At 44.1% G+C, this 461308-nt stretch overlaps 2 protein-coding genes and 1 non-coding gene across 9 annotated transcripts; 1 reads left to right on the top strand and 2 right to left on the bottom strand.

The window, feature by feature from the left end:
- Positions 1-5266: 5266 nt before the first annotated feature.
- SERAC1 (serine active site containing 1) lies at positions 5267-316790 on the bottom strand. 5 transcript variants are annotated; one of them, XM_069234574.1, is made up of 17 exons: positions 316568-316790; positions 274714-274813; positions 258814-258850; positions 244604-244740; positions 243688-243777; positions 224279-224410; positions 218624-218745; positions 192187-192315; positions 172399-172512; positions 170259-170421; positions 137801-137951; positions 106724-106865; positions 89768-89868; positions 58681-58778; positions 29399-29581; positions 23317-23460; positions 5267-11313 (listed from the first exon to the last, which is right to left on the bottom strand). In XM_069234574.1, the coding sequence occupies exons 1-17, from the start codon at positions 316691-316693 to the stop codon at positions 11174-11176; spliced, it is 2109 nt and encodes a 702-aa protein (XP_069090675.1). In that variant the 5' UTR covers positions 316694-316790; the 3' UTR covers positions 5267-11173. The 5 variants fall into 5 exon arrangements, with proteins under 5 accessions (XP_069090675.1, XP_069090676.1, XP_069090678.1 ...); XM_069234575.1 differs by lacking the exon at positions 316568-316790 and adding an exon at positions 315954-316032; XM_069234577.1 differs by lacking the exon at positions 316568-316790 and adding an exon at positions 314812-316014.
- Positions 221352-221459, bottom strand: LOC138297936 (U6 spliceosomal RNA). The gene has a single exon (XR_011204475.1). It is a non-coding gene; the product is annotated as a U6 spliceosomal RNA (small nuclear RNA).
- GTF2H5 (general transcription factor IIH subunit 5) lies at positions 316073-439856 on the top strand. 3 transcript variants are annotated; one of them, XM_069234580.1, is made up of 5 exons: positions 316073-316225; positions 355189-355227; positions 364859-364939; positions 407025-407143; positions 439401-439856. In XM_069234580.1, exons 4-5 carry the CDS (start codon positions 407109-407111, stop codon positions 439579-439581), a joined length of 216 nt encoding a protein of 71 aa, XP_069090681.1. In that variant the 5' UTR covers positions 316073-316225; positions 355189-355227; positions 364859-364939; positions 407025-407108; the 3' UTR covers positions 439582-439856. The 3 variants fall into 3 exon arrangements, with proteins under 3 accessions (XP_069090681.1, XP_069090680.1, XP_069090682.1); XM_069234579.1 differs by lacking the exon at positions 364859-364939; XM_069234581.1 differs by lacking the exons at positions 355189-355227; positions 364859-364939 and having other exon boundaries at positions 316075-316225.
- Positions 439857-461308: the final 21452 nt, after the last annotated feature.

A 461308-nucleotide genomic window follows, 5' to 3' on the forward strand; every position in this document is an offset into this window, starting at 1 on the left:
CCACCTTCCCTTTCACAACAGGAAGAAATGCTTTTAATGCTAGTCGGATCGCCCGAAGCTCCTGCAAGTTGATGTGGAGCCCAGATTCCGCCGGAGACCAGTGACCTCTGATCTCCACCTCTCCCAGATGGCCGCCCCATCCCAGAAGTGACGCATCTGTCACTACTGTGAGATCTAGTTGGGGAAGGGAGAGGAGTCTGCCTTTGACCCAATCGCTGTTCACTAACCACCACTGCAGATCCTTTGCAGTCCCCTCCGAGATCTGAACCACGTCGGTAAATTTCCCTGATGCTGTGCCCATTGGAGCTTCAGGTCCCACTGCAGAGCCTCATGCGCCATCTGGCATGCTTGACCAATAGGATGCAGGAAGCCATGAGTCCCAACAGCCTCAGAGTCTGGCTCACCGAAATCCAGGATAGAGGCCGAAACATCGGTATCATAACCTGAATATCCTGGATCCGCTGTTCAGGAGGATAAGCCCGATACTGCACTGTGTCCAGAACAGCTCCGATGAAAGTGAGCTTCTGAGAGGGAGTCAGGTGTGACTTCGGCACATTTATAGTGAACCCCAGCGAATGCAGGAAGTTCGCCGTCGTCTGGTGGTGGGTGACGAGAGCCTGGGGCATAGGAGCCTTCAGCAGCCAATCGTCTAGGTAGGGAAAGAATGAAATCCCTGACCTGCGCAGATGAGCTGCCACCACCGCCATCACCTTTGTGAAGACCGAAAGGAAGCACAGTAAACTGAAAGTGCCCGTGGCCCACCTTGAACCGCAGATAACGCCTGTGGGCTGGCAGGATAGGAATGTGGAAATACGCATCCTGAAAATCCAACGCTACCATCCAGTCTCCGTGGTCTAGGGCAGACAAAACCTGAGCAAGAGTGAGCATCATGAATTTCTCCTTCTTGAGGAAGAGATTGACGTCCCTTAAATCCAACATAGGGTGAAGGCCTTTGTTCTTTTTGGGAATCAGAAAGTAGCGGGAATAACAACCACTGTTTACTTCTGATATCGGGACTCTTTCTATGGCTCCCTTGGCCAAGAGAGCCGTAACTTCCTCGCGGAGCAAAACCAGATGGTCCTCCATCAGCCATTCCTTTGTCGGAGGGATAGAAGGAGGGAAAGACTGGAAGGGAAGGGAGTAGCCCTCCCGTATGATCTGCAGGACCCACTTGTACGTTGTGATGGAAAGCCAGTGAGGGAGATGAAAATGAATCCTCCCTCCAACTGGACGGACGGGATCCTGCAGAACCATACTAGGAGGGCTTGGGCGCAGTGGAGGGGAGCTGTGTGGTGGCTGACCTCTGGCCAGACCCTCTGGGTTTGATGGTACCACAACCACGTCCTCTTCCGGGATGTTGTGAAGCCTGAGGACGGTGGCTAAACTGTGGCTGGCGTGGTACCGCACCCCTTCCGAAGCCTCGAAAGGGGCGGAAGACAGACTACTGTCGTGCTGGCGCTGAAAGGCCCAAGGATCTGGCCGTAGCTCGGGAATCCTTGAACCTCTCAAGCGCAGAGTCTGCCTTTTCGCCAAAAAGGCGAGAGCCATCAAAGGGCATGTCCATCAAGCTGGACTGGACATCCCATGAGAAACCAGTTGAACGTAGCCAGGTGTGGCGACGTAGGGCCAATAACGATGAAATCGCTCTGACCAGCGAGTCGGTCGTGTCCAAACCACACCTGATCGTAAACTTGGCTGCACCTCTCCCATCCTTGACAGCCTGAATGAGAGTGTCCTTTACACCCTCCGGGACCTGGGGCAGCACCTGTGCCACCCTATCCCATAAAGTATGGGAATAACGGCCCAATAGGCAAGAGGTGTTTACAGACCTCAATGCCAGGCTGGTGGAAGAAAACATTTTCTTCCCAAGCTGGTTCAGCCTATAGGATTCCCTATCCGGGGGAGCGGAAGGGAAGGCACCACGGGAAGTAGAGGCTTGGACAACCAAGCTCTCAGGAGTGGGGTGTTGAGTCACGAAACTGGGGTCGCTCAGAGCGGGTCTATGGCGGCGGCCGACCGTCCTATTCACAGGAGCCCCTGTGCTGGGTTTGGACCATGTACCCAGAAGGATGTCTGTAAGAGCCTCATTGAAGGGCAACATCGGCTCTGATGTTGTCACCCCCGGTTGAAGCACTTCTGTCAGGATATTCGTCCTGACTGGCACCGTAGGCAAATCTAGGTCCAAGACCTCAGCTGCCCTACGCACCACCATAGCAAATGAAGCACCCTCCTCCGTAGCCACATTAGGAGGAGAGAGCATACCAGTATCTGGAGACGTGTCCAGTCCACTGGCCTCCCCTAGATCCTCATACCAGTCCTGTTGCAACCCACATTCTAACGGGTCCTCAGACCCCTCCCATTCCTCTCCTGCGTCTGGCTGTTCTAAATAATGCTCAGACAATGAACTGGGCCGAATTGGCTCCGTCGAAGTCGGAGTCGAGGTCGTACGACGTCGCTCTGGCTTCGGATCATCTGGAATAAGGATGGGGATACCACCGGTGGGTGCCAGGGGTGGAATCATCGACGTCGGACCTGGCGCCGAAGGAGGTCAACTGTGAGGGACCGGCGCCGGTCCGGATCCGGTATCGGATCCTGGGGTCCCCAACAGCGCCCTGCTGACCCTGCGGGCCCGAAGACCCCTCCAAGGGTACAGCCCACTCATAAACGAGACGCATGGCCTCGTAAAATTCTTTTATCTGAGCGGGAGTCGATCCGGTCCCCGGAAAAGGGGGAAGACGCGGAGTTGGCCCTGGCGACGGCTCCACGGAACCGTGCACGGAACGTCGACGTTCCACAGATGCCTCGTCGGCCGACGGGCGTGTCGAAGATGAAGTCCGCTTGGACTTCTTCTTGTGCCTCTTACCTTCAGATGACCTTGAAAGCGAGGAAGAGGACTTGGGGCTCCGGGAGCGGTGCCGTGACCTCCTCCCACTGCGGGACCGTGACCTCTGCGGAGTCACGCCGACCGAGGACGAATGTCGGGCGGCGAGAAGCTTGAGGGATCTATCCCTCAAGGCCTTCGGAGCCATGGCCCGACAGTCGGAGCACGAGGTGGAGTTGTGGTCCTTCTCCAGGCACCAAAGACAAACAAGGTGCGGGTCTGTCACCGACATGGTGCGATGACACACACCACACGGCTTGAACCCTGTCTTTCTTGAAGACATGACTTCAAACAGTCAAAAAAGCCTCGGCAAACCATCGAGGAAAGGTAGCTCTTTCCGGAACTGCGCTTAACTGGCGCGGAAGGAAAAGAACTGACGTACGCGCGCCGAGGCGGCGTCTATATAGACAACGTGACGTCATAGACGGCTCCAACGACGCTGACGACACACACGGAGCTGGTCGACTCAAGAGGATCTGAACAACGCCACCCGACGGCGCGCGCAGGGTACTGTACCTAATTAGCAGACATAGATTCCTATAGGTAAATTCAGTTTCTGGTACCTGGGCATACAAATTTCAGTAAAACATAACCTCACCTGGACCTGTAACCTTTCTCCCCTGCATTAAACAAGACTTTCAAAAATGGAACCGACCCCTCCAAAAAATACTAAGGAGGGTGGCACTCTTCAAAATGCTTGTCCTCCCATGATTCCTCTACATTTTACAGAATATCCTGCTAGCCATACTGGTGTCATGGTTTTGAGGCCTGGCGGCTATGATACGATCCTTCTAGGTAGGACGTGTTTCTGGCTATTTGGCCGTCATCAGCGAAGAGCAACGTGTAGCTGGTGGGGTTGCTTGAAATGCCGCCTTGAAAGTATTCACAGGTTTAAGTACCACTCAAGAAGGCTCCCTTGAGCTAACGAGCTGACGAGCTCTGGAGAGGCACCTGTGCGCCAGTGAGTGGTACATAAACCTGAGAAGACTTTTGGCGGCATTTCAAGCAACCCCACAGACTTGGCTGCTCTCTGCTGATGACGGGCTAAACCTAGAAACACGTGTCCAGAGATACACAGCACTTGCTGCACCTACTTGGGTGAAAGACTTTTGATTACTTTTTCAGCACAAAAAAAAGTGACTGCATTTACCATGATGCATTGGGGCTAACTTTTTGCTTGAGTGTGAGGCAGTGTGCTCCCTTTTTTCTTTTTGTCCAAATCTGCAACACTGTTCCATATCACCAGAAAGAAATTATGACACCATCAGAATTTGGACCCCTGGTGGCTAAACTTCTAATGGGAGACCTGGAGAATAAACCGCTAGTGATCAATATACTGAACAAGTCTGCTGTGCTCAAATAGAAATGGGAGACATAGGTGGATACAATCTTTCTTCTGGGTAGGAAGCCCTCCCAGCCCTCCTTGGATAAAGCTGATTGGAGAGATGACCTAAAGTCTCCCTGTTCCTTGGTCACCTCATCTTGGCTAAAACTTATCCAACGTAAGTTCTTGCGTACCACATACCTTTCCCCTTGACAACTGTGGCGAGTGCACAAATGGGCTTCACCAAACTGTTTCCATTGCTCAGACACTGAGTCAGACTTGCACCATGTAGTGTGGATGTGCCCCATCATCAGAATGTACTGGGAATCTACTGAGGCAGTGCTGCCTCGTGTGATGTAAAGGACAGTGGGATGTCCCCTAAAATTACTTTACTGCATATCCAGGAGGCTCTGGGAGGAACGACGAAACCCACTCTGGTGGCTTAGTCACACTGCGGCTCAAAAGAGACATAGCTTGAAGCTGGAATACTGAACACCCACCTGAGCTCATGACATGGAAGGCAGTCATGGACTGGTGTGCAAACCTAGAAGAAGCCATTTACCGGGCCTGTGACTGCCCATGTAAAAATATCGGAATATGGAGCCAATGGTGGGATTACTTTGGACTGGTTAATACACAGAGAGATGACTGATGCGTCTGTTGGTTTTTAATTCGGGATATTATGATATCATTGAGGCAGCTGGACTGCTGGGACGAATCAGTTTTTATCATGGTGATGGTGTACTGTAGATTTTATAAAGAAAATACAATAAAATTTGGTTATCGAAAAGAAAACTCATTCACACTTTCACAATGACAGTGCTGCTCTCAGAGCATTAATATGCATAGTTGACAAACTAATTCTTGGAGGCCAAACCTTGATGAAAGCATCTACTAATGAATCCTCTATCATGAGTGAAAATTAAAAATGTAAATGCAGAACCCCGTTAGCAAAAAGTTACACTGTGCCACGTTATTTTTTTCTTTATATATTTCTTGTTAAACGTTTTCTATAGTGTCATTGTACTACAAAAAAACACATTTTTAAATATATATTTTAATTCTCATTATAATTAGCTTTGCATTTAAACTCTGATATGTTGTACAGATTGTTGCACAAAACACATTTTAAATATTAGCACATTATCCTTGTATTTCTCAAAAAACTGACAACCAGTTATCTATTCATATATATGCATATTTATATGGAGTCTTCATCCCAAGTGGCAGTGGTGCACTTCAAGTCGTGAAAGAGCTTGTATACATCCGAATTTCCAATTTTTCCTCACTCCAAATGAAGAAAGAACCGCTCTCCTGAGTTCTGACTGTGCTGTCGCCCTTATGCTATTATACTATCTGTGTCAGCAAACATGGAAATATCATTTTCCGATGAATTTCAGAGAGCAGCCGTCGTCATGGGCTACCACTGTGAAAAACATTTCCTCATTTTAATGTGCACAGTGAAGTGAAGTAAAATAAAGGTTCATCCTGGGAACAAAAGAGAACGGACGCCATCTTGTTATGTGTAAGTGGTTACCTATGAAAGAGGTGACTATTAAGGTACTTTGCAATTACCAGACTTAAAAAGAATGTAAGAGTTGGCAATAATACACTAGCTTTGAGAATGTTAGAATCAGATACGTTCTGCAACATGATACTGAGGTACCTCAAGGTCTAAATATGGATAAAGGAATGACGTCATCTGGGTTTAATGATTTTTCTGTGATCTCTTTGTATCATTCCCTGTTTAAGCTTTTTTTGTCTGATTTTAATCTTGATTGTACTATACAGGGCATCCTGGATCTAAAAGAAAAAATTCTAGCCGAAGATCTACGATCAGCAAAAATGTTATATCATTATTTTTTGTTATTTGTTTTACTTGCCAAATATTGCTTTAACAGCAGCTGCAGTGGCATTTATACATGAATCATTCCGATATACTGAAAGCAGGAGAGCTCAGGTGATACGAGTTCTTAATTTGACAAACATTTTGAATATGTATACACAGAACCACCAAAACACATTATAATGGACATGTATATGGATGGCGCCTCCCTTTACGTGATTAAACCACATGTCCACATTTTAATGTGGTACGGCCAGCACTAGCGATATTTCTTTTCTCAAATGCGGTAGGGCCGGCATTCACACACAAATCATGGCGCGAGATGATCCAACCCGAGGTGATCCCCCACGACCATGTGGGTAAGAATGATGCACAGCTTGAGCTGCAAAAGATAATGAAAGCGTTCTTGCAGATAAAATAACTCTCCTCTTAATGCTTTTAGGAAAGTAGTTGGACAAGAGATTCATTCTGTGTCACATGCCTTTTTGGTGAACAATGCTTTTTGGGTTCCAGATTACTAAACTACCTGGATGTTAAGTTAACAATACCTTAAGCCTCGCTTGGGTCAGGCGCTCTTTTGTATTTACTCACTTGGTGATCCCAATTTCCAAGCACTATTGGTAGAAACCTGCATTTTAAGAGTAGCAGTTAGCAGTATGCACTGAGAGTACATTCATGACTTGAGCTGATTATGATGGTGGTGAGATGGTATCACCCTTCAAAGCACTTTTGTGAAGGAAGGCATGAGGTGAACGTCCTTGTGAAGTTTTAAAGTTGTATGTTTTTTATCTTATTGAAGAGAAATAAGGAAGGTTCAGTATGAACTACAAAATGGCACTTTTAAGCCCTGGTTTAAGTTCTATGTAATGTCTAATGTATGGAATTGTGATTTTCTGAATGGTTTACTTGATTATCAGGTACTCCAGTCTTGATAGTCCTCAAGAAGCCTTCAACTATTTTGGGCCGAAACACATTAACAGTATTAACTGGAGGAGTTGTTTGCAAAACAAATTAAACTGTGGAATAATACGGACTTAAAAAACATGTATAGGGCATGGTAGTCCATGACTTTGATTTTGATGTCTATCTCTACTGGGAATGCACTTTAAACAGATTGTGCAAACACAACTTGGAGTATATAAGGGGAAGGAAGGAGGCATTCTTTAATAAATCTGACTTTGTTATGGTGATTATGTGTATTGAAAGTGATGGGTTTCATGATAATATTGTAAATGTTTTTAGTTGCAGTTTTGCTTCAGACATTTGAACAATGAATGAAGACATAATACAGACAACTATATGTACCTGTTTGATTAAAGGGTCGTGAAAAGATTAATCTAAGGTCCCAGTGTCAAAAAATGAATTCATTGTGGCAGAAGTGTACTAATATATCTCCGAAGCATACCATTTTGTTTTTTAATAGTATTTGTAGCCCAAGCATTGGGTATACCCCTATTTGGTTTTTATGATACATTTTAGTTTATTCTAATTTAGAACCAGTAGTATGACTTACGATGCTCAGCTGTTCACATTAGCCTACTTGAGAGAGATTGGGCAATTGTAGTGTCATGTGAATTTGAAATTTATTGGTCATCTTTGGTGACTGATTGGGTCATATAGTATTTTGAATGCATTTAGCAATGGTGATTTCCTGCTGTACCCATCCTAAAAGGTGGTTTGTACCATTTAGCTATTGAGTTACATGTCTGGTTTTCATTCAAGTGCACTATTGTTATGAATTTTAAGCTATGGATTGTGTTGGCAGCAATGTGATTCAGTATAATGATAGTCACTTTATTATGAAATGATAGGTCATGCATGCAATTTTTGAACTTATTTGTTTCATTTGATTGATTATATACATGCATGTATTATATAATAAAATTGCGATATTATGAAATGTAATAGATTGTTGAAATTTAGGAAAAGCTCACGAAAAGATGAGAATGGTAATGTGATATAGATAACTGCAAATTACAAGATAGTGGCCATTCTCTTTAGCAATTACTCCCAGGATGGCCCTGTTTTTACTTTACTTTACTGTGCACTTCAAAATGTGGAAATGGTTTTCACAGCAGTATCCCAAAATGAAGTCTGTTTGTTGAAATGCATAGGGCAATTATATTGCCATGTATCCTGACACAGTGGGTCTTGGCGTGAGGAGACAGTAGAGCTAGATATATAATCTTTTATTCAAATTTAAAATTAGATAAACCCATAATTTAACAAAGTTTGCTGCATAATGACTAAACATAAATGTTAATGAGTGTAGGATTTATTTTAATTGTTGTTTAACATAATTATTTATAAATTAGTATAGTAACACATGATTAGAGTTAATGTACTGTAACAATGTTATTAGTTTAAGGCTAAAAATACATATTTGAAATTCATTTGCATATATATATATATTTTTTAATAAAGAATAATACATTTGAATCATTTTTCCTGTACGTCCCTCTAGGGAGGTCTTCGCCATGATGACAGACATCTCCACATATGGGTGAAGCTACTGCTATTAACTTTTCACTTGTAAATCCTGATGCAGGAGGGATCACCACCTGAATTGAGGGACTGGAGACCTGTCCACTCAATTGAGGGACAGGTCTCCAGTCCCTCAATTCAGGGGGTGTTGGAGATAGTTAACAGCAAAAATAAAAATAAAAAAAATAGTGTAGAGTTACCCCCAAGTATTTTAGGCATTAGACATGCATATTTACCTTCGTGAATACGCCCCAAGGTGTTGTTCAGACATGCTCAAAACTGTTCACGTGAGCCCCATTTCATGTCTGTTCCCACCTTTTCCCCAATTTTCCTCAATGCGTTTCATTCTTATCACAATCTTTCACTCACCTCAGGCCTTTCTTCTCTTCATACCCCATAAATAGTATTCTCTAACAGACCCTGTGGTGAAGGCAGAAAGTTAAATGCCTTACCCACATAGGCATTTGTCAGTTCATGTTAAACTTTGAATAGCCTACCTCACTCGACCTTCAGGTTACTGAAAGGTTAATGTAAGTCGGACTATGGTTGCAGAAGGGATGACCTGGCCTCAGCTGATTCTTGAACTTGTGGAATCTGACTCTGTGGAATTCCATGGACTTACAGAAAGTCTCTGCGAGATTCTGAGGAGTTCCACCAAAAGGCAGAAAATATGTAGGTCGCACTGTAGTTTAGCACCGGTAGAGTGAGCAGCGCTGAAAAGAAATCAGCAGGAAGGGCGCCATGCACTGCGCAAGATCATGCTGCCATTCAAGTTGATTTTGATGCCACTTAAGTAAAAGATCTTCTCAAGCGGCAAAACATCTACTCAAGAAGCAGCCCTCAGACTGCTTATGTTAGAAAAATTGCGCTTGTGGATGCCAAAATCTTGCTGACCAGCTCGTATTTCTGGAGCCTCATGGGGCAAAGAAATTCTGCTACGTGACAATAGGCGGAACTTGGCCATAGCTCTGGGTTACAAGAGTCGCCAAATTCCTTCAATTCCACAGCAGGGATAAAGCAGTGCCATTTTATAGATGCACAATTTCCATCATACAGGGTTCAGTTCATATTCCCTTTACAGCTATATTTGATCTTTACTAGTATTAATGACTAGAGTTCACAATTTGTTTTCTTGTGGTAAGCAGAACCAAATCTCAGAGCAAATCTGTAAATGCCACTCATCTGCTTCTGCTTGTATCAACACTAACAGGTGCTGGCATTCTACATCCTCAGTCCACATGGACACTGACAGGTACAAAACTGCTGGGAGAAAAATCGTGGACATACCAACAAAGATGCACAATCCACCACTGGGCCCATGCCAACACTGGCTGCCTCAAACTCACTTGCACTAAAACATGCAGAGCCCAACCAATCAGCTTTCTGCCTAGTTAAAGCCCCTAGATAAGCAAATGTCAACCTGGAGAAACAAGGGACATACCGGATAGCGGCTGGTGGAGTTGGGTTTGGTAGAAAATACAATGGCATTCCCATGAGAAGCACTTAAGATGATGAAACATTTGGGTAGGCCGAACAAAAAGCAAGACTTCAAGCAAGTGAAGTTTTTTGGTCATCCTACAGGGACACAGTTTGAGGCAGCTGTCTTTCCCTTCACTCCAACAGCTTCACTACCCTCTTCTGTTCTATTCACTCTGGTTCTTCCTATAGTGGACCTTAAAGGGCAAGCTATGGAGTGGTGACTACAGGGTTATCTTATGCAAGACTAGGTTCTCCCTCCTGAGAGCGAGGTCAGGGAGAAGGATAGTCCATGTCAACAGCATGCATCAGAGGAAGGTCCCCAAGGATGGGTAGCGTTACTTGAGAATCCCAGGGGCAGCCATGGGAATGATATGCACATGTTCACAACCACAATTAGCAGACTGCACAAGGAGGAAGCTAGCTTCCTGGACTGTTTTACAGTTCAGGGTGGCACACACTACCCAAACACAACTGGTTTTCCCATGTTCCGTTAAGAGTGTGACCTTTTTTTGGTATGTCTACAAAGCAGTTGTAGATGTTTTTTCTGTCCCAGATCCATACCATGGACATACTTAAACAATGGAGAGCCTATTCATTCACCTCCTATTAACGACTTTGTGAATAGACCACCTTAGCACATTACTGCTCCAAGAAGGCCCTGGCGAAATCTCTCTCCAACTGCAGTGTTCACTTTTGTTCTGCTTCATAGGGACATAAAACGTTTAAAGTGAGATAATGAAAACAATTATCTAGCAGCTGCATGTATTGTTTTATTTCTTCTCCGATGCCGCCTACAGCCGAGATTATTTGAAATACATTTGTGGTGCTCAAAATAATGATAAACGCTGCAGTGGAGTGTTAGCTCGTTGTGCTCTTTACACAGAGAGATAATGCTATGGTTGTGGTAATCTTTCTGAATCCAGAGCCAGCTGACCTCGTGAAGTAAGATGCCAACTCCAGCCCAATTATTTCTCACACACGTGTGTTCCCTCCTTTAGGTTCAAATGTCGTGTTGTTGACATGAGATCGGTGCACTCTAGTATTGAATATTCTGTTTTTCTAAGGACCTCACCTTTCATCAGGTTATGTAGGAAAAACGCAGGCACACGTCACAGTTTTAGTGAGTAGATGGTAAAAAATACAATGTCAAGTACAGGATTCAGTGACTTCCCAAGTCTTCTGCCAACGCCTCTTGGATGAACTGTAATGTCCGTTTGTATAGGAAGGAATCCTTCTTTTTCGGTTTGCAGATATTCAGGTGGTTAACGTCCACTGGAATCAGTTCTCCTATTCCGAGGCCTTAATAAAAGAAAGTGAAAAAGTCAACAGAAAAATCAGTTTATTGTTTAGAAGGTAATGTATGCAAGTAAAGCCATTCATGTGCATTCTGAGTGACCTGCTCGTAATTAAGTGGTAGGACATAGGGTTTCAGATTACAGCACATGATGCAGTCAGGTCACTGTCCGTTTCTTTTTTTTTTCTCTCAAGTACTGCGGTGGTCACCTTTGCAGCACTAGCGAGACCATACAGCTTATCGATTTCGAGATTCCCTTGAATAATTTAACATGAAACCTGCAGTTCTGCAGTAAGATAGCCCTTTGTGCACAGGCTCCAAGCCAGGATAGGTTTCCATTCGCCACCTCAGTACTCTGTCTGCTGCCGGATATGTCCATTAGGGAGGAAGGATAGGAGAGAGGGAAGAATACAGGGAGACACCGTGGAGGAAAATGGTCTTCCTTTCTTACCCCCTCCTCATCCATGCTGTCATGCACCTCCCTTGGCCGAGCCGCAAACGACAAACTGAAGAAGCGCTCTGCTTTGGAAGGCTGTCTAAGTTTTGGGGTAGCAGGGTCAGTTTACGGTTCAGGATAGCAGAACATCAGGCCTGAGACTGAACTTTAGAGAGGTAAGGGAAGGCAGGGTGCGAGGTGTATAATATCTGGATGAGTTATGAGGTTCTATTTTGCAGGATGCCAGTAATGAGGGTGTGGTTTGGGAGTGAATGGCGCAAAGTCAAGAGAGGAAGGTGGTTTCTGATGTGGCAGAGGGTGGCCCGATGTAAGGAATGATGGCCTATTTGAAAGGTTGCAATGGCAGAACACCATGGGGTATATTTATGGGGATTTGGCGTAGGGCAGCGCGCAAGTCATCTTGCTGCTCTGCCCTATACCAAAGTGAAAGGGCAAGAATGCACCACATTTATGCAATATGGTGCATTCCTGTCCCTTCCCACTACACTGGTGCAGTTTCAGCAGCCTAACACCAATGCAGATACCCTTGCACCATTGCATAAGGGGCACCCTCCTGCACAAAAAAAATCGTAATAGGCTTTTTCCTCTTTCTATGTGTGTTGCAGAATGCAGCACACATGAAAAAAGGATAAATGAGGAGAAATACAAACATTTCTCCTCATAATCCCTCACCTCGGGAGGCGTAAGGTTACTGTGATTTTGTAAATCTGGGGAAACATCAAAATCCATGGGTGTTGCATGGGAAAACCCACCCCAACACCCATGGAACGCCTCCCTGACACAGAGTAGGGCAATGCAGCAACTTTTGCTGCCTTGCCTTAATCAATATCTGAGGCAATTCAAAGCCACGCAGTGTTGCTTTGCGTGGTCTCACAAATATGGGTGAGACGTTTGCATCACTGCTGCGTCATATAAAGTGACATGACGGAGGCACTAGACTTTCATAAATATACTCCCAGGTATAGGAGTCTGTTCTGATGGGATGGGATTTAGCAAGACACCCTTTTCCAGAGCCTCGTTTGATGTTTGCTGGGGAAAGATACAAGTTATGGTAGTCTATCTGGGGTAGTGTGTGAGATGAACAGCTAGTCTTTTCTTGAGTGGGAGGAATGGTAGGAAACTGGTTATGAGGTTGATTTTAGTGGGGTGGCTGAATGCCAGATACAGATGTCTGTCTAATGGGTTAGGCTAGAAAGGACATGAGGCACAGGGGACTGTTTTGGGAGTTGTTAGTGGCAGGGTGGCAGTTTTACGAGTTTCTTTGAGGGAAGCTCTATGTTAGGTGGGGTAAGTGTATTGCATAAGGGATGGCAGGACGCCGTGTAGGAGTTCTCTTTTCGGGGTGGGAGAAAGAAATGATGCAAAGCGTGGCAGTGTATTTTGAGGTGGTGATGCTGGCCGGATGCACGCATCATGTCTTTTATAGGGAGGAGCACTGTCAACATACCAGGTCTGAGGCTCCGATTTGTGGGTGGCAGGATGAAACACCAAGAATAGTCAAAAGACATCCCAGAATTGGGAAAATTAGGGTTCTGTTGTCAGTGGGCTACGAAGTAACCTCAGACATGGTTACGGGTAGAGGAAAAACAATAAAACATGTCAGACTTGCAACAAATAATGTTGTTGTGGGCCAAAATTTCCTTTCTTTTGTCACTAAGTTTAACAATACATGTTGCAATATTCAATCCTACTGCAGGAGCGGCTGCTGTAGGGGCGAAGCAGCGGGGCAGGGGCATAACAACATAAAGAAAAAATAAATAAACTTACCTCTGCCACTGCTGCCTTGCCCCTCTTCTGGCTCCCACTCCACTCGCTACAGGCACAGGCTCCCAGCCTGCCCTGCGACCAATCCTAATGCTGCTCTTGCATGAGAGCAGCATTATGATTGGCCGGAGCACCCAGGCTTAGCACTTCGAGGCAGAATTGGAGCCTCTCCAACCCAGCAACACAGTGCCTGGTTGGACAGAGCCCAGTGTGAATGTGTGTTTGGCCAGCCTGAGACGGCCGGCCAAACATACATGCGTACCGAGGAGAGTGCACCGTCCTGGTCATCGCCCGTGGCCCCACCCCCTTGAAAAAGAACAATTATAATAAACACTGTTTTTTATTTGTTTTTATTTTGCAGCTCCTGCTGCTGGTGGTGGGGGTATGGGGATGGGGAGAGGTGATTTGACGCTCCTCCGTCAAAGCGGAGGAGCTGCTCCTGCCCTACTGTATTTTTAAAGTAATATCTTAGATAGAAACTGTAAACTGGAAATCCTCTTCACAGTGGACATGTGCTGTTCTGTTCAACATTTCATCATTTTGACAAATCCAGTACTTGGTCTTTTGGGGTTTTTTGGGGGCAAAAGTGCCCTCTGTCACATGTCCCACAGTAGGTGTTCTACATGATTTTGTTGTTGAATTCTGCCAAAGGTCTAGACTCTATTGGCCCCATACAAAGAAGAACTTCCTGTAACACTGGGGACCAGCATCACCATATTCAGGCCATGACGGCTAATGAGTGGTGACAGCTACTGGATAGGGGTTGCACAGAGGCCTTTTTATCAGCTCACCAGGTTGGGGAGACTGACAGCTAGCTCTCCCTGGTAAAGCCTTATAGTTTGGTATGACTGGTTCCCCTCAGTGGTGTCTACGGGAAGTGTTGCTGTACATAATAAGCGGGACAGGTGCGTAAATGTGTAACCAGCAAGCAAGGTTTTGTGTACATTGTTCTGAATTGAAGTAAACTTCAATGCATCAAAAAAAGACTAGCCTTTTGATCACCTTCTCTGAATCAAGCCAGTTCTAAGAAGGAGACCTATAGTTTGATATTGTACTCCCTAAGAGCAGCAAGTGCAGGGGTCCTCAAGTTCCCCAACAAATCACATGGACTACCTGCCCATCCCATTGATCTTGTGCGTAGCTCCAGCAAGGAGAGCCATAGCTGGACTAGCCAGAGCAGGATGGTGGATATTAAGAATGTCAGCCATCACAATGAAACCAAATTGTCTGTGCATATTATCCTAAGCTGTTTTCCTTGAGACTGAACTGCACCCAGAAGAACACTGGATTATTCTGAGATTTAAAATGTGACTTCGAATTTCAGTGGCAGATATCATCTGCAACTGGTTTTGGATATATGCTGACATACAAGCAAAGTATTCAAGATCACTTCAAGGAGCTCTGTGCACCAATACAAAGGAAAGGACCAAAATAGAGGTGAGAAGCTTGGTTGTCTCTCCTTAACGTGAAAGGATCAATTAATCATTAAATCAATCAGTATTTGTAGATTGCAGCACTGTTCCCTCTGGAGGTATCTGGGCACTGGGTGCAAGGTCTCTTTCGAAGAGCCAGGTCTTGAGCTTTTTTCTGAAGTCTGCGAGGGAGGGTGCTGTTCGCAGGTGGAGCGGCAGGTCCTTCCAGGTCATGGCGGCGATGTAGAACAAGGGGCGGCCACCGCTGCAACGAATTTTGGGGGGGTGTGCGAGGGCAAGTGAGGAGCAGTGCAGGGATCTGGAGGGTTGATGGAAGTTCAGTTGGTGGTTGATGTATACCAGTCCTTGAACATGTAAGGCTTTGTAGGTGTGCATGATCATTTTGAACTAGCTCAGAGGTTTCTGCGGTGAAGGTGATGTTGGCTCGTTTGGGATGGTCCAGGATGAGTCTAGCTGCTGCGTTCTGTATGATCTGGTGTCTTTTTAGGAGTTGGGTGAAGATGCCCGAGTAGAGTGCGCTGCTGTAGTCGAGGCGGCTGGTGAGGAGGGCCTATCTGTCCGTGTTTTTTGGTGTTGACAGGGATCCATCTGAAGATTCTGCAGAGCATGCTGAAGATGGAACTGAGGAGTAGAGTTGTTGCTGCTGTAATCTGAAGAGAAAAGAGTGACTTGTGTGCTTAGAACATGCATATTAATTCACAAAATTACAGGTCCTGCTGCTGTGTGTGCTGTCATCGGAAGCCACTGCCTGAGATTAGGGAATAACTACCACTATGGAGCCCCGAAAACAGAGCAGTATTGCACTAATAAGCATGCTGATCCTGTTCTCTTTCAATCAAAATCTTGTGAAAAAAAAGACTCCCACCATAACCCAGCATTAGGGTGGTGAAAAGGGAAGACCTTGAGAAGCTTTTGCGGGCAGTGGAGCAACAAAATGTGAGGGCCCTCCCAAGCAAGAACAAGGCTTTTGTTTCTGCAGCAAAGGCCTTAATGCATGAATCATGCATGCTGCAGGGGTGCCAGATGGCATGCTACTTCATATGGGTCTAATTTATTTACTTATTCCACTAGAGGAACCTCTCTAAAAGACCAGCAGATACCTTAAAATGAGTGTACGCTCCAGCATCTCTCCAGACAGAAGTTTGCTGCTTCAATGGTGTTCCTCACACTGGGGAAACAGCTGTTCATCTCCTCCTGAACAGTCTCACCTCCTGCAGGGCCAGGCACTCTCCTTCCTTTTCTGAGCCAGGAGTCTTATAAGTGCTAGACAGAACTTCACCTTCTCCAGCAAGTTGTGCAGACTTCAGTTGATGTCCTTATATCTCTGGCAGACTGACTGTCATGAAGACCTCACTATAGCTCTTAGAGGACTATGTGGAGCACTACCTTTGTTAGTCAAGAAAAATGTGAGGTTGGAACCAAGTGGGGTGGTTTGGATTCCACCTTTAAACAATTTTCCAGACAGGAGATGAGGATTCACTGTCTAAGGTTTTGGCATCAATTTGTATTGGTTTCTTTTCATATGTAATTTTCTGGCACTTGTGGCGACACAGCTATTGTGCAAGCTGATGGCTCTCACGGAAGGTAGTGATGAGGCTGGCTTCAAGCTGGAGTATCCAGAGCAATCACACAATGACATATAATCACAACAAGGACAAAATGACGTATCAGATCTCTGCAACTGGCAGTCCTCAGCCTTTCTAAAGCAGCAATCAGAAAAAAGTGAAAAGGCAGATCCTGCATAGAAATTTCCTGGAAATATACTAACCCACCCTGCTGCTACTATTTACGCCTAAAGACAGTGCTCAGGAAGACCAACTCAACAGCCACTTGCTAAGAGGCCTCATTGAATTTCTTAGGGTACTAAGTCTCCATCCTCCCTCACTTGTGTGCGAGTATCCATCTTCCAGACACAGGAATACAGTCAATACATTTCCACGTTCTGGGGATGCTGTATCCACCCCCATCTTGTGCTGAGCTAAACCAGAGAACATTTTTCTCAGCAATTCCCTCATGCCAGTAGGTGGTGTTGTGAGGCTCTGTGCCATGTCCCTCTTGCCCCAGAAATTATGTTGGGGGCCACAACATAACCGCCACCTTAATGTGTTGTCATCCATTTCTTTCTGATATCTGGCCATGCTGTCAGACAGAGTGTCCTAGTACTTAAATTGCGCCAGTGAGCAGATCTTGAATTGGAGTCCTTTTAGTATAGATCAAAGGAGGCCATTCCACAGAATGGGAATAAGGCAGAGTGTTTGAGGAATCTGCATTTAGACAGACTAGCCACCAGAAAGAGCGTTACTGAAGATAAGTAAATTGTTCTTCTGATGGATACTTCTAGCCACAGACGTGTAAATGGATACTAAAGCAGTACCCCATCCCAGGTTGTGGGTCTGTGGAATGGCTTTAACAGAGAAATCCTGCAGTACTGAACGGGCAAAATCCCCTTCCTGCTGAACCTGGCTATCCAAGCATTAGTGCTTTGTGAAAGTGTGACTTGACACCTACATCACAGCCTGGCAGATGTCCAAAATAGGCACTCCGCACGCCATTGCCATGGCAACAGTGTTGGCTCTGGTGTAATGAGCCCACAGGCCTTCCAGGAGCTGTTTCTTATTCAGTCCACACCAGATATTTATACAAAGACCAATCCATCTCAATCTAATCCGTTTCTGCACTGCTCTTCACTTCTTCACCCAAGAGAGACCTTCAAAGAACTGATTGTCTACCTGGTAATCTTTGGTATGATCAATGTAGAAACTCAGAGCACTATTCAGGTGTCTGTGACAGAGCCTCTCTTTCTCCTTCAAAAGATGAGGAGGGATAAACAACATCAGTAGTGTGACAGAATGCTCAACATGGAAAGGTGTTACAACTTAAGGGAAGCACCCTGCCTTGGTCATTATCACCAACTTGTCCCGGAAAAAAGGGGGTTGTCGCTGCTGGACAAAAAATCATGCAACAAGCTGATGTGATCACACTAAGAAACACTGTCTTAAATGTGAGCAACCATAGAGGACAACTGTGCATTGGCTTGAATGGGATGCAGGTCAAGAATGTAAGACCAAGGTTATGGTCCCACTGGGGCATCACAAAGGGATTTGTCAAGAATATATGGAGCAGCTCTTTCAATAAACTGTATCATGATCGGTGATTTAAACAAAGATGGCTGATCAGGCAATTGTACAAAGGGCAACAAGGTAGAAAAATAACCTTTACCTGTTGCCACAGCAAGGTCTTGCTGGTCTAGAGACAAGCAGAAAAGAACATTATCCAAAAACTGGGCCCGCAAAGCTTGGATGTGCTGGGAAGAAACCGAGCTGCAAACGTCTCCGAGTTATGCATATTTGGTCTAAAAAAGACTCCCAAAATCACATTCTCTACTTTGGGAGGGCGATCAAATGTACACTCTCTAAGCATGGAGGTAAACGTTGTGCAAGCTCTAGTGCAGAGCCTTGCCTACTGTTTTGACAGGAGGTCTTCCTGAAGCGTAAACTGAACTGGAGTACAAATGTTCATGGTGAGAAGTTCTGTGTACCACACTCGCCTGGCCCAATGAGGATGACTTGGGTCCTGTTATTCATGAACTTCAGAACCTTTGAGTAGGGGTAGAGGCAGGTAGGTGTACAGGAGTCATGAGATTCAATGTAATCAAAAGCCATCTACAAGCGAGAACTGCCTTGGCGAATTTCAACACGCAAACGTTTGGACACTGTGTGCTCTTAGCGGTGAGAAATGATCTAACTAAGTATCTTCCCAATGCTGAAAGATGCCTTGGACAACTCAGAATGTACCTGCCATTTGTTACATGCTAACCCAACTGAGGTTGTTCATCCTAGCATTTAAACATCCTGCCAGGTGCTGTCCCATCAGGGAGATATCCTGAAGACCCATTCAGTGCCAGAGAAGAACGGCCTACTGGCACAGAACCCATGGCCTCAGTCAACACTGCTTGCTGCATTATCATAATGCAGCAGTGTTGTCGGTGACCAGAAATAATGCATCCGTCACAACCGTTAGCCATGGGTGAAGTAGGGCGAGGGTTCTGTCACAGTTAAAATTGCAGTCCAGCAGCCACCACTGCAGATCTTTTGCAGTTTCCTTGGACACCGGGATGGATTTCAAAATTTTGCCCTTAGTGCTGAGCCCACTAAGACTTCAAATCCCACTGCACAACCCACATATGCCACCTGGTGTGGTCTATCAACAAGGATGCAGGAGGCCAACAAGTCTCAGAGTCACCCTCACTGCGACCCAGATCGAAGGTTGAAACATCGAGCTCATGGCATATTGATGGAGAACCCAGTGATGTCAAGAGACTGGCTGCCATCTGGAGGAGGTCAACAACTATTTGTGGTGAGCCCACCTTCAACAACCAGCCATAGAGGTAGGGGAAGAATGGTTTTCTTAATCATGGAAGATGGGCAGCAACCACCACTATCACTTTCTTAAACACACATGGGGCACTGGTAAGGCAGAAGGGGAGCAATGAGAACTGAGAGAGTTAATGGCCTACTTGGAATCGCAGGTAGTGTTTGTGGGACAGCAGGACAAGATTGTTAAAATAGGCATCCTGGAGGTCTAATCCAGTTGCCTGGATCCAGTCCAGACCACGCCTGGGCCAGAGTGAACATCCTGCCGTTCCTGAGGAAGAAATTCAGAGGGCAGAGAAACTTGGACCAGTGTGGGCTTCTTGAACTCGTCATTCTTGAGGGAGAAGTTCAGAAAGGGGAGATCTAGAATATGACAAAGCCCTCCATCATTTATTGCCACCAAAAGGTAGCATTAGTAGCAACCAGTCGCGACTTCTAATGCCAGCACCCTCTCTACAGCTCCCTTCTACTACAGAGCTTGAACCTTTTGTCGGAGAATGGATGAATGGTCCCCCAGAAGTCGCTGTGCTGTAGGTGGCATGCTTGGAGGTGTGGAAAAGAACAGTAGGGTGTAGCCATGTTGGACAATTTGCAGAAACCAACTGTCTAATGTGATACTTTGCCACACATGTAGGTAATATCTCATCCAGCCTCAAACTGGGTGACAGTGTGCCGCTCTGAGTAAAGTAAAGGGGGTTGGATAGTTTGCTACCCCTGGGGGCCTGGATGCTGTCAGACAGCTCCCTGACTCTGCCTTGAAAGGCTTCACAAGTCTGTTGTTGCTGAAGCAAGGTTTGAGGTGGGCTCTGTTGTAAGCCTCGTCTGAAACCTTGAAAGGGGCACTGGGGAAACTGCTGTACAGGTGATGCTAAGCCGAGGAAGTGCACTGTTGCCTTGCTCTTTGAAGTGCTCCAACACCAAGTCTGCCTTGTCTCGGAAGAGACAGGTGCTATCAAAGAGCATGTCAATGAGTGATAGTTGGACATTATTTTAAGAATCCTGTAGAATGTATCCAGGCAAGGTGCTAAAGCACAATGCTGGTACAAACTGCCTTTTTCAGACAGTTGGTAGTGTCCAGACCCAATCTAATTACATCATTTGCTGCATCTTTGTTGCAGGTTGGCCGGAATGTCATCTGGAACTGCTGGCCAAGATGTCAGCCACCATGTACCACAAACCATGCCAATACCGCCCCAGGATGAAACTTGAATTTAGAGACCTGAGGGCAATGCTGGCAGATGTGAACATGCGTTTTCAAGTACCTCCTTGCGCTTCAACTCTGTCTGGCAGGGTGTTTGGGAATGCAATGGGGTTCAGCCTACTGCTGGAGGTTTGAACAACGAGACTCTCAGATGTTCAGTGCTGCACGAGGAAAGATGGGTTGTCTGAAGCTTGTCTATGTCTCCTGGCTATTTGGTGATTCAAAGGAGGATGAGATCTTGTCTTTGTCCATGTTCCCTAAGCATGTCCATCAGCACTTCATTAAAGAGTAGGAGAGGTTCTGCAAAAGTCTGATCTGCCTGCAGTACCTACATGAATACATTAGTTTCTACTACTACTGAAAAAAGCTGGAAGTTAAATATTTCTGCTGCTCATCTTATTACCACAACAAATAAGGCAGGCTCCTCTTTACAGGGGCCAACTGGATAATTTATTACACTGTAAGGCAAGGTATAGAGGCCACTAGCAGATCAAGAAACAGGTTTTGTCACCATGTCTTTCAAAGGAGTTCTCTTTCATCATCTTGCAGTTCCAGATCTGAATATTTGTAATGCGTTTTGGAACCAGATTGAGGCTGAGTCAAAGGTCAGGGTGGGCGAGGGCTTTGATTGAGGTCGCGTTGGATTTGTTTCCAAGTACATAAGGACTATGAGTTCTTCCTCAAGCATCAGTGGCGTCAATGCATGTGGCCCTGTGTAGGTATTGGCACCGTGTGAGAAGTTGGAACAGGCAACAGCCCTGGAGTTGGGGCAGAACCCAGAATGGGGTCAGGAGACAGTTGGTGGCAGGCACGAATCTGCAAGCAGAAACCCAACAGGAGGGCTTGTCAGACTGATGAAGCCTGAAGCTGCTCAAGACGAATCCAAAGATCTGCAGCATGGCCCCTTTGAAGGCCTGAATCTGCTATCCTTTCATCGGAACTAGCACCAGGATTGGTTCAAAGGTGGGAGACCTAGACTTTGCGGTATGATAGTGTCCCCGTAAATTCTATTGGGGAGAGTGGCAGGAAGAAGAGGAGCCATGTTTCAACTTCTTGTGCTTTTTTTTTTACTTACCTGAGGACTTGAAGCATGATGACAACCACTCTCCGGAAAGGCCTCAAAAACTAGAAAGAGTCCTCTTCCTTAACTTTGACTGGACCTTTCGAGCCTTTCTATGGTGCTCAATGATGTAGAGTTTGACCTGGCTGTCCCGGATAGCCTTTACATTTATCCGAGCCCAATCACAGCACAATTTCAAGTCATGCAAGGAACCCAGAGACAGAGCTCAGGAGGGTCGGACACTGATACCAGTTTGTGGCAATTCTTTCAGAGTTTAAAACATATCCCTTGCACAATGGAAAAGTTGGAGAAATGTTAAAAAAAGAAGTCTGCCAAGGGGCAGAAATCAAGAGTGTGAGCTCTGGATCTGCACTGAAATGCGTGGAAAGAAATTAAATGACATTGACATGGGTAGGCAGTGGATGTATTGTGGCCCCAACAGCACTTCCAGGGTGGGATGGGCCTGACGCAGACCTGCACAGCACCACCTATCAGCATGCAAAGGAACTGTTGAGAAAAACTCTCCCGATCCAGTATGGCACCTGGTGGTATTCAAAAGGCGAAGAATCACTTTTTTGTGAAATACAAGGAAATATTAAAATGTTTAATAACATATATTGTCTATAAAAATGTCTCTCTGTAAACCTTATGAACAACAACATTCACAGGATAATAATGAAAACATATTAAAAATATTTCAAAATAAGTAACACTGTAAATATTCACAGACAGGGAACAATTTAAACATATCATATGAACTTGCCGAAAGAAATATTTTTCAGGGACAGTAGCAGAGCCATTTTCCTGTACATATTATGGCCCAGATTTATGGTGGCTTAGCGCCATTCCAATGCCACATTAGCATCATTTGTTTTACGCTAATGTGGCTTTGGAAGGGCAAAAACGCTGCAACATATATACAAAGTGACGCAATGCTTGCATTGTGCCACTTTGTAATCAATTGTGCCAGGCATAATGTATGCAAGGGGGCGTTCCAGTGCTAGGGGGGCTGTAAAAATGGTGCAAAGGAATCTATTAGATTTCTTTGCACCATTTTTATCTGCATTTTTTAATGCTTGCTAAGTGCAGGCGTTAAAAAGAGGCACCCATTGTGTTCAATGGGCCTTTGGGTGCTTTGCAGGATTAGCGTAAAAAAAAATTATGCTAGTCCTTGAAAGTGCAGGACTACCGTAAAAAATTATGACGCTAGTACCCCTGGCTACCGCCATGGTGCACTGTATTTTAATTATGACACACACATGGTGGCGTTAAGGGGGCACTAAGGGGCGCAAGAAAATAGCGCTGCACTAGGTGCAGCACCACTTTTCATAAATCTGGTCCTAAGTCTTCTGCACAGGAAATGAATAATTCCTCATAAGCAGCAAGACTCCCATTGCAGGCATACTCTGTGACTAACTGAGAACTCTGTGATCTTCCCACACTAAAGTAGTGTATTTTACTGTGGGATGATACTGTATTGAGTTTTGGCTCAGACACGACATGAATCGCCTGGGTAGATAGCGACCAGCTAGGAGAAAATGAGTATGCAGAATTTTGGTAGTGTATAACTGTCTGATTTACAATACGAGAGATTCAGTACAATACTCTAGTGCCCTTTATCCGCTTATGTGGAAGTTTCTGAATGTGCAAGCATAAAGGATTATTGCTTCATTATAAATTTGCAACAGAAATGGAGGAGAGAAATATACAGTTCATTTACCTGCTGATTCCACTGGGACAACGTGCAGTTTCACCACACTGCCTATCCTTGTTGGCAACATCTCTGCGAAGCTCAATACCTTATAACTGTTTTCTCTGGCAAACTCTACAAAGTCTTCATTTAACTCCTTGAGTGCAGGAGAATCTTTACAAAGAGGAGGGTGTAAAAATAGAAACAATATTATACGCAGACAACCTCACCTATATACACAATTTCAAGTAGTGAAAACTGTTTGTAATAACATTATGCATATGAATCCCATTGTTGTTTGGAGGCTCCTACTGCTACAGTAAAGGGCAAATTTGGTACCAAGAAATAGGACTTGAAATGGAACCCTGCAAGAAAATTCAACATAATTGTGTTTTACAGTTCATCTCTTGGCACTAATTTGCCAAAACGTATGAACTACTGTAAACTGTAGTTAGGTGTCATATAAATATTTGGTGCGTCCTAACTTGATTGGTGCATCACTTGATTCTAATTCCTACAAATTTAATTATCAAGCAATTAGCTATTTAGAGAAAAACACAAAGCACCACTTGTAAATTTCACCGTTTAGGGATAATGTAATGGCTTGAACAACTCCATGTATTTTTAGCCCTTGATAATGTTATCAAGAGATAATCAGGTTTAAGGAAGACCAGATGTCTGGGAAAATAATTCAAGCAATAGATGAGACTGCAGGAAATCTGAAAACACAAAGGGCTGACCTAACTGGATTTAATGGCCAAGGGTCACGACAAAAGCTGAGTAAGGTGAAATCCATCTAACATAGCCAAGATCAGCAAAGTACAAAGGTGAAATACGCATCTAGTATGGGCACTGAAATATTTCTAAAGGGCACTAGTCTTGCTGTTTGACCCTACTGTCTGGAAGAACTAATCAATGGAGCACAATAGCCAATGGCCACAGAAGGATATTGCAGACCTCCATAATCCAAGGCCAAGAAGTTTCTTTACAAGACACTTCAAACTAACCTCTTTGCCCTTCACAACCCAGGGACGGAAAAAACCCATATTTGTCACATCAATTGGTGGTGCTAAGCAAAAAGCTAGTAAGGATCCAAAGAATTGTTCAAATACAGCTGACTGTGTGACTAAGTCTGCTTACACAATAAAATAATCTTACCAGAAAGACTAGTGTTTCTAAAGATTCATCCAAATCCAACGAATCGGGATGAAGCTTCAGTAATTATGCTGATCAAGAAGTAATCTTCATCAGCCTCCTTTACTGCTTCCTGATACTCTGAACCTTTGTGACAACATCAAATCCTAGGACTGCAACGCTTACTTCAGCCAACCAAACCTCGTGGGGGCCATGCCTAATTTACATCTGAGACAATTGCTGCTTGACCATTCTAAACTCTGCCACTGCAGAAACGAAATGACCGACCAGAGAAAGCCACCACAGTGATTAAACAATCTTTCTTTGAGACGGGCCATCCCGAGGTACCCAGGCCACAATTTTTAGCATGCTTAATTTTCTTTCACTGGGAGCTCTTTCCAAAGATGGTCTGGTGTTGTAGAATTCCTTTTAACCAGTGCCTGTCTCCTATTCCCTTTTGAAGGATTTTTTTCCAAACCAAAGACAAGTAAAGGGAAATATTTCCCTCCCCTGCTCCAATTCCCCATACATCTGCTCCTACCAGAGTCTCCACTTTACTGATGCCTAATGTTTCATACTCCTGTCTCTCAAATGTCTGCTCTCCTTTGTCCATGACAAATTCATGGTCATGTCTGTGGCTTTCATATGGCTGATGTTTTCTTTGACTCTATTCATTGGACATCTCTCTACAAAATGTCCAATGACTTATGCTCTACCATTTGCTAACTTGTGTGCCCAATGTCTACTGCTCTCAGCTTCTCTGAAACTTAAATCCCATAGATGAGTGCTATCTACTTATTCTTACTACTGTATGGCTGTTAGCTTCTCTTCCCTTCATCATCACGTCATTACATGTCCCTGCCAGCAACTCCTTGACATCTGTCCATTGACTTTACCCTGTTTGTAAATACTTCAGGTCCTTGTGACCCTACCTCTTTAATTCATTCTCACCCTGCATAGAGATACACAACATTCAAATATTTACCCACTTAAAAACATGCCTGTCAAAGGAAAATGCAACAAAAGTATGGAACCAGGGGCAGTTGCATACAAATGTGACACAAGGGTTCCAAGTAGGACAAATAGGAAGCGTAGATAATCACATTCAAGATTTCAGAAATACATTAAAAGCCATTAATCATGGTAATAGGCAAAATCTCAATCAGCACAGAAGCAAATGTAAAGGTCTTTGTGTAGGAAAGTACCATCTTGCCTGGCATGTTACCCCCATATTTCACTGTATATATGTTGTTTTAGTCTATGTGTCACTGGGACCTTGCCAGGCAGGGCCCCAGTGCTCATAAGTGTGCCCTGTATGTGTTCCCTGTGTGATGACTAACTGTCTCACTGAGGCTCTGCGAACCAGAACCTCAGTGGTTATGCTCTCTCTGCTTTCCAAATTGTCACTAACAGGCTAGTGACCAATTTCACCAATTCACATTGGCATACTGGAACACCCTTATAATTCCCTAGTATATGGTACTGAGGTACCCAGGGTATTGGGGTTCCAGGAGATCCCTATGGGCTGCAGCATTTCTTTTGCCACCCATAGGGAGATCTGACAAATCTTACACAGGCCTGCCAGTGCAGCCTGAGTGAAATAACGTCAACGTTATTTCACAGCCATTTACCACTGCACATAAGTAACTTATAAGTCACCTATATGTCTAACCTTCACCTGGTGAAGGTTGGGTGCAAAGTTACTTAGTGTGTGGGCACCCTGGCACTAGCCAAGGTGCCCCCACATTGTTCAGGGCAAATTCCCCGGACTTTGTGAGTGCGGGGACACCATTACACGCGTGCACTACATATAGGTCACTACCTATGTATAGCGTCACAATGGTAACTCCGAACATGGCCATGTAACATGTCTAAGATCATGGAATTGTCACCCCCAATGCCATTCTGGCATTGGGGAGACAATTCCATGATCCCCCAGGTCTCTAGCACAGAACCCGGGTACTGCCAAACTGCCTTTCCGGGGGTTTCACTGCAGCTGCTGCTGCTGCCAACCCCTCAGACAGGTTTCTGCCCTCCTGGGTTCCAGCCAGGCCTGGCCCAGGAAGGCAGAACAAAGGACTTCCTCAGAGAGAGGGTGTTACACCCTCTCCCTTTGGAAATAGGTGTCAGGGCTGGGGAGAAGTAGCCTCCCCAGCCTCTGGAAATGCTTTGATGGGCACAGATGGTGCCCATCTCTGCATAAGCCAGTCTACACCGGTTCAGGGATCCCCCAGCCCTGCTCTGGCGCGAAACTGGACAAAAGAAAGGGGAGTGACCACTCCCCTGACCTGCACCTCCCTTGGGAGGTGCCCAGAGCTCCTCCAGCGTGTCCCAGACCTCTGCCATCTTGGTTTCAGAGGTGTGATGGCACACTGGACTGCTCTGAGTGGCCAGGGCCAGCAAGTGACGTCAGAGACTCCTTCTGATAGGCTCTTACCTTTCTTTCTAGCCTATCCTCCTTCCTAGGTAGCCAAACTTCCTTTTCTGGCTATTTAGGGTCTCTGCTTTGGGGAATTCTTCAGATAACGAATGCAAGAGCTCACCAGAGTTCCTCTACATCTCCCTCTTCACCTTCTGCCAAAGGATCGACCGCTGACTGCTCAGGACGCCTGCAAAACCGCAACAAAGTAGCAAGACAACTACTAGCAACCTTGTATCGCTTCATCCTGCCGGCTTTCTCGACTGTTTCCAGGTGGTGCAGGCTCTGGGGGTAGCCTGCCTCCTTTCTGAACTAGGAGCTCTGAAGAAATCTCCCGTGGGTCGACGGAATCTTCCCCCTGCTACCGCAGGCAACAAAAGACTGTATCACCGGTCCTCTGGGTCCCCTCTCAGCACGACGAGCGTGGTCCCTGGAACTCAGCAACTCTGTCCAAGTGACTCCCACAGTCCAGTGACTCTCGAGTCCAAGTTTGGTGGAGGTAAGTCCTTGCCTCCCCATGCTAGACCGCATTGCTGGGTACCGCGTGATTTGCAGCTGCTCCGGCTCCTGTGCACTCTTCCAGGATTTCCTTCGTGCACAGCCAAGCCTGAATCCCCGACACTCTAACCTGCAGTGCACAACCTTCTGAGTTGTCCTTCAGCGTCGTGGGACTCCCTTTTGTGACTTCGGGTGGACTCCGGTTCACTTTTCTTCTAAGTGCCTGTTCCGGTACTTCTGCGGGTGCAGCCTGCTTCTGTGAGGGCTCCCTGACTTGCTGGGCACCCCCTCTGTCCCCTCATCCAAGTGGCGACATCCTGGTTCCTCCTGGGCCACAGCAGCATCCAAAAACCCTAACTGCGACCCTTGCAGCTAGCAAGGCTTGTTTGCGGTCTTTCTGCGTGGGAACACCTCTGCAAGCTTCTTCACAACGTGGGACATCCATCCTCCAAAGGGGAAGTTCCTAGTCCTCTTCGTTCTTGCAGAACACCAAGCTTCTTTCACCCGGTGGCAGCTTTCTTGCACCCTCAGCTGGCATTTCCTGGGCTCCTGCCCACTCTTGACCCTGTCGCGACTCTTGGACTTGGTCCCCTTGTCTTACAGGTACTCAGGTCCGGAAATCCACTGTTGTTGCATTGCTGGTGTTTGTTCTCTTTGCAGAATCCCCCTATCACAACTTCTGTGCCCTCTGGGGGTTGTAGGTGCACTTTACACCTACCTTTCAGGGTCTTGGGGTGGGCTATTTTTCTAACCCTCACTGTTTTCTTACAGTCCCAGCGACCCTCTACAAGCTCACGTAGGTTTGGGGTCCATTTGTAGTTCGCATTCCACTTTTGGAGTATATGGTTTGTGTTGCCCCTATACCTATGTGCTCCTATTGCAATCTATTGTAACTTTACACTGCTTGCATTATTTCCTTTTGCTATTACTGCATAATTTTAGAATTGTGTACATATATCTTGTGTATATTTGGCATCCTCATACTGAGGGTACTCACTGAGATACTTTTGGCATATTGTCATAAAAATAAAGTACCTTTATTTTGTGTTTTCTTATGATATTGTGCATATGACACCAGTGGTATAGTAGGAGCTTTGCATGTCTCCTAGTTCAGCCTAAGCTGCTCTGCTATAGCTACCTTCTATCAGCCTAAGCTGCTAGAAACACCTCTTCTACACTAATAAGGGATAACTGGACCTGGTACAGAGTGTAAGTACCCCTTGGTACCCACTACAAGCGAGGCCAGCCTCCTACACTTGGCTTCTAGTAGCTCAAGGGTAATCATGTTCCAAGTTCCTGTACCCATCGTTCCAGGATACACATATCTTCTTTACTTTCAATTCAATAATTCTAAAAGAAATGAGTAGTCAAAAGCACAAAAATAAAGAATCAAACAGCTTTGATGACCTTTGTTACATTTTTATATGGCGACTGGCAGAAGATTTGGCGATTTTGGAATAAAGCAATGAAGCAGTTCCAGCCACAATAAAGAGCAGTGTAATTGTATTAGAAACGCAAAAGCTTTATTATTGGTGGTATTGACTGTTAAGTAGCACTTCCAAGACAGCTACACCAACCATGATGGGAAAAAAGGAAGGTCACCTCTCGTGACACTTGATGCTCTACAGCTCAGAACAAGAGATTCAAGGGTAACACTTATCCAGGCAAAGGCCTAATCACAATTTACTAACTCTACCAAAGTTCTCTGTTACTGCACTAGAAACACAATACACAATTGCCCAATCCTGAAATTATGTGTACCAAAAACATAGATCTTTTGAAGTCTATGTTATTTTGTCAATACTGAGTGAGATTTTTTTTCGATGAAATGGCCAAATACACCTAACAATGAAATTAGTATGTGTATAAAAGGGTGTTACTATGTGAAGGTAAATTATTTCAAGCAGCAGTTGTCATGTGCTTTGTAAAGTAGAAATGGAATGATTAATTTCTAAACACAGCCACTAGTTTGATTTACTTCAAATATCACTTGTCAATAGGAATCATGGCAGCACTGAAAATACAGTAACTATGTGCAAAGAAGTTACAAGGAGGCATTACCTTTGCTTAGTTCTTTGACTTCAACGGACGGAAAGAGGAGATATCTTGCACTGACTGAGTACTCAGCAAGCCTCGACCCATGGTGAGGAACACTGTAAAAAAGGACTCCTCTGGTGTTCTTAACAAGATCTTTCATATCTGGGTTTCGTGAAGCATCTAACAACATCTTTTTCACCAGGAGACCTGCAACCAAACAAATATAGTTGAAAAATAAGCAAACTCGCAAGAAGATTCGTTTTGTAAAGAAGGAAGTTTAATATCTTTGTACGATGTTCGAGGTATTTCAGCTGAAACAGCTGGTGCTCAATATGTTGTCCTAGTCCCGAGAAGAAGGACCTTGTTTTAGGAAAAACAAGTCTGTATGTTTTTTTTGTTCAGTGCTCAGATAAGGGGGGAAAGCTGCAATTACTAATAGAAGCTATAGTAAGCCCTCCTGCTCAACGAACGATGCAAGGCGGCGCACACTGGAGTGAAAGAAGGCTAACCAAGATTGTTACTACAATGCAAACAAAACAAAATAGGCAGAAGACCAGAGCGAAGGCATGCTGGTGAGAGACCTGGTCATACACTAGAAAGAAGCTATGGAAGTCCTGGACTGAGGTGGAAAGGCTGAAGAAAATAGAATTCAAGGCCACAGAGGTAGAATCAGCAGCAACACTGCTTAAAGCCTAAATGTTTTGTCTAAAAGTAAGACTGGAGGTGTGTGGGAGCAGGTGAAGGAGCATTAGAAGTTTAGACATGTGTTTGGAGCAGTGGTTATTTTTAGAAAAGATGGACGCTGGAAAATGGATGAAAGATGGCCAACATCTGTGTTTTGGGCTTCTCCCATTTTTGAACCAGAGACACCTGTTGTTGAGGTGATGTGTTCTTTTTTGTTTGACCAACTGGCCCTTAACACCATGAAGGGATAGCAACAGTGTGTCAGCTGTATAGGCTCCCCTGTAATGCTTCAAAGGGAGCTGTGACTTCAGACAGTGGGACCATTAGGGTTGTAGGTTAAGATGTGGATATCCAGCAACCCATCTGTGGTAAAGCAACTTTGATGCAGGGGTCCTTTGAGTTAGAGAATATAAGTACATATTTTTCCAAACTACTATGAACAAACACAGTGTAGGTGGCAACATCAGGTGTCCACCTTGGATTTTATGGCAGCAGAGAGTAATCCATAAAAATGTAAGATGTGGCACAACAATAACGTTTTTGTCTTGAGAGTGATGGAATCTTCAGGATGGGCTTAGGAATGCTGCCTGTTTTCTGCATGCCAGGAGGAGGGGGCAGTTGTAAGGTGTATCTTTGGTTTGCATCTCTTAATACTGGATTGTAGTCATGGGTGGAGGTAGCATGATTTTGTGAAAGACTAGGAGACTTCTGTTTTGGAAAGATAGTGAATTAGGTGAGGGTGTTTCTTTACCCATCTTCCTGCATGCCCCACTTTAGCCTTTCCTACTTTTGTCCTACCAGTAGGCGATAGTTCAGTGGGAACATCCAATGATTAAAAAAATAGATGGTGTGCTATGAAACTGCAAGAATGAATCAGATGAAAGGGGGTTGTAGGGTATTTTTAATCATACTTGTGGGGTCATTTTAGTTGTGGCATCCATGCAACAGTGCTGGCTTCCATTTATGGGAAGTTACACTAAACAAAAGATTAAAACTATAATTTTTAAAACTTGTAAATGGTTTGTATAACTTTCTATAATGTCAGCTTTTAAAAAGCTGACCATTATATTGATTTTTGAACGCATAAATAACAGGCAAGAACACTTTAAAATGAGGTTGTCATTGTGAAAGTTACAAATAACCTCCAGCAAACAAATCCACTTCTTTTATTGGGCAAACCGTTGCTACTTAATATCCTATTATACAGTAGAATAGGGGTGTCTAACAATGATTGTCTTCTTGAAGCAATTCCCTCTTTACCTGGTGCCCAATATGATGTCCATAACCAACATTAAGAATCGCATCCTAGTGGAGGAATTGTAAATGTGCTTTATTGCTAGGGGAAAGATCATGCAGCCTACCCCATTGGTCCTTATCATGCAGGTGAAGGGCACTCTTTGCCAGTCAAAAATGCCTCCATTCAAGTCCTGACAAAAGACAGTCCTGCACACCAATCTGTTCCCTGCTTCAACTAGCATCTTATTCATGGTATTGCAGGCAAGTGTTGGTGCTTTGTGGGTGATCAATACCTAATTGGTCCAGAGAGGCGACAAAACATCTCTGAATACAGGTCTCTAGTAAGCCTCCTCCTGAGCAATGCCTGGATTCATGGAATCTTTAAAAGCCTAGACCAGTACTCTCAGTTGCAGCCCTCGTACATCACCCTCTTCTCCCTGCTTTCTCTCAGCAGTTATCCCGTCAACTTCCTGTTTTCTCATCCTTTATGGATCACCCATTTCATTGACTAAGAAACCTCATATGAAAGACCCAAACATAACCCTGGGGTATTAACAGTCTAAATGGGGAACACCAGTAACACACAGATTCAGATGACACGTCACAAACTCAACTAACTCAGCCTATTAGGTGATGCACTACCTAAGAAAGCCATTTAATCACCATACAACACAGACTACCTATGGCAATACCACTCACTCCAAGTAAGGTCGAAATTACAACCATTAAGGGTGTCCTCTCAGATCCAGTTTGTGGAGGTGGTGCCTAGAATCTACAGTCCCAAATCTGTTCTTAAACAGCTTTGTCAATCACCAACCCAGAGCCCTTTGATAAGGTATGAGTAAGTGCCAAATTCAATCAAAAAGTCAGACCTAGTGATCCTAAACAACTGTAAATGAGTAGATTACAGAAGTAAAGAAAAATGATACTATCTTTAGAGACAACAAATATAATGGCAATCCTGTCAGTAAGGATTAGGTAGTTTGGTGGACCCAAATTACAGAGGAATTACAAGTTACTTGTTAAAGTGATTCTTGGACTCTTGTTGTTACAGTCTAACTTTGTTTGCCAGACTCACTGAAGTCTTCACCGATATGTGAACAGGCTAAATCATATTTGCCCATACAAAATTAAAGTAATTCAGAAGTCCAACTATATGCTCAACCCTGTTTGGTCTAGGACCATGCCCTCAACAAGCTTGGCGCCTTCCTATTACAAACAAGTAATTATTTGCTGTCAACACCAATCAACCAACTACGACAGAGGAATTCTACACCATGTAATGATACCTTCTGACAGGGTGGCGATCTAGTTGCCAAAAATGTGGTGCAGCAAATACCCCTTAAGCAAAGATGAATGACAAAGTCAGACGTGATGTTGTGAAAACAAGGATTTCACTCTGAAGACCAAAAGATGTCTCTGGCACACAGGGAATTCTCTCTCTCTGCATCACAGATGTTTCTCTCATTTTGCCAGCCCAGGATGGTAGTGCTGTTCATTTTGCGTCTGGGCAGGAATAAGTGCCCTGCCAGGCAGGTAAGAAGGTAGCATAACATTGACTGACACAAAGGGCATGAAGCTCAATCATGCACCGTGCTGAAGTAATGGCGATGGGGAACATAGTCTTAATAGTGAGGAGCTATAGGGGACAGCTGTGATTTGGCTCAAATGGAGTGCACATTAAATAAGTGAAGAAAAGATTAGGATCCCATTGAGGCATTACAAAGGAGAGGGGGCATATTCTGTATCCTTTCCAAAAATCGCATCACCACAGGGTACTTAAACAATGAGGGCTAATCTGGTAACCCTATGAAGGCTGAAAGATAACTCTTAATTGTTCCCAAAGCAAAGCCTTGCCAGGCAAGCAACAGAAGGCCAGATAACTTGGCCTGGAGGGGGTTAATCTGGCGTGTCCTGCATAAATCTACATATTAGTCCTAACAACAGACGTATACTGTTTTCTATGAGGGGCGCCTGGCTGCCTAGATGACATCAACAACCTTAAGAGAAAGGTCAAAGGTGTTCAGCTATCACTGCTCAATCTCCAAGCATGAAAGCTGGAGAGTACGAAGGCCCAGTTGCAGAACACTGCCCTGTTGCTTTAACAGCAGGCCCTCCAGGAAGGCCTTTCTGATTTGACTACATATGCTCAGCGCCAGGAGTTATGGATACCATACTCTCCGTGCTCAATTCAGAATCACTAAGATGACTTGGACCACGTCTGTTCTGTTCTTCTAGAGAACTCAGGCAGGAGTGATATAGGCTGAAAGGCGGCCCTGAGTTGCACTCAAGGCAGGACGCGTCTCTGATCGAGAGACTCTTTGGAAACTCCAAGGTGTAGAGGTGCTGACAATGTGCGTTCTCAGCCACAGAGAACAGATCAAACCAAGGCTCTCCCCCAGTCACAGAAGAGACCTTGCATCACCCCGGTTGTAACTGACATTTATGATCCACTAAACATCAACGGCGGAGCTCGTCCACTCTGGCATTCAATGATCCTGCCAGGTGGTTCACAACAAGGGAAATTTCTAGATGGTCCAGTCATTCCAAGGGGGCAAGGCCTCCTGGCACAGGGTCAGTGACATTACCCCGCCCTGGTTGCTGCAGTACCTCATGTTGGTGGTGTTATCCATAAGCACCTGTACCAGCCTCCCTCTAATTGACAACAAGAAGGCTTTCAAGGGCAAGCGGATAGCCCTCAGCTCCAGAAAGTGAAGTGGAGCTGGGTCTTTGCTGAAGGTCAGAGGCCTCTAATCTCCACCTCTCCCAGATGGCTGCCCCAACCCAGGGGCGGTGCATTGGTCACCACTATCACATTCTGGAGAGGAAGGGAGAGAGTTCTGTTGCTGACCCAAACCCAGTCCAGCAACCACCAATTCAGATCTTTTGCAAAGGTGTTCAGCTATCACTGCTCAATCTCCAAGCATGAAAGCTGGAGAGTACGAAGGCCCAGTTGCAGAACACTGCCCTGTTGCTGTGCCAGCAGGTCCTCCAGGAAGGCCAATCCGATTTGACAACATATGCTCAGGGCCAGGAGTTCTGGATACCATACTCTCTGTGCTCAATTCCGAGTCACTAAGATGACTTGAACCCTGTCTGTTCTGTTCTTCTAGAGAACTCAGGCAGGAGTGATATAGGCTGAAAGGCAGCCCTGAGTTGCACTCAAGGCAGGACGCGTCTCTGATCGAGAGACTCTTTGGAAACTCCAAGGTGTAGAGGTGCTGACAATGTGCGTTCTCAGCTACAGAGAACAGATCAAACCAAGGCTCTCCCCCAGTCGCAGAAGAGACCTTGCATCACCCCGGTTGTAACTGACATTTATGATCCACTAAACATCAACTGCGGAGCTCGTCTACTCTGGCATTCAATGATCCTGCCAGATGGTTCACAACAAGGGAAATTTCTAGATGGTCCAGCCATTCCAAGGGGGCAAGGCCTCCTGGCACAGGGTCAGTGACATTACCCCGCCCTGATTGCTGCAGTACCTCATGTTGGTTGTGTTATCCATAAGCACCTGTACCAGCATCCCTCTAATTGACAACAAGAAGGCTTTCAAGGGCAAGCGGATAGCCCTCAGCTCCAGAAAGTGATGTGGAGCTGGGTCTTTGCTGAAGGTCAGAGGCCTCTAATCTCCACCTCTCCCAGATGGCTGCCCCAACCTAGGGGTGGTGCATTGGTCACCGCTATCACATTCTGGAGAGGTAGGGAGAGAGTTCTGTTGCTGACCCAAACCCGGTCCAGCAGCCACCACTTCAGATCTTTTGCAGTCTCCTCTGAAATCTGAATGTGGTTGGGGAGGTCTCTTTGATTTTGGGCCCAATGGAATTTCACATCTACCTGCAGGTCCTGCACATGCCACCTGGTGTGCACAACCAATAGGATGCAGTAGGTCACCAGTCCCAGAAGCCTCACTGAAGTCAACCTCACTGAAACCCAGTATTGAGGCTGGAAGATCAGGCTCACACCCTGAATTTCCTGGACTCTCCTTCCTGGAGAAAAGGCACAAAAACAAACAGTGTCCATAATGGCTACAATGAAAAGGAGCATCTGAGGAATCAGATGCGACTTCAGCACATTGATAGTGAACCCTAAAGATGAAAGGAGGTTTGCTGCCTGGTCTTGGCAATTTGTCAATTGATGAGGGTGAAGGGGGGCAAAACAAGCTTTGACCGAGGGCCACAATAAGGTGTCTCTTAGTGCCTTGTTAAATGGGAGAACTGGCTCAGAAGAAATCTGTCCTGGTTGAAGAATGAAAATGTCACTTACCCAGTGTACATCTGTTCGTGGCATCAGTCGCAGTAGATTCGCATGTTCTGCAATAGCTCGCCATCTGGTGTTGGGCCGGAGTGTTACAAGTTGTTTTTCTTCGAAGAAGTCTTTCGAGTCACGGGACCGAGTGACTCCTCCTTTTGTCTCCATTGCGCATGGGCGTCGACTCCATCTTCGATTGTTTTTTTTCTACACACCACCATGGCAAAAGAAACAGATTTCTCCAGGGCTGGTACAAGAGGAGAAAAAAGAGCTACCTCTGTGAAGAAATTGAGGCTACTAGCGTCCTGTAAGTCTCTGTACCAATTGTCATCACAGCAGGGCTGAGAGAACGCATCTCCTGGGTCATTATGATTCTCAGAGTCTGTCCCACCAAAGGAATGTACTTTGTGTTGCCTCAACTGAAAGGCTGGTAAATTCAGAGGGGGAAGAGGTGCCTCAAACATAATCAAGAGCGACTTCAGTCAAGGTTGCATCAATGAGGACTCAACGTCTTCCCCGTCCGGTGTTAATGGAGTTGTCCATGGCATTGAAGCTCGTGGGGTCCATGTGCTGCTGGAGGCAGAATGGGCTCGGGGGATCCAACTGGCACCGAATACAAACCTGCCGGTGGTATCCCAGGAATCTAGGTCCCTTGGACCCTGAATGTTTCATACAGTCCATCACTATAGCCTCATTAACTGCGCAGTAAAACATACAGACAGAAAGACAACTGCACACTCATATACCAAGAATAATTAGAAGCACTAGTAAAGTTTTGAACAAGTCTATTTGTGCAAAGTGCATGTAAAAGTTATACAATACCCCAAAAGAGCATCTGCTTGTGTAAGGTACCTATGGAAAGTATATGATGTCCCAACCAAATGGAACCCTCAACATATAATAAAATACATATAATCTGGAGCTGGTTGTATAGGTAAAGCATTGAGACAAGACCTCGGTTAGGGCTGAGATAGTTTCGGCTCAGGGTCGCATAGGATGATGGGAACAGGGTCATCCTTCAGCAGAATCAGTACAGGTGTCGATGTTGAAGGGGTCAGTGTGACTTTTGGTGCAGAAATGGAAGCTGACTCCAGTATCAGCGCGGAACTTGAAGTAGGGGTTAGCAGAGAATGTGTTGAAGGCAGACCCGACTGCAGGCCTTTGCGGATCCACGGGCCCAAACGTGAGCCATTGATGCTAAAAATTCACAACATGGCCTCTTTAAAGCTTTCAGTCTGTTGAGACAACGCCAACAGACTCAGCAAACTGGGGTGTATCAGAATCAATTGCGGTATCGCTCTTTGGTGAGACCTAAAAGGAAACGGTGCGGCTCCCTGACATCCTTGCGACTTCTCAGGTTCACATTGGCAGAGCTGGGAAAAACCATACTTGGTTCTCTTGATTCAATTTGACATACCTGAAGACTTGAAACTCAATGATGACGGGATGCAGGAATGACCTTGAGCACGTGAATGGGTGAACACCCTCAACTTCGAGCAGGAGCTGGACTTCCAGGACTTTTTTCATTATTCGGCAACGTACAGCTTTGCGTCAAATTCTCAAATCTCTTTCAGGCTCATTTAGTGGGTGGTTAGTTGACGCGCATATATGCTGTATCAACACAAATGTTTGTCTGAACACACAGTGGTCCCTGGACTTGTAACATCAAAGTTAAATTAATGGTTACTTTTATTTATTCTTTCCATTCTCTGACCTCAATTGGGTCCTGATGATGATCCCTATATGGGATCAAAACATCTACCACTTTCACAGACCCTATCAAGATTGTCCATATAATAAGGAAAAGGCTGTGGTTTTCTTGTTTTTTGGTATACACTCTTAATCACATGTGTGCATCATGGATATAAGGGAACCAAGCACATTTTCATTACACATTCACCACAGCATTATCCATGTTTTTTAGGCAAAGTTTTTCCTAATGTAACAAATAAAAGTAACCATTTGGTTGTTTAATTCAACTTTGCTATTACTAGTCCAGGGAGCACTGTCTGTTCAGACAAAAGCCAATCAAATGACCCAGATGAGACTCAGTTTCCTTGTTACGTATAACTGTATCAACAAATGTTATCAATTTTTCACTTGAAATGCTTGGTTGACTTGTGAAGAAACACATTTGCTGTTTGATTTACTGCACTTTTAAATGATTGAAGTATTTTCAGCTAAACACTGGAAGAACAGTTGGTGTGCTTTGACCTGTGTGACCAAATGGGAGACGGGTATATTTTTTGCTCACTTATCCTCAATACAGTGTGTACATATTTTAGCAGTACTGTTGGGCAGAGTATAAAGTGCACCATGCAGAAAACCCTAGGTGCAGTGTGAGCACGTAGTTCTTTAGTTAAACGTGGATGTGTTCCATGTTTATTCATTTGTCTAATGTTTAACACTGACATCTTGTTTTTTTTAAAGTCACTCTTTGCGCTCTAGTATAGGATAGGAGGTGCTTTATATTTTATTTGGCACTGGTTTGTTGCAATGGTCCGTAGTTTACTTGGCGTTTCACTGTTCAACAATGAATAAGGAGACCTGCAAGTAAACTTGAGCTGTCCAACAATTAATGTAAGAAAATAAGAACCATTTATAATGGAGCAAAATTATTTTGATGTGGAAGAATCCCTTCGAAATATGCAGCAGCATCACTGTAGTAAAATACTTTGAACAGACTCTGTACCATCAAAGACTGTGTACTGATATTATTTTCCTAAACAATACGTCCAAAAAAGGAACTATTTATATTATGTGTGTCATACTGTGTTATATGACTGTTGATTCTTAGCATTTTCTGTGAGTGTTCCTGAAAATTAATCTTTTGTCAATATACCCGTCACATCAGTGGGTATCTGATGTTACAATGATGCACTCTACAACAGGCCCTTATAACTAACCTAGTCCACATGATATGCTATTACAATGTGTTGGAAAATGGGTTATTGATAGGGCAGGTAGGTACCTACACCTAGCAACAAGCCACAAACCTCCACAAAAGTACAGTTAGGTCTCAGTAAATTAATCCCAGCTCTACCCTTGGTAGCTTAGCATCGAGCGTCAAGGCTTAACTTAGGAGACAAAGTGTAAAGCATTCAAATATCACAAAACAGTAATTAAATAAAACACAGGAAACAGTTTAAAAATCCAAAACCAATTTATAAAAATAGCTTATATTTTTATCTTTAAAATGACACAAAAACGATTAAAATCGGTTCAGGGGAACCGGAGATATGAATTTTTAAAGTATTATTATTTTCTAGCGCATAGAAACAAAAAGCGCCAATCGGGTCATCTGGTTGCACCAGGACCGGGACAAAGTCAAACTTTCAGGCCGACCGCGATGGAGCCCTGCTCGGCTACAGGTCGCGGGAAGCCTCGGTTAAAAAGTTACCTTCTGACTTAGTCTTTATTTTGAAGTTTTTCTTCACCGGGACGAACCTGCCAGTTGGATCCGACCTCCTGGAGCCCTTGTCCGGATACGCGAAGTCGGTTTCCTCGGTGGTGATTTCTACCTTCGGACTTAGTCGTTTTTTCGAGATGAAAATCCTTCGACCGGGGTAAACCTGGATCTTGATCCGACGTCCGTGGAGCCCTTCTCGGATACGATGGCTGGAAGGTCCCGGTCAACTTTTTACGTTCGGACTTAGTCTTTTTTTCGGATGTTTTTCTTGACCGGGACGAACCACGAAGTCAGGCCGGGTCGCGGTTGAGGCAAGCCGGCTAGAATTTCCGCGTCGAGTCGGTCACTTTATGGAGCTTTTTTCTAAAATTTCTCCAATCTTTTCCAAACTTCTGGGGCTTCACCCAGATGTTCTTTTAAGGTTCTTTTGGGGTCCACAGCTCACCCCAAGGGTCCAGAAGTTCTGTGATGGTCCTTGGGAAGTGCGGACTTCAACTCCCAGAGTGCACCTGGCGCAAACTCCTTTTTGGCCACTGGGCAGTGGTCAGCTGGTCACTTTTTCAGGAGTTGGTGCAGGGGACTCTGGTTAGCAATTTTTCACCTGTAGCAAACAGGGAGTCCCTCCTTGAACCAGTGGAAGCCAGGCAAAGTCCTTCTTGTGGTGAAGCCCAAGTGTGCAGCTGGTGCAGTCTTTCTGAGTGCAGGGTCCAGGTGCAGGCCAGGGGTCCAGCAGGGCAGTCCTTCTTCTCCTTGTAGTTCTTTCTTCTTGAAATTTGGTGGGGATCTGAGGCGTGGGTGCAGGTCTGCCAGTTTTATCCTTGCTCCTGGGTGAAAAGCAGGGGGGCCCTGGTCCTCCAATCAGGGACAGGGTCGTCCCCCTGTGATGACCACTTCCTGGGAAGTGTGGCAAAAATCCATCCCAGAAGGCAACAGTCTCTAAAAATCCAAAATGGATGAATCTGATTTTTAGAGGAGAGATCTGGCTGAGCCCACCCACTGGTGTGGCTAAAAATCATAAACACACCCCTCTCCTGCCCTCTCCTAATCTAATCAAGGGGGCACCTAGCTGTCTGGGGTTGCAGGATGTGGGGGTGTTGCTGGGTGCTGCAAATGTCCTTCTCTGCCTTTGAAGACCAGTTTGGCAGCCCTCCCCCTTCCTGCTTCCCCATCTGCTGAGGGGAGATTCTCTCCCCCAAGCACATTCCTTTGTGTGAAGTCAGGCCACTTCACACCTCATTAAAGTAGCCTGGCAGAAGCTGCTGCAGGCTGGCCAATCAGAGCACAGCAGCAAAAACAATGCAGAGCTGAAATTGGCAACTTTTTAGGTAAAGTCTAAACTTTTTACCTGCACTAGTTATATTAAATCCAACAACTGGAAGTTGTGGGATTTATTATAACAATCAATTTGATACCAAATTCTTGGTATGTAACATTTAAGGAGACTTTAAAATTTTAAATAAAGTCTGCCCATTCTAGCCTATGAAGGCCATTTACTTCAATGAGGGAAAAACGAATTTGGCTGTTTTTACCTCACCAGGGCTTATAAATCTATTTTTATAAAGTCCCTGCTTATAGTTACATGGCACCCAGCCCTAGGGGCACATAGGGCACACCTTAGGGGTGACTTATATGTAAAAATAAGGTAGTTTAAGACTTTGGAAGTACCTTTAATTCCAAAGTCGAATTTGCATATAACTTTAATTTAAAAGCAGCCAGCAAGGCAGGCTTGCTTTTAAAATGACACTGGGCACCTCAGCAATGCACCTAGGTGTGCACCACCTATGCTGTGGTCCCTAAACCTACATGCCCTACCATATACTAGGGACTTATAGGTAGGTTTACTTAGCCAATTATAATTAGCCTAATTTGCATATCCATTTTACACAGAGCACAGGCCCTGGGACTGGTTAGCAGTACCCAGGGCACCATCAGAGTCAGGAAAACACCAGCATAAAGTGGAAAATGGGGGCAAAAGTTAGGGGGCCTCTGCAATCAGCCCCAGTTTCTCACACAACCCCCCCCCCCAGCCCACACACCCAGGAGACTCAGCCCAACCCTGGGAGAGTCTTCCTGGCTTGTTAGGCGAGGAAGACAGTGAAGAAAACTGGCTGTCCCTTTGCAGGGCCTACTCTGCCTTATATCCTCCTGTCAGGGTCACTCCCTCTGGGTAGTGAAGCCATCCCAACAGTAAAAGGACCCAACCCAAACTGAAACTTCCCTCTAGGGGGGTCTTCCTCCTCTCTCTCTGCCAACTTGGGTAGTGAGGTGCCCACCTCCCCTACTCCTAACTTTGCTAGGGCAAGACCTAGCTTACCCAAAGAGGTCACCCAACACTTGAGCAACCCCACCATGACCAACAGGGTCAGGGGGCCTACTTTGCTATTGGCCTTGGGGTCTGCCTCCCAGGCCAAGTACAGTGCTGCCAGGAAGGCTAGCACCCAGCAGAGGCTACTGACAGCTGTCAGTACCCAGAACCACACCCTAAGCTCTCCACTGACAGGTGGCTGAGCTGCTTTAGGGGCATCTTTGGGGTCCTGGCACCCCTCTTGCTGTCTAGAGTGGGGGGCTACCACCTCCTGTGGCAGACACCCTCCTTCCACTCTCCCTTCTGTCAGTGCAGGGACAACACCTTGCATCTGGACAGCTGCCTGACTACTCAGGACTTCCTTGGGGTCAGGTGAGGCCTCACCAGTGCCAACTCTGGGCTCCCCCCCTACCGGGGCAGAAGGCCCTTGGCTCCCTGAAACTCTCTTTAAGAGTGGCCTACCCTTCCTTTTCTTCTTTCCTTTTCTTGGGGACCCCTGTCTCCTAACTGTAGGGACTGACTCCCCAGGACTTTGGGTTGGGGGGGCGCCCTGGGCGACCACCCCATCTGTGACCAGACTCACCTCTGGGAGGTCATTGCCCAGGATACAATCTAGGGGAAGGTCAGCACTGACTACCACCCTAATCCAGTCAAGGATACCCTCCCTCTCTAGGGGCACTATGGCTACAGGTTTGGAGGTGACCTCCCCTGTGGCTATCCTGACTTTCTTTGTCTTTCCTGGGACATACATGTCTGGGGTCACTAACCGGTCACTCACTACAGTGTGACTGGCACAGGTGTCTCTCAGGCCAGTGGTAGGGATCCCATTCACTTGAATGTGGTGGAAGTGCCTACTCCCACCCTCAGGGATCACCAGCTTACCATCTGGTCCTGTCTCCCAGCACAATGCTAGGAGGACTTCATCATCTGAGGAATCCTCCTCTATGGCTACACTGGACAGCCCAGTGCTAACCACTTTCTTTGGACAGGCTGCATCTCCTCTGAAGTGACCTGTCTGCTGACAGTCAAAGCAAGCCCTACTGTCCAAGAGCTTTTTTAACCCTGGGTCTCCCTGTCTCTGCATGTCAGATTGGGAGTGGGATTTACTCTCCTCCTTCTTAGGGTTCTGGGGTACAGAGGGAGTCTCTGTGGTGGGCTTACCACCTCCCTCCTTAGGTTTTTGGGGACCTGTCCCCCCTTCTTGGAGTCTCCCCCCTGGGACTTGACAACCACCCTGGTTCTCAACTACTCATCAGCTGCCTCCCCTAGCTCTCTAGGGTTGGTCAGCTTAGAGTCCACTAGATGCTGGCGTAACCTTTCTTGGATACAATTGGTCAAGATGTGCTCTCTCATGATCAGATTGTATAACCCCTCATAAGTATTTACTTTGTTGCCAATAATCCAGCCCTCTAGTGCCTTTAGTGAGGTGTCCACAAAGTCAACCCAAGACTGGGTACTGACCTTCTGGGTGTCCCTGAACTTCATTCTATATTGCTCTGGGGTCAGACCAAACTTCTTGACTAAGCACCTCTTCATACTAGGGTATGAATCTGCCTCCTCCCCCCTTAAGGTCAGAAGCCTATCCCTCCCTGAGTTGGGGACCAACTCCCACAAAAGGGAACCCCAGTATTGAGGCCTAACCCTTCTCATTTGGAGTGCCCTCTCAAAGGCCCCTAGCCACTTATCTATGTCATCCCCCTCTACATAAGCAGGAACCACCCCCTTGGGTAATCTGGGGCAAACTCCCCCACCCATGGACACCTCAGCTTCTTTATCGCTGCTTCCATCTTTTTTTTCTTTGCTTGCCCACTTCTTTTTTTCTAGGGCAAGCTTATCTGCCTCCAAAGCTATGTAGGCTAGCTGGGCTTCCAGCTCTCTTTCCCTGATGGATGGGTTCTCTCCTCCTGAAAGGACCCTCTTCCTACCACTAGCTTTGGGTCTGCCCCTAGTGACTGTATCCAGTGAGGACCGTTCCTCCTCTTCCTCACTTGGGGTCTGATGCCTTTCCTCCCCTGAGTGGTTAGAGTTAGCATCATCCTCTTTTGGTTCCTCCTCTGGAGCTTCCTCTGTCTCTACCTCTTGGGCCTCAGCCCATGCTGTCAGGGATTTAATCAGGATTTCCTTCCTGAGATTAGTGGTTGCAGGCAACCCCCTCTCAATACACAACCCCCTAAGCTGGACTACTGTCAGTGTGGGTAGGCTAGCCAGATCAAGCTCCATGGTTCCCTAGTTTTGTGTCAACAAAAACTTTTTGCAAAAATTGGAAACAAGAATTTAGAAAAATTACAAAAATTCAATAATTGAAATTATTCCAAATTAATTTAAAAAAAAATTTAAAATTAAAAATTAAAAACAATTTTTGCACTAGGACAATTTAAAGGATTTTTAATTTGTTTTATCTAAAACTGTAACGTGATATTGAACACAAGTACAGGATCCCGTCGCTGCTTCCAATTATGTTGGAAAATGGGTTATTGATAGGGCAGGTAGGTACCTACACCTAGCAACAAGCCACAAACCTCCACAAAAGTACAGTTAGGTCTCAGTAAATTAATCCCAGCTCTACCCTTGGTAGCTTAGCATCGAGCGTCAAGGCTTAACTTAGGAGACAAAGTGTAAAGCATTCAAATATCACAAAACAGTAATTAAATAAAACACAGGAAACAGTTTAAAAATCCAAAACCAATTTATAAAAATAGCTTATATTTTTATCTTTAAAATGACCCAAAAACGATTAAAATCGGTTCAGGGGAACCGGAGATATGAATTTTTAAAGTATTATTATTTTCTAGCGCATAGAAACAAAAAGCGCCAATCGGGTCATCTGGTTGCACCAGGACCGGGACAAAGTCAAACTTTCAGGCCGACCGCGATGGAGCCCTGCTCGGCTACAGGTCGCGGGAAGCCTCGGTTAAAAAGTTACCTTCTGACTTAGTCTTTATTTTGAAGTTTTTCTTCACCGGGACGAACCTGCCAGTTGGATCCGACCTCCTGGAGCCCTTGTCCGGATACGCGAAGTCGGTTTCCTCGGTGGTGATTTCTACCTTCGAACTTAGTCGTTTTTTCGAGATGAAAATCCTTCGACCGGGGTAAACCTGGATCTTGATCCGACGTCCGTGGAGCCCTTCTCGGATACGATGGCTGGAAGGTCCCGGTCAACTTTTTACGTTCGGACTTAGTCTTTTTTTCGGATGTTTTTCTTGACCGGGACGAACCACGAAGTCAGGCCGGGTCGCGGTTGAGGCAAGCCGGCTAGAATTTCCGCGTCGAGTCGGTCACTTTATGGAGCTTTTTTCTAAAATTTCTCCAATCTTTTCCAAACTTCTGGGGCTTCACCCAGATGTTCTTTTAAGGTTCTTTTGGGGTCCACAGCTCACCCCAAGGGTCCAGAAGTTCTGTGATGGTCCTTGGGAAGTGCGGACTTCAACTCCCAGAGTGCACCTGGCGCAAACTCCTTTTTGGCCACTGGGCAGTGGTCAGCTGGTCACTTTTTCAGGAGTTGGTGCAGGGGACTCTGGTTAGCAATTTTTCACCTGTAGCAAACAGGGAGTCCCTCCTTGAACCAGTGGAAGCCAGGCAAAGTCCTTCTTGTGGTGAAGCCCAAGTGTGCAGCTGGTGCAGTCTTTCTGAGTGCAGGGTCCAGGTGCAGGCCAGGGGTCCAGCAGGGCAGTCCTTCTTCTCCTTGTAGTTCTTTCTTCTTGAAATTTGGTGGGGATCTGAGGCGTGGGTGCAGGTCTGCCAGTTTTATCCTTGCTCCTGGGTGAAAAGCAGGGGGGCCCTGGTCCTCCAATCAGGGACAGGGTCGTCCCCCTGTGATGACCACTTCCTGGGAAGTGTGGCAAAAATCCATCCCAGAAGGCAACAGTCTCTAAAAATCCAAAATGGATGAATCTGATTTTTAGAGGAGAGATCTGGCTGAGCCCACCCACTGGTGTGGCTAAAAATCATAAACACACCCCTCTCCTGCCCTCTCCTAATCTAATCAAGGGGGCACCTAGCTGTCTGGGGTTGCAGGATGTGGGGGTGTTGCTGGGTGCTGCAAATGTCCTTCTCTGCCTTTGAAGACCAGTTTGGCAGCCCTCCCCCTTCCTGCTTCCCCATCTGCTGAGGGGAGATTCTCTCCCCCAAGCACATTCCTTTGTGTGAAGTCAGGCCACTTCACACCTCATTAAAGTAGCCTGGCAGAAGCTGCTGCAGGCTGGCCAATCAGAGCACAGCAGCAAAAACAATGCAGAGCTGAAATTGGCAACTTTTTAGGTAAAGTCTAAACTTTTTACCTGCACTAGTTATATTAAATCCAACAACTGGAAGTTGTGGGATTTATTATAACAATCAATTTGATACCAAATTCTTGGTATGTAACATTTAAGGAGACTTTAAAATTTTAAATAAAGTCTGCCCATTCTAGCCTATGAAGGCCATTTACTTCAATGAGGGAAAAACGAATTTGGCTGTTTTTACCTCACCAGGGCTTATAAATCTATTTTTATAAAGTCCCTGCTTATAGTTACATGGCACCCAGCCCTAGGGGCACATAGGGCACACCTTAGGGGTGACTTATATGTAAAAATAAGGTAGTTTAAGACTTTGGAAGTACCTTTAATTCCAAAGTCGAATTTGCATATAACTTTAATTTAAAAGCAGCCAGCAAGGCAGGCTTGCTTTTAAAATGACACTGGGCACCTCAGCAATGCACCTAGGTGTGCACCACCTATGCTGTGGTCCCTAAACCTACATGCCCTACCATATACTAGGGACTTATAGGTAGGTTTACTTAGCCAATTATAATTAGCCTAATTTGCATATCCATTTTACACAGAGCACAGGCCCTGGGACTGGTTAGCAGTACCCAGGGCACCATCAGAGTCAGGAAAACACCAGCATAAAGTGGAAAATGGGGGCAAAAGTTAGGGGGCCTCTGCAATCAGCCCCAGTTTCTCACACAATGCATCTCTTAATTTCATGTAAATGCAATATGGAAAATGTCACTTACCCAGTGTACATCTGTTCGTGGCATGGGATGCTGCAGATTCACATGCTGTGCATTATCCTGCCATCTAGTGTTGGGCTCGGAGTGTTACAAGTTGTTTTTCTTCGAAGAAGTCTTTTCGAGTCACAAGACCGAGGGACTCCTCCCCTTTCGGCTCCATTGCGCATGGGCATCGACTCCATCTTAGATTGTTTTTCCCGCAGAGGGTGAGGTAGGAGTTGTGTATATAGTAAAGGTGCCCATGCAATGGAGTAAGTATGTATGTACATAATGTGTCTAAAAGTGATATATATTTACAAATGTACAAGTTTATACATATAATATACAATTTTCATCAACTTATAATGGCTACAGGCTCCCGGGGAGGCGGGAGGGCGCATGTGAATCTGCAGCGTCCCATGCCACGAACAGATGTACACTGGGTAAGTGACATTTTCCGTTCGATGGCATGTGTAGCTGCAGATACATTTGCTGTGCATAGACTAGTAAGCAGTTATCTCCCCAAAAGCGGTGGTTTAGCCTGTAGAAGTTGAAGTTGTCTGAAATAATGTTCGTAATACTGCCTGTCCTACTGTGGCTTGTTGTGTTGTTAACACATCTACAGAGTAATGTTTTGTGAATGTATGAGGCGTAGACCATGTGGCTGCCTTACAGATTTCTGTCATAGGTATATTTCCTAGAAAGGCCATTGTGGCGCCTTTCTTTCTAGTGGAGTGTGCCCTTGGCGTAATAGGCAGGTCTCTCTTTGCTTTAACATAGCAAGTTTGAATACATTTTACTATCCACCTGGCAATGCCTTGTTTGGATATTGGATTTCCTGCATGAGGTTTTTGGAAGGCTACAAACAATTGTTTTGTCTTGTGAAATAGTTTTGTCCTATCAATGTAATACATTAGCGCTCTTTTGATGTCTGATGTATATAATGCTCTTTCGGCTACCGAGTCTGGTTGTTTAAAAAAGACTGGGAGTTCCACTGTTTGGTTTAGGTGGAACGGTGATATAACTTTTGGTAAAAATTTGGGATTTGTGCGTAGAACCACTTTATGTTTGTGTATTTGTTTAAAGGGTTCTTGTATAGTAAATGCTTGTATTTCACTTACTCTTCTAGATGATTTATATGAAGTTGGATTTGTTGAGCGTCCCATTGTGGAGCTATTAGGAAGGCTACTTTCCAGGTTAAGTATTGCATTTCACAAGAGTGTATGGGTTCAAATGGTGGACCCATGAGTCGTGTTAATACAATATTGAGGTTCCATGAGGGAACTGGTGGTGTTCTCGGGGGTATGATTCTCTTTCGACCCTCCATAAATGCTTTGATGACAGGGATTCTAAAGAGTGATGTTGAATGTGTAATCTGCAGATAGGCAGATATTGCTGTGAGATGTATTTTAATGGAGGAAAAAGCTAGCTTCGATTTTTGTAAGTGTAATAAGTAGCTTACAATGTTTTTTGCGGACGCATGTAGTGGTTGAATTTGATTATTATGGCAGTAATAAACAAATCTTTTCCATTTATTTGCGTAACAATGTCTTGTAGTAGGTTTCCTAGCTTGTTTAATGACCTCCATACATTCTTGCGTAAGGTCTAAGTGTCCAAATTCTAAGACTTCAGGAGCCAGATTGCTAGATTGAGCAATGCTGGATTCGGGTGTCTGATCTGTTGTTTGTGTTGAGTTAACAGATCTGGTCTGTTTGGTAGTTTGATATGAGGTACTACTGACAGATCTAGTAGTGTTGTGTACCATGGTTGGCGAGCCCAAGTTGGTGCTACTAGTATTAGTTTGAGTTTGTTTTGACTCAATTTGTTTACTAGATATGGAAGGAGTGGGAGAGGGGGTAAAGCGTAAGCAAATATCTCTGACCAACTCATCCATAACGAATTGCCCTTGGAGTGAGGGTGTGGATACCTGGACGCAAAGTTTTGGCATTTTGCGTTTTCTTTTGTTGCAAATAGGTCTATTTGTGGTGTTCCCCAGCTTTGAAAGTAAGTTTGTAGTATCTGGGGATGAATTTTCCATTCGTGTGTTTGTTGATGATCTCGACTGAGATTGTCGGCTAACTGGTTTTGAATTCCTGGGATGTACTGTGCTATTAGGCAAATGTGATTGTGGATCGCCCAATGCCAAATCTTTTGTGCTAAGAGACACAGCTGTGATGAGTGTGTCCCTCCCTGTTTGCTTAGGTAATACATTGTCGTCATGTTGTCTGTTTTGACAAGAATGTGATTGTGGGTATTAACGGTTGAAATGCTTTCAATGCTAGAAACACTGCTAGCAGTTCTAGATGATTTATATGAAGTTGGATTTGTTGAGCGTCCCATTGTCCTTGTATGCTGTGCTGGTTGAGGTGTGCTCCCCACCCTACCATTGAAGCATCTGTTGTGATCACGGATTGAGGTACAGGGTCTTGGAATGGCCGCCCTTGGTTTAAATTTATAGGATTCCACCATTGAAGCGAGGAGTGTGTTTGGCGGTCTATCAACACTAGATCTTGAAGTAGACCCTGTGCTTGTGTCCATTGTTTTGCTAGGCACTGTTGTAAGGGCCGCATGTGTAGTCTTGCGTTTGGGACAATGGCTATGCATGAAGACATCATGCCTAGAAGTTTCATCACAAACCTCACTTGATAGTGTTGGTTTGGATGCATGTTTTGTATTACATTTTGGAATGCTTGTACCCTTTGTGGACTTGGAGTGGCAATCCCTTTCTGTGTGTTGATTGTTGCTCCTAAGTATTGTTGTATTTGACGTTGTTGTAGATGTGATTTTTGGTAATTTATAGAGAACCCTAGCTTGTGAAGGGTTTCTATGACGTATGTTGTGTGTAGAAGTCACTGTTGTTGAGTGCTGGTTTTTATTAGCCAATCGTCTAAGTAAGGGAATACGTGCATGTGCTGCCTCCTGATATGAGCAGCTACTACTGCAAGGCATTTTGTGAATACTCTTGGTGCTGTTGTTATCCCGAACGGTAACACTTTGAATTGGTAATGCATGCCTTGGATTACAAACCTTAAGTATTTCCTGTGGGAAGGATGTATGGGTATGTGGAAGTAAGCATCCTTGAGATCTAATGATGACATGTAGTCCTGTTGTTTGAGCAAGGGAATCATGTCTTGAAGTGTCACCATGTGAAAGTGATCTGATTTGATGTAAAGATTTATTGTTCTGAGGTCTAATATGGGTCTCAGTGTTTTGTCCTTTTTTGGAATTAGGAAATACAGGGAGTAAACACCTGTTCCTTTTTGATGGTTGGTTACTAGTTCTATTGCTTCTTTTTGTAACAATGCTTGGACCTCTATTTGTAACAGATCTAAGTGATGTTTGGACTTGTTGTGTGCTCTTGGAGGCACATTTGGTGGTAATTGTCGGAATTCTATGCAATAACCATGTTAGATAATGGCTAGGACCCACGAGTCCGTAGTTATATCTTGCCAATTTTGGTAATAATCTGTGAGTCTCCCCCCCCAGAGGTGTTGTGTGTTGGGGGTTTGTGATGTTGGAGTGACTGTTTAGTTTGTGGGGTTTTTGAGCTTTGGAATTTCCCTCTTGGTTTAGAGAACTGTCCACCCCTATATTGTCCCCGAAAACCTCCTCTTTGGTATTGGCTCTGGTATGTGGGTCTGGCCTGTGAGGTGGAAGGTTCTGTGGTTTAGGCCCGAAACCCCCCTCTAAAGTGTGGCTTCCTAAAAGTGCCTCTGCTCTGTGGGGAGTAGAGTGCGCCCATGGCTTTGGCCGTGTCAGTGTCTTTCTTTAGTTTGTCTATAGCTGTATCCACCTCCGGCCCAAACAATGGTTGTCCGTTAAAAGGCATATTCAGCACAGCCTGCTGGATCTCTGGCTTAAATCCGGAGGTGCGTAGCCATGCGTGTCTCCGAATGGTGACCGCCGTGTTTACTGTTCTGGCGGCTGTGTCTGCTGAGTCTATAGCTGATCTTATTTGGTTGTTGGAGATACTTTGGCCCTCCTCTACAACCTGTTGGGCACGCTTCTGAAACTCTTTGGGAAGGTGTTCAATGAAATGTTGCATTTCGTCCCAATGTGCCCTGTCGTATCTTGCAAGTAGAGCTTGCGAATTGGCAATTCGCCATTGATTGGCTGCCTGTGCTGCCACCCTTTTGCCTGCTGCATCGAATTTCCGACTTTCTTTGTCGGTGGTGGTACGTCCCCAGAAGTTTGTGAATTTGCCCTTTTCCGGGCTGCTCCTACAACTACTGAATCAGGAGTTAGTTGTTGCGTAATGTAAACAGGGTCCGTAGAGGGAGGTTTATATTTCTTCTCCACCCTAGGTGTGATGGCTCTGCTCTTCACGGGGTCTTGAAACACCTGTTTGGCGTGTTTTAACATGCCTGGTAACATTGGCAAACTTTGGTATTGGCTATGTGTTGATGACAGGGTATTGAATAGAAAATTATCTTCTATAGGTTCCGAATGTAATGCTACGTTATGGAAGGTAGCTGCCCTGAAAACCACCTGCATATAAGCAGTACTGTCCTCTGGTGGTGATGGCCTTGCTAGGTAACAGTCCGGACTATTATCAGAGACTGGTGCATGTGCGTTGGTGGCTGCATCATTGGGGGTGTTTCTATTGGGGACAGATGTGGTGAGGGTGGTGGTGATGGCTGTGGAGTAAACTGTGGTGGTGTTTTATCTTTAGCCACCTTTGCTTTGGGCTGCATTTCAGTTTCATAGAATGCGAGCTTCCGCTTCATTTTAATTGGGGGAAGAGTTCTTATTTTCCCCGTGTCTTTTTGTATATGGAGCCTCCTCTCTGTATGATCTGGCTCTCCCATCTCTAGTTCTTGTCCAAACTTGTGGACTTGTAGTTGTGAGGAAAGGCCCTGTTCTTCCATATAGGAGCTTTGTTTCGGCTCCGAGGCTGGGTGTTTTGGCACCGAAACCTTCTCAGCAGTCTTTTTAGGCTTCGAAGAAACCTTTTTTGTTTTCGGGGTGCCAATCTCTCGGTGCCGAGTTTGGTCGGAGCCGGTATCTCGGTGCCGAGTATATTCAGAGCCGGTATCTCATCCGGAGTCGGATGTCTTCAGCTGCTGTGTGCCCTTTTCGGTGCCGATGCTTGGTCACCATGCTTTCGGGTAAAGCCATGGCCTGCCGGCGGTGGCGTCCCCTGGGCCTTCATGATTTTTGAGTGAGTTTTGGCCGGGGCTGGTTTACTCACGGTTTGTTGCCTCGTCGGCTGCCCACTCTCGGGCTCGACCGAGTCCGAATCTGGGATGGAGAATGTCTCCTCCTCTTCGACGTCGGGGTGTCCGGCCGGTGTCGACGCCATTTGAAGCCTTCGAGCTCTCCGGTCGCGCAGCGTCTTCTTGGACCGAAATGCCCGACATGCCTCGCACGTATCCTCTTTGTGTTCGGGGGACAAACACAGATTACAGACCAAATGTTGGTCTGTTTAAGGATACTTAGCGTGGCATTTGGGGCAGAAGCGGAATGGGGTCCGTTCCATGAGCCTTGAAGATGCACGCGGTCGGGCCAACCAGGCCCCGTCGAGGAGTGGAAGCCCCGAAGGGCTGCCGGAGCTCTTCTTTTCTTCGGTGTCGATGTGCTATGTCTAACCTGATACCGATCGCAAACAATACCGTCAAATTTTCCGTTTGTTAACTAACTTTTCCGAACCGAAATACGGAGCGAAGAGGAACACGTCCGAACCCGATGGCGGAAAAAAAACAATCTAAGATGGAGTCGACGCCCATGCGCAATGGAGCCGAAAGGGGAGGAGTCCCTCGGTCTTGTGACTCGAAAAGACTTCTTCGAAGAAAAACAACTTGTAACACTCCGAGCCCAACACTAGATGGCAGGATAATGCACAGCATGTGTATCTGCAGCTACACATGCCATCGAACATGTAAATATATGACTATCATAAACATTGTTGTGGGACACTTTCAACTTTTCTTTTCTAGGAATACACTTTGTCTCATTAAATTGAAAGCAAATTTAGGAATTGGGTTCTCCTGCACTGCTATTGAGTACTTGTTTAATTCCATATGGATGATATGAACCTTTTTCTGGAACTGAGTATTTTATATGCATTTTGAATAAAACAGAATAGTTTCCTAACTAAATAGTCCAAGGAAGTGAATTTATTTTGAAAAAGCTGGGATTACTCAATTGGTGGAGGTTGAAACTGTGCATCACATGACACTTTGCAGTTTTATTTTGTGTTGTATTAAGGATTTACACTTCCCACAAATTGTAGCAGGACCCATTCATTTAGCCGGTCACATGTTCTACCTGTTTTATGTGTACTGGTAAAAATACATCAGAATATAATCCTAGGTCCTCTGTGGTGAAATGATCACTCCATGGCAAAGCTATTACACAAAGTATTAAAACCTAATACCTTGTGCATTAACTTTGAGCTACTTTAAGGTGTGTTTTTGCTACCTACTAAGTCCTTACACAGAATTAGAGCAGGGTCTAGTTAGATTAGGATTTAATGTTCTGGGACAGAACCAAACACATAAAAGGTGATGGGGGAATACTTGAGATAAGTCTAACCACTGGCAATCGCTCAGAGTAGCATTCCAACCCATCATTCTTTTGTCCACCATGCCACCTCTGTTTGGACCAACCCATATGCAAATCAATCTTGACCCTGCTCCAATACAAATAGTTCAGCCCAAACTGCCAAGCACTCTCAGACCCGGAACACAAGGAACCCTAGACTGGTTTCAGCCTGAATACGTTTCGTCAGTCAGGTGTAGCTTGGTTCTACTGACACTGATTGTAATATAACCAATGGCAATCATTCGAGTAGCATTCCAAACCCTTGTTCTTTTACCCATGTTGCCACCTCAGGTTATACCCAGCCATACACAAATTAGTCTTGACACTACTCCAGAAGGACCAGTCAAGCCCGAGCTGCCAAGGCAGGTCCTTCTGAAACTCAAACACAAGAAATCCAACACAGGTTTTGTGGGGTTCATCAGTCTGGTGTAGCTTGGTTCCAGTGGCACTGAGAGCACGGAACCCACATCAGGGCATACCCTTGCCAAATACATTGAAAAAGGTGATGGAAAGAATGCTCCCCAAGCAATTGCGGGTGGCAGACTTATTGGAAGCATAAGATGCACTGCATGTCTGACTTGAAACCTTGTGCCATACCCAAACACCAGAGAGAGGCCTGGGGGGGGATCTCTTAAAGACGTCTGTGTGTGTCAGTCCTCACAAGGCAAACCCTATACTTTTGGAAGGGAAACAGTTCCCTTGCACACAGGAAAAGAGAATTCTGAGAAAATACCTGTCAACTGACTTGGAAAAAGGTGGAAGTGAGCTCTAGACCTCCGTATGAAAGCATAGAAAGAAAGGAACTGACGTCAGGTGACATTGTGTTAATCACGGAAGAAGAATTGTCACTTATCTTGGATACCAGCAAATGAGTTGGAGCAAATTCAGGTTAGAAAAAAAAGTGGAACAAGAAAAAATGCTGCCCTTGATGAATGCCGAGCTAGCCTCTGAGATCATTAAGGTGGCACCTCTATGAGTCACACCTTTCCAGAGATATCAGGGGACTGAGTCAGAACAGTGCCTAATGAGCATCATAAAATCATGTGATGAACCTGGTGGAATAGAGAAAAAAATATTTCCTGAAAGACCCACCCAGTTTAGCAAATGAGCCCAGTACCAGATTTAAAAGGCACACATTCTTCTCTGTTATATTTATAAGCATAAGGCAAAGTAGACAGATAAAGTGCTTCTATGACTGTACTGTGCTGGCACTGCCAATTCTTGGCGCCCAGTGACAACTAGGAGGTGATGGTATGACACAGGGGATACATGAACTTGGCTTTCCTTTAGTTCTTGAAATACAAACCACAAAAAACACCTAGCAGTACGACTTCGATATAAAGGTTTATTGTTTTAGTGGGCGGTTGGTTGATCTGAGACCGTGCCTTATCAACAAACGTTATCAAATTTTTAACTGAAATCTTTGGTAGAATTCTACTGAAAAATGTTTGCTGTTTGGTACTTTTAACTCTGAAGTGTTTTGGTGTTTTGATCTGAACACAAGAATAACAGTTGGTGTACTTTGACATGTTTGACCGAATCGGAGGAAGGCACATTTTTGCATACTTATCATCAGCACGAACAGTCAGCACATATTTGTGCAGTGCTGTGGGACAGAGCAGGAGGTGCACGGTGCAGAAAAGCCAGGGTTCAGTGTGAGCACGCAGCTCTTTACGTAAAAGTGGACGTATGTTCAATGTTTATTTATTTGCATAACATTGAAAACTGATATCTTGTTTTTGAAGGGCACTCTTTGTGCTGTAGTGTGAAGGACAGGAGGTGAGCTATACTTTTTGAGGCTGGTTTGTTGCAATGGTCCGTGGCTTACTTGGTGTTGCATTGTCCAGTTGCATAGGGAGCGCAGAGTTTTTATGCTGCTTTATGTTCGTCTTATGTACATCAAGGTGTTTTACCTAAGTTTGCCCACACCAGTGGGGCTCGCTGTTTGGGAATGAAATGTGTGCTTTAGTGAGCATCCCATAGCAGAATACGTTCTAATGGCGAAGGTTAAAATGCAGGGGCTGACAACGGAAGACCTCCTTGCTTATGGTGAGGCATGCAAGTAACCTTGAGTTGCCCAGCCACCATTCCAAACATGCAGCTCTATCACTCCAAGGTTTTAGCTTATTTCACTCTTAACCAGTCGACGCTGCACTTATTTCCTAGCAGACAGGGCTTTTGTAGCACAGGTAACTAGAATCCATCGTTCAAGCTCCTGAAGAAACACAAATCAGCAACCTATGCTCTCTGTAGTTAGTGATCTATTTAAACTGGGAACCCAATGTACAGGCCTTTACTATAGTGAAAATCAGAATTAAAGGAAGGTGACATTACAATGGCTCTTAATTCTAAGGAGAGACCAGGGTTTTTACTAGATAGTTCCCAAGCATACCACCTGGACATGTGCAGCATGCTAATAGCTTCCCAATGCTGTGCTGGTGGCTCCACAATGCCTCTGTAAATCCAGCCTGTCTGGTCCAGGCTGCCGAAGAGATGATGTGCATTCCTTTCATACCATTCAACTCTGGAAGTGTCAGGATTGCAGTAACTGCAAAATCTAGATCCAAGTGGAGCAATGTTAATATCCACACTACCCTAAACCCACTGACAACTGTGCAAAGTCCATCAATGCCAGCCAGAAGACGACCCAGGGAAAGGGAACAGCAAAGAGCTGGAACAACCTCCCCCTGCACCTCAGACAAAGCACATCGCTCACCATCTTCAGGAAGAAACTCAGAACGTGGCTCTTCAGATGAGGCCCCTTCACTCCCCCCCAGCGCCTTGAGACCCTCAAGGTTGAGTAGCCGCGCTTTACAAATGCTGATATTACCAGTATTTGTACCAGTATAAGGAACCCCAATCAGGGCGAAACCAGTCTTGGATTGCTTGAGTTTCAGAAAGGGAAGGATCTGGTCTTGAAAGCTCAGGCTGGATTGTTTCTATTAGAGCAGGGCCTACTCTGATTTGCAAATGGCTAAGTCTAAACTGAGGCACCATGAAGGGTAAAAGAACGATGGATGGGAATGCTACCAAGCTTTTGCCAGTGGTTAGACTTATTGCAAACATTCCTGCCATCACCTTTTGTGGGTCGGATGTACTGCAATAAGTGGCAAGGGATGCCCAGACGTGGGTCCCATGCTCACTATGCCACTGGAACCAAGCTAAACCTGACTGATAATCCACAATCAGGGCAACACCGGTCTTGAGTTGCTTGTGTTCCGGTTTGGGGAAGACCTGTCCTGGCATTTCAGGCTAGAAAGTTTCTAATGAAGCAAAGTCAAGACTGATTTGCATACGTCAGGGTCCAAATTGAAGTGGCACAGTGGGCAAAATAGCAATGGTTTGGAATGCTACCTGAAAGCTTCACATTACCTTTTTGTGCCTAGGCTAAAACCAACCACTGAAGGTTTTTGACTTTATTTGATGGCAAATATAATGTGTCTCATTTCTATTAGTATTTTAATGATGCTTGCTATTATTCTAATTCATCAAATGATGTTTCAAATAGGGTCTACAATTAATAATCAACATGTATTATATAACTAATTGTGTGTGCACCTGTTGCCACAGTTTCACTGTGTCTGAGGTTCCTCGCATATTAACCTGCAGCTCTTCGACAGGTTTGAAATATCTTGCTCAGATTTACATGTTTCTATTTAGTTGGAGGTATGACAAGATTCACCAGTGAGGGCATCTCCACCTTCTTAGTGCAGAAATGTGTATCCCCAGGCAAACTATATGCAGTTTGTTTCAGTGATTTGTAAGTGTTTAAAAATTAGCAGTCATGAACAACTAACAATATTGCTTGCCATGCTTTGTCTTTCATTAAATGCTGCAAGACTGGAGGAATGCTGAGGTTAAATGCACTCAAAACTCAGGACGAACTTACTGGTAACAAAAAAAATACCCGGAAGGTCACGTATTTCTATGATAGAATTGTGAGATGTCAAAGAATCCTCATGTGGCAGAATGTGGAAGAGCTTACATTGTTAACTAAAAAGTAACCAGGTTCCAGCAAGTTTGGTTGTCTCTAAACAGGCACCAGGGTCAAATGCTTCAACAGAGTTAACATTGGATGCAATAGTTGCATCTGAACTGAGCAAAGAATAAATCGTTCAAACAAATGCTAGCTAGACCTCTTTTGGAAACTCCAAAGTGCAGCAGTGAACATTTGGTGGATTTTTTCTGTCAATAAAACATTCCACGTTTGCTCTAAATACATTATTGCCTATTAATTCTGTTACATTTAAAGTGCTACATACCACCCTATAACAGCTCTAGGGCACCTAAGGGTGCAAATTTAAAGCAGAGGAACGATCAAACAGTTAAAGATCACAGGATATAGCCCACAGTCAAGCAGAAGGGTATAATCAGTCTGTGGGATTTTGCATCCATTTGTACAAAAGAACAATCAATCAAAAAAGCCTTGGAGTGGACAAACCACTGAATGGTAGTACCGGATAAGGCACAAAGTAATACAGTACCAGTCTAAGGTATCCGACCAACTGGATGAGGTTAATATGCATATTCTCAGGGAGGAGGGGAACGTAACTGTAGGTTCAAATAGAAAGGTGACTTTTCTGGCTACTGAATCTGAGGAAGTCATTGTCAAGTCTTTGAGTTGCAGGAAGTTCAAAAGCGATGCACTCTGGACATACAAAGATCGTCAGTTGAATTTCAAATATCTGCATGGCCATAAAATGAGTACATTCAGGCTTGCTGATTGAAGTCTTCAGGAAGGCTGGTAGTAACCTAACATGTTTAGCAAGACATCCCAATAAATAGCCATGTAGGGCACTGTGGACGCGATTCAGTGCTTTGAAAAAATACCTTTTTTGACTGAGAGCCAATAAAGCAGTGTCAGGGATGCTCAATATGAAACATGGCTTCTTAGAACAAGCAAAAGACAAATATTTTGGAAGTTTGATAGTAACGTGTTTGGGAGACCTGTTTAGCTTCCATAACAATAATGGAGATAAGGCTTTACCAGTGTCAGGATTAGTGGTAGTATTCTGAGTGAGGTCAGTTTCCATTTACCGTCTGTAGATGGTGGTGAGCCAATTTAGAGAGACTGCCTACTAGAGAACTAAAATTAATTTGTCATAAAAAAGAACTCTTATGTTACAAAGATTTTCCACAGGGAAATATCCAGAGATTCTGGCCATGTACAGGTGGCAGAATTAATTTACACGAACAATGGACAACATTTCAGCTATGTTGGCAATCAGGAAAAGGCATGTTTATGCAATGTGAAATATTCACTGGATTCTGAGATCGGTTTTATATTTTGCGGTAGATCTGAGTCTCATCCATGTATTGGTGGTAACCTTTATTCGAAGTGTCAAAGATGTGGGCGAATGGTGCGATATAACAGTTGATGCATTTGGTGATAGAGCAGAGACCTGCTGCCCTCACGTGATGTTGATGGTTTTGGAGAAGAGGGACACATACTTCCTTAGCCTGTTCAGTATCACAGGAAGTAAGGAAATCATTTCAACACTGTTTTGTCATTGTATGCAGAAGTTGCCAGTCCTTTGAGAACACTATTGTCCAGAGTGCTTAATACACATGAGAAGTCTAGGAAACATATGACACGAGGATTACCTTGGCACAAGAGAGCAGTCATATCACCAACGTATTGCAAATTCAATGATTTAGGAAGCACATAACAAATAAGCCATTTACTCTGCTGCTTTTAAAGTGTGGGTGACTTTCATGCCTTCTTTAATTGTGTTATGTAAATATTTAAAAGAGTGTATGCAATGCACAAGCATTCTATATCATGTACGTCCTCAATTAGTTTAAATATGCACGCTTTACATCAACTGGCGTTCTATTTTCCAGAGCCAAGGTAATGTTAAAGTACAAAGAACAAACAGAAGTAAGTAAATAAGGTGCAAATGCCTTACCACCCATACTGTGTGATACCCATATAACTGGCCTTTCGCCAACACCTGCTGCTTTTAATTTGTTGAGAAGCTCGTTACTTCTGTAAGGGATGGATTTTCTGTAAAAGAGAAGGAAGGCGTTACTTAAGACAGAACAATAATGACACATTCAGCATAAGTAAAAAAGAATCAACCTTTATGAGGGCGACACCTATGAACACATAGGGTCTGATTACAACTTTGGCAGAGGGGGTTAATCCGTCCCAAATGAGACGGCTATCCTGCCCGCAATATTACGAGTCCATTATATTCTATGGAACTCGTAATACGGTGAGCGGGATATCCGTCACATTTGGGACGGATTAACCCCCTCGGCCAAAGTTGTAATTAGGCCTTTAGAGCAGAGGAGGACTTTTGCTGCACAAAATTTAAATGTCAAAAGCTATGCCCAGTGGGCACACAACAGCTCCTAAATGCTGCAAACAAACCGAAGCTTGGTTATAGTAGAATGCTGCCCTCTGATGAAGCTGAGTTGTGCCAAGCTGCACAAGTGTTAGCCTGAGGATATTAAATTCAAGCAGTGGAACTTGACCACAAAACAATTGCGTGTATAAGTATTTAGCAGAAATTGTATCACTCGAGAACCTCTTCAGGTATTAGCCTAACAAATGAGAACATACATTCCTTCAAATGCTTATAACCAGGAGTTTGATAAAAAAAAAGCAAGTTAGACAGCACTATCTGACTGGTGTACAATACCAGAGTAGTGCTGCAACTTGTCCATTAAATTAATTCAGGCTTCAAAATGGTGTCTGTGAAGAAGCAAGTGATTTTAGGAGACCAAACTCCAGGTATAATACCCATTTCATACCATAGCCTTGTAATTCAGATTTCTCTAAAAGCACTTTGCAAACATCATACGATCTCATTGAGCTTGCAATGTGGCACCGATTCTGAGGACCAATGTGTCTATATAGAAGCCTTAATACAGTAGCTATTATTAAAGTCAAGAGTATGGGTCCTGTATGCATAAGGTCATATGCTGCTTGGTATTGGGGACTTAGGCCCTCATTTTGACATTGGCGGTAAAAAATGCCTACCGCTGCGGCAACGGCCGCCAAAAGACCGTTGCCGCAGCTACCATCCGTCCGCCATAATATGACCACATCTGGATCTCCACCACAAGAAGGGTGGAAATCGAGCTGTGGCCATACTGGCGGATGGCCGTAAGGTGGCTAACATCAGCAGCGCCACGCCAGTAGACTCCCGGCAGCCATATTATGACAAATAATACAGCCAGGTGGTGTTCTGCTGGCGGGTCCTGCTGGCCGTAGCAGCGCCCTGTCCCCTGCCGGAAGACCCCCTGGATCCAGGTAAGTCAGGTCTCCGAAGGGGTTGGGGGTGTTGTGTGTGTTTGTGTGTGGGTGTGTGTGTGCATGTATGTGTGAGTGTGTGCGTGAATGCGAGTGTGTGTGCACAGTGTTGTTTGCGTGGGTGTATGAATGTGTGTGAGTGCATGTATGAATGTGCACAAGTGCGTGTATGTATGGTAATGTGTTGGCGTGTCTGTTATGATGTGTGTGCATGGATGTGGGGGGTAGGGGTGTCTGGGGAGGAGGGGGCCTCCTATCAGTGACAGGGAACGAATTCCCTGTCAATGATAGGGCCTACCGCCATGGTTTTCGTGGCATTCCGAACACCACGAAAACCATGGTGGTAGGCAGGGACATAATGCCGCCGGCGGCACAATTGAGGCCCCTGGGCTGGAGATTTTCATCTCCAGCCCGGCGGCTGCTACTGCCATGGCGGTCGGAGAGGAAGCCAACCCGCCAATGTCATAATGTCGCAGTAAGTACCATCAGCCTGTTGGAGATACTACCGCCACATTAGCACCAATCGCCTGGATCATAATGACCCCCTTAGTGCTTAAAGATGGTTGCTCTACTGTATTCTGGCTCTATGACCAGAGTTAGCGTTAAAAGACAATATTCATAGTTGATTTCTATTGGAAGGGGAATGAGGCAGGGCTAGCCCGCTAATTTTTGTATTTATTTTTAACCATCCTTAATGAGTTTTATAGCATCCCTAATACATTTTGCAGATCAGTCGCGCTGACCTTTTACACCTGTGCAGGGGAGTTCCTCCTGAGGCACCTGCAAGTCCCCAGTAAACTTTCCCAATCAACTGCAGCGCCGCCGCCTCAACCCTGCCCCATGTAATTGTCACCAATGTCCCAATCCGGGCAGTGTGTCAGCTTTCCAGTGCATGGCACTCAGCACACAGGCCATCAGCATTGCCAGATCTATGAAGCGGTTCCTAGTGCCTCCTGCTTTCGTACATCTAAAAAGCGCCAAGATGTCGCTCGCCATGTTGTTGAGGTCATTACAGCCTGTTATGCCTCATGCCACAGGTCTTTGGCTATGGGAGGGTTTCAGAGCATATGTGCCTTATTGGCGTAAGGCTCACTACACTGCAGACAAGTTGAGGCAGATCTGAATATTCTGTGGAGTCTCGCCGCAGAGAGATAATCCCTGTGTAGAATATTGTGTTATATTATTAAAATGTAACGTTGTGGGAAATTTTCCGTGGGTGGAGGAGCGCCTTCTGTGTCAATTCCCGACCTATGTCCCTCCCGTAATTCCTGTGGGTTGCCAATAAGAGGTCCTATAAAGTGTACAAGAGGGCACGTTTTATCCACGTTATCAAGCAGCGGCCCCCACCTACAGTGAGCAAGGTGAGTCCAAACGGGTGCTGATCAGAATCCGTATCGAGGATTTGCCACAGCCAGCCCAGTTCAGCCACCACGCGGGCGTGAGCTAGGAAAAGCCCCGCTGGGAAGTATTTGTCACCTCTCCGTTGCTCAAAGGGGCTTAGCACACTGTCAAGAAACAAATCACCGAGTCCCCCACGCTGGCTGCCTCCCATGTCATCAACACTTCTCTCCTGATAAAGCCTCTAAACTGTTGGATGGATACAAGTCAACTCCCAGGCATGTATAGGGGCATGGTCGGCATAAGGCTTGGATTCGTATGCAGGCTGCCATGGGCCATGTGCAGTAAGCTGTTGGCCCCCTGAGGGGTCACCCGTGCGTAAAGAAGGTCTCCTGAACACCCCTTTGTGCCCAGGCCTCGCAAGGCAAACCGAGTTCTCCCACATATCGTACTGCAATCCACCAAGAGGGCCACTACAACTGTGCCACTTAATAATAATGCTTGAAGTTTGGGTCCCCAAGGCCACCTTTCTCCACTGGCAGCAGCATCTTATACAATGCTATTTAGCATCTACACTTATCCCAAAGGAAACAACCGAACATGGTATGCAGAAATCAAAAGGTAACCAAGGGTATGCTATCCAGGAGATTATGGAAGCAGTACAACAGGCAGGGAAGTATCACCCTGCCTTGCACCAAGAGCGCAAGAGTACTCAAGAATGTCAATTGGGGCAGAGGGAGGCACTGGCTCTTGTAAGATTGCCACTTCTAAGGTCCCAAGAGGTAGGGTATATACTGATGCCCAAGTATCAGCAGGTGTGTGGCTCCCACTGCAAATTGTTGCGGTCAGCACTCTGGGTGTAAAGGGGAACAGGGAAGTCTTTGACCAGTTCACCCCCAGCCCCAAGGCAACCCAAAATTCCCAACAGTACGTCTGTTATCGCAGTAATGCCCTCTCCCATGTCCAGGACATATTTTAGAACATTGTCTGCATAAAAGGAGATGACTTTTTACACCCCCTCCACTCGTATGCCCCATGCTTTTCCCTGTTGTCTAAGCCTCTGTGTGAGCAGCACCACTAAAAAAGCAGACAGAAGTAAGGGGGAAGAAACCCCTGTTGCGTACCCCTGCTCACCGGGAATGGTGCCGAGACACCCTGCTCTATTTTCAACCTTATTGTGGTCCTTACAAGTCTCTGCAATCTGCCATCTATGCCCATAGACGGTTGAGAACATATATCCCCAATCAACAGTGTTGAATGCCTTCTCTAGGTCCAGCACTACACATGCCACATAAGGCGCCCGGCAGGAGCCGCCTCTAGTACTGGGTTGAGTCGATGTATGTTAAGTGCAGTGCATCTCCACATATAAAATTGTTTTGGTCCAGATGGATCAGGCAGAGGAGATGCTTGAGCAACCTCACTGCAATGATCTTGCTTATTCTGAAGTCCATTCACAGCATGGACAGCGATCGGTTTGATGCTAACCCCATTAGGTCCCTTTCTGGCTTTGTGAGTAAGACCATAGTGCCTTGTGAAGCACTGGCGGGAGCAGCCCCCTTGTCAAAGTGGCTGTGTATAACTCCAGCAAATTGGGAGTTAATAAGCCTTCGCATGCCGTCATAACGTTCAACAGGTAATTCATCCAAGCCTGGTGTCTTACCTGTTGCCACACCATGAATAGCTCTCCAAATCTCTGTTCTGCAATAAGGGTGTTTAGTTCCCCTCTATCTGGTGGCTCAATAACAAGTACCCGTGACCATGCTGAGGTACTCCCGGAGTTGGACAATCCACCGGAAAAGAAGGGGGCTAGGGGTCATATAGTGCACAATGATGGACAGTGAATGTTGAATGTATGTCTGCCTGGCTAGTGACCAGTCATGTTGGGAATGCTTGCATCATAGTGACGGAGGTGGTCGGTGTAGCACTTCTGAACAACCACGTCAACAACTGGCTGGACTTGTCTCTCTCAGCCAGCATCTTTGCTTGGCATACTCTATAATCCAGGCATCTCAGTGTATTGGTAAGAGAGGCATGGTGCTCCTTCGTTGCTGCTAGCTCTGGCCTGTACTGCCACCTCCAGAGCCCCCAGGGAAGTCTCCCCCTGGACAAGGTCCCAGAGTAGGTGAGCTCTTGTATCCACCACTGCGTGTATACAATGGCCCCTCAGTACCACTGTTATGGCCTTCCACTCAGTCAGTCTAGAGGTAGCAGTACCCCAGCTTTCCATCAGGTAACTGGATAGAGCAGTGCTCACCATGTTTTGGAAGACTGAATCCTCCAGCATGGCGGTCTGTAATCGTCATGCAGGGAGCGGATGGCGCAACACCATCATGTCAGGTGGATGTTGAATGGGCTATTGTCCAATAGGGCCCTCCCCACAGACTCCGTGCTCATGACCTGTAAATAGATGGCGTGATGACAAAGAATGTGGTCCAGGTGCACAAGGGCGGTCGGTAATAAGAATACTCCCTGCCATCTGAGTATAAGATACCTCAGCTGTTCATCAGGGACAAATGAGTGAGCCATTGGGACAGGCATGCAGCAGTCGTCACCACAGGGGAGGATGTGAGCAGTCCAGGTGTGGGTGCAGGATACAATTCAAGCAACCGCCAATAATCCAGGCCCAGTGGGACAAGCCAATCTAGTCAGAATACCTGAGAGGTGTGACAAAAAGGACTGTTGTGCCACGTTTGGCGCATATATGCTTCCTAACAAGAGGGGTCTACCATCTAGCGGCCTCTCTACCAGGACATAAGGCCCTTTGGGGTCTATTTTCTGTGAACAAGCATCTGAAGGGCACTGAGGGCCTTAGCCATAGAAGGGGCCCGGTAGCAAAGCTGAGTATGTGGTGCTGTAGCACTGACCACGCCAGTGTTTCTGTAGGCATGTGTCTTCCCCTTTAGATATGAGGGTTTCCTAAATAATGCTATTTGGGCTGTTGTACTGCATATCTTTTGAGCACTGCCCCCATCCCGAATATTCCATGCTATGAGGCGCAGTCTAGCTATAGTGGCCTATCTGTAAGGCGGTGGGGGGGGTGTCGTCAGGGGATTCAAAGGCACTCTACCCCAGTTTGCTGACACAAGGGGTGGAAAACATTCGGGTCTGGTTAAATTTTGATGTATGGCTGTGTAAACAAGAAAAACAAAACTCCTACACTCAGGGCTGCCAAGCAATCTTTAACTGCCCAAACAAGCAGCTAACATTCCCATTGATGGAGATCTTCAGGTTGTGTATCAGTGTACACAACAGCTCTCAATGTGAGTAACGAGGTGCCCGCCCTACCGCAGCCAAATTGTACGTAGCCAGGATATATCAGACTACTAACTAGACGGAAGGGTAGGGGCGGTGGGGGACGAGCTCAACCCATTCCTTCTTAATCATGGAATCAGCACTAATGGCCATCTAGAGGAGTTCCACTGGGTGTAGTGTTCAGTGAAATCGTGCCCAGTCGACAGTTAGGCATAGAGAAGCCAGATATGTCCACCTTCATCAGGGAGACAGACGTGTGTGTACCCATGTTCCAATGGGGTTGGCGTGCGATCTCCCAATAAAGGCTCCCCATCTTACCATCATCAAATTCAGACCATAGTGTCCTCAGTCTGAGGCATGACCTCCAGAAGGATCACTAAAGCAACGCTCCCCATTGAGTCGCTGGACTCTGCCTTAGAGAGTGTTCTGTCGAGAGTCTGGTCTGACGGGGAACATCTTTCTACCCATAAGTTGGTAGCAGTCAACAGTGCCTGCGTCTGTTCATCTCGGGCCGGGACTGGGGTGGGGGCGCCATTGACTCCCGTATCTCCACCTCCAATATTCTGGCACCTCCAAACCCATTGTGTTGTGTTTGGCTGCGTTTTTGGTGTATTCAGCACAGATGATTTGTACTACTGTTGTTCCACCCAAGCCCAGGTGTCTGCTGGTTCAGTGAAGAAGTAGATGAATCTATTTATCATGACCTTCAACTTGGCTGGCAATATGAATGAGAAGTCAAGCCTGCCAACCCCAGTCTTCTTTTCATTCCAGGAAAGAGGTTCTGTGGTGATGTACGGCCAGGGTGTAATGTGGGAATAAAAATATGCATGCAGTTTCATGCACAATTGGGTCTATGGTGCATGCTGCTTGTAGGATGGTTTCTTTATCTCTGTAGTTTGTCAATCTGCCCATAACCGGCCCCAGCGGTGGACTCCTTTCCGGCACTCTGTATACCCATTCCACCAGGTAGTGAGGTGACAGCCCTGTGGGGGCTACTATTTGTGCCAGACAGTTTTGGAAGAGCCCTGAGCGCCCTCACGGAAGCCAACGATGTGGATATTGTTGTGGCGTGAGTGCCCCTCAGAGTCTTCCGCCCTGCTTTTGAGCTTGTGGACTTAAGCTGTGAGGCTCTGGACATGCATTGCAGATCTTATACTGTAAGTCAGAGAGTGTAAAGTGAGCTTTCAGCCTGCGTGACTCAGGGAGTACGTTTTCTCTCGTCCTTCGATGTAGGCTTAGTTTCACTGCCACTGAATCCACTCTAGCCCTCAAATCTTGCCTGGTCTTGGCAATGGCGGTGAGGATTTTGTTAAATTTTGCATCCACTAGCGCTGCTGTTGGCCTCTCCTGTGATGCCACCATGTCAACTGGATCGTTAGTCGCAGCATCTGGGCACCCCGTGGGGTGGGAGCTTCTTACCCCCTGTAGCCTCATTTGAAACCCATATGTGCCGTCCTCCACTTGGCAGCTCCTCCTGGCCTGGAGGGGTTCAGGGCAGTTCAATGAGGGGGTGAATCATATCAATGTTGCTGGTCTCCGCCTCCCGTAGACCCGCCTGTACCCTGGCCTAAACTCTGGAATTGGCAACCAGGGCAGCACAGTAATTCCAGGGGGCTGGAAGTCTTGCTGCTTGTGGTCCCCCTGGTGGGGTCTGTGCAGATGAAAGAAACACTGTCAAACAAACAGAGTCATGGCTATGCTGGGGGCTGTATCCTTCACACCCCTGGGCTCATGAAGATGATGATGACATGTAACGTGGTGCTGGTCTTGAGCAGACATATGTATCCAGCAGGTAGGTATCCAGTGTTCACTAACACAGTTTGTGACCCTCAATCTGCACCTGTCTCGCCTGAGCACTCCACTGTGCCCGTTCCTCTGGGACCTGCCTCTCCCCTCTGGCCTCTGTACAGCTTAGTGAGCTGTGAGGGGTCATGAGCAATCCGGCAGCGTAGCACATCATAAGTTATTTACTCGTATTTACTCCTTGCATCCACTCCACCCCATCTCCAGCGAGTCCCAGGGCCTTGTGGGCTCACCAGCATGGACAGGGCAGCCTGCCACTCAAATCCTGGAGGGTGGGGGGACGGGGGACGGGGGGCGGTGTAGGGTGGAAGGGGCCACAGATCAGCGCCTTCACTGCAAGCACCGTGGCCCTCCATGGTCCCTACTCTCTGCTCACCAGCTGGCCTGTGGGCCGGAGAGTTTCCCCACTTTCCGCTCTGCTAGTAGCCTCAAAGACGGCTCAAAGGATGCCCCACGTCTCCCACTTGATATTCCTCTTTGGTTGTTGCAGAGTCTGCAAGGATAGGGGTGAATGATTCCAATTTGTGAGTCTCCCGATCGGAGCAATTCTAAATTTCATCGGCCATCTTGCTGCGACTGGCCATCTCAGCACCGCTAATATTTGTCCTTGCTGTGGAGGCGCTAGCTTGTTTTCTGAGGAAATTTCACTTGCATCAATGGCGCTGGGTCAGCGACTGATCCCTGATATTGTCCTTATATACTGATAACATAATCCTATATGTCCAGGAGCCCCACACAAACATCTTAGGGAAGTTATAAAATTTGGCATGTTTTCAGGACTACCTATCCACTAGGATAAACCTGAGGTGTTTCCATTAACATATATCACCTTGCCCCAGTGACATACACCACATTGTAATGGAGTGGTGACAAGTCAAATACTTGGGCATCTATTTAACCAGAGGTATCCCAGAATTGAAATGCAGCAATTTCAGGACTATATTAAAAAACTTTAAAACGTGTGCAGCAATAGCTGCATCTGCCGATTTCTATGTGCAGGTGCATCTCCCTAATCAAAATGGTCATTATACTCAAGTTCTTATACCTCTTTGCAAATATTCCAATCGAGATCCCAATGGAATTCCTTCACCAACTGCAACAATTGTTTAAGCAACTTATGTGGTCAGGAGGGCGACAGTGATACAGTGCTGGTACTCACCTGTTGTATGAAATATGGGGGTCTTCCAGTCCCAGATTTATTTATTATCTGGTGGCACAATCTCACTATGTGAAGCTCTAGCTTCAAGCATGACCAGATACATAGAGTACGTTATGACACAAACCTCTTCTCCACTATCAACTATTTGCTGTAGGCCCCTAGGGGAGAAATTTGTGGGGTACGCATAACATGTAGAACCTGGTGGGACACAGTACGTTGTTTTAGGAGTGAGCTCCTCTCCTCACCACTGCTACCTACCATTCATAATCCACTGCTCCCTGAACAATGTAACCCAGGACAAATAAGGTTTTAAAGGCCGTGGTAGTGAAAGTACTTGGAGATCTGGTCCCTAGCGGTTAGTTTGTACCTCTCTAGACATCTAAAGAAAGAGGTGGTTGCTGACCCCTAGCTGTCCAATAGAATCATCAGTTACAATCAGTGACAAAAAATGTGTTTACCCTGAAGTCACTCCTCACAAAATAAATACAACAATCAGACAATGCAAATATATTTCTTATCCATACTCAAAACTCATGGAAGGTAGGCCCCAAGTCCCGCTATTATCAAGCTAGGAGTGCGAAAGGGAGCTGGGCATCCCTTTCAGGGATAAAATGTGGGCGTACTGCTGTGCACAAGTTCAACATATACCGTTTACTTACAGGCATAAATTACTGCTTTTTAAGTTTTTGAATCACTACTACTACACTCTGGAGCATACATGCAGGTTTAACCTCAAGTCAAGTATTGTAAGTAAAAGATGTAGTCAGACGAATGTGGGCTAAATGGTGTGTCAAATTATTGGCTTAATGGGTCCAAAGAACTGAGGCATTACAATCAATGGTTAATATTCTTATCGAATCAGATTCTGAGATGGTATTGGTGATGACCCCAGCACAGTGCATCGCTGTGCCAGTATCGCTCAATTGCCGGCCAAAAGACGGGTGGCAATACTCTGAATGACTATCAGGTCCGGGCAACTACTCAGTGGATTCAAAATATGACATATTATAGGAGCCCAGTGAGGAAGACCAACTGAAAGTTGGTATGAGCACAAACTTTGTACTGTGCAATTTTTAACTTTAAAACAGCCGTTCTCGTTTAAGCATGACTGTTTACATTTCTTTCCTTGTTTTTCGTAAGGTGTGCTAAGGCTACCAGAAGGCAACCTCCCCAGCTCCCCTATTGGAAGCAACAAAAGCAATAAATACACCCCTAAGCCTAACATGAGTGTCTGAGAGACTGCTTAATCTATTTTGTCGTTTAAATTAGGTCTGATAAGTGTACGTAGCACTTGTTTTGTCTTTTTTTTTTAGGTGTGTGGAAGTCTTATTTAGTGCCATTACATTTGGACTTTACCTGCAGGTTTGAACAGGAACCGTAAAGTATGTATTTGTGACTGTATCTAAGGAGAATCAGAGCTCAGGAGGATCCCCTACCCCCTTGCACATTAGTTTGTGCATTAGTGATTGGCAGACTGCCATCTGAACAGGAATGTCCCCTCTCATAACACCTGGCACAGCCCCTTAAGTTTGCTCATGTCCTTTGCATCTGTGTTCTGATTGGTTCCTAGGGCAAGTGTTTGTATTGGGCCTAGGATTTACGGTTTGTGTTTTGACTGGTTGATAGGGCTAGGATTTTGCACTGGACCTAGGGTTTAGGGTTAGGGATGTTCTGAATTTGAGAGAACTGATGCTGTGATTGGTTCCTAGCACTAGTGATCCCACTGGCCCTTGGATGTAGGGTTTGGGTTGTGACTGGCTAGGGTTAGGGCTAAGGTTCCCATTTGCCCAAAATCACCTGATCACTAGGATTATTTAACCTTAAGGTTCAAGACGTCTCAGCCCGGGAGAAAAGGACAAGGAGCACTGCCTGTTTGGGCTGGGTTGGGCCTAGGGCCTGAGATGCTGCCCATTTCACACTCTAAAACCACTCTCCATGAAAGAGCAAGGCACACATAACTCTCACTACAAACATACATTGTCAATCCTCTCCCTAATCTCTCACAAAACTCTACCCAGTTCTAGAACATACTCCCACATACCCTTTCATTTCTACACACAAAAACTCCCACACAATCCATTACTCTACTACAGTACAACCAAATACACTTTTAACACACTTACCAATAAAACTCAAAACCCACCTACATTATCACACAAACTTCCACCCTTACAACACTAACACCTTCACTACCCCCTCAATACTCCTAACTTTGTCCTTGCCACCAGTCTAAACCCTTTATTTAACGATCTATCATGCCATACAAACATGCCCTTCTTTTCAAACACAACCAATAACAAGCTATCAACACCCCCCTCACAAATAAGACAATATATTCCTAAACACATCTCTTAAAACAAATATTCTCCCTCGCTCACACTACCCAGAGATAATACTCGCACACAACCTTACCCACTTCTTGTTCAACATTCACTGTTCACCAATCCTTCACATTCAAACCATACATCTCAAATCACTAACAAAATACCGAACAATACTGCCCTTTGAAATCATATGAAATTTACTAGCACATACTCTCACTCATCCAACACCTCACACCCATCCCAACACACATCTGCACTTCCCCAAACACTAACAAAAATAACCCACATTTAAAGCCTTCTCAAAGTCACTCTATTCTTGCAGAAAATACACCAATTGCCCAATCCACAAACAAATATCCTCCAATACGCCTATCACCCACTGTTCAATTCAGAGCCATACAACATTGCATTCATGCTTCACCACTATTCCTCTCCCACACACCATCCACCTTCAACACATATGCAAAAGAAATCCACTCCACAACAATCTTCATAACTTTGCATCCCCTTATCTATCCCAAAACAAACCCACCATTCAGACACAATGCCACAGTTCAATCCCACCATTTCAACCACACTCACCACTACCCACACAACAAGAGCAAAAAATATGCCTTCTGTGCTTTTTGGGAGAAGATAATGAATACCATTAACAGCAGTTCCGCTCTCCCCCAACAGTTAACACCACCACTAATATCATACCACCCACAACTTCAATGGGTGATACTCACCCTCCTGCAACACAAACTCTCTACCTCTGAAATAGATTTTTAACACTGCCTACTGATAAATGCTTGTTCTGTCTCAAAAAAAGAAGTACCACATATTAAACCTAATAGTACACTCAAAACCAGATCTGCTTTTAAGTACAAATCATGGCTGGGTGAAGATGTGCACCGAAATTGATTGGAGCTCCTCCACCAGGATATAAACTGTTACACAAAATCAAATTGGCAAAAGAGAAGGCTGTTTAGCTGTCCTAACTAAAGAAACTACAAATCTCATCACAGCTGAGGATTTTTTTTAGAAGGTTGTGAGACCCTCCTTATCAGATATAACACCACACCAACATTTTCACGTTACTTTCTACTTCTTACAGACCACCACCTACTAATGCAACATTTCCAGACACATTACTAGACATAATCTCTGACCTTCTTACCATATACTGGGTGACCTCAACATATTGTTTGACAAAACCAACATGCAACACCCCAGAACTATCCTCACTGGCCTAGATATACACAACTTACAGCAATTCACTTCTAACCTAACACAAATAACTGGACACACATTAGATATCATTTTTGCCAATCGAAACTTGGTCAAACTCCTGCCACGTGGTCAGACCACTTCCTCGTTGCCTTTCAACACAAGACACCAAAACCCACCACAACTAAAACCATCTTACCCTCAACCACATGCTGCTTACCTCCAACACTGATCTAGTCCTCATCAATTCTGTGCAAACACTTTAAGGATGGCTTCAGAAAGTTTTTGATCTCTTAATTCCTCTGCGAATATCTAAGCATAACAAAAGAAAACACACTTTGGATGAATATAGAAGTAGAAAAGATCAAACAACAAAATGCTAGGCTTCAACACATCTGACTCAAAACAAACCACCCCAGAGACAAGATAATACTACACAGACGCACCAGGATATACAAGTTAACAATCAAAAAAAGCAAAACAACTATACTATTCAAACTGAATACAAAATGCAATGTGCGCCAATAAGGAATTAGTTGAAATACTCACCGAATTCCGTAAACCAAAATGCACAGAAGCTAGCAATCCGAGTTAGATACCTGTGACAAACTGGCTAACCATTACAAATCTAAATCAACTATGTTGAATATCTATTTTTTTTTAAAACACAACATCCCCAATCCTTTCAGACAGTACCTTCTAGCCACATGAAAACACAGCAACTATGCTCCTTCAAAGAACTATCACAAACTGAATTTCTGGACCTTGTGAAAACAAGAAAATTGCTGGCTGCCCCTCTGCCACCTCAAATCTTCAAAAACATCCTACTATCAACTTCAGCAGCCATCCCAGTAAGAACACTGGCCAACAACTCCGTAACAGGATTTTTCCCAGAAGACCTAAAGAGGGTATATACATGCCCCCTTTTTTAAAAACAAAACATAACCTGGACAATCAAGACCCTGCAATTTACAGACATATAGTAAAAGGACCATTCCTGAGTAAACTTCACTGAAAAAACAGCTCTCACCCAGATATCACAATTCATTGAAGACAAGTCAATACATCCTGACTTCAGAAATGGCATTCATCCACGAAGCGGCACTGAATCAACCCTCATCTCCACCTGGGATGACCTTAAAAACAAAGTCGATCAGAAAGGAATTGCTGCCCTTTTTCTCTTAGACTTTTCAGCAGCCTCTGGCATAGTGAATTATTATACACTCATCTAAAGACTTGAGGAAGACGGAATTGGAATAGAAGGCATAGCTCTCTTTTGGATCATATCCTACCTATACAACAGAACAAATATTATACATACACCCCCATTCTCTTCTAAACCATACAACATTAAAGAAGAACTCCATCAATACTGAATCATCTCACCCATGATTTTCAACATCGACATGAAATCACTGCCAGATCTAATCACAGGGTTTGATATCACCTGCTGTAACTACACAGGTGACACACATAGATAATTCTGAATCTGAAAAGTCAAAAGGATATTAAAACATAAAAAACTCTTTGATTGCCTCTGGGCTGTTGATCAATGGATGACATCAAGCCACCTCAAATTCAATGTCACCAAAACCGATACTCACTTGCAGTATCTCGAAAAACTTACGATCCTCTCTATGACAGGCCTGCCGATCTAGATCACCTGCAAAACATTCTAAGGAGGTAAAACAATCTTGAAATTACCATGGACGCCAAACAGTCAATTAATCCACAAGTGGATAAGGTAACCAAATCAAGCTTTCTCACAATGAAGAGACTGTGATGCATCTTCCCACACCTGGGATTCCCACTCAAGGTTCAAGCTACCACCTCTCTTGTCCTAACACAGTTGGACTACACTGTATCACAGCTCAACTTTGTCAACTATGAAAAGACTACAAAGACTTCAGAACACTGATGCTAGACAGTTGGCATAAGATCATTCTTCAAGATGCTTTGTATAATACACAAAGCAATACAGGCAGCACTTGCTCTAGGGTGGTGCGACCATCCAGCAGTACCAGGTGCTGACCTTGGGGCTGCAAAGTTACTAGTGTGCCCAGGTTTTTTCAGTCAACAACAGAAATGTCAGGTTAACTCTGGTGATTAATGTTCCTTGGCGAGAGAGATCAGAGTTTTGTCTAGTAAAGGTTCCACTCAAAATAAAGTGGTGCAGAGGATTAACATGCCTGATGCAAAGAACATGTACAAAACAAATCACCGAACTGTATTTTAATGGTTTGCTTAGTAGGTTACTGCTTTTGTCAAAGAGGTGTTTTTGTTACTTGCAGTTCATAAGTTACAACACTAATATTGCACAGTGCGCTGTAAGCTGTCATCAAAGAGATGCATGCAAACTGCATGGTATAAGTTAAACTTGTATGTTTTCCCCCAGTTTTTAATTATTCTGATGTTGCTAAAAAGAGTTAATTTGGGTAGAAATACATTCTTATTAGTAAAGCTACCCACTGTGGTACATTTTAAATCCTGAGTTTGTGCTTCTCCACCCAAAACAGTCTTAAAACATACTGTCTACTAGTATTAGTGACGTGATTTCTACACCTTGTAATCCTCAATGTCTTTTGTAACATTTTATATGGATTGATTTACACACATATGATTCATTTGCTGTGTATAATGTGTGTGTGACAAAGTGCTCTGACATCCCTACACTGGTATGACTAGCACTCCGAAATAAATGAAATGCAGGTGAGAGAGGGGTTATGGTAAGATGAGTGTCACTGGTTGAGCGTAGTAATAAGAGAATTGATAGAGAGGTTTTTTTTGAGGGGGGGTTAGGGAGGAGGAGGAGATGGGGGCAGGGGGTGGATGCCATGAAGATTGTCCCACTGGGTGCCACAAGTGCTAAAGCTGATTACAGGGCAAAGGACATTCTTCATCTGGCAGTAAATCAACAACTACATACCACAAGGGAATCTACGCTCAAGAATGGCTTCCCGTCTCATAATTCTTAGATACAATAAAAAAAATTAAAAAACTATGGGTGGAAAATCTTTCCCTGCTCAAGCAGCTAAACTATAGAATTTCACACCTGCAAACATAAGATCCACAGACAACCATCTCCGTTTCAGAAGGTTAGTCAAAATCTAGCTCTTCCCCACATGACTATACTCGCAACTCAAGAAAGTACCACAGCAGTATACTCAGCCATAACAAACTATACTTCTCTCTGTATGGAAAAGAGCTGTTGTAATTCACATACGCGTCATTGTACTTTGAACTATGCCTGCAGTTATAAGCAGGTACATTTATATAAAGGGAAAATTATATATTACTCCAGGATACATGTGTATATCAGACCATGTCAAAATTGCTCCTTCTGTGTACATATAGGTGCATATTTACAGAGTTATGCCTGCTACTAATAACTACAATAAGTGCCACGAGTGTAATTATGGTAACATAAGTTAATTACAGTTATTTGAAAGTGAAAATATGTACTGCATGATAAATAGGTATTTATATAGAGGGGTTCAATCAATGAAAGAAAACATTACCAAACATCATAGCCCTGATTCACAAAGGTAAACTTACATGTTTGTGTAAGTTTACACTTTTGCAGAATTCACAAAATGTCATTTTAATAGAAGTTTACGAGTTTGGAGACTCCGGATGCAGGGCAGAGAGCTCAGTACATAAAAAGGTAGGCCTGTCCAGTGGACGTGGGCCATTGTGAGCATTCTGAACTGGTCCTTTAGGAGGAAGAAGTTCAAAGAGCGAAATCCAGAATAGGGAGAGGTCTTCAATCCATTTTGTGGCACCAGAAAATAACAGGAGTAACAATCAGTCCAGATTTCTGATGTCAGCACCCTCCCAATTGCCCCCTTGGCCAAAGAGCTTGAACTTCTACAAAAAGTACAGACAACTTGTGCTCCTGGAGGTATTGTAGTATTGGAGGTTTTGTGGTATGGGTGGCATGTCTGGGGGGTTGGGTAGAAATGGTATGCAGTATCCTTGTATGATGATCCGGAGCACCCAATGGTCTGACGCAGTGCTCTGCCATCCAGGGAGGTAAAAGGTTACCTGATCTCCAACCGGGCAATCACATTTCACCAAGAACAAATTAAAGTTACTTTGTGTGGGCAGCTGCACGTTTTGTGGAGTGCATCGCCTCTGTTGTCTGGGCGATGTCAGCCTGAACACCGGCCTCTGCCTCGGCCTTGCCCTTGAAAGGACTGGGATGCCTGTTGCTGCGGAGGCATATACTGCTGTTACCTTTGCTGAATGCCCCTATTGAACCCTCGAAAGGTGTGCTTTCAGCAGACGTGCGCTGGGCTTTTTTTTATTTCTTCTTGTGCCCCCTGCAGTCGAGCTCTCATCAGCCCATTTGCCAGGCTTCAAAGACTTGGTGGGAACAGATGAAAGGTCTCATTAGCATATCTCTCCTCAGTGACAAATGCACTGCAGCAGTACCTTGTCACAGCTTAACTTCTCAAAATGGGGAAATAACATACATACCTTTGCTTTAAAATGTATTAGCACTGGACAGTTATTTGTGTTATATTGTCATTTCTTTAGTGCTTTCATAATGCTTGTGAATCCCAAGGCGCCATTACATCAGAAACAATATAAGAAGGATTTTACATTCCAATTAAAAGTAAAATACCTATGAGATTAGAATATAAATGTTAATGAACTTTTTTCTCAGTGCCTTGAAACCATTTCTAACATAGGCCACTATTGAAACAGAATCTTAAGTTAAAAATGTGCATTCTATCATAAGGTTCTATCAATGACATATTTATAGCCCAAAACTCCATTGTTCATCCCCTCTTCTCATTACAGGCAAATGTTGCTTTTAGCACAGTTTATTGTGGGTGCAGTAGTTTAGTGCGTCTTACATCAGTCATTTTCCTTCCACAGAGGCTGCTTTTGGGGGTGCTTAGGTAAACCTCTGTGCCCTTTAACTGCCTGAAACACTATCTTTGCACCTTTGACGGGCAGAACCCTTCATTGCATACCAAAACATTCCAAACATAGGCCACAGTGCACTCCTACACGTCTATCCATCCATACATTAGAATCGGTCGAGAGCGTCTATCTCTCACTTATTTTTCACTTAAAATTCATGCATAACAGCAGCGGCAACTAGAGGTGGGCAAGTCACTGAAAGCGTAAGCCTGAAGCCTGGCTCCTGCTCAGTTTGATGTCATGACGGAACATCAAACCCGTAATGAGCCGAGCATTCAATGCTGCTTTTGCCTGCCACACCCCTCTAGCCAGGATGTGGTGGTGTGATTGGTGCTGCCAAGTTTGGAACTGGGAGACCATGTTCAAGTCTCGGCATCAGCTCAAAATCCTTTGATTCTGGGCAAATCACATAATCTCCTCATGCCTATAAACAGTGAATGTTATCTTGTGTAATGCAGCTGGTGGTCATCCAAAGAGCTCCAATTTGGTCTTTGGGTGGGGGGTCACTAAGAGGTAAAAACAAGGCCTTAATATGAGGAAAGGCAAAGAGATACCCATTTCCTGGCTGATTTGTACATAGTGAAACCAGAAAACTTGGATAAATCGTGACTTCACCACTTACACTGTGTGATCTTAAACAAATACTTTATTTCACCAAAACTCTTTTTCTTCATATCTTTTAATAAATACTTTTAGTGCAGTGCTATAATGTAACGTATTAATGGCAAAGCTTCATGTTAAAGAAATACACTTCTTTAAATGTTGAACAACTTTATCACATTTCACCTAATATTTGTTGTGTGATTTACATAGCAAACATTTTCAGGGGTCAGCTTGTGCACGGGCTCTAAGATCCGGACCAGGCCCTTGGCTTGTCTCTCCCTGTAAATTTATTGGCCACCACTATGACAAGAGCACAACTATGAACTTCATGCACAACATATATTACAATAGTTTTAAGTATTAGCTCCGCCTCCATTGCCTGGTGTGTTAGCCCCCAAAATTCTGGTCTAGTTGTGTCCCTGACTGCAATTTAGTGGGTCTCTGGTAATCGGACATAAAATTCAATAGTCTGATGCACTTTTACGGGCAACAATAACAAGCAACCCTGTGAATAGGGTCAACAATCCTGCGCGGCACCCACTATAAACCCCATATCGAACATTTACTGGTGTGAACAACAGAAGCAAGAAGGAAGCCTAGCTGACAGTGCGGCTGCCGTAGGTTGGCTTTCCGTGTCCACAGATACTACAAGGGCCGCAAGCAACCGCAGGGTAGGAGGATATGAAACCAGTCACCCCCGCCATGAGTTCTAGCGATCTGAAACGCCAAAAAAGCATTGCTGATGGCAGGAGGGGGGTTAATGTGGCTGTTAGGCCAGAGATAGAGGCAGAGGAGCAAAGGAGGTGGGTAGTTCTGGGGTGTCTAAACAACGTATGATGTAAGCCAGGAGCTATGTTGCAGATACGTAAATAGTGAGGGAGTATCAGAGCCCAAGCCAGTCAGTGAATCACCGACGGTCACCCCTAATTTAAACAACACAGCACCCTCGTTATCATCGGGTTCTCCATCAATGCACCATTAACAGAGAGGAATGTGCCTGTATATTAGAGAAACATGCTTATCAGCTGCAAACTGTGGTACATTAAAGGTGAATACTCACCCTTATGTCCATAAGGTCACAATAAGGCCTGGGTCTGCCCCTGCCCCTCCAATTAGGTAATCAAGGAGGATGGTGGGACTCGTACCACCATATTGGCAAAGGCCTCAAACGTCACAACTAATCCACAGAAGTCCATCTGGCATATGATATTAATCGACTAATACCACACTTCATATTTAACTTCGTCCACTGATAAATACTAGAATATGGCCGCTGGATCACAACATTAAGCCAACAATTTGGTGGGCCGATGCAGGCCTTGCATGAATTCATTGTGGCCATCAATACACCCCAACTAGATCACACTTGGAAACAATAACATGGTTCAAACCGAAGCAACCAAGACTTACACAAATAAAACGCCTAAACAGGAGAAATTGGAACGCAGCATGGACATGTCTAAATATCAGCTTCAAGCTGAATCCTCAGGCCTGAAAGTTCTGTTGCAAACTATGCAATAAAGCTTACTCTCGATAGATAATAAGACTGAATCTCTAACCACCAGAATGGGTCTTACAGTGGCCAAAACAGATAAACAAAATCAATGTATCACTGCAACAGGGCAATGTGTATCACATGTACAGGACAACACGCAAGAGAAGGCAAACAAAATAGAAATCATTGAGAACATGTCATCAGTTATTAAAGCAAGGTCTAAAAATTAGGGATCACAGTCCCGAAGAAACAACCTGTGTAAAGTGGGAATATCAGAAATGGTGAATACTGGCAAACTTGAAAACTATTTGGAGAATGAGCTACAATCAACATTTAGAGCTCAACACTTCTCCCAACTGTTTGCAGTGGAGTGGGCCCATCGCTTGCTCATTCCATGGCCCGCAAGACTCAAGTTCACAATAGATGTCAAACAACACTTATTCCAAAACACACAAAAGGCGGCAACATTTCAGTAGAGAGATAAAAAATAAACATAAAAAGAACCACATGCATGGCTTTCCCTCTGAGGTGTACGCAATCTAGCACAGAGACTTAGAATGAAAAGTTCACCCCCTAAATCGAAGAACCACTAGCAAGCCAACAACACACTACTCATTACAGTGCAGTAATAACGCAACAATTAACACAACAAAAGATGGACACTGATCTATGCAAGATACAACCAGACTGTGTAACTATCATTTGCAATGGATCGATTACCGCACACTATTACGAACCGACCACCACGGCAACGGCAGAGGGAACCCTTAGCCTGACAAGCCACCCCACTGGGTTTTACCCACTAACTTTTTAGATGCCGAGGAACTATACTTTTAGGTGACTTGTATTTGTTCTTTATTGATAGTGTTATTGTGTTGACCATTGGACCCCGGTATGTCATTAGCAGGGTGGGATGACAGAGGGAATGGAAAGGGATTTTTAAAAGTTAAAGGCATCCATGTGTCAACAAAAAATAATTGAAGAGACAGTGAAATGGATGCGGATGCACTGCTGAAATTCAGTTTTGATGATGATTACGCCTACTTAACATTCTGCAAACATGTTATATGTCAGTCACATATGGATGCAGGACATCACTAATATCCTGGAATTTCAAAGGCCTAAGCAACCCACAAAAACAAGGCAAGTACTGGCATACAGGATAGGCATAAAAGTGGCATTGCCCACATGCTGGAGTCTCACTTAACCAAAGACAGAGAAGGGGGAATAGTTAGTAAACGGGCATAACATTGATTTGCATCATCATAGTCCTCTTACTCATGGGGAATAAAGATACTTATCAAAAGACGCACCGATTTCCAATCCCTACACACATGCCAAGATGAGCATGGTGTTATGCAATAATACAAGGCATTCTACAAGAGGCTCATGTGATCTTAGTAAACACCTATGACCCAAACACTGATGATTCATCCTTTTATCCAGAAATATAAGGAAATAGAGAATAGGCTCCTGACAATTACAAACGATAATATGGGAGGAGAGGATTTCAACACTTATCTGAACCTGGAGTTACACAGATCAACATCAGTCGGAAGGCACAGTAAGACTGCCGCCAAAGCCATCACAGACAGAGAATGGGTTATTAGACTTATGGAGAACGAAATACCCTCTTAGGCACGAAAGTACATTTATATCATCTGTATACAGCTCCTGGTAGTGGCTTGGCTACTGGTTGGCAACCAAAGATGTTAGTGACTGGGTAAACAACATTACACACCTACCCAAGACACTATCAGACGATGCGCCAGTGTTGCCATGATCACAGTCTCCATGCATACCCCTGCACAATACATGTGGAGATTATGCTCTGCCACCTTGACTGACCGAGTATTTCGAGCTGAAATAGGGTCCTATATTGTGGAATGCTTTGCGAAAAATATGCGTGCATGTTGGTTTGGTGGGAACTCTCTGGGAGGAGTTTAAAGTCACAATCAATTAGAAAGTAGGCAAGCATCCTGAAAACGCTGAGTGCACATCCACAGAATACCAAATGCAAGATATGGGACATGGGCAGAAATATGGAGCTCATCCAAACCTAAAATATTAGCAGAAATAGGAAAAAAAGAAAACAGAATATAGTGAAACTGATGTCTTGAAAATCAACCATATGGCCAGGCATTCCACAACAAGGGCTTAAACACCCTGGGCAAATTCTAACATAGCTAAAAAAAAACACTACAAATGGTGCACAGCATCATGATATTACAAACATAGTAGCAAATTTCACTTAATTGTTCACAGAAATGTATAATACTACTATAACTACTAGCTCCAGCAAGGAGATAACAAAATATCTAGATAGAATTGGGCCGACATGCTTGAGTGCTGGTCAGTGAGAATTCCTTGCACAACCTATATCATTATACGAAATCAAAGATGCAATAATGAAGCTCCCGAACAGCAAGGCTCCGGGCCCAGATGGGCTCACAGTCGATTTTTATGAGGAGTTTGCATCCATTCTTGTTCCCCACCTACAAGCAGTATATAAAGAGGCACAAGAAAGACATGTTCTGCCCCCTCACTTAGAGAAGCACTTATAATTACACTCCTCCAACCTAACAAATCTGCAGAACAATGCGAGTCATACAGGCCACTGTCTCAAACAATGACAATACTCTCCAAAAGGATAGTAAATAGATTGATACTTCTGCTCCCAAATCTGGTATTGACAGATCAATATGGGTTTGTGCTAGCTTGCTCCACAATACAAAAGCTATGCATTATATTTGCGCTCCTCTATTAACTCAACCCGAACTGAACGCAGAGGCGGCATTGCTAGATGCCGCCAATACATCTGACTTCCTGGAATGGGAATGCATGTCCACTGTGGGGCAGAGGATGGGAGTGCTCATTGTCTTCTTAGATTGCATTGGGCCTATTGTACACATATCCATCAGTCTGCGTTCATGAACAGGTGCTTATTTGAACCCATCATAATATGTAGATACTAAGCAGGGCTGTCCCCCATCTCCAATACTCTTCACACTAGCCCATGAGCCATTACCTTGCATCATAAGTCAAAAGTACTCCATTTTGCCTAAAACTTCACATAACGGCAGCTAGCCATATCCATGTATGTAGATGACATGGTTTTGTACGTTAAAAACCCAGGCTCACATTTATTTGCTTTTGGCACAGGACAGCGCAGCAAGTCAACTTGCTGCACTGCCATGCTTCAAAAGGAAAGGGCAAGAAAACATCATATCTATAGCATATGGCGCATTACTGTCAGTTCTATCTGCGCTGGTGCACAAGGGGCTACCTAGCGCGAATGCAGGCACCCATGCACCATGATGCAAGGATGTCTGCATTTCATGCAGGAATCCCGAGAGGCTTTTTTCTCTTTCTATGTGTGCTGCAGAATGCAGCACACACAGAAAGAAAAAATGAGGATAAAGATAGTTTTCCTCTTTATGCATCCTCTTAGGGAGGCGTAAGGTTTTGGTGCATCCGTAGGTTGTCAAGTCCTTTTAAATCTGAAAATGCATCAAAATCCGTGGGTGTTGCGTGGAACCACCCATCGCAATACCCATGGAACCCATCCTTGCACAATTTAAAGCAACACAGAGATTTGCGCTGTCTTGCCTTACTCCATATCTATGAGGCCATTCAAAGCCACACAAAGTGGCTTTGCGTGGCCTCATAGATATGACTGCAAAGTTTGCACTGCCGTTGCATCACAAAAAGTGAGGTAACCTCGGTTCAAGGGGCTCATAAATATGCCCCCGCTGTGCTCTCACACCAATAGTACAGGATATATAATTAGAGGACATTCAGGATTGCTTATAAACTGGGATAAATCCCTGATATTGCTGCTAACCCCGGCAACCAAGTCATGTGATATGGAGTTCTCCTTAACAAGGGGCGAGAGCTCCATGACAAATCTTGGTATCTGGACCAATTTGGACCTAGAGACAGTCTTAAAGGGAAACTGTGGGTCGGCCCTAACTAAGCTTGAAGATCAAGTACAAATGTGGTCAAATTTGCCATTGTGCATGCCAGGGAGAATAGCCATTATAAAAATGATAATACTGGCCAAATTCATATACCTGTTCACCAAAATTTCCATCGTTTTACGCAGCAATTTTTTAAGACACTAAGAACTATGCTTATCACACTGGCCTGGCACTGGCCAAAGTGCAATGGGAGATACTTAATCTACCTTATGTGCAGGTCGCATTTCGAGCCTCTGATCTAGAATTGCATATTTATGCACTTAACACAGTTCACTCAGTACTAATATTACCCCCCATGTACCTATAACACATAGCAGTGGAGAGAGGCAGTAAAGCCATTATCCCATTGACAGCTATCCTGATTCACAAATTGAAAGTCACCAAGAAAGAGTTCAACATGGGTCATTGAACAATACCAGCAGGGCAACAAATGAGCACACGTGCTAAAATGGAGGTACTGTCTTTGTCAATGCTCCCGCTGTTGTATCACCCATTGCTATCCATGATACATGAATGAAAGGCATTGAGCGTTCTGGGGCAAGCAAACGTGCGACAAATGAAAGACAAATACCCAGGGGCATCATACCCCACTGCTAGTATCCATATATTACGCACTTAGAGAGCTGGCTTAAAAGTAACATTCTCTTGGTACCGTAATGAGACTCAGAGCCTTCATGCACTGCAAACACTGCCAACCTGCACAACGGTAAAAAGGTGAAAAGCAGAATCTACAACTCAATGCAAAGCAAAGCCCCAATAGTTCAAACTACAGCGTTAGAACAATGGAATAAAACACTGAACCTAACCATGACAGAGGCAGAATGGGAATGTTGCTGCTACCAGACTGGAGCATTAACCTCCAATTGTAATCTGTACATAACACATTTTAAATACATAGATCATTTCTACCACATTCCTACAAAGCCATATGCATGCAGGCTGAGAGACAATGCATAATAAGCAAGATGTGGGGCAGTGGAGGCAAACTTTATACATTTACCATGGGATTGCACTAAAAAACATAGTTTTTGGAGACTGGTCACAGATACATTTTCGATCCTGATCTTGGGAAAGGTAGAATATAAGCCTAAATATGTCTTCTGGGCTTAATTTGGAGCATACAGCCCACAATGCGAACATTTGCAGCAATAGTGTTCTTGCTGCCCCAAAGGACGGGTGACAATAAGCTTGGGGAAATTAATAGCACCTACAAAACACCAATTGGAGTCAGACTTCATACATTTTACAGAATAATTGAAAACATATGCTGAAGGGCTGCTGGAACAGTCACCATCCAAGAACATATGGGTGTACTTAACAGTCTACCTGCTGACATCGGATGACGCTGGGGGTGTCACTGTCAAACTGATGATAGCTGATGGACCTTCACTTTGGCACTGTAGAGCGCTGATATGGCGGACAGTTAGATAACTGAACTAATGGTTGTTGTGATTTGTCCACTGATGCTGTATGTGTGTTTGCTTTAAATAAAAATTATTTGAAAAATGTTGATTTATTTAGTGATAACATGGTGGAAGCCAAGGCAGGCATGGGAGTAATTAGGAATCCCGTAGGTTGAGATATATTTGAGTCTCGGGAAATCCATCATCGCAGATCAAGGTATTGGTGTGCCATAGAGCTTGTGGCCAAAAACTTACAGCAAACTTAAAGAGCCTGCTAGAATCAGAGGAGTGTTATGTCTTGCGGTTGGAATGCTTGAAACCCGTGACTGCTAACAAAATTTGCTTTGCTCCAGAATTGGATCCTAAAATGGCAAGGTACATAATGAAAGTGGGCAAGGACTCAAGAAATGACTGATGAAATCATTAACCACTCCCGTGCCCCCCCATATCCCCCCGTGACGTCAGCGCGCGAGCGTGCGCTGACAATCACAGAGACTCCCCCATCGCGCTAGAAGCTCAGCTTCCAGCGCGATCGAAAGAGAAATGCTTTGCATTTCTCTTTCGATCACGTGGGGGAGGCCCGGAAAGGCTTCAAAGGGAAGGAAATGTATTTCCTTACCTTTGAAGTCTCTCCGAGCGTTTCAAAAGCCAGATTGCTTGCAATCCGGCTTTTGAAACACCCACTAGACACCAGGGATTTTTTTTTTTTATTGGCATAAGGGAGAGACCCCTTGGGCAAGGGTCGCTCCCAGGGGGGGCATTTTTTTGGAAGGCCTTTTCTGCCCCATCTCTAGGCACCAGGGATACTTTTTTTGTTTACTTTTTTGTTTTAGGTGTGGGGAGTGACCCCTTAGGCAAGGGTCACTTCCCCTAGGGGGAAAATTATATTTAGGCCATTTCTGCCCCCCTTGGGGGCAGATTGGCCTATTTTGATGAGGCCAATCTGCCCCCAAGGGGGACAGAAACCACTAGACACCAGGGAGTTTTTTTTTTACGCGAATTTCACACAAGGGGAGTGACCCCTTAGGCAAGGGTCGCTCCCCTGGGGGGGGGGATTATTTTAGGCCATTTCTGCCCCCCTGGGGTGTAGATCAGCCTATTTTGATTAGGCCGATCTGCCCCCAAGGGCAGAAACCACTAGGCACCAGGGATTTTTTGTTTTTTTTTGTTTTACAGATGGGGAGCGACCCCTTGGACAAGGGTCGCTCCCCTGGAGGGGAAAATTGTATTTAGACCATTTCTGCCCCCTAGGCACCAGGGATTTTTTTTTGGGCGCCAATGTCACGCAGGGGGAGTGACCCCGTAGACAAGGGTCGCTCCTGGGGGGGGGCAAATTTATTTTAGGCCATTTCTGCCCCCCCTGGGGGCAGATCGGCCTATTGTTATTAGGCCGATCTGCCCCCAGGGGGGGTGGGGGGGGTGGGTGGTTTAGAGATGGGGAGTGACCCATTAGGCAAGGGTCGCTCCCCTGGGGGGCAGAAACCACTAGGCACCGGGGATTTTTTTTTGGCACCAATGTCACACAGGGGGGGGGGGCGACCCCATAGGCAAGGGTCGCTCCGAAGGGGGAGGGGGGGTGGGGATAAATTTCTTTAAGGCCATTTCTGCCCTCCCTGGGGCCAGCTGAGCTAGAGGCCAAAATCCACAGGTAGGCACTTTGCAAAAAACACCTCTGTTTTCTGTGAAAAAATGTGATGTGGCCACGTTGTGTTTTGGGCCATTTCCTTTCGTGGGTACTAGGCCTACCCACACAAGTGAGGTACCATTTTTATCGAGAGACTTGGGGGAACACTGGGTGGAAGGAAATTTGTGGCTCCTCTCAGATTCCAGAACTTTCTGTCACCGAAATGTGAGGAAAAAGTGTTTTTTTGGCCAAAGTTTGAGGGTTGCAAAGGATTCTGGGTAACAGAACCTGGTCAGAGCCCCACAAGTCACCCCATCTTGGATTCCCCTAGGTCTCTAGTTTTCAAAAATGCACAGGTTTGGTAGGTTTCCCTAGGTGCCGGCTGAGCTAGAGGCCAAAATCTACAGGTAGGCACTTTGCAAAAAACAACTCTGTTTTCTTTCAAAAAATGTGATGTGTCCACGTTGTGTTTTAGGGCATTTCCTGTCACGGGCGCAAGGCCTACCCACACAAGTGAGGTATCATTTCTATCGGGAGACTTGGGGGAACGCTGGGTGGAAGGAAATTTGTGGCTCCTCTCAGATTCCAGAACTTTCTGTCACCGAAATGTGAGGAAAATTTGTTTTTTTTAGCCAAATTTTGAGGTTTGCAAAGGGTTCTGGGTAACAGAACCTGGTCAGAGCCGCACAAGTCACCCCATCTTGGATTCCCCTAGGTCTCTAGTTTTAAAAAATGCACAGGTTTGGTAGGTTTCCCTAGGTGCCGGCTGAGCTAGAGGCCAAAATCTACAGGTAAGCACTTTGCAAAAAACAACTCTGTTTTCTTTCAAAAAATGTGATGTGTCCACGTTGCGTTTTGCGGCATTTCCTGTCGCGGGCGCAAGGCCTACCCACACAAGTGAGGTATAATTTTTATCGGGAGACTTGGGGGGACATAGATTAGCAAAACAAGTGTTATTGCCCCTTGTCTTTCTCTACATTTTTTGCTTCCAAGTATAAGTGAGTGTGTAAAAAAGACATCTATTTGAGAAATGCCCTGTAATTCACATGCTAGTATGGTCACCCCGGAATACAGAGATGTGCGAATAACAACTGCTCCTCAACACCTTATCTTGTGCCCATTTTGGAAATACAAAGGTTTTCTTGATAGCTATTTTTCACTCTTTATATTTCAGCAAATGATTTGCTGTATACCCGGTATAGAATGAAAACACACTGCAGGGTGCAGCTCATATATTGGCTCTGGGTACCTAGGGTTCTTGATGAACCTACAAGCCCTATATATCCCCGCAACCAGAGGAGTCCAGCAGACGTAACGGTGTATTGCTTTCAAAAATCTGACATTGCATGAAAAAGTTACAGAGTAAAACATCGAGAAAAATTTATGTTTTTTTCACCTCAATTTCAATATTTTTCTTTTTCAGTTGTTATTTTCTGTAGGAAACCCTTGTAGGATCTACACAAATGACCCCTTGCTGAATTCAGAATGTTGTCTACTTTTCAGAAATGTTTAGGTTTCTGGGATTTAGCATTGGTTTCACGCCCATTTCTGTCACTGACTGGAAGGAGGCTGAAAGCACAAAAAATTGTAAAAATGGGGTATGTCCCAGTAAAATGCCAAATTTGTGTTGAAAAATTGGGTTTTCTGATTCAAGTCTGCCTGTTCCTGAAAGCTGGGAAGCTGGTGATTTTAGCACCGCAAACCCTTTGTTGATGCCATTTTCAGGGAAAAAACCACAAGCCTTCTTCTGCAGCCACTTTTTCCCATTTTTTTAAAAATAAAAACAAAATTTTCACTGTATTTTGGCTAATTTCTTGGCCTCCTTCAGGGGAACCCACAAAGTCTGGGTACCTCTAGAATCCCTAGGATGTTGGAAAAAAAGGCCGCAAATGTGGCTTGGCTAGCTTATGTGGACAAAAAGTTATGAGGGCCTAAGCGCGAACTGCCCCAAATAGCCAAAAAAAGGCCTGGCACAGGAGGGGGAAAAGGCCTGGCAGCGAAGGGGTTAAAGATTTGCCAGTGTAAGCTGCTAGTTGTGACTGGCCCAGTGGCCTGTCTCTTTGATATGACTGAGGAGACCATTACAGTGGAATTAAGATTGGCATGAACTGCCTTAGAGTGGATACAGAGAACAGTCTGTTTAATTGGAAATGTGGATTCCGCTATCAAAATTTAGAGAAGAAAGTCTATTCTGATGAGATTAGATCCTAAACTAGTAGCTATGGCCAGAGCAGAGGCTAGACCAAAAGCGCATAGTCTTTTATTTGGTGAGAACGTCCTCATGGAGTTAGGGAAATATGCTGCTACTTTCAGAAATCTGGACAAATTATATAGTACCATAAAGAAAATCTTTTCAGGGAGTGTTTTTGGAAAGACCAGGAGAAAGGGACAGCATATATTCTAGAATGGAAATAATCTTTATTCAGCAACAGCGGCAACCAGGTCCAACTGTTACGAATCTGTTCTATTTTTCTTCTTCAAAAGAATAACCTGGGATTCCCCAGCGAACTACCCCATGGCCCCTACTGTTCAGTATTTATGTGTGACCCTAGTTACTTGCACACCCAACTCAAGTTAGAATCCACATTTAAATCCAAATGTATACAGACAATCTCCAACTCTATCATTAAATGAAAGCTGTGATTGGGAAATTAGGCAAATAAGGCAGCTTTACAACCAGACCCACATTCAACGGAGGATGGAGAAGAGCAACTTAAATTGATCAAAATGGAAGTGGAACATGCAGAAACATCTTAATAGTTGCTTCACTCCATATCAGTGGTGAGACACCCAGATTAATATGATGAAATAGAAGTCTTGAGGGTATCTTCAATTAGGATCTTGCTTTCACCCCCACAAGTACACCGTTGTGAAATTAGAGAACCTGTTACTGGAAAGAACCTCAGAATATGCTGCTCTTTCCATTTCAAAGGTCAAATTCAGATGATAAAACACAGTCAAATCCATCCAATCACCAAGTCCCCATTTCTGTAATGCCTGCTCTAAGGTACCAACTACCACTCCCATGGGAAGGACCTAAATATTATTTTCCAGAAAACTTTTGACTATTAAAAATACAGGTGGACCTCCCTCAACTCACTCTTATGTTCTGCAAAATAACTCTTCAGACTTGATGGCGACACCAGATAAGGCTTTGGTACATTATCACTAATGCAAAAGGATGAATATCTTCTGGTCCCAAAGAAAAAAAAAAGCGATGGATGGAATGCTCAAATTAATCTCTATTCCAGCCAATATGGGCCTCTTCAGTTAGGTGCAGCTTGAATCTAGTGGCACAGTCAGTAAGGGACCTAATATGGGCACATCCTTTACACTTTTGTTTCAGCTGTAACTCAGTCTATCGTTTTTTTTCCCCAACATGCCACCTCAGATTGAAGATCCGCTATACACAGCCATCTCTTGTGTGGATTTGACAACATGATCCAGAAAGTACTAGTGGCTTGGGCACACTATTATGATTAGGATCACCTTCATTTCTGGATTAGTTCAACTCAAGAATGACAAGCAGCAGAAGGCTACTAGTGAGAACTGTGAAGAGAAAAATACTTCATCAGCTGATCAAAAGGAGTTTGTCCTTGAAGTTGTATGTGGTGTACCTGCATTTAGTTGTTTTTTGCACAATATCTGCGAGTGGACCATTCCTAATTGGTGGTGTGAGATTATTGGTGTTTATGACCTGTTTGATGACTTCTGAGAGAAATCTATTAAAAGCATTTAGTTTGTGACCTATTTGTTATCTTCTGATGGAAATCTGATTAACACATCTGCTTTAACGAAAGAGTCCTGGATCTCTTTCCTCCCTAACTGCTGTAATAGTACATGTTGTCTGGATTGTCTCTCTGCACTATGAATGTCAGTAGTACTGAAGGAAGAAAAGGCTCCAGTGTTTGGTATACACCCTTACAGAGTCAAAAATACATGGTGTAATAGCACTATGCAGTCCTTTTTCTGATACCATGATTTTTTGGTGTACCGGATAATTTTCCTGCAACCTTATCCCAAAGCCATAGGCATGTACTTTACATTATTTGTTTTACGTAAGTTACTCGCCAGCAGAGTACTTGACTGTGCTGGAGATTGGGGTCATCCACTTTGGTACAACTTTTAATACAGATGCCTAATGTCTCTTTTTCCCGTCAATGACATACCTAACAGTTGGTAGGAAATAATTAAACTGCTGTGGGGCACAGGCCTTTTTAACAGACACAAGATGTCTATTGGTTCTCCTTGGTGCATATTTGCATTCTCCTTTCAGTGCACTTCACTACACTCGGATGTGGAGCTAAAATAATCTCTCTTTTTGCTTTGCCCGTCCCTCAGAATTTTAGAGCTTTTAACATACATGTTAGTAAATTAAAGTGTCTCAAAATTCCCATGCTGAAACTAGCTTTCAACAGAAAATGGCAATTACTTGGAGGTACACCAGGACCTTGTTTTTGAAAACCTTGCATTTCCCAAATTCCAAAAAACACAATTGGCCACTCATTGTTCATCAAACAATGCACTTGTGCAATGACCAACTATGCAAGATTGCAAACCATTTTACAAACTATTCCTTTCATTTACATTTTGATGTAATATTTAATTACCTGTAATTTTCATCTGGGCACTTTTTTTTCCAATCGCTGAGATGCGTATCATATTCCACCGACACAATTCTCAAAGCAGGGATGTCAGCTGCCAACCACTCCTTAAGAAAAGACAAAAAAAAAAGAAAAAACATGGTCAGCATGCTGTTTCTACTTATTTCACACAAAAAACCTATTTGATCTGGCAGCTAAGAATTATCTGAAAATAGACATACACAAAAAGAGTCTGTGAATATTTTTTAAACTATTACCAACACACGAAAAAATTAAAGAAACACAGTAAGTAGAGATTAATACTCTTTAACACAGTAGGTAGAGATTAACAAACCGCTTCATACTCAGGTGCACACATTCATATACTGGCCATTGCTATGTGCACTAGTGCAATGCAAGAGTGTGACTAATCTGAGTTCTACTAGGGTGAAATGGAGGATTGCAATTAAGGTGATCAGCGACCAGTGGGGGAAAATGTGCTGAATCAAATTGATCAATCTATCTATAACTGGCAAAACTCAATACACTTTAATCACATATATAGTGACTTACATTTCCAGCAGATTATATAGAATAAATCCCATCTTTATCAGGCAAATGTTCCAGACTTTCAACAGTATAATTCTGGATTAGTGTGCTAAACTGTAGATGAGAATATTTTGAAGTCAACACTAGTATGCTTGTTTGACTGTTAGCTGTAGATGAAAGGAAAAGTATTTGATTGGCCACGTTTTATGACAGATGGCGAGCTGTAACGTGCTAGATGATGGGGTCCAGATTTGACTTCTTATGTATGATTAAGGGACATGCCAATACGCAGTTAAATAGAGGGAACCAATTGTGAATTTCTGGTTATACAATCATAGCTCAAACATATATAGTCATACTTTAAAGACACAAACAAAGGGTGGCTGGTTTGGCAGGCAACAGAAAGTGAGATTAGATGTTGATAATTAAATGACATGCACCAATACAAAATGTTATGGTCCTAAGTAAATATGGATATAATACATTTTATGCCACTTTTATATATAATGGTAAAAAAAATATATATATAATAAATAAATGATCGAGGTCACGACTGTGAATGCATGCTTGGAAATGATACATTGTCTCGAACTGTTTCTTCAAGAAATGCAGACACAGATTAAGTCCTCTCTGCATTCGAAAGTTTATGAGGGGGTAATACATGATTAGAAGATAGGAAACATGGGAAAAAGACATTAGTTTCTCAAATAATCTTTTGTTACAAATTTTAAAGAAAACAATGCGTATTTAAAAATACAAATTATTACAGTAAGAAAAATAAGAACACAATGTTTACTACAACATTCATCCATTTGCACTGCTCATGGTGTATGCTATCACAATTTCCACATCTGGGAGGAATACTTATGTGATTTTGATCACCAATTAGTGCTAGACTTCTCGTGCTTCACCCGAAAGTGCACTAGATATTTTCCTTCAAGGTTGGTAAGAGAGCATATGGTTGCTAAGTTGCTTGTTTCCTGCAACACTGTTTGGTTTAGGGCAGAAAAAAGGCTAGCCAGCTCAGCTACATCTTAATAATCAGATGGTTATTTTGCTATTCAGGCGAGGTTCCCTGTATTTCCAAGAGATCCATATATCCTCCCCATGCCATCATGGAAGCATCCATCACTGCAACTTTCAGCGAAACGTTCTAAATCATGTTTCATTCTGGCAACGCTAACAGACTGAGGAAATAATCTTGATAGCCATGTTCCTCGACATCTGGCACCACTTTCCTTATAATACTCCAGATGTCATCACATGCACAGCCTCACATAAGACTTTATGAAAATGAAGGAGGGTCTGGATCTCAGAAGAAAAGCGGTGTGTCTGACCGTTGGTCAAAGCTTTTATTTAAGAAACAGGTATTTCTGCTAGATACAAGCATCTTCTACAATAGAATACCATAGAAATTCACCTGTTATAGTTAGAGTTACCTCAAGTAACTATAACTCGTACCCTAAGGTAACATTAACTCGCTAATATTACATTGATATTATCAGCGATGTTATCAAAGATGTCATGAGTGCTGTAATTTGTGGGGTAATTAGCAGTGCACGGCCAGGGTGCAAATTAAATTTACCTTAGGTCACGAGTTATAGATACTTGAGATAACTAACTATAACTGGTGAATTTCTATGGTTTGGGATGTTTAAAATGTGAGCCTAACTATAACGTCCTTGTAACCTTTGTCTTTCTCAGTGAATTTCTACGGCTTTTTAAAATAAAGTCATTTTCATTACTATACGTTAATCAAACCACCACCAGGGGCTGGCCTCTGGCCAGGCGCTGCACCCAACCCAACACTGCATATGACCTTTGGCCATGCACAGCAGTAGCTGGCCACAGGGCCTCATGCCCCCACTCCAACAGCAGATTTCGACCCATGCACCACATCCCTCAAGCCCGGCATTATTATTCATTTATTTTTTAAGAGAGGAAGCCATGTGGCTCCCCCTACCCAGGTCTGATCTCGGCCCCGGGGACCTCATCCCCCAGGGCCCAACCATGCGGTCTGGGTGCCCACCCAGGGCAGCCAGTCACAATGTTGGGGACCGTGGGGGGAGTCTGACGGCCCCACGGTCCCACCTGTCTCCCTGTCTCCAGGGGATGCCAGCATTGCTAAAGCAGCTCCCTCTCTGTGAGAACAGTTTCCTCTGTGTACCTGCCTGCATCATGCGCACATCATATTTGCTTTAAGCCATGGGGAGGTGGTGGTCCCCATGGCAGTGGGGGTGGAGAGTAGGCGGCCCCGCATTAAATGTGATGAAAGCCTTGCGGAGGTGGTGGTCCCCGGGGCGTGGGGGAAGGGGGCGCACAGCTCCCCCCCATTAAATGTAATGGAAGCCCCGGGGAGGTAGTGGTCCCCCGGGTGGCCCCCTCGCATTAAAATAACAATGCCTCGGGACATGGCCCACCTGGGGGCTTATTAAAAAAACAAGTGCGGAAGTTCTGCCAAAAGTTTTGAAAAAAGCTCTTTTGCCCTGAGGGGATCCTCTGGTACCTAAGCTAAGGGGTCAGGGTGTCCGTAGCCTGGTCCCTTTTCTTAGTTTTAAAAAAAAATTCTGGGACTCAGCTGAAACCGATTTCCAACATGGCTGCCAACACTTCCTTGTTGAAGTGCTGACAGCCAATCAGATCTCATCACAAGATCATTAGGGGTCGCAAATCCCTTGTGTCCCTGTATATACAAATTATGGATTTTCTTGAATTTCTGTAAACTACTGAATCGATTTATACCAAAAAATAAGAAGGGTGCTTTCTGGACCAAGAGCTACCTTTCTGTCAAATTTGGTGTAATTCCGCCCAGTGGTATCTGTGCTGTTGCTGTTCAAAATCCCTATGGAAAATTTAATGGGAAAAAGCATTTTGGGACACCCTTCCCCTCCGCCCCTGCTTGACGGATCACCCCGAAACATTCCAGACAGATACTGAAGTGAGCGTCTTATTTTCTTGGAAACGTTTGTGAAGATTCATCAAACGGTGCCAAAGTTATTAGTACAACAAAAATCTATTTTTATAGAAACTAAGTCCTAACTATATCTAGTGGCAACCGCCACTAATTAGGTAATAAATATATATATATATATATATATATATATATATATATATATATATATGGAAAATGTCACTTACCCAGTGTACATCTGTTCGTGGCATGAGACGCTGCAGATTCACATGCTGTGCATTATCCTGCCATCTAGTGTTGGGCTCGGAGTGTTACAAGTTGCTTTTCTTCGAAGAAGTCTTTTCGAGTCATGAGACCGAGGGACTACTCCCTTACGGCTCCATTGCGCATGGGCGTCGACTCCATCTTAGATTGTTTTCCCCGCAGAGGGTGAGGCAGGAGTTGTGTATATAGTAAAGGTGCCCATGCAATGGAGTAAGTATGTATGTACATAATGTGTATAAAAACTAGTAAGTATTTACAAAATTTACAGGTTTTATTCAACTTAAAACGTCTACAGGCTCCCGGGGAGGCGGGAGGGCGCATGTGAATCTGCAGCATCTCATGCCACGAACAGATGTACACTGGGTAAGTGACATTTTCCGTTCGATGGCATGTGTAGCTGCAGATACACATGCTGTGCATAGACTAGTAAGCAGTTATCTCCCCAAAAGCGGTGGTTTAGCCTAGTACAGCCTGTCCTACTGTGGCTTGTTGTGTTGTTAACACATCTACACAGTAATGTTTTGTGAATGTATGAGGCGTAGACCATGTGGCTACCTTACAGATTTCTGTCATAGGTATATTTCCTAGAAAAGCCATTGTGGCGCCTTTCTTCCTAGTGGAGTGCGCCTTTGGCGTAATAGGTAGATCTCTTTTTGCTTTGATATAGCAGGTCTGAATACATTTCACTATCCATCTGGCAATGCCTTGTTTGGATATTGGATTTCCTGCATGAGGTTTTTGGAAGGCTACGAACAATTGTTTTGTTTTGTGAAACTGTTTCGTTCTATCAATGTAATACATCAGTGCTCTTTTAATGTCTAATGTATGTAAGGCTCTTTCGGCTACTGAGTCTGGTTGTGGAAAAAAGACTGGGAGTTCCACTGTTTGGTTTAGGTGGAACGGTGATATAACTTTTGGTAAGAATTTGGGATTTGTACGGAGAACCACTTTATGTTTATGTATTTGTATAAAGGGTTCTTGTATAGTAAATGCCTGTATTTCACTTACTCTTCTAAGAGATGTGATAGCTATTAGGAAGGCTACTTTCCAGGTTAAGTATTGCATCTCACAAGAGTGCATGGGTTCAAATGGTGGACCCATGAGTCGTGTTAATACAATATTGAGGTTCCACGAGGGGACTGGTGGTGTTCTCGGGGTATGATTCTTTTTAAACCCTCCATAAATGCTTTGATGACTGGGATTCTAAAAAGTGAAGTTGAATGTGTAATCTGCAGATAGGCAGATATTGCTGTGATATGTATTTTAATAGAAGAAAATGCCAGTTTAGATTTTTGTAAGTGTAATAAGTAGCTTACAATATTTTTTGCGGAAGCATGTAGTGGTTGAATTTGATTATTATGGCGGTAATAAACAAATCTTTTCCATTTGTTTGCGTAACAATGTCCTGTAGTACGTTTTCTAGCTTGTTTAATGACCTCCATACATTCTTGTGTAAGGTCTAAATGTCCAAATTCTAAGACTTCAGGAGCCAGATTGCTAGATTGAGCGATGCTGGATTCGAGTGTCTGATCTGTTGTTTGTGTTGAGTTAACAGATCTGGTCTGTTTGGTAGTTTGACATGAGGTACTACTGACAGGTCAAGTAGTGTTGTGTACACGGTTGGCGAGCCCAGGTTGGTGCTATTAGTATTAGTTTGAGTCTGTTTTGACTCAATTTGTTTACCAGATAAGGAAGGAGTGGGAGAGGGGGAAAAGCGTAAGCAAATATCCCTGACCAACTGATCCATAACGCATTGCCCTTGGACTGAGGGTGTGGATACCTGGACGCGAAGTCTTGGCATTTTGCGTTTTCTTTTGTTGCGATGAGGTCTATTTCTGGTGTTCCCCAGCGTAGAAAGTAAGTTTGTAGTATCTGGGGATGAATTTCCCATTCATGTGTTTGTTGGTGATCTCGACTGAGATTGTCGGCCAACTGGTTTTGAATCCCTGGGATAGCATATTGTGCTATTAGGCGAATGTGATTGTGAATCGCCCAATGCCAAATCTTTTGTGCTAAGAGACACAGTTGGGATGAGTGTGTCCCTCCTTGTTTGTTTAGGTAATACATTGTTGTCATGTTGTCTGTTTTGACAAGAATGTGTTTGTGGGCTAGCAGTTCTAAATGATTTATATGCAATTGGCTTTGTTGAAGGTCCCATTGTCCCTGTATACTGTGCTGTTTGAGGTGTGCTCCCCACCCTATCATGGAAGCATCTGTTGTGATCACATATTGAGGCACTGGGTCTTGGAATGGCCGCCCTTGGTTTAAATTTATAGGATTCCACCATTGAAGCGAGAAGCGTGTTTGGCGGTCTATCAACACTAGATCTTGAAGTTGACCCTGTGCCTGTGTCCATTGTGTTGCTAGGCACTTTTGTAAGGGCCGCATGTGAGGTCTTGCATTTGGGACAATGGCTATGCATGAAGACATCATGCCTAGGAGTTTCATTACAAACCTCACTTGTTGGTTTGGGTATATGTTTAATATCACATTTTGGAAGGCTTGTACCCTTTGTGGACTTGGAGTGGCAATCCCCTTTTGTGTGTTGATTGTTGCTCCTAAGTATTGTTGTATTTGACACGGTTGTAGATGTGATTTTTGGTAGTTTAGAGAGAACCCTAGTTTGTATAGGGTTTCTATGACGTATTTTGTGTGTAGAAGACACTGTTGCTGAGTGCTGGTTTTTATTAACCAATCGTCTAAGTAAGGGAATATGTGGATGTGCTGTCTCCTGATGTGAGCGGCTACTACTGCAAGGCATTTTGTGAATACTCTTGGGGCTGTTGTTATGCCGAATGGTAATACTTTGAATTGGTAATGCACGCCTTGTATTACAAACCTTAATTATTTCCTGTGTGAAGGATGTATGGGTATGTGGAAATAGGCATCCTTTAAATCTAACGTTGACATGTAGTCCTGTTGTTTGAGCAAGGGAATCACGTCTTGAAGTGTCACCATGTGAAAGTGATCTGATTTGATGTAAAGATTCAGTGTTCTGAGATCTAATATGGGTCTCAGTGTTTTGTCTTTCTTTGGGATTAGGAAATACAGTGAGTATACACCTGTTCCTTTTTGATGGTTGGGTACCAGTTCTATTGCTTCTTTTTGTAACAATGCTTGGACTTCTAGTTGTAAAAGGTCTAAGTGTTGTTTGGACATATTGTGTGCTCTTGGAGGCACATCTGGTGTCAAAAGTAGGAATTCTATGCAATAACCATGTTGGATAATGGCTAGGACCCACGCATCCGTAGTTATGTGTTCCCAGTTGTGGTAATATTCTGTAAGCCTCCTCCCCACTGGTGTTGCGTGGTTGGGGTTTGTGACACTGAAGTCACTGTTTAGTTTGTGGGGTTTTTGGGCTCTGGAATTTCCCCCTTGGTTTAGGGAATTGTCCACCTCTGTAATGTCCTCCAAACCCTCCTCTCTGATATTGGCCCTGATATGTGGCTCTGGGTTGTGAGGTGGAAGGCTCTGTGGATTGAGCACGAAACCCCCCTCTAAAGTGCGTCTTCCTAAAGGTGCCTCTGCTATGTGGGGAGTAGAGCGCGCCCATGGCTTTAGCCGTGTCCATGTCTTTTTTTAGTTTTTCTATAGCCGTATCCACCTCCGGCCCAAATTATTGTTGTTCATTGAAAGGCATATTCAGCACAGCCTGCTGAATTTCTGGCTTGAATCAGGAGGTTCGTAGCCATGCGTGTCTCCGAATGGTTACCGCCGTGTTTACTGTCATGGCTGCCGTGTCTGCTGAGTCCATAGCCGACCTTATTTGGTTGTTGGAGATAGTCACTCCTCAACAACTTGTTGGGCACGTTTCTGGAACTCTTTGGGAAGGTGTTGAATGAGATGTTGCATTTCATCCCAATGTGCCCTGTCGTATCTTGCCAGTAGAGCTTGCGAACTGGCAATTCGCCATTGATTGGCTGCTTGTGCTGCCACCCTCTTGCCTGCTGCATCGAATTTCCGACTTTCTTTGTCGGGCGGTGGTGCGTCTCCAGAACTTTGGGAGTTTGCCCTTTTCCGGGCTGCTCCTACTACCACCGAATCAGGAGTCAACTGTTGTGTGATATATACAGGGTCAGTAGGAGGAGGTTTATATTTCTTCTCCACCATAGGCGTGATGGTGCTGCCTTTTACTGGGTCCTGAAACACCTGTTTGGCGTGTTTTAGCATGCCTGGCAGCATTGGCAAGCTTTGGTATTGGCTGTGCGTAGATGACAGGGTGTTGAACAAGAAGTCGTCCTCTATGGGCTCTGCATGCAATGCTACATTATGGAACGTAGCTGCCCTTGAAACCACCTGCATGTATGCAGTACTGTCCTTAGGTGGTGACGGCCTTGTTGGGTAGCAATCAGGACTATTGTCCGAGACCGGTGCATCATACAAATCCCATGCATCCGGGTCATCCTGGCTCATCCCTGTGTGTGTAGGTGACTGCATCATTGGGGGTGTCGCCACCGGGGACAGATGTGACGAATGTGCTGCCGATTGCTGTGGCAAGAATCGTGGTGGTGTCTTTTCTTTAGCCACTTTCGCTTTTGGCTGCATTTCCACCTCTTGGAATGCGAGCTTGCGCTTCATTTTTATTGGAGGAAGAGTTCTGATCTTTCCAGTGTCTTTTTGTATATGCAGCCTCCTCTGGGTATGGTCTGGCTCTCCCATGCCCAGTTCTTGTTCAAATCTGTGGCCTTGTAATTGTGCTGCAAGGCCTTGTTCCTCTGTATAGGAGCTCTGTTTCGGCTCCGAAGCTGCATGTTTCGGCACCGAAATCTTCTCGACAGTCTTTTTCGGCACCGAGGAAACCTTTTTGACTTTTGGGGTGCCGAACTCTCTGTGTTGAGTCTGGTCGGAGCCGGTATCTCGACCGGAGTCGGATGTCTTCAGCTGCTGGGAGGCCTTTTTTGGTGCCGATGTTTGGTCACCGTGTTTTTGGGTTAAGCCATGGCCTGTTGGCGGTGGCGTCCCTTTGGCCTTCATTATTTTGGTGGGAGTTTTTACAGGGGCTGGTTTACTCACGGTTTGTTGCATTTTCGGCTGCCCAATCTCGGACTCGTCCGAGTTCGAATCTCAAATGGAGAAACTCTCCTCTTCTTCGACGTCGATGTGCCCGGCCGGTGTCGACGCCATCTGGAGTCTTCGAGCTCTTCGATCCCGTAGTGTTTTCTTGGATCAAAATGCCCGACAGGCCTCGCAAGTATCCTCTTTGTGTTAGGGAGACAAACACTGATTACAGACCAAGTGTTGGTCTGTATAAGGATACTTTGCGTGGCAGTTGGGGCAGAAGCGAAAGGGGGTCCGGTCCATGAGGTTTTGAAGATGGACGCGGTCGGGCCGACCAGGCCCCACCGAGGTGTGGAAGCCCCGAAGGGCCGGCGGAACGCTTTTTTCTTCGGTGTCTATGTGCACTCACTAACCCGGTACCGAGCGCAAAAAATACCGTCGAATTTTCCGATAGCTAACTAACTTTTCCGAACCGAAATACGGAGCGAAGAGGAACACGTCCGAACCCGATGGCGGAAAGAAAACAATCTAAGATGGAGTCGACGCCCATGTGCAATGGAGCCGAAAGGAAGGAGTCCCTCGGTCTCGTGACTCGAGAAGACTTCTTCGAAGAAAAACAACTTGTAACACTCCGAGCCCAACACTAGATGGCAGGATAACACACAGCATGTGTATCTGCAGCTACACATGCCATCGAACATATATATATGTATATATATATATAGAATCGCTCCTACCTCTGGTGCACTTCGTGAACTACATTGGCTGAGAATTGAGAATCGCACCAAATTCAAAGCCCTATGCTATATGCATAGAATTAATACGGGCCTAGCTCCCAACTACCTCAAAATCTTGGTCCAACACTATCGGCCCTCTCGTTCACTTCGAACCTCCAATCAACAAAAATTCCAGGTGCCCAGAATTAACGTGCCAAAATGGGGGGACGTTCTTTTGCCTTCCTAGCTCCCTCTCTTTGGAATTCTCTTCCTTCCTACTTGCGTCATGAAAGGGTGTTCATTAGATTTCGTAAAGAGCTTAAGACATGGCTCTTTAACCAGTAACCGCCCAAGTTGATCTCCTGATCTTGCCTTTGTCTTGCACTGTCTTAGGCGCCGGGAAACCTCCGGGTAGCTGTGCGCTAAATAAATTCAATAAATAATAATAATAATAATATATATACACACACACACACATCTATATGTACATAGATGCGCACTTCATAGCTGCTATATTGTTTATTTAATCCACTTAATCCATAAATCCAAATGACAGATTTCCTGTACAGTAGTCCAAGAACACTCAATGCGTAATTAAACTTATTTACATATTTAAATTAAATAATTTACAAATAATTAATCGTTAATTAATTACTTAAAGTCCTACCATAGAACCCCTAGAAACGTAGTCCCACAACTAAAATATAATTAAAATAAACAAGCATTTCATAATGTACATATTTAAAATTCAATTAAATAATTAATTGACAAATAATAAATGACAATTAATTATACTTAACCTCACACCCTACACCCCTTACAAACCTAGCATTCCACAACTAAAAAACAAGCAAAATAAATCCGTATTCCATGTTTTACATAATCAAAAATCAATTATATGATTAACAATTAATAAAAAACTGTTAATTATTACTCAACTTCCCACCCTAGATCCATACAAACCTAATACCCCACAACTAAACTAAGCAAAATTAATAAGCATTCATAAAGTACATGATTAAAAATCTATTAAATAACACATAATATCTATTTATTACTTAACTTCCCACCCAATACGCCTGCAAACCTAACAGCTTGCAAATAACATATAACAAACATAAATCAGTATTACATAATTTATGTTGTAAATACTAATCATATAATTAAGTCAAATGAAATAAATAATTCATAATTAATTACTACTGACTTAATTTCCCACCTAATCCCCCATAATCCCTAAAGCCAGCTACAACACTATAAATTACTATTAAAAATGAACTACAACATTCTAGATCACTTAAAATCACATGCTATATTTAAAAAAACATTAATAACATTTATATACACAAAAGTAACACATAGTTAATATTTCAACTAAAACACATTAAAATAATTAAAAAACAATGCTTTAACCACTATATTACTGAAAATGATATTTAAAAAAAAGATCTATCATTTGAAACAGTATTAACGCAAAGAATTATATTTTTGTAGATATTTTTGCATTGCAATATTGCTGTATCACAATATTTTATTTCAGCTATTTCTGGGTATCAATACTGACAACTCAATATATTGTCCAAACAGCAAGGAAATAATTTTCCAAAGTTCAAGTGGAGAGATACTAGAGTACAGGTTCCTGCAGTACTCAAAGAAAAAATTATAAATTTGCTGCATTTTTGGTCTCCTGGGCACATGTAGAACAAAAGAGAATGTGTATGGTATTTTGGTGGCTTGGGCTAGACAAGGACATTAAAAGAATAATAAAATGATGTCTAGGATGTTGTTAAAGTTAACAAAGTTCATAAATCAAGAGAGAAAACAATGGTTAGAATGATTGTTGGTTCTCTCTTTTTTTTGTTTTTTAATTGTCTTTTTATTAATTTTCACACCTGCATTATTAATTGGCTTACATGATATAAACAATAGTAACTGAACTTAACTTAGACACTACCCCTCCCTTCCCTGCCCTTTTCCCTATGCCCAGTTCACAGATCGGGATAACCGATTCTCATTTCCATGCTTCCCTTGTCCATTAAGTCGGCATAGTTGCTGATATTCTCAACGGCATTCACAGGACCTGTTGTATGTCCATCGTAGGTTGCACAATTTCGCCATATTTTCATAAATTTGTTTGCGCACCCACATCCCATATAGACCTCATTTTCCAGCACTCTGCAATGTTCTATGCCCAATTCCCATTCCCTTTGTGTGGGGATGAGGGGTGCTGGTTCCCCACTTCTGAGCAATATCCTGTTTAGCCACCATACATCCCAGGTTGATTAGGCATTTTTGATAACGTGTGTTGTCAGTACCTTCCCATACTCCCAGGAGTGCCATCTTTGATGTCAAATCCATTTTTTTGCCTATGGCAGCTTTTAAAGTTCTTCCCACTCCCTTCCAGAAAGGACGGATGCAGGGGCATGTCCACAGTGTATGGAAGAACGTGCCCTCCTCATCACAACCTCTGAGGCAGTGTGCGTCAGTTTTTTTGCCTATCTTATGGAGTACGGTACGGATGTACTACACTCTATGGAGGACCTTCAATTGAATCAAGCGAAAGCTGGCTTTAATGGCTGCTCTAGCAGGGTGTGCCAGCCCTTCCTGCCAGTCCTCCTCATTCAGTTCCCCAAGGTCCCGTTCCCATTTAAACTGCAAGCCCGAGACAGCCTTTTGTGTATTCCCCATGAGGGTGCTGTATGTCAGTGAGGTGAGTTTTCTACTAATTTCCCCACCAAGTAGCCTGGTTTCCAAAGGAGATTCTTCTTGTGTTTCCGTGTCCAGTGAAATACATGCTCTGAGTGTGTGGCTGAGTGTAATTGAAGCCATTGTGTCTCTGGCCTTTTGTATCTTAGTTTCAGGTGTGTAAATGGTATTACCCTATTCGCATCCCACACATCAGCCAGGCTAGAGAGCCTGATGATATTCCAAACTGAAAACCCCTTCAGTATTGTAACGGGCTTCAGCCTGGAGCTCTCCCACAGAACTTTCTTGGGTGTGAGTCTGCCCTTCCAGCACATTTCCAAGGTTAGCCTCTGCCACGCCGTCAGTACTGTTTTAGTAGTTGAGCATGCATTCGGTGGCATTTTGCCGCCATAGAGGATGTGCAAGTAACTGTGGTCCCTAAAAGTCGCCCATTCCTGTCTATATGCTGGGTTGTTCCATTTTGCGTGTGTCCATTCGTTTACCACACTGACGTGTGCAGCCTCATAGTATTTTTTAATGTTCCGCAGGGCAATCCCTCCCTTATATTTGGATCTCTGTAAAACTCTCAGGGCGATCCCCCTGCCCTCAGTAGTTTGCGCAACAGGGAGTCCACCTTGTTGAAGTAATGGTCTGGGACCCCATAGGGGGAGTTCTGTAGGACATACCACAGGAGCAGTAGTGCTATGATCTTAAACACTGCTGCTCTACCCAGCAGCAAAAGCAGGAGTGTCTGCCAGTGCCCCACCTCCTGATCTAGTTTTTCAAGTTGGGGATCTGCTGGTTCTCTTTGATATTCTAGGTGGCCAGACGTAGCTATAGTAAATTAAATCAAGACTATTAAAGCTATCGGGTTCTTTGATAAAATGGAGGTACTGTAACATTTAACAAGTTTCCCATACAACAATCACAACACCCTACTTTCAAACAAAACTCACAAGTGACTATAACACAGATACATCAACAAACTGCAGTTCCTTTACACCAACATACGATTTGATGCCAGAGTATTTCACAACCAATTATTCAAAATAACACATTTATCTTTGTTACAATATGTTTTCTTCAGTGGGGAGCACGGAGATAACTACTGATTAAAATTTCTGAGTTATGTTAACTTCAACACCTGCAAAATGCTCAGCATGTAATCCTGTATTTCTTGCTCAGTCTGAAGTTCCGCGGTTGTGTTCACTTCATACGCTGTCTAGCAATTCTGCACTTTGAGGACTTCAAGTGCTTCACACATAATCCTGCACTGTACAATCTTGTGTTTGGAACCGATTAGGAATCCCGTAGAGTATGGACTGCACATGCTCAGAAAAAAAAATGTTCTGACTAGCAAAGAATGTACAGATTCTTAAGACAAGAGATGCCAGTGTCTCTATCAACAGCTATGCCTGATCTTAACAAGGCACACATGGAAACAGTTAGTCTTTTTGAAAATCCAAGAACATCTGTGAATTGACAAACCTAGTGAAATTACAGAGCACAGTCTTGGGACACCATAAATGTTATTTTTTAACAGAGTCTTTTGTAAGTTAGTGGATCTTCACATGCTAATTAAAGACTTGTAGAAAGTTGTGTCAAACTGCCACTTTAACAACACTGAAGATCAAAAATGAAAGTTAAGCTGAGTCTCGTTTATAAGTAAGTTTGATCTCTGTGAGTTCCTTAATAACAGTGACTTTCATGAAAATCACAAACTGCTTTTCTGCATCGCATACACCTTAAAAAAACAAAAGTATACCTTTGAATTGCAATATAACATTGAGGCACTAGATTCTTCAACTTTTCACTCGCTACCAGTATATGTAGTAGCTGGCCACAAAATGAGATGTTTCAAAGTTGATTTATTTTCTTAAGCACCATATCCCCCAGCATCCGCTTCACAGATCTACCAGACCAATGCACATTGCAACACCTAAAAATCTTACAACATTCTCTAGTCCTCATCACCTAGATTGCAAAAGAATGTCACATGCTCTATTGTCTTGTGGATAAAAACAACTGAAACCTTTTTTGCAAAGGCAAAATTATTAGTGAATCTGGTGGTGGGTTGCTTCTCAAAATGAAGGATTGATCTGATGCCTTGGATTTCCTATTTTGTCTCTTGTGATTGTGCTCTGCTGGCCAAGAAGCAAGAAAGGTTTTCATAGAGTCTCCACATGCCCTGGTACTAAAGGAACAAGTAGACAAGAGATCTCTGTAGGTTGCTTAGTTTCAGAAATACCTATTGCAGCACAGATGTAAGCATGTTGAACTACAAGGCAACTCTATTACCCAGCTGAGTGAAGGTAGAGCGGGATGTTTCATGATCTTCTAGGTATTTGACTTCTTTGTGAAGTCTTGCTGCTCAATCTGCAAAGAAATTACCTATTATGACAAAAAGGCTTAATTATTAATGAAGCAGGATCAATGTTGACGCTGTAAGTTAAAGCTCTTTAGGACACAAAACATGACTTTGCCCTGCATCCAGCAGAGGGTATTAAGTCTGTTAGGTAACTTCAAGTGCAGACTTAATAAAAAGTCCAGAAAGGAAATTAAATGAAAATGAATGTCTCTGAAAGCAATCCAAGGCCAAAGCTCTCTCTTCTCTCAATCTAAATCAACTGTGTAAACCTCCACTTGCAATCTCAGAACTACTGTAGAATTCTTCTTGTCACCAAGCCATATTCGGAAATCTTGTGACAGTGGAAATTCAGTGTTCAAACTTGCTCCCTAACTTTCCTTTTATCTGTATGTCATAGCAAACATCACGCTCTTCAGAAGATGTGGTAAAATTCATTTGTTCCTAAAAGAAGCTTCCTGTTTTATAATGGAGGAAGTTACACATATTAGCACCAAGAGGCCATTCCACGGTGACAGAGTACTTTATAAGCTCCTATAGGCAGTGCAGTGCAAACAACAGAAAAGTACAATTGAAAGAATACCACTTTCAAACAAAGACAGATGTTTCTAATGGAAAGAAAAATGATAGAATTGTCTGCTGCAGAGAAATACCTCAGCTGCTGGAATCTTCTTCTCTTTACAATGAACTACCATAGAAAGCAAACCTCAAGAGCTCTTCAAGATACTACACCACTCCTTAGCAAGGACCCTTGGCACAAAAGCCCCAAACTAACTTAGGACCTTGCACTTGAAGTCAGACACCATGTGATTCTGGCTAGAACAAGCCAACCTAGAAATTCCATAACAGGGGTCTCCAACCTTTTCTGTAATAAGAACTACTTATGTTCAATGAAATGCATTAAGAGCTATTAATATTATTAGTGTTCTAACAGTGGTCACGTCAGATAAGATTACATTAATGGCCACCATATGCAAGATTACTGCCAGTGATCACTCAATGCATCATGCATGGTTGCCAGCAGTAATATAAAACATGTCTGTCAAAGTGTTATGCTTCTACATGCATAATACATAACATTCCTAGTTGCAATGCCTCAGGCACCAAGGTAATAACATTTGTAACAAGTCTCCCCAATACCACATGATTTATCACTCTTATACCAGCTGTAAATATATTTTGGAAATTTTGCCATTTTCTTCAAATCATCAACTTTTGAATTCTGAAAATTAACACATTTTTGTATTTTCTATTAATTCAACCAAGCAATAGCTTGTAACTTAGTATGCAGGGTTGCACACAGGAGACCTACTTACACATAGCTGCACAACTACCTGTAGCTCACAGGCTACTTATGGGAGAAAACCTGGTCCAGAATGTCACTTTTAAAGATGCATCCTACTATAGAGTCCATATAAAATGATACAGTAAGACTATTTGTAGGGCGCAGAACATTTAGCAAATGGTCCAAATAGGTCAAGTTGTGTTTCTAAATCCAAGATGTGAAGGAATATTAAGCAGTTACAAATGCTCCCTATGACAGCCCAAGAAGCTTAGAAAAGCTGCTCACATTTTCACTGACGTGATTGTGAAAGAAACTGAAATGTTAGGCTAAGATTTTTAAAAACCTAGACAATTTACCCCAGAGCAGCCCTCAAGATTCTTGCCTCCATTTTGTGTAATAGCTAACATAATTTTTTTTGTATTCTGAGTGAAGGAAGACCACCCTAAGAGAGGTAACCTTTGGTTAAAACAGAGTGAAAAATCATTATTAAGGATCTTCCATAAATAGTAAAATAATAATTTTGCACTAACACAGAAACATGCATTTATTTACAGTACTTCAGGTGGCTACATAATCTTCCAGCACATTTTTAATTGGGCCATACTCCTGTGGGTTGTAGCCAAAAATAGCTTGCCTTCTGCTCACTAGTGGCGTTTGAGTGCCTCTATGAACCAGAGTCACAGACCCTGGCACTGTTCCAAGCCCAGTCATCACAAGCAGATGATATATGTACCCGACAAAGACATTTTCTTGTGGCAACTACAACAGGGTTCAAGCACTGACATTTTCAGTCGTTGTCAAAAAGCTGAGGAATTTCCTCAGTTAGATATTCAGATAGTTCTAGCTTGCGTCAATGAGGTGCCGAAAATCAGGAATGCATAGCATGCATTGATTGGTGCCTAATATTACCTGACGTTTTCACATCTAGCGATGACAGGAGCGTAGTGCACAACATACAATTTTGTGTATATTACATAGCACTTTAACAACATTGTGAGAGTGTGGTATGTTTAAGAAAACTCCCCTGAATGATTTTAAAATGTATGCTGGTATGTTTAGTGTGAAGTGCTATTGGGTTGGCAACTCCTTGGCAACTAAACAGCTTTGATGCTCTATTGTGCTCAGGCCTGTCTAACAAGGGCGTGATATAAATATTACATCCAATTTTATTTGAAAGCACCATTGATAATTTAGAGATTTTTTCAATTACCTTTGGCCAGCACTCTGCATAATCATCCATTTCACGGGGACACTTCTTATCGAGTGGATGATCACTATCTTGCTGACGCCAGGTTTTGAACGCTGCTCCCAAAAGGCCATGAACAAACAGGATATCTGCCTTAATCGGCTGACTGATTTAAAAAAAAAAAAAAAAAAGATATGCATAAAACGATCAGCATACATTATTGTCATACTGTTTGTCGCATCTCTTTAAAGATACTAATTTCTAAGAAGTCTTGATTTATCTGTAAAGTAATAGAGGATTCAACATATAAAACAGAAACTGATAATATATGGATTATGCTAAAAAAGAAATTCATGGAGAAACAGAATAAAAATATGATAATTAACTTTCTGTGAATGAGGATCTAATTCTAATTAATCTCTGCTACATTATGAACAACTTGAAAATATTTTGATGCTGTATCAAATGTATTATATGTAATAAAAATATTACACAACAAAAATAAAACAACCATAGGGTAGCAACTCACTCCCATACGTACCAACATCTGATAGCAGACACGACCAGCTGCACTCAACTGGATGTTTCCATATTTGGAAAAATAACTCAAACCATCTTACATCCAACCCAATTACATGTCCCTTCAACCTTGCCTGGTTCATGAGCAGCCTTGGCAAAGTCTCGTAGATCTGATAGGAGTGGATAGATCCACGGGTCCCGGTAGATATGCAAGACAGACACTTTATGTTATTCTTCAACTGATCCTGTTTTGTACTGCTGAAACATCCATCTAACAATGAGAAAATATGGTTCGTGCTGGAGCCTGGAGTACCCTTCTGAATGGAGTCAGAGTGTGGGCAAAAACGCCAGGGAGCTGCTTCCACCAGGTGGTCAACAATCAGGTTTGGACTTGAAGTATGAAGCCAACATACGGATGGTATGTATGGCTTGGCTTTGCTCTGGGGTGATTGTTGACACTAAGCTGAAGGCAATTTTTCAGCAGGAGGTGCATTATATTGCAGCACTCTTAGCAGGTCCACAGACAATCAATGGACAGCAATGTTTTCTAACTCACAGTCTGTCCTTTCAAGCAGGAAACCGGTATTGGCCTTTCTTCCAGTTGGCTCGCTAGAGCAGGATGCTGCAGTGTGACTTCAGGTTGTAACACACTTAGACCTTTGTGGTTGAAATGTTCTCTTTGGGAACTCTGGCGGAGAATGGCATGCTCTCCCACCTCTAACTCTGGTTGTGTAAAAGATTACATAATTAAAATCTTTCTTTGTAACACTGTTTCTGAAACTTCTTTGAATCCATGGACTCAGCGCAATATGGCTCCTTTCCTAGTTCTCCGTTCTTCAGGGGCAGAAAGTGATGTTGTATATTGCAATAGTTGATGACTTCCACACCAGTGTTGTAACAGTCCTTATCTCAATCCATCATGGGTGAGTAACCACCTGCATGTCACTTCCAGCTTCTTATTCTCTCACTTTCTGTTTTCCCCTGTATAAGGAGCTGAAATCATCAGTACTGTGTGCTGTAAACACTCTGGTAACTGTGGTGGTGGGTTTCTCCAAGCTTGGTTACTGTTATCCATTTTTATGTTTTTCCTGTCTTTAGGTCTCTGACACTCTTGACAGACCCCTCCCATAGCTGCAAGTATGATATGACTACAAAATAGTTTAAGAATGAATGCATTAAGATGGGAAGCACACCACTGACTGAGAGATCGCAGAACGGTGATAACAGCACTGTGCAAGTCACAGCTGCCAGTTGCTGCCTCCAATATGAGGTGGTACCAGGAAGGTGGAAGTGTCACGAAAATCATCAATGTGATGCTCATTACCCCAAGATCCAAGGGTTGCAAGTGGCTGCAGAGATAAAGTATCTCCGATAACTCCAACACTCATTCTGGGGAAAGGAGAGAGGAAGCACACTTGGAGTTCAGACTCTAGGGGTATCCATGTTTTTCTACCAGTCAAAGGACATACACCTGTTCATTTCAAAAGATGACAAGAGATGGAAGTCTCGTGTTGTAACAAGGGTGAGGAGACGTGCCACAAGGAAAGCCTGGAGAAAATTGTCACCATGAGGATATCCCCTCCAGGTGCTTGACAGAAAGGTCCTGTGATGTCCAGAGGAGGCCCAGGAAAACTTGGATATGGCTACCTCTTTCATGGTGATCCAGACGTGTCAGGCAATGCACAGAGGCTTAAGCACTATTTAAGAGAATTACAATGGTAGCAATGGGAGGGATATGATTGCGCAACCATAGACTGAGACACGTGTAAAATAATAGATCAGTCAACTCACTAAAGATGTTCTTATATAGTGTGGTTGAATTATTTAGATAACAGACCTACCTCCATTAAATGTGGAGGTCCTTATGGCTACCATTTGTACTTGTTGTTCATATCGGGTAACTAGATAACTTCATTACCCTATTATTACCATTTCCTATGCTAATGTGTTACTAAGGCTTTTACCTGCAGTCATATAGAGGGGTCAATAGGGAGTCTTTGCTACGACCAACTCCTTTTTATTTATTTTTCACTGTTTGCCCCATTTGTAACTTGAATTTTGTTTAATACTGTTCTACTTACTTACTACTACCAGTACTGGGACACTGTTAAGGTAACTGGAGTGGTTTTTCATTTTCAATAAGGATTGCTTATTTTCAATACAATTTGGCTATATTTCCCGTTTAAACACATAACAGCTTATTTTTATTTTCATCTTAGAAGACCACTATCTCTATCCAGCTTATCACAGACTAGACCCTTCGAATGGCGTTGCACACATTTGATATTACTATGAGAATCAGTGCACTCCTTTTATTTCAAAATATCTTATTCCTTATAAGCTGATGGTGTGCTTGTAGGGTGTCACCTTCTGACCATAGGTGCAAATTCATAATGTCCATTAGCACTATTCCTGTCACAGGGTAGTGTCCCCTTGAGCACCACTCATTGATCCTAATGGGTTTTCAATTCCATCATTGAACTCCTTATAGTTAATCTCAAATTGTATAACATTTATGATCGATGAATAATCCAAAGTCCCCATTCTTGCTCCATATCTTTATTTGCATGAGTTCCATATGTATGTATCACAAAGTGCTCTTTGAATTTCTTCATGTGATAAGTGTTTATCAAATCCCCATTCACGTGAACACCAAAATAGCTTTTGGGACTTCTCTTGGGAAACCCCCTGACGAAGGATCCTAGCAGGTCCAAAATTAATTGAGTGGTGCTCAAGGAGGGCATTATTCTGGGGCATGAATAGTGCTAATGGACACTGCACAAATTTCCTAATCACATCTTACTGCATCATTTATTAGTAAGTATGCATTGTCATTTTACTAGTCCTCATTTTTGGCATAATCTTGCACTCAAACTCTTGTAGTTTAGTGTGATTATCTTATTTGCACTTTTGTGGCCGGTACTCATCAGTCTTTAAAGAGATTTATTGTTTGACATTAAATTTAAAAATTACCCATCCATGGATGTCATCATATCCAACCACACGTACAGTAACTGTTTTTTTCACACAATTATCTTTTACCATATCTATTACAATGAAGATAATTTTTTTCTTACATTTAGAATAATACATCTTAAAAGCCAGAGGCGATGCATTGCCTTACTGCTTGTTCATCGAAGACTACTGCTTAAGCAATTTATTTTTAAATATAAACACTTTTTCCTCTCTTTCTTTATAATAGGCACATTTCCCTGGGTTGTGTTATGGTCTTCAACTTCAGCCACTTTATCACTACGCTCTGAAGGGTTTCCTTCCACTTTTTATTATTTAGATCTTTACCTAAACTTTTGATCTCTCCACTACTAGAGACAAGATTTATATTATATTTACCTCCTGTGTGGTTATTATATTTTTCTATTTGCCATACTTGGGTTTGTTTTCAACTTTTGTTATTCACTTTTTGCCTATATTATTCCTGGTTGTGTCTCAAATTACTTTTGTGCACAATGTCTATATTAATCATTGGGGGTGGACGGAACTCTCGGAGTTAAATAAAACTCTTAGAGATTCCACAGAGATCCTCCAACGGGTGGAACATATGCACGCTGTGCTACAATTTAGTGCCAGTAGAACAGGCAGCAATGGAAAATGCTAATTTTCACATTTCACTGTGCAAGAGCGATTTGTGGAAGCACATCTACTTGAGAAGTAGGCCTCTTTCTGCGACTGCCCGCATTAGAAAATGACGCTAGGAGACACCAGTTATCATGGGGGGCGTGGCCAAGCCAGCAACGATGGCGGACGCAAGCTGAGTGAGCGCCGCGTCCTTCCCGGCTTATCCGGCAGCATCCAGCGGCTTCGGGGTCGGTGGCGCCCATGCGGTAAGTGCGCTGAGGTGCTGCGGCGCCCCGGATCGCCGTGATCTCGGGTGGCGGCTCCCCTGGGTGGCACAGAGTTGCAGCGGGCCAGGCCCACGAGGGTCCGTGGCCTGCGGAGCTCAGGTGAGCGGCAGGCGCGGAATTGGTGGAGCCCCTCGAGAGGAGGCGCTTGGGGGGCCGCTCCTCCCCTGAAGCCGATGCAGAGCCTGGGGAGCCTTGCAGCGCGCGGCGGTGGGGGACGGCCTCCCGGACATGGCGCTACTGCAGTGGTAAAGGAGTCCGGGCCTACCTCCCGCGCCGCCTACCCCCAGCCCAGGCATCGACCCGAGACGCCTGGGGGGGCCAGATATCGGAGGCCTGCAGCCCGGAAGCGGGCGAAAGGAGACGGTTTGCGGGGCCATCGTTGGTTGGGCTGCTCGTGCTGCTGCGCAGCGCCGTCCTGGGGGCGCAAGCAAGTGGGCCCGGCCCTCATCAAACTGGTGGAGCATTGGCTCAGATGGTGCCCAGAGTGACCTGAGGGCAGACTTGTTGCTGGTTTTGATGCTGGTGGTGAGGAGCTGGTCCCCACTGGACTATGGTGTTGTGAGACTGGGCCATTGATTTGGTCGACTGAGAGGCGCTGCGGGCTGACCCGGGAGGCCTGTTCTGCTGCACGACTGCCACATTTATTAAGCTGCTTTCCTGGCTTGGTTCGCCTGACCTGGCTGGGTGCGCCGGTGGGCCCCCGAGCTGCGACGCCGGTTGTGTGCCGCCTGGTTAGCGGAGTGGTGCCAGTTGATGTCCCCATAGATTCTGGATATGGCGGGGACGGGCCACCTTCGCTCTGGAACTGGGCTGTCGCAGGACGCTGCGACGCAAGACAGCCAGAAGCTGGATGCTGTACTGGCTGCAGTGGAGCGCATCAGTGACTCGCTGGAGCGGGCTCGCACATCCCTGGAAACCAAGATAGACAAGGTGGCTAGTGACCTTGTCCTGCTGCATGCTGACCACCGCAATCTGGCAGACAGGACAGGTATGATAGAGGGGCGAGTGGACGAGCTGACTCTGGTGACGTCTCGCCTAGAAACCAAAATGGAGGATGCACTGACACGCATAGGAGAATTGGAGCGCCGAGTTGAAGAGGCGGAAGGCCGCACCAGACGAAATAACATACAGGTGGTTGGATTACTGGAAGGTGCGGAGGCCTACTCCAAGAGCTGGCTTCAGGGGTTAGTGTCGGAAGGTACACTGACCCCATTCTTCTCGGTGGAGCGAGCACATCGGATCCCTACACGACAAAGGCCTCAAGGAAGTGACCCTCGTCCCTTTTATAATTCGCTTGCTCCACTATGCAGACCGAGATGTCATTCTCAAGACTCTGAGATCATACCCGCCGCCTCGAGTGGATGATGCGCAGATAATGCTGTTCCCGGACTACACACTGGCGGTGCAAAGAGACCGGGCCTCCTACCTAATCCTGAAGCGCAGGCACCAGGCATTGCGTCTGGAGTACTCTCTCTTATTCCCAGTCTCACTTCTTTACCACGCCTCAAGCGGCGTGGGAATGGCTGGAGTCAACAGGTCGCGTTACGGGCCGCGAGGCGGAGAGGAATCCGCCTGCATCGAAGAGCAGGCGCAACCGAGTGAGGCGTGGCCGCGGGGGAGGCAATGTGACCACTGAGGCTGCGACGCACGCTCCTGACCTGGAACAACTTATGCAGGAGCGGCGCAAGGCACTGCAGTCGGCAGCGGCTATTAATGCTTCTCTGACGGCGTCGGAATCGGAAACTGAAATTTCACAGCCTCCCAGCGATCGCCCTGTCACGCCGGACCGGATCTCTGAACTGGGTTTTCCGGCGTGTCCGGGTGTGACCCCCAGTACTGCGAACAACCTTTTTTAGGCCCTGCAGGACCCTACCTGAGCGGCAAGGAAATGATGAAACTCTTCGCTTGGCATGAGCTGTGTGCTTGGTCTACAGAGTCAACATGTTATTTAGTATATGCTGACCGACAGTGCGCCTGCTGAAGCATGGGATGCTTAGCGGGTAGACTGTGCAGCTTTCATTGGTATTGTAATTGTTTCAGATCACTGTTTCAGATCACTGTTTAAGACTACACTTCGCCACTGGACCCCCCTCTGTTATCCACTCTAGCCAGTGTGACTAGCTTTGTACACGCTCATTCTCGTGTGACGTGGCCTACCCCACTCTCCTACTAGCGGAGAATTAATATGTATGATTATTTTGTTGATTGTATGAGTTGTTGGGTTTGGACGGAAACCAGTTGTTCATCTGCTCTGATGGTACTGGATTTGTTATTGTTATTTTGGAGTCTATACATAGGATGTCTGACTGGGTGCTGGGAATCCGCCATTGTATGCGCAGCCTTATGCTCGAGGGCAGAGCGCATAGGCACACCGATCAGATGCCGCCATGAACCCACATATTGCGATTACGTGGAACGTGCGTGGCATACACACGCCTCAGCGCAGGTACTCCATATATTCATATCTTAAAAGGCACTCGGTCCACATCGCCTTTCTGCAGGAGACCCACTTGGCGCTCTCGGAGCTTCCTCGCTTGCAGCGGCGCTGGAGAGGGCAATTATATGCAACAGGCCACTCTGCCTATGCTAGGGGTGGCCTGGTCTGGATCAGGCCGGGTGTACCCTGTGTAGCAGAAGACCAAATCATAGATACACAGGGGAGATTTGCCCTGGTACGTGGGCGGCTTGTGGGCCGGGCCATAGTGCTAGGCTCTATATACGCCCCAAATGTGGATCAGGCCTTCTTCCTGCACACTTTGTCTAACCAATTGTCAGGGTGGAGTGAATACCCTTGGTTGTTGGGAGGGGATTTTAACAGTGTGCTAGATGTTGACTTAGATCGTTCCTTCCCCCCACTGCCTACATCGCCTACTGTGTCACCCGCGCGCGCGCTGGCCACCTGGACCCAAAACCGGTGCCTGATAGACACACCCCGGCATCGGAATGCCACAGACAGAGTTTACTCGTACTACTCTGCCTCGTGCTCCCTGCATGTGCGTCTTGACAGAATACTCTGTACACAAAATTTGTCCTCTGCGATTGTGGGCGCAGATTATTTAGGTCGCACGCATTCCGACCACAACCCACAGACTGTGTGATTGAGCTGGGATACTTCCCCTCCCGCAGTCCCTACTTGGAAACTTAGACCTGAACTCCTAGAGGATGCAGCCTTTAAAGCATCGCTAGACTCTGCGATCCCCAAGTTTTTTTTAACATAATGACGGCACTGCCTCCTCGGGCCTGGTAGAATGGGACGCCTTCAAGGTCTTCATCAGAGGCCACTGTATGGGGACCCAATGGAATCTGCGTCACTCGATTGAGCATGACCTTGCCCATATAGAGAGAAGCCTGCTGCGCCCTGAGAGGGAGGCTGCTCAAAACCCCACAGAAGTGGCTCTGTTGTCCAAGGCTCACGCCGAGCGCTTATCCCTACTCGAGCGGCTGCATCGCTTAAACTATGCTGCTCACTCGGCAGCACGCATACCTCAGCAGATAAGTCGGGCAAACTTCTGGCCTGGTTGACCAGAAGTGATTGCGATCAAGGCCCAATTATGGAGATTCGCTCGGAGACTGGTCGCTTGCTTCATACGCCTGTGGAAATACACTCTGTGTTTACGCAGCATTATAAGACGTTGTACGTCTCAGCTGGGACTCCCCACGAACGGTCCTGCGTTGAGTTTCTCTCTTGGGTTGAGCTTCCTTGTCTGACGGCTGACCAGAGGACCGCGTTGGAGGAGTCTCTCAACCTCACTGAGATTCAGGCCAGTATCCGCAAGCTGTCGGCTGGCAAGACACCAGGCCCAGATGGTCTGCCGGCCGACTTCTACAAGGCATTTGCTTCAATCCTTGCACCCAGGCTACTCCGTGTCTACGAGGAGGCAGTGCAGAGGGGATCTTTGTCGACATCCCAGAATGAGGCGATGCTTGTATCCCTTCCCAAACCCGGCAAGATCCAGCGGAGTTGGGCTCATACCGACCATTGGCAATGCTCAACACAGATTATAAAATACTGGGCAAAACCCTAGCAGCGCGACTAGCGCCTATGACGCCTGGCCTGGTGCACCCGGATCAAAACGGGTTTGTACCTGCGAGGGATACATCACACAACATTAGGCGGCTGTTCCGTGTCATGCACTATGCAAGGCGGGACTGGCCACTGGTGGGATGCCTTGTCCTCGACCTTGAGAAAGCTTTTGATTCCTTAGAGTGGCCTTACCTTTTCGAGGTCTTACAGCCGTTTGGCATTGGGCCCCTTGTTATCCACATGGCTAAACTTCTATACGCTAATCCTCAGGTCCGGGTCAAGCTGGGGGGCATTATATCGGAGTCAGTAAACGTGTGCAGAGGTACAAGACAGGGTTGTCTCCTTTCCCCGCTGCTGTTTTCCCTCGCCATGGAGCCGTTGGCGGCGGTGCTGCGCGACAGGGGCTCCTGTTGGGGAATTGCCCTGGGAGATGGCCTGCATGTGGCATCGCTATATGCCGACGACCTTTTGCTGTATTTTAGGGATGTCACGCAAATCCCCTCAGAGGTTGGGACCCTGCTGCAGCAGTTTGCCTCGCTGTCTGGCCTCAAGGTAAATTGGTCTAAATCGTGCCTCTTCCCTTTCGACCCCGCGCTTTCGAACCCAGAGCTTTGTCAGATAGCACTGCTAAAAATGATAGTCTTACCGTGCCTATTGTATTACTTTTCCAACCTCCCGCACTATATCCCAGCCAGTTTCTTCAGGAGCCTGGAGCCCGCGCTGAGGGAATTTATTTGGAATGGGGGGCGCTGCAGAGTTGCGCTGAGGAAATTGTATCTGCCATTGGAGAGGGGTGGCCTGTTGGCCCCTAATCTGGAGCATTACTATTTGGCCTCTCAGCTCCAGTGGGTGTCCAAATGGCTAGCAGGCCTTCACCTTACAGACACGGCGACCATTTCACCCGCACACACGTGCGGCTTCGCCGGGGCAGATCTTCCTTAGGGTGGCCCACAGCTGTTACTGAAGGTCCCTGCCTCTTACCGGGGAGACGGGGAGACTGTTCCGTTTGCCCCAGCTTTGGCACTGCTGGGTACTCCTCGAGGCCCCAAAGTTACATCAGGAGCCGAACTACGTGCGTGGCATGCAGCGGAGCTGTATACGTTGGGCGACCTGTATAATGATGGTAAACTGCTCTCGTTCCCCGAACTGGTTCAGGGGACAGGCCTACCTGCAGGACAGTTCCTACTATATAATTCACTGTTGAGGTCTTTAGCATCTAAGTGGGGTAACCTGTCAACTGCACCCGCATCCCATCTGCTGGTACAATACATACAGGTGATAGGGCAGGGAAGACACCTGATGCGCTGCGCACGCACACAATCCTAGAGTGCGCCACTCTGGGTGCGGCCTGGGACACCAATGCGGCTACCTCATTCACAGACGAGACGTACAATGGAACTCTGTTCTCTACAGCCACATTAATATACCCCGTAAATATAGATTTCGCCTGATACAATTCTATATCATTCATAAGGCATACCTCACTCCAGCTCGCATTAATAGATATTTTTCTCGTTGCGATGCAGCTTGCCCCACATTAACGCAGATATGATTCACATGCTATGGTCCTGTCCCTCCTTACACTGTTTCTGGAGAGCAGTAGTAGACTTCTTGTCGGAGTGCACGACGCGCTCGGTTCCGTTTACATGGGAGGTCTGTGAGCTGGGTCTCTTCCCTAGGGGTGCGCGACAGAGCTGCTGTAAGATTTCTGGATCTAGGCTTGATAACAGCTAGGCGGCTGATAACTCGTAGGTGGAAAGTCAACGGACCCGCCAACTGAGCAGGCCTGGAAGTATTAGTTCGAGACTTGGGCAAGTGCGGAGGGGGTGGCATTAAGACGCGAGGATGCACTGGGATTGCGCAGGTATCCATTGTCAGACAGCTGGGAGTTGATGATGGCGCACTTACAGGGCTCAGGAACGGACCCAGGTGTGGAGGAATCAGACTAGCAACTGAGGTGGGAATGCACCCAATACAAACACGGGAGCGCGAGGCGGAGTGTGCCGGAGCGCGGGTTGCTGGTTCAGTCTCTGTTTTAGGGGTGCAGCCGGGTCCTATACAGGCAGCATGGGTCTGAAGTTTGGATGTGCTCCCGTCATGTATTAGTACGCGTGCGCACTGCAGGGGGGTTTCCACACGCACGAAGACACGATCAATTAAATGTCTATTACCTGAAGATATAGTACTCCATTGTTGGAAACTGTTATTATTGTTATCTGTTGTTTGACTTAAGATCAATTTCCGCATGCATAACTCTGTACGAACGCATTGATCTCTGTGTGAGGATTAGAGAGGCACTGTGGCATCTATTGCCCTCCAGGTTATCCACGAGTCTAAAAATGTCATTGCGTGGACATTTTTTTCTTTTGCATTCATGTGTCAATCAATCCTGCTGTATGTAAGCTCCGGTGGAGCGCATTCGAGAACTCCGTTTGGAGGTCTAGCTGTCGACTGTTTCGATGTCTACTTTCTCCTGGTGCAATTACATGCATGACTGGCAATTACACAGATTTGCTGTACTAGTGTTAATGTGAAAGTCTAAATGTTACAACATGGTAGAAAAATAATAAACAGATTTTTGAAAAAAGGAGACACCAGTTATCACTCAGCAGCCCACAATTCTGGAGCCTTGTGAGAAAAAAATTCCACCATGCGCCAATTGGCGTAAGTTGACCGAAACTCTGAGTTACATGAGCAAAGCAAAGATGCAAATTTCTGCTAATTCCATGTGAGCCACCCCTGGTAATCATTCACCTTTCACAATCTATTTTTTGGGGTCTGGACTAGCGATAAATGCTTTTTCATAACAACAAAATGTGTTTTATAAACTTTAGATTGTAACTGTGAACTCCAAAGTCTTGAGAACGTCTTCTGGGACAAAATAAATGTTGGCTGTCTGGTTCAAAGTGACAGACATCAAGGAGACCACCTAGAACTCCCATTCGAAGGCACCAAGACTAAAAGTCACCACCACAATGAAGAGGGATTGCAATATTCACCAATCATTGATGCACATGTGTCAACCAAATGCCCTCAGCTGACAAGTAGAATTAAACAAAATTCCTGTTAGGATCTTCAGAAGCCAATATTCTTCAAAGGTAGTAATTCAAATACCTTGAATAATAAACATTGAGATATCACATCACTTATACGCTATATATTTATAAATAAATATGTCTCACAAAACCAACTGTTCTCATAAAATATTCACAGAAACTGAATCAGATCAATATGACCAATAACAATTTGAAATGAGAAAGACTCACATAAAATTCCAACCTCCTAGTTGTACTTATATTCCATTTTTTAATTGTGTGTGCTCCGGTGCAAAACAATGTGGAGTTCTGAATATCTTGCAGTTGTGTCCAGCTTTAGATGAGAAGTAAAATTCCCTATCCAAAAGGACACAATGCGCAGTTCCATAAAAAAGGTGGTCTACCTTGAAGCTATATCCACAGGCAAAGTGAGGCATTTGAGTCTACTGAGAATGACAACAAGAACATCATGGGTAAAGGAGCATTCTGGGAGTGTTTTGTATGAAAAGTAATTATAAGGAGTACTAAACTACGCGTGATTGAATCCAGAAAACATGTAGGGTTGTGTTGGAATATACTGCAATGTTGTTTGATGGTTTACCTGAAGGACAACTGCACTTTTCACATCCACCGTGTTTTAACTTTCCTGGTGAAAGTCTGGGTCTTATCTGCGTACCCAAGTGCCCTTAATCCAAATCTAATCATAGCCCTGAGACCAGAACAGGAGCTGTCACATTGCTCTGTGGCTGAGACATAGGAAACTGTGCCCCATCCACCCTCTCTGCTGATTGGCTCGCTTTGCATGAATGTTCTTGGCCTGCAAGAACGGTGCAAAAGCAGCAAGACAGCTGAGCACATTTAGCCACAGGAATCATGCTAAGTGCGTCGTCATCAGACCAAAGGATTGAGGGCAGAATACTTTTTCCAATTCAAGGAAAGGAAAAAGCACCAAACAAGATCAAAAGAAAGATGTTCAAAAAAGTAGTCTAAATAAAAAAGGAAATGAACTGGGCAACCAAAAGGTGTTATGCGTCGGAACTTTCAAAATTCGAATTGCTCCTCTTCGTGAGGAAAGATTTGTTGACAACACGAAGTGGTTCCAAAGAAGTACCAGTACCACAGTATCAGGACCGGTGATGGTACTGATTGATGCAATGTGAAACACACTTGATGCAGCCTTCAGGGTATTAAATCAGCAGTTGGATAACATCGAAGTAGAAGTATTACAGTCATCTTCACTTCATCTGTAGTGGCAATGGGCGTAAAAGAAGGCAAATTAGTGGGCCTTAGCGAACTATGAGTGACTATTCAGGTTAAAGAAGAACAATGGTGTGCTTATGGCTTGGTGAAGAATAAACCGGTTTCTTCCTCGATTAACCTGAAAAAATGAGTCAAATATTGGAGAGCAGGCGTGGGAGAAAAGAGGAAAAATATAGACAAAAACCACACACGCCCCTTGTTAGTGCTTCTATGTTCCAGCATCCATTGATTATAAAGAATCAATTTGCAATCAGGACTGTTCATAGGCAAACTAGGATGGCACCTTGCACGTGTGAAACAAGAAACACAACCAGGGCCAAAAGACAAATTCCGAGCTATTAAAAAACAAAATGAAAAGAAAGCTCAACAAAATGTTAACAACTATAAAGAACCGACAATTAGTGGGACACCTCACCACCTGTAGGATGGAAAGGATGAAAATAAACAATGAGTCGTGGAGTGATCCTGGCACACTTGACTCTATAAAAACTACAACACACCAAATAATGACACATTCAGAATAGACAGCTTAATACAGAGAAATACCTTGTCGTAAGGAGTACTTAAAGAGTACTTAAAGTAAGGAGAAAAAAACATTAACTTCCAGAATCATATTTAGAGAGCTTAAAGCTTTTAGCAGGCATTTCAAAGACATAAAAGGACTGACATTCGAAAAAGCTAAAATCTGAAGATACTCCATCTACTCTGCAGCTAAGAATGCTCAAGAGAAATTCTGCAAAATCTAGAAATGAAGCAACAATAACTGACGATGGGATACCACAGGAACAAAGCACACACAAGGACACGCTCATGATATAATTTTAATATTCACACCTGGACTTATATGATGTGCTAAGCCATGGTAATATTTCGCAGCTGCTATTGAGAATAACTAGCTAGAGATAGTCAAACACATTTTGAAGCACAAGCCAAAAATGAATTACTGGGGCATTTAACTTACAGTTATCAAATACTGCAGTGAAAACAAATAACTCTACAAAAAAGAAACGCTCAGTGCAGGGAAAATAGGTATCTCTATCTCTGGTAAATGCTCAGGCACCAATTAATCAGGCCGACTACAAAGACGTTTCAATAATGGCATGTGTTGGTATCAAGAACTCCAGAATGTGTGAAAAGGCAGATGTAAATATATTTCAACATCAGAAGGACAAACAACGGAATGGAGTTTTATAGCATAGGCTCTGGAACCAAAAAAAAAAGAGAACCTAGTTAGATAAATCAGAAATGAATGTCTAAAGTCCCAACAAATGTAATAAATGTTCAAATAAAGTCATAAAACTGAACAATGCTGGATTCAAGAACAATTGCTATAAAAACGATCTAATAGACTTTGTCAGAGAATTGCAATAATCGGCATGCAAGAAAAAAAACTTTTGGAACCAGCACTTTTGTATTGCTAGCTGTCGTTTTCAAGGCTATAGACCATAATCAAACCTATGGTCAACCCAGTGGGGGACGCTTAACATTAATATGCACCAATATAAATTTAGCAATCAATCAACAGAAGTACACTTTGCAGAATATCCTGGTTCTTCGAGTACAAAACTGATTGCTAAATAACATAAGAGGGTGTTACAAAAGATGTATATTCAACCCTCATGGAAATCTGGGGGAACAGAGGTAAAATTGCTCCAAGATACAATTCGTTAGTCTGAAAATACTTCTGTGATATCTTGGTAACCTGCGATATCAGCCTTAAATTGATGGTCCAAGCTCCTTTTGTTAATGGTGTATAGTCCATGATTGCATGGGGTTTTCCTGCTCCAGATACCTTAAATCAAAGAGAGGAAAAGCTTGGGAGTTTAGTCTTAATTTGATGGTCCAAGCTCCTTTTCATTAATGGTGTATAGACCATGATCACATGGAGTTTTTCTGCTCCGGATACCTTAAATCAAAGAGAGGAAAAGCTCTGGCACAGTTGGCATCAGAACCAGCAAGAATGACTGCAAGATCCTTGAATGGTAGAAAGAGTTTAGACATCCAAATCAAATACACACTTTTTTGAATGGATTACCTTCTTGCCTCATTTAATTTATTTTGATTCTGGGTTGAATTTCAAATTAAATGTAAATTAGAAAGTGATCATAACTTCCAACTGATTTTGAAGGGCACATACGACACACGATAAGTTAAAGTGTTAGGCCGAATGTAGAGTTTGTGTGGGCTAAAAAATATTGTTGGGACTTAAGCATTAGAAAGTGATTTAATACCGGAAACTGCACAAAAAAGTAAAAGTCCCATCAGTCTCTGTATACCACAGAAACTGGGTCCGACTAGTTGGCAAAAGTCACCCCCCCACCCCAGCTGTTTACTTTGGTGAAGTTTGACTGGCAGCTTTAATAATAACTGCAAAACCTTTGGGGGCATTAGGCCAAATGGCTTGCCCCTGGAATTACTTACAGTATGTTATCAAGTTTATCTTCCTGCTCTGTTTTTTGTCATAGCTGTCTTGCTCGCCACCCATGTCGCCGTTATCTTCTGTAGCAATTCCAGTCTTTACGACTCTGAGGTAACCCATCTCTGCTCACTGGGGTGACTGCTTTGGGATTGTGAACAAACGTGGCAATTATACAAATGTTTAAATTAGAATGGGTAATTCTGGGTGTCCTCGCTGATGTTTCTATAGGCACAAATCTTAGATTTCTCCTTTGTCTATGGATGTGCGCATTGCCAACATCCACTAAACTCCTGTGCCCCTCTTCCTCTATTGTGTTCCCACCGCAGATGTTTGGAAGTCTTATTATGTGGGGTGGGATAAGGCACAGTCAGAAGTTCAATCGCTCAGCTGTGTTAGGGCTTGTGAATATTCATTAGTGTGTGGCTTTTCCCAGTTTTAGTTGAATCTGTTGCCTCGAAATTCACCTGGGAATACTAGGTCCCGCAATCCAATAAATTTCCAATAGGACCAGCATATAGGAATTCAACTCTCAGGGCCTTGAAGAAGACAGTTTAGAGATTTCAGATGGCTGGGAGGAAACCCCAGTGACCGCTACTTGTGCCTCCTTGTTCAGGATTTGGGCTTCAGCACTACTGCTGCTCTTCGACTCTAATTATCTGGGCCTGCTGCCCCTTTCACCTCTTTTGTTCTGCAATTGTGAGCTGGTTCTTTGCAGAGCTGCTCACTTCTTCGGGTCTGTGGGCCCCAACAGCCATCCAGCACAGCTGTCTCTGCTTCGGAGATTCCCCTCTGCCTCAGATCCTCAGTTCACTCTCTCCAGAACATAACGCCGCTGGTTCGTGCGCTGACCGCTTCTAATCTTGGCCTCACCAATAAGCTGCACTGCATATCGATATTTACCGACAAATTTCTTCTTTTCTGGGGGGGAAATTCACATTTCCAGAGAGTTGCAACAGGTTGGCTCCTTTATTCTTGTTCTTTATAGGTCGCATGAATTATCTATATTGATGTTACTAACCAATTAGCTTTCATTTGGCAACCTTTGGTCCTTCCTGTGGCCTTGCCATATCATGACTTGTTTGAGCGCAGGTGGCCAGTTAATCAATCAACTTAATAGCGTTTAGCAGTTTGATGAATCTTCACAAAACTTTCCAAAAAAACAATTTCATCCACTTCAGTTCCTTCCTGGAAAGGTTTGGAGAGATCCGTCAGGGGAGGGGTAAGAGAAGAGAGAGAGGACTCACAATGTGTTTCCCTCATTAATTTTCCATAGGAAAACTAGACCCAGCTGCAGCTAAAACCTCTAAACAAAATGACGCCAAATTGGTCTAGAAAGTGTACTTTTTGGGATTTGGTGTAAATCCATTCAGTAATTTCAGAGAAATTAAGCCAAAAAAATGTTGAACATTTCACACCACGAAGGATTCATGGAGCAGACAGATCTCAAGATGAGATCTAATTGGCTGCCAACACATCAAGAAAGCTGTGGCAGCAGCCATTTTAGGATTCGAGGTCTCAGTCCCCTATTCTAGAGTAACGATTAAAAAAAATATATATTATATATATATATATATATATATATATATATATATATATATATATATATATATAAAGGGCAAGGTAGAAAGGCCCTAGTGACCTAAAGTAACTATAACTCGTGCCCCCGCAATGCTCTGTTATGACCTCATATATTACATCACTCATGATGTGTACTATGACATCACTGATTACATGACTGCCAATGAAATGACATTGAGGACAACACTGTGCATGGCAGGGGAGCGAGGTATAGAGTTAACTGGTGAATTTCAGTGGTTTTCTTAGTCTAAAATGGCTTATTTTAACTATATTATATATATATATATATATATATATATATATATATATATATATATATATGGAAAATGGCACTTACCCAGTGTACATCTGTTCGTGGCATGTTCCGCTGCAGATTTACATGCTATGCACATGTCCTACCATCTAGTGTTGGGCTCGGAGTGTTACAAGTGATTTTTCTTGAAAGAAGTCTTTTCGAGTCACAGGACCGAGTGACTCCTCCTTTTCGGCTCCATTGCGCATGGGCACCAACTCCATCTTAGATTGTTTTTCCGCAGAGGGTAAGGTAGGAGTGATAGAGTGTAAAGACAGAGATGTCCATACAATGGAATAGAGATGTATATACAGAGTTTAAATAAAGAGGTGTCCATGCAATGGAACAGAGATGTATATACATATGTACAAATTTTAAATGTAACTTAACCAGCTACAGGCTCCCAGAGAGGAGGGAGGGCGCATGTGAATCTGCAGCGGAACATGCCACAAACAGATGTACACTGGGTAAGTGACATTTTCCGTTCGATGGCATGTGTAGCAGCAGACACACATGCTATGCATAGACTACAAAGCAGTAATCCTCTTGTAAGCGGTGGTCAGCCTGTAGGAGTTGAAGTTGTCTGAAATAATGTTCTTAGTACAGCCTGTCCTGCTGTGGCTTGTTGTGTTGCTAACACATCTACACAGTAATGCTTGGTAAATGAGGTGTCGACCAAGTGGCTGCTTTACAAATTTCTTTCATTGGTATGTTTCCTAGATATGCCATTGTTGCTCCTTTTTTCCTAGTCGAGTGCGCCTTTGGCGTAATTAGCAGTTGTCTTTTAGCCTTCAGGTAACAAGTTTGTATACATTTCACTATCCACCTGGCTATGCCTTGTTTTGATATAGGATTACAAGTATGGGGTTTTTGGAATGCGACGAACAATTGTTTAGTTTTACGAAATTATTTTGTTCTGTCGATGTAATACATTAGAGCTCTTTTAATATCTAATGTATGTAGTGCTCTTTCTGCCACTGAGTCTGGCTGTGGGAAGAAGACTGGGAGTTCCACTGTTTGGTTTAAATGAAACGTGAGATTACTTTAGGTAGAAATTTAGGGTTTGTGCAGAGTACAACCTTATGTTTGTGTACTTGTATAAAGGGTTGTTCAATAGTGAATGCTTGTATTTCACTAACTCTTCGTAATGAAGTGATTGCCACTAGAAATGCTACTTTCCAAGTAAGGAATTTAATTTGACAAGAGTGCATGGGTTCAAATGGTGGACCCATGAGTCGTGTACGTACAATGTTAAGATTCCATGAGGGTACTGGTGGCGTTCTTGGAGGTATGATTTGTTTTAGACCCTCCATGAAAGCTTTAATGACTGGTACCCTAAATAGAGATTTGGTTTGTTTATTTTGCAAATAAGCAGAAATTGCTGTGAGATGTATTTTGATGGATGAAAAAGCTAAATTTGCTTTTTGTAGGTGGAGTAAATAACTTACAATGTCTTGTATGGACGCATCTAAAGGTGTTATGTGTTTTGCTTGACAGTAGAAAACAAATCTTTTCCATTTGTTAGCATAACACTGCCTGGTAGTAGGTTTTCTTGCCTGTTTAATGACTTCCATACATTCTGGTGGAAGATTTAGATACCCAAACTCTAAGATTTCAGGAGCCAGATTGCCAGATTGAGCATCGCTGGATTGGGGTGTCTGATCTGCTGTTTGTTCTGTGTCAGCAGGTCTGACCTGTTTGGGAGTTTGACGTGTGGTACTATTGACAGGTCTAGCAGTGTGGTGTACCATGACTGGCGTGCCCACATTGGTGCTATAAGTATGAGTTTGAGTTTGTTTTGACGCAGTTTGTTGACCAAAAATGGAATGAGCGGGAGAGGGGGAAAAGCGTAAGCAAATATCTCTGACCAGTTGATACATAGAGCATTGCCCTTGGATTGAGGGTGTGGGTACCTGGACGCAAAGTTTTGGCATTTTGCGTTGTGGTTGGTGGCGAACAGATCTATGTCTGGTATCCCCCACAGACAAAAGTACTTGTGAAGTACCTGGGGGTGAATTTCCCACTCGTGAGTTTGTTGGTGATCTCGACTGAGGTTGTCTGCTAACTGATTGTGAATCCCTAGAATGTACTGAGCTACCAGGTGTATGTTGTTGTGAATTGCCCAATGCCAAATTTTTTGTGCTAGAAGGCAAAGTTGTGATGAGTGGGTTCCTCCTTGTTTGTTTAAGAAGTACATTGTTGTCATATTGTCTGTTCTGACAAGAATGTGTTTGTGAGCAAGAAGAGGTTGAAAGGCTCTTAGTGCTAGGGAGACCGCTAGCAGTTCTAAGTGATTTATGTGAAGCTGTTTCTGTTTGTTGTCCCATTGTCCCTGAATATTGCGATTGTCGAGGTGTGCTCCCCATCCAATCATTGATGCATCTGTTGTGAGAATAGCGTGAGGCACAGGGTCTTGAAATGGCGCCCTTTGTTTAAATTTGTGGGATTTCCACCACTGAAGCGAAATGTGTGTTTGGCGGTCTATCAACACTAGGGGGGTCATTCTGACCCGGGCGGGCGGCGGACACCGCCCGCCTGGCGGGAACCGCCAAATGGCCGCTCCGTGGTCAGAAGACCGCGGAGGCCATTCTGACTTTCCCGCTGGGCCGGCGGGCTCCCGCCAAGGGAGCACCCGCCGGCCCAGCGGGAAAGGCCCTGCAACACAGAGGCCGGCTCAGAATGGAGCCGGCGGTGTTGCAGGGGTGCAACGGGTGCAGTTGCACCCGTCGCGATTTTCACTGTATGCTATGCAGACAGTGAAAATCATGCTGGGGCCCTGTTAGGGGGCCCCTGCACTGCCCATGCCAGTGGCATGGGCAGTGCAGGGGCCTCCAGGGGCCCCACGACACCTGTTCCCGCCATCCTGTTCCTGGCGGTCAAAACCACCAGAAACAGGCTGGCGGGAAGGGGGTCGGAATCCCCATGGCGGCGCTGCTTGCAGCGCTGCCATGGAGGTTCAGCCCAGCCAGGGGAAATCCGGCGGGAAACCGCCGGATCCCCTTTTCTGACCGTGGCTTTACCGCCGCAGTCAGAATGGGCACTGAAGCACCGCCAGCCTGTTGGCGGTACTTCCGTTGCCCGCGGCCCTGGCGGTCTTAGACCGCCAGGGTCGGAATGAGGGCCAAGATCTTGGGGATGACCCTGTTCCTGCGACCATTGTTTTGTGAGGCACTGTTGTAAGGGCCGCATGTGTAACCTTGTGTTTGGGACAATGGCGATGCATGATGCCATCATACCTAGCAGTTTCATGACAAAACGGACAGTGTAGTGTTGGTTTGGCTGGATTTTTGGCAATATGGTGTGGAAAGATTGCACTCTTTGAGGGCTTGGACTTGCAAGCGCCTTTTGAGTGTTTAGTGTAGCCCCTAAATACTGCTGAATTTGTGATGGTTGCAGGTGTGATTTTTGGTAATTTATTGAGAACCTTAGTGTGTGTAGGGTGTCTATTACATAGCGTGTGTGATGTTGATACTGTTTTTGAGTGTTGGCTTTTATTAGCCAATCGTTGAGATATGGGAATACATGCATATGTTGTCTCCTTATGTATGCTCGACTACGGCAAGGCATTTTGTAAAGACTCTGGGGGCTGTTGTTATCCCAAAGGGTAATACCTTGAATTGGTAATGTTTTCCTTGTACGACAAATCTGAGGTATTTTCTGTGAGCTGGATGGATGGGTATGTGAAAATACGCATCATTTAGATTCAGTGTTGTCATAAATTCTCCCTGTTGTGGCAGTGGGACTACATCCTGTTGTGCTACCATGTGAAAGTGTTCTGATAGGATGTAGAGGTTGAGAGTTCTCAGATCTAGTATTGGTCTTAGTGTTTTGTCCTTTTTGGGAATAAGGAAGAATAGGGAGTAAACCCCTGTTTCTTTTTGATGGTGCAGCACCAGTTCTAGAGCTTGTTTGAGTAATAGTGCCTGTACTTCTGTTTGCAACATTGCAAGATGTTGCAATGAAAGTGTGTGCACTTTTGGGGGAATGTCTGGAGGAAATTGTATGAACTCTATGCAGTAACCATGTTGGATAATGGATAGTACCCATGTGTCTGTTGTGATGTTTAACCATTGGTCGTGAAACATTTTCAGTCTTCCTCCCACAGGGGAAGTGTGTTGAGGGAGGGTGATGATAAAGTCACTGTTTGGTATTAGTGGCTTGTTTTGAGGATTGGTATTTTCCTCTAGATTTGGGGAATTGTCCTCTGTAGGATCCCCGAAATACCCCTTTTTGGTATTGTGTCTGGTAAGAGGGCTTGGATTGTGAGGTAGATGGCTCGGAGGGCTGTGGCCTGAAGCCTCCCCTATATTAAGGCTTCCGAAATGAGCCTCTGTATTGGGATGAATAAAGCCCTCCCATCGCTTTGGCCGTGTCTGCGTCTTTTTTCATCTTATCTATGGCTGTGTCCACCTGTGTGCCGAATAATTGTTGCTGATTAAAAGGCATGTTGAGGACGGCTTGTTGGATTTCAGGTTTAAAACCTGATGACCTGAGCCATGCATGTCGCCTAATGGTGACAGCTGTATTTATAGTCCTTGCGGCTGTTTCAGCTGAGTCTAGCACGGTTCATATTTGATTGTTCGTAATTGCCTGTCCCTCCTCTACTACCTGCTGGGCTCTCTTTTGTTGTTCCTTGGGGAGATGCTGAATAATGTCCTTCATCTCATCACAATGAGCCCTAACGTATCTAGCTAGAAGGGCCTGCGAATTAGCTATCCGCCACTGATTGGCTGCTTGTGACGCCACCCTTTTCCCTACAGCATAACATTTTTTGCTTTCTTTATCTGGAGGAGGGTGCATCTTCAGAGGACTGTGAGTTAGCCCTTTTCCTCGCTGCGCTGACCACTACTGAATGTAGCAGCTGTTGTGTGATATAAACTGGATCTGAGGGTGGTGGTTTGTATTTTTTATCTACCCCTGGGGTTATAGCCCTTACTTTAACTGGTTCTTGGAATATCTGCTGGGCATGTTTGAGCATACCGGGGAGCATGAGTTGGGTTTGGTATGTGGCATGGGTTGAGGACAATGTATTGAACAAGAAGTCGTCCTCTAGAGGTTCTGTGTGCATGCTCACGCTGTGGAAAGCTGCTGCCCTAGCTAGAACCTGTGTATATGAGGTGCTATCCTCAGGTGGCATTGGCTTAGATGGGTAGCACTCTGGGCTATTGTCTGAGACTAGGTCGTCATAGAGATCCCATGGATCTGTGTCCTGATGTGACTGCATAGTGTGTGTGTTGGAGACTGTGCAGTGGGTGTAGCAGGTGGGGAGACAGCCCGTTGAGGAGAGTGAGGAGGAGACTGGTGAGGAGAAAACTGGGGAGGCGGAGACTTCTCTCTTGGCACTTTAGCCGTTGGCTGATTAGTGTCCAAACGTCCATGGAAGGCCAGTTTTCTTTTAATTTTGAGAGGAGGTGCTGTGAGGATCTTGCCAGTGTCCTCGTGGATCTGTATCCTGGCTTGTTTGTCATCGTAATCCTCCATTTGTTGTAGTTCTTCCTCAAATCTATGGCTTTCTTTTAACTGTTTCGAAAGTCCATGCTCCTCTGTATAGGAATGTTTTTTTGGCTCCGAAGCTGTTTCTTTTGCCACCGAAGGGCCTGGAGTAGTTGTTGGCCTCGGTTCTGAAAGTGACTTCCAGGGCCTCATCTCGATAGGTCAGTGTCGTATGCTTTCGGAGCCTGTGCCTCGGCTCAAGTCCGAAGGCTTCGTAACGGGTGGGGCCTTTTTCGGTGCCGAAGATGTTACTTGGTCACCAGTCGATTTTTTACGGGTGGAGCCGGGCCTTCCGGCAGTGGCGTCCCCGAGGCCTTATGTTTGTGCTTGGTTTGGGTCGGGGCAAGCGTACTCACATGCCGGCTCGCTGTTAGTGGTCGGTCGACGTCGGACTCTTGTTCGGAATCGGATCCCTGAACGGAGATGGCGGTGTGAATCATCTCCTCCTCTTCTGCATCAAGGCGTTCGGTGCTTCTGGACGCTATCTCTAACCTTCTCGCTCTTCGGGCTTGTAGAGTCTTCTTCGAACGGAAGGATTTACAGGCTTCACAAGTACCCTCTCGATGATCTGGAGATAAACACAGGTTACTAACCAGATGTTGATCTGTGTAGGGATACTTGGCGTGGCACCGAGGGCAGAATCTAAACGGGGTCCGGTCCATGAGGCTTCGACGATACTTTGGTCGGGCCGACCAGGCCCAAGTTGGGCGCGGGTGCCCCGAAGGGCAACCGAAGATGTGTATCCGCCGGTACCGAGGTGTCGATGCTGGATGAGACGCGATCGAAAACAATACCGACGATTTTCGATGGATTATAATTTTTTCCGACTCGAACAACCGGAGTGAAGAGGAACACGTCTGAACCCGATGGCGGAAAGAAAACAATCTAAGATGGAGTCGATGCCCATGCGCAATGGAGCCGAAAAGGAGGAGTCACTTGGTCCCGTGACTCAAAAAGACTTCTTCGAAGAAAAACAACTTGTAACACTCCGAGCCCAACACTAGATGGCAGGACTTGTGCATAGCATGTGTATCTGCAGCTACACATGCCATCGAACATATATATATATATATATATATATATATATATGGAAAATGTCACTTACCCAGTGTACATCTGTTCGTGGCATGTTGCGCTGCAGATTCACATGCTGTGCATTATCCTGCCATCTAGTGTTGGGCTCGGAGTGTTACAAGTTGTTTTTCTTCGAAGAAGTCTTTTCGAGTCACGGGACCGAGTGGCTCCTCCCTTTCGGCTCCATTGCGCATGGGCGTCGACTCCATCTTAGATTGTTTTCCCCGCAAAGGGTGGGGTAGGAGTTGGTAAAGTAAGGATACTAGAGGTGCCCATGCAATGGAGTAGAAATTTATGTACATATTGTGTATCAAAGGAATGTTTATTTACATATTTACATGCAACTAAAACAGCTACAGGCTCCCGGGGAGGTGGGAGGGCGCATGTGAATCTGCAGCGCAACATGCCACGAACAGATGTACACTGGGTAAGTGACATTTTCCGTTCAATGGCATGTGTAGCTGCAGATATACATGCTGTGCATAGACTACAAAGCAGTAATCTCCCCAAAAGCGGTGGTCAGCCTGTAGGAGTTGAAGTTGTCTGAATTATTGTTCTCAGTACAGCTTGTCCTACTGTGGCTTGTTGTGTTCCTAACACATCTACACATTAATGCTTAGTGAATGTATGGGGCGTAGACCAGGTGGCTGCCTTACAAATCTCTGTCATTGGTATATTTCCAAGAAAAGCCATTGTGGCGCCTTTTTTCCTAGGGGAATGTGCCCTTGGAGTAATGGGTAATTATCTCTTAGCTTTAAGGTAACAGGTCTGAATACATTTGACTATCCATCTGGCAATGCCTTGTTTGGATATAGGGTTACCTGCGTGAGGTTTTTGGAAAGCTACGAATAATTGTTTTGTTTTTCGAAATTGTTTTGTTCTGTCAATGTAATACATTAGCACTCTTTTAATGTCTAATGTATGCAGTGCCCTTTCTGCTATTGATTCTGGTTGTGGAAAGAAGACTGGGAGTTCCACAGTTTGGTTTAGATGAAACGGTGATATGACTTTTGGTAAAAAATTTGGATTTGTACGGAGAACCACTTTATGCTTATGTATCTGTATAAAGGGTTCTTGGATAGTAAATGCCTGTATTTCGCTAACTCTTCGTAGAGAAGTGATGGCTATTAGAAAGGCTACTTTCCAAGTCAAGACTTGGATTTGACAAGAAAGCATGGGTTCAAATGGTGGACCCATGAGTCGTGTTAGTACAATTTTAAGATTCCACAAAGGTACTGGTGGTGTTCTTGGGGGTATGATTCTTTTTAGTCCCTCCATAAAGGCTTTGATAACTGGGATTCTAAAAAGCGATTTTGTATGTGTAATCTGCAAATAAGCAGATATTGCAGTGAGATGGATTTTAATGGAAGAAAAAGAAAGATTTGCTTTTTGTAAGTGTAGTAAATAACTTACAATGTTTTGTATGGAGGCGTTTAGCGGCGTAATTTGATTAGCCTGGCAGTAGAAAACAAACCTTTTCCATTTATTAGCATAACAATGCCTTGTGGTGGGTTTTCTTGCTTGTTTAATGACCTCCATACACTCTTTTGAGAGGTTTAGATATCCGAATTCTAAGATTTCAGGAGCCAGATTGCTAGGTTGAGCGATGCTGGATTCGGGTGTCTGATCTGTTGTTTGTGTTGTGTTAACAGATCTGGTCTGTTTGGTAGTTTGATGTGTGGTACTACCGAGAAGTCCAACAGTGTGGTGTACCACGGTAGGCGAGCCCACGTTGGTGCTACGAGTATTAGTTTGAGTTTGTTTTGACTCATTTTGTTGACCAGAAAAGGAATGAGCGGGAGAGGGGGAAAAGCGTAAGCAAATATCCCTGACCAGCTGATCCATAGAGCATTGCCCTTGGACTGAGGGTGTGGGTATCTGGACGCGGAGTTTTGGCATTTTGCGTTTTCTTTTGTTGCAAACAGATCTATGTTTGGTGTCCCCCAGTGGTAGAAGTGATCTTTTAGAATTTGGGGATGTATTTCCCATTTGTGAGACTGTTGGTGATCTTGACTGAGATTGTCGGCTAGCTGATTGTGAATGCCTGGTATATATTGTGCTATCAGGTGAATGTTGTTGTGAATTGCCCAGTGCCAATTTTTTTGCGCTAGGATACACAGTTGTGACGAGGGCGTCCCCCCTTGTTTGTTTAGATAATACATTGTTGTCATATTGTCTGTCTTGACAAGGATACGTTTGTTGGCTAGAAGGGGCTGAAAGGCTTTTAGTGCTAGAAAGACTGCTAGCAGATCTAAATGATTTATGTGAAGTTGTTTTTGCTGATTGTCCCATTGACCTTTTATGCTGTGATTGTTGAGGTGTGCTCCCCACCCAATCATGGAGGCGTCTGTTGTGATAATGGCGTGAGGTACTGGGTCTTGAAAAGGCCGCCCTTTGTTTAAATTTACAGGGTTCCACCAATGAAGCGAAGAGTGTGTTTGGCGGTCTATCAACACTAGATCTTGGAGTTGACCCTGTGTCTGCGTCCATTGTTTTGCTAGGCACTGTTGTAAGGGCCGCATGTGTAGTCTTGCATTTGGGACAATAGCTATCCATGAGGACATCATGCCTACTAGTTTCATCATAAACCTGACCGTGTATTGCTGGTTTGATTGCATGCTTGATTTTATATTTTGAAACAACTGGACTCTTTGTGGACTTGGAGTGGCAATTGCTCTTTGCGTTTTGAGTGTTGCTCTCAAGTATTGTTGTATTTGGGATGGTTGTAAATGTGATTTTTGGTAATTTATAGAAACCCTAGTTTGTGCAGATTATCTATTACATATTGTGTGTGATTTTGACATTGTTGTTGATTGTTGGCTTTTATTAGCCAATCGTCTAGATATGGGAATACGTGCCTGTGATTTCTCCTTATATGAGCTGCTAGTATGGCTAGGCATTTTGTAAATAGTCTGGGGGCCGTTGTTATTCCGAATGGCAACACTTTGAATTGGTAATGTTTGCCTTGTATTACAAACCTGAGGTATTTCCTGTGAGATGGATGGATGGGTATGTGAAAATATGCATCCTTTAGATCCAGTGTTGTCATGTATTCCCCTTGTTTTAGTAAAGGGACTACATCCTGTAGTGTTACCATGTGGAAATGATCTGATTTGATGAAGAGATTCAGTGTTCTGAGATCTAAAATAGGCCTTAACGTTTTGTCTTTCTTTGGGATGAGGAAATACAGGGAGTAAACCCCTGTTCCTCTCTGGTGATAAGGTACCAGTTCTATGGCTTCTTTTGCTAGTAGTGCTTGGACTTCTATTTGTAATAGGTCTAAGTGTTGTATTGACATTCTGTGCGTTCTTGGGGGAACATCTGGAGGGAATCTTGTGAACTCTATGCAGTAACCATGTTGGATAATTGATAGAACCCACGTGTCTGTGGTAATGTGTGTCCAACTGTGGTGGTATTTCGTTAATCTCCCCCCACTGGTGATGTGTGTTGGGGAAGTGTGACATTGAAGTCACTGCTTGCTACCAGGGGTCTGCTTGGTAGGCTGGAATTTCCCTCTTCCTCTTGGGAACTGTCCTCTGTAGGAACCACGAAACCCCCCTCTCTGGTACTGAGATTGGTAAGTGGGTTTTGTTTGGGAGGTAGATGGTTCTGATGGTTGCTGTCTAAACCCTCCCCTAAATTGTGGTTTCCTAAATGTACCCCTGTATTGGGAGGAGTAGAGCGCGCCCATGGCTTTGGCCGTGTCTGTGTCCTTCTTCATTTTTTCTATTGCGGTATCCACTTCCGGGCCGAATAGTTGATGTTGATTAAAGGGCATATTCAATACCGCTTGCTGTATCTCTGGTTTAAACCCAGAACTTCGCAGCCATGCATGCCTCCTAATTGTTACTGCTGTATTTACAGTTCGTGCCGCTGTATCAGCAGAGTCTATTGCAGAGCGGATCTGGTTATTTGATATGGACTGTCCTTCTTCAACCACTTGTTGGGCACGTTTTTGATGCTCTTTGGGGAGGTGCTGGATGATGTCTTGCATCTCGTCCCAATGTGCTCGGTCATATCGGGCAAGGAGGGCTTGTGAGTTGGCAATTCGCCACTGATTGGCTGCTTGCGATGCCACTCTTTTCCCAGCCGTGTCGAATTTACGACTTTCCTTATCAGGGGGTGGCGCATCCCCTGATGACTGCGAGTTAGCCTGTTTTCTTGCAGCCCCCACAACCACTGAGTCCGGAGGGAGCTGTTGTGTAATAAACACAGGGTCTGATGGGGGTGGTTTATATTTTTTCTCAACCCTTGGCGTGATTGCTCTCCCTTTCACTGGTTCTTGGAAAACCTGTTGTGCATGTTTAAGCATGCCCGGTAACATTGGCAGGCTTTGATATGATGCATGCGTGGATGTCAGAATGTTAAACAGGAAGTCGTCTTCCACTGGTTCTGAGTGCATTGTTACATTGTGAAATGTTGCTGCTATAGCCAGTACCTGCGTGTAGGACGTACTGTCCTCTGGTGGCGAAGGTTTTGTCAGATAACACTCTGGACTATTGTCCGAAACTGGAGGGTCGTATAGATCCCCGGGGTCCGCATCGTCTTGAGTCATCCCAGTATGTGTGGGTGACTGTGCCATTGGTGTACCCACTGGTGACAACTGTGGAGATTGAAGTGGGCACATTTGTGGTGAGAACTGTGGGGGTGGTGATCTTTCTCTAACCACTTTGGCCTTTGGTTGCATCTCAGTCTAGTGAAAAGTCAGTTTTCTTTTGGACTTGAGCAGAGGGATAGTTTGAATCTTCCCTGTTTGTTTCTGGATTTCTAGCCTTTGCTGAGTTTGATCATACTCTTCTAGATCCAGTTCCTGCTCAAATCTGTGCTTTTCTTTGAGCTGTAGAGAGAGCCCCTGCTCCTCCGTGTAGGATGCCTTTTTCGTCTCCGAAGCTGGTTTTTTCGCTATCGAAACCCCGATGGAGATTGTTGGTTTCGGCACAGAGTGGCTTTTTCGAGGTTTACTCGATTCGATGCCGACTCTTTTCAGTGCCGGTTTCTCGACCGGAGTCGGAAGACTTCGGCACTGATTTGGCCTTTTTTGGTGCTGATGTTACTTGGTCACCGTCTTTTCTGTGGGTTGAGCCATGGCCTTCCGGCAGTGGCGTCCCCGAGGCCTTTTGTTTCTTGACCTGACCTTGGGTGTGGGACGGGGCAGGTGTACTCACTATTTGTGCCGCAGTCGGTGGTCGATCCCCGTCGGATTCATCCGAGTCCGAACCCTGGACGGATATCCGCATCTCTTCTTCCTCGGCATCGAGATGCTGCGACTGTTTCTACGCCATCCGTAACCGTCTTGCGCGTCGATCTCTTAAGGTCTTCTTGGATCGAAACGCTCTGCAGGCCTCGCAAGTATCCTCTCTGTGTTCGGGCGATAAACACAGGTTACAGACCCAATGCTGGTCTGTGTAAGGATACTTGGCGTGGCACTTCGGACAGAAACGGAAAGGGGTCCAGTCCATTAGTTCTTTGTCAACGGGTGTGGTCGGGCCGACCAGGCCTTGATTAAGTGCGGAAGCCCTGAAGGGCCGCCGAAGCGGTCTTGTTGTCGGTGCCGATGTGATGATACTAAACCGGTCCCGAACGCAAACAATACCGACGAATTTCAGAGATTTTCTAAGTTTCCCCGATTTGAATTACGGAGCGAAGAGGAACACGTCCGAACCCGATGGCGGAAAGAAAACAATCTAAGATGGAGTCGACGCCCATGCGCAATGGAGCCGAAAGGGAGGAGCCACTCAGTCCTGTGACTCGAAAAGACTTCTTAGAAGAAAAACAACTTGTAACACTCCGAGCCCAACACCAGATGGCAGGATAATGCACAGCATGTGTATCTGCAGCTACACATGCCATCGAACATATATATATATATATATATATATATATACACACACACAAATACATATATGGTTATACATTACTAGAATCTAAAACAAAGTGTTGCTAGCACTAAGAATCGATTGTGATGCACTGGATTTTAATGCATAAATGCCAGACAGTCTAGTTTGCCTTCCATAGACAGATGAAAGGTAGATGTGGCATGCTTCTTTGTGTGTTTCTAGTATAAACGGACCAAACAGTTTTAAAATGGTAGTTTTGTTTCTATAGATCTATTGTTTAAAGTCGTCAGACAGTATCAAGAAGGTACAAACCTGGTGAAGACAAAATTATTCTTAATACAAGCCTTATTGTTTTGCATGTATGGGCAGAGACCTAATCACAAGCATATACCAAATTAGAGCTAAGGAAATGTATTTTATGAAAACATGACACATCCTTTTTCAATGTTGGAAGCAAAAAATAAAAAGAAATAAGAAAGGTTGGGACAAGCACTTTCTACATTAGGATCTAAGATTCTTTGTGTATAAATATGCACACTAGCATTAGATGTAAACACCAAATATGCAATGGCATTGTTTAAACACTGATTAACAAATGTAAGTTACACTTTTGAGTAGGTTTTACATGTTGTAATAAGTTTACTACTTTCAGTATTCACATACTCCAAGTGTAAACTTACTACAAAATTTTAAGCTACATTGGCTTACTCTTGTGTAAGATGATGACACCATTCCTAAACCCACTGTGACTCTACCTGATGTCTGCTCCTTTTTTCCACCCATTCCCCTGCACCCCTCCCCACATTAACTGCTAAAATCTACATTTACATGTGCAGAACTTGGCAGTTAGGCGGTGAACTCCAAATAGATGAGTATAGTACAAAATTGTACATTTTGTGATACGATTTGTAGTACTACAAAATGTACTACAAATTGTGGTTTGAGAATCAAGCTGAAAATTATGGGGGTGATTCTGACCCCGGCGGTACTAGACCGCCGGGGCCAGGGTCGGCGGGAGCACCGCCAACAGGCTGGCGGTGCCCCGCAGGGCATTCTGACCGTGGCGGTTCAGCCGCGGTCAGAAGAGGAAAACCGGCGGTCTCCCGCCGGTTTTCCGCTGCCCTTCTGAATCCTCCATGGCGGCGCAGCTCGCTGCGCTGCCATGGGGATTCAGACACCCCATACCGCCATCCTGTTCCTGGCGGTTCGCCCGCCAGGAACAGGATGGCGGTATTGGGTGTCGTGGGGCCCCTGGGGGCCCCTGCAGTGTCCATGCCAATGGCATGGGCACTGCAGGGGCCCCCGTAAGCGGGCCCCACTTTGAATTTCACTGTCTGCATTGCAGACAGTGAAATTTGCGACGGGTGCAACTGCACCCGTCGCACCTTCCCACTCCGCCGGCTCAATTCTGAGCCGGCGTCCTCGTGGGAAGGGTTTTTGCACTGGGCTGGCAGGCGGCCTTTTGCCGGTCGCCCGCCAGCCCAGTGCAAAAGCCAAAATACCCTCAGCGGTCTTGCGACCGCGGAGCGGTATTTTGGAGGGGGGAAGTCTGGCGGGCGGCCTCCGCCGCCCGCCAGACTTAGAATGACCCCCTATATGTGAAGCAAGTTCAATATGTAAAAAAAGAAAACAAATATTTATTGACTGTATTTCATCATTTTGAATCTTTCTAATCATACTAGAACCCCTCTTATGCCCCCTCCTCACCTAGTTCGGCATTGCGGATGTAGCACATACACACCATCAGGATAACGCTCTTTCACAGTATCTCGATCCAAATTAGCAAGTGCTCGAGCTGCATGAGAGCACTGAATAATATGAGGTGACTTCATTTCTTCAGTCAATAACGAAACCCAACCTATGAAAACAATGGTATGAATTACATCCTATGTATTCACATGATCTTTATATAATGCTGAACTTCATCACAGGATCTATGTAAATTTAGATTTGCTGTAAATTTATTTTGCAGAAGGATTTGTCAATTGTATTAATCCATTCACATGGTAGCATAATGTATAGTAGCAGACTGAGATTATTTTAACTTGGAACTTTCTTGCTAATCTCAGGTCACTTTGATAATATGTTTCAACAGTTCTCCTCAGCATCTGTATTATGTTTTCAAAGTGTACAGGAATTGTGAGTGACAAGGTAGAATTTGATGCCTTCAAAAACCTTCAGCGAGAAGTACTGGCAATTATGAAACACACAACTTGGCACAACAAAGGTAATGTCTGTATTATGGTAACAACAGTCACACACATATCAGCCCGGCAATTAAGGCTACGTGATCCATTCAACCTCTGCTTCAGAGGCGAGAGATGCTACCTTAAGGCACTAGGAGAACAGCCTACATTTATGATTTTCCAATTGTTATCATTGGCACAGGAAAACATTGGTAAAATGACATTTCACCTAAGGTTGGCAAAACACCCTTCAACAGGTCTTGCTCCAGTGAAGCAAAGTGGCACGAAGCGTTATTAATTCTATAAACTACATATTCATTTGTTTTCTGAGCTAAGTTACCCCAAAAATACAATAACATTCGGGCAGTCATAATAAAAAAAAAGAAAAGATCACAAATGCTGTCATATGGCCAATATTTGTGCCGGATGGGAACATCTGCAATATTTAGTCCATGTGTTGATGCCACAGTGGTTTCTGTGACCAACAGGAAAAGTGAAATTCTACAATCCAAATCACGTACCAGCACAGTTGTCAGCTGCCTTGCACGCCAAGCTAAAAACAGGAAACTTGAATAATGTGTTTCAATGAAAATTGTAACATCTACCTGAAAGGTATGGTGAACTCCTGGACAAGAACGAACCTCATAGGTTGCTGTATTTATCAACTGACTAATGTGAATGAAGGTGAAATTCACTAATTAATATTAATAATAGAATTTCTGAGTGAATCATTTCACTCAGAAATAAACCGAGTGGACAAAGGTACGTGCAAACACTCCCACAATAAGAAGCTATTAAAATTGTAGCCCATATTTGGACCAGTTAATGTGGAAACGTCATTCACTAGCATTTAAAGTAATAGTGAACTATGGCATCTATGTGTCTGGAGTCTTCTATTAGTGTGGCATTTCTATAACTGATTTTAATATATCAGGTCGTAAAGTCAGTTACTATTTGGCCTTCTGCTTACACAGGCCATGAAAATATGCAGTAGCATAGGAAAGGAGGTTTTTCATGTTTGACAATTAATCTTTAATAATCCTAAATACAGAGCAGTCAATATAAACATTATGGTAGCCACTTTCATATTGCAAGGACAGCACATATTTGAGTAGTAAGAAGTCATGCATTTTACAGTATTACAACAAGCATATCCAGTAGAGGTAAAGACCGAACACTACAGCACACCTTCAATACTGACAAACCTATTTGTGGAACCTCTGATTTGCATGATGGATATAAGAAAGACGAAAACCAAGTGGGGTATTGATGTGAATAATATTAGAAGTTGGAGAGGCTGAAGTAGTTAGAAGAGTTGGGGAGCAGATTTGTGGGTCTGTGCTAGTTGATGGAGGAACTAGTGTGAAATTTTCATAAAGGGTGAGAGCCACATGTTAAGGTGCAACAATGGTGTCAGGTAAAGCCCTAAATGTTTTTCTTGCTAATGTGGGGTGGAAACTGAAATAATAGCAAGCTATGAGATTTTTCCTTCTGAAATGTTTAAAGAGAAGTGGCAGGAGGATTCACTTGAGTCCTGAGATTTTCTTTGCTGAGAATATGAAGAATGGGAGGTTAATATTCTGGGATATTAAAGGATAAAAACAAGCACAAAAAAATAATGAGTAAAGGTAAGTTGTTTAATGGTATAAGGAGCCCACCAGCGTTGAGATGGGCACATCAACATGATATTTATGTTGTTCTCAGACTGTAGAATAGGAGGCGGTGGAAGTTTACATTTTTAAATGTGTGTAGAGTAAGTTTGCAAATGTTTTCAGAGCAAAAGTGGGGACACAGAAAGAAATGCTGAATAATCTGTTCCACACAAACACAAGATGAGGAGAGTCCCAGTGACTGAGAAAGATTAAGAAAGAATTTCTGGACAATGTGGTTAAAGTTGATGACAGAACCAGAGCAATCATCTGATTGGTTCTCCCTTGCAGAATTTACAAACAAAGTGTGTGGTTGTTTAAGATTCTCTAGAGACCTCAGAATTCAAATGAATGCATTATGCTAGAGTGTTTACTACTCGCTGATAGAAATGAAATACTTCCAGCACAGTAAGATGCAAAAACCTCAATTTGCAAAGCTTTTTTCTGAAAATAGGCAGGACTTGCTCATGAATTTCCACAAGTAAGTCACAGGTACAGGTGGAAAAAAGCTTTGTACTTTGGATCCCAAGTTTTAAACAAAATTTGATTTGAAATCATCATTTCATCAGAAAAGATTCTATCCAAATTTCAAAGAACGTGCATTTACAGGGCTGCCTTTCGATTTAGTGTCCACGGTGTCTTTGTTCCTGCATACAATGAACATTATTTTATTTCGAAAGAGAAACATCAGATACGTTTGGGATGATGATTTAATGGCTGGAGCAAGGAAAAGGTGGTGACAATGATTCTGGCTATTGTTTGTAAAGAATTGGATGAGGAGATTAGTTATTCTGTCGTAGAACTAGACATTTTGGTGTGCATGAATAGTGGAGTATTATAACACATATGTGTTCTAAGAACATTTATGCTTTCAAGTGATCTTTGAAGATGACATGCTTTGAAGAGATCTTTGAGGTTGGTACCAGGAGGACATTCATGTAAAGGTTCAGCAAGAATATGCATTTTGGTGGCAAGTGTGCAAGGATACAAGCTAAAAATTCACAAGGTATCAGGGTTGACCATCAGGCAAGCTGATTATCTCGATTGTCTACTCCACGAAAAGGGAAGACCACATAAAATACCCTATATTATTACAATGAGTGAGGTTAACTGCAGGAGAAAGACCTACTAAGAGAAATAGTTTTTTCCTCAAACAAAGTTATCATAAGATATTTGACAGACAACACAAAATGATTTGATAATCAGAGAAGAAAGATGTATGAATAGAGGGTGTTTGTGGTGAATTTATCTAGAACAAAGGGTCAATTGGTCACTACATTAAAGTAAAAATATGTTTAGAGAGGGATTTAGTAGCCAGGAAAAGATGAAAATGTTCAAAGGTGCATAGAAATATGTGCAGTTTGTGAGGAGTAGGATAAAAGATCTGCGGTCAGGAGAGGGCTCATGAAAAGTGAGACTTTCATAGTGCTATATGGGAGAAGAGTATTTTTGATTTTTTTTGTTTCATGAAATAGGTAAGTGTAAAAGAAAAGTTTGTTTTGGTAATGGTGGATAATCATACCAGTCCAGTGGAGCAAATTTTCGTGGTGGGCTTATGTTTTATTATAAATATTTATGTGGAAGGATTACACAAAATCTTAGTTACCAATAATGAAGGACAATTTTGTTTACAAGGAAAATGATAACTTTTTAACAGAGAATGTGATCAACTATATTACCATATCTTTGTGCAGTCCTCAAGAACATGATCATCGTGAGACAATGATTTTAAAGGTAACAATATTAACTGTATAGTGCTGAAACTGCATTAGGCCTCTAGAAGTTTGAGTAACATTGTGACAAAAAAACCTTTGTTCAAGTGATAGAGACAGACCGAAGCAAAGACTTGGATGTGTCTAGTTTGGATAAACAAGGAAAAAGGAAAAATAACAGCAGAGAATACAAAAAAAACAGAAAATGTTTGAAAGATTTGAAACTCTTACAAGTATTCTGTAATTTGAAGAACAAGGTACAACAGGAGAAGTAAACCAGCTGAGAAATATGAAAAATCCAGTTTGTGCTGGACCCTCCAACCACTCCTAACTGAGGAGATAGTATTTGGAGATAAAGACCCTAGATTGAATGTACCAAAAATAGCAAGGATAATCAAAGAAGTATGGCAAATGTAGAGGACAAATATTAAGCATCCATTGAGCTATGAATTCCCATTTTGGGCCAATGCAGCTGTTAGCGTGCCTTGTCCTTAGTAAGTAAACTTACAAGGGGACGCGTATAGGTCGATGCATTTTTTTGAATCGCATAGGGTATCCTAGTTAAAGTATAGTGAGTAAAAGACATCTACAACAAATCAATCCAATCAACGTTAAATACCATGAATTAATCTAATCAGAAACCATCATCACTCATATGGTAGTTAGTTCATCTTATTCCCTATTAGTTACAATTCTAATCGAAAACTTTTATTCAGCAACATCATGATTTCCAAACTTTATTAGCAACCTAAGCAAGGAATTCTCAGCACTTTATTAATATGTAACCGACTTTAAGCAAATACATAGCAATTCATGATCAATTGAATAATTCAGCAATTTAAGTCAGCCAGTCTAAGTCACCCTAAGTCGCCCTTGTCAGCCTACCTATTTCCAATTAACATCAGCATATGGGTCTTACTGCGAAAACAATTTAGTCAAAATCATTAATTTGGAATAATCTAACTAGAAAAGAAGAATATTTTAAAACAGCGCAGTTGGTACCTAGAAAGAAAAAGCATTCATTAGTCGGTCAGGTTATAGCTACCTATCCAAGATAGATCAGCAACGAGTCAGCCTTAAACTCCAGGTCATCAGTCATCAGCAAGGCTCGGGCTCACAAGAAGCAAGCCCAAGTTTCAGCACTTCGGACAGCGTCTCCTGACGTCATCAACTTTCGCCTCTCCGTTCTGATTTCTCCCATCGTCATGACTTTTTTTATTAGGGTCTCTTAGTCCGTCCCACAATTTGCCCATTGGTCAACCTTATCAGGGGTTATAACTCTTACCTATAGTTTTGTTTACCACTTGTCTACGTTATTTTGAGAGTCAAGTTCCATTAACATGATTGGTCCTCTTATAGATGAGTACATCATCCAGTTCTTCTGGTAACAAAATTGTTGCCCCCAGCTCTTAGTCTGTAGCTCCATTGTTCAAGTCCTGGGAAAGTGCATTTAGCCTACTCTACACATAATTGTATCAATTAGTTCTGATCGTCTCCTGTCCGCTGGTGAGTTTGCAGATTTTTCTAGCAGTGTTTCATGGTGAACTCTGTACAGTTCAAGGTCCTTTTCTCCAGTTCCAGTCTGCGGCAGCTCATCGCATCTCCACGTTTAAGCAAGCAAGGCCCAGCGCCGACTAGGCCTCTGGTATAGCTAATTTAAGAATATAAAGCATCATAACATTCATTTATATCTCTCATTATAGCACATTAGTACAAATTTTAAACTTTCACATTATTTAGTACTGTTAACACAGATGGTGACCACTCCCCGTGGGCATATTTTGTACATTACACATTATTTTCAATAACTGTTAATCAAATGTCAAATTTCCTCATTGGTAAATATACGCAACTCATTAGCATATTCTCATATTAGCATATCAGCTGCTACAGTCCCTCCTCTGATGACTAAATATGTCATCACACTTTTCTTTGTCAAACATTACAAGTTACTTTCAGTTACATTTTGATCTCTTCTATTTCTATTTCCCACATAGATTCTTCTTCTAGGTGGTTCTTCCCTCCTCTGATTATTCTTAGCTCTTTTTAATTGAATTTTGTGCCATAATTTGCATGCCCCCCATAATCCTAATATAATAATGATTACAATTAATATTCCTTGAACAATTTTCCACAATATTCCACCCCAAATTTGACTAAACCAATTGCCTAATGTGACAATTCCATTTCCTACTTTCTCCCAAACTCCTGGTCCCTTCAACTCTTTCAAGTCCTTATTTGCATTAGTTAAATTAGTAAGCAATTCTTTTACTTCCTTCTCATTTGCAGGGATATAAGAACAACAGTGCTTTTCGTTAATCATTTTGCAGACTCCTCCGTCTTTCGCTAATATTATGTCTAAAGCAAGCCTGTTTTGAAGCGTCATAGCTCTATCCGCAGCGAACTCAGTGTTTAGTAATAATATAGCTCCTGTAAAGTTAGTTAACATATTATCTACTATAGTTGACAATTTTTGTATCTTATTTGCATTCAATATAACTCCTACTGAAGGAATTACTGCTCCAAAAATATCCCCTACTATTGCAGAGGCTGTTTCTCTTCTTTGTCTCATTCGATGTAACTCGGTCATTTTCGGTATCTTTTTCAAATCATCTATTTGACAGATTTTAGGGAATACTATTCCCAAATAACATGTCCCATACCATCTCTTAGTTAGTCGGTAATAAGCATTAAGTCCACATATGTAAAAGATCCCAGGAATCACAGGGTCAGCACCATTCAACATGAACGTCCATTTACTCTGAAACAAAAACACATGCCTACATTCACTCGTTCCAACAAATAAAGTGTCAGTGCGTGATTTTGGCCTATATATACACAAAGCTTCCCTATGTGTATTACATCTAAAGCTAGCTTCCCTTGTGTTTTAATAGCAGTGTAAACATAATCTTTTTTGTAAGTCCTTTTCTCTAATCCTTTTTCTAATCTTTCTTTCAATGTTTTTCTCCTATCGTCAGTATGCCCAATAAAGTTATTTTCCATGGGGGTTAATAAGCAAGTCAAATTGTTACAATGCGCATAAGCTGTGGCAAACGTTAGTGTAGGCTCAAAGAATCCTCTAACTAATACTATATCATGCTCTTTAGCTATCTTACTTAAATATCTATTCATAGGAACAAAAGGAAATACTAAGTCGTAATTGGAATAAAAGTACTGAATATACTCTTGGTTATAGAAGTGAGTTAGTAGCAGACTACAAGTTATACCGTAAGTCAGAGGTAGACTATGATACGTAACCCCTTCTTCCACAGATGAAGGTATTTGCATGGACACAAGACAATCCTTTGCATTCATCGTTTCCACATACTCACTCAATAAACAATAGAAGACGTTAGAAGACAATTCTCCCCTTGCGTTAGTATTATCATGCAAATATCGCTCATCTAATTTAAACTTCTCTATAGCTGTTAATGTAGTAGCTTCATGCACAAATGTAACCCTTGCTTCCTTCAGCTCATGAATTGACATACCCAAAATCATTATCACAAACAATATTCCACACGCAATCGCCATTCCTATACTCAAATATCTACAATACCTAATATGTCTCGCGTTATTATCTATATTAGCCATGATCTGTTAAGAATCAGAAAGCAGTCTTCAACTCCTAATTAATATGCAACACAAAATCAAAAAAAATATTTCTTTCTTCACAGTTTTATCTTTACACAACAAGACCCCTTTTTCCTTTGTCAAAATCGGTTAGCAGCTGGTCAACTTCAGGTTTTAAATGTCTCTTCAGGCTATCAATGTCTTCTCCAGTGAATCAGTAATCTCAATCTCTTTCCTTATTCAGCAATATAGTCTATTGTTTCTTTCCTTCAAGTTGCATCAAAATACTGATTTGGAACTTCTCTATCAAAACAAAAGGACATAAACTTGTTCTGCTAATCACTTGTTGTGGCGTATGCCCACTCTGGTCCTTCGTACTTTCGATTTGCCACTTTCTTTCTTTTCAACCTCCTTTCCCCTGTCAGTTCGCCATCACTCAGTTCATCTTTCTTTGTGGTATTTTGTTCTTCCTCTATGGTCTCATTTATTACCAAGTCCTTTTTCTTGCCTATTCGAGATTCAGGCCTATTATCCCCTTTTCTTACACCTTCTGTCAGCAATCTCTTTAAGATAGGACTTTTCTCCTTTACCTTGTTTGAAGTGCCCTCTTTTGATGGGCCTGCAACGGGTTCAGGAGGAGTCAGATCACTTGTTTTGACCTAGCTCAACTCTTTCCCCCTCAGGCTGTGGCACTGAGTTTCCATGTTTTTCAGTCCCTTTTGTTGGCGTTAGCACTTTTACTGTGCATGAATCGCTTAACGCCTCTTCTGCCTTGTCTGCACATTCTGCCGCTTGATTCTCCACACTCTCGTCTCTTACTGGGGTGATTGATCCTTCCTCCGTTAGTTCTGGGTCTATTTCCGGCTAGACTTGTACTGGCTCTGGTTCAGGCAGAATTATTTGCTTCTCTGCTGCTGGTGTTCTAAGCAACACTTCTTCATGATCCTAGGGACTCACCACCTTTTTGGTATGTTTTGCATGTATCAAATTGAGCAATCCTGCACACTTTACAGCAGTGGTAGTCGTCAACACCACTTGATATGGACCTCTCCAACGCGGCTCTAAGTCGGTTTTTCGCACATGCTTTTTGATCACGACCCAGTCTCCGGCTCGCAAGTTGTGACCTGGATCATGGATAGGTGGCAGAGTAACAGCTTGAACCTGCTGAGAATAAGATCGAACCACATCAGCTAGACCTTTGCAGTAGCCTAACACCATATGATCTGTGATACTGACAAGAGCATTGGTTGGTATTGCTGGCAGTCTCATTGCTCTTCTCATGAGAATTTTCTTGTGGGGACAATCCTGTCTTCCTGTCAGGTACATTTCTCATTGACATCAACACTAAAGGTAATGCATCTGGACATTTCAAGTTTGTGGCTGCGCACATTTTAGCGATTCTTGATTTCAGGGTACCATTCATTTGTTCTACCAATCTTGATGCTTCTGGACGATAGCTGCAATGTAGCTTCTGTTCAATATTCAGTGCTGCACATAAGAGTTTAATCACTTCGTTATTGAAGTGCGTTCCCCTATCTGATTCTAAAGAGATCAGCAATCTGAACCTTGGTATCAGCTCTCTAAGCAGTAGCTTTGCAACTGTGAGACTGTCATTTCTATGTGTGGGGTATGCTTCAATCCAATGACTAAACACACATACAATCACCAACACGTACCTCAGTCCACCACATGCAGGCATTTCAATGAAATCCAATTGCATTCTGCTGAGTGGTCCTCCTGCTCTTCCAATGTGGCTCAAATTTACCACTGTCCCTTTTCCCACGTTTAACTGCTGGCAAATCACACATCTATTGCACACTGCCTCAGCTGCTTGTCTAAATTTCGGATTGAACCAATCGACCTTGAAGAACCTAATCATGGCATTCCTTCCAATATGTGCCTGACCATGGTAATACCGAGCCATCTGAGACAACAGACAATTCGGTAGCACCATCTGGCACTCCTCAGATACCCAGATTTCATCTGGTCTTTGTATACATTTTAGTATTGCCCACAGCTTTTTCTCTTCCTTATCTGCATTTTCTTGCAACATTTTCAATTCCTCTAAGGTGTCAATTACTTTTAGAGCAAAATTTGCAAAACTGGTCTCTTCTTCTTGCATTAGTTCCCACTTATCCTTGAATGATATACATTTCAGAGCGCAAAATCTTGCTACCTGATCCGCATATCCATTTCCTAAAGAAATGTAGTCTGGTGTTTTCTGATGTGCACTGCATTTTACTACAGCAATTTCTTCAGGTAACTGTATTGCGTACAACAACTCCTTTATCCTGTCACCATTTCATACTGGGGTTCCGCTGGAAGTCATGAACCCTCTTTGAGACCACAATTTACCAAAATCATGAACAATTCCAAATCCGTATTGGCTATCCGTGTATACTGTCACTCTCAGCCTGGTAGAGACGTAACATGCCCTAGAGAGAGGCACCAATTCTGCCACTTGTGCTGAATATACCACCAGGGAGCCAGGATGCTTCCAGGGTCCCTGTAATTGTACACACAGCATACCCTGCTCTCAATGTGCCTGTCCCATCTCTAAGGCATGAACCATCAACAAAAACAATTTGATCATTTTCTTCCAGTCGAGGGTCTCTAATATCAGGTCTAGGCTTTGTACACAGATCTGTAACTTCAAGACAATCATGCTCCATATCTTCCTCTTTTTCGACTTCAACCGTATCACTTGGCAATAATGTTGCTGGATTCAACACTGTACATCTTTTCAAAGTAACATTTGGAGCTCCCAATATACTCATCTCATACCTCGTCAGTCGGGCCCCCGTCAAGTGTTGCGTTTTTGTTCTTGTCAGCAAAATTTCAACTGAATGTGGCACCATTACCGTCACTGGGTATCCCATGACTACCCCTTCACCTTGGGAAAGACTTTGACCAACTGTGGCTACTACTCGCAGACAACCTGGTAAAGCTGCTGCAACCAGGTCCAAGGTAGCTGAAAAATAGGCTACCTGGCGATAAGCACCTCCATGGACCTGTGTCAAGACAGACAAAGAACAGGCATCACTTTCATGACAAAACAGTGTGAAAGGCTTCGTGTAATCAGGCATTCCCAACGCAAGAGCTCTGCACAAACTCTCTCTTAATTCAGTAAAGGCCCTCATCAGAGCTTCACAGCTAGAGTGATGGGGTCTGTAACTCCCTTGTGTGTCAATTGTTGTAAAGGTTTGGCAATCTCATGAAAATTTGGGATCCATTGTCTACAGTATCCTACCATTCCCAAACATATGCGTACATCCTTCTGGGAAGTCGGTGGGTTTCTCTGCAAAATCATTGTAATCCTTTCTTGGGAGATTCTCCTCAATCCTTTCTCAATCTGATGTCCTAAATATTTGACAGATTTCTGACAGTATTGCAGTTTGGCAGGTGAATTCTTATGACCAAAGTCCCCCAGATGATTCAACAGGACAATCAAATCATGTTTACACTGCAATCAATAAGTCATCAATGTACTGTACAAGAGTCTATTGGCAAGGTAATTCCAATGACTCCAGGTTCTTTTTCAGGATCTGATTAAACAAGGATGGTGACTTTGGGCCTGATTACAACTTTGGAGGATGGTGTTAAACCGTCCCAAAAGTGGAGGATATACCACCTACCGTATTACGAGTCCATTATATCCTATGGAACTCGTAATACGGTAGGTGGTATATCCGCCACTTTTGGGACGGTTTAACACCGTCCTCCAAAGTTGTAATCAGGCCCTCTGCGTACCCTTGTGGAAGCCTACAACCAGCTGTAGACTTTATCTAGGAATTTGAAATTGAAGAGAAACTGACTATCCTCGTGAAGTGGTACTGAAAAGAAAGCTTGTGACAGATCGACTACTGTGAACCACTCTGCCTCACATGGAATCTGAAATAGTATCACTGCTTGATTGGGCACAATCGGGCAACACTTGACCACCATGTCATTCACTTTTCGCAAATCCTGCACAATTCGCACTTTCCCACAGGACTTTTTCAATCCCATTATCGGTGAATTGCATGGACTGCTCAACACTTCCTTCAAAAACACCCTGCTTCAAGAAATCCCCAATTATTTGTGCCACCTTCATCAACACGTCCTGTGGCATATTGTACTGTGGAAGTTTTGGAAACTCAGTATTCGGCTTCAAAGTGATTTTAATTGGCCCCACATCTTTGATCAAACCCACTTCTTTCCCTGTCAAATCCCAGACCTTCTCCTTCACTGTTCCCTGTAAATCTGCATGCAACTCCTTCAAAGTGAACATTGGAAAAACCTCAATCAAAGGATACCCATCAAATGTTTTATTAAGAACCATGGCTGATGCCTGCTCTTCCTCGTCATCACTGTTTGTCTGAACTTCTATTCCTGCGTCTGTACAATTTATGGAACATTTGGTTTTGCCCAATAAGTCTCTGCCTAACAAAGATACGGGACTTGAGTCGCACACCACAAATCTCTGCAGTCCTGTATAGTTCCCAATTTCAATCTGTACTGGTTCTGTGATAGGATTCGTTAATTGCCTATTCTCCACTCCTACAACCTGCACTGTTCTTCCGGAAAGGGGGCAAATCTGGTACTTCTACACTCCTTACTGTGGAGCGAGTAGCTCAAGTGTCAACCAAGAATGAAACTTTATGTCCCATTACCTTTCCCTTCCCTTCACAAAAGGCCCTCTCTGATTTACCTCTAAGGATGCAGCAAGTATACAGGCTCCTTCATCAGAACTGTCACTCATCCATTCATCGTTTATTTCATCCTCACTGTGAAATGGGAATTGGTGTACTGTATTGTTACTGTTATCTGATCTATGACCATTGACCTGCTGAGTAAGCATAACTTGTTGCTGTTCCATCGGGGCTTGAGGTATGTGCATTTGCTGTCTAGGCACCATAGAAATCTGCTGCTGTACCGGTGCTAAAGGAGTAAATTGTGCTTGTGGCACCTGCATCTGTTGTACTGGTAAAAAGTTTTGACCTCGAGTTTGAACATTCGGGACTTGGCCCCTCACTCTGGGGACTCTCACTGTTTGTACTGTACTGACATCACCTTTCTGAATCATTCCTTCCTGCACCATCAATGGGCACTCCCGCTTCCAGTGTCCCACGTTTCCGCACAGGTGACTTGGCAACATCCTTTTCATCCCCTGCATATCATTCTGAACAACCACTGTATTCAGATCCGGACCACGCTTCACGTCCATACCACGTCCTCTACCCCTCACTTGAGGCTGAAACGTGATAGTTGCGTGTTGCAGCAGCATTGGCGGCACTAAAGCTCCTTGCACTCCTGACTATGCTGCCTTAATCTGCATCACTATTGCCTTTTTCTTCAACTTCTTTTGCTTTAATGCAATCTCATTACTACAATATTTAGCATACTGCAGCACCTCATCAATCAGCTTTGCTTGCTAACAAATCAAATGATTCTTAATCATCTGACTTACTTCAGGTCTCAACCCTTCAACAAATCTAAATACAAAATGTAACATGTCCTTTGGTTCAAATGCTTCCTTACCACTGTACTCCTTGAAAGCCCTTAACAATTTTTCGTAGTAATGGTGTATTGACTCTTTGGTTTCCTGAACCGTCCTGTCAATTCTCTGCCAATCAATGTTTTTCGGAGAAATCCTAGTTTTCAGAAAGTCAATCACCTTATAATAATTTTTCATTACCTCAGGTGACGGTGCGCCTGTAATTTTGTGCCTCTCAGGTTCGCTTGCTGGCCAATCTACTGCACTTTTGCACTCGACCCATAAGTCAGCTGGCACAACTAAAGTTTCACAAACCTCTCTGTCTGCTGGTACCATTCAACTGGCTTCTCCCTGAATTTAGGATAATCATTGGTAAAAGACAATGGGGGTTATTCTAACTTTGGAGGAGGTGTTAATCCGTCCCAAAAGTGACGGAAAAGTGACGGATTTACCACCAGCCGTATTACGAGTCCATTATATCCTATGGAACTCGTAATACGGCTGGTGGTATATCCGTCACTTTACCGTCACTTTTGGGACGGATTAACACTCCTCCAAAGTTAGAATAACCCCCAGTATGTCACTTCGATGCCAAGGAACATGAACAAACTGTCCTCCTGGAATTCCCCTCATCTGTAGCATTTTGACTGTTTTTTCCTTCTCTGCTCCCTCTGTTTCCCATTCTGAATTTCGTTTTCTTTTATCTTTTCTTTTCGCCCATCTGCCTTCCCACTTTCTCTAGTTCTCCCCAAATCTGCGCACTCTGCAGCAAATCTCTCAAATGTGCTTTCATTCCTGCTGACGTCATGTGTTCAAAATCTTTTGCTTCGAAATTGAATCTGTAGCTTTGTCTCAAATGTTTCATTGTCTTAAGATCAATGTCATGTTTCTCTGCTACATCTGCTAATCACTGATGTATTTTTCCCACTTCCTTTGTAATCCTCAGACACAAATACCTCAGCTCCTCTTCAGTATATGATTCTAACCTGTTCAATCCCATTGTTCCTTCAACCAATTCACTTGCCTTGATATTTAGTCCTACTCGATTCAGTTGCTCTTCTCCCCTTGAGGCACCTTGCGAAGAATTTAAACTATCCATCCAACTAGTTAACTGCTGTGCTGTTAACCCTTGTAATGAAATGTTACTCGCATTAGTTGCTGGCAGCTGCTGTATCCCTGTTCCTGAAACTTGCTGAGTCAACAGTCTCAGACTTTGATTAGCACCTGGCAATGGTACAAGAGAACTAAATCCCACAGGAGATTTAAGCTCACCCGGGCAAGTAATTGATGATGATGTCGACTGTACTAAGACTTCCGTTCCCCTTCTCATCAGACCTTGTGACATCTCTGCCTGTCCTCCTGTTTCTGCTTTCTTCTGGGCATATGAAGGTACCGCTGGATCAACAGTAATCGGTAGCGATATTGCATCTGGAGCTGCACTGGAACCTGCACTTTGTGTAAGTGGTACTCCCATTGCCTGATTCATAACTGGTGCGTGCTCCACTGATGTCCCTGTTATCTGATTAAACCTCGGCATATTCTGTATCTGTGCTGGCGGCAGTAACATTGGAGTTGGGTCAGTCTGAACTAGCATTGGCTGCGGATGCACCTGCTCCCTCGGCACCACAATATTTGAAACAGTCTCAAGAGTTGGTATATTCGGGTAAATTACTGGTGCTGAAGGTGTAGGCACCTGCACTTGAGCTTCCGCTCTCGTTCCTGCAACTGGCATACTCTGCACTACCCCTGGTATCTGTCCTCCTTCTGTTTGTTCAGCACTCGTGGCTCCTTATATTACAGCTGTAGCAATATTCCCTGGACCCCCTGCATAAGTCGTCATAGGCAGAGGTCTATCTCTCAGTAACTGCTTAATATAATCCTCAACATCAGAATCGTCATCATCCACATAGGACTTTTTCCCTTTTCTTTTTCCCTCATTCTCCTTTTCCTTGTTATCGTCTCCCTTGTCTGAATCGTCACCTTCCGTGATTGCAGGGAACATCTTATGGTTGCCATTCTCCATCTTTTTTGTTCCCAATCCCACAACTTCGGCTAGTGATTTTTCTATTTTCTTTATCCTTCTATTATTCTTTAGCTTGTGCTGCTGTCTGGCCACTAGCTCCCAAACTGCTAAAGCCTCGAACTGTGCAGGTCTCGGTAACGGTCTCATGTCATACAATGATAATCGCAATTTGTCTAGAACCCTTAAATTAAACATTCCATGCTCTGGGAATGCTAGGGTTCCTTGATTATTAGTCAATGTGCTCTATTGCTTTAACCAAAGACAAGAAGCTATGCCTTTTGAGGGGTGGGGGGTTTGGTTCCCCTACTGAAGCCTTAATGTAAGATTCACCCTTCATCGCACTCCTAAATGCCTTGAAAAATTTAATTTAGCCTGTTTTATGTATAACAATTCAATAAATGAAATGACTTTTACTCCCAAGATTCCCTTCACCCGTTCGCTCAACCAATTGCCTCTCACGGACGGCTGCCAATCCGGTCGTGTTTTTTCTCGGTAACCGACCTATCCCAGCGCGGCACACTCTGACGTCACACTAACACACAGCGGCTGACAAAGTCTTGCGGCTTGGCCTCCCTCAACTCAAATTCATTCAACTAATGCAATTATATTGCAAGCGTCTTCACCAAATAATAACTAAAACAAATCCGCTGGTTTACTACAGGAAGGGACACAATCGCTTCAGGGACCTTACAGATTGTCACTAAAAGGCACTCTCTGGGACCTTAGCTATTCTTCTTTCTCAGTCCCCCACGTCCGCAAGTAAAATTCGACCCGCAAACTTTACTCTCAACTGATCTTTAGGTCTGTCCTGGTGCACATAGGACTCGCCAAATTTCAGTCGAAGCCTCTTTTATTCAACATACATTCATTCAGACTTGTTGAGCACGCCCGATCAACCTATTAAACCAGACAGATTACAACATATACCCAAGTTTCTCCTACACTTGTCAATATACTCTGGAGTCTAGATCACGCAGGGTCCGTCCATCACCAACAACCATGTGGACAATTTTTTAGCACAAAGTGCCACACACATGTGAAGTTCGATGACTTCCCTACTCTCACACCTTTTGGAGTACGCACACTCCTACTAACTCTAAACTGGAGTACGCAAACTTCCTACCTTTGCCTCACATACATCACAATTCACCTGCGGTCTGCTTAAGCTTATGCAAGCGCAATTCTACCACTCTCATACTATCTCAAATACGCCGGGAACATACCCAACCTTACTTACGGGATCCAGGATCTGGGAAAGTCATTTCTGGGTTTAAGGAAACATCATCTTTACCACCATTATCAATTCAGAAAAACTAAATTCAAACCTCATAATCTAAACAACTATACTCAAATTTAAACTACCACCATAACTTTTACTCAGCACTTAACTAGTTCCCTAAGGAAACTAACCATCAAGCTGCTAACAAAAACTGTTAGCGCGCCTTGTCCTTAGTAAGTAAACTTACATGGGGACGCGTATAGGTCGATGAATCTTTTGAATCGCATAGGGTATCCTAGTTAATTATAGTGAGTAAAAGACATCTACAACAAATCACTCCAATAAACCTTAAATAACATGAACTAATCTAATCAGAAACCATCATCACTCATATGGTAGTTAGTTCATTTTATTCCCTATTAGTTACAATTCTAATCGAAAACTTTTATTCAGCAACATCATGATTTCCAAACTTTATTAGTAACCTAAGCAAGGAATTCTCAGCACTTTACTAATATGTAACCGACATTAAGCAAATACATAGCAATTCATGATCAATTGAATAATTCAGCAATATAAGTCAGTCAGTCAAAGTCACCCTAAGTCGCCCTTGTCAGCCTGCCTATTTCCAATTAACATCAGCATGTGGGTCTTCATGCGAAAACGTTCTGATTTCTCCCATCATGTCATGACTTTTTATTAGGGTCTCTTAGTTTGTCCCACAATTTGCCCATTGGTCAACCTTATCAGGGGTTATGACTCTACGTTATTTTGAGAGACAAGTTCCATTAATATGATTGGTCCTCTTGTCGATGTTACATCAACCGGTTCTTCAGGTAACAAAACTGTTGCCCCCAGCTCTTAGTCTGTAGCTCCATTGTTCAAGTCCTGGGAAAGTACATTTAGCCTACTCTACACATAATTGTATCAATTTGTTTTGATCGTCTCCTGTCCGTTGGTGAGTTTGCAGATTTTTCTAGCAGTGTTTCATGGTGAACTATGTACAGTTCAAGGTCCTTTTCTCCAGTTCCAGTCTGCAGCAGCTCATCGCGTCTCCACGTTTAAGCAAGCAAGGCCCAGCGCCGACTAGGCCTCTGGTATAGCTAATTTAAGAATATAAAGCATCATAACATAAATTTATATCTCTCATTAAGCACATTATTAGTACAATTATTAAACTTTCAAATTATTTAGTACTGTTAACACAGATGGTGACCACTCCCCGTGGGCACATTTTGTACATTACACGTTATTTTCAATTACTGTTAATCAAATGTCAAATTTTCTCATTAGTAAATATACACAACTCATTAGCATATTCTCATATTAGCATATCAGCTGCAACACAGCTTTCAGAAAAATACTGGAAGGCTGGAGAGTGTTGATGAAATTCACACAGAACTTGGGGAACATACAGGTTGCCAAAATATTTAGAAAGCTTCTATGTAAATGTGGGAGCGTATTCACAACATGACTGTTGTAGGTTTCAGGAGGACATGAGCTTTAATAGAAGTTAGTCATCACAGCTGACTAGTATCACGCATGTACAGCAGGTATGTTATCTTTACTGTGGATCATTTACAACCACTCACATTTACTACACATTTTTCATGGTTTTTATTTGGTGATCGTACAAATACTACCTCTTCTTGGCCACATAAGATTGACAAGTACAAGATGAATACATCAGATTCCATAATATGGAGTGGCGCCGAATAATATTAAACACTTGGAATTTTCTTTAATTGAACTGGAGGATCTGCCTTTGTCAGCAGTGTAATATTTGGATACATTCATTTCTGCTACAGCACATGTAGTTTTTAAACTGTTAGAGATACATACAGAAGCTGCCTAGAGTCCCAACAATAAAATGCCTTTCCAACGTTCAGACAGCAGGAGAGGAGGTCGATTGTCTTTGCTGGAACATTTTCATCCTTCGCAGGAATCAATGCCCAACGAGGTAGATGGATCTTTGGACCCAGTAAGTGGTGTGGAAGAACCGCTAACACAATTTCAATACAAACCCAATTAATTTAAACACTATGACCAATGCGGCCAGGAAGGAAAAACTCCACTCAGAAATAAAGTTAAGGGATTTATTACAAACAAAAGCTCAAAGTCATGTAGACTGTTCGCAATACCAAATTATAAAGATACATAATCACCAACAGTTGTCCAAGGAGACGAAATAAGTTTAGACAAACTAACATTAACAAAACTAAGCATTCAGAGAAGAACAATACATAATATTAAAAGGAATACCTGAAATACAGAAATCCAATGTTGCTCAGGGTTAGCAAACATTTGTATATTCAATTTAGCAAAGTTATCAATTTAGGATGGGCAGTGAAAAGCCTACAACTAACCAAATTAGGGAAATACATGTGTGAGAAACTACACATGCCGACAAAATACAAAAAGCCCAAAAAGGGCAAAAATAATTTGATAAAAGACAATCTCGGACTGTAGGTCACAAACTAAGGTAAGCAAAAGATAGATAAAAAGGGAAAATGTCAGCATAACAGAAGTTCGATCAGGGGTCTTCTGTAGGAGATTAGATAAAGATTTCTAAAGTCTCACAGGGACATCGTAAAGGGTAAAAGGCAGAGAGGAAGATACCTCTCTAAGTGGCTCAGCATTCAGGAACTTTTCCTCAGCAAAGCATCTAGGTGAGGAATCTAGGCAGCATCTCTTCAAGGTCCATCTGAGCACTGCCATATCAAAAGTCAGAAGGTATCTGATTCCCCAAAGGTATCAGTCCATGTTACACTGAATGGGCATCATCCAATAATAATCGATCACACTACTCCAAGTTGAAACTAATGCGTTTCTTTACCAAGTTGCTATGAGAACATCTTCCATTCATGTGACTCCCCGCAAGTTTGAAACAATTGTATATGATGTCAGTCCATGTTCCACAATGTTTTTTCTCAAGAGTGACAAGATAAATTCTCTCTATGCTTAAACAATGGGGTCTGTTACCAAACTGTAGGCTTCTCATAGAAACATAGCCTAAAAGAAAGTTCATGTTTGGAAATGAATCAGCATTTTAACACTGTCAAAAAATGCAAGCTCCGCAGATATCACTTATGCTAATGCAAAAAATCATGACCTTACATTTAATTCATATGTTTTAATAAAACACATGTAATATGCAAACTTACGAACTCAGCATTAATAACACTTCCTTAATATGAATAGTACATTTAATTTTAAACGAAAAAGGGTAGTTAACACATTTCATTAGATGTGGAAGTGAAGTACATTTTGCCAATTTTTGCACACATTTTAAATTCGTCAATCATTAGAAATTCAATGTTGTTTAAATATGTACCATTAGTTTGGAGTCTAAATTAACTGTAACATCAGTTGTGTTCCTCTAACATGTAATTCAATTCAAATACCACCTAAGACAACCTCTTAAATAAAAACAAAAGCACATTTAAATTGCGTGTCAGTGCAGCTTCTAAGTTTTACTATTATCACTTTAACATAAGGCATAAACTGTCACATTTTGATGACCTTGTGACACGAGGGGCTCAACTAAAATCTAGACTACATCAGCATCAATCCTCCATGGCCAGGTGGGTGAAAGGAGTCCTGAAGAACTATATAAGAAAGGTCGTGGAACTCTCGGCTCCTCACTCCGCATGGCTGAGTTGAGTTAACATGGTTAGGCTCAATAATTATAGATCATAAAAGAATATGAAAATAAGGAACAATGCCACATTGTAATAGTGTGCAATGTAAATGTTGTTTTTAATTAGTCCACATTAACATGTGGCAAAAATGATTGCGTAGTAAAATACGCAATGGAAATAAAAGTGTTGTAAATGTTTATTAACTAATTGCCTCACAACTAGATGACCTAAAAGAGGGGAGGGAGGTATTGCCTCTGAAGTGATGAACAATGACCAGAGAAAAAAAAAATTGAAGAAAAAATTCTCACAAAATATAAATGTTCAGTTCTTGCTATTAAAATAGCTACGCAGACTACTTCACACCAGCAGCATTACATAAAATAAACCTTCATGCAGGATGAGTGCTTGAGGTGCTAAACAGAGTCTGCTAGTTTCTTTCATATGGTAGGGGATTTATGCTTGCCAACTATTCTGGAAGAGAACCTACAGAACAGCTCAGGAAATCACAGGGTCAAATGGGATGACATACCGAAGGGTCTATCTACTGCATCCAATAGTAGTTAAAAATCTCTACCTGACCTGATGAGGTAGGGCCTCCCAGACTGGTGGCCATGAAGCATCTGGTGTTCTCCAGGGACCAGTGCTCAATGTATGAAAGTGAGGCGGCAACAACAGGCATAGCCACCAGCTAAAAGCCCCCACGGAAGAGGTAAAAAAGATCACCTTTCAAAATCAAAGTGGTTGACAACACAAAAGGGTACAGTAAGGGTCAGAGTGGGATCACCAGTTGAAAGAAGAACATACTAAAAAGAGAGTTGGATGATGAAGTGCAGGAAATATAAGATGTTTTGTTTGATAAAAGAATACCGCACTAAGTATGTCACCCTTCTGCAAGAATGTCACTAGACAAATTCTTGCTCACATAAGAGTTGGCTGCTGTCATATTCAGTTGTTGTGAAGTAATGCAAACACTTAAAAAAACAAGTATGTACAGCTTTATGACAAAGCTAACTGATGTGATCACTGAAAAAGCTCTATGGGGACCTTGGAATGGGTATAAGGGTAAAACTAAGGGGGACTAATTTTAGTCTACTTTGGTCACAGTGAAGAGAGCTTTAGTTTCCTTACTTGTCCTGTGAATGCGAACAGACTGGAAGACTTCCTTATATATGTTCAGAGAAAACAATCAATTGCAATGGCTGAAAGAGAATGACATAAAATGTAAGAGGGCTTTGGGATCTGGGCATCCAAAAAGCACGATTTCATTTGTAGACTGCACAATAACCCACGGAACATCTAGGCTCTAGTTTACTTAATGTGTCTGTCTGGAAAATGTCATGGTGTACATGAGCCTTAGTTCCAGTGTGATAGCATTCCAGATTTTGAACACTGGGAACCACGTTCTGTTCTCGGTAAGAGACTTTAACAAAGATAATTTACTTGCTCTTTCAGGTTGGCATCTGAAGATGTACCATTAAACCTTAATGAAAAGATCTTTAGGTGTGAGGTCTAATTGTCATTTGAAGGCCACAGCCGTGGAATGGTTCCTCTAGCTATTAGTTAGTGACAATGCTTCCATTATGTTGTCTAATTACTTTTGGGTGGTCAATTCCATTGCATTGTAACGTGTGATGATGTGATGTTAAACTGGTAATGTAGTGCTGGAGCAGTTTGGTTACAATGAATGAAAGAACAAGGTTTTTAAGTGTGTCGTTAGCCAAGACTTTTTGATTTTAGTAAAATTATATACAGATCATTTTCTTACATGTAGTGTTTTAAGAAGGCAGGCTAAAAGTAGTATAGCCAGCCTTCTTCATCCATTGGTCTGTTTTAGGTCATATTCTGCGTCCGCCCACCAGAGCACACTGCAATGGGCCACCCTACTTTCAACACTGTCTCTGTTAACTGTGATGATGGCATTTTGCCTCTGCACATGCGAACAGCTGCCCAAAAAGCAAACCACTGGCCTACCAGGCCTGATGGGTCAGTGTCTCTTTTACTCCACCTCTTTTTCAGTGCTTTGCTCTTCTTCTCAGCGCTGTGACTTCCTCTCTCCCCCACATCAGCAAGTGAGAGTAATATGTGTTGATTGCACCAGTGTGGCATCTGAGAAACACTGTGATGCTGTAAGTGCACCCAGTAAGTACCACATCACAGGTTGCAGGACATGAAGCATTTTTCATTCAGCCCGAGTGGCCCCGTTCCTCCCACCGGCATGCACATCTCTATCTTTCTGCTGGTCGCTTAGTTTATGGGCTTGGTTGCTGACCAAGTGGCTTACTCCAGCACACTAATATTGAAAACAGCAGTGTGCGCAATCAGAGTCGACCTCGTAACCGATTTAATCGTAACCTCGTAATCGACTCCGATCCAGAGTCGATTTCTGCCAACCAGTGCTAAAGTGGGATCTGAACAGCACACATACAGTAATGTTTTTAATACTTATATTGTTATATACCGCTTTCCAACTGAACCACATTAGGCGTGTGGAGCTTAAGAGTTTTGCCAAGAATTACAGGATGTTGAGCCAAGGACAAGGTCAGGATGTGAACCTGGTCCCCCTGGTCCAATGGCACCAGCTCTAGCCAGTAGACCACCTCTCTTCTATGTCGTCCCAAGCAACATTGCGACCTGCAGAATTGTGATAACCAAATCCAGAAATTGTCATATAGGAAAGGTTTTTTAATATGATCCATTTCTACCACATTGCATTCTTTGGGTCTCAAAGTGTGCTGCAGGTTTAGAAAACTCCAGTTAGAAACTCTCTAATTCTACAGCAGTGAATTGGGTTGGTGTTAGGTATCATTGCAGGTCAATGCATCTGGGCTTTCTTGCGCTACCTGGTCATAAATCTGTGAGGCAGCAGAACTAATAACACTAGGTATGTCCCTGGTCCCTGCCACTTTCACCTGCAGTTCCCCCAGTACAAGGCGTTCACAGCACCTGTGTTGTTCTGTAGCCATTCTGTTCTTGCCTTGCCTCTTTGCTGAGTTCACCCAAGTTAAATGCTATTCAAAAATGCCCCATAATGTTTCAGATTGTTTTTACAAATTAGCATGGGAAAGGAGGATGCTGCCCTCATCTACTTGAGAGGCCTTCATCATCCTGCTCCCCTAATGCGGGGCAAACACGCTGGACAGGGGCTCATACAGCCCGCTGTCACTCCTCAACCTGATTTGTAAGATCCTAGGCAAAATCCTCGCAAATCATATCCTACCGCACCTGCCCACATTAATACACCCGGATCAGAACGGGTTCGTACCAGGTAGAAGTACTTCTCCTAACAACAGGTGCTTATTTCACAAAATAGACCAACTATCAACAGCTTTGCCTGCTGCCATTGCAGTAGATATGGAGACGGCATTTGATAGCGATAGCCTTTCATGGGCGAACCTATTTGCGTTATTGCACTGCATGGGCTTTGGCATTGAAATAATAATGTGGATCAAAATACTGTACAATAATCCCGTGCCACGAGTTTGGATACAGCAAGAGTACTCTGACCTCTGGAATATACAGTGCTCGTGCTCACCGCTGCTTTTTCTGTGAGTGATGAAGCCACTGCCATGCCAGTTCTCAAAGGCCCAAGACATGGGACACAAATAGCTGCGCATAATTCTGCCATATTTTTATAGGTGGATGAGGTCCTAATATATCTACAAGAAGTCAACACAGAGCTAGCACTGACCATTAAAGAAATTACGGAATCAAGAGGAACCTCTGCCAAGGAGAAGAGCTGGAGGAGGAGTAGTGCCCCTTTGCTGTGTTGCTTTGCTGGACCTGCCTGCAGTTGCTGCTTCTGCGTGAAAAGAGTGAAAAGCGTGAACTTTGCTGTGTGTCCTGCTTGAGAAAGTTCTCCAAGGGCTTGGAGTAGATCTTGCCTCATGCTGGAAGTCTCAGGGACACCAAAGACTTCAGTTTCCTTACTTGCAGCACTGGTAACTGTGTGTTTTGTGCTGTTCAAGAGGAGAAACCACTGCGACGCAGCCAACGAAGACGCTGGCGGGCACTGTGACCTGCCCACGCCGCATGGAGTCGTACTGCCCCGCGACCCAGGTCTCACCGACGCCGTCCTCAAACAACTTCACCGAGCCACTAATAGCACCCTGACCTGTGGGCCCTCACTCTGGCATCGCCTGCTCACACCGCAGGCTGGGCATCCCTGATGCCACCGCTCCTGCGGACACCAGCACGGCTGTCTGCAACGTGGCCTGTGGACACTGCTCGTGCGGTACACGAAGCACCGTCCCGTCCCGCACCGCAGCCCCAGTCCACCAACGCCAGCACCATCGACTCCACTGTCATCACCAGGCATTCTGCCCACACCGTGGTCTGTGGACACCGCTCGTGAGGGTCACAAAGCACCGTCCAATCCCGCACCGCTGGCTTGGGCCTACCGACAACAGCACTTCAGCAATGATGATGATGCTGCCTGCACATGACCTGGTGACATGGCACGTTGCACCGTCCTGCTTCACACTGCAGCCCTGTTCTCACCAACTCCGCTGGATGCCGTCACTTAGCTGCTGCCTGCAAGGTGACCTGTGGTCACCACACGTCGCATCGTCGCACTTCGCACCGCAGCCCCGATGCCATCCACGCCAGCGCTCCTGTCTTCATCGGCCCAGAGTTTGATCTGCAAGGGCCCGACAACTCCCATATCGACTCTAGAACCGACACCGTGACGCCAGCAACGCCGCTCCCTGCAGCTCACCGCGAGGATCACAACGCCCTGCAATTCCAAAGGTACTGTTTGCAAGTGTTCCTGACACTGTAGCTGGCCCGAGACGCTGCAGCTGGCCTGAACTGTTGGTTTTGTTGGTCACGACTCCGTAATAGCCCCACATGGAGCTGTTGACTTCACAGAACTGTATTTTTTGAGTAAATCTTGCAGAATTCATATACTTAGTACTGTATGGTGGATTTTTTATCGTATTTGGTCTTGTTTTATATAGATAAATATTAGCTATTTTTCTAAAACTGGTGTGGTGTCCTTTCGTAGTGCTTTCATTTATCACTGTGTGTTATGTGCAAATGCTTTACACATTGCTTCTGAGATAAGCCTGATTGCTTGTGCCAAGCTACCAAGGGGGTGATCAGAGGTTCTCTGAGTGGGTATCTCCTTTATCCTGACTAGAGTGAGGGTCCCTACTTGGACAGGGTGCAAACCGACTGCCAACTAGAGAACCCATTTCTAACACTGAGCATTGAGTACGCGTCTGGCACTGACCTCAAAGGGGGGGGGAGGGATGGGGGAAACTGTATTTAGCAATAACTTACGACTTAAAAGAGTTTGCTACTGAGGTCCTTGTGCGCCCAGCTTTTAGGCAGCAAAAAATGTCAAAATAACTTGTGATTAATCACGTTCCTGCTAGAGAGCTAGATGGTTGACATTAGTTTCAGCTGAAGTGTATGTGCCATCTTGCAATTTCCAGTTTACATCAGTTCGCCACCAGGCAATCTGTACTATTGAAAAACCTGCTTTACTTAGAAGATGCCGAATCAACTATATAGTATTCTAAGGTATGTACAATTTATCTTCCAACTCAGAGAGGTAAGAAGGTCCTGATTTTATGTATTTGTGAAATTGCCTAGTTTAGAAACTTTCTTCACTTATGTCAACTGTTCAGTTTTTTCCTGCCCATCAAAGCATGAATTTTTCACGCAATTTTAAATGCCAGCTCCACCTTAAACTGCTAAGGATTGTTCTCACAAAAGTTGCTGCAAAACACAGTCCTGCACGGAATAAACGGTTTATAAATACCATAGAACTGAATGACTGAAGAGTAAGTAAACACATGTGACATGCATATCAGTATAAGCCGCACATTGTTCAGATTTTGTCTCTCACGTTCTCACTGACCAGACTCTGGGCCTGATTTAGATGTTGGTAGTAACGGTCCCGCCATCAAGTTTTCAACTGTAAACTTCAGCCTCCGTGACGGGCTGCCCACTGTATTTAGATGTTGGTGGTCCCATGGCCGAAAGCCCACATTCAAACCACTTTCTCTACTAAGAAACACCGTCCGCGACGACGGCGGGATAGGGGAAAGTGGCTGCTGGTGGGACTTCAGCCACCCTTCCTGCCATGCAGATTTGGATGTGCCTTACCGGCAAGCAAAAAGTAGCGGTCTGACGGCCACTTCTGAGTTTGCGGATTGGGAGGGAGGGGAAGAACTGAAAACTCACCTTTTTTACCCAATTGGTTTCCAACTCAACATGACAGGACAACACCTGACGTTACTGCTGCCACTGTTGCCACTCCAGTGCTTGCAGAGCTGTAACATCTAAATATGGCGGGCGGAAACCGTCGACTTGGCGGTGTTCTCTGGTCTGTCGCTGACGTGGCATGGCAATAACACCGCAAAGACCTAAATCAGACCCTCTGTTTTTCAATAAGAGGAAATTTGTTTAGGTTTTCTTTGCTACTTTTTACCTTTCTTTGGCTTCTTGTCTGTTAAGATCTTTCCTTTTTCTCTTTGACCTTTGTTTTTTCCGAAATGAGGACACACAATGTTTGCATCACAAGATGCCTTTAATGCATGTCTAAGATACTGGAATGGAAAGGCAGAGCACATCCTTTTCCAGACACAAATGTCTTTGGGGGCAAAACAGATGACAAACTTAAAAAGCATTGGCAAAGCCAACAGGTATGACCTAGAGTTTCAGTTATAAACCAAAGCTACTAGCTTCGCCAATGCTTGTTTTCATGAGCCGGAAGGCAATACTGTACATCGGTGCGGCCTAGGGGTGGAAGGACTTATATTGTTAACAGTGACCTCCTTTGTCTTTGGCAGAAATGGCATGCAGAGTGTATCTTTTCACACAACAAGACTCTCAATTAGTTACACCCAAGAACGAAAATGAGAAGTAAAACATTTGACAGTCAACGAGCCAGAATAGCAAAAATCAGAATGACTGATTTCTGTAAATATTTCATCATGATGTAGGAGATCATGGATGCATAATAGGTTTACATTGACAGGCCAATGGGAGGCAGCAAGCATTCCCATGCAGGACAGACGTCTCGATTAGAGATGCATAACACTAAGTTCTTAACATTTAAATATCTGCATCTTTTCGCATATTTTTGGCTCCATTATGAGGTACGACGTTACATGACAGGGGTTCTAGATTATTGATTGTGTGTATTGACAAAACTAGTGAATCAGTGAGAGCAGTCTTCTATGCCACGGTGTTACCATGGTATAGAAAATGGAATAGTTTCATTTCGAAACCAAGAGTTTCCTGGAAAGAATCGGCAATCGGATAGTGATGATATAAGTGTAGCACTGAACAAAGAACATACGAGGGTCAGTTTCCAGGAAATGGGATCTGCAAGATACAAGATCCATATTACATGAAACTTCTGACTTGAGGCATAAGCAGTAGCCCACGAGAAAATAAGCTGATGGGGACATAAGAGCCCACTGAAGGTTGTCAAGGCCAAAACATTTCGTATTGAAAATATTACACTAAAGGATATGGCGAAGGATCTGAAAAAATCTCACACCGTGATGTTCGGAAATTATTGTGTGTGATAAATAGAACATATTTCAAGTTTTGGGGAAATAACATTACTATGTGTGGTAAATACCACCCAATTCGGAATCCCGGCCCCTACGTCAACAGGATTTGGGCAGAGGTCGAAAAACACTGATCCACTCATAATCAGTGTATAACTGTATAAACACTATGCTAAATGCAGTCGGTTGCCTCTGTACCAGACATTGCATAAGGTAATAAATATTTACAGCTCCTGTAGATCACCGTTCGCATATGTTTACTGCTACTGACATTTCGGAGTATTTTTACAACACCTAAACCCGCCAAAATATATTATTCACTGTGGCTGCTTCCTCAAGGCAAAATAACCAAGTTCCTCCAAAATACGGTTTACGTCGTCTTGTGCCAAGTTATATAGGATTAAATTAAAATACAAAAACATCATATTTTATCGATAGCGTTGGTATTTTTTAAAGTGCTACCGGCACAGGTTAATGATTTCACCGATTTGGAGCACTTGTCTATCAGAGTACAGTGCTCTCTTCTGTCTCTTGTACACTGAACACAAGATAAACATACAAGAAAGTAACTCTTCTATTTATGCTATATCCTTTAAAAAACAATTATGTTTTATTGTTTATTCCAGAACAACCATCTGCATGTTAAACAGTAATACAAGACAACTGCAAGCAGGAGAGGTACTCAGTGCATGGTCTCTTATGTGACAACACAGCAAGAAGAAACTTATAATGATCCCTGGACAGTGTTCCACAGTGTATATCAAACCGCGTTCTTCACTGCGTAACACACACTACATTAAGTACAGACTGTATGACGGTTTCAACATTGTGCAGTGCAGGATCCTGCCCTATCTTGAAGTGCTTTGGCCCAGTCTATCAGTTCCAGTCCATAATAGTCAATCCATCTGCCCCAAACCCTGCAGAATTTGCGAGGACATCCACTACTTTGGTAGGAGACCTTCTTTGTCGCCTTGTAAAGGTCCACACCTTCTTCAATTCTTAGATAGTGGGCATCTCTGCCACCCCTTTCTGCCTTGCCACACCTCTCTTTGCCACCACTAAGTCAAGAGCCCTGAATATGTGCTGGAGGCGCGGGGCTTCCACATTATTGGGGATTCCCAGTATAATGTATTTGGGGTCTGCCAGGAGCGGAAAGCCCAGAATGGCACTAAGCTCTTGTGTTATCTCAGCCCAGTCTGCTTGGATGCGGGGGGACCTCCATAGTGTATGTATGAAATTCCGCTTTGCTGCGTGACATGGAAGGCAGATAGGGGGTCTGCCCCACTCACAGAATGCAGTCTATATCTATAGTAATATACCCTGTGCAGGATCCAGAATTGAATTAACTGCAGTCAGGACTTAATCGCCACTTCCCTGGGGTGCATCAGTGTGGCTTCTTATTCAAAATCTTTCATATCACCCACCTCTCGTTTCCACCGCTTCCGTAGTGTGATTAAGTTATTGGGCATGTTGCTCAGTGTTTTGTATGCAAGATTGAAGCTACTTTTGTTATCTCTTCTTGTAGCAACCTCCCCTCGTGTTGGGCATACTCTTGTATATTGGTACCTGTCAATCCTTCTGCCAGTCATGCATGCCTCAAGTGGGCATATCTGAGAAATTGGGAGGAGTGTAAATTGGGGTCTCTTCGGAAGGACTGCAGGGGTTTGAGTTCACCTTGTTCCAGTCGTGATAAATACCAATCAAGCTCCATGGCCCGAAGTCTCAAAGTTTTCCTATTTCTTTAAGACAAGTTTCCTTCTATAATGATGTTTCCCTGGTGATTTTTTCAGTGCCACCCAATAGCCTTCTGAGTTTTTTTCCATACTGCCATTGCTACCTGTGTAGCTGAGAGCAGCCTCTGTATTCCTCTGCTTCCATATAGGTAATGTAAATGAGAGTGTGGTTCCAGGTATGACCTTTCCAGCCTATCTGTAGGATGGTCTTGTGGTGTATGTACTCAGTCAGATGGGGATTAAGTGGGCTTCCCAATAGTAGGCCTCTATGTATGGGAGGGCAATTCCCCCGTTAGAGGGGTTGCGTTGCAGGGTTTTAAGTGCTATTCTCGGGGGGTCTCCTTTCCAGAGCAAAGACTTCACCGACCCATTGATTTGAGTAAATATGGCCGATGTGTTAGGATAGTAGGCGTTTTGAATGGCATATACTGGGGTACAGTGATCACTTTAAAGAGAGCCACGCAACCTAACAGAGAAAGGTGTAGGTCGCTCTATCTTTCAGCATCCTTTTGGAAGTTGGAGCTTATACTCCCCAAACTGCGATTATGACACAGCTCTCTGTGGGGCGCTACAAAAATTCAAAGGTATATGAAACCATTGGGCGCCACCGTTCAGGATCTAGGTGAAGCTGGTCAATCTATAGAGTGCCTCTGTGAGAATGACACGGTTTTGTCCAAGTTAATCTTGTAACTCGAGTATGTCTGCTGTTCCTCAAGGATCTGAAAAAGCACTGGGATAGACATTGCGTGCTCTGTACTGTAAAAAAGGATGTCGTCTGAGCAGAGAAAAATCTTTTCCTCTACTACGTCACTGGGGTGATCCGAACACCTTTAATACTCGGGTATCCTCTTCTCCGACACACTAGGAATTCCACTGTGACGGCAAAAAGGAGTGGCGAGCAAGGGGCTACTCTGTCTTGTCTCTTGGGAATTTGGAGGACAGCATTCCAATGATTCTCATAGTCGACACTGGGTCATGATATAAAACTGTCACCCAATTCCGGAATTTAGGTCCAAACCCAAATTTGATAAGTTTTTGTTCTATAAAGGGCCAGTGTACCATGTCAACTGTCTTCTCGGTGTCCAGGGACAGAGAGTGGGGGGGGGCCGGGGGGGGGAGGATGGTGGGTCATCCCATCCCTGACTGCCTCAAGCCAAATGTGCATACAGCGCAGGTTATGCCTGGGTGCATGGCCTGGGATGAATCCTGACTGGTCTTTGTGAACAAGGGGCATGATAACTTGTAGTAATCGTGTTGCTAGTAGCGTGGCTAAGATCTTAACCTCCATATTTAGTAACCAGATTGGACTTATGACTCACACCTTTCTCTGGGCTTACCCTCTTTAGATATCACAACAATCGTGGCTTATGGAAATCTGGGGGGAGTTCACCCTTTCGTCCGCCCTCTCGATAAAGGTTCAACAGGTGGAGTCCCAAAAGATCTACATAGTGTTTAGAAAATTCGGCCGGGATGCCATTAGACCCCCGGGTCTTGCCGGACCGTAGTTTGGAAATAGCTTCCTGTACATTATTTAGCGGAAGGTTCCCTCCACGGCCTCTCGAGGCTCAGGCTCTAGTACTGGGGTGTGGATGTCTGCCAGGTATTAAGCAACGTTGCGGGACTCCCTGAATGGATGGGCTTCATAAAAAAGTTGTAATATTGGACAAAAGCATGCATGATCTGTACATCAGTACCGTGTGCTACCTACCCTCTTATGGTGCATGACAGTATGCACCCATTGGGCTTCCAACTTCTTTCTACTGATCCATGCAAGGAGTTTCCCTGCCCTGTCTCCCACTTCATGTAGCGGGCAGCATGGCTAGCATCTGTTTTCTTAGCCCATTCCTAAGCCATGTCACAGTATTCTATTCGCTAGGCCTCAATGCAGTTTAAAAATGTATTATAAGTAGATTATAAAAACTTTGATACTAACAGAATAAAAAGCTGCACTGCAGGCACCACGCCGATCAAATACTTCAAAAAATACTATATCAAAGTGCTAGCAGAGTGGGGACTCAATCCCTGTTTTTGTTCTGGGAAAGCAAACTGTTACCAAAGGAGACAAAGGGTCTTTCCTTTCTGAGCTGCTCCACGCGAGGCTGCTGGAACTGTATACATGCCTAATTTGAGGAGCCACAGTAGCAAATGAAAATTACAGCCAAACCAATGCTTTAAAGGGACAGGTATTGTCAGGAACTGAGTGCATGTACTTCTTTAATTAGAAAAGAAGAGTACCTGTACTTTTCAGCAGAGGTGCAATACTTATAATGGTAGAGTATCTGCACTGGTTATTCCAAGCAGGTACTCTGGGATGCACAAAAAGATCCCAAATCTAAAAGTAGTCCACAAAATGCAGTCCACAAAGTAAGGTATGTAGAAAAAAACACTCCAAAGGTACTTATTCGAAATAAAGTTCGTAGTAGATCCGTCAACAGAGACTTTTCAAGATTGTAAATGTACACATTTTGTATGACAGGAATTGTTATCATAGTATTTTACCAGAAGAAGTTTCATAAAGAAACACAGGAAGCAAAACACAAAGAAAAGAAGCCTGAAGAGTAAATGTATCTGGGTAGCAAATTAGAGAACTTAGTGTGCAGTGAAAGCATAGTGCCAAAATCCAATACCAAATATCATGTTGCATTCCTCAGACACCTGTGAGAGAAAATGAAGAAGTATATAGATGTGACCGACCGACATAAGAAAAACTATTGTGACAAGTTTAAAATGATGCCATATAAGAGAGCAAAAAACATCTATGCCAATGGGCAAAAGACAAATTTGAGAGTCATTTCATCAATCCATATGGTAATCCCTATAGCTTCTTTGTGGATTACATGAACTTTCTTATGGTATGAGAGAACCTTTGGGTTTATTGTCAGGCACATAACCTTGGATAGTAGAGTAGTTGATACCAAGTTAGCACCATCATACATCACTCTGTTCTCAGCACAAACCTATAGAACTTGATCATCGAGGAGGTGCGATTATTGTCCACTACTACCTATTTCTTAGCTCTAAATAGGTACCCAGGCATTTTGAGTACCTGCACTTATACATTCCCATTTCAACCACTGTGCCAGACTGTTAAAAATAGTGGGAAAAGGTGGTATAACTAAACCGGCAACTGAGAAACGCCTGCTAAGATGATTTTTTGCTATCAGCTCCTGGCATCATGGATGGTTCTTAATCACTACTGAAGAGACAACAGAAAATGTACTGGTCAGAAATTAATAGTTTAGTGAAATAGATTAAAAGAATACGGATTAGAGGTGAATGGAAAAATGCACCACATTGAGCTTACATTACCTTTTTCTCCAAGGTGAAAAAAACTACCAAAGTCAGCAAAGGTTGGTCACAATATAGACATGTGTGAGGCATTTCAAATTAAAACAGAAGCACTGAATTTAGTAATATAAATTTTTACCTGACCGTACGATGGCTGGATGAAGTCGTTCATGTAAAGATAAATTTCCTATAATGCGAACTATATTTCGCCGTATTTTGGGGGAATCTGGGCGAAGCTGGTAGATCCTCTGTAATAATTGGAGGCCTCCACTTGTTACAATTTTTTCACAGTGAGTGGCAACCTTGCAAATATTAAAATAAAAAATATTAGTACAGCAGAAGGACGAAATATCAGAACCTACAAATGTTGCTTACAGCAATGAAACTCATAATAAACGTTATTGCAAGTATGCCACTGTTTTTTATAGGTCATTTCTGATAGCAAAACATTATATTATTACTTATAAACAGCCACCCCAAAGTCACATTACTTAGTTGTATCCTAGATGATACAATAGAATATGAACCCATCAGCACATTGGACTGTATCCCTAGACCACCTGCGTCAATAACCTTGCCTCTCCTGTAGTTGTGCCCAGTTACTAGGCAGATCATTAGTTAGTTGATAGGGAAGGCGGTGGCAATGTGAGCTACATAATTTGAAGGGCTGTGCTCTTTATTACCAAATTAATAACTTGACTCTCTAGAAGTTAAAAACTAATATTTATTTCCAGCCTGAGGAAAGACCTAGGGCATACGTCTTCCTTTCAGATAAGCTATATATATTAAAATAGAAAATAGAAAATTTAAAATCTACTGTAATATTATTTACATAGCTGTGGGTGCATCCACTATACTGAACAGTATGCCAATGGAGTTTCAACTATTATGTGAGAGGATGTGATGTAACAGCCTGAGCTGCCGACTTCGGAGCAGGGAGAACCAAGTTTGAGTCTCGCCATCAGCTTAACATCCTGTGATTCTGGGAATATCACTTATTATCCCCATGCAAACAATTCAGCACCTTGAGACGCTCACGGGTGGATTGCTGTGCTTTACAAATCCCAGACTTATTTTATTCATCCAACACTGTTGACATGCCTCAATCCTAGCCTAACTTGCAGCTTAGCTCAGCCAACAGTGCTAAAGATCAGTTACAAGTCACTAGTGATGAAATCAAGAGTGGCCAGACCAGCTGTCCAGAAAAGGCATGACACTGCCTAAATGAGAACATTATTGTAAGGCTTAAAAATGCAGCCTGAAAGTAGAGAAAAGCAAAAAGAGCAGACGATGACCGGAATGCAAACATTCACCCCCCAGTCACAGATCTGGGTTTAATCCATTATATTTTTGCTCACCACGCCACCCCAGTTTAGACCCAGCCATATGCAAATTAGACCTGACCCTGCTCCCCATGGGAACAATCCAGCTCGAACTGCCAGGCCAGTTCCTCCCTGGACTGGAAACAAGCATTCTGGGACTGATCTTGGAGTATCACCCCTCATTAGCCAGACTAGCTTGTATCCATTAGCACAGAGAGCACTAGACCCAAGTCTGGGAATACCCTTCCCCACTTAGGGTGGCAAAAGAAAAGATGATGGACAGAATGCTGGAAATGCCAACATTCAACCCCAGTCACAGATCTGGGTTTAATCCATTGTTTTTTTACTCACCACGCCACCCCAATTTGGACCCAGCCATATGCAAATCAGGCTTGACCCTGCTCCCCATGAGAACAGTCCAGCCTGAACTGCCAAGCCAGGTCCTCCCTGGACTGGAAACAAGCATCCTGGGACCGGTTTTGGGTTATCACCTCATATCTGCCTGGCCAGCTTGGATCACGTTCACCCTAGCTCCAATTCTTGGAAGTACTTTTGGCATCAGATTTATGTGATGTTAACCTGTATTCAACCATTTTAAATAAAAGATTCAGGCTCTTTGATGAGGGCTACTCAGTACTATCCCTATTAGCAAAATATTTAAAAAGAAGGTTAGCAGTTGAAGAGAAGAGCCAATCTTTGTGGGTTTAACAGTTAAGACATTTGATCACTGGCTCGCTAAACAAAGGCAGACATTTTATCTGACTAAAGTGAATCGCTCAGCATCAGGCGTCCAACCTAAATACATTTTACAGCAAGCTCTCTGCAAATCCTAAAAAGATAGGTTAACTACTTAGGGCCATATGTACGAACACATTTTCCCATAGACACAGAATGGGTAAAAACCTTTGATACATCTGGCCCTTAGTTCATTGAGTAAAGCAAATGTAAATGGATTACCTTGGAATGCTTTACTAGGGCCTGCAGGTAAAAGATCTCCACTTTCTCCAAAGGAACTGAGCTCAAACTTTCTGCATAAGGAAGTCCATTTCCACCAAAGCACCAAAGGCCTCCCTGTGATGGAAATGTTAGCATTAAAACAGCAACTTTGCAAAATCAGCACAGGAATAATTCACAGAAAAGTAATGTCACAAAGTACTGACCCCTTCTACATGCAGAATAACAATTGGAATTTTTTATGAGACCTTATTTTTAAATGGACTTCCAAGATCTCAATTATTCTTGGTTGAAAATACATCTACTGCACTTCATGTTCTTTGACAGACGTTGAATACAGTTTATCTGGGATGGATGAGCAGTTAAGGGGTGTGGTAAAAACGTTCACATTCCTTTCTTATGAGAAATACAAACCTTTGAAATAAACTAATTATATCAAGTATAGATTACGTCACAGAATTCAAGATTTTGACAGTAGTAATGTTCTTTAATTATCACTGACAACACTAAGATTTATCTAGCAAACGTTACAGCCTCAAAGTCTATGGGCAACAAAAAATAATTTTAGTCTTGTTATCACTGACCCACTGGGGATATGTAAGTAGTCTGGAAAAAATTATAGAAGACAGTCACAGGAACCTACATAAGTTGAAGTTGCTTAGGGATAATATGGTGGTTACTTACAAAAAAGCATCAACAGCAATTTATATTATTATATAATACTTTGAGAGATTTATCAGGTAATGGATGGCTTACTGCAACTTAAGGCCCCTAGCCCAAGCAAAATGTTACCTGTTAAATATGAAAAGACACAATTGTGCCTCTTCAGCAGTTACTTCAGGAATTTCTTTGAACACTGATGTTGCATTTTAGCATGTTACAAACAGAAATCATTTCAACGTTTAATAAACACACACACTTTCGTGGCTCAGCCTTTAAATTGTGATACAAAAATATTGACAAGGCTTCTAATAAACATAATTGAGGAACAAGGGCCTGCTCATTGAATGATTATGCAGTTGCAAAGCCTGTGATCTGCATAATCACAGGCTTTACCATTGCAAAATCACAATGTACCAACATCACCCTGCAAGTCAGAAACAACTTTCAGACTTGCAGTGTGCACTTTAGGATTGAAGACAAGGGATGAAAGGGGCGCCCCTCACCTTCTTCTGAATTGCTATGCCATGTTTCAGTGGTGTGCAGCTGTGGCAACAAACCACTTGTTGGATACCAGGACCAAGGGGAAGGTGGATAGCTTTAACTTTGTCAATGTGGGCGAGAGAGGCGCGCTCTCCCCTGTTGATTCAAGTGGAATCATGCGGGCTGGAGCCAAGGCCTCGATACAGGGACAGCTCATGCGGGATGCCGCGCTGGCGAATAAAGATAGGAAAGAACAACAGGCGGCACTGGAACTCGACATTCACCGATTTACTAGGCAATACACGGCGCATCCCTCCCTTTCAGGACTTTGAAACTTAGAGCGTGCCCAAATGGCCCTTAATGAGCTATATACTACCCAGGCTGAATATGCACTACAGAGGCTACATGGGAGACACTACGAACAAGGCGAGAAGGCTGGACATTTGCTGGCATCCCAACTTCGCCAAAGAACAGGCGCTCTGGCCATCCCGGCTATTTGCTCTTCCTCTGGGGAAATACTGACACTCCCGCAAGCTATCGCAAACGAATTTGCACTGTTCTATAGACGCCTCTACACACCGGAAACAACAGTCAGTCCGGCGCACACTACAACCTTCTTAGAAGGCCTTGATCTCCCCTCCCTATCAGACGAGGGTCGCAGTCTCCTAGAAGGGGAAATAAGCAGACAGGAAATAGATGAAGTCATCTCCGACCTCCCCTACTACAAATCACCCAGGGAGAATGGATACCCGGCGGAATTTTACAAGTGGGTAGGGAAAGAGGCGATCGATATCCTTCACGAAGCCCTAAACGAAGCCTATGCAACACAGACGTTGGGGGTCATATCCAATAATGCCATGATAGCCATCATACCAAAACCTGGGAGAGACCCCCTACTGTGTGGCAGCTATCGACCCATCTCTCTCCTAAACGGAGATATCAAAATCCTAGCAAGAGTTCTGGCAAACAGACTACGCAAAGTAATACCGTCCTTAATTCACCATGCACAGGTAGGGTTTGTACCGGGCCGCACCTCTAGGAACCACCTGCGCACCCTATGTCATACCCTATGGACCTCAAGGGACTCACAGGAGACGGCGTTGGCCCTGTCCCTAGACGCCGAAAAGGCGTCTGATCGCATAGAATGGCCCTACCTGTTTGCGCCCCTGGAGAGATTTGGTCTGGGAGGAAAATGTATCTCTCTGGTGCGGCTGCTTCATGACCACCCGGCGGCCAGAGTCAATTGTGGAGGCTTCCTCTCAGACCCTTTCCCTATCCGTAGAGGTACACAACAGGGTTGCCCCCTCTCGCCCCTCTTGTTCCTGCTGGAAATGGAGTCCTTAGCCGCAGCTATCCGATCCTCCCCCCTCATAACCAGCCTTCCATTACCCGAAGTTTTTTCCAAAATCTATCTATATGCCGATGATATCCTACTAACTCTCACAGACTTAGAACGATCCATACCAGCTCTGCTGGAGGTCACTGAGTAATTCGCAACCCTCTCTGGTTATCGCATTAATTGGGATAAAAGCGAGGCGCTCCCCCTCTCGCGAGTAACCACAAAAGCAGCACTTCTAGGTTACCCATTCCACTGGACGCCGAAACGCCTTAAATACCTGGGAGTGCTAGTCAACCCGGGCTTGGCACACATGGTGGGGGACAATATCGACCCCCTCATTGCACAGGCAAAACTTGATTTTGCAAAATGGACCCAATTGGGCCTTTCTATGTGGGGTTGAGTACAGGTGGTCAGGCTGGTCACGATACCTTGCTTCACCTACATCCTGGGACTCCTCCCCCTACAGGTGCCCCTCTCCACACTACGAGGCATAGATGCGCTCATTAGATCATTCGTGTGGGGCCCAATGCGACCACAACTATCGCCTGCCAAGCTCCTAGCCCGTCGCTCCCACGTGAGCATGGGGCTTCCATCGATGGAGCATTACTCATTAGCATTACAGCTGTCCCAACTGTCCCATACATTGTCCAAAGCGCCAGATCCGCCTCAGTGGATTGCAGTGGAAAGACAGCTGTTATCTGCGAATGAGGGACTCGGGGGACCTTACCGTGACGACCTTCCATCCGCCACTTCTGTGGCGCAACAGCAGACTTTGGATAGGCGGTGAGGTACTCAACTGGCCGCAGTGTAATAAAAATATATTTAAAAAAAAAAAAAAAACTGGCCGCAGTGGAGGAGGGCCGGCATCCTTACCCTCTCTCAGATCCTGGAAAACGACACGCTCAAACCCTTCCCCAGGCTGCAGGAAGAGTTCGGTCTCCAGCCCAGTCAGGAATGGAGATACTTACAACTCAAGCACTGTAACTCCCGGGAAAACTATACTATCCGACGGGGGTCCTAGTCGTCACCCATAGTGGCTTATTTGCAGCAGTGGGGGCAACATAAGGGAGTAATGGCAGGTCTCTATGACCTAATCATCTGACAACTCTACTCCCAGTCTCTCTCGGACAAGCTACGTTTACAATGGCAAACCCGATTGCAACAGACCCTAGACCCAGACGACTGGGAAGACATCCTAGAAGCCCTGGACAGAGGCTCCCGGGAGGCACGTTTAAAGTTCTGTCTCTTTAAGGTCTTACACGACTGGCACTCGTCCCCAGCGAAACTACACAGGACAGGGCTCCTCCCGCATGCGAAGTGCTGGCGATGCCCAGAGACTGCCTGCGATTTAAAACATATCCTGACCGACTGTCCAACAGTTCGACCACTCTGGGACGCTGTGAGTTCCACTCTGGCCGAATCTATGTTACTCCCATCACCACTACCCCCTCCCTCATACTCTTACAAGATACGACCTCCCTACCAGATCTCTCTAGACCACACAAAAGACTGCTGCACACTGCACTAGCCACTGCAAACATTTGCATACTCCGTCACTGGCGGTCGGAGGCCCCCCCAACGCCGGAACAATGGATTGTAGCCATGACCCGCACGGCCACGCATGAAAGAACCATCTATAACCTACAAGACCAAGCCCAAATATTCATTCAGGTGTGGGCTCCCTTCCTTACAGTGGGAAGATAGCAAATCACCTGGAATCACCACCTCCCCCTCTCTCCCACCTCCCTCCCCTACCCCTTCCTTCCTCTTATTTCTCCTTCTTTTCTCCTTACTACTTGCTCCCCTCTCTTTTCTTTTCCTCTTTTTTCTCTTTTTCTTTCTTAATTTCACTAGAGACTAAATACTGATCTTCCCTATCATCTCAAGCAGACCTTTTTCGCAGATCACTCTCTCCGTGGTATGAGAAGGACACTCAGTACCAGCTTGAACTGGCCAAGCGACGACAGGAGATCCAAGTCCCACTATTTTGACCGCGCAGACACCTTGACAACTCGCAGCCCTAGGGTACACTACTGTCTCGGTGTTGCGACCCCCAAGGTAAAGATGTCCGGCTGAACGCCCCGCGGCACAGGCGCTCTATGACCTGTTCCCAATCCAGATATCCACGCAGCGAGTAACCTACTCCTTATCCCTAGGGAACCAGATGACCCCGCACTCAAACCCTCGCTACCCGACTAGCTTGCTCGTTTGCTTCCCCTCCTTATCCTTTCTCGCCTATATCCTGAGTGACCGAAGACGCAACACCTTGTTTACCCATGCACTTGTTTACTCTCTATCTCTTATCCCTACCTATATCTCTCTTAATTCCCTTTCCCTATTGCACGCCTGATTTGAACAGTATATCATGTTTTCGAATTACGAATGACAATATCCCATTGTCTTACCCGTTTTCCTTATCCTTTGATGTACAATTGCTTATAGACGCCGGGACCTTGATCCCACTTGGTTTTGTATCATATTGCAGTGTTTACAATAAAATCATATAAAAAAAAAAAAAAGAACCTCGTACTTGGTCACTGTAGGCCTACCATAATTTCTGTTCCTTTGTGTGGAGCTGGGACGAAGTACTGATTGATTCAACTTAATCAGAGCCCGTCCACTGCTCCCAACATGATTGGCATACTATTTATTTATTTTTTTACTTCTAGTGCCCTGCAAATAGAAGGTGTGTGACTGGCAAAAATATGCCCAGCAGGACAAACAAAATTACAAAGATTTATTTTCTACAGTTAACTTACCTTTGATTTTGCCAAGTCACCTTTTCTTACTTTGCTGCTATGTTTTGTTTTGTTTGTGCTCATGGGCGATGTTCTCAAAAGAGAACGATTATCTTGCTCTAAATATTGCAAAGTGATATGGTTTCTTTCTTATGTGTAATTTCAGAGATTATGCTTTAACACATAACCATGCAGTATACCCCAATTCACACCACTCCAATCCGCCCTACTCCAATTCATGCCAATCCACCTCACCTCACACCACACCAATTCATCCCAATACAATCCACCCCGCTCAATCTAATCCACCCCACACCAATCCAATCCACCTCACACCAACCCATCACAAGCCAATCCACCCCACTCTAATATGCCGTACTCCAAATCCAATACAATCCAACCCACCTCGCACCTCACCAATCAACCATACTCCAGTCCAAACCACCCTACTCCAATCCTCCCACTCAATCCACTCCACCCAAACCTATTCCAATCAAGCCCAATCCAACTGACCCCACTTGAATCCAATCCATCCCACTCACAATTGATATGGGCGGGAAGACGTCCTGCGTGTGCTGGTCAACACTAACGCTCCCGTTTGAACGTGGAGGCTTTGGTTTCCCAGACTTCCATCTCTATCACAAAGCTGCCTGCTCATGACCTTTAGTGCTTTACGTTACACACTAGGTATTGCAGTACGCCCTGGTTTCCCACTGTATCATATTTGATGTGGTCTATTGTGTCTGATTGACTTGTCGTGCTCATGCTCAGATTGTCTGCATATTCATGCTTGAAGTGATGTCTTTGTTTCTACATCAGAAATCTGAAATAAAGTTCTTAAAAAAAAAAAAAATCCACTCCACTCTAATTCAATCCACCCTTTTTAAATATACCCCACTCCAAAAACTCCACCCATTCCAGTCCATTCCAATCCAATCTACCCCACTGCAATGCAATCCACTCCACCCCAATCTAATTCACCTCAATAAAATACACCCAACCCCAGTCTAATGCACCCCACCCACTTCAATCCAACCCACTCCAACTGAATAAACCTCATACAGTCCACCTCACTCAATCCAATCCACTCCACCCCAACCCACTATAGTCTACACAACCCCATCAAATTCCCTCACTCCAAACCACTGCACTCCAATTCAATCCACTCTACTTCCACTTCCACTTCACTCAATCGAATACACCCCTGTAATCCACCCCACTCAATCCAATCTACTCCATTCAATCCAATTCATCCCACCTCAATGCAATCCACCCTACTTCAGTCCAATTCACCCCCATCCAATCCACCCACTCCAATCCACCTCACCTCATTTCAATCCACAGTACCCCATCCAGTCCATGCACTCCAATCCAGGCCTCTCCACTCCAATCCACCCTACTCTACTCCAATCATCCCACTCCACTCAATCCACCCCACACCAGTCAAATCCAAGCTACCGCAATCCACCCCACTCCAATCTAATCCAATCCACACCAGTTCAATCCACCCCACTCCACACCACTCCACACCACTCCAGCCCACTCCAATTCACCCACCTCAATCCAATCTCCGCCAGTCCTGTCACTCCAATCCATTTACCTCAATCCAATCTAATCCACCCCATTTCAATCCACCTCATTTCAATCCACCCCACGCCAATCCAATCCACCCATCTAGTTAACCCACTTCAATCTACCCTCTCCATTCAATCCACCCCAATCTAATCCATCCCACTCTACTCAATACAGTCCAGCCCAGCCCACTACCTCAATCCACTTCATCCCATTCCACCTTACTCTACGCCACTCCACAAGACTCTGCCACTGACCCACTGAACTCTACTCCCCTCTACTCAACACTATGACACTCTACTCCCCCTACGCCACTCTACTCCAACAAATCTACTCTACAACACTCTACTCCCCCATTCCACTCTACAACACTCCACAACACTAACTTTTAGCCATGCTGATCAGCAACCACACTGGTATACGGCATGGCAAAAAACGCATTGCCAATGCCAATAGCTCTAGTACAGACAAGACCTGTTGGCTTTGCTAATGCTTGTTTAGTGCAGTTGTTTCTATAAATTAGAGAAGTTGGATTAATAAAGGGATGCATTCTTAGGTGCAGGGTTGGAGGTTTCATGTATCTTGAAGGTCTCCATCTGTGCATTTGTAACACATTTGCCGGAGTGCAAAGATAATACTGTTTCATTAATGTTGATGGAACAAGATTCCTCCTCCAAATGGTAATTTTGTGCTGAGATGGAGTATATATCTATCACAGTGCAAAATTAAGGTTGAGTCGCAGTCGCAAAGTAGTTGGTTTGCAAAAACTGTGACCTGCTCTGTGACCCAAGCTTTAGTGCATTAGAGCCTGAATTCCTAAATTTGTTCAAAAACACCAGATTGGGATTAAGGTAGCCAGAAGCACTCCTAACGATATACATAGGACCTGCTTATGTTGAATATAAGCATATTGTGAAAAAATAAGCTTTACCCATTTGGAAAACCTATGACTGTGTTTGCATGGACTACATTTGGTTAGTTCCGGAGGCACTAACATTTGGTGAGAAAATTCCTCAAAATGTTTGGTTACAATGTAATAATCATAACATTCAGCTGTGTGTTAATAAACAGTTAATCACAGTACTGTTTTGGAAAGGGACACCGACTGGGGCTGTCAGTTATTTCTGTTAATTTATTATTTGGCAATGGAGAATCTGATGAGGGTCATTAATTTTGACCCTGGTATGTGCTCCTATGTAGGGCACAGGAGAATAATGTTTTAATGCATGCGGACAACTGTTTACTATTCCTAAATTTTTTTTTTAAAAATACAGAATTTTTGAAAATTGCTTGGGTTCCCTTTGGTTGGGGGTCAACTCAAACAAAAGGGTTCTCCCTTCTGCTTATATCAAATAAATCTGAGAGTCACAATTTGTTGATAATTTCTATTATTTGGGTGTTCCACTCACTCCGAACTTTGACTGTCTAGCAGACGTGACTTTAGCAGTTACACCGAATTAAACTCTTGATGAAAGTCATCATTTACTATACACACACACAACATCAAGGGCACGCATTGGCCACTTATTTTTGACCCCCTGCCCCATAGGTCATGGAACACTGCAGGGATTTCCCCTCTCCCCTATCCTATTTGCCATCGCAATGGAGCCGCTGGCCCATCTCCTGCACCAAGAGGGTCAACAATAGGGCATCGCGCTGAACAGGCCTACATATGCAGCATTGCTCTATGCAGACGATCAGCTACTATACATCTGGGATGCATCTTCTGACATGTCTTCAATTGCAGCCATGTTCTGAGATTTTGCAGATGCAACAGCCTTACAAGTTAATTGGGGGAAATTGTGCGCCTTTCCGCTATGCTGCGATGCACCCCCTCCAGGTGATTCACCCGGATTTGAAAAATTAGCAGTGGTCTGCTACCTGGTAATCAGACTATAGCATTCCCGAAAGGAACCTGTTCGACAGCAACCAACAGTGAGCTCTCACAGCCCTTAAATCTCAAATGCGATTCTGAAAGAAACTGCCACTGAACCTAATGGGCACGATCACGCTATAAAAAATGATCGTCCTTCTCAGTCTCCATTTAGTCAATGTCCCAGTGTTTCGCCACCGCCGCTTCTTCCAAGATCCAAGGTTCGGTGACCTTCTGAGCGATGGTGGGAGGCGACAAGCGGCCATTCGTAAACAGTGGGTCATGGGGGGGATGAGGGCACCATCCATTGAAACCTATTATCTCGTGGCACAGCTACAATAGGTCTCCAGATAGCTTGCAGGCAGAAACTTGTTTGAAACAATTCCAGGAGAAGAACCTCTCCCCCTTCATGTAGTATGTCAGCTTCTCCATCCCGTCATCAGGATACATCAGTTGTGGTCCCTCCACGTTTGGGTTGCTTAAAAATGACTGACCAGGCCGTATCAGGTGATGAAGTAGATCGCCCCATCCTCCCTTGCTGTCCCCCTCAAAGCCATACCTGGACCCTTTATGGCCGAACAGTTAGCAGAATGGCACAGCCACTCCCGTATCATGGTAAGAGACCTTTTTTCACGAAACCCTGCTCCTTACATTTGTCCAGTTAATCCAGGACTACAACATTCCTCCAGGCCAGTTCCTATCACATGAGCAACTACTAGTCTCTCTCCTCTCACTTTGAGGAGTGATAGATGAGGAACCATGACACATGCTGTAATACTTACTCTGTATACCATGGGGGAAGGATGGCACCTCATCACATGGTTTTATAAAACACTCAGAGAGCACACAGGAACCCCACTGACACACCTCTGATACTTGCGGGAGAAAGACCTGGAAACCTCTTCATGACGCTGAATGGTCTAGGGCCATGGAGTCTCCTCATACTATATCCAGGAATGCTTGCTTTAAAAATATCCAATACATGGTCCTTCACAGGGCCTCCATCACACCATCCGGGTTGAACTGCATGTTCCCCACAGCTAACCTAGCCTTCCCCAGGTGTCAAACTCCGATTGCTGACCTCCAACACATGCTCTGACCATGCCCAAGCATAGCCTGCCACTGGCATACCGTGCACTCCACTCTGGCCACTGTTTAAAGAACTCACAGTACTAAACTGTTAGGAGGCTACAGCCTTAGGTATTGTTCCCAGAAGGAAAAAATAACAACGTTTTGACAACCTTGCCTTTCTTCTGGCTAAGCATCTCCCCACCATGCACTGGAGAGCGCCCAGCCCTCATACAGCGCTACTTCGTTGGGGCGAAGCCGAAAGTTCTGCACTACACTGGGAAGAGGCCAGGTGTATACACAGGCATCCCATAGCGCCAGCCTGGACACTATGCTTCAGCAGCAAAGACTTAATAGCTGAAGACCCACTCCCTCCATCCTCCTAACTTCCACAACCCATAGCCTTTCTAGACTATCGAGCCCTGAAGCGACCCTAATCCCCAACCCCATCTGACTGGACGTCCCCTCCCCCACAGGCTTCATATGCGTACATCCACTAGATACCAGTCGTTTTCCATTTACCCCAACCCAAGCAGCCACGAACTTCACTATATAGTGGACATCTCAGATGCTTGCCTTCAAGCCCAGCACCTTGCTCATGGCGCGCCCCCCACGCAGCCAAAAAAAACCCTAATCCTGCTCTGTCACACCCTACTGTCATAGCTCATGCCCTCCTCTGGTTATTTCCCCCATCTAACCTTTAAGCCTACCTCTACCACCCTAACAGATCATTGGGGACCCTGCTCATGGGGTTTTTATTTTTTTCTTCTTGAGCTTCTACCATCCCCTCAGAACATGCAGGGAACATCAGACCTAGGCACTGCACCAAGCAGACTCAAGTGAAAGTATTGAATTATCATTCACAGGTCCGAACGAGCCAGTACATCCCCCATCGGCCCATACATAACATACAGACTGAACAAACCCTCCCAAGGATACTCGATCCTCTCAAATTTATCTTAATTTCAGTCGAGAATTTCATGATTGTCCCTTTAGATTCTTGATTATATTTTTATTAACAGCTAAATCTATAATTCGGGCAGTAACAGTTCTCTCATCTCTTTTGCTGTAACTGTTAAGATTTCTCTTTTGTAGAAACCGAATAAAAATTATTTTGAAAAAAAAAAATCAAGTCATCATTTAGCCAAGGATACAATTTTCATGTGGCTCAAACTAATATAATATAATATGACATAGCAAAACTGATGTGTTGATCTGAAAAATGATAATCCTGTTAATTTTTAAACCAAGTTGTTTCAAAGCCCAAAAACAAAATCCTGGCTCTTGGTCAATAGACTGCTTTCTAATGATTATATTTTTTTGGCAGATTTTTTTTCTGGTGACCTCCTTTTTCACGGGTGTCAACAAGAACATTCACCGAAGTATTACCAAGCTTTTTCCTTATGTTGGCAAAATGTTGTGTTCTCTATGTATTATTGAATTCTTTTCAAGTGGAAAAGCTCTATAGCAAGTCCAGCCAAAGCAAAGCGTGTCAGCTGAACACATCCAAGCTAATCGTCTGGAGCTAGGACACAGCAGGTCAAAAAAACTGGAAAAAATAATTATATCCCACACTGAATGCCTGAAACTAGGATGGTCTCTTTTGCAACAAGACTGAAGTGTGTCAAAGTGACAAGATATTCTAGAGTATCTCTTTTCACCGCATAAGAAGGTCACTCCCAGCAATGCATCAGCACCTCCAGAATGATGTAAATACAGTGACAATATATATGTTGGCATTTTCTTACAGCCCAATTACAGAGAAAATGTATTACTCAATTATTTTGCTCCTACACTTCTTCAATCTGGAAGAATTTGGACAAAGCAACACTAATGAGTGTGGGGGGCTGTGTCCTGGCACCTGGGGAAAGACAGTAGAGTCCTGAGCATGGTGGACACAATCTGCTTGATCTTGGGGTCCACTTCCAAAGTACATTGCAACTTCCTGCTGCAATATAAGCACACAGTCGGTAATATGATATTCTCCAGAAGTTAGAAGTAATTCTAAATGTGTCACCTGACACCCACATGTGGATGGCTGCTCGGGACCTGTCTGTCAACAGCAGGAGACTGTCCCTTTCCCCTCACCATGCCGAGGCCTGCTCTGTGGGTCGAGTTTACTCTTTTCCTGGGAGGGCTGTGCTAAGGCCCACTTCTTCTCTGCCTGGATACTCTACGGGTATCATCTGCAAGAACTAGATGGTTTGCATAAGGGCCACAGCCCTAACCTAGTAGTGCAGAGGTGGCCTGAGAACTGGGATCGCCTCTGTTGGACCTGTGGCTGGTGGCGACTACAGTGTCCTCAGAGATTGGTGGATTCAGTTTGAATGTCTGTAGCAGCGGAGAACCTACGACTGCCACCCATGCATGCAGTACCCAGTCATTCTCTTGGCTTAGTTGTAGCTGCAGTTCACCAGCAACTCGGGGAGAGCTTGCAACCATGCAATATATTTCTCTTTCTCCTTTTCCCAACCAGGCCATAGTGGTCTACAGTTCTAATTCACAAGTTTGGGGTGCAAAAGACGCAGGTCTTCGAACAGGTCCATCTGAACTGGAATAAACAGGCTTGCCTTCTTCTCCTGGGCTGATGTAACAATAACGTGTTATGAAGGATCATTGAAGTGTGCTATATGTGTCTGTAACGTCCTCCCTCTTCTTACCAGAGCTCTCTGCATTTGTGTTTTGAACTGAGATGATGCCAGAGACACAGGGGTGACCTCACAGAGACTATACAGACTCAGGCGGTCATTCTGACCCTGGCGGTCTTTGACCGCCAGGGCGGAGGACCGCGGGAGCACCGCCGACAGGCCGGCGGTGCTCCAATGGGGATTCCGACCGCGGCGGTAAAGCCGCGGTCGGACCGGCACCACTGGCGGGCTCCCGCCAGTGTACCGCCGCCCCATTGAATCCTCCACGGCGGCGCAGCTTGCTGCACCGCCGCGGGGATTCCGACCCCCCCTACCGCCATCCAGATCCCGGCGGTCCGACCGCCGGGATCCGGATGGCGGTAGGGGGGGTCGCGGGGCCCCTGGGGGCCCCTGCAGTGCCCATGCCACTGGCATGGGCATTGCAGGGGCCCCCGTAAGAGGGCCCCTACATGTATTTCACTGTCTGCTGCGCAGACAGTGAAATACGCGACGGGTGCAACTGCACCCGTCGCACAGCTTCCACTCCGCCGGCTCGATTCCGAGCCGGCTTCATCGTGGAAGCCTCTTTCCCGCTGGGCTGGCGGGCGGTCTGAAGGCGACCGCCCGCCAGCCCAGCGGGAAAGTCAGAATTACCGCCGCGGTCTTTCGACCGCGGAACGGTAATCTGACGGCGGGACTTTGGCGGGCGGCCTCCGCCGCCCGCCAAGGTCAGAATGAGGGCCTCAGTCTTTTGCCTTCACCCCCAGTGCTCTGCAGAGGGTTTTCAAAGATGACCATTTTTTAATGGTGCTGGAGGAATTTATACCCTCTAATAATCTGTGTGCTGCTCGAAGACAGGTATGCTGGCGAGACACCATACTTGTTAGTGCACAACATATGTCATCTTCCGTTTACCTCTCCCTCAGACCAACTATATGCTAATGAAAGAGAAGGTGGATGACTGTTTTTCTTTCCCTTTTTCTACCCATGGATGATCCACAGGTGACTCTGTAACTGACGTCACATCTGCACAGACCTGTTACTTTGATACTACCGACATGGCTAGGGCATTGAATGCACTCCTTGATGTGGGGTTGGAGCTGACTGACTGGTCTGTATAGTTAGTGACAACAGCCAAGTGACTTGGCCCCTCTTTGTCTCAGTCGATGTATGGATATCCCGGGCTCTGTAACATGGATGGAAACATGGGAAAAGATAACAAAGGCACACCACTACAAAAGGGCAAAGTTAACAAATAATACAAATGTAGCTCCAGGCACAGATGTGCAAACTGGCTCTACTGGAAACTTAAATAGCGACAGGACTGGAGCTGCAACCTCCTTCACTGATGTTATCCTTCAGGCAGTAGAAGACACCAGCACGTTGCTTGAGTGGAAAACTGATGAGGTAGAACTGGATGTTTCCCTGCTCTGACAATTTCTACAATGTTGTGGATCTTGTCACAGATGAGGAGAACTGCATCTCTGTGACAGATGTGCCACTTTCTATGTACAGTGACAGGCTTGGGTGACCCAACTAAGCATATAGAGGACAAGCCGCAACAATTTACAGATTGTGGTGATCCTGAGGGGAGGGAGTGATCTCACCAGGAATAATCTGTCCAAATGGCTTGGGACACGGATGCCTCCTGAAGATTTATTGAAGTACTACTTTAGCTAGTGTGCACCCTAAGCATTTCAAGGCTGCTTAACTACACTGAGGGGTATGTTATACTGCGTATGGCACATTGCATAGGGTGGCTGTTTAATGATTCTTTGAGGGTGTTTTTCTTTTCAGAATACACAAAGATGATACAACAGCAGCATAAGCCTTTGATAGCAATCAAACAGAATCTTTGTGCTATGCAAACGGACAACCCTCTGCTTAGTCCAACCAATCTAAAAGTGACTTTTAAAAAAACAGCTTCTTCGAGACACTCAATGTCATGTTCGCCTCAGTGGAAAAAAGAAGGGTGCTATCAGGCCTCCTGAATGGAAGGGCTGAGTCCTGCCACATAGGGTACTTGCCACTAAGATCACTGTCAACGTGCCACAAGGACATAGTCGGTTGGTCGCAATGACAACCAGCAGAAAACAATGGACCCCATGGGTAATGGGTACATGTCAGACCAAGATCACCGTCCGTGCATTGATGGACATAGCAATGCCAAGATCTGAGCTTTAGAGGAAGAGTCTATGCACAACACATGGATTTGATTAGTCTTTGTCTCTCTGCTGTCCATGGGCCATCAGGATGCCTTCTTCTTCGGGTAAAGAGATTCTCCTACCACCTACCGCCTTTTTTACATTTGCCTCATGCAGTCAAGAGATAGATGTTGACAGATGGCTCAGGTATTATCATCATTGACATTGGCCGAGGCAAGATGGGGACCCAGGAGGGTGGGATGGGAGACTTGGCAGTTATCAACTTTTGTAGGTCATAACCTGGTAGGCTATGGGCTTGTCCTTTCCCGGCCAAATGTAAATTGACTTTTGTCTCCTTACTATACTCAACTCCTCCGCTCTGCTCCTTATGGCAGACCTGCAGGTTAGCTTCCTCTCAGTCACATGCTCTAACTTCATCCTGTTTCTACTACATGCATATGTAGCACAAATCTGTTCCACTACTCTTGCCAGATAACCGTTAAGTCTGTGGTTCAGGCAATCATTCTTTTGAGGATTGATTATTGTAATTATCTGAACTTAGACTTTCCAAATGTCTGATTCAGCGCATCCAATAAATTTAGAACCTTGGTATTGTATTGCTGCTAAAGCTTTCACCACATTCTCCTATTTCTGCCCATCGCAAACCTCTACACTGCCTCCTAGTGAAAAAATGCATAATATTCAAAATCTGTGTCTATATACCTTTGCTTTTGTAAGGCTTTGAAAGCCTGGCTATTTCACTGAGCGTGGTCTGTTTGTTTTTCTTTTGGCTCTACCACCTGGATACCCTTCTTTGAAGATCAGTTTGCTTTCCATCACTATTCTTCCTCACCCTTTCCCCAAAGTAAGTTATCAAAGAGTGATTAATCAGATTAATGTGGGATAGAATGAAGGGATGTTTCTATGCACTCCCCCAAACATTATTGCTGGTGAGACGCTGTGCTTGTTGCATTTACATTTCATGATGGGGTTTATATAAGAACATTGGTTTACCTTTATTCTTAAATTCTCTTTGGCCTTTGTGATGAACTGCAGTGTGAGTGACAGATACTTCTGGGGCAGATGTGTAGGGGAGGAAGAAGAAAGTGCTACATTTAATGATTAAGTGCACTCTTGATTGAATACTATTTTAATGCAGTAATTAATCATGAGCTAGATGTGTGCAGGAGGTGAGAAACTGGTCTACGTAATAGACCTACTTCTTGTTCATTATTTTTCATGCTTACCTTTGAGTAGTCCTAAGTGTCAGGAGCCCGTATTTCTTCTTGAGGGATAGCTGATCATGCACCACTGGAACTCCACATTAGGTACTGTTGAGGTGTGAAGCATGGCATTTTTTACCTTACTGCTTGACCAACAACGTCTTTTTAAAGCATCTTAGAGAAAAGGCTGAGGTCTACATCCAACTGAATCTTGGGTAAGGCCTGTCTGTCTGGATTCTCTGAGAGGCCTTCAAATACATTATACATGGATTAGCAATGCCCTGCATTCATAACCAAGAGAGATGCGAGGAGAATACATTTGTCAGGTTCGAGACTGACCTTCTCCATCTGGTGGGAGACTCACACTTGCTCATCATGAGCCCAGCCTTTGCCAGTTAGAATTATCTCCTCTTGCAAGCAGCAGATGGCTGTTTATGTAGTCAGATCGATATGGATGGACTCACAATGTCAAATTAGGAAATATGGAGACAAATTGGGTAAATTGCATTGCTAGCTAGCTTCATAGAACAGTGCAGTGTGGTTGGAATCCAAGATCAACACTGCCACAGGTACCTCACCTATTAAAGCAGTGGCTATTGCTGCTGCCTTTGAAGACATGTACAAGGACCTTTATGAGCCATAACCAATGGCAGACCTGGTGGCCCATACAACTGTTAAATGAATTCCCAGTCAAGCACCCCGAAGGTAAAAATCTGAGCAATGCTAGACCTCTCTAACATCAGAGTTGTCAGATGCCCTGTCCTGTCCTCCATGCAGTTACAGAAGATGCCAGGATTAAACAGCTTCCCAACTAAAAAGTTTCTGACACATGCTTCTGTCATGATGCTCCACATGGGCACAATGATCAATGAAGCCATTCAGGAAGTTAACCTCACTCTAGGACTTAGTACTACAACTATTTCTGTTGTGCCTAAACCAGGACGCCCTTAAGACATGTGTGATTCCTTCTGGGCCATTTCCCTCATCAATGTTCAAGCCAAAGTACTGGGCAGGATCCTGGCCAACTGAATAGTTGCACCACACAGACCAAAATGGCATTATGCCACTGTGAGTGACCAGGCATAGCCTATAACAAATGCACTTGGCCCTTTTGCAAGCACAATCACTAGATGGTCTCTCCGCCATTCTGTTGGTCGATTTTCAAAAGGCCTTTGACTTTCTACATTGGGAGTACCTATTTTGAGTGCTTGTGCAAATTAAACTTAGGTCACATCCTTTGGCATAGGTCAGATTCATGCATACCAATGCCATCACGTGAAAGTGTGTTAATTGTGTTCTCTGGGCTTCATTTTGCAGAGGGCAGGGAATAACACAGAGATGACCTCTCTTGTCACTGCCTTGAGACCCTCATAACCTTGCGGCTTACATCCAACAAGATGGCCTTGTCCTGGGTCTGGAGTGGGACACTGCAGGGATGGCTTCGCAAGTGACTGGGCAAATTTACATTTATGCAGATGACTCCTTAGTGTACGAGAGGTACCCCACTGAACACACCATACTATGACGGAGAGTCTAGACAAATATGAGACAAATCTAGGGTTTAATCGTCAAACAGAGCATATACTTAATGACTACAAGGAAAACTGTGGGGGTGGCAAAGGTGGAGTTGATTAGCGGCAGGCTATAACAACTATGGATGGCTGAAGAGTTTTAAATACTTAGGATATATGCCACTGTAAATCCATAGATATTCTGAGAGCTTTATGGAGTGGTTCTCCCAATGGGCATTTTGGGTAGGGTTACTCTCATCAAGAACTGTCCCTTTGACATTACTCGCACCTCTTTCAAAAAGTACATGCATACTTCATTGCCCTCCTTAGAGCACATGGAGTGCCCAGCTTGGCTTTTGAGAAATCTGTCCAGTTGGTCTATGATGACGGGATAGCTGTGGCATGCATGGTGCTGTACTATTCGGCGTCTCGACATATCGTACTCAATGATTAGCCTTTCAGAAAAACAGAAGCTATTTCCTTGGAACTTCCTGACTGTGTGGACACAAATTTGTGGTCTGTATTTTATGGTGGCTCTGTACCCAAGTCTTCACCCCAGTTCTGAGGATGGTACAGGCCTCTTGGAAGAAAATTTGGCGATGAGACTAGACAGTCCTCTACAGTAAACCACATGGTTGGCACATTCAAAAGGCCTTCTGATTTCAGGCACCGGGACAGGCAAATCAAAATTGGGGAGTGTGTAGAATTGAGATCACTAATTCCATTTTGTCCTTGAGGGCAGAATTCTACTTCTAAAAAAAACAAATTCTGTAACTATCTCTAACTGGGACATACACCCAAGAAGTATAATTCAGATCTGGTCGAACTCTCGAAGTTCAATCTACTTGAAGTCAAAATGGTGAGGATTTAGCTGAGGACTAAGAGTATATCCCTAGTGTATTGCATCTAGGTCCTAAATGCTCCAGACAGATTTGCTGAGTTGAGATCTCTTTGGGAATTTGGGAAGAAGATATCAACCTCTTGGTTGTACTACATGTACTACAAGCTGGCCATCTGAGTTAAATTAAGTGTGCTTGAGTTTACATATTTTAATGTGTATACTACTCAACAGACCATTCTTTTGAGGATATCATACATAAAATGAAGATTTCTTTCATGTCAGTTGGGGATGCACTGTTATAGAGTCACTAGGTAGTGATTTAGTGTACACTGGCCACTGTAGTTGGCAGGCAGATTGAACTGCCTTCCCAAATTGTATTATTGGGTATTTTAGAAGAGAGCTACCGGACAGGAACAGATTTTATAATGGCCTAGGATTTCTACTTGCCAAAAATTGATAATATCAAATACTGGCAGTCGGCTACAGCTTCGTTCAGCAAGGAATGGTTGCAAGTTATAGACATGTCTTATTTAAAGGAAGAGCCAATGCACAGGGTAATGAGGTGGCTGTGTAAACACACCTAGATCTGGGGTCTGTGCTGGAAACATTTTCAGATCAATGTATGATATCCTAGGATAATTTTTTTACATACTCCAATTCTGATTACTACCAGCCTGAATGATCATATACCAAGACCCTGTAATATGAACCGAATGCTAATACAATGCTTTATAAAACAATAAATGCAAATTTGAAATTCTAAGACCAAAGTACTTACATTTTTGTACCAATAACCTTTAAAAAACTAAACAGCTAATATTGCACTGAATTTGCATTCATTTTTTTTTCAAACATGCTTATGCTTTGAAAACGATGCAATGAAGTGTAGCAATTTATTTGGTTTACATGTAAAGTATGGTGAGATACTCATACTGCCCTTGTCAAATATTACGTATGTGAATTATACAGTATTATGTACCAGGAAACAGATAAACAAGAAGATAAATCATAACTAGCTTTCTGACTTTCAGGGTGGCACTAGCTTAATCAGGATGTGTAGTGGTGGAGTAAACCGCATATACTGTGATAAATACTCACCATGTCTCTAAAATCTGCCTAGTTCCGTTTTTTTTTTTTTTTTTTTTAGTTTCTGCATTGAGTACGCCAGTAGTAATCTACTCTAGTTGGATATAAAAACGTGCCTTTTTGAAATGCCTCATGTCCATTTACCTTTTACAAAGTGTAAGGTGGCCCCTAAATGTGTGGGTGAAGGAGTTCTTCTCAAGCTATCGCTGTTGCTTTGTAGACATGTATGTGAATATCTTATGTAATGGTATTTGTGTATCTTGGCCCTAGCTGGGGAGCAACGGAATGCTGTACATTTCAGGGAGGAGGGAGTTATTAGGCTACTCACGATTTTGCACATCCAGCAAGAACTGCAAATATTTCGCACATTTTTGACACAAAGGAAGATTGTGTGATTTTCTCAAAATAACACAATGTTCAGTTAAGTACCAAGCCCAGGAATCAAACCTTGGTCCACGGTGTGAAAGTTGGCACCTCTAGCCATCAGACCACACTTTCTCCATGCAATATTAATGCAAACAATTCCTTGATGCAGACAGAGAACAGTATTTGAAGAATCACTGTAATGGAGAAAGTGATTACATGCACATTAATGTACAGTGGATGCTGCCAGATAATTGACTCACCCTTTGTGCTGCTAGCGACTGGCTGCTTTCTCTCAAAGCCAAGGATGTAAAATACTGAACACATTTGTCCATTTCAGTCTGTGGCATGGAAGCTAGCAAATGACGGAGTTCATCTTCTGTAGAATATTTCTGCAATAGAAACATTATATCACCTACTGAGCTTCTTGGTGGAAGGGTAGCATTGTTATATTTGCCATCAAATTCCAAAACATAGTTGTATATTTGGCAACTTTGTGAAATGTTTAATCAAATTTCGAGTTCTTGAAAATCAGTCCATAATGTGGTTGGAATCGGTCAGTGTTCTCTAATACAATACATGTGGAAAAAAATGAATGCCAGAACACAAACTCAAATTCTCTGCACCCAGCAGCATTGTATTACAAAAATATACATTTTCAATAGTCAGAGAAATAGCAATAATGTTTGTCACATAACTTGGGAACAAGGTGGTAGTGGGACTGTAACTGTGAATGATTGAACTAACTTAGACATGAAAGCCAAACTGCAGATTTTCACCATTTACTTGCATTTTGTATGATGCCACTCAGGCTATTCCAATTGCAACAAAATATTTGATTCCTTACTATGGGCAGCGTAATAGCAGATATAATTTACTAAAGTTACCTAACAAAAACAATAAATCATGATCCCCTATATTCCTTAGGTGTTTAGAACTAAGGGCCAGATGTAGCAAAAATGTGCGAGTCGCAAATGGCCCGAATCGCAATTTGCGACCCCGCAAAATCGGAAATGGGATGCAAAAATCCCATTTCCGTAGTGCAAATTGCGATGCGAGCCATTACCGACTCGCAAAAATAGCGACCTGATTTTGTGACCCGCAAATAGAAGTCGCAATTTGCAAATCGCTAACCATATGCAAAAGCCACTCGCAAACTGCGACTAGTCGCAAAAAGCCAATTGTGCACACCCAAATTACCACTAAGTCAGAGCAGGTGGTAACCAGAACCAAAGTATAAAAGGAGACCCAGAAGGCATCTGGGTTACTCAAAATGGCTGAAATATATGTGATAGCAAGGAGGGGGAGAGTCCATGCCGCACAGCAGAGGAGGAGGAGCCAGAGACAGGAGAGGATATACAGAACCAGGCAGACACTTTTCCAACAAACTGAGGAGGAGATTTATGACAAATACAGACTCAGCAGTGCAGCAATATTAGAATTAATTGATCTACTCAATCCGCAGCTTCAACGCCAGACTGTGCGCGGCACAGCCATCCCTACACATGTGCAAGTTTATTTTATTTTTATTTATAAGAGTTTTCTATAGCGCTAGCAAGACCGAGAGGGTAACAGAGCGCTTTACAGCAGAACAGGAAATAAACATAAGAATAAACATAAGAGACACACAAGTCAAAAGTCATTTTGTACAATGAGGGTACATATGGGTTCTCAAGAATAGAAGGGTGGCAATTCGAGGAAGGGGGGGAGGAGAGGGAGAGACCCTTATTAATGAGAGGGGTGGTTTAGGAGGAATTCTTTGAGTAGTTTCTTGAAGGTCATGTGGGAGGTGTTAGATCTGATGTGGATGGGTAAGGAGTTCCATATTCTCGGAGCGTTGTTGAAGGAGCATGATCGAGATTTTTGCTTGTTGGGTTTCGGAAGGAGGAGGAGGAGAGAGTTTGTGCTTCTCAAAGATCTGGTTTGACCAGCTTTCACTAGCTTGTTAGCGAGGTATTCAGGTTTCCCAGTGTGAAGGGCTTTGTGTGTCAGGCAGGCAGTGCGGAACAGGCAGCGGGCCTCAATCGAGAGCAAGTTCAGGTTCTTCAGGGCTGGGGAGATGTGGTCAAATTTTTTAGTTCCTGTCACTAGTCTAGCTGCTGCATGATGAGTGGACCTCATAGGGGCGAGTCGGGATTTGGCCGTGCCAGTGAGGATAGAGATCCCATAGTCAAGTCTTGAGAGTGCCAGTGCTTAAGTGGCCTGTTTGAGGTCATCTTGGGGTATGAAGGATTTGATTTTGTGAAGAAGTTTAAGGCTGCGGAAGGCATTATTCGCGTTTGACTTAATATGGTCCTGCAAGGTCAGGTTGGAGTCCAGAGAGATTCCCAGGGATTTGACCGTGGTAGATGGGGAGAGAGTACATTTGAGGGCGTCAATAGATTTTAGCCATTCTTGCAGTTGAGGAAGCTGGTTAGATTTCGAGAGGAGGAGTATTTCCGTCTTGTCATGATTGAGTCTGAGGTGGTTATGTGAGAGCCAGCAAAGGGCTTCTTTAAGGGTATTGTTCAGACGGTGGATGTCATCTAAGGAAGATGGTTCAATATAGAGTTGCGTGTCATCAGCATAGAGGTGGAAGGGGATATTAGCTCGAGTGAGGATAGTGGTAAGAGGGTCCATGTAGATGTTGAAGAGGGTTGGAGAGAGGACAGAACCCTGGGGGACCCCTCTGGTGATGGGGTAGGTGGGCAAGGTCGAGTTTAGAAGTTTTACTAGTTGTGTACGGTTTTGTAGGAAGGAGGAAAACCAGCGGAGGACAGTGCCTTCAATGCCTATTCTCTTTTGGTGGGAGTCGAGAAGGAGTTTGTGGTCGACAGTGTCAAAGGCTGCTGTAAGATCAAGGAGAATGAGTAGGCAGGGTCTGTCAGAGTCAAGACAGATGAGGAGGTCATCTACAATGTTGAGGATGGCGGATTCAGTGCTGCAGCAAGTGCTATGCTCACTGCAGCTCTTGGCCTCGGGTAGCTAACAGGGGGTGATTGCTGCGGCAGGTGGGGTATCCCAAAGTGCACTCTCACGATTCTTCAGATCATTCCTAGATGCCATACTCACACACATGTCCAGATACATATACCTACCCAGGAATGAGGTAGAAATTAACAGCACCAAGTTGGAATTCTACAGAATTGCCAACTTCCCCCATGTAGGGTGTGTGGACGGGACACATATACAAATATGCCCTCCTTCAAATCTGGAATATCTGTTCCACAATCGGAAGTGTACCCCACTCACTGAACATCAAGGTGGTATGTGACGCCCATTATGTCATCACTGACATGGTAGCCAAATTTCCAGGGAGTACACATGACTCTTACATTTTCAGGCACAGTGGGATACACCAACGCCTAGAACGTGGGGAGTTTGGAGACGGATACCTATTAGGTATTGCTGAAGACACCCTGAAGCCATACACACAGGTCACTGTAGAAACCATCCATACCCTGCTAACATTGTTTATTTTTGGCAAACAGGTGACAGTGCATATGCACTACGACCATGGATACTAACCCCGTACCTAACACCCAGCAATGAGAATGAGAGGTGATATAACAGTGCCCATAGGCGGACCAGAAATGTCATAGAGAGGACCTTTGGACTGTTAAAGGCAAGATTCCGATGCCTCCACAGAAGTGGAGGTGCGCTCCCGTGTTTTGCCCGAATAACAGCATTCAAGATAGTTGGCGCATGCGCAATATTGCACAACATTGCCACCAGACGTGGGCTACATCTCACCCCTGCAGACCCAGATTCGGAGGATGACGAGCAACAGCTACCACATAGGCAGCCTGGAGATAGAAGCATTGCAAATCAAGGCAGACAGAGACGGGACCACATTGCAAACCAATACTTTGGAAGGTACGTGACACCACACTCACCAATGTCACACACAAAGAGCCCAGTTGTGCAGTGGATCAAACAAAACATTTTAATTAGTGAACCTAATAACTAAAGAACATAACTGTCCATAAGGGGCTGCACATGTCCACCCTTAATGAGGACACATTAACTGCATGTGCCTCATGAGTCCTGCAGTGGTTGTGCCTAACTCCTCCTCCTGGTTCTCCCAGCATGGCTCGTGCCAGGTGGGTCAGCAGACCCCTGACGTGCACTGCCACTCCGCAGTACACGTGTCTGTGGCAGATACACTGCTAATAGTGGACCCCTCCTCACTGTCCTGAGGGGTCTCACCCGTGCCCCTTGCAACCTGCCTGGCCTCTAACATGTCCACAGTGTGGCTAATGCAGACCAGTCTCCGCGCCACATCCCCTGCAAAGTGACCCAGTTCCAACTGCAGACTCACGGTCCGTCGTGACAGGCCTGTGGTGTTCATGGCAAGACGGACAAAGGACGCTGCCATGCGGTCAAATCTCTGAACTAGTTGGCGCTCACAGCGCCTTGCGCTTTGCCTCTCAGCCACCAGTTCCGTCACCAGTTGGCGGATTGATTGTGTGAGGTCACTGACATTGTCATTCAGTCTTGTGAACTGTGTGTTCACTTCAGCCAGGCCATGTGTGAAATTGTGTTCCATCCTCTGCATTGCACCTGAGATAATCCTCAATTGCCTTGTTTGCAGGCGCTGAACAGAAAGGAGGGATGCCTCAACTGGAGACATGGATGCCTCCCCTATATCCTCCTGTGCCACCGCCTGGACCTGGACTCTGCGTCTGCGACGCAGTGGTGCTTCTGGCTCTTGCTGTCTCACAGTGTGGCTGGGACCAAGTGTCGTGTCTCCTTCCTCCATGTCCAGAACTTCATCTGGTGGGCACTGTGGTGGTGTTCTGCTGGGCCCTGTATTGGCTGCTGGTGTGGCCGGTGGGGGTGTCTTGTGGGAGACCTGTGGGACATAGGGAACACACTGTCAGTCTATAACATCTGTTGTATGCCTCATAATAAACATTTGCCTATATGCTGCCTACTGTACTACATTGTCCATAATGCACCATTCTGGTGGTTGCTAGTCTGGAATGGAGCTAGTCTGGTTGTGCATGCTGCTGTGTACTGGGTGAGTGTGGGTATAGCATTTATAGGTGTACATGCATGTTTCATGGTACTCACTTTTGGATGTTCCTTGCGCTGACGTGCCCAATGCTCCCATTCCTGACACAGCCTCAGGCTCCTGTGTCTGCTTCACCAATTCCTCCATGGCTGTGGGTGGTGGGATGGTGGATGGGCCCCCTCCTGTGCCCCTCATCTCCCTGAGGCACTCTGCCACCCTCTCCTTTGTCTTGGAGCGCAGGTCGTACCACCGTTTTTTTATTTCTTCAATGCTTCTGTGGCTCACCCCAATGGCATTGATCCTCTCCAGGATTTCCTGCCAGATCCTCCTCTTCTCAGTGTCTGGGACACTCAGGGCTGCCTTTCCAAAAAGCTGGTCATTGTGCTGGCAGCATTCTTCTGTCAGCACCTCAAGTTCTTTCTCTGAGAATTTTAATTTCCTCTTCCTTCCTGCACTGCCTGCGTCTTCCATGGTACCACCTGTTCCTCCAGGTAGTTGCTCAGCAGTTTGAAAAGGGTGTGGTCCTCCCAGGTGTATTTGATGTCTTCTTGGCTCTGATGTCATCAGCAAGAGCCAGGAAGTCTTTTTCCAACTGTTTTGCCGCACCTGCATGCAATTTGCGGCCCAGTCGCAATTTGCGACACCCGGCTCGCAAATTGCGAGTTCGCTTTTAGCGAGGTCGCAAAAAGCGACCTCGCTTACAGCGGACTCGCAATCTGCGGTGCGACATCATTTGCGAGTCGCAAATTGATGTCGCTTTTTTTTGTTGGATCCCATTTTGCGAGTCGGAAATTGCGAGTCGCAATGACCCGCAATTTCCGACTCGCAAAATTTTACCTTCCTACATCTGGCCCTAAGTTACTTATCTGTACTGTTGGTCCAGAGTTGTGGTTTTTCATAGATATACATGATTTAATGATTTCCAGTCATCAGGCAGCAGTAAAATTTGTTAAAATGGCTATAGACCTATGAACAGCAGCACATTTACCTCACTGAAAAGCACCCAAACTTGAGCCAGTCAGGTGAATGCACCAAGTACTCTCACTCTATGAAAGGTAATTACAAGTGAGCCTCTGACCATGGAGGCGGGTGGGTCATATGTGATGTTAAAACATACTATATTACACTTTTCCAGCTTTGGATCTTTCATAGATTCACATGCTTGAATGATAATATTTAGCAGTACACCATACACTAACAGCAGGAATCAGACTCACGTAACAAGAGATTGCACATAACTACTTGTACCACTAAAGAATCTTCTGCTGCATCTACTTCAAGGGAGTAGTGCCCATTCTTCCATGTTGCAGCACAGCATATAGCACGCAGAGGATCACCAGTGTAGAGGGATGATATTGAGGACATTCTTCTGGTGAAGTGTGCCATAGCTCTTTGTGGCAGAGTTTGATTCATCTTCTTGCGACAAAAGGCAATGCATGCAGATGGCCACAATGACAGGCCAGACATAGGATAACCTCTACCAGGACTTAAGGCACCTACATAGATGTAGAAAATGCAAGTATCTTTCTGCAGTTGTACTAGAGGGTGGAAAGAAGTAATGGAGAACAACCCACTCACCAAGAAGGCAGTCTGATTGCACTTGGAGTATAAACTTTGGGTTTGATTGTAGGAGCATCTTGCATTTTCAGCGTTATAGAAATTACTTTTTTTTATCACTAAGGCTTGTAATTCACCTAGGTTTCTGTAGGATGTCAATGCAAGAAACAATTTAGTTTTTCAGGAAAGGAACTTTAATTCTGCTTTGTATATTAGCTCAAATGGAGGTGCAATTAGATATCAGGACTGTGTTTAGCCTCTAGTGTACAGACTGACATCTCACTGTGGAAAAGGCATGAAACCGACCTTTCATAAACTGCTTGATCACTCCCTCTGCGAACAAGCACTGTCAAAACCAACAGGTCCCGCCAATAGGACCTTTTGGCCTGCCTAATGTCTTCTGGCAATGCTCTACAGCATATGGGGAAAAGCAAAAGCTTTTTCCCCGAGGATGTACAACATCTGCAAAAAAAAGGTTTTAAAAATGTGCGACAGCGGTTGTGTGATTACACTGGCGCATATATGCGGGATAAAGTATGTATGCATGCAGTACAATGCATGCGCACCAGTGGAATGACAAAGGCATCATTTATTTTGGTATCTTAATTTACCAATCTTGCAACAGTAAATTTTAAAAAATGCATACTTTCTTACCAGGTAAGCACAAAATTAAAAAACAAAAAAAGGACTGTGGGAGTCGGGTGGCAATGGAGGAGCTGAAGGGTGGAGCAGGGTGGCTGGAGGAGGCAAAAGCAGCACACTAGGGAGACAGTAACACAAGGGCAGTGGTAGAAGTACAAGCAAAAGTGAGTAGAGCAACCCAGAGGTGGGGAAGAAGCAAATAAGGGTGAGAGAACCACCGGGGAGACACACACGAGGCAGAGAGCAAGACACAGCATGAGGGAGAGGTACACAACAGAAAACAGAACAAGTGTGAGCAAAAAGAAGCACAGGACATTAGGGGAGAGCACAATCGGAAGATAGCTGAAAAACACATGCACTCGCAAAAAGGAAAACAAATTCCAGTATAAGTGAGCAGTTGAAGGATCCAAGTAAACCAATCAAGCAGACTGTAAAGAGGCTATGCTCCAAGAAAGTGACAAACACAAGATAGGCAAGCTGGGACAAAGAAAGACACTGAATAAGAAGCAAGCAACTGAGAGCAATAATAAAGGCAACCAATGGTAAGCAATTGGCGGGCTGTAAGCCACTGTACTTTCTTGGTTAGCCCACAATAGTTGTTTGCAACCAGACAGCTTTCCCTGTCTGGTAGGCAAGACCCGAAAATGACTGTTTTTGAGAAGAGTGTCTGGACCTAGAAAGAGCAACTGAGTGCATCTTAATTGAGGCATGCTTGAGGCGAGATATGCTAGATAAAGCACATGAAGCAGAATCTAATGAAAAGGCACAGACATTGGATGCAGGCATTCATTCACTCACCAGATACAGAATTCCCACTGTTTGGTGTTGGGTGTCTTGGAAGTAGATGGCAGGCATGCAGTCTTGGAATATCTAAATTATAAATGATCAAGAGCCAGAACTTATGGTTGAAGACCTCAGACAGTTATGAAGAACCTTCCCCTTCTGCCTGGAAAGTCATTCTGGATGCACTCTGATGGTGAACAGTGATGCACTCAATAGCCATAATATTTTAGTGCAACAATATTTCTTGCCATACAGGGCTGACTTCTATCACTCTTCACTTTCGTAAGGACTTCAGACCCGAGGGACTGGAGGAAAAGTGTATGCTTAGATGCCGAAACAGTTAATAGAAAACATTTACCTCTGATTCTCTAATTGTAATGCTTACAGGCAAAGGTAAGGCATTTTTCTGTTTTCCCAAGTCAAAAATAGATCCAGCTGGGGCTGACCACATTTATTTAAGAGCTGCTGAACTTGTAGAGTTCCCACTCGTGACACGCTGAGAGACATCGACTGTGGTCAACTGCCTGATTGTTATGAAGTCTCAGCAGCTGTTCCGCTGTTAAGTCAATGTTGTTTGCTATCTCCCAGTTTCACAGCTGTTGCGGTTACTCTGACAGAACAGTCAACTTCAATCTGCTGTTTTCGATAATGCATTGATTTTGTGTTGTCCACTGGAATCTGGGCTGAAGTGTTGTGCCGGCATGTAGGGAAATCCCGCAGACATAAAAGAATAGCACTGAGCTCTAAGATATTGATAAGGAGATTCTTGTTGGCTTCCGAGCACTTGCCTTTTGTCATCAAGTCCTACATGAGGTCTCTTCATCCGTTTATTGACATGTCTGCTGTTGTTATCTTTTGATGTTGAGGACGCCGAAACAGAAGACCTTTCTAGAGATTCAGCAGCAGTGTCCCCACACAACAATGCCAGTTTTGGCCACTGCGTGACATTCACTTGGACCTAACTTGTATCTTCGATCTAATGCATTGAAGACATGTTTCCTACCGAACGAACACATGCAAATCCTACAATGAGGGATCAGTGAAATTCACGAATAAATTAGTCCTGTCATTGATAAGAACTGCCTGAAATTGCATTGCTGTTAGAATGGTTGTGTTTACAATCTCCCCGCTAGCTCTGGTAAAATAAATGTTTTCCTTTGAGTACTGTCAAAGTATGCTCCTAGGAAGATTAGAGTGTGGCATCCTGATCAGTAGCCTAGTTCTCAATGCAGAAAGCATGTCAACTGAATGTTCCTATTCTGGAATTACATATTTTTAGAATGTGTGGACTGAATTGCTGACAGAAAGTGGTGTAATGAGCTGGCTGGCTGACGAGCCTCATATAGAAATAAAGAAGTAAACTTCTATTTTTCAGTATCTTATCTAAGTGTTTTTATTATGTTTGAGTAACTAACTTCCAAGAGAAAGCCATAGTAAGTGGGTGAAAGACGGCTGCACCTCATGGAGGCTCTACTGGCTGCGGCATTTAGCCAGCATTTGTCTGACATCATGGAGCACATCGACTTTATAGACCCACACTGTTATGGAGCCAGCTATTGACCGTTGCTAATATGACGTTTATTATACCCAGGTGGAGCGGCATTACAGGGTAATCCTGAGGTGGCTTTAGTGGAGTTCTGGGCTGTAAATGGCGAGTGGGCTCATTGGTGCAGAACTCTCTGGTGGGTTGAGTTGGCATCCGAAGAAACCCTGTGGTGGACTAGAGGACTGGCCTTTGCCTAGCTCAGTGTGGGACACTGGAGCCTTTTCCTGCGGGCACCAAGACTGGCCGGCTGTTTGGGAGGCAGACCTGTCATGAGATGCTGCCAGAAGAACTGCGGTGAATGGCAGCAGTGCACAATGGCCTGGTTCATTGCAGACCTAGAGTTAGACAGGCTGCTAGGCTCTCCTGTGTTGAGGCTCAGCGACTTTGGTAGTTCAGAGTGAACATCATTCTGTTGAGGAGTGCCAGGCAGGTGTTGAGTCTTCGGTTTCCTTCTTTGACAAACTTTTTATCAGATCGTTGTCCAAGTATGGAACCAACTGGAAGCCTTTCTTCCACAGATGCACTTCTACTGGTGCTAAACACTTCATCAAGTCCCTTCTGTTGACTTGCAGTCGACTGGGAGGGCTTTGGATTGATAATGCTGCTTTTCTACAAAAATCTTGACATACGGCCTGCAATTCTGATAAGTATGGATAATGAAATAAGCAGCCTTAAGGACATCTTCAAGCATCAAGCGGGCCTAGTCAGTTGAGTACATTATGAAGGACTTCCGGAACGTATTGAGGTACACCCAGATCTAGGATGGTCCTTCAGCCACAAGCCTTCTTTTTGACTAAGAACCAGCGGTAAAATCCATGACTGGCTTGTTTCTTCAACACTTTTGAGACGTTTAGAGATTTTGCTTTACATCTGGTCCGGATAGTGTTGACCTTTTCTAGCTGCTGAGCAACTTTTGTACAACTTCAAGCTTTTCAACCATGTGTCAGCAACCAACAATCTGGGGTACCCAACAATCTGTACCAATGTTGTGCTGGTTTTGGGCAAAATTTGAAATTCTCAATTTCCCCCATCCCGCAGAAATCCTCCATGACCCCCCTGCAAAGGGTGAAGGTTAGAGGTAGCTATAATACAAGAACGTCAGGTTTTTTTGTGTGTTTCTTAACCAACAGGGCATGAAGAACTTTGTCATTTATGCAAAGGCTTTTTATGATCACGTTTCTGGTTTTTAGAACATAACTCGTTGTTGTATAAATGGTGGTACTGGCCACACTGCTTCTGCTAGGATCTGTATTTCAAGGAGTTTCCTTTGAATATCTGTAAACTTCTGGAGCTATAAAATCCAGAGGGTTTTACAAATTGTGATGCTCCAAGAGAGGGGGCTGCTTCAGTGTCTCATCCACAGTGGCTCAAAAATGTTAAACCATAAATGGAGGAGGTAAGTGGTGCCTTAACCAGCACTGGCACTACATGCAATTTTGAGCCTTTGCTCTCCCACTCCTCCCTGAGTTCATTGATTGGACTTGTAAATATTTAGAGTTTTCCCTCTTCTACATACCCTGGCTCATAGTTCGAAATAGTCTGTGTGTCTCTGACCCCAACTTGACTTATCTAACAATGGGAAAGAAGAAAGCTACGGGGACCCAAATTTCCCTGCTCTTACCTAAAACTACTTCCATTGACAGGATGTTGCAGAGAGCAATGGGGGTGATCTCAACCAAAATCAAATTCACTAAAAGAAGACACTCCTTGAGCGTAGGGTCCCTGCCATGAGTGAAACCCAACCACCCTACCCCCCAAGACATTGTTCCTCCTGATTCTCTACTGGCATCTTTGGTGGATCCTCGGGTGGATCTTCAGGTCTTAAATGGGGACAGGGCCTTCTCATTACCAATGCCTCCGGGCACTCATCCTGATAAGTCAAACAATGAGGGCATTCCAAGTCAACTGTGGCCAGCAAAAGCCCCAGGTGGCAGGTCCAGACCAAGCGGACCATCCAGTCCAACCAGACCACACAATCATTTATTGGTGTATATGCAGATACCCCCCCCACAGGAGCCTCAGACCCTCTGAAACATTACCAACCTGGTGTTAAAGTGGAGCAGCTAACTCCAGTGCTACCAGGGTTGCCTGCTTATTAGAGGACTGCCTCCACAAATTTAGAAGTATACTGTCTGCTGAGCTTACACCAATTCTTTCCCACGTGCACCCAATTGAACAGGTGTTAAAGGACATTATGCATTGCCAGACACATGTTCCCCTGGCCACCAGCCCCGTCCCGAGAGTAGGCCTGTCTTCTGTAAGCCAGCACCCTCCCACACAGACACAGGCAAGTCTTGCCCTGTCGGTATGCATGACAGCTAACAGTTAACAACCTGCCACATCCTCCTGTTACCCCGCTCAACCCATACATGTCACTAGAAAGTGTGACAACCAAAAACCACAAGAGGTAATTCCAGGTGGCAAGGTTATCATGGACCGGGCTGCGGGACCGTCCTCCCATAAGCCAGAAACCCAAACTCAGCTAAAGAGGCATCCTCTGATTAGCCTTTCACTGGCCTCCTACCCATATGAAGCAGTTCTTTCTGAGGTTCCCCAGCTGCGTGAGGGTCAGAGGGAGGCTCCAGGCGAGCTCACTAATAAAGTTTTGAATTGGCTGGTTTTCCGTAGACACTTCCCTCTTTGTTATGCTAACAATGTCATACTAACCCGTAGAGTGGGATGGATAGGCCCAGGACAGGAGAATTGTCCTGGGGAATTGTGTTGTAATTAACTACAGGTCCCCATTCCTGGTGTAAATATAATTGCTTTTAGGTCACCCAGGTCAGGAGGGGGGCATTTAACTCCTGCCACTGGGTTACTTTTACAAGCCATATCTCCCTAGTAGACCAAGTGGCCCGGATCAACTACAAAACCAATTGCTGCACCTTGCCAGGGCCACAAACACCAAGAATCCTGCTGATGCACGGGCATACTTGGTTTTACCCACCTCCAATCGCTACACTGTTTTGGCAGAGGTTGATTCACATACCCCCTCCCCGGCTCCCTGTTTAATTGATGCTTCCTTAACAATTCATAATGTGGAGTGGGGAATGTGGACACAGAGTTCGATATATTTCCAGGGCAACGGGTGGAACCACTATCTCCCTGAGGCAGGTCCTCTTAGTCTAAATTCAACTAGGCTGCAGGGTAATCTAGGCTCTGGGGATGCCTCTTCCCAAATGCATTTTGAGATACCAGGGAGCCACTCTTTGATGTCCCCAAAACAGGTAGGTCACTCTCTAAATTTAAGGGAAGCTAATCACTCTGGTCCCACAGTTTGTAGCCTACAAGATCCATATAGACCTGTGCCCCACAATATGGAGAAGGCTTCTTTTACCACAGCATCGCCCCAACCCACCTCCCTTGTGCTGAGGAGCGGGAGACCCGGTTACAGTTCCCTGAATGATATAGAACGAAACCACCCTGTGCCAGCCTTAAAAATGGCTCTCCTAGAATATTGCTGGGCTCTCTTCCAAATTAGACTCCCCTAATTGGGCACAGTTCATTGACTTTCATGACCTTTGCCTATTCCAGGAGACCTGTTGTATTAAGCTGGTACATCGAATGGGCTACACCAACTACAGTAAAGCTGCTACAACCATAGGCAGGCTTTCGGAGGGTGTGGGGATGTCAACTTGGATCAGCACAGGGTTGACTTGTAAGGTGGAGAAAATACCCTCCCTGATGTCTTGTGTGTTTTCATGACTTTCCCTGAAGCTACCTTTTACATCTATAATCTATATCTTAAACCTGTGGCACGTAATGGAGATTCCCTAGTTCTAGAAACCTCAAATACGCATATGGCCTCCGCCCCGACTGCCGTTAGTAAAATTGTGGGAGAGGACTTCACTTGTCAATTTGAACCCTTAGACAGTAATACTGAGGAAGTCACCCAGGAAGAAGATAAAATATGGTCCATACCCCTGCTGACCATTCCTCCAATTAAAAACTGCTTCCCTCTGCACTACAAATTAATGCCCTCACCCTGAATAAGGGCCTGCGTGCAGTCAACGGTATAACTTCCTCTGATAGGGAGGGTAAGCGCCCCCAGAGTACCAGTATCATCGATTAAATCTTGGTGGATGTCAGGGTCTGGCAGCATGTTGTGGATATGGTGGTACTGGCGATGCAAGATAGTGATCACAATGTCTTAATCATTGATGTAGCGATCCCCTCCCGCTGTAAAATAAACAGCTCCATTGAACCCTTCGATCGGAGTTTACGACCCTCTAATAACATGCGTAGAATATAGTAGAGCAAGATGGCACACTCCCAAGAGATGGTTGAGGCAATGTACCAACTCGTAGTATCAAGTATGGAAGACCTCATAACCCTCAATGGTGCTCTGGACCTCAGCAGGACTGGGGATACGATCACCATCATTCATAGCACTATGAATGAGGGGCTTGGGAAGCTCTTATGTTGAAACCAAAGGGGCTGGGGGGAGGCATACCCACCCTTCTTGGTATAACCAAACCTGAAAGAGTGCCAGAGCAGCCCTGGTTCTCACCAGCAGGCAATATGATACGAGTGTGACAAAAGATCTGCGGGTGGCTTATAAAAAAGCATTAACCAAGCTAAAAGAAAAAATGGGAGACTAAGAAGTGGGAAGACTTGTTGGAAGCAGCAGGTCAAGGCGAACCGCATACCTTAAGGAATATCGTCTGTCCCGGTTCCCATAAGGGTTTTCACATAATTGAAATCTCTGTTCCAGCAGCAGAATGGGTCACCCACTTCTATAGCCTTTACTCTATAACTGAAGTAGACAATACCCATATCACTGCCTGTAGCAGTGTCAATATTGATGCTAAGGAATCAGTGAGAGATTGGGAGGAGACACCTCTTTATCATGACCCAGGAGGTTAGCTCAGCGATCCTTAAGTTTGTCCCTAACAAAGCTCAAGGGCTTTACAAAATCCCCGGCGATTTGTGCATAAGCGAGGTAGGTGTATAGAGCTCACACTTCTCTCTGCTCTTCTATGCCATCCTAAAGGGGGCACTCATACCCCTAACTTGTCAGGGGGCTGAAATCATTCCAGTATATAAAAAGGGTCCCCCTACACTGCAATCCAATAATAGACCAATAAGCCTACTGGATAGCTCGCAAAAAAGCTGTTCAGCAGGATTCTTTTGGAGAGGGTAGAAGACTGGATGGCCGCTGAAGACATACTCACTCCTTTACAGGCCAAAGTATACCAGCACCATGGACCAGGCGTTCCACCTCCAACTCCACTTTTGGAAAACAGTGACTCTTGGGGGTGGGCCAACTATACGTAGTCTTTGTGGACCTGCATTCGGCCTTCAACCTGCCCCCCATATCCTTGCTATGTCAAGTGCTATAAGACATGGGCATCCATGCCTATCTCTTGGCCATTATAAAAAGGTTACATAAATATAACTATTCCAAGGTGCATTGTGGCCAACAGGGAAAGATAACAGAAAAAATCACCGTCACTATAGGAGTCACGCAGGGGTATATCCTTGCCCACACCCTGTTCACTCTTTTTGTTAATGGGCTGGTAGCTCATCTGAATCAGTGTGAGGGTGACATCCAGATCCTGCCCCCGCCCTGATGTTTGACGACGATACTCTGCTACTTTCCAAGTCCCCTATGGGGCTGCAGAGGGTCCTAGTAAGCTTTGACACCTTTTGCAGGCAGTTGTGGTTGGAAATAAATGAGGCAAAAACCAAATATATGGTTTTCAATCCCAGCCGTTCCACTAGATCTAATCACAGGCTCAAAGGCGTGCCCTTAGAGCAAGAGCACACCTTTGAGTATCTTGGGCTGATCCTCAGACAGCAGCTGGACTGGCATAGCCAGTTCAATAGGTGTAAGCTTAAATTAGAGCAACATACCGGGGGCGTTGGTCACAATGCACTGTAGATCCCAATTTAGGCCAATCCTACTAGCACTACAAATTTATAGACAGCAGACACAAGGTTCTATCCTTTATGGAGCTCAGCTCTGGGGACATTGGGATTCAGCAGCCCTAACAGTAGCGAAAAATCGATTCTTGTGCCAAATGTTGAACCTCCCCGTTAGCACCCCCTACTCCCCCTTAGGCTTAAGACAGGGTTGAGGCTAATCTCTGGAGGGAAAGGCATCAGACCAATCCTTTATTGGAGGAGGATATGGGACACTCCCAAGCTTTTTTCTAAGCGCCTGGTGTTGGAAGATATCTTGGGCCTCTCTGGGTTCAGTGATATACCATGGATCAAGTACGTAAGGGAAACCCTCACAAAGTCAGGCAATGGGATTCTGTGGGATGAACCCTCATCAGCCCCGTCTATTAGTAGGATAACCATCAGGGGAAATTACGGCCAGTATCGGCAAAGCCTACTACAGGCACAACCCTCCTCTGGGCCCTTGAATGATGACTTCCGCAGGGTAAAAAATGCTTTCTGGGTGGAACCGTTCATGGATGAGATTGAACGTGCGGTTCACAAAAACTCTAGTTTCAATTCCGCTAAGGCACACTATCCCTCTCTTCCTTTACTTATAGGTGGGCTCAGACTGGTGACCACGGCAGGCGGGCTTCCCCCTCCTGTGGGGATACCAAGAACCAGAGGAACGCGCTCTGTTCTGTCTAGCTTACTTGAAGGGGAGAAGGAGGTGGATAGTTCCATTGTGCCAGAATTTCGGATTTAGGAAGTACATTGAGGCACTCAGAGTACTGAAATACGAGGCAAAATATGGTCTTTGCAGGTTCACAATATTTGCAATCAATGAAGAGGATTAGGCAAAAGATGTGCCAGTTTAACACCCCCTCAGTTTCCCAAGAAGTTGGCTGCCCTAACTGATCCTGGTCTTAAGGGAGCTTATGTATTTTACTGCCTTGGGATACAATGCTAATACATGTTAATCTTTTAAATTTTTAATGTGACTTTAGAAAGGACTGTGTGTACTGTTTCTTTACTACATCCTCTATTGATGGCAAGCACTGTCAGACCTCTCAGAGCACTTGCACTTTATTGCACTGGGCAGAAAAGCCATTGCATATATATTTCCTGTTTCACCAATTTGCTTATGATTGCATTAGCTGTACTGTTTTATTCAAATTTTATTGATGGTAATTTATTATACGATTATTTGTTTGCAACAAACTTTCTCAATTTGTTTGCTTTGATGCCAACTGTTGATGTATTCTTATGAGTTTTATCCTGTTTGTTTTTTTATATGTTCTTTTAATGGCCTGCAGCTGAAATAAAGATTATTATGCTTACGCTAATAATTTGTTTACATGTCTGGATGGATTTGTAAAAGAGTTGCCCCCTTTTTAATCCCATTAATGGGCTAACCTATTGCTGTCAAGATGTTTCGAGCATGTAAAAAGAATTAGCTCAAAACTGCAGGTTTTACAGTCCACCCTAAGCACTTATCACACAGGCTGCAGTAACCAGTAACCCAGCTTCAGAACTCCGCCACATCCGAGAATTCCATCATGACCTGTATACTTCTCAGTGTCTAGTACTAAAAAAACAAAGAGTATTCCTTTGTCTGCTCTATTTTATATATCTATTTGTGTAGAAAATTATCACATTTTATTGGTAATGCTATCTTGAGGAATATTGGGGGACTTCCCAAATGTAAGCTGAGCTTTGATATGCTGCATGCCTTACTGAGGATATCAATAAATCACATACATTCAGCAAGCCCTGCAGTGGTTACTGAGGGTGGCACATATCAATATTGAATTGGAATATCTAACATGCATGGTTCAATCAACCTTGTTACGTGGCAGCAAAGACTACAATTGCTGTTAGCTTCAGGATAACTCATTAAATCACTGGGGCACCTGGTCAGGCTCTGCATTAAAAGAGTCGAAATTTCAAATCAGACTATTTCCCTTGCTGTCCCCAATTAAAGAAACTTCTTTCCAAAATCTTTACATCTGCCTCCCTCTTCTGTTTTTTTTTTTCCAGACATATTGGGGGGTCATTACGACCCCGGCGGTTGGTGTAATAGTGGAGGTATTACCGCAAACAGGCTGGCGGTACATACCTCCTGTATTATGACATTGGCAAGTTAATACACTAACTGCCATGGCGGTAACGACTGCCGGGCTGGAGACTACAGTCTATAGCCCGGCGGCCGTCTCTAGGCCGCCTATGGCATTTTGACCCCGCCCACCGCCATGGTTTCCATGGTTTCTGTACCGCCACGGAAACCATGGCGGTAAGCACTATCAGTGCCAGGGAATTTGCTCCCTGGCACTGATAGGGTCTCCTCGCCCCCCTCCCCAGAGTCATCCCCCACCCTCCCCCTCCCACCTCCCAATATATACACGCACATACATACACACACGCAAACACACAGTCACCCACGCATCCATACATTCATACACACTCACAGCAACACTCACGAACATACATCCAGGCACACACACAATCACATGGCACAACATGCACATACACACACACCCACTCATGCACACACACATTAAACACGCATTACACACGCATGCACGCATTCAAACACAGTCACACACACCCCCACGCACGCACAATATCCCCCACCCTCCCTCTCCTGTCAGAGAACCCGACTTACAGTACTTGCAGTGGGTCCTCCGGAAGGAGATAGGGTGCAGGTGGTGTTTTGCTGACGTGGCGCTGCTGCTGGCAACAGTGCCATCGTACTGCCGTCCGCCGCCATGACCGTAGCCGGAATTCCGACAGCCTTCTGGCAGAATTCTGGCTCCTGTCATATTTCCATGGACGGTCAGTAGTCACGGCAACGGTATGCTGGCGGCCGTCACCATGGCGGTAGGCGGCATTTGCCGCCAACGTCATAATGATGCCCTTAGTTTTTTTATTTCGAAGTTTTGTTTAGCATGTACAAGACAAAAGCACGTCAGAGCACTTTACATAGTAACAATTTCAAATATAGATAAGAGAAGTACAATTCCACCTAATGTTGGTACAAAGATCAACAAATTACATGGCTCTGTCCTTGGATACGATGCACCCTCTTTGCTGCCAGTCTATGATCATACACATATTATGCTAGTAAAAGATATGCTATAGTAATACAGATTTTCCCTACTGAAACTTAATTGGAGAAAAATAGTAAGGGCCACCCTTATGGTTGTCAGATAGCATGACATCTACACTTAAATAATAACAGGAGCCCTTTAAATTTGAACTACCGCGTTCCCGCCCTGCGGGAAGCGCGGCACCAAGAAGGGAGGCGGAGGCGGCATTTCTGAAGAGGCGGGAGCCCTTTAACTCGATCACAAGGGCAGGAGCCCTTTAAATTTTAACTACCGCGTTCCCGCCCTGCGGGAAGCGCGGCACCAAGAAGGGAGGTGGGGGCGGCATTTCTGAAGGGGCAGGAGCCCTTTAACTCAATCACAAGGGCAGGAGCCCTTTAAATTTGAACTACCGCGTTCCCGCCCTGCGGGAAGCGCAGCACCAAGAAGGGAGGCGGAGGCGGCATTTCTGAAGGGGCAGGAGCCCTTTAACTCGATCACAAGGGCAGGAGCCCTTTAAATTTAAACTACTGCGTTCCCGCCCGCGGGACGGGCCCAGGCAAAGCCCGGGCCCGTCTTGCGCCCGTCATCGCCAGGAGGAGCCTGGGCTGGGCCACCCCCCTAAAGTTTTGTTTGTTTTGCTATTTGGACATGGTCTAGAGGTTTCAAGAATCTCGTTTGTTAAGTCTGACTAGTTTTATTTGTTCATAAGCTTTATCCGGCATTAAAGGGGCTAGTGGAGCAAGTCTTTATTACCCATTGTTCCTAGGGGCTTCTTTTCTCCCCGATATTATTCGGACTCGATAGTAGGAAATCAGGGCTGGGCCATTTTTTTTTCAGAAGTATTTGAATTTATTAATTGGAAAGACGATATGGGGAAGAGGAAGGCCGATGATGTATCAGTACCCCACTCTCGGGTTAAAAAACCCAAAAAACGTTCTGTTGGGAAAGTGGAGGGATGTTCTACCACAAATCTACAGCAATTCAAAACAATTGATTCATTGTTTGAAGAGGTTGAGGCAATACTGAGGAGTCCCTCTGTTTCTGGCCCTTCTATACTGGACATCATTCCTTCAAAAAAGATTCCTGACCTCTTTAAGAAAAAAACACAGATGCATAGAGTAGAGGTCAAGGCGGATCTACACCCTCCACCTCACTCCCAGGGTGTAATTCCTTCACTTTTGGAGACTTTACCATCTTTGGTGGAAACAAATGGATGTTTACCTGCAGAAGGTGCACCTCTTTCGAGGTGCACGTCTCCGCCTCTTATTACCATTCCTTGTTCTAACAGGTTTTCGGTTTTATCCTCTAATTCTGTAAGTCCTGGATATTTACAAACCTTATTCGTAGAAGGAACTGACAAAGACTCCCTGGATAGGAAGATGGGCAACAACGAAGCTTCTCAGTTAGCTATCATTTCTCAGAAATTAGATGATGTTAAGTGTCTGCTGGTATCTTTGACGAACAAAATTTCTGGACTTTATGATCAAAAGTCTGGTTGTAATTGCATTATGCCGTTTGAGTCTGTTCCTTCCTCTGATTCACTGCCGGAAACCAAAAAACCTAGTTTCTTTACTTCAGGTGACAATTCAACATCTCTTTCTACACACAATATTGTTGGGGGAAGTCATGGCAGCTCCCCAGGGCATGGCAGGTCTGTCTGTCAGACCATGTCTACCACCAATGAGCGAGTTCCAAAATTAGGCGCAAACAAGTGTGGATCCACCTCTGGTAGGGGGGACAAAGGTATTCCCTGTTTTAAAATTTCTCAGTTAAACTCAGGTGGAATGCCTTCTGCAGCAAGTTGTCGTGCTAGTCCCCGTTCAGCTACACACCCTGACAATTTGAAATTTTTACAGACCCGTGATTTTAAGGGAAGGTCAAGAAGGAGAAGGGAAGATGCCATTATATATTTGACTAGGGTGCCAAAGCTACCTCAGGGCAATAGAGAGTCGAGTGACTCTCTAACTAATAAAGTCATTCATTGGATACGCTCCCAGAGGAACTGTCTCTCTGTTATCAGGTCTGATATATGCAAGGTCCATAGATATAATCAGTTAGGGTCGGAATTTGATTATATTTCGATTCTTTTTAATGACAGTAGTCTAGTCAATGATCTCCTGGCCTTCGACACACGGACAGGTACATTAAGCTCTGGTAGGAAATCGAACCTTAGACTTAGTAGTCAGCCGCCTGGGGTTTTGTCATGCAGAGGATGCTGTACATCTGGAACTATTGTACCTGGGGTTATTCCTTCTTTAGACAACTCTTTAACATCTAAATCTGAGAACCCTTCCCCCTTACTTTCTGAACTGGACTGACTGATTGCCCCCTGCACAGTACTTCCTAAAACAGTAAACAATGAGTGTCAATTTACAGGGACTCCATCTACTGCCCCTCTATTGAGAACTAAGTTAATATCTACGCCTCCCAAAATCAATATTATATCTTGGAATGTTGCAGGAATTAAGTTAAAGTTGGGTGACCCGGAATGGGTAAGCCTTGTTAATAAACAAGATATCTGTCTTTTTCAGGAAACTTGGACTGCAGAACAGATACCCATTCAAGGCTTTACCACCTATTTTTCTGCTGCCTAACCTGCTTTTGGTGGCTTTGGAAGACAGATAGGAGGGTTAATGATTTTATTGAACAACAAGCTAGAATGTGACCACTCTATGATAAAGTTTAATTCCTATGATCTGCTGGGTGTGCAACTTCACATTCCGACCTGGATTAAGGATGATAGTTCTGAATACTTATGCAAGATCCGTTCCCCGTGGGTCAGAATCAATTGTTCTCACCCAGCTGACGGAATATATAGAGCTTTTGGACTCTTCTGATTTTCTGATTATAGCTGGTGACTTTAATTGCTCCTTTGTGTTGGACAACACCATCAGAAATCTGACTACTGAGGAGGACGAATATTGGGGTATTCCCCAATCCAAGGAAATGGCGTCTCTGTCAGCTTCCCGTGTTGCATCTCAATTGTCTTCCCTTTGTCTGAAATATGGCCTGAGAGAATGCAATGGCCGCACTAAATCAGATCCTGAGCGAGCTATTACTTTCAAGCGAGGGCTTTCCTTCAGTACTATTGATTATATTCTGGTGGACATTAGGCTATGGTCAAGCTCACTGGACATGTAAATATTACCCCGCCTGGATAGTGATCATAATCCCTTGTGCTTTGTACTGACCAACCATGCATTTTTAAGAGTCCAGCACACAACGATCACTAATGTCCCACTCCCTTACCTGAATCATAGACGCTCTCGGGTCTGTTGGCCGAAGGTCGAATCCAACCCGTGCTTGATTAGGGAAATATATTCATCATTTTTAAAGCTTTTTGTAGATTACGAGGCACAAGAAGTCTCTGCTATTCCTATTATGGTTATCCACAATAAATTGGTGGATTCCCTACAGGGTATCTTCTATAGGGAAATCCCTTCTAAACCTAGACCTGTTGAGATCCCTCGTAGGGATTGGTACAATCAGGATTGTGTGCGAGCAAGATCTAATCTAAACGAGGCTGTAAAAAACTCTACCCAAGAGGTTGTTAAAGAGGCCCGACGTAGGTATGTCAATGCCCTGAAACAAGCAAAAAAAAAAGACTGGGATAATGAGATATGGCAGAAGCTGCTTGAAGCAGTCAAACATCAAGATGATAGTTCCTTTTGGCGGCTGTTGACCTCTAGCTCGAAAAGGGATAATGATGATATTGGCATGTATATTCAGCCCGAAAGATGGGTGTCCTATTTTTCTGGAATTTATGCTCTGCCTGCACTGCAAGCTCTGGAGGTCCCTGGATATGATGAGTGTTGGGCTGTCACCAAGACTTCAACTGAGAGCATTGTTTTTACCTTAGCCGAAACAACAGCTGCAATTAATTCTCTGAGGCCAGCTAAAGCTCCTGGTCCAGATAAAATTCCAGGGGACCTGTTTAAATCAGAACCAAAGATATGGGCATGGTACATTAACTTATTGTCTAATGCCATAGCAGCTGGTAGCCCTATTCCAGATTCTTGGCGTGGTGCAGAAATAATTCCGATTCACAAAAAGGATGATGTAGGTTCACCTGCAAATTATCGACCAATCAGCCTTATCGACATCCTTCAGAAGATGTTTGCTAAGCAAGTCTTGGATAGGCTTACTGATTGGATTCAGGATAATCAAATTCTATCCCCCTTACAGGCCGGTTTTCGGCCTAAAACTAACACCATGGACCAAGTCTTCAGGCTGTCATTATTATTTTGGAAGTATGTCACCCTATCTAAGCAAAAACTCTATGTTGCTTTTGTAGATTTAAGATCCGCATTCGACTTTGTCCCAAGAGAGAAACTATGGGGAGTATTAAACAAAATCGGTATCCCAGGAAACTTAGTGCATTTAATTCAAAGGTTACATGAAAAAACATTTGCACAAGTTAGATGGGGCAATCGGGGGGAACTCACCGACAAAATAGATATTAGGAGAGGAGTGCGCCAGGGCTGTGTTATTGCCCCAACTCTATTCACATTGTTTATTAACGAGGTGGTGCAAGTCGTTACCAACTGCCAAAATGATGCTCCATCCTTGAATAACCACAAAATTCCAATTTTGCTATTTGCTGACGAATCCCTCCTGATTTCCAGAACTCCTATGGGTCTCCAGGTACTTGTGGATAAGTTTAGTTTGTTTTGTGATGACTATGGACCTGAACTTAATCAGAGCAAAACTAAACTTATGACCCTGGGCTGTGGCCCCACTAAAAGATATTCAATTCTCTATAATGGAACCCCCCTAGGCATGGTAAGCTCCATAGATTATTTGGGGGTGAGAATTAGCAACAATCTGCATTGGGGGGCCCAAAATCGATAAAAGTTTAGCTCTTTTGGCTCAGAGATCTGGGGCTATTCTACGCTTCCACAAGTCTACCTCTGAGAGAGTGATTACTCCAACCATTAAAATCTACCGAGCTAAGGCACAGAGTGCTGCGGTCTATGGGGCAGAAATCTGGGGGTCCTCGAACACTGGCAAGTTGGCAGTGGGGGAAAACAACTTTGTAAGGTCAACTTTGTCTTCTCCTCGTAATACCCCACTGCTGCCAATGTTCTGGGACCTTGGCCTGTCATGCATCTCAGATGTAATTGCCCTACGACCATTGCTTTTCTGGGTCCGTGTATGGACCACCCCTGAGCTATCCACATATAAGGAGTCTATTCAAGACATTCTAGATAGACCAAATGTTCTTACCATTCCTTGGTTTAATCACATCTCAAAATGGTTTTATAGATTGGGTCTTAGTGAGTTTTGGAGCCATCCAGAAAGTATAAGGAAGGATCAGAAGAACCATTTGAAAAATGTTTACTGGATATATGTCAGGGAAAACTACCTGATGTGCTCAACACACGGCAGATTGACCTCACAATTTTTTGACTTCAAATGGTATCCGTATCTGGAACCATTTATGGATACAATTCTTGATCCATTAAGTAAGAGTTTATATATTCAGTTCAGATATGGTTGCCTGCCTCTTAAATCTTATGGTAGTACACGGAGTCTGATTACAAGATCTGATACCTGTCCTAGTTGTAATCACACTTCTGAATCTATTGTACATTTTATGTTTACATGCCCTGCATATATGACTGCGCGACGGAAGTGGTTACGACCTGTGTGTAGAAATATGGGGATAAGACACTGTGGGCCTGATTCTGACCCTGGCGGTAAAAACCGCCAGGGCCGTGGTCCGCTGGAGCACCGCCAACAGGCTGGCGGTGCTCCTTTGGGCATTCTGACCGCGGCGGTACAGCCGCGGCCAGAAACAGAAAGTCGGCGGTGTACCGCCGACTTTCCGCTGCCCAGGGGAATCCTCCATGGCGGCGCAGCTTGCTGCGCCGCCATGGGGATTCCGACCCCCATACCGCCATCCTGTTCCTGGCGGTTTCGGCCGCCAGGAACAGGATGGCGGTATGGGGTGTCGTGGGGCACCTGGGGGCCCCTGCAGTGCCCATGCCAATGGCATGGGCACTGCAGGGGCCCCTGTAAGAGGGCCCCACTTAGAATTTCAGTGTCTGCTTAGCAGACACTGAAATCCGCGACGGGTGCTAATGCACCCGTCGCACCCCTTCCACTCCGCCGGCTCCATTCGGAGCCGGCATCCTCGTGGAAGGGTGTTTCCCGCTGGGCTGGCGGGCGGCCTTTTGGCGGTCGCCCGCCAGCCCAGTGGGAAACCCAGAATGACCGCCGCGGTCTTTTGACCGCGGTACGGTCTTCTGGCGGCTCCCGCCACCCGCCAAGCTTGGAATCACCCCCAGAATGGCTGCCTTGAGGATCATGATGAGGGATACTTCCCTCTCTTTATCTTGTGCGGTTAGCAAGTATATTGTAGATGCTTGGCATATTCGTCTCAGTACCCTGGGGAAAAAATGATGATGAGGAACAAATTATTTTAGCTGCTAAATTTTAACTATGCACCTAAGACTGAAAATAATGTTTAATTTAAATGACAGATATTAGGGGGTCAGGCGCATTCTTGATGGAATGCAATTTTATGTGTTTTAAGGTTGAACATATGTTATTCTATTTTATTCTTATTCCTTGTTTTAACTAAACTTCTTTTTCTTTTTTTATTCAATTGTTGGTTGTTTGCTTTTATGGTTGAAAGTAACCGAATAAAGCTATGTGAAAGAAGAACATGGTTTGGAAGGGACACTGGTAAAACACGGTTTTCACTTCAATTTTAGAAGTATTGTACGATAGCAGTGTCTTAATATAAGGCGGGATGGAATTCCAAGATCAGGGAGTTCTTACTGAGAAGGAAGCTTCTTTTTTTGTTTGCTTCATGGCAGAGATTTTGGAAAGGAGACTGTAAGTGCTCATAAAAAAGCAATGACCTCTTTATATCTGCAATTTCTGAGTTAGATAGATTAGGGTACATGCCTAAAGTGCGCTGTGCATGATGCATGCTAGTTTTAAAATACATCTTAGTCCTGCAGGAGGCAACTTCAGCCATCAGTAAGATGTGGTCAAACTTTCTTTAACCTGTCACTAGCCTAGCCAAGGCATACAAGACTACCCAGAGAGGCAAGGTGATTTGTGGGGTCCCATAGTAGGAGGGTATTCTATAATCTAATCTTGAAAGTTCTTGTGACTGAACTATTTAGTTAAAGTCAGTGTCAAGAATGACCTGGTTAATGACTGAGCCACCTTGTCCATAGAGTTAATGCATGATTGTGGGTTTAGGTGCTTTAATGTCCATTCCCAGAGACATGGCATGACATACAATGTTCAGAAAGCTGTCAAGCATTCCTTTTTTCCTGACTCAAATATGTACAGAAATACAGCAGTTCACAGGAATACTTAGTCAGAATTGGTTTAAGTGGAATTTTAGCTTCAAATGGTGACAAATCATCCAAATCTGGATCTCACTGGGGACTTCCAATAGCCTATTAAAGTCTTCTGGGTAGCAGATGTTTATGGACAGCTGAGCGCCATCATCGTAACAATGGTAAGAGATGTTTGTGGGGCACAGAATCGACGCCAGTAGTTCCCTTTATATGGTGAATGTCAAAGGTGCACACCAATGCTTGGGCTGAACCTTGGTGTCCAACCAGAGAATGTGGTGGTGTTGGTCCTTTCTCCCAGACACCATAGCGGCACCTTAATGTATGACCATAGGTTGAGCACAGAACCCTCACCACCCCTTCCTTGGTCTGTCTGGAACCAGCAAGCAATGAAGTGGTGGCTTCTCAATCTTGGCCACTAGTCAAGAACCTAGATGTTCTTACGTGTAAGCAACTCAGCAAAGGCATGGGGCACAAAGGCTGCAGCCGGACACAGTAGAGAATAAAAGCAGAAGCAACCCCAGTACCCCTGAACCTGCTGTCTTTTCCCAGACTACGAAGCCCATGAGAGAGCCTCCAAACTAGGGAGAGCCTCAAAGTTAGGCTCAGGCTCACTGCCAGTCGCAAAATGATTGGGAAAAGGTTAAGTAAACAAGAGCTTCCCCATCTTGCTGGCATCCTTGCAGCCATTCAGGCCATTGGAAGGTTTGGAGGAGACAGAGGGCCAAGAATCCTGATGCTTCCCCTAAACTCATGGGAGCAGGAAGAGGAGGTGTGGGAAAGGGGCAAGACATATGGAACTAACGGTGAGACAAAGGCTCCCCATGTTATATACAAGTCCTCTGTAGGGACCTATATAGCCTGACTGGTTATGTATTTACTTACATCATCAACTTTTGGCAGTTGAGGTGGTGGTAGGAAAAAGCGATGGTCGACATCTTTACTTCGAGCCAATCCGATGGTAGTTCTCATATCACAGGCCTGTGCTACTGTCCTGTACTGATAATCTGCAGAAGTAATTTAAAGTTAATGGAATAATAACTGAGAAAAACTCTTTAGAGTCAAGAAATATTTTAAATGGCATATGCAGTCTTACAAACCCAGATCTAGGCGCACAGTACATGTTTTACTAATATTGTCTAGCCCAATTTCTAATATCAAGAAACAAATAAATGACAGATTTTAATCAGACAGGAATTATTTCTGAAAGGTCCCCTACAAAACAGGGGTGAAGGGAAGAGACAAGGGGTGAGAAGAAATGATATTTTTTATTTATATTTTTTCCTTATAAATGGCAAAGCAGACAAAAAAAAAACGGTTCCGGACTGGAAAGATTTTCCAAGTTATTTATTTTGTGGCTGCTACATATGCTTCCTCTCAGGTTTCTCGTGGAAGTTAACTGTGGACATATGCTATGAAAAAGGCATTTAAGATTAAGAGAGTGGGTTCTGAAATAAGGTTGGAGGTTTCTTCTGTTTTTAGTGCTCAATGGATGACCATAAAGATAAGCCCTTCGGAAGGACCAGTGCACTGAAAGTGGTCTTTCTAGTGTGCCGTGCCCCATTGAACAGTTTATTATCTGTAGCTGTGGCTGCTAATCAGACATGTTCACCACATTTCAGCAGCAGTCCATCTCTGTTCATTTTTAAAAGCAAAGGTGTGCATCGCTTCTTAGGTTTACATGGCACCATTAGGGTATCCCGGCGCTGGCAGGTCCCAGAGGCTTATTCGAACAGCCAGGTCTTGAGGGCCATTTGAAATCCCGGAAGTAAGATGATGGTCCAGGGATGCGTGGGGAGGCTGTTCCAGGTTTTTGCTGCAATTTGAAAGAAGTACCCTCCACTTCTACTTCGGTAGATGCGGGAGTATGGGCAAGTGAAAGGGAGGCAGAGCATAGTCTTCTCAATGGTTGATGGAAGTTCAGGTGATGGTTAATGTACGCGGGTCCTTGGTTGTGTAGAGCCTTGTGTGTGTGGATCAGCTGCTTGAATCCACATCTTTTCAGTACGGGGAGCCAGTGGAATCGCCTCAGGTGGAGTGTGTTGTGGGTTCGTCTGGAAGGCCGAAGATTGAGTATGGCTACAGCGTTCTGTATGGTATGAAGTCTCTGTATGAGATGTGCAGTGATTCCTACGTAGAAGGCATTGCTGTAGTCCAGTCAGCTGGTGATGAGAGCCTGTGTCATGGTGCGTCTCCTGTGTAGGGTGCCCACATCAAGATCTTACGTAGCATGCGAAAAATGAGAAAGAAGGCAGAGGAGACTGCAGTGATCTTGGATTTAATGGTGAGCTTATTGTCAACCATGATTCTGAGGTTTCTGCCATGGTCGGAGGGAGGGGGTGCAGGTCCTAAGTCTGATGCCCAAGAGGAATCGTTCAATGTGTTGCTGCTCTTGACAAAGATCAGTACTTCCATCTTGTCTGTGTTTAGCTGCAGACAGTTTTTCTTCATCCAGTCAGTGATGCTTGTCATGCATCTGAGGAAGTCGATTCTGGTGGTGGTGGGGTCTTCAGTGAGTGAGAGGATGAGTTGTGTGTCGTCGACATAGGAAATTATGTTGAGGCCGTGGAATATGACTATCAAGGCCAGAGGGGTCATATATGCGTTGAAGGGTGTGGGGCTAAGGGATAAGCCCTGGAGGACACAGAAGGAGATCTCCTTGGGTTCAGAACTGAAAGGTGGGAGGTGGATCCTCTGGGTTCTTTTGGTGATGAGGCAGGTGATATATTGGATCACGTTTGGATGCTGATGTGGTGGAATCTTTCAGTCAGCATGTGGTGGGATACAGTGTTGAAGGCTGCTGAGAGGTTGAGGAGGATCTCAGTCGAGGAGGGTTTGGATGTCGTTGGTGGCTGCCATCAGGGCAGTTTCAGTGCTGTGGAAGCCAGATTGGGAGGCGTTGAGTAGCTGGTTCTGCTCCAGGTATGTCATTAGTTGCTTGTTCATGATCTTTTCCAGAACCTTCGCTGGGAATGGGAGCAAGGAAATTGGCCGGTAGGTTTTGTGTTCGCTGGGGTTGGCGGAGGGTTTTGTAAGTAGTGGTCTGAATTTGGCGTGTTTCCAGGCATCAGAAAATGTTGCAGTGGTGATATAGGTGTTGATCAGGGTGGTGAGTTCGTGGCCGATCCTTTGGTTTCCAGGGTTGATGGTGTGGTGCAGGCATGGGTTTGTGAGAGCTCCTGAGTGGATGGATTTCATAGTGGAGGTGATGTCCTGGGTGCAGAGGATGTTCCAGGTGGTCAATGTGTGGTTTGTGTCGGGTACTGTGGTGGCGTTTTTATTGAACAAGTCCATAGGTGTGGGTTGGGGTTTGAAGTTTCTGTGTATGGATGCAAACTTGTCATTGAAGAAGTGGGCAAGGTTGTCACACAGCTCCAGTAAGGGTGTGAAGTTGTTTTCGTTGGCAGCCGGGTTGGAGAATTCCTTAATGATGTTGAAAGGTTCGTTGGTGTTGTTGCCGCTGGTTCTGATGCATGCAGCAAGAGCTGTCTGAGCAGGCGGTGGTAGAGGTTGAGGGAGGTCTTGAGGGCTGCTCTGTTGGAGGCATATTTGCTGGCATGCCATCTCCTCTTTAGCTCCAGTTCTAGTCACTGTTCTAATTCTATTCAAGGTCTTAAATATAGAAAGCTTCACAAATTTGTGTGTCATCTTTGCAAATGGGGTCAAGCCAATAGTTTCCGTATCGTTCCAGTTTTGGAGCATGTGCTGCCAAAGCAAGCACATGAGAAGAACACTAATAATTACAAACCAAGGTTGTTTGTGGATTAAGAGAGCTAAAGACAAATGTATAAAGTTACCTTCATGTTGATTCTGTTACTTTTACTCCTTAGGCTCTTCTTCATCGTCACTAAGTGGCCACTGTACCTCTTGGGAGTGGGCCTAGAAACTGCTCCAAAACCGGTTAGTTCAGATTGCTGCATGCTTTTACTGTTTGTGCATGTTTGTGTCATGAGGGACAAACATCCCTGAATACATACCTACACTTCTTTTTGTATAGCTTAGGTCGAGAGTTTATGTATATTGTAACTGGGCATACTGACCAAAGCGTGCTACAAAGGCATCCATGCCGCGATGGTATGGCCTTAATGAGGGCTAGACTGTCAGATTAAAAGATTGTTTTGCTGAATATTTTGAGCTGTTTTGTCTCTTTCTCTATGTGGCTGAAACTTTGCCATCACCACCAAAGAGTGAAATGGGGGATTCCGGAGGAAAAAAACTGCTCTATTTTCTGAAGTGCAATACTTGCTGCAGCATGTGACTTTTACGATTGCCTGCTCCAGATCTCCGTGGGGCTGTTTGAAGACTTGGGACTTCATGGGTATAGCAGGTTATGGAGGGGGGGACTGAGGATGTCACCAAAGCAGAGATTCCCACCTGGGACACAATGGATGGAGTCTCCAAATCTTTGTCAGATGTAAAGTGGCAATGCCCACCTGGAGGCCAATATGTGTGGTCTCTTGTACCAACATTTAAACAGTGACCAAGTTTGTGATGGGCTCATCCAAGCACAGTGTCCTAGGCAGAGGACGCTTGAGAAATAGATCCAGATGAGTGTAGCTCAAACATGATGGCTTAGCATGAGCAACTCTCATGGATGTGAGGCGGACAACTGGTTTTAGACTAGCAGTGATGCAAGACAGGAGTGCAGGTGTTTTTGGCTGGTGCACAGGTACAGGAAGTTGAACCGGAGGTGCACAAAGCTGAGGGGGCAGACTGGACCTTGCATGGAGGTCTCTGAATTACAAATGAAGGATGGCAAGGAGGCAAATCTGCAGATGGATCCAAGGAAAGTTTGAAGAAGTGAGGCAACACCACATATAGCTGTAATGAAGTACCCTTATCCTGAGGATGATACCAAGGGGACAATATGAAATAGACTAAGCCTTCCACAGTAATAATAAACGTGTGCCACATGGCCACCAGCATTCCCACTTACTGAAATTCAAGATAAGTGGTGCCAGTGAACACGGGGGACAGCAAACCTCCTTCAGTTCTACAGGCAGTGTGGTCCTCCTCTCAAAGGCCAGGTAACCAGCCCCCTCTCAACAGTCACCTGTAATGCGCTAGGGAGGGACTGACAACAAGGATGGTGAAGGAGTAAGGGGATGGTCCAGCATCAGAGAAAACCCTCAGGAGGAGCTATACCCTAATCCCCTGTGCAGGCCCTCAGGGTTACTGTAGCAAACCGAGACTTAGTCACCTTACCCAGGCCCAGCACAGCTGGTTTACTTAACCTGATATTCAGGATGGTGCTCAGTAGCAGAGGCTTGACCCTTCACCTCATCGATGAAAACCAATGTCTCCTGTAGGGCAAGTACACTTTTCATCTCTCTGCAAGCCAGACAGTTTCAGTGATACTGTCATAAAGAAATCAACAGGAACAGCCCTTGATGACTACCATTTAGACAAGCGACACTAAGTATATGCTGGTCAGCTGCTGCAGTTGAGGACACAAATTACACTCGTTAAAACTAGAATGCTGTGGAATAAGCTTTTTCAGCTGGAGGGGAACAAGGGAACACTGTGGGGAAAACAGCAGCACAAGAATCAATAGAGCCCCTTGTGGAAAAAGTTGACTGCGAGAGAAGCAAGATCTCGCCATGTTATCTGGCAGTAGGCCAAGCCTTATGGCAACACAAAAGAACCCGTATGGGCACTTTTGCGTCCATCTATGGGATGTGACTTGTATGACAGAAGCCAACTTCCGCAATACCAGCCCACAAAGCTCTAATTAACAGCTTCTGAAGCAATGTAAAGTCACACCACTAGATGGCAGGTGTAACCTCACAAGTTCATAATGTGAATACATTAGGTCAGAGAAGTAATATTTATTCGTTGTGTTTCTATGGCTTCTAAACAGGTTGCCTTTCTGCTGCTTTTAGTAATATGTGGTGCAATCTTTCAGTGGATCTGAAAAATAAAGTAACCTGCCACCTCTTTCTGCCTGGTTCCTGTAAAAACGTAAACAAATATGACAAACATGAGGAGTAGTGTGAGGGAGGAGGACACAAACCTAAAGAACTATGAAAAGCCTCTGTCCTAAGATCAAAAGACTGGTATACAACATTTTGAAGAAGCATTTAGTTGGAACTTCAAATCTTGTGGCACTGAGGATTGGCTCAGCTGAGTAGTCTCCTTTATAAGGCCTTCATAAGAGACCGGTAATTGGATAGTCTAGTTAACTGGTCAATCAACATGACAGATAAACTACAGTAACCACTCTCTTCGAGAGGGGTAGTTAATGCAGTAACACGCAAGGGAAAAATATCGAAGGACAAATTGACATAAAAATAGGGGTTTCCCTTGTGGATCTAAAAGACACCATCACTCTCAGATGTACATTTTGTTAAGTTATTTATATGTGAAACGTAGGACAGAAAAGTAAGCATAATTTAAAAAGGATTGACCATGTGCAGAACTAAAAAATAAATGGCCCATATTTCTTCATCAGCCACCAGTACAGAACTATAGCAAGTGTTAAGACACTAATAAAAAGAGTGCCACTACAATAAACAGGAACAAAGATCTGATGTACATTACCATGCCAGTGATGATTACTAGCCAAGTCCTGAACAGCCTGCAAGCGAACCGCCTTATCGTTAGACTGGGTCTTTTTCAGGAGCAGCCACAGGGCAAATTCATGGACATCCACATTCAGCCTGCTGAATGTTTCTGCAAACGAAAAAAGCAAACATTACATTGTTACTACACGTTAAGCCTATGTGAAATTGAATCACAGTGATCAACCAAATGGAGCAAATAGGAAATAAAAAAAAGTCCTCGAGGGCTGCATGACTGCACAATTGCGTGTGTGTAGATTGAGAGATACTAGCGATGTCAGCCAAGGTCTAAAACAAAAATGTGTACGCAGGAGAAACAAAAAAACATCCCACAAATGCAATGTTTACATTTCTAAATATGTCATACCATCCAAAAACGATTCCCGTACTAGGCCTTATTCAGAAAGAATTTTGTAAACTAGTCTTATTACCTCTAACGGGTGAAAAGATATCATTTTTAAGAATTCTGAAAGGTTTCCAACAGACTCAACCATGCAAAGGGTTTTCAACATTCATACATGTATGTAATCTAGCCTTGCACGTGTGTAAAGGCCCTCATATGAGTGCAATGGCATTTGTTAAATATCCACTATCTTTTGGCATTTTCCATGTTCATTCTCACCATAGACAGTTATTTACATCTGCCCTTCTAACGATTAAATATCGGACCATTTCTAGGGTAAGAATGGGTTGGGAAAATGTTTGTAGGTGAGCACTAACTTTCAGGCATTCCTGTCGCTCTCATTCCTTGGGGAGTAGATTCAAATTGTGTGAGTAAATCATGTTACAATTGTGAAAATCACCTTTTGTGTTTCTGTAAAAGTGGATTTGCACTAGTGAAAAGGGCCACTGCACGTGTGAGCTAAATTTTCAAATGCCAATAGCTTTGTGGCCCATGCTGTCCAAGTCAAAAAAATATCTGAAGTTTTGCACTGACGAAAATTTTGAACTGCATGAATCACCTTTGAGATGCTCATGTGCTGAATTAATAATTGACAACTCCTACTACTACAAGAATAGTTTAACATCCTGCTCCTATGTGTTATGACTACCCACAAATGCTGCCGAGATGTGGGGGCTCTTAAAAATGCCGAAAAACACTACTTCATTGAATTAGCAGCATACAGCTTTCCGAATGAAAAGCTTTAGAAAATATTTTCTTCACTTGCCCCATAAAGTATAACCCTGACTTATAACCAAGCTGAGTAGATGATAGTTTTAAAACTTGGAATGGAGGTAGCACTCCTTTACTGTGGGATTCATAAGAAAAGAGTGTGGTGAGAGACAGCGAATCCTATTTAACTTATTCCACCACCGAATGCCCAGAAAGAAATATCAGTAACTTCAATGAAAGCACTAAACACTGCAACCAGGCAATATAAAGCAGAGTTCCAACTTTTTCAGAAGTACCTTTTCCAGAGAGGTGAAGCCAAAACAAGAGTATCCTTACTATCTAAGGGGTTTAGTTCCCTAGAAACATCGCAGTCATGCAAAAACATAGATAAGTAAAAAGGGGAATTATGCCGATCTACCCCCAAGGACGCACGGTCTACCATATGGATCTGAGCGTCCAAAACTTCTATATGTGCGAGATTCAAAGTAAATGCATTCAAGATATTCATGCAGTCGCACATGACGTCAGAATGCCTAAAAGCTATTCATGGAGGCTCTGACAAATGCCGGTAGGGTTGTGGGCAAAGGAGCACGCTAGAACACATGTGGTGGCCATAAAGTTTCTTGAATAACGTTCTACAACATGTAACTGAAACTACAGGCTCAGATTACCGACAAGACACCATAGTAATCTTCTTTCGATGTGCAGGTGATGAAGGGGAACACACTATGCTGTTTTAACGGAGTTGTCTAGGGACAATTATGGTCTTCAATGACGGACTTACAATAACCCAGATGTAGAAATCATCAGGCTCTCCCACACTACAATTGTGAGGAACCAAGCTGTGGCATCAAAGTGCAATGAAACATTTCACAGACTAGGTACGTGACAAACTCATAAAATAAACAAAAACTTAGGTTCTCTTTCAAATCTCTGTCAAGAGTGAGCTCAGTGAAATGAGATCAAGACGTTTTAGTTTGGAAGGAATTAGGAATTACCTTTTCATGGAACAGACCACCAGGCAGACTCTCAGGACACATGATTTCAGGCAAACATGTACACTATATCAGATTTTTATTCTTGATTGCTCATATTTCAACAATGGAGTATGCGCTTTCTTTTTCATGTGCTTTAAAAAGAGGTGTAGAAATAAACAGATTGGTTGAGAGCTGAGGAATCAGAAGGGGCATCTGATTGCTCAGTGGCAAGAGCCCTCACACAGCCAAAGGGGTGTCATGCTCCACGATGGGCCAGCGCTGCAATGCCCAACGGGCTCCGCAAGGGGGCTCTTTACCGGAGATCTTTTTCTTATTGTTGTGTGAGACGTGTATGCATTGTAAGTGTGAAGGTGTAGTTTGGGATGGGTATAAGTGAGTTAAAATAGGCCAAGTGGTACTCTACCAACTTTAATCTATGGGTCCTCTTGCCTGGATTAAAAATCATGTGAGTTAAATAGACTAAGTGGTACCTTAACAATTTTAATCTATAGGTCCTCTGACCTCCACCTTCCCTAGGTGGCCCCCATCATTCCAGAACTGAAACACTGGTCACCAATGTCAGCTCTGCGTGGGAAGGGAGTGGGGTCCGCAGCTGACCCAAAAGCAGTTCAATAACCACCACTACAGATATTTTGCAGTCTGCTCCTACATCTGGACGCAATCAGACAGGTTTCCCTGGTGCTGCACCCACAGAGACATGAGATCCCATTACAGAGCCTGCATATGCCATCTTCTACCATGCTTCACCAGTACGATGCAGGAAGTCATCAGACCCTTAGACTGCCTCATTGAGATCCAAGACTGAGGCTGAAAAACCAGGACCATAGCCCACGTGTCCTGGCTCCCTGCTCCACAAAGTAGGAGTGGAACTGCACTGCATCCAGAATGGCTCTGATGTAGGGGAGTACTGAGAAAGAGTTTGATGTGACTGAACATTGTGGGGTTAATAGAATACCGAGATCCACAGTCATCACACATGACTTATTCTTTAAAGGTGCACATAAATACAACAATCTCATACATTTTCTCCTAACTTTGCAAAATAAACCTGACACAGAAACGGTTTATTATGCAAAATAATTAAAATCATTGCATGCAATAAAGCAGAATTTCACAGAGGTTTACAAGCATAAAGCCATACCCCCATCTATGCAGTTAAAAACTCTTCATTTTGTGCTCAACCCTCAATAATAACTTTATGAAGTGGCAGCTTAAAATAGTATTACTTATATTAATACATGCAATGATTGTTTGACAGCAGGAGCAATTGCCACGTAGGTTAAGTGTGCCCTCAGGAGTTCTTTTCTATCCTGACACAATTCTGGGCATACGCATACCAGATGGAGTACGTCCTCTTTGCACATCCCACATAAACAACAGGTATTCAATTCACAGGTCCACTGAAGCCTATGCTGAAGAGAGGGTAAGCGTCCTAAGCGAAAATCCAAGAACTTGCTTTTTAAGAACACAGAGAAGACAGACTCAAAAAAGGCCAGTGGTTTGAGGATCTTACCGTTCTCTATCAGCATCCAGGTGTGAGATCTTTTTGATATTGTCGCCTTGTATGTGGCAATCTAAAGTTTCGTCATTGAATAGTTGACGAATTTTTAGCATGTGATACAATATGTTTTCACCACAAAATGAAACCAAACCAAACGTTTGTAAAGCGGACTCTAGATTTAGCCTGGCATTTATTGTAGGGCACTTGGCTGATGTAGCCATAAGAATGTGTTAGTGGAGTAGCCAGGTGTAGTTTCTAACCTGTAGCAGCTTTTGATTTATGCACCCTGTCTGGTGTATGATTGTTTGATTATCCTGAATTCCAGACATATTTGTGCTGGCCGGGTATTTTTAGGCAGGTTAAAGACACCCTTATTCACTTTTGAGATTATTGTTCCAGCAAAACAGCACTGCCTCGCAGCCGTAGGTCAGAGGTGGTAGTAGCTTGGTTGAAACAATCTTTCAAAAGTAGGTGAGGCTTGGTGCTGTACAAGGATCTAAAAGCCTGAGAGAGTGTTTGCTTTCTGTGAGATCTGTGACTTCTGGGGCTGAAAGGAACTTTTTGCAGCAAAGAGAACCCATGGATAGTTGTACTCATCCACCCTGTCCAAGGGCTAACCTTGCAGAAACCATCTGTGCTTCCCTTTGGTATGTTTGTTGATTATCAAAACTTTAGGTTTCAATTGATTAATAACCATCTCATTAGTTTTACAGTATTGGTTTAGTGCATCAAGCAGACGTTGGATTTTGTATGGCATAGCAAGATTACATCATCCTCATATGGAGATTAGGAAGTCTCTAAACTTCGGAGGATGTGAATTTACATGGTTCAAAACAATGAACATATCGACCAGAAAAAGACTGAATAAATAGGGTGCCAGCATAGATCCCTGCTTTAATCCTTGATGTGTGGCTATCTGTCTTGAAAGTTGGGTGCCATTGCCTATCTTAATTCTTAACCAGGTGTCAGTGTATAATGTTTGTGTTGCATATAGCAGCGACTGCTGTATTCCCGAGCACAATAGTACGGAGCAGAGGAGGTTACACAGTGCACAGATGAATGCTGCCTTGAAATCAATAAAGCATACATAAAGTTATTGTTGCTTTAGTAAACTTTGAGCTGTAGTTAGGAACAGAGCCATAGTATTGGTGGAAGTCCCTGTTCCACAACTGAAGCCATTTTGGTTTAACTGAATTATAATGTTTTCAGAGGACCAAGTGGTTAATTCCTCAAGTATCTTGAGGCAAAATACTTTGCTGCACCATTTCACCAGAAGATTATTTAGACAGTTAAAACTGTAGAAACAAAGCAAAGAATGTTTACCAGAGATACCGAAAAATAAAAAAGACATTGCTACAAATAAGCGGACAGAATGCCTTTGCTTCCTCTGCAATAGAAGAGTGTCAAGTTGTGGGAAAATGTTATTTAGGGAAAGTCAAAGTAGGTGTAGAACAGATCACAGCAGATTATATGAACAGATCAGCATGATAAGGAAGTTCTGGTTTAATCACTCTGGCTATTTCAAAACAACTCGTCTACAAATATATTGCATCATCAGAGACTGGAAACAGGTCTTGAATCACAAAATGTGAAAAGGGGATGCCAAACTAGGAGGAGGTTTGGGAGATGATTCAAGATTGTATATATCAAGTCAAGAGGGGTTAGGTTGGTTTATTTATCACTGGGGAAAGTAGACAGTAGGAACTGGGAGGCTTTGTGCCAAATGCAGAACTAGTGCTTTTTGACGGGATACGTCTTGAGCTCTTCGATGAATTGCAGAAGAAATAGTGCAATACTGATGCGTAGATGGATATTGTTTCAAATTCAGTGTGAATAGTTGGAAAAGATTTGCCTCTAAGGGATTGTTCTTTTTATGCATTTCCTCACTTTCTTGATGTCCTGGCTCCCTGTGTTATGTTGCTGTACAATGAGGACAAGGAGTGTCACGGATGGTGATGCAACTTGCCTCACAAACAAAATGGGATTGGAGGTGCAGGCAAATTAAGTTTCAGCAGTGTTGGAGACATGTGACTGAATTTCTCCAGTGCACTGATGAGAAGTACAGTAACCTGAAGGACCTTCCTCAGTAAAGTCATGGGAAAACCCGAATGGTTGATGTGGGAAAACAGGGCTGATTGCAGAGGCCCCCTAACTTTTTGCCCCCATTTTCTACTTTATGCTGGTGTTTTCCTGACTCTGATGGTGCCCTGGGTACTGCTAACCAGTCCCAGGGGGCCTGTGCTCTGTGTAAAATGGATATGCAAATTAGGCTAATTATAATTGGCTAAGTTAACCTACCTATAAGTCCCTAGTATATGGTAGGGCATGTAGGTTTAGGGACCACAGCATAGGTGGTGCACACCTAGGTGCATTGCTGAGGTGCCCAGTGTCATTTTAAAAGCAAGCCTGCCTTGCTGGCTGCTTTTAAATTAAAGTTATATGCAAATTCGACTTTGGAATTAAAGGTACTTCCAAAGTCTTAAACTACCTTATTTTTACATATAAGTCACCCCTAAGGTGTGCCCTATGTGCCCCTAGGGCTGGGTGCCATGTAACTATAAGCAGGGACTTTATAAAAATAGATTTATAAGCCCTGGTGAGGTAAAAACAGCCAAATTCGTTTTTCCCTCATTGAAGTAAATGGCCTTCATAGGCTAGAATGGGCAGACTTTATTTTAAATTTTAAAGTCTCCTTAAATGTTGCATACCAAGAATTTGGTATCAAATTAATTGTTGTAATAAATCCTACAACTTCCAGTTGTTGGATTTAATATAACTAGTTCAGGTAAAAAGTTTAGACTTTACCTAAAAAGTTGCCAATTTCAGCTCTGCATTGTTTTTGCTGCTGTGCTCTGATTGGCCAGCCTGCAGCAGCTTCTGCCAGGCTGCCTTGATGAGGTGTGAAGTGGCCAGGCTTCACACAAAGGAATGTGCTTGGGGGAGAGAATCTCCCCTCAGCAGATGGTGAGGCAGGAAGGGGGAGGGCTGCCAAACTGGTCTTCAAAGGCAGAGAAGGACATTTGCAGCACCCAGCAACACCCCCACATCCTGCAACCCCAGACAGCTAGGTGCCCCCTTGATTAGATTAGGAGAGGGCAGGAGAGGGGTGTGTTTATGATTTTTAGCCACACCAGTGGGTGGGCTCAGCCAGATGTAACCTCCAAAAATCAGATTCATCCATGTTGGATTTTTAGAGACTGTTGCCTTCTGGGATGGATTTTTGCCACACTTCCCAGGAAGTGGTCATCACAGGGGGACGACCCTGTCCCTGATTGGAGAACCAGGGCCCCCCTGCTTTTCACCCAGGAGCAAGGATAAAACTGGCAGACCTGCACCCACGCCTCAGATCCCCTCCAGAATTCAACAAGAAAGGAACTAAAGAAGAAGAAGGACTGCCCTGCTGGACCCCTGGCCTGCACCTGAACCCTGCACTCAGAAGGACTGCACCAGCTGCACACTTGGGCTTCACCACAAGAAGGACTTTGCCTGGCTTCAACTGGTTCAAGGAGGGACTCCCTGTTTGCTACAGGTGAAAAAATTGCTAAACCAGAGTCCCCTGCACCAACTCCTGAAGAAAGCGACCAGCTGACCACTGTCCAGTGGCCAAAAAGGAGTTTGCACCAGGTGCATTCTGGGAGTTGAAGTCCGCACCCCCCAAGGACCATCACAGAACTTCTGGACCCTTGGGGTGAGCTGTGGACCCCAAAAGAACCCTAAAAGAACATCTGGGTGAAGCCCCAGAAGTTTGGAAAAGATTTGAGAATTTTTGGAAAAAAGCTCCAGAGAGGGACCGACCCGCCGCGGAAATTCTAGCCGGCTTGCCTCAACCGCGACCCGGCCTGACTTCGTGGTTCGTCCCGGTAAAGAAAAACATCCAAAAAAGAGACTAAGTCCGAACGTAAAAAGTTGACCGGGACCTCCCAGCCATCGTATCCGAGAAGGGCTCCATGGACGTCGGATCAAGATCCAGGTTTACCCCGGTCGAAGGATTTTCATCTCGAAAAAACGACTAAGTCCGAAGGTAAAAGTCTCCACCGAGGAAACCCACATCGCGTATCCGGACAAGGGCTCCAGGAGGTCGGATTCAACTGGCAGGTTCGTCCCGGTGAAGAAAAACTTCAAAATAAAGACTAAGTCAGAAGGTAACTTTTTAACCGAGGCCTCCCGCGACCTGTAGCCGAGCAGGGCTCCATCGCGGTCGGCCTGAAAGTTTGACTTTGCCCCGGTCGAGGTGCAACCAGATGACCCGATTGGCGCTTTTTGTTTCTAAGCGCTAGAAAAGTAATAATTCTTTAAAAATTCATATCTCCGGTTCCCCTGAACCGATTTTAATCGTTTTTGTGTCATTTTAAAGATAAAAATATAAACTATTTTTATAAATTGGTTTTGGATTTTTAAACTGTTTCCTGTGTTTTATTTAATTACTGTTTTGTGATATTTGAATGCTTTACACTTTGTCTCCTAAGTTAAGCCTTGACGCTCGTTGCCAAGCTACCAAGGGTTGAGCTGGGATTAATTTACTGAGACCTAACTGTACCTATGTGGAGGTTAGTGGCTTGTTGCTAGGTGTAGGTACCTACCTGCCCTACCAATAACCCATTTTCCAACAGTTGAAAAAAAGTTAAATACCACCATCGAGGTGATACATGAATAGGACTTTCTACTTCTAAGAGAAATACTCCCATTAAAGATGGGATACATGGAGGATCACATTCTTTTCACCCACAATTTAAGACATTGTCAAGCCTGATTATTTGGTAACTTCTTTCAGTTCATTTCAGCCTTTTATTGTTTTTGACATAATAAATTAACCATATACTAACAAAGGATTCTTAATCACAATTGGTCAACAGACACAACATATTAAGAAGCTATTTAATTTTCTTGTATAAGCTTTAAAAACCTGAGTAACTGTTCAAATGTTTATCCAGGATGTCCAGGATGCCGAGGTTGCATGCATGGTTTGCGGGGGTGGGTGTGGGGCCTAGGGCGGTGGGCCACCAGGAGTCGTCCCATATGGTTTTGTTGGGGCCAAAGATGATGATCTCGGTTTTGTTGGAGTTAAGCTTGAGGTGGTTAGTTGTCATCCAGTTGGCGGTGTCGAGGAGAGCAGCGTGTAGGTTGGTTTTGGTGGTGGGATGGGTTGCGGGTGAGGGAGAGGATGAGTTGGGTGTCATCTGCGTAGGAGAGGATAGTTATTCCGTGTGGTCGGAGGATGTTGGCTAGGGGGATCATGTAAATGTTGAAGAGTGTGGGGCTGAGGGAGGACCCTTGGGGGACTCCGCAGATGATCTTGGTAGCGGTGGAGTGGAAAGGTGGAAGTCGGACTCTCTGGGGCCAGTCGGTGAGGAAGGAGGTGAGCCAGTCTAAGGCTTTGTGGCTAATTCCTATGTTGTGGAGGCGTGTGCGGAGTGTGTGGTGGCAGACAGTGTCAAAGGCTGCGGAGAGGTCTAGGAGGATGAGTGCGACGGTCCTGATGTAGTCAGTGCATGCGATGAGGGCGGTTTCCGTGCTGTGGTTCTTGCGGAACCCGGATTGTGAGGGGTCAAGAGTGTTGTTTTCTTCGAGGAAGTGGGATATACACACACACACACACACACACACACACACACCTTCCCCCCCTAACATATGCAAGTTTACACTGCTTTAATTTGGTGTGGTGTTTTTTGCTTTAACCCAGTAACTTAATGCTTATGCTGTAATCCTACAGATATATAACATATTAGTATTCCTATACTGTTTCCAAATGTTACATTTGAATATAAATGTATAAATCAATATAGATTTGAGCTGCTATATCTAATAATGCAACATGAACATACAGGGATGTTATAGTTAGGTTCTGACTTTACTCGTTCAAAACCAGAGAAATTGAGCAGTATAGCTACAGTTATTTCAAGTAACTATAACTCGCAGCCTAAGGTAACTTATAACTCGACCCTCCACCATGCACAGTTTCTTCTTAAATAATTTGACTGCTAATGTTTCACTGATATTTTTATTGAAGTTATAAATGTTGTAATGAGTGCTGTAATATCTGAAGTAATTAGCAGTGCATGGCGAGGGCACGAGTTGTAGTTATTTTAGGCCGCGAGTTATAGTTACTTGAAATAACTATGACTGTTCAATTTCTCTGGTTATGTGCAAGTAAATTCAAAACCTAACTATAACTGTAACCATTAGTTTTTTAAGTGAATTTCTAGTTTTTTTAAAATTCTATTTCCTAACTATAGTGCCCTTGTAACATTTGGTGTTTTCAGTGAATTTCTATGTTTTTTTAAACATAAACACATTTTCATTTCTATAGGTTAATCCAACCACCGCTGTGCACAGCCTTTGGCTGTGTGTGGCGAGAGCTGGCCGCAGGGCCTATCTTTCTGAGTGTGAGAACAGGTGTAAGAGGGTATCTCTGGGTGTGAGAGTGTTTCTCTGGGTGCGAGAGGGTCTATGTGGGTGAGAGTGTGTCTTGGTGTGAGAAGGTGTGTCTGGGTGTAAAAGTGTTTGAGTGAGTGTCTGAGTGTCTGAGTTTGCGTGAGAGTCTGAGCGGGTGCATGAGTGTCTTAGTGGGTTTATGACTGAGTGCATGGGTCTCTGAGTGGGTCTGTGAGTGAGTGTTGAGTGGGTCTGTGAGCGAGTGCCTAACTGGGTCTGTGAGTGGATGTGTGAATGTCTGAGTGGGTCTGTGCATGGGTGCATGAGTGTGAGTGGGTGTGCATTCATGAGTGTGTGAGTGGATCTATGAGTGGGTGTACATCTAAGTGGGTGCCTGAGTGTGTGAGTGGGTCTGTGACTGGGTGTGTGTGTCTGAGTGGGTGTGTGAGTGGGTGCATGAGTCACTGAGTGGGTCTGTAAGTGGGTGCATGAGTCACAGTGGGTCTGTGAGACGGTGCATCAGTGTCTGAGTGGGTCTGTGAGGGGGTGACAGTGTGGGTGGGTGGCTCTGTGAGCAGATGTGTGTGTTTGATTGAGTCTGAGTGGGGGTATGAGTATTTGAGTGGGTCTGTGAGTAGGTGCCTAAAAGTTAGGTTCTGAATTTACTTGTACAAAGCCACAGAAATTCTGTAGTTATATTTAGAGTTATTTAAGGTAACTATAGCTTGCGCCCTTGCCAGACACAGTTTTCTTATCAACAATTTTATTGCAAATGTTGCAGTGATAATATCAAAGATGCCATACAAGATCTCATCAATTAAATAATATGTGGATAATTAGCTGTGCATGGTGAAGGTGCCAGTTATAGTTATCTTACGGCGCCAGTTATAGCTACTTAAAAGCACTAACTGTAACTGCTGAATTTCTATGGTTTTGTACAAGTAAATTCATAACCTAACTATAACGTCCCTGTAACTTTAGTTTTTTCAGTGAATTTCTATGTTTTTTTTAAATGTAAAGCAATTTTAATTACTACACGTTATTCCAACCCCCGTTGCACACGACCTTTTTCCATGCACAGCGGAGGTTGGCCACAGGGCCTGTCTCTGTCAGTGGATCTGTGAGTGGGTGCATGAGTGTTTCAGTGGTATGAAAGTGAGTGTACGAGTGAGTGGGTGCATGAGTCTCTGAGTGCATGTATGAGTGAATGAATTAGTGTATGAATGAGTGTTTTTTCTTTCAAATGTTTTCATATTTGCGAATAATTTGTGAATAGGCTCTTCTCACATCATTACTTGAAGCTAAGGCTTTACCTACTGATCAAAGACAGAAGACAGCAGTATTACTTTACTGAAAAGAACTGCTAAACAGACAGTCTGCTGAAATGTTCTCAGCTAAGGAAGAGCATGGCTTTCTCTGGCACGTACAAAATATAAAATAGAGAGCTCAAACAAGAGTATGCATCAATGGGATGACCATATACATTTTGATAAATCGTTTTTCAAAATACATCTAGTGAAAAACTCATCTATGTCTATTTCTTTTGATGTATTCTTCTCCTACCATTTTCCCCAAATTCATCTCATACATGATGTTACTGCAATATTGATATGCTTACATCTTTGCAGGGATCCTTCTCATTGGCTGCACAGCATTAGCTTTCTAATCCATTCCTTTCTATGAATTAGCAAAAAATACAGCAATAACATCAGCCACAGGGCTAGCTTTCACCAGTGGTACATAAAATTCAGAGGTTAGGGTCAGAACCCTTTTGTGTGGACTCCACGAAGTAATTTTATGGCAGTTTAACAACAGTACAAGGACATGGGCTTCTATCATTCCTGGATGGACTCAATACACTCTTTTACTGCTGGCCTAAGTATGTGTCCAGGGTTAGCAGGTATGGCATTTCTTGGATGTAATCCATTTACTGTACGACTAGTGTACAAATGGCGCTGTCATGGTTCAGAGTTCTACCACTCCAAAGTTCATTTTGATCGAACCCAATCGGTGGGAGCTTTCGGTCTGTCCAGACACGCAAGCCTTGACAAATGCTCCAAAAGTGAATGGGATCATCAGTCCTTACTTTGACTTTGCACTGCTTGCAAAGCTATCCCTCACATTGCCTTCCACGCCCAAGTGTCTGCTAACTACTCTTGTTCAAGTAGGGAGCACACTCCCAATCCTCATACACCACACCACAACACTCTAGACAAAGGTGACACTGCTACCTAAAGTTTTCCATGACCATGCACAGCAACAGGAGTATGTTTGTTCTCAACAAACACGAAAGTGCTTAGAGGCCTCAACAAGAAGTAGGAAAGCACTACACAAATAGCACGATAGTGATAACTTGCTCTTTTATTTTATTTCAACTATTATTCAGTAGAAGTGTGATACCACACATGACACCAACATGTCTTGTCAAGCCTGACCCAGTAAGCAGAAGAAGCTGGTGGAAGTTGTAGGTTCAAGCACTTTGCCCCAGACTTTAAACAACGGGTTACCTGATAAGCCTTCACATCTAGGGTATTTAATTAAGTTAGTTGTTTGATTAGGTTTCCTCGGAGTGCATTTCTCTATGTATGAACTTAGCATGCATGGATTTATGAGATTCGTCACTCAAACTGCCATGGTTGGCACGTAAACGCTAAGCCACTGGTATGTCAGTGAACAACGTATATTAGAAACAAATAAAGATCACTAGCAGGTAAAAAAGAATAATACATAAATGAAGCTTATTCCCACATCAATGCATTCAAAATACTCCAACAACATAAATACATTAGCAACAAACCTGTCATCTCAACGCCAACATCCTGTTTTAGTGACTAAATTCATAAGCATTGGCTTCAGATTGGAAATAGGAGGCAGCAAAGGCTATCTCCCCCTTCCCCGATAATCAATTTTCTAAGCTCGTAAACTGTTCTCTAGGTCTATTTCAGTATGTCTTTGCCACAAGATTTGAACACAAAGTATGTTTGACAGTACAAATGGGTATGCCATGATCTTTCTAATTACTAAATGTGGAGGTCTTTCAAAGCAGTGGGACCACTGCCCAATCTGAGATACTAAATAACATGTTTCAGAATCTGCTAATATAAGACTGTCCAACTTATTATAATATATAGTACTGCGATGAGCTGTCTCTGCCTAACTCCCACAGAGATAAAAATTGCTGAACAGAAACTATAATTAGAAGAGGGTTATAGGGTTAGACACAATAGAAAACAAATACCCAGCTTTGGAAAAATTATTGTTTTATTAAAAGGTATCCCCATTACCACATATGATGGGACTCTTGACCAGTGTTGATTTCAACCTCCAGGAATTTAGGTGAGGCATAGTAATTTTTCTGACGCTGTCATTTTGTATAAGTTATAATCTCATTACCCAGATATTTTATTGTGGTATGCACTTAACACCCATAAGTTCTATTGTGATAGGCACTAACTACCCAGATATTTTATCGTGTAAGGAACAGAATTACCTCAGAAGAAGTGCAAATATTAGGGGGGGGATGTGCTCCTTACCTAATAACTATAAAAGGCTGCAGACAATTGTCAGATCACCCCATTAGTTTGTATCCTGACTACATGCAAGATTTACCACAGCTCTACTAGTGAAAGTTGGTAAATTAGCAAAGGTCTACCTGGTGGTAAGTGTAGGGCGCCTAGAACTAGAGAGTTGGGGTACACATCCAATAACCCGAAGCCCTACTGTGCATGGATTTAAAAATTAAAAACAAATACTGCAGCTTACATTTTTTAAACCTCTTGAGGATTTGTTTTATTATTTTCTATGTTTTCTTCTAAACTGTAGTTCTATTAAGTTGTTTTACTTCTAAAGAGTTTTTCGATGATTTGATTTCTCAAAAATGGGTTTCTATTTCAACTTCCTATGGATTTATAAACAACATGCTGCACGAGTTCTGTGCAGGGTAAATAGTATCTGTTCTTGCAGTGCAGGGGAGATCTTGTTGAGGTGCACGCTTGCTTGCTGTTACGGCTGCAAAAGTGAGCTCTTAGCAAAAAAAGCTGGCATTTGCCGGGGGCAAAGACAACTTATTTCTGAAGTGCACATTTGCACGTCTTAGGGAGGAGACAGGTTGTTCTCGGTTAGGTCACAGACAGACCTTTCTTGGAAACATACATTCCTTAAATGCCATGATGTTCCGGGCACTGCTGTTTCACAGTGCTTGGAAGGTGGCTATCACCGCATATAAAAATGATCACACATTTAAAGTTCAGGACATCATCCATCAGAGACAGTGTCAAGAAGGAAAGGTAAAACCTATGGACAGTAATAATATTAACATTCCCTGCAACATCATTTAGTTCACAAATAATTAAAACACCAAACTGCAAGGGATATACTTCCTTTGTTGACACTGCATTGTACGTATTAGTGTTAGATGTGTTATGCTGCTATCTGTATGCTATATGTAATCTCCATAAAGACAAGCTTATAAAACACACCAAACTGCTTAGTGCAATTAGGCTGCACGTGGTTAGTTTGTCAATTATCTCAAACAAGGTAAAGTAGTTGTATCGACTGGCATAATTCTAAACAACTGTCAGGGGTGTAATGTTTAGAGAAATGTATGAAAGCTTGTAAGAATATTTATGGCCTGTTATGTTAAATGCCCGGATTTTAGCAAAACTGTTTCTAGGGGATAAGGCTTCTTACCTCAAAGATGATAAAATAATTGACCTGCAACTCTCAGACTGGTTGGTGGGGTATTTCACAGTGCACAAAGCAATGGCATTGCTGGATGGTGGAGCTATGATATAGGATACACTACAGCTGCATTGTGCGTTTATTGACTTCAGTAAAGGTTAAGTATTTATGGGCCTGTATTGTGTGATCAACATTACTGAATATTGGTGGCCCATCTAGCCTAATTTATGCATTTCCTGATTGAAATACCTTGGCTACAGTATGTTCATTTAAAGCTAGCCCCAATTTAAAATGTATATATATTGACACTCTGGACTGGAATAAGAATGTGGTCCTAGCCTCTTATTTAACACCTACTGCAACTGGTAAGCAGAATCCCTCTAATGACCTTGCTCCACATGCCACCAGCACCATGTTGGAAATTCGTCACTACAAAACCCAAATCTTGACATTCGGAAGATCCTGTTTCAAAGGCTACTGGTCCTTGGGCAGTACAAGACAGTGCACTGTTGAGTACAATATCCATATGTTGCTACATAGGGATCAGTTTTGATAGCAGTGTATCTTGAAGTCCTCTGTTGGAAGGCAGAGGTGTTAATTTAGTCCTCTGTTGGAAGGCAAAGGTGTTAATTTAGTGTACTAATGCAATGCACTCACAAAATTTTATAATTGCTATAGAGATTTATCTTTGAGGGGGTTAGCAATAAACTACAGTTCCAAAATAATTTCAAAGCTCTTGTTTGCTTACAATGTTTAGCCGGTAAACCAACTGCTGCTCTAAAAGGGGCATTGCAGCGACAATGCCAGGTACTCAGATAATCTATTTGGCTCAGTCATTAAATGATGTTCCATTGCCTTGGTCTGTGCGACTTGCATCCTCCCTACATTCCTGACATTTCTGACTTGGCTCCTGGATTTGAACATGCCATTTTCAGAGTTTAACTTCTGAACTCAAATTATCCAAAAAGTTATGTAACTTATCTTGTTAATTTCTTTGCACAATATAATTTCCATGTAAAACGTTGTAAAATATACTTCTGAGAGCTTAGAACATTTTTTGTACAAATATTGAATACGTCTTTATTAAATACATATTAACTCACTTGTTCAGTCCCACCACCTTCTCTCACCCCTGCACACCACCTACCTCACTCTAGCTCCCCATAACCCAGCAAACTCAGGCAAGTGATAAGCATCAAGCTGATTCAGTATCACTTTGCCACATTGACAACCACCATCGACAACAGCCAGCACCATAACTTTTCAAACTACTTGCAACCTAGCATGCAGATTTGTACACACGAAAAGAGCGTGCTCAAATGTCAGATGACAAACTAGCCCATTCTGTTCTTACTGTGTGGAAGGATATGTTTTGATGGTGGAAGGGGGTCCTGGGGCCATCCCTAGACAACAATTCAGCAAAGCAATAACCCCAACCTAAATAACATTTTAAGATAACAAATAACATTTAAAGAAGCGTCAAGGTATGTTTAACTCAATTATGAGCATGTACAAATGCAGAAGAAAGTTAAAAAATTATGTGCAGCAATATAAGCAGAAGAAAGTTAAGTATGGGGAAGTCTAGATTGAAAGCACAATGTAAGAAGCATATCTCGCTATCTTTAAAACCGGCTGGAAAAACAGACAAGTAGGTATTGCTTCAACTTGGCTTAACAAGAAGATTTGATAGTAACACATTCAGCATGAAGGCATGAGCCTTATCCGTTGCTGTGCAAACACCAATTAATGTAGCTAACTCTTTATCAAAGGGGTTTCCTTACCCCCACTGAGCAGGATCTTGGAGACAACTGGAGGTCTGGAATATTGTCTTCTCCTCCCATACTACTGATATTTAGAATTTTACACCTCCTCTGAATTACCTTCATATGTCATAATGTATCACAAAGATCAGCTTGTATAAATCCACATATGGCAAAGTTATACCCTTATCCTCTATCACTTATCCTGGACATTCAGCTCTCAGGTGGCCTCCGACCTCCAGATTTTTCCAAGTTTTTTCAGTATCTACTCATGTATGTGAAGAGAGAGATCCAAGTATTTGGTTTGGGGGTGTAAATTTTCATCAAGCATCAGTATGATTTTCATAAGTTACACAAAGACCGCAGGGCTCTTCTTTAGGGTTGCACAGTGAGGATCATGTGGTTAGCAAAGGCACTAATGGGGCTAACAATCTGATCCCGCCAGGTCTCATTGTCTGATTACGACCATGGGTCATTCAAGGTATAATCCACTCACATATTATTTACATCATCATAGAATGACAAATCAGCAACTTCCATAATGAAGTGGCTTGTAAGGAAAGCTTTACTGTTTTCACCAAATGGGTCTTTCTTGCAGAGGGGCTAAGGAAGGGCCTATGCCTGGGTCCCAGAGGTAGGACATCAATCTTGTACCAGTTAGACATTCCCAGTAACTGAGCACCTATCTCAGCAGATTCTGATACAACTTCATTGTTCTTGAGGAAAGGCTGGAATGCTGGAGAGGCCGGGTGCCAGGGTTTGAAGGCCTGAAGACTTTGCCTGCAATTTTATTTATAGGAGCAAATAGCCTCAGATACAGTACATCCGATAGTGTCTTAAACTGAGGCACCTGAGACCATCATAAACCTCAGAGTCAGATCTCCAGGTGAGAGGAAACCCATGTGAGGAGCAATATGCATGTGGGTAATCCACACTGTGGAACAAAAACCCAGAGAGGGAAAAAAACCTTATCAGGTGTATAACAGTCAGAGGATGGCAGTCTGTTTCTTATGTATCCATGTAGGAGTAGGATGGAGACCCTAATCTTCTGTCGAGTCCCCACAGGAGGCAGAAAAAGACACTTTTATGCAACTAATAAAGAGGAAGGGGCTTAGGTCACTTTTAGTTGTTCTTGTTTGAGGCCAATTACAGAAGGGAACGCTCCTGTTGATCCCCTCTTGTAGTGACTTAGCTATGCAGGGAATCACAAGGAAGCTTGTCATAAGATAATGGTGGAGGAAGAACATAGCAGTAGGACAATTTTTCTCAGTTCACATATATGGGTAATGTAAATAAGCATTCCTCACTCTTGTTTTGCATAAGTAGTTCCATTTTAAGAACAATGACAAAATAATCATTAAATATTGTAATTTGTCAGGTCTCTGCATGCCTATGGCACCCATCTCGCTTGGATAACTTCAGATAACATGCAGTTTCAAACATGCCAGTTCTCGAACATTTAAAAAGGTGCATACGTTTGGTGGCAGTATTGGAAAAGGGCCCCAGGTGATGGCAGTATGAAAAAGCAGGACCATTGGGTGAGATCTTGCTAGAAGTGTACCCATAGTAAGATCTTTCAAGAGTTATTAGTTTCAGTGTGAATGTTGCTATAAAAAGAAACCACACCCTGCTTTCTATGCCAGTTATTCTCAAGCACTGAAGATGAGTGGTTGGGATCTTAAGTTCCAGAGTTTTCAGGCAATCCAATCTGCAACACTGGAGAGGCAGTTGTTTGAAGCTAACCTAGAGGGGGGCGCTGAGAGTCAAGTGTATTGAAATACTAGTAAAAGGCATTCCTTTGGAGAAGTGAAGGCCTTTGGAATTTTTGTTTCTTTGGGCTTTCAGTATCAAAAACCCAAGTTTTTACATCGTGGGAAGAAAAAACCAATTAGCTCAATGGTGTGACAAAATCAATTTAACTATTTGCAAGAACAGTTTATTAAGTGCAAAGGTGACCCATGAAAGACAGATTCATGAACAGAGTAAAAAGGTACGGATCTATGCCTAATAAGACTGTGTGCTAATTAACAATAAATGATTGAGAACTCATAACTCAATGTGAAGGAAAACACTCAGTAGATGACGGCCTATAAAAAGGATATTTTTGGTGATATGAATAATTGTTTATGTACACACAAATATTTTAAAAGTGTAATCAACTTGGAACGTGTGAGTTTGGCGAGGACAACTATATTAATTATGTGCAAGTGTAAAATGAGATAGTGACTGCATCATTGGCTTTCAGTCAAAGCTTTATCATTTTCTCATTCCAGATATATTTCCTCACTGCGCCCCGCCCTAGTCTCTTCTCCTCACATTGCCATTTTTGTACTCTGTGAGCCCTTGCATCAGAGTTAGTACTATCAGGAGGAGGGCTATAGAAGGGCACAGTTCCTGATGCTTATGGTTTGAGACATAAATTGAGCATGGATCACTGACAACACCAAAAAGTCCTGGCAGACAGAATGTCTTCAAACATGGGCATGAGGGTCTCAAGGAACTTGCGGCAGAAAGAAATTGAAGCTCCAAGACTCTGGAAGAGAAGATCAAATATGGTGCTCATGGCAGCTACTTCCTTTCTAACAGAAGTAGAAGTACCACCAAAGGTCTAAAAAATTTAGTGGCCGTTCTGGGAAATTGCTTAGTTGAACGAAGACAAAAATGACTTACTAAGAGGAAAATGGTAAGACCTAAAGTGGAAGCTTGGAAACGGATGGAAAGATTTTGGTATAAAGGACAGGAGGTGGAATAGAGGTCAACTCACTTCCCTCAGCTGAACCAATAACAGGAGTTGTGCTGGATGTCTGTGCTAACTGAACGTAAGAGTTTCAATAAGGCTCACAAAGAAACACCATTTTTAATCTGTAAATAAATAGTGAATAATCTTTGACTTTGACATAGCAATTGAAGGAAGAAAGGTAAGTTGATAGGGAAACATTACTATGCAAAGTATTTCATACAAACCGTCAACTGGCGTTTTGAAAAGTTTAGCTGAGGCTACTATTGCTTTTCTCACTGCTTGATGCAATTCTTTTCTTGCCTTGTTGGTGATCCCTGTAGGAATAAAACAGTGCATCAATGTATATTTATATTTATATTTACACACACACACACACACGCACGTGTGCGCAAAAACCTCCGCAAGCAGTAGGAAAGCAATCTTTTCATACCACTCTCTTCCTTTGCCATTCTGTTTAGGAGCAATTATCATTCAACCTTGGAATTTTTCTTGCAACATATCACTGTCGTTATTTCCTTTTCCTCACTCTTGTGGTTCCTGAACTAGATTTTTCTAATGTCTATACACACAAACTTAATTTTGGGAATAAATGACAGCTTAGCCAAGTCCTCAATTTTGCTAGCATTTCAGTTCTGCCACCAGCTTCAGAGATATGCATGCAGCAAATTCAAGAGGAGGTGGAGAAGTAAGTCTGAATAAAGCAAATTTGTGACAAATTAGGGTGAGGTGTGTGTGGATCAAGAATAACTCAGATGAACAGGGATAAAGTAGGCTGAGTTGTGGATGGAGCCAGTACTCAGAAAATGAGTGTGAGATGTGGGCGATATTGTAATCAATTAAAGGAGTTAGACAAATATGAAAGCAGCAGAAGTGCTAAGTGTTGGATTAGAAGAAAAGAGAAAACTTAGTGTGGGTAATTCACATGGTCTCTTCCACTGCAATGACTATTCTTTCGACTCAATCTAATTGAACCCTCCAAACGTCAATCACACTTATGTGATAAGCATGTAAGTAATTTCAATTATGCTGCTGTTTCACACATGCTTTGTGCAAGATGGAAAGACTGGCGGTAACAGTACACCTTGCTCACTTTAAACACTCCCCATATCTGAGGGTGTCTTTCCACTTAGAATGAATTACCTTGCAACTCACTCGGCTCTGGAAAAATTGTCTGAACATAAATATAGGACTTCATCTTCTCTTGTTCAACAACTCTAGTATCCAGGGTTAAACGTTTCTTCAGAGACATAACTTCATAAGTAATAAATAAGCAACCCCTATAACAGGCAGAAGAAATAATGGGATATTAAACAAACATCTGTGGAAGACTACAATAAAAACAACCACTTTTTAACTTACACATCTTTGAAAGAGGCAAGTTTTTTGATCAATCATTAAGGGCTCTGAAATGATCTATTTACATAAAAAATTCCAAGTTAATAAATGAATGTTCTGAATTTAACAGTGAACTCCTAGTACACTGAGGATACTGTCCCAACGGCACACCACATCAACACTATCAGATGGGCAATATAATCACAGAGAGTGTCACTAAATCATCTTAGAAAGGTATAGCATGTCATTGTTTTGAGGTATTTTAATTTGCTTAAGGGTTGGTTTAGTTGTATTTACTTTTAGCTAGACAGGATATAGGGTACTCCTTTAATATATTACTTCAATTTGAATTAAGGGTTAGAGTAAACTACTTTTATTAAATTTTATTTAGTGTACATAAAGTTAAGATTAGGGACAAGAAAACCTACTTAATACAATGTTATTTTAAATAATCAGACGTTAGTTTTAAAGTCAACCGTTTGAATATATTTAATTTACTTTCCATTATGGAAGTGTTAGAGGTGCATTAGGGCTTGCTTGAAGTGGTTAACTTAATTTCAAATAATTATTAAATGAATTTATTAAATTTATTTTAATTGTATTTATTTTACTCAAGGGAAGGTTTTAGGTTAATATGTTTAACACAAATTGATCTAAAAATAATTAGAGTTGGCGATAAGGTGAATTGTTTAACTTAGATTATTTTAATATAATTTAGATAATTAAGAGTTACGTTATGAAAAGCATTCAGGGTAGGTATAGGGTTACTTGTCTTTAAATTAAAGAAACTAAAAATGAATTAGGGAAAGTTCTGTGTTTAGTATCAGAGTTAGCGAAGGGTAATTATTCCATTTAATTTAAATTAAGTAGGAGTCACAATTGGCACAGTGTGTTTTTGTTAAACTTTGTTTATTGATTTTCAAAAAAAAAATAATAATCAATGTGCAGAATAGGATCTTGACAGCCTGATCAATGATGTTCTTGGATAATACAAAATATTTTTGAGCATGTCGTACATTTCCACTGTTTGCATAACTAAAATTATGACACAATATACAAGCAAATCATCACACAATACATTCCCATATAATGTCTTTTTTGATATATCTTCATATTGTACTTATATAGTCTGAATAAAATGTACATGTCATACTTCATATTGCCCATATACACTATCTGTACACTTTCCATCTGGGATGGAAGAATCAACGCTCAACCTCCGAACGAAGCCACCCACAGATGGAGAATGGGTCCGTTTACTATCACTTTTTCACCTTATGCTCGTCTTTGAAACTGGACTGCACTCTGCTGCCTTTTGGCTAGGTTTGCGCTATAGAAGAAAAAGTTACTTACCTTCAGTAACACTCTTTCTGATGGACAACCAATGTTACCCCAGATTCCTCACCTTTTGAAAGCTCTAAGGTGCAAGATTGGATCAGGAAGATTTTCACAGCAACTCCATTGCGTATCTGTAGATGTCATTGTGCAACTCCACATTAGGTCCGTCACATCTCGGAAGGGACGCTAGGGCTCCTACATAGCCACCACCTTTGCATATTGACATCAGTTTCTTTCTGCTATCCCTCTGTGCTGTCGAAAACAGATTGTGCTAGTGTACAGATCTCTATATTGGAATCTTATTAAAATGGACCAATGAGTCCATTCCAAAGAATATGGAGGAGGGTGGTGGGTCAGTGAAGAGTCTGCCGAAGTTTCTTCTGATGGATACTTTTAACAGCAGATTCCTCACCTGGTAATAGATGCTCAGGTGATAGGTCTGTGGAATGGGAGAGACCAGGAAATCCAGCAGGGCAGAATGGGCGAAGTGCCCTTCCTGCCAGACCTGGCTATCAAGGGAGAAGGGCTTTGTGAAAGTGTAAATTAACGTTCATGTAGCCATCTTGCTACACGACTAGTGCACCATGCACCATAGCAGTGGTAGTATCCTTTTCTCTGGTGGAATAAGCACACAGATCTTCTGGAGGCTGTTTCTTTGCCAGCCCATAACAGATCTTTATGTATTAGGCAATCCTTCTCTTCTGTACAGCTTTCCCGTATTTGGCCTAGAGATACCTACAAAAAAACAATCATCCACCCAATGTTCTTTGGGGTAATCAGTGCAGAAGCCCAGGATTCTCTTAGGATTAAGGCAAATAAGTGTTTTTTCCTCTTTAGATGGTTGAGGCAGGGAGAAGGAAGCTTTTAGGATGATAACCTATCCCATGTGGAAGGGTGTAATAACTTTTGGTAGGAATGCAGATTTTGTCCCGAGTACCAGCTTATCTGGGAAGAAGGTAGTATATAGCAACCAAACAGATAGTGCTCATAACTCAGTCACTCGACGAGCTGCAGTAATGACTATAAAGTAAGCTGTCTTTAACCTGAGAAGGCATAGAGAACAGCTGATCATTGGTTCAAATTGAGCACACACAAGGTATGTAAGAACAAAATTAAGATGTCAATGAGGAATTACAAATGTGTTGGTGCAACATAAGAATCTGTCCTTTCTAAAAGTGCATCACATGACTGAATAAGAATGGCTGATCTGGTAGATGCAAAATTAAAAGGGCCGCTAAGTAACGTTTAACTGTTGCCACAGCAAGGGCTTGCCGGTCAAAAAAAGATAAAATTACATTATGTCAACTGTGATTTTAGAGGCTGGGTGGTGTGAATGGAACACCATACAAAACAATTGTCCTGGCATCTTGCCTAAAAAAATCTGGTGGAGGGACACATGGCTGCCAAGTTGACACCAACTAATTTCGAAGAAGATTGAAAGCCATCAACTGCTGTGGCTCAATCCCCACCCACAGGGGTGTAAGTTGTGCAGACTAGGGCGCAGGAACCTTCCCAGCTGGTGAGATAAGAGGTTGCCCCACAGGGGCAGCAGGATCAGAAGACATGCCCTAAAACAGAAATTCCGGGCACCACACTCTTGTCGCCAACTAGTATGGCTTGAGACCAGTCCGTACTAATCTTCTTTAGAGCTCTGGGTAGGAGAGGCAGAGGCAGGCAGGCATTCAGGAGTCCCGAGCTCCTTCAAAGTGAAAGGAGTCTCTGAGTGAGAGCTGCCTTGGGAACTACAGCACATCCAGGGCAGTGTGTGATCTCGGAGGTCGAGAATAGATCAAACCAGTGTTCTCCTTATTGCTGGAAGATGCCTAGGATCACCTATGAGTGCAGCTGTCGTTCGAGACCCACTAGGCAATGTTGGGTGCATTTGTCTCCCTGGTGTTTAAAGATACTGCCAAATTCTTTACGACCAGGGAGATGCCCTGACAATTCAGCCGCTTTCAGAAGCACAGGGCCTCCTAGCACAGGACCCACGACCCCTCTCCGCCCTGTTTTTGTTGAAGTACCATGTCAGTGGTGTTGTCTGTGAGAATCTGTACCTGTTCCCCCTTGGTGAATGGGAGGAAAGCCTTAGTGTCAGCCAGATTGCTTGTAACTTAAATACGTTGATGTGGAGACAAGCTTTCAGAGGAGAAGAGCCTCTGAGCTTGCCCTCTCCCAGATGACCTCCCCAACCCAGTAACAATGCAAACTCCACTACCAATAGATTTAGGTGAGGTACAGCGAAAGGTCTGACATCGGTCCAATTGTGGTCTAGCAGCAATCACTGTAGATCTTCCGTAGTCTCCTCAGACACATGGATGGAGCCCAAATGGTTCTTTGGTGCTAAACCCACTGAGACTTCAGATCCCACTGCAAAGCCCTCATGTGCCATCTGGTGTGGTCAACAAGCAGGATGTAAGAGGCCAAGAGGCTAGGAAGCCTCATAGCTGCTCTCAGTGAGACTCAGGTCAAAGGTCGAAATACTGAAATCATAGCCCAAATGCCCTTGACTCACTGAGGTCGGGGGAGGCTCGGAAGAGCACCATGTCCAGAATGGCTCCAATGAATGGGAACAGTTGTGAAGGAATCACTCTGGCATGCTGATGGAAGGATCCAAGGATGTCAAAGGGTCTGCTGTCGTCTGAAATGGCTTATGTCTATTTGAAGACAGCCCACCTTCAGGTGCCAGTCCTCAAAGTATGGGAAGATTGGCATTCACTAAACCTCTGCGAATGGACAGCGACCACCACTATCACCTTTGTGAATACCTGAGGTGCACTAGTAAGGCTACAATGGAGCAGAACTGAAAGTGCTCTTGGCCCACCTGTAACTTTAGGTAGTATTTGTGGGACTGCAGGATGGGAAAGTAGAATTAGGCATCCTTCAAATGTCAATAAGTGACTGCTGGATGTCGCTTGAAAAAACACTGGAGCAAACCTAAGCGTGGTGTAAAAATACCACACTGTTTCAGACTTCCTTACTCAAGCAGTAAGTGGTGTCCAGACCTAAGCAGATAGGGTACTTTGCTGCATCCTGTCCACCCTGAATGAGTTGCTGGAGGTTGGACCAGATATCATCAGGAATAGATGCTAAGATGTCTACCACAATCACCCATAAAGCCTGTGAGTATCTCTCCAGGAGGCAGCTGCTATATATAGACTGGGGAGCAAGGCTGGCTGAGGACAACAATCTTTTAGCAAATGCCTCACTGAGTTTGGATTCTGTGTCTAGTTAAGTGGTTAGAAATGCATTTAGGCTGAGGTGACTTGTGAAGGGATGCACCACCAGGCTGTCTGTGATGGGGTGCTGAAGATGGAAGACAGGGTCCCCTGGAGCAGGTCTATGTCTCCTTGCAATCTGCCTGTTTACTGGAGGGCAAGATCCTTGCTTTGCCCAAGGGACCAGCAGTGTATCTCTGAGGTTCTCATTAACATGAAGAAAAGAGGCTTCTTTTGATATGTCCTGGATGGACCACTTCAATGAAGACATTTATTTTGATCTCAGTTGCTAGGCGCTGTGAGGTCTAGCATCTCCATTGCTCTCCTAATGACAGAAGCAAAAGACACATTCTTCAGCAGCTACAGCCGGTAAAGGAGAGTAGAGGCCTCTGTCAGGGGAAGTATCCAGACTGCTAGCGTCCTGTAAGTTGAAAAATAGGCTCTCTTCTATCAAGTTACTGTAGTCATCAGGGTCATAATCATGATAATACGTGCCGGCATCAGTGTGTGAAATATGTTTAGGCGGATGTGACATTGTTGGAGGTGGCTATGGGTAGGCTTAGAAATTCAAGAGGACAACCGGCTCTCCCTCTGGCATCAGTGTAGTCAAATTTGGGGTTCTGGCACTGTAACAAGTGTAGGGTGAGGGGTCACTGTAGAGCCTAAGGTCACGGCCAACCTCAATGCGAGGGAGAGCAGAGCAGCACAGTCTGTGTCTGGGGCCACTTTGGATCAATAGGGCCAAAGGCTATCTAAAGAGATTCGGGCAAATCAATGACATTTCATCCATGGCCTCCAGAGATTTGCGGAGCTGCTGCTGAATCACCACGGGACCCGGGAAAGTGGCGCAATGAAATAAGGGTCTGAATCGGTTCCAAAGACGGAGACAGAGTTGCACAGCTCCTCACGGTAGGACAAAGTGCAGCCATGCTTCAGTCTCTACTGTTCCTTCGACTTACATGAAGACCTTGACCTCAAAAAGGACTGTTTGCAAGAGTGGAATAGTGAGTGGGGGAGCATGCTCTCTCTTTGCTTCCACAGAGACTGGGTCATCTTGGACTTCTGACAGTGCTCCACAACGAAACATTTTGCCTTGCGGTAGCGAATGGCCTTTGGCTTCATCTTCGCACATTTGTCACATGACGATGGGTCATTTTTGGAGCCCAGGCACCAGACACTGACCTTATGGGGGTCTGTTACCAAAATATATTTGTGGGCGTCTTTACACGGTTTGAAACCTGCACACTAGTAAAAGTTGTAGAAAAATGCTCTGTCAACCTGACAGAATTAGAGCAAGTGAGCTAAATATCTGTGTCAGAGGGTGCAGAAAAAAGTAAATGACATCCGCACGCAGATGTGGGGGCATTTAGGGGCCCTTTTGCTTCCGGGACAGGACAGGGTTGATGCGGAGCTGCTGTGCACATAGGAGTTTCTATGAAAATCGTTAAAAATCAGTCTGCTACCTGGGAGTACTCACAAGATGAGAAATCTGTGGATAGAAACACACATCAGAAATGCCATATACATACATACATGGATGAGCAAAAGAATGCAGCACATAAGCATAATCTTACATAACCTCCAAATCACTTTCATCTTTTTTTTACCAGCTTCATATGTAATTCCTTCATTAGTGCCCATTCTATCATATCTCTCACCCACAACCTAAATGTGGGAGCCAAAAGGTATCTGACATTTGACTGGGACAAACTCACTATTGCATTTTTAGGAGTTTGAGGCATCCCTAACAGTTCTTTATAGTGATCCGTATAGTGATTTTTATCACTTTCTTTATTATCATCACTATAGTATGGTAACATTCAGCTGCTATCCCCCATTTCCAGGTCAAACGCGTGAATGAGGCATCCTGTGCACCACATGTTGGGCAAGTGGACGATCTTTCAGAATACATTTCTTTAAGTTTTAAGAGGGGAGGTTATGTATGGTGGAGGCATTTGAAATTACATGACACTACCTTCACTTGTGCAGCCACTGGTGCTATTCCTCATCAGTGATTAATTCTTGAATATCTTCCCACCCTGTTTGCCTAACGGGCAGCTCTAGTAGTAAACTCCTTATTATCTAATTTCGAAGTGGCCAGTGTCATCCTTCTCAGACCAGGGAGAGTAAGTCCCTCCTTTACTCTCTTTTCAAAAAGCTTCAGGGAAGATAACTGGCAGCATCAGGAGACATGTGCATCAGACATAATCTTGGGACTGTTGAGAAAATCTCCTGCCCCCTCCAAGGTGGTGATGCAGCATCCAAAAAAGTAAACAAGTAACGCAGAATTTATCCATTGGAGGTTCAGAGGATTCTCTGGCAAGGGGATCACAGACCAAGTCACATCCGTCATGCAGAGGCAATTCCATAAATACAGGATGTAGCTGGGAATGTGTAAGCCACATTAAAGAAGGGCACTCTGACCTTGCCCTGCAAGCCGGCAGTCCTACCCTGAAGAAAATTCAACGTGCACATTTTAGGAAGCTAATGGGGTGTAATGTGCCTGGTACTTACAGCTTCACTAGTAGAGCCTCCTTCTCGATCCTTATCCTCAGCTGTTACACTGAATAGTAAGATGAGCACTACCAGAGGCCTTCCTAAAGCAGGGGTGAGGGATGTGCACAACCCAGTCTCCACCATTCAGGAGGCTGCCAGGTCATTGATGTCTTCACCATCATAATTCACAGCTGACCTCAGCGGATGTCCCAGCCTACACCCACTGCAGCACCTCCTGCAAGTTTACGTATCTTGTTTGTAAAGTTTGAATTCAGGATACTTCTGTTAGTTGTAGTGCCACCACCAAGCATACAGTCCAGTTTCCTTGCAGAGAATCAATATGTGGGTTACTATCACCTTTGGAAGTCTATTTTCACTCTACTGAAGTCTTTTCATTCCATTATTTTGCAAGCTCAAAAAGGGCTAACATCACTAGCCGTTCCCATAGTCTCGCCCTGGGGTGCCTGGTTGCACTAGAAGGGCATCTTCATTGCGAGTTACAGTATTATTTTTAATATAGGATTATCTTTCACCAGTCAATCTAATATCTTCTTTCTCTGAAGAGCCCTTCAAATTTGCAGGAAATAGCAACATATACTTAGGTTCACCATTTCAGTAGATCAAATGAATTACTCCACTTCTGCACCACCCAAATGTAGTCAGCTAATACTTTGACAATCCTCATATTGTGCAGCCATGTTTTTCTGCACCTGCAAGGGAGCATCTAGGAGTCACCAAATAACAGTACATACAGGGGCCCCATGTTTTGGTTGTGGGGCAATACTCTATGTGCCCCTTCAAATGAGAATAACTTTATGAGGTCTCTTGGGCTTGTGGTATCAATAACTTATGATTCTAATAAATGTTCAACCAACAGGCCCTCTGGACATTCTGGGAATCAGAGAAACCTCAGATGATCTTTCTTCATGATCTCCATTCTACATGCTCCAGTCTAGATTCCTGGGCACAGGCTTCCTAGTGATGATTTTCTCTGCAGCTTTTTTGTTGCTTCTGAAATCTTCCTCAGGTGTGTCTTAATAAGACTGGGTTCCACTGATATCAAATCAATTTGATGGTCAACATACATACACACAAATGCCATTCATGAGTTTTGCAAACTCCTGCAGAAGTGCTGGGAGAGTTGGCCCTTTACTTCCACTGGCCAAAGCCATAACAGCACTCTTCAACTATGAGGCTTGTCTTTATCCTTACATGCATGGAACACACCCAGATGTTTTCACATGAGTGAGTCTCCTCAACTAAGTCAGCAAGAGGGTCCTCTATTCACTAAGCCCAAAGTCATTTGGTAGTTGCTTGTTTCTGGGTGCAGTCTTCGGTTACTTATGAGGCGTTCACAGCACCCACTGTCAATCGATTGGTCTGTGCACCAGCAGTCAAGCTTAACCTCCATCCAGTCTCACTTTACTAATGTAGTATGTGTTAGATTCATCAGCTAATCTTTCACTCACACTAAACCAACCTCACTCAGGGATTTTGAATTCCTATGGCCCGGCGCCCAGGACACGTTTGGGGTCAAGGACAACAAGTTTTCATGTTTATTTTGTCAATGAGACAAGTGGGTCCAATCCCATGCAGCATAAACAATTTGGCTGCCAGTTTACAAGGAAGGGAAGTGTCTGCAGTTGAGGTAATACTTGTGTCCATATGTTAGTGCTGTTTGAGCTTGTATTTATGGTTTGTTAATGCAAAGCCTGTGAGCACTCTAACTAAATGTAAGCTCACACTATACTACTGTCAGTGGTTTCAGAAAAAAATGTGCATAAACACATTTGTAAAGTTTAACAATATGAGGGTAAATATAATGCTGCCTGAATGCTCTCTGATTAGATGCAAAAGTTTGTAGAAGCTTGTAAGAAAGACTGATGATTCTTTGCTTTCAAAATAAGATATTCAGAAAAAAAATGTAAGCAGGAAAAAACGTTTGCTAAATTACTGTGAAATTTTAGGTTCAATTTCTTGGAAGCATCATTTAGTAAAACGTGTTGATGCATGCTAGAAGTGCCAAAAAATATTCATGATAGAAAATCGGTATAACCAATTTTAACAAGATTATGGGAAACATGAAAAGAAACAAGCATTGGCAAAGAAAACCGATCCTACATTAGTGGTCAGTCTTTTGGTTTTGTAAATGCGTGTCTTCTTTGACAAGGCCTTTGTAGAAACTTTGTTATGGGAGTTGGAAGGCCCTCACCACTGTAACAGACACTAGCAAAAAGCAAAAGGAAATTTTGGTCTCAAAAAGCACACATTCCCACAGTAGTTCCTGGGTCACCAGAGCAAGTGAAATTACCTCAGTTCACACACACTGCCATTCATGTCCCCAAGTTATAAGTTAATGTTTGGCACTTACAATTAATGTAAATCTAGTTGGATTTAGGCCTAGGGTTACAACTAGGGATAAGACTAGGATAAGCAAATATAATTAAAAACGAATTCATTCATGCGTTTTAATGTAAAAAAAGTTGATGCAGTTATTGGGTAAAGGAATAGACATTTTTTTTTCACAACATATTAAAAACTTTCATTTTAAGCCACTCAAAATGTCAGTCATCTTTTGATAAAGATGCATGTCATCTATAATAAATAAAAAATTTAAAAAAATTGTTTTTTAAATTTCTATTTGCTATCATAATTTGTTTAGAGATGTGAAGATGCTGCTCCAGAGCACTAATTAAAATATGACACGATCCCAAACCTCTAAGAATGTCACATGTCCCAGGTAACAATTTTAACAACATTTTGTAAGGTAATTTGGCATGATCCACCAACAACTTGATAAGTGTGAATTGTAAGGATAAGACCAGTTTGTAGCTTCTAAAACAAACGCTGCATTCATTAGCTTGGGCTGTATTGAAGCTGCATGCATTCTTTTGCAAGTGTAGGGTCATATGCTAACGTTCCTGACATTAGAACATTAGTCAAAAACCTGATCGCTATGATGTACAAATCCATCAAGGTTCTCAAAATTAAACAATGAGTGGCAGATGTACAAAAGTAGGCAAAACTGAAAAGTGCAGGAATAACATATGGGCCAAGGCTACAGAAATAGATTTCCAAGGCAAGATACCAGATAGCTAACAAAAGATGTGATGTTGTAACGTTGATATAGCCTACCATTGTAAGGATGATGTACTGTGAGCCGCCATCACCACTTGCCATGATGAGGTCCCTCCCACCCCTACAGTGTCATTAGTAATCACTGTTGGCACCTGGAGATGATAAGTCTCTAAACTGTACCCTGCATGCCTGGCCAAGTCGGCCCCTCACAATTGAAAAAGTAGGGGCACCTGGGAGGCCAACTTAGGACATCTACTAACTGACAATATATGGGCCGCCTGTTGTGCACAAACCGACCTCATTTCACCCAACCACGCCACAAACTTGTACACTACAAATTTCTGCGCAGACCCTAAACTACACCCTACACTCTGGCGCGGTTTGGCCCCATGAGATCCTCCAACTGTTCCAAATGCCACATCCCCGGGGCAGAATTTGTGAACATGTCATGCACATGCAGTCACATTGAGTCCTCCTGGTGCACCAAATTGTAGTGTCTAGCCCGGATGATAGACATTGACCTTACTCCTGATCTGTTGCTAGCATTACTGGACCGTGTACAAGATATATTTTAAAGTGTCTGCTACTTCACCATCATCACACTGCTTCTGGCCAGACGTGAAATTGCACTACATTGGGGGTAGTAGATACCCACTAACGACTAAGACGTGGCTTGATATCTTAGTATAATGCGATGCCAACAGTAAACTGTATGCTTCCCTGCAGCCCGACCTTCAGGTCAAAAGATATCTGGCAGCCCCTGCGTAATTACCTGCTGGCATTGGAGGACAAAGACACAGACTCTTGAGCAGTGGTGATGTACTATCCTGGTTTACGTGTATCTTGCGCACCCCTGTTTATATTTGCTTGATGCTACTTTCTCCCCGGCCACCCCTGGCCATCTTGCCACAGGTCTCACCATACACACTTGGAACGTTTTGATGTCCTGTTTAAAGTTGTATGAAAACTCTATTCTGCACTGCTATGCTGCAGGTGCATTATGATTCCCCCATATGATGAGCCTACTGTGTGTCTACTCACAATACCCTGTTGTAAAATGATGAATAAAGTTTAAAAAAAATTCCAATATAGAGGATTCCATTCTAGACGCTTGGTGTGTGTGTGTGTGTGCTGCACACACTCACAGGACCAATCCATTACGGATACTATGCTGTGCATTAAAGTATGTAGACATTGCTAGCTATTTTGAATTATGGTAATTTATGTATTTACATTCTTCAGAACAAAGCTCTATGAAGTTACTTTATTGTGTAAGATGGTAATGGGTCAACATCCATGCCTTATGTTAAAACTCAGAATGTATGACCATATCAATTGCCTGTAAATTAAGGCGGTCTACCATTGTTCTTCCAGTTTATTGCCAACAGTGTTTTGTTCTAGGTCATTACGCTTGTGGAACCGGTCTTCTGCTTTGGTGAGTGATTATGACCTCATTCTTCACTTTGGCTTACTTCATTATGCTGCTTACTCACACCACCTGTTTCAACATTGCTGTGCATTTTTAGGACATAGTGATGTGCCAAGCAGACTGACTGGAAAACTCTTCTCACAGAAGAAGACTTCAGAAAGATAGTTTAAGACCGAGACTTCTCCCTTGTAGATAGAGGTAATGTCCTGCTTGACAACATCTCAGAGACCACCTTCACTCCCATAAACGTCATCCGCCACACAGCAGCACAGCTCATCAAAGGCTCACGTAATCCAATCACATTATTATTGTGCTAAAAGATGTATCCTGGCTTCACCTACAAGCCCAATCACCTTCAAGATCATCTGTATCACTTACAAGAACCATTACACCAAGACCATGACTACATAACTAACAAGGTAACAACATTTGGAGGCCAGCAACAAACAATGAGCACTGACATTGCCATATTAGAACACTGCAGGAAAGAGAAAAGCTGAAAACAAGCCTTTTCGGCACATGCCTTGTCATCAGAACAGCAACAACCCTCCTAACTTTTCAAGTCAAACTACCCCTTCCAGTAGCTCGACCACCTCCCTCTGTAATACGTATCCCTACTGGAGCTTGCCCACTGCTCAGCACTCTGGTTCTAGATAGCTAGGTTCTCACTTTAGAAATTCCAAAACATATACCATTGAAAAGGCCACCTATTCTAAATATTTTGCTTTCATCCATTTGGTTGGGTTATCAACTGCCTCTAACTACTGGAGTTTTGGGTGTAACCAAAGTGTGAGCTCCGGAAAGCATGCCTCTGCAGTTTTGGTGTGGGCAAGACACCACTTTCACTAATATTTGGCCATGTCTAATAACCGTGAGTGAATCTCTGTGTTGATGAGTAGATCTAGTGCTATGATAACCAGGGAGTTGGCTGCCAATAAATTTGGGTTCTACTGTGTACAGGTTGTAAACCAAGAGTAGTTTGCTCGACAGATAGTAGTTCTCAAAATCGCAAGCCCCCAAATCTCCCTCTCAGGTCAGTAGTTGCAGTTCCCACTATATCCCGCTGTTGCCCGATGCCAGGTCAAGGAGTAGTTTGCTCAACACTGTTAATACTGGTTTAGGGACTTTCAATGGTATATGTGCATAAAGGTTAAAGAAGCAGGGCAAAATTACACATTACTAGGAGGGCCAATATTCTCAATGTGGACAGTGGCAGTTTGTATCCAAAATTGTTTGGATTCTCTGGTGGCTCTCAGTGTCTTGTGCCTGGTTTCTTCTAATATCTCCACGTCCCCATTATGTACCTCAAATCCTGGGTATCAGAATGCGAACATTCCCACATCCCACAGAGGCAACTTAGTTAAGTTCTTATCTTCCAATGGGGTTTATGATCACAATGGGGCAAGGCATGATTTGTCTCCGTCCGCCTTTTATCCAGACATCTGGCTAAGATGTTCCAGCTGCAGCAGTTGTCCCATGTCCACACCTGTATTTCTACAAAACAAAATGATGTTGTTTGCGTACAGCAATATTATGTGGAAATAACCATATAGTACAATTCCTCATGCTTGTCTCTCCCTTTTGGCCATCATTGCCATTGGTTCCACCGCAACGGGAGGACGGGAGTTTCGCTGTCTAGACCTCCTTTGAACCATTCAGGACTAAGAAATGATTTGGCAGCTATGCACCTGGCCAGACAGTGCAAAGAAGCCGAAATTATATAGACAATGTTTAATTAAGTTGAGGCACACAACACACCTCTTGTGTAAATGAGCTCCACATTGTGGCACACTAAACTAAAAGTGCAGTTGCATCTCAGAAGATGTGGGAGAAGGTCACGGATATGGCTAATATGATGGGGCTGAGCTATACCTTGTTTGTGAGGTGGAAAACCTGCAGGATGATAAGAGGTGGATAAAGGAGAGGGTCACTGGGATGCCTGTCATAGGTTCTGCAACTGATCCTTATGCTATGCATAAACTCAGATTACAAATTATTCTTTATAACTGGCCCACTAGTCTTCTGATAATTGCCACCTCTTGATCAGCCAGCCTCTTCCCACTCCAGTCAAGTCAACCCCTTCCCCCTTGCACCATCTCGTCCAGAATTTAAAAAAAGATGGATTTCCCATTTCGGATCACCATTTACTTAGTCAGGAACTAAGGGAATCACCTGGATCGAACAGGTTCCAGATAAACACTATGCTATATTGGTCTGCCTGAGTCATTTACCCCTACCTCCTGGCCAAATCTCCCCTGGAGGAACCAAAACCACTCTCAACACTCAGAACTTTCCAACTATATGGAATCTACATTCTGTTACGTAGGTAAAATTTTCCTTAAATGATGTTTTATTGAAAAAATGTTCTATTGATTGTCAATTGTTCAAGAAGAGACAAGCTTCAACATTTTGACCAGTAGATTTCTTTTACGCCACCCCTTTCATTTTCTAAAACTTACCCAATAAAAACAGATCCAGTAATAGCTGCTACCTTCTCTGCAAAAAAGAATAAAGAAAGAGACATTAATATTAAAAGGGGGTGAACACATTTTCAATTTTCTGAACAAAAATATAAAGATTTCAGCATTGGTTAAGGTAATTGACAATTCCGATAACTGTGTGGGTTGAGTGCTTGCAATAGAGACCTTAGTAACTTGTAGGTCACACATTTAAATAATATAAAGGAGGGGCCTGATCCTTCTACGTTCTCTTAAATGTGTATTAGCAACACCTACTGCTTAAAAACACAAGAGACAATTCAAAGTGTGGTTTGAGCTACACATGGATAATTTTAACTGTATGTGACTAATCTCAACAGTCTCTCTTATTCCCAATCAGTGGGCAACCTGCCACTTAGTGGTGGGTCAAGAAGCTGCTTCTCAGCATAGTTAAATTCAAGCTTTGCACCAAAGACAGATTAAGATGTAAGGTGATGTGTGTGTAACCAAGCTTCCAGACAATTTGAAGGCGCACATAATTGGTAGTTCCCGATTTAAAAAAAATGTTCACAGGTTGATCATTGTAACTAGAGGATTAGAGTGGAAGAGACTGAGAATAGGGGTGATCACCAGAATGGAAGTGGCAATGTATCATATAAAGTTATTCTATCCTACAAATTATGCAATGGGCCGCTCAGATTTCCGACCTCTGAGCAGAAAAATATAAGTCTCCAGACTTCTTGGCTAGTTTATTGCCACATGATTAAGAATGAAGAGCCTAGCGCCTGCAGTATGTTGTTGGGTGGCACACGTATGATGCAGGTGATAATCTATTTGCAAGTTGTGTGCTTGCCTAAATCTGTACAACTCCTGTGAATTGATGGCTGCAGTTGTTTATTTCTAGATCTGTCCAAAATAATTTGAAGTGATTGTCTAAAATATTGCATAACACGTGCTGTAATACAAACCCTCCACACAATAGACCTTGGGAAGACATTAATCACTTGACTCTGCAGAGTGGTCCGAAAACACATAGGAGTGACACTACTACCCTTCAGAAAATCCAAGGAAACTGAACTACAACAGCTCTTTAACGACAGGGAATAGCAAGCTGTCCAGCAGTACCCTATAAAAATAATGTGTTAAGACCTACATTACGCCACTGATGCTGCATAAATTCTTCCCCTCGGTCCTTAGACGCCATACTGTATTAGCAGACCAGACTACAGAGGTGGGTGTTGTTACAAACCTTTTGGTCTGATGTATTGGTCACAGTTACAGAGGTCACCAACTGATCAGTCCTGGACAGCTGTAGTGACACTCTGTTATAGGTGCATTCCCAACCCAAAAAGGCAAGATTGAGCATTCGTTCCTTGGGCCAGGCTCTCTTGCTCACCGGAGGTATTATCAGACACTGAAAGTCCTTGGTACCTCCTTCAATACTGCCTTGACAAACTGCATTACAACACTGAATATTTCCTGAGAACGCTTCTTTACACACGGAAGGAAAGTGTGGCCTTAGACATACCTCAATATTATTGTTACAAACCAAAGTCTGGTTATTTGAAATATCAACTTCAAGGTTGCATCTTGTTTTTGGTAAATATGTATTATCACGTATGATATGTCACTTTCTTTTTTTAATTTATTTTTATCAGATACTGTGAAGAAACAAATGCATACTCAGTGGATTTGTCTACACAATACACATTACTGTCATGTTGTATAAGTTGTATACAAATACCATGTATGTTCACTATTCATGCATGTGCATTCAGGATAACATTAATTAAATCCATTCTGACAGTCCACTGACTTCTTTTTTAAATCTCTCTCTTTCCAATTTCAAAATGTAGGCATCTATGGGTATACAAAGTCAGTATTGGTCTGTACAACCAAGTGACCAGTTTGCGTCCGTACCCGTGTTTAACAGCGTCTGCATGTAACTGTGAGATGGAGGTTCTGAGTCAGTAATGTGCCTGAGGATGAATTAGCGCTAGTGCAACAATGTAGGTTAGGGATGACCAAAGTGGTTGATCAATGGTATTAAGTAAGTCAAAGCAGATTAATATTTCATTCTCAAAGAGGTCTCCCAATGTAGTCAGTATGGCCTGTTGCCAGTGTGATGCCTTTCCACTGGTACTCCCAGTCAGTCGGGCAAGCAGGAAGGCAAGTTGCATGTTAGGGGCATAGGATGGAGAGTCTTCGGCACAGTACACAGTTCTCTAATAACAATACTGTGCTACTCGTCAGAGGCATTGCATAGCGTTGATTGGTTGGATATGCAGCAAGACCCAATAGGCTAGTTGTGTTGGCCCTGTGCGTTCCATGTTGTATAGCAGTTCATTTAGGTTTCACTTCAACAGCCGGCGTGAGAGCCACTTTGCTTATCCTGCTAAATAATACAATTCAAACAAACATTGACATAGCCAACACGTCTCATCTTTGGGACCTCATAAGTATTTAGCCATGCAGTACATTACTTTGGTAGATGGAATATACTATAGCTGTCATTTTGCAACCACTGGTGGCCCTCCTAGAAGGATCAAGTGTTCAAACAGTCATAGTGTAATAAAGATGTTACTTTGGCATGAATCATGATCATAACTGCAACGAGAGATCAATAAAACATATATAATCATCATGTAAACCCCCAAAAAACCTTTATCAGAAATATACTTTGTGTTTGTGCATTCCTTCATACACTTGGCATTAGACTGTAATGCCCAGAACAACCTGAAGAGGGCACCACAGTAGAAATAGCATTTGTAAGAAACATGGGGCCAGATGTATCAACCATTTTTGCATTCGCAAACGGTGCGAATGGCCTTTTACGACTGCAAAAATGCCTTTCAGTATTTATGAAAGGCATTCACAACGCAAATTTAGGGAATCGCTAAAATAGCAATTCCTTAAAATTGCGAGCCCATTTAGAGAATCGCAAATTGCGATTCTCTAAATAAGAAATTGCAAATAAGGGATCCTTATTTGCAATTTCTAAACCACATGTAACAAGCAATTCCTTAATGTGAATTGGGCATTAAGGAATCGTTATTACCACCAAGTCAAACTTGATGGTAACCATGTGCAAGTTTAAAAAATGCACTAGAAATGTATTTTTAAAATTGACATGTAACGGACATGTGCCCCTTTGGCATGTGTGGGCCTTACATGTCCTTGAAAAAATTCTTGGGGTGCAGCAGAAGGGGCTTTAGGCCCCCAGCACCCTGGGATTTGCATTTCCCAAATTTGCGAATTCCAGTTAGGAATTCGCAATTTGGGAAATGCAAAAAATTCGCAAATATGGGCCTACAGGCCAATAGGTGCGAACGGGGCCGGTATCGCAATTTGAGATCCGGTAAAAGCATTTGCGATTTTTAAGAAATCGCTATTACCGAATCGCAAATATGATACATAGCATTTTGCGATTCAGAAATAGCGATTTCTTAAAAATCGCTATTACCGAATTGCAAAAGGCTTTTTTGATACATCTGGCCCATGGTCATGTAACATATAGCCAGCGCTTAGTGGGCATAACCACATGAAAATAGAATGGCAAAACGCAATGCAGTGTAACCATATATTATGCCTCTAGAGGGTGTAGGGCATTGCACATTTTCAAGCCTAGCAGGCCTACTAGAATATTATTACAAACAAGGCCCTTAAAATGCAAACTACTTCCAGCTGTAAAACAAGCATTCCAGCCATGAGACAGCTTAAAAAAAGACACTCAACAGTGGGAGAGGTTATTATTTTGGGGTCCCTCCCAAGCTCGTGTGGAAACCCAGAGATGACCTAGACAGAAAGAGCACATTGTGCGGAATGTTTTGATGGTGGTCCCATTGTCCTAGGACCACCACACAGTGAGTTATGGTCCAAATCTTTGTAAAAGGAATGCCCTGCAAAGCCTTATGGGGCGTGTTCCTGAGTGCAGCGAATATTGTAGTATCTTGACTGTAATGCTCAGAACAGCCACGAGAAGGCAAAATAATAAAAAAAGCATCTGTAAGAAACATGGTCATGTAGCCATATATTCAGCCCCGAGAGGGCGTAACCACATGAAAACAGAATGGCAGAATATATTTCAGTGTAACCATATATGTAGCTCCTACAGGGCGTAGTGCCTTACACATTTTAAGGCCTACTAGAATAATATCACAAACAAGGCCCTTAAAACACAAACTACTCCCAGCTGTAAAATAAAGGTTCCAGACATGAGAGAGCTTAAAAAGACATTGAATGGCGGGGGGTTATTAATTCTCCCCTCCCGCCCCCAATCTAGTCTGGTGACCCAGAGATGACCTGGACAGAAGGAGAGTATCATGCTGAATGTTTCGATGGTGGTCCCATTGTCCTAGGACCACCACACAGTGAATTAGGGGCAAACATGTTTAGTAAAAAGGAATGCGCTGCAAAGCATTATGGGGCACATTTCAGAATGCAGCAAATATATCTTGACTATAATGTTCAGAACATGCCCTAGAGGGCACCACAATAAAAATAGCATTTGTAAGAAGCATCGTCAAGCAGCCACATAGTCAGCACCTAGGGGGCATAACCACATGAAAACAGAATTGCAGAATGTAATGCAGTGTAAGAATATATTTAGCCTCTAGGGGGCACACTGCATCACATATTTGCAGGCCTAGCAGGCCTACTGCAATAATATTACAAACAAGGCCCTTAATAAAACAAACTACACCTAGCTGTAAAACAAAAATTCCAGCCATGAGAGAGCTTAAAAAGACACTGAAAAGTGGGAGAGGTTATTATTCTGGGGTCCCCTCCAACCTAATGTGGGGACCCAAATATGTGCTGAACGCTGTGATGCGGTCCCATTGTCCTAAGACTACTACAGGCTGAGTTACAGGCAAAATTGTTTTAGAAAAGAAATGCCCTGAAAAGCATTATGGGGCGAGTTTCAAGAGTGCAATGAATATTTCAGTATTTCTGTTTTTTTTCTGTTTAAAATGCTCCAATTTGTATAATTTTCAACTGCTAAACTGGTACGAACTGTACTGGTACTCATGTAAAGCGCACCATTGTTCAAGGTAGAGCTATACGCAACTTAATATTTTTTTTTTTAAACTCCCCTCAATCCTTTAGGCGCAGACACCACAAAGAAACAGTGGTATGCCCAAAAACAAGTAAGAGACAACATATGATCATGGAGTGCAAAGTGGAGACGTGAAAGAAAAAAATAGTGGGACACAGTAAGGTATACGGCCATTCATGCAATAATTCATGTAACAGGGTCAGTCTCCAAGGTGGTAACAAAACAGCTTCATGGTGGGACAAATGTAAAGCATTTACCTACAAAATCAAGGAAATTTTGAAAGGCAGGCCAGGAATTCTGAAAGGCAGGCCAAGGACAAATGAAAGTGATGGGCGTGGTTAAAGCCCACAGAGTAGATTCCAGCATGTTCAGAGAGAAGCGCGCGTGCACTTCTAGGCTCGACCTAAATATGATGCCCCTTGTTCACCATGGTTAACCTGTGGTTTAAGGGCTCTAGATCAACTCTAGGGCGACTACCATTCCAAATCAAGCTCAATAATAAACTTTCTAGGTCTTTAAAGAGTTCCTTTGGCAGGATACATGGTATATTTGTGAATCAGTAAAGATAGAGCAGCACTACCATTTTTGTCAATGTTATGCATCGAGCTGTAGTGAGAGGTAAATAAGGAGCGCCAGAACACTCCTGAAACAGGAGAGAGTTTACCACCTAGCTGATATTATTGCCTTTTCCATCGCTAACTGAATGTAAATATGGACTCCCAAATATTTAAAAGCGGTGGCTTCTCACTTAAGGAAAGTAGAAATAACAGAAGAGATAAAACATCTCCTATATATGTCAACTACAAAAGTGGGGGGGTCGTGTATGTTCACGCCTATAGTAGTTACCAAATCATAGCAATAAGCGCACAAGGTTATTTTGCCTCTTTACTTGCAATTTTGCAGTCCACCTTAAGCCCAGTCAATTTGCCAGAGGTAGCTACTTCTCGTATGATGTCAATGTATAATCCTCTACTTTCCGTATGTATAATAATAAAAGTCATTGGCATAAGATGAGGTGATGTCATGAGTTGCTCTGCACGGATCCTCCAATCCCTACCTGTAGCTCGAAGATGCGCTGCAAATAATTCTATTGCCAGAGCCAATAAACACAATATATCAACTCCTATGTTTACTTTTTTAATATGAACAAAAAATGTGGTTTAAAATATAGTGCAGCACTTACTTAGTGAAAGAAGTGTGAATGTTCAGAAAGATGACAGAGGTGTCTGTACTAATACACTTTTGGTACTAGGTTTTATGCATTTCATGTTTTTGGCTTCCATTTGTGCGCTCTCCTTTGCTTTCATTTTATTCATTTATTCACAGATGTAAATGTGTATTTTTTGGTTTATTATTATTCATTATAGGTATCGTACATTAGCTATTCACCTAGAAGGTATTTTAATAAGCTGGCACAGCATTAGCTCATATAATATAAAGAAGTTTGAATGATATATTGTAGGTCTAAAAGAGGAGTGCAAGAGAGCAATATGCTAATAGATGCTCATAGTAGCATTATTCAGCAATTTTACAATGTTTTGCAAAATGCATAACAAGATTGAAAGTTTCAAGATAGCCTCTAAAAAGGTGTTTCAACTGAATTCACAGTTGTAATGGGGAGGGGGAACCTTAGAGCTTTTAGAAAGAATGCCATAGGCTTGCATTCTGCTTCTCTGAGCACAGAATGGAAAACAAAGACACTGGCAGCCGTTTCACAGTTACGGGTTTAAAAAACATATTGTTATGTTTACAAGGTATGTGCAAACCATTTTAAGAAAATCATAGCACAGCATTTTGGTGCAAAGCAGGGAGCTTAACGCAATAAAACTGGGGAAGGAATTAGACTATATTTAGCAGAGAATATCAAATGCGCTGACATTTTTTCTAGTTTTCACCTTGGTTTCAGTCATTCCTATAACAATTCTGCTTATTTTGCTGTTAACATGCATCCGCATAATCTTCACTAAGCTAGGATATTACTGGTCATTAAAGCCTTCTATAATACATTGTAAGGATTTCTTGTGTGTTCATTCATGTGGGAAATGGGCACTAAAACCCACCTATAAACAATCCCGTAGCCTCACGGGTCTGATTGTTGCCAAAAAGTGTTTGAATCTCACATAAAAGTCGAGCTTCTAACAATCAATAGATACAATGACCCAGTTAGGTTGCAATTGCTAGCTTTGTTGAATTGAAAATGGCTCTTCCGATTGTTTGGGTAGGAGTCATAGGTTGCCAAATAGGTTTTAGAGCTGTCTACCTACAATTCTTATTTATCCAGGTACCCTGAAACCCACAAGAGGTTAATGTATTTTGGCAAGGCAAATAACACAATCTTTTGCTATTGCTTTGGCAACGGGTAGTGGACTTCATGACAGCCAAAATAAACAGGTTACTGACGAGAGGTAGAATGCTTGCTAGCTGCTCAGGAATCAGGCACTCAAGCTAAGCTACTGAATGCAAGTCCACCGATCGAGGACAGGAGACCTGCACCAGACAGACCTCTACATGAAACATACAGTGTGTCACCCTTGACAGGCACTGCCTTCTTGAAGTCCTGAAATGACCGGCACCTGTTCAGTCTTAGGGTAAAGACCCTGAATTTAAAGGCCATCTACTGGGTGTCACCCCGAGATCGAGGACGAAAGAGAGGAAGGATGGTATCTCGCACCTCAGGGTGAGGCTTCCATTCGAAAAACCCTAAGAGGCCTCAGAAATAATTGGGGAGGGGGAGGCAGGAGAGCTCCTTACCAGCCCCATGGCTGGAAGTGAGCCCTACCCAAGGCCCCAGATTGGAGTCTGCACCTGGCAGTTGATGGCCAGGGGCCTGGTTCCCAACACTGGCAGCTGCCAGTAGCCTCTGTTGGTTGGTTGCCTTATTGGCAGATCTGGTCCTCACCTGGGGATAGAAATGTAACAGAGGGCAGAATGGGCCACATCACCTTGTTAACCAATGAGGTACTGTCCGACTACTGGGACGCACCTGTGAGCAAGCTAGGGATTATTGCCTCACAGGTAGAGTCTGCAGGTGAGGAGAAGGGTTCGGCGTGGACAGAGTTAGCAGCTAGGGAAGATGTGGACAGAAGGGGTACAGGTAAGTTCAGACGTGCATAGAGCAAACAAGAGCCCCTGCAGAGACGACAAACTTTCAATGATCTATTCCCTGCGCAGGTAGTCCATCAAGAGATTGATTATTGAACCCTTAGCTCGGAGCAGCCATTATAAGAAATCCACTTTTTCTGTGTTGTCTGCCTGGATATTTTGCTGGACTCTATATTTGTGCTTTGTAAGGAGGGGACCGGTCAAACTGCAGCCTTCAAGATGGTCAACGCCTTAAACTACGACGAAAGGGGAAGCAGAGCACTAGCAGTGAAGCTCATGCAGGGCAACAAAAGGAAGCCACAGGATGGGGACGAATTAACAGGAGACCTGGAAGCAGAAGAGGATCAAAACAAGGGAGGAGAGAGAAACATGGACGCAGGGCTCGTCTGAGTCTACGGGAGCAGAGTCAGGAGGAATTCTGGTTGCTGATATTCTGAGGCAGGAGACCGACCGAGGGTACACAGAGACGAGAGGAGATGAGCGAGGAAACACCAGTGAAGAGGAGAACGCAGTAGGGGAAGGACTGGAACACGAGTACACTATTTACAGATCCAGCAACTTTGGAAGTGAACGCACTACTATCCTGGATGCCACTATCCAGGGGGATGGTCGTGACTACAGGCATGTGCCAAGTTTGTATCTTTTAAGCCTTTTGAGGTGGTGATGTTGTAGTGGGAAGGGTCAAGAGAAAGCCACTGCGAGTCCACCCAAGACAGGTCAAAGTGAGGCATAATTGCAGCACATGGTGGAGGTAGCACAGGTGATGGTGAAGATCACTAAAAGCAGAGAACTCACTACACAATCTTGTGATTTCTTTTGAGGGACGCAAAACTTCTGGGTAGCAAAGGCATTGAAATACATACCATACCAATGGGAGGAGAAACCCATAGAGCCTTGTGGCTGACCTGGTGATAAAGACTGGATAACTTGAAAATAAATAAATAAAAACTTAACAATCCTAAATTATCACTACAAGTATTTGTGGTCGATCTCCCACCCTGAATTTACATGCTGGTTTTAGGACTCTGTGCACTTTATTCCCACTAACCAGAGAAAGTGCCTGTGCTCCGCCTTTAAACATGTTTGAATTGGCATATTCCTAATTTGTATATTTAACTTACCTATAAGAACTAGTATATAGTACAAGGTGTACCCAAGGCCTGGAAATTAAAGATCACTTTAACTGCAGCACCTACTGTGCCATCTACAACAGCAGCAGTGCAAATATGGCTTTAGGTCTATCCTGTGTAGCCCGACTGTAGCAGTGTAAAAACTGCAATTCGATCTATTAGAATAAAACCTTTTGACAGCTGAAAACATCCCTTTTAAATAATACTAGGTCGTCCTTATGTAGACCTTGTAGCTCACAAGGCAGTATGCAAGGTATTTCAAAATAGGTCATGTAGGAATATAATACTAACATGTCCTATCAGTGACTAGCACCCAAAAGCTATTTTTCACTAAAGGGGGCCTAGCTTCCCCTAAGTTGAAAAAACAAAGTGTATATTAAAATCGTAATGATGTATCTCAGGAATTGGCCTAGCTTGAAAGATAACTAACCAACTATTTTTAATAGTTATTAAAACACCAATTCAATGGTTAAGCTCATTTTAATGAATATTAAAGAAAATAAGTTACCGTGTTCCTGCATGAAATTCCAGGAGGCTAAATTTGCATTTGCTCTCCCACTTCTGCCAGCTAGTAATTAGCATCTGAATAAGTGTGAAAAAAGGACCTACCATCACCAAACAAGATGCTGACTTGAATGGCTAGAGATGGGCTCTCTGAACCTGACAGAATATGCAGAGTGGGGCTGTGAGCAACATTTTTGACATTACAGTGTGAAATCTTGTTTGAATGACAAATCCAGATTGGCAGGTCAGCTGAGTTTCACATATAACACTGGGGCCACACCTGAAAGGGAGGGAAACAGGATGCCAAAATAATTATGTGTATCCACTGTCTGATTGCTAGAAATCCCTGCTTTGTGCCATCAGGCTTCTGTCTCTGGCTTTACTTGATTTTATTGTTTGATATGGGCCGACACTAGGATTACCACAGTACAATCCCCAGAGAGACCCAGCCCTCAGAGTCATGTTCAGTGTCACTGAAGACTTGGATCCTGCTGCCTGTTTTCTGCCTAACACCATGCAAGTATATAACTGTCTTCCCTGAGGTTTAGTGGGGCTTAGAAGTGTAAAGGTAAAATCTCTGGTCAAGATGAACATGGTTGGTATATCCAACCTGCGCTCCATTGAGGTCAGCATCAAATTGAATCTAGGATCCAGTCTACGGTGACAATTGACTATCATTGGGACTTTATGGCTTTTGGTGCTATTCCTAATTAAAACTTTAACAAGTCAAATTTCTGGTTCCTCTTATTGGATTTTAGTAATCTTGGTGTCATTTTGTTTATTAACTCGTACTCTATTTCTCGGATTCAGTTTGAGATTTTTTATTGTTTTGCATTTAAATGATTACTGCTTTGGTGCTACATAAATACTTTCCACTGTGCACTAAGGTAAACCTGGTTGCTCTGTGCCATAGCTACAATGGGGTTGGGCTAAGGTTAATTAAATGTCTTTGAGAGTTCACCCTGAGAGGGGTTGTGATTATTCCTTGAAGTGGGTAGTAACCCACCCTAAATAACAGGGGTGTGGGATTCCTACAGCCTGGCGCCGAGGATATGTTGTTTGGGGCCAAGGACAACAAGTTTTCATGTTTATTATGTACTTGGGACAAGTAGTCCCAACCTCCTGCAGCACAAACCCTCTGCCTGCCAGTTTACAGGGAAGAGAAATGTCTGCAGTTGAGGTAATATTTGTGTTCATATGTTAATGCTGTTCAAACTAGTATTTATGGTTCATAAATGTAACATTGTAAATAAATGTTGTATGGTCACACTGCACTACTGACAGTAAAAAAAAGTTTGTACCCGTTTGAAATGTTTAACAATATGAGGCTCCCTACAGTGCTCCCAGAATGCTCTATGATTAGATGCAAAAGTTTTCAGAAGCTTGTAAGCAAGATTGGTTTGCTTTCAAAATAAAATGTTCCGAAAAATAAATGCTAGTAGGAAAAGGAAATTTGCGTAATTATTGTAAATATTCTGTATTATTTTTTCTTTGAAGCATGTTTTAGTAAACTGTGTTGATGCATGTTAGTATTTCCAGAAATTATTCATAATGGAAAATCAGCGTAACCTTTCTCAACAAGATTAAGGAAACATGAAAATAAACAAGCAGTGGCAAAGCCAACCAATCTGACATTGGTGGTCAGTCTTTGGTTTTGTCTGTGCGTGTCTTGTTTTGACATGGCTTTTGTAACACTTTATTGGTGTGGGAACTGCCAGGCTCTCACTATTATAACAAACATTGGCAAAAAGCAAAACACAATGTTTTGGTCTAAAAAATCACACATTGTCACTATAGTTCCTGGCACTGAACAAAAATACTTTGTGTGCCAACATGCGCCTTGTGGGAAAGCAGAATGCTATCACTCACAGTAAAGCCAACCGATAGATGGATAGAGAGAGAAATTTTATTTCAATAAAAACAAAATGTCTTTTTTAACGCAAGACCTTAATAGGGGGCCCAATTCTTAAAGAAAGTCACAAAAGTGCACCCATTGATTTGGTCTTTGCATTGGTGGCTTCTATGAATTTACAACAATTTACAGAAGTAAAATTGGAAACCACACTCTTAGAAAATATGTGTGAAATATATTTGAGTATAAGCAATAATGCATGTGTAGATTTGCTCATGAGAAAGTCTATTGAGCGTTTATAAGTTCACTTTCCCTCCAACAACTTTTTTCCCCAACCCTGTAAGAACTTCTACTTCAGACCTTCTAAGGAGCGAATTTCCAACCTTTCTCAGTATTGGAAAAGATTAGAGAAGAGCTGGTTCAAATCCTTTAAACATGCATTTTAGTAGGTTTGCACAGACTCAAAGGCATTCCAGCCCTGGAACTTTTGCTTACTGCTTCCTCCAGGCCCAGTATGTAGATAGGCAGAAAAGTGGCAAAAAAAGAAATTGCTATAGTTGGTCTTGAAATTGATAGTATTCGCGCCCTACTATAGTATTAGCCCTGGCATAATCAGAGAGGCTATTATCAGAGCTCCTACAAAATGAGATTGCTGCTATAAGTTGTTGCTGCACTACATGGCACCAAAGGGACAAGTAGATTTTTTCACAGGACAAGTAGATTTATGAAGCAACCTGTCCCATGGACAAGTAGTTATTTATTAAATATCACACACCTGAAATAATAACCCAATTTCTTACATTTGGAGATAGCACTTGATTTATAGCGTAACAGTCAGAAATATGATAAAAAAAATAGCTTTGAGTTTTGGTGGGTGATGATTATGTACAGGTAGACAGAGATGGAAGGTTAGCAGGAAATGGAGAATTTCAGACATAAAAATTAGATACAAGTGGAAGTTTAAATTTGTTTGCAAGTAGGTATTTCTGTATGAAGGCTAATCCACCTACTTGCTTAGTTCAAAAATATTTGTGTAGTCCTGAGAGACCATTGAGTTAAAAAAAAGACTTAAAGTGCATATTGAGCAGAAAGAAATCCATCTTGTTAGCAAGGATTAGATTAGAAGTGCATTAACAGATCTGAGATTGTGGATCATGCAGCGGAGGTCTGCCTTTGAGATGTGCGGGGAATAATGGGTGTGCTGAAATCTGCTGGAAGTAGCTCACTTGTATCCTGTAAGTTTTAAAAGCAGACAACGGTGAAAGGCAGGAATAGGGAAGGTGAGCAGACTGGAGGCACATTTTTGCAAAACAAGGGGAAGCACTAATTATTTGGAGGCACCTACGTTATCAAATGGACTGCGAGGTAAGTATGGATAGAAGCTAGATGCTGAAAACCAGTATGAAACGATCGGAAGCAGGACAGTAGTGGTGAAGAAGTGCTTCCATGTGGGCAGCTGAACAGCAGATGAACAAGATGCTCGGTCAGAGGAGAGAGTGTCAGAGACAGGACTGTAAAAGGTAGGACTGCAACTGCATGTGTAAATAAGATTTGGACATCGCGATTTATAAACGGTATGCATATGGATGGTAAGCAACTGGATTTAAAAAAGCTGAGAGTTCTGGAAGCTCATTAAGATAACACACATTTTACATTATTTCAACATCAGACACTGTCAGTATCGGTAAGAGTGGCTCTCCGCTCCCACTTAAATGAAACTAAAAGAGAGTGAATGAGTACCCTTGAATATTGCATTATAGAGATGACCCAAAAAATGTTGACACCTTAATAGGTGAAAAAGCATTCTCTCTTTCTAGTACTGTGATATTGTCATTGAGAAGGAGCTCTTCTTTAAGCGTCTCAGAGAATGAGAAGGGTGTTATGACAGATTTTGAAGTTGAGAGAGGCAGGGCTTAAGAATGTCATCAATTAAAAGTATATGAAGCATGTAATTTCATTTGATGTGAGCCAGCACAGAAATGTCACTGCCCAGGAATGCAGTCTCTTTTCTTCAGTTTTCAGCTACACGAAATGCAGAAGTGTGGTGCATCCAATAAATCAGCCTGGAACTGATTACCAAAGCTTTCACAAGGACGTGATAAGAATTACAAAGCATAATCCGCTAGTGTGAGGGAGAGTAAATTGCAGATTCCCTGAGGTGCGAGGGAGAGTAAATTGGAGAAAGTGATGTTTGGTCTTTTAAAACACAATCTAATGCAGGTCGATTGTGAATTAATCTCATCCAGATCGAATGTGCAATTGAGCACAATTGGTTTGGGGTTAAATTTTGTCGCCACACAAAAAAAAAAAAAAACTTGGGTCATTGAAGAAAAACGTGCAAATACAAAACCTAAAGTGATCCACAATGAACATCAACAGCCTCAAACCGGGTGGCAGCTGGATGATCAACAGGGGACTCCTTGAAGGATTGAGCACACCCTGAGCCCCATTACCAGGGTCCTCGATTTGATACACAAAGGCGATCCACAGTTGAATATCATTGTGGACCACTTTAGGTTTTGTATTTGCACCTTTTTCTATCATGATCACGGTTTTTGAGCAGAAGCAATCTAGAGGTCCTGACAAAAGCCAAAGCACCTGGTGCAAGTGTCCAGTTGGCAGAAACAGGTTGACATATCTAGTTACACACAAAAACAGGACTAATCCACTTGCAGCGTCCATTCTCTCGTTTTTTAATACTGACCCAGGCACGACTAAAGCTGATCGCCTACCCTGGAGTCAGTTTTAGTTCACTTATTACATCTTGAACCTCAAGAGCCTCGCCTTCCGTTAACTAACATAGGGTATCTTTCCCAGTCTTAAAACATCCAAATATCTCTTCCCTCTCAGTAAGGGAGTTGTAGCCCGTCCCATGATTAGCTGTCATGGTGCGAGGAGATTCCCAATGATGAAACATTCCCCCTATGGTAGGTGAAAGAATTCACCCTAAAGAAGGAACATTCCTGCACAGCTAGGCTCTTTTCCTCCCTTTTTCTGTGCTTTCTCTGCCTCTCCAAAAAGACCCAAAAAGATTTTTGTGTGTGCATTATTTATATGATTTGAGAGAGGACACCTGCAGTTCTATAAATCTCCCTTGGCCTTTCTTATGGTGATAATATGTTTAATTTTGTCACCATCATAAGGCTAACAACTCACCAGGAGATTTTGTAGTCCTTTGTTAGATACTACTCTGCTTAACGCTGAATCTTTCTAAATGCGCTGCCTAAACCTCGAACAGCAAAAGTATTTTTTTAAAGTTTTGTTTTGAGAATGAACTTTACAAAAATAAGCTTTTGTTCGGTATTTCTATACATTCAAATGTTTGTCAAATAACTTTTAGGTTAACGTCTGTTGAACTAAATAACACCCAAATACCAAACAACAGCCAACAGGACTACAGTGAATGTTTATAGTTTTCTTTAAAGCTTCATAGCAAAATGACAGCAATTTTATCCCAACGATATGACCTCCTGAGGCGCATAACAATTTGTACTCCACAGCAGTATTTATGCGCCTTAATAAGGATTTTTTTCAACAGGACATATATGTTTCACCCTAGGCAATAAAGGGGTTGAGTTGCTAATTACGTTTGGAAGACCTCACAGCAATTTGTTTTTTTAAATGGTCTGGCACAAGGGTGCACCAACATTCTGTCATTGAAAAATATATGACTTCAGGATTGGGCGTTGAGAGTTTCAAGTAGAAAAAAGCTTCCTTTTGAGGTGCCAAACCTCAGTAATTGACCTAGGATTAACTGATTCCCCTCCATAAAATAAAAACAAATCCCAGATGTAGACTAGGAAGCAGACCTTACACAGGAGACTGGTGTACTGTAGATGTTCTTGTTGTATTGTATTCTGTTCATCTCCTGCAAGCTAGGCAGGCGGCTGCAGACCTCAGTAACAAGTAGGTAGTGCTTACAAGCCTTGCATGGCACTTCATGGCTCTACCACAGACCCTGGATTCATGAATATACCGCAGGTAGGCGGGAACTGAAAAGGCCAAATACTTTTGATCTAGATAAAAATCAATAAAGGACCTCGAGTACTATTGTAACTAATGTAATGAAATGTAATTGATTCTGCTTGTACATCACTTGCATTTTTTGTATGTTGTATTTATTAAGAAACAAAATAAGACTTACAAATGCGATGTTAAACGTAAAGTCATTAGTCTGTGTGTGATCTGTCTTCCAACTTTCTGCCCTGAAGAAATCATTACACAATGCATTTAGAGATCACTTCACTTAATTATTACATGTAATGCTCAGTGCTTACTGATGTCTTTCCACTGTCGCACGCCTTTCGCAGAACCACTGGAGGTACCTATTCTTCTACAGCAAATCAAGCAACAGGCTGCCAGTGACATACCGAAACACTAGAAACAAAAAGCAAAATTAAAGAACAATGTCAAAGCAACATGTGAAAATGGAAAATAAGATTTAAGTTCTGCCTTTTCTTGCTAAAGTCATATCCTGTAACTGTTCACAGTCAATAAAATCGCAGTAGAACATATCTAGGAACATTTGTTTTCAGTGCTTAACTGTGCAGCTACACAAATGGAACCCATATTTGGCCCATACATCAGAAAACAGGAAACAAAATGTCAAGGAAATGTTTGGGAGTAAATATTAGGGTATAGTACAGTAAAAAAGGGTGGAAGTACATAAAGCACTTACAACCTGGATCCTACACAACAGAGTTATAAGAAAACAAGGTATGTTTTAATAATGAAATTATTAAGCTGAATTCCACTATGTAGCCCTGAAGTCAAAGGAGTAAATGAAGGTTACTGCCATCCCACTAATCCAAATGCTATTACCTCCAGCAACAGCATGTACAATCCTGTACTTTTGAACCAGTACTTGTAATACTTGCACTGTAAGAGAAATTTAAGTGTATACCTGGAATTGGCTATTTTTTATTGAAAAATGGAAGATATATACGAAACAAAACATGTTCAGCGGGCAAAGATAAAACATTTTATACATCTGTGTAGAATCAACATGTCCTTCACAAATGTGCGATTGTCTAATACAAACTGCTTTCTTGCTTAAACCTTCTTTGTCTTTTTCCTCTCATCCATTATTGGTTTTACTTGTGTTACTAACCCATAGCATAAATCGCCTCTCTCCTAGACTGTTGAATTTCCCCAACTTGCTGTAAATGGTATAATACATTTCTTCAGAATGTATCACCTTTTTCATTTTTAATATCCAGTGGAGACCTCTGATGGCACTCATTTCAAAGATCAGGCAACAATAAGAGCACAGAACAATCAGATTCGGTTTTCTGGATTCATGATTGATCTTTCTTGGTTTTCCCAGCAGAGCCACACGGGTCTAAGTTTAGTTTGATTCCAAGGCTATTTTAAAGGAGGGTATATACAACCCCAGAATTTATTTTGCTTTGGACGTTCCCATTTGAGCTGGATCCATTTACCCAAGGTCTCCTCATATAAGCAAAATATTTCAATGAAAACTGTTACAAATGCTCGAGAGAAGGGCATCATTGGTTTAATAAGTGATTGTAGGAAGTTGGCTCTGTATGTGCTATTTCAAAGTAAGGAATAGCATGCACAGAGTCCAAGGGTTCCCCTTAGAGGTAAAATAGTGGTAAAAATAGATAATACTAATGCTCTATTTTGTGGTAGTGTGGTCGAGCAGTAGGCTTATCCAAGGAGTAGTGTTAAGCATTTGTTGTACATACACATAGACAATAAATGAGGTACACACACTCAGAGACAAATCCAGCCAATAGGTTTTGTATAGAAAAATATCTTTTCTTAGTTTATTTTAAGAACCACAGGTTCAAATTTTACATGTAATATCTCATTTGAAAGGTATTGCAGGTAAGTACTTTAGGAACTTTAAATCATAAAAATTGCATGTATACTTTTCAAGTTATTGACAAATAGCTGTTTTAAAAGTGGACACTTAGTGCAATTTTCACAGTTCCTGGGGGAGGTAAGTTTTTGTTAGTTTTACCAGGTAAGTAAGACACTTACAGGGTTCAGTTCTTGGTCCAAGGTAGCCCACCGTTGGGGGTTCAGAGCAACCCCAAAGTCACCACACCAGCAGCTCAGGGCCGGTCAGGTGCAGAGTTCAAAGTGGTGCCCAAAACACATAGGCTAGAATGGAGAGAAGGGGGTGCCCCGGTTCCGGTCTGCTTGCAGGTAAGTACCCGCGTCTTCGGAGGGCAGACCAGGGGGGTTTTGTAGGGCACCGGGGGGGACACAAGCCCACACAGAAATTTCACCCTCAGCAGCGCGGGGGCGGCCGGGTGCAGTGTAGAAACAAGCGTCGGGTTTGTAAGGGAAGTCAATGGGAGATCTCGGGATCTCTTCAGCGCTGCAGGCAGGCAAGGGGGGGGTTCCTCGGGGAAACCTCCACTTGGTCAAGGGAGAGGGACTCCTGGGGGTCACTCCTCCAGTGAAAGTCCGGTCCTTCAGGTCCTGGGGGCTGCGGGTGCAGGGTCTCTCCCAGGCGTCGGGACTTTGGATTCAAAGAGTCGCGGTCAGGGGAAGCCTCGGGATTCCCTCTGCAGGCGGCGCTGTGGGGGCTCAGGGGGGACAGGTTTTGGTACTCACAGTATCAGAGTAGTCCTGGGGTCCCTCCTGAGGTGTTGGATCTCCACCAGCCGAGTCGGGGTCGCCGGGTGCAGTGTTGCAAGTCTCACGCCTTTTGCGGGGAGCTTGCAGGGTTCTTTAAAGCTGCTGGAAACAAAGTTGCAGCTTTTCTTGGAGCAGGTCCGCTGTCCTCGGGAGTTTCTTGTCTTTTCGAAGCAGGGGCAGTCCTCAGAGGATGTCGAGGTCGCTGGTCCCTTTGGAAGGCGTCGCTGGAGCAGGATCTTTGGAAGGCAGGAGACAGGCCGGTGAGTTTCTGGAGCCAAGGCAGTTGTCGTCTTCTGGTCTTCCTCTGCAGGGGTTTTCAGCTAGGCAGTCCTTCTTCTTGTAGTTGCAGGAATCTAATTTTCTAGGGTTCAGGGTAGCCCTTAAATACTAAATTTAAGGGCGTGTTTAGGTCTGGGGGGTTAGTAGCCAATGGCTACTAGCCCTGAGGGTGGGTACACCCTCTTTGTGCCTCCTCCCAAGGGGAGGGGGTCACAATCCTAACCCTATTGGGGGAATCCTCCATCTGCAAGATGGAGGATTTCTAAAAGTTAGAGTCACTTCAGCTCAGGACACCTTAGGGGCTGTCCTGACTGGCCAGTGACTCCTCCTTGTTTTTCTCATTATTTTCTCCGGCCTTGCCGCCAAAAGTGGGGCCTGGCCGGAGGGGGCGGGCAACTCCACTAGCTGGAGTGTCCTGCTGGGTTGGCACAAAGGAGGTGAGCCTTTGAGGCTCACCGCCAGGTGTGACAATTCCTGCCTGGGGGAGGTGTTAGCATCTCCACCCAGTGCAGGCTTTGTTACTGGCCTCAGAGTGACAAAGGCACTCTCCCCATGGGGCCAGCAACATGTCTCGGTTTGTGGCAGGCTGCTAAAACTAGTCAGCCTACACAGATAGTCGGTTAAGTTTCAGGGGGCACCTCTAAGGTGCCCTCTGGGGGTGTATTTTACAATAAAATGTACACTGGCATCAGTGTGCATTTATTGTGCTGAGAAGTTTGATACCAAACTTCCCAGTTTTCAGTGTAGCCATTATGTTGCTGTGGAGTTCGTGTTTGACAGACTCCCAGACCATATACTCTTATGGCTACCCTGCACTTACAATGTCTAAGGTTTTGTTTAGACACTGTAGGGGTACCATGCTCATGCACTGGTACCCTCACCTATGGTATAGTGCACCCTGCCTTAGGGCTGTAAGGCCTGCTAGAGGGGTGGCTTACCTATACTGCATAGGCAGTGAGAGGCTGGCATGGCACCCTGAGGGGAGTGCCATGTCGACTTACTAGTTTTGTCCTCACTAGCACACACAAGCTGGCAAGCAGTGTGTCTGTGCTGAGTGAGAGGTCTCCAGGGTGGCATAAGACATGCTGCAGCCCTTAGAGACCTTCCTTGGCATCAGGGCCCTTGGTACTAGAAGTACCAGTTACAAGGGACTTATCTGGATGCCAGGGTCTGCCAATTGTGGATACAAAAGTACAGGTTAGGGAAAGAACACTGGTGCTGGGGCCTGGTTAGCAGGCCTCAGCACACTTTCAATTGTAAACATAGCATCAGCAAAGGCAAAAAGTCAGGGGGCAACCATGCCAAGGAGGCATTTCCTTACACAACCCCCCCCCAAACGAAAGAGGATGAGACTAACCTTTCCCAAGAGAGTCTTCATTTTCTAAGTGGAAGAACCTGGAAAGGCCATCTGCATTGGCATGGGCAGTCCCAGGTCTGTGTTCCACTATAAAGTCCATTCCCTGTAGGGAGATGGACCACCTCAACAGTTTAGGATTTTCACCTTTCATTTGCATCAGCCATTTGAGAGGTCTGTGGTCGGTTTGAACTAGGAAGTGAGTCCCAAAGAGGTATGGTCTCAGCTTCTTCAGGGACCAAACCACAGCAAAGGCCTCCCTCTCAATGGCACTCCAACGCTGCTCCCTGGGGAGTAACCTCCTGCTAATGAAAGCAACAGGCTGGTCAAGGCCATCATCATTTGTTTGGGACAAAACTGCCCCTATCCCATGTTCAGAGGCATCAGTCTGCACAATGAACTGCTTAGAATAATCTGGAGCTTTTAGAACTGGTGCTGAGCACATTGCTTGTTTCAGGGTGTCAAAGGCCTGTTGGCATTCCACAGTCCAGTTCACTTTCTTGGGCATTTTCTTGGAGGTGAGTTCAGTGAGGGCTGTCACAATGGATCCATATCCCTTCACAAACCTCCTGTAATACCCAGTCAAGCCAAGGAATGCCCTGACTTGAGTCTGGGTTTTTGGAGCTACCCAGTCCAGAATAGTCTGGATCTTGGGTTGGAGTGGCTGAACTTGGCCTCCACCTACAAGGTGGCCCAAGTAAACCACAGTTCCCTGCCCTATCTGGCATTTGGATGCCTTGATAGAGAGGCCTGCAGATTGCAGAGCCTTCAAAACCTTCTTCAGGTGGACCAGGTGATCCTGCCAGGTGGAGCTGAAGACAGCAATATCATCAAGATAAGCTGTGCTAAAGGACTCCAAGCCAGCAAGGACTTGATTCACCAACCTTTGGAAGGTGGCAGGGGCATTCTTTAAACCAAAGGGCATAACAGTGAACTGATAATGCCCATCAGGTGTGGAGAATGCTGTTTTCTCTTTTGCTCCAGGTGCCATTTTTATTTGCCAGTACCCTGCTGTCAAGTCAAAGGTACTTAAGAATTTGGCAGCACCTAATTTATCTATGAGCTCATCAGCTCTTGGAATTGGATGAGCATCTGTCTTGGTGACAGAATTGAGCCCTCTGTAGTCCACACAAAACCTCATCTCTTTCTTTCCATCTTTGGTGTGAGGTTTGGGGACTAAGACCACTGGGCTAGCCCAGGGGCTGTCAGAGCGCTCAATTACTCCCAATTCCAGCATCTTGTGGACTTCCACCTTGATGCTTTCCTTAACATGGTCAGACTGTCTAAAGATTTTGTTTTTGACAGGCATGCTGTCTCCTGTGTCCACATCATGGGTACACAGGTGTGTCTGACCAGGGGTTAAGGAGAAGAGTTCAGGAAACTGTTGTAGGACTCTCCTACAATCAGCTTGCTGTTGGCCAGAGAGGGTGTCTGAGTAGATCACTCCATCTACTGTGCCATCTTTTGGGTCGGATGATAGAAGATCAGGGAGAGGTTCACTCTCTGCCTCCTGATCCTCATCTGTTACCATCAACAGATTCACATCAGCCCTGTCATGGAAGAGCTTAAGGCGGTTCACATGGATCACCCTCTTGGGGCTCCTGCTTGTGCCCAGGTCCACCAGGTAGGTGACCTGACTCTTCCTTTCTAGTACTGGGTAAGGGCCACTCCATTTGTCCTGGAGTGCCCTGGGAGCCACAGGCTCCAGAACCCAGACTTTCTGCCCTGGTTGGAACTCAACCAGTGCAGCCTTTTGGTCATACCAAAACTTCTGGAGTTGTTGGCTGGCCTCAAGGTTTTTGGTTGCCTTTTCCATGTACTCTGCCATTCTAGAGCGAAGGCCAAGTACATAGTCCACTATGTCCTGTTTAGGCTCATGGAGAGGTCTCTCCCAGCCTTCTTTAACAAGGGCAAGTGGTCCCCTTACAGGATGACCAAACAGAAGTTCAAAGGGTGAGAACCCTACTCCCTTCTGTGGTACCTCCCTGTAAGCGAAAAGCAGACATGGCAGGAGGACATCCCATCTCCTTTTGAGTTTTTCTGGGAGCCCCATGATCATGCCCTTTAATGTCTTGTTGAATCTCTCAACTAAGCCATTAGTTTGTGGATGGTAAGGTGTAGTGAATTTAAAGTCACTCCACACTCATTCCACATGTGCTTTAGGTATGCTGACATGAAGTTGGTACCTCTGTCAGACACCACCTCCTTAGGGAAACCCACTCTGGTAAAGATACCAATGAGGGCCTTGGCTACTGCAGGGGCAGTAGTCGACCTAAGGGGAATAGCTTCAGGATACCTGGTAGCATGATCCACTACTACCAGGATATACATATTTCCTGAGGCTGTGGGAGGTTCTAGTGGACCAACTATGTCCACACCCACTCTTTCAAAGGGCACCCCCACCACTGGAAGTGGAATGAGGGGGGCCTTTGGATGCCCACCTGTCTTACCACTGGCTTGACAGGTGGGGCAGGAGAGGCAAAACTCCTTAACCATGTTGGACATATTGGGCCAGTAGAAGTGGTTGACTAACCTCTCCCACGTCTTGGTTTGTCCCAAATGTCCAGCAAGGGGAATGTCATGGGCCAATGTTAGGATGAACTCTCTGAACAGCTGAGGCACTACCACTCTCCTAGTGGCACCAGGTTTGGGGTCTCTGGCCTCAGTGTACAGGAGTCCATCTTCCCAATAGACCCTATGCGTTCCATTTTTCTTGCCTTTGGACTCTTCAGCAGCTTGCTGCCTAAGGCCTTCAAGAGAGGGACAGGTTTCTTGTCCCTTACACAGCTCCTCCCTTGAGGGTCCCCCTGGGCCTAAGAGCTCAACCTGATAAGGTTCAAGCTCCAAAGGCTCAGTTCCCTCAGAGGGCAGAACTTCTTCCTGAGAAGAGAGGTTCCCTTTCTTTTGCTGTGTTGCAGTTGGTTTCCCAACTGACTTTCCTGTTCTCTTGGTAGGCTGGGCCATTTTTCCAGACTCCAGCTCTACTTTTTCACCCTGTGCCTTGCATTGTGCTCTTGTTTTCACACACACCAGTTCAGGGATACCCAGCATTGCTGCATGGGTTTTTAGTTCTACCTCAGCCCATGCTGAGGACTCCAGGTCATTTCCAAGCAGACAGTCCACTGGGATATTTGAGGAGACCACCACCTGTTTCAGGCCATTGACCCCTCCCCATTCTAAAGTAACCATTGCCATGGGATGTACTTTTCTCTGATTGTCAGCGTTGGTGACTGTGTAAGTTTTTCCAGTCAGGTATTGGCCAGGGGAAACCAGTTTCTCTGTCACCATGGTGACACTGGCACCTGTATCCCTCAGGCCCTCTATTCTAGTCCCATTAATTAAGAGTTGCTGTCTGTATTTTTGCATGTTAGGCGGCCAGACAGTTAGTGTGGCTAAATCCACCCCACCCTCAGAAACTAGAGTAGCTTCAGTGTGGACCCTGATTTGCTCTGGGCACACTGTTGATCCCACTTGGAGACTAGCCATACCAGTGTTACCTGGATGGGAGTTTGGAGTGGAACCTTTCTTGGGACAGGCCTTGTCTCCAGTTTGGTGTCCATGCTGTTTACAGCTATGACACCAGGCCTTTTTGGGATCAAAGTTTTTACCCTTGTACCCATTGTTTTGTGAAGAGGCTCTGGGCCCACCCTCCTGTGCAGGTTTTTGGGGGCCTGTAGAAGACTCTTTACTATTTTTAGTTTTGGTTGTCTCATCACCCTTCCCCTGGGGAGTCTTTGTGACCCCTTTCTTTTGGTCACCCCCTGTTGAAGTCTTGGACACCCTTGTCTTGACCCAATGGTCCGCCTTCTTTCCCAATTCTTGGGGAGAAATTGGTCCTAGGTCTACCAGATGCTGATGCAGTTTATCATTGAAACAATTACTTAACAGGTGTTCTTTCACAAATAAATTGTACAGCCCATCATAATTACTTACACCACTGCCTTGAATCCAACCATCTAGTGTTTTCACTGAGTAGTCAACAAAGTCAACCCAGGTCTGGCTCGAGGATTTTTGAGCCCCCCTGAACCTAATCCTGTACTCCTCAGTGGAGAATCCAAAGCCCTCAATCAGGGTACCCTTCATGAGGTCATAAGATTCTGCATCTTTTCCAGAGAGTGTGAGGAGTCTATCCCTACACTTTCCAGTGAACATTTCCCAAAGGAGAGCACCCCAGTGAGATCTGTTCACTTTTCTGGTTACACAAGCCCTCTCAAAAGCTGTGAACCACTTGGTGATGTCATCACCATCTTCATATTTTGTCACAATCCCTTTGGGGATTTTTAACATGTCAGGAGAATCTCTGACCCTATTTATATTGCTGCCACCATTGATGGGTCCTAGGCCCATCTCTTGTCTTTCCCTTTCTATGGCTAGGAGCTGTCTCTCTAAAGCCAATCTTTTGGCCATCCTGGCTAACAGGAGGTCATCTTCACTGAGAGCATCCTCAGTGATTTCAGAAATGTGGGACCCTCCTGTGAGGGACTCACTATTTCTGACTAACACAGTTGGAGACAGGACTTGAGGGGTCCTGTTCTCCCTATTTAGGACTGGAGGAGGGACATTGGCCTCCAAGTCACTAATTTCTTCCTCTGTGAGGTCATCATCAGAGGGGTTGGCTTTTTCAAACTCTGCCAACAGCTCCTGGAGCTGAATTTTGGTAGGTCTGGAGCCAATGGTTATTTTTTTGATATTACAGAGAGACCTTAGCTCCCTCATCTTAAGATGGAGGTAAGGTGTGGTGTCGAGTTCCACCACATTCATCTCTGTATCAGACATTATTTTGCTAAAAGTTGGAAGACTTTTTAAAGAATCTAAAACTGTTTCTAGAATCTAATTTCAAACTTTTAACAAACTTTTAAACTCTAAAAGACAATGCTAAACAGGGACTTAACACACAAGGCCCTAGCAGGACTTTTAAGAATTTAGAAAAATTTCAAATTGCAAAAATCAATTTCTAATGACAATTTTGGAATTTGTCGTGTGATCAGGTATTGGCTGAGTAGTCCAGCAAATGCAAAGTCTTGTACCCCACCGCTGATCCACCAATGTAGGAAGTTGGCTCTGTATGTGCTATTTCAAAGTAAGGAATAGCATGCACAGAGTCCAAGGGTTCCCCTTAGAGGTAAAATAGTGGTAAAAATAGATAATACTAATGCTCTATTTTGTGGTAGTGTGGTCGAGCAGTAGGCTTATCCAAGGAGTAGTGTTAAGCATTTGTTGTACATACACATAGACAATAAATGAGGTACACACACTCAGAGACAAATCCAGCCAATAGGTTTTGTATAGAAAAATATCTTTTCTTAGTTTATTTTAAGAACCACAGGTTCAAATTCTACATGTAATATCTCATTTGAAAGGTATTGCAGGTAAGTACTTTAGGAACTTTAAATCATAAAAATTGCATGTATACTTTTCAAGTTATTGACAAATAGCTGTTTTAAAAGTGGACACAGTGCAATTTTCACAGTTCCTGGGGGAGGTAAGTTTTTGTTAGTTTTACCAGGTAAGTAAGACACTTACAGGGTTCAGTTCTTGGTCCAAGGTAGCCCACCGTTGGGGGTTCAGAGCAACCCCAAAGTCACCACACCAGCAGCTCAGGGCCGGTCAGGTGCAGAGTTCAAAGTGGTGCCCAAAACACATAGGCTAGAATGGAGAGAAGGGGGTGCCCCGGTTCCGGTCTGCTTGCAGGTAAGTACCCGCGTCTTCGGAGGGCAGACCAGGGGGGTTTTGTAGGGCACCGGGGGGGACACAAGCCCACACAGAAATTTCACCCTCAGCAGCGCGGGGGCGGCCGGGTGCAGTGTAGAAACAAGCGTCGGGTTTGTAAGGGAAGTCAATGGGAGATCTCGGGATCTCTTCAGCGCTGCAGGCAGGCAAGGGGGGGGTTCCTCGGGGAAACCTCCACTTGGTCAAGGGAGAGGGACTCCTGGGGGTCACTCCTCCAGTGAAAGTCCGGTCCTTCAGGTCCTGGGGGCTGCGGGTGCAGGGTCTCTCCCAGGCGTCGGGACTTTGGATTCAAAGAGTCGCGGTCAGGGGAAGCCTCGGGATTCCCTCTGCAGGCGGCGCTGTGGGGGCTCAGGGGGGACAGGTTTTGGTACTCACAGTATCAGAGTAGTCCTGGGGTCCCTCCTGAGGTGTTGGATCTCCACCAGCCGAGTCGGGGTCGCCGGGTGCAGTGTTGCAAGTCTCACGCCTTTTGCGGGGAGCTTGCAGGGTTCTTTAAAGCTGCTGGAAACAAAGTTGCAGCTTTTCTTGGAGCAGGTCCGCTGTCCTCGGGAGTTTCTTGTCTTTTCGAAGCAGGGGCAGTCCTCAGAGGATGTCGAGGTCGCTGGTCCCTTTGGAAGGCGTCGCTGGAGCAGGATCTTTGGAAGGCAGGAGACAGGCCGGTGAGTTTCTGGAGCCAAGGCAGTTGTCGTCTTCTGGTCTTCCTCTGCAGGGGTTTTCAGCTAGGCAGTCCTTCTTCTTGTAGTTGCAGGAATCTAATTTTCTAGGGTTCAGGGTAGCCCTTAAATACTAAATTTAAGGGCGTGTTTAGGTCTGGGGGGTTAGTAGCCAATGGCTACTAGCCCTGAGGGTGGGTACACCCTCTTTGTGCCTCCTCCCAAGGGGAGGGGGTCACAATCCTAACCCTATTGGGGGAATCCTCCATCTGCAAGATGGAGGATTTCTAAAAGTTAGAGTCACTTCAGCTCAGGACACCTTAGGGGCTGTCCTGACTGGCCCAGTGACTCCTCCTTGTTTTTCTCATTATTTTCTCCGGCCTTGCCGCCAAAAGTGGGGCCTGGCCGGAGGGGGCGGGCAACTCCACTAGCTGGAGTGTCCTGCTGGGTTGGCACAAAGGAGGTGAGCCTTTGAGGCTCACCGCCAGGTGTGACAATTCCTGCCTGGGGGAGGTGTTAGCATCTCCACCCAGTGCAGGCTTTGTTACTGGCCTCAGAGTGACAAAGGCACTCTCCCCATGGGGCCAGCAACATGTCTCGGTTTGTGGCAGGCTGCTAAAACTAGTCAGCCTACACAGATAGTCGGTTAAGTTTCAGGGGGCACCTCTAAGGTGCCCTCTGGGGTGTATTTTACAATAAAATGTACACTGGCATCAGTGTGCATTTATTGTGCTGAGAAGTTTGATACCAAACTTCCCAGTTTTCAGTGTAGCCATTATGGTGCTGTGGAGTTCGTGTTTGACAGACTCCCAGACCATATACTCTTATGGCTACCCTGCACTTACAATGTCTAAGGTTTTGTTTAGACACTGTAGGGGTACCATGCTCATGCACTGGTACCCTCACCTATGGTATAGTGCACCCTGCCTTAGGGCTGTAAGGCCTGCTAGAGGGGTGGCTTACCTATACTGCATAGGCAGTGAGAGGCTGGCATGGCACCCTGAGGGGAGTGCCATGTCGACTTACTAGTTTTGTCCTCACTAGCACACACAAGCTGGCAAGCAGTGTGTCTGTGCTGAGTGAGAGGTCTCCAGGGTGGCATAAGACATGCTGCAGCCCTTAGAGACCTTCCTTGGCATCAGGGCCCTTGGTACTAGAAGTACCAGTTACAAGGGACTTATCTGGATGCCAGGGTCTGCCAATTGTGGATACAAAAGTACAGGTTAGGGAAAGAACACTGGTGCTGGGGCCTGGTTAGCAGGCCTCAGCACACTTTCAATTGTAAACATAGCATCAGCAAAGGCAAAAAGTCAGGGGGCAACCATGCCAAGGAGGCATTTCCTTACAGTGATACTGTATGCTTCGAAGGCAAGCGATCACAGGTATACAATATGTGTCCCTACTCAGTTTGCATCAATCAATATAAGACAAAGGAAGATTAAAACATTTCCCTTTAGGTTTCTAATTCTGGTGAGATGTTTCTTGTTCTGGTATGAAATAAATTTCGTTATCATTTAGATTTTAATAGAGACAAGTAATGGAACACCTGTCAGGAGGAAGAGGAAATGTGCATGCCTTGGAAGACGCACCTGTATAACAGACCGCAAAAAAGCTTCTTAGAAGATACTTGTAAAAAGTCCCTTGAATATTGGTATGCAGTCCACCTCTTTGCAGGGGTGTGGAATTTATTAAAATATCTACTTGTCCAGGGGACAGGTTGCTTCTCAAATCTACTTGTCCTGTAAAAAGATCTACTTGTCCCTTTGGTGCCATGTAGTGTGGCGACAAATTATGGCAGCAATTAATAGCCTCTCTGATTATGCCAGGGCTACTACCATAGTAGGGCTTGAATACTTGGAGTTTCAATCCCTACTGTAGCAATTTCCTTATTTTGCCACTTTTCTGCAGATTTGCATACTGGGGCTGGAGGAAGCAGTAAGCAATAGTTCCAGGGCTGGAATACCTTGGAGTCTGCAAACCTACTGACCTGCATGTTTTTTAAAGATTTTTACCAGCTTCTCTCTAATATTTTCCCATAATAAGAAAGGTTGGACATTTACTCCTGACAATGGCAGAATTAGAACTTCTTCCAGGGTTGGGAAGAAAGTGGCTGGAGGGAAAATGAACTTGCAAATGCTCAATAGATTTTCACATGAGCACATCTACACATCGAATTTACCCACGCTAAAATACAGTTCACAAATATTTTATAGGGGTACGACATATACCATGGGTGCACTTTTGTGACTTTCTTTAAGAATTTGGGGCCACAAGTAGGTAGGTTCAGATTTGTGACCTGCAAATTGCGAGTCGCAAATCCGAATGTAGGATGGTGTCCTTGACACATCTGTGATTCGCAAGGGCTTCGCAAATGCCCACATCATGAATAATCATGAGGTGGGTCGCAATTTGCGACCCCCTCACGAATGGTGGCCCGCTGGAGACAGCAGACCACCATGTCTGTGACTGCTTTTCAATAAAACAGTTTTTTGGGGTTTTTTTTGTAATGCAGCCAGTTTTCCTTAAAGGAAAACGAGATGCATAACAAAAACGAAAAATGAAACGTTTTCGTTTAATTTTTTCAGAGCAGGCAGTGGTCCGCAGGACCACTGCCTGCTCTGAAAAAATGTTTACAGTGACATTCACAATGGGGAAGGGGTCCCATGGGGATCCCTTCCCTTTTGCGAAAGTGTTAGCACCCATTTGAAATGGGTGCAAACTGCGAATGGTTTGCGCCCGTGTTCGCGGTCACAAAACAATCCTACATTGCACTGCGAGTTGCAATTAGGAAGGGAACACCCCTTACTAATTGCGAGTCGCAAACCCGTTTTGTGATTCGGTAACCAGGTTACTGAATCGCAAAACTGGGTTTGTGCATCGCAATGTGCTTTTTGCACGTCGCAAACAGCGAAAGTCGCTGTTTGCGACATGCAAAAAGCTACCTACATGTGGGTCTTGGTCCCTAATTAGGTCTGGTGTTAACAAAGACATTTTGTTTTTATTAAACTTCTATTTCTCTCTCTTTCGGCTGGCTTTACTGTGAGTGATCGCATTCTGCTCTTCCACAAGGAGCATATTGCCACACAAAGTAGTTTTGTTCAGTGTCAGGAACTACAGTGGCAATCAGTGACGTAACAAAACTGGAGGGTGCCCCTTTGCAAAGAACATGGAGGAGCCTCCTCTCCAGACTTACTCAGGGCAGGTGCTGTGTGGACGGGGCCCCCTGGAGGGTGGCTGCGGGGCCTTTGTTATGCCGCTGGTGGCAACGTGTGCTTTAAGAGTTCAAAAACTTTTGGGGGGGGTTTTGCCAATGTTTGTTACAATGTTGAGGGCCTGGTAGCTCCCACAACAATAAAGTGTTACAAAAGCCATGTCAAAACAAGACACGCATTGATGAAACTAAAAGACTTATAAAAGTATGTCAGATCAGTTGGCTTTGTCAGTGTTTGTTTATTTTCATGCTTCCCATAATCGTGTTGAAAATGGTTACACTGATTTTCCATTAGAAATATTTTTGGGAAATACTAGCATGCATCAACACATTTTACTAAATGACACTTCATTTGCATATAATCAGAGAGCATTCTGGGAGCATTATACTTAGCCTCTTAGCCTAAACTTTTCAAACATGTGTGTACACGTTTTTTTTTTTTTTTTGTACTGGAACCAACGTCAGTAGTGAAGTGTGACCTTAAAACATTTATTTACAGCACGCACCCTAATAATGAAGGCTTTCAAATAATGAACCATAAATACAAGTTCGAACAGCATTATCTTTTGGAAACATTACCTCAACTGTAGAGAGTTCAACTCTCTGTAAACAGGCAGCCAAAGGGTTTGTGCTGCAGGGGGTTGGGCCTACTTGTCCCAAGGACAAAGTAAACATAAAAACTTGTTGCCCTTGACCCCAAACAAGATGTCCCGATAGGAATTCCACATCCCTGTCTTTGAGGTTCTCATTTTACTTATCATTTAGGCACATACCTGACACAATGTCCACAGACACCTTAATTTAATTGTATCAACGAATTTTGGGCATATGAATTTCAAGATAAAGTTGCCTAATCATCCGACAGTCATATCTATATGACCTGTAAGGGGAAAAATAAAAATATAGGCCAGAGATGACCACTCGCTGAAGAATCTGAAACAGGAGTGACAAATAAATCTGGCAAGGTCCTATCTACATACATCTTTTTCCTGGAGAGCCATGGTGTGTTTCCTACCCAGATGAATTATAGTACCAAACTTATACGTTCAGATAAAAAAAAAGTTATCTAGCCATTGGAATAAAGTGAAAAGCTGTTGTAAATTGACTATTTTAATCAGGTTAATTTGTCCTACAGTGGCTAAATGATGCCCAGTTTTTAAATCATTTTTCTGTCATGGCTCAAGCAATACACATCATTCACCATCTCTGATAACTGAATCTCCAAGAACCTAACCACCTTCTGGACAACCATATTTTGCATCTCTAGAGCCCTAGTAACCCTAGACAATTTTGGGAAATTATAAACAACCTCAATCTCAGAAGCAGGAGTATAAATAAATCAAATATTACAGAGACTGAGTGGGTGAAATACCTTACTGCAACCTTTTCAGTAAAGCTTCAGAGTAGAGTTGCCTTAGTCTCAAACAATAGAGCGCTTACGACTGGGGCCGGAAGTTCGGCACAGGGAAGTGCTTTCACATACACTCAGTCTTTAATCTACAAAATGCTTTATAAGGGTTGCCATGATGGGGCTCCGGTGCAGAATGGGATACTGCAGACCATTTTTCAAGAGGACGCAGAATTTTGGTCAGGGGTCCTAGCATCACTATACCAGGAAGTTCAGTTAAGCTGTGTCATTTTAGATAGTTGACGAGGATCTATAATAAATCCAATACACATGGGGGGATAAGGCAAATCCGGCCAACTACAGGCTAATAGCCCTCCTCGACTCACAGGCTAAAAACGACGCATCCCTGCTCCTTACTCGACTTAACAGAGTGGTCCATTAAAAACAATATCATTCCTCCAAACCAAACTGGTTTCAGGGAAAGAGTGGGTACAAGAACCAATATCTTATTTACCGCCTTCCTGGCTGAACAATTAATACACCTGAAGAAGAATTTACATCTTGGCTTCATTGCAGTCGCTTTCAACAGAATCAGTAGAGAGCTGCTCTGGAGCAAACTGACATCCTGGGGCTTAACCGACTCACTACCGAAGGCGATAACCATGTTGTACACAGACACATGGATTCAGATAAAAATTAGAGATAGCACAAGGCCATCTCATAAAATTCCAAGACATCAAGGTTTAAAACAAGACTGCAAGTTAGCCCACAACTATTTAATCTTTTCATATCAGACCTTACACCAATTCCAGATGCAAAAAACTCCCATCTACCTCGCCTGGTTCCTCTTCATCTTACCCACGTATTATTTGCTGACAACATCGTCCTATTAAGCCAAACTAAGGTGGGTCTTCTAAAATTGCTGAACACACTTATCAGTAATACAAGGTAATACAAGGTCCAACCATCTGGAGATCAATGTGAACAAGACAAGAACAATGCTACTTGGCACTTGCTCAAGCCGCATTTCGAAACTGAATTTAAATTATATCCAGCTGGAATGAATATCGCACTACGAGTTCTTGGGTATATACTTTGATACTCAAGGGCCTTTCATGCAGCAGAAGAAGTACATCAGAAAGAAGGCCTTGGCTTTAACATCCGCTTAGACCACCCTGGCAAGGAAATTAGATGGGCATTCCTAATACTCCCTTCTAGCAGTCATTGCTTAAAATGAATACCAACTCTCACATATGCCAGTGTGGCCTTGCGAGGCCTGGATGCTTTGATTATTGATAGAATCCAAAGTAATACATTAAGGCGAGTATTCAATCTACCTAGTCACACAGCTCCAAACCAACTTCGCCTAGAATTTGGTTTAACAAGAAAAGAGCGGGCCAGAAGAGGCGTATCAATCAAGACCTGGATCAGCCAAGCCCAAGACATCTTGATTAGTGCCCTTTGGCCAGCCCTCCTAAATGACTGGTCATTGGCATATAATAATTATTTGTACACTTCCATCAATCTACTGAGGTTGAAAGAACTATGGGACATTGGCGCCACATATGATTCCTTTAACAAGACAACTAACAGGGCTGTAAAACTAAAGTCATTTACTTAAGACAAAATCTGATTTAGTGCATGCTATCATGCGTGGATGATAATAAAGTACTGCTACTCATTGGCTCCAGCTCCATAGCTTTCAATTCCATACCCTGTGCATTCGAAGCGTGGACTGATGGTCCTGCGCCTGGGCAGCAAACCGATCTTGGCGAACATACCAGCATGGAAACGCCCGGGGTTAACCCTGTGTAGGCACTGCAATAGTCAAGAGGAAGACCTCATGCATGTCATTTGCATTTGCCCACAGATACGGAACATTAGGAAGAAATTCCTGAATAGAAGCTTCAAGGACAGAACCATTCAGACTATCAGGGACGACCTTGTAGCATGTTTTAACCCTGGTGATTTGCAGCTAAACTGCAAATTCCTTATGTTTCTGGCATCAGCGCAGAGTGGACTTTCCACTTCTCACCAATTTCCAACTCAAGTGGTATCTCCTGAACAGTGCTACCGGGTTACATCAGGAAGTCTCATCATCAATTTTACTTAGGTGGCATGCAGCAAAATGATAAGGTCCTATAAAGCCGATGAATGATCTGTTTTACTCTGAGTGGCAGAATTAGCTATAAAGTTGCGTGCTGCTCAAACTGGCCCTGACACGGCAGGGGCTCGGAGGTCAAACATCAGATAATCATCACCAAGCACTTTACCACCCCTTTTTGTACAGGTTCAAGAGCGATTGCTTAAACCTGACTCTCAATTATCATAAATGGCCATTCGTTGCAAGATTATTTTATCAATGAGTTTTAAAAGTGACAGTCTTAATGAATCAGATAATTGAGAATATTAATTACGTCTGAGTAAAATGCACTGTACAATTTGAGATGCAGGTAGAAGGACCCAAGTAACTGTACTATGTGGTTGAGAAGCCAAAGGGCAGGCAATCCATGCTAAGCACATTAATGTTCCTCTGAGAATTATTTTATTATGCTGATCCTGGATGTTCATAAATGTGTGTAATGTTTATGAGATTGTTTTTATCACCTGTTTTACGATTGTAATGATTTTAATTAATCAGACAATAAACATAAATAAAAAGTAGACTTGACTTGGCCTATCTGGTAGTATTGCTCACTTTTTCTCAATATTTAAAAACCCTTCTTTCACTTATTTTATAACCAAACATTCCCAAACATTGTTCTACAGTGAATAACCTATCAATAATTTTAGGTACAGGCAATAGCAAGAGCACAACATCATCACCAAGCAGGAAAGATTGGTAGCACACGGGATTTCTGGGCTACTCAATTGATATTCTAGTGCAAAATGTAAAGCAAGAATGGTTTTATAAAGAGCACAAAGATAAAGGGTAAAAGCGGGCATCCCTGACAGAAGCCCTGTTCCATCACACTGTTTCACAATGGTCAGGACAGCAAATGAAAAGCAGCCAGATTTGTGTTTTAATCTACAATTGACTCAGTGCTTAAACTGAGCCGGTGGTTGCTGGTTGGGCACAAAGGCACTCATTCTGGGGTACCAGCACTTTTTGTCCGTCATCAGACATTTACTGAGAACAGGAGGCGGAAAACACAAAGAGGAAAGAAGAAGGAAAAGAGTAATGGTAAAACAAAAGGGAGAAGAGAAAAACCTGCTAAATTGAGATAACAAGGCAGGGAGTGTGTTAAAGAGGCATAAGGTGGATTCAAGACTATGCAGACTTGGTATTTGGCAAACTGACATATAAAAGCACAGGCCGCGGGCTTCTGAGCAAAGCTTTGGGCACTGGCACTTTCTTTTACAAATTAAGAACTGAATCAGCTGATGGCTGGTAAGAGACACTGGATTTGTTTTAAGACAAGTGATGAAACATCACTATAGGTACAAAGAAGTCTGGAATAAACGGCTGAGGCCAAACCCTTGTCAGAGTCGAAAAACAGTAAAGTAAAGGAGAAACCTTGTGTACAGCTGGGGCAGACCCACTCCCTCACCTGCTTTCAGGATGGGAGGGCAGGGATGGGAAGAGATGAACATAAGATTATGTTCTTCCTCTGCGAAAACGGTTATATCCAGACAGAACAACCTGTTGGACTAATTAGCAATGACCCATCTACTCTGGATTAAGGGCCTAATTACAGCCCAGGCCCCCCTGTCAGCACACTCTGAATGCACACCGTCTGCCATGGTACTAATAGAGCGGCAGCATTAGTCTCAGCTCTCCCTGAGAGCCAAAGCCAATGCTGCCGCACTGTTGGCATCAGCCGGCCCGGAGTGGAACTCATATTACGGCAGTCGAGAGGATGCTGTAGTTGCGGTCCGACAGTCAGACTGCCACAGTCATAATTAGGCCCCAAGTCCGATTGTGAATTGTAGGCACTGGAAAGAAATGCCTAATTTCAGGCATTTGAAATCTCAAGCTTAATTTTCATAAACAAACTCAGATGCCTTTAGAAGGGGTCTGCCTGACTGAACCTTGATTTGCCTGCTAAGAAGGGATGGCCTAAACTTCTTCAATGACCAGACACAGTTTAGGTGTTCACATTTAACAATACCACACTGCTTTGCTCATTGCCCATGGCCAATAGATTAGGCCACTTGCTTGCCTTCAAATTCTTTTAAATGAGCCCACATTTGCAGGCTGGTACACCTGTTTCTACAAATAAATCATGGCTGTTGCAAGGAGCCTTGCATTAGTATAGCTGAAAAAAAGAGCCGATTGAAAAACGCAAAAAATGGCTGGTGTTCCCAGATTCATCTGAACCATTACTGGTACTGGTGAAGGCTAATTGGCTTAATCGTGCAATAACAAAACAAGCTGCTTTTGCAAACTTCTTGTTCTGTTTGTCTTCTTTAAATTAAAAACACTAAGCATTAGTTGTTTGCTTCCGCTATTCCTATATCTGTGTGTTATAATGTATACATTCTTACAAAAATTAAGCATTGCAATGATTTCCACAATTTAATTAATTTGACAAAGTAATATATTTGTTCAAATTTTAGTCTCTATGTTAAATTTGCAACATTTGTATATTTTCGTATGTTTGCTTTTATCAAACCAAATAAATTGTATTATAAGAATAAAACACTGAAGTGAAATAGGTATTTTTTTTAATAAGTATGCTGTATACTTAAATCAGCACTTATGGCAAGTCAGGGCATTGACTCTGGTAGAAAAGCAGTGTATTCTGCCAGTGGCTTTGGTATAAAGTGATGTGATTAACTACCCTTCAGAAGGTTCCACCCAAAGGTCCACAGAGCTGATCCAGGTAGCAACAATCAACAAGTAAAGGCAAAACCAATAGGTCTTGGCAATCAGAGAGCTATAGGCATTGCCAATGTTAATGTATACAAGCATTGTCAATGATAATGGCACAACAGCGCTGCCGTGCGCACTCAATGTCAGGTGAAGCCTTCCCTCCTCGCAACATCACCAGGGGAGCATTTAATCAATCCTGTCCCATAAGTTGGCCATTCCCTGATGTTTAATTACAGTGGGCCTGGTTATTTATATATATATATATATATATATATGGCATGTGATGTTCCTAAAGAGGCAAATTGTGGCAAACGAGGGATGTTTGATTCTGTTATATATCAACTTGACAAGTAAGAAAAACTCAAACTGCTGGGCAAAGTGGAAAGCATTATTTCTCTGGGCTTTTTGTAAACTTGGCACTGTGTAATGACCTGTACCCATTTAAAGGGGGGACCTCTACTGCAGAATATGAAAGCACGGGCATTATATTTGAAATAATGAGTACAACACAGAGAGTGATGGCGGTACTGTGATGACAAGGTTTGAAGAAGCAAATGCGAGTCCGTCATCTGTCTTTTCACTTAAAGCATGGAGTAATCTATTTAAAGGCTGCTCAGGTGACTGTTTTTCTTTCATTTTTGTGCAAATCACATTGAGAAAGGCAAAGAATGCTGAAACGCATCTGTGGCGCAATGAATTGGATCTAAAGTACCCGGGAGTGCTCCATTTCTTCTTCTTGTTTTAAATATATTATATATATATATATATATATATATATATAGAGAGAGAGAGAGAGAGAGAGGGGGAGAGAGACACACGCACACTCTCTCTCTCTCTCTCTCTACTTACATGGGGTTTCAAGTAGTTTTTTTTTTCATCTATTGGTCTGTTCTATCGTTCGCATTTTTGGGCTGCCCACCATAACACACGACATGGGGCAATAGTATATTACCATAGCATGATTTTTGTACATGTGCTGTAAGTGGGAAATCACAAGAAAAAATGGTGCAAACACTAGGAAGTCAAATTTACAATCAGCATTGAGTGTGCTAGAATGGATAATCCCAGTAACATTGAAGACCTCATACTTCTTGGTTAAACCAGAGGTTCGGTCATTGTGAAGTGGAGGCAGTGCTTAATTTGAGCCGGTAGCTGCTGCTGCTGGAGCCCACTGGCACTCATTTTTCCTTATCAGACATTACCCTAGAGCACCAAAAGGGAAAACACACAAATGGAAAGAAGAAGGAAGAGAAGACAGAAAAACTGACAACAAGGGAGAGAGGCAGAGCCAGGAAGAGAAAGTTAAAGGGGCAGGGAACATCTGGCAGTGGATTAAAGAAACACGAGGTGCATTCTGGACAATGCTGCCTTGGCATTGGGGAGGGGACAATAATATTACCAGCTGCTGTCTTTTGACAAGTCCTTTTGGCACCAGCACTCAGCAATGCTAGCCTAATCACTATAGTCTGGCAGGATGCTCTTATGGAGTCCCTATTAGGGCCATTAATGGTAACAACAGACATTCTTGGGGGAATGCACTGCTTTACAGGCTTTTGGAAGTTCATTAAATTGTGTCGGTGATGTTCTGTGTGAGCTAACTGTCTCACAAAACCCTTACATGGCCCTTTTTTAAATTCACACACCAACAAAGTATTTGGGCTGTTTGTTTCTCGTTTTAAGAAGTGGGAGGTGATAGGCGTGAAATAATAAAAAGTACGTGAGCAGGCATTAAAAAGTCTACCTCATACCGATGCTCTGAGCCTCCAAGCGCTTTTTCTGTCGAAAGCATGCAGAACAGCTACGTAGGGGAACTGTTAATAATACAGTGAAATGAACGTGATGTAAGAACACGGCAGAGAGAATCGAGCAGTGCTGCTTGGGTGACTGGCTGGCAAGTGGTGTGGGGATTCTATTCAAAGGCTTCAAATTACATTATTCTGTTAACATTGCACAAAAATGCTCCCTTTATCAGCTCCATATAGTTTGTGTTTCAATTTCTCAGTCCCTTTCTAGCTTATAAACTGTGACTCCGAGGTAGGATTAAAATACATATTTTAATAGCAGTCTTTATGAAGCCAAGAAGGCGCACCGTGTCCGGGCTTGTGATCTGGATAGGACTTGCTATGGGTAGCATGAGGTGGTCTCAGTGGAGCCTGCCTGTAAATAACGCTGCTGATAAGCATAGTGGAATCTGTCCTTCGCATTCGCAGTGTGAGTGAGTTTTCAGTTTATGTAGGTGGGACAGTGAAGGTGGGCGTGCAGTTTAAGAATACTTGCAGGGAGAACAGCTTCATCTAACTTTTACTATCTAATTCTGTACTTTTGCGCAGCCTGTGCCAGGCTGTGGTGCGCGCTGTAGTCCCACGCTTCACATGTTATGTGGTGAGGTTTGCTTTTATAATTTTTGTGAGCAGCGTCAGGTGTAGTAAGCACTGTAAATACAATTACTTTCAGAGGACTAAAGGGAAGCTTCAGAGACTCCACCAAGAAAACACAGAGCCCTGCATGACGGCGGCACCCCGTGGTTCTCCCTCGTTCCACACGCGCTAATGCAAGCGAGGGAAATGGGCCTACATTCCAGTGTTTAGGTAGTAATGGAGGAGAAAGAAATACAGGAAATCGGTAATACAGAGATAAAAACAAAGTAAGAAATGTGCAGAGCTCAGAGCAAGTGAATAAACCTAAAGCCCACAGACTGAATACCACATCTCTCTTCAAAGCAGAGCATGCGCTGCCTAGCCGAGACCTAAAAACGGGATGCCTAGAGCCTTGCAGTAAACATAACATGAATTACTTGCACATATTAATGCACACTTGTTCTATGGTTTTATAAAAACGTAGTTGATGGATCGTCTCCAGAGGGTCAGCTGAGCACGGAAGGGGTTATTTTCAAATGTCTATTTGTCCTCAAAGGAGCACTCACAAACAGACAATGGGGCCACTAGTGCTTAAACAAGCTGGTGACTGTTTACCTAAATAACTGCACCAGACTCTTGTGGGCTCATATACACAGATGTCAGAGAAAGGGGCAAATTCTTATCTAGAATTATGTTCGTGCTTCATTATCGAGTTTGCACATTCCTTTGGTTATACTTTTGCATCAATGCTAACAGTGACAATTACGCTTTGTGGATTGTTTCCTAAATTCTTAACATCTTCTTAGCAGAACCCCACATCATCAAACTCTTTCGCCGGTGTTGCTGCATTACAATACACACAATATCTCCACAATTGGTTATCAAAAACCTGTTTTAAATCCCCTGGTATCACAAGAGAATACAATAAAATTATGTAAGGGTAGGAAACTCAGAAAAAAATAATAAGTCCATCCTCCTACATTAATACTAAGATATTTCTGCCTATTTTCTTTCTCTTGATGCACCAGGTGTATTTTTCAGGAAGTGGATCCAGGTAAATACAAATATTATCTAAAACAGCATAACGGATACAGCTGTATCATTCAGGACAAAATATAGTTTTCAATCTAATGTTATGATTTCTCTTGTTGCCATTTCGTGGTTTTATAGGTACTGTGCATAACACAAGAGCTGCTGGGTAGCTCTCTGGAAAATTACATTCTTCTTACCTCAACCCCTTCGCTGCAAGGCCTTTTTTCCCCTCAGGTGCCAGGCCTTTTTGTGTCTATTTGAGGCACTTCACGCTTAGGCCCTCATAACTGTTTGTCCACATAAGCTACCCACGCCAAATTTGAGTCCTTATTTTCCAACATCCTAGGGATTCTACAGGTACCCAGACTTTGTGAGTTCCCCTGAAGGAGACCAAGAAAGTAGCCAAAATACAGCGAAAATTAATTTTTTTTAAAAAAATGGGAAAAGGGTTCAATCAATCAATCAATCATAGTATTTATAAAGCGCGCTATGTACCCGTCAGGGTTTCGAGGCGCTGAGGGGGGGGGGGGGGAGCGCTGCTGGTTTAGCGGTCGAAGAGCCAGGTCTTGAGGAGCCTTCTGAATGCGAGGAGGTCCTGGGTCTGGCGAAGGGATGTGGGGAGAGAGTTCCAGGTCTTGGCGGCGAGGAAGGAGAAGGATCTGCCGCCGGATGTCTTGCGCTGGATTCGGGGTACGATGGCGAGGGCGAGGTTGGCGGATCGGAGTTGACGTGTTGGAGTGTAGAAGTTGAGTCTGGTGTTGAGGTAGGAGGGTCCGGTGTTGTGAAGTGCCTTGTGAGCGTGGGTCAGGAGTTTGAAGGTGATCCTCTTGTCTACCGGGAGCCAGTGGAGTTCCTTTAGGTGAGGGGAGATGTGACTTCGGCGGGGTATGTTGAGGATCAGTCGGGCGGAGGCATTTTGGATTCGTTGGAGGCGTTTGATGTCTTTGGTTGGGATGCCTGTGTAGAGTGCGTTGCCGTAGTCAAGTCTGCTGCTGACGAGGGCCTGGGTCACCGTCTTTCTGGTTTCTGTTGGAATCCACTTGAAGATTCTGCGGAGCATTCGGAGGGTGTTGAAACAGGAGGAGGAGACGGCGCTGACCTGTTTGGACATGGTGAGGGCGGAGTCCAGGATGAAGCCGAGGTTTCTTGCGTGGCTGGCAGGGGTGGGTGGGGGTCCGAGGACGGAGGGCCACCATGAGTCGTTCCAGGCCGAGGGAGTGCGTCCGAGGATGAGGACTTCCGTCTTGTCGGAGTTGAGTTTCAGGCAACTGTTGTTCATCCAATCGGCGATGGATTTTAGTCCCTCGTGGAGGTTTGTTTTGGCGGTGAGCGGGTCTTTGGTCAGGGAGAGGACGAGCTGGGTATCGTCGGCGTAGGAGATGATGCTGAGATGATGTTGGCGGGCCAGTTGAGCGAGGGGGGCCATGTAGACGTTGAACAACGTGGGGCTGAGGGAGGATCCTTGGGGGACGCCGCAGATGAGGTTGGTGGCTTTGGAGCGGAAAGGGGAGAGACGGACTCTCTGCGTTCTGTCGGAGAGGAAGGATGAGATCCAGTGGAGGGCTTTATCTTGGATGCCGGCTTCCTGGAGGCGGGTCAGTAGGGTGCGGTGGCAGACGGTGTCAAAAGCGGCTGATAGGTCGAGGAGGATGAGGGCTGAGGTTTCGCCGTTGTCCATTTGATGTCTGATGTCATCTGTGGCTGCGAGGAGGGCGGTCTCAGTGCTGTGGTTTCGTCTGAATCCGGATTGTGAGGGGTCCAGGATGGAATTGTCTTCGAGGAAGTGGGTGTTGACGATCTTCTCGATGACTTTCGCTGGAAAAGGGAGGAGAGATCTCAGACGGAAGTTTTTGAGGTCGTTGGGGTCAGCCTTGGGTTTTTTGAGGAGGGGTTGGATTTCTGCGTGTTTCCAGCTGTCCGGGAAGGTGGCAGAAGTGAAGGAGAGGTTGATGATCTTGCGGAGTTCGGGGGCGATGGTGGCGTTGGCTGAGTTGAAAACATGATGGGGGCAGGGGTCCGTGGGGGAGCCTGAGTGGATGGTGTTCATGGTTGCTATGGTTTCTGCCTCGTCCACGTGGGTCCAGGCGGTGAGGCGGCAGTCGCGGGAGGAGACGTCGGGGGTGGGATCTGGCGGTGGACCGGTGATGAAGCTGTCGTGGATGGTGGTGATTTTCTGGTGGAAGAAGGTGGAGAGGTCGTCGCAGAGTTTCTGGGAGGGCGGGATGTCGTTGGAGTTGGCTTTCGGATTGGAGAGTTCCTTCACGATGCCGAAGAGTTCTTTGCAGTCGTGGGCGTTGTTGTTGATGCGTTCGGTGAAGTGGGCGCGCTTGGCGGTGCGGATCCGTTGGTGGTGTTCGCGGTTGGCGTTTTTGAGGGCGGCGAGGTTGTCGGGTGTGCGTTCTTGGATCCATTTCTTTTTGAGTTTCTGGCAGTTGCTTTTGGAGGTGGTGAGATCGTCTGTGAACCAGGCTGGTTTTTTCTTTCCTTGGGTGGTGGTGGGTTTCTTGAGAGGGGCAAGGGTGTTGGCGCAGTCGAGGATCCATTGATGGAGGTTGATGGCGGCTGTGCTCGGGTCGATTGCGTCGGGTGGAAGGTTGTTGATGAGGGTGCTGGTCAGTTGTTCTTGGGTGACTTTGCCCCAGCGGCGGTGGGGAGGTAGCTGGATGCGGTGTTGCTCTGTGGTTTTCTTATAGGTGAAATGGACACAGTGATGGTCAGTCCAGTGGAGTTCGGAGGTGTGGCTGAAGGAAATGTGGTTGCTAGAGGTGAAGAGGGGGTCAAGGGTGTGACCGGCGATGTGGGTAGGTGTGTTGACTAGCTGGCGGAGACCGAGGTTCAGGAGGTTGGAGGTCAGTGACGCGGTGTTGACGTCGTTGGCATTTTCCAGATGGTAGTTCAGATCTCCCAGGAGGATGTAATCCGGGGAAGCGAGGGCGTGGGTGCTTGCAAGGTCGGCGATGGTGTCGTTGAAGGGGGCTCTTGGTCCTGGAGGGCGGTAAATGAGGGTTCCTCTGAGGGTCGTGTTGGGGTCCGTGTGGATCTGGAAGTGGAGGTGTTGGGCTGTCCTGAGGGTGTCGTCCGAGTGGGTGTGGATTTTGAGGGTAGCTTTGTGAGCGATGGCTATTCCGCCGCCGATTCCGTTGGTTCGATCTCTTCTGGTGATTTTGTAGCCGTCCGGTATGGCGATGGCGATGTCCGGAGACGAGGAGTCGTTCCACCAGGTTTCGGTCAGGAAAGCTACGTCAGGAGCAGTGGTGTCGAGCAAATCCCAGAGCTCGATGGCGTGTTTTCGTGCGGAGCGGGTGTTGATGAGGATGCAGTTCAGGTGGTTGGGGTTGGATGTTTTCGTAGTTGGATTGGTCGTTCTGATGCAGGAGAAGTTGCAGGTACGGCAGGAAAAAGGTCCTTTAGTGTGCTTCGGGGATGCCCGGTAGCATTCAGTGGAGGGGCCGGGGTTGAAGGCGCGGAGTTCGTTGATCGAGTAGCGGATGCGGGGGGCGCGAGGGCCAGGGGGTGTGGCGCTGGGCGCGGTCCAGGCGCGGACGGGCGCAGACGGGCTTGCCTCTGGCGCGGACGCGCAGCGCCAGCCATTAAGAAGGGAGGGGGAAGGGAGGGGGGAGGGAGGAGCAGCTGGGAGGCGGGAGGGAGCGGCAAATGGGGGCGCGAGGGGGGCGGGGCCGCAGGGAGGCAGCGGCAGGGAACGGGGAGCGCACAAGGGGCAAAACACTGAAAAACAAGCAAAATACAAGCAGTTACAATAAGAAAAACGCACAATCAGAAAACCAAAATGGCACAATATACGATCGGGGAGACAGCAATCAGGGGGGCACAAAGGGGGCAGAAGCGCCGGCGGCGAGGCGCTGAAATAAGCGAAAAAAACGAAAAACACTTACGGGACGGCGGAAAGCGGCACACGGGTCAAGTGAAGCTAGTCAGAGCCCACTAGACCCCAGGGATGAGGCGCAGGAGGATGCCTGCGGGTGGAGGAGGGCCTCGAACACGCAAACAGCAGCGTGGTCAGGGGACAGAGGCAGGAGGCAGCAGGTTGGTGCTGCGGTCGTGGGGGCGAGCTCAGGACCTGAAACAGGTCAGAGGTCGCTCACTCGCGACACGCAGCGCCAGCCATTAAGAAGGGAGGGGGGAGGGAGGAGCAGCTGGGAGGCGGGAGGGAGCGGCAAATGGGGGCGCGAGGGGGGCGGGGCCGCAGGGAGGCAGCGGCAGGGAACGGGGAGCGCACAAGGGGCAAAACACTGAAAAACGAGCAAAATACAAGCAGTTACAATAAGAAAAACGCACAATCAGAAAACCAAAATGGCACAATATACGATCGGGGAAACAGCAATCAGGGGGGCACAAAGGGGGCAGAAGCGCCGGCGGCGAGGCGCTGAAAAAAGCAAAAAAAACTAAAAACACTTACGGGACGGCGGAAAGCGGCAAAAGGGTTGCAGGAGGCAGCTTGTGTTTTTTTTCCCTGAAAATGGCATCAACAAACGGTTTGTGGTGCTAAAATCACCATCTACCCAGCTTTCAGGGAATAGGCAGACTTGAATTCAAAAACCCTATTTTTCAAAACAATTTTGGCATTTTCCTGGGACATACCCCATTTTGACTATTTTTTGTGCTTTCAGCCTTCTTCCAGTTAGTGACAGAAATGGGTGTGAAACCAAAGCTGGATCCCAGAAAGCGAAACATTTCTGAAACGTAGAGAAAATTCTGAATTCAGCAAGGTAATTTGTGTAGATCCAACAAGGGTTTCCTACAGAAAATAACAGCTGACATTAAAAAATATTGAAACTGAGGTTAAAAAAAACAGCCAATTTTCTCCACGTTTTACTCTGTAACTTTTTCCTGCAATGTCAAATTTTTGAAAGCAATATATTGTTACGTCTGCTGGATTCTTCTTTTTGCTGGGATATATAGGGCTTGTAGGTTCATCAAGAACCCTAGGTACCCAGTGCCAATAAATGAGCTGCACGTTGCAATGGGTTTTCATTCTATATCGGGAATACAGCAATTCATTTGCTGAAATATGAAGAGTGAAAAATAGGTATCAAGAAAACCTTTGTATTTCAAAATGGGCACAAGATAAGGTGTTGAGAAGCAGTAGTTATTTGCACATCTCTGAACTCCGGGGTGCCCATAACAGCATGTGAATTACAGGGCATTTCTCAAATAGACGTCCTTTTTACACACTGTCTTACATTTGGAAGAAAAAAATATAGAGAAAGACAAGGGGCAATAACACATGTTTTGCTATTCTCTGTTCGCGCAAGTCTCCTGATAAAGATGGTACCTCACTTGTGTGGGTAGGCCTAATGCTCGCGACAGGAAACGCAACATGGACACATCACATTTTTACATTGAAATCTGATGTGTTTTTTGCAAAGTGCCTAGCTGTCGATTTTGGCCTCTAGCTCAGCTGACAAAGAGGGAAACCAAACCTAAATATTTCTGAAAACTAGACACCTGAGGGAATCCAGGGAGTTGTGACTTGCGTGGATCCCCCAATGTTTTCTTACCCAGAATTCTCAGCAAACCTCAAATTAGCTAAAAAAAAAAATATCAAATTTTTCCCACATTTGTGTGTGTGATCACCGCAATGGGACAAATTTCCTGCCACCCAACATTCCCCTCAGTCGCCCGGTAAAAATTATACCTTTCTTGTGTAGATGGGCCAAGTGCCTGTGACAGGGAAGGCCCACAAATATTTAGAAATTGAGGGGGAACTAAAGCGGGTCCAAAAGGGCAGTTTGGAAAAAAACATTTTTAGGCTGACAAGTGGGGCAAAACCTTTGTCGGTATAGATGAGACAATGCTGGGTGGTAGGAATTTTGTGGATTCTGGCAGATTCCGGAAGGTCCTATCACAAAAATGTGTGATTTCCAGTGAAGTTGGAGGTTTGCAGGGCATTGTGGGTAAGAAAATGGTGCGGGGTGCATGTGAAGCACAACACCCTGGACTCACTCAGATGTTTAGTTTTTAGATGTGCCTAGGTCTTATGGATTTTTCTACATGGCAGGGTCCCGAAGTCCAAAAAGTGCAGACCACACCATTGCAAGTGGAACGATTTTGAGTTAGCGAAGCTCTCATGAGCCAAATGTAAAACCAAAACCCAAAATAATCAAATGTCCACTTGCTTGCCGTGGAATTAGATGTTTTAGAGTGCTGGGGAGAGCTAAAAGACTGTTATCCCCGTCAGTTGGGGTGAGGGTATAACCATTCCCATACTGGTTGGTAGCCACCACCCCAATATTTAATTTTTATTATTCTCCCTGGCATCTAGTAGACTTTCTGTCCCCCTGGTGTGTGGATCGGGGGTAATTGCCCCATCTGCCCACTGGTGGGCAGAACAAATTTGGCCCCATTTATTTAGGGTGGGGGTATGGCCATACCCCCACCCTCTTATTTTGAAAAACAAATCTTTCCTGGTGGGCTTTCTGACCCCCTTGGTGGGAGATGGGTCTTCCAAAAATAGGCCGATCTGCCACCAAGGGGGGGCAGATATGACCAACAGCAAGGTGCCCCCATGAGGAGCGACCCTTGCCCAAGGGGTTGTCCCCCAAACAAAACACACACATACACACACACCAATCCTCGGTGCCTAAGTGGTTTCTGCCCCCCCCCCCCCCCAACCCCCCTGGGAATATAAATAGCCCGATCTGTCCCCAAGGGGAGCAGAAAAGGCCTAAAATAAATTTGCCCCCAACGGAAGCGACCCTTGCCTAAGGGGTTGCTCCCCTTGCGTGAAATTGGCGCAAAAAAAAGAAATTAAATCCCTGTTGCCTAGTGGTTTCTGCCCCCCTTGGGGGCAGATCGGACTAATAAAAATAGGCAGACCTGCCCCCAAGGGGGGCCGAAATTGTATAAAATAAATTTGCCCTCCTAGGGGAATGACCCTTGCCTAAGGGGTCACCGTCCATAAATAAAAACATAAAGTAAACAAAAAAACGATATATATCCCTGGTGTCTAGGGGTTTCTGCCCCCACCCCGGGGGCAGATCAGCCTAATTATAATAGGCCGATCTGCCCACAGAGGGGGCAGAAAAGGCCTAAAAATATTTTGCCCCGCTTGGGAACACCCATTGCCCAAGGGGCCGGTCCCCTTATGCGCAAGTGTAAAAAAAAAAAATAATCCCCGGTGTCTAGTGGTTTCTCAGATTTGCCTAATAAAAATAGGAAATGGCCTAAATACAATTTGTCCCCAAAGGGAGCGACTCTTGCCTAAGGGGTCACTCCCCATACATAAAAACAGGGTAAATAAAAAATATACATATATATCCCTGGTGTGTAGAGGTTTCTTGCCCCCCCCCCACCCCCCTCAGGCAGATCGGCCTAATTATAGTAGGCCGATCTGCCCCCGGGGGGGGGTCAGAGAATGCCTAAAAATATTTTGCACCCTTGGGAGCGGCCCTTATCCAAGGGGTCGCTCCCCTTATGTGTAAGTATAAAAAAAAAACTTTTTAAAAATCCCTGGTGTCTAGTGGGCATTTCTGCTGCCCGATCGCTTCGCGATTGGGCATCAGAAATGCTTGCAGAGACATAAAAGTAAAGGAAAGACCTTTCCTTTCATGCCTCTGCCTGCCCCCTCCTCCCAAGCGGAAGAGAAATGCTGAGCATTTCTCTTCTGCATCGTGCTGAAAGCATGCATCCAGCGCGATGGGGGGGAGACCTCTGATGAGGTAAGCACGGATCGCCTGCTGATGTCATCAAAAGGCCCTGGGGGAAGTCGAAGGTGGAATGGGAAGCGATTCCCCTTCCAGACCTGCCATTGGGGGGGTGAGGGGGTGGGGGGAGTGGGGCAGCCCTCAGGGGGGAACGCTCCCCCCAAGAGACAGTACTAGGATGTAATGGTTACGTCCGTGGCGCCTCAGCGCCGCCGGGCACGGACATAACCATTACGTCCTTGGCGCCCAAGGGGTTAATCACCCTTCTCCTCTTACTGACTAATATCCTTATAAAATGTAAATAATTCTCCATTTACATATGAAGGGGCAGATTTTAACGGTGGTCTTTCTTTAGATGGATAGCCAGTGTAACCAAAATTGTGTAGATAGGATTACATTTTCTTTTAAAGGACAAGTAATTCTGTGAATTAAGGTTGAACCTGAGTTAGCATTTCAGACGGCAGACAATTACTGCTCAGCTACAGAACATAAACTAATATTTTGCTTGTGCTGCAAATTATAAAATGAAATTGTTAATGCAACCTCCACTGCCAATGGCAAATGTACAACAGAGAGGAAAGGGAAAATAAAAAAGCAATTGGTTATCTGAGACCCATCAGTGCATGTGAAAAGGGACAAGAATTTAGCTGTAGTAGTGGATTGTCATTAACAACCTGACAGAAGTTGCATGACACTCTAGGAGGTGACTGACTTTTTGACAGCTGGGTTTATGGAAGAGAGGGTATGAAAACTTTTAGCTACAGATAATAGTGTTCAATTGATGTCTAATGTGATGATTGAGTTTTTTATCAAATTGTTTGCATCCGTGAGAAAAGAGGCAACAGCATTAGAAGAAATGCTGAATCGCGTTGCTGGCAAGGGGATTCCCTGGGGTGAAACAACTTAGGTATACAGCCTTGCTCTGAACATTGTTACAGGGTGAAACTGTTCACCCCACAAAAGGAGAAAGAGAGACTGCTACTAAGTTGTTACAAACCTGTTTGGTAAATTTCTTATTTTTGGTGGGTAGGAATGTGTTTAAGAGTATGATGGAGAACCAGGCTGTACTCAAGCAGGGTCATTACAGGCAAGAAAAGTGAAGCTGTCTTAGTTTGGACTGGACATCTCTTAGAAGACAATCTAAAACCATTAAATTTGGAAATCCACAATTGTAGAGTTTCGCAAGTATGAGGAAGATTCCTGAGAAGAAGGGGTCATACTAAACTGAAGACCCTAGCATTTATCTACATGGAGCCGAATATGATTGTGTGCAATTAGATTTACATGTGTCACTATATAAGGGGCAGTTGTGTGGGAATGTACTTTGTGAGTATTAAACACTTGTTAAGTAGCAAGATATGCTGTAACATATTGAGCTTGAAGTGTTTTGAGAACTAGAGAATCCCTGGTAAGCTGCGCCTCCACTTCTTCCACTAGTGACAGCCGAACTGTTACATTGAGGGGGCTGGAGCCGCTTACATTTTTCTGATAACACAGGTGGAATGTTTTAACATGCTCAACTAGAATGGTGCACTGTATTCTACTCCTGTAGAGAACCTTCTGAAATCTTCCCTATGCTCAAACACTACACACAACTACATTTAATGTTTGTCCTTGCTTCCCTTTTGGATGAAAAGCAAACACTGACAGTGGATAATTACACTTCACACCTCATTATTATATATTATTAACAGGTACAAATTAAGATGCACACTATCAGCGTGTAAAAGTTCTGGAAACATTTTGTGCATTACGATGCCATAGATGGAATGAATCAACAGCATAATGCAGCAATTTTGTTCATCTCTAATTTTACCAAGCATGCTCCTTTGATTGACTAACACAGAATTAGTGTTGTCACAGGAATATGGTAGGTGGTTATTCAAATTCAGATCTGTGGGGAAACTAGCAAATTATTTTTGTGTTACGAAACAGTCAAGCACATACATGGCATTTGCCCATTTTTTTTGTTGAGAATATACGTTTTTTTATATCAAAGAAATAAATATCATGATGAATAACTAGCCCTGCCAGGGACCAGCACAGTAATGGGACATGCCATCATCGCCTTTGGCGGTTGTAAACCAAGCCTGGTTTAGGCCAGCGATAAGAGCAGGGGCAAGCGACAGCAAACAGTTAGCATCTCGGAGAAGGCATAGTCAAGTGAAGCATGTCAACCTCAAATTCTCACTCTTGGCTTATGAAATACTGATTACGTCAGCACAAGCCTGTGAGTAGCCAGAAGACGTCCTAGTGATGTACAGGACTATCCACACAGACTACTTTAGATTTAGCAATAACATCAACTAATCTGACATAGTATGATCAATACAATAGTGTAAATAAAATTATCAGCTGAATCAGGAATAATTCCCCTGCATTACCCACTGTGCGTCTCCTGCCCCAAGTTTAACTTGTAAAGTATGACTTTCCTCCTCCCCTAAATACACAGGTACTTATCACTGAACCTCTTGGCTGTTCAGAAGCCATCACCAGGCCCCTGGCCAAGGTCCAACATGGAAAGGCTGATTTACCTCCCTTCGCTCACTGATCTGACCATGTGGGTGTCCCTACTACTGCCTACTTAAACTTAACCATGCCAGCTCTGTGTGACCCCGAAACTCCTGTCCCTCGTTAAACCCCTAGCACCAAGCCTGACATAAAGACATATATCCTCCGCCGATATTACCCAAACCAGTGTCAAATGTCCTTAATGTACAGCCACTCATATCCTTGCAGGTCAGCACGGGGCCCTTAACTTGTGGTTTGTTATAGGAGAAATAAAAAAAACATCATGGCTGCAATATAAACTAAAATGGAGTCGAGGTCTAGACTATTTTAGTCAAGTACAGGAAAATATGGTTTTACAAGGTGCAGCATTTTTGTTTTAAAGCAAAATTGTTCATTTAACTATAGACACACAATTTAATAAATCAGAATCCTCTTTATCATCTGGAATGGAAAGGGGAATTAACTACTAGTACTACTGTCCATGGGAGGAAACTCTTCTACAGTAAAATTGGTCTCCATGTCTCTTGTCCAAGTCATAACACAAGGTAAATACTACTTCAGAGACAGGAAAAAACACAGAAATGCTGAAGGGACGCTGCTTGCCCTATGGTGAGAAATATATAATGATAGCATTCACCCAACATTTACTGCTCCTCGAAACTTTTAAACGGCAGTCCTAAACTTGTCACAGAGAGGCTGACACCCTGCGATTCAAATTAGGCACTGACCAGTACAGTCACTCGCCATGCCAGGCTGCTTCCAAGTTGCTGCAAGCCGTCTACTGGTAGAACATGCTAATGCTGGAAATGAGAAACGGTGTGGGTCAATCTGAGTTCCTCCAGTGATCAAGAGGCAGGTGAAGGTACATCTAATAACAAACATTTGTAATGAAATAGGTCTCGCATTTACTTGACTTAGAGCTATTGGCGCTGTAAATTGATAACGGGACTTTTCTTGCCACATAAATAGGTCAACCCTGTCCCATAATTTGGTATTTTCCTGCCAAATAATTCCAGTGGCCCTGCATATAACTAAAGCAGTTCCATTTACCTTCGAGGTGGCACCACAAGAGCCTCCAAGGTAGCAGCCGCCATTTTGCAGGAAAACCAGCTGTAATGAAACCATAAACAAAAACGTAAAGTGCAGCGCTCCTGAAGCAGGCGTAGCCTTTTTAGTGAAATGGAGGAAGGCGAACCGCAGCCTGCAAAACAAGGGAAAGGTGCATCCGCTATACTTAAAAATAAAGCGTAGTGCCGCACAGTCACTAATAAATGTGTATAGCAGCCAGAAGAGGGCGCAAAGAATGAGGCTGAAAACATTCCTCCAAGTCAATGAAAATGTCACTATGATTTGTGTGTCTAATGTTGGCAGAAAATAAGATCTTTCATATGTGGCTTTTGTCTTGTAGAATCCTTTGCATGTCTACCGTAAATTGTTTTAACATTCTTGAGAAGGGGGATTTTATTGATTTGTATTATTCCACGAATTTTAGGTATTAAATATCGAAAGACTGAACCCTATTTCTTATTTTGTATTTTTACAAACTAGGGCCAGATGTACCAAAGGATATTACCCATTCTGTGCCTATGGGAAAAAGCTTTCGTACATATGGCCCTAGGGGTGAGCAGGCTTTCAAATACAAAACATTCCTTTACATCTCTAGAAGGTCCAGCTAAAATTAATAATTTTGAATTAACCCTGCCAGGTGTCAGAAATATCTTAAAATTGGCTAAATTACACATTTAATTATTATGTGCCTCTTTTCATGATTTATAAAGCTTTACCTAGGTAAATCCTATGGCACTATGCACATACGATTCAGGTGCCTTGCAGGCTAGTGCCTAATTGAGGTTGTGCTAATTCCAAAACTATTGGAATAAGGATTCCGCGTGCAGGTGGTGTCTAGAAGTGAATGGTTATGCATAGATCCTCAGCGGTGCCTAGGTTTGCAGGGAGGAGCTCGGTAGGTAGGTACGAGCCAAAATATTGAATGGAATGTACTCAGACTAGCTACCAGTGCTTCAGATTTATTCAAATATTTGCATACACCACTCTTATGCTGCCCATGTAAATAAAAAGCCACACTTAATAACATTCACCAATTTTGTTTAAGATGTATTTTGTCAAGGCGCTTACTCAGTCTCCAAAAATACACAAGTTTGACGATCTAACATATGAATTTGAGAGATATGTCATTAAAAACACAAGGGTTTCTGTTATAAACTCAGACACACACAGATAGCAAACAAAACAAAACAAGTTTGTGCTCTAAAAAAAAAATTCAAAGCGGCATGGCAGCCACGGAGTATGAAGGAGACACAAAAGAAACAATGTGATGTAACTGATAGCCATGCAAAGCGATCCAATACAGATGATCGAGTTTGCCCTGTATCAGACTTCAAAGCGCCATGGCCATCAAGAGCACGAAGGGGGGAAGAAAAGAAAAAAGTGTTTCGCCCAAGTAAAACATATCGGCAAAAGTGCAATAATTCATGTAACAGGGTCAGTCTGCAAAACTGTCTGAGGCGGGACAAAAGTAAAGCATTTACCAATTACATAAAGGGATTTTTGAAAGGCGAGCCCACAAATGAGTGAAAGCGATGGGCATGAGATGGGTGTGGTTAAAAGCCCACAGAATACTTACAATCGATCGAAAAGTGCCTGCGCACTCTACCTAAAAATTACCCATCACATCAATATTAGCAACCTTTTTTTAGGAAAGGGATAACAGAGAGGCAAAGGGAGATACAAACAGTCCAATCAACCATGGAAAATGCACATGGAATGCCAAACACAAAAGAATCTCTATCGTCCCCATAATCAATTCGCTCTAACTAAGCATTTTCTCATGGTCACGTATGTTCCAACTTTTTGGTTTTAAGGTAGGCCGCCACCACTATTTTTTGTTCGCATTTATTTCAAGCTCACATACCAGTCTAGTTCTCTGTACTTCCTAAATTAGGCCTACGATGCCCCTTGAGTAACACTCATTTCAAGAAAGGGATGTCATCTCATTTTGCCCCACTTTCACTTGAGTGGAGCACCAACATTTTTTCCAATTCTTAACGCAGAAATCTATTCCCTCTTTATTCATCTAGACTCACTGGTTGCCTGTCCTGAGAAGAACATGCAATAACCACGGGTCGAAACACTTCCATAATTCATGCTATGGGAAAGTGGTGCAAATTCAAGTTCGGGAAAGTGACTGCAACAGACCAAGGCAATATATTGTGACGTTTCTCATCATATCCGAGCCTACTTTCCACTCACAATTTATGTTTAACTGTACATATCTAACCACGAATGATTAAGTAGCTTTTCTGTACTGTCATTTTTCTCAACAAAAAAAAAGCTTGAATTGTTATTTTGCCAATAACCAGAAAAACACGCCTAGTATTTTACCTACATTTTGTTAGTTGTCGTTTGATTGTAATGTAAAAACACACATCATGGCAGTTACTTTTTGTAATTAATTCTACGCATGTATATCAAATGTTTTGTCTATTTCAAATGTCGTATTTGTTTCTGTGAGTTTAGCGTCATTCATATTCTTATTAATTAGTTTTTGTTAAGTAATTTTGATGGTGCAGAAAGAAACACGTATATGATCTGTTAATTAAACGTCTCTGTTCTTTTTTTTCAAATGTGATACTGAACGATATATAAATAAATGGGAAGTCCCTTTCGGTTCCCAGGGATCTACCGTGGACGATGCAATAATGAGGCATAAAGAGGCTTACAGCAACTCGTCCGACTCTGCCCCTTTCCCAGTGTGATCTAAACATATCACTGCATTTTTGTCTGAACAGCGGCAGCATTTCCTTATCCTAAGCCTATAATCGAGAAGCAAACACACCCCAGAAGCAATAATTTGTAACATCAACAAGGTACCCACCAGGATGCTCAGAAGTGACTCCTGAGTTTTACCTCTACCACACGTCCCAAGAACGTAAAAGAAAGGTAGTTTGTTCCCCATGGGTCACCAATACCAGGCAATATTTTAAAAGGAAAAAATTTCAATTTTACAACATTAAAACAGAATCAACTTTTTAGACGGAAGATAGCTAGAATAAAGCAATTTTCAGCTTCAAAAATCAGGAGTCTCCTGAATCAAGTCTGTGACAGGCCCGATTCTAGGGGGTGGGCCACGCCCTGCCATGGAAGAGTCCTACCTATCCAATGCCATTCAGAACTGGAAACCCAGCTTTTGTTGGTTATTTTGCCCCTCGTGTTTCACAGGGGCCTGTAGCTCTTCAGGCTCTGCCTAACTGTTTCATTTTCATCATTAACACCATTGACCTGGGCCAGTTTCAAGCCTCACGACAGGAGTGAAGTCTAAAGTGATGGTACCTGCTATCTTGCACAAACGAACAGCACGGGTATATTTTATAATGAACTAGTTGACTATTTCTGAGTAGGCCAACACTTGATTGGGATAGCGGGGAAACATGGAGCGCCCACATCAGATAACTTGCTTCTCTGGAACTCCTCATCTAAAAGAACAATCATCCTAACATTCTAAAAGCATCAAGTTAAAATTACAACTTTATCCACAAAACTTTACTTATAAAAAGGTTGCAGGCTCGAAATCGAACGTATTTAGGGATCGAAAACAAAAAAGGTGACATGAGATAAAAGTTCTTCAAATGATTCGGAGTCCTAGAAAAGTAAATGAAAACGGTTTATTTTCTTTCCGTTTTGAGGTCATTCCTAACTAGCAGAACTGCATGAAAAATAAATGACTGGACAAGTCAACAAACAAAGTGTTGCACCCTATCATTAGGTTAAAGAAAGACCATTCAGTGCATCTTTCCATTAATCTTATAACATTCATGTGTATGCAGATTGTTACTTTCAAAACAGTGGGGCTTTGTGCAGGAATCTATATGTAACACCTGTAAGACACTTGATTGGGTCCCAGCAGGGTCAGCTGAGGATTTCAACCTTCTGAGGCTGATAAAATAGGTGCAACTTGGTCAACGAACAGGAACACATGTTGCCAACAGTGCTACCAAGTGGCAATTTTGTGGAAGGCAGGTTCCACATTAAAAGAAAAACATCAGTTGAGATTCTTTTAAAAAACAAACGATAACACTTTACAATAACCCTTAATAATTCCTAAATTATGCTTGACGGCATATTGTTGTGTAATAGTCATGATCAATCACAATTACTTAAGCATTATGTATAGCACTATTGTTTCTAAAGCACCTTAACTGATGTATTTCAGTACAGTTAAGATAAATGTTTTGGGGTTCGTATTGTGCACCGATTGTAGCCTAAATTACTGATTAAATGTGTATATTAGATAAATGGCTAAGCAGAGCTACATGGTGCATAGTATGGCGATGTCTGGTTTGAGCTCGTTTGTTTAGTATAGGTCACTGTAATATGGTTTCCTTGAAAGAATAAAGCTTCAGCTGGTACAAGTTAAGTTCCATGTATACATTGAAAACTAAATACAGGTTACAAAATATCCAGACAGGTAAGTTCTTGCAGCTTAAGCACTCCGTTATGTCATGCATTAGGGGACTGATGAGAATGCACAGTTGAATGTATAGGAAGGGCTATCAGAACATATTTTAAAGGCATTTGCAGGACTTGGGAGCAATACAATGAGCTTGGTTAAGTGAGGAGAGAAAGTCAAGGAGAACAGGTAGCAATGTACCATATAGTCACTAGCAATATACTTAATCATTACAAGAAGTCGGAACCTGCTCTGTAACAAATATTTAGTAGAGGAATCCATTTATAACCGTACATGTGGATTATCGTGTCATTGTGCTTGCACTATCACCGAATTTGGTCATTTTTGTAATATGTACAACTTGCATTGATTACACATTTTATTTTTGCAGTGTCGTCGAGAAAAGTAACCACTTATTTAAATTAACATACAAAAACGAAAAACACAATAAAATATATATTTTTTAATTGGCTTCATCCTATAAATCTAGAAAATCATTGATCGAGGTTCACTTAACTTTCTTTTTGTAACCACATGTACATCCCAAGCTGGCATATGAAAATTTGGTAAACTTTGTTCAAAATTTCACAAGGTCAGCCAAAACTGGAGCTTGAAATCTCCTTATATTCACTGAAAAATACATAATTAACAAGCATTTGCAATGCAATGGGTCTCGCATTTGCTCGTGTTAGAGCTATTAGCACAAAAATTGAAAATGAAAAGTAAAAGTCTACATAAGCAAGTCAATTCAAAGCGCCACGGCTCCCGTGAGTGCAAGAGTTATTGGCTCCCCGCGTGAATGACTAGAAAGGAATACTGCTGGGATGAAAGGCAAACAGAAACCAGAGGAGGGGCCATCACACGCTGTAACAGGAGGTAGCGTGACATAGTGAGATGCCCATTAAAAATGTTCACTTAGTGAAATGGCGTGGGAGGGAACTCGGCGCACAAAGGAGGGACATTTCACAAAATGCACCAATAAAAATTAAGCACTTAAGACAAGCACAACAAAGAATGAATAGCAGCAGTGGGCATGGTTAAAAGCACACAGAGATTACAACAGGCCACAACGCTTGCACGCTCGAACCTATACAATGAGCTATGTTATTGTTCAAATGTGGAAAAATCACTGAAATTCGCCATTTGGTGGTACTACTGAATACAGACACCACCAAAACTTTGAAACAAGAATGTTGACATCAGAAAATATTGAAAGTTAAACGCATATAGGGTAGTGTAGATTTGCAAATCATAACTCAACATCTACGTACCTTAAAGATATACTTACTGAGAAGGTACATATATGCAGAATTAGGTATAAAAAAATCTAGACTTAATTACCTGTCAATCATTTTTTCGATATTCTGTCCTCAACATCGTGTCCCATCGATATTGTGGTATTGGTATTTAGAAGGAAAATCTTGTTAGATATGAACAATGCACACACCGCACATAAGTTATGTCATCAGCCAACTTGTTCTATTGGTATCTCTTTCCTTTGTTTTTGTTCTGTTGGCAAATTGGTATTTTTAACATGGTGGGCGACTAAAGTTATGGTGTGTGTGCTGAGTGCACTGGTAACCATATCGAGCAAATTTCAATGATCTTTAGCATTTGAGCCACAACCAAAACTGTGGTTTGATCAGCGAATATGGGAGTAGAAAAAAGATAAATAACAGCAAACTGTGTATTATTGTATCAGATAGGGGTGTGCAAAATAGTTGTGAAGAGTTCTGAGTGCCAAAATTGGAAAAAAAAACATAGACAGTAGTAAAGGGGTCCACGAACGTTCCTGCTGCTGCGTATTACCGGCAGCATGATGTATTCCTTCTGCATCTTACAATTATCGCAAAAAGTACCCTTTCGCGTCACCACAGCCAGAAGCCATGGTGCAACAATTACTGCAAATGGGATGGTGTTTGTTGCATTACAATTGGAAGGCTCATAAACTTCAGCACCTAAATTATTAGATTATCCAACGCTTTGTTGTATTTTTTTTAGCTGCTGTCCACTCATCATCATGGCCCAGCATGGCCCTCCTACATCAAAAATCGTGAATCCGGGCATCGTCTGTTGCCACGTATGGTCCCTATCACTAACCTTCCCCATCACAGTACTGCCTACGGACATCTAGCCGTCCAGTATTGGGTGGTTGGAATCTGTGTTGTGGAAAAGCGACCAGGAAAATACACAACCCGGCACAGGGCCCAACCGCTGTCTCTATGCCATCTGTTAGATGATAATGGAGGGCCCTTTGACTTTTGTGCCCAACCCCAGGACTGACAGCCACTGCAGCCGCTCACCTATTGTGCCAATGTACCGCCTACTTGCGAAATACGAAAAGTGCAGAGCACATGTCGTGCTCTGGCGCGTCTCTTCTATTCGCTGTAAGACGCAGCCCCCCTGTGCTGTTTCCCGGTTAGTTATTCGCCTTGTCCCTGGACCGGACCTAAGCATCTAAGAATAATAATGCATGTAAACACCTCCTCCGGAGGAACGGACGGCCCGTAGCACTGGGGCGGCCTTTTCCGGGTGGATGAAGCCATTACTTCCGGTGGTGATTGTCTGCCCTTTCTGGTGTTCCGTCGGTTGACGCTCTATATTTTCGCGTGTGCGCATATGCAGGTTTGAACACATGCGCACTAAGAAAAAGTCGTATCCATCCTGCAATTCTAAGCTCCCCGCACGGCAGCTGCGACGGAAGATTGCATTTAAATGTTCCCGGCAACTCACACGGTCGCCTCTAATATCTTCAGTGAGTAATGGAAATGTCAACGACGCATTTCTTTGACGAACGAGGGTCTGGCTGGGCTCTTAGTTCCCTGACACGACATACACAAACATGTCTCCTTAATAAGTCTGCTTATTTTTGGAACGAGCACATACCTAGCTCGCTTTGCTTTCCTATGTGATAAAGAAGGTAAATGAGGCAGTGTAAACTAAAATATTTGTCAAGGATCACACCATTTGGTCAAGGCGACCCTTGACCCAAGGGTAGGTCGCTCCCCCTGCCGCTCCTCCAGGTTCCTGAGTTCCTGAGACCCACCTCACAGTAAGTACCCCCTCCCAGCCCCTCGCTCTGCCCCGCGCTACTCACCCTCTCTCCTGCTCCTGCTTCTTTTCTTCTTTTCTTCTTCTCTCTTCTTCCTCCTCGCTCCTCGTCTGTAATCTTCTTCTGTACTCTTCTTTCCCCCGTCTTCACTCTTCTTCTCTTCTTCCTCATCTTCTTCTGTGGTCTTCTGCCCTCTGTTCTTCGTTTTCTGTATCTTCTTCTGTGTTCTTCCGGTCTTCCTTTCTTCTCTCCTTCCGGTCTTCTGATCTTTCTTTCTTCTCTCCTTCTGGTCTTCTGTTCTTCTGCCTTCGGCTCTTCTGCCTCCTCCGTTCTCTTCTCCCCGCGCCTGCCCTCCTGCTCCTGCCTCATCCCCCTCCCCCACTCGCACCCCCCTCTCTATCTCCCCTATCTAACCCGTTCACTATCTACCTCCCTCACTCCTCCTATCTACCTATCTCTCTATCCCACTATCTAACTCCCTCACTCTCCACCTCCTCCTATCTTCCTATCTCTCTATCTATTTCCCTATCTATCGATTTCCCTATCTATCCATTTTCTCTATCTATTTCTCTATCTCTCCCCCCTCCCCCACCCCCTCTCCCTCTATTACCTATCTTCCTATCCTCTCACTCTACCTCTCACCCACCTCTACAACCCCCCCTCCCCTATCTTCTCAACCCTACTCCTATCTTTCTCCCTTATCTCCTAAACCTCCTAACACTCACCCCCCTCCACCCTTAAACCCCCCTCCCCAGCTCTTCTCACTCTACCTGTCCCCCCCTCCCTCGCGCTTTCCCGCCGCGACCTCCTGCACGCCCCGCCCCCCAACTCCCATTCGCCCCCACCTGACCCCTCCCCCCCCTACCTCATATGGCAGCCGCTGCGCGACAGTGGTAGCGACCCTTGACCCAAGGGTAGGTCGCTCCCCCTGCCGCTGCAGCTCCTCCAGGTTCCTGAGACCCACCTCACAGTAAGTACCCCTCGCTCTGCCCCGCGCTACTCACCCTCTCTCCTGCTCCTGCTTCTTTTCTTCTTCTCTGTTCTTCTGTTCTTCCTCCTCGCTCCTCGTCTGTAATCTTCTTCTGTACTCTTCTTTCCCCCGTCTTCACTCTTCTTCTCTTCTTCCTCTTCTTCTGTGGTCTTCTGCCCTCTGTTCTTCGTTTTCTGTATCTTCTTCTGTGTTCTTCTGTGTTCTTCCGGTCTTCCTTTCTTCTGTTCTTCTGCCTTCGGCTCTTCTGCCTCCTCCGTCCTCTTCTCCCCGCGCCTGCCCTCCTGCTCCTGCCTCATCCCCCTCCCCCACTCGCATCCCCCCTCTCTATCTCCCCTATCTAACCCGTTCACTATCTACTCCCTCACTCCTCCTATCTACCTATCTCTCTATCTCTCTATCCCACTCCCTCACTCTCCACCTCCTCCTATCTTCCTATCTCTCTATCTATTTCCTATCTATCGATATCCCTATCTATCCATTTTCTCTATCTATTCCTCTCTCTCCCCCCTCATCCCCTCTATTACCTATCTTCCTATCCTCTCACTCTACCTCTCACCCACCTCTACAACCCCCCCTCCCCTATCTTCTCAACCCTACTCCTATCTTTCTCCCTTATCTCCTAAACCTCCTAACACTCACCCCCCTCCACCCTTGAACCCCCCTCCCCAGCTCTTCTCACTCTACCTGTCCCCCCCTCCCTCGCGCTTTCCCGCCGCGACCTCCTGCACGCCCCCGCCCCCCCTAGCTCCCATTCGCCCCCACCTGACCCCTCCCCCCCCTCCTACCTCATATGGCGGCCGCTGCGCAGTCGCGCACAGTGGGCGCGCCAGGGGCAAGCCCGTCTGCGCCCGTCCCGCGCCCAGCGCCACGACCCCTGGTACCCAGCTCTCCCAAGCCCCGCTGACCCGCTACGACCCCACCACCCTCCACGCCCTCAACCCAGGACGCTCCAACACCTGTTTCCAAGCTCACCCCAAACGCACCCATGGACCCTTCGCCTGCAACTCCTGCAAACGCACCTTCCACCACGCAACAACCACGACCACAAGCCCACGCGCCATCAGCCACCTCAAGTGCATCCTAGTCAACGCTCGCTCCGTCCACAAACACGCCGTTGAACTCTGGGACCTCCTGGACTGCATAGCACCGGACGTCACCTTCATCACGGAGACCTGGATGAACGCCTCCTCGGCCCCTGACATCGCCACTGCCATCCCCGAAGGCTACAAGATCTCCAGAAAAGACCGCACCAACCAGGTAGGAGGAGGTATCGCCATCGTCTTCAAAGACTCCATCAGCGTCACCACCTCCACCGAAGACACCCCTCTCGCCGCTGAACACCTGCATTTTCAGATTCGCACCGATCCGAGGACCACCCTCAGAGGATCCCTCATCTACCGTCCTCCCGGGCCACGCGCCCCTTTCAGCGACGCCATCGCCGACTTCATCTCCCCGCACGCCCTCGCCTCGCCGGACTACATCCTCCTAGGTGACCTCAACTTCCATCTGGAACAAAACAACGACCCCAACACCACCACCCTGCTCGACAACCTCGCCAACCTCGGCCTCAAACAACTGGTGAACACCACCACCCACATCGCCGGACACACGCTTGACCCCATCTTCTCCGCCAGCAAACACGTCTTCTTCAGCCACGCCTCTGCCCTACACTGGACTGACCACAGCTGCGTCCACTTCACATTCCGACGCGAGACCCGCCACCTCCGCACCCAACCCATCCCTCGTCGACAGTGGAGCAAGATCTCCGAAGAGCAACTCTTCTCCGCACTCGCCGCCAACCAACCCACCCTCACCACCGACCCCAACGATGCAGCCCTCAACCTCACAAACTGGATCTCCAACTGCGCAGACATCCTTGCTCCCCTCAAACGCACGCATCGACAGACCAACACCAAAAAACCTCTCTGGTTCTCTGACACCCTCAAAGAATCTAAGAAAACTTGTCGCGCCCTTGAGAAAGCCTGGCGCAAGGACCGCACCGCTGACAACATGACCGCCCTCAAGAACGCTACCCGCGAACACCACCACCTGATCCGCGCTGCCAAAAGGAACTTCTTCACCGACAGACTGGACAAAAACAGACACAACAGCAGAGAACTCTTCAGCATCGTCAAGGAGTTCTCCAACCCCAGCGCCAACGCCGTCACGCCCTCACAGGATCTGTGCGAATCCCTCGCCACTTTCTTCCATCGCAAGATTAGCGACCTCCACGACAGCTTCGGACACCAGACCCAACCAAACACCACCGAACCGGCATCCACGGCCATCACCCTCAACAACTGGTCCCACATCAACACGGAAGAAACCAAATCCATCATGAACTCTATCCACTCCGGCGCCCCTTCGGACCCCTGCCCGCACTTCATCTTTAACAAAGCCGACGACATCATCGCCCCGCACCTCCAGACCGTCATCAACTCTTCTTTTTCTTCTGCTACCTTCCTCGAATGCTGGAAACACGCCGAAGTCAACGCCCTACTAAAGAAACCTACGGCTGACCCGAGCGACCTGAAAAACTTCCGCCCCATCTCTCTTCTGCCTTTCCCAGCCAAAGTAATAGAGAAGACCGTCGACAAACAGCTGACCACCTTCCTGGAAGACAACAACCTGCTCGACCCCTCACAAACCGGATTCCGAACCAACCACAGCACTGAAACCGCCCTCATCTCAGTCACTGACGACATCAGAACCCTGATGGACAACGGTGAAACAGTCGCCCTCATTCTGCTCGACCTCTCGGCTGCCTTTGACACCGTCTGTCACCGCACCCTAATCACCCGCCTCGGCTCCACCGGAATCCAAGGCCAGGCCCTGGACTGGATCGCCTCCTTCCTCTCAAACCGTTCCCAAAGAGTTTACCTCCCTCCGTTTAGCTCAGAACCCACCAAGATCATCTGCGGCGTACCCCAAGGCTCATCACTCAGCCCAACACTCTTCAATGTCTACATGAGCCCCCTCGCCAACATCGTACGCAAGCACGACATCATCATCACCTCCTACGCCGACGACACCCAACTTATACTCTCCCTCACCAAGGACCCCGCCAGCGCCAAGACCAACCTACAAGAGGGTACGAAGGACGTCGCAGATTGGATGAGGCTCAGCCGCCTAAAGCTGAACTCTGAAAAAACGGAAGTCCTCATCCTCGGCAACACCCCGTCCGCCTGGGACGACTCCTGGTGGCCCTCGGCACCGCACCGACCCCCACAGACCACGCCCGCAACCTCGGCTTCATCTTGGACCCTCTTCTCACCATGACCAAGCAAGTCAACGCCGTGTCCTCCGCCTGCTTCCTCACCCTCCGCATGCTCCGCAAGATCTTCCGCTGGATCCCCGCCGACACCAGAAAAACCGTGACCCTCGTCACGAGCTGCCTGGACTACGGCAACAACCTCTATGCCGGGACCACAGCCAAACTCCAAAATCGCCTGCAACGCATTCAAAACGCCTCGGCCCGCCTCATCCTCGACATACCCCGCAGCAGCCATATCTCCGCACACCTGAGACACCTGTATTGGCTCCCAGTCAGCAAAAGGATCACCTTCGACTTCTCACCCATGCACACAAAGCCCTCCACGACAAGGGACCGGAATACCTCAACAGACGCCTCAGCTTCTACGTCCCCATCCGCCTCCTCCGCTCCTCTGGCCTCGCACTCGCTGCTGTCCCTCGCATCCGCCGCTCCACGGCGGGTGGGAGATCTTTCTCCTTCCTGGCGGCCAAGACCTGGAACTCCCTCCCCACCAGCCTCAGGACCACCCAGGACCACTCCGCTTTCCGGAGACTCCTAAAGACCTGGCTGTTCGAGCAGCGATAACCCCCCTTTTTCCCCTAGCGCCTTGAGACCCGCACGGGTGAGTAGCGCGCTTTATAAATGTTAATGATTTGATTTGATTTGGTTACGCGGGGAAGCCAGGACTTGTCTCAGATATTCTGGTTTCACATCGTGCAATTGACCCACTAGATGACTATCTCGTTTTTCCTTATTAATATAAATGGGCTATGCTTAATTATGATGTTTTTTGGCGCAGGATGCTAGAGTCTGGGTGGCAGGCAGAAGTTACGTTAACGCTGAGCTAGACACTGCTCTAGCCTTAAATCCCCCCACCCCCCAACTCTGTGTCATAGCTTCTTAGATTTTTGCAAGCCTTGCTTCCCAGCTAGTTTGCGCTCTACAGGTAGCAATAAATATTCATGATATGTTTGATGGACTCCCTGTAGTTGACACAATGCCTGCACAATAGGGGTAGGGCTACATTGAAGACTTGATGCCAAGTCCCGGCAAAATGAAGCATGGGGAGTAGAAAATCTCATGAAATGCATTTTTATATTAACTCCTAGGCTACAGTCCATAGAAACGCTTGCCTACCAATGGCGTACAGATAAACAGTATAGCCACTGTTCTCTTTCTTGCAACAAGGGAATGCATCTGTCGAGTAGGAATATTTTGTTCCATGTTTTTCCCTAAACGTTTTTAAGTGCTATATTAGAATGTCTTTCTATGGTTGCCAGGCCTCTTACTGAAGTCACGTCAGATAATATTCAACGTAACAGAATGAGTATTTAAAACCCTCAACTTCCATTCCATAAGCAACATTCTTACCCAGAGCTGCTTATGGAAGTGTCATATGGCCAAAGTTGGTGATCGACTAGGAATAGCATTACATGGCAATAAGCCACAACTTTGTGACCTCAGGAGGATTTGAGGATGCTTAGGCCTTTTTGCGACTCATATTTGTGTTCATCAGGTAACAGATGACATCACTTTTGGTGGTTTAACTCACTGACCCAGTTTTCACTGATTCATTGCTACTTTTCATATATGTCCTGTTTAATGACTGATAAAATTAATCTGGTGTTTTGGTAAAGTTGCTTTCTAATATACAAGTAATTCAGAGCTCTTAGGTTGCATCATGTAAGAAACACAAATGCAGTCATAATTGTTTTTGCTTTCTGGCACTTGTAGTCCTGAGTATTTTCTTGTAAAATATGGGCTACAAGCCTTTCAAGGCAAAGGGCCTCATTATGATTTTGGCGGACCGATCCTGCCAGTTGGACTGCCAGGAGACACCGCCTCTGCCAGGATCAGGGATTCTGACGGGTTGGCGTCTGTCAAAGTCGTGGTCAGCCACGATGGTGCCGAGTTCGGCACCACCATGCTGATCACAACATTTCTTTCTGCCAGCCTTTCCATAGCAGGGTTGCTGCAATGAAAAGGCTGGTGGAAAGGCAGCGTTAGGGGCCACATGAGGCCCTTGCACTACCTACAACCATGTCGTGAATGTGCAGAGGCCCCCCTGTCAGCACCCTCGGAATGAGCACTGTTTGCTATGGCTATTCCGAGGGTGATGCGTGCATGCTGTAGGAGCCGAGGCCAGTGCCGCCTCACTGTTTCCACTGACATGACCGAAGGCAACTTCGTAATACAACATTTCTGCTGGTTAGCCCAATGGAAACATCGTAATACAACGGAGGTGAGGCCGCCGCCTTGATGGTCAGTTCACCACCGCTGTATTGGAGTTGTGGTGGTTCAACCACCCAACTCGTAATCAGGCCCAAAGACAAATCTTGAACTGGAATACCTAGTCTCTCACAGTTAGAAAGGGAAAGAGGTTTGTTACAAATCTAGTGATAAGAGTTTAAATAAATGGCGTTGCCTATTTATTAAAACACATGTGTCTATTCAGAAAGTGTTTTGCAAATGGTACCGGCAACTTGAACGCACACGATATAGACTCCGCAAGCCATAGCTACAGACAGCCTGTGTGCAGTGCTGTTTGCAGTGGCTCAAACAGTGAGATAGGTTTTTCTTGGTCAGGATGTGTCATTATCATGTCATTAGCAACTGACAGTCGACCATGGGGCTGTCTTTGGGGACACTTACTTGTAGCTAGTTGGCCCTACAGACTGATTTGAACCCCGTTTCAGATGGGGTTGGTTATCTGTCATGAATTTTCTCCTATGTGACAGCAGCTCCGTTGGTGGATGTACCCTTTGGTAGTATACCCAGTGTATTCCTGGGTACACCCTCCCAAGACTGGGGGTTTCTCACAGTCCCACGTCAGCCCAGTGGGCAGGTAATGCTGGCACACTAAGTTGGTATGTCCTCAAGTTTATCCAGTTAGAGCAGCAGTAGTCTCTGGGGGGGTAATCGCAACACCAAATCTAGCCTAATCCAGGTGAGCAGCACTTCCATCTTGGTCTCCAAGGGAGATGATATCGCTGGGCAGGAGTCTGGGCCCTGTTGTGCATTCTGAGGAAAATTAGCCTTTTCCATTGGACTGTGAGATTGCACTCATTGCTACCTGTGATTGTGCAGTGATCCCATGTCATTGCAATACTGCTGAAAAAGAAATCAAATCAAGTTAGTGTAACCAGAGATGTGTGGCCCTTGTCAGGGTTCAGGGAGTGTGACTGAGTCACGCCCCTGAACTCACTGCGCAGTGCTCTCTTGTAGTCTCTGTACAGTGGCTCAACAGTTTCAGTGAGAGGTCCCTATGACAGGCAAATAATATTAAACCTGCCCACCTCTTTAATATAAACCAGCAGTGGTATGTTGGTCACAATGTCAATCAAGTGCTCATTTTTCAGAAGTGCCCGACTTAGAGACCTCATTGATCTAGCACCATGTACAATCTCCAACAAATAAAAATGCATAAGTAGTTTTATGAGCTTTCATCTAGTACTCCCAAGCTTAATAAAATGCATTTTGAAGTATGTGAGACTCAAGCCAATGTACCCTGTCCTTTGGCTGAAGATATTTTTTTCCTGAGGACTCTGAACCACCACTCCAGTGAGAGTGCGTAAAACTGACTACCACGCCGTCGGGCCCTGATGGAACTTGCTCTGACTGATGTGCTACAGTGCAGGGACATTTTCACTTTTCAAAGTTGTAGTAGAACTTCTAAAACTTGAAGTCAGTACCAGGGCCTAACTTTAATGTCACCACACGTAAATGAGGAATAACCATGATCCTTGGGTGGGAAAGTGAAACTTGAGAGCTGACCAGGGTGATACTAGCATGTCTGTCTTATGAAGACTGTTTATATTGTTTATGGTGTCCCATATTGTACTTTGTGTTACTAGATAAATTCAAATATTAGACTGGGCAATCATTGAAAGTCCAGGTCCGAATTATGAATTGTGAGCCTGTGTTCGCTCTACATCTGCTTCTTCCATGAGAAGCCTTGGACTGCTCATCCCGTGCTACTACTGAGAGGTGTTGAAGGGTTACTTGCCCATTTGCTTTGATATCGTAGTCAGCTTGGCCCAGGGACATAATGATGAAAAGGCCTCAACCACAACGGTTGGGCCCAGTAGCGCCTGCTTGCCCATGGCTGTCTGAGTGGGGTACTGAGAGTATTAAATGGTAGCTTGCAGGCATTAAGATCTCCCATTGTTCACTGTTACCTCAAACACACCACAGGGGTTCCACTCCCTTCATTAAAAAAATATTTATACCCCTTGCATAGGGGTTAATAATATTGTAGGAAGCCAGGTTGCCAAGGTGGGAGACGTCTCTCATCTCAGCCATAAATTCTCTATCTGAGATCAGGGTGTTTTCCTTTTGGTAGCTACTTCGTATGAGATAGCAGACTCTTTCCAGATTTGATGTTCAAACAGTACCAAAACAAATCTCAAATCAAGAAATCAGTCGGGTACGCTCCAAAACCAATTTAATGAAATGAAACAGGTATTTTATAATTAAAATCAGACTAAAATGACAATATGTAGGGATGTAGCATTTCGTACTAACATTTCCGCCCCACAATTCTCCATTCTACATTGTCAGTCAGTCAGGGTTCCTCTGCATAATTCATAAGTGGCCAGTGGAGGTGTCCTGCCACCCCAGGAATACAGCATAACTTCCAGCTCTATGACACCTCCTGCCTTCAGTCAGGGGGAAGTAGCTAATGAGAGTTAATTGACTTGTACAGGCTAGTACCGTTGACAGCTTCCAAACTTCAAAGTTCCTTTGAAGTGTGTTCCTGCCTTATCCACACAAGGCAGAGAGAGTCTTTGGTCTCCCTCTTTCTAATAAGCCTGGTAGACTGGTTCCTACTTTTCATACTTTAAAATTAAGTTCTTGGCACTGACATCTTCAAGTCCTCAATCTTCCACAGGAATGTTTTTCTTAGAGATACCAGCCACTATGATTGGGAATTGGCACCGTCACACTCGTGAGTTCCATCAATGAATCTTCACAGGGACCAGTGCAAAACTAGTCTGCTTTATAATCACTCCTTTTGTGCTCTTTTTGAGTTCTAGGAGACTATGAGGAAATCTGCTCATTTGTATTGTCTTTGAGAAACACACAACCTGGAGATCTGAGTGACTGGTGGGTCCGTTCATACTTAGCGTTCATTTAGCCTAGTCCCTTTGATTACTCTGTTCTCCTTTCTGTCCCCTAAACTCTTTGAGTTGGCAAAAATCAATGACAGGTGAAGATTCTGCATGGGTTCCCAATTGAAAAGCATGTCTTATTTGGGTGGTGACCAGTCTACCAATATACAGTTTGCAGTGGTGCTTTGATTAAATATCAAATACATATACTGTGTAACAAAATGCTGTGCCAAGAATATTGCTCAGAATATCATGGACCAAAATATCAATGGTAAGAATATTGTTTAAAGTGTTGTTTTTAATATTGTTGTAAAACTATAGTTTTCTCAAATATTGTATATGTAAAGTTTTTATGCTTATTTAATTGTTTTTTTGCAGTATTTAATTAGAGTTGTATGTTGATTTTGTGTTAATTTTCAGTTTCTAATTTAATGTAATTAGTAAATATTATAGCTATTTTTTAATTATTAAATAGATGTTTTTATAAGTTTTATTGTGTCAAAGGAGCGGGATGTTGGGTTTATGGGTCAAAAGGTTAGGGGGCTTTTAAAATATATTTGTGTTAATTTTTTGTAAAATTTGCTGTATGGATAACAATATAATTTATCAGTTTAATTTGCAGTTGTACAATTCATTTTTATCTCTTATGAGAACGTATTTTTAAAATATGTTGAATAGTTATTAATATTGCTCTTTTTATTTTTTTCACATTTTCTTAATATATATGATAATTTTGCTATATAATTAATTAAAACATTAAAAATCAATTTATTTCAGGTTATTGTGTAATATTTTAATGTTTGAATATATTTAATGTTGTTTTAAAACAAATTGATTTATAGTCTGAAATATTTAATATATTTTGTTTTTTATTTTTTTATTTAACGGTATTATGCTAATTATATCTATTATTATATAGGAATATTTATTATTTAAATCTTTTATTTTGAAAGTAAATGTAATTTTTTTAAACATATCTAATTAATTAGACTTATTATGTATTAGGTGTGAAACATTACAAATATTGATATTAATAATAATGTATAAAGTATACATTTTTCATTTAATTACATTTTAAGTATGAGTTTATTATATTTGTTTATAAATAATGGTAATTTATTTCTTAACCGCTTTAGTGCGGGCGTCGGCCAGTGGCCGATACCAGGGAGGGGGTTAATAAATCCTCGGGTGCGTCACACCCTAGGATTTTTTTATTTTTATTTTTTGTCCCTGGTAGACACAGAAGCTCTTCCGTGTCTCCCCCCGCCCCCCACCCGCCCCGCGGCGCGCTGACGTTACAATGTTGTTTTCCCCATTGGAGCAGGAAGCAGCCTTGCGGCTTCTTCCTGCTCCGATGGGGAAAACGGCCACAAACGGCCTTCCCCACGTTCGGGAAGGCCTTGTAAGAAACCCTCCCCTTTCTTACGAGGCCTTCTGAAAGTGTTTCCTGGCCCCCGATCGCAGCACAGCTGCGATCGGGGGCCAGGAAACACCACTAGACGTCAGGGATTTCACTTGGGGGGGTCGGCCCCCTCAGAAAACGGGCCGCCCCACGCCCCCCTCCCCAGGGGCATATTTTTTTTTTAAAAAAGGTAGGTGCCCCATGGGGGGTGCCCCCCCCCCCCCCCCCCCCCCCCGGGGCTATATTATTATTATTTTTTTTTTTTTTAAACAAAAAGAAAATAAATGGACAGGGGGTAGCCCGTGGGCAGGGCGACCCCCCTGTGGGGACAATATTTTTATTTAGTTGTTGTAGGGTTTCCCTGGGGGCCATTTTGGCCCCCAGTGAAACCACACAACAACTAAAAAAAATATATATCTATATAGATATATCTATGTAGATATCTATCTAAATGGATATATCTATAGATAGATCTATAGATAGATATATACATACACACATATATCACTTTTGTCAATACGTATGTGGTCTCCCTGGGGGCTGCGATCGGCCCCCAGGAAAACCAGACCCACATATAAAAGTGATATATATATATATATATATATATATATATTTGCCACCAGTTGTCTTGCAGTTGCAGCTTGCGTCTTCAAAGCAATGCACATACTTCAACTGACGCTTTTCAACTGTAGGTTTTAGGCAGCAATAAAAAAAAGTCAGGTAAGTATTGTGATTATGTTTCTGCTACAAAAGGGTCAGACTTGTCTAGTGGCAGTTTTAGTGCCATAAAGAAGCGCAGAAGGTTTATATGCCTACTGCAAAGAGCAAATCTGTATTTTATCTAAATAGCTGAGTACATTCGTAAAGTCAGCCATTACCTGCGCTATAATACAAATGAAATGTATGTGCGGGGTGGAGGGCGGCTATGGAGAGATGAAGGGCACTTTTGCTGGGTGATAATGAGGGAATCCGAGGAGGAGGGAGTGGGAGCACCAATAATGATTGTTGGACTGGGCGCAGGAGGTGCTAAAAGACTGTGACGAATGGTATGTGACAAGGTGTTTTTTGAGTGTCTTGAAAGAACGTGCTGATTGAGGGAAGAAGCGCAGGTAAGGTGGCCTCTACTGTTGCACGTATCTCACACACACCTATCGATTTTGTGACTGTCTACGTAGGCTAGTGTTTTAGAGCAACAGTTTAGCCAATAGCAGGGATGGCATCTTGATGGATGACTGCTGCCGTCACTCGGGTTATAGAGGACAGCTCTGACATAGGATCAGAGACTGAGACATCAGATACTGAGACAGGATCTGAGGGATAAGTCAATGGTGCAGACTCTGGGAGTGATTTTTCAGTCGGAGGAGTCCCATTCGATAACTCCTCTTCCAGTACATTATGAGGGAGGTGATGAGGACAGTCCTGCTGTCCCTTCGCAAGCAGTCTGTGCAACTGGGTAATAGTGGGTTAGCCCAATCCAGAGAGCAGGTGAATGCGGCGGCAAGCAGAGAGAGAGAGAGAGAGTGCTCTCTTGGGAGCTCCCCAATTTAGTTCAGCCCCAAATTCCACCGCCCAAATCGTATTGTGGAGACATCAAAATTATCTATCGCAAAACAAACTGGTTTTGTAAGGCAGGCACCTGTGTTTTTGGTCCTGGGTTCGGCGGCCATATAGAGAAACACACTAAACCCAAACATTTCTGGAAACTAGACATTTGGGGGAGTCCACAGAGGTGTGACTTGTGTGGATTCCCCAAAGTTTTCTTACCCAGAATACCCTGCAAAGCTGAAATGTTGAATAAAAACTCAATTCTTCTCACATTTCTGTCACACAAACTACAGGAATATGCTGGGATCCACACAATTCCTACCAACCAGTGATTCCTCACCTGTCCTGATAAAAACACTACCCCACTTGAGTGCCTACACCTAGTGCCTGCGTCAGGAATGGATCACCCCAGGGTCAACAGCTGCCTCATGTAAGGACCAACATTGACCGTTGTGTGATCTATTCCTGTCGCGGGCACCAGGCCTACCCACACAAGTGAGGTACCATTTTTATTGGGAGACTTGGGGGAATGCTGGGTGGAAGGAAATTTGTAGCTCCTCTCAGATTCCAGAACTTTCTGTCACCGAAATGAGAGGAAAATGTGTTTTCTTTGGCCAAATTTTGATGTTTGCAAAGGATTCTGGGTAACAGAACCTGGTCAGAGCCCCACAAGTCACCCCATCTTGGATTCCCCTAAGTCTCTAGTTTTCAAAAATGCACAGGTTTGGTAGGTTTCCGTAGGTGCCGGCTGCGCTAGAGGCCAAAATCTACAGGTAGGCACTTTGCAAAAAACAGCTCTGTTTTCTGTCAAAAAATGGGATGTGTCCACGTTGTGTTTTGGGGCATTTCCTGTCGCAGGCGTTAGGCCTACCCACACAAGTGAGGTATCATTTTGTTCGGGAGACTTGGGGGAACGCTGGGTGGAAGGACATTTGTGGCTCCTCTCAGATTCCGGAACTTTCTGTCACCGAAATGTGAGGAAAACGTGTTATTTTAGCCACATTTTGAGGTTTGCAAAGGATTCTGGGTAACAGAACCTGGTCAGAGCCCCACAAGTCACCCCATCTTGGATGCCCGTAGGTCTCTAGTTTTAAAAAATGCACAGGTTTGGTAGGTTTCCCTAGGTGCCGGCTGAGCTATAGGCCAAAATCTACAGGTAGGAACTTTGCAAAAAAAAGCTCAGTTTTCTGTAAAAAAAATGGGATGTGTCCATGTTGTGTTTTGGGGCATTTCCTGTCGCGGGCGCTAGGCCTACCCACACAAGTGAGGTATCATTTTTATCGGGAGACTTGGGGGAACGCTGGGTGGAAGGAAATTTGTGGCTCCTCTCAGATTCCAGAACTTTCTGTTACCGAAATGTGAGGAAAACGTGTTTTTTTAGCCACATTTTGAGGTTTGCAAAGGATTCTGGGTAACAGAACCTGGTCAGAGCACCACAAGTCACCCCATCTTGGATTCCCCTAGGTCTCTAGTTTTCAAAAATACACAGGGTTGGTAGGTTTCCCTAGGTGCCGGCTGAGCTAGAGGCCAAAATCTACAGGTAGGCACTTTGCAAAAAACAGCTCTGTTTTCTGTCAAAAAATGGGATGTGTCCACGTTGTGTTTTGGGGCATTTCCTGTCGCGGGCGCTAGGCCTACCCACACAAGTGAGGTATCATTTTTATTGGGAGACTTGGGGGAACATAGAATAGCAAAACAAGTGTTATTGCCCCTTATCTTTCTCTACAATTTTTCCTTCCAAATATAAGAGAGTGTGTAAAAAAGACGTCTATTTGAGAAATGCCCTGCAATTCACATGCTAGTATGGGCACCCCGGAATTCAGAGATGTGCAAATAACCACTGCTCCTCAAAACCTTATCTTGAGCCCATTTTGGAAATGCAAAGGTTTTCTTGATAGCTATTTTTCACTCTTCATATTTCAGCAAATGAATTGCTGTATACCCAGTATAGAATGAAAACCAACTGCAGGGTGCAGCTCATTTATTGGCTCTGGGTACCTAGGGTTCTTAATGAACCTACAAGCCCTTTATATCCCCGCAACCAGAAGAGTCCAGCAGACATAACGGTATATTGCTTTAAAAAATCTGACATCGCAGGAAAAAGTTACAGAGTAAAACATAAAGAAAAATGGCTGTGGTTTTCAGCTCAATTTCAATATTTTTTTATTTCAGCTGTTATGTTCTGTAGGGAAACCTGTAGGATCTACACAAATGACCCCTTGCTGAATTCAGAATTGTGTCTAGTTTTCAGAGATGTTTAGCTTTCGGGGATCCAGCATTGGTTTCACACCCATTCCTGTCACTAACTGGAAGGAGGCTGAAAGCACCAAAAATAGTAAAAATGGGGTATGTCCTAGTAAAATGCCAAATTTGTGTTGAAAAATGTGGTTTTCTGATTCAAGTCTGCCCGTTCCTGAAAGGTGGGAAGATGGTGATTTTAGCACCAGAAACCCTTTGTTGATGCCATTTTCAGGGAAAAAACCACAAGCCTTCTTCGGCAGCCATTTTTTCCCAATTGTTTTGGAAAATGTTCACTGTATTTTGGCTAATTTCTTGGTCTCCTCCAGGGGAAACCACAAACTCTGGGTACCATTAGAATCCCTAGGATGTTGGAAAAAAAGGACGCAAATTTGGCGTGGATAGCTTATGTGGACAAAAAGTTATGAAGGCCTAAGCGCGAACTACCCCAAATAGCCAAAAAAGGGCTCAGCACTGGGGGGAAACGGCCTAGCAGCTAAGGCAGTGGTTCCCAAACTGTGCGCCGCGGCTCCCTGGTGCGCCGTCAAAACTAGCCAGGGGCGCCGCACACAGTCTGGAAACCACTCGGAGGTGCTTTGAATCGGTAGCTTTTCCTCGTGGTATTGGAAAAAAACACCCTGCATTAATTATTCTGACCAGCGGAGGGCGCCAAAGTACCATTAATAATATCCCTATAACAAAAATAGTTTCCAATAAATGGTTTTCAGCAACGTGAAGGAGAGAATAAAGAAGACAAACGGTAAATAGTGTAGGTACAGGTACAGGCTGGGATTACGTTCCCCCACCCGCCAAAAAAAGTAACATAACGGGGAGCCGTGGCCAACACAGCCAATAGGTCAAAGGAGCCGGGGATCAAAAAAGTTTGGGAACCACTGAGCTAAGGGTTTAAGTTGGATAATTTTGTTCATTAATATGTTGTAGAAAAAATAATGTTTTTTTAAATATATGGGTGTACTCTTATGTTAATTTTTCGTGAAATGGTGGTGTATAGTTTTTTATTTCATAGTCTTGCATTATATTATTTTTATATGTATGTTGGTTGTATTTTCTTTATATATTTAGTTAGTGTTTTTAATATGTTATATTTTAGTATGCTGAAAAATTATTATAAACTTAATAAATTGACTATCATTACATTTAATACATTATGATTTTAATTGTGTGGATACATACTTTATTGGTTATGTATGTTTATTTTTGTAGACACGTTCTTTATTGGTAATGTATGTGTATTTATGTAGAAATTCAAATTTTAATTTGTTTATATAATATATATGAATTTTGTATGGTATATTTTTTAATATTATTTAGATAATATTTTACAATTTTGTGAGGAGTGTTAAATATATACTGTGCTATTCTTAGTGTTAACCACTTTAAAAAAAATAATTTAGATTGGACTGGGAATTGGTAATGTGACCACTTTAGTGTCCAAAACCTTTCCCTAATTAGGTTAGATTGGAGTGGGAATAGTAAATGCAATTCTTTTAGTGTCTAACACCTTCCCTTAATTGGCTTAGATTGGAGTGGGATAGTAAATGTCATGGGTTTGATGTTGAACATTTTCCTCTAAATGGCTTACATTTGAGTTTTAACAGGTATTGTGATCCTATTATTATACATTACTCCCAAAATAGTTTCAGTACGTGGGAGCATTAAATATAACCACTTTAGTGTATAGCATGTTTATATAATATGTTATATTACAGTGTATTAGATGTGAAACATTTTTTTAAATCCTATACCCTTTTACATTTTTCACATGCATCATTAGTATTGGTTCTTTTTTTTAAAGACCGTAAATTACTTATTTCATGATTTTTATATTGTTCTCTATTTAGATTTTTGTACCTTATTTAATTGATATGTTTTTACATTTTTTGAGCCTATACATACATGGACGAAGCTCTACATCTACAGAACTGCACTTTTTATTTACTTATTGTTTGTGGGTGAGAAATGTTATATTTGAATTTCTATGTAAATTACTTGGTTTAATGTCATGTTTATTTCTGATGTTTTTGATTATATATAATTAATTGCCAAACATATTTTTATTTATCAGTCACTTTTTAATAGTTTTGGCTGACGTACAGGAAGAAGTTGTATAATATTTATTTAAAAATCGTTGAGTTATTTTGGTGTTTACGTTTGTTAATGTTTGTTGGTGTGTGTGAAAGTAGCTAGTTTTATGATGGGGATTTTGATATTGATTTTAAGAAGTGTACTTCTTTGTAATAAAGATTCTAATTTACATTGTAGCGTGTTGTAGATTCTTGTGGTTTGTCTACTTATTTTAGGTATAATTTGGTTACTGATTGCTCGGTTCTCAGTTGTTGGTAACTTTGTTCTTTTTGTAGGACGTCTATAAATGTGTATGTTGGGTTCTCCCTGGTGTGGCTTGGAAGGTATTGTGCTGCATTGTTGGTTTTGACTCCTTGAGGCATCGTGCTGTCAGACATTCCATCATAGTATTTGGAATTTGGACTGGTATCTGTGTCCAGAGCAGTGCAGTCGGCCAACCCGTGTGTCTTCAAAGTAGTCGTCCTTTAGAGGACTGAGTTTGCATTCAATCTGCTGGTAAAATTGACTGCAAGTAGGCTGTAGGGGTAGGGGACTCTAGACCCTAACTGCGGACTGAGCGGAGGACACTAGGGTTGGAGTACCTTTGGGGTGAAAACTGACAGGCCGATTGGAGTGCCTTAGAGTGCTGGAGCAAGGCTGTGGGAATTACCCACCCCACGGACTCACTAAGCCTCTCTCCCCTATCACCTGGGCAACCTCCCACCATGCTGGGAGACAAAGGAGCACAGAATTCCCTCCAAACCAAGCTTGATAAATACGTGCTAGCGAGGGGGCCTGAAACCAGTGAGGCACCCTTGCAGTCACCACTTCCTACCTTAGAAGGAGAAGCCGTAATCTTCAAGACATCATGGCGGTGATCATGAAAGTGCACGCAGCCCTGGAAGTATGCATTGACACCCAGGGGTGTGGAATTTATTAAAATATCTACTTGTCCACGGGACAGGTTGCTTCTCAAATCTACTTGTCCTGTAAAAAGATCTACTTGTCCCTTTGGTGCCATGTAGTGTGGCGCCAAATTATAGCAGCAATCTCATTATGTAAGAGCTCTGATAATAGCCTCTCTGATTATGCCAGGGCTTGAATACTTGCAGTTTCAATCCCTACTGTAGCAATTTCCTTATTTTTCCACCTTTCTGCAGATCTGCATACTGGGGCTGGAGGAAGCAGTAAGCAATAGTTCCAGGGCTGGAATGCCTTTGAGTCTGCAAACCTACTAACCTGCATGTTTTAAAGATTTTCACCAGCTTCTCTCTAATATTTTCCCATAATAAGAGAGGGTGGACATTTACTCCTGACAATGGCAGGATTAGAACTTCTTCCAGGGTTGGGAAGAAAGTGGCTGGAGGGAAAATGAACTTGCAAATGCTCAATAGATTTTCACATGAGCAAATCTACACATGCGTATTTACCCATGCTAAAATACAGTTCACAAATATTTTATAGGGGTACGACATATACCATGGGTGCACTTCTGTGACTTTCTTTAAGAATTTGGGGCCACATGTAGGTAGGTTCAGATTTGTGACCCGCAAATTGCGAGTCGCAAATCCGAATGTAGGATGGTGTCCCTGACACCATCTGTGATTCGCAAGGGCTTCGCAAATGCACACCTCATGAATAATCATGAGGTGGGTCGCAATTTGCGACCCCCTTGCGAATGGCGGCCTCACAGGGATGGTGGCCTGCTGGAGACAGCAGACCACCATGTCTGTGACTGCTTTTCAATAAAGCAGTTTTTTGTAATGCAGCCCGTTTTCCTTAAAGGAAAACGAGATGCATTACAAAAACGAAAAATGAAATGTTTTCGTTTCATTTTTTCAGAGCAGGCAGTGGTCCGCAGGAAAAAATGTTTACAGTGACATTCACAATGGGGAAGGGGTCCCAGGGGGACCCCTTCCCTTTTGTGAAAGTGTTAGCACCCATTTGAAATGGGTGCAAACTGCGATTGGTTTGCGCCCGCATTCGCAAAACAATCCTACGTTGCACTGCGAGTCGCAATTAGGAAGGGATCACCCCTTCCTAATTGCGAGTCGCAAACCCGTTTTGCGATTCGGTAACCAGGTTACCGAATCGCAAAACTGGGTTTGTGCATCGCAATGTGCTTTTTGCACGTCGCAAACAGCGACATGCAAAAAGCTACCTACATGTGGGTCTTGGTCCCTAATTAGGTCTGGTGTTAACAAAGACATTTTGTTTTTATTAAACTTCTATTTCTCTCTCTTTCGGCTGGCTTTACTGTGAGTGATCGCATTCTTCTCTTCCACAAGGAGCATATTGGCACACAAAGTAGTTATGTTCAGTGTCAGGAACTACAGTGGCAATCAGTGACGTAACGAAACTGGAGGGTGCCCCTTTGCAAAGAACATGGAGGAGCCCCCTCTCCAGACTCACTCAGGGCAGGTGCTGTGCTGAAGGGGCCCCCTGGAGGGCGGCTGCGGGGCCTTTGTTATGCCACTGGTGGCAACATGTGCTTTTAGAGTTCAAAAACGTTTTTTTTTTTTTTTGCCAGTGTTTGTTACAATGTTGAGGGCCTGGTAGCTCCCACAACAATAAAGTGTTACAAAAGCCATGTCAAAACAAGACACGCATTGATGAAACTAAAAGACTTATAAAAATATGTCAGATCAGTTGGCTTTGTCAGTGTTTGTTTATTTTTATGCTTCCCATAATCGTGTTGAAAATGGTTACACTGATTTTCCATTAGAAATATTTTTGGGAAATACTAGCATGCATCAAAACATTTTACTAAATGACACTTCATTTGCATATAATCGGAGAGCATTCTGGGAGCATTATACTTAGCCTCATAGCCTAAACTTTTCAAACATGTGTATACACGTTTTTTGTTTTTTTTTGTACTGGAACCAACGTCAGTAGTGAAGTGTGACCTTAAAACATTTATTTACAGCACTCACCCTAATAATGAAGGTTTTCAAATAATGAACCATAAATACAAGTTCGAACAGCATTATCTTTTGGAAACACATTACCTCAACTGCAGAGAGTTCCACTCTCTGTAAACAGGCAGCCAAAGGGTTTGTGCTGCAGAGGGTTGGGCCTACTTGTCCCAAGGACAAAGTAAACATAAAATCTTGTTGCCCTTGACCCCAAACAAGATGTCCCGGGCGTCGGGCGATAGGAATTCCACATCCCTGGACACCGTCACCGCAGAGGTCTCTCTGGTGAGAGCGGACCTTTGGAAAATGAGAGACAGGATGACGGAAGTGGAGGATTCAGTAGCTACCCCACAGCAAAACACAAAAGCCCTAAAAATCCTGGTCAAAGAACTCAGAGCTACATGCAAACAGAGGCCCGCCCGGAAGAACAGGAAGGCCAATCCAGGCTAAACAAGTTAAGCATCGTAGGGCTCCTGGAACGAGCAGAGGGACATGAAGTGGACCTATTGATTGAAAAACTCATACTTAATAATCTTCAACCCGCGGTCTCTCAAATCTCTTTTTGGTAGAATGTGCCCACCACATTCTCAGAGGAAAACCTAAACTTGGTGCTCCCCCACGTCCGATCACTGCACATCTCTTTAATTTTAGAGAACAAGATGTAATACTCAAGCAGCTCGTAGCGCCCCTCACATGATTCACGGAAATGCAAACATTACCTTCTTCTTAGACTTTACACTTAAGGTGCAAAAGCAACACTGCAGCTTGGTAGAGGTGAAGAAAGCCCTGAGAGACAAGGACATTACGAGTTCAGCAGATGGGATAACCCATCTGTCGAACTTCCGACGGAAAGGTTTCCGCCATGCTGGATACCTCACTGCCTGTCCCATTATGACTTTTCCACTGGGCTGACGAGCGGAAACCAAGGTTTCTGCCCGTCAGCCCTGAGGGAAAAGTGTCTGCCGCATTGTCGCCGGCCCGTAATCGAGCCGTTGGCAATGCTGACACGCCGCAAGGTGCACCAGTACCCTCACAATGCTCACTTTCTGCACAGTAGACAGTGAGCATTGCAAAGGTGCTGGGCAGGGGGACCTGTGCCCATGCCAAGTGCATAGGCAGTACAAGGGCCCCCCAGTGATCCCCTGCACCTGTTCTCCACCAGCCTTTTCATGGCAATGATACTGGCAAAGAACCAGGTTGTAATCAGCAGGGCGGCATTGCACGCAGTGCCACCCTGGTAGAGTCTGATCTCAGCCACCGTCAACCTTAAGACCGCCGGCCTCGTAATCAAACCCTAAGTATTCCATGCTCTTTCCGGCATAGTTGCGAGTGCAGGTAGCAGGGAAGCCATGGTTCTTTATAAATCCAGAAGAGGCCTGTGAATGAATATCTACCTTGTCCCATATGGCTCCTGTTAGTAACTGGTAGCGGCCTTGGTGCCAGACAATAGACGATTGTGCCCATTTGGAAAGGGCAAGAAATATAACAATTGGAGGCTGGCTTCCTGAAGGGCAGGCCCTGTTCGTCACAGTGCTCGGATGACTCAGAAGTTCCAAAAACAGTTCCTGATCAGTGGGTCAAATTGGTAAAATAATGTTCCATGATATGAGGGGGCAGGTGGCCCATCGAGAGGGAAGGCCACTGTCTCCTTTAATTGAGTATGTTGGGGTGCTCTGCAAAGTTGGGGGGGGGTGGTCAGTATTAGGTCCACAGTGCAGGGTAGCATTGAGTAGGGACTTGTATGTCTATGAGGCTGGGGGGAGAGGGAGGATTGAGGGGAGTGCATTTTAGTGCATTTATGTTGGTTTACTCAGTTTAACACATGGCAGCAGGCAATCTATACCATTGTAGTTATGGTTTGACAGTCAGATGCACAAGGCTCAGTCCACACTAGGCTGTCACCCGTTATAGACCGATCGAATATAGAACTCATTAGACCGTTCCATTTGAGATGCACACAACTGCTTTAAACATGGTGGAGATCCCTTTACTGTCCTGGAACGTGAACGGCCTAGGGGACAAAATTAAAAGGGTAGTAGTTCTCCAAAATATAAAACACTCCCCGATATAATTCTTCTGCAGGAACAACCGCTGGGGATATAATATGGAAGTCCATGCCAGGTTTGCCTCTAACTCCAGGGGGACAGTGATTCTCCTTCCCAAGCAGTTCCCACTCACCCTTTATCACATCTGATCAGATAGACTTAACAGGTATGCAGCCCTTACAGGTGAATGGGAAGGTGAAATAATCAACATTGTGCCTGTAGAGCACTACAGTTCCTTAACTGGGAGCTGTTGATGGGGGATGGGGATTTCAATATGGCGCTCTGCGACACTATGGACCGTAGCCCGCCGAGACCTTCACCGCATCCCAGATCACAGTTGGCAGACTATCTCCTGGCCATGGGATTAGCTGATATGTGGCGAGCCATTAGCGCAGCATTACACCTTTCACCTTGGCGCTCATGGCAGCCTTTCCCGTATAGATTACATTATCACACTTTCCCACAGAATCTCAGCCTTCCGTGACGTATGTCACTTGGTTAGGGGTATTTCTGATCACTCCCCTGTGTGGGAATCTACAGTACAGGCAAGCTCTTAGGACTGAGAGGTATTACATTAGAGAAGGCCTGGTAAAGGCAATGGAAAATTACTTCACACAGAACAAAAGACTCAGTGGAGTAAGCACCAATATTGTGGGTGGCCTACATTACGGCCTAGCGCTCTCCTTAATTGTGGGACATAAACGTGACGAGGGCCATACTAGAGGTGCCGGAGCAGGAGATATTAAATCTGGAATAGACCTGGATGCAGGATGCGACGGAGAAGGATAAATACACACTAGCCCTTAAACAGCAGGAGTACAGGGACATAGTGACGGATTCAGCCAGACACCAGCCAACACAGCACCACATTTATGAAATGGGGGACAAGGCAGGAAAACTGATAGTCTGGCTAGATAAGCGGGAAAGGCACACCTTTGAGGGACTTTTGTTCTCTCTAAATATGCCACAATGTTGAAAGACCCACAGACCATTGCAGACACCTTTGCTGCTTATTACTCAAGCCTTTACTTCCCTACCAGCAGCTACCCTAGGGAAGAGTCTAGTGAGCTGCTTACTGATATACCACTCCCGGCTCTCTCCGGAGTACTCCGCCCTCATGGAGAGCAACACCGCTGTAGAAGAGGTAACCCAGTCAATTAAGGGGCTGCAATTAGGTAAAACGATGGTGCCCAGTGGCCTACGAGTAGAGCTCTTTAAACTCACAGCTACCACCATAGCCCTACATCTACTCCATATGTACAAAAAGAGTAGATAAAGGGTCTACTACCCAAGGTCCAATGCTTGGCCTCTATTGTAGTCTTAAATAAGGAGGGAAAGCCACCAGAAAATTGTTCTTTGTTTCGACCAATCTCCTTCCTAAATGCTGAAGTTAAAATACTCGCCAAGCTCATGGCCTCCTGCCTCATGTGAATAATTACCAAATTAGTTCACCCAGATCAATACGGCTTACTGCTGGGTCGCAATACGGTTCTCAGTCTAATACGACTTCACGGGGTGTTAAGCCGGTCAGGTAGCATAAGAGAGGATGCGTTTATAGTATCCCTTGATTCACGTATGTCCTTCCACACCGTCGAATGGGAAAACCTATTCACAACCTCGGAACGAATGGGCTTTGACCCTAGGTTTTTATCGTGGCCCTGGCTTCTATATACTTAGCCCTAGCACAAGTTATAGTTAACGGTAGGGCATCTAGAGAATTTCCCCTATTGCATGGAATCAGGCAGGGATACCCACTTTCCCCTCTTATTTTTGCACTCATACTGGAGACGCTGGCAACATGGATCTGCATGGATCGCCTGATACACGGCCTTAACTGGATGTATCAGTGGGAAGACCGAATATCCTTATATGCCGACAACATTCTTCTATATGTTTTGCAGATCCACAGTCCTCAACACGTCGAATGTTACATATCTTCACAAACTTCGTAGCTATTCTAGTTACACAATAAACTGGGCTAAATTCACTACACACATACTTCATGGTCAGACACCCTCCCTACCTGCGGATTATGAGGCACATATAGCATGCAAAGGGTTCTTGCAGCTAGACCTATTCATCACTACCAGCCCAGCTATCTTTAATGCCAAGAAGTTACAGTAGAATCAACACCATTGATTCCTCTGGGTGGGCACACAACTCCGGCTTTCCCTTGGTAAATATATAGAAGCCCCTTATAACGGTGGGTTTGTAATTCTTGATATCCACCTGTTGTACTGAGCCTCACTGTTAGTGGTCATAAACAGTTTGTTGTTTGGGGACCAACCAGTCTGCACACTCCAAAGGGAATATCAGCTGGCATGACTGCTCTCATAAAACGTGTATTTCCAACCTCCTCATTCATATGGAAGCGCAACTCTTGAAAATAACTTCAGCCTCAAGGCTTGTAAGTAACTTCAGTCTTGCCCTTTGGTGTGTTCTGATGCTAGGAAGCAAAGAGGTCAGTATGTGAGACAAAGAAAGAAAATGAAACAGATGAATGAGGAAAATAAATACAATGAGGAGATAGATTAACGAAAGAACACATTCTGAAAGAAAAATACAAAAGTGAAATGGAGAAAACACAAGGTCCAGAGAATGAAAGAAAAATATAAAGGCCAGAAGAGGAAAAAAACGCTTTCCTGTGCTTCATTTTGAGACATATAGCATATACTACAAAAGCACACACTTCCCTCAAATGCATATAATAACTTCACATAGCCAACAAGACTTCCTTTATTGTGTGTGACCCCTTCTAGTAGGCCTTCATTTTTAACCTGGTAAAAGATGGACCCTCGGACTTGTAAATTATCTTTTATCATTGCAAGTAAGGCCTATGAAATTACAGCAACTAAAAAGCTAGTAGCTTGAAGATTCAGGACTGGGTGGATGGTGTTATGTGCTGTGGAGTTACTTGGCAGGTATATTTTTTACACAGAACAAAAGAGTAGCATCAAAACTATCACCTGTATACTGATTGGTTACTGTCAGGGTTGCAGTTGGGCAAACAAGGCAAATACCTCTGCTGAGACCCTACATTTGAGAGAAAAAAACTTTGCCTAGCTGTGTATGGACATGTGTGGTATTTGTTTAGCCCAAGTCCTGCCAAAAGACAGTGCAACTCTCTACAGAGCCAGAGGCAAAGATATAGCCCGTGAGTGATTGGAGGCATATCTGGATTCAGGAGCAAAAGTAAACTAGTATTTCAAGGTGGACTGTTTATTGAAAAGGTATGCCTTTGTCCTTTTTTTTTTAACTAAGATTGGAGTATTTCTGATGGACATGGGGATGCAGTTCCAGAAACTGGGTTCATAAATGGGGAAGGATTATTGTCTTGCTTTTTTCTTTTTCTCCTCCAGCTTTATGGTGTCCTTTCTGGGGGAGGTGATTTAGGGCCTGGTTACGACTTCAGCGGTCCCACCACGAGAATGCCAAAGCTGCAATGACGGCCCGCCCCACCAAGAGCGTATTACAATGTTCCCGCTGGGCTGTCTGGCAGGGACATTGTAATACGTAGCAGGAACAGTGCTACAATATCGGTCTTGGCTCCCTTAGGGGAGCTGAGGCCAATATCGTAGCACTCCAGCACCCTTGAAAAGCAGAGACAGTACGCAATTTTACAGTGCTAGGAATGGGCGGGGAATGCCATTCCATGCCATGGTAATGGGCAGTGCAGAGCCCCCTGTGTTCCCCTGCAATTGCTTTCTGCCAGCTTTTCCATGGCGGGGTCCCCGCCATGGAAAAGCTGGCAAAAAGTGGGGTTGTAATCAGCCAAGCAGCACTGAGTGCAGTGCCGCCATGGCTGGTTACAACTCCGGCCACCGTCGACCCATTGGGAACGGCTAGCCCCTGGTGGGTCCGCTCACTAGGGTTGCAATGTGGCGGTTGGACTGCCACAGGTGTGGCGTTCCTACTGTCACTGCGATGCTGCCGGTCCGCCAGCCTCATAATAAGGCCCGTAGACTTTTCACCAATAAAAGACAGGGATGGTGATCATGATGGCTTTGTAGATGATCTTGATGGTGGTGCGGGCCAGCCAAAGGCCTCAGTGTAGTTTCATCAGAGTTGGGGTGATGTGGTCATATTTCCTTAGGCTGTTGGTAAGTCATACGGTGGCATCTAGTTTGCCCATAATGGGTGTGTGTGTTAGCTGTATGGGAGGCCATGGAGATAGACATTGTCATCATGAAGATGAGAGTATGAGATCCCTTTCTGAAAAATATAGAGAACTGGTAGCAGGCTGTCTTGGATTCATTACAATGTGTTCTTGAAGGTGAGGTCAATGTCAAGAGTGAATCCAAAAGGCTTGGAATTGGGTGAACGTTGTAGGTCGGATCCATCCAGACCCTTATTGTTGAACCAGGTTTGGACTAGTAGTTACATGGTGTTCTTGGCAAATAGCCAGACTTCTGTTGTAATGTTGTGGGACCCCCAGGTAGGTCCTGGAAATTCAGGTCTGGATCTGGTGCAGGCAGTGTTTTAAGCATTGGATTTCTAGAGCAGAGGAGACTTTCAAATAGAATTGTCATTGGCATATGTGGTGTGTTGTTCAATAACTTAAGGACCAAGGGCACTGAGGTGCATGACCAGAGTATATCACAACGAAGCATGAAGCTCTGAAGCATTTGTGTGGTGTACCACTTTAATTCCTGTTCATGTCTGGTGTGTCGGATGAGTTGAGGAGCCAGATTTATTTGGTGCACTTAAATTATTCTTCACTCTTTGTTACCTGTAGGCCCATTAGGATTTTTTTGACTTTATTTACTGTTTTATTCCAAACATAATACAAAAACAGTGAAGCGAAAATCCAGGTAAGATAAACATTACTGTCTTACGTGACACACCAAGTGCAGTAAAAGAGAAATTAATTCACAGAACAGCCGGAAGAAGCAAGGAGAAAATAAATGACAAGGCAGAGGGTCAGATAAGTAAAAGTTACAACAGCAAGAATTTGGCACAGAAAGCAGGGCACCACGATCCCAACCTGAAAAAAAGAACACAACCTCACAGGGTAGCCATTGAATAGCAAGGTGTCAGTTTACAGTTTCATCGTCATCAGAAGCCAGCGTTGAGAAATAGTCATGTAGTGGCTGCTAAATACCTTTGGGTCTGGAAGTGGCCAGTTCTGGGAAGGCATAAAGTTTGGAGGTGGCGTGGCAGTAGGACAAGTAATTTAGCCAAGCTGGCACATTGGGAGATGTACCAGTGCCCCAGTGGAGTGGTATCTGCTGCTTAGCCATAGGGAGGCAAACAGATCCCCTGTGACCCATATAGCACATACTTGAAACATACATTGGACTAGGAGTTCCTGTGTGTGAGATGAAGCCATGGATTATTTATGAGTGAAATATGTGGGGAATAAAGGGTGTCTCTGCCCAAATAGCGAAGGAGTTTGAACCAACCCAAACTGATAGTAGCAAGAGTTTGTATTTCAGTCGGGTTACATGGGAGGCCGCATGGTAGGATAGCGGACAATGTGAGATGTGGTATCTGTGCTTTTTCAGGCTTAAGGAATGGCAGTCTGGCATCTGGGCGATATCCATGGTAGGCATAAGGAAGAGCTGGAACTCCAAAACCACCCGCTCATATGGAAGTGTTAGAATATCCCAGCGAATACGAGGACAACACCCGGCCCATATGAGCCGTATGAACAACCCGCGCAGTGTAGAAAAAAAAGCTAACTTAGTGCAATGGGAATACTTAAGAACAAATAGAGGAACTGGGGGGGGCCATTAGGATTAAGTCCATTAGCACCCATGAAATGCAGGTATGGCTGTGGCTCTTGACTTTTCCTATAACAATCAGAAGAAATACTGTAGGGAAAGTGGGCACCATATCCTAACTGACTGTTAGATGCAAATTCAGTTATTGACATCACAACATATTGGGACATTAACTGTACTTGAGGGGCCATCTATAGCCAGGCAATGCAATGAAAAATGTATTCTGAGTTGTGTTAAATCTAACCTGAACACTCTTCAGCCCACTGAGTCAAGAGCCTGGACAAGGCAAAGGTACAAATGTTCTTTACCGATTTCGACCAGCTTCCTCACAAGCATGTTCAGGTAATAAGACAGGATGAGTCACATACCTCAAACGTCATCCTGCCGAAAGGCCCAAGCCATTGTGTCTGCTCTAGGAGCAGTTTTCACACCTCCTCAAAGGGAAAGCACTAAAAGGATGCAGTCAATCTAATTCCAAATAGCCCATTGGAGCTTTAGAAAAGAAAAGTATAATTTTGTACATTTTATAAGAGTTACATTCCCTGTATTTTTTCAAACATCTAACAGGTCACACTACATATGTAGGCCTTAATGCACTTTTCCTTGTTAGCCTAGTATATGCCATAATGTATTCTGCTGTCAGCTGGTGCCATTTAACTTCCATACTATTGGTGTATTTTCTGCACCATATACTATTTCCTTATTGGAAAGTTAAATATGTAATTTAGTGAATATCCAATTATACCAGATAAATAAACTACAACAATTAATAAAAAAATATCTCTTACAAACACAGAATAATAGTTCACTAACTACATCCAAAGTAGCAAACATTAAAAAAGCAAAGTTAACATCAAGCAAACAATTAAAGTAAAAGTTACATGAATAAAACCAAATTAACATTCCAATTTCACCACAAAGAAAAATACAGTTTGAAAAATAAAATCTAACACATCAACCTCAACTAAAAATATTTGGAAAAGTATTTCACTTTCAAATGATAAATGTACTATTCCCACTGCAATCTAAGCTACAAGAGGGAAAGAATCGGACTTTGGAGGCCTTAGATTTTGTGCTACCTTCTGATCTAAGCAACAATACAGAAAGCATTGGAATTTGCAGTGGGAGTCTGATTTACTATTCTCACTCCAATATAAGTAACAGTAAGAGAAGCACATTTGACAATGAATATAAAAAAGGTTTTTAAAAGTAACATTTTTATTTTAAAATATTTTATAACCAACGAAAACTCCACTGCGTGAAAGTAATCAAAAACTAACTTATTAAAAGCAATTTACGAATTAAGAATTTAAAGAAAATAGTAGAGGGACTCACTAGCCCTGTATAAGACTCCTAATGAGTTGAAATGCATTGGTGGTTGCTCCAGACTTCAATAAAGACATGAAAATTGGGACTTTTGGAGTGCAGTGAATTCTATTTGCATGAAAGATTTTATCGAGGTTGGTCTCTGCCGGAAGCAGAGTGTGCCACCGAGGCTTTGTCTGACTGACTTGCTTTGTAATATAAATATATTTTTTTCACTGAGAAAACCAAAGATTACAGGTATGTTATAATTAGGCTCATATTTTAAACGTCCAAAATCATAGCAATTCACCAGTTATAGTTAAGAGTTATCTCAAGTAACTAGAACTCGTGCCCTAAGGTAACTATTATTCATGCCCCGCCATGCACAGTTTTTTCATCAAATATTTTACTGCAGATATTACATTGATGATATCAAAGATGCTATCAAAGAACCTATGAGTGCCATGGCAAGGGCGCAAGTTATTGTTCCCTTAGGGCACGAGATACAGGTACTTGAAATAACTCTATAACAGGTGAATTTCTGTGGTTTTGTATTTTTAAAATGTGAGCCTAACTATAGTGTCCCTGTAACTATAACATCCCAGTAACCTTTGTTTTGTCAGTGTATGTATGTATATATTTATATATATATATATATATATATATATATATATATAAAAGTGTGCATACATATATATATTTTTAGCACTGCAAGCTCATCCGACCTTGCACAGAACAACCTTGGAAGGAAATGTATTTCTTTTACTAACCTTTCCAGCATGTCCCTGACAGAGGCATTTGTCTTGTTCTGGATGTACAGGTATGAGAAGCTACAAAAGAGCCCCAGCTCCCCCCAAACGTTGGGGAGAAAGGTATAAAGGGTCTTGGGAGGGACGAACTATAGGACTGATTGCTAGTGGGGACATTCTCGTAATGTGACTGCTTTCCCATTAGTATTCTGAATGATGCAGAATCAGGGGTGTGAAATTTAATAAAATATCTACTTATCCATTGGACAGGTTGCTTCATGAATCTACTTTTCTTGCAAAAAAAAAATCTACTTGTCCCTTTGGTGCGATATAGTAAGGCAACAAGGTATGGCATTTATCTCATTCAAATGAGCTCTGATAATAGCCTCTCTGATTATGCCTGGGCTAGTATTATAGTAGGGCTTGAATACTAGCAATATCCTTATTTTGCCACCTTTCCACAGATCTACCTACTGGGGCTGAAGATACCAGAAAGCAATAGTTCAAGGGTTGGAAAGCCCTTATGAGCCTGTGCAAACCTACTAACTTGCATGATTAAAAGAGTTTTCATCAGGTCTTCCCTAATCATTTCCCATACTGAGAAAGATTGAAAATTTACTCCAGACAGGGGTCAGAAGTAAAACGTCTTCCAGAGTTGTGAGTGAAGGTGGTTAAAGGGAAAGTGAACTTCTAAAGGCCTCAACACATTTTTGCATGAGCAAATCTACACCTGCCTATTTGCTGGTGCTTAAAGGCAGTTTACAAATATTTTGTAGGAGTATAATTTCCTGGTCTACTTCTGTGAATTCTTGTGAATTCATGAAATACGCAAATCTGCACTCCAGGGTGTGGAATTTAATAAAATATCTACTTGTCCATGGGACAGGTTGCTTCATAAATCTACTTGTCCTGTGAAAAATCCAGTTGTTTCTATGGTGCTACGCAGCGCAGCAACAAAACATGGCAGCAGATTCATTATATAAGAGCTCTGATAATAGCCTCTCTGGTTATGCAAGGGCTCATACTATATTAAGGTTTGAGTACTAGCAATTCCCTTATTTTGCCACCTTTCAGCAGATCTACATACTGGGGCTGGAGGTAGTGGAAAGCAATAGTTAAGGGGTTGGAATGCCCTTTTGAGTCTGTGCATGTTTTAGGGGTTTCACCAGCTCTGCTCCAATCATTTACCATATTGAGAAAGAAAGGAAATTATTCCTGACAAGGGCAGAAGTAAAACTTCTTCCAGGATTGGGGAAAAAAGTGGTTGAAGGGAAAGTGAACTTGTAAACTCTGAACAGATTTTCATGTGAGCAGATCTACCCATCTGTACTTGCTTGTGCTAAAATGCAGTTCATAAATATTGTCTAGAAGTAAAATTTAATTGCAAACTTCTGTAAATTCTTGTGAATTCATGAAAGACGTAAATCGGCACTAATTTAGGTTGCATGTTTGTGATTTCTTTTTTTAAAGAAATGGGCCCCCAGTTAGATCTGGCATTACCTAAGACCTTTGGTTTTTTAGGGTCGAGCCTGCGTTGCATGCGCTCGCGCATGCGTTTCGCAGCGAGACTCTTTTGTATTTAGAAAAGGGCTCGGAGCCCTGTCAACTTCACGTCACTGTTTTTTATTGGTTCGTGGGCTTCCCTAATAAAATCTGCTTGCTTTCATTAGTCGAAAGCATGCATATGTCATGCCTTTTCCAGTGGCTAGCCCCCCTCCAGCGCAGCGACCAAGTACAGAAAACATGCGAGGCTCGCTGTTTTCCATCGGGCTCGTGGACTTTTTTTTCTCTAATTTACGAGCCCGATCTCGCTTGGCAGAAGTTGAGTGCTTTACATACTTGATTTCACTTTTTCGGGTTATGTACATAAATGCACTTTTGCCCGATAGGTGAAAAGTCGGGTTAGGAGTTTACAACGCGATCAGCTCTAACATGAGCAAACGCAAGACCCGATGCATTGTAAATGCTTGTATTAAAATTCTATCTATCTATTGGTGGGCTCCCCTGTGAGTGAAAGCATTCTACTCTTTCACAAGAAGCATAGCAGCACACAAAGTAATTTATTCAGTACTAGGACCTACTGTGGAAATGTGTGCCTTTGAGACCAAAAAAATATTTTTCTTTTTTTGCCAATGTTTTTTATGAATGTTAGGCACTGGCAGCTCTCACATCAATAATATTTTACAAAAACCATGTCGAAACACGACACTAATTGACAAAACAAAAGGCTGACCACTTATGTTGACCTATTGGCTTTGATAATGCTTCTTTGATTTCATACTTTCCATGAAACAGGTTACACTGATTTTCCATTATGAATATTTATTACAAATATTAGCATGCACCAACTCATTTTACTAAATGATGCTTCAAAGAAATAATACCTACAATTTCACAGTAGTTTAGCAAAACTGTTATTCCCCAGCTGCATTTTTAAGAATCTTTTACTTTGAAAGCAGAAAATCAATCTTTATTTGCAACTAAACAAAGAGCATTTTGGGAGTATTATAAATAGCTTCATATTGTTAAACTTTTATATTGGAACCATTGGCAGTAGTGCAGTTTGAGCGTACATTATTTCCTTAGAGCGATTATCCTAATAATAAAGGCTTTGCATTAATGAACCATAAATACAAGTTCAAACAGCAGTAAAATATGCATACACAGAAACTGCCCTTCCCTGATTCATAATTTACTGTCATCTTGAAGCCAAAGGGTTTGTGCTGCAAGGGGTTGGGCCTGCTTGTCCCAAGGACAAAATAAACATGAAAACCTGATGTCCTTGACCCTAAACAATATGTCCTGCGTGTTGGCTATAGGAATTCCACACCCCTGTGCACTAATACAAAGACATATACCAGGGGAACACTTTTGTGACTTTCTTTAAGAATTGGGCCCCTAAATAGGTCTGGCATTAACCAAGACCTTTTGTTACATTAAAATTCTATTTCTCTGTCTAGCCATCTACCTATCGGTTGGCTTCACTGTGACTGAGCCTACTTGCAGAACCCACTCCTACTCAGCGCCTGGATATCCTCATGAGTGACAAGTTCCGCACTGTAAAAATTAATGTTATATTACATTACAGTGATGCAATCTGCTCTGTCATAAGTAGCATATTGGCACACAAAGTAGTTTTGTTTAGTGCCAGGAACTACTGTGGCAGTGTTTGCTTTTTGCGACCCAAAAATATTTTCGCTTTTTGCTAAAATGTGTTACGATGGTGAGGGGGCCAGAAGGTCTCGCAATAATAAAATCTTTTAAAAGCCATGTCAAAACAAGACATGCATTGATAAAACTAAAAGTCTGACCACCAATGTCAGACCTATTGGCTTTGGCAATGCTTTTTTATATTCATGTTTCCCAAAATCTTGCTGAAACTGGCAACACTGACTTTGTTATGAATTTTTTGGGAAAACAGTACCTACTATTTCTCAGTAGTTTAGCAGAACTTTTTTTCCTAGTTGTATTTTTTGTGAACATTTTATTTTCGAAGCAAAAAATCAGTCTTGCTTTAAAACGTCTGCAAGTATTTGCATTTAATTAACTAGCATTCTGGGAGCATGATATGTAACCTCATATTTTTGAATTTTGCAAATGTGTGTACACATTTTTTTCTGGAACCACTGTTAGTTGTGCCGTCCGAGCTTGCAACATGTATTTAGAACATTCACCCTAACGATAAAAGCTTTTTGCATTAACGAACCATAAATACGAGTTGGAACAGCATTAACATTTGGACACAAATATTACCTCAACTGCAGATAATGCTTTTCCCTGCTCTTTAATGTGATACTGTAAATTGACAGCCAAAGGGTTTGTGCTGCATGTGGTCGGGCCTACTTGTCCCAAGGACAAAATAAACCTGAATACTTGTTGTCCTTGACCCCAAGCAATATGTCCTAGGTGTCAGGCTATATGAATTCCCCCCCCCCTGCGAATAGATACATGGCTTGGCATATATAAATAGTTAGGGAATTACTAACAGCTCAGCCAATACAATAACTGGGATTTATGTTTTCACCCAAGGTTAACATCAAAATCTCAAGCATAGAAAATCCACCTACAATAAAAAAAACACCTTTTGAGGAAAAAAAACACACTACAAACGTTTTACAAAACAGTAAATCTAATTAAAAACTAAGCAAATGTACACCTCAAAACCATTAAAACTATCATTAATGTGACTCTAAATCTAGCAAATAACCTTTTTTCAAACATTTAATTAAAACAAACGTCTTTTGTTAACATGCACAAACTAAGCACCTTTCCTTCACCTTGGCATAAATAAAGATAACCCAAAGAAATATTTCTATAAATTATAACAGCAAATATCTTCATTTCATATGTAAAAATATAATAAGCACCCAAATACACACATACCTACAAATATTAATGTACAGCTACTGAGTAAATATATAACTCTAATATTTAAGGTCCCATGACAAAGAATTAACTATAAAATATGTGGCACAAAAATATTGTCCAAAAATAATGTTAGCATAAATATTGTCTTCCTTTACTTATTATGGTAATGACAAAAATATTGGGCCAAGGAATAACATCAAAAAAGTTATGAATATTGAATTTGTTTTTTAATACATTGAAACTAAAAAGTAATATTTTTAAAATATTGTTAAACATAATAGAGTGAATGTAAAGATATATATATATATATATATATATATACATAAAACAGTAAACAGTCTGAAAAAGCATTAAAATTTAAGTAGTAAAATTAAATTAAAGATTTGAAAAACGTATATAACCACAAGTACCAATAACTTAAAAAATGTAAATAACATAAAAATAGTTTTATTTAACACTATAAATTCATTAATAACATATACAAAAACATAGATGTTTATATATATGAGGATGTACATACATATCTATACATATACATTATAACATATTAAATTACACAAATTATCTTTACAACCATATTTAAGTAAACAGTATTAAATCAGGCTAATGTAAAACAATATTTTAGACCAAAAAACATTATTCTGTGACACAATATTTCTGAACTAAGTGTCACTCAATGCAACACTATTGTTGTATCACAAAAAATAAAAACTCAATATTTTGTTGTTCCAATATTAACAACTTTAATCACAGAAAGAGCAACTTAGATCACCTTCCAAAGAGGAAAACAGTTATATTTGCACATGGTATATAATTACAATTAAAATAGAGCATAAGCACATATAGTATACATTGAAAATGCACAAACCACTATGCTAGTGTTCGTCATGGCAGGTCTTCTACTAAAAATGACGTAACTGTTAGAGAACTTAATCGGCCATTAAACGCGACATAAACAGATGCAGAAAATATTTAGCAAGATCCTACAGAAACAAGCACTTGTTGATAAGAAGCAACATGGACCATTTTACAAAATATCTTAACAAAAGTTCTTAAGCACTCTGCAAGTCAACTGCCAGCCAGCCCACAATTAAAAAGACTTGATAGTACACAACGGAAAAGCTGCAGCAGAAAAACAGGCTGCTTTTAAAAAGTTCTAAGACCTAAACATTCCTGATAAAGATAACTATGGCACACTGTGAAGAACCTTTCCTCATGTATGATAGCAATGACTGGAGAATGATAATTTATGCTACAGAAATAACTTGCTAAGACTAACACAAAGCCAGAAGTGTATAATAGACAACTCTTTTAAATCATGCCCTCCAGCATTCATGCAGATACATTGTAAACATCACAATATGAACATACTTTTAGCGTATTCACTGTTTGTAACAAGCAAAGTGCTACATACTGTGACCCCTATTAAATCCAAAACTAACAACTATGCCCAAAAGGTATCATTGAATTTGAGCAAGCAGTTATACGTGCACTGTTAATATTCTACCCAAACACAGCCACCCAGGGCTATTACTACCATTTTAACCTGACTATTTAGAGACACCTTCAAAAATCTACACTAACTGTACATTATTTTCCAAATGGCCTATGGCCTATGGGATACAAAAATAAAGAGACCTAGCATATGTACCAGTCACAGAAGTACATAACCACTACATTCTCCTCATAAACTGTTCCTAACCAAATTAATGAACACAAGCTAAGTCCCCTATTTTGAAGATATTTGAATTGGCAGACTGCATTATTCTGGCCAAAGATGCCAATCCAAGTATCAAATATCATGGGGTGTGGCTACAGGGACACAACAAGTTTGAAAAACATTTTCCTTGGAGGCCAGCTGCCCAGGTTGATTTGGACCTGCCCTGGACCCTACAAAGCCTTGGCAGGATTAGTTCCTAAAAAGTCTTGAGAGGTTCCCCTGAGGTCTGGCAGCCTTAGTTGAAGAGTAAGAAAAAATAGACTGAAAGTTTGGACATCTAGAGTACTGGGACTAGCCACCAAAGTTAATCCGGTGAAGGTGCGACCTCCCTTGGCTGAAGAAACTTCTTGTAGCTTCTCTGCAGCAGCAAATTAATTTTAGCTGGACCTTTTTGAGAAGGTATCCTTCGTTGTTTTCCTGAAATCTGGAAAAAATACAGTAATCAAACCTACATATCAAAAAGATGATCCTGTCTTACCTAAAAATTGTTGCTTAATTAGTTTGATCAATGTACGGGAAGAAGTGTACGCTACAATTATATTGAAATATTGAAAAGATTGGATTGAGGACCATATTCTAATGCTTGTCCCTTTTGAACGGGGTAATTTTAAAGTGTCAGGTTGACCATTATTTTAGCCTTTTGGCAGTTGCTAATTAATAGATGGAGCAAGTGGGGTTATATTTTGGTTGTTTTAGATTCAGAGGGACATTTGCAAAATGTGTTTCTTCATGCACACTGGCTTAGATTAGGAAGCCAAAAATGCATACAGAATCCAATTCCTAATAACAAATATTCTACTGTTCTGTGTTCTAATACATCTTTTATATTTTATTTATGAATTTATAGTGTTTGAATAACATTTTTATATGTTATTTACATTTTTTAAGTTAGTGGTAATCATTGTGGTTGTATACGCATTGCACCCAAGGATTTTCTTTTTATTTAAAAATACCCCAGGAGTGACGTCAGCGCACAGCGAGGCGCACTGACGCCACAGTTTCTTTTGTCCATCGGAGCAGGAAGCAAACAGCCCCAAACCGCCTTCCGGACGTTCAAGAAGGCCTCGTTTGAAAGGGGAGACTCTCCTCTTTCAAATGAGGCCTTCCTGAACCGGAAACCCCCACTAGACACGAGGGATTTCAGGGGGGGGAGTGTTGGCCCCCTCGGCATACGGGCCGGCACCCGGGGAGGCATATTGTTTTAAAAAAATAAGGTAGGTTTACCCATGGAGGGCGCAATTGTGCCCGATTGTGCCCCTCCCCCACCCCCCCAAAAAAAAAGAATAACAAAAAAATTGACGGGGGTTGCATGTGAGCAAGGCGACCCCCTGTGGGGGCAATTATTTTTAAAATAGTTGTATGGTTTCCCAGGGGACCACTGTGGCCCCCAAGGAAACCATACAGCTATTAAAAAAAAAAATATATATATATATATATATATATATATATATAGAGAGAGAGAGAGAGAGCGCTATGTATATATATATGAATAAGAAAGAGTACTCCACAAATACTGGCATGGAGAGAGTGATACGTAAGCACTTGAACTGTAAAAGTCGATTCACAGTATATGTGATTGAATGTCCTTGTGGGTTGAAATATGTTGGCAGTATCATATGTGAGACTAAAAAGCGAATTTTAGAACATATTCGAGCAACTATCAATATGGATAGGAGCTATGCAACAGCGAGACATATGGAACAGAAACATGATAGCAAGTGGGAACTCATGACATTCTATGTAATTGATCAGGTACTAAAATCAGAACGTGGTGGTGACAGAGAAAAGAAATTGCGTCAACTAAGATGTTGCCATTCATTTATTTTATGTCATTTCCACCAATTGATAAGATGCTTTCTTTCCCGTTGTCATTTGTCAGATAGACATATAATTTTGGCGCTATCAATATAAGTTGACTGAAGGAATAATACCCAAACATTAATTTCCTTACATCAGAGGTGCAGGATTTAGTGAGGGCCTTGTTTAAAAGAAACGTTGGGGATTGTGCTATTGTAGGTAACATGCAATACATGAATATGAATCCAATGTGAATATAAATTAAAAACTAATGAGGGCCCCTACATTTTGTTAACACACCTCAGAAATTGCTTTGAAGTCTCCATTAGTCGCTGAAATAAGATTTTATGACATATATTTAAAAATAATTTGATTCAATGAAATGCTATAAACTACATATACCAGAATGCAATGTGGAACTTAGTGCAAAACACCTTGGCTTGTAGTTAAAACACTGTTACAATTTGGTAAATATGTGTATAGAAAAACATTAAATTTTTCTTTGTTAAAGTGTATATATTTAGTGATGTTATGGAGTAACCCTTGATAAGTGGTGTAACTTGAGTATTTTTTCTGTTACTTTGGAGTAGTTTATTTAAAGCGCCGAAATTATCACACAGGAAACACCTGTGAACAAGGTCCGGTGAGACCGAAACGCGTCAGGGGATTCCTGTTTGTTTGTTTATGATCTCACTAATGTATTAAAAGTTAAGGTATTTTTGGCACAACGACAGAGTGCGGTTTTCTCTTGCTAAAACAGAAAGAATCTTGTTTTCTATATATAGTTATGTATGTATGTATGTATATATATATATAGATATAGATATATATGTATATAGCAATCACTTTTGTCAACGCATGTGGGATTTCCCTGGGGGCTGTGATTGGCCCCCAGAAAAACCACACCCACATATAAAAGTGAAATATAAATATATATATGTATTTTTTTTTTTTCATTCACCACCGGCAGTTGGAGCTTGCGTCTTCAAAGCAATGCAAGTACTTCAACTGACGTGTTTCAACTGTAGCTTTTAGGCAGCAATAAAAAAGTCAGTTAAGTCTTGTGACTATGTTTCTGCTACAAAAGGATCAGACTTTTGTCTAGTGGCAGTTTTGATGTCATAAAGTAGTGCAGAAGGTTTATATGCCTACTGGAAAGATCAAATCTGTATTTTATGTAAATATCTGAGTACATTCGTAAAGTCAGCCATTACCTACGCTATAATGCAAATGAAATGTATGTGGGGGGTCTATGGAGAGATGAAGGGCACTTTTTTTGGTGGTAGTGAGGGAATCCGAGGAGGAGGTCATGGGAGTGAGGCACCAATAATGGTGGTTGGACTGGGCGCTAGAGGCGCTAAAGACTGTGACGATTGGTATGGGACAATGTGAAGTAATAGTGTGTCTTTTTTTCAGTGTCTTGAAAGTACGTGCTGATTGAGGGAAGAAGCGAAGGTAAGGTGACCTCTACTGTTGTGCGTATCACATACACACACACACACCAGCAATTTTGTGACTGTCTACGTAAGCTAGTGTTGTAGAGCAACAGTTTAGCCTGTAGCAGAGATGGCATCTCGTTGGATGACTGCTGCTCAGGTCCTCACTCCGGTTATAGAGGACAGCTATGACGTAGGATCACAGACTAAGACAGCAGATACTGATACAGCATCTGAGGGATAGGACAGTGGTGCAAACTCTGGGAGTGATTTTTCAGTTGGAGGAGTCTCATTCGATAACTCCTCTTCCTTTGATTAGGAGGCAGGTGATGAGGACAGTCCTGCTGTCCCATCGCAAGCACAGTCTGTGCAGTGGGACAATAGTGTGGGAGCCCATCCCAGAGAGCAGGTGCATGCAGCAGCAAGCACGGAGTGTGTGCTGTCTTGGGAGCTCCCCAATTTAGTTCAGCCCCAAATTCCACCGCCCAATTCGTATTGTGGAGACATCAAAATAATCTATCACAAAACAACCTGGTTTTGTAAGGCAGGCACTTGCGTTTTTGGTCCTGGGCTCGGCGGCCTTATAGGGAAACCTACCAAACCCAGACATTTCTGGAAACTAGATATCCGGGGGAGTCCACAGAGGTGTGACTTGTGTGGATTCCCCAAAGTTTTGTTTACGGAGAATACCCTGCAAAGGTGAAATGTTGGATAAAAACTCATTTTTTTCTAGCATTTCTGTCACACAAACTAAAGGAAAGTGCTGGGATCCACAAAATTCCTACCACCCAGTGTTTCCCCAACTGTCCTAATAAAAACGCTACCCCACTTGAGTGCCTATACCTAGTGCCTGGGTCACAAATGGATCACCCCAGGGTCAACAGTTGCCCTCATGTAAGGACCAACATTGACCGTTGTATGATCTATTCCTGTCACGGGCGCTAGGCCTACCCACACAAGTGAGGTACCATTTTTATTGGGAGACTTAGGGGAATGCAGGGTGGAAGGAAATATGTGGCTCCTCTCAGATTCCAGAACTTTCTATCACCAAAATGAGAGCAAAAAGTGTTTTTTTGCCAGATATTGAGGTTTGCAAAGGATTCAGGGTAACAGAACCTGGTGAGACCTCCACAAGTTACCCCATCCTGGGTTCCACTAGGTGTCTAGTTTAAAAAAATGCACAGGTTTGGTAGGCTTCCCTAGGCTACCGGTTGAGCTAGAGACCGAAATCCACAGCTAGGCACTTTGCAAAAAACACGTCAGTTTTCAATGTAAAAATTTGATGTGTCCATTTTGCGTTTTGGGGCGTTTCATGTCGCTGGCTCTAGGCCTACTCATGCAAGTGAGGTACCATTTTTATGTTGAGACTTGGGGGAATGCTGGGTGGAAGGAAGTTTGTGGCTCCTCTCAGATTCCAGAACTTTCCATGACCGAAATGTGAGGAAAAGTGGTTATTTTTGTCACATTTTGAGGTTTGCAAAGGATTCTGGGTAACAGAACCTGGTGAGAGCCCCAAAAGTCACCCCAGTCTGAATTCCTCTAGATGTCTAGGTTTCAAAAATGTATAGGTTTCCTAGATTTCCCTTGGTGCCGGCTGAGCTAGAGGCCAAAGATCACAGCAAGGCACTTTGCAAAAAAAAAAAGGTTAGTTTTCTTTGGAAAAAATGTGATGTGTCCACGTTGTGTTTTGGGGTATTTCCTGTCGCGGACACTTAGCTTACCTCACACAAGTGAGGTACCATTTATCTGGAGACTTGGGGGAATGCTGGGTGGCAGGAAGTTTGCAGCTCCTCTCAGATTCCAGAACTTTGCAGCACCGAAATCTGAGGGGAAAGTGTTTGTTTTTTTTTGCCAAATTTTGTGTTTTGCAAAGGATTCTGGGTAACAGAATCTGGTGAGAGCCCCACAAGTCATCCCATCCTGGATTCCAACCAGGTGTCTAGTTTTCAAACATGCACAGGTTTGGTAGGTTTTCCAAGGTGATGGCTCAGCTAGAGGCCAAAATCCCCAGCTAGGTGACCTGACCTGACTCTGATCGGTGACGGTCGCTCCACCCGCCGCGCAGCTCTCCCTGAGTGTGCCCGGTGTCCCTGCCTGCCGTTCTGCCCGCTTCTCTGGTTCCCGCTCCGGTTCACCTTTCGCCGTATTCTCGCCCTCCCCGCCGCTGCTCCCCTGCGGCCCTGCCCCCCCTCTTGCCTCTCTACCTGTTCCCCTCCCCGCGCCACCCCGCTCCCGCCTCCCAGCTGCTCCTCCCTCCCTCCGGATACTTAAGGACTGGTAGCGCAACGGGGAGCTGTGACCTGACCTGACTCTGATCGGTGACGGTCGCTCCACCCGCCGCGCAGCTCTCCCTGAGTGTGCCCGGTGTCCCTGCCTGCCGTTCTGCCCGCTTCTGGTTCCCGCTCCGGTTCACCTTTCGCCGTATTCTCGCCCTCCCCGCTCCCTGCCGCTGCTCCCCTGCGGCCCCGCCCCCCCTCTTGCCTCTCTACCTGTTCCCCTCCCCGCGCCACCCCGCTCCCAGCTGCTCCTCCCTCCCACTCCGCCCCTCCCACGACGCCATTTATGGCGGAGTCCACGCGTACGCGCAGCGTTCACGCGCAGCGGGCTCGCCCTATGCGCGCCAAAGGCAAGCCCGTCTGCGCCCGTCCGCGCCTGCACCGCGCCCAGCGCCAGACCCCCTGGCCCCCGCCGACCATACGACGCCGCCACCCTCCACGCACTCAACACCGGCCGGATCCCCGGCTGCCACCGAGCCACCCCAGGACGCACCCACGGACCCTTCTCCTGCCGACCCTGCAAGTTCTCCTGCATCCGGACCTGCACCGCACCCGCCAAGCCGAGCACCAGCAACAACCACCTGAAGTGCATCCTGCTCAACACCCGCTCCGTCCACAGACACGCCGTGGAACTATGGGACCTGCTCGACACCACATCCCCAGACGTGGCCTTCCTCACGGAAACCTGGATGAACGCCTCCTCAGCGCTCGACGTCGCCATCGCCATCCCGGACGGATACAAGATCACCCGGAGGGACCGCATCAACCAGACAGGAGGAGGCATCGCCATCGTCCACAAGAACACCATCCGCGTCACGACCAACTCCGACGACACCCTCCCAGCCGCTGAACATCTTCACTTCCAGATACACACCGACCCCAGGACAACACTCAGAGGCACCCTCATCTACAGACCCCCAGGACCCGCACACAATTCAGCGAAGACATCGCAGACTTCATCAGCCCACACGCCCTCCCCTCCGCTGACTACATCCTCCTAGGGGACTTCAACTTCCACCTGGAGAACAACAATGACAACAACACCACCACCCTGCTGGACAACCTCGCCAACCTCGGACTCAAGCAACTGGTGAACACCCCCACCCACTACGCCGGCCACACGCTTGACCCAGTCTTCTCCTCCAGCAAGTACATCTCCTTCAGCCACTCCACCGGTCTTCACTGGACAGACCACAGCTGCGTCCACTTCAGCTTCAGAAGGCCCACGTCTCACCACCACTCGCAACAGGTCCCCCGCAGAAGCTGGAGCAAGATCACCACCGACCAGCTCACCACATCACTGAACCAGAACCCCCCGCCAGATCAGCGGACCCCAACAAAGCAGCCAACAACCTCACACAATGGATCACCAACTGCGCCGACGACCTCGCACCCCTGAAAGACCATCTCAGCAGGCCCAACAGCAAGAGAGCCCCCTGGTTCGACGACAACCTCAAGAACTCCAAGAACTGCCGTACCCTCGAGAAAGCCTGGCGAAAAAACCCGACTACAGACAACATGACCGCCCTCAAGCACGCCACCCGCAAACACCACCAGCTGATCCACACCACCAAGAAGACAGCATTCAAGGATCGACTTGACAACAACGCACACAACAGCAAGGAACTCTTCAGCATCGTCAAAGAGCTCTCCAACCCCAGCGCCGGAATCAACGACATCGCTCCCTCACAAGACCTCTGCGACTCCCTTGCCTCGTTCTTCCACAGCAAGATCGCAGACATACACAACAGCTTCGGCGCACAGACCACGCACCCAACCACAGAACCAACGCCCCCCACCACCACCCTCCGCGCCTGGACCCCGGTCAGCACCGAAGACACCATCCACACGATGAACACCATCCACTCCGGATCGCCAACCGACCCATGCCCTCACCACGTCTTCAACAAGGCTGACTCCGTCATCGCACCCCAACTCCGGGACATCATCAACTGCTCCTTCAACACCGCCACCTTCCCGGAGAGCTGGAAGCATGCCGAACTCAGCGCCCTCCTGAAGAAACCATCAGAAGACCCCACCGACATCAAGAACTACCGCCCCATCTCGCTCCTCCCGTTTCCTCCCAAAGTCATCGAGAAGACCATCAACAGACAGCTGGCTGCCTTCCTCGAGACGAACGGATCCCTTGACCACTCGCAGTCCGGCTTCCGAGCCAACCACAGCACTGAGACCGCCCTCATCGCAGCCATTGACGACATCCGAGCCCTGCTCGACAACGGGGAAACAGCAGCCCTCATCCTCCTGGACCTCTCCGCAGCGTTCGACACTGTCTGCCACCGCACCCTAGTGCAACGCCTCAGCAACACCGGAGTCCAAGAGAAGGCACTGAAGTGGATCATCTCGTTCCTCGCCGGTAGAACCCAAAGAGTCCGCCTCCCCCGTTCAGATCCGAGGCCACCGAAGTCACCTGCGGCGTACCACAAGGATCATCACTCAGCCCCACCCTCTTCAACGTCTACATGAGCCCCCTCGCAGCAATCGCACGCCAACACAACCTCAACATCATCTCCTACGCCGACGACACCCAGCTGATCCTCTCCCTCACCAAAGACCCAGCCACCGCCAGAACCAACCTACACGAAGGGATGAAAGACGTAGCCGAGTGGATGATGAACAGCCGCCTGAAACTGAACTCAGACAAGACAGAAGTCCTCATCCTCGGATCATCACCCTCTGCCTGGGATGACTCCTGGTGGCCCCCGGCCCTGGGCAGCGCACCCAAACCAACGGACCACGCACGAAACTTGGGCTTCATCCTGAACTCCTCCCTCTCGATGACCAAACAAGTCAACGCCGTCTCATCCTCATGTTTCAACATCCTACGCATGCTCCGTAAGATCTTCCGATGGATCCCCACCGACACCAGGAAGACGGTGACCCAGGCACTCGTCACCAGCCGTCTGGACTACGGAAACACCCTCTACACCGGAACCACAGCCAAACTACAGAAAAGACTCCAACGCATCCAAAACGCCTCCGCACAAATCATCTTGGACATCCCCCGTCTCAGCCACATCTCCGGACATCTGAGAGACCTACATTGGCTCCCCGTCAACAAGAGAATCACGTTTCGACTCAAGGCCCTCCACAACTAGGGCCCCAAGTATCTCAACAACCGCCTGACCTTCTACACCCCCACCCGCCCGCTTCGATCTGCCAGCCACGCCCTCGCCGTCATCCCACGCATCCGAAAAATCACCATGGGAGGAAGATCCTTCTCCTACCTGGCAACCAAGACGTGGAACACCCTCCCCATCCACCTCCGCCGGACCCAAGATCACCTCTCCTTCAGGAAGCAACTCAAGACCTGGCTGTTCGAGCAGTAGCAGACCCCCCCCCCCCCCAGCGCCTGGAGACCCTCCGGGTGAGTAGCGCGCTATATAAATGCCTTGATTGATTGATAGGCACTTTCCAAAAAAACACGTCAGATTTCAGTGTAAAAATGTGATGTGTCCATGTTGCGTTTCTTGTCACAGGCATCAGGCCTACGACTCAAGGGATGTACCATTTTTATTGGAAGACTTGGGGGGGAACACAGAAAAGCAGAACAAGTGTTATTACCCCTTGTCTTTCTCTACATTTTGTCCTTACAAATGTAAGACCATGTGTAAGACAGTGTGTAAAAAAGACGTCTATTTGAAAAATGCCCTGTAATTCTCATGCTAGTATGGGCACTCCAGAATTCACAGATGTGCAAATAAACACTGTTTTTCAACACCTTATCTCATACCCATTTTAGAAATACAAAGGTTTCCTTGACACCTAACTTTCACTCCTTATATTTCACCAAATAAATTGCTGTTCACCCGGTACACAATGAAAACCCATTGCAAGGTGCAGCTCCTTTATTGGCTCTTAGTACCTAGGGTTCTTGATGAACCTATAAGCCCTATATATCTCCGCAACCAGAAGAATCCAGCAGACATAACAGTATATTACTTTTGAAAATGACATCGCAGGAAAAAGTTACAGAGTAAAATGTGGAGAAAAATGGCTGTTTATTTTTCACCTCAGTTTCAATATTTTTTCTTTTAGCTGTTATTTTCTGTAGGAAAACCTTGTAGGATCTACTCAAATGACCCCTTACTGAATTTAGAATTTTGTCTACTTTTCAGAAATGTTTAGCTGTCGTGGATCCAGCATTGGTTTCACACCCATTTTTGTCACTAACTGGAAGGAGGCTCAGAGCACAAAAAATAGTAACAAATGGGGTATGTCCCAGTAAAATGCCAAAAATGTGTTGAAAATGTGGTTTTATGATTCAAGTCTGCCTGTTCTTGAAAGCTTGGAAGATGGTGATGATTTTATCAGCGCAAACCCTTTGTTGATGACATTTTCAGGGGAAAAAATGCTTTCTTCTGCATCCCTTTTTTTCCCATTTTTCTGAAAAAAAGTAAATTTTAGCTGTATTTTGGCTAATTTCTTGGTCTCCTTCAGGGAAACCCACTAACTCTGGGTACCTTTAGAATCCCTAGGATCTTGGAAAAAAAGGACGCACATTTGGCATGGCTCAGCACGGGGGTGGGGTGAGGCCCAGCAGCTAGGGGGTTTAATTGTTAATGTGTTTTAAAGATTGTTCATTTACTGTTTTATTTATTTATATATATATATATATATATATATATATATATGTATATGTGAATAAACTCATATATATATTATACATACATAATTACATATACTGTATTATGTTTAACAATAATATTGTTTTAAAAATATTACTTTTCAGTTTCAGTGTATTAAAAATCAATATTCTTAACTTGTGTTTGATATTTCCTGCCCCATTATTTTTGATACAATATTTTTGTCTTTACCATAATAAGTATAGGAAGACAATATTTATGCTAACAATATTGTTGGACAATATTTTGGTGCCACATATTTTGTAGTCAATTGTTTGTCATAGGACCTTAAATACTAGAGTTATATAATACAATAATATTTGTAGGTATGTGAGTATTTGGGCGCTTAGCATATTTTTATATATTAAATGAAGATATTTGCTGTTGTCATAATTTATGGAATTCTTTCTTTGGGTTATCTTTATGCCGAGGTGAGAGACAGGTGCTTAATTTGTGCATGTTAACAAAAAAAGTTTATTTTAATTAAATGTTTGAAAAAAGGATATTTGTTAGGTTCAGAGTCACATTAATGTTAGTTTTATTGGTTTTGAGGTTTAGATTTGCTTAATTTTTCATTTGATTTACTGGTTTTTAACACTTGTCTGTAGTGAGTGGGTTTTCGAAAGGAGTTTTTTTTTTCTAGGTGGATTTTTCGTTCTTGAGATTTTGATGTTAACTTTGGGTGGGAAATATAAATCACGGTTAGTGTATTGACTGAGGTGATGGGAATTTCCCTAAGCAGGCCTTTCGAAAAATGATAAAAATGTTACTAGACCTGCAGGTCGAGTAGCTTGAATAGTCTACTTGACCTAACTGTAATGTAATTGACCCAGAAACTGGTCTCAAATTGTGTGATCCTAGGCAAATATTTTATTTTACAGTCACCTTTTTCTTTATTCTCACATAAGAGTGCACCTTCAAATATGTGAGTTCAGCATTTCGAATATAAAACAAATCCTATTTTGTTTGATTAAATACACTAAACATTTGCTCCATGTATAATAAATCTAGCCCACATATAGGGTATACATTATCCATGCATGTCTTGCCTCTTAGTTTACTAATAGCTTTGTCATCGGGGCAGGAGTGTTTCTCAGTTTATGTTTAAACACTCACTTTTAATAAATATATTACTAAAGCATTATGTGGTAGCGCACTGTCATTTACAGACAGTAAATGCCCAAGAAATGTCCAAAAACCTTCCCACTAACTTACAGCTGTACTGATAAAACAATATAGTGTATTAACAATAATCTGTAAAAATTAGGTTTCAGAAAACATTTATCATTTTCACATCACTAAGTAGAGTGTTCTGACTTTTTTTTCATCTATTCAAATATTTTTTTCATCACACAGAGGTAAAAATATTCTGGTCTCTCACAGCTACTGAAATATATTTTGAAATTTTTGTAAAGTTGACTTAGTTATATAATGTTGTGTGTTAGAAAACACCTGATACTAAAAGCTTGTCATTTCACATAAGTCAGACAGTTCACTTTACAAACTCCTGTAACTGTGCAGTCACAAGGAAAAGTATTTCCATTGCAAGAAGACAAACTGACTTTTGACCTCTGTCTCTAAACACAGAGCAAATGTGACAAAGTTAAGATTTAAAGGCATCTTAATTGCTAATTCAGTTTCTGACTGAACAGAACACCTGTTTTTTGTCCATTCGCCAGAAGGGACAGTAGGATCTAAAAATAGCTCAACCTCCTAAAATAAGAGTAGATTTTTCAAGCCCTGAAATACCACAGCTACCCACATTTCCACTTCAGAGCCTTTGTTTGAAATGAGATGTCTGTACAGTGTGTTTTGAGCCCTTTCCCGTTGCTGGTGCTATTCCCACCCACACAAGTGAGGTACTTTTTTATTGAGAGACTTGGGGGAATGCTGGTCGGTAGGAAATTGGTGTCACTCCGCTGATTCCCGTTTGTTTAGATGTCAGAAATGTGGAAGTTTGGGGTTTTCTCTGTGTGCTGCATGAGATAGTGCCAGAAACCCGCATCCACCAACATTGCTAAAAAAAAAAAAAAAAGGTTTAGCAGGTGGGTAGAAAAATGTGATCTGCCCATGTTATGTTTGGGCCCTTTCCTGTGTCAGGCCCAAGTCCGCTCACACAAGTGAAGTATTATTTTTATTGGGACACATGAGGAACGTAGGATAGTAGGAATTTTTTACTTCTGATTTCAGAACTTTCCCTTACAGAAATATGAGGAAAATTTGTGTTATGAGCTAATGTTTCAGGTTTACAGCACATTGTTGGTGAGAAAACGTCATTGGATCCATGTGAGGCACACCACCCTAAACTCCTTGGGTAACTAGTTTTCAGAAACATGCAGGTTTGGTAGATTTCCCAGGGTGCTGGCTGAGCTGGGGCCCAAATTCCGCAGCCACCAACACTGGAAAAAAAGGATTGTTTTTTGGGTATAAAAATGTGATCTCTCCATGTTGCTCTTTGGCCCCTTTATTGTTGCATATGCAAGACCCCACCCACAGATTTCGGGGAGCACAAATTTGGTTTGGATAACTGATGTGGAAAAAAGTTAAGGAGGTGCAAGTGCAGAGTACACAAAATAGGAAAAAAGGGCTCAGCACCGAGAGGGAAAAGTCTCAGTAGTTAAGTGAGTAAATTATTTTTAATGATTTAACAGATAGTTTTAAAAAATTGTACTTTTTGTACATAATTCCGTTTGTAAATTATGTTTGTTAATTTTTATTGCTTACCCTCGAGTTGGAATAGTATTTCTCGCTTTCCAAAGTCAAAATATTTCCCTACTGTTTGGCCAGGTTCGAGTGACAGTAGTTTAATTTGGTAAGTGATTTAAAAAAATATATATATATTCTTGTGTTTTAATTTTGAAACTTACTTTAATTTGGTTACTAATTGTTCAAGTATATTTCAATAAATTATTTTGTATTTTAATATTTTATTCTGTTTTTGATAATATCTTGTGTGTAATTTAAATCGACTCATTTATATTTGTGCTTATTCAATAACTTTATTTAAATGTTTATTTTTTTTACATTTACTTTACAGTATATATTTTTATTTTATGTTTTTAAGACATGTACATATATATTTTCACATAAATGTTTTAATGTAATATTTTTATTGCTAATATATATTTTACAGTTAATGTAATATTACATAGTTAAAATTCAATGTGCTTACCTTTTTTATAGTATTGTTTTAAACACTTTTGCAATTTAAATCGAAAATACATAGAGCCAATATTTTTACCCTCAACATGTTTTGCCCAATATTTTTGTATGCCATATTCTGTCATACTACTGCGTACTGACGTCACAGTGATAAACTGAAAGTAGTCTGCTTTTACATTCATCTGTGTTTGGGAAGCATATGAATGCCCCCACAGCACTGATCAGTGCAGAAGTGGTGTCACTGGAAGGGGGGGGAATGTGGTAATTCCAGCTGTATCTCTTTCTAGTGCATCCCTAAATGGGTATTGCACCCCTTGGAGGTGATCACAAAACAGGGATTCACCCACCAAACACTAGAGAGAGCAGCCGCTAATGCATGGCCCAATGCTCCCAAAATTAAGAAGAATGCTCATTCTCGCTCCCTGGAGGGGGCATTGGGGCATTTATGAATCCCCTGCTCCTGAAGGGATGGCACAATGCCTACTGGACCTCAAGGAAAATAAATTTTAAAACAGAAGGAGTGTGGATGGTCTGTTGCTCCAGTGTGTCAGATTTAGGGGTTTACCCAAGTCTGTCTCTGATGGAGGTGAGTGGGTCAGACAGCCCTCTTCACCCAAGAATGTTTTAAAAAATAAAAAGAGTGTAGACCAGCCCACATCAGTCCAAACTTTCTACCTCTTGGGCCCTAGTCCCAGTTAAAGATTGGATAATTTGACCCCAATATCCCCAAAGGGCAAAACACCCACTGGATGCCATAATGTCTTTAGGTTGAGGAAAGCAGCGTGCAAGCGCAGCTTTTACAAATGTTGTAATCTATTCTGTGGGCTTTAACCACAATGATTTGGTTGTGAATAATTAATGTTGAAAATATTTCAATCCTAAAATTATGTGACGCTGAATTAAACATTACTGATGCCAGTGCAAAGGGTAGGGGTCTTCAGCGTGTCTCAGTAACTCCTATAATGTTTAGTCTGTTAAAAAGTGCATGCCCTTTTCTTTACACATCTCGTTTATCTGCATATCTTACACATGATCTTTTTTCTTCATCACTCTCTTTATACTCTCCACCCCCAAAAGACCCAACGAATACTCTCATGTTTAAGCATGGTATTTTTTTTTTTTTTTTTTTTTTGTCATTGTATTTTTTACAGCTGTGTACCTCATTCACACACATTTGCACAGAATCACATTTGCAACTCAAATATGTGACCATCCCTCTTTGTTGTTTGCAGAGAGGCCAAGGACTGCATGACAGTGAATTCTGAACACCATTTTGACCCACTGGGAGTCTGGGTCTAATTCAGAGCACACAATTGTGACCTATTACAAACCTCTGGCAGTGACTCAGCTCAGCATATACACTATACAATAGAAATATAATGCACGTAAAACAGCATTCTAGAAACTGCTAATTATCTTAGGAAATGCAGGATTAAGTAAAACGAGAAATATACTAGGAACTACATTGCTGACAGGAAGTGACTTAACATCTGTTTCATTGTTCAGAAATCAATCAGAGTTTTAGCAATTACAAATAACATGATGTAAGGCTGCAATAGGGGCACGTTTCAATGCCCATTTTTAGGTCCAGCTTAGCAGTGCGCAAGCGCTGCACTTTTTGACATGTTGCAATCTATTCTGTGGGCTGTAACCACGCTCATCACTTTCATTCATTACTGGGCCTGCCTTTCAAAATTCCCTTGATTTTGAATGGAAATGCTATACGTTTGTCCTGCCTTGAGACTGATTTGTTACCGCCTTGGAGACTGTCCCTGTTAAATGGATCGTCCATATACCTTAATGTGGCGCACAAATAGTTTCACGTAGAGCGTGAACCCAATCGGAGAAGCGTTTTACATGAGTACGTGAAGTTTCATGTAGCACTAACTCAATCGGAGGCACTTTACATAACAGTGAAGTTTCATATAGTGCTAATTCGATCTAAGGAAAGCTTTACATGACTACCCCGCTTACAAGTTTAGCAGTTGCAAATATACAAACTAGAGTAGTTACAACAGTAAAAAGCACAAACCCTCAATGCGGCTCTCCCTGCACAGCAGAAGGGCCGATGCCACAATATTCACTGCACTCTGGGAAACTTGCCCCATAATGTTTTGCAGGCGTTTCTTTTTCAACACAGTTTTGCCCATATCTCAGCCTGTGGTGGTCCTAAGACAATAGGCCGACCATCAAAACATTCAGTACGACACACTCTTTCTGTCGGTCATCTCTGGGGCCCCATACCAGGATGGGAGTCCCTCAAAATAGTAACCTCTCCCACCATTCATTGTCTTTTTAAACTCTCTTGTGGCTAGAAATTTTGTTTTACAGCTGGGAGTAGTTTGTATTTTAACGGCCTTCTTTGTAAAAGTATTGCAGTAGGCCTGCTAAGCCTCAAAATGTGTAAGGCACTACACCCTCTAGGGGCTACATGGGGTTACACTACATTACTTTCTGCTTTTCTGTTTTCATGTTGTTGTGCCCTTGGGAGGCTGACTATATGGTTACATGATCATGTTTCTTATAAATGCTATTTTTATTAAGGTGTCATCTAAGGGCTGTTCTGAGCATTACAGTCAAGACACCACAATATTCGCTGTACTCCGAAACCTGCCCCATAATGCTTTGCAGGGCATTCTTTTTACAAAACCCTTTTGCCCATAACTCACTGTGCTCTTTCTGTCTAGGTCATCTTTGGGTCCCCAGGGTTGACCAATTCATATGGTAAGGAAAGTCAGGTTATACGTTTAAAAAGCCAATAGCTCTAACTCAAGCAAATGTGAGACCTATTGCATTGCAAATGCGTGTTATCATTTGTCATAATCTTTATTTCAACTGTAAGCCATAAAAGAACATGTAACAAACATGTGGAGTAGAACTCAGTAAATTGAATCAAGCAATTAGCAACAAAGCAGTCTAATTCGCACAATAAAATTTGAAATATTACAATGCAGGCAATACAATCTTAAAACAATAAATTATTTTCAATAAAATTTGGATGAGAAACAATTTAACTGATGGTATCACAAGCACATTTACGCTGCAAAAAAGTGCATGCTTTGGCTTTCTTGCCCAGTACAATAAGTGCAGGTGCTTCTTTAAAATTAAACAGGCAATACAGTCATAAAACAATTGGTTGCCATCATAAGGTTTTGGTAAAGATTGATACAACTGGTCTAATCTTGAGTCACAGTAAACATTATAAGCAAAACATACAAATGTTAGCATTTTAGCCCAAGGTAATAAAATGACAGTACTACCTTAAGGCAAGATCAACTGGGACACCCAGTCCCATAAGAGAAGGAGGCAGTGTTGTACAGACTCATCTGTTGTCTAATCGTCATCATTGAATGTAAATATTGTGAGACGGCAAAGAAAATGTTTTGACTTGTATCATATTTCGTCAGTATGAGAGCCTCGGTGTATTTCCTAACTCCCGCGGACCTGCTCAGCGGGACTAACTAACTTCTCCCTTTCAAGTAAGCTGGACAGAATAACAGGGCATGCTCCTCTGTTTCCTTGATACCCCCACAAGAGGGACAAGATTGTCTAGCTGGATCGCCTGTCCAAGCCCACCTATTGGTAAAAGATGAAAGGGGTAAAGTGCCATAGCGGAATTGAAGGTAAAATATCCAGGCGGCCGCAGGTTTGATCTCCTCCAGAAACCGCTCTGCCTGGAAGTCATCCTTCACCAGAAGGAAGGCATCATAGAGGGGCCCAAAGGACGATTGTGCTTGTATTAAGCTTTTTCTATACTGGACAAAGATCCCCTTGATAGTTGACTTACTAATAGACTGGGCTCATAATGGGTCATCCCACAAAATCCCGCTGCCTGACTTTGAGGGTTTCTCTGACGTACTTGATCCACGTTATATTGCTGGAGCCAAAAAGACCCAGAATCTCTTCCAAACCCTGACGATAGGAAAATAGTTCAAGCGTGGCCCAAATCCTCCTCCAATAAAGGATCGGTCTTGTGCCTATCCCTTCAGAAATTAGCCTCAACCCCATGTCTAGTCTAAGAGGGAGTAGAGGGGTACTAGCAGGGAGGTTCAACAGTTGGCGCTTAAAACGATTTTTGGCTACAGTTAAGGCCACAGAATCCATATGACCCAAGAGCTCAACTCCATAAAAGGCAGCACCTTGAGCCTGCTGTTTGTAAATCTGTAACGCTGGGAGGATTGGACGAAATTGAGATCTACATTGCATTTTGACCCCCCGTGTGCTAAAGAGTAATAGAGTATTATCTGCATACATCAGGACAAGAGCCATGGTACCTCCCAAGCTTGGGATATCCTCCTCACAATGGTTCAAATGAGCCACTAGCCCTTTGACATAAGGGGATTGGGGGCAAGGACACACCCCAGTCTAATCTCTCTAGTGACTGGTAACATCTCTGTCATCTCACTCAATTTGCCACATCGCATCTGCACATAGTTGTGTTTGTGGAGCCTTATTATAGTGGCCAGAAGATGAGCGGGACTTTTATGTCTGACAGGACTTGCCAGAGCAAGGTTGTAGGGACAAGGCTTTGTTGGGCCCCAGAGCTTTGTTAGGAATGAGCTTAAGAATCGCTGACCTCACTTCCTGGATTGTGATAAAGGGGGTCTCCACCCATTCTCTCTCAAGTGCCCTAATATAAATGTTGGCAGTACTAAGATCAGTCATATGGGCCTTATCTACTTCCATCGTGGAGTAAAGACTAGAGAAAAGAGCAACCCATTCCACTGCTGGAACGGAGGCTTCAATTGTGCTGTAACCTTCACGGGAACTGGGTCAGATGATGTTCCAGAAAGCACACTTGTCACCTTGTCATACCACTTCCAACAGGCTTTCCCACCTCTCAAGCTCCCACTCCCTTTTTGCTTAGTTGATAGCTTTTTTCAGTCAGCTACCCGCCATGTTTTTATCATGCTCCTATCTTGTTTCCTGATGGCAGTCATCAGGGCTGCCCTTGCGCTCTTACAAGTTTGATTATACCATGAAGGGGTGTATGCCTCTAAACCATGAAGGGGGTATGCCTCCCAGCAGCCCTTTGGGTTTCAACATAAGAGCTTCCCAAGCCCCTCAGACATAGTACTGTAGACAGTGGTAATCTTTTCCGTTATTACTTTAAGGTCCAAGGACCCATCAGGGGCTACAAAACCTTCCATGCTTGCTATTACAAGTTTATAAATTGCCTCAACCATCTCTTGGGAGTGGACCATCTTACTCCCTTTTATTCTGCACATGTTATTAGCGGGTCTCCGATCAAAAGGTTCATTGGAACTGGTTATTTCACTACGGGGAGAGGTAAGTCTAGAACCAAGGCGTTGAGGTCATTATCCTGCCTTGTCAGTACCATCATATCCACAAGATGTGGCCAGCCCCTCACATCCACCAGGATGTAATCAACAAGACTGGTTGTCTGAGGGAAATTGAAGGTATGCTTACCCTCCCTGTCCGAGGTAGTTCTACCATTGGGTGAGCGCAGGCCCTGGTTCAAGGTGAGGGCGTTGACTTGAAGTGCCAGGAGGTACCAGCTTTTAGTAGGGAGATAGTCAATGGGGAATCAACCAGATTTTATATTCTTCCTGAGTGACTGCCTCGATGTTGCTGACCATTGAAGTCTCCTCCCATTATTTTCCTATAATGCCTCTAAATTGAGTGCAGTGACGGAGGTGCAACAACACAGTGAGTTGTAGCGCTAGGGGGGTGGGCTGGTTCACTAGAAACGTATGTGAAAGAGAGCACCCCCTACAACAAACCTTCTGTAACAGTGCAAGGCAAGGCGCTTCAGCCCTTTACCTGAGACCACAACCAGTCCACATTCCGACCTCAAACCGACCTCAGTCCAACCTTACGATCTTGCCACTGCACTGATCCACCGTACAGCACAGACTCCTCAAGCTTCGTGACCTCCCAGGATCAGTTCCAGCAGGAGTAGGTTCAAGAGGTCCGACACTGGTCCATTATGATCTCAAAAGATCCTATATGGGTGGAGAATGGGTGAGAAGCGGGATGATGATGTGGCAACAGTAGAATGTCGGTGTTTTGGCTGCCTTAAGGCTGCAACAGACCTGTGGGTGAGCACGGCAGCCCGGGGGAGGAGCTGATTTATTTCGGTCACGAGGACCCACAAACAGGCTGTCGGAGCCGGTGTTTTGGCCAGACACCTTACGAAGTTGCACACCGCCAGTGTGAGTGGCGGTCCAACCACCATGTCCTAGCAAGCGGAAACAGGGACTTTAAAGGGAGACACTAACTGGCAGGCAGCCATACACTTCCAGTGCCCACAGGGAGTCCATCACGCACATCCGGCCGCTATTGCTGATCCTCGAAGGAGACTAAAATACATGCCGCTGTGGAAGCAACTGACCGTAAGTACACACACCTACCTGTCTCATCAACTGTTACAAACAATTGTTTGGCCGTCATCCACATGGTATGGGGCTCACAATACGGGCACCAAGTAAACAGCTCATTGTGCACACAGTCAGAAACAGACATAAAGGTGAACACAATACAAGGAGAGACAAATATACAAAGATCACAATGCAAACCATACCTGCACAATTTGGATGGGGCCATCAGGAACACTCAGGGAAGAAGGCTGCACTGGGACACATATCACTCTGCACATGCCCATAAAACAACATTTACATAGGAAATGGCCCTACAGCTATCTCAGGGACAAACAATACTAGACCCAAATGACATGCCTATCTGCATAATGTGAAAGTGCAAGTCAACAAAGCACATACAGCTTCAATTGCATGAAGTACAGTACAAGTACAGGAACTAGCTGCAAGGTACTCACAGCGTAATGGACACATGCAAAGTCAAATGCAAACAAAGCTGGCACAACTGAACGCACTCCATGTCTGCACAAACAGAACTCAAGCAGACACATATCAGATGAATAGATGATCCATATCAGAGGAAGAAGTCTAACACCATACATGCTTACATTGTACAACACAAGATGAAATACTTACCATAACGAACAGTACACAATTCCATCATCACCTGTTTTGCTTTTCACTAATGACCGAGCTGAAATACTCATGCACTGACAAAAAATCTCAGAAATTCACTTCTTAGTCTAAAGAAGACACATTATTTCACAACACAAGGTTCCTGAAAGGAGAGTAGCATGCTGAAAGCACACATTTAAAAATAGTCACAGCAATGAAATGAAAACATACATGAATGATTCTCCACTGTAATATACACAGCAAAAAAAAAAATATATATATATATATATATATATATATATATATATATATATATATATATATATATATATATATATATAATAATGCAAAGCAAATACTTAATAAAAATGCATCACCATAGGGCCTGTCAGGTGCTTCATCTTTCTCCTGCCAGCAAGCCGATGACCCCGTTCGACTGCAAAAGAGAAAGATAGATCTCTACCCTCACAGCAAATCTATATCCGGCATCTGACGTCTGAATCCCGATTGAGGTCTCTGAATCTCCTGCTGTCAAACTGGGTCTCTTTTATATCTTAAAAAAACGAAGAAGGAGCTTTCTGGAAAAAACATCTCAAGTTGCGCAAGAAGTATTCAAACATGTGGCCACAGTCCCAAGATGTCAAGTCAAAGCAAGGCCATTCCCTGCCGTCTGAGTACATTCTTATCAGCCAAAGCTGTTGGTGGGAATTAATATGAGAACAAGGCAGAATGCACAGTTTACAATGTGGAAAATTACGGTCAGCTTTTAACAGGGCAGTGTATAATGCTACAATAAAGTCAATAGGCAGAATGAAGCTAAGGCTAAACTGAATACAAAATGGAGTCTGTAACTGGTGAACACTGGACAGGTGCAAAGTGGTGCAACACGAAGTCAGTGGTCAAAACACACATTTCACTACACCACCATTGCAAGAACACCCACATGTCCATACACTCAACATATACCCTTGTCTTGGGGGACAACAGCACTGCCCACAAAGGCATATACTACAGACAACAGCGAAAGGAACATCAAGCAGGCTGAAACACATACAGCAGTATGGACACAACACAAGTCTCTCAGGAACAACATAACGGTAGAAAAGGAATGGGAGGACACTGTTTGGGCTTATTATAACCAAATGAATTAGAATAAAGGCCATTGGCCAGTCAATTTTCTGGTCCATAATAGTACAGTACTGTGCCAAAGCTTGACTCCTAACTGCCATGTACCTCCACAGGAAGGGACATCAAGTGGGCAGGCCGGCATCTTAGGGATCATCCTTGGGGAGGAGGGATCACGTTTGGGATGGAGGGGTTTTGGTTTTGGGTCTAGGAAGGGTGGTCTGCTTTTTGGGAGAGATGGGCTTCTTCTTGGAGTAGAGATATATGGGTGCTTGCAGGGGAGACTGTGAAGGTAGAAGGGAGGGACTGGGAGGTGGGTGGGTGCCTCTTGGGTTTGGAGCAAACAAGGAAAAGGTTAACGTCAAACATAAAAACTTTTAGTGACACAGGGATGGGTATCAGAAGGGGGTTGGGATTTGGAGGTTAAGGGAGTGGTTGTCTGCTGTGTAAGTGTGGATGTTGTGTGTGCATGCTTCTGGGAGGTATCCTTGTGTGGTAGGTGTCTGTTAGGCGGGTTAGTGAGTGCATTTGTGTGTCTTTGGTGACTGGGAGGTGGAGATGCTGGGGAATGGAGTGACTGATGTGTGTGTGTGTGGCTATTGGGGGGTGACTGCAGGTATGCTGGATGTGGTGGATGTCTGTGTGTCTGTTGTGATGTCAGCGGGTATGGTGCTTGCTAGTTGTCTGGAGGTCTGCTGGGGAGGTGTCTGCAGGTATGATGGGTGTGGTGGGTGTGTCACTGATTGTTAGTATGGTGCCTGTGGGTATGCTGGATGTGGTGTGTGTAATGCTGAGGGCGGTGGGGGTGTCTGGGGAAGTGGTGACTGTTGTGCCTGTGGGTGTCTGTTGTTTATGTGTGTGATGGTGTGATTTGAGTTGCTTGTGTTTTTGTGTGGTGATGTGGATGCATTGAAATGTGTCAGTATGCTTTGGCTAGGTAGAGAAAAGGGGATTTGGAGTGAGGAGAGGGGGTATTGAAGGTGGGAGGTGACTGGCTGCCGTGAGTGTGGAGGCCAGAGCCTTAAAAGTTCTCTGTAGGCCAGACGTTGCACCATTAATGCCTTCCAGGAATGCATTGGTCTGTTGTAGCTGACAAGCTAATCCCTGGATGGTATCCACAATGGCTGTCTGACCCACAGAGATACTTCTCAGGAGGTCAATAGCCTCCTCACTGATGGCAGCAGGGATGTAACAGGATCTGGGATTTAGGTACCTGTGGCAAAGGAGACGCCCACCCTCTTAGATAAGGGGGCATGGCATACTTGGTGGGGTGCAAAAGGGAGGGTGGTCATAGAACGGGGGTGGCAGACAAGGATGGTACGGGGGGATGTCCCGATTGGGTCCGCCACCATTAGGGAGTGTCCACTGAAGAAAGAATCGGATGATGATGAGGGTGTTGTGCTCTCCCCCGTGGCACTCCCCTTGCTCCCCATGGCACTGGGTCTCTCTGTGTCGATGGTATCTCAACCCGAGATCCCGTGGTTAAATGCTTTCCCACTCGGCTGTGCCCAGACTCCTTCAGTTGCCGGTATTGATGCTGTAAGTGCAAAGAGAAATAGTCATCACATGACCATGGTCGTATTTGAACAACAGCTCTGATTAGCATACATTACCATGATGTCAAGTAGGCCCAAGCAACAATCTCAACCTAAGTGGCCAATATATGTGCCATACCATATGCATGCATGCCATCTGAAATGTCAACAGTTGACCACAGGACAGACAGGATCTCAGACAACTACAATTGCATGGCTGAAGTTGTGCAATCACAATAACCATTCAGAGACACCATCACCCTCAAAGCTCTGCCCACGGAGCAGACCTCAGTCACCTGTTGGCATACGGTAGTAGACCAATACAGAATGCATTTCCTCAGATCCCACACAGGGTCATGCACACATCTATTTGTCACATACATGATGACCCAATAATAAGAAATGATGATACAAAATCATGCCATGTTGATGGCAATAGTAAACTATCCTAGAGAAGGTGACATGGAAATACCCTTGTCACACTGGAAACATATCAACAATGCACACTTTACCAAGTGATATTTGTCCCAATAGAGTCATGGAGGTAGTATCAGTGTTGCACAGATAGGCCACACACGTGACATGGAAATGGACACTGTAGACATCATGTGCAATAATTCAGGGAGAGATGTCCCCAAAATACACAACACAATGAATCAGCAAGCCCCAGGGTAATCACCACTAACATCTGGCATCCTTTACAGTGACATACTCTGAGTGCATTCGTAGAAGCAAGCTGTTAGTCCTTTGCGTGTTGGAGAGACACATAGATTTGCAAGTACTTGTAGAAGGCCCTTAACATTTTGCGCAACGGGAAGCTATATCACAATCCCCATTTTGGTCATGCAAACCCAGATGCCTGTCTGTGAATTAATGCCTGTACCCAAATACATGTGACATAAGTCACCCCATGATGCGTGCCAAAAGTCAGGGCACAAACCTTACCCATTACACATGTGCAGTGCACTTTTCCACAAGATGCTGCATTAAGGGCGTAGATATTCACATTGTGGCTCTAAACTCTAAGCCTACCTGTCGTCCATCATTGCAACTGCAGTTGTACATGCCAAATGACATGCTATGATGGGTGAGGTTATGTGTCAGCCAATAAACAATGGTGAGTCACTCCTTTATGTGGCACAAAATGAAATATATCTGCACTGTAAATGTACTATTCCACAAACAGTTTGCCATGCACATATATGTGAGGGACTACAGACCTCATCCCAGCAACATAAGTAGACCATACACGAAACTGCAGCTCACAAATGTTTTCTAAACAGAAAGAGACACATGCTGACATGCAGGCACTAGGAAGTTTGGCAACAATGATGTCACATAAAACATGTCAATGGACATTCCCCACATACCAAGGGAAAGTGGTGATCTATAGCTGCATCCAAAGAACAATGTAAGCCCTGTCACATGTATGTTGGACATCTTCACATGTATGTTGGACATCTTCACATTACAGACTTCAGTGAGGCACCAGCACCCATCATACGCTGAAGACAACTAGCTTCTGGATGGCAGATGCCTATATACGCATTTACCAAGACACATGGCAGAGGACACTGATCCAAAATCTACTTACCTTTGGCCTGAAAGATTTCGGAATAGTTGACTGTTGCATAGAGATTACACCCACTACAACAAACAGTATTTGAGTGATCAATGTATGCAGGCTTATTTCATCCCTGCAGAGAAAGTGGTTTGTGGATTGTACACAGCTGTGTCCTATGTCCCGGGGCCAATAGGCAAGGCACATCAGTGTACAACACGACATCTACACAATCACTCATCTACTGTGTGACACATGGCTCATCCCTAATTGTCAGTGGGAGCTGTCAGAACCTAACTCAATTACTTGGCAATGGGACAGGCAGGAGTGTGCCCTGTACTCATCATCAGTGTGGGTGCTGTGCTGCCCTCAAACACCCATCAAGCTCCGGATAGGCAACCGCCAGCATGCAGGCCATTGGGGGGGGGGGTCATAGTCCGACGGGCACCCCGCCCAAGTTGGGAGGACAACCCCAGTTGGGCCTCTGCGATATTCCTAGGCCCAGCATCTCAGGTCCTCCCACTTTTTTGCAGTGGACGCTTTGCCGGCTGTGGACCCCTAGGGTCTGCACCTTCTTGTCGATGGCTCTTCATATTCCCTTCTTTTAGTGGGCGTTTACCTGCAGTGATGCAAAAGACAAATCAAGAGATCATGTTCACAAGCCTCATCTCAAATGGTTGAGTCACATACATGTCAGTAACATCAAGCTAGAACTTTACTATTTGTCAGTACTCTACAAGTGTGACACATACAAGCCAGTAGGTATAGGGTCATGACTATAGACATAAATTTCTCCATCTGCAAACTAACCCACTACCCTGCTCAGACCCTACATTGACTAAGCAAGCTTACTGACATCATGTAGGCCATGCTCTAGCAACCCGACTGAAATGGGAGCCACTAGGAGATACATCACACCTCTGTGGCTTCTGAAGGGTAAATTCCTTAGGCATGAATGTACCAACACGTTCACTCTATGTGAGAAAGACTCTCTGCATATAGACCTTACAGGCAACTACCAGAATACAAACTCCTACAATACACATGGGTAACAATGAAGGGGCTGACAGGTGGGTACAGAAAGTGTCTACCCTGTCCATGTGTGGACACATGGACTAACAAATGCAGACTCATACCACTCAGGGGGGCAGGGTTTTGTGTTACATACCTGTAAGTGTCCATCCTACAGAAATGGCATCCAACAAACAAAGGCATGCGTTGTATAGTTTCTGCTATGTGATCAAGCTTCTGAGTCACATTTCATGGCCTCCCAGGAATCAACATAATGTCTTCACATTTGGACTGTTATTTATGCAATAAGCCTGCACAGGACAAATATGACATGTAGGAAGGTGACTACAGGGCCATAGCATTTTATACCAGAGCCTCATATTGCCCACTTGACAGGATTTGTGGGGTACAAGGAGTGGGCTCAGTGCGACAGTTGTATAGCCACAGTGACTAAACCCCAGCGTAGACTAAGACCCATACTGGGAGATATATGTGACAGGCCCTGGTCTCTGCAGGTTGAGCAGACATAACCTACATGACACTACATTCCCATCACTTCCATGCTTGACAGTACATCATGTAGCAAACAGTAAATTGGCATGTGGTGTGTCTGGCAACCTGAAGGGCAGAGTGAGTCATGATAGGCCTTCCAAACAAGATTTTAGCAAGAACACATTTGTAAAGAAATCTCTGTGGCACCATACACATTGCTCACATTACTCACAACTGACTCATACAACCTGCATACTTAGCTCATGCTGTCATGCACATACATGTTGTCTGACATTTACAACAATCATGAGAAAGACATGTCAGTAGATGGAAGGAATGTCTCCTCGCCTAGTTATATACATCCAACACAAGGAGGATTTAGGAACCCAAAAAACCCACACAAGACAATGTGAATGCACTTTACATATAGCACTGGCCACCAGTACCTGCACATTGTCCCTTCTATTGATGCCACACAGACTGCCCCAACCAGCACATGAGTAGTCAAACTGGCGCACATGGCCACATTGTAGCCTGTAAGGAGGGAAAGGATGGTGAAGTACAGAGAGAACTGTGCACATGAGGTACTTACCTTCACCTCTGGTGCACCATAGAGCTGTCCATACAGGAGTAGGACCTCATCCAATAGCCTCTGCATTACCTCTGGAGAGAAGGCAGGGGCCCCTATCACCTGCATGACTGCTCCCTGAGGGGGTACACAGCAGCTCTGTTAGTGGACCTGTTGCTGGCAGCAGTGTTACGAGTCAAGTGAGTGAATCAGCAGGACATGGTGGTCACGTCTGCCACGTATGCAATTGTCACCGCCGGCGGACACACCCATTGGCCAGCGACCGCTACAGGCAACAGTGTTAGGCTATGGCAGTGTCCGCCGCGGTTACAACTGCCCACCACCATGACGACTTCCCCTGGTGGTTGTGGGCGGTTCCTAATGTTCAGTGGAGTAGGTCAGAAAGACGCTGTTTTGGTGCCCTGAAATGCTGTGCTGGAGTATTTGCACAGCACACCCAAAAAACGTGATGTAAGCTCACATACATCCTTATTTTGTATTGTCAAGTAGGTCAAGTAGGTCCTTCTTCTCAAACAACCTATTAGCAGGTTGCAGGGCACAGGTAGCATTTAACAGCAGTGCATGGTACACCCTGTTAACAGTCTTTTTTGCACTTGAGGGAGGCAGTTACATTTCAATGGGCAATTGTGTTGCACAACATCCTAGTTTGGTCCAATACCATGTAGTGGACACCTGTGTGAAAACATGTGGGTCACATGTGACACTTGTGTAGTTGCCAGCTGGGATGTGTACTGGGTGGCGTGTCTGTGCAGTCCAAAATGCTATGTCACATGATGTTGTTGACATGCATCATATATGTTACTGTGGACACACTTGCTAGTGTTAGAAATCATGTCTTGTCACACATAGGTACCCAAGGAGAGGGAGGAGGAGTCATCCTCCTGTCTGCCATCCACTGCCAAACCTGCAGACCATGGAGCATGCCAGCATCATAATGTATACCACTTGGATAGGCAAACAATAGTGGACTTGTGGAGCCAGATCTGATGCCAGCTATTAGTTATCCAACCAGCATACCACCCATTGTACAAGTCATGTCAGTATTGTATTTCCTGACCACAATGTCCTTCCAACATACAGTGGCCCTGTCAGCTGGTATGTCCTAACCAACATTCAGTCTGGTGTTGAGGAATGTCCTCTCTGCAATGATGAGAAACCTTGACACCAATATCCAGTTTCCCCAATGTTGGAACTTAGCCAATGTGAAAGCTGCCTTTTATGGTTTTGGCCACATACTACATGTGGTGGGAGCCATTGATGGCACACATGTTGGCTTGGTGCCACTGAATGCCAATGAACAAGTCCATCGGAACAGGAAGAACTTCCATTCCATCAACTTGCAGGTAGTCTGCTTGGCGGATCTCTAAATTTTACATGGCTGTGCAGGTTATCCGGGTTCAGTCCATGATTCCTTCATTATGCATAACAGCACCATACCCCAGCTGATGTCACAGCTGCGACCAGACAGGACCTGTGGGTTGTTAAGTCACCACTGTACTGGTTCTGTGTATGCAATGTCAGGTGCTACAGTCATGAAGTGTGGGACTTGTTGATGCAAATATGACCCGTTCCTTGGCAGGAGACTCCGCATATCCCAGCCGTCCTTGGTTGATGACACCAGTAAGGAATCCAACAACGCCAGGGGAAGTCCACTTCAATGAGGCCCATGGAAGAACAGGGCAGGTTATGGAGAAGGCTATTGGGTTTCTGAAAGCCAGATTTCGGTGGCTTGATCGGATAGGTGGAGCCCTCCTCTACTCCTGGGAAAGTGTCAGATCACGGTGGCATGCTGCATGCTTCACACCTCGCCCTATGTATGGACATCCCATACATCTCAGAGAAGGGGGAGCCTGCAATGCCACCTGGTGAGTCTCCTGAAACGCCAAGTGAGGATGAGAGTGGTGAAGAGGAAGGAGTTGACTTGCGGGAAGATCTCATCAACAGCTACTTCTTATGAGTGTAAGTATGTCCTGTGATGATATGATTGTGACTGTACAATGGACTGTAGTTATGAGAATGTGTGGAGTTTGTTCCATACAAAACAGCTGAGGAGCTGACACTCTGCAATGACCAGCCATAGCCAGTTACAATAATTTGCGTTTGACACATCCCCACCTTGAGGATTTTGCTTTGTTAGTGTTAGTTTCCCTGCAATGTAAGTATTTTCAAGTTGCTTGAAATGTGATTTGTGTCATGGTTGTAATTCAAAGCCTTATTGTTTTGTCCTCCCTGTTGTGTCTGTACGTGTACCTTCACCATGACTTCCTCATGTGGGCATTTCAGAGTTGTGACATTGACAGGTTTGTGATGCTGACAAAGTGGTCTTGACCTGTTCCAGGTAATGTTGGTCCCAGAGTTCGGATGTTGGAGAGCTGTGGCAAAAAAGCTTGCACAGTGTCTTGGTGGAAGGTGAGAAGTACACATTGGACTTGTATGTGCTGTGGATGGGCCACTTGCATCACTTGTGTCATCATAGGGCATGACACATGTAGTCATAGATTGCAAACAGATCATTTTATCTGTGCATTGACTAAACACTTTTTTTGCATGGCTGATATGTGGCTATCGATGTATTTCAACATTGCAGGCCACAGTGCCTGTGTCACAAAACTCACATATGTGTGTCATACCACCAGGTCAATAGTAACTCATTCATGATGGGCCTGTGATCAGGGACTGTTGCACTGCCATCTGTATCTTGGATTGTGTGATGTTGGAAAACTTTGGTGTGGTATGTGATGAGGCTCAAGCTGGTGGCATCATCCATTTCATGTTTGCCTGTTCTACTGGTCAGTGTCTGACAAATCTCTTTCCTCCATGGTCTGGGGGGGGCTGTACCTTCGGATATGTACTATGACTTGCACAGTCATGTTTGTAGAAGTCCAGACATGGACAGCCTATGTGCTTTACTCTGGAATTAAATTTATTTGTGTGACCAGACACTTGTGCTAATGTGTTGGTGTGTAATGATTATGGCCCTGGGCCAGAGTCTTTGTACCTGTGACATATCCCTCCTTGCACAAGTAGCTTGTGTCCTCATAATATGGTACACATAGTCGTACACCTCTACATGGAAATTAGTGGAAATGAAGCAAGCAGAAAACAAGTTTGTGATGGGTTAATTTATTATAATGCTGGTGCAAAACATAAATTGTGGACAGACATGAACTTAAAAGTAAAGTGAAGGGTTCAGTCCTAGTGGATGACATCAACTCAGTAGATGCCACACCATTGGAAGTCCAACTTCTAGAGTACTCCTCCCATTTGAACAGGTAAGTGGTTGAGGATCAGTCAACAGAGTGAACATGTGGCACACAAAGGAGGTCCCTTAGGAAGAGGTCACTTTCTGGCAGTGGTGGGTGTCTAGCCATCTGCAACTCCTTGATTCTTTGCTGGACATCCCCACTTTCAGGGGTATGGAGGATCTGCTGCCACAGAGGTGTCTGGAACGGGTGTTACCCTTGGCAGGGCCTCCCTTGCAGTGCCGGCACCGATGTCGATGGGCCTCATGTTGCTGCACCAAAAGAAGGGATTAAGTGATGTTGAATAGCCCTTCCCAGGGTGGTGTTGATGTCCCTAGCACTCCTGTTAGGGGGGCAATGTTGGTGTTCTGGGCCTCCCATCGCTCCTGCATGTCCCTATAGATGTCCCTCTATAGCTGCTTGTTTTCCCAGTGTTCATTCAGTACCTGGCCCATCACGCCTTGGGACTCATGATAGACCCCCAAGACATGGCTGATGGTGTCCTGTCTGATGGTAGCCCTAGTGACCTCACCCCGCTGGCCCACAGAACCCTCCCCCAAACCCTACCCCCACAGACCTGTGCCCTTGCAACAAGTTGCCCAGTCCCACTTGTTCCTGGACACTCATTGTCAGAAGTGTTATGCCGCAACTCAGGATCCTGGACTGGGGGGCATGAGATTGTCAACACTGTGCTTTGTACACAGGTTGGGGGGCGAATGGCTGCCAGAGATGTTGTGGCAACCGGGCTGCGAGGTGTTGATGTGGGCACAGTGAGACTCACTATAGCCCTCTGACTATGGTGCAGAGATGGGCCAGGGGCGTCCTCCACATCCAGCAGTGCTGTTCTCACTGAGGGCTTCATCCAGGGGGCGGAGGGTTGGGGGCGGTGACCATTTCCTCTGTGGCCTGTGTGTGCCCAGTGGCAGGTCGACCTCTTGATGTGAAACGTACAATGTTAATTGTTGTATTGTGCCATCTACCTGCAACTGTTTAGTGTTAAAATAAGCAGAGACCTTGTTCAAAGTTAAGTTGCAGTTGATCCAGTTGTGCCAAGTGACCATAGTATTGGGTGTTTTGACTTAACATGTGTGGAGTTGAACCAAGCAGCTGATGGGATATGCTGCTCATTAGCACTTTAGAGGATGGCCCGGAAATGCCATCTTGCCAACAGTGCAGGCAAAACAGTGCTGTGCAAGATATGGCTTTGACTATTTTGTGGCCTAGTTGATTGAGATGCAGGCAGAGGCAGGGATTTGCTTTATATGTTACTGGAGTGATCATGTGGTGAGTGTAGTATGAATGTGTCTGCTGCCAAAACCATTCTGGTGATGCATTTTGAGGACTTGGGTTCATTTATTTACACACTGGGTAAGGTGTCCTTCCTGTCCTCACTAGTATTATCGTGGGTTAGCATGTCAGGATGGAGATAGGTAGGCAGACACATCTCTGAGTTGGGCATGATCTGTATCTTGGTCCCTCCCGGGTGAGTAAACTTCAATTGAGAGTTAGCAAACAAGTGTATTTTGACAAGTGACCACTGGGCTGGTGTTTGAAGTTAGAGGAACGGGGCCTCCTGGGAGTTGCAGTCTGGCCATTTCCTCCACTTCACGCTGTGTACATATGGTATCCCCCGGGTGAGTAAACTTCATTTGAGAGTTGATACACAGGTGTATTTGGGGAAATTAACACTGGTCTGGTAGTTGTAGTAACAGTGACAGAAACAGGGCCTATTGTGAGCTGTAGTCTGTTCAGTCCCTCTACATGCTAAAGAGTTGGTATGTCCCCAGGTGAGTAAACCGCATTTTGGATTTGACAGACAGGTGTATTTGGTCTGAGGTTAACTGGGCTGGTATTTAGGAGTTCCAGGAATTGGTGCCTTCTGGGAGTTGCAATCTGGTCAGTCCCTCTACTTCACACAGTATAGGAATGGATTCCCCCCCCAGGTGAGCAAACGTCATTTGAGAGTTGTGACACAGGAGTATTTGGGCAGGAGTACACTGGTCTGGTGGCTGTAGTGACATACACATGGCCTATTGTGAGCTATAGTCAGTCCAGTCCCTGTACTCCACACACTAAACAGTTGGTATCCCCCCAGGTAATAAACTGCATTTCAGATTTGACAGAGAGGTGGATTTGGGAAGGAGTACACTGGTCTGGTGGTTGGAGTGACAGAAACAGGGCATATTGTGAGCTGTGGTCAGGTCAGTGCCTTTACTACATACCCTCTACCAATGGTATCCTCCCGGATAAGTAGACTTCAATTGGGAGTTGACAAACAGGGGTATTTTGCCAAGTGACCACTGGGCTTGTGTGTGTAGTCACAGAAGCAGTGCCTCCTGTCCTTCGCAGTCATGTCAGTCCCTCCACTTCCCGAAACTTGACAAATGTTATCCTCCTAGGTGAGTGTAGAGCATTGGAGTGATTACGGACAGGTGTACACACAAATGCACACTGTACAAATGTAATCTCCCCAGGTGACTACACTTCAACTGATCTTGGTTAATACAGATGTCTAGTATCATGATACCACTGTGGTAGTGTTTGTAGTTACAGGAACCGTGGCTCCTGTGAGTTGTAGTCATGTCAGTCACTGCACTACACACACTGTACAAATGTCATCTCATCTCCCCAGTTGACTACACTTCAATTATGAATTGCCAAAAAGTAGTCTTTGGACAAGTGGACACTGGGCTGGTGAGTGTAGTGACAGTAAATGAGACAAAAGGTGACTTATGTTCATGCATGACATGGCATCTTGGTGCCTTTTTTTGTGTTGTGACCTCCAGACTCCACTACCTCAAGTATTCCTGTCAAGCCCTCAGGATGCTGGATGGCCTAGACCTTCTCCTCCCAGGGTAGTAACTGTAATGGGGCACTGAGTGGGCCACCGCCAGTCTTCTTGGCCTGCAGCTGGTGCCCGGAGACCAGGGAACAGACCTTGCCCCCTGAGGTCATTCCACCTCTTCCTGATGTCCTCCCTTGTGCACAGGGTGGTGCCTACAGCATTGACTCTGTGTACTATCCTGTCTAACATTTCAATTTTCCTACAGAGAGGAGTATGCTGGACTTGTGCACCAAACAATTGTGGCTCTACTCTTCTGATTTCCTCCACCATAACTCTTAACTCGTCCACTGTGAAACTGGGATTTTTTAAGCGTGACATGGTGGGAAAAAAAATTAAGTTCGGGTGACAGGGACTTGCTTAATGGGGAAGGTGCAATGGGGGTGAGGGAGTGACTGTCAAGGGTGTGTGCAGAGTTTACTATGGGATGGAGAAGTAAATGAGGGTGTCTAATCTATGTACTCTCAAGATATAGGTGCTCTGGCTTCAGTGCCTCGATAGCCCTTGTCCTAAACAGCAAGGAGCAAAACAAATTCTTAAAGGTGGCACGATGTGTCCTGCAGAAAAGATTTGAGAATCACCTTATCAGTACTTGTCCTGACTATACCTGGAAAGAGCAAGCCCAAAGAACTTCCTATATGGAAGTCAAGGAGCGCCTTTTTACATTGGGGACGCAATATATTCTGCTGTTCCTTGCACACCCCAGGGTCCTACAGCAGGGACAGAGCTACTTTTTCGACACCCTGGAGGAGATTTACTCCTGGTTAAATACTGGGGACAGGATTGAGACAGACAGGTCTGGTGGGTCTGGATCCCGCAGAGCGGGTGCTACCTGGATTTGGTTTGTAAGCGAAGAAGGAGAACTAACAGGTGTTGATTGAGCTCCTCCTGCCAGCCCCGCCGGATCATGATTGGGGAGGATGGAACAATGGTGAGGTTGGGGGACTCATCATCAGATATGCTCCCTCCGAGATTGCCCCCCTCCCAGACCTGCGAGATGGTCTCTGCAGGGTCGGTGGCTGCCCTAGAGGCCCTGTAGAGATGGTCTTGGGGTGAGTTGGTGTGCCCTTGGATTCTTGAGTACACGAAGATGAGGTGCAAGATATCCTGATGCTTTATGGACTTGATGTCACAGTATGTACTGCTACAGATGGTAGCGGCTGCTGAATTGGTGTGGCCCTGTCCGTGCAGCAGTCTAGGCCACTGGATGTTCCCTGGTAAAGAGAGCGGGCTTTAGGCAACACATTACCCCTCAGGGCTGGGGAGTTTTGGCTTTGGCTGGACCTATGGCGATTTGATTGCTGCCTGAATTTTCAGTTTCTTGAACCTTACTTTGTTTATCACGAATTCCAGTTCTGTTAAGTGGATTTCGTAATCAGTGTTCTAGGGGGAGGGTTGCTGTTGATCACGTCTATGAGACAGTTACGTGGTAACTCACATGCATAAGGTGGAGATGATGGTGGAAATGTGCCTTCTGGTCATTCTGAAAGACTGGAAAAAAACTGAAGCATCAGCTGTGCTTGGAATGCTGCTGGCTAGGCGCATAATACTGGGTTGCCCGGGAGGCCCCTTGGGTGCAAATGTGAAATATAGATTTGGTGGAGTGGGCAGTATCAGATACCCAACATATGAGATGCACAATGTGCGATGAAAAATTGGAGCACGAGCAGTGTGGTGAGATGATAAGTAGAACTGAGAAATTACCAGACGCTCACACACCACGCAGTGGCGGCCCGTCCTTTAGGGCAGAGGGGCCACGCCCCCCCACCCTTTGCCCCTCATGAAGAGTGTCTGTCAGGCTGAACAAAGGCCAGCCTGACAGACACTCTTCATTTTCAGCTCAGACAGCCAGGAGTGAGCCATGCGTGATTTGCGCAGACTCCTGGCTGCCTGAGCTGAACTTTGCTGGGCGGAGGAGGTCACAGCTCCTAAGGGCGTGACCTCCGCAAAGGTGCCTCAAGGCCCTCCCCTGGGTGACGAGGAAAGCCTCACCCACTGACACTCGCCCTGGGCGCTTCAGGTTTAAGCCCTGAAGCGCCCAGGGCGAGTGTTAATCAGTGACACTTTGTCACAAAGTGGGGTGGGGTCAGCAGTCTCACTGACCCCATCCCACTCTGTGATGAGGCTGGGACTGCTGCCTTCCCTCAGGTCAGCCAATGAGGGAAGGCAGCAGTCCCAACCCTCCTGGGACCTGGAGGCTGAAGGTAAGTGTGTGTGTGTGTGTGTTTGTGATGTTTTAAATTGAATGTTTGGTGCGTGCGTGTATGTTTGAGTGTTATGAGTGTTGTTAATGGATGTGCATGTGTGGGTGTGAAAGAATGTGTGTGTGATCTTTTAAAATGAATGTTTGGTGCGTGCGTACATGTTTGAATGTTATGAGTGTTAATGGCATTGCGTGCGTGCGTGTGTGAAAGAATGAGTGTGTGTGATGTTTTAAAATGAATGTTTGGTGCGTGTGTGCATGTTTGAATGGTATGAGTGTTGTTGATGGATGGGCGTGCGTGTCTGTGTGTGAAAGAATGAGTGTGTGTGTCTGTGTCTGTGCTTCCCACCCGTCCGCCCCCCTCCCTCCTAAAGCTGCCATCCGCCACTGACACCACAAGAACGCACAGGAGAGTGGGGACATGGATTTCTGAACTGGACAGTTTTTTGTTATGGTGGTCTCTGAACACTGGTTGACTACTATGATCTCACCTGTCTAAATAATGCTCTTGTATCCTGCTGAGATGGTTGCAATTGCAATATTGATGTGCCTATTTTTGTATTCTAATAAAGACATTTTGAAAAAATGCACAATGTAGTTCAAAATATAGTTTATAGGAAAAGTTGTTTTGGGGAAATGGGGAAGCATAAACATACATTTTATTTTAACATATTGCCTGAAACTGTATTTCTGTGCCTCTCTACACCTTCCATGAGATCAGTTTCGGGGAAGCATAAAAGGACGCTTAGGCACCAACATACAGGACTCATCAGTATTTCTAAGCTTCCCTTTCACATCCGGGAGGCATGAATAGATGGAGAAAGCCTAGACGGTTAGAATACCTTGTATGTGCTTGTTTTCTACCCAATTGCAAGATTAATACTGGAATATGGCTCCCGTTTCCCTTCTAGCACCGCCCACAGCATGTCTGTCACTGTAAAGTACCATTCCCATTGGTTCGCCCGTCCTTTGAGTTTTGCTCTTTGCAAGCACAGAGAGCAATGTAGGGGACCCCATAAATGTAAAGATTTGACTCTGAACTAGGGAGTTGAGTCCAGAGATGGAAAACATATGTTATGGTTTGGGAACGTTTACAAATAATTATTGTTATTATCATTATTGTATTGTCGCGTTATCATACAAATTAAGATGATGGTGTACAGTCTTGGGGTGTTGTAAAGAACAGAGCTGCTTGTTTGCAGCCTGCTCCTTTGTGAGGTTTCTCTTTATGATATGTAATTTTTTTGTGACATTTTTTTTTTTTTGTGCTAAAATAATATTGGTACCCAGCAGAGAAATAAATATTGCTGACAGTGTAGTACTATAATCAATGAATATCAAGCAGAAGGATTGTCTCCGATGGCAAGAGGAGTGTACTACCAGTACTACTGCCATAGGGAATAAACCCTCCTGCAGTGAATCAGCTTCGCTATGCTGCAGCCTCCTCTGTGTTGGTAGTTAATAGCCACTGCCTCTCACACCTCGTTTCAGTCACAACACATGAGATAAATCCTACCTCAGAGACAGGGAAAACAAGCTTTGTCATAACCAATAGCTCTCGCCTTTAGGACCTTATAAGTATTTAGCCATGCAGCACATAAACCTTTATCAGAAATAATATGTGTTTGGGACCTTATGAGTATTTAGCCATGCAGCATATTAAACCTTTATCAGTAATAAACTGTGTTTGCGCATTCCTAGATACCCTTGGTATTAGACTGTCGTGGTCAGAACATCCATAGAGGGCACCACAATAAAAATAGCATTTAGAGGAAACATGGTAATGTAACCATATAGTCAGCCCCTAGAGTGCATAGCCACATGAAAAGAAAAGAGCAGAGAGCATTGCAGTGTAACCACATATTCAGCCCCTAGAGGGCATAGCGCATTACACATTTTCAGGCCTAACATGCCTGCTAGAATATTATTACAAACATGACCCTTAGAACACAAACTACTCCCAACTGTAAAGCAAAAGCTCCAACCATGAGAGAGCTTAAAAAGACATTGAATGGTAGGAGAGATGATGATTTTCGGTCCTCCCAGCCTAGTGTGGGGACCCAGAAGATGATCTGGATAGAAAATGCACGTTGTGCTGAAAGTTTTGGTGGTGGTCCCATTGTCCTAGGATCACCACAGGTTGAGTTATGGGTAAAAGTGTGTTCGTAAAACGAATGCCCTGCAAAGCATCATGAGGCAAGTTTCCTACGTGCAGTGAATATTGTAGTATTGGCTCTCCCGCTGTTCTGGGGAGAACCCCCGGAGGGTTTCCCTTGTGTTTTTTCTATTTAAAAGGCACCAGTTCATATATTTTTCACCTGCTAAACTTGGGAAGAATTGATGAGTGGCACTGCAGATGTAACCATTGCTCATGTAATGCCAGGGATGTGGAATTCCTATCGCCCGACTTTTGGGGTCAAGGGCAACAAGTTTTTATGTTTACTTTGTCCTTGGGACAAGTAGGCCCAACCCCCTGCAGCACAAACCCTTTGGCTGCCTGTTTACAGAGAGTTGAACTCTCTACAGTTGAGGTAATGTTTCCAAAAGATAATGCTGTTCGAACTTGTATTTATGGTTCATTATTTGAAAGCCTTCATTATTAGGGTGCGTGCTGTAAATAAATGTTTTAAGGTCACACTTCACTACTGACGTTGGTTCCAGTACAAAAAAAAAAAAAAAACGTGTACACACATGTTTGAAAAGTTTAGGCTAAGTATAATGCTCCCAGAATGCTCTCTGATTATATGCAAATGAAGTGTCATTTAGTAAAATGTGTTGATGCATGCTAGTATTTCCCAAAAATATTTCTAATGGAAAATCAGTGTAACCATTTTCAACACGATTATAGGAAGCATGAAAATAAACAAACACTGACAAAGCCAACTGATCTGACATACTTTTATAAGTCTTTTAGTTTCATCAATGCGTGTCTTGTTTTGACATGGCTTTTGTAACACTTTATTGTTGTGGGAGCTACCAGGCCCTCAACATTGTAACAAACATTGGCAAAACCCCCCCCAAAAGTTTTTGAACTCTTAAAGCACACGTTGCCACCAGCGGCATAACAAAGGCCCCGCAGCCACCCTCCAGGGGGCCCCGTCCGCACAGCACCTGCCCTGAGTAAGTCTGGAGAGGAGGCTCCTCCATGTTCTTTGCAAAGGGGCACCCTCCAGTTTTGTTACGTCACTGATTGCCACTGTAGTTCCTGACACTGAACAAAACTACTTTGTGTGGCAATATGCTCCTTGTGGAAGAGCAGAATGCGATCACTCACAGTAAAGCCAGCCGAAAGAGAGAGAAATAGAAGTTTAATAAAAACAAAATGTCTTTGTTAACACCAGACCTAATTAGGGACCAATACCCACATGTAGGTAGCTTTTTGCATGTCGCAAACAGCGACTTTCGCTGTTTGCGACGTGCAAAAAGCACATTGCGATGCACAAACCCAGTTTTGCGATTCAGTAACCTGGTTACCGAATCACAAAACGGGTTTGCGACTCGCAATTAGTAAGGGGTGTTCCCTTCCTAATTGCAACTCGCAGTGCAATGTAGGATTGTTTTGTGACCGCGAACACGGGTGCAAACCAATCGCAGTTTGCACCCATTTCAAATGGGTGCTAACACTTTCGCAAAAGGGATGGGATCCCCATGGGACCCCTTCCCCATTGTGAATGTCACTGTAAACATTTTTTCAGAGCAGGCAGTGGTCCTGTGGACCACTGCCTGCTCTGAAAAAATTAAACGAAAACGTTTCATTTTTCGTTTTTGTTATGCATCTTGTTTTCCTTTAAGGAAAACTGGCTGCATTACAAAAAAAACCCAAAAAAACTGCTTTATTGAAAAGCAGTCACAGACATGGTGGTCTGCTGTCTCCAGCGGGCCACCATTCGTGAGGGGGTCGCAAATTGCGACCCACCTCATGATTATTCATGATGTGGGCATTTGCGAAGCCCTTGCGAATCACAGATGTGTCAAGGACACCATCCTACATTCGGATTTGCGACTCGCAATTTGCAGGTCACAAATCTGAACCTACCTACTTGTGGCCCCAAATTCTTAAAGAAAGTCACAAAAGTGCACCCATGGTATATGTCGTACCCCTATAAAATATTTGTGAACTGTATTTTAGCGTGGGTAAATTCGATGTGTAGATGTGCTCATGTGAAAATCTATTGAGCATTTGCAAGTTCATTTTCCCTCCAGCCACTTTCTTCCCAACCCTGGAAGAAGTTCTAATTCTGCAATTGTCAGGAGTAAATGTCCAACCTTTCTTATTATGGGAAAATATTAGAGAGAAGCTGGTAAAAAATCTTTTAAAAACATGCAGGTTAGTAGGTTTGCAGACTCCAAGGTATTCCAGCCCTGGAACTATTGCTTACTGCTTCCTCCAGCCCCAGTATGCAGATCTGCAGAAAAGTGGCAAAATAAGGAAATTGCTACAGTAGGGATTGAAACTCCAAGTATTCAAGCCCTACTATGGTAGTAGCCCTGGCATAATCAGAGAGGCTATTAATTGCTGCCATAATTTGTCGCCACACTACATGGCACCAAAGGGACAAGTAGATCTTTTTACAGGACAAGTAGATTTGAGAAGCAACCTGTCCCCTGGACAAGTAGATATTTTAATAAATTCCACACCCCTGAATGCGCTGCGATCTTCGGTCTAGTTCATGCTATATAAATAAATAAATAAGAATTCTCCCTCCATCTTGCAGCCTTTGTTGGGTGGAGACACACAAAGAAACTGCAAGATGCCAGAGGAAGAAACAACATATTGCCATGAGCACAAATCGGTGAGGCAAAGAAAAAGTAGTGCACCAACACTAAAGGCCTCATTGTGATGCTGGCATTCTTGAGACCGCCAGTCTCGCGATGGCAGTCGGACCGCCGCACTCCAAGCGATCCGACTGCCACAATAGACCCTAGTATTCAGACCGCCAGGGGACCACTGTCCCCACCAGGAACATGGTTCCCAACAGGCTGACGGCAGTCGGACTCATGGTCTGCCACGTTGGCGCTGAGTTCAGCACCGCTGTGCTGATCACAAGTCCCCTTTCCGCCAGCCTTTTCATGGCGGTTGAGGCATGACGCAAAGGAAGTGCTAGGGCTCACAGGGGAGTTCCTGCACTGCTTACGACCATGTCGTGGGCAGTGTAGAGGCCTCCCTGCCCAGCACCCTCGGAATTTGCACTGTCTGCTTTGCAGCCGAGACCAATATCGTAGCACTGTTCCGGCAGATGTTCCTGCCGATTAGCCCGGTGGGAAACATCGTAATAAGACTGGGGGAGTGAGGTGCTGGGATGACAGCGGTCTCTTCCCCTCGAGTTTGGTGGTGGGCTTGTCCAACCGCCAAACTCACAATGAGGCCCTAAGATATGAGGCCGATCATGCAGTAACACATGTAACAGAGTCAGTCTCCAAGGGGGTAACAAAATAGTCTTAAGGCTGGACTAACCTAAAGCATTTGCCTAATAAACCAAAGGAATTTTGAAAGGCAGGCCAAGGAACAAATCAAATATTGGGCGTGATGAAAGCCCACAGAAGTAGATTACAGCATGTCGAGAGAGCTCATGCACTCTGCCTATGCTCGACCCAAAAAAACACAGGAATGCTGAAGGAACCTGTTGTGCTGACACTGTAGAGAAAATCGCTGTAAGTTCAATGGTAGCAGCCTGCTTGAGTGTGATCCACTCTTAGCTATCCAGAAACTCACTAGCATGGAATATTCACTTCAGGAGTGAATCGCAGAACAGTTAAATTATGAGAGAATTCCACACAATGCCTAAAAAGCATATCCCCCTCCTTGCTATACAGAACAAAAATGAAATCCATCAGCTGGAATCCATACAATGATAGCATTCCGTCAGAACTGCCTGTTGTGTTTTTTCCCTGTCTAAGGACAACGAAAATGGATTCAGGGGCAGTGCCCAAGCCTCCTGTGCCCTTCTCCCGGACCTATCCTCCCCAGCAGGGCTTGTGGGGAAGACTGGGAGTAGTATGAGTTTAGGAACATATGGGTCCCAGCTTGAATTTGCACATGTGGCTTACTGGATGGGTTCCGTATTTTGGGAGGCACTCTATGATCTGTTACTCAGTCGTTGAAAACAAAGGTGGACCTCCCCAGCAGGGAATCGTACTACAGATGAGGGAATTGACCCGCACATGTGTGACTTTTCATTGAGGTCACATTCCAAATGGTGCCTGATTTTAGCCATATAAAATGAAATTAGTGTTTTGGGTTCATTATGGTGATGTGTATTTGAGAAAAGAAACGTGGATTTTGTTTAGCTCTGGCCATCTTGATGGGGTAAACACTCCATTGTCTTCATCTTACCTCTTCTGGAAGATCCAGAGTTGGGGGAGTGGACTTTGACTAGAGAATCAGAAAGGCAGTTCTGGATACTATTGCTGCAGTGAATAAAAATCATTATGAAGGGCCTGATTTAGATCTTGGCAGAGGGATTACTCACAAACTTGATGGATAATCCCGTTCGCTGTATTATGATCTTCATAGGCTATTATGAGATCGTAATATGGCAGACAGGATATCCGTCATGTCTGTGATGGAGTATTCCCTCCGCCAAGATCTAAATCAGGCCCCAGTTCTGTGGAATTTATATTTTGATGTTCTGATGTTGCTGATTCAGAGTTTAGTGAAGATTTGGCACCCCCTATTTACCATAAGGGAAATATATTTCTAAGGTATACTTCTAAGGTGGTGTTGCAGCAATTGCTGACTCGTACCAGGCAAAGTATTGAGTCTGCCATAGAGTATGCTCCTGTATCTTCCCAAGAGAGTGTGTTGAGACAATTTAAGAAAGCACCTAATTTGGGTATGCCAGTTGCCTTATTATGGATGCAATTTTAAATGAATGGAAAGGCTCAGAGAAGATCAGTCTTCAAAAATGTATGCCCAGGTTCTATCCTTTGGAGGAAATGGAGGATAAGCTACCTGATGCTATCAGGCTGGACTTAGCGGTGGTCAGGTTGAAAGATTTTTAAAGGCAGAAGCAAATATTTTGAAAGACCCTCCTGAGAAAAAGGTGGACTCTGCTTAAAGAATGTTTGTGCTGAAGAACGACTCTCTCTTCACGGTTTATGGTATAAAAACTGTATAGTCTCTTATATCGGACTTCATATCTCTGCTCAAAGCATTTCAGGAGGGTCAAGAATGTTCATATTTCCTCTAAAGTATGGAAAAACAAACCAAAGGTTCATTTGACATTTCTTTTGACCCGATCAGGGCTTCTGCATTGGCTTATGGTGGTTCTGTTGCAACTCATAGAAACTTATACCTCAAGATGTGGGACACAGATACTGCCCAGAGGTCAACAGCTCTCAAAATGGCCTTTCGAGACTAACGTCTGTTTGGAGAAGAGTTGAAAGAAAAGCTACAAAGACATTTCAAGAAAAGAAAGCATTCATTTTCATAAGGATGCTAGTACATCAAGGAAAAGATCTTATTTTCACAAGCCCGACAGACTGCAGATGAGAATCCATCGAGGTTACAAGGAAAATATTTATCTTGGGAAGTTCCAGGAGAAGCAGATGCTGGATTTAGGACGAAAGGAACAGCTTTCCTGAGTATGCCGGAAGGTAGCAGGAAAGTGACCCAGGATTAGATAGTTTGGAGGAAGGGTTCCACAGTTCTGTTGTGGAATAGACCAGGTGTATTTCCGACAACTGAGTACTGAACATTTTGGAGAAGAGTCAGAAATTAAAATTCCTCTCAACCCCTGTTCCTTTAATTACCATACCCATGCCATATCCAAAGGATACTTTAAAGAGAGGTGTGCTGTAAATGCGGATTCAGCCACGGTTGTCCAACATGGCAATTTATCCAGTTCCTGGGTTTGGAAAAAGGACAATGTGTGATTTCCATTGCATTCAAAGGTGAATGGAGAGTACCGGGTTCAGGTTGATTTGAAGAAGGTGATTACATCTGACAAGAGAATTACATTAAAAAGAGGCTCTCCAGAGGATTATAACCTTGGTGCCGAAATGTCATTTCTTGATTACCCTGGACTTAAAGGATGTTTACTTCCATATACTGATGGCACTAGAACATCCAACATTTCTCAGACTCTATATCCAATGGCACCATTAGCAATTCAGGGCTTTGTCATTTTCTCTAAAATCAGCACTCATGGATATCACAAAGATGGTAGCACCTCTGGTGCTAGAGCTCCATCGGAAGGAAATACTAGTCTGTCTGTATCTATGATGAGTTGCTGCATACTCCTTTGGAGCACATTGAACCATCATCTGAAAATCACAAATAAAAACCTAGTTGTCAGGTTTCTGATTAACCTTCCAAAGTGCCCGCTGATTCAGCTGAAGGATCTTGTATTCATTGGGGCATGATTCAGAACATTTTTGAGCATTGTCTTTCTCCTGAATGCAAGAGCAAAGCAGCTGAGAAAGTTATAGAAGTCATTACCGAGTTAGAAGAAGGCACTAGCTGGAAAATGGATGGAGATGTAGGGACTCATGTTGCCCTGTGTTTTCTCAGTACAATGGGCAGGCCTACATCTTTGCCCCATCTATAACATCTCCACAGATTTCGGTCTCCGAGTCGTCAATCTCTAAACATGTTAGTTCAAGTGAATTGGAGATTAGGTCAGGTCTCCGCTTCATTGATTGTTGATTCAGGTTAATGTGAGCAGTGGATTGATCATGCACCCAGATCCACCAGTAGTAGTTTTCACAACGGGTGCCAATGTCCTGGGATGGGGAGTAACTTTGGATACTCTCATGGTGCAATCAAATTGGTTACCCAGACCGTCTGTTCATTGTACTGGAGTCAAATGATGGCAGTGTGTCAGGTTTTTTCCCCACTTTTATCAACAAGTCCATTAGTGCAAGGTATTAGTAAGATCAGACAGTGCATTGACAAATAATATTTGCATGCATTGGAGGAGGATTCTTTGCTCGATGTCACTCATCTTGGATGGGGACAGCACATTAGGGCATTCACTTCTTTAGAATAAACGTTCACTGATACAGGTCTTTCCTCTCTTCAGCGTAACAAATGCATCTTGGCATGTTGTTGATGACTTATATGATATGATTAATACAGGTTTTGTGGGTCCTTTAGGGTTTCCATGTATATTCATAAAAAGCTTTTTTTCCAGAATTTTTAACACAAATTTGTTGAAGGTATTGTATGTAAATGGAGATACTATACAGAGGTTACAGTGGCAGTTGTCTATCTTACTTTTTAGCCCTGATTACGTCTTAGCGATCATTCTCGCTTGATGAAACACATGTTGGCTGAAAAGGTGGTTGAAACTGTGAGGAACTGTATTGTACGGATCGGAAGAGAACTTTACAAGCATGAAATCAAGCCAGATGAAATTGGAGAACACAACAAAGATTGACATAGGCTTTGTTTGAACTTTAAACTTGTGCCTTGGACTATTATAACGTTGTTGTACCCTCGGGGTTGTTGGGTGGATCTTCCCCACCAGGAGCACCATCATATAGATCTATGTGTCTACATATTTGGTGTGATTATGTGAGCGCCATTAGCTACAAAACACCTGTCCATTTATGACCATAATTCATGGTGTTGCTTTGTATGAAGTATACAGAGATGGGACCTGGTTGTCAGGCCATATATTTATTAGATATTCTAGTGTACAGAACGTTCTCAGTACAGAAGGGAAATTTAGAACAGCTGTATTAAGGTCAGTAATTTGAAGGATGGTACTCCGAGTATCACTATTGCTTCTCTGTTTTCTGATATGCATTTAATTTCCACAGATGTTGTGTTACTGACTATATGGCTGTGATCTGTCTTTTGAAAGGCCCAGTTATGTTTGTAGCCTTACATGTCATGACAAGGACAAGAGATGTGGATGTAATGGCTCGATTACATACAGGCATTCTTCATTAGTCCTAGTCCAAGTCTTCTTCATCTGAGTGATGATAAAGCAGCCACTCTCCTAGGTTTGGGTCTTTGATGGGTCTTTGTAATTCAGGAAGTGCTGGGAGAATGCTGCCAACTGAGAGTGGTTGGGATTCCTTCCACTATCCTGTGTTTTGTTTCCTGTTTCTGCTGTATAATTTACCTTATGTGTTATAACTTGGACAAGTTGGACTAGGAATAATGAAGACCAGTAGGTAATCAGAGCATCATTTCCTTCAAGCGCTTGCCAGATTGTTTTTACCTGCAGTGCTCTCTATCAAAAGCTCTTGCAGCACTGCTTTCTCTTGGTATATATGGTCCTGCATCTCCCCCTCCCTTCTTACTGAGCCAGGGTGTTCCTCTTCCCTCATTTCAGAATTCTGAAACACCTTTTTCCTATAATTCAGATACCCACAGCACTTCTACTGCCTGCTGCTGCACTCTTTTCCTTCAGGCTTTTGCATCATTTTGTTCTTCACCTTCATACTTCTGCCATGCCTTTCTGTTGGAAGAATTTACAGGTTCATACAGCAGTACTTTCTTTTTACTTTTCTGCAGAGCGTCCGTTCCTTCCTCTCTAAGCTCTTTGAACACTTCCCTCCCACCTAGCTCTAGCAGCACACACCTTTCACCAGGCACCTTCAGCTCACTTTCTTCCAAGTGCTTACAGTGATCATCTTCCTCCGGGCACTTGGAGAATTGCCAGGTTTATATAACAAAGCCTTTCTTCTATACTTTTAATTCATGCTGTCCTAGCAGGCTCTGCCATCATTCCCTCCCTTAAGGCTGGTCCCGGCAGCCCATGCTGTTGCATGTCCTTCAAGCAAAGATGGCACCATTACTTCTCTCCTCCTCCAGTACAATCAATCAATCAAGTGGATATATATAGTGCAACTAATCACCTGAGAGGGTATCCAGACGCTTGAGGGTCATGATGGTTCAGGTGACTCAGTCGAACAGCCAGGTCTTGAGTGCTGTGCTCCGGAATTCCAGTAGAGCAGTGGAGGTCCATAGCTGTAGAGGGAGGTCATTCCAGGATTTTGTTGCAGGATGGGAGAAGGAGTATCCTCCGTTGTTGCTTCAGTGGATGTGGGGGATGCGGGCGAGTGAGAGGGAGGAGAAACTTTTTGTTTGGTAGGATGGTGGAAGATCAGGCAAAAGTTGATGTAAGCTGGTCCTTGGTTGTGTAGTGCTTTGTAGGGATGGATCATCTAACTTGAATAGGCATCTCTCTCTTCTATATAGAGAGCCATTGGTGATTTCTGGTGGGGGGGAATGGCAAGGAGGGGGTGAGAGTAACGTGGGTTCGTCTGGGGAGGTCGAGGTTGAGTCTGGCAGCGGAGTTCTGTATGGTCTGGAGTCTATGACAAACCTAGTAACAAATGGGCTCCTTCAACAGAGCTCTTGTCTTTACACGACAATATCAAAGAAAGCATTCCCCCACCAAAAACCTCTGTAAAACTTAATTGTAAGTATGCAGTTGGTTTGGGTGCCCGCTTTTGAACTTCCATGTGATAACTTACTTTAACCGTGTCTTTGAGGGCTAATGAACGTTTGTTCTCAAGTTGAAACATAAACCCCACTGCATATGCAGTATGAACCAACCTTTCTTGAGAATCCACACATCCTAAAGCTCCTGGTAGCCTGATCAAGTAATTTTATCCCAGCAATAGGAGGCAAAAATATCAGATTAACATGTATAAATCTACATATCTCTTGCGTTGCATGGGGCAAGAGGGTGAATGAAGACATAAGTATGATACAGAGTTGTGGCTAGAGGACTAGCGATGAGTTGGAAGATTTTTGTCAGATCGTAATGTAGTTTAACTGTGGTCCTAAGGACACAGGAACTCTAAACTTTTCCAGTGGATATTACTCTACTGTATCTTGAATGTCAAATCCCAATAAAATTGTTTGATAAAAATGTATAAAACAATCATTCATTCATCTTTATATCTGTTTCTCATGGCTAGATGACATTGTAAAAGAGATAACTGGGATGGGCATTTCAAATCACAGCTTCGCAAATTGATGTTCATGCAGTGTACAGGTGAATGAGAGCATGGTGGAATGCTTATGCATATCCATTTACTAAGAGTGGCACCTATGTTTGGGTCAATCTTGCTCTAAAGATAAATTACATGCATGGAACAAGGCGAAACTTGTCATGATTGTTCCACACTCCATACTGGTCGGTGGCACAGGAGTGCCACAGGAGTGCCACCTCGGCTCGACTCATCACTTGTTCCCTCCCTAGTAGGTAGGTGAGCCACGCAGCACAAGTGAGTTGGTACTCAATTTATCCAATCAAAGCTGGAGGCCCTCGCAGCCACACTGATGGGTTACTGTTTGTGTAACAGAAGCGGAAGGAAAGTTGCTTGGGTCCTGCTACAGGGAGGGGGAATGCTGCTTGCTTAACAGTTTATTTGCTTAACTGATCAGCCTGGCCATGTGCCATACTCGTGTGACAGTATCTGCCCCTGTGATAAAATGATGGAAATGATCAAAATGAGTTAATCTAACATTGAGATGTATGACACTTCGCAGAGCTGACTACATGACTGACTTTACAGTAGCCACAGTTTTTTTCCTCTTTGTTTCTCTTTCATTGTATGTTTTTTCAGTGTTGTTGCTCCTAGTTGATCGTGCCTTCCATTGCACATGTGCTTTTTGACCACTCTTTGGAGTTCTTTTCTGCAGCTTCTGAATATATAGATGCTGCATTCCTATGTGATTTCTCTCCTTTGCTGCTTATATACTTAGGTTGGTTTTTTAATGCTATTACAAGTTGATCTCTGCCACGTTTGGCTTTACTCCTCTGGGAAATAATATGACTGCAAAATGCCCGGTGCTGAAGTTTTCCCCCACCTCACTGGATGTACTCTTCACATACGTACTATGGCCAGGTGTATAATGCCCGTTAATCTGGACAGCTCCCTGTCATTCCTGGGTTGACTCTTTGCTGGTCGTACCACAGTTGCTTCTCTGTCAAGACTATAATGGAACCATCAATGCATATACTAAGGGTGATCTTATAATGCTCTTTCTTATGGATGACTCCCTGCTCCTCCTGGGTGGACTTCTGAGAGTATATACCAGAAATAGTTTCATTATGTCCATTTCTGTTGGCTGCTTATCTACCAAGCTTGTGTGAATTCCAAGACTATGCAACTCCAAATAATTTAGTAGAGTTGATGCAACTCTGCACCTTCAGACATATGTCCCCTCAGCCCTGGACACATCTCTATGTGCAATAGTCAATGTGTTATGAACTGTAGGACACAGACCATTCCTTAATTACAGGTATCCACTGATTCCTTTATCACATTTTACATCACACCAATGTGTAGATATAGATAGATCCTTGCAGAACCAAACATCACCCATTTAGGACACATTAGACTCGCACATTTTCCTTTTAACTTGTAATACACTAGCATCTAACGCTAAAGTGGCCTATCTCTTAATCCTTTTGACTTCAATTTCATGCTATAGTGCAGTAGCCAAAAACAGTAACATACAACTCTGGCCTTCATGATTGATATCTTACACCAGTGGTTCTTAACTTTTTTAGTTCTCTTGCCCCCCTCCACTTTATCATTACTGGAACCTGAGACCTCCACTGAATCAGTATTGGAATCTGGGGACACCCCACTTGTTCATTCCTGGAAGCTGGGACCCCGGCCTAAACATTGTTGATGATTTGAACCGCAAAACAATAGACAAAAAATAAAAAAACAAGCATAAGCATTCCATCAAACACATACACACATAATAACACATTTTATTTAATTTGCATCAAGTATAAATAAAAACATATATTTTTTTAATTTTAATTGGAAGTTTGTAGTTTTTCTAAATTCAATTGAAGCCTTACATTGTTAATACTATATTTTGTTTACACTCACACCGCAGGCCACACACTCGACCCCCATCTTCTCAGCCAGCAGCCACATCTCCTTCAGCCACACCACCGAACTCCACTGGACCGACCATCGCTGCATCCATTTCTCCTTCCAGATGTCAGTAACTAACCACCACCCTACACAACCCCCCCGCCGCTACTGGGGCAAAATCTCGACAGAACAGCTGGTCTCCACCCTCGCCCAGGCCCCACCTCCTGGGACCCCGGGCCCCAACACAGCCGCCGCCAACCTGCATCAATGGATAGACAACTGCGCCAACACCCTCTTGCCGCTCAAACAACCCTTAGACACCCACTACAGCACCAAAGCCAACTGGTTCACCCCCGACCTACAGGCCTCCAAACGGGAATGCAGAAGAATGGAGAAAACCTGGCGCCACAAACCTACCACATCCAACCACATCACCCTCAAGATTGCCATCCGCAAACATCACCAGCTGATCCGCACTACCAAAAGAACCTACTACCTAAGCCGCATAAACACCAACGCTTACAACAGCAAAGAGCTCTTCGGCATCATCAAAGAGCTCTCTAACCCCAGGCCATGCACCAACAAACCTCCGCCATCTCAGGAGGTCTGCAACTCCATCGCCACCTATTTCCGTCGAAAAATCGAAGACATCCACAACAGCTTCAACCCCCAGACCCACCAGCCAACCACAGACACCCACGACCCCAACGCACCAAGCAACACCAACCTCCTATACACCTGCACCAACAATGAAGACACCATCCACACCATGGCCTCCATCCACTCCGGCTCCCCCTCGGACCCTTGCCCACCTCATATCTTCAATAAAGCCAGCAATATCATAGCCCCCCACCTCCATGCCATCATCAATAGCTCCTTTGAGACTGCCACCTTCCCGGAGAGCTGGAAACACGCCGATGTCAACGCCCTGTTGAAGAAATCCAAGGCGGACCCAGATGACCCCAAGAATTACCGGCCCATCTCCCTCCTCCCCTTCCCAGCAAAGGTCATCGAGAAAATCATGAACAGCCAACTATCCCGCTTTCTGGAAGACAACAGGGCGCTTGACACCTCCCAGTCCGGATTCCGCAAGAACCACAGCACTGAGACCGCACTCATCGCTGCTACGGATGACATCAGGACCATGCTCGACGAAGGCGAAACCGCAGCGCTCATCCTCCTGGACCTCTCCGCAGCCTTTGACACTGTTTGTCACCACACCCTTTGCACACGCCTCCACAACGCCGGGATCCGCGGCAAGGCTCTCGACTGGATCTCTTCATTCCTCTCCGGCAGAACCCAAAGAGTCCCTCTTCCGCCTTTTCTGTTCGAAGCCTCCAAGACCATCTGTGGCGTCCCCCAAGGATCATCCCTCAGCCCAACGCTTTTCAACGTTTACATGGCCCCACTCGGCAACATCGCACGAACCCACCACATCAACATAGTATCCTATGCAGACGACACCCAGCTGATCCTCTCCCTCACGAAAGACCCTACAACCGAAAAAAACAACCTCCACAATGGACTTCACACCATCGCCAACTGGATAGAATCAAGCCGCCTCAAGTTAAACACTGACAAAACAGAGATCCTCATCTTCGGCACCGACCTCTCCGCTTGGAACGACTCCTGGTGGCCTACCTCCCTAGGAACCGCACCCACAGCCACCACTCAAGCACGCAACCTAGGACTCATCCTGGACTCAGGACTCAGCAGGTCAACGCAATCTCCTCTTCCTGCTACAACACCCTTTGCATGCTCCGCAAGATTTTTAAATGGATTCCTGTCGAAACCAGAAAAACAGTCACTCACGCTCTTGTCAGCAGGCAATTAGACTACGGAAACACACTCTACGCTGGAACTACGGCCAAACTCCAAACGAAAATGCAACGAATCCAAAACGCATCCACCTGCCTCATTCTCGACGTCCCACGCCGCGACCACATCTCAGCCCGCCTCAGAGACCTACACTGGCTACCTGTAACGAAGAGGATCACCTTCAAACTCCTCACCCACGCACACAAAGCCCTCCACAACACTGGTCCAGCCTACCTCAACAACAGACTCACCTTCCACACTCCCACCTGCCATCTCTGCTCCGCCTGCCTTGCCTCTGTCCCCGCATCCGCCGCACCACTGCCGGAGGAAGATCCTTCTCTCACCTCGCCGCCAAGACCTGGAACTCCCTACCGCTCCACCTACGCCAGACCCAGGCCCTCCTGACATTCAGGAAGCACCTCAAAACATGGCTATTCGATCAGTAGCCCCCCCTCCAGCACCTTGAGACCCTGACGGGTGAGTAGCGCGCTTTATAAATCTCTTGATTGATTGATTGATTGATTGTTTGATGCACCTGCTCTGCTCCCACAAATCAATCTAAGGATACTAATTTAATTTTTGGCCTCTAATTTCATATTCTTTTACATTTATAGTATGTTTTAAATTTTTTAATTGTACATTTAGCTACTTTATTTCTATACACTTTATTAATCTGTTAATATTATTCCATTTTCTAAGCAGTCACAGACCCCCTGAGGAGATTTCGCAGATCCCCAGTGGTCTGCGGACCACAGGTTAGGAACCACGGTCTTACACCATCACATAGGCCATATCGGACTCACAACAGACATTCATAACACTTCCCTGCAACTCATCCATAAATGTTCTTCACGCTTTGTCTGGGTATGAAGTATTCTATAAATTCTACTACATGAGTTGTTCCCCCAATTGTATTGCTTCTCTTTTCATTTAATCTTGTTTCTTTCTATATGTTATTACGTTTTTTGAACATTAAAGAGTGGGGCTTGGTACAGAATTAGTGTGAACATATACAGGTCATCAAGCATCACCAATGTGAGACACCAACATTTGATATTTTTTTTATAGTGTATCACAGTGATTCTCTCTTGTTGGCAAGACACAGGATGTATGATAGAGCCCAGAGGAGGAAAATAATGGACAGCTGATAAGCTAAAGGGAAGAAACCACTCCATAAAGGATGGTATTCCTAAAAATGTGTACTGTACTTGTTCCCTATTTTATTTAACCCCTTCTGTGTCCAGGATGTAATGGTTAAGTCCTGAGGCACAGTGCTCGTGTGCCCAGGACGTAACCATTACGTCCTGGGCACAGAGCCCAGAGGGTGTCCCCCCAACCCCCACTACCCCAAGGCAGGGATGGAAGGGGAAGCCCTTCCCCTTCCACCCCCGACCTCGCTCCCCCCCCCACCCCCTTTGATGTCAGAACCCGATCGCGCGCTGACTATTACGGAGGCCTCCTCCCATCGCGCAAAGCATTTCTCTTCCGATCATGTGGAGGAGGCCGGAGAGGCCTCAAAGGGAAGGAAATTAATTTCCTTCCCTTTGAAGTCTCTCTAAGCATTTTAGCAGCCGGATTGCAAGCAATCCCGGCTGCTAAAACGCCCACTAGACACCAGGGATTTTTTTTAGGAAATTGGCACCCCAAATAAATGGGGCCAAAGTTGTTCTGCCCACTAGTTGGCAGATGGGGCAATTACCCCTGATCCACACCCCAGGGGGGCAGAAAGTCTACTAGATGCCAGGGAATTAATAAAATATATATATATATATTGGGGTGGTTGCTTCCAACCATTATGGGCCTGGTTACGCCCCCACCTCAACTGAAGGGGGTAACAGTCTTTCAGCTCTCCCCTGCACTCTAAAACATCTTATCCCACAGCAAGCAAGAAGACATTTGATTATTTTGGGTTTTAGTTTTACATTTGGGCCATGAGAACTTGGCTTACTCTCAAAATCGTCCCACTTGGAATGGTGAGGGCTGCACTTTATGGACTTTGGGACGCTGCCATGTAGAAAAATCCACAAGACCTAGACACATCTGAAAACTAAACATCTGGGTGATTCCAGGGTGTTGTGTTTCACATGCACCCGCACCATTTTTGTACCCACAGTCCCCTGCAAACCTCCAACTTTGCTGAAAATCACACATTTTTCCCACATTTTTGTGATGCAACCTTCTGGAATCTGCAGGAATCCACAAAATTCCTACCACCCAGCATTGTCCCGTCTATACCGATAAAAATTCTGCTGCACTTGTCAGCCTAAAAATGTTTTTTTGCAAACTGCCCTTTTGGACCCCCTTTGTTCCCCCTCAATATCAACATGTTTTTGTCTCTTCCCTTTCACAAGCACTTGGCCCACCTACACAAATGAGGTATCATTTTTACCGGGAGACTGAAGGGAACATGGGGTGGTTTGAAATGTGTCCCAGTGCGGTGATCCCACACAGAAATGTTGGAAAAATGTGATTTTTAGCTAAATTTGAGGTTTGCTGAGGATTCTGGGTAAGAAAACATTGGGGGATCCACGCAAGTCACACCTCACTGGACTCCCTTGGGTGTCTAGTTTTCAGAAGTGTCTGGGTTTGGTAGGTTTCCCTAGAAGGCTGCTGAGCCCAAGACTGAAAACGCACGTGCCCCCCTGCAAAAACAGGTAGTTTTGTATTTGATCATTTTGATGTGTCCAGATAGTGTTTGGGCCATTTCCTTTCGTGGGCGCTAGGCCTACCCACACAAGTGAGGTACCATTTGTATCGGGAGACTTGGCAGAACGCTGGCTGGAAGGAAATTTGTGACTCCTCTCAGATTCCAGAACTTTCTGTCACCGAAATGAGAGGAAAAAGTATTTTTTTTTGGCCAAATTTTGAGGTTTGCAAAGGATTCTGGGTAACAGAACCTGGTCAGAGCCCCAAAAGTCACCCCATCTTGGATTCCCCTAGGTGTCTAGTTTTAAAAAATGTGCTGGTTTGCTAGGTTTCCCCAGGTGCCGGCTGAGCTAGAGGCAAAAATCCACAGGTGGGCACTTAGCAAAAAAATCTCTGTTTTCTGTGAAAAAATGTTATGTATCCACGTTGTGTTTTGAGCCATTTCCTTTCGTGGGCGCTAGGCCTACCCACATAAGTGAGGTCCCATTTTTATCGTGAGACTTAGGGGAACACAGAATAGCAAAACAAGTGTTATTGCCCCTTGTCTTTCTCTACATTTTTTCCTTCCAAATGTAAGGCTGTTTGTAAAAAAGACGTCTATTTGAGAAATGCCCTGTAATTCACATGCTAGTATGGGCACCTCGGAATTCAGAGATGTGCAAATAACCACTGCTTCTCAACACCTTATCTTGTGGCCCTTTTGGAAATACAAAGGTTTTCTTGATATCTATTTTTCACTTTTTATATTTCAGCAAATGAATTGCTGTATACCCGGTATAGAATAAAAACCCATTGGAAGGTGCAGCTCATTTATTGGCTCTGGGCACCTAGAGTTCTTAATGAACCTACAAGCCCTATATATATTCCCGCAACCAGAAGAGTCCAGCTGACGTAACAGTATATTGCTTTCAATAATCTGACATCGCAGGAAAAAGTTACACAGTAAAACATGGAGAAAAATTGCTGTTTTGTTCACCTCAATTTCAATATTTTTTTATTTCAGCTGTTATTTTCTGTAGGAAACACTTGTAGGATCTACACAAATGACCCCTTGCTGAATTCAGAATTTTGTCTACTTTTCAGAAATGTTTAGCATTGGTTTCTCACCCATTTTGGTCACTAACTGGAAGGAGGCTGAAAGCACAAAAAATAGTAAAAATGGGGTATGTCCCAGTAAAATGACAACATTTTATTGAAAAATTGGGTTTTCCAATTGAAGTCTGCCTGTTCCTGAAAGCTGGGAAGATGGTGATCTTGCCACTGCAAACCCTTTGTTGATGCCATTTTCAGGGGAAAAAACACGAGCTGCCTTCTGCAGCCCTTTTTTCGCATTTAAAAAAAAAAAAAACAATGTTCACTGTATTTTGGCTAATTTCTTGGTCTCATTCAGGGGAACCCAAAAGTCGGGGTACCTCTAGAATCCCTAGGATGTTGGAAAAAAAGGACGCAAATTTGGCGTGGGTAGCTTGTGTGAACAAAAAGTTATGAGGGCCTAAGTGCGAACTGCCCCAAATAGCCAAAAAAAGGCTCGGCACAGGAGGGGGAAAAGGCCTGGCAGCGAAGGGGTTAAACAACAAATGGCAGTACTTGAACAATAAAATATTGAAACTCACAGTTTCAAGTCTACTTATCTTAACTTCACCATAGCTTATAGTAAACAAAGTGTGAAATGTTTTCTCTGATACACTTATGGAATTGGAATAGAATGTTTGTCTATTATAAGCCTGGCCGAATTCCCTCCTTCTTTTTCGTACCCGATTTTCAAATGGTATTTATAAGGAACATTTTGTTGAGCAACTACAGACAATTAAGTGTTCACAGTGTAAACATATACATATCCTGTCACTGTGGGAGATGATTCTAAGTCATTATTTACATTAATATTTCTTCACCTATCGATTTTGTCTTCCAGATCTCCAAACAAATAATATCTAGAATTTGGACCAATAGAGAAAAACGTTAAAGACAGCTGACTGATTTTATTTATCCTGAGAAGATGGTGAATGTTCTGAAAGGAGTTCTTGTAGAATGGTTGGTAAATCAAATGTTTTTTCTCCACTATGTCAGCATTTGTATTAGATTGTGTTTCTGCACTTTTTTTGCTTCTCTGATAGTCTATCCACATGGGTGGTTTGCTATGTGGCTTGAAAAACCAGCAAAATTTCAAACTAATGCTCACATATGTTGTTGATGTATTAAAACCATAGATGGAAAATGTGCTCAAGCTGGTAAATGTAAATTCGCAGCACGTGTGGGTGTAGATACACATGCTCTGCATACTCCTGTGATCTAGTGTTGAACTCAGACGTTCCAAGTTGTTTTCGTTCAAAGTAGTCTTTTTAGGTTTCGCCTGCACAAATCTATTGTTAGTAAAAAAAGAAAAATGTAAAAAGGGCTTGGAACCACCCCCCCTCCTTACCTGAACTTACCATTGGCTTACTCCAACATCGCTCTGATTTACCTCCGGATTGGCCAGCACGTCATCTTCACATCACTTCCTGCCTTTGCCGATTTTGCTGTTGAGTTTTCTGTTGACCTAGTAATCCTTCCAGTCATTTCCTATTGGACACTGACCATTGTCCATCCCGTGGGTTGCGACACTGAAGGTACTTCTTGTTTCCTCTTGCATGACGTCTCCTTTCTTCGCTGCCGTCTTCCTTCTTTGCTGCCATCTTCCCTGTCGTCTTTTTTTTCTGCAATACCATCTTCTTACTTTCCTGACGTCTTCCTTCTTCAGTGCCTTCTTCTCGGTCTTCTTTCTTTGTCAACATCTGTCTTCTTTTTTCTTTCTGCATACTGTCTTTTGTCTTTGCTGTCTCCTTTACTGCATGGCATTTTCTGACATGTGCACTCTTGTTACATCTTCCGTCTTCTCTCTTCTTCTGTCTTCTCTATTCTTCTATCTTCCCTCTTCTTCTGTCTTTCTCTGTGTTCTGCTATCTTCTGTTCCCTCTGTGTTCTGCCGTCTTCTTCCATCTTTACCGCAAGCCAATACGTTTCGACTATCTTTTTTTCTATTTAACTGGCCTCCAAATATTAGAAAAGTCTATGATGTTTGTTTTTAATTTAATAAAACAAACATTGCTATAATTTTTAAAAAATATTTGTAAACTAGTTACATGGAAAAAAGACAAAGGCGAAACCTTTTGGCTTTTCCAGTGCTTGTTGAGTCACCAGACACCCTGTGACTCTTCCCTCAGTTGGTAATGCGCATGGGCACTGATCCATTGTTAGATTGTTTTACTCTTCCTTTGGGATTGTATACGTACTAATGGGGCTCCTGAACTTGATGTGTTCCATGATCGCTGCTTCAGGCTCATGTGGTAAGGACTTCCACTCCCATCGCCGAGAAACATTTCTTTGACACCTTAAGTCATTTTTCCCTTTACCTCGATGTGCTTTGGAGACCGTTAAAGAAGACTGGGTTCCTGACTCTCGGCTCTCTGCACTTTCTTCTCTTCATCACTCTAGAGAATGAAGATGCGTAGAGGGTGATGGAACTGATGCCTTTCAGGAAATGCCATTAATGCAATGCATATACCCCTGCGCCAACCTACACAGGGTTTGTAATCTCGGTCTCTCCCCAGACTGAGTGCACATTCTACCTGACCTTCAGGTACAAAAAGACTGTTTGACAGCACAGAGACTGACACTTGGTGCATCAAAGTGCAGCAACAGATAGCCAAGGATGCATCTAACATTGGCAAGCCCTAACCTGCTCAGCACCAAAGAAGAAAAGGAAAACAACGAATCTACAAGTTCCCCCACATCTACCCAGCCCAGAGATCATCACATCGACTTCAGCACCTCCAGCCTGCAGCAAGGAGGAAGTCCAATGCATGTCCAAAGGCAACAGTCCTCAAATGAAGTCAACACCTACAGCTGTAAGTACTGCTGAGTTTGAAGAACACCATAAACTTCACAAGAGTCCACACACTGAGACAGCACCGCCCTGTAGGGTGTCAAGCTTCCATCCCAGTGCACAAGACTTTGTGGTCTACAGAGCCTCCTCTAGCCTTCGTACTTCGGTCTGCATCTAGGCAAGGCATCAGAGCTGAAAAGGGAATAGACCAAGATCCTTGACACTCATTTGTCCTACGGTTCCAAACTTTGAGAAAGTTTAGAAATAAAAGGCTGTGATCGCGCCTGCCCATAGCTCCCCCCAGAGATACTGTTGGTGCCAAGACATTTTAGACCAGCTTTGATGACTTCCAGAGACCACTCCTCGAAAAGCTTCAGGAGGAAATGAATGAGAGACATAAATGTATATTTGTTGCATGTTTTGGCTATAGGTACGTATGCTTAGCATACTCCTGCCATCTAGTGTTGGGCACTGATGTCAGCAATTTTTTTTTTTTTAAGAAGTCTTTTGAGTCACGAGGTATGGTGACTCTTCCCATAGTCTGTATTGCGCATGGTCATCGGCTCCTTTGTTAGATTTGTTTTTCTCCAACATCGGGTTTGGAAGTCTATCTCTAAGCACCGGGCCCAAAGCTTCGTCACCTTCCACAAGGCCTTTTCAGCGCCCTGATTTGTAACCCTCCGACAGGCAGCAGTTGAAGACAACCAACAGCTGGTTTTCCCTACGTACTTCATTCCGTCAGCCTGGGATTGGGCTCAGACCCGGTTTGAATACACCTTTTGACTTTGCCACCATCTTCTTCCACTTCATCCACCCAGTGATGGAAAAGACTCCTTCAGTTTTTGCCCCAAGTGCCACGCTAAATATTCTAAGCAGGATGAACTTTCGGTCTGCAACCTGTGCTGGTCTCCAGAACATGATGAGACGTCATGTGAAGCTTTACTGGTCTTCCTGTCAAAAAAAGACACTTTGTCCAAGGAGGGCCGCTGGACCTATAACAGCATGCATGCAACCTGAGCTGAAAATCCATCCAGTATCTTCAGGGACCAGTCACTCAATCTTCAAATTAAAGAGGACATCAAAGGCTAAGCAGAAGCCCAGGATGTGCCTATGGACATCGCCATCCTACTTGCCAGCAGCGGGAAAGGGTCTGACTCCAAATATAAGCCTTCAACCTCGAAAGGGCACGTGAGTACACCAGCGAAAGTCTCCCACACCCTCACAGAAACAATTACAATGGCTCACGGAACCCCACTGCCTTCAGGCAATGGAGATGTCGGCATTAGACAGAGGAGCAGACATCTGTCCCTCCGCCCTCACAAGCACCAAAAGGCACTGGAAAAAACATAGGCACCAACCGTCTCAAAGTCGAAGCCAGTCTCTATGCTGGAGTTCCAAATGCAAACATTGATGCCTACAAGGCCCCCTGAGCCAAAAGCTACTACTTCAGAATCAATAATTTCCTCTGCGTTGAAGGCATCTCTACATGCCAAGCTTACCTCGGCACCAAAACACCTTCAGCATACAAATCATCAGCCCCAAAAACATCTTCTGCACTGAAACAAAGTAAAACCTTCACAGATCCAAAGGAGAGTCCTGTTGAGCCTATGCTCACTAAACTACAAGCCAGCGCCAAACAAAAGACTGCATATAGACCCGGACACTGGAAGAGTAGTTACAAAACCACCTCCAGCGCCAACTGACATGCTGTCTTGGAGGAAGAAGTCATTTGAGGATGAGATCATGGGACCTGAGCCACAAAAGACCCCACGAAAAAAAACATAAAGACAGTGGTACTAGCCCCATACTGTTTCCGCAACTCCATTTTTCTACCCCTCCTACTCTACCATTACCACTACCCTCTCATTTTGCTGTTCTTTCTCTGCTGCCTGCACCAGCTACACCAACTGCTCATCCAGCAGCAGCCCACACTCCCCTCACGCTTACTCACAGGGATCATCCACACTTTTGTCCTTTGGTGAGCATAGCACAGGGGATAATATTGACCCATATGAAGCACCATATTTTCCAGATCCTCAAGGTGACCCTAATAATAGTGATGATGCATGTGATAGCTACAACATCTCCCTGACCAATACAAATGGAGAGTGGCAGACTTGGTAGAGGAAGAAAATATATCTAATGCAACCATTCAATGTGCCTTATATGCAGCAGACACTGGTGCAAGGGGTATTAACACCACTATCATTATTAGGTGCCATGCATAGCTTAGTTTTTCTGGCTTCAAGCCACAGCAACATCTACTGAATCTGCCATTTGATGGGGGAACATCTGTTTGGATCACAGGTAGATGAAATGCTAGTAAACATTAAGAAAGACACTGGTACTGCAAAGTCTATCTTTTACCGTACAAACAAACCACCAAAGTGGTTCCTTTCAGAGACCCCAGTATAAAGGGGCATCAAGGACAAGCACCTCCACAGATTCCACCTCTGCTCAAAAACCACACAGCTCCCATCAATCTTAGTACACCCTGGGGTTATACTATGTAAGTCACAATACAAAGGCAATAGAGGTCGAGGTCGTGGAGCTGCTTCCAAAGGGACCACCTCTAGCAAACAGTGACTCTCTGCACCTCCTCCCACCACACTGTATACTAGTAGGTGGGTAGCTACAGAACTATCTCACAGACTGGGTACAAATCACATCAATTCAGTGGGTCCTTTCTATCGTAAAGGACGGATATTGTCTCAGACCCACATTCACACCTCCCACTATCCCACCTCGAACATAAGGTAGGTCAACAAAACGTTTGACACTCCTACAAGAGGAGATTCAAGCCCTGCTTCAGAAAGACAATAGAACCGGTCCCAACACAACACCAAGGACATCGGGTGGGCGTGGCTTTGCACCAATGGAGTAGGATGTGAGCGGATTCGCTCCTGGCTGAACTCCACCACCTGGGTCAATGGATGTCACCATTAACCCAAATCACCTGAAATTGCCCAGCACTTGTGGAGAACACAGGCGCTAATACAATTATTGGCTCTGGTTCACTCTGACGGTGCTTGACAGAGCAGGGCTCGAGCAGCGGGGTGAAGCCGTGGCAAACAAGACAGCGGCATGAATAGCAAAGCAGTTGGCACAGCGGTTTGGTCGACCTGATCTGAGAGCTGCAATACCAGCATCAGGGTCAAGGGTTGCCTCGGCGACTGCTACCCGAGACAGGGACCCAGCAGACGAGGGTAGACGAGTGGAAGGGACCCGGCGGCAAGGCGCTGAGCGGAGCCTGGGATTAGATCGGACAAGTGTGACTGATGCAGGCCTGTGGTCCGCTCTACGGAGTGGGCCCCTGCTGGGAACTTACTCTTGGTGCAGCCTACAGGCCGTGTGATAGCCCTAAGATGGGTCTGGGGTGTTGACTGACTCTTCTTTGGAGGGACCCCCCGGCTGTGTCTCATAACTATCCTCCAGGGAGGACCTGGAAGAGGCTCCTCTTCCCCCAGCTCATAACATTAACACACAGGGATAATCTGTGACTGCACTGAACAAGCACGAGCTGGGAGTGGGGGCCTTGAACTACCTGAAATTATCAGACTATCTCTTGATGGACACCCTAGCCCTGGAGTACGGGGGCTTCATCCCTGTGCTACTACCTGGTGGCATCTGGGGTCCATTGGGTCCACCATTCACTGGGCACTACTGTGATGAACCCGCATGGGAACAGAGGTACTACAATTATACTGCTTGCCCATGACATGGTAGAGGGGAGAGACACCATACTACATGGCTCGATCTGGGTATCCATGGCCGGGTGGAATGATCCTGACCTTGATGCCACTGTTCACTGCTTTTGAATCCTTCCTAGAATGCTGCAGCGCAGAGGTGATCAGAGGACACATAAATGAGACGTTTGTGATTACGTACTTGCAGCTTCTTACCCTAGCTGCCATAACATTGTCTGGGGGTAGCTCCCTGTTATGCAAATTTGAAACATGTGTTTTCTACAATTGGGAGCAACTACCAAGGTGGAAGAATCCTTGAGGAAAAAGGAAGTACCTAACTCGGGGTCCTCTACGGAATTGACCCAGCCCACCATGGCAGAATCTAACTATGGAGTTGCCCTTCCGGAGGGGGTACTGCAGAGGGCTTTGCTTTGCTATACACTAGATGCTATTCTACAAGCAAATGCAGTGTCCAGAGAGGTGCTTGAACTCAAAATTGACACTGTGGCAACAGACTTTGGGCTCTGCGCGATGACCATCGCCGCTTGTACGAGAGGGTCACAGCCACGGAGCGCACCGTGGAGATGACTTCACCCAAACTGAAGTCCCTGAAGGAGAAAAGGGAGCAAGTGGAACGGAAAGTAAAAGCACTTGAAGCGTGGGCTGAAGATGCAGAAAATAGGGCCAGGGGAACAACCTTCGCATCATAGGCTTACCTGAACTCATCAAGGGTTCACCTTGAAACATGGTCAACTTTTTAGAACAATAGATTTGCGACACAATAGCCACAAACGTCCTGTATCCGTTCTACACTTTTGAGGGTGCCCACTTCGTCCCGTCGTGGACACCGGGGCTGCACCCAGGCCAGTGGTGGCTAAGCTGCTACACTATAGAAACCACAACCACATTCTCGGAAAGGCCAGACAGCAAGGTGAAATAATGGTTGACAATCATAGGGTGATTATTTTCCTGGACTTCAGAGAGGTCCATAAACAATGTGCATCATTGTCAGAAGTCAAGAAGCACCTCCGGGATATGGGCATAACATATTCAGTGTTGTACCCAGCTTGTTTACTGGTGATATACAAGAATGAGATATACTTCTTCACTTCCCCATCCTTGGTTTAGGACTGGATCGACCGAATGCCCACAATGGCCAAAGAAGGGCCAACTAACAATCAGGATACCTCTCAACCCGCCCAGTAATACTAATAATAAGAAGAAGCAGCAGATCAGAGCTGCTCTTTTCAGGTCCCAGGGGCTGCAGGAACATCGGAAAGCAGTGGAGGTGCCGGCAATTCTACAGAGTATGGACTCTGTCCCCCCTCAGTGCCTGGAGACGAGGATGTGGGGCACTCTGACTGTGCATTGTTCTCACCATACGGCTCCAGTCTTTCACTATCTTTGGTTACTCCAGGAACTTTAGATGAGATCCTTTAACAGTTTGCCTGTTCTGCATGCAACATGTGGCTAGATAACAGCTGTGCCTTGCTTGTGCCCCAACCAGACTTATATTTCCTTGATTAATGAGCCTCTTGAGGGTACAATTCTCTTGTCTAGCTCCCTGGATGGTATGTCGTGAAGCTCCAAGGCAATATGGCTGGCGCACCCCCTGCCCCCAGCATTGAAGAGTGCAAGCGATGTTTGCACACATGGTGAAAGCGTGTTTTGCTGTTTGGATGTGGAGGTGTTCTCTTTATGTCCTGGGGGTGTGGGGAGTTGGGTGTTTCTGTTACAAATGTTCATGTTTTTTAGTTGGTATGCCCCTGCCTATCTGCCTACCCACCCCCTGGCGTGGCCTAGAATGTCTGTTGCCCTGAAATTGCTGCTTTCCATCCCTGCTCAGATATTATGGGACTGTCTTATCCAATCATGGCACTCCCTTTAGCATATAACTTCCTCAGCTGCAGTGTACGGGTTCCTAATAATATGGCGCAAAGGTACAAAATCCATACTTACTGAAAGAAAAGGCGCATCCATATAGCCTTGCTGCAGGAAACCCATCTTACTGCCACTGAGAAGGAAGTGCTACATAAGAGGTGGCGGGGTCATATATATGCTACTTCATATTCTGCCTTTGCGGGGGGAATTAATTTGGATATGCCCCGAGGTGCCATTTCAAATAAAGATCACTTGAGTGACCCTGAAGGACGATAAGTACTTGTGACGGGCCGTGACTTAACCCTCATAGGAATTTATGCCCCCATTTCTGATCAGGGGGGTTTTCTGACCAACCTATCTTGTGTTATAGCCCCACACGCACTACACAACACACTAATAGGTGGGTATTTTAATTGCATTGCAGATCCAATAATAGATAGGTCTCACCAACCTTCAAGGGATTGCCCAGTCTTTCGGCTGGCACAGAGTCTTTCAGCGTGGCAGAAGAGTTGGGGTTGCTGGATGCTTGGCGCAGCTTGCATCCGGAAGCCAGGCATTACTCATTCTGCTTCAAAATCCATGACCTACATGTGCGACTCAACACATTTCTGTGCATCCCTGGGATAAATGTGGAAGCCCAAAATGTGAAATATCTCCGCCACACGTACTCTGATTATAATCTAGTACACCTATCTCTGAATTGGTATAAGGGACGTCCTAAGATCTCAGATTGGTGACTGCGCCCAGAAGCCTTATAAGATCCAGTATTTCTTACTACAATTGGGGAGGCAATACATAACTATTTCACAGATGAGACTCAGAAGGTAATCACACAAATTTTACACAAATTGGGCTTCATGCTCAGTTCAACAAAATCTCATCTTCACCCTGCAAAAGAGCAGTTGTTCCTGGGCACACACTGGACTCCATTACAGCCAAAGCCTATCTCAGTCCTGGAAGAGTTTGAATGTTGCAGCTAGCACTGCCTCTTTTTCACCCACATCGTCAAGCCACAGTCAAAACAGTAATGAGCCTTTTAGGGATGACAGCATCATGTATCTCTATAGTCTTACATGCACATCTACACTGGTCTCATGCAGAGGGGCATCTACAAGATCTAGTGTTGGTAGGACTAGCAACCCATCACTCTCTGCAGTGGTGGAACAATAAGAATCTGCTGCAAGGTTGCCCCTTCAAAGCACCTTTCTGGTAGGTGACCATCACAACAGACACAGCCCTACATGGTTGGGGTGGGAGGCACATATGCAAGATCTCATGTTGCGTTGTCAGTGGTCTCCAACTCAGAATTACCTTCACATCAATCACCTACAGCTTCTTGCAATTCAATTAGCTCTCAAAGCTTTTTAAAAACATCTTCAACACAGTTTTGATGCTAGTCCACAGAGACAACATGACGGCCATGTATAACCTTCCAAAACAAGGTAGCACACATTTCATTCGGCTTCCCTGCAAAGCGTAGCGCATATGGCACTGGGCCTTACATCACAGCGCCCACCTCCTAGCAGAATACCTGGCAGGGGTGGACAGTGACTTCCCAGATATTCCCAGCAGAATGCAACAGCAGGTACACGAGTGGGAAATCGACACAACACTAATCCACTCATATTTCCAGTGGCGGGGGACCTCGGAGATAGACATATTCGCCACACAACAGAACACAAAATTCCAAAGCTTTCCCTCCAGGTTTTCTCACCCACAAACCAAGGCAGGGCCCTATGGATCAGCTGGTCAGGGCGATATGCTTACGCTTTTCCTCCTCCTCTCCCTCTCATTCCTTATGTGGCTCAGATGCTCTCACAAACATCCCCAGCATTGGCTTGGCAAACAGAGTTCACAACCCTACTACAACTGTTGGTTGTGGCACACAAGAAGCTGCTTCTTTGGCCACGTCTTTTGACTCAGGAGCAGGGAAGGGTCGTACACCCCAACCCCAAACAGCTGAATCCAGTGAACTGGCTCCTAAGGTCTTGGAATTTGGATACCTCAATCTTTCACAAGAATGTATGACCATTCTAGGTCGCAGGCCTACCAGACAAGCATGCAATGCTTAAAAAGTGTTATTCCTCCCTCCATCCCGCCAGCACCTTAACTTAGTTCTCGCTAGGATTATGGGTCCACCTTTTGAACCACTACATTCATGTGATCTACAGTTCCTCACATGGAAGGTAGCATTCTTGGTGGCTATAACATCTCTTAGATGGATAAGTGAACTTCAAGTGCTCTATCACTCTGGAAGAACCTTTCTTCCAAGTTTATCCACATAAAATTAGTACAAACATCAAACCCCAAATTTATCCCTAAAGTGGTTTCTGCTTTTTATGTCAAGCAGACCATTGAGGTACCAGTGTTCTTTCCTACATCGGTAGCAGAAAGAGCTCTACACACCTTCGATGTTAAAGAGCACTAATATACTACATCGAGAGAACAAAACCCTTTAACAAAACAGATTTTTTTTGCTTTTTCAAACCCACAAAAGGGCTCAGTTATCTCCAAAGCAGGAATTGCAAGATGGATAGTAAAATATATATAGACTTGCCATTCCAAAGCTAAGCGATTGCTACCTTCAGCTCCAAGTGTCCACTCTACACCTAAAAAAAGAAGCCTCAATGGCTTTCCTAGTAAACATTACACTAGCAGATATCTCTAAAGCTGCAACATGGAATAACCCACAGACATTCACAAAACACTGCTGTGTTGATGTATAAGCTAACCAACAAGCTAGAGTGGGACAAGCTGTCCTATAACCACTTTTCCAAACATCTACCTCAACCAGTGGCTAGCCCCCGCTTTTGAGGAGCACTGATTTACATTTGATACTAAGCATAAGTATCTATGGCCAACACATGTTATAAATGGAATATGTTACCCTGTAAGCATTTATTCAAAGTCTGTAGTACCATAGATTCATTTGCACACACTCTCCTCTCTGTACGCCAGTGGCTAATGTACACACCTCTCTTCTAAAACATTCACCTTTACCAAAAATGTACTTGCATGTTCATCTTTACCATCACTCTACTGCTCCTATCCTAAGCTCACCCGATGAGCCAAAAAACAATCTAACAAATTTGCTGAAAACCATGCACATTACAGACTATGGGGGGAATCATCATACCTTGTGACTCGAAAGACTTCTTTGAAGAAAAACAAGTTACAAACGTCTAAGCCCAACACTAGATTGCAGGAGTATTCTAAGCATATGAATTTACTGCACTACACACTACAAATAGATGCATACAGAGTAGATAACATATTCCTTTCATCCACCCTAGTATGGGAAAATGTCTAGGAGACTGCAGAGCCCTTGCCCAGAAAAAGGACGCTGGCTTTTGAGGACAAGCCTATGCCAGACTTTTCCTCTGAACCTACACCAGCACCAAAGGCTTAAGTTTGCACTCCTTAGTCCTCCTCCATATATCCCCCTCCTTCTCCACCACTTCGCCTGCTTTGCCGCCACTGGCATCAACCCCTTCAAACTCTCCAAAAGGGTCTCCACAATCATTTTCGGACACGGAAGCCCCAGTCCATATAACCCACAGAGTACTACAAAACCCCACATCTCACAGAGGTCCCATGGAAAGATTATGATGTAGATGCCATGAGGGAGCCACATTTGTAACCAATCAGGACTTCTTCCCAAGACAACACAGTACCCTACCATGGGGTTATACAAAGGGTAGCATCATATCATAAGGTCGATGTGCTCACCATACCAGAGGAAGATTACTTCATTGTTGAAATCCTCTCTCACTTGGAATGCTAAATGCAGTTCCTCTTTTTGTTAAAGGGTATGCTTAAATCTACCACCGGCATCTTCAAGGAGCCTGTTAAAACCAAGCTGACTAGTCAGACAGTGGGAAAACATTTAAACATTCTTCCTCAGACCCTCTTTATATCAAGGAACATATTTTAGGGGACCTTGGTGGTGCATACTGGACATAAACGCACTAATGCCCAGGCTACAGGTGGCACCCTAAGGCCTGAAATGGAGAATAAAAGGGTAGATGCTGCAGGCAAGCGGGTGGCAGTAGGGGTGGCCACCCACTGGTGTATTGCCAATCCCATCTGTCTCCTATGATAGTATGTTAGAGAACAGTGGGTGGAAATGGAGAGTCTGACGGCACCTTCCTGGGCAAATTTAGGAAGGATAGGGAGGAAATTGTATTGGAGAGCAAAATCATCCAAAATGCCACTAGACCATGTGCCCTTCATGCGTCTGATACAAAGGCTGGAGGTGTTTATCACGTCGTATCCTCCGCTACCAGTCATGGTAACGTACCTATGGCTTTTAGCCAGAGATCCAACAAAACCTCATCAAGCTACCATTCGATGCTGAACGCCTCTTCTGCCCTCATGTAAATAATATGTTAAAGAAAATAAGAAAAGATCAAGAAATAGCAAAATCCATGAGTGCCCTCCAGATGCCGTCCACTAGGGGCTCCTTTTGTAGGCAGCAATATAGAGGGGGAGTGAAGACAACTTCTCCTGAACACTACCAGTTATGTTAAAGATTGCAGCACTCATTGCACCAGCAGGGAAGCAGGGATTACGTAAGGGTCTTATCAGGGTAATGACTCCAACAAGAGCAGAGGAAGAGGTACTCCCAGGTAAGGAGCTTCCACCTCAGAACAACTCAGAAGACTGACTTACCCGCAACCCAATCACACATTGCCTGTCGGGAGGGGATATTGCAACATTTCCTTCCACGTAGGGAGAAACACGCCTCAGACCGTTGGACTCTAAGGATTATACAACACAGGTATTGAATAGAGCTTCACTCAGCCCCACCAATCATTCCACCCCAAGCACACTTCTAAGTACAGAACACCGCTCCCTTCTCCAAGAAAAGGTACATGTGTTTCTCCTGAAAGGGTTATAGAGCCAATATCCATACAACACCAGGGCAGGGGCTTTACTCCCTGTACTTTCTGATTCCTAAAAAGGATTGCTTTCTTAGACCAATCAACAAATGCATCTTCTCTGATGATTTGAATGAGACATACCTACAGGGCATTTTTTCACTGCTACAACATGGAAATCTTATGACTGCTCTACATCTAAAGGACTCCTACTTCCACATAGCCATTCATCCTGCTCACTGGCGCTACCTTCGCGTCACGATAAGTGGTCAACACTACCAATTCAATAAGATGCCCTTTTGAGTTACCAGAGCCTCATGATTTTCACAAATGTGGAAGGGTTTTAGCTGATCACCTCAGAAGAGAGGGCATACATATCTTCCCCTATCTAGACAAATCACTGATCAAGAGTGTGGGCAGACAGCAGTGTCTAGCACACAGTGAATCTGCTATCTCTCAGTTTCGCAGCCTAGGATTTACAATAAATTCCACCAGCTCTTCCCTTCATGCCCTTTCAAATCCAGCCCTTTCTAGGATTCACTCTCAGTGCCATCATGTGTAAGGTGTAGCTCAGCCAACAGCCTTCCAGCAGATACTGCATATTTAGCCATATCGTAATCTTCTAGTCAGAACAGTGATGCACCTTATAGGAATGATAATTTTGTGTATTATCATAGTTCTGAAATCCCAGATAGCCCACATGCCTTTTGTAGGAATGCCTTTCAGCACAACAATCACAAGCACAAAGCACACCCTACACACAGAGGCCATTGACTGCAAAAACATACCTGACTGTGGGCCACTTGAAAGCCATATATTGAAGGGTCCATGAGGAATGGGAGTGCTCATCCACATATAAGACAATAATAACATCCCTGAGAATCCCAAATCCATAAGGCAGCAATGGGAGAAGGATTTGGAGGCTGTCCTGATGCACCCTCAGGAGGAAGCCATTAGGGCGAGGTTCAGCCTAATCCAATTCAAAGTCCTGCATAGAATATATCCAGATAGGGTTAACCTGCACAAAATGGGGGAAGTTCAAACACACACTTGTCTGAGATGCAATAACACAGAAGGCTCCTTTTACAATATGGGTCTCCCTAAAATCCAAGGCTATGGGTACATGATCCTGAAAGAGCTAGTGACATGCTAGATAATAAAAACCCACACGATCCACAACTTGTGGTACTTGGTGTCCCCAAGTACATAGATCCCCACCTGGAAACAACTGTTATTCTGCTTATTTGGACTGGCTGTGGCATAAAGGGCATCACACAGCTACAGGGGGGTCACTGGTATCACCCACAAAGGAAAAAGGACTTGCAGGAACGAGTGTATGTCAGTGGGACAAAAGGGTATCAATGGTATGCTGTCAGTTATTCAGGTGGAGGCGCATTATTGCCTTGCAAAACACACTGAACAAACTGAAAGACAGCCTGAATAATGATATGATATATAATAATGTGCTCCATCTTTGAATACCACAATATTATGCTAGTAGAATGGGTCTTGTAATATTCTCACTCTTTGTATTTACAAAATCCAAATAAAAACAGCTGGTAAATAAAATTTTAAAAAATAGTCACAAGCACAGGGTCATCTACATGATAGGGGACAGCATTAATCTGTCTCTGCAGTGATAGAACTGCAACAATCATAAACGTTACCAGACCTGCAGGGTGAGTAATTTGAGTAATGTACTCGACCTAACTGTAATGTGCTAGTCTGTAAACGAGTCTCAAATTGTGTGATCCATGACCAATATTTTATTTTACAAATTTGCTTTTTTCTTCATTATCCCATTTTTTTTTTGTTTAATGATTTATTAGACTAAACTTGCTCCATGTGTAGTAACTATCTAGCCCACATATAGGGTACACATGACTTCTAAGTTAAGTCTTGGTTCACCAAGAGCACTGTCATCAGGACTGAAACAGAAATATTTCTCCGTTCACATTTAAAAATTCACTTTTATTAAATATATTACTAAAACATGATATGGTAGCGCACAGTCATTTACAGTCCATTGAAATGGACACTACCATGCATGCTTACAGATCAAAAAAACACATAGCGTATCAACAGTTGTGAGGATTTGGGTGTACTATGTGACATGGCTGTGGGGCCTTATCATGCAGCACACTTGCAAATGCAGTCTTGAGTCCAGTCAGGCTTATTTGCTTAACCTGAAGCTCAACCCTGGGTAGCTGTGGCTGTGAGCAGTAAGGCTTGGCAAAGGAACTATGTGCAAAGCATTCAACAGCACCAAACAACGAAATTAGAAAGTCACACAACATGAATGAAATCCAATTTTTAAAAATAGATTCCATTTGATTTATTTTTTTCAAGACCTTGATCATCAAAGTCTACCGGAGGATTCCGGAGATATGAATTTTTAAAGCATTGAATAACTTTTATATCAACTGCAGACAAGCATTGGCCGACAAAAAGTTTCTAATATTTTGAAAAAGACTGAAAGAGTTAGTTCGGCAACTACGACCCAGTTTAAGGAACCAATTCTAACAAGGCAGAGGTCTAGGAGGCCGGTAATGATAACTTTGAATAGTTACCAGTCCAGTTCCAGCCTTTAGTAGACTACTGCCATAGACTTTAATAGAGTGGTCCTAATGCTGGGGATGCAGGATGAAAAGATGCTTAGTGATGTTTTTGATGCTGTGCAGTTGATGGGGGTACGTTCTGGGTGAGCCCTTGGCCCACAGGTGAGGTTGGGCTACTTTGACCTCTGAACTTAAGGGGCCACAAAATCCTCTTTGCAATGGCAGAAGGGCAGCTGCAGCAGACCTTCAATTCTCGCGGCACACCAGTCAGGCTGCAAACGTTTGGTGGGGACTAGTGTCCCTCTTGCACGACAAATCAGAGAACAGACTTCACCCACGGGTCCAGCAGACACAGGTACAACTTTTGCCTATCTTGGTTAGGCTTCTTGAAGTGCCCAGTGGTAGGTAGCGGCAAAACATCTGTGGTGGCTACCAACTTTGCAATTTGGGCTCTTCCAGCTTTAATGGCCCTGGTGCTGTTCTAAGGGGCCAGCTTACTGACTCTTGGAGTCACTGCTTCGATTTGGGGCTGGGAATCAACTTTTCACAGAGCCGCAGACACTATCCAAAATTTGCTAGCCTAAAATGCAGCAGTTGCTGACCTTTCGACAGTGCAGCCTTCTTTGTCCACTTTCAACACCAGCAAGATAGTCCTCCTTCGGGCCTTTCTCCAAATCCATGGTGTACTAAGGTACAGGGTACGAGGGATGCCCATTATATCCCAGCAAAGATCCCCGAGGGGGACAAGGCAGTCACTAGCCAATGGGCTAGTAGGGTCCCCTCTTTGGTGACACAATTTCTGCAAAGTGTGGCATGTGGCAATGTCGGAGTGCAATATTCTTGCCCCTGTCAAAATGTTAGGACCTTCCTTCAGATGTGAGGAGCTTGGTTGCCCACCCAAGAGGTGTGGCTACCTAAGGGCTACACGCTCACGGGAAAACTATTTTGGGAATGGGTTTTCCCTCTCTCTCCGTGTCTCCAACCCATCTACAGGAACAGTAGGAAGCCTGCGCAGGAGTATTATCACCATTTGCCCTTCTAAGGCAACTTCCCTTTGAAGATCACCTTTTGGGCTAAACCCTGAGTGGCCATCCTGGGGGAGGAGGTTACACCCCACTCTGCAGCAACTGCCTTTGTTCCTAAGCCTGAAGTCATTCACATGTCTCCTCAGAGGGCAGAAAGCTGTCTGTGTGCCACAGCCTTTGTGAGCGCACTAGACTAGCTGGAGCCCTTTCTAAAAATTGCTTACCTTTAAAAGTGACATTAATTTCGACCTGGCCATTAAGTTGCATGTAATGCCACAATTAATTTGATACCTTACAGTACCCAGTTAGGTAGTCCTATTCAGAAGTTAGCGAGGCTGGGGCTATTAACTTTTCCACAGCAAAATGACAATATTGAATTGTTGCTGTTAAGAGATATGAAAGATATATGTCCTACTTAATAATATACAGCTCCTTGCCATAGGTCTATGTAAGGAAATGCCTCCTTGGAATGGTTACCCCCTGACTTTTTGCCTTTGCTGATGCCAAGTTATGATTTGAAAGTGTGCTGAGGCCTGCTAACCAGGCCCCAGCACCAGTGTTTTTTCCCTAACCTGTACCTTTGTCTCCACAATTGGCACACCCTGGCACCCAGGTAAGTCCCTTGTAACTGGTACCCCTGGTACCAAGGCCCCTGATGCCAGGGAAGGTCTCTAAGGGCTGCAGCATGTCTTATGCCACCCTAGGGACCCCTCACTCAGCACAGACACACTGCTTGCCAGCTTGTGTGTGCTGGTGGGGAGAAAATGACTAAGTCGACATGGCACTTCCCTCAGGGTGCCATGCCTACCTCACACTGCCTATGGCATAGATAGGTCACCCCTTTAGCAGGCCTTACAGCCCTAAGGCAGGGTGCACTATACCATAGGTGAGGGCATAGGTGCATGAGCACTATGCCCCTACAGTGTCTAAGCAAAACCTTAGACATTGTAAGTGCAGGGTAGCCATAAGAGTATATGGTCGGGGAGTCTGTCATACACGAACTCCACAGCACCATAATGGCTACACTGAAAACTGGGAAGTTTGGTATCAAACTTCTCAGCACAATAAATGCACACTGATGCCAGTGTACATTTTATTGTGAAATACACCCAGAGGGCATCTTAGAGATGCCCCCTGAAAACATACCCGACTTCCAGTGTGGGCTGTCTAGTTTTGCCAGCCTGCCACACACCAGACATGTTGCTGGCCACATGGGGAGAGTGCCTTTGTCACTCTGTGGCTAGTAACAAAGCCTTTACTGGGTGGAGGTGCATCTCACCTCCCCCTGCAGGAACTGTAACATCTGGCGGTGAGCCTCAAAGGCTCACCCCCTTTGTTACAGCGCCACAGGGCATCCCAGCTAGTGGAGATGCCCGCCCCCTCCGGCCACGGCCCCACTTTTGGCGGCAAGGCCGTAGGAGATAATGAGAAAAACAAGGAGGAGTCACTGGCCAGTCAGGACAACCCCTAAGGTGTCCTGAGCTGAGGTGACTCTGACTTTAAGAAATCCTCCATCTTGCAGATGGAGGATTCTCCCAATAGGATTAGAGATGTGCCCCCCTCCCCTCAGGGAGGAGGCAAAAAGAGGGTGTAGCCACCCTCAGGGCTAGTAGCCATTGGCTACTAACCCCCCAGACCTAAACACACCCCTAAATTGAGTATTTAGGGGCCCCCAGAACCTAGGAAGATAGATTCCTGCAACCTGAAGACGAATAAGTACTGCTGACCTGAAGCCCTGCAGAGAAGGCGGAGACACCAACTGCTTTGGCCCCAGCCCTACCGGCCTGTCCCCCCACTTCAAGAGAAACTGCAACAGCAATGCGTCCCCCAGGGTCCAGCGACCTCTGAAGCCTCAGAGGACTACCCTGCATCTAAAAGGACCAAGAAACTCCCGAGGACAGCGGCCCTGTTCCACAAAGACTGAAACTTGCAACAAAGAAACAACTTCTAAAGACCACACGTTTCCCGCCGGAAGCGTGAGACTTTCCACTCTGCACCCGACGCCCCCGGCTCGACCTGCGGAAAACCAACACTACAGGGAGGACTCCCCGGCGACTGCGAGCCAGAGTTGAGCCCCCACAGCGACGCCTGCAGAGGGAATCCAGAGGCTCCCCCTGACCGCGACTGCCTGCTTCAAAGAACCCCGACGCCTGGTAAACCCACTGCACCCGCAGCCCCCAGGACCTGAAGGATCCGACCTCCAGTGCAGGAGCGACCCCCAGGCGGCCCTCTCCCTTGCCCAGGTGGTGGCTACCCCGAGGAGCCTCCCCTCCCCCCCCCCCCCTTGCCTGCCTGCTTTGCTGAAGAGACCCCTGGGTCTCCCATTGAAATTGAAACCAATTGCAAACCTGACACGTGTTTGCTCTCTACACCCGGCCGCCCCTGTGCCGCTGAGGGTGTACTTTTTGTGCTGACTTGTGTCCCCCCGGTGCCCTACAAAATCCCCCTGGTCTGCCCTCCGAAGTCGCGGGTACTTACCTGCTGGCAGACTGGAACCGGGCACCCCCTTCTCCATTGAAGCCTATGTGTTTTGGGCACCTCTTTGACCTCTGCACCTGACCAGCCCTGAGCTGCTGGTGTGGTAACTTTGGGGTTGCTCTGAACCCCCAACGGTGGGCCACCTTGGACCCAACCTTGAACCCTGTAGGTGTTTTACTTACCTGCAAAACTAACCAAAACTTACCTCCCCCAGGAACTGTTGAAAATTGCAGTGTCTAGTTTTAAAATAGCTTATTGCCATTTTTGCTAAAACTGTACATGATAATGTGTTGATTCAAAGTTCCTAAGATACCTGAGTGAAATACCTTTCATTTAAAGTATTGTGTGTAAATCTTGAACCTGTGGTTCCTAAGATGAACTAAGAAAAGTTATTTTTCTATACAAAAACCTATTGGCCTGGAATTGTCTTTGAGTGTGTGCTCCTCATTTATTGCCTGTGTGTATGTACAATAAATGCTTAACACTACCCTCTGATAAGCCTACTGCTCGACCACACTACCTCAAAATAGAGCATTAGATTATCTCTTTTTGCCACTATCTTACCTCTAACGGGAACCCTTGGACTCTGTGCATGCTATTTCTTACTTTGAAATAGTACATACAGAGCCAACTTCCTACAGTCTCCATAGGCCTTCCTTAGGGGACTCTTGCATTTATCATTAGGGGAAGTGGTGGTTTTGCCATTAGTTTAAATGGAAAATCGAACTAACAGTGTACATTTTGACCTTTGTCACAGACAGTGTGGCACAAACAGTGCTGCATCCCTGGGGGGCACTGCCTTACCTGCCCTTGGTACCGTGGGTGCCATATACAAGGGACTTATATGTAAGCCATGCTTGCCGATTGGGACACTCAATTCAACATATCTTTTATCAATGGGTCAGAATACCGGCACTGAGGTCTGGTGAGTAGGCCTCAGTGGACTCTCAAAGTTGACAAACCAGCAGCTAACAGTCCAAATGAGGGCAAAAGGTAGGGGGAACCTGAAAAAAGCCTGTTTCCTTACACTAGAAATGTGTGGAAATTAGGTTTCAGCAACAATATTTTTAATTTGCACATCACCAAGTAAAGTGTTCAGATTTGTTTTCAGCCTAATGAAATCTTTGTTCCCATCACACAGAATTGTGCTTTCCTAACGACTAAAATATTTTGAAATATTTTGTACAGTTGATTTACAAACTCTTTAAATGCTGTGTGTTAGAAAACAATCCTGACATCCTACAGCCTTTTATTTCATACTTGTTGTACTGCACAGTTGTCAGACAGTCCACTTTAAAAAATCATCTAACTGTGCAATCAGACAAAGAAAAGTAAATACCAACCTCCAGGATAAAATAAACTGCAAATTTTAAGAGATAAGCTGACATTTGACCTCAGTCTTTGAACAAGATAAAAACATGATTTAAAGCCATCTTTATTGCTCATTCACTTTGAATGACCAGAAAACCCATTCTTTGTCCGCTCACCAGAACAGGCGAGTAGGCCTTAAAAATAGTGTGCCCTAATAAAATCTGACTTGCAATAGCGAGTGGGCGAGTAGAGTTCTTGAGGTCTGATTAAGGTTTCCACGTACCCTGTTGGCTAAGATCTTATTTGATCAGAGTAGCTTAGGCACCCTTTTCTCATTTCCACCAGACACATTCGAATTGTTAGTTTGAAAGGAAAGATTTTGTTTTAAAACCTTCTCCCCATCTGCATCAGTCTAAAGCTGCTATAGGCTTGCATGATGCAACCTTCGGATGTGAAAGGATTTGAAGACATTTTGGAACAAATTCCTTTCAGTATAAGCAGGTCAGTTGATGGACACTAAACCAGAGGTGTTTATGCTTCACTCTTCCTGTGAGCAGTGCCCTTATGGTAGTATTCCTTTAAACCTAATGAGGGTGAGAGGAGTTACCATCCCCACCAGGTGTGAAGTCTTTCATTTTCGACTGGGCACTGTGCCTGCTGAAATCTCTGGGGGTAAACATGAAGGAGCTGGTGTAGAATCAGGTTCTTGCACAGTATTTCAGTTACTATTTTCCTTCATATCAGTAACTCAGTAGGGGTAAGGAGGGAGGTGGATCAGTCTGAAATTGGCCTGACTCTGAATCATGCCCTCTATAGCCAAGACTGAAAGGGACATATCCTTTGGGTGTGTCAGTGTGTGGAAGGATTAGTACTTTACCTAGGCGAGCTTTGTAACTATCACCCTACCAAACACACTTCATTCCTATTCAAGTCTTGAAATTGTAGTAGCTAATCAACTTTAAGAGCTGCCTTGTTGTTCATAACTTTATTAATCAAACTGTAGTATAGGCAGCCACCATGGAGAATGTAGACAGACACTGATAATTGTGAACCATGTCTTTTGGTGCTGCTTGATCTCTTAGAAACCTTTAATACTGTGGACCACCAGGTATTACTCTAAATGCCCCACCTGTATGTGAGTATCTCAGAAATTAAATTTGTCCACTTCAGACCTCTCTGCCATGTTCCATTTTTAAAGGTAGAATCCTCAAGATCTCCTGCAGTCCCTGTCTTGTTTTCCTAGGATGTACAACATCTGCATGGAGAAACTCAGAGAATGAATCCACCAACAAGACATTGTTTTAAACCAGTATGCTGATGACCCCCAACTATACCTTATACTTTGGTCCAGTAACAACATACATGAACTCATAACTTACGGAAAAGACTGAGTTTGTCTTTTTCTAAATTTAGGAAACCTCAGACCTCACCCCGGAGTAGCTCAACAATATGAACTTAGATGGTGTCTCTCCCACCCTTTCCTTCTGTGCTAAATCTGTGGAGTTTCACAGTGGTTCCTGGGGTCTTTAACGACCATATCAAGAAAAAGCACAAGTAGCATGCCTCTAAAGATCTCAAAATCATGGCAGCTATTCGAGCTGAAACAATCACATATTATTTTCAAGAGAACAAAGGGACAGTGGAATCCCTGGGGAGCTTGTGGGAGGCATACAAAACAGCATACCAAGATAAAGCACAAACGCTGGTTAACCGGAAACTAAAATTTATATCTAAAACAAATAGCCTCCCTTAAAGAGAAACTATAGAGACTCAAAAATATGTGGTGAATACCCCCAAAAGATGGAGACATATGACAACTAGAAATAAGTATGAAAGAATGCAGAAATAAAACTGTAAAGCAGCAAGTCTGAAATACCTGAACACACAAAAAAATTTATACAGAGTGGGGAACATAGAGGGGTGCTTGTTGGCATGGTGGAGTCACAGAGGAGGACAGGCTACATGGGTGGGTGAACTAAAGACAGACAGTGTGAAAATAGCAGTAGCGGACACAGAAGTACCACAAACCTTTACAGACTACTTCACAGAACTGTTCAAGCCAGAAACTTTTTTAAAACACAATTTGTATTGCATTTTTATTATAAGCTGTAGATACGTAGCTTAGTTGACCGAAGTCATGACAATACACATAACGTGACAACGTATCACAATTTTGGTAAATCAGACAAATCAATATCCAATAATTACACATAGACATAACAATGCAATGTAAAACCAACAAGATCTCACCCTCTTCCCCCGATGTAACCAAACTATGTCACCTGATGATTGTAATATATATATACTTAGGGTGTGGATGTGGAGGAGTTACAGGTCTTGGAAAATTCTAAAAACGTTTTTTTACTATACCTGCAGGTCGAGTGACTAGAATAATCTACTCCACCGAACTCTAATGTACTTGACCCATAAACGGGTCTCTAATTGTGTGATTCTTGACAAATTACAAATATGACTGCACCATCAAATGTGTGAGTTCAGTATTTGGCTGTCCAATAAAACTCTTTTATTTGATTAAGTAGACTAAACATATGTATAGTAAGAATCTAAACCATGTATAGGATACACATGTTCCATGACATGCCTCTTCGTTTATTAATAGCATTGCCATCAGGGCAGGAGTGTTTCTCTGTTTATGTTAAAACACTCACTTTTAATAAATATATTACTAAAGCATGATGTGGTAGAGTAATGTCATTTACAGACACTAAGTTTCCAAGAAATGTCCAAAAACCTTCCGCACTAACTTGCAGCCTAGCGGATAAAACTATGTAGTGTATTAACAGTTATCTGTGAAGGTTGGGTTTTCAAAAACAAATCATTTGTACATCACCCAGTTAAGTGTTCTGATTTGTTTTCATCCTATTACAATATTTGTAATCACACAGAAATACAAAAAATATGACTTTCAGAAGTACCGAAATATCTTTTTAAATGAACAGTTGACTTAGTTATTTAAATCTTATGTCTTAGGAAAAATCTGATACCCTACAGCCCTTCATTTCACATTCTTTGTACAGCAGGTCAGACAGTTCACCTTACAAAATCCTGAAACACTGCAGTTTGACAGAAAAGTAATTGTAAGAAGACACACTGACTTTTGACCTCTGTCTCTGTACACAAAGCAAATGTGATGAGATAAAAAAAAGCTTTAAAGGCCTCTTTATTGTTCCTTCACTTTTTGACTGAACACAACACCTGTTCTTTGGCAACTGCCAGAAGAGCAAGTAGGTCCTAAAAATAGCTTGACGTGATAAAATATGACTCATCATAGTGGGTGGGTGAGTAGATTTTTCGAGGCCTGAATTACTGATACTACATAGATTGTTGTAACTAAAATCCGATGTGTTAGAACTGGTGTTACTTAATATGTCATATGGGTCAATGCCTGGGCAACTTAGAATAAGTGTACAAGTATGATGCTGGCATTAATCTGTATTGTGGAGGGCCGAGGAATCAAACCAATAACATGGTTCGTCCCTCTGGATAAGTGTGCCGGACGCTTTCCCGTGTTACTCCCCTTCCATCATGCAGTTCAGGGCCCTGACGCTTCACAAGGGAAGAAACAATAGTACTAGATTAAACCTTTGATATCCTAATTTGCTTGGTATTGTTAAAACGTGAAAGAATATTGGTTATTTCATTCCATGCTAAAAAGGCCTTTGATTTAATTGACTCGCTTGCCTGGCATTAGTACTGAGGTTTAGGCCTGAATTTCAGAAGCTGGGTGTCCCTATCGGACAAGACTCGAACATCAGCTGGAATGGAACATTGTCAAAGGAACTAACACTGAAAAGAGGGTTAGACAGGCTGTTGTTGGGAGGGGGGGGCGCGGCCAGCTGCCAATAATGGCGGACGTTCTCCTCTGAGCTCCGGCAAGGCACCTGAGAATCTGCACTGCTCCCTCTGATATGCATGGAGTATCTAACCCCCAGTAAGCCATAATAAAGTGCAGCAACCCCTCCCTGTGACTGAGGCAATGAGGACCTAGATTATACATCAGTGATCAATAGTAATTGTGCCTGGATAACTGCGGCCTGCATGCTGTGAATAGTGTGACAGCCCCGTGCTCTTTGTATACTGCTGAAGTTGCCTGGCAGGCCTGTATGCTCTGGGAACACTAGTGAGGCCCCCCCTCCCCATGCTGGAGACTACCTCTGTGGGAACTCCTGGGCCCGCCTGGCCATCGGAGGAATTGAAATGAAATCGCAGACCTTGGCCCATGTAGCAGAGTCCTCTGTGACTATTGGATATCCGACTGGGCCTTACTTGATGTGTGGAGAGAGTACAGTGTAGGCATGAATGAATATTCATTCTTATCCTCTCCACATAGACTCCATACACGATTTGACAACCTACTATGTACATCACACATGGTAGGGAAAGGTCATGGGTCAACCTATCTGGGGAAGACCTTTTCAACACATATTTTGCAGACAATGAGAGAACGGTTTCCTTACTACTCGTTGAGTGAGAAGCCTTTTAAGTAATACTGTGAGGAGCATCAAAAACTGCCAACACAGGTGCCTGACAGTCCGTCCTCCAAGAATTGAAAACCATGGAAGCTTGGCTGGGTCAACTAGAACGTGAGATAGCACAAGACCCCACATACATGGAAGAACTTCAGAAAGCTAGAATAAAACACGCAGAATTAGTAGAGAGGCTCAGAATCATAGACCTTAAATCATATTTACAAAATATGTACTCTGAGTGTGCCAGAGCAGGTACATTATTGGCTAACCTGATACGTGATCCAGCGTTTCCCACCCGATATTGAATATCACATCTCCCTCTGGAACTCAGTGCACCACTCAAATAGATACAAATGAGGCTTTCTGCTCCTATTATACTGAGTTTTATAAAACTTAACGTGTCCCATTGGTCACAGTTATAGATAATTTTCTACGTACCCCGAGACTCCCACAGATTAGGCCAGCTGCACATGAATTGTTTGGGGCCCCGATTGCTCCAGGGGAAATACGGACAGTCATAAAAGAGATGTCACACAATAAAACGCCTGATAGAGATGACCTGCTCATCTAATTTTATTATACCTTTGCCTCCCGAGTAGTCCCAAGACTTGAAAAATTGTAGAAGACATCCCTGGAAACGAGTACATTACCCGCGACCACCAAACAAGCCTTATTTATTTCACAGTTTAAACGGGGACAAACTCCAACTGAACTGTCCTCATATAGGACGCTCTCCCTCTTAACTACAGAATATAAAATTCTCAGTAAAATATTAGCACACAGACTACTCCCACTACTACCAGATCTGATCCACGTAGATCACTGTGGGTTCATACCACGACGAAGCGCATCACTTAACATTAGACGCCTATATCAAGTGATGGAAGCGGCACGTGATGACTTTCCAGAAGCCGGTTGCCTATCTCTGGACCTCCAGCAGGCATTTGATTCCCTAGACTGGGATTATATGTTCATGGTTCTACACCTCTATAACATACTCACCCCCATTTATTAAATGGGTTAAATTATTATATGCTACACCTACAGCAAAGATAAAGTCAGGTGCACACATTTCTAGGAAATATGAAGTTGGAAGAGGTACAAGGCAGGGGTGCCCACTGTCCCCGTTGCTGTTTGTACTAGTTATGGAACCATTGGCACATAAAATTCATCAAGAAGCAACACATTGGGGCATCCTGAATGGCACACCGTCCCACGCAATCACTTTGTATGCAGATGACATGCTTGTCTATATATGCAACCTTACTATGGATTTAACACTGATTGCCGCTCCCATGCAGTCCTTTGGAGCCTTATCTAGACTTCAAATCAATTATACAAAGTTATACACCTTTACCTTCCAGGACACTATCCAACGGGATACAGTACACATGGGTACATGGACTATACCCGTTGCCAAACACACATTCCAATACTTTATCATTCAAATCTATAGGTCCCCTATGGACCTCCTAGACGGGCAAAAAACTGAGGCTGTCTCAGCAGTAAGGGCACAAATGAAGTTTTAGATTACATTACCCATATCAGCCTTCCTCTACTACTTTGCAGTGCACTCTTGTATAGGAGAGCTGCACTCCGCACCACACAGGGCATCGCTCCATATCCCTCTATTTGTACACACAGGGCATCGCTCCATATCCCTCTATTTGGTATTTCTTCCCTATTAGGGAAGCTCACACTTACAAGATTAACACCCTGGGAAGAAAAATACCCACAGTAGGTGATCTCTTTGAAAACGGGCTGATGTTATCCCACCTAAGACTTTACGCACTTATATGACCTAATTGGAACTTTGTTTATAATGCTTAGCTACATCACACTCTATGTCCGTACACATTGGTCACCAACGGGTTCTGAACCAAACACACATGCCTTTGTTCAAGCAGTTCATTTAATGGGAACGGGAAGACACTTAGTCAAATGACTCTATAAGGAACTACAATCCCACTTACAGCATTGAAAGCCCAATGGGAACCAGATCTTAACCGCGTGCTTCATAATAAAGAATGGAAATTTCTGCTGGAATACCCCACATTAATACCTCGTAATACGAGATTGAGATTTATCCAGTTTTTAACACTCCTTAGAGCTTGCCTTACGTCCTTGAAACCTACATAAGATCTTCCCCACACTCTCGTCCTCCTGTCCGCGCTACCATATACCTGAAGCATATTGACTACATATTGTATGGTCATGCCTCGCATTGCACACTTTTTGAGAAACAATAAAGGCATCTTTGATTCCCTAATAGGCCGACATCAATGGGACACAGAAGAGCATTCTATATTAGGGCTTTACCCTCTGCATCTCTGTTGTAGACCCCTTGGGCCTGTTGTAGACCCCTTGGGTCCTGGGCTTTACCTAGAACAAAGGGGTTTACAACAGAGATGTGTTTTGTGGACTTAGCTCTTCTGTTAGCAAAAACTACAGATTACACGCCGTTGGAAATCCTCTATCTCTCCCCTTATATCTAGCTGACAAGAGGAAGTCTGGAAATGAGGATCAGCGGAGAGTGGCGCACTGCATAGCCAAGAGTACAGGGACTTACGTGAACGGCCTATTGCTATGACATCAGATACCTTGTTGGAACTCTTTAAAACACAGGAAGAAGATAGTGACTAACTTCATAAAAGTGGCATACAAATGTACATGTGGGGGAACCTACCCGTTACCATTAATGCCCCTTTCATGTTTTCAGCAATGCCAGTGTAGGTTTCATTGACATCTGATAGTTATATCGATGTTAGCCTCTTCGTTGCCTGTTATAAGGAATTGTACACATATGTTGTGTTGCATCACATGGCAGACTTAACCGAGGGGTGGGTTCTAGATTACAGATATTTATAATTACAAAATTTTCTATCTCTTACAGGATATAAGATAGCAATGGTCATAATTACGTATTTGCTCTTGTCTTGCATTAAACAGAACAATAAGAGGAGATTTAATTGCTTTATGTGACAAATACACGATGTAATCATTATTTGGAATTGTATTATACTGCTGTATAAGTATTGTCCATTTTCTATTACAAATGTAATAGTATACATTCAAAAAAAGACAGTTGTGTCAGCACTCTGTTGCTCTTTGTACCCTGTCTGGAACCAATGGCATGTTGTTTCAGAACCACAGCTATTATGTTAGGGCATGGTCAAAGAAGATAAAATATTGTTATACACAGTCAATATATTCTTATGTGTAGCCAATCCAACAAAAACCTTAACTGAGATACTAAATCTGTTCATGAAATTTGAAATTTGAAGATTACTTTGGGTGCATAATAAACTGGGGAAATAGTCTTTAAAAAAAATAATGGATTATTAAGGACAAACAGGATCAAAGACATAGCATAATCACAGCAGGGTTTGTCTTTTAAGATTAACACTACTCACCAAATATGTTGTTCTTTGAGCAGAACATAGTGCCTTTTATAAAATGCATTTATGCAGGTTGGAAGCTCTTTCAGATGCAAGGGCTTGTTTGTTACTGTGCCTTTCAACTACAAGTAGTTAATGATTGGACACCCTCTAACACAGATCACCCAGTTATATGGTTACTAAAAACGAATGACCCACTTGTACAGTTAGATAGACTGAGTATGGAAAGTCCTACAAACTTGCAGAAGGGAAGAAACATAAACTCGAAGGATTCATACAGTGGGACCTCGAAGGAATCTCAAGAATAGAGACTTAATGAAGGAAGAAGATCGGAAAACGTTTGATAAACTACAAGAGGACTGTGAATGCACTCAGACCCAAGCACAAAGATCTGTTCAGCTTAGACAGGCACTCCGAACAGGGAACATAATTTGGACAACAGTAAGCAACACAACACCAGTAGAGAGTAAAGTCATGAAGGACAAGTTTGATTAAGGGGTCAATATTGAGAATATACAGAACCCTAAGAGAGAGATAGTAAAATGACCTCGGCCCATTGGACGACAGAGTGGGAGGCAGCACCTGTGAACCCAAAGGTAGTGGTAAAGGCAGGACTCCAATTGGTTCCGCTCAAATTAATGCACTCTACAGTACATAGAGTGTATTACAGCAGAAGTAGACTTCTTAAAATGTATTACAAACAAGGGTACCTTGTAACACACAGTTTAGGGATGTAGTTTCCTCAAGACGTTCTGGAGAGAGGTAATAAATAAATTCTCAGATTAAAACGTGAAATTCTGATGACCAGTTCCCAAGAAAAATAGTTCATCCACTCTACCCTACTTTGAAAGAAATGCATTGGTCCTCTCCGTGTCAGAATCTACTTCAGACTTTCTTGTGAGATCTAAAAGACACTGCAGTTGAGTAAACCTGACTACCTTGCCGCTTAACATGTAAAGTGACGCATGCACTTCTATGAGCACATCCTCTCAAGACTGGACTTTGAAAAAGACTTGGAAACCGCACATACACACCAGCAGGCATTATCTTCATATGGGCAGACAATGAGATGGACCTCCCTTTAAACTTCTGATTTGCTCCTTTGGTGGTGCAATTCAGGCATGATTTCGAAACCCACTTATTCACAACCTTCCTAACAACCTAAACTCTTTCTCCTACACCGCTTCCCCTTCTGAAGCTGAGTCACATTGTAAATGCTGCATATATGTGTCTCTTAATCCAACTGGTTTCAGACTTTGTAAGGCAGTGTCCCCTCCCTCACCTGAGCAAAATGGTTGACTCAAGCTCCCCTCAAGCTAACTTGCATGGCAGATTGCATTTTGTGGACTTTGGTTGCTCTATAAGACTAGGAAGTTTTATCAAATGTATTCCGCATTGGAGACCGTGCTGGGGCATGAAAGGTACAGGAATGGGGCCATTCGTCTTGTCTCCCCACTTCAGGGATCTGCAGTTTTATCACTGCTGACTCCAGTATTGTCTACTTCTAGATTAGGCCATTACCCACATCGCCAAATTTCCTCAATCTATGTGTGACTCACTATTCGAGTCAGTCTTTTTTTTCCATGTAAGAACTTGTTTTTATAACGCAGTAAGCAAGACTAAATTCTAGATTGCAAAGAAAAACCCTGGACTGGAGTAGCTAGTCATGCATGGTCCTGGGAAACTTAGTAGAGCTGCCTACTCAAGGCTTTTCCAGCTCCCCTACCTAAATTCTCTCGAAGAGCTCCTCTCCCTCCAGAACACTGAAGCTCCCACTTGGTTTGTACGGTGCTTACACAGGTCCCTGAGGCTGAGCAAGGTCTTTAGCCTGTACCTTTCCCCTTTAGTTGTCTTCCTGTGTCCATCCAGTTTCCTCTAAGATCCTCCTTAATACATAAAACATCTACACCTGGGAGCCTGCAAGTGGTACCATGCATAGATATAAATTAAGGACTTTAGTAACCCTTTTCTGTGGTGAGCCTGGGGATGTGAGGCTTTTTCCACCATCCTGGGCTTCATGTTTGCAACTTCTTGCTCCCTTGGAGTCCTTTAATATGGTGTCTCTGGCACACAATTGTGTTGAATTTTCTGCTGAGGGCAGTGCTCTGTGCCATAGACCTCAAGATGTATTCTTCTGTATCCCCGTTTATAGCAACTGGTCATTAGACTCATCAGGTTTGTGACCAATGTGGTGAATGACAAGTGCAATCTTTCACCCTAAAATTGATGCTTAGTGGTTTCATTATGTAGCTGGGGGACTGCCTCTTAGTTGCATTGTTTTTCTACCCCACCCATTTAGATGGCTGGCCAGCAGTTCCCTCTACCACAAGATGACCTGTGCATCCTTTGCTTTTGAGCCCTTCCTCATCTCACAGCAACTAATATTTACTGGGGATTGTGGACCCTGTGGTTTGGAAGACTTTCCTTAATCCAGATAGGATTATGGGATTGCAGTAAGCATTTTGATCTTTTCTGTTCCACTCCCTTATTGTTAGCTTGGTGAATTTACAGGTTAACACATTGCCCACGTCAGCAAACATGTTGTACATCAATTACCTAACAATCAAGGTTATATTCTGGCATTAAAAAACAGAAAAAAACATAATTGCCTTTTTTTTCCTAAAAAAGTGGGAAGTTATATGCTCCCCTCAATTGGGCTTTCTATTTTATTTTGATTCAATAAGGTTGGGATTAAACACTGTTGAAGGCCTTGTCGCTGTCTGTCATTTATTTAACAAGCACTCTGAACTCGGAATTGGATAGATTTCACAGACTGACTGATTTGCCACACTAAGTAGTTGCCAGGTCAGGAATGAGCTCAACAGTGAGCTCGTTGCCTGTAATGAAAACATAAAATCGAGTGTGTTTTGCTCTTGATTGGCCAAAGGTCCAGATTGCCTCTAGAACGTTTCAGAATGTCAGAAGAGGAAAGACACTGTTGTGTGTGCCATTCTTGAATATAGGATTTGTAGTCTGAGATCAGCCATGTTCTTCCTACAATGTAGCTGCAAGCTACAACACTTAGTGGAACAAACAGTTTTCATCTGCTGGGTCTGGCCGACAAGAAATAGATGCCACAAGTAAGCCGTCCCTTCTCTATACCTTCAAAAGCACTTAAATGTTGTCAGGCCACTGGTGACCAGAAAACCTAAGTTGAAACAAAATATACAACAATGTGCACCAATTGAATGTGAGTACTAACAAAACTTAAAGCGACTTAAATGGATTCTAATATTTATCTGTTTGGACACAGTCCTAACTATAAAGCTATTGAACTCCCACCCCAAAGTGCAGCCATATAACTTGATCTAGAGTGAAGTGTGAAAAAAACCACCCTTCACACAGCCTGCTCTGACACTGGTGAAACACCAAATCTGAACCCGTGGTCTGAAGTGATTTGTGTGACAGTTCTGAATCTTATGTGTTAAATGTACCGCCCTGCCCTCTTATTTCCTGTTTTACCCTGTACGTTGAGGCAAAAAAACAAGTAAATGCGACGGTTAGAGTATGGGTAGTTGACAGGGAGTATTTGAAGGTGGAGTCTACTGCAAAAATGATTGTTAGCCGTATTGTTTTCCTGAAAGATGGTAGTTTAGGTTCAAGAGGGGAGGTTTTGGTGAAAATAAGACCACTTTCGACAACTCAAGGTAAGCTACCTCCAGAATAAACTTCTGAAACTGGTGTTGTGCGGAAAAGCATGTGTCTTTGAATAAGCCTTACCCCTCTGTGAAGCTGTGGCTGCTCTGAAAACAACAGCAGAGAAGAATTATGTGGGAGTTTGCTATTTACATTTATGTGGTCTGCCTTTAGTGCTTTACAGTAGAATGCACGTGTAGATATTTCTCAAACAAAAAATGGTGCACGGTTTAGGTTTTCCCAAACGTCCAGATTCCAGACAGAAAATAGCGTTGGCAAAGCCAAGGGGTATGTTTTTTAACTGAAAATACATAGCAGGCCTGTTGGCTTTGCCAGTGTGTCTTGGTCAGGGTTCACCAAAGGGCATGGTTATTTTAACATACCAAAGCCCCTAGGTGGTTGCCTTTTTCCCATGTGTGACTTGTGGTGCTTGTATACTCATGTTTTGGTTGTACCTAGGTTTACAAGGGCTTATAGCTCCCAATTTGCTTGCCATTTGGTTGGCTTTATTGTACTTTCATTGCTTTGCTTCTTATTCGACGGGTTTCCTTGTGCCAGATTGTCCATGTTGTGTTTGTCCTTTCCCTACAGCATGGCCTTTTTTGCCATATCTGTGATTGACTGCCTTCTTCTACCTTTCCAGTCTTCACTTTAAGGAACTTTTTCCATTTTTGGTTAAGCATGGTCAGCCATGTTGGATTGGTAAATAAAAAATAAATAAAGCACATGGTATTAATATTGCGGTGGCTCATGCATGTTTTCTAATGCATGCGTACATTCACGTCATCACGCATGCACATGCCAGCAGAATGATGTCAGCATTTTTTTTATTTAATTATGTTGATGATGCTGCACGACCTCGGTAAAAATGTCAGACGCTGTAGAGCATCATTCAGAGGCATGGGCAAAGCCAATAAGACACAAAGGCAAGACCTATTCCCCTATTTTCATTGAACATTAATATGACATTGTATTTGTGAGTGTTTTTCAGTGATGTCCATAATCGGTATTGTAATAATCTAGTTGAGGCGCTGAACACACAACGTACAGTATAACATCACTGACGCCTGTCTGTCTCTACAGTGACCCCGCCATGAAGCAGTTTCTGCTGTACTTGGATGAGACTAATGCCTTGGGAAAGAAGTTCATCATTCAGGACTTAGACGACACCCACGTCTTCGTCTTAGCAGAGCTGGTGCACATCCTCCAAGACAAAGTGGGAGAGTTAATGGACCAGAACTCCTTTCCTATTACACAGAAGTAAAGCAGCTCGCAACAAGCAACTGGATTAGTTTTTCAAGAAATACGTGAGCAACGGCCATAAAACAAAACAGGACAGCTGAGATGTTTTTCTTGTGGCTGGCAGCACCAAATTGCTTTGTGGAAACCTGCACCTCTGCACAGAAGTATCATCTTAATACAGTTTTTTTTCTATATGTACTCTTACGTTGAGTACTCTTTTCTTATAAAATCAGTCTTGTATTTTGTTTAAAATGTACATGTAAAGCTTACAGTTAAGTAATTAAAGTGGTATGCCTATATTGGTCTCAGAGATTCCTTCAAGATTTGTTTACTCTTCTCGTCATACTGGTATTTGACTTCATGGCAAACGATAAAACACAGAGGTACGCTGTGTACAAAAAACAGAGATTAGAAAGCACGGACGTGCAGCAAACTAATGTAATTTTCTGCGATCGACAGATAGAGAGAGAATGTCGTTTTCATATATATACCTTTTAGGGGAGACAGGTTTGCACATCGGTACCTGATTATGGGCCCTCAGAAGGTAAGGCCTTTCAAACATGCTTGCTAATTCTGCGTCATTTTACTGTCAGGCTAGAGACCTCTAGTTGTCTCACCGAGATTATGACATCTATTACAGGAGGGCACTGTTGTCCCTCCTCTCTGCTCACCCCAAAAGTGTTTGTGTCATTAGTCATTGCATGAGATAAGGGTTTATATTAACTCAATCTGGGTGTATTGAATTTTGCCGGTGCATAACTACAGTTATTAATGCTGTACCGAGATTATCAGCCTGCCTGTTCAAGTAAAAAATTAAAATAATTCTGTTGAAAGGTGTTTTCCCCTGTTGCTAAATGCTCATCTGTGACTATGCGCTGCCTGTAGAGCAGGCCGCTGAAGTGCTGAAAAGTAGCCCCTATCAGCTGAACAACCTACGGGGGACTCTGCAAGACACACACCTTTCTTACATTGAAGCAAAGTGACTCCTGTCACAAGCCAGCGTTCTTCAAAAACGTAAATAAATATATTTTATTTATGTTTTCCTTATAGCTGTGTGTAAGGATGGTCAAAGATAGCCGTGTTCGATCTTTCTTGAGAGGAAGTCCGTCCACTGGGGAACTCCATCTCTTTTCACCCACAAGGCGCTCAACAAGAGCTCATAGACTCACCATTCTAGCCAGGTCAGGATTCTGTCTGAGCTGGTATTTGTATATAGGCTGATCTTTCAATCAGTTGCTTAGGACATGACTGCTGAAGACTGGGCGACCTTTAGTTGGAGTGTTAGGTCATGCCTGTTTTCTAACAATAGGTTTGATCTAAGCAGTTGTAAGTTCCTTTAGTAATAGTCCAGTCTCTGATGAGTGGTTGATTATAGCCTGGTTGTCACAATATCTATATCACCTAAACCATCGACCTACAGGTATATTGTGACCTTATCGACTCCCAAAGTATTTTCAAGATGTGTAGATTTACTTTATTAACCCCACTGAGGCAATATGGTAATCTTTACGCTGGTCTTGCTAGATCTGTAAGAGTTTTGGACTGCCATGTGGTACAAAACTTATATCTCTGGCTTAGATAGCAGCTTAGCTGATGATGAAGATGTCCTTTAATATATGTACAGGACAGGGGTGGAATGATGATTTCAACATGCCTCTGTCTTGTATGTGTTGAGGCAATGCTTTGAAGCTTCAGTACAGGCAAGGTTTGAAGTGAGCTGAAGGTCCTTCTTGGTTTTTGCTTCAAGATCTCTTCGCAGGTTTTCAGTTTTAGAGACAACGTGATAAGCAAGGGGAAACCTAGTTCTTGTGTAGGTGGTTTTAGATGCTGAGGATCCTGAGTTCAGGAATGAATTCTTTAGTTATCTTATAAAGTTCTTTAGTTGAACACCTAGGCCCTCATTATGACCCTGGCGGTTGGCGGTAATATGGTGTAAAGAACTGCCAACAGGCTGGCGGTACTTTCCACCATATTATGACATTGGCAGTTTGGCTGAAGCCAAACCCCCAATGTACCACACTGACCGCCACGGCGGTAAAGGCCGCCGGGCTGGAGATATCCATCTCCAGTCCGGCGGCCGTCACTGTACCCGCCTGCGGGATAATGACCCTGCTTACCGCATAGTTTTTGTGGCTTCCTTACAGCCACAAAAAAACATGGCAGTAGGCTCTATCAGTGACAGGGAATTCCCTTCCCTGTCACTGGTAGAGCTCTTCCCCACCCCAACCTCCCTCCCCAGATTCCCCCCATCTCGCCTTCCTCTCCAGAACCCACCTTCATTCACGCCCCTCCCTTCACACATGCATACACACACCCATTCCCACATTCATCCACGCATGTATACATCCATTCACACACACATCCGCACACACTTTCATACATGCAGGCAGATATGCATTCACAGAACACAACATACACGCACTCACACATCCATACATGCACACACTTTCGATACGGAACACACAGCTGCATACACGCACGCACAAACATTCACTCCCAACCCCCCCACACACACACATCCCCGACCCCTTCCCCTGTCGCAGCACCCACTTACCTGTGTTCAGGGGGCCCTCTGGCAGGACACGGAACGGGGCGCTGCTGCCATCAGCAGCATCCGCCAGTAGAACACAGCCAGGCCGTATTATTTCTCATAATATGGCTGGCGGCGGTCTACTGGCGTGGCACTGCTGCTGGCAGCAGCACCACCTTACCGGCAACTGCCGGCAAGGCCACAGCCGGATTTCTGCCATCCTTCTAGCAGAAATCCGGCCGTAGTCATAATACGGCGGACGACTGGTAGCCGCGGCGATGGTCTTTTGTCAGCGTCGCCGCGCCAGTAGGAGGATTTTACCACCAATATCATCATGAGGGCCATAGTTTTGTAATTGTAAAGGGGAAAGTGGACACTTGCCTCCTTTCATAACTTCATAACAGGTCCGTATTCTAAATTGGTATCTCAGAATCAGTTTGACCTTTGGTTTGTGTTTGTTTTTCCAGTGTCTTTTTAGAGATCTTTTGTTGGATTGCAGATGTTCCAGCCGTGGTGTCATCTAACTAGTTATCTGATTATAAAATGTTGAAGTGATCGTTTCTAGGGATAACTTTGAGTTCAGCCTGAGAAGGAACTGCAGATCTGAGATTGCCAGGTTGTTAGACAATGAAGAGGTAGATTGAATGTCTAAGATGATGTGGTCCAGAAACTTTCATGCTGTTGATGTGTTTTTTCTCTTGTAGCTGTAGGTATGACTGATGGGCTCTACAGGTGAATAGTGAACTGAAATTTAAGATGGTTAGCTTCAGTTATATGATATTTGCAGATTGCTCTGATGAACTTCTGAGAGGCAAGAAGTGCATCAAGGGTACGTTCTCTGTATTGGTAGGGTTGAAGCAAACTTGGAGTAAATTCAGAAATTCCGTAAAGCAGGTGGTTTTAATGATAGTGCGGGCTGGCAAGGGGAGCCAATGCAGTTGCATCAGGATAGAGGTGATGTAATCATATTCCTCCAGGACCTGGATGAGACGTCCTGCTGTGTGTAGAACGGCTTTTATGGGTGTTCGTTTTGCTACTGTGAGGCCATGGAGCATGGCATTCCCATCATACAGATAGAAGAGCATGAGGGCTTGAACAGCAGTTGTGAAGTTTTCTAGAAGAAAACCAGAGAGAGTTGGTTTTGGCAGTGTGTTCCTTTAGGGAGAGTTTGGTGTCCAGTATATTTCTAGGTGACAGCATTTGATGAAAGTTGAGGTTTAAATCCATCATGGTTCACCTCATTGAGCCAGGTATGTGCTGTTTCTTGTTGTTTGTTCTTGGCAATTAACAGGAATTCTGTCTTGGTTGGGCTACAGTTAGGGACTGGACTTGCAGGTCTGGCTGATGCCAATGCATTGTTTTATGCGCTGAGTGTCTGCAAGCAGAGGAGCCTTTCTAGTAGAGTTGTGTGTTATTGTCATATTGATGAGTCTTGATGCTGTTATCTGTGAGTAGAGCACTAAGTGGCTGTAGAGGTTGAAGGTGGCAGGAGTCTGTGCAACCCTGGGGGGCTCCACAAGTAATGGAGATGTTTGTGACATGGAGGTGCACATGTGAACAAATTGTTTTTGGTTTTAAAGGCAGAAGGAGAACCAATGAGGACACTGCAGCTGACTCTGATTCAAGGCTTCAGGTTGTGGATGTGGGGGGATGGTTGACTGTATTGAAGGCAGCCGAGAGGTTCAGCAATATCAGGAGGCAGGGTTCATGTTTGTGTGATGAGGCAGCCATTGTCTATAACAGACAATATAGCGATACCCATGCTGCGGCATGATCTGAACCCAGATTGGTAGTTATGTATGAGATGATAACATTGATATGATTTTATAGTTGCGCGTAGGCTGATTTTACAATAATCTTGCTGAAGAAGAGTTTGTGTATCATGGGCTGGCAGTTGACAAATTCACAAGCTGCAGGTTTGTTTAGAAGTGGGATTATCTGGCCTGTATCAAAAGTTTCTGGGACGATGCCTTGAGTGAAGGAAGTATTGACAATGGTGAGTAGGAGCTTAAAGCACTTCCCTATACAGAGCTTTAATAGAAGACAAATGTAAGATACCATCTTCATAGGAAGTGGCCTCTCCTCTATGCTGGTAAAAGGGTTATGCCCTGTTGAAAGCACGAAATAGAAGTCTGAGGCAATTAATCATAGGGTGATTTTCACGCCCCAGGATGTGGGGATGAAAATAATGATGTGGCCAAGTCAGCCCCTTAGGAAGCAGACACTCAGTAAGAGGTCACAGACTTTCTACTGAAATGGGTAAATGTGTCTTATGAGGAAGGAGCCTGAGAGTGAATCCAATATTATTCCTAGTGCTGAAAACAGATGGATCATTTTGCCTTTAGTCAACCTGAAGGGCATGGGCTCATTCATTGTTGATAATACATTTCAGATAGTTTCACTTCAAGACATGTTCCTGATGGTATCTCCATGAAACTATCAGTCTCATCAGCACTCAGTCAGGCTTGCAGCTCTTTTGAGCTAATATCAGTTCAGAGTCCTGATGTTAGCTTGAGGGTATTTACCGGAGTATTGGCACCTCCTGGTTGGTTTTCTCCATGCAGATGACATTTTTAAACCTTTCCAGGAGGGCTGGTTAGTTCATGATTCATATATCCTTGCTGACTCTGTCGCACACAAATTTGGTGTGTTCCTTGTTTTGTGATGTTGGTTGATTATCAGTCAGAAAATGTCTTGATAGGTTCTTTGTCAACATCTGGCGTTCATAGGAGTGCTGTTCGAAGCAGACTTGGGGACTGCTGTTCTCCCTCAGTAGAGAGCTGTATGAGCTGAAGGCTATGTTGCATTGGAAGGAAGGTACTCTGTGCCAGGCTCCACTTGGCAATCACCAGTCCAACATGTGCTTTGTTGTTGGAGTCCGCAATCTAATTAAGGAAACTGACAGTAGACAACCGGACTTCACCTCGCTCTCCAGTAGGGGTGAAATAAGCCTCATTTGTCCTGTGGAGTGCTTCTTCATCATCCTCCTTCAACTCCACCAATGTTGATAACAGTTACAATCAGCTAAGTTTTGGGGAGCGAGTCTGGTCTTGTTATGCTTACTAGACCTTTGGTCGAGACTGGAAGAGGAAGAGAGGTCCTCGCATATGAGAAGCTTATGCCAATTTGGAGACTGGCTAAATTGTTTTGTTCCTCATCTCAAAGGCTCAAGCGCTTCAGGTCAGATAGGACAATCAAGTGGCCAAGCGTTCTATAATATCCCTAAGAGAACAACGTCCCAACTTCTGTAGCCCCCTCTCTGATGTTCTGGGTGGAGGCTCACCTGCTTCTATCAGAGAGATTTATGTTCCAGGAGTGGAGAACATGCAGGTGGGTGATCTCAGCAGTGTTCCCTTCACCCAGGGACTTCCTTCTCACTACATTGATGAATCTGGTGCAATAGTAAGGTCCCCCTTGGCTAGCCCTCTTTGCTGCCAAACAATATTCACAGCTTCCTGTCTTTTGCTTCATTGATAGCTTATTGGGTTCGTTACGGGTGAATGCTGTATGTTCTTTTGGCCGAAGGGGTGCTTATAGACCTTCCCTCTGGTTACATTTCTTTTGACAGTTCCTCTGAAAATCAAATTAGAAAATATTGCTTTGATTCTGATTGTACCCAATAGGTCACAAAGGGTATGGTTTCTACAAATCTGACCTTTAGCTGGTCTTCTTCCGTTATACTATCAATCTCCATGGTTTTGATGTCCAATTCGCAGTCTAACTGAAATCGGCAGCTACTAAGCTAAAAGGCCCGAGCTCATGAGATTGGATTTTTCTGGTGAGGCAGCTGACACTTTGCAACAATCCAGGTGCACAGCAACATTTACTTCTTGTCCTCTTATTTCCATTGTCTTGTGACCTATGAATGCCCTTGATTTGTTTAAAAGATAGATTTGAGATGGTGGTTGATAGTGCCTTCATTACGTTCCCAGATGGCTGCTTTTTAAGGCACGTAGGGAACCTTAGGTCGTTTAGCACAGCAAATTGCTTTGCTTCCCACCTTCTCCACAGAAATGGTCTGATAATTAACAGGAAAAAACAAACAGTTTAGCAGTCCATGGTTCTAGATCTCAAAAGCCATGGTGATTTCTGGATCAAGAAAAATTAGGGTTGGCAAAAAGTCTCAAGTTGGAGTCTACTTCAATGAAAATGGGAAGTATAGTGATCAGCTTAAAGAAATCAGGAGGAAGGGCAATGCCCTCTCTTTCAGCATAGGGTCACTCTTCAGAAAACTGAAAGGGCCAATGCTAAAACTGATCTTGCAGATGGCCCAGGCAAAGTACTTCCAAGCTTGACCTATGGAAGCAAGGCTCTCCGAGGGCGGGACATTGCAACACTGAATAAAATGCTACTCAAGGCGTACAGGTCAGTTTTCCTGATACCTTCCTACTCATCTCCTGCCCAAATTAGGCTGGAGTTTGTGACCGTCAAGCCATCACTTGCACAGAATGCAGCCTTCACAGTGTGCTGCCACAACCTCAGAATATCAAATGAGTGCTCCCTGTGCGATTATCCCTGGTTTGATCTAGAAGTAAAGCCTATCTCCCTGGCTACAATATATATGCTACAGGCCCTGAGTTCTCTTAGCGTAACCAGTACGTGGGACTTAACTATTAGCCATCTGGAGTTCAAAAAGCTGGTTAAATCAAGCTCACAGATGCTGTCATTGGTTGAGGACAAGGATTCCGTATCTCGACGTAAACACGGCTGGATGGCACAGCACAGTTACAGCAGGCTGAGACCTCAGGGCTATCTAAGCGAACCCTATAGTGAGTGGATCAAGATACATTTCCTGAAATACAGGCTGTGGGCACTACCAATTTCAAGGCACTATCCTGTAAGGATCACACAGGAAGTGTCAGATAACTGTCGGCTGTGCGGCCAGGGCCAAGAAGATATCATTTATATCCACTGCTTGTGCACCACGGTAATGGGGGACTAGCGCGAGCTAATGAGAATAATTTGGAACGAGCATGGCATACAGTCTTGCAGGGAGGCAGTGATTGTCTGCTTTGAACCTTCAGACATGAGGTTGAACGGTGCAATTCCTTCAGAGAGTTAGGAAAAAGATTGAGGCTAGGTCTCAGCTGTTGCTGGGAAGGAAGGTCTTCAGGCAAAATATAGCTTAAAAACTGCATTTGTATCAATAACGTTCACTGTAACTCCCTCTTTCCTTGTCCCAACCCAGCACCTGCAGGAAGGCACACGATTGGAAAATGCACTTTTTAATCTCCTGCACCCTCACTTTATGCTGACAGCACTTACTGTAACACACAGGTCCCGCTTCTGCATGTCGCACTTGATACTCCTCTTTTTTTTACTTATCTGGTCATTTGTGGTAGCTCAGGCCCTAATGCGCCTTTGCTGCATCACGTACTGCTTCAACAACTCTGGGCCTGTACTTTATAACAACATAATCTACTGTAACATCTTCTGTAGCTCTCTCTTCCCATCCTCGGACGCAGTACCTAATACCCAGTGCCTTATTTATCATCCGTACTTGTACATTCTATAAGTAAAGTCCCTAAGGCACTTTTGCTGCAGTACTTGCACTTTACTGCACCGACCTCATTGCAATTTACATCCTGCACTTGCACTTTCTGGTGACATAGTCGTAACATTGGATTTTTTAAGTGAAGTTGTAGCCCCTGCATTCCTGCAGTTGCAACCACACTGGAAAAAAGGCCGCCTTTCAGGGTGCAAACTTTCCACACTTTTCATTGCCGATTTATCTGTCTGGCCAGTTTTAAATTATATTAAGCTATAGGGCAGGAAGGGTACCCCGTTTGCAATTTCCCACAATCACTTAAATTATATGGTCTTATTGTCGTGAGGATGAAATTGTTTTAACGATTCGATCGGGCAGCCGAAATGCCCACTACACACCAGGGAATAATTTTGGGTGATACTTACACATGAGGGAAGTGGCCCCTTGGGCAAGGGTCGCTCCCCAGGGGGCCATATTATTTTTAGGTCATTTCTGAACCCCCCCCCCCATGGGCAGATCTGCCTAATATGCTTAGGCCGATTTGCCCCAGGGGGGCAGAAACCAGTAGATACCAGGGATAATTTTGTTGTTGTTTATTATTTTGTTTATTATTTTTTTTATATGTGGGGAGCAACCCCTTAGGCAAGGGTTGTTCCCCCGGGGGCCAAATTATTTTTAGGGCATTTCTTCTCCCCCCCTCCCCCCCCCCCCCCGGGTGATAGCTCTAATATAGGGGGGCAGAAACCACTAGACGCCAGGGATTGTTTTCTTTTATATATGCTTACACATAAGGGGAGCGGCCCCTTGGGCAAGGGCCTCTCCCCAGGAGCGGCAAAATATTTTTAGGCCTTTTCTGCCACCCCTGGGAGCAGATCGGCCTATGTTAATTAGGCCGACCTGCCCCCAGAGGGACAGAAACCTCTAGACACCAGGGATATATATATTTTTTTATTTACTTTGTTTTATGCATGGGGAGCGACCCATTAGGCAAGGGTCGCTCCCCTGGGGGGCAAATTGTATTTAGGCCATTTCTGCCCCCTTTGTTATTAGGCCGATCTTGCCCCAAGAGGGGCAGAGACCACTTAGGTACCAGGAATTGGTGTGTGTGTGTTTTGTTTGGGGGCAGCCCCTTGGGCAAGGGTCACTCCCCATGGGGGCACATTACTGTTGGCCATAGCTGCCCCCCATGGGGGGCAGATCGGCCTATTTTTGGAAGGCTCATCTGCCACAAGAAGGGCAGAAAGCTCACCAGAGACCAGGGAAATTTTTGTTTTCAAAATAGGAGGGTGGGGGTATGGCCATACCCCCACCCCAAATAAATGGGGCCAAAGTTGTTCTGCCTACCAGTGGGCAGATTGGGCAATTACCCCCAATCCACACCCTGGGCAAGGGGGGGCAGAAAGCCTACTATATGCCAGAGAATTAAAAAGAAAAATAAGGGGTAGTGGCTACCAACCAGTATGAGCCTGGTTATGCACCTACCCCAACTGAAGGGAGTAACAGTCTTTCAGCTCTTCCCCCGCACTCTAAAACATCTTAGCCCACGGCAAGCAAGAGGACATTTGATTATTTGTGGTTTTGGTTTTACATTTGGGCCATGAGAGCTTGGCTAACTCTAGACTTTGGGACGCTGCCATGTAAAAAAAATCCAATAGACCTAGACACTTCTGAATACTAAACATCTAGTTGATTCCAGGGTGGTGGTGTGCTTCACATGCACCCCGCAATATTTTCTTACCCACAATGCTCTGCAAACCTCCAATGTTGCTGGAAATCACACATTTTCCCCACATTTTTTGTGATGGAACCTTCCGGAATCTGCAGGAATCCACAAACTTACTACCACCCAGCATTGTCTCATCTACACCAAAAAAAATTCTGCTGCACTTGTCAACCTTCCGGAATCTGCAGGAATCCACAAACTTACTACCACCCAGCATTGTCTCATCTACACCAAAAAAAATTCTGCTGCACTTGTCAGCCTAAAAAATGTTTTTCTTCAAACTGCCCTTTTGGACCTGCTTTGGTTCCCCCTCAATTACAACATGTTTTTGGCTCTTCCTTGTCACAGGCACTTGTCCCACCTACACAAGTGAGGTATCATTTTTACCAGGAGACTGAGGGGAACATTTGGTGGTAGGAAATTTGTCCCCGTGCGGTGATCCCGCACAGAAATGTGCGAAAATGTGATTGTTTTAGCTCAATTTGAGGTTTCCTGAGGATTCTGGGTAAGAAAACATTGGGGGATCCACGCAAGTCACATCTCCCTGGACTCCCACGGGTGTCCAGTTTTCAGAAATGTCTTGGGTTGGTAGGTTTCCCTAGATGGCTGATGAGCCCAGGACCAAAAATGCAGGTAACCCCCCGCAAAAAACAGGTAGTTTTGTATTTGATCATTTTGATGTGTCCCGATAGTGTTTTGGGGCAGTTCCTTTCGCGGGCACTAGGCCTACCCACAGTGAGGTACCATTTTTATCGGGACACTTGGGGGAATGCTGGGTGGAAGGACATTTGTGGCTCCTCAGATTCCAGAAAATTCTGTCACGAAATGAGAGGAAAAGTGTTTTTTTGGCCACATTTTGAGGTTTGCAAAGGATTCTGGGTAACAGACCCTGGTGAGAGCCCCACAAGTCACCCCATATTGGATTCCCCTAGGTGTCTAGTTTTAAAAAATGTGCCGGTTTGGTAGGTTTCCCTAGGTGCCGGCTGAGCTAGAGGCCAAAATCCACAGCTAGGCAATTTGCAAAAAACACCTCTGTTTTCTTTGGAAAAATGTGATGTATCCAGGTTGTATTTTGAGGCATTTACTGACGCGGGCGCTAGGCCTACCCACACAAGTGAGGTTCCATTTTTATCGGAACACTTGGGGGAACGCTGGATGGAAGGAAATGTGTGGCTCCTCTCAGATTCCGGAACTTTCTGTCACCTAAATGAGAGGAAAAGTGTTTTTTGGCCAAAGTTTGAAGTTTGCAAAGGATTCTGGGTAACAGAACCTGGTGAGAGCCCCACGTCACCCCATCTTGGATTCCCATAGGTGTCTAGTTTTAAAAAAAGCACAGGTTTGGTAGGTTTCCCTAGGTGCCGGCTGAGCTAGAGGCCAAAATCCACAGCTAGGTTCTTTGCAAAAAAACAGCTGTTTTCATTAGGAAAATGTGATGTGTCCACATTGTGTTTTGGGGCATTTCCTGTCGCTGGCGCTAGGCCTACCCACACAAGTGAGGTACCATTTTTATCAGAAGACTTGGGGGATTGCTGGTGGAAGGAAATTTGTGGCTCCTTTCAGATTCCAGAACTTTCTGTCACCAAAATGTGAGGAAAAAGTTTTTTTGTTTTTTTTACAAATTTTGAGGTTTGCAAAGGATTCTGGGCAACAGAACCTGGTGAGAGCCCAACGAGTCACCCCATCTTGGATTCCCCTACGTGTCTAGTTTAAAAAAATGCGCAGGTTTGGTAGGTTTCCCTAGGTGCCGGCTGAGCTAGAGGCCAAAATCCACAGCTAGGCACTTTGCAAAAAACACATCAGATTTTTATGTAAAAATGTAATGTGCCCATGTTGCGTTTACTGTCACGAGCATTAGGCCTACCCACGCAAGTGAGGTACTTTTTTATTAGGAGTCTTAGGGGAACACAGAATAGCAAAACAAGTGTTATTGCCCCTTGTCTTTCTCTACATTTTGTCCTTCCAAATGTAAGACAGTGTGTAAAAAAAGAAGTCTATTTGAGAAATGTCCTGTAATTCACATGCTGGTATGAGCACCCCGGAATTCAGAGATGTGCAAATAACCACTGCTTCTCAACACCTTATCTTGTGCTCATTTTGGAAATACAAAGGTTTTCTTGATACCTATTTTCAACTCTTTATATTTCAGCAACTGAATTGCTGTATACCCGGTATAGAATAAAAACCCATTGCAAGGTGCAGCTCATTTCTTGGCTCTGGGTACCTATGATTCTTGATGAACCTACAAGCCCTATATATCCCCGCAAACGGAAGAGTCCAGCAGACGTAACGGTATGTTCTTTCAAAAATCTGACATTGCAGGAAAAAGTTAAGCGTAGAGAAAAATGGTTGTATTTTTCACCTCAATTTCAATTTTTTTTTTTTATTGCAGCTGTTATTTTCTGTAGGAAACCCTTGTAGGATCTACACAAATTACCCCTTGCTGATTTCAGAATTGTGTCTACTTTTCCGAAATGTTTAGCTTTCTGGGATTCAACATTGGTTTCACTCCCATTTTTGTCACTAACTAGAAGGAGGCTGAAAGCACAAAAAATAGTAAAAAATGGGGTATGTCCCAGTAAAATGCCAAAATTGTGTTGAAAAATTGGGTTTTCTCATTGAAGTCTGCCTGTTCCTGAAAGCTGGGAAGATGGTGATTTTAGCACTGCAAATCTTTTGTTGATGCCATTTTCAGGAGAAAAAAAAACACAAGTCTTCTTCTGCAGCCATTTTTTCTCATTTTTTGGAAAAAAAACGAAATTTTTGCTGTATTTTGGCTAATTTCTTGGTCTCCTTCAGGGGACCCCACAAACTATGGGTACCGCTAGAATCCCTAGGATGTTGGAAAAATAGGCCGCAAATTTGGCGAGGGTAGCTTACGTAAACAAAAAGTTATGGGGGCCTAAGCGCGAACTGCCCCAAACAGCCAAAAAAAAGGCTTGGCACAGGAGGGGGAAAAGGCCTGGCAGCAAAGGGGTTAATGAATTACGTAATAAAGACATTATTATTATTATTACTACTATTATCATAATAATGACGTTTCTAGGCCTTGTATACACTCTTACTTCCAGTGACCTACCCTTGTGCTCAAAGCGCCGCAAAGAACAGTGTTTGAGCCTTTGGAAACCGTTTTTTTCAAACTGTTTACCTCCATGGTGGATTTTCTTGGGGCTACCACCTCTACGAGATGTTTGGTTGAATTCAGAGTCATCCTATATATTATTCTTACCTAAGGTTTCCCTCCGATGGTTTACTTCCATGCCCTCTTCTTTGTTTAGACCTAAGACACTTACAAAGATTTGTTTGATCCAGAAGTTAGTTAGTTCTCATGTTTCCTCCTGATGACTGACTCAGCTGAGTTGGGTTTCGTTTCCTTGGATATTCAGTAAAACTGTTTATTTGTTGCTTCTGGACTTGGCTGATTGAAAAATAAGCCTTCCATTTCTATAAGTGAGTGCTTCAAACTAGCAATTTGTTTTGCCGACAAGTCCCGTAAAGCACCCCTTCCCGGTCTTGGCCGATCTACAAGGGGTACTGTAGCCTTTTGGGCCAAATCTAAGGGAGTACATTTTGCAGATTTCATGCCTGTACCATTCATTGTGGAAGTATGTTATCCTATTCCCTCTCAAGAAGTCTTGGTTCATGAATTGCTTGCCTGTCATAAAAATTGGGTACCTTCTCTAAAAACATATGCAAAAATACCACAGACTTAAGTTGTTGCGGTTAATCGTCATAATCCGTTGCCAAATATTTTCAAGGAAGATTACTTTTAAATATTCTGCTCTTACTATTATTTAGGCATGTGGTCCACATTTCGGCATAGGTTGAGGGCTGCTATAGATAGATAGATAGATAGATAGATAGATAGATATCAATCAACTAAAATGCCAACAGCAGTTGTAGTGACATCACACATTTGACCATGAATTGCATCACATTATTTTCCCCTTGATCAATCAATAAGTATTTGTAGAGCACGGCGACTCACCCCTGAGGGTCTCAAGGCTCTGGGGGGGAGGGGTGGGGCCTCATACGAAAAGCCACGTCTTGAGGTTCTTCCTGAAGATGGTGAGTGACGGGCTTTGTCTGAGGTGCAGGGGGAGGTTGTTCCAGCTCTTTGCTGCAGTTTAGGTGAAAGATCATCCTCTGGCAGAGGTTTTGCGGATGCGAGGGATGGTGGCCATGGCCATTTAGGTAGAGCGGAGGGATCTGGCGGGGGTGTGGAAGGAGACGTGGTGGTTCAGGTAGGCTGGTCCTGCATTGTGTATGGCCTTGTATGCGGATGTGATAAGCTTGAAGGTGATTCGCTTCTCAACTGATAGCCAGTAGATGGTCCTCAGGTGTTGGAAGATGTGTTCTCGGAGAGGAGGGGTTCAGAATGAGTCTGGCGGCGGCAATCAGGATGAGTTGAAGTTCTTTGATGTTCCTAGTTGAGGTGCCGGTGTAGAGGGCGTTGCCATAGTCAAGCTTGCTTGTGACTAAGGGGTGGGTGACTGTCCTGCGACAGTCTGCTGGGATCTAGCCCTGGCCACTCAATAGCCTCCTATTTACTACTTAGAGGCTCACCGGGGGCAACAACGTGTAAGCTCAAGAAAGAAAATAAGCATCGACAAAACCAATAGGTAGCACCTATGTGAGAGCTTTCGGCTTTGCCAATGTCTTTTAGTCATGTTATACAGAAGCCTGGGTAAAGATTAGTGGCGTGGAATAGAGTGGAGTGGCATAGTGGTGTACAGTAGAGTGCTGCAGATTGGCACAGTGTGGAGTGGTGTAGAATGTCAGCGTGGAGGAGAGTGGCATAGAGTGGTGTGGCAAAGAGTGGAGTGGTGTAGAGTGGCATAGAGTGGAGTGACGTAGAGTAGTACATTTGGTGTAACTAAGGTGTAAATGAAGACGGCAGATAGGGTGGAAACAATATAAATAAGAAGTTGTATGCCTGTGTTCAAAGTAGATAAGGTCATTGCACATCTAGGAATAATACTTAAACGCTTATGGTATAAAAAAAGTGTTACAAAAAAGAAGAGGAAGAACAATTTGAGGAATGTACTTCGTCCATGCTCCAGGCAGGAGCTAACACAACAATGGAAAGAAACGCTATTGGAAGCTAAGCAGTCAAATGATTGCAGATGAGTGACAATGAAAATAACTAATGGTATGCTGCAGATGGGTTCTCAGTCCACTGAATTGTAAACTATGTATCTCTCAGCATTGTGTAGGCAAGACCTAAAAATAACATTTAGAACAGTTTTTTCTCCTGTCATGCTGCTACCTTCCTGGATCCTGTGATTAGGGGTAGCAAGGGCAATGTCAGGAGTATCAAATGGCAATCAAGCTGTGTAGCATCTTCTACCACTGGTTACATTTAAGGGATGTCCATATGTGCTGTGAGGGCACCACAGCCAGTCACACTTTGTGTCCAGTTTCGGTGATTTATGTGCCTTTAAAGGAGTACACCAGGGTGGCGGTGCAGTTTTTGGACTAGGCTGCAGTGATAAAAGAAGTCAAACACCCAAACATAGTACTCTTACTCTATAAGTTGGAAGACCCCCAACGTGGCATTGTGTATCATAAGATCCAGTGGGGAAGGCATGCAGCACAAAGGGGAATGCGATTGGAGGGATTTTATCAACAGAACTGAAGCTCTAACTGGCCTGTACAGGGAGGATGAGGTGAAACGCAGCCTGGTACAAAGGGGCTTTGCATAGGCGAGGGCTTGCTGAACATATGAGAACAAGGTGAAACTAACTCCCAGTAGTTGTCAGGTCTCCTAAGCCCTGCATCAGCAGTACCTGCATAGGCGAGGGCATACTGCACGAATTAGAAGAAAGGAGAAGGGCACTCCTTGTTTCTGGCAGGCCTCTGAAGCACTTCGGTAGGTACATACGGGAAGGCATGCTGTACATAAGAGACGGGGTAAAGGGCACTACTTCATGTGGCTGGCAGGTTTCAGAAGGCTGCAGCAGCTGTGTAGAGGAGGGCTTGCTGCACAAGGGAGATCATGATTTTGGAAAGACTAACTTCGAAGGCTGCACCAACAGCAGCTGCTGAATAGGGAAGGCCATGCTGGACGTAAGAGAGAGGGGGTGAAGGAAATTCCTTCTTGTAGTTTGTTGGTCTCCGAAGCACTGCAACAGCTGCAAAGGAGAAAGCATAGTGTATATTGGAGACAGGGGTGAAGGGCACTCCTTCATATATTTGTCAGGTCTCAGAAGCACTACAGCTGCTACACATGCTGCACTTAGAAGACCTGAGAGTGCAGGGACTTCTTCATTAGTTGGCAGGTCTCCAAAGCCCTGTAGCAGCTGCATAGATGAAGGCATGCTGCACGGAGGAGATAGGGGTGAAGAACACTGCTTCATGTAGTTGACCAGTCTCTGAAAGCTGCAGCCTAGGGGAAGGCTAGCGACACAAAAGAGAGCAGGTGCTGACAGGTCTTCAGAGGCTGTCCCAGCTGGATAGGGGAGGGCATGCTTTAAATCAGGAAAAGGGGCACCCCTTCATGTAGTTGGTAGGCCTCTGAAGGCTGCATCGGCTGCAGAGGTGGGCATGCTCATCATACGAGAGGTGGAGGAATAAGAATGCTTCCTATAATTTATTTTGGGTTACGAAAGCATGTGACTACCCAGAGGTGTCCTAGCACTGCAAACTGTAATAAAGGAAACAAAGAATAAAGGACAAACAATGAGTTATTGAAACAAATACGTTTTCAGTGTTTTACTTAACTTAGGTAAATGTGGTTCTGAGTGGATGGCAAGAGGAAAAGTGTGCCAGAGTTTGTGTTATCACAGAGCAAGAACACCCTCCAAGACATTCTTTCTGGAACCTAAGAACCGAAACCAAAAAGGAAGTGGTGGAGAGTAGAGGTCTGGAAAGCATATACCTTGAAAAGTGTGTAGAACTATTGTTCTTGTGAGAAGTGGAATGTACTGCCTTGTGGCAAAAACAGAGTGCTTTCAAAATACATCTCTTCTGCATGGATAGCCAACACAGTGACTTAAGGCGTGCTGATACATTTACATGTTTTGTAAAGTTCAGCAGAAATCGGGCTGCTGCATTTTCAATTATTTGTAGCCTACGGGTCACATAGACGGTGAGTCCTAAATATAGCGCATTACAGTAATCTAATCTCCTTATTACCAATGAACGTCTCCATTGCAGTCTAAAAACAATGGGAAGACGGGGTATGACCCTTTTGAGTAACTTCATAATAAGGAAACAGGTTGAGGTAAGTTTCCAAATATGAGTGACAAAAGAGAGATTAGCATTGAAAATAATTCCCAATTAGCACACATTGGTGGCAAGGGCAGGGCAAGGCACCAGAGTGAGGCCACCAGCATGATACCAAGACCTCGTTTTATCCAAGTTGAGCCGAAGTGAATTAATGTTCATCCATTTGCAACCATCCAAGCCTGGAAAGGCTTTTTTAAGTCAGATTCACCTTCCAAATGAAGGATCACTTGAGTGCCACAAGTCTATGCATAGATTTGGAAGCTGAAGAATGTGATGAGGTCTGCAAAAGGAGCCACTTAAAAATGAATAAAGTCAGCATAACAGCAGACCTGAGGTATTCCACATCCTTGCCTTTACATGCTGAACTATGTGTCAAGTAAGACCATCTTCGAATGGGAGGCCAGGAAAGGCCTGTACTAATCCAGCACCATGCCTTGCTTGAAGACCCACCAAACAAATCTTCTCTAACAAGATGTTATCGGACAGCTTGTCAAATGCCGCCAAGAGATCCAACAGAATGAGGGCTGCGGATCACACAGAATCAAAGGTCATTTGAATGTCAGTACAGGAGCTATCAACACAGTCTCAGTGCAGGTCTAAAACGAGATAGGAAATTATTGAGAAGATAATTGCTCTCAATATGCTGGGATAGCTGCGAGTTAACCCAACTTTCCAATATTTTAGCTATCATCTGGAGGAGGGAAATAAGGCAGTTGTTGGAAAAGATGGCAGGGTCCAACACACGCTTCTTCAGAAGTGGAATCACAATTGTGGTCTTACAAAATGAAAGGATAACGCCTGTACCTAAATACTGATTAGATATAGATGTAACGAGTAGGGTAACGGAATGGGCAATACTCATAAAGATCCCAGGCGGCACATGGTCCAGCAGGGAGCAAAGCGTGATAGAAATAATTTTGGTTTGAATAACCTCCTGTGGTATAGATTCAAACGTTGAGCAGACCTTAAGGGTATATGATTAATGTCTGAGTGAGAGAAAGAGGGGGTCACAGGATAAAAAGGGAGACAAAAGCAGTGAAAACTAATTTTGGAAAAAATCTGCACAATCAGATCAGAATTGTTGGGTAGGCTGATTTTGCGGAGAATAAGCATCTACATTAACCAGGAGCTATAAGCAGCCAAGAGTTCCTGTTGGACCTGGTCCTTTTTGCAGGGTCCCTGCTCAGAGTTTTGCCTTCCGTTGGTGAACCCATTTTTGTTGGCTTTAGGACTGCATTTTCCCTTCTAACCAGTGGTAAGTTGATTGTGCTCCCTTCTTAACAGCATTGAACAATTGTCATCTACATGATTGGTACATTTAATGTACTTGTAAATCCCTAGTAACTTGTACTACATGTACCTAGGGCCTGTGAACTGAATGCTATTAGTGGGCCTGCAGCAATCGTTATGCCACCCACTAAAGTAGGCTTTTCATACATGTCTCAGGCCTGCCACTGCGGTCTGTAGTGCAGTTTTAAATTGCCATTTTGACATGGCAAAATAACCCTTTTGCCAGATCTAAATCTTCTTTTCATTACACACGTCACCATCAGGTAGTCACTAAAGGCTCATATCACAGGGCATCTTGGATTTAAAAAAAAGAACATGTGTACTTACATTTTTTATGTTATGGCAGTGAAAAAAACTCCTAATATAATTTTTCACTGTTGTGAGGCCTTTTCCTCGATTGACTGACACCAGGTTTACTTATTACATTAAATAAGTGATACTTTGGATTAGGAGCATATAGAAATATAGGCCCTCATTACAACCCTGGCAGTCGGTGTTAAAGCGGTGGTAATACCGCAAACAGGCAGGCAGAACAAAAATGGAATCATGACCATGGTGGAAACCGCCAACATAGACAGCCACTTTAACACTCCGACCGCCAAGGCGGAACAAACAAACAGCGCGGCGGTACCCGCCAACAGACAGGTGGAAGACAATGTATCCGCCACCCTATCACAAGATGCCTATCTGCCACCTTTTCCGGGGCAGAACCAACGTGAACAAAAACACGGCTGAAACAGTACACAGAAGGGAAAACACCCACCTCTCCACACCCCATGAAGAACCAGGACGCCATGGAGCCCGAATTGCAGATACTGCCGATGCTGGTTTTCCTTCTCTTCTATCAGGAGCACCAACGACGGCGGCGACGACGACCACGGTGAGTACTGCACCTACAACACAGGGGAGGGGGGAAGGGGGAAGAAAAAGAGAGTAACACACACATGCATCACCCCCACCCCACCCACAACACCATTCACACAAATACATGCAGCAACAGTACACATAAACCCCCCTGGAAGAACGCAAGGACAAAAGGAATTGATTTGAACAAAAGTAATCATGTGAAATCTCATTATCAAAGTTCAAAATCCAGTAAACACAATTATGTACACCAACTACACAAGTCCGGATAGTGCACCAATCATTGTCCATGGACCACTGGGCCCAAAATGCATGGGCGAAGCCCACACATGATACCTGACTGGAAACGGAGAGAACACTGGAGGGGCATCAGATCGAAATGAAACCGGCACCTCAGGGGGATGGGGGGGCACCTCAGCCAGATGAACGCACAATGCCACTGCTGCACAAGGGGCTCCATGCCCATTAATGTATCCTGGGGAGTGCAAAGCCAGTCTCTCAAGTCTCTCCAGTGGGTGGTTTGCCCACTGCTGCATCCTGGGGAGTGCAAAGTCACAGTCTCTCAAGTGGATGTATCTCTCCACTGGTTCTGGAGGGGGCCTGGTGCCCAGTGTGCTTCATCCTGCCAAGGACTGAGGTCGTGGATGTCAATCTCCACTGGTTCTGGAGGGGGCCTGGTGCCCAGAGTGCTTCATCCTGCCAAGGAATGAGGTAGTGGATGTATCTCTCCACTGGTTCTGGAGGGGGCTTGGTGCCCAGTGTGCTTCATCCTGCCAAAGACTGAGGTAGTGGATGTCAATCTCCACTGGTTCTGGAGGGGGCCTGGTGCCCAGAGTGCTTCATCCTGCCAAGAACTGAGGTAGTGGATGTATCTCTCCACTGGTTCTGGAGGGGGCCTGGTGCCCAGTGTGCTTCACCCTGCCAAGGACTGAGGAAGTGGATGTATCTCTCCACTGGTTCTGGAGGGGGCCTAGTGCCCAGTGTGCTTCATCCTGCCAAGGACTGAGGTAGTGGATGTATCTCTCCACTGGTTCTGGAGGGGGCCTGGTGCCCAGAGTGCTCCACGTGCAGTGTGGCCGATACAATGCCCTCACCTGGGTGTGTGTGCCACGAGATTGCCGAGGTACAGGTAGCATGATACGCCATGGAGGCAGCGACATACCCCACACTACTGCGGCTTCGCATTCCACCTGCAGGTGACAACAGTGATGACAGTAATGCTTCATGGAAGCTGCCCAGGGTCCTGGAACTCCCCACCAGCCTCGGACGACTGACCACTGGGGATGGTAGGCATGTCAGCGGTGGTGCCATTGTCCAAGGATGTTGCGGGCCGCTGCCGGTGCTTGCGGCGGTGTCTGTCGTGGCGGTGTGGTCTGTGGTGGCGGTACTGGCTGCGGGGTCTGTGGCGGTGGTGCAGGCAGTGGGATCTATGGCGGCGGTGCTGGCTGCGGGGTCTGTGGCGGCGGTGCAGGCGGCGGGGTCTGTGGCGGCGAAGCATGTGTCAGCACCTGCTGAGGGATAAAGCAGGATGTCTCCTGCAGCCTTGGACGGCTGCCCACCGGGGAAGAGGCTGGGGACTGTCGCAGCAGCTGTAGACGTGCCGGAGGCGGTGCAGGTGGCGGTGTTCGCCGCCGTATAGGTTGGCATGGATGTGGACAGAAGGTGTGACACTGGTCCCTCAGTCTGTGCCACCATGCCCTCTCCTGCCCTTCTGTTTTTGGCCCTTCCCCACCTTTGATGGTGGCGCAGTTGTCTTGCCACTATCCCCTTTTGTTTTCGCTGACCCCTTGGTGGCTGGTGTTTTCGGCTTCTCCCTCCGGGATGTGGGCACCTTTTTCACCTTGGCCGGTGGCGGAATGTCCTTGTACTCGCTACGTGGCACACTGGCAGCCCTGATGGTTGGCGCACTCCATGACCCCGCAGTTGCTGGCACCACTGTGCCTGGGGATGTGGTGGCTGAGGTGCTGAACTGGGACCTGGAAAGCCTGGCCCTAGGGGAAGGACAGGGGGGGTGAAGGGAAGAGGTCAAGGTTTGCCAGGAAAGGTTTCTTAGACACACTGGGACGGGTAGATGGAGGGGGTTTGGGAGTGGAGGAAGAGGTAGTGGTTGTAGGAGGTGTACGTCTGCTGAATTTGGGTGAAGGTGCATGGGCTGGAGGCTGTTGTGAGGTGGATGGCTGTTGGGTGGGTGTGTGCCTGCATTTGTGTACTTTGGGAGGAGGGCACACTGGGAGAGGACACTGGGGATGTGTGAATGGTAGTGGGGGTGGTGAGTGCACGTGAGTGGTGTGTGGTGATGGGCGTGCTGGTGATGGAGGTAGTGGCTGAGGATGTAGTGCATGCAGGTGTGAGTAGAGATGAGACTGGGAGGGAGGAGGGAGACGTGGAGGAGGGGGACACAGTGGAGGAAGTGGATGTTGGTATGTGTGCATGGGTATGGTGCTTGTGTGATGTGTGGTGCTTATGTTTGCCTGAGCCACTCTTGTGTGTTGATATGTGTGCATGTTGGTCTGATGGTGTGCTTGGGATAGGCTGAGGTACAGGGAATTGGGTCTGGTTGGAGGGGGGAGGCTGGACACAGGGACAGTGGCTGCCATCAGTGCTGAGGCCAGAGCCTGAAATGCTCT

The sequence above is a fragment of the Pleurodeles waltl genome, chromosome 5 (genome assembly GCF_031143425.1).
Source record: "Pleurodeles waltl isolate 20211129_DDA chromosome 5, aPleWal1.hap1.20221129, whole genome shotgun sequence".
Classification (NCBI taxonomy): Eukaryota; Metazoa; Chordata; class Amphibia; order Caudata; family Salamandridae; genus Pleurodeles; species Pleurodeles waltl.

Coding starts and splice junctions, on each gene's coding strand:
- SERAC1 (XM_069234574.1), bottom strand. CDS start 316,693: ATGAGGAAGAAGAGAAGAAGAGTGAAGACGGGGGAAAGAAGAGTACAG. Junction 244,741..258,813: donor ACTGGATCTGTTTTTATTGG/GTAAGTTTTAGA, acceptor TGCCTGTTATAG/GGGTTGCTTATTTATTACTT. Junction 218,746..224,278: donor TAGTAATCATCACTGGCATG/GTAATGTACATC, acceptor TTACTTCTGCAG/ATTATCAGTACAGGACAGTA.
- GTF2H5 (XM_069234580.1), top strand. CDS start 407,109: ATGGTGAATGTTCTGAAAGGAGTTCTTGTAGAATG. Junction 407,144..439,400: donor AAAGGAGTTCTTGTAGAATG/GTTGGTAAATCA, acceptor CTGTCTCTACAG/TGACCCCGCCATGAAGCAGT.